This window comes from Bubalus bubalis, chromosome 7 (genome assembly GCF_019923935.1).
Source record: "Bubalus bubalis isolate 160015118507 breed Murrah chromosome 7, NDDB_SH_1, whole genome shotgun sequence".
Lineage (NCBI taxonomy): Eukaryota > Metazoa > Chordata > Mammalia > Artiodactyla > Bovidae > Bubalus > Bubalus bubalis.
The window spans coordinates 50650862-51065071 of record NC_059163.1 but is presented as its reverse complement, the minus strand read 5'-3'; the positions used below and the strand labels follow the sequence as shown (position 1 = coordinate 51065071).

The 414210-nt window shown below is 39.2% G+C and overlaps 3 protein-coding genes and 1 non-coding gene across 10 annotated transcripts; 1 reads left to right on the top strand and 3 right to left on the bottom strand.

Moving 5' to 3' along the window:
• Positions 1-479: 479 nt before the first annotated feature.
• Positions 480-283409, bottom strand: CORIN (corin, serine peptidase). 2 transcript variants are annotated; one of them, XM_044945906.2, is made up of 22 exons: positions 282541-283409; positions 231374-231518; positions 215920-216120; positions 179133-179340; positions 158488-158669; positions 106593-106706; positions 87514-87621; positions 86275-86385; positions 82037-82153; positions 78648-78755; positions 70573-70804; positions 67081-67226; positions 65835-65942; positions 56620-56733; positions 55463-55573; positions 54265-54391; positions 30112-30228; positions 27257-27306; positions 26927-27101; positions 13078-13349; positions 10913-11046; positions 480-987 (listed from the first exon to the last, which is right to left on the bottom strand). In XM_044945906.2, exons 1-22 carry the CDS (start codon positions 282610-282612, stop codon positions 805-807), a joined length of 3135 nt encoding a protein of 1044 aa, XP_044801841.2. In that variant the 5' UTR covers positions 282613-283409; the 3' UTR covers positions 480-804. The 2 variants fall into 2 exon arrangements, with proteins under 2 accessions (XP_044801841.2, XP_025145877.3); XM_025290092.3 differs by lacking the exon at positions 282541-283409 and adding an exon at positions 282109-282430.
• Positions 131984-132055, top strand: TRNAS-GGA. Its single transcript has one exon. It is a non-coding gene; the product is annotated as a tRNA-Ser (tRNA).
• A 7704-nt stretch (positions 283410-291113) lies between the features above and the next one.
• Positions 291114-350705, bottom strand: NFXL1 (nuclear transcription factor, X-box binding like 1). 6 transcript variants are annotated; one of them, XM_025290086.3, is made up of 23 exons: positions 350558-350705; positions 349905-350150; positions 346893-347069; positions 343142-343251; positions 341198-341328; positions 339770-339948; positions 339378-339539; positions 339175-339275; positions 338486-338600; positions 336786-336910; positions 336064-336186; positions 332987-333077; positions 328361-328481; positions 327968-328127; positions 326846-326937; positions 314954-314975; positions 314112-314252; positions 309745-309911; positions 306758-306827; positions 299687-299791; positions 295585-295671; positions 294722-294775; positions 291114-292686 (listed from the first exon to the last, which is right to left on the bottom strand). In XM_025290086.3, the coding sequence occupies exons 2-23, from the start codon at positions 350146-350148 to the stop codon at positions 292513-292515; spliced, it is 2751 nt and encodes a 916-aa protein (XP_025145871.2). In that variant the 5' UTR covers positions 350149-350150; positions 350558-350705; the 3' UTR covers positions 291114-292512. The 6 variants fall into 6 exon arrangements, with proteins under 6 accessions (XP_025145871.2, XP_006045935.3, XP_045022228.1 ...); XM_006045873.4 differs by having other exon boundaries at positions 350495-350612; XM_045166293.1 differs by having other exon boundaries at positions 346893-347066; positions 350495-350612.
• Positions 350706-367331: 16626 nt separating this feature from the next.
• On the bottom strand, positions 367332-405915 carry CNGA1 (cyclic nucleotide gated channel subunit alpha 1). The gene is made up of 9 exons (XM_006073739.4): positions 405804-405915; positions 383511-383631; positions 381912-382031; positions 380912-380974; positions 373034-373075; positions 372836-372946; positions 371525-371632; positions 370650-370756; positions 367332-369142 (listed from the first exon to the last, which is right to left on the bottom strand). The coding sequence occupies exons 2-9, from the start codon at positions 383615-383617 to the stop codon at positions 367728-367730; spliced, it is 2073 nt and encodes a 690-aa protein (XP_006073801.3). The 5' UTR covers positions 383618-383631; positions 405804-405915; the 3' UTR covers positions 367332-367727.
• Between the last annotated feature and the right edge of the window lie 8295 nt (positions 405916-414210).

Sequence of the window (414210 nt, the reverse complement as noted above, 5' to 3'; positions counted from 1 at the left end):
GACAGAAAGAAATTTTTCCCACAGATAGTTTCCCAGTTGTCAAAATCTCAGTTGGCTAACTGATACAGAATGAACAAACCCTAACTCTGGGAAGGGTCTATGGAGACTTTTCTATGCAATTACAGCCTGGATTTAAATTCCAAATGGGCAGTCTTTTCATATCAAGTGCTAATATTGATGTGAAAAGAACTTTGTGGTCAATGGGATTTGCTCTTTCAGCTACCTAAATGGATGCTCTGTCTTTCATAAGTTCTCAGAATTATGTAAACTTTAGAAGAATAATAATGAATAACTTAAGCATGTAAATTATCTTGGCTTTTCATAAATCAAAAGCAAGCCTCTGATGATGTTATTGAAATTTGCCACTATGCTGTTATGCTGGAGAAATTTTCATTTTGCTGGCAAAGATTCATTAGCCTGGATCTCAACGTCCTTTTGTGACTGGACAAGAGGGAACTTTCTCTAACCTGTTACCCTGGTGCCTACACTTTTCTCTTTCCCAAGTTGACCATTTCACTTTACAGTTGAGGTTAGGCCTGCCTGGCAGAAGAACAAACTCAGTTTTTCTTTGGTTTTTAAAAGATTTTCATTCAACTTGAAGTAAGAGAAAAACAGAACTGGAAAAAAAAAAAAAAAAAACTGCTTGAAATTCGACTGAGAGAAACATGAACATTTGCAGTGCGCTGTGGAGCATCCCTGTCTATGAAAAGTGCTCCTGTACAGCCCTCTACAGGATGTCCTCCACCGTCGGAAAGGCCATTTTCTTTGAATGTTGCTGGAAAAAGTCTCTGATCATCTTTGGAATTAGTTTAGGAGAAAGGTATGGATGTATATTTGTCTTTCAATCCATTTGACAAAGTATGTCACGTTGCTGTAAACTCCAGGCCCCAGGACTTTGGAAAAGCAGACGGAGCCCCATGAAGTTAAGCCAAATAATGTCCACTGTCCTCCCGGCTTCTCACAAACTAGAGGCCCACCACTGTCGCCCTGTAACGAAGAGCGGTGGATGTTAGTCACTGGTATTTCAGAGCCCTCATGTGTCCACGCTATCCTGAGGGTAAAACAAAGCCCATCCCAGCTTAACCAATGTCCTGAAAAATTTCAACAAAGGTCTCATTGTTAATGTGTGAAGGGAACATGCTGTCCCCTACATAAATTGATATGCATCAATTGAACCAAATGAACATTTTAAATCTTGATCTTTTAAAGAATAGAGGTGGCTTGGGAAAGGGCTATATTCTTTTTTTTCTGTGAAATTGGAGGACATTTTGTCATTTCTCACACTTAATCAAATATATCAAACTTTTTTTTTAATTTAAGTATATCAGGACTGAGTCCCTAACTGATCTAATTCTTTTAATTTTGATCCAGTTTATAAATGTAGAACATGTTCAAGGATAAAGTTTTCTTGCAAAAAATAGTGCTAGAAAAATCTAAAAATAAGTCACTTCCAGGATTCTTGCTGTGTGAATGAATGTATTAAGTAAAACACACTCAGAGTAAGAAAAACTTAATACTTACTGTATTTAATAGAAAAGAATTAGCATGCTTAAATAGAAAATACCACATAAGAATTACAGTAAAACGTACTATAATGCATACATAGAGATTTCATTTGCATAGAGACATTCATTCTTAATATTTAAGTCTAGGTATTATAGTTAAGTGAAAGTGAAATCGCTCAGTCGTGTCCAACTCTGCGACCCCATGGACTGTAGCCTACCAGGCTCCTCTGTCCGTGGGATTTTCCAGGCAATAGTCCTGGAGTGGATTGCCATTTCCTTCTCCAGGGGATCTTCCCAACCCAGGGATCAAACCCGGGTCTCCCACATTGTAGACAGACGCTTTACCATCTGAGCCACCAAGGAAGGCTAAATATTTCTTTGAGCCACTTTTTTTTTTGCGGGGGGGAGTCGGGGGCAGGTGGCAGCAAGAATACTGGAGTGGGTTGCCATTCCCTTCTCCAGGAGATCTCCCTGACCCAGGGATTGAACCCGGGTCTCCTGCATTGTAGGCTGACGCTTTACCATCTGAACCACCAGGGAAGTTATTACAGTTAAGTTTTATTCACTTTTCTTTGTCCGCATATAATTAAAACACTATGGCTTTAAAAATGCTAATATTTTCTACATCTGAAAAGATGAGACTATGAGAGATGTGTTCTGCATGGCCTCAAAAGATAAGGATAGATACTCTAGAAAATAAGTAAGTATGTGGACTCACGATAGATATTTACAAAATACTCCTTGCTTTGCAAGAATTTCAAACTTGGAAGTGTATCTATGGTCCTCCCACTTGGTAATGTTGAGAAATAGAAATCATGTTTATCGATGCTCTCCCAAACACCTTCCCTGTGTTAATTTATTTAATTCTCATGAAATAACTACAGGTTAATAATTATTATTTACATGTTACTACCTATATAAATATAAATATTTAAATATATAATAATAATTGTTATAATTTATCCCTCCCTGCTTTGGTATTTATAAGTTTGTTTTCTATGTCTGTAAATCTGTTTCTGTTGTATATATAGATTCATTATTTTTTCAGTTCAGTTGCCCAGTCATGTTCGACTCTTTGCAACCCCCATGGACTACAGCACGCCAGGCTTCCCTATCCATCACCAACTCCCAGAGCCTACTCAAACTCATGTCCCTAGAGTCAGTGATGCCATCCAACCACCTCATCCTCGGTTGTTTCCTTTTCCTCCTGCCTTCAATCTTTCCCAGCATCAGGGTCTTTTCCAATGAGTCAGTTCTTCTCATCTGGCCCACTAATTTGTTTTTGCTTCTATTTCTTTTACTTTGGGAGGCTGACCTAAAAAAGTATTGCTACAATTTATATCAAAGAATGTTTTGCCTATGTAATCTTCTAGGAGTTTTGTGGCATGTCTTATATTTAGGCCTTTAGACTTTTAATTTTTGTATAATTATAATAATCATGTATAATTTTTATTGTAATTTCATTGATTTACATGTAGCTGTCCAGCTTTCCCAACACCACTTATTGAAGAGATTGTCTTCTCTGCATTGTATTCTTGCCTCAGAGATTTACCATAAATGTGTGGGTTTATATTTGGCCTCTATCCTGTTCCACTGATCCATATGTCTGTTACCATGCTATTTTGGTTACTGTAGCTTTGTAGTATAATCTAGAATGAGTGTGTCTCCAAGTTTTGTTCTTTTTTTCTCAGAGTTGCTTTGTCAATTCTGGATCCTCTGTGAGTCCACATAAATTTTAGAATTTTTTTTTTTTTTTACAGAACTAGAACAAATAAAAGTCACAAGTATTTTGACAGTTCAGTCACTCAGTCATGTCTGACTCTGCAACCCCCATGGACTGTAGCACGCCAGGCCTCCCTGTCCATCACCAACTCCCGGAGTTTATTCAAACTAAGGTCCATTGAGTCGGTGATGCTATCCAGCCATCTCATCGTCTGTCGTCCCCTTCTCCTCCCACCTTCAATCTTTCCCAGCATCAGGGAAAGAGTCAGTTCTTCACTGATCAGGATTTTTTAACAGGGGTGGCATTAAATATGTAGATTACTTTGGGTAGTATGACCATTTTTACAATACTAATTCTTTCAATCCTAAAGCATTGGATATCTTTCCATTTCTTTGAATCATCTTCAGTGTTCTTTACAGTGTTTTAGTTTTCAGTACATAGGGGTTTTCACCTCCTTGGTTAAGTTTATTCTTAGGTATTTTTTAACATGATTTTTAAAATGATTTTTTTTTCCATTTTTTCTTTCTGATATTCCATTTAGTGTAAAGAAATGCAATAGCTTTCTGTATATGAATCTTGTATTCTGTCACCTGGCCAAATTCACTTATTAGTTCTAATAGTTTTTGTATGGAGACTTTAGGATTCTCTATATAGAGTATCATATCATCTGCAAATAATGACAGTTTTCTTCCCCTTAAAGGTTTTCAGTTTTTCACCATTGGGTATTATGCTAGCTGTAAGTTTGTCACAAATCGCTTTTATTATGTTGAGATATAGTCCCTCTATACCCACTTTGTGGTGTGAACGTTAGCAAATTGAACAATAAAAGCCATATTATCATCTCAATAAATGTAGAAAAAGCTTTGGGCAAAACTCCATACCCATTTTTTAAAAGTGGGCATAGAGGGAACATAACTCAGCATAATAAAGGCATATATGGGCTACCCTGGTTCAATTTCCTGGATCAGGAAGATCCCCCAGAGAGGGGATAGGCTACCCATTCCAGTATTCTTGGGCTTCCCTGGTGGCTCAGTCGGTAAAGAATCTACCTGCAATATGGGAGACCTGGATTCAATACCTGGGTTGGAAAGATTCCCCTGGAGGAGGACATGGCAACCCACTCCAGTATTCTTGCCTGGAGAATCCCCATGGACAGAGGAGGCTGGCAGGCTACAGTCTATGGGGTCACAAAGAATCAGACACAACTGAGCACAGCACAGCATGTGACAAACCCACAGCTAAACATCATACTCAATGGTGAAACGCTGAAAGCATTTCCTCTAAAATTAGGTATAAGACAAAGATGTCTTCTCTTGCCACTTCTACTCAACATAGTTTTGAGAGTCCCAGCAATAGCAATCAGAGAAGAAAAAGAATAGTAATCCAAATTATTATAATCCAAAAGTAAAATGGTCACTGTTTGCAGATGACATGATAACTACATGTAGAAAATCCTAAAGATGCTACAAGAAAACTATTAGAACTCATCAATGAATTTGGTACAGTTGCAGGATACAAAATTAATACATAGAAATACGTTGAATCTCTAGACACTAACAGTGTAAGGTCAGAAAGAGAAATTAAGGAAACAATCCTATTTACTGTTTCATCAAAAAAATAAAATACCTTGGAATAAACATACCTAAGGAGACAAAAGACCTCTACTCATAAAACTATAAGATACTGATGTAACAAATTGAAGAAAACACAAATAAATGGAAAGATATACCTACCATGTTCATGGATTAGAAGAATCAGTATTGTCCAAATGACTATATTACCCAAGGCAATTTACAGATTCAATGCAATCCCTATCAAATTACTAGGTCATTTTTTGCAGATCTAGAACAAAAAAATCTTATAACTTGTATGGAAACACAAAAGATCCCAAATAACCAAAGCAATCTTGAGAAAGAAAGAAAAGCTGAGAAATCAGGCTCTGTTACTTTAGAATATATTGTAAAGCTACAGTAATCAAAGCAGTATGGTACTGGCCCAAAGACAGTCTTATAGATCAATGCAACAGGATAGAAAGCCTAGAAATAAATCCAAATAACTATGGTCAATTAATATGACAAAGAAAGCAAGAATATACAATGGAGAAAAGATAGTCTCTTCTTCAGTAAGTGGTGCTAGGAAAATTGGAGAGCTACATATAAAAGAATGAAATTAAAATACTCCTTAACACTATGCACAAAAATAAACTCAAAGACCTAAATGTAAGACTGGATATTACAAAACTCTTATAGGAAAACATAGACAGAACACTGTTTGATATAAACCACAGCAAGATCGTTTTCAATCCACCTCCTATAGTAATGAAGATAAAAACAATAACCAAATGAGATTAATTAAATTTAAAAGCTTTTGCACAGCAAATGAAACCACCAAAACAAAAAGACCACTTACAAAAATGGGAGAAAATATTTGCAAAGGATGCAACTAATAAGGGATTAATCTCCAAAATATACAAACAGCTCATGAAGCTCAATATCAAAAAATCAAACAACCCAATCAAAAATGGGCAGGAGAGAAACATTTCTCTAAAGAAGTGTTACAAATGACCAAAAAGAACATGAAAAGATATTCAACGTTGCTAATTATTAGAGAAATGCAAATCAAAACTACACTGTAGTATCAACTCAGACTAGTCAGAAGAGCCATTATCAAAGTCTACAAACAATAGATGCTGAAGAGGGTGTGGAGAAAAGGTAACCCTTCCTATACTGTAGGTGGGAATGTAAATTGGTACAATCACTATGAAGAAGAGTACAGAAGTTCCTTAAAAAACTAAAAATAAAGTTACCATGTGATCCAGCAACTCCTGGACATATATCTGGGGAAAAAAACAATTCAAAAAGATACATGCACCCCAGTATTCACTGCAGCACTATTTACAATAGCCAAAACATGGAAGCAACCTAACTGCCAATAGAATGATAGGTAAAGAAAATATACTACATATATATGATGAATTATTATTCAGCCATGAAAAAGAATGAAATAAAGCCATTTGCACCATCATGGATGGACCTGGAGATTATCACACTAATTGAATTATGTCAGAGAAAGACAAATATCACATCACTTATATTTGGAATCTAAAGAGATGATATAAATGAACTTATTTCCAAAACAGAAATAGACCCACAGGCTTAGAAAACAAACATAGTTATCAAAGGGGAAAGGTGGGGAGGGGGACAAATTAGGAGTTTGGAATTAACATATACACACTACAATGTAGAAAACAGATCACTAACAATGACCTACTTTATAGAACAGGGAATTCTGCTTAATGTTCTATAAGAGCATACATGGGGAAAGAATCTGATAAAGAATGGATATAACTGAACCACTTTCCTGTACACCTGAAACTAACACAATACAGTAACTCACCTATACCCCAATATAAAATAAAAAATAATTATATATGTACATATTACCATTTTAAACCTTATTCCAGTTTTTCTTATAGTTCTTCTTTGAGTTCATTTCTTTTTGTTTTTCCTTTTGTGCTTTGATGATTTTCTTTTGAAGTATGCTTGAGTTCCTTTCTTTTTGGTTTTTGTGAAACTATTTTCTATGTGTTTAATTTGTGATTACTATGGAGTTCAAATATGTTGACCCATTACTATAGCTACTTGCTTTAAGTTTATTATAGTCACTTTTACAAAAATTCTGATTTCTTTTTAATCTCTGTACTTGCATATTTAAGTGATCTTCAGTCCTTTTCAGTTTCAACATCAGTCCTACCAATGAACGAACACCCAGAACTGACCTCCTTTAGGATGGACTGGTTGGATCTCCTTGCAGTCTGAGGGACTCTCAAGAGTCTTCTCCAGCACCACAGTTCAAAAGCATCAATTCTTTGGTGCTCAGCTTTCTTTATAGTCCAACTCTCACAGTCATATATGACCACTGGAAAAACCATAGCCTTGACTAGACGGACCTTTGTTGACAAAGTAATGTCTCTGCTTTTTAATATGCTGTCTGGATTGGTCATAACTTTCCTTCCAAGGAGTAAGCGTCTTTTAATTTCATGGCTGCAATCACCATCTACAGTGATTTTGGAGCCCCAAAAAATAAAGTCAGCCACTGTTTCCACTATTTCCCCATGAAGTGATGGGACCAGATGCCATGATCTTCGTTTTCTGAATGTTGAGCTTTAAGCCAACTTTTTCACTCTCCTCTTTCACTTTCATCAAGAGGCTCTTTAGTTCTTCACTTTCTGCCATAAGGGTGGTGTCATCTGCACATCTGAGGTTATTGATATTTCTCCTGGCACTCTTCATTCCAGCTTGTGCTTCCTCCAGCCAGCGTTTCTCTTGATGTACTCTGCATAGAAGTTAAATAAGCAGGGTGACAATATACAGCCTTGATGGACTCCTTTTCCTATTTGGAACCAGTCTGTTGTTCCATGTCCAGTTCTAACTGTTGCTTCCTGACCTGCATACAGGTTTCTCAAGAGGCAGGTCAGGTGTTCTGGTATTCCCATCTCTTTCAGAATTTTCCACAGTTTATTGTGATCCACACAGTCAAAGGCTTTGGCATAGTCAATAAAGCAGAAATAGATGTTTTTCTGGAATTCTCTTGCTTTTTTGATGATCCAGCAGATGTTGGCAATTTGATCTCTGGTTCCTCTGCCTTTTCTAAAACCAGCTTGAACATCTGGAAGTTCACGGTTCACATATTAGCGAAGCCTGGCTTGGAGAATTTTGAGCATTACTTTACTAGCGTGTGAGATGAGTACAATTGAGCCGTAGTTTGAGCATTCTTTGGCATTGCCTTTCTTTGGGATTGGAATGAAAACTGACCTTTTCCAGTCCTGTGGCCACTGCTGAGTTTTCCAAATTTGCTGGCATATTGAGTGTGGCACTTTCACAGCATCATCTTTTAGGATTTGAAATAGCTCAACTGGAATTCCATCACCTCCACTAGCTTTGTTCATAGTGATGCTTCCTAAGGCCCAGTTGACTTCACATTCCAGGATGTCTGGCTCTAGGTGAGCCAGATCACACCATCATGATTATATGGGTCATGAAGATCTTGTTTGTATAGTTCTTCTGTGTATTCTTGCCACCTCTTCTTAATAACTTCTGCTTCTGTTAGGTCCACACCATTTCTGTCCTTTATTGAGCCCATCTTTGCATGAAATGTTCCCTTGGTATCTCTCACTTTCTTGAAGAGATCTTTACTCTTTCCCATTCTATTGTTTTTCTCTATTTATTTGCAATGATCGCTGAGGAAGGCTTTCTTATCTCTCCTTGCTATTCTTTGGAACTCTGCATTCAAATGGGTATAGCTTTCCTTTTCGCTTCTCCTTTTCACAGCTATTTGTAAGGCCTCCTAAGGCAGCCATTTTGCTTTTTTGCATTTCATTTTCTTGGGGCTAAAACTCCAATACTTTGGCCACCTGATGCGAAGAGCTGACTCATTTGAAAAGACCCTGATGCTGGGAAAGATTGAAGGCAAGAGGAGAAGGGGACAACAGAGGATGAGATGGTTGGATGGCATCACCGACTCAATGGACATGGGTTTAGATGGACTCCAGGAGTTGGTGATGGACAGGGATGCCTGGTGTGCTGCGGTTCACGGGGTCACAAAGAGTCGGACACAGTTGAGCGACTGAACTGAACAATCCTTTTACATATTTGCTTCTCCTCTTGTGATTTTTTTTCCTTTCCAATAGATTGTTGCTTCTTTTCTACTTGGAGAAGACCCTTTAATATTTATTTTAAGGTTGGTTTACTATTGCTCAATTCTTTCAGTTTTTGCTTGTCTGAGAAATTCTTTATCTTTTTCTATTCTAAATGATAATCTTTCTGGGTAGAGTATCCCAGGTTGAACATTTTCTCTTTCAGGTTTGAATATATCATGCCATTTCCTAGCAGTAGTGATCATCATATTCATAACTTACCAATGCCATAAACCTAACTAATGAGAAGCCCTGGTGGCTCAGTGGTAAAGAGTCTGCCTGCCAAGGCAGGAGACATGGGTTCAAACCCTAGGTCAGGAAGAGCCCCTGGAGGAGGAAATGGCAGACCACTCCATATTCTTGCCAGGAAACATCCATGGACAGAGGAACCTGGTGGGCTACAGTCCATGCAGTCGCAAAGAGTCAGACACAGCTGAGCACACAAGCCCAGCCAATAAGCATAGGCCTTTCAAGGGGCTGACTAAATTGTTCTGTCTGAAAGCCTGATGGATTTTTAAGCAAAATTTACTGGAAACATTTTTATTAGACATATTCCAGTCTTTTCATCTCCTCTTATATAAAAGAATTAAGATCCTGATTTATGCTGTGCTACGCAACTTAGTGACTGAACCACCACTACCACCACTTATTTATGCTAGTTATTAAAATGGGATATATTTACAGCATGCCTACGTTTCCAGATCAGAAACTTAGCCACATAATTATTTAGACTCTATTTTTTGGAGGATTCTGTGCTAATGTCTAAACAAGTAAGGAGCTATTTTTACCATAAAAGGGCCAAAAGTCCACTTGGATAATGAGAAAAACTTTACATGAAAGCAAAATCTAAGGGCTATAAATAAAAGAGTCTTCAAAAGAATGAGTGAGTGCTTCCAGCTGGAGGGGAACATAGGATCCCCTTAAGAGTAGATTTTGAGCTAAGCTTAGTGAGATAAGTGGACATGTTAGCTGGAAACAAGTGAAGCAGCAGCAATTCAAATGAAAGAAGGATACAGATAAAGGCACAATTTGGTCCTCTTTTCCTCTTCATAATATTGGACTTCAGGCCAAAGTTTGTTTGGTTTCTTTATTGAGTCCCATGGTTTCTAGACCTTAACAGAGGACCATGGCCTGCGATGTGTCCTGTTGAGGCGTTAAGGAAGATAATGAGAGGTTCTGATGAATAGACTTGGTAAAAAAGTAGCCTTTTGTCGCTCTCCTTTTCTATCTGGGGTTTTGTTAGAGAGCATCTGGTATGTGTTTAAGATGCCCACATGTGGAACAGCCACCACTAAAGAAGTTGACAGGACCCAGTTCTTATTAGACATTATTATATGAGCATGACTACACCCATGTCTATGTTGGGCCTTAATTTCTCTTTCAAGAATCAGCCTTCCATCCCCTCCCTTTAGCAGTTACCATTTCATTATACAGTTGAGGTTAGGCCTGCCTGGCAAAATAACAAACTCTGTTTTGCTTTGGTTTTTAAAAGACTTTCATTCAACTTGAAGTAAGAGAAAAATAGAATTAAAAAAAAAAGCTGCGTAAAATTAGACTAAGACAAACTTGAACATTTGCAGTGCACTGTGGAGCATCCCTGTCTGAAAAGTGCTATAGAGAGCTGTCCTGAGGCACTAGTTTTTGGTGAACCTCCAGGTCATATTGGCAACACAGAGAAATGTGTTCACATTAATCCTTGCTTCTAGGATAGTCAGTGGCCAAGCACATTCATAACTTCATTCTACCACCTTAGTCCTGGGTGATATGGGGTAAATTACTTAACCTCTATGGTCCCTTGTTTTCCACAAGTGATGATTGTGAGAATTCAGTGAGTTATTAAAAAGTATTTAGAAGAGATGCTGGAAACATCTGATAAGTTATTTTCAAAAAAACTTTCCCAAAGAGCCACACATGAATAATAATGAGCTTATATGGACCCACTGAACCTATTGCAGAATTGAATCTCTTTGGTAAGCACAGGCAACTTACCATGCACGAGTCAACTGTGCCAGACTCATAGCCAGCACAGATCATCCGGTTGGTAATGGTCTTCATGTCAAAGTAGGACTGACACTGTTCCAGAGAAATAATACGTACTTCTCCCTCTTGGAGCTTAAAAGGCACTGGATTTTTTTTTTTTTTTTAAAGAGGAAGAAATAAAACACGAAGGTAAAATGACTCAAAAATTAGGCTAGTCATATAGGAAATCGTTACATTTTTATATCAAGAAAACCATATTCTTAGAATGTTATTTCAAAGACAAAACTCATTTTGAATCAAAATTTTCCAATTAGAAGTGCTGATAGTCATTCCATTAGTCAAACGCCTCCATTTTGTTAATGAGAAAATGGAGGCACAGACTGGTTAAGTAACTTGGCTCATGGTTTCCCTTTCATTTTTTACAAATGGGTTTTCTAATTTATTTTTTGTGTTTTGGTTGCACTACACAGCATGCAGGATGGATCCCCCACCAGATATGGAACCCAGGCCTCTGCAGTGTAAGCAATGAATCTTAACCACTAGCTGCACCAGGGAACTGCCTCCCTCTCTCATTACATGTGGCAACATAAACAATAGGTATTACAATTAAAATAAGCAAGCCAGAGCTCTGCCCCAGATGGGAGGCTGTCAGCTCTGTGACAGCTCAGCATGTGAGTCCATTCTGCTAAAGTTCAGTTCATCTGTTCAGAGTAACAGGGGAATGGTTGCCTCATCCTTGGTTTAAACAATGTTATCTTACCACGTGCAGAACCTTTAATCCTAGAAGATGTGTCAGAAAGGTGTCCAAAGGGAAAAGTGTCCCTTAGTGTCAGCAGAGAGAATGTGTGAATTCCAGCTTGCCTGAAAGTTCTTGCCTGGGAAATCCCATGGACGGGGGCCCCGGCAGGCTACAGTCTATAGAGTTACAAAGAGTCAAACACGACTTGGTGACTAAACAATAAAAGGTGGGTAACAGGACACCAACATGTATCATCATCCCTGAGAGCTACAGTACTACCCTGACATAGTTGGCATGGCCAGTGCTTACTATTAAAGAAAATATCAATTAAATTCTTATTCTAAACTTTTAACAGGTCAAGCAAAGTAAGAGTCCTTTACAGGCAGCTGAGAGACAGTAGTACAAAGTTCTAAATTTCTGTATGTTCTCAATGGTGAAAAACAGAGTATTTCCTCTAAGATCAGAAACAAGACAAAAATGTCTAATTTTGCCACTATTATTCACCATAGTTTTGAAAGTCCTAGCCACGGCTATCAGAGAAGGCAAAAGTAATCCACATTGGAAAAGAAGAAAAAACTCTCACTGTTTGCAAAGTCGCTCAGTCGTGTCCGACTCTTTGCAACCCCGTGGACTGTAACCTACCAGACTCTTCTGTCCATGGGATTTTCTAGGCAAGAGTACTGGAGTGGGTTGCCATTTCTTTCTCCAGGGGATCTTCCCAACCCAGGGATTGAACCCTGGTCTCCTGTATTGCAGGCAGACGCTTTAACCTCTGAGCTACCAGGGAAGCCCTGATATTATACATAGAAAATCCTAAAGATCCTACCAGAAAACTACTAGAGCTAATCAATGAATTTGGTAAAGGTGCAGGATACAAAATTAATACACAAAAATCTCTTGCCTTCCTATACACAATCAACAAAAGATCAGAAACAGAAATCAGGGAAACGATCACATTTACCATCTCATGAAAAAGAATAAAATACCTAGGAATAAACCTACCTAAGGAGACAAAAGACATGTACTCAGAAACTATAAGACACTAATGAATGAAATCAAAGATAACACAAACAGATGGATTGGAAGAATCAATATTGTCAAAATGACTATCCTACCTAAAGCAATCTAGATTCAATACAATCCCTATCAAGGCAGGGATGACTGATCTTGCATGTCAGCTCCAAGCATCTGTAGGGGCTCCCTGGAGAAATGAGGTATAGAGAGGGACTTCTGAGGTTTCCTTTGGGTTTGCAGGTTTAAGGGCATGACGAAGTATTGACTTCTACAATTTGCATGGAAGGGGGAGTGACACATATGCTATTTGTGACTCTCTGTTATAAGTGAAAATGGGAAATGATTACCAAAGGTTAGGAAGTACCCTAGTGTTTTCCAGTTAAAAGCTGAAAGGTGAATGCTCCCAAGAATCTTGACTTACTTTTGTTGCCCATATGTCCCCAGCCTGTGATATAGCAATAAGTATCAGGTTCTAAGGACTGATCCGGGCTGGGTAAGCAGACGGGTCGGACGTAGCTTGTTTCATTGATGTCTTGGCTTAGCTCCACTATGCTGATGTCATAGTCCACCACCGCTCGACTGTAGCGAGGATGCAGGATGATGGTTTTCACAAGGCGCATCTGCATGAATGTTGATGGGTGGTCTAGGTTATTGATGCCAAACACCACTTTCCAAACAGCAGCATTCTCTCTCCTAAAATAATGATTCAAGAGCTATTGGCATCTTAAACTCAGATTTATCTTTTTAAATTTATATATGATTTTTAAATATTTTTTGTAAATAATGGCTCTTTCCACTCCCATATCCCATGTATTCATATAAAAAGCATTTATATAACCCTTGAGCAATTGGTAAATATCGTATTGCTCTGGAAACCAAAACTTGGGCTTCCTAAATGGGGCTGCTCTGGAAAATAACACTTGTTCACTTTGAAAGGGAGACAGAGTAGTTACTTGCTTCATTGAGTGGGGAAAATGATGAAAAGTCGTGAAGAAGAGACAAGAGAAAAAAAATAAAAGAGAATGAAAATCAGAGGTTAAGTGATCCCTCCAAGGAGGCAGTGCTTCAGAGAAATGTCAAGTTTTCAAGAAAGGCTTCTGAAAATTTCAAGCTAGCAACTTAAAAGGTCACCCACAACTTATAATGGGTAGTCTCAGAAGTCACTGTTTTTGAACACTTGACAGCAATAGTCTAATGCCACTTTAAAACACTTTTCCACTTTAAAACACTTTCCCACTTGACTTCGAGGACTCCCCATGCTCCAGAATTTCCTCCTGTCTCTGGGACCTCTTCCTCTCTGCTGCATCCTCCTCCTCTGCTCTCAGTGTCTTCATTGAAGTGACCCAGAGCTCTGCCTTTAGTCTTATTCTTCACTCGCCCCTTTGAAGAGCTTATCTAGTCACATGGCTTTAAATGCCAGCCAAATGGCATTTGTAACTTTCAAATGTGTATCTCCAGCTCCATCCTCTCCTTTGAGCTATACAAGTCATTCTACAGTTATTTGCTGTTTACAGCTATCCATTATGCAATATTGGATCATCTCTCTTACACCCAACACTGAATGCATCAGCAAGTCCTCACTGCTCCACTTTCAAATATATCCTGAATCTTGTTTCCCCTTCTGCCACCACTACAATCCTAATCTAAGCTACTCACCTCTCCCAAATAGTGCCCTTCTTTTACTCTTAACCCCTATAACCCAGTCTCCTCACACAGAGTGACCTTTTAAAAAATAAAATTATATAAAATTTGTTTCCTGTTCATAATTCTTTTCAGATTCTTTTCCACTATAGGTCATTAAAAGATATTGAATATAGTTTCATGTGCTATACAGGAGGTCCTTGTATAGTCAGTACTTGAAAATAACTAAATAGAATATAGCCTTTAAAAATTATGAATTGCTATGTTGTACACCTGAAACTTATACTGTACATCAATTATACCTCAATAAAATTGATATTATTTGAATATATATAATACCCATATAGAGACAAATATAGCTCTATAGATATATAGATATTGTGCTGGGGATTTCAGTAACAAGCAAGAAAGACATGATCCCTGCCTATACAAACTTGAGGATTGAGTGAAGATAAACAGTAAAGGAAACAATTATAATAAAATGCAAAAAGTGCTATGGCATGAACATTACAGGATGATATTACAAAATTGTTTTTGATTAAATAAAACCATCTGTTGCATAACATGTCATTCTTTCTCCTTTTTCTTCCTTCCTTCCCTTACTCCATCTCCCTGTTCCATTTTTTAGTTTAGAGGAGTAAGCATATGACCATCTAAGAAATTCAACACTCACTCGAGATTCTATTGTTTAAGGCATCTGAAATAGAACAATTATTGATCTCAAATGTCTACCTGTTTGATAGCTCCTTACCTCAATTCAAAGCTATTAAATTTTTGTTACAAAAAATATTCATCTATCTGCTTAAATCACAGGTAGTATGACAAACAGTTGAACACTGCAAACTATTTGTAACAAAATGAAATTGAGTAAACTTGACAGACTTGATTGCTATATACGGGTTAATGTAATTCTAACCGTAAAACACCTGTCAATAAAACTGCTAAATGTTATTATATTCAGTAGCCTCTTGTGACACAAGCTCTTGTCATTATGGCCTTAATACCCACCAAAAGCAAAAAAACAAACAAACAAACAAACAAAACACACCAAACAGGAAATTCACATACTTCAATATTCAGTAAGGAAATTGTTCTATTTTCTTTTTTGTTATGAATATAAGGGGAAAAATAAAGTCTCTTTAAATGTTTTTTCCAAGTCTGGAAAAAACCAGGGGAAACAATAACCTGTTGTTCAAAAGGGGTACATGAAGTGAGGGAGATGTGTCTGATCAGATAAGTCACTCAGTCGTGTCCAACTCTTTGCAACCCCATGAATCGCAGCACGCCAGGCCTCCCTGTCCATCACCAACTCCCAGAGTTCACTGAGACTCACGTCCGTCGAGTCAGTGATGCCATCCAGCCATCTCATCCTCTGTCGTCCCCTTCTCCTCTTGCCCCCAATCCCTCCCAGCATCAGAGTCTTTTCCAATGATTCAACTCTTCGCATGAGGTGGCCAAATACTGGAGTTTCAGCTTTAGCATCATTCCTTCCGAAGAAATCCCAGGGCTGATCCCCTTTCAGAATGGACTGGTTGGATCTCCTTGCAGTCCAAGGGACTCTCAAGAGTCTTCTCCAACACCGCAGTTCAAAAGCATCAATTCTTCGGTGCTCAGCCTTCTTCACAGTCCAACTCTCATATCCATACATGACCACAGGAAAAACCATAGCCTTGACTAGATGAACCTTTGTTGGCAAAGTAATGTCTCTGCTTTTGAATATGCTGTCTCGGTTGGTCATAACTTTCCTTCCAAGGAGTAAGCGTCTTTTAATTTCATGGCTGCAGTCACCATCTGCAGTGATTTTGGAGCCCAGAAAAAAAAATTCCGATACTGTTTCCCCATCTATTTCCCATGAAGTGATGGGACCGGATGCCATGATCTTCGTTTTCTGAATGTTGAGCTTTAAGCCAACTTTTTCACTCTCCACTTTCACTTCCATCAAGAGGCTTTTTAGTTCCTCTTCACTTTCTGCCATAAGGGTGGTGTCATCTGCATATCTGAGGTTATTGATATTTCTCCCGGCAATCTTGATTCCAGCTTGTGTTTCTTCCAGTCCAGCGTTTCTCATGATGTACTCTGCATAGAAGTTAAATAAACAGGGGTGACAATATACAGCCTTGATGCACTCCTTTTCCTATTTGGAACCAGTCTGTTGTTCCATGTCCAGTTCTAACTGTTGCTTCCTGACCTGCATACAAATTTCTCAAGAGGCAGGTCAGGTGGTCTGGTATTCCCATCTCTTTCAGAATTTTCCACAGTTTATTGTGATCCACACAGTCAAAGGATTTGGCATAGTCAATAAACAGAAATAGATGTTTTCTGGAATTCTCTTGCTTTTTCCATGATCCACTCTATCTATCAGATCTAGACCCTTAAATCTATTTCTCACTGCCACTGTATAATCATAAGGGATTTGATTTAGCTCATACCTGAATGGTCTAGTGGTTTTCCCTACTTTCTTCAATTTAAGTCTGAATTGAGGGAGATGTGTAGAAATGTTATATTAGTACATTAAGTGTGTGCTAAAAGAATGAGTCGCTCCCATCTGGGTAGAAGCAAAAGAGGAAAGAGGACACAGGGCTACATGAAGGCCCCGCGAATCTAGTTTCAGTAAAAAGCACCCAGTGGAGAAACACAGGAACAAGCTATGTTCATGTGGTCCTTTTAGTAAGGAGTTAAATTGGGCTACAAAGATGAAAAACCAAGTCGAGCAGCTGAAAATCTTCAGCATCAGGGGGATTTTTTTCTCAGTGCTGTCAGACTTCAAAGCAACAGCAGGAAAAACTGGCCAATACTTAAAGAAGTTTGTACAAAGATCCTCATGCTCTGAGAGTGAGAAAGCAGGCAGACTGAAGCCAGGTGAAAAAAATTCACAATAACAATAAAAAAATAACTGAGGAAGGTGTTGAGACATTTTTCTTCTTTAATTCTCGCTCTAGATGCCATTTCATTACCAGAAATTCACATTTATTTTGCTTCATGTTTATACTCCTGTATTAATGATGAATACACATTATAGATAATGTTGAGATAATATGATTTCAACTCCTAATTCTTCAGTGATCACTCTAGAGAGAATACACAACTACTTGTATACTTCAGATACATTATGATGTCCAGGGGAATTTATACAGAATTGAAGGCATGAGGTCTCTGGACACAATAACCAATTTCAGTTTGCAATTTTCCACACTCAACTCTAGCTTAAACATAAACTCACCACATTTTCACTTAATTCAGCTGGCCAGGTTTAGAGATTTTCTTCTATCTTTGCCTCTTCTTAAAAAAAAAAAAAATAAATAAAATGTCATGCTATTTATTAAAAAAAAAAAAAAAAAAAGAGCACAGAATTTCCCCTTTTTTTAATCCTGAGTTTATTTGAATAACATACTATTTATCCTTTTTCAGAAAATAAAAATATATTTATAATTAATATTTGTGATAGAAATCACTCTGTTTTACAAGACTTACTCCACAAATAGCACAGTCAGATGGTGACTTGGAAGTATTAATAGTTTGAATAGCATCATTGCTGTTCTACAAATCTTAGGAGCCTCTTACTATTAATATTGCACCTGCCCTTGGTAATTTTTTTAAAGAATTCTCTGCAACACACACAGTGAATAGACTTTATAATAGAGTGACCACAAAGCAAATGCATAAAGGGCTGAGTATAAGTCAATAATAGCGAGTGTCAGACCACAAGACTTGCCATCTCCAGGGCCATCTGCCTCTCAGCTCCCACTCATGGCTGTTGCATTGGAATGTCCAGTGAGACCTGACCTTCAAATTGTTTCAGAGAAGCCAGAGTTCTGGATTTTATGTAAAGCATACATAGTTTGAAGTGCTGACTGAAAGTTTTTAAATGCATCCAACAAGCAAAAGAGATCGGATCTAGATTCTTCTTTAGTGTGAGATCTCTGTGGTTTCCAAGTATTTCTACATGTCAGTTAAATCATCTTCTCCCCAGTTATGAGGTGTAAATAGGAATGCTTATTCCATTCCAGAGTAGAGAAAGCAGTGACTCAGAGCAGATGAGTGACTCATCTAAAGTCACAGAGATACTAAGTGATGGTAACAGACCAGAAAGCCTTTAAACCTCTAACACAACCTTTATTCTAAGCTTCTCTGAAACAAAGAGGAGGGCTCACAGGCATCAGCACAGGAATCAGGTATCGGCCACAGAGGGGAAAGCATGCACGATGGGTGGAGGCTGGCTGATGAGTGATAGGATGGCAGACATCAGATACCTTCTCTTTCCTGAATGTGTCCCCCAGATATGATGGAGATCTAGCCTTCAATGATGAACTTAAAGAAGTGAACAATTCTATCATCCCAGGGGCCAAAAAAAGCAAGAGAAGGGGATAGGCAGATACACATCCTAGACCCTGAGAATCAGATTAAAGAATGTTTTGGATAAAAGGACAATGTGTCCAGAGATTCGTAACGCAAGTACAGCAAAACAGACGGGAGAATTTGAGTTCCAAATTCTGAATCAGCTAATAAAGTAAATGTGACAACATATGAATCTCAGAGCTTTGAAACTGGAAAGTTTATCACAGAACAGTGGCACAAAATTGTAGCAACTGTCAAAAAATCTTAGTCATAGGAACCCCCTTCCACCGTTGCTGGGAATTTAAATTGGTACAGCCACTAAGTATGGAGGTACCTTAAAAAATGAAAGCTAAAGCTACCGTATGATCCTGCAGTCCCACTCCTGGGAATATATCTGGAGAAAACCATAATTTGAAAAGATACATATACTGCAATGTTCATTGACACACTCTTTGTAATAGCCAATACACGGAAGCGACCTAAATGTCCACTGACAGATGAATGGATAAAGAAATATGAATAATACTCAGTCATAAAAAAGAATGAAATAAAATCATTTGCAGCAATATGGATGAACTGAGAGATTATCATACTAAATCAGACAGAAAGACAGATATCATATGATACTGCTTATATGTAGAATCTAAAAATAAAGTACACAAATGAATGTATAAACAAAACAGAAATAGACTCACAGACACAGAAAACAAACTTATGGTTACCAAAGCGGGGAATAAATTAGGAGTTTGGGATTAATATATACACACAACATATAGAATAGATAACCAACAAGGACGTACTATTTAAGAAGAGAACTATACTCAGTATTTTGTAGTAATCTCTAAGGGAAAAGAATATAAAGAATATGTATATGTATAACTGAATCACTTTGCTGTACATCTGAAACAAACAAAACATTGTAAATTAACTTATTTCAATAAATTTTGTTTTGGGCCATGCTGTGTGGCTTGTGGGATGTTAGTTCCCTGACCAGTGATTGAATCTGGGCCCCTGGCGGTGGAAGAATGGAGTCCTAACCACTGGACCACCAGGGAATTCCTTCAGTTCAGTTCTGTTCAGTCACTCAGTTGTGTCTGACTCCTTGGGACCCCATGGACTGCAGCACACCAGGCCTCCCTGTCCATCACCAACTCCCAGAGTTTACTCAAATTCATGTCCGTTGGGTCAGTGATGCCATCCAACCATCTCATCTTCTGTTGTCCCCTTCTCCTCCCGCCTTCAATCTTTCCCAGCATCAGGGTCCTTTCAAATGAGTCAGTTATTTGCAAAAGGTGGCCAAAGTATTGGAGTTTCAGCTTCAGCATCAGTCCTTCCAATGAATATTCAGGGCTGATTTCCTTTAGGATGGACTGGTTGGATCTCCTTGCAGTCCAAGGGACTCTCAAGAGTCTTTTCCAACACCACAGTTTAAAAGCATCAATTCTTCTGTGCTCAGCTTTCTTTATAGTCCAACTCTCACATCCATACATGACCACTGGAAAAACCATAGCCTTGACTAGATGGACCTTTGTTGTGAGGGGGGCTACCCCATGTCCAAGAGCAAAAGGAATTCCTTATACTTCAACAAATCAATCAATAGGGGGAAAAAAAAACAGGAAAAATTAAAATGGTTCTTAGCAAAATAATGTGTGGGAAGAACAAGAAAAGAGGATTTATATCTGGGTAAATATTTAATATTAGTACTAAACTATTTGAACTTTCCTTAAAGTTCAAAAAGATCATTAAAAAAATTAATATTAAAAGTAAACTATTTGAACTATTTGAACTTTCCTTAAAGTCCAAAAAGATCATTAAAAAAATTAATATTAAAAGTAAACTATTTGAACTATTTGAACTTTCCTTAAAGTCCAAAAAGCTAAACTATTTGAACTTTCCTTAACTTCTAATACCTTCATTCAAGGAGAATGATCTTCAGAAAACATCCCAGAAGATTCATCTTCCATGTGATAAAACTGTTAAGTGCTTAATACACTGAAGTGTGGAGTTGATGCCTGATCTAAGACTATGGGAGGAGTCAGTAGTAGATAAGGTAACATTTCCAGTTCCACCATAGACTGGATGGTTTAAACAACAAACAGTTACATCTCATAGTTGTTGAGGTTAGAAGACAAAGATTAGAACGCTAGCAGGGTCAAGTTCTGGTGAAGACTCTCTTCCTCGCTTATAGATGGTGATCTTGATGTATCTTTACACGGCACAGGGAGAGAGGGCCAACTTTCTTGCTCTTCTAAGGACACTTATGCCATTCATGGGGTTTTACCTTCATGACCTAATCACCTCTCAGGGGCCACAACTCCTAATACCACCCTCTTGGGGGTTGGATATTAAACATGGGGACACAAATGTGCTGTCCATAACACACCTGGAGAACTAAAACGTTCAGTATCCTAAAGAAGGAGAAGCTGCAAAAAAAAAAGAGAGAGAGAGGTGGGTGGCAGGATAGGTCAGTGACACAAGAATTTTCACTGTTGTTTTAGAAGAAAAGTGAATAAAGTATTTCAAAAAGGATGTAGTCCTCAAATACTGGGGAGGGTTCCAGTAAGTTGGCAACTGAAAATTCACCATTGGATTTGACAAGATGGAAGTCACTGAGGACTTTGGTAAGTGCCATTTCAAGTGACCTTGATGAGAGCGCAACCGCGGGGACCTGAGGTGAGTATAGGAAGCGTAGGAATGGAGACAGCTACTGCAGGAAACCCTGAGGAGTTTTACTGTGAATAATAGCTGAAATGTGGCAATAATTGAAGAGGGATGTGAAGTTAAGAGAAGGAGGTTTAAGTTGGAACACTGAGACATATTTGCTGAAGCGAATGATCCAGCAAAAGGAAAGAAACTGATGGAAAACAGCAGTGATAATTTGAAAAACTGTCTTTGGAAAGATAAATGGGAATGTGGTTATCTTTAAATAGGAGCAAGGACACATCCTCCACCATTACTCAAGAGAAAGGAGGGAACATGGCCACTGGCATAGACATCTTGTTGGGATTAGGGGTGCAGCAAGGCCAAAGATATAATGATGTCTGTTTTCTCATGAAGAATGAGATGAGACCAGTGGAGGGTGAAGGAAATTTGGAGAGAGAGGAGAAGATGTCAAATAATTGAGAATGGAAAAGTGGCTTTACTGTGAACATATACTGATGGGTACCACGTTGTTAGATGCACATTTGAGATTCATGATCATACATTTGACACGAGCTTAGGTAGCAGTCAGGTGTGTGATATTCTCCAGCCATGGCCAGCTGTTCGGCTACAGGTGCAGAGAATGTGAATAGGTGGCTGCAAGACTAGAAGAAACAATAACTGCAAAGGTTGGAAGTGGGAAAACTCTTTAATGAGTTTCTGCAAGCCCCAGAAACGATAGGGATTGGCCCAAAGTTTAGGCCACCTGCTTGCCTGGATCCTAGACCCAGACATTTGCCACTGGAGTGGGTAGAATGCAGAGAATGCCTCTTTAGGGACAGAGAAGTTGGGAGCATGGGGTCAGGTTGGGGTCACCACAGTTGCTCACTCTCTGATGATGCTGGAAAACCACCCGCAGGAGACGTATGGATCCCAAATGGAGAATTCCTGTTTTAGTGGACATCAGTACTTGATGGGAATGGGTCAAATCTCTCAAGGTGACAGAATGGAAAGAACAGACTGTAAATGACTAGCATAGTTTATAAGTACCTAGAAGATAAAGAAGTGACCATGAGGACACCATGTGGGCTCAGTAATAAAAAGTCACACCCAGCCACTCACTTCTTTTCCTGATTGTATTAAAACACTGTTAGATCAGTACAGGTGGGTGAGCACAAGGGTTTTGTTCTATGGGGAATGAGAAAGAGAGCTGTCCAGAAACAGGTGAAAACATTATTGAGTATTATTAAGAGTCCAGTGGGTGCTGAAAGTCAGACATGACACTAAACTGCATCATTGGGTAAATGTTCTCAGTTCTAAAGAGCATAGGATTGAAAATATGCTATTCACATTGACTCTTAGTTAGAGGTCCACCTGATGTGTATGGCAGAAAGATGTAGGGGTAAAGAAGCTGAAGGTCCTAGTGGGAGGACTGAATGATACCAGGGTACTAGGTTAGCTGGGGAAAGAAAGAAAAGAGATGAGGAAGAGGCAGATGGACTGAGATAATAGGAGACATACAAATAAGCAAATGCAAGTCTTGGAGTAAAGAACTGGTGTGGTAGAAATCAAGATTTGGGTTACCTGGCAGGGTTAAGGGATGTGATCATATAGTGAAAGGATAGTTTTTCATGCAGGTTTCCTGGAGAGGAATCAGACACTTCTGAAAATTATGAGTTGTGTGCCAGCCTAAGAAGTTCATCCTTTAGCCTTTTGGAGATGGAATAAGGGAGGAAAACTGCTTGTTAAATTACCCCTGAAACTCAATGTCTTTCTTCCTTAGAACTGTGGAAGTTAAATTGTTATTAGGGCATCTGGGACTTCATTTAATCAACTTAGTACCTCAAGTTTTTAATTTTCCTTTGGGATTTTTAAATACTTCTCCATGGAAGAGCAAGACAACCTTGCCTTTGTTCCCCCCATGAATATAATTAAAAGAGACAGGCTTGCAAAGACCTACTGATGGGTCACACTGGGCCCTGCCAAAGTATGGGATCAGGATATGAAGCAAATCCCATTAATTATAGCAATCAATGATTCCTCCAGAGAGTAAGGCTTACAATTAGAGGTTTTCAAAAACTTTCGAGGCCACTGGAGAGACTGTAAAATAGAATCAAAGAGATCAGCACCCATTCAAGCAAAGACTTGCTTGATATTAGGCAATTTCTAACTTTGTATGGATAGGCCAGGCCCCAATCGACAGTTCTGTGAAATTCAGTTCCATAAAATTTCATCAGGGCCTTTGATAGAATATCTATGTCCTTAATTATAAACACATATTTCTTCTCTACTGCAAGGTTCCTCCTTAACTTCACAGATCTGTCAGTGGATCTGACATAAAGAGGAAACTTGGATACCACATGTGGGGATACAAAAGTGGCACATGAGCTGAGTGAACTAGCATAGAAAGGGTGTTGTTCCTTTAAAGAGCTGTTGGATTTGTTTAGGTAATCACCTTTTGATGAATGCACTTCCTAGCACAATCTTCTGCTTATCAAGGAGTTATAAATCAGAACTGGAAAAGACATCTGGAAACATCTGGCCCCTTCCAAAGCAATAACATTCCAATGTATTTCCTGACATACTACGCAGACTCTTCCTATCATTTGGTGTCGCTCTTACACATTAAAAGTTCTCAAGAGGAGGTTCTGGTTTGACTTTTTACATTATATTTTCCCCAAAAGAGCAATAAAATAGCTAGACATACACGTTTCCCTTTTATACTCAATTCTCATGTTATATTCTAATTATTTGTTTAGATGTCTGTCTCCTCACTGGCTTAGAATTTCAAGAAATTAAAGATGTGTTCATTTCTTTAACCCCCACATGAAGATGAATATATGTTCTGGGACTCTATCCTGTAGAAACAAGGGTACTAATAGGTGAGTAGCTTTTGTATAAGAAGATGTATTAAGTGTTGTTAAAATGAGAGTAAACTGGAACTAACGTGAATGTCCATCAACTCAGGAATAATATTAATAGAAAAAGTTATTGTGAGTCTCTGTGATGGAGTGTCATTTAGCTTTGAAGAAGAATGAGCTTGCGCTGCATCCGTTGACTTGGAGGGGATGTCCATGATGTACTGCCACGTGAGAAAATCAACCGGCAAACAAAAGTACAGAGTGAGATTTCAAATTGTAAAAATAAATGACACCCTGTGAAAAACAGGTGTTTATATCTGTGGAGGAACAATCTCTAGGGGTTACCTTGAGGATGATGAGAAAGTATAAGAGAAAGAGTGTGGAAGGAGATAAAAAATAGTCTAGCAAAATGCAAAAATACGCCATAACGCTAAGGGAAAAGTCAGAATGCATGTTTATAGTAATAATATATTAAAAATAAATATTTACCTTTATTGATGTCTTCATTGGTATCTGGCATAATTCTTAAGGCATTACAGAGACTATTTCAGCTGATGCCCCCACCAACACTGTGAGGTCAGGATTGTTATTTTCCTCATTTCACAGATGAGGAAACTGTAGCCCAGAGTAGTTTATAAATTGACCCACGGTCACACAGTAAATAGCAAAGCTGAGGAAATCCCCAGTGGCTCAGTGGTAAATAATCTGCCTGCAATGCAGGAGACACAGGAGACAAGGGTTCAGTCCCTGGGTCAGGAAGATCCTCTGGAGAAGGATATGGCAACCCACTCCAGTATTCTTGCCAGGAAAATCCTATGGACAGAGCAGCCTAATGGACTACAGTCCAGCAATAGCGTCACAAAGAGTGGGGCACGACTGAGTGACTGAGCACAGCACTGAGCACAGAGGAAAAATAATAATAGACAAATAGGCAACAAAATGAAACTGCATTTTTTTTCCTACAAATTAGCCTGGTTAAATGACAATAACCCATTTAATGAAGTGATAGAATTGTGAGTTTTTGTTTTAAATATTTGTTATTATTTATTATTGCCGTGCTGTGCTTAGTCACTCAGTCATGTCCGACTCTTTGCAACCTCAGGGACTGCCAGGCTTCTCTGTCCATGGGGATTCTCCAGGCAAGAATACTTTTAAATCAAGTAAAATTATTAAAAATAAAGGGAAGAAATGGGAAGGATGGTGGTTTTTAAAACAAGTCCTCACATACTTTGCCATTCCTCTCTGAGAGAAGAGCTCCATGTCTGGGCCCTCTGAATGTGGTGGGGCTATGACAGGTCTCATCAACCCCATAGCAGAAGGGGGTTGTGTGTCTTTGGTGTCTGGATCAAACAAGGTGACACAGCTTCCTCCTGGCTTCCTGTTTTGGGACTCTTGCTCTGGGGAATGCCAGCCACCAAGCTGTGAGTCCTACTTGGAGAGAAACAAAGGCCCCTGCCAACAGGCACAATCTACTCCCGGGTTTCACATGGCTCCAGCCCCAGAACCTTAAAACCTTCCAGCAGAAGCCCCTGACATTGCCAAGCAAAGACAAACCACGAGCTAGTCCTGTCTGGATGTCTAACTTCCAGAATCCTCCATGGGCATAAAACATGGTTGGATTTCATTGTTGTTACTACTGTTGTTATTGCTTGGTTAGGGCTTTTTTTTTTTTTTGCTCAGAAATTATATAATAACAATCTAAACCAACAAGGACCTTCTTCAGGGATATTTGTCAATCTGGCATAGATTTCCCCTTGGTCTTATTTTTCTGCTCCCCTTAGGTATATTTTGATGATTAATTTTATGTGCCAACTGGCTGGACCATGGTGCCCCAACATTTGGCAGACCACACTCCATAATGTGGGTGGGCCTTACCAGATCAGTTGGAGACCTTCATAGAACAAAGACTGATTCCCTCCCAAAGCAAGACAGAGTTGCCAGCCAGCACACTGCCTTTGGACTTTTACTGCAGCTCTTACCCGAGCCTCCAGCATGTCTGCCATCCCTTCACACTTTACATTCACCAAACCTCCAGTAACATTTGCCGATTCCCTGAAAACTTTCTCTCACTGGTCTGTTTCTCTGGGCAACCCTGACTAATACACATATTTTTTCTTTTACTCTGCTTCCCAAACTCCTCACCAATTCCTCTAGCCTCCTAATGTCACTATGCTGCTGCTGCTGCTGCTGCTGAGTCGCTTCAGTCGTGTCCGACTCTGTGCGACCCCACGGACTGCAGCCCACCAGGCTTCTCCGTCCATGGGATTCACCAGGCAAGAACACTGGAGTGGGTTGCCATTTCCTTCTCCAATGCATGAAAGTGGAAAGTGAAAGTGAAGTCACTCAGTCGTGTCTGACTCTTAGCGACCCCATGGACTGCAGCCCACCAGGCTCCTCTGTCCATGGGATTTTCTGGGCAACAGTACTGGAGTGGGGTGCCATTGCCTTCTCCCAATGTCACTATAGTATCCAAGTAAATCCCCGCTGTTTAACTTCATATGCATTTGATGTCTTTAAGAGGGCTAGAAAAGAGACTAATGCTGGCTGAAGAGTCAGTCTTCTTTACTTCCTCCTGCCCCTCCCTCTTCAGGACATAAATCATGATTAATACACATCTATTGCCAATAAATGAGCATGATAACACCAAGGGCAGAAAAATCTAAACAGACAAAGGCCAGGGAAGGAGATCAACTGTGACTTCTGCATTGAATTACGAAATGACATATGCCATTAAGAATGCCCAAATGACAAAAGATCAGATCCAGGCAAAGCAAAAGAAAAGGTGCAGCTTACCCCTCGAAGCAGTGGGCGACTGTCAGAACCCATTTCTTGGCAATGAGGACACAACCGCAAATGTGCCCACTGGGTTCACTCTGCAGGGAACACTGCCAGGGCCACCTTCCTGGGCGACTCGTCCGACCCCCTAGAATCCTCTTGTTCATCCGGGCAGCAGGGCGGCGCCCACAGTCTACCAAGGAGCAGGACAGAGGACAGACAGATGTGACTCATCACTAAACCCAACTGGATGCCTGCATCTTGGCTGTCATGTACACGAGATCATTTTTCCCCCAGAGCCAATCCAGTTAGGTTCATATACCATTGTTATACCATGAATTCTCTCACCTTGTTTAGTACACAGAAGAGAAATCTTACTCCTGCTGTAACAGGACTGCCTAGATTTGGAAACAAAAAAATGGCATAATATTAAGTTACGTATTTATTGTTTACTTCAAACACTTTACCAGTGGAAAGGAAAACACAGGTTGTACTTAAGACAGGAACTCTCAAGGCAGGGCTGTGGTCAGCTATCACTTTGGGGTGGGGGTATAGGAAGGATGTACTTTTTTAGTGTGTTTAACATCATGATAATATAATTTCACATTTGTGGGAAGAGAAACTACAGTTAGCCAGGCTTCTCCTATCACCTTAGCTGTTTGCCCCACCCAGAATATAAACTCAATGATTTTCAAAGTAGGGAGAGGAAAAGGAAAGGAACTAGACTGCTTCTCAGAATGTGTGATGAGGAGGGAGCATGTCAGATTTTTATGCTTATGGAGAGGGCCTGTATGTCCAAAAGAAACTGAGAAATGGTTTGAGAGAAATAATGTATTACTTCAAAAAGGTAGAGAACAGACAAAGGAACTGAATATTTAGACTAGAAGAGAATCTTGTAGAGACTTTATTACCTTTTAAAAAACTGTAGCTGATTTACAATATTGTGTTAGTTTCAAGTATACAGCACTGTAATTCAGTTATTTTTTCTGATTATATTCCATTATAGCTTATGATAAGATGTTGAATATAATCCCTCATGCTATACAGTAGATCTTTGTTGCCTATCTGTTTTATGTACAGTAGTTTGGACCTATTAATCCCATATTCCTCCTTTGTCTCTCCCTGCTTCCCTTTCACCTTTAGTAACCATACATTTGTTTTCTATGTTGCTGAGAACTTTCAGTGTTAAACTACGCATCTATGATTAGCTGACAGGAAGAAGGGGATTAAATTCATGCCATGTTACTCTAGGTGGCAGGATCAGAATCAATAGGTGGAACTTATAGAAACAGTGCATTCAGGAAAGCAAAGCTTTTTAAAAATCAGAGTTAAGTTTTGAAGGAAAACACATGGCCATGTTTAAGCATCTATCAATGTGGCTGCACAAGAGAATTCAGTTCAGGGTGTGATAAGTTTATATCACAAGGTTCTCTGCTAAGCATTTATTCCACAATGCAAATTTAAAGGAAAAAAAACAACACTTTGAGGCTATCAAATATACTAGGATGTGCGTAAAATCCTTGATCTGTCAGGAAAAAAAAAAACCCTAAGTATTAATTTCCACATTCCTTTTCGAAGACCTGCTATATTTTTTTTTGTTGCTAAATTTGCATGTGGATCTGTGTATACGATAAATTATATAATACAGAAAAAGCACATACACGTTTTACCTTCCCATAACCTGAAGTCCTATCTCCTCCTCACTCTGGTCTCATTATCCTTAGTTTCTTTGTAGCACTTCCAAATATGTGAAATTCATTCTGTTTGTTATTGCTTATACTCTCTCTTTTCACCTCTAAAGTGTATGTTTCCTGAGACCAGGGTTCTTGTCCCCCTTATCACTTCTACATCCCCTCAGAGCTCAACAATAAACCTGGTATAGAAAAGATAGCAATGATTAGCTGTTATCTATTAGATCTTAAAATCATAGCTTTTAGGAATAGGGAAAGATCAAAGACTATCTATCTGTCTTAACTCTTATTTTAAAAGGAAATTGAGGTTGTGTGGGATCACACATCTAGGTAGTAAGGCAGGACTAGAATTAGATCCACTGACTCCTCATTTCAAGTGACCTTATCTATCTATCCATCTACCTATCTATCTATCTACTGACCTAGAAGGGCTTTCCTGGAAGTTCCAGTTTGGGAGAACAAACCACTCTGTTGGAAGATTCAGGTCATTGTTTTGGAGAAGGTGCTTCAGTTGACAGAAGCGGAAATTTTCAGAAATTTGGTCACAGTTTTGTCTATAGGGAAAATGTCAAGACATCTAAAGAAAAATGACCCACCTTTTAATTTTCTTCTTTGAAATTCTTAAGAGGTGGTTTCTCTAGTACTAATTAAAAGCTTTGGAGTCATAAAAACTTGGTTTGAGTTCAGAGAATAGCACTTACCATTTGTGGGCTGTGAATCTGAGCAAGTTTTATGTAAATATTCTATAGCTATGCCCCTATAATGTCATAATTACTAAATGTGTTGCAGGGGGAAAGACAGGCGGAGGGGCCCGGCGGACAGACCGAGAAGAGCGGACATGCTCACCGGGAACGCCCGTCCCTCCTCCTGCACGGCGTAGGCTCGGCCCGGGAGAGCATGACCACAACACATCGATCGGTTGCACTTTCATGCCCTATAATGTCATAATCACTAAATGTGTTAATTCCCTCCATGTATCTTTCTCCTGCACCCCTGCCCATAGATGAGGGAGGCAACGCTTTTTAACATTCCACGATTTTTTTTTAGGGCAAATTTTTCAGAAGTGAATTTTCGAGGTTACTTGATTACAATTTCTTTGTGTGTCTGTTTTTTTCTCAGACTCTCCGAGTTTTATCAGCTGTCATTACTTCAATTTCTTCTGTTAACTAGTTCCATGTAGCATCTGTAGGAAGTGTAGACATTAAGAACTTATTTCAAACAGGATGTGAAAAACACTCCAAGATTAGAACCCAAGTTCCTCATCCTACACTATGATAGTTTCTGTAATCGTAATTTAAAAACGCAATTGGCCAAAAGAAAAAGATGTAAGTCTACAAAGAAGGAAAAAAGCCAAATGATGTTGAAATACAAATGTCCTTAGGTAGTCTATGGAAGTTCCTCTTTGATGTGACACATTTAGAATACCTTAGATTTGAAACAGAAGCAGGGCCCTGATGATAGACCTTTGCTCCATAATCCACTCTACACAGCTCTAGTGATGGGTTGTCTTACCCTTTTACCAGTAGTTCGTGCAAAGTTGTTGCATTAAGGCTCTCCCAGTTGGAGCGTAATATAAGCCACTGTTTGTCTTGCTCCTGTTCCTCTATCAATTTGGTCACAGATGGTTCCCTAATAGAAAGACAAATACCAGATAAGTATTCTAGTGCAATGATCTTTGACCAAGCAATATCATTATTGAGCACTTACTTTCAGTGGTAAAGAATCTGCCTGCCAATGTAGAAGATGTGGGCTCGATCTCTGGGTCAGGAAGATCCCCTGTAGAAGGAAATGGCAACCCACTCCAGTATTCTTGCCTGGAGAATTCCAGGGACAGAGGAGCCTGGGGGGCTACGTCCATGAGGTCGTAAAGGAGTCAGATAAGACTTAGCAACTAAACAACAACAATAACAACTCTTACAAAAAAGAAGCATTAAATTAATAATCAATATTTCAAGAGGGGGATTAGTATTCAAAAAAGTTTGCTATGGAATGTGATCAACAAGAGAAGTTACTAAAAGTATCCTGAAGCAATAAAGATCCACAATGTTATAGATATTTTAGTCACTCTCTGCTGAAATATATTTGTACATCTGAGGTGTTGGAATTCTAACATATGCCATGTAAAAGCCAATACTTGAAAAACAAGAGCAAGTTTTGGAAGGAATCAAAAGTAAATAAAATTTAATTGCCTGGAGTATTTTTTCATCTTCTTTTCTTATCTAGTGTAATCTTACAATAAAGCAATATCTTACAATAAGTAATAAGTAGAGAAAATCAATGGCTATTTAGTGTCTGTTTAGACAGTATAAAATTGTAGGTGGAATTTTTTCAACACACTGCAAAATATTTATGCAGTAAAAATTAGGAAGGACTCTAGGAAGCAGAGATAGTGGTGAGCATCATTTTGCTGTTTACCTATATTCTCACTCAGCTTCCACCACTACTCTGCTTTGAATGCCTCATTCAGGTATCACATAAATACAATTGCCCTGTAGCCAAGCTTTACAATTTTAAGTTTCCAAACTGTCTGGGTTTTTACGTAAAATATCCTATACTTCAAGAAATAGTTGGTTCACTTAGGCAATCCATATTTGAAGAAAATCTTTTGGATCTTTTTCATCTGATGCTATCACGGGTCGATGAGGTGGTGGAATTCATTTTAGACAGGAGGAAGGAGGGTTCCTTCTGAATCTGGAAGAAAGTAGGAAAGAAGGAAATAGGTACTTGGATTTGCAGATGGGGAGAGAATTCAAGAGAGTTCATGAGAGAATGCAAATCAGATAATCAGATGAGTTCAGTTCAGTTCAGTCCCCCAGTTGTATCCAACTCTTGTGACCCCATGGACTGCAGCATGCCAGGCTTCTCTGTCCATCACCAACTCCAGGAGTTTATCCAAACTCATGTCCATTGAGTCAGTGATGCCACCCAACCATGCTTATCCCCTGTTGTCCCCTTCTCCTCCCACCTTCAATCTTTCCCAGCATCAAGGTCTTTTCAAATGAGTCAGTTTTTTGCATCAGTTGGGCAAAGTATTGGAGTTTCAGCTTCAGCATCAGTCCTTCCAATGAATATTCAGGACTGATTTCCTTTAGGATGGACTGGTTAGATCTCCTTGCAGTCCAAGGGACTGTCAAGAGTCTTCTCCAACAACACAGTTCAAAAGCATCAATACTTTGGTGCTCAGCTTTCTTTATAGTCCATCTCTCACATCCATACATGACTACTGGGAAAACCATAGCTTTGACTAGATAGATCTTTGTTGACAAAGTAGTGTCTCTGCTTTTTAATATGCTGTCTAGGTTGGTCATAACTTTTCTTTCAAGGAGTAAGCATCTTTTAATTTCTTGGCTGCAGTCACCGTCTGCAGTGCTTTTGGAGCCCAAGAAAATAAAGTCTGTCACTGTTTCCCCATCTATTTGCCATGAAGTGACGGGACCAGATGCCATGATCTTAGTTTTCTGAATGTTGAATTTTAAGCCAACTTTACACTCTCCTCTTTCACTTTCATCAAGAGGTTCTTTAGTTCTTCCTTACTTTCTGCAATAAGGATGTTGTCATCTGCATATCTGAGGTTACTGATATTCCTCCTGGTAATCTTGATTCCAGCTTCTGCTTCATCCAGTCCAGCATTTTGCATGATGTACTCTGCATATAAGTTAAATAAGAACGATGACAATATACATCCTTGATATACTCCTTTCCTGATTTGGAACGAGTCTGTTGTTTCATGTCCAGTTCTAACTGTTGCTTCTTGACCTACAAACAGATTACACATGAGGCAATTCAGGCGGTCTGGTATTCCCAACTCTTTAAGTATTTTCCACAGTGTATTGTGATCCACACAGTCTAATGCTTTGGCATAGTCAATAAAGCAGAAGTAGATGTTTTTCTGGAACTCTCTTGCTTTTTCAATGACCCAATGGACGTTGGCAATTTGATCTCTGGTTCCTCTGCCTTTTCTAAATCCAGCTTGAACATCTGGAAGTTCACAGTTAATGTACTGTTGAAGCCTGACTTGAAGAACTTTGAGCTTTCCTTTACTAATGTGTGAGATGAGTGCAATTGTGCAGTAGTTTGAGCATTCTTTGGCATTGCCTTTCTTTGGGATTGGAATGAAAATTGACCTTTTCCAGTCCTGTGGCCACTGCTGAGTTTTCCAAATTTGCTGACATATTGAGTGCAGCACTTTCACAGCATCATCTTTCAGGATTTGAAATAGCTCAACTGGAATTCCATCACCTCCACTAGCTTTGTTCGTAGTGATGCTTCCTAAGGCCCGCTTGACTTCACATTCCAGGATGGCTGGCTCTAGGTGAGTGATCGTACCATCATGGTTATCTGTATCATGATATTTTTTGCATAGTTCTTCTGTGTATTTTTGCCACCTCTTCTTAATATCTTCTGCTTCTGTTAGGTCCATACCATTTCTGTTCTTTATTGTGCCCATCTCTGCATGAAATATTCCCTTGGTATCTCTAATTTTCTTGAAAAGATCTCTAGTCTTTCCCATTCTATTGTTTTCCTCTATTTCTTTGCACTAATCACTGAGGAAGGCTTTCTTATTTCTCCTTGCTATTCTTTGGAACTCTGCATTCAAATGGATATAGATTTCCTTTTCTCCTTTGACTTTTGCTTGTCTTTCTTTTCATAGATATTTGTAAGGACTCCTCGGACAACCATTTTGCCTTTTTGCATTTCTTTTTCTTGGGGGTGGTCTTGATCACGGCTTCCTGTACAATGTCATGAACCTCCATCCATAGTTCTTCAGGCACTCTGTCTATCAGATCTAATCCCTTGAATCTATTTGTCACTTCTACTGTATAATCGTAAGGAAATTTATTTAGATCATACCTGAATGGTCTAGTGGTTTTCCCCACTTTCTTCAATTTAAGTCTGAATTTGGCAATAAGGAGTTCATGATCTGAGCCACAGTCAGCTCCCAGTCTTGTTTTTGCTGACTGTATAGAGCTTCTCCATCTTTGGCTGCAAAGAATATAATCAATCTGATTTCGCTGTTGGCCATCTGGTGATACCCATGTGTAGAATCCTCTCTTGTGTTGTTGGAAGAGGGTGTTTGCTATGACCAGTGCATTCTCTTGGCAAAACTCTATTAGCCTTTGCCCTGCTTCATTCTGTACTCCAAGACCAAATTTGCCTGTTACTCCAGGTATTTCTTGACTTCCTACTTTTGCATTCTGGTCCCCTATAATGAAAAGGACATCTTTTTGTGGGTTAATTCTAGAAGGTCTTGTAGGTCTTCATCAGCTCAGTTCAGTTCAGTTGCTCAGTCATGTCCGACTCTTTGCAACCCTATGAATCACAGCACCCCAGGCCTCCCTGTCCATCACCAACTCCCAGAGTTCACTCATACTCATGTCCATCGAGTCGGTGATGCAATCCAGCCATCTCATCCTCTGTCATCCCCTTCTCCTCCTGCCCCCAATCCCTCCCAGCATCAGGGTCTTTTCCAATGAGTCAACTCTTCACATGAGGTGGCCAAAGTACTGGAGTTTCAGCTTCAGCATCAGTCCTTCCAATCAACACCCAGGACTGGTCTCCTTTAGGATGGACTGGTTGGATCTCCTTGCAGTCCAAGGGACTCTCAAGAGTCTTCTTCAACACCACATTCAAAAACATCAATTCTTCGGTGCTCAGCTCTTTTCACAGTCCAACTCTCACATCCATACATGACCACAGGAAAAACCATAGCCTTGACTAGACAAACCTTTGTTGGCAAAGTAATGTCTCTGCTTTTTAATATGCTAAGTTGGTCATAACTGTCCTTCCAAGGAGTAAGCGTCTTTTAATTTCATGGCTGCAGTCACCGTCTGCAGTGCTTTTGGAGCCCAAAAAAATAAAGCCTGACACTGTTTTCACTGTTTCCCCATCTATATCCCATGAATTGATGGGACCAGATGCCATGATCTTAGTTTTCTGAATGTTGAGCTTTAAGCCAACTTTTTCACTCTCCTCTTTCACTTTCATCAAGAGGCTTTTTAGTTCCTCTTCACTTTCTGCCATTAGGGTGGTGTCATCTGATATCTGAGGTTATTGATATTTCTCCTGGCAATCTTGATCCCAACTTGTGCTTCTTCCAGCCCAGCGTTTCTCATGATGTACTCTGCATATAAGTTAAATAAGCAGGGTGACAATATACAGCCTTGACGTACTCCTTTTCCTATTTGGAACCAGTCTGTTGTTCCATGTTCTGTTCTAACTATTGCTTCCTGACCTGCATACAGGTTTCTCAAGAGGCAGGTCAGATGGTCTGGTATTCCCATCTCTTTCAGAATTTTCCACAGTTTAAGTTCAGCTGCTTCAGCATTACTTGTCAGGGCTTAGACTTGGATTACTGTGATATCAAATGGTTTGCCTTGGAATCAAACAGAGATCATTCTGTCATTTTTGAGATTGCATCCAAGTACTGCATTTTTGACTTTTCTGTTGACTATGATGGCTACTCCATTTCTTCTATGGGATTCTTGCCTACAGTAGTAGATATAATGAGTTAAATTCACCCATTCCAGTCCATTTTAGTTCGCTGATTCCTAAAATGTTGACATTCACTCTTGCCATCTCCTGTTTGACCACTTCCAATTTGCCTTGATTCATGGACCTAACATTCCTCGTTCCTATGCAATATTGCTCTTTATAGCATCAGAGAGGTTAAAGCATCTGCCACCAATGTGGGAGACCCCTGGGTTGGGAAGATCCCCTGGAGAAGGAAATGATAACCCACTCCAGTATTCTTGCCTGGAGAATCCCATGGACAGAGAAGCCTGGTAAGGCTACATTCCATGGGGTTGCAAAGAGTCGGACACGACTGAGTGACTTCACTTTACTTTACTTCCATCACCAGTCACATCCACAACTGGGTGTTGTTTTTGCTTTGGCTCCATCCCTTCATTCTTTCTGGAGTTATTTCTCCACTGATCTCCAGTAGCATACTGGGCACCTACCGACCTGGGGAATTCATCTTTCTGTGTCCTATCTTTTTGCCTTTCCATACTGTTCATGTTTGGGTGTCTCCTGAGGAGGTACAGGTCAGCAGTGGACTGCTGCAGGGGCAGGGGCTCTGGGTGCAGTAGACATGGGCATAGCATAAGACCTCTTGGAGGAGGTCTCCATTAACCCCACCAAAGAGCCGCCAGAACTTACGCAGGACTGGGGAAACAGACTCTTGGAGGGCACAAACAGAATCTTGTGTGTACCAGGACCCAGGAGAAAGAAGCAGTGACCCCACAAGAGACTGACCCAGAATTGCCCATGAGCGTCCAAGAGTCTCTCACAGAGGTGTGGGTAGGTGGTGGCCTGCTGCAGGGTTGAGGGCAATGAGTGTAGCAGTGCCTGCATGGGACATTTTGAAGGAGGTTGCCATTATCTTCATTACCTCTACCATAGTTTGGCCTCAGGTCAAATAACAGGGAGGGAACACAGCCCCACCCTTCAACAGAAAATTGGATTAAAGATTTACTGAGCCCATCAGAACAAGACCTGGTTTTCCCCCTGTCAGTCTCTCCCATCAGGAAGCTTCCATAAGCCTCCTATCCTTCTCCATCAGAGGGCAGACAGACTGAAAAAACCACAATCACAGAAAACTAACCAATCTGATCACATGGACCACAGTCTTGTCTAACTCAATGAAACTATGAGCCATGCCATGTAGGGCCACCCAAGTCAGACAGGTCATGTTGGAGAGTTCTGACAAAACGTGGTCCACTGGAAAACAGAATGTCAAACCACTTCAATATTCTTGCCTTGAGAACCCCATGAACAGTATGATAATCAGATAGTCTCTACTTTTCATTTCAAGAAGGAGGGGAGATCCTCAGATGAAAGGTGGGGAGGGACAGTGGCAGGGGTGTGCAATGGTGAGGAAAGTGACATGTATATGAAGTTGCTCCCTGGTGGAGGTATTTGGAAAAACATATCAAACATAAAAGTATGGTGAGCAGCAGTGAGGATTCAAATGAACCTGGAAGCCTTGAAGTGGTAGTAGCACTAAGTCTGTGAGCTTAGCGACTTGCTCTTTTGATAATGGAATGTCATTTTTTTTTTTTTTTTTTTTTTTGCAAAAATAGGGAGAGAGCACAGGAAGGGAAGGAAAGTTAGATTCAGTGGCATTGAAAGAAAAGTTACCATTTCACCTGGTTACCATTATTTAAAAGTGACTGTAATCACAAAATAGAAAAAAACCCCTCATCAAATGTAGTTATTTTTAATAAAACCCTCTAACGACTTGAGGATAGAATAAGAGCCAAAAAATTAAAAACAAAACAGAGTTCTTCATAACAGATGAACTCTAATCATTTGACTTTTTTTTAATGGCATAACCCCCTCCCATACTTTAAGAAGCATTGCACAAGCTTTAATTGATTTAGGATCTTGAATGAACTGTTATATAATCTAATATGCCACAAAACTGACTGGAAAATGGGAATTTTTTTCCTTCATCAAAATGAGGCTGTGGCTTTCCAGTAATCCCAGAAGTGCTGTTTTTTGAAGGCACAGTGGGATGGAAGTAGAGAAATCAGAAGTCATGCATACCACTCAAGGTTTCAAGGTTTCTCTTAATACCTGCATCCTGAGAATTTCTGTCTGCAATAGAACAATCTGTGGCCTCCTAAATCCATGCATTTTATTGGCAAAAAGCCAAAGGAAGATCGGCTTCAGATCTGTTATTTAATGAAAACAGTCCTTAGGCAGATATTCACAGGGCAACAGGGACTCACATGAGGACGGTTTGGCGTAAGCATAGGATTCGCACTGAGGCTGGTTGGGAAAGTCACTGCAAAGGAACCAAGGTCCCTTCAATCGCCTTGAGGGATGTTTTTATTCGATTAGCCTCCAAGAAAGGCAATTTAGCCTGAACCTCTCAGTTACGTCAAATGGAAAACCTAAGAAATTCATCAAGAAGGGAGTATCATTACGAAAATTAGTTTCCCATGAAACTCTTAAACACTAGCACGCTTCTCAGCACTAGAAATGTCATCTTATCACCCATTAAAAAAAAATCGGTGAATCCATATGGCTCAACTTCTGCCATCATACAGAATCTGAGCATCTGTGTGGTTTCAACATTATTTCTTTAAATAATTTAAAAAATCATAAAAGTAACACTTATACATGGAAAAAATCCAAACATCATACAATGAAAAAATATTCTTCCCATCCAAGATGTATAAAATCACCACTGTAAATAGCATTTGAGTATCCTTGCCAAGCACTGTCTATAACGCTTGTATCCCTCTGTTTTTAGTCTATATACATTTCTGGGAGATAGTGACAGACAGGGAAGCCTGGTGTGCTGCAGTTCATGGGGTCGCAAAGGGTCGGACATGACTTAGTGACTGAACAGTATTGTTTTGTATGGTGTTGACGCTTTCATTTAAGGATCTATCTTGGAAGTCTTTGCATAGTAATAGATAGATAATATTAATAATGATATTAATAACTATTACTTATTTTCTATAGGCAACACACTATAAGATTAACTTATTTTATATTATTTAATCCTCTCAACAACTTTGTGAATTATGTATGTACATGTGAAAGTCTCTCAGTAGTGTCTGACTCTTTGCAATCCCATGGACTATAGCCTGCCAGGCTCCTCTTTCCATGGGATTCTCCAGGCAAGAATTCCGGAGCGGGTTGCCATTTCCTCCTCCAGGGGATCTCCTGACCCAGGAATTGAACCCAGGTCTCCCACATTGCAAGTGGATTATTTACCGTCTGAGCCACCAGGGAAGTATACTTTATTGTTATTCACCATTTTGGAAATGAAAAAATTGAGGCAAAGAGAGAATACAAAATTTTCCACAGGTCACACAGATCTGATATTGCATCCCTTGGTCTGACATCAGAGTACCTCTTCTAACACTGTGAGCACCATGCAGCCCTCCTCTTGTTCAGAACACACGCCATGTTCTCTCCATAGCTGCATAGGGTTCCGTTACATGCACGTACATTTACTTCACCAATCCTCTATTGTGACCATTTCCAATTTGGAGTTATAATGAAAAAGCAGCAGTTAACACCTTAACCACTCACCTTTGCCCACATGCATAAATGTGACTTGAGAATAAATTCCTAGAAATAAAACTATTGAATCAAAATGTAAATTTTTGATGAATAGTATGAATTTCCCCTTCAGAGAGTAATGCCAGTTTACAAACTTATCAAGACAAGGTGTGCCTATACATCTTAATTTTTATAACTACACATATAATGTAAGCCATGCTATGAAAATACATCTGGAACTTAACTACTCAAATTTTGTTTATGCATTGGTAATTAGTTTGATGTATAATTTTCATTTTATATCAAGAGAAATAGAAATCCTCTTGAGTAGAGACCAAAAGAGCAAAACAATACATTTCAAGTGATGAAACATCAGAGTCACTATATCTTAAGGTGTCTATGCAGGGAATGAAGTCTCATGCTTCTAGAGCAACCATGAAATCATATGTAGAGATGAAAATTCAAACCAGAATCTATTCCAATGCCCTCTTGTGACTGTGTGAGAAAACTAAGACCCAGGTATAGACCTTTCCCAAACACTTGTGGGGCCCAGAGCAACAGTATAGATAGAGGCCAATATACTACATCATTCTCAAAAATTCTCCAAGCGAGGCTTCAACAGTGTGTGAACCGAGAAATTCCAGATGTTCAAGCTGGATTTAGAAAAGGCAGAGGAACCAGAGATCAAATTGTCAACATCCACTGGATCATAGAAAAAGCAAGACAGTTTCAGAAAAATATCTACTTCTGCTTTATTGACTATGCCAAAGCCTTTGACTGTGTGAATCACAATACACTGTACAAAATTCTTAAAGAGATGGGAATACCAGATCACCTTACCTGCCCCCTGAGAAATCTGTATGCAGGTCAAAAAGCAACAGTTAGAACCGGACATGGAACAATGGACTGGTTCCAAATTGGGAAAGGAGTATGTCAAGGCTGTATGTTGTCACCCTGTTTATTTAACTTATGTACAGAGTACATCATGAGAAATGCCGGGCTGGATGAATCATAAGCTGGAATCAAGATTGCTGGGAGAAATATCAGTAACCTCAGATATGCAGATGACACCATCCTTATGGCAGAAAGTGAAGAGGAGCTAAAAAGCCTCTTGATGAAAGTGAAAGAGGAGAGTGAAAACGTTGGTGTAAAACTCAACATTCAGAAAACTAAGATCATGGCATCTGGTCCCATCGCTTCATGGCAAATAGATGGGGAAACAATGGAAACCATGACAGACTTTTTTTTCTTGGGCTCCAAAAGCACTGCAGATGGTGACTGGCTCCATGAAATTAAAAGACACTTGCTCCTTGGAAGAAAAGCTATCACCAACCTAGACAGCATATTAAAAAGCAGAGACATTAGTTTGCCAACAAAGGTCCATCTAGTCAAAGCTATGGTTTTTCCAGTAGTCATGAATGGATGTGAGAGTTCAACCATAAAGAAAGCTGAGCACCATAGAATTGATGCTTTTGAACTGTGTTGTTGGAGAAGACTCTTGACATTCCCTTGGACTGCAAGGAAATCCAACCAGTCAATTCTAAAATAAATCAGACCTGAATATTCATTGGAAGGACTGAAGCTGAAGCTGAAGCTACAATACTTTGGCCATCTGATGCGAAGAACTGACTTATTTGAAAAGACCCTGATGCTGGGGAAGATTGAAGGTGGGAGGAGAAGGGAATGACAGAGGATAAGATGGTTAGATGGCATCACCGACCTGATGGACATGAATTTGAGCAAGCTCTGGGAGTTGGTGATGGACAGGGAAGCCTGGTGTGTTGTAGCCCATGGGGTTGTAAAGAGTCAGACATGACTGAGTGACTGAACTGAACTGATACTATATCATATTAGGTAATATATTAGATATTATAATTTTAGTTAACAAGCTGTTAAAGAAAATTATTCTATCTTTCCATTTTGATCAAGATAACTTTCAAGTCAAATATAGAAAGAAAGCTTGGACTCCTTAAGTCAGTGGTTTTCAAACCTTGGCATTCATTAGAATCACTAGAGGACCAGTGACAACAAAGGTTGTTGACCCCATACCTAGACTCCTAGGTTTGATAAGTCTGAGATGAGGCTCCTAAATTGCCCTATCTAAGATGACCCCAGGTGATACAGATGCTGTGGCCTGAGACCACACTTTGAATACAGTGCATCGGACTCCAGGTGGGCACACCTCTTGATGGACAGACTCTATGCCCCATGAGGTGAGGCATAGCTGAGGAGAAAGACCACAGTGGTCCCTCTAAATCAGGCTTTCTCACCCTTGGCACTACTGACATTTGATGCCAGATAATTATTTGCTATATGGGGCTGTCCTGAGCACTGTAGGGTGTTTAGCATCACCCCTGGTTTCTACCCACAAGATGCCAATATCTCCACGCCACTCCTGGACTGCCAAAAGGTCTACTGACAATTCCAAATGTCCCCTTGGGGCAAGGTCACCGCTGGGTGAGAAACACTGCTCCAAGTCCTGGGCTCCAGCACAAGGCCCCTCTGCTCTGGATCTAAAGGCAGCACTGCACACAAATGCAAGAGATTTTCACTCCAATTTGCTTCTTGAAATGTGTGGCCATAAGACACATATAAAAATTGTATAACATAAACCCACCCCACTTCTACTGAAATGAGAAGATACAACATACCTAGGATTCCAAATCATCCTGATATTCTGAAAGGAATTCTGTAAGGCTTAGGTGAATAATCAGATCTCTAGATAACATGGCCTATTTTTATCACATTCTCAGGTTACTTGGTATTTAGTAATAAGGCATATCTTCCTTGTGTTACAATTATGTTAGGACCAATTACCTAAAAAATGAAGCACAAACTCCTTAAAGTCGAGGGCTTCTTTACTTCTGACAGCAACACAGTAGCGCAGGACTTACCTAGACTTACCTTCCATTGCAGTGGAAGGAGGAGGACTGCTCTATAGTATCTGTTGCTTGGGGAAAGCATGAGTCTCCGACCTTGGGGACTGATGGTTAGTCTTGAAATACAAATGCCTTGTGTGGTGGATATATTATTTGCAATTCTAAATATCCTCTTCAGAACTTGGAAATTTTCTATTAACTATTTTATATCTGATTTCAAAAATCTTTTCTTATACCCTGTCATGTTATTATCTCTATTTGGTTCCTATAGATAACATGTTAGTAGTAAAAGATAGTAAAATTATTTTGCCAGGTAGAAGGATGGTTTAGAAATACTGATGGAAAGGCATCATGAGTTTCAAACACACTCCAGTGAACATGACGATAGAATCATTTTTCTGGTTAGATAGCTGAGCTTATGCTTTATTCAACAAAGACTGCCATCAACAGAAATGTTTCAAAGAAAACCATAAAGTCTGAATTATTTTCCCAGTAAATTAAGCAGTTAAAAATATTTTTATTGTATATAATCTTTACTGAAAATATATATTTTCATTCATTTGTCTACCTCAGAGGTAGAGTATAATAATTGTATTAGGCCATGATTTATAGGTAGAAGTGACAAAAACCATCTATAAACAAAAAGAAGAAGTAATAGATTATAAAATTAAATTATAACAGGTTCATATTTCATAAAATAAATCAATGGAACTAAATAATTCATTTCTAATATAAAGTTATAAAACTGTACCTATTAAATATGCATTATTATTTTTTTTTAATTTTATTTTATTTTTAAACTTTACATAATTGTATTAGTTTTGCCAAATATCAAAATGAATCCGCCACAGGTATACATGAATTTAAAAATAAAACTAACAAATAAAGCACTATTTAGAATAAACACCAGTAAAAGTATAAAAATAAACCAGTCATAAAATTTTAAAGTCATTTGATCATCTATAAGAATTCAAACTTATAAAACAAACTCAATAATTGGTGTCAGACTGTAAGTATATTTTTGAGCATAAGTACATACCTCTTTCAGAATCTATAGTAGACCAAGTATTTCCTTCTAGCTATTTTATCTCAAAAAAAAATCCCATTTCTTTTTTGATACGTTGGATGAAAACTTTGGGGACAGTTATATTTTTCTTTTTTAAGAGACAGAGACTCAGTATTTTCTTGACAGCAACTTATTTAGTTGTTTAGAAAGTGTTTCCTGTTTGTCTTTGCCTTCTTTCAGTTCATCAGTGTAGAGATTACCAGTTTTAAATGTAATATGCCATTTTTTATTCCACTGGTTCAGAAAGTCTGGGAGCCAAGGTAGAATTTATTTTTCTAATAGGATCCTTGCTATGTCAATTGCTCTTTTCTCTCTTATCTCGAGATCATAGGTATATAGAAAGTGTGTGCATGCTGTTCAGTTGCTGAGTTGTGTCTGACTCTTTTTCAACCCATGGACAGTAGCCCACCAGGCTCCTTTGTCCATGGGATCATCCCGGCAGGAATACTGGAGTGGGTTGCCATTTCCTCCTGCAGGGGATCTTCCCGATTCAGGGATCAAAACTGTGTCTCTTGCACTGGCAGGTGGATTCTTTACCACTGAGCCACCTGGGAAGCCCACAGAAAGCGTACCTTTATTCAATTCAAAATTTTAAGGCAGACTATGATACTGGGTATGCTACAATATGAAATAACTCAAATTTCAGGGCTTAAAAAAATTCACTTAACAGTATTACATCAACAAAAAAAATGAGCATTTTAGAACCCAAAATAGTGACAAAATAGCTCAATATAAAAATGTGGAAATGCAGTCAGCCACTAAAGGGATGGGGAGGACCTTTAGGATAGCTGGTGCCTGAGGACCAAGTACCTTCAGGACCCTCCATCTCTCATCTCCACTTCCATCAGTGAGAAGGAGGGAGAAGAGATGGGAGGGTGGTTTTAGTGACCTCCAAGTGACTTTTCCACAAGCCAGGGGACAGGCTGTCTGCAGCTCTAAACTCAAATCCATTCATCTTTGTGACCAAAGAGGAGTCTTTTTGCCAATGTCTACTTAAATCTTATTGAAGGACTTTATCACAAAACCAATCACTGTTGCCCAAGAGTGAGGTTCTTTGATTCGTCCAGCTTGAGTGAGGTATCACCTACCCTTCTACCAATCACTGAAGTAAAGATCATGTCTAAAGATGGCAGCTCCCTTTTGGATCCCAAGGATCAAATGGGAACTGAAGTAAGTCCCCAAAATGAAGGGATGCAGGTCCCCAAGGAAGGGAGGAATGCAGAGAAGCAGCACAATAAAAGTCTGCTACAAGTGACTTCACTTGAAATTTTTAGTTCAAAAGATTATTATGCCTCAGAGTCAAGATCTACATGTTAGTTTGTTAGCTTTTGGAAGACGTAGGAAGGGTACACAATTGGGTAGAAATTAGACTTGTGTTCATGAATGAAATAATGGGTTAATACTCAGTATTAAGTAAACTTGCTTTACTCAGTGCTGAAGGAATATCACCCTAACAGAATTTAAACAAATGACATAGTCAGGTGGACAAGGATTAAAACTGATAATTAATAAGGCTAATATGTTAGAATGGAAATGGAGGCAGCACATTGGTGTTATATCAGATACAGTGGCCCTCTAAAGGAGCTATTTTACATACTTTAATGAGAGGAACAAATTACAAATATGTGAAAAAAATAGTTTCTGATTCCAGTAGATGCTTTGAAGAAGACAGTGGAAGCAAATAGAAAGTACCTTGGTGACCATGAAAGCTGCTCCAATGAGGGTTGTCAAGACCTTTGTAAGCAGTTGATATTCAAGCTGAGACATGATTGATGAGATGGATGTGATCCTATTAAGGTCTAGAGACCAGCTTTCTGAACAAAGTAACAGTGAAGCCGAGGCATCTGGGATGGGAATAAGTTTATAGCACTGGAATATCAGTAATAAGGTCAATGCGTCTAAAGTTTAGCAGACAAATGCAAAGTGCTAGAAGATAGGTCAGAGAGGGAGGCAGCTTCCAGATTATGCCTTGAAAGCCAAAGTAAGACATTGGATTTTGATTCCAAACTGTACAAATTAAAGGAAAAGACCAGTGGGTTTGGCATTTAGATAATATCATTGCTATAAACTCTGTCTTGGGAGTAAAAAGCAAGCCAGATTGCAGTAGGTTTCAAAGACAACATGGAGAAGTCAAGTCATCACCGGGAGTCTCTGGTACAGTTCCAAAAGGCACAGGCTGCCATATAAGGACTTTTAACAGAGATAACACAGGTCTTTCTGGTCAATTTCTGATGGATTCTCAAGATGTAAATCATGTTCTTATCTACCTAGGACCCATTCATATTCATGCCCAACAGCAATATGTAATGATGACTAGAGAATCTGATGCCCCCAAAGACTTTAAAGAGATTGCTTATTCCCCATTCCAAGACCTTCTTGCTCACAAGTAGCCCTGTATTTTTGGTGGAAAGGTGTGTTTTGACAGTACTTAATTCTGGAGAACTCATGGAAACCATCTTTGATTTTACAAATCCTGATGTGAGCCCATTTTTAATGATGAACATTTTTTTACCACAAAATGGAAAGTAACAGAGTAAATAAAAATGTGATTAACCCAGGATCTTACATAGTTTATAGTTAATAATGGCAAATTTCCCTACACCATTGAGAGGTTTCTATTTCATTTCATAAATTATTCATTAGCCCAAATGAGACAGTTTGAGATTCAGTTTGCTAACCAATAATCTGAATTCTTGGCATAGCTTACTGATAGTGATCATGTGGACATGTTCTTAGGACAACTGGTAGGCTCACCTTGCTCTTGCTTATTAAAGCTTCATACCTAGTGGTCTCATTTGTTGTTGTTCAGTCACTCAGTTGTATCTGACTCTTTGCAACCCAATGGACTGCAGCATGCCAGCCTTCCCTATCCTTCACTATCTTTCAGAGTTTGCTCAGATGCATGTCCATTGAGTCGATGATGCCATCCAACCATCTCATCCTCTGTCACCCACTTCTCCTCCTCTCCTCAATCTTTCCCAGCATCAGGGTCTTTTTCAATGAGTCAGTTCTTTGAGTCAGGTGCCCAAAGTACTGGAGCTTCAACTTCAGCACCAGTCCTTCCAATGAATATTCAGGGTTGATTTCTTTTAGGATTGACTGGTTTGATCTCCTTGCTGTCCAAGGGATTCTCAAGAATTTCTCCAGTCTCAAAGTTTGAAAGCATCAATTCTTCAGCACCCAGTTTTCTCCATGGTCCATCTCTCACATCGTACATGATTAATGGAAAAACAATAACTTTTACTATATGGACCTTTGTTTGCAAAGTGATGTTTCTGCTTTTTAATAGGTTGTCTAGGTGGGTCATAGCTTTTCTTCCAAGGAACAAGTGTCTTTTAATTTCATGGCTGCAGTCACCATCTGCAGCAATTTTGGAGCCCAAGAAAATAAAGTCTGTCACTATTTCCATCGTTTGCCCATGTATTTGCCATGAAGTGATGGGACCAGATGCCATGATTTTCCTTTTTTAATGGTGAGTGTTAAGCCAGCTTTTTCACTTTCCTCTTTCACCTTCATCAAGAGGTTCTTTAGTTCCTCTTTGCTTTCTGCTGGAAGGGTGATGTCATCTGTATATTTGAGGTTACTGATTTTTCTCCTGGCAATCTTGACTCCAGCTTGTGCTTCAACCAGCCTGGCATTTCACAAGATGTATTCTGCATATTAAATATGCAGGATGACAACATACAGCCTTGATGTACTCCTTTCCTAATTTTGAACCAGTCCGTTGTTCCATGTCCAGTTCTAACTGTTGCTTCTTGACCAGAATACAGGTTTCTCAGGAGGCAAGTAAGGTGGTCTGGTATTCCCATCTCCTTAAGAATTTTCCACAGTTTGTTGTGATCCACACAAAGGCTTTAGCATAGTCAATGAACCAGAGGTAAATGTTTTTCTGGAATTCCTTTGCTTTTTCTATGGTCCAACAGATGTTGGCAATTTGATCTCTGGTTCCTCTGACTTTTATAAATCCAGCTTGTATCCCTGGAAGTTCTTGGTTCATACACTGCTGAAGCCTAGCTTGAAGGATTTTGAGCATTACCTTGCTAGCATGTGAAATCAGCACAATTGTGCAGCTGCTTGAACATTGCTTGGCATTGTCTTTCTTTGGTATTGGAATGAAAACTGACCTTTTCCATTCCTAAGGGCACTGCTGAGTTTTCCAAATTTGCTGGCAAATTGAGTGTAGCACTTTAACAGCATCATCTCATGGAAGATTCTTCTCATGGAAGAACTTAAAAAATATTTCCTCTTCCTTTAGGATGCAGCAACTTTTCTGGCAAATTTTTCTTCTTGCTCACCCCAGTACAGCATATTTCAGAGAATTTTACACTTATACACTGGACTTTATGATTTTATTCAGCCAGACAGTCATATAACCAGCAGCTTCTTGGGAATGCGTTAAGAATTTTTTCCCCACGCCCAAACCACATATCTGCCAGAGAAGTTAGGAAGCTACATGTAAAAGAAAACAGCGTTTTGTGGATTTGCTTCACCTGATTTCTACTTAGAATAAACCAAGCATGTACTTATTACTATGTGACTTTTCAAAATGTGAGAAACATTTGGATCATGGTCCTGCATGATGAATTTCCACCACCATTACCACCTCCTCACTGCTATTTACTTAAAAATCCTACAATGATAAGATCACTAGGTGACCTTTTTATTTTTTTTAAAAGCCAAATAAGTTTGGACTATTTTCCTCAACTGGTAGGGCTGCTATAAACTAGCTCATCTCTCTTTCCTGAAATTCATATCCTTATACATGCTCTTTCATGATAAGATCACTAGGTAATTAAGACTTGCCACATAACTCCCATACAAAGCAATACTAAATGAGGTTTATGTTTGAGAAGCTGGGTGACCATATCAATCATGGCATGTTTACTGAAGAACTGGGTGCCTCATCAGATCTACTCCTCATATCAAAGAGGTCTTTTGCCCTTAGTTGGACTTACATCCTAGCTCTGTATTTTTCTGTAACCTAGCAAGTTCCTTGACTTTTCTTATCATCAGTTTCTTCATTATGTAAAGTAGAAATAACAATACTACTTGTCTTATAATAATGTAGATAAATTGAGATAATACATATCAAGTACTCAGAACAGCCTGGCATATAAGTAAGGTTGGTCATTATTATTCTGTGTAACCTATTCTGGAAAATAAATGAAGAATCAAAAAATGTGAATGATATATATCATTGTAGAATTAAGAGAGCTATCATGTTGTATTGATTTTTTTTTGAAGTTATTTTTTACTTTTTTTTTAAATTTTATTTTATTTTTAAACTTTACAAACTTGTATTAGTTATGCCAAATATCATAATGAATCTGCCACAAGTATACATGTGTTCCCCATCCTGAACCCTCCTCCCTCCTCCCTCCCCATACCATCCCTCTGGGTTGTCCCAGTGCACTAGCCCCAAGCATCCAGTATCGTGCATCGAACCTGGACTGGCAACTCGTTTCATACATGATATTTTACATGTTTCAATGCCATTCTCCCAAATCTTCCCACCCTCTCCCTCTCCCACAGAGTCCATAAGACTGTTCTATTTTTAAGTAACCACAGGAAATTTAGGGACAAAAGAAGTCAAGGGGATGAGAAAGGCTTCATAAAAGTTATGACGCTTGAGCAAGGCCCTGAAGAATTTGAATAGGAAATGTAAAAACAATCATCTGTGGACCCAGAGGCAGCAGCAGGAAGGAATGTGCCTATAAAGCACAGATAAAAGACCAGTCTGGAAAGAGAAGAAGAATGTAAAAGGATATGAATTTGAAGAAAAAGAGATGATCTAGCTTATAGCAGGCCTACCAGATGAGGAAAACAATCTAAACTTATTTGGTTTAAAAAAAATGGAAAGAAAGAGGACTTTTGACAGAAAATAATTTATTTCTGTCTCTCAAGAGTCCCTTGGACTGCAGGATCAAGCCAGTCAATCCTAAAGGAAATCAGTCCTGAATATTCATTGGAAGGACTGATGCTGAAGCCGAAACTCTAATACTTTGGCCACCTGATGTGACGAACTGACTCATTTGAAAAGCCTCTGATGCTGGAAAAGATTGAAGGCAGGAGAAGGGAACAAAGGATGAGATGGTTGGATGGCATCACCAATGCGATGGACATAAGCTTGAGCAAATTCCGGAAGATAGTGAAGGACAGGGAAGCCTGGCAGGCTGTAGTCCATGGGGTTGCAAAGAGTCAGACATGACTGAGCAACTGAACTGAGCTGAAGGCCCATTTCCTCAATCTTAGATGGCCATCTTGTTGTGTCATCATATGATGGAAGGCTGGAGGGAACTCTCTGAGATCTCTTATATAAGGGCACTAATTCCATTCTTGAAGCCTCCACCCTCATGTACTAATCACCTCCCAAAGCCCCACCTTTTATCACTATCACATTGGGGTTAGGATTTCACTTATGAATTTAGAGTGGACATAAACATTCAGTCTATAGCAATTGGACATGATGTTTGTACTATAGCAGGTAGGTATTTAATAGAATTCAGTCATGGAATAGTGAGAGCTTTCAGGGAAACAGAGGCACCAAAGATTTCCTAATGCTATGTCCCTCACCACGCACTGCCCATTTTTCTTTGCTTCTCTTTTTGGCAAAATTGCTCAAAAAAGTTCTATACTTACTGTCTTTTGTTTCTCTTTTCTTATCATACTATCTCTCAGGCTTTTGCTCCCTTGCTCTATTGAAACTGCTCATGTCAATGACATGCATGTTGCTGACTAATAGTCATTTTCAGTCCTTATTTTACTTCTCAACAGCATTTGATAGAACTGACCATCACTTCTTCCTTTATAGACTTTCCTCACTCAGTTTTCAGGATACAACATACTCCCACCCCACTGGTAATTCTTTCTCATCTCCTTTAGCTTGCTACTTCTCTTCTCTGATCCTCTTAATGTGAGGGTTCAGCTCTTGGTCTTCTTATCTTCTCTCTATACATTCCCTCTCTTGGCCACCCAGATCAAAAAATGAACAATATCATTTTTAAATATACTGAATACTCACAATCAAAGATATGAAAAAGTGTTGGTAAGGAGATGGAGAAATTTGAACTCGTCTGCATTGTTGGTGGAGTACAAGATGGTGTGGCCCCTTTGGAAAACAGTTTTGTAGTTATTCAAAAGTTACACATAGTGTAACTTGACCCAATAATTCTAGTCTTAAGATATATACCCAAGGGAATTGAAAACATATGTTCACACAAAAACTTATACATAACTGTTCATGATAACATCATTCATAAGAGCCAAAAAGTTGAAACAACCAAAACGGCCATCAGTTGATGAATGGATAATCAAAAGGTGGTTCTGTCTACTCAATAGACTACTATTCAGCCATAAACAGGATTGACGAACTGATACTACATACAACATGGATGAATCTTAAGAGCATTATGCTATGCTGAAGAAGCTAGACAAAAAAAGCATATATTGCATGATTCTATATGTGAAATGTATACAATAGGCAAGTCCATAGATACAGGAAGTAAATCAGTATTTTTCAGGGGCTGAGGAGAAGAAATGGGGAATGACTGCTATTGAAAATGGGGCTTCTATTTTGATGAAAATACTCTGTAATTGGTGATGATGGTTACAATAACCTTGTGAAGATACTAAAAACAACTGAATTGTACACTTAAACTGTGAATTTTATGGTATCTAAATTATATCTTTATTTTTAAAAAACTACAAGGCTTTGAGCTTCCTTTTCATAGTTTACATGTACAGGACCAGCATTCTGTGCTAGATTTATTACTACAGATGACTGGATCTGTCTTTGAGGTTTATGGAAGTCAATCAATAAGGAAACCATCCTGGATTAAAGAGTTCATACATGACAAATGAATTCTGAAGTTAGAAACTTTGTCCTGAGAATACATGTAAGGAAAAATTAGGATGTAAATCTTATATCAGGGGCTATTAGGTAATGCAATAGATGCTGTCTTTGCAGTTTTGCCTAAGACACAGAAACATTCTTTGGAAGGATGTTTCTTCTACTGACCAACTCTAAAGGATTAGGGCATAAAATCAAATTGCAACTAACTCTATAAAGGAATTTTTGCCAAAATAGTATAGCCTATTTCCAGATGATCTAACTTTTATAAAGATAAGCTGATGAGGCCAAGAGACACAAAGAATCACATTTCTTTAGACCAACTTCCCCAAATACCAGATGTCTCAACTGAACATTTGGCAAGCATTAGGAGGCAGTCTAAATTCTGATTTGTATTGCTGATTAAATAAATGTCCATATGTTTTTGATACTGGATACGCAGGTAGCAAAGTCAATATACTGTCATGAGAATTTAGGGGCTTGATTTATACCCTTATCCAATCAAAGAGCCATCGTACTTCCAGCTGGGGTGAACTCCAGAGATACCTACAGATGGAGGTAAAATGTCTTTCAGCTTCAGAAGAGAACTCTGAGTCCTCTCATTTGGACAAGCACTTAGTTGAGAGTCTAGCATTTCTGCTGTTAGACATGGAAAGCATAATTTTGGTCTGAGAAAACTCTAGGTGCAGGTGTTTTTAATCAACTGCTTCTATCATGAAAGCATTTCAATAGAATCCCTGCAAAACATGTCACTTGGTATAGATCTGCATTTTTAACAAACTAGCTCCAAAATATACCCCCTCGAGATGAATGATCTATTTGGATTTAAGGTATGTTTGTTTTGGATACTATACTACAGTGCTTTTCTCTATAAATGTTTACTGAATGAGTGAATGATTTAATGAATCTATATTATATTATCAAGGTAATATTAGAGTTGAATATTTTTCTTATACAATTTTAATAGGAATGCCAAGCTATAAATAAAGCTTTTTCAGATGACAAAAAGATTTTCCTTTTAAAAACTGATTATTCACTGATATGTCTTCCCCATTATGGTATAAGCTCTTTGATGATGTTATTCACCTTTGCATCCTCCACACAATGCCTACTCCTGTGCAAGGTCCATAAGCAGATGCTCAGAAAACAATAGGAGAAAGATATGGAATAGAACTAGTTGGGATTATTTTTTACACTTCAAGATTTGGATGCACACTCTGTTCAGCAGTACCAAGGCAGGTCCACAGAGTGGCTACTCCACCCCAGAAGCTAAAGGAGGACAGCTCTTTCCTCTCTCCTCTCTCTGACAGCTGGAGTATAGGTCAGTGACTAGTCACGGCCAAAGACACCTTAGTAGTAGGGACTTTGGATCTGGAGGGAATGACTCAAAGATGCAGGATTACTTAAGTGTTAATTTGAAATACCAGTGGGAGAACTGTGAGTTTGCAGCACAGCAACTGGTCTCCAAGCATAGTGGTAACCACAGCTTCCTAAGTATCCTAGTCCCATTGTAAGAATTTGGCCTTGTCCTGCCAATGATCTTTATTCCTGCCCCAGCCTGACTTTCTAGATATCTGTCAATTCATGAGCCACCCATGTAAACTGAAGAGTAAATTCAAAGGCAATCCAAAAGTATATTAAAAAAGAAACCTAATATTAACTTTTGTACTCACGTCCTTGGAAGATGAATCACTTCTTATCCATTAACTCAGGCATATAACAATTATGGTTTTTCAACTATACTGCTCTCTCTCAAATTTTCCTAGCCCTTCTATGAAATACAGTTATCTTTTAAAAAATCCAAATGTCTATCTAGATTTTAAATATCCAAGATATTGTAAAAATTTTCCCACTATGTTAAAGAAATGAAACAATGGAGTAAAGAGATTTTTTAAACTCCTATATACACACAATAGCCAAAACCAGAAACCACTAAAATGAATCCTTCATCAATGGATCAATGGATTTAAAATAAGGGGCTTCAATGGTGGCTCAGTGGTCAAGAATCTGCCTGCCAATGCAAGAGACACTGCTTCTATCCCTGGTCCAGGATGATCCCACATGCTGTGGAGCAAATAAGCCCATGCATCACAACTACTGAGCCTGTGCTCTAGACCTTGGAGCTGCATACGCTGAGCCCACATGCTGCAACCACTGAAGTCCACGTGCCCTAGAGCCCATACTCTGCAACAAGAGAAACCACTGCAAGGAGAAGCCTGCACACAGCAACTAAAGAGTAGCCCCCACTTGCCACAGCTAGAGAAGGTCCATGCAGCAACAAAGACGCAGCACAACCAACAATAAAACTAGATAAAGCAATTTTTAAAATATGGTGTATCCATACAATGGAATATTATTCAGCCATAAACAGAAATAAAGCACTGATACATGGATGCATGAAAACATTATGCTTAGTGAAAGAAGTCAGATAATGATGATGTTTCCACAACATTATGAATACACTAAATGCCACTGAATTGTACACTTTAAAATGGTTAAAATGGTGAGTTTTATGACCTGTGTTTTTTCCACAATAGGAAATTTAAATTCAATATCCCCCAAATTAGGAGAAATATAAAGCAGAATATTTTAAAAATGATTCCTTCTGTTTACAACAGAACAGAGCGGCTTGTCAAGAGAATTTTCTGGTTTTAAAATCTTTGTAGTTCCAACTTTCCCTTCGAACTCTCAGTGGACTTGTGTCATTATGTAATCAGGTTTCCATATTAAGAAATTACCTTGTGTCTGGCGAGAGGAAAGTAAAGCTCTTCCAAAAGGCATTTAATTTATCTCTGATCACAATCACAAGTCCTTTCATTTAGACACAATGAGGAAGTTGTGAAAATGTACAGTTTAATGGATCTTGACAAATATAATTTTTCCACTCTGGCAAAGTTTAAAGCTCTCTTATTACAACAGTTACTCAATTTTCCAAAGATGTAGGACTTCACATGGGAAAAATAGGCTGAAGATGCTAGTATTTACATAATTCTTCAAACTGGGGTAACAAGAATGTGCTGCAGGTTGCTACCCCATAATTGGATGGCTCATTATTGTAAAATATTTCAAGTTTGCTCAGTGGAATACTGGGAAATGACATTAACTCAGTCTTTTACTCTAGAATTTTATAACTTTTTATTTCTATCATTTCTACATTTCCCCCAAACCTCACATTCATCATCAGTAAAAGAAAAAAATATGTGTGTTTATATGTTTAATTGTATAAACACACACACACTAACACATATATTCTAAGACCTTTCAATTATTGTTTTCCAATCCCAACAGAACTAGAAAAGAAAGCCTTACACACCAAGAATCCCACTTTCAAAGTATTGATTTCAGTGTGTGTGTATCAAAGCCAGAGTGACTGTTTTCATTCTAACAAGCAAAAATGGTGAACTCTTTCCTGATTTACATTTTCTACAATACATAGGGTAAACTGAAATACCAGCAACTTCATGTTCTATTTCTCAACTTATTGAAAAATGTGTGTTGCTTAAAAATGCATTTTCAATACTCTCTTGGGGGAAAATTGCAAGATTTCCCCATCAGATTCCTCAGAAGAAACCATCTTAATGCTTTTATAAATAACAAAAGAATTTCATTTCAGAAGTCCTTAAAATACAATCATTTCATTTACTTTTAGAGGCTTTATTAAAGTAGGTTTTCAACCCATACTCTTCAGAGCAGGTGCCTGTAATTAAAAACAGCCCTCTCACCTGATCCATTTCCTGTGCTTTTTGGGTGTGAGAGCACTAACTCACCCTGAATTCATAAGGAAGACATTATTGCCAAGTCCCATGAAGCCCTCTGAGAAATTCATCAGGGCTACAAACTACTGACCTTACCCTAAACCCATCTGCTTGCAGGCCAGCTGACTCAGGGTCTCCTGCCAGCCATCCGCACACACGTGGTGTTCCGTGGCAGATCTGTGAGCCATCAGGAACGAGGAGTTCACGTTTGCAGAGAGGGTCACTGAGTGGGGAAAAAAAGGAGGGGCACTCTAATTTAAAACATCTCTTCTCATGAAACCACATGATAACATGGCTTTATTTTACTGGCAGACATTTATTTTTATTTCTTTTAGCTAAAAACTATTTGGTGAATTCTTCCGCTCTGCAAACCATAGTGATCACCACGTGGCAGAGGACTAGAAAATGAGTTAGACGTGTTGTCTGCCCTCCAAGAACTAGAGACTCAGGGAAATAGACAGGCAATTCTCAACTTTTTATTATGAGTTAGAAGATGGCCAGAGGCAGTCCCATTCCCAGGAGTTCATCCAATGATTTGCATAAGAAGGAGCTAGTTGTAACGTCAGATTGTTTCCTTTCAAGAAGGTCTTTGAGAATGTAAATGTGTGAGTGACGTTAATTTGGGATTAATGTGGCATATGGGCTAATTCTTCTTTTATAAAAGAGAATCCTCTGTACTTCATACACCACAGATCATTTATGGAAACATTGCACAATTAATGACAATACATTTCATAATTATGATTTGGCCAGACGATGCCAAAATAAGGACCAAGGGAATGGAAAGACAGATAAGTGTAGGATGACAGAATGAACCAAACTCAAGATTATAAACTGCAACATTGGGACACCAGTGAGAGATGCCTTTAAGTCCTGTGCATGGAAGGTAGTAGATAGAAATCTCATCTGGATTTGGAGCAAGAATATAGGGCAGACAGAAAGGCCACGTTAGTATCTTATTCCAGGCAGTGTCAGTGATATAAGAATGACCAACTATTGATAAATGTTAAAGTTGGGGGATGATAGAGTTTAAAATTATATTCACATGGAAAGATATATGATCATAAAAGTTTGAACCCAAATATTTTCATATGTAAGACAGACAATAGAGAAGTAACCTGGGGGGACGTGTTCTGTGAGTTGGAAACAGCATTACAAATCACCGCTGACTGCTTTTACAGTAGTAAAGTAGAATAGATGAACTTGGTTAGTAAGATCCATAAAACCAGTTAGGATTCATTTAACTTAAATGGCTGCCAGGCGTCAGAGCAGATGGCAGAAACAAGCAGCTCACCACAGTCCCACTCGTCGGAACTGTCTACGCAGTCGGCTTCACCGTCACACCACCGGTCACGTGACACACACTCGTGGTTTGCACATTCTAGCTCATCAGCTTGGCAAAACGCTGGCAGGGGAACAAGAAGGGAGGAGACAAACATTTTAGGAATGGATGGGATTTTCACTAACAGGCACCCCATGGTTTGCCAACAGGTGCGTCAAAGGAGGAAAAGATGTGGGGGCCGAGGCCTTCCAGTAAGAGTCAATACAGAGGAGCAAAGCTGGTACGATCTCATTTCTGAGATGTCCACCCACACAAACAGCAAGCATTTAAACAGCTCTACTATCTGCAAGTGACTAAACTCTCTAGTTCTAACCACAGGATTGAAAAAGTGGCACCCAGAGCAGCAGAAATGCCAAAGATGACAGCACAGAACTAACAGAACTAAACTCTGAAGTGGCCTGAGCTGAGCACTGGGCATGAGCAGACTGGAGTCACTCTAGGATGAAACCCAGCTCTGTCCACATTTATGGTTAGTTTTATCTTTTTTAATCTCTAGTATTAAGTGACTCTCAGAGTCACACACTAATCTTCTCTTGGGTTTTTAAAAACTATAGCCAAACTCCTTAATTGCCTATCTAACATCTATTACTTTTCTTTCCCCTTTCTTAAGGGAATCCGATTTTTATTCAGGCCTCCACACCAGCCCCTGTCCAGGGAAAGAATCCTAAGTCGTTTAAATAAGACATGGCATTTTTCTCACTACAGTTGTATTTTCCTGAGTACAGTTATTAGCCCAGGAGCAAACCTGGCGTCTCAAATCAGCGTCTCGGCTTGTGGTTTTGTAGGCTGTACTTTACAAGGTGGTTCCTGACCAAACCCTGCCATCCAAGGCTTCGTGTCCTAGCCTGGAAGAGAAGTGGTCTGGAAGAGACACCATCTTTTCTTATTGGTTCTCCCTAAGGATGCTTCTAGACCAATATCATCATGCATATGTTTTACACATTTGATTGTATTTGGCATATATTTTTCCAAGTGAAGTTTTAGTCGAAAAGTCTGAAAATACAAAAAGCTTTTGGCATGTATTTCCAAATTTCTCACTTATCCAAAATGAGGGGTAATTAATGTTGAAAATAAAATGTCACATTGACAAATGCCCAGTAAGTACTTACAGCAGTTCTTTTCATCCATGTTATCCGGGCAGTCTGGAAACCCATCACAGATGACTGTGTGCTTCAAACACTGTTTACTGGATGGACATTCCCAAAGATCTCTCTCCTTACATCCTGGAGACAGAAGGAAAGGTTATTTGCAATAGATGTGAAGGTGAAATAACTATGGCTTTGCTCAAACAAAGTAAAAAAAGAATGACAATATAAAGGGAGGATTTCTTTCTCCTTAACAAGTTTTGTCTCCTGTATACCATGGAAAATGTAATTTTTAAAGTATAAATGCTTGGTAATCTCCATATTGCATTATAAATAGTACATCTCTTCCAGGAGAAGATCAAAAGTGACATATGGGAAACAGGAAAAAAATGAAAAAGCAACTGTACAGTAACGTTCATCTTTTGCTGTTCCTTTTGCTTTCTGAGCCAATTTGCCAACACATACGACTTATCTCTAAAACGATGAGCTACACTTTTAAGCAAATATGCCCAAACCTAGTGATCTAAATGTATATTATCTTAAAATGTAATTTCAATCAACAAATGGTAACGCCATCTGTGTGTTTAGCCAAAGAGGCAACTCCTATGCCAAATATCTACAAAACTAGTTTATGAGCCAGGTATGAAAGCCATTACCCTCAGTAATGTAGCCAGAAATCTAAGATTAGAAACTATCTATTGTATGAGAAATAAACACAAAGACTATAAGCTTGAATGGTAATCTGTCTATAAAATAACAAGCTCTTGCAATGAACTTAATAAATGTCATTTGATTCACAGACAGTGAATTTATATGTTCGCTAAAACATGCCAAATGTCTAATTGTTCTCGCCACTCAGGGTGGACCCATGAATGTCACCATGTTGTGAGGGTGTGGGGGAAGAGACCACATATATTCATGTTCGAGCACCTTGACTCCCCTGCCTAGAATGGCAGCTAGCCTTCAGTAGACTCTCAACACATATGAATTTTAAATGGAACTTTATTTCATGTAAGAAACAAAAAATCTCTTGTTCCTAGAAAAAGGTAGTTTAGTTTACAGTGAATGAAACACCAAGCAGTGATGAAATAAGGAGTGTCTTTAAAGACACTGTTTCTCATCAGCTGCTACTACTGCTGCTGCTGCTAAGTCACTTCAGTTGTGTCCGACTCTGTGCGACCCCATAGACAGCAACCCACCAGGCTGCCCTGTCCCTGGGATTCTCCAGGCAAGAACACTGGAGTGGGTTGCCATTTCCTTCTCCAATGCATGAAAGTGAAAAGTGAAAGTGAAGTCGCTCAGTTGCGTCCGACTCTTAGCAACCCATGGACTGCAGCCTACCAGGCTCCTCTGTCCATGGGATTTTCCAGGCAAGAGTACTGGAGTGGGGTGCCATTGTCTTCTCCGATTTCTCATCAGACCTGGTACACATCATTCAGAGAAATGGCATAGATGATTGACTCAAGTTTCTTGGAGTCCCTCATAGGAAAATAAGCTGCTTTAAAAAAGAATTTTCATTGAAAAATTATCAAAATAAATTCACAGAAGAGAGATTTTTACTATGGGAAAAGTTAGGTTTAAAGTGTTTCAGATGCTTAGCAGGTAAAGAATCCACCTGCAATGCAGGAGATGCGGGTTGATCCCTAGGTCACGAAGATCCTCTGGAGGAAGAAATGACAATCCACACTAGTATTCTTGCCTGGGCAATCCCATGGACAGAGGAGCCTGCCAGGACGCAGAGTCAGACACAGCTGAGCAACCAACCATGCATGGTCGCACCATTCAGGGCCTCCCTGGTGGTCCAGTGGTTAGGACTCTGCACTTACACTGCAGGGAGCACGGGTTTTATCCCTGCTCAGGGAACTAAGATCCCACATGCCACACGGTATGGCCGAAAAAAAAAAGGGGGGTTAATAAAAAATACAATAAAATATTTTTAAAATAAAGTGCTTCATCATTCAAACATATATGACAGTGGGAGAGTGTCTGACCACAGAATTCTTTAAGAAATAAATAGTGAGAATCCTTCACTAACTATCCGGAACTGTCTTAGGCCCAGGGACATCTATTCTAGGAACTCATGGGGATATTATTTGGAATTTTCAGCTAACCGAGAATACAGACGTCATCTGGAACGTTCTGACAATGAGACTCTCATCACAAACTACACCACTTGCTAGCAGATGATGAGAGAAAACAGCATGAGTCTTTCTGACTATTCACAAGAGTACAGAAAAGAACCTAAACACGTGGAATGAGCTGAGAAAAGACCACACAAGTCAATCCACTGGTCCAGAAGATCTGCATCCTCACAGAGGGTAGTAATAGGAAATAACACTTATTATCCACCCTAAATCCACATTCTAGATAATAGTTTTAGTTCTTAACACCACAATGTCAGAATTACAATCATCATTTCCTAAGTGAGGAAACTGAGAGTTGGAGAAAATAAATTGCTCCAAATGCAGCCTTATGGAGAAATCTCCAGTTGGGAAGAAGGTCCAAGTCCTTAGTTGTAGCCGTCTGTACGTTGAGAATACATAGCACATGCCAGGGGTAAGAGCAAGGGAAACAGAGCTTAGAGGCAGACACCTGGATTTAAACCCCAGCTTCAACCTCATTAGCTGTGTGACCTTGGATAAGTTTCTTAATGTCTCTGAACCTCTGTTTCCGTATCTCTAAAATAGGAATAATAACACCTGCGACAAAGGGTTGCTATAAGGGAGAAATGAGTACTCTCTGGTAAGTAATTTCCCTTCTGTATATTCTCTTTTCTAATAAAATTTGTGCGGCCTAATGCCCTCTTCTGTGGAGTTATGATGAGCATAAATGAATTAGGATGAAAAAAGGTCAGGACATGAGTCCCATGGAAGACAATACTGTGATTTTGTGAAGAAACCATTCTTTCTTTAAAGTGATATTTTTGGTGTAATTATGCTTTAAAAGGAAGAGGGTATGACTCCATTAAAAATGAAAAACAGATATGGATAAGATGGGATGTCTAATGCAGCTGTAGGTTATAAAATCAAATAATTGTTGATGTCAGGATAACAGCCACCCCTGCGCAGAGTCCATGGCCATGGCCACTCACAGTGCCCACTGTGTGTTGCTCAAGTGACAGTTCATCCCAGTTTTCCTGGGACTTTGCAGGTTTGAGCATCAATCTACCCCACTTCCAAGAAACCGCTCGCAGTACCAGACAAACCAGAATGGTTCATCACCTAAGTGTGCTAAGCATTCTGCTGGGTTCTTATTCACTCTCATTTTCACAAAAATTCTGTGAAGCTGGCTTCCCTGTCTTGGGCAGATCCCACTTGAACTGGGGAACCTTGTCTCTCCATCAAAAAAGTTGTCATTCACAGACATAGGGAACAGACGTATGGACACAGTAGGACAGGGTAAGGAAGGAGAGGGTGAGATGTATGGAGAGAGCAACATAGAAACATATATTACCATATGTAAAGTAGATAGCCCATGGGATCTACTTTATGACTCAGGGAACTCAAACAGGGGCTCTGTAACAACCTAGAGGGGTGGGATGGGGTAGGAGATATGTTCGAGAGGGAGGGGACATATGTATACCTATGGTCGATTCATGTTGATGGTTGGCAGAAACCAACACAATGCTGTAAAGCAATTATCCTTCAATTAAAAATAAATAAATTTTTTAAAAGTTGGCATTATAGGTGAAGAGAGCAAACCACCTTAAAACAGATGCTTCTTGTACTTTACGAAGCTCTCAGTTAGGCAAGTATAAGGTAATTAGGTCTGTTCATCAGGGCTGCTAACCTGATTAGTATATCAGATAAAAAGTATTGCCACAAAAAAAGAAAAAAAGTATTGCCATGGAGGAGCTGCTCATGAGAGCAAGGAAGAAAGGCCCTTCTGCATCCTGGCGCTGGTAGAGGCTGGACTGGGCTGGATCTAGCCATCTTCAGCCAGCAGCTGTCCCAGTGGCTATGGATGTGACCTCAGGGCAGAACACGGCAGCTGAACAGTGAGGTTCAGGCCTGGCAGGTATGACGGCCCCTCCAGAGCCTGGGACCCCTGACTATGGAGCCCAAATCTCAAAGGAAAGCCATAGTACCTGTGATAATGGCCGGGTCAAAAGGACCTGCCTCCCGCTCCTCCCCCAGACTCCAGGCCTAAGCGTCCGGGGCAACCAACACCAGCACAAGTCATAGAGCTCTCGTCTCTGACCAGAAAACCCCAGTGGACTTCCCAATTCCTGAGTCACCTCCCCCTTTTAGGGGTGGCATCTTCATGCCATCCTCTCCACATGAGCTGGCCCAGCACCCTGGGAAGAGGCAGCCTGAAGAAACAGACAGGGCTTTATATCGTAGCGTCGGGGCCATCCTCCGTGTGTCAACCTGGAGATGGAGACATTCACCATCCAAACAGGCACTTCCTCCAGGACAAGGTGCCACCCTGATGTCCATGTTCACTGTGTAAATCAGGGACTTCACCCAGCCTGCTCTCTTCTGCCATGTATAAGACCTGCTCTGTCAGAGACCAAGCTAGACGAGACTCCTTCCCTCAAGGGAGATCCCTGAGGTGACCTGGGGGTGGGGGGACATGCCTCCTGGATTTCCTAGCACTATGCCAGGTGGGCTCTTGGTTATTGCCTTCTGAGGACTGAATAAGGCTTTTTATAAGCATTCCAAGCTGTGAGGGATAAAGGAAGGTTTCTCTAACTGTTACAGGTGAGAAGGCTGAGGCCCAGAGAAGTTATGTGACTGGTCAAAAGTCACACAGCCTCCAAGTGCTAAATCAGGATTTAAATCCAAGTCTAGGTCTACATGAGCTTCTCAGATGTCACTAGTGGTAAAGAGCCTGCCTGCCAAAGCAGGAGACATAAGAGACATAGGTTCAATCCCTGGGTTGCGAAGATCCCCTAGAGAAGGAAATGGCAACCCATTCCAGTATTCTTGTCAGGAGAATCCCATGAACAGAGGAGCCTGGCGGCCACAGCGCATAGAGTCACAAAGAATTGGACACAACTGAAGGAACTTAGCACTCTAGGTCTACATGGGCTTCCCTAGTGGCTCAGCAATGAAGAATCCCCTGCAATGCAGGAGACCTGGGTTTGATCCCTGGGTCAGGTCAGGAAGATCCCGGGAGAAGGAAATGGCAACCCACTCCAGTATTCTTGCCTGAAAAATTCCATGGACAAAGGAGTCTAGTGGGCTACAGTCCATGACGTCATAAGAGTCAGGCATGACTGAGGGACTAAATATACACTAGGTGTACATAGAGCATGCCATGCCATTTCAGGCCGCCAGTCCCAGATCCAAAGGAGACAGCAAAGAGCTAACCAAGCAGAGAACTCCCTAAAGGGAAGGAGAATATCTATTCCTTAACATGAAATAATTAAGTTAATCAGAGATCAGGCCTAAGTCTCGTCCTGAACGTACATTTGCGGACACGCAACGTGAGATGAACACAATAACCCTCACGCTATATAGTCACAGAGCAGGAAGTTAGTCTCTTCTACCAGCAAAGGAACAAAGAGACACAGAGGCATGGAGACTGGCTCTCTGCAGTGTTAAAAAACGTAACAGTTAAGTCCTTCTTTGGACTCCTTAAAAGTATTTATGTATTTCTTACAACAGGAAAAAAAAAAAAGTCTTTTGGAAAACCTTTAAAGTCAAGCTGTAAACCCCACCAATATCAGAGCCAAAGGCTTTAAACACAGCTATGGGGGTGTTGGGGCTTCCCTCAGGCTCAGACGGTAAAGAATTAACCTGCAGTGGGGGAGACCCAGGTTTGATCCCTAGGTTGGGAAGATCCCCTGGAGAAGGGAATGGCAATCCACTCCAGTATTCTTGCCTAGAGAATTCCATGGACAGGGGAGCCTGGCGGGCTATGGTTCATGGGGTACAAAGAGATTAAATTCTATTTCTTTAAGGGGGTTTTGACTCCAAGAAGAAGTTCAGGTTAGAAGAAAATGTTTTATTACATTTTATCACCCAAGAGGAGATCAAAGATAGATAATGAAATGGTTTTGAATCATTTGAAGATAAACAGAAGGTCCCTCAAGACACTTGCATTTGTATTGCTGTCCATCTTTCTCTGGATGCTGAATGCCTTTTATGTAAAGTAGTGATCGATTAGTAATTGTGAAGCTGTATTCATGTAACGAAGGGTTTTATTTCTCCAGTAGATGCGGAAAAATTGTTCGAACTCTATTCTCATTTAACTGCCCCATTGAGAGGACCTGCTGCTCACATCACAGCCCAGGAACCACCTTACTCCTGCCTGCAGCTCACCTCCTTGTGGACACAGACCTAAAAAAGCTAACCTCAGTCTCACAAGCTCAAGCTCAAATCTATAATGTAAAGGCAAAGCTCAGAAGTATAATCTTGCTGTTACTTTCTTTAGCTTGCCATTCCTTTATGCCCCTCTTATTCATTTCTCCACCCAGATTAGATCTCCATAGCTTAGATATCAATGCTTAAGAAAGGTTAGAATGAAAATAAGGCTCTTTAATCCACTTGCTAGACATGCAGCCAACTTGATCTACATAGTAAAGGTTCAACTAATGACAAATTATTACTTTAAGACAAGAAACAGCACCGACTCTGCAAACCAATCCTACCCTTTAGGCTTCCCTCCCACGAAGCAATTCTGGAATGATGTGTTCATATTTACATAATGCTTCCAAACAAACTGCTGAAAACATTTCTAACAATGCCAGTATTTCCAATATAAATGTTGTTTACATTAACAATTACAGAAGCAGTGCAACTTCAACAACAAAAATTTACCACAAGAGCAGGAGCTACTTCAGAATTTAGCATTACCCATTGCTAAATGCTTAATGCGTATATTTGACAAGTATTTACGAACGGCGTGCTCTGACCACCATGTTTTCTGCTGCAAAAGTGTCAAAGAAACACAGCGTACATTTCCAACCCATCAATTCTTTTACAACTAAGTTAAAGAAGTATTGCTCTGAGGGGAAAACCCAATTATGTTGTTAGAAGTTCTGGAGGAGCTACAGATATGTGAAAGTGAATAGTTAATTGTCACATTATTCGGTAAAGCCCGAGCATTTAAGTGCCCTCCACACCACAATGGGCAGAGTAAATCAGAAAGACCTGAAGCGTGGTGTGAAATGCTGCTTTGCTGGAGCTGGCGTTTGTATTAGCCGACGGCACGCCTGCCCACGCCCATGGAAACAAAGGGACAAACGGAGCAAGGAGGCAAAATCGGGAGTGGATGGTTTCCCAGGAGTTCTCTCTGTGCTGGGCCTTCCTCTACGTCCTCATTTGATTTTAAGTGCTGTGTTCTCCCGAAGCATGGGGCATGCCCATTCAAACCCCTGCATATGTTCCGAAGGGGATTGTACATAAAATATTTATTATAAGTCATTTTGAAAAATATGATGAGAAATTAATTTCTCATGAACTAATACTGTTGGGGGCAATTAATACCCTCAATATATTAATTTATTACTGAATTTTAACTTTCCTCAACTAGAACTCTCAATAACATCATCAGTATTTTGAGTGTTTTATAGAGAATAGGTAATTTATTCGATAGTTCTGGTGAGCCTGTAATTGTGAGATTAGAGTATGCACAGAAACTTATAGCTTACCTAGAAATCTGACATTTTAGGATCATTTGTAATGAACAGAGCTTTAAATTTCTTCTTCACCAAATATACTCTAGACCTTAGACCATTTAATCTTCCGAAGTCTCTTTTTGAGACTAAGCATTTACATTTCTCAAATAATCAGTCCCCTTTTGCAAATTTCAATCTAGCCACCCAATGGAATATCATGTAACCTCTTTGAACAATCTAAGATAATTTAGTTTAAGCTGCACCTCAAAATACCATAGCCCATAGTTAGTGAAAAAAAAAATCCAATAGATTCTTAATGAGTTACTTATATAGGGGCTATTCAATGAGTATTGACTTATTTATTTATATAAAGACCACAAACAAAGCAAGCAACAGCAGCTTCACAAAAAACTGTATGTTCCTCCCTAACAAAATTACCCCTGGTCATTGGACCATCATTCTGACAGCTCTGATTTTCTAGAAAATGCACTTATCCATATTTATCATAGCTGATAGGATTTCAGTTGATTGCTTGTGACATTTTGTCTAGACCAGAAGGGCAATGTCTACTATGGAAAACTCATTTTGGGGAGCAAGGCAATATTTCATCCTTCAAAGGCCAAAAGAATAAAATGATTTCAAAAGATGCATTGCCTCATGTGTTTTCAATAGCAAAAAATGTCAGGTTTTTTAAAGCAGAACAACCTAAAGAGTCATAACCAAACTATTCTTTGGCTAGCCCTTCAATCATTTTGCTTTACTTCAGCATATTACTTAGTGAAGAGCATTGTCTGTTTTCAATTCCCTGATACATTTTGAGGTTCCAAGTACAAAGGTTTGCAGGGAAGTAAAATGGGAATTAGCTCCACTTAAATTGCCGTTGGCATTTCCTGCCTTTGCCATGGTGATTTTGGAACTCTAAGGCAGAAATGCCAGGAAGAGTTTTATCCTCTGTGGGCAGAGACAAAAATCATAGAGGGCATGAAATTTAATCCCAATTAAACTTAAACTTTGGAGCCTGCAGTCTGTCTTTGTGTATCTAGATGCCTGTTTAACAATATGGGAATTATAAGTAAGGACAGCATTATCCTGATCTTATAACAGATGACAACTGCTTTAGAATCTCTCAATAAAAATAATCTCTTACATTTGTGAAGAGCTTCTCATTTTACTGAGGGTTTGCAGTATGTCATCAAGGTTATAAACAGAAGTGTAATTTAGGGAAAATCAATGGAATTAACAGGAAAAACACTTATAACTCATGTCTTGCTGTTTGATAATTTAAGAAGAAAATGTCTTAACATTCAGTCCTGCTGCTGCTACTGCTAAGTCGCTTCAGTCGTGTCCGACTCTGTGTGACCCCATAGATGGCAGCCCACCAGGCTCCCCCGTCCCTGGGATTCTCCAGGCAAGAACACTGGAGTGGGTTGCCATTTCCTTCTCCAATGCATGAAAGTGAAAAGTGAAAGTGAAGTCACTCAGTCGTGTCCGACTCTTAGCGACCCCATGGACTGCAGCCTACCAGGCTCCTCCATCCATGGGATTTTCCAGGCACGAGTACTGGAGTGGGGTGCCATTGCCTACTTAAAACTGTCAGTAAACAACGGACATATTTTAACACAACCCCTTATCCTAGTGTATGTTTGAGAAAAGTGCCATCTCACATACATACCACAGTTTTCTTCATCACTATCATCATCACAGTCAGCCTGGCCATCACATCTTCTGGAAGCCAGAACACACCGTCCTGAGCTGCACTTGAAGTGACTAGGTGAACACTCTGTAAAAAGCAATGGGCCATATTACTGCCAACAAACAAAACCCAGACTCATCAGCTATGTTATTCATTTACATGTGGGATGATGTGGAGAAGATATCACTGAAGATAAGGATGGTCCTTCACCAAGCTGAAATCACCAGAGTTTACTTGTTCTCTTCTGTCTGCCCTCAGCATCTTTTTCCTTTATCCTTGGTATTATCTCTCCAGATTAGCTGTCTTTATGCTTTCCAACAATTACCTCTCTTTCTGAATGGACAATTTCAGGCTGGAGCCTGAAATATCCTAGGAAGCCAATGCTTCTAACTGCCCTCCTTTCATTTGTCAAATTGTTTCCCATTCTAATCTTTCCACCTGGTGAGCAGGCATTTCTCTATCTGATCATCTCACATGGCCAAGTTATGCTTTGCGCTTGAAGCTGAGCACCGAAGAATTAATGCTTTTGGACTGTGGTATTGGAGAACACTCTTGAGAGTCCCTTGGGCTGCAAGGAAATCAAATCAGTCAATCCTAAAGGAAGTCAGTCCTGAATATTCGTTGGAAGGACTGATGCTGAAGCTGAAATGCCAACACTTTGGCCACCTTATGTGAAGAACTGACTCATTGGGAAAGACCCTGATGCTTGGAAAGGCTGAAGGCAGGAGAAGGGGATGACAGACGATGAGATGGTTGGATGGCATCAGCGACTCGATGGACATGAGTTTGAGCAAGCTTCGGGAGTTGGTGATAGACAGAGAAGCCTGGTGTGCTGCAGTCCATGGGGTCACAAAGAGTCGGACACGACTGAGCAACTGAACTGAACTGAACTGAAGGAGCCATGGCTTTATCTTCACTGTTACCTTCAAGATCCTCTAGTATAAAAGCAGCTTCCACATATAATGGACTCTGTGTGTTGTGTTTACAATAAACAGGGAGATTATTATAAAGTCATCTCTGCAATTTATCTTTAAAATGAATACAGTGTCTAACAGATGAGTATTAAATTCTTCAATGTAATCAAGTTTATAGATTCACCACCTACATAGCCTTTCTATTGGCAATCAAATAAAAACAACAACAAAGAAACTTCTAAAGGTAGCTGATTTATTCATTCACGTTAGATACTGCAGTGTAATTGATTTAAAAATTAATAAAAATTAACCTTCGACTTCATCATCAGGCATTAGGCAGGTTTGATTGTCTGCATTTTCCTCTGGAAATTGATTGCAATCTGTGTCTTCTGGCCACTGTAGACCCACAATCCCAAGAACAGACTCACAGCGTTCTTTGGAATGCTCACAGAGAGCTCTAAAAGAGCAAAAAAGACAACATTACAGGCAGAAATAGCTACACCAAATGTTAGGCATCTACACAGGACTCTTAATTCTGTACAGCCGTGGGGCAGTGTATATATGTGGTGTGTGTATGCAGTGTGTGTGTGTATCAATGTATATATGGATGCACATACACATAATAGGTATTTGGGAAACCAAAATAAGGGATATCATGACACGGGAGCTAGATTCCTAAAACACAGTTTCACCGAAAAAAAACTCTACTGCAGGAATGGAAATAGCGTTGTTCCCAGAACATGGATTCCCTTCTCCAGTTTACCTTTCTTGCTTTCTCTTTTGTCTTTCAGTCAGACACATTCTCCAACATTTTTGTTTCAAGCAAGTCCCCAACATCACTTTGGGCACTCTCTCACCAAAGGGCACGGAATCTATACAACACCCTCAGCCCCTTCTGGTGCCCTGTGACTGGGCCATTTCAAGTTTTAACCTGGCTTCCCTAAAGGCAATACTTCAGCTTACACTAATATGGTTGAAAAACTTGGTGCTTCTCCCAAACCCATCTATGTTGAGCTCAAGCTGGTAAAAAATTAAATGTGTTGGCTTTTGTTAAAGAAAAGATATACTAAGCATTGCTCTGGGTGTTTCAACGTGTGTTACTTCATTTGTACCCAGAATATTTTAAATCGAGGCATCAGCATGTCTCAAAGAAGATGTTTTTTACTTCAGATGGGAAAAAAAAATGTAGTTTTGCCTCAATATATAACCAATAAATTAGTTTTTTAAAATGTTAAGTAGACATAACCAAAGTAAGTTCCTAGGCAAATTTCTCATTTCCTTTTAAAAACATTCTCATTTCTCAAAAGTTTCCAACTTTAAACTAAGTTAATATCAACAAGATAAGGAATGGCTAGCAATTGAACAGAGAAGTTTCTGAAAAGTCTCCATCTTGATTTAACTCTGCCTAGATTTAAGACAAAGCATAACTTAATGCTGGTTTAGCCTAGGAATCTGGGGCAAAGACAAAGCCATGGCATTCCCATATGAGGCAAAAATGAGAAGCTCAACAGTGTTTAACAACTATCTGTTGGATTGAATAGTTTTGTTGCAGATTAATAAAAGGTGTATATAACTCAACTGCTGCTATTTTAAATTAACCAAAAGATACCTATTTCAGACAGAAGTCAGGTACTGCCTGACTCTACTACTTTTTCTTCCCTATAAACTAGAATAAAATAAACGGCACTACAACTCCATGGCACACTTGTTCATATCATAATCTGTGTGGTGTTCAACCACAGAGACAAAGTAACCCAAAAGGTTACTTTGAGGATGACAACTAAAGTATTTAGCACATTATAAGGGCTCAATATGGAGAAGGCAATGGCACCCCACTCCAGTACTCTTGCCTGGAAAATCCCATGGACGGAGGAGCCTAGTAGGCTGCAGTCCACAGGGTCACTATGAGTCGGACATGACTGAGCAACTTCCCTTTCACTTTTCACTTTCATGCACTGGAGAAGGAAATGGCAACCCACTCCAGTGTTCTTGCCTGGAGAGTCCCAGGGACGGGGGAGCTTGGTGGGCTGCTGTCTATGGGGTCGCACAGAGTCGGACACGACTGAAGCGACTTAGCAGCAGCAGCAGCAAGGGCTCAATAACATTAGATTTTTTCCAATTCACAACTTAAAAACTGAATTTTAAGATCAATAAACAAACCTGGCAAAAGTAACTATGTGCAACCCCATGAGCATATCAGTATATTACTCTCTTTATACAAAAAATATTTTCTTACAAATATCATAATGTAAAATTCTCTTTGATAGCTACTAAAAATGAAAGATGTATATGTGCTAAGAAACAAAACTAAAATACCTAGAATCAGTTCACCAAATTGTTCACTGTATAGTATTTCAGGATCCACCTCATCTTAGGCATTTAAATATGAAAGCTAAATCTTAAAATGATCAGTTATATGTGGATATAAATTTGTTACAGAGAACACTATGTTAGGGAAATGTTTATACACATATGAAAAGAAAATCAAATACAACAATTTGTTAAGTACTATTAAAAGTAAGTATTCACTATCATCAACCTTGCTCAGCAAAAATGGAATAAGATTTACAAATAACTTGTTAACATAAAACTGGTAGATGTTTTATTAGTAATATTTTAAAAGGCATTTAACAGAGATTTTCAGAAGTATATTTACACAAGCCTACATTGTCTTACTCTATTTGTACTTTTTGTTCAGTTTCCCAAGTCATTTTGAAATTTTATTGTTTCCTGTCCTGACTCTATAGATGACCCTTCCTTGTCATCCATTTGATATTCAGTATTTAATTTGTTTTCTCATCTGTTCACTGTTTTGATATTACTGCTTTTTCTTTAAGTTCTGAATGACTTCTAATCCAAACATATGGTTTTCACAGTTACCACTCACATTTAGGCAGGCACATCTGTGTATTCACTCCGTGATGGAAAGCAGCCTGAGAGCAGCCCCACCTCTGTGACAGCCACTTTGCATGCACATATTCTCTGACTATAACCCAGGACACACGGCAGAGAAGAAGGCCAAACCGCCACAAAGCAGTGAGCTGTGCTCCTGTCCTAACATCAGAGCAGTGTTTAGTCTGGGCTCACAGTCGACTGGCAAAGCTTCACCTTTTTGTACATTCGTCTAATCTTAATCTCACAATAACTCAACCCAACCACCATCACAATCCTGATCTTACAAGTAAAGGAACTGGCATTGGAAGAGCTCAAAGAAATGGTCTCAGGCTACAAGTAGCTAGAGAAAGAGCCAGGACTTGAATCAGAAGATGGACTCCAGTGTCCTAGTCTTAACCACAGGACATCACTCGTATCCTAAGTCCAAGCCATCCTCTTGAAATGCTGTCCTGAATTTCACCCGAACAGGTAGAAAAACTCTATGTTCATCCCCTGTCTATCCTGAGAGGTTGGTGTGATGTCTCCTAACTTTTGACACAGTTAGAAAGCAGCATTTTAAATACATCAACACTGCTAGATCAAGAGGCAGACAGATCCCTCCTTCTGCTGTCTCACATTTAAAAAACCAGTTCTTGATCCACTAAAATGAAACATGTGATTTTATTTGGTTAAAGTCCATGAACTATTATTAAAGGCAGTTCATACCCCTCGTTTGGTTCTTCAGTAATGACTTCTTACTCAGATACTCATTTTAGAATTCTACTTCTTTACCATTTTAATATGTCATTTGTTAAACACAGAGCTTCTTAGCAAAGTAGGTACTTTGTCTAAACTCAGACTAAGTCTTCATTCCCTTGGTTCTCCCTGAGGGACAATGAGGATGCCTGGGGGAGATGCCACTGTGTTACCTGCAAGGCGGGATACGCTGCTGCGTATCCTCATCACACTTTGGTACCAAGATGGTGCAAGCAAAGAACATGAGGTATTTGTAACAGTTGGTTTGAACAAGTGCAGGGAAAAGAGAAGACTCCCAGCTGATGGATGCTTCCTTTTGAGTCCTGTGGCCAAGGTAATTCGGAAAATTTGTATGGTTGTAGGGCAAATTCAAGCAGAGTTCCAACGTAATTGGTTCACACTGACCTAACAATAACAACAACAAAAAGCCACACATACAGATACATATTATATATTTTTATTTATAAAATTTCATTTTTATATTTATAATATAAATATAAATAATGTAAAATATATAATATATATTATATTAAAATAATATAAATATAAATAATGTAAAAACAACTTACTTCCACTTGTAAAACAACTTACAAAATTAAAGTCTATTTTAGAATCTTTCTTAAAAGTATTTAAGACCAGAATGCAAGCAGTACATGAGGTTGCCATCAAAAGATAAATAGTGTGGTTCATGAGGTGTCTTGACAAGCCAAGATTCATTTCTGTATATGCATCTGCCAGCACACTGCCCTGAATGAATGTTTCAGAAAGTCTTCCTCATTTTCCTCTTGGTTTCACTTATCTGAAAGTGACTCCTTTTCCTGCTTCCTTTTATTTTAATTTGTCATCTTCTGATTTATCCATTACTTCTAAACTAATGCATTCCCCATCACCCTGCGAGCCACTTTTAAAAATTAATGAATTTAGCTGAGGAGGCAAGTAGATGACTTTTTTCTATGTGTTTTGTAGTTAATAAACATATGAAAGTGAAAAGTGAAAGTCACTCATTCATGTCCGACTCTTTGCAACCCAATGGACTGTAACATGCCAGGCTCTTCTGTCCATGGAGTTCTCCAGGCAAGAATACTGGATGGAGTGAGTAGCCATTTAGCCATTCCATTCTCTAAGGACTCTTCCCAATCCAGGGATTAAACCCAGGTTTCCTGCATTGCAGGCAGATTCTTTACTGTCTGAGCCACCAGAGATTCACTGATCAACGTGTAAAGCTACACAATTCCAGGGCAAGAGGAGGCTGAGGTCCATTAGATAGCCATTGCCAGAGAGATCGTCCCTAACCCTTAGCTTGGCATCCAAGGCTATTTCACACTCCAAACCACAGCCTAACTTTCTAGCCTCATCACCCATCCTATCTCATCAGCAATATTTGCTTGATGACACCAGACATTTTAAGAATTGCATGACTTCGTGATTCCTGTTAGTTTTTATCTCTTTCTTTCCTTCACACACTTGTAATCACCCCTCAAATGCAATCATGTTTCTACCTGTCAGCACTTGCTTCCTGGAATAATCCTTTCCCATCCTCCTCACCAAGCTAATTTCTCCTTGGTCTGCAGCACGCAGCACAAACATCTCTACCAGGAAGCCTTCCTGGCCAACCACTCTCCCTCTTCCACTCCCAGAAGGAGCACCAGAGTATCTCCAGGACATACCTGCCATGCCCACATGGCCCTCTGCTCTATTCTTCACTTATTTACTTGTCTTCCCCACACAATTCTGAGACTTTTGTGAAATGAGACTTTCTTTTTTTAAAAATCGAAGTATAGCTCATTTACAATGTTGTGTTAGCTTCACCAGAAGTGTATAGCAAAGCGATTCAGTTTTACATATGTAATTAAAATGAATTCTTTTTCAGATTCTTCTCCTTTATAGTTTATTATAAGATATTAAATATAGTTCCCTGGAGATCTTATTTCTTGATCTCATAGTCTGCACCAAGCATAGTGTGAGAATTAAGGGAGGAAAGGAGGAAGAAAGTGTCAGAAACCATCCTAGGCACTTTAAAATGTAAAAATAATTCAAAATATAGTCCAAGCCATTGAAGCAGTCTAAGTCTCCAGGGATATAACGTGAACAGGTTAGGCCAGCAGGACTGGACAAAATGCTTGAACCCAGAGGGACAAAGTGGACAGAAGCAGCTTGGGAAGACTTCCCAGGACAAAAGGAGTTTGGACAGATTTGGGGGAAAGCAGCAGCAAGGCTTTCTGTCCCTTGTCTGCTGTAGACGTGCCTCATTCCCAGAGGAAAGAGGTGATCAACAGAGTGTCTTTGTAGAATCAGGCCAGGTCCACCAAAGACTTCATGCCTTAAGGGTAATTATTCAAGTTAAATTTAATTATTTAACTAAGAAGTGGTAAGCAGGCAAACAGATTAGCAATTAGGACTACAGTGAAATAGTAAAACAGCTCTGGGATGATTTCTCGATTTAAAGAATCTGAGGACTTTTCAGAGACTATGCTATAGGAAGCTTGACACTGATCAGATTAAAAAGCTCATGACCACATATATAAGACTCAGTTTACTGGGAAAGAAGTAACTCTCTAAAGCTGGTGTAATCCTGAGGATGCCTACAGTGTAGAGAGAAGAAGGAGATGGAAGAGGGATGGGGTTTGTTCAACTTCTTGCTTCTCTGATTTGTGAAAGAGGAGTAACATGAAATGTTTGATTTCAGATTACACACAAAAAATTCATGTTCGTTATAAAGACAATAAAAAGATGCATATAGGAAAAGTACTCCATTCCCCACCTCCCTTTCTCTTAACTTTCCTCAAAACTAAAGACAGTTTTAATCCTTTCAGGCCTTTCACTTGCTCATGTTTATACGCATAAGAATTTACGGCATAGGCAGAGATATGTCTATGCTTTCGCCAAACGATAACTGTACTATCACTATTACTTTTCAACTTGTTTTTGTTGCTTGATAACCTATCATGACCAAGCAGCAGAAACAGCTCAACCTCTATGTTTTTCCTAATTTCTTCAATATGCTTAAAATTTTACCCCCCCAAAATAGGATCATTTACACATATTTTGATGCAGTCCTTTTTCCCCTGTAGACACCTTTTTTTTCTCTTTTCCTCAACCACCCTATCAAGTTTTGACTTTTTTATCAGTTCATTTCATTGAGATTAACTAATAAACATATCGCGTGGACAACTTTTCTCTCTTTTGATATGTAGGGGCTGTATCACTTTTGATTTGGGATAAGATACGGGCTTTAAATATTTCAGTGTCAAGGGAAATGGAAGGATTAAGTTATGATCATATACTATTCCGAGATCTTTATTGAATGCGTTGAGGTTGATTGAATCCTGTGTTTTGTTCCTTCATAATGGCATTCTTCACGGAGTGCTAAGCAAGATAAACTCTCAAGATATCTGGCAACCTCCAATTCTGGGATTTACGGTATCAAACTTTTTTTTAATCTTAAGCATTAGACTCACATATGAGCCTGATTCACAACAGCCACTAGAGGGCGATCATGTCGCAAACATGTAAGGACGTTTAGCACCCACGGGCTGTTTCCAATGTTTTCAGTGCTCAGCAGGGCATCCTGAACATAGAGGAGGTTTAAAAAGATATCTGTTGAAAGAAAGGTCGTGATGGAGTCTCAACGATAGCCCACCTTTCAAACTGAAACAAGATTTGTTAAATTCAACCCACAGACAGGATTGTTAACTAAACAATGCTACATCTTGGTGGCAATAGTGGTAAAGAACCTGCCTGCCAATGCAGGAGACATAAGAGACGTGGGGTCCACCCCTGGGTCAGGAAGATCCCCGAAGGGGGAAATGGCTACCGACTCCAGTATTCTTGCCTAGAGAATCCCACGGAGAGAGGAATCTGGCGGGCTACAATCCATAGGGTCACAAGGAGTCGGACACAACTGAAGCGACTTAGCACGCACATAATACCTTAAGTCATTGGGAATCACGTATTAGGTTATGGTCATTTACATGAGAAAATGTCACTTCCAACATCCATTGGCATATATACGATTCTCAGATTCACCTTTGCATGAAACTGTGGCTCAGACAGTAAAGTATTCATCTACGATGCAGGAGACCCAGGTTCGATCCCTGGGCTGAGAAGATCCCCTGGAGAAGGAACTGACTACCCACTCCAGTATTCTTGCCTGGAGAATCCCATGGACAGAGAAACCCGGTTGGCTGCAGTCCATGGACTCCCAAAGAGTTGGACATGACTGAGCGACTAACACTTTCACTTTTCATTTTAAATTTCTATCTTTATTATTTTCAATAATTTGAAGAGCTATTATAAGGTGAACACCCTTGTAACCACCACTCAGGTCAAGAAATTGAACTTTACCAGACCATCACAGGTGCCCTTCCATATACCCTGTCATATGTCAACCTTCTCCTTCTCCCACAAAGTAACTACTGAGTTTCAGAGTCATTACTTCCTTGTTCTTCTTTATAGCTTTATTACCTAAGTGTGTACCACAACCTACATACTACAGTTTGACTACCCATTTTTGAAAACCTATTTAAGTCTCTTATAATAGCTATGTTCCCCCTCTATTTCTTTATTTTCCTTAATATTTAAGCATTGAAAAATCTGGAGACTTGACCTTGGAGTGCGCCAGTCTGGATTTTGCTAATGGAACACTCTAGGCAGGTAAACATGTACCCCTGTACTCCTTGTTACCTGAACACTGGCACCTGAAGCCAGGAGGCTGGTTAGGTTTCACCAGGACTTGGATAAGGTTCTGGGTGCTGTGATGTTCTTTCATCAGACGACACATCCACTGACTTCTCTTTGTGATCTCTACAGCTGCCTGTCCATGCTCAATGTCTTGTCCTATTAATTCTCCTGGTTACCAAACGGTAATATTCTAATTCAATCAATTACTTTTTATTTACTCCTTGAAAATGCTTTTAGAAAGAGATCATTCTTCTCAATTGACTCTCTGATCACACTTCTATACTCTCTGTTCCTCCAACTAGAGACTGCAAAGAGAGGCCAGAAAATTGACATGCCCCTGAGAAATTATTCGAATAACAAAGCTGTTACTTCTTCCTGGATTTAACTTTTCAGTAGGAGGATCATACTGCCATCCTCCCACTCATATATACGATTTTGGTTTTCTTTTTATGTTCTTCAAACACACTCAGCCCAGTTTCCCTAGCATCTCATAGTCTCATCAGTTTCCTCTTTCATCACAGATGTTCTTGCCAGGTCCTTTCCATATATATTCAGCAAACGTTTGAACATCCCCTCTGCTGAGTGTCCAGCACTGGACTAGTCACTTGTCCCCATTCCTTCTGTGTTATTAAAAATGAGTGTTGGAGGCTAAAGTACATGGGCAAACATGTAGAACCAAAGACTGCTGGAACACTATGGGAAACTCAGGAGAGGCCCTGAGGCATGACTGTCATTTCTGGCTTCGCATGCCCACAGCGGTCATGGGTGCAGGGAGGCAGAGAGAGACACATGCCCAGGAGCTGCTCCCTCCACCAGGCTTCCCAGCTGTCCGGATCGCACGCTGCAAGGTGCAAGTGATGGGTTAGTCCCTACCCCCCAGACTGAGGGGACATTACATCCCTGTTCCTACTCCCTAAGGCAAGGAGCTATCTGCTTTTGCCTCCCAGCAGAGTGCAGACGTATTACAGATTCTGGGCCTGAGTGGATAAGGTGACACTGGCCTATCACTGAACATTATTATCTGAAATATATTGCTTAGGCTTTTATTTTTTAAATTGTAGCCACTTCTGGGAATCTGAGATAAACCATGAAACTTATCCATTGAAAAATACAAAAACCATGAAGACATTTTTCACACCCTCTTTCAAGATGTCACTAATTTATGCAGCTTCATCAGGCCACAAAGCAATCATTCTCAACTTACACTGCACACTGGGGTCACCTGGGAGATTTTAAAAATACTGATGCCTGGGCCCCACCCAATCTATCCTCAGGGACAATCAGGAAGTTACATAATTTTTTATGGGACAACAAGAACCACTGCCTTTAAGAACTAGCCTCCCAGCAACTCCAGTGAGAGAGGCTGACTCCACCAGACAAAACATCCACATTTTCCAAACCCATATTCTCCACTGGCAGGAAGCCAGGGAATGACAGTGTTGCTCACTTGTGCCCCAGAATCTAAATAACAACAGTGTCTTCTTGGTAGCAACAAAGATTTTTAAGTGATTAATCACATTTTCAAGTGATGAAGAGTTTTCTGAAGGGAGATGTTGCTTGTCCATGTTTTTATAGAGAACCAAGTAGACACACACCATTCTGAAGCTCTTTGAAAAATAAGGAGTAGCATCTTTACTCTCAACTGGAGGTTAGGCTTATACACTGTTTTTAATCACACACAAGGAATGGGGATGAGTGACTAGCCCAGTGCCTGATACTCAGAAGAGGAGGTGTTCAAGTGTCTGCTGAATATACATGGAGAGAGCCTGGCAAAAACATTTGAGATGAAAGAGGAAGCTGCTGAGACAGTGAGATGCTAGGGAAATTGTGAGCATATTTGAAGAACATAAAAAGGAAACCAAAATCATATATATGACTGGGAAGGTGGTAAATGATCCCCCTACTGAAAAGTAATCTCCAGGAAGGCTGAAATCATGTCTCCTTTCTTTTCCATCAAAGTGCACAGTCCCTGGAACATCACAGGCTAAGTACTGGTAGAATATATATATGAGCCAAGTTATCTAGTGCTCTTCCTACAAATTCTTTTGACAGATGAAAAGATATTAAAATTTTTAATCTTAAAATATTTCAAGTATAGAGAAAACAGGAAAACATACAGCTAGTGAGTCCCCACCTAAACATGATATGGGCTAACATTGCTCTCTCAAGCTTTTTAATCTAACAGTGCCATGCTATGTCAGATAACCCTCAAAACTTTAGTAAAATACACATGTCTGAGACAACACTGTCACTGTCCAAAATTCTGCAACCCAAGTTCAAAGTGAAGTAAAAAAAAAAAAAGATTCTGAAAGAGTTCCAAGGAAGAGTCCGAGATAAGCAAACTCTAACCATATACACACATACACATATATTTAATGGAGTTTAGAGTGAATAAGATGGTAATATGTCTTAGTAGTCAGACTGGTAACTATCTGCACTGCTCTCTGCCTACGGGAAGTGGAGGACTGGGAATTGTGCTTTCAGCCAAACAGTTCTTAAGTGCTCATGAAAATAAAAAATCTTGTCAGATGGGTTATTAAGTGGCTGTCTCCCTCACTCTCCTATCCAGCCCATTGTTTTCACCCCTAAAGGTCCTCTAAGGGGTATGGGCTTTCCCCACCCATAAGCTCTATGCTGACCCAGAAAAGTCACGAGTAGAATTAGGATCCGAAAACTTGAACAAATCCAGGGACCTGAACCCTTCAGCTTTTCAACCTCCCAGCCTCCAGGACCTTCACTGCCAGGATCAGTGCTAAGAGGCCACACCTTCTTGTCAACTGAAAGCTTGACAGACCTCTTCTGAATCTTAAGCCCTAGCTGACAAGGAGGCAAAAATTAGGACTAAAGAGTGTAAGAAGGGAGTAGACTATGAAGGCAGAGTCCAGAAGTAAGATACCGTTGCTAGAAATCAGGGTCTTTGGGGACTTTCTGATTCATTTTAAATTCCTTGGGAGAGTCTTTCTGCTCACCCTGCCCATTCCATCTTCCCCTAATTATCCCTCCTTATAAGCCAGTTTGGAGAAAGCCACCTGTCTACACCGTTTTGAGCCTTTCCCTTGTTACCAACACAAATGAACACAAGAGCCACAAGATTGTTCTAGGTCAGCAAAGTTCCTGGAAGGGTGAGAATACATTTTATTATAAGAACAGACTGCCAAAGTTTCATGTGGTTGTTTAGATGAATTTTATATCTGCTTCTCAGATAAAGTTTCTACTTTTGAAGCTGGGCTTTAAAAAGGAAGAACGATAGCATCTGCCTGCAGATGGAGCCAGGAAAATAATATATAGGAGCTGATGCTGAGTGGAAAGTCATGCCAATGATATTAAACAACATGGATTTATAGCCCATTCACAGTGACACATTTGTTTATGATTTCAGTTAATTAAGACCACTTTGCTTCTTTTCTGCTACCACATGTAACCTTTTTAAAAAAAAAAAAAGAAAAAATATATGCATATACATATTTTGGAGGGATTCCAGACTTCAGCATTTTAACATCAATGAGAGAGGAAAATGCTGAATGCATATCCTGACAGAGTGATTGCATTTGTCAGATGCTGTACTTACTACAATTATTCACACTGTTGCTGGGGTCACAAAGAGAGTTACCACTACATGAATCAAGGCAGGAACTGTAGAGGCATCTTTGGTCTCCTTCTTGACATAGAGTCTGACCTACAGAAGACAGAAAGGCACATTCACTTTCATCAGCATCAGTAAGTAAATTCCAAGCACTAGTTTCTGAAGGATCCAGAGCCGAGGAAGGACACAACTCTGATTTCCTTCCAGCGTCTCCAAAAATATTGAACACAAGCTGAGTAGGTACTTTCTGGATTAATTTTCCTGCAGCTAAATACAACACTGTTATTCCAAAAGGACTCTTCAGGAATGAAGAAACTAAGGGGCAACCCAGCCTTTAAAAATAGGTTGTTATAGTTTTTCATGAAAAAGATAGCATCTTGTATTTACACGGGTGCATATAGCTGATGACAAAAGAAAACTCAAGTAATTTGAGGGAAGCGCCAATATTTTAAAGTCTCATTTGATCCCAGCTCTAGTTTTCCCTCTAAGGAAAATGCTCTCCTTAATAATAAATAGGGCATCAACATCAATATAATAAGGGTACTTTATCATGGCAGGATTGTAAGCAGCTGTTATCCATATTTTTGGTGTGTCTCTGGCAAGTAGCACTGCCCAGCTGCAATGACCTGAGAATTAGGTTTCTTGTTTCCAAATGAATGACAACAGTAATGTCAGCCTAATGGCTTTTCCTTAAGGTATGTGGAGAGAAAACTGCTTTTCTCATTGATTTCCTGGTCATTTGTAGATAAATGGAAAAGGTAATAAATTACTGCCCATTCTCTTTCTATCTTGCCCCCATTATAGTCAATTATTTTTAAACACATCATCTGGACTCTACAATATCTTGCAAGGCATTTTAAAATATAAATAACAGTATAGGTATACATATAATCATTCTTACCTATAATTATGACAATATTTATTATACTGGACTTTCTTATCTAGAATTCTAAGTTATATCTACAATCTTACCTATAATTCTAAATATAATATTTAGTATACTGGACTTTCTCTCCCTTCTAGTACCATTAATGAACAACACTATATATCATAGCCTTGCAAAAAAGAGATATTGCTCCCTTTTTTTCAATATTTAGCAGATAAAAGGGGTTTTTTTGCAAGGTAAGTCAGGCTAAGTCCCATGAATATTAGTCTCTTAAAAAATTTTTATTCAGACAGCATGCATTCATTATTTGAGCCAATATTAAGTGCTTGCTATGTGACAACTTAGTTTGCCAGCAAGGCATTGAGCATTAAAAGATAAAAAAAGTCTGATAGTTTCAACTCTAATTAGGGATATTCTTCATGAGCAAAATCTTATAATGCCATGTGATCATTGCTCCCTGAAGGTACATGTAAAAAGCAGTAAAAGCAAATTAGGGCAGTAAGAAGAAAGCTTCTCATAGGAGTTTTTAGGCAGATGGGATAAGCTGCGGTAAGAGGGAAGGATGGGTTTTCCAAGCCAATAGCAGGATGTACAAAGGGCTGGAGTCACTCCCTTTAGTTAAGGGAGACTAAGCAGGAAGGCTGAGAGTGAGGCTGAGGATTGTAAAGGCCTCTATCTGAATAGGGCTCCAAGCCCTGGGAGAAGCGATCCCAGCCCTCCTCCCAGCCTAGTCGAGCATAAACAGTCAGTGATTACTCCTGGCAGTGGCTCTGTGGTGTTGTAACTCGCTGCCCTTCACTCTCAGCTCTCTAAAGGCAATGGCGTTCTCCCACTCCTCTGTGCTACCTTGCTCTTTCCACCTTGGGGCCTTTGGACAAGCGGTTCCCTGTGTCTGGAAGGCTTTCTCCATTCCCACTCTCCTTTGCTAATTCCATTCATTCTTCAGAGAGTAGCTCCAATACCTCCTCTTCAGGGCAGCTTCCCAGAAGCCCTTTACCAGGACATGCATCCATAACGACAAATCCTAGTACCTTGAATGTCCCTCCTGGCCCGCATCCCTCCCTGGTTACCAGACCTACTGTTGCATGCCTATCTCCCCCAGAAGCCTGCCAGCCCCATGAGCTGTTCTGCTTGCCACTGAATTCCCAGCACCACAATATACTTTTAGTATGTTGAATTTAGAAGAGTGAATAATCTAAATTCACTACAATTTTATTTTCCTTTTTTCTATATTTCCATTTTATCATGTGACTTTTCTTAAATCTCACAGATACAAAGAAATACTGGCAAATCCTGCCACTGCATAGTAAAGAATACAAAATTATTTCAAACAGCATTGAATTATGTAGAGAGAAAGAACTATTTGATCAAAAGGGAGCTTCTTGGCTGATATGGAATAACTCAAGGCCAGAAAAGGATTTCCTTCTGAATTTTCAAAACTGGTAAAACAAAGCTATCCTTATCTAGTTTTTTATGGAATAAATCTGTGATTAAAAGGCTCTCTCTTTTGGTCTACAATGCATCCTCATTAAAATTTTCTAATATCAATATACATTATGGCAAATCTAATTTAGCTACAGGTGACCAATCTCATTAGCTGATGTGGGATACACGCAGCCTACAACAGGCTTTCAGGTACCAGCCACAGAAAATAGCTTACATTTACATTTATGGAGTACTCAACAAATGTCATCTCTATGAAGTAGTTATCATTATTCTGAGATTACAGACACAGAAACTGAGAAGTAACAGGGTTAAATCACTGGCCCAAAGTCAACCAGGGAGTAAGTGGGAGCTGGGGTCTGAACCCAGGCCGCTGAGCGGCAACCTCCACATTCCTAACAACAAGGCTATGTACTAAGACGCAAGTAAGATTTATAGACAAACGTAGTGGTTTTTAAGTCCAAAGATATTACTAGCCCTGTACCGAGAGATACTTCTACACAAACTGAGGCTTAAGACAATCAAGGTAGAGCTTTCTTTTCCAACAGAAAACCAATTTATTTGGCTTACTTTTTCTTTGGGGGCTTCACAGATAATAACAGACTGCTTTTAAAGTGTGTTCAAGCATATTGTTTGGCAATGGGAGGCATTAAATGGCTTCTCTGCACATGGTTATTTTTGGAAGCCATTGCACTCAATTTCAGAAGCCATTTCCTTCTAACTGGAATCTAATTGAATTGAATAGTATGTGCTACACTTTTCTCTTTATTGTAGTGTTTCCCCATAAAACAGCTAACTGAATCTACCTGTGCTGTTTAAGTGTTTAACCACTATTTTTCACCCTTAGGAATGAGTTTTCAGTGTAAGTTGCATGAGACTTGTATTTACCACAAAAAAAGCTTTCTGGCTGACCGGAACTGTGGGGACCAGTGCATTAGGCAATCTGAAATTATTCGTGTGGGAATCCTTTAAGCACTAGGTAACTTCCAACGTTTTGTTTTGCTCCCAAGGAAAGACTATTTCTGTGGTTGGAGCTCACACTTACCATCACTGCAACCCTCCTCATCACTTCCATCCTTACAGTCCTCGTCTCCATCACACTGGAAAGTGCTGGGGATGCACTGTCCATTTCTGCATTCCACCAGACCCTGGCTGTGACACGCTAGGGAACACCAAAACAATGCATTTTAATTATCTGTATTTCTTTCAGTGTGCGGATCATATCAATGATTCCTGTTTATCTGGCATCACCAAGAAATGAAGTGTTTCAATAATCTGAACGTTCTGCCCAAATGAATGAATGTGTCATTAAGTTTTTTCATCCCAAGTGTTCTTGGAATGCAAGGTTGTCTATCTGGAATTTCTCTTACCCTATTAAGTAGCACTTACTTAAAACTAACCTTTTCTAGATCACTGCATAAGTGAAACTAGTATTAACGATGATAGTAGTTATACTGGGCTTCCCAGGCGGCTCAGTGGTAAAGAATCTGCCTGCAATGCAGGAGACGCGGGTTCAATCCCTGGGTCAGGAAGATCCCCTGGAGAAGGAAATGACAATCCACTCCAGTATTCTTGCCTGGGAAATCCCATGGACAGAGGAACCTGGCAGGCTACAGTGCATGGGGTCACAAAAGAATCGGATGTTACTTAGCGACCAAACAACAAGCAGTTTAACTAATGATATAAAAACTACAATTTATTAAAGGTTTACTTCATGGCAATAGCTGTGCTAGGAGTATTACATATCTAATCTCAAACCCTCGTAAGAAATTTGTAAAGTGCGTATTATCAACCTAGTTTAGAATAAAGAAACTGAAGCTTAGAGACTTTAGCGTGTGGCAACAGTTAGAATTGGACATGGAACAACAGACTGGTTCCAAATAGGACAAGGAGTTCGTCAAGGCTGTATATTGTCACCCTGTTTATTTAACATATATGCAGAGTACATCATGAGAAATGCTGGACTGGAAGAAACACAAGCTGGAATCAAGACTGCCGGGAGAAATATCAATAACCTCAGATATGCAGATGACACCACCCTTATGGCAGAAAGTGAAGAGGAACTAAAAAGCCTCTTGATGAAAGTGAAAGTGGAGAGTGAAAAAGTTGGCTTAAAGCTCAACATTCAGAAAACGAAGATCATGGCATCCGGTCCCATCACTTCATGGGAAATAGATGGGGAAACAGTGGAGACAGTGTCAGACTTTATTTTTCTGGGCTCCAAAATCACTGCAGATGATGACTGCAGCCATGAAATTAAAAGATGCTTACTCCTTGGAAGGAAAGTTATGTCCAATCTAGATAGCATATTCAAAAGCAGAGACATTACTTTGTCAACAAAGGTTTGTCTAGTCAAGGCTATGGTTTTTCCTGTGGTCATGTATGGATGTAAGAGTTGGACTGTGAAGAAGGCTGAGCGCCGAAGAATTGATGCTTTTGAACTGTGGTGTTGGAGAAGACTCTTGAGAGTGCCTTGGACTGCAGGGAGATCCAACCAGTCCATTCTGAAGGAGATCAGCCCTGGGATTTCTTTGGAAGGAATGGTGCTAAAGCTGAAACTCCAGTACTTTGGCCACCTCATGCGAAGAGTTGACTGATTGGAAAAGACTCTGATGCTGGGAGGGATTGGGGGCAAGAGGAGAAGGGGATGACAGAGGATGAGACGGCTGGATGGCATCACTGACTCGATGGACGTGAGTCTGAGTGAACTCTGGGAGTTGGTGATGGACAGGGAGGCCTGGAGTGCTGTGATTCATGGGGTCGCAAAGAGTTGGACACGACTGAGCGACTGATCTGATCTGATCTGATCATACTCTCAAGGCTGTTGACAAGTAGGACCAGAATATGGAAGGAAGATTTTCTAACCCTAAGCCCCAGCATTTCACTCTGCACCAACCTGACCTAATGCACCAATGAAATGCATAATACCTACCCCACAATAAACACTTTATTTCAAAACTTGCTTATGACATCTGATATTTAAAAGGAAGATCTAGTTGCCATTAACCTTCCAGGAACCGGTTGTCTTAATTCATCCCTGTTGTCTTTTAAAGCATCAGAAACCCCTGTATCATGTGACCTCAGCCTTCACAGAGTTGCTGTCTACATACACGTGAGCACCATGTTCTTGCTTTTCCAAGATCCATCAAAATATAGTCCACTCTGTTCCACAATGTCCACTCAGCTAGGACTCAGATGATATTCCAGTTCAAATATAATTCAGGAAAGAGGAAAGCCAGGCATAGTGTTTGCTAATTAATTTAAATGAGTTTTCTTGTCAACAAAAAACCCATGCAACCTACATTTCTACTTTTGCCTTAAATTACAAGCAAATTAAACAGCTAATCTCATATGTAGCCACTGTTTGTACTTTTATTAGACAGTAAAAATGGAATAACAAGTTTAATTAACTCAAATATGCATAAAATGCACCATATTAACTCTTTCAGGTCAATATTACTCTTCTTTAGTTCAGTTCAGTTGCTCAGTCATGTCCGACTCTTTGTGACCCCATGAATCGCAGCACTCCAGGCCTCCCTGTCCATCACCAACTCCCAGAGTTCAACCAGACTCACGTCCATTGAGTCAATGATGCCATCCAGCCGTCTCATCCTCTGTCATCCCCTTCTCCTCCTGCCCCCAATCCCTCCCAGCATCAGAGTCTTTTCCAATCAGTCAACTCTTCGCATGAGGTGGCCAAAGTACTGGAGTTTCAGCTTTAGCATCATTCCTTCCAAAGAAATCCCAGGGCTGATCTCCTTCAGAATGGACTGGTTGGATCTCCCTGCAGTCCAAGGCACTCTCAAGAGTCTTCTCCAACACCACAGTTCAAAAGCATCAATTCTTCGGCGCTCAGCCTTCTTCACAGTCCAACTCTCACATCCATACATGACCACAGGAAAAACCATAACCTTGACTAGACGGACCTTTGTTGACAAAGTAATGTCTCTGCTTTTGAATATGCTATCTAGATTGGACATAACTTTCCTTCCAAGGAGTAAGCGTCTTTTAATTTCATGGCTGCAGTCACCATCTGCAGTGATTTTGGAGCCCCCAAAAATAAAGTCTGACACTGTTTCCACTGTTTCCCCATCTATTCATTTTATTATTCCCTATCGAGTATAATATACTTTCTAGGAAAAAAATGTGGCAAGCCATACTCTATTTTACTAGGTAGTGTAACAGCTACCTGAAGACTCTTTAAAAAAAAAAAAATTGAAGTATAGTTGATTTATAATATCTTGTTAGTTTCAGGTATATAGCACATTGATTCAATTATACATATATACTTCCATGTATATGTACCTATTCCTATTGGTTACTACAAAATATTAAGTATAGTTCACTGTGCTATACAGTAGACCTTGTTGGTTATCTATTTTATATACAGCAGTGTGTCTATGTTAATCCCAAAGTCCTAATTTATTTTTCCTTTTCTTTCCGCTCTGGTAACATAACTTTGTTTCCTGTGTCTGTGAGTCTGCTTCTGTTTGGCAAAGAAGTTCATTTGTATAATTTTTTTAGATTCCACATATAAGTGTTGTCATATGCTACTTGTCTACCTCTGTCTAGCTTACTTCACTTAGTACGATAATCTATAGGTCCATCCATGTTGCTGCAAATGGCATTATTTCATCATTTTTTATGGCTGAGTGATATTCTACAGTATACACAGACCACATCTTCTTTATCCATTCATCTGTCAAGGAACATTTAGGTTGCTTCCATGTCTTGGTTACTGTAAATAGTGCTGCTACGAATATATGGGTGCATGTACCCTTTTGAATTTTGGGTTTCTCCAGATATACTCACCAGAAATAAGACAGGCTCTGAAGTAATACCATCACACACTCTGTGTAACTCCATCAGCCCTGAAGGCTCTCTTCTCTCTGTCAGTTCTCCCTATGCTCTCTCACAAATGGTGCCTGTGGGCACATGTGGAGGCTCTTGCTTAACTGCTAATATATTGTTTGCAGACAGGAAGTTCCCAGTCTCTGGGAGGAATATCTGCTTTGACAAAGTCACAAAAGAAGATTTGTGGGTAATGCGAGAGAAAACAGCCACCTGCTTGGCCAAAGTGGCCAAGTCAGACTTTGAGTTTTGGAGAAAGAAATTCAGACATCAGTTATACAACACTATTATTGTCATCATACCATTCAATTATCATCTGTATAGGCCAGGACTGAAGTGTAAGAATCTGTTTAGATAGTGAACCTTGAGTGTATTTGACTAAACAGACAGAAGTGGGAAAATGAGCAAGATGAAAACCTTCAGGGCACTCACAGCAATTGACTTCATCGGATTTATCCACGCAGTCGTGGTCCCCATCACACACCCATGCAATGGCAATGCAGCGCCCGTCTCCACAGCGATGTTCCTCTACGGGGTTGCAATCTGGAGGAAGCAAGCACTCAGGAGGGTGGAGAGAACCAACATGACAAACACTTGGAATGTATGGCCCGTAGTGCCAGTACAAGTTAGAAAGTTCTTCGGTCACTAAATAATACACTACCAAAAATTTGAGAGCTAATCACAAAGTCAAAATGGTAAACAAAGAAGAAGAATTCAGCTTGTTTTATTAAAAATTCAGGAGAGGACATTCAGAATTAAACACAGTTCTTTAAAATGTGGTGGCTCAGTGGTAAATCCATCTGCTAATGCAGGAGACATGGGTTCGATCCTTGGGTTGGGAAGATCCCCTGGAGAAGGAAACTGCAACCCACTCCAGTATTCTTGTCTGGGAAATCCCATAGACAGAGGAGCCTGGTGGGCTACAGTTCACAGGGTCACAAAAGAATCGAACATGACTTGGCAACTAAACAACAACAACTTTAAAAGGTTCACTCCTCTTTTTAACTGAGATATAATTGACATAAAATGTTGTGTAAATGTATGCTAAATGAGATAAGTTAGAGAAAAATACTGTATATCACATGTGGAAAAAAGCTGAATTTGTACAACATATAGACAAGTGGCTAGCAGGGGCTGGTGTGGGCTGTATTGGAAAGATGTTGTTTACAGGTACAAACATGCAACTAGTATGTGGATTCCTTCTTTAAAAGATAAGATGAGTTTTGAACGTAAAACAAACCCTTGATGTCTCCACTGCAGAAGTCGCCCTGTAGTGCATGGCAATCAAATACAGGAGAGGTCTTTGGTTATATATAACAAGAGGATCAAGAACTGCAAACAGAGTTTTGCTTAAGAGCTCAAACTCTAACCATGAGCCACTGACTCCAACCAGAGAAGAAACAAACACTTTCAAAGAGACAAAAACATATTAACTCCCATTTCCGTTCCACTTCTTTAACGTTTCTTTAGTATGACTTTACCCAAGAAATTTTACATTTACATATAAGACATGACAGACTAGTAATTGAAAAAGCCTCTTCTTCCTGAAAATTAAGAAACCATTTTGTAATTTAACTCACTAACCACACTAACAAACAATGAACTACAAGATTTTGATTATAAGTTCCTATAATTTTAAATGAAAACCTTTAGGGAAATAATGTTACTTACCACAGTTTTGTTCATCACTCAGATCTCCACAGTCATCATAGCCATCACACACCAGGCTATAATTAAGGCACTTGCCTGTGTGACAGTGAAACAGATTCTCACTGCAATCTGAAAAAAAAAAAAGAAAAAAACAGAAGCCACTGATGGGTCATCAGAGCAGAATAGGATGTTACAGTAGTAGCTGGTATAACAGAATCATATCATGGGGGGGGTGGGGGGATCATAATGGTGACCTGGTCCCATCTGCTGTTTCCCAGGGGAGGAGACTGTGGTGCAGAGGGAGCCACTAACGTGCTCAGGGTCATATAACAAGTTACTGTAGAACCATGACGAGGACCCACTGGCTCCCAGGCCAATGCTCTTATCACTTCCTGAAAATGCCCACATTCCATGCTATGTCACTTGAAAGCTTCCTCATAGCCAAATATGAGAAAAGACATTCTCAACCCACCATAGTTTCTAGTGAAGTTCAGTTTCATACAGAATGAATACTTCATAGACAGTGAGTAGTTATTTCTTTAAAAAGTTTACTTTAAAATGAAAGCCTAGTTTTGTCAATGGTAAACATAGACATAACAAAGAAAAAAACTCATTTACATTACAGAGTCGTTACTCACATTACTCACACAACTTTACCACTTAAGTCAACTGAATGTTTCATAGCATGACCCTCAGATAAGCAGTACTGTCCTAGATTATGATGCCAAAATAAGAAAAAGTGATGTAATCCTTGAAGAAAGTAGGTAAAAACACTAGACCATTCAGGTATGACCTAAATCAAATTCCTTATGACTATACAGTAGAAGTGAAAAATAGATTTAAGGAACTAGATCTCATAGACAGAGTGCCTGATGAACTATGGACGGAGGTTCGTGACATTCTACAGGAGACAGGGAGCCAGACCATCCCCAAGAAAATGAAATGCAAAAAAAGCAAAATGGCTGTCTGAGGAAGCCTTACAAATAGCTGTGAAAAGAAGAGAAGCAAAAGCAAAGAGGAAAAGGAAAGATACACCCATTTCAATGCAGAGTTCCAAACAATAGCAAGGAGAGATAAGAAAGCCTTCCTCAGTGATCAGTGCAAAGAAATAAAGGAAAACAATAGAATGGAAAAGACTAGAGGTCTCTTTAAGAAAGCAAAGATGGGCTCAATAAAGGACTAGAATGGTATGGACCTAATGGAAGCAGAAGATATTAAGAAGAGGTGGCAAGAATACACAGAAAAACTGTATAAAAAAGATCATCATGACTCAGATATCGTGATGCTGTGATCACTCACCTACAGCCAGACATCCTGGAATGTGAAGTCAAGTGGGCCTTAGGAAGAAGCATCACTACAACAAAGCTAATGGAGGTGATGGAATTCCAGTTGAGCTATTTCAAATCCTGAAAGATGATGCTGTGAAAGTGCCACACTCAATATGCCAGCAAATTTGGAAAACTCAGCAGTGGCCACAGGACTGGAAAAGGTCACTTTCCACTCCAATCCCAAAGACAGGCAGTGCCAAAGAACGCTCAAACTACTGCACAATGGCACTCATCTCACACGCTAGTAAAGTAATGCTCAAAATTCTCCAAGCCAGGCTTCAGTAATATGTGAATCGTGAACTTCCAGATGTTCAAGCTGGTTTTAGAAAAGACAGAGGAACCAAAGATCAAATTGCCAACATCCACTGGATCATTAAAGGGGCAAGACAGTTCCAGAAAAACATCTTATTTCTGCTTTATTGACTATGCCAAAGCCTTTTTGTGGATCACAATCAACTGTGGAAAATTCTGAAAGACATGGCAATACCAGACCACCTGATCTGCCTCTTGAGAAATCTGTATGCAGGTCAGGAAGCAACAGTTAGAACTGAACATGGAACAACAGACTGGTTCCAAATAGAAAAAGAGTACATCAAGGCTGTGTATTGTCACCCTGCTTATTTAACTTATATGCAGAGTACATCATGAGAAACACTGGGCTGGAGGAAGCACAAGCTGGAGTCAAGATTGCCGGGAGGAATATCAATAACCTCAGATATGCAAATGACACCACCCTTATGGCAGAAAGTGAAGAGGAACTAAAGAGCCTCTTGATGAAAGTGAGAGGAGAGTGAAAATGTTGGCTTAAAACTCAACATTCAGAAAACTAAGATCATGGCATCCAGTCCCATCACTTCATGGCAAATAGATGAGGAAACAGTGGCTGACTTTATTTTTTGGGGCTTCAAAATCACTGCAGACAGTGACTGCAGCCATGAAATTAAAAGACACTTACTCCTTGGAAGGAAAGATATGACCAACCTACACAGCATATTAAAAAGCAGAGACATTATTTTGTCAAGAAAGGTCTATCTAGTCAAGGCTATGGTTTTCCAGTGGTCATGTGTGGATGTTGAACTGTAAAGAAAGCTTAACATGGAAGAATTGATGCTTCTGAACCGTGGTATTGGAGAAGACTCTTGAGAGTCCCTTGGACTGCAAGGAGATCCAACCAGTCCATCCTAAAGGAGATCAGTCCTGGGTGTTCATTGGAGGGACTGATGTTGAAGCTGAAACTCTAATACTTTGGCCACTGATGCGAAGAGCTGACTCATTTGAAAACACCCTGATGCTGGGAAAGATTGAGTGAAGGAGGAGAAGGGAACGATAGAGGATAAGATGGATGTATGGCATCACCGACTCAACGGACATGAGTTAGGGTAAACTCCAGGAGTTGTTGAAGGACAGGGAGGCCTGGAATGCTGTGGTCCATGGGGTTGCAAAGAGTCGTACATGACTGAGTGACTGAACTGCACTGAACTGAACCTCAAGAAGCTTACAATTTGATGTTGGAATAAACATCATGGAAGAAAGTTTTAATAAGAAGATAGATCTTGTTCTTGAGTAAACCAGAACTCCTATCCTAGTTCTTCCATCTATTGGCTATGACGGAGTGTATTAGTTAAAATTTGCGTCTGCAAACTTAATTATGAACTTATGATAAGAACAACTACTTAATACAGTTCAGTTCAGTTCAGTCGCTCAGTCGTGTTCAACTCTTTGCGACCCCAGGAATCGCAGCACGCCAGGCCTCCCTGTCCATCACCAACTCCCAGAGTTCAACCAGACTCATGTCTATCGAGTCAGTGATGCCAACCAGCCATCTCATCCTCTGTCATCCCCTTCTCCTGCCCCCAATCCCTCCCAGCATCAGAGTTTTTTCCAATGACTCAACTCTTCGCATGAGTAAAAAGTACTGGAGTTTCAGCTTTAGCATCAGTCCTTCGAATGAACACCCAGGACTGCTCTCCTTTAGAGCAGACTGGTTGGATCTCCTTGCAGTCCAAGGGACTCTCAAGAGTCTTCTCCAACACCACAGTTCAAAAGCATCAATTCTTTGGTGCTCAGCCTTCTTCACAGTCCAACTTTCACATCCATACATGACTACTGGAAAAACTATAGCCTTGACTAGACGGACCTTTGTTGGCAAAGTAATGTCTCTGCTTTTAAATATGCTATCTAGGTTGGGCATAACTTTCCTTCCAAGAAGTAAGCGTCTTTTAATTTCATGGCTGCAGTCACCATCTGCAGTGATTTTCGAGCCCAGAAAAATAAAGTCTGACACTATTTCCACTGTTTCCCCATTTATTTCCCATGAAGTGATGGGACCGGATGCCATGATCTTCGTTTTCTGAATGTTGAGCTTTAAGCCAACTTTTTCACTCTCCTCTTTCACTTTCATCAAGAGGCTTTTTAGTTCCTCTTCACTTTCTGCCATAAGGGTGGTGTCATCTGCATATCTGAGGTTATTGATATTTCTCTCAGCAATCTTGATTCCAGCTTGTGCTTCTTCCAGTCCAGCATTTCTCATGATGTACTCTGCATAGAAGTTAAATAAACAGGGTGACAATATACAACCTTGACGAACTCCTTTTCCTATTTGGAACCATTCTGTTGTTCCATGTCCAGTTCGAACTGTTGCTTCCTGACCTGCATACAGATTTCTCAAGAGGCAGGTCAGGTGGTCTGGTATTCCCATCTCTTTCAGAATTTCCCACAGTTTATTGTGATCCACACAGTCAAAGGCTTTGGCATAGTCAATAAAGAAATAGATGCTTTTCTGGAACTCCTTTGCTTTTTCCATGATCCAGCGGATGTTGGCAATTTGATCTCTGGTTCCTCTGCCTTTCCTAAAACCAGCTTGCACATCAGGAAGTTCACGGTTCACATATTGCTGAAGCCTGGCTTGGAGAATTTTGAGCATTACTTTACTAGTGTGTGAGATGAGTGCCACTGTGTGGTAGTTTCAGCATTCTTTGGCATTGCCTGTCTTTGGGATTGGAATGAAAACTGACCTTTTCCAGTCCTGTGGCCACTGCTGAGTTTTCCAAATTTGCTGGCATATTGAGTGCAGCACTTTCACAGCATCAGCTTTCAGGATTTGGAATAGCTCAACTGGAATTCCACCACCTCCACTAGCTTTGTTCGTAGTGATGCTAAGGCCCACTTGACTTCACATTCCAGGATGTCTGGCTCTAAGTCAGTGATCACACCATCGTGATTATCTGGGTCATGAAGATCTTTTTTGTACAGTTCTTCTGTGTATTCTTGCCATCTCTTCTTAACATCTTCTGCTTCTGTTAGGTCCATACCATTTCTGTCCTTTATCGAGCCCATCTTTGCATGAAATGTTCCCTTGGTATCTCTAATTTTCTTGAAGAGATCTCTAGTCTTTCCCATTCTGTTGTTTTCCTCTATTTCTTTGCATTGATCACTGAGGAAGGCTTCCTTATCTCTTCTTGCTATTCTTTGGAACTCTGCATTCAGATGCTTATATCTTTCCTTTTCTCCTTTGCTTTTCTCTTCTCTTCTTTTCACAGCTATTTGTAAGGCCTCCCCAGACAGTCATTTTGCTTTTTTGCATTTCTTTTCCATGGGGATGGACTTGATCCCTGTCTCCTGTAGAATGTTACGAACCTCATTCCATAGTTCATCATGCACTCTATCAGATCTAGGCCAAGAGAAGACTCTATACATGGACATCACCAGATGGTCAACACCGAAATCAGATTGATTATATTCTCTGCAGCCAAAGATGGATAAGCTCTATACAGTCAGCAAAAACAAGACCAGGAGCTGACTGTGGCTCAGATCATGAACTCCTTATTGCCAAATTCAGACTTAAATTGAAGAAAGTAGGGAAAACCACGAGACCATTCAGATATGACCTAATAGAGTTAGGGGAAGACATAAATAATAATGTATGTAAGATGCCAAGGCAACTCAATGGGAAAAGAATACTCTTCAACAAATGATGTGAGGACAACTGGATTGCAAGTATGCAAAGTTAAACTCTGATGTTTATCTTAAACCATATAAAAAAATCTCAAAATGGATTATAGATTTCAATGTAAGAGCTAAAATTATGAAGCTTCTAGAAAAAAAAATAAGAAAAAAGTCTTTCTGATGGGGGGTGGCAAAGAATTCTTGGATATGATAATAAAAGCACATACCTAAAAAATAATAAATGATATTCATTAAAATTAAAAAGATCTTCCCAGTTACTAAAGAATATGTCTACAATGCAGGAAACCTGAGTTTGATTTCTGGGTTGGGAAGATCCCCTGGAGAAGGGAATGGCTACCCACTCCAGTATTCTTGCCTGGAGAATCCCATGAACAGATTCTTGTGGGTTGTTACAGTCCATGGGGTTGCAGAGTCAGAAATGACTGAGTGACTAAACACTTCCACTTTTAAAATTAAAAACATTCGTGCTTCCAAAGATGCTATTTTAAAGATGAGAAGACAAGTCACATGCTGAAAAAAAATATTTTCAAAGCATGTATCTGATAAAGGACTTATATCCAGAATATACATAGATGTCTTATACTCAATAAGACAAACCACTCAATTACAAAGAAACAAAAGAACTTGAATAGAAAGTCTTCATGAAGGATATACAAATGGCTGATAAGCACATGAAAAGGTGCTCAGTGTAATTAATTATTAAGGAAATGCAAATAAAACCACAATAAGATACCATTAAATATCCCCTAAAATAGCTGTAATAGATAAGACAGACAATATCAAGTATTAACAAGGATTCTGAGAAATCGAAACCCTCATATATAGTTGGTGGGGGTGTAAAATAATAATGCTACATTGGACAGCAGTTTGACAGCTTCTTATAAGCTTAACTATGACTTCATGAGATTCATGAATTCCACTCTTAGAAAAATCTACCCAAGAGAAGTGAAACATATACTCACACAATGACTGGCATGTGAATGTTTATCACAGTATTATTCATAATAGCCAAAGCCTAGAAATAATCCAAATGCTCAACAACTGGTAAATGCACAAGCAAAATGTAGTGTATCCATACAATGGGATACTGGTCAGCAATTAAAAATATCAAACTACTGATGCATGTGACAGCATTGATGAAGCTCAGACACATTTTGTTAAGTGAAAGAAACCAAATACAAAAACTGCATATTGTGTGACCCATTTATAAAGATTCTGGAAAAGGCAAACCTACAGACACAGATGTGGCTGTGGCTGGAGATGTGGGATTGAGGACTGAACGCAGATAAACAGGAGGGAAATGTGGGGAAAGATGGGAAAGGTCTAGAAGTGGATCGTGGTGAGGGTTTCACAATCCTATACATTTACTAAATAACTTTACAGTATATGTTATACATCAATAAGGTAAAAATGTTTACATGTAAAGGCTGTAGTTAGTAGCAACTAGATTTCTTAAATGTATTGGGTTGGTCAAAAAGTTCATTCAGGTTTCTTTGTAAGATGTCATGGGAAAATCCAAATGAACTTTTGGCCAACCCAATATTATCTTTTCCCTTGGAGTGAATTAAGTTCAAAAACAGATTCTTAAGGCTGGAGAGGGATCATGGAAGATGTGCAGAATTTTAGTAGAGTGGATGGAATGAAAATTTCAGCATGTTTCAAGTAGAAGGAAAGAACAAAGCAAGAACAAGCAACAAGAACAAAGCAAGAAATGCAAGAAGCAAGAACAAAGGAAAGAAGTGAGAAAAAAAGCCACATTTGAGGATTAGTCTGCTTGACTGATAACGATCAAGAATCTAATGGTAAACATCCCTGCCTCCTGAATTCCGGCTAATTGTTTCTCCTGAAGCAAAAGTCTGCTTCTGATACAATCGGTGATGGGTACTTCTTTACCATGGGGCTTCCCAGGTGGCATTAGTGGTAAAGAACCCACCTGCCAATGCAGGAGATGTAAGAGATGTGGGTTCAATCCCTGGGTCAGGAAGATACCCCGGAGGAGGGCAGGGCAACCCACTCCAGCATTCTTGACTGGAAAGAGGAGAGTGGTGGGCTACAGTCCTTAGGGTTGCAAACAGTCAGACATGACTGAAGCGACTTTGCACACATGCACCTCTTTAAACATCCCAAATTCTATAACAATTCATTATAAAAATCTTGGGCACTGACTAGTGAAACAGTGAGTCACATCAAAATATTATACTTGTTATTTACATGAATCATCAACTTCTATTTCAAAGAGCACTCTTCTAAGAAGTCACTTAAATACTTTCAGAATCACACCATTTTAGGAATGGAATGTGCCTTAGAGATCATCTGTTCAGCACCATCATTAAGAGGGTGTACACACAAAAACATACAGAACCTTTTAAGTCCTTTTTTTTTTTTCATTTCCCCTGGGCCAAATAATTTTCAAATGAGGACAATTATCATAAGGGAAAACATAAGGACTAAAAAGAGGCGCCAGTCTTCACCTTGACCATACTATTTCCCCCCATTCAGCCTAGGGTGCTAACTCCCCATCCTGCACCCTATTGCCAGCTGAGCTGACCACACACATACCGACTGAGTCAAGAAAGGTTGACTGAGGTTCTCCTGCCCACTGAGCTAAGTTGGGGAACTTGTGCATCAAGATATATACATTTCCTCGGAAAATGTTAAAGATCTTTTTGATTTTTGTTTTATTTTCATCTCTTATGAGAAGTTTTGAATCAGGATGCTAGAATCAGCATTACGGGGGGATCTTCACCTTGACCATCAGTGCAGAAGTACTTACATCACCAGAGGGAGGAGGCAGTGTGAAGGGGTGATAGATTTTAAACATATGAATTAATATTTTGTAAGCAGTACACTTCACTTTTTTGGATGGTAGGACTAGAGAATCAAATACTTCTTTCAGAATCTGATTAACCTGAGAACACTTAAAATATTCCCAAGGTCCATTCTGGGATCCCTGGTAATTCACACAAAAAAAACCTTGTTGGATATATTTTGTAAATTAATGCTGTCATTGATTAACTTATTTCATAAATGGAGATGATTCAAACATTTTTTATAATTCCTCATTATTCATACAGGTACAGGCTCAACTTTCCACTGCTATGACTTTCTTGGTTAGAAGCCATTCTCTGACGTTAGATACAAAATTAGCTGCATTTGGAAAACAACTTCTTACCTCCCTAAGGTCTGTGTGATTAGTAAACACAGAAAACCTTAACCAGAGGCAGTGCACACCCAGAAATACATAGCAAATAGCAAAGATCACAGTGCTTCCTTTTACTGGAATAAATGTTTGTTTCACCTGAAAAGAGATGCTATAAGAGCAATCTGGGGCCAACGATCAAAACTCACAGAAGCTGCTTGCTGTGCTTTTCTTGCTCAATACAAGCATAATTTTGCATAACCTAAGGTGGGTATTTTTCTAGATACAGATCTTTTTTTTTTCTGAATGAGAGTTTTGATACAAAATGCTGCTTCTAAAGTTCTTGCATGGTAATATTTGTTTCAGTCTGGCATCTTACACTATTAACTTTCATCCCTCAAAAATGTCATTAAATGAAAAGAGACAGCTAAGGAACAGAAAATCTTTTTTCAAGAGCTTCATTCAATTTGCTCAGTCTCTTGAGTCTATAAACATAATCATGTTGCCTCAACTCAGGATTCAAGCAGGGATGCTCAATTTCCACCCAGAAACAGCCTTGTTTTGAGATGACCAAGAGGTTAACCAGTTTGCCTACAGTTTTCCAGCTTGTTACAGTGACCTGGGCTTCTTGATGTCCTGAGGGTTTTCAGCTATTGACTTCTAGGTCCAAAATGGGATTTCTCAACTGTAGTACTGTGGACACGTGGGGCTGGGTGACTCTGTTGTGGGGCGCTATCCTGTGCGCTGCATGTTTAGCAACAATCCCAGCCACTGCCCACTAAATGCCAGTAGCATCCCCTTAAACGTCCCCGGTGGTTACAATCAAATAGGTCTCCATATACTACAAAACATCTAGAAGGGAATATTGCCTCTGACAGACAGCCACTGTTCTGGAATATCCAAGCATCACCTTATTCCAAGGCCAGTTTTAATCCTGTCTTTCCCATTGGCTCTCTCCTGCCGATCTGGCAACCAGTGATCTGCGCTCTTCTCTCTCACAAGATCTTTCTGTTTACACCATCTTTTGCTTTGCCATACCTATTATATTGGGCTTTCCAGGCAGCACTAGTGGTAAAGAACTGGCCTACCAATGCAGGAGACATAAGAGACATGGGTTCAATCCCACGATTGGGAAGATCCCCTAGAGAAGGGCAGGGCAACCCATGCCAGTATTCTTGCCTAGAGAATCCCATGGACAGAGGAGCCCGGCGGGCTACAGTCCATAGAGTCACAAAGAGTCGGACACAACTGAAGTGACTTAGCGTGCTCATCTATTATATTGTTCTAAAATATGATATTTAATTATCTCTGTGTTTATGTTATGATCTCTATGCCATTTCCGTGATTAGACTAAAAGGCTCATGCAGCAAAAAAATCATGTCTTAACAGTCTTTATATTTACTAGATATCTAGAACATGCTTCACACATAGCAAGAATTCAAGACTATTCAATAATTTTATTAATTCCATATCATCAGATGGCCTCAAAACAGGAGTGAATTTTCCAGACATCTGAAACTTCTTCCATTAGGGTAGAATGAAGTATTTTTATTTTTATTAATTTGGTAGAAATCTTCCTAGTATTTATTTGCTCCCCTGTCTTAATAAATATAGTAGCTACAGTCATTTTTGATGATTCAGAAACATTATTTGGAATATCAGTTTTTATTCTGTGCTACTTGGAAAGCTACATGAAAGCTTTCCAAGATAGCTTCATGTGGTGCTGTTTTTAAAACCATTGTGCATATTGTAGTATCTCTGTCTCCTCCACAATGTCTCACCTGACCTCTGGTGGGGCAGGAGTGGGAGGGATGTTGGAAGGACAGCGTGGAGGATAAGATAACAACCACAGTTACAACCATAAATCCTAGTGCCTTTTGAGAATTACTGCATGCCAGGCACTGGTCTCTGTACCTGACATCTAGTGATTCGTTATTTTGCTCAACAATTCTAGAGATAGTTAGTATAATAATATTATTTATTGTCTCCACTTTACTGATGAGGACACTGAGACCCCAGAGAGATTGAGTACCTTGCCATATTTACAGAGGCAGGAAATGATAAAGAAGAAATAGGAGGGGCTTCCCTGGTGGCTCAGTGGTAAAGAATTTGCCTGCCAATGCAGGAGACACGGGATCAATCCCTAGTCCTCAAAGATTCCACATGCCTCAGAGCAACCATGTGTCACAACAATTGAGCCTGTGCTCTGGAGCCTGGGAATTGCAACTGCTGAGCCCACATGCCACAGCTACTGAAACTTGCATGCCCTAGAACCCATGCTCCACAATAAGAGAAGCCACTGCAGTGAGAAGCCTGAAGCTAGACAGCAGTCCCCGCTTGCCACAGTTAGAGAAAAGCCCACACAGCAAGGAAGACCCAGCACAGCCAAAAAGAAAGAAAGCAGGAAAGAAAGAAATAGGAACCCAGGCAGTCTGACTCAAGACCTCGTATTATTAATCTGTGTATAACTAATTATGCTAACTAGTATATTTAGTTAATTCAGTATAATTAGTTTACCACAGTACACAAAAATAAATGGGGTAACAACCAATGTTATCCCAAATTCAGAGTGAATGACTCCTGAAATTATTTGACATTGGTTTACACGGCATAAAGTATGAGGACTTTGTGGCTGTTCTTTTCCCTGTGACAACCCACTTTCTGAGGCTTTTTCATTTGCTAAGCACCTGCTACATATCAGATGCTGTCCTAGAGCTGGTTACAGAATCATAAGATGATAGAATATTAGCAACAAAAGAGACACCAGACACCCTCTAGTGCAGTGGTTTCAAACCTGACTGTGCCCTAGAATCACTGGCAGAGTTTCACAAAGGGACTGCTGCCTGGGCGCCCCCTCCAGACTGGCAGAGCTAGAATTTCTGCAAGTGGGGCTTCCTGGAGATGCTACTGTGCTCCTAGTCTTGAAGACAAGGAAAACCAGGGGGTGAGATGTAGCCTATTTCAAGCCACAGAACTAAAAATTTTAAAATCACGTCCTAATTTTCAAAAATTTTTTCCCTATATGACTAAAATCCTTCTCAGCAGTTGGATACCTGTCCGTTTTACCAATACTTAAGGAAGAGACAGGGCTTCCCTGGTGTCTCAGACAATAAAGAGTCCACCTGCAATGCAGGAGACCTGAGTTTGATCCCTGGGTCAGGAATATCCCCTGGAGAAGGGAATGGCAACCCACTCCAGTGTTCTTGCCTGAAGAATTCCACGGACAGAGGAGCCTGGTGGGCTACAGTCCACAGGGTCGCAAAGGGTTGGACATGACTGAGCAACTAACACACACAAGGAAGAGATCAACAAACACAACAAAATGAGTTGGGAGGATGTCAGTTAGCAGTCCCAGATACCTGGTGAGCCACTGTAATAGACAATTATCTCCCTCAACGTAACAGAGCACCCAAACTAAACATTTTCCTGTCATATGAATGATCTGAGAACAATCATTCACCAAATTTGCACTTTCTGGACATTGGCAAGTCAAAAGCAGCACAATTAAGAGAAAATAAATTAATTTGCACCCATTCAGGAGTGGGTTCAAATCTGGCACTTTGAACCACTGGCAAATTATTTCATTGCCATGAGCTTCACCTCTGTGCCTTAACAAAAAGGAGTAATACTTCCTTTGCTGAAAATTAAATCACATCATGCAGGTAAATGCTTCCAGCACAGTTGATTTGTGAACTCACTCAAACAGCAAACCCCTTCCCTTCCTTCCTAGGAAGGCAGTCCTCCTCCTGTACCTGTCAGAACCCTCAGAACATGGTAAATCCTTGAGCTCCAACTGGGAATGTCCAGCAAAAACCTCCTTCTCCCCTTGGGAGTATCTGTGGGCTGCATTCCAGCTCTGATCCATGCCCTAGGTCAGACGTGACAGCATTCCTTCACTTCAGCACGGTGACAACAGGAGGATGGCCCCTTCCATAAACACACACGCTGCAATACCACAGGCCCTGGCATGCTAAGTTGCAGAGGCAGATGTCCTCATAAAGTCAGCAAAAATTGCATGCAAAGTTTTCAATGTCTAACTAAGTATTTTCATGAACAAGTATTCTGAAGGGATGTATTTCCTCAATGAACCAAGCCAATGGTTTTTGAAGTATGTTCATGAGGAAGGAAAGCCTGTATCTTCCTTAATAAACTCTTTGACTCCTGGGACATTGCTGACTACCTTACAGAATAATAATAATACCTTCTTAGTTCAGTGACTGACTGGAAAAATTTACTCTTTCATTTCAACAAATGCAGCAGAGAGCTCCTCTTACTGTTTGGAGTGTAATGTTCCATGCAACGGGAGATGAAGCCAGTGTTGGCTCAGAGGTAGAGGCACCTGTAGAGTTTGAATATGACACAACATGGGCCATAATTAGGGGATAAACAAGAGATTCCACTGTAACTCCCATTACTGTATATAATTCTATTGAACCACTTAAAATCACTACTGTAGGTGCTTTGTATAATATTTGCTCCAAAATCCATAGCAATATTCAGTTCAGTTCAGTTGCTCAGTTGTGTCCAACTCTTTGTGACCCCATGAATTGCAGCACGCCAGGCGTCCCTGTCCATCACCAACTCCCGGAGTTCACTCAGACTTAGGTCCATCCAGTTAGTGATGCCATCCAGCCATCTCATCCTGTTATCCCCTTCTCCTCCTGCCCCCAATCCATCCCAGCATCAGAGTCTTTTCCAATGAGTCAACTCTTTGCATGAGGTGGCCAAACTACTGGAGTTTCAGCTTTAGCATCATTTCTTCCAAAGAAATCCCAGGCTGATCTCCTTCAGAATGGACTGGTTGGATCTCCTCGCAGTCCAAGGCACTCTCAAGAGTCTTCTCCAACACCACAGTTCAAAAGCATCAATTCTTCGGCGCTCAGCCTTCTTCACAGTCCAACTCTCACATCCGTACATGACAACAGGATAAACCATAGCCTTGACTAGATGGACCTTTGTTGGCAAAGTAATGTCTCTGCTTTTGAATATGCTATCTAGGTTGGACATAACTTTCCTTCCAAGGAGAAAGTGTCTTTTGATTTCATGGCTGCAATCACCATTTGCAGTGATTTTGGAGCCCCCAAAAATAAAGTCTGACACTGTTTTCACTGTTTCCCCATCTATTTCCCATGAAGTGATGGGACTGGATGCCATGATCTTCGTTTTCTGAATGTTGAGCTTTAAGCCAACTTTTTCACTGTCCACTTTCACTTTCATCAAAAGGCTTTGTAGTTCCTCTTCACTTTCTGCCATAAGGGTGGTGTCATCTGCATATCTGAGCTTATTGATATTTCTCCCGGCAATCTTGATTCCAGCTTGTGTTTCTTCCAGTCCAGCGTTTCTCATGATGTACTCTGCATATAAGTTAAATAAGTAGGGTGACAATATACAGCCTAGACGTACTCCTTTTCCTATTTGGAACCAGTCTGTTGTTCCAGTCTGTTGTTCTAACTGTTGCTTCCTGACCTGCATACAAATTTCTCAAGAGGCAGGTCAGGTGGTCTGGTATACCCATCTCTTTCAGAATTTCCCACAGTTTATTGTGATCCACACAGTCAAAGGCTTTGGCATAGTCAATAAAGCAGAAATAGATGTTTTTCTGGAACTCTATTGCTTTTTCCATGATCCAGCAGATGTTGGCAATTTGATCTCTGGTTCCTCTGCCTTTTCTAAAACCAGCTTGCACATCAGGAAGTTCACAGTTCACATATTGCTGAAGCCTGGCTTGGAGAATTTTGAGCATTAGTTTACTAGCATGTGAGATGAGTGCAATTGTGTGGTAGTTTGAGCATTCTTTGGCATTGCCTTTCTTTGGGACTGGAATGAAAACTGACCTTTTCCAGTCCTGTGGCCACTGCTGAGTCTTCCAAATTGGCTGGCATATTGAGTGCAGTGCTTTCACAGCATCATCTTTCAGGATTTGAAAGAGCTCAACTGGAATTCCATCACCTCCACTAGCTTTGTTCATAGTGATGCTTTCTAAGGCCCACTTGACTTCACATTCCAGGATGTCTGGCTCTAGGTCAGTGATCACACCATCGTGATTATCTGGGTCGTGAAGGTCTTTTTTGTACAGTTCTTCTGTGTATTCTTGCCATCTCTTCTTGATATCTTCTGCTTCTGTTAGGTCCATACCATTTCTGTCCTTTATTGAGCCCATCTTTGCATGAAATGTTCCCTTGGTATCTCTAATTTTCTTGAAGAGATCTCTAGTCTTTCCCATTCTGTTGTTTTCCTCTATTTCTTTGCATTGATCGCTGAGGAAGGCTTTCTTATCTCTTCTTGCTATTCTTTGGAACTCTGCTTTCAGATGCTTATATCTTTCCTTTTCTCCTTTGCTTTTCACTTCTCTTCTTTTCACAGCTATTTGTAAGGCCTCTCCAGACAGCCATTTTGCTTTTTTGCATTTCTTTTCCATGGGGATGGTCTTGATCCCTGTCTCCTGTACAATGTCACAAACCTCAGTCCATAGTTCATCAGGCACTCTATCTATCAGATCTAGGCCCTTAAATCTATTTCTCACTTCCACTGTATAATCATAAGGGATTTGATTTAGGTCATACCTGAATGGTCTCGTGGTTTTCCCTACTTTCTTCAATTTAAGTCTGAATTTGGTAATAAGGAGTTCATGATCTGAACCTCAGTCAGCTCCTGGTCTTGTTTTTGTTGACTGTATAGAGCTTCTCCATCTTTGGCTGCAAAGAATATAATCAGTCTGATTTCGGTGTTGACCATCTGGTGATGTCTATGTGTAGAGTCTTCTCTTGTGTTGTTGGAAGAGGGTGTTTGCTATGACCAGTGCATTTTCTTGGCAAAACTCTATTAGTCTTTGCCCTGCTTCATTCCATATTCCAAGGCCAAATTTGCCTGTTACTCCAGGTGTTTCTTGACTTCCTACTTTTGCATTCCAGTCCCCTATAATGAAAAGGACATCTTTTTTGGATGTTAGTTCTAAAAGGTCTTGTAGGTCTTCATAGAACTGTTCGACTTCAGCTTCTTCAGCATTACTGGTTGGGGCATAGACTTGGATTACTGTGATATTGAATGGTTTGCCTTGGAAACGAACAGAGATCATTCTGTCATTTTTGAGATTGCATCCAAGTACTGCATTTCGGACTCTTTTGTTGACCATGATGACTACTCCATTTCTTATGAAGGATTCCTGCCTGCAGTAGTAGATATAATGGTCATCTCAGTTAAATTCACCCATTCCAGTCCATTTGAGTTCGCTGATTCCTAGAATGTCGACATTCACTCTTGCCATCTCTTGTTTGACCACTTCCAATTTGCCTTGATTCATGGACCTGACATTCCAGGTTCCTATGCAATATTGCTCTTTACATCATCGGACCTTGCTTCTATCACCAGTCATATCCACAACTGGGTATTGTTTTTGCTTTGGCTCCATCCCTTCATTCTTTCTGGAGTTATTTCTCCACTGATCTCCAGTAGAATATTGGGCACCTACTGACCTGGGGAGTTCCTCTTTCAGTATCCTATCATTTTGCCTTTTCATACTGTTCATGGGCTTCTCAAGACAAGAATACTGAAGTGGTTTGCCATTCCCTTCTCCAGTGGACCACATTCTGTCAGATCTCTCCACCATGACCCGCCCGTCTTGGGCATCTAGCAATATTACTTAATGTAAATATGTGCTCAGACACTCAGTGGTGTCGAACTCTTTGCAACCCTGTGGACTGTAGCCTGCCAGGCTCCTCTCTCCATGGGATTCTCCCAGCAAGAATACTTGAGTGGGTGGCCATGCCCTCCTCCAGGGGACCATCCCAACCCAGGGATTGAATCCACCTCTCTTAAGTCTCCTGTACAGGCAGGTGGGTTCTTTACCACTAGTGTTACCTAGGAAACCCAATGTAAATATAATACGTCCCATAAAAAATATTTTTTATGTACAATCATGTACCATAGGTTTTTCTGAAGAGAGAATTCCAAATTATAAAAACAAATATCTTAGTGAAAACATTTCTAACAAAATATGAGCAACATAACTGAAATTCTATAGGATGCTAGATATTATATAAAATAAATTAATGCATGAATAAATGTGAGGTCATTATGTAAACAAATAATTTTGAGGAAATACCAAGTTAAGATAAAGTTAATGTTTAAAAAAAAAACAAACTGGGATTTATCAGAAACTTTAGTGAGCAAATATGTACTCTAACTCTCTGGGATGTAGATCAGGGCTTCCCAGGTGGCTCAGTGGTAAAAGAATCCCCCTGCCAGTGTAGGCATTGCAGGAGACATGGGTTCAATCCCTGGGTCAGGAAGATCCCCTGAAGGGGGAAACGGCAACCCACTCTTGCCTGGAAAATCCCATGGACAGAGGAACCTAGTGGGTTACAGTCCATGGGGTCACAAAGAGTTGGACATGACTGAAGCAACAGGGATCTGACAGACATCATTTCTCATGCTTTTTCCCAGGCATTTTTCAAGACTCAGGTACAATAAAATACCAGTTTGGGAAATACTGACCCTAACTAAATATTACCACAACATACTGCCTTTCAAAAGTTATGGCAAATAAATGTCCTAGAAGCCTTCATATGGAAGAAGAGTTGGCCTGCCTGGTAAACACACCAGAGGAATCTTTCAGTTGAGGTGAGCAATTGAGAGGAGCTCTTATAAAGCTTTGGCAATTCCTACAGGAAGGAAAACACAGCTTTTCCTATAGTAACAATTGCTGGTCATATAACCATTAAAAAGCAATTCAAACACCATTGTATATGGGCTTGTTTTGGAGGCAGATCCTGCAATGTATTCTTGAGGCTAATTTTTCCAATTTATCTGTTGCATAATTGCAAACCAATTTGAGATCTGAATACATATTTGATGGGGACTGAAAGACTGTGTCCTCCCAAAATTTATAGATTTGAAACTGTGTACAAGCCCTGTGCCCTTGTCTTTGTCTGACTCAAGAGTTAATGACTGGGAAATGTGAAGATGTAGAAACAAAGAAGGCAATGGCACCCCACTCCAGTACTCTTGCCTGGAAAATCCCATGGATGGAGGAGCCTAGTAGGCTGCAGTCCATGGGGTCGCTAAGAGTCGGACATGACTGAGCGACTTCACTTTCACTTTTCACTTTCATGCATTGGAGAAGGAAATGACAACCTACTCCAGTGTTCTTGCCTGGAGAATCCCAGGGACGGTGGAGCCTGGTGGGCTGCCGTCTATGGGGTCGCACAGAGTTGGACACGACTGAAGTGACTTAGCAGCAGCAGCAGAAACAAAGAACAGCTGTTGGGCTGGGGAACTGGTAACAATTTAGAGTACAATTCTGTCACATGACAGAATTACCAAACTCCCAGTTCCCTGGAAGGTACAGATAAATGCCTGACACACACTCATAAGTTGCTTTTACAGGAAGCAGACCGCCTCCAGATGAAAACTGCTGACCACAAGAACACAGACCTTAGACTGGTTGAAACCAGAAGGTTGATAAGGCTTGAAACTTACCTGATACCAACCAATCCAAGACCTATGCATAAGCTGATCATGTCCTAAACACTATAAAAGTCCTCACTACCCCCTCCAGGGTGGGTCACACAGTTCAGGGCATTAGTGCACTGAGGCCCCCTTTGCCTGGCAAAGCAATTAAAGCTACTCTTTTCTATTTCAGCCAAAAGTCTGTCTCTGTGTTTCTATTCTGTTTCAGCAACATGTTGAAGCTTTAATCCCCAACATGATGGATAGGGCCTGTGAAGTAATGATAAAGATCAGAAGGGTGGGACCCTAATTCAACTGAGCTGATACCCTTATAAGAAGGGGAAGAGACACACGAGAGCTCTCTCCTCCCTTCCTCCTCCCTCCTCTCCCCTTCTCTTCCTCTCTTGCTTTCCCCCCAAAGAGGTTATTTGAGTACACAGGCATATGGCAGTTACCTGCAAGCCAGGAACAGAACTCTCATCAGAAACTGAACCCTGTTGGACCTTGATCTTGGTCTTTTCAGCCTCCAGAACTGTGAGAAAATACATTTCTGTTGTTTAAGTCTCAGCTTGTGGTATTTTGTAAGGCAGCTCAAGCAAACACATACAATATTGGACAAACCACCATTTTTGGTCAAAACGACTAACTAAATCAATGATAAGAAAGTGGAGGATGTTTAAAGGCTGAATCTACCGATCCATAGATGCAGAACAGTTGGTTCGTGCCTTAATTCTCTCCAGGCTGAGAGGAAGCATAAACAAACAAGACATTTTGAGTCTTCTGTGTCACGAATGTTAAAAATCATGAGGGTAAAAAATGTTCCTATTAAAAATATCCTTCTTTTTTTTTAAAAAGTTGACCTTTATACTCTTAGAACTTTAAAAACAAAAACAAAAATCCTCACCCAAAGAAAATAAATGAAAAGCCTTTTTCCAATTTTAAGATACTTGAAGGAAAAACACTTTGAGCCCGATCTGTTCCAAAGCACATCTAGCTGTCAAGTTCCTAATGGAATCAGGCTTTTGAAGGTGTGCAAACATGCAGCTGTCATGTGGGGCGGGGGAAAATAAACACTTTGCTCACCAAAGAAAGGCAAACTAACAGCAGTCCACCCAAGCACCGGGTGGTTGTCAGGACTAGACAATGGAATGCTCTGGTTTCCAGGCCCCTGAATAGAAGCCATGTCCCTGCAGACAACCCCCACACCGCCTGCCACATACTGCAATGAGCCTCGTCACTCCAGTCATCGCAGTCGTTGTAGCCGTTACACTGCAGTTTCCTGGGGACGCAGATGCCACTGGTGCACAGAAAGCTCTCGCCCCCTCTGCAGAGCGCTAAAAAAAAGGAGAGAGGCAGAAAAGCAATGTCAAAATAAATAAGAGGGTTTTTTTTTTTTTTAATTAGGAGAAATAAAGAACAGAAAGAAAACCTTCTCTTGATGTTCAACAGATGTGTTTCCCAACTCCCTCAGTTTCATTGTCACCAATTCCTCTCTGGCTTTCCAGAACATTAATTGTAAAATTACCTGAGAAGAATACAAAGTGTTTGCCTGAGAAAAGTGAAAGGAAATTCGCCAGTCGGCTTTCACAGCACAAGCGAGCAGCCTCGTCTATTGCACAACTTATGTGCGGAAACATACCGAATGGCAGTATTTTTTTTAATAACCGAAAATTATTTCGAAGTGAAATTTATTGAACAAACATTTAAAATCCTTCTACAACAATGTCATGCAAAGAAATTTAGTTACAAATAGTTGATATGTGCTTGAACACAGGCATAGAGACCCTATGCCTTGTACTGAAATGTATTTATTAACTTGGCTTAATAAAAATGCCAGTTAAAAATGTCAGAGCCTATTCTGGCATAAGGAATGTGAAACAACATTAGCTAATAATATTTTCTTTCTTTTCTTTTCCTTAACATGGTTGCACTTTGGTATTCTTTGCTTTAAATATTATGTTCTTTTTCTTCTCAAAATTCAACAAATATTCAATTATTTCAAAATTACATTCGACACAAAATGTGGGAGAAGAAGCTAGAAAGATTTTTCTAAGGGAGACCATTACTTAAAGGACAAATTAATTCAACAAAATGGGTGTTAAAATACACTTCAATATTTAGCAATTTGCATCAAATGCCTTTTATATGTGTATAACCTTTGGCCCAGCAATCTTATTTCTTGGCCTTCATACAAAGTAAGTCATCATGAATAAGTCCAAGTTTTTATATTTAAGGGTATTAATACCATCTTGGTTTATAAGACGAAAACTGAAATAACAGCTATGCAATAATAGAAGATTGGTTACATAAATCTTAGTACTACATATAAGGGATACCATTATAGCCACTGAAAATTATATTGCAAAAAATAAAGTCCTGGGCCAAAGTTCAGGATAATTTAATTGTAAAAACACCATCTAGTTCTAAAAAAGCATAGTACAATTTGGCCTAGAAAGAAGTATTAACATATCTAAGGTTACTCTGATTATCTCTGGTATTAAAATTGAAAGTAATTTTTATTTTCTTCATTGTATTTTATTCTGTATTTTACAAATGTTCTTATAATGATCATGTCTTATGTTTATAATCAGAGAAAAACTCAACTTATTTTCAAGAGATCCGAATTCAGAGTAATGGTAAAATAAATATAAGCCTCCAAAATATTTCTCTCTCCCTTCCACAAAAGTTAGCAGGATCAGCCTATGGTCACCTGCCTGGCCACTGTCACCATTCCCTGAACTGTGTATTCCTTGATGAGATGAATCTTGTTGTCTAACTAAAGGGAAATAGGAAACAGGGAACATTTAACTCACAAACTGAAATACAGAAAACTTCAGACAGAACATTCCAGGCAGTAAGGTCCATGACGCTTACATGTTCCACATTGCCCAGCAGAGTGGTTGGCACTCAGGAGGTTCTTAATTAAAGGGAAAAAGTCATTTCCATCTCAGTGGAGCACAATATATTGCCACAAGGCAAAGGAAAAATGCAATTAATGGATTATCTTGCAATGCTATCAAGGAATCAGAGTTTCAATTTGTTGAACATTAAGTGAAAGTGCAAATGTGTTAGTCGCTCAGTTATACACGACACTTTGCAGCCCCATGGGTATAGCCTGCCAGGCTCCTCCACCCTTGGAATTCTCTAAGCAAGAATGCTGGAGTGGGTTGCCATTCCCTTCTCAGAGAATCTTCCTGACCCAAGGATCAAATCTGGGTCTCCTCCATTGCAGGCAGGTTCTTTACTATCAGAGTCACCAGGGAAGCCCTGTTGAACATTAAGTACCAGTCAATTTGGTATGTTTCTTATGATGGTAATTCATGTGTAACCTTCACAATATCAACAATGAAAATCTGGATTTCCATTATATCCCATGATTTCTGAATCAGTACAAATGGCATCTATGGATTTCAATTGCCGAGACATGCAACAAGCTTAAGCTTTATAGAGTCTTAGAGGAGGAGAAGGGGATGACAGAGGATGAGATGGTTGGATGGCATCACTGACTCAATGGACATGAGTTTGGGTGGACTCCGGGAGTTGGTGATGGACAAGAAGGCCTGGCATGCTGTGGTTCATGGGGTCACAAAGAATCAGACATGACTGAGCAACTGAACTGAACTGAACTGAGAGGACTCAGCCCAGAATTGCACTCCTCTAGCTACAGACAGAAACTCCTCAAGACTATACAGGAAACCAGATATAAAATGAAAAACCAAAACAGTAAAGATATTACTGGCCAGTCTATACAATAGCCTCTCTTTAGGGTTAAGAGAAAGTTTTCAAGAAGTGTGCATCCTATTGTGAGATTGTTTCTGAACTACACTAGAAAGTGCAGAAATTCCATCTGTCTGCATTTAAGCAGCTGCAACCCCTCAGAAGAATGACTGCATTCCCTACATTGTGGTTTGATGATTCCTTGGGAAATGTGGCTCAAAGTTCAACATTAAATAGCTCCTAACATCTAGGCTTCATCTCTAAGACCCCCATATATTTTACTCCAATAAAGCCATATTTGTGTAAGGATCTATAAAATCTGGATCAAATTTAAAACATGGCATTGCTGACATGTTTTGATTACTGATATCCCGTGTCTTTGCTGATTCAGCAGAAACTGACTTCTTTTGTGTGGTTTCTCAGTTGGAGAAGTGGCTGTCCGTGATTTTAAGACACTGAAAATCGTTTCTTTATTCTTATTCTCCCTTTGCAAGTCCTTTGGATGTTCATTCACAGCTTCATTAATCAATATTCTTTGTACAGTTAGGATAGCTTTGTACATTCTCCTTCTGTTTGATGTCTTCTTAACCTGTATTCAGAATCTTCACTTTTGTGTAAAACTGTTTGTATTTGTGTAAAACAGTTCAACTAGCAAAACATTTCAGACATATCTCATTTAGAAGTTCTAAAGAGCTCAATAACTACACAGGTAAGAATTCTATCACAACTTCCTCAGGGTAAGTGGTAGTTTACAAACAGAGAAACTAGAGCATTGTGTGCTTAAGACTGCAATTGCCCAAAGCCATGGAGCTAAGAATACATGAAAACACCCCAGAGTCGTGAGGTCCGGGCTCTAGACCCAATCCTTCCCACCATAGCCACTCTCTGCACAGTTGATAGGCATTCAGTTCAAGGATACCAGGTTCAGGTAAAAACACAAACTTGCCTTTTCATTTCTAAACAAAAGATAAATAATCTGTCCTTCAGGTAAACTAGACCAGATGAGATGACATTCTTTGTGAGCTCTCAATTTTTTAGAAAACACCCTGGGAGAGCTCTTAACATGTTTTTGGAGAGATTTTCAACCATAAATGTCACTGTCTCGTAACATTCATCTTCCAATAGCCTTTAGACTGAGTTTTTAAGATGACAAAGGGATATTCCCAGAGGTGAAGTCATGCTATCCAATCTTGACATCATTTTCATTAACATCATCTATAATTCTGTGTATAAATTGGACTTTAGATCAATGGCAGTTTCATTCATTGATTGAGAAAATATTAACTAGCTCCTATATGCTAAGCATTACTCTAGCAGTAATGCCAGATACAGCAGTAAAGAAAACAAAACGACTTCACCTTCATGTAGCATATATTCTACTGACCATCACCTAATAAAGAAATTTTACTAACTAAAGATGCTTCATCACCAAAATTACTTCCATTTACACATATGACAATTAATATTAATACACTAATAGCAGTAATCAAAGATATATTGCTTAAGATACTAGTTTACATATCTTAATGAAGAGGACAATTATGAATCACTTGGACTTCAGAATCTCATGGATTCTGAAGAGTATATACCCCTGAGGATGATCCGCTCTTTTCAGTCTTTTTGCTTCTGATAACAAACTGCTGAAATAACACCTATAGCCTGAAACAAACTTCAGATTTTCTGCAATTGTTTCCAGGCCTCTCAGGTCTCTCTGTCTGTAATACAGCATGTATATCAGCAAATCCTCTCATTACTTTGCTTGTTAACTTTTAGAGTCTTTTCTCAGAAAGTACTCACTGGTGTCTGCCTGCAAAGTATCCTCATTCACCATGCCTTTGAGTCCTTGCTTAAAGCCTAAAGCTCAAATTCAACTCTACCTCTGAAGAGTAAAGCAACCTGGCACACAACAGCATCATCGCCTGAGCCTCTACTGACCGAGAGTTTGTCAGCCCTTCATTCCACATGCTGCTCAAAATCAAGTTACTATAAACCACCATTGCTCTTACGTTTTACAAAGCTATTCGACCATATGAAAAAGAATGAGGTGAGACAAGAATACTTCTTGGAAAGAGAATTGTATTTCCCTACAATAGGTTGATAAAAGGAGTGCAGTGAAAGGTAAGAGGTGAACGTTGTAGTTGTTTAGTCGCCAAGTTGCATCCCACTCTTTGTGACCCCATGGAGTGTAGCCCACCAGGTTCCTCTGTCCATAGGATTTCCCAGCCAAGAATACTGGGGTGGGTTGCCATTTCCTTCTCCAGGGCATCTTTCCAACCAAGGGACAGAAGCCCAAGAGGTGAGAAAGGAGAGAGGAAATCCAAGTGGGTGCTCAATAATTAACTTTGTCTTTACTCTGCCCTCTAAGTCATGTGAACTGGAAGGCCCTTCCTTTTGTTGGAAGCCACAGTCCACTGGGTGTCAAAGAGTCGGACATGACTGAGAGATTCACACTTCCACTTTCAAGAAATCTAGAGTAGGTATGGATGGATTACAGAAAGCTCTGTATGAAAAGAATGAAATCTGCATAGAGAGAGAGGAGCCAGTGAAGTCGGGCAATGTCTTGGGGAGAGAAAGAGAGATTAAAAACTTGGTTGAATCTCCCTGAGGCACAATGTAGAGAAGACCTTTTGGAAAACAGAAATATCTAAAGGGACATTTCAAGTTGTCAGTGGGAGGCATAATCACTTCCCCTATCTGCCATATGGAATTGACAAGGATTATGTTGCTTTCTAAGTTTTTTCCACTCATTTATTTAACCAATTTGTCATTCTTCTAGGAGCATGAATACAGAAAGATCCCTTGCTTTGTAAAGACTATATTCTATGGAGAATATAATATCAATGAACATAATAAATAAGAAAATTATTATATATTAGGTTAGAATATGATAAGGGCCATAAAGCAAAAGAGTACAACAGAGAGATAGCAGATGTGGGTGTGGGGTAGGACAGGCCTCCAAGTTAATTAGGGTGCCAGGGCAGGCCTCATTGAAAGTTGACATCTGAACAGCACCTTCAAAGATGGAGGGAGTTAATGAAATCTCAGGGGAAGATTTCAGGGCAGAAGCAAAGACCATCAGGCCAGAACACAGCTGGCAGGTATGGGGAACACCAAGGAGACCAAGTGGCTAAGGCAGAGACAGTAAAGGGGTGAAGAAGCAAGGGATGAGGCAGAGAAGACGGGAAGGCCCAAACACGAGGCTTTGCAAAGATTTTGTAGTTAGACAATAAGAGTCATTACACTTATGACTGATGAGTGAAGAGTGGCATGATCTGACTTGTTTTCAAGGATCTCTGCTTGTTGTGCTGAAAATATTCCAGAGAAGCCACAGAAGCAGCAGGGATAATAGGTAGGAGCCTACTGGATTTAATCCAAAAAGAGATGATGGGGGCTCAGAGGGGATAACAGTGGAGAGGCCGAGACATCATTAGATGCTGGACATACTTTGAAAGTAGAGCCAGCAGGGTTTTCTGGGCCATCAGATGAGAGTTGTGAGGGAAAGACAAGAGCCAATGGTGTTTAAGTTTCCACCCAGCCAAACAACAGGAGCTGGCATCTGCTGAGATGGGGGAGACAACTGAAGCAGCAAGACTACAGGGGAAAAAGATCAGAAGTTACAATTTGGACATGTTGAGTCTGACATGTCAAGTAGACACCCAAGCGGAAATGCTGAGGAGAAAACTGGATACATAAGTTCAAAGTCCTGGAAAGAGGACAGGACTACAACTATAAAAGTATGAGTCATCAGCAAATCAATTTAAAGCCAGTAATGCCTGGGTGAGATGGTTCGTGAGGGGAATGGTTGGTGAAGAGAGAGAAAAGTGAGACTCAGTGAGATGGAGCAGAGAAGATGAATGAGGGCTGAACTACTCCATGAGTAACGGCTACAGGGAAGAGGAGAAGCCAGAGAAGAGGCTGAGAAGGCGGTAGGAGGAAACCCAACACGTGATGTGTTATCCTGGAAGTCAAGTGAAGGAGAAGATATCAAAGAGGAGGAAGTGATCTGCTGCGCCAGAAGGGACCTGCTGATGGGTCAGGTAAGACGAAACTGAGAAATGGGGACACGGGTAAGAGCAGCTTCAATGGAGCAGTGAGAACAAAAGTCTGATGGCATATGTTCAAGAGAGAATGAGAGGAGAGGAAGTAACTCAGAATGAAAGGACAACATGTTTGCTCAAGAAGAGAATAATCCAGTGGGGCAGTAAACTACAAGGGAAGTGGGGCAAAAAAGAAATGTGCTTTTTAAAATGGGAGTATTATTGCTTTACAGTGTTGTTTTGGTTTCTGCTGTATAACAACGTGAAACAACCAAAGTATACATACATCCTTTCCCTATTGAGCCTCCCTCCCACCCCACCCTCATCCCTCCAGGTCATCACAGAGCACTGAGCTGAGCTCCCATTCTATACAGCAGTTCCCACTAGATAGCTATTTCACACATGCTAGTGTATATATGTCAACGCTACTGTCTCAGTTCTTCCCACCCTCTCCTTCCTCTGATATGTCCACAGTCCATTCTCTATGTCTGCATCTCCATTCCTGCCCTGAAAATAGGTTCATCAATATCATTAGAAATGTGGTTTTTAATGCTTTTGTGTGAGTACATTCTCTGCAGGGAGCATGGAGTGGTATTAAGCTCTGCTTCCAGGTTGCCACAGGTCAAATAAACTATGACCGCTCTTGAAGATACAGGAGCTCAGGGATGGAGGATCATCAACATCAGGAATATATTTACAATATAAATTGAAGCCTGTATTATAGCTGCCTGTCCCTTTAACCCCATCACTGCAATGTGACTTCCTCAGAAGTATCTATCTTCCAAGGTTAGTAATCCTTCTCATTCTCTCCTTCCTCTTCTTCATCTATTAGACACCTGTTAAATGTGGGGTACATGTGCTAGTCACTTCTAATAGCCCCATCAGGACTCAAATGAATTCCTATTATTTCATGACTCATATAATTGATATTAGCAGAAGATATGTATTTGTTTGCTTATACTCTCTCCTTTCTAGAATGTAAGCTCCTTGAGAGAAGGAGCTTCATCAGTTTTTCTCACCGTTGTGTACTGAGTCTAGAGTGGAATTAAATATTTGTTAAATGAATAAATGAAGACTTAGAATTTAAGGTGCCCAGCAGGACTACATGATTGCTCCTATTTATTGGTTCTACCTGGATAAGCAATAGGTATCCTACAATTTTGTCCTTTTAACTGCCAGAGGAATAAACTGCTGGTGAAATAGGAGAGTTGCACTGTGTACTAGCAGGACACTCACTCAAACCCACGGACAAGTCTGGCTTCTGAGCAGCATCTGTTCCTATGTTAGAACAATGAATATCAAAGGCCCTTCTACCTAAAATAATCTTCCCCACTGACCTGTGGTACTGTGTCTAACATTCTCCCAACACCTCCACCCACAGTACCCATTCCTTGGGCTAACATGGTGGCTTTTAGATGAACACCAGGGTACCAAGGAAAGGGAATTTGGGGCCACACCATGGGTGAAGGGGGTGTCTGAGTCACCCTCCTCCACTTCAACCACAGAGTTCTACCAGAGAGTTCAACTCTCTGGTTGAAGTGGAGGAGGTTTGTGTATTTGAGTCTATGTATAATTTCCTTTGAAATGGGTGTCTGCTGCCAAAAACAAATTTGAAAACCCCTTCACCCTTAAGATTTTAAGTGTTCAGTTCATGTCTAAGAGAGCTTACATTTTACTTCATTTTCTTGGCAATGAATACTTAGCCCTGAATTTAATTATAGACTGGTTTTTCATTTTACTTAAACTTGAAAGAAGGGGATACAAGATAAGTAACCTTCGGAGTGGGGCGGGTGTGGGAGGTGGGGAGTTCAGGAAAGGTCTAAAACAGGAGAAATACATGTGAGAGTTGAGACCTAGGGCCACAGTGAGCTCAGACCAGCCCTTCCTGAAGGAGCAGTGGGTGCGGGTCTAACTCCCTCACACTACGAGGCAAGAAATGCCACATCACTATTTTTCTAAGTCAAATTAGTACATACTCTCCCACTCAAAAAAGTGCAAAGAAATAGTACTCAGGCATGCTTCAGGGGGCCTCTCCCACCTTAGGTGGTACAAGGATTAAGAATAGAGGAAGGGACTTAGCTTTAATTCCTTAGAGAATAGCTGAGGGGTTCATGATGCTAAGCCCTCATGGTAGACAGGATGCTCTGCCATGTCACTGCCTCGCCACAGTCATGCCAGGGCCCTGGTCCCTGATGTCAGCTTTCCTGGCTGCCCCACAGAGCTGTTCCTCTCTGAGCCCTGTCCTTCCCCCCAGCAAGTGCTCACCAGTCCCTGCTACATAGGGGACAGGCCAAAGCCCAGGCCCCTTCCAAACCTTGGGAGATGTCTCTACCCCTTCACACACTTCCACCATGCTGCCTTGCCCTGGGTGATCACACAGTCTCTGCTCAATCGTTCTCTCCTCAAGGCTGCTCTCCCTTTTCTGAGAATGCACAGATGATAACACAGCATCTATTACACAGATTTTTTCTTTCATTGCAGAGGAAGCAAATGTTTCCATTAGTACCTTTCAACATCTTTGTTCCAAGGTAGTATATCTTAGGTGGTCAGTAATGCCTGTTGTATAAATGCATTGAGAGAGTTCTTCACTTAGAAACTCTAAAAATAGAAGTGCCACGTGGTTTCCTCCTTTAGGATCTGCAAACACCTTGCTGCAAAGACAAGGTAAAACCAATCCCCTCACTACAGTCCAACTCAGTGCCTATTATATAACTTGTTTTTATTAGTGAGAAATCATCTCTGCCAAACCAATGTTCAAAGCAAGTTCAAAACAACTCCCCCAATTAAATGTCCTTAAGACTGAGTTACTCCTTGACTCATTTTTTTCCCCCTCTGAAATAAAGCTATGCTTTGACTGAGTGGAAACTTTGCCAGCTGGCCTTCACCTTAAATTTCTGAAAATAGAGTTAAGGATACTTATTGCCTGTCCAACAGCATGAAAGATCTATCATTTTGGAAAAAAAAATAACAGTCATTGTAAAATTATCTAAAAATCATTAGCAGGAAACAAGAATAGATTTGTAACTGGAAGCACTCTGATAGCAGAAGGGATGGAAATAGAGTTTAGAAAGTAGCTCATGTCATCACCCAACACCTCAAGTAAAATCACAGTATAAAATAAAGTTAGACAAAACCGTGGCCAGTGGATTTTAAATCTAATTAGACAGGGGAGAAAGTAAAGAAAGAGCAGAGTAAAAAGCAGGAAGTCAAGCTTTATGGTCAGAGACTGGCAGAAATAGACTGCCAAGCAGAAGTCTGAAGAAACTCTTTGAAAAGGAATCTCTATTCATTCAACAGTTGAGAAAGAGAAGAGAAAGGAAATTTTCTGAAATGAGAGAAACAACTTTCAAACAGGTATTGTCTAATTAAGGGAATATACAAGTTTACTACCTCAAGTTTTAGGGTCTAAAAGTCTTAAATAGGGCTCTAAGAGCCAATTTGGTAAAAAAAAAAAAAAAAACCCACTGGAAACTAAGATATATGACAGAAATCTGCTATTTATTATTTCATGCAAATAAATGCAGAAACATAGCTTCTAAAGAACATAAAAAATTTGGACCCTCCTGTCAGGAATTATTATCAGGCAGGCAGAGATTTCTAAATTCAGAGATAATTACTCCAACATTTAGGGGAGTTATACTTTATAAACTTGCTTTGGGAAATAAAACCTACATCTTATACTCAAGTAATTCTCAGTGGCACTTCAAAGTATTTTTGAGGTTTTTCTCCAAACATATGGCTGTCTCAAATCACATTTTGCCATTATTCATTATGACTCATAAAACTGAAAATGACGGTACACTATACACACTACCTTTGACAAATTTCAAACAAAGGTAGGATGTCTTCTATAAAAGAGTTAATGCGTGCATATAAACCTAAGAGAAATAAAGGAGATTATATATCATTTGGAAAGAAAATAACAGTCTTGTGTATGCACATGGTAGTATCTAAAATGTTATACATATTAACATTTTTCAGATCTTTATTAAATGTGTAAAACTCAGTCACAACATCTATGGAAAGACGTAGAAGAAAGACAAACATAGAAAAATAATCAGATTGAAGAGCCATCGCAGGGTATTTTTCTTAATTGTTGGGCTATACAAACTGAACTGATATCATTTTATAAGTTCACAGGTGCAAATGCCATTTTCAACTCAAACCAAATTTCTTTTTAATCCCAGTTTCTTTTACCTTTGTCCATTTTATGTACTAACAATGTAAAAGTTTGAATAAATTATCTATGACTTTGCAGTACTGTGGGACTTGAGACCCAGAAATAGAATAAACATATACATGTTTAGAAATTCCCGAGGAACAAACCTTGAAAAAATATCTTTCAAGAACACATTACAGGAATAAATTAGGAGATTGCTATTAATATATGCATACTACTATAAATAAAACTGATAATCAACAAGGACCTACAGCACAGCACAGGAACTATATTCAAAATTTTGTAATAAACTATAAAGGGAAAGAACCTGAAAAACTATATATATATATATATAGAGAGAGAGAGAGAGCGCGCGCGAGCAAGAGCTTCCTTGTAGCTCAAATGGTAAAGAATCTGCCCGTGATCCAGGGGACCTAGGTTTGATCCCTGGGTCAGGAATATCCTCTGGAGAAGGGAATGGCAACCCACTCCAGTATTCTTGCCTAGAGAATCCCATGGACAGAGAAGCCTGGCAGGCTACAGTCTGTGGGGTTGCAAAGAGTCACACATAACTAAGCAATTTACACTACTATAAAATATATATATATATATATATATATATATATATATATATGAGAATCACTTTGTTGTACACCTGAAACTAATACAACATTGTAATTCAACTATGCTATGCTATGCTATGCTAAGTCACTTCAGTCGTGTCCGACTCTGTGCGACCCCATAGACGGCAGCCCACCAGGCTCCCCCGTCCCTGGGATTCTCCAGGCAAGAGTACTGGAGTCGGGTGCCATTGCCTTCTCCAATGAGTGAAAGTGAAAAGTGAAAGTGAAGTCGCTCAGTCGTGTCGTGTCCGACTCTTAGTGACCCCATGGACTGCAGCCTACCAGGCTCCTCTGTCCATGGGATTTTCCAGGCAAGAGTACTGGAGTCGGGTGCCATTGCCTTCTCCAATTCAACTATACTTCTATTTAAAAAGATTACAGTTCTACCTTAGAGCCTAAAAATTCACTTCCAATCCCATGAAGACTGTACCATACCACTTTCCCACCTATTCTCCATTACTGTTGCTGCTGCTGCTGCTAAGTCGCTTCAGTCGTGTCCGACTCTGTGCAACCCCATAGAGCCCACCAGGCTCCCCCGTCCCTGGGATTCTCCAGGCAAGAACACTGGAGTGGGTTGCCATTTCCTTCTCCAATGCATGAAAGTGAAAAGTTAAAGGGAAGTCGCTCAGTCGTGTCCTACTCTTAGTGACCCCATGGCCTACAGCCTACCAGGCTCCTCCATCCATGGGATTTTCCAGGTAAGAGTACTGGAGTGGGGTGCCATTGCCTTCTCTGCCATTACTGTTAATTATTGTTAATTACTGTAACAGAGTATTCCAAACATTATCATTATCTTCAAGATACTGTAGGATCTATCAATTTGGCAGATCAGATCGCTAGTAGCTGGATGTAAGATTCTGAACCCCTGGGTTGAAGCTCTGCCTAAAACCCTCTCTACTCTCCATCCTCATAACTGATGATAGCAAACTATTCACTTGCCCCCACACAGGAGACCATGGGAACAGCACATATTCCATCGTTTGGGTCAAAGCAGAGTTGGTAAAACCTAGATCCTTCTAGCTACCCGACCCTTTAAGTTTAAACCACCCCTGATAATCAGGTCACTTCATTTCTAAATGCTATTATGATTAAAAGAAAATTGTGAGAAAATTAATTCATAAATACTCATCCTAATATCCTGACATAGATTGGGTCTACAGACAAGAAATACAATTACTCGTAACAGTGACCCTACAGTGCCAAAATAAAAGTCATTTTGTAGAAAAGGTACAAACTTGAATTTAAATTAGGCTACCTGTGCTGCTTTGACCAAGTTATTTAAGTTTCGGGGGCTTCGGTTTCCTTATCTGAATTCTACCTATTTTGGAACTGTCTTTGAGTATACACTAATAAGTAACAGGCGTAAAATGCCAAGCACCAAATCATGTAAAGTCCACTGTGTTCTGTTTACTAAGGCTGGGAAGTGTGTAATTCGCTTCCCAAAGACAGCCATCACAAAGTGTTGAAAAATGCCTTGTGCTTAAAGAGTTAACCTGCAAATAACTAGAGCATGTTATTCACCAAACTTGCAGATTTAATACTGCCCACTTAGACCTGGAAGTGAAGGCAATGTCATTCATTGCAACAACCAAGATAACTGAGAAAGAGCATTGTCTGAAGAGATCGACACCCATAGGAACCAATATAACAACATTACTAACTTTTCTTTGGCTCATAGACCAAAAAAAGGAAGTCAATTGCTCCAGGAAAGTTGACTTTCACTGTTAAATCGTTAATGTCTTCTTAAAAGGTTTACATGCTGGTGGAACACAGAGGTCCCTGAACTCTCTCTCCCTTGCTTCCTCCACTTTCTTCTCTGCATGCCCTTCACAGCACAGCTTCGTAAAATCTCTCCTAGTATCCCTGGTTACCAGTATTATATATAACAAAGCCACACAGACTAAACCTGACATGGAAAAATCAACCTTGCCTAAAACTAAATATAAGTACAATTTAATTAACTTGCATTCCACAGTCATAGCTGCCAACTTACTGAGACTAGAAGACTTGGGTACACAGTACCCAAGAGCTCAGAGGGAGGGGGAAAACATGAAAGTTTTCTCCAAAATCTTCAGATGTTCCTTTGTAAACAGTAAACAGGAATAATGTCTCCTTTACACAAGATACAGTGATCCAGTCAATGGTGGAGAGTGGGGAGTAGTGGAATGAGCCAAGGCAGAAGAGAAGAGAGTTTGAGAGAGGCTGGAATTTCAGGAGAGACAAACAGAACTAGAAATGAATGCCAATCTGACACCAAGGTCAGACCTAAGTCAAGTAAAGAAAGGTCCACTTTACCCCTAAAAGGAGGAAAGACGTTGCTGCAGATAATGGAAAGTCAAAAACTACGTGCCTGTCACTATAAACTCTCAATACTGCAAACCGAGTAGTGATGTAGTCTCCTCTAAAAATACTCCACTGATCAACCTCCTGTGCTTAGGTTAATACTGGGGAATGTTGTAACACAAGTATCACCCAGTGGTGCAGGGTTAGGGGGGTACTGAGCTCACCTGGGGGTGCCGTCCCTGGGGAAATGTCCGTTTTCTCCCACCTGTCAAAAGGATACGGAGCGTGCAGTTGCCAAGCAGAAACACAAGATGGCAGCCGTACTCAGTATACAGACGCTGTTGGCGCCAGAGGGGAGAACTCAGCCTGGGACCTTCTCCACCTGGCAGGCTGTGGGAATTCATAGGGAATTCCAGATGGGAGGCTCCTCTTTTCTAAAAGGCATCCTTTGCTCGTGTCTATAACTGGGTAAATTTGAAATCATGGTATCGCACTTCTGCCAATTCTTACTACAGAGGAATAAAAAGTTCTTCCTAATTGTATCTTTGGCACATTTTTCTATTTGTTTTCTTCCTTACTGATTTATTGAGACTCCATCTGCTTCAATTATTTTCCCCTAGACCGTCACTTACTGGTCTTTTAAATTCACAGTCTTTTCAGCTCTAGAAACGTTTTACATGTATGTGAAGTCAACTATATCAGCCTTTATGGCTTATGTCTTCATAAACTGGGTCATAGGACAGAAACTGTAGGAGGGCAGAGATTCAGTCTGTTTAATTTCCTGCGATAGCCATAGGCCCTAAAGAGCAATGGACACAGAGTGTGGCTAAATAAACTTTGCACTCAGCCCAGAACCTATCTAGAGTAGAAGGAAAATACCATGGCCAAAATTAAGACTGGTCAAGGCATGCCAAAAATAGGCCACAGAGATACGGAAATCAAGTCAGGCTTCCTAATACTCAAAACTGATTTTGCCATGGCCTATATGGCCATAGGTGAAAGGCTACAGATTGACTAATTTTTGCTAGGTTATCATTCCTGATTATCATTTCATATGATACTTCTCATATTGCTGAAATGGTCAAATATTATACACACAACCTGATCTGTATTTAGTGAAGCAGAATAAAAGAACTCTCGAGATGCTTTCCAAATTTAAGCTTCAGTAAAACAGCAAAGGGAAGAAGTTGGATAGTTACTTTCAGCCAGTCACTTTCTTAACACTGACCACCAGAGGGAGACCACATCCTGAAGCAAAGTAAAGCACAGAGCCCACGCTACAACTATGACAAGTGTCTGGATATGTGACAGTGATGGGAAACAATTGTATTTTGCGCATCTGTACTAATTATGTTCAATAAGATAATGGGACTTCCCTAGCAGGCCAGCGGTTAAGACTCCGCACTTCCAATGTAGGGGGAATGGGTTCTGTCCCTGGTTGGGGAAATAAGATCCCACATGCCATGCAGCCAAAAAAAAAAAGTTAAAATTAAAAATAAAATCACATTAAAAATCATTTTTACTTCAAATACAGACACAAAAATAAGAATTCTCACAGACCAATGCATTATATGGAACAAAGTGCTTGGTGCAATTATGTCAGAATTGACTTCTTCCATTCTCATAGCAACCAATAATTTCAGAAATCCAGTTATTAGCTTTATTTCAAATGGCTTTATGTACATTTTTAGAATTGTCACTTGTACTTAATGTGATTTTTGTGGAATGGAAATGATTTTTCAGCAGGTGATCTCATTACCAGATAATCTCATTTACAAATGCCTTTAGAAGGTCTCACCATGGCACCCACATTGAAATAAAAGGCTTCCCCATTGCAGAAAAGTTCTGCTGACATGTCAGTCATAAGCTACAAACTTTTCTGCTCTAAGAACTGTGAAGAAAACTGCCAACTTTTCTCTGCAACTATCCCCCTTAGAAAATGGCCATTCCAGGGCCGTTTACAAGTAGACAGAAAAGGAGGCCAGATACTCTGTAAAATTTGGCTTGATTCAAAGGGCCCTTGGGAGATCTCACTGCCTAAAATATTTCCCAGCTGAATTTTATTCATTTAACTTATGCCAAAACTCGACCATTAAAAGGCAGTTCCCGGGGACTCCTCGTTTACTCAACCAACTTAGAATCCTGGGGTCTGTCAGCAAAAGGCACATTGAGGGGCATGACAGAAAGCATAAGGCCTTATAGACACTACAAGAGACAGGTCATTATCAATGATCAATATCTCCAGAGAGAGCACTTTGTAAATACTTATATATATATATATATATATATTTTTAAGATATTTAAACATTACTATAAAAAATTAGGAAAAATTAGTATAAAAATTAGGAAAAATCTAAACTGGGCCCCAGCAAGGACATACCTGGGTACAAAGGCCCCAGAGGAGTGAGGGTCAACACGGGAGCAGTAGGGACCACAGAGGCTGGGGCAGTGAACTCCACGGGAATCAGAGAGGTGAGAGATCCTCTCTTGCTAAAAATCCCACCCAGGATTAGATACCCACGACTATAAGCTAATACTGATCAAACACATTCTCTTTATCAGGCAATGTCTGAAAAGCTTTGCCTTAATTTATACCTAAGAACTTCATGGCAAATACATGGGAAAGCAATGGAAACAGTGAAAGACTTTATTTTCTTGGGCTCCAAAATCTCTGTGAATGGTGACTGCAGCCATGAAATTAAAAGACACTTGCTCCTTGAAAGAGAAGCTATGAGAAACAAAAAAGCAGAGACACTTCTTTGCCAACAAAGGTCCGTCTAGTCAAGGCTATGGTTTTTCCAGTAGTCATGTATGGATGTGAGAGTTGGACCATAAAGAAGGCTGAGTGCCAAAGAATTGATGCTTTTGAACTGTGGTGTTGGAGAAGACTTGAGAGTCCCTTGGACTGCAAGATCAAACCAGTCAATCCTAAAGGAAATCAATCCTGAATATTCATTGGAAGGACTGATGCTGAAGCTGAAGCTCCAATCCTTTGGCCACCTGATGCGAAAAGCCGACTCACTAGAAAAGACCCTGATGCTGGGAAAGATTGAAGGCAGGAGGAGAAGGGGAAAACAGAGGATGAGATGGTTGGATGGCAACACCGACTCAATGCACATGAGTTTGAGCAAGCTCCGGCACATGGTGAAGGCCAGACAGGGAAGCCTGGCATGCTGCAGTCCATGGGCTCACAAAGAGTTGGACATGACTGAGGGACTGAACAACAACATACCTAAGAACACAGCCATGAGTTGATAATCTCATCAGAGGATGAGACCAAGACTTGGAAAAGTCTATCACTTTTTCCCATTACATATCTAATAAGTAGCAGAAGTGAAGTGAAGTGAGGTCGCTCAGTCGCTACTTACTAAAACCCAAGTAATTTAATTCCAAAGCCCATGCATTTAATATAAACACTCAAGGGCTCTGGATTAGTTTTCAATTCTGTTGTAAAGAATTATCCCAAACTGGGTGGCTTAAAACAGAAGTTTATTGTCTCACAGGTTTTGCAGGTCAGAAGTCTGACACGGTTCTTGCTGGGCTAAAATCAAGATGCTGGCAAGTGTGTCTTCCCTTCTGGAGGCTCTGGGGGAGAATCTGTTTCCTTGCCTTTTCCAGTTTCTAGTGGCTGGGCCCCCCTTCCCTGGCTTTTGGTCTCCTTCCTTCACTTTGAAAGCCAGCAACAGAGCATCTCTCTAATCTTGCATGGATGTTCACATCTTTCTCTGACCCTCCTCTTCTGCTTCCCTCATTCACTGTTAAGGACCCTTGTGATTACACTGGGCCACTCAGATAGTCCAGGAGAATCTCCCTGTTTTAAGGTCAGATGAGAAGCACCCCTATTTCCATCTTCAACTGTGATTCCTCACTGCCATGCAAATTCATGTATTCACAGGTTCCAGGGCCCAGAAGAGGGATATCTTTGGCCAGGGGAGCATTATTCTGCCTACCACAGATGCTGTGATATTTTACTAATTTTTTTCTCTGCCTCTTACATATAAAGATCCACCTGCAGATGACTGGCTCAGGGAGGTGTGCCTTCTCTCCCACCTACTGATTGACTTCCTCTTCCCATTCCCTGTGTCAGAGATGCCATGACTTGGCATCTGTCTCTAGTCACTAGTCTTGGTTCCAGGATAATTCAGTCAATTCTACTGCAGGAGGAGACCATGGTGACAGGCATCTTGGGCCATGCAAGTTCACTAGGGGAAAATTGCTGTTCAATTCAACTCCTATAATAAGAGTGTTCAAGAGACTCAGGAATGATACTCTAAAGGTAAATGAATCTGATATCAGGCTTCGGTGCAACCAAGAACCATCTGGGCTTTGGGAGCTATCAGCCACATGTGCTTCTGACTCTCCCAGGAGGCAAGAGAGCCGAGCAAACAACCAGAAGAGGACAGAGTCCTGACCAGAAGCTTGGCCTTGTCCTCCCTCTCTTTCTTATTCATCATCAGTAACCAAAGTCCCTTTTAAAAACTCAAAAGAGGTACACGTGTGAGGGCAGAGATGCTACGGGACTTCACACTCTTCTGTAGCAGGCATAGAAAAGGCAGCCAAGAGGTAGCTGCAGAAAGCTGAGCAGACAGACTAGTTCCCCTGCTGGGATCAGCTACACACACGAAAGTGAAGACGTGGGGTGGGAGGGTGGGGGAAGGACAAACATAAGCATATTTTCCATTATTTTATCAGTTAAAATAATAAGAGCAGCATACTACTCAAAGCAATCTACAGATTCAATGCAAAGTTAAAACTGCTCAGTCGTATCTGACTCTTTGTGACCCCATGGACTGTAGCCTGCCAGGACCCTCTGTCCGTGGAATTCTCCAAGCAGTTCTACTGGAGTGGATAGCCATTCCCTTCTCCAGGGGATCTTCCCAACCCAGGGATCAAACCCAGGTCTCCCGAATTGCAGGTGAATTTTTTACCATCTGAACCACCAGGGAAGCCCAAGAATACTGGAGTTGGTAGCCTATCCCTTCTCCAGGGGATTTTTCCAATCCAGGTAATTTGACAGGGTTTGCATTGAATCTGTCCAAGCTGATCACGTTGGGGTCATGTCAGGGTCAGCTTGGACAGACTCAATGCAAACCGTATCAAATTACAATGGCTTTTTTTTTCACAGAATAAGAACAAAAAAATTTTACAATTTGTATCAAAATACAAAAGACCCTGAACAGCCAAAGCAATCTCAAGAAATAAAAATGAAGCTGGAGGAATCAGGCTCCCGGACTTCAGACTATACAGTCATCAAGACACTATGGTCCTGGTACAAAATAGATATATAGGTCAATGGAATAGGACAGAAAGCCCAGAGATAAACCCATGCACCTTTGGTCATTTAATCTATGACAAAGGAGGCAAGAATATACAATGGAGAAAAGACAGTCTTGTTACAGTGGCGCTGGGAAAACTGGACAGCTATATGGACAGGGAGGCCTGGCGTGCTGGGATTCATGGGGTCGCAAAGAGTCGGACACGACTGAGCAACTGATCTGATCTGATATGTAAAAGAATGACATTAGAACACTCCCTAACATCATACACAAAAATAAACTCAAAATGGATTAAAGACATAAATGTAAGGACAGACACCATAAAACACTTAGAGGAAAACATCGGCAGAACACTCCTTGACATAAATTTCAGCAAGATCTTTTCTGACCCACCTCCTAGAGAAATGAAAATAAAAACAAAAATAAACAAATGGGACCTAATTAAACTCAAAACATTTGCAGAGCAAAGGATAGCATAAAGAAAACAAAGAGACAACCCTCAGAATGGGAGAAAATATTTGCAAACGAAGCAACTGACAAGGGATTAATCTCCAAAATATACAAACAGCTCAAGCAGTTCAACATCAAAACAAACAACTCAATGGAAAAAAGGGCAGAAGACCCAAATAAACAGTTTTCCAAAAAAGACATACAGACAGCCAATAAACACATGAAAAGATGGTCAACATCACTAACTATTAGAGAAGTGGCAATCAAAACTATAATGAGGTATCACCTCACACCAGTCAGAATGGCCATCATCAGAAAGTCTACAAACAATAAATGCTGGAGTGGGTGTGGAGAAAAGGGAACCTCCTACACTGTTGGTGGGAATATAAATTGGTATAGCCACTCAGAGAAGGCAATGGCACCCCACTCCAGTACTCTTGCCTGGAAAATCCCATGGATGGAGGAGCCGGGAAGGCTGGAGTCCATGGGGTCGCTGAGGGTCGGACACGACTGACTGACTTCACTTTGACTTTTCACTTTCATGCATTGGAGAAGGAAATGGCAACCCACTCCAGTGTTCTTGCCTGGAGAATCCCAGGGACGGGGGAGCCTGGTGGGCTGCTGTCTATGGGGTCACACAGAGTCGGACATGACTGAAGTGACTTAGCAGCAGTAGCAGCAGCAGCAGCCACTATGGAGGTTCCTTAAAAAATGAAAAATAGAACTACCGTGTGACCCAGCAACACATTCCTGGGCATATACCCAGAGAAAACCATAATTCAAAAAGATACATGTACCCCAGTGCCCCAGTGTTTACTGCAGCACTATTTACAATAGACAAGACATGGAGGCAACCTAAATATCCATCAACAGAAGAATGGATAAAGAAGATGTGGTACATGTACACAATGCACTACTACTCAGCCATAGAAAGGAACAAAATAGTGCCATTTGCATAGATATGGATGGATCTAGAGACTGTTATGCAGAATGAAGTAAGTCAGAAAGAAAAAACAAATTTTGTATAATATCGCTTATATATGGAATCTAAAAAAATGGTACAGATGAACTTACTAGCAAAGCAGAAATAGAGACACAGACATAGAGAATAAACTTCTGGATACCAAGGGGGGAAGAGAGGATGGTGGGATGAATTAGGAGATTGGGATTGACATACATGTGTGTGTGTGTGTGTGTGTGTGTGTGTTACTCACTCAGTCATGTTCGACTCTCTGCGACCCCATGGACTGTAACCTGCCAGGTTCCTCTGTTCGTGGAATTCTCCAGGCAAGGATACTAAAGTGGGTGACATATATACACTATGTATAAAATAGATAACGAATGAGAACCTACTGTATAGCACAGGGAACCCTACTCAGTGCTTTGTGGTGACCTAAATGGGAAGGAAATCTAAAAAAGAAGGGATATATATACATATATAGCTGATTCACTTTGCTGAATAGCAGAAACTAACAATACTATGAAGCAATTGTTCTCCAATTAAAAATTAATTAAAAAAATACTAGCAGTCATTGTGGTATGTGGTAAACAATAACTTATAAGTTAAACAAAAAATATTTTGTATCATAATTTAAGAAATAACAATACACAATTAATGGATTTTTCTGACTCATTATTCTGCAAACTCATGAACTCATCAAAATGTATATTTTTAGCAACATTATTTTCAATCTATACAATGGAAGCTGGTATAAATAGCTTGACAGAAAGGCAAGATTGCAAACAATGTTTGTTAATATTTAATTTTGACAAGGATCTTTTTTCTGATGCAACTTTTCTTGTTCCTTTATGGCTATTTTATACCCTGTGACAACACTGGGGTATATTTCTGATTAGTTATTTTAAAATACAAATTTTAGCACATCTAGAGCTGATGATTCTCATGGAGCAATTAATGAAAAGGTTTAATTCTTTATATGAATTAGTTCCATGTAAATCTGAATTTAATTTTAAATGTAAATTTATACAATGGTATTTTAATGTTTATTCTGTTATTTCCTATAAATTGTGGCGATCATAAAAGAAATAAAAAGTGACTTCAAAATCTGCATACAATTCAAAATATCTGTTTATACATTCTATAGCTATATCATCAATTTTAAGGAAACTTTCATTTTGTATCTTCCTCATTAACAAGTGGTGCACACAAAAATAGTGCACCTCATTAATAAGGGATGTACATAAAGTAGTGTTCTATTTCCACGGACAATGGTTAACTGTAATTTCTATTTCCAAGGCCGTGGATGTTTGTTTTTGCAATGTTTCAACTTTGAAAACCAAGGATTTTTAAATCTTTGAAGAATTCTAATAATTCCTTGATAAACACTTTATTGTAATGCTCATGTGTGTGCTTTTATTGTGAATAATTTACTAATAAAGTCTGCTGTTCGAGCACTAGTAGCTTCTGTCTCGAAATTCGGGTAGAGAGTTAATATCTGTGCAGATGCCATTGAGACAGGCTCCAGGGACCATCCACCAAGCTGGTCTCCCAGAGGATCCCATGGGGAGGCCCTCTTCTTTCCCAGGGCCACGCCCACCACTGCCACCCTCAGAACCCACTTTTGTTGTTGCTTCTGTGTTGTGACACCATCATGGCCACCAATCTGGGCCAAGGTCCCAACCCAGTCACTTTGGGGCCCTATGGGTTCCCAGACAGTCCTCAAGCACATGCTTTGAGCCAACAGGCCAATTGTTCAGCACCCACACCTCCCAACCATCATGCATTTGAATGTGCACACACTACCACCTAGCATATCCCTGCCATACACACTCCATGCATGCTCATTGTCCCATCAAATCTCACAAACACAGTATAAAGATAAAGCTGTTAATTTCAAGACAGTGGCAGCAGAGCATTAAACCAAGCATGGAAGTCTTCTAAGCACAGGGCCCTGCACCACTGCATGGGTCACCAGCCCATCAAGCCAGTCCTGCCCCAGCCTTTCAAAGCAAAGAGAAAGGCAAGAAGGGTGAGATGGGGTGAAAACCAGTGACAAGTTCTTTCAAGATGTTACAACAGCAGGGGTTCCAGCATCCCAGGAAGTCACCATATACATCCTCCACCCACATCTCTTCTACCACACCCACCAAAGTCCATCCTGTAGGAGTCACTGTCTAGACATGGGAACCACAGCGAAACATGGCAGGGACTGCTGGCTGTCCATCCTCCTGTGCTCTCCATGTCTTCCGTAACAATGGAGTTTAAGGTGAACCCAAGATTGCCGAACTGAGGACTACATTTTCCAGCCCCATATTACTAAGTGGTCCACAATAGAAAATAAGCAGATTCTTCTACTTTGCCTGCTTTAAAAGGGACTTCCTGCCATTTATTTCCTCTCTTTGCTCTCCTACAAGCTGAAGCACAGATACAGGGTTCAACCAGCTTCTATCATTTAGACAAGGACTGTGGTCTAAGGACTGGTGAAATAAATATATAAAATAGATAACCAACAAGGACCCACTATATAGCACAAGGAACTATACTCAATATTTTGTAATAACCTATAAGGGAAAAGAATCTGAAGAAGAATATATATATATATATATATATATATCTGAATCACTTTGCTGTAGACCTGATTCAAAACACAACATTTGAAATCAACTATACTTCAATAAAAAATAAAATTTAATTTAAATTAAAATTTAAAAAGACAAAAGCAAGAAGTGAGTATAAGAGAGACACAAAAAAGCTACCAAATTCACTCCTCTCAACCCCACAAGAGCCTGGCAGTAGAAATAAGTTCACCTTCTCACAAGATTAACTTTACAAGCAACAATACACAATGAATCAGTGCAAGACGGTTTTTTAAAACTCAAGAAGAAAATAGGCTTCTACTTTGAAAAAAAATTAAAAAGCAAAAGGAAAACAATAAACCTTCTTGAAAGCTATTGGGAATAAAAAGATAATGGAAAACCTTGAGACTTAATTAGGTGTGGAGAAAATCTGGTAATAGATGAAACTGCAAAGGCAGACTTTTAATTAATTACTTATCTCTAGAGTCCTGTTTTCAGAGATTGAACAATGAATAAGACAATAAAAAAGACCAGGAAAAGGAGGCAAAATAGTGAATATCTGCAGAAAGATTTCTTAAGTCTGGACAGGGTAATATTTCATTTGTTCAGCATTTTTAAGGAAGAAAATATTTCACATAGAGAAAAATTCAAATAGCTAAAGTGTTTCTCTTCAAGATTCCTAACATCTTTCATAATTTTATTAAAGCTCAGTAAAATAGAACAATTGTTCTCCACCTTATTAAATGGAGAATGCTAAGTTATAACATTTCTTTGCTGCCCCAGGGTCTTTACAATGAGCATCATTTCTCAGTGCCAGGCGGAGAGTTACTGGGGGGAAATCAGGCCCTATGCTAAGCTGCCTAAAACTACTGCCTGCTTTAGGCTCTTGCCATAGTTGCGTCCGACTCTTTGCAACCCCATGGACTATAGCCTACCAGGCTCCTCTGTCCATGGGATTTTCCAGGCAGTAGTCCTGGAGTGAATTGCCATTTCCTTCTCCAGGGGGTCTTCCCAATCCAGGGATCGAACTCGGGTCTCCCGCATTGTAGACAAACGCTTTACCATCTGAACCACCAGGGAACTGTATATCAGTTCAGGGGTCAGCATCTCTACTGATGTAGAGATACCTGCACCAGTAGTTCTATCCACCTTCATTTACAATTTTTCGCCATTAATTACAGATTTGGGAAACCAAAAAAAAAAAAAGAAAGAAAAAAGCCAGTTTTTAGATTTGTTTCCAAAGTAAAAGTGAACATGCTATGAAAGACCTTGGGAAATATTTTTAATGGTAGAGTGGACATCTGTTTGGTTGTTCATCTTTTATGCATTTTTATATTTTAATTATTGATTGTGTTCTGAATAATTTGGGCGGTAACCTCTGGATAAGTGAGCAGCTGATTTATATAGAAATTACTGAACTAAAATAGAAATAGCACAGGAAAAGAGATCATTTTGCTACAGTGGAAAGAGCATGGAGCTTTACCAAAAGTGGGTTCAAGTCCCAGCTCTGCCTCTGATAAGCAGTGTGAACATTCATACCCACTATAGACAGGTATTCTGAAGACTAAAACAAAATAAGGCAAAGTGCCTACCCCTATACTTGGCACATGTAGAGCTCATACAGGTGAGCTACATTATTTTAAAATCATGAAACACGTATGGAAATTTTTATGTACATCTAACATGCTCAAGAGGGATTATGAAAAACCCAAAATTCAATCCATAAGAAAAAAAATCAATTTTAACTTATTTTAGGTAAAATAGAGCTAATTAGGTTTTTGGAATTTTAAAACTGGAAGAGACTGGCATCCTACAGTCCTGCCTCTCCCTCTCCATCCTAAAGATGAGGAAGTTTGACTTGGCCAAAGTCACAGAGCTAATTAGAAAGAAGAGGCAGAATTGGAGCCCAGATTTTCTAGTGTCTAATCCAAGGCTCTCAAGCAAATACATATTAATCTAGAACAGAAGTTGGCAAATTTTTTCTCTAAAGGGCCACAGAGTAAATTTTTTAGGCTTTGCAATGAATACAATCTCTATTTCAATTGTTTATGCCATCGTGGAGCAAAAGTAGTCATAGATAATATGTAAATGAAAGGGCGTGGATGTGTTTCAATAAAACTTTATTTACAAAACAGGCTGCAGATTGTATCTAGTTCAGGGGTTGTAATTTGCTGTTCCTAATCTAGAACAAACTGACAGACTCTTTAGATAAAGGAAAATGATGGGTGTGATTTCAAATCAACAAATCTATTCATACAGTAAAAAACTGGATGACAATAAGAGAACTCAGAAAGTTGATTTTAAGAGGAACTAAAAAGCCTCTTGATGAAAGTGAAAGAGGAGAGTGAAAAAGTTGGCTTAAAGCTCAACATTCAGAAAATGAAGATCATGGCATCTGGTCCCAACACTTCATGGGAAATAGATGGGGAAACAGTGGAAACAGTGTCAGACTTTATTTTTGGGGGCTCCAAAATCACTGCAGATGGTGATTGCAGCCATGAAATTAAAAGACACTTACTCCTTGGGGCTTCCCTGGTGGCTCAGAGGTTAAAGCGTCTGCCTGGAATGCAGGAGACCCAGGTTCAATCCCTGGGTCGGGAAGATCCCCTGGAGAAGGAAATGGCAACTCACTCCAGTACTCTGGCCTGGAGAATCCCATGGAAGGAGGAGCCTGGTAGGCTACAGTCTATGGGGTCACAAAGAGTCGGACATGACTGAGCGACTTTACTTTCACTTTACTCTTTGGAAGGAAAGTTATGACCAACCTAGACAGCATATTCAAAAGCAGAGACATTACTTTGCCAACAGAGGTCCGTCTAGGCAAGGCTATGGTTTTTCCAGTGGTCATGTATGGATGTGAGAGTTGGACTGTGAAGAAAGCTGAGTGCTGAAGAATTGATGCTTTTGAACTGTGGTATTGGAGAAGACTCTTGAGAGTCCCTTGGACTGCAAGGAGATCCAACAAGTCCATTCTAGAGGAGATCAATCCTGGGTGTTCTTTGGAAGGAATAATGCTAAAACTGAAACTCCAATACTTTGGCCACCTCATGCGAAGAGTTGACTCATTGGAAAAGACTCTGATGCTGGGAGGGATTGGGGGCAGGAGGAGAAGGGGACGACAGAGAATGAGATGGCTGGATGGCATCACTGACTTGATGGACATGAGTTTGAGTGAACTCCAGGAGTTGGTGATGGACAGGGAGGCCTGGCGTGCTGTGATTCATGGGGTCACAAAGAGTCGGACATGACTGAGAGACTGAACTGAACTGATATATATATATATGCATATATATGTTGCTATTGTGACTAATATTTTAAATGATGTTTGATAAGAATCAGTCCTGGCCTTAAGACCATTATAATTCTTGAGTAATTATTGGGATAATGCAAGAAAGAAACTAATAAAATAGGAGGCCTTTCAAAGAGTGGGGATTTTAAATGATCTTGTCTAAATAAGATCCATGAAGACAGCAAAATAGTAAATGTTAAATGATATAATTTATTTCAGTTAGAATATCTAAAACATAAAACACTAGGGAAAAAAACCAAAGTTCTCTAACCTGCAGAAATTAATACTGAAAACATATCACTATCTCACCAAGGGAACATCTTTAATATCAGAATCAAGATTATGATCATGGAAATAGGAATCATTTACCAGAAACAAGAATCAAAGAGTACGATCATGGACATAGGAATAATCTACTAGAAACAAGAACACACCTAAAGTATATCTGGCCTTGTGTCAGGACCGCCTGGTGATACTGGTTTGATAACATAATCTTCTTAATATTCTTTAGACACATAAAGGGAGATCTCATGGAAGAAGGTGCCCAAATGCCTTTTCTGCTCCATTAAGAGCTAGTGCAAAAAAAAAAAAAAAAAAGCTGCAATAAAAGGCAGGGGCCAATTTCCTATTGCTAAAAAGTATGACAGATTGGAATAGGTTTGCCAAGGAATATTGTTCAAACTTCCTCAAGGGAGCCTTTGAGAGTAGTTTAAACTCTGCATCTGTTTGGCATAACGTATCCTCCCTGAAGTGAAAGGAAAGAAGTAGAAGACTTTTTTTCAACATCTGAATTTTAAGGAAGCTATTCAAATTGTCATTTGACATACTCAATTGAACTAAATGTAGTACTCTGTTTTCCCTACTGTTTATGTTGCTGCCTAGTAGTAAATTGGTTGTATAGAAAGCACATCTACCCTTGGAGGCGCCAAAGAATAACCCAATGATATACGATGAAAATGAGGTTCATTACAGCGTGCCAACTTGCTCCCAACATCTGTTCAGTTTATACAATGACTCATTTGGAGTATTCAGTGCTTAGTGCAAACAACTGTGATTTTCCAATATTTGATTTGTCCTTGGGCTTTCCACACACCTAGACTTTGGTTTCACTGCATGATTTTGGAAGAAGAAAGGCATATGAAGTTGCATCAATAAACAAGAGAACTGACTTGCAAATATGAAAGTTTTTTCTTTTATCCAATGTGTTTTAATTATTTGCCTTTGTAAAATCAACTCTTTAAACAATGACACATAGAGTTGTATAAGCGACTCTATAAAATAACAAACATGATTGTATATGTACACAACTTCTGCAACTCAACAGTTCTGAGTCAATAGGGTTATATTAGTCAAAAAGCATTTAAACACCTTTGTTTTCTATCAGAAACACAATTAGAGTCATTGCCTGGGTATTTTAGTCCAGTGTCATTTCCTTTTTGATCCAACTCTATGTTAAATCACAGAGAACAGTATTTTTCACATATATATGTGTATATATATGAATGTATATATAGTTCTTTTACTATTTATAATTATTATTAATTACATAAATGATAATTAATGATTTATAAATTGCAATCAGTTATAACTTATAGCTAAATACAGCTATGAGAAAAGTTTCAGTTTTCCAACCTAGATAATAGGCATTTATTTCTGTGCATCAGCTTAAAAAAAGATGGCTTCAATTATCACACAAGAATGCTAATGCTTTACAAATATTACTAAAAAGTAAATGAAAATAAGGCCACTTTTAAATGTTAACTGAAAGGATAATGTGTTGGAAAAAATAGAGAATATATTCTCTACAATACAAAGTAGAGAAATCCCTATTAGCTCTGATGTTATAAACAAAATTTCTATAGAAATAATATTACAAACATCACAACTAAAGCAAATTAAAAAAAAAAAATTAAATTGGCCAAGTCCAAAAAGATGCTTGCCTTTGAAGAAGACGACAAGTTGCAATTAGTTTCCTGAAGGGAAAAGTAATGTTTTTGTGTTGAAACTCAGAAATCTCAGAACCATAGATTTTTCTCATTTATTTTCTATTGTAATGTCCTTCAGGGTTTTTCACAGCAACAACAATGGCCCTAATAGACAACTCAAGCATGCAAAACCGGTACATATTCAATTTTACCGGTTGGTGAAAAATGTTTTTTCTCACCCACAGCTTTGACCAGGTCACCCCACCCCGCCAATGGCCTCACCATTGTTCTCCTTATCAAGTGCAGACTCCCAATTCTCCACTTCAAAGGCCCCCTCCAGTTTTCCCAGCTTTCATTTCCTCTCTCACCAGTTTGTATTCTTCCAGCAGAGAAATCCTTCATTCAGCCCTTCCTTTCACTGGCCCCCATCCTTCATCCATACTATCTCTCACGCCTCCAAGCAGGCTCAGATCACTTTCCACAACCTACTTCTTTCCTTCAAATGAAATCTAAGTTAAACGTGTGAGGTAAAATGGCCAACTGCTTTTATTTCCTTGGTTTTATTTTGTAATCTAATGGTATTTGCCCTGTACAAAAAATATTGGGATCAGGAGCCCAGTGACAAATTTCTCCAGTATTTTAGTCATTCAGGTTCAATCTATGAGACCTATATGAGGCATGACACAGAATAAAAGATAAAGCATTGGCATGACATTTAAATATAGGGGTAAAGAGACACTCTATTACATTTTGTGACTGCTGATTATAGGAGTTACAGTTGATATTGTTTAGGGAATCATGCCAGGACTGGAAGAAACTGAGAAGGCTAAGTACCAGATATGAGAGGAACAAAAATACAGACAGCCCTGTACACAACATAAGAGTGATAAACTGGCAATGAACTTTGGAGGGGGAACAGAGACAGCACAGGGGAGGGAGAACAAGGCTGCAAATGAGCATAATATCCCAAGTAGGAATAAGGGTAGACTAGAGTTCAGCCAGCCAGGCAGAATGGCCTTTGGGCATCTGCTGCTGCTGCTGCTAAGTCACTTCAGTCGTGTCTGACTCTGTGCGACCCCATAGACGGCAGCCCACCAGGTTTCCCCGTCCCTGGGATTCTCCAGGCAAGAACACTGGAGTGGGTTGCCATTTCCTTCTCCAATGCATGAAAGTGAAAATGTGAAAGTGAAGTCGCTCAGTCGTGTCTGACTCTCAGCGACCCCATGGACTGCAGCTCCTCCATCCATGGGATTTTCCAGGCAAGAGTACTGGAGTGGGTCGCCATTGCCTTCTCCGTTGGGCATCTGACTCAGGCATCTGACTTGGCACCAAATGCTAAGATGGACACACAACATTAGTGACACAAATCACTATCTCACTAGACTTAGCTTCTCAAAGTCCATTCCCCCTTTCTGTAATATACATTGCTATCAGTTTGTTTATTTTGTTGCTCATAATACTAATCTTAATGAGACTCCTAGCTGCAATGTAAAAGCCTGGAATAATTCCATGCCCTTAAGTTACTTTCTTCATTGCTAAAAGCACCTTCATTCATTCTTTCATTCAAAAACATACTCAGTGTCATGGTTGTTTTGTCAAGAAATATCCTGAAATGATGAGCCTCAGTGTCCTTATCTTACAGATAAGGATAACAGTATACATCCACTATATTACGTAGAAAATTAAGTGGAAAAAAAAAAAAAAGTAACTTAAATGAGACTTAGTAACTGGCACCCAGCATGCATGCATTAAGTTAGTTATTATTATTTTCGGTGGTGCTATTGTTATTACTATATCTATTGTTTTTAACAGATGACAATTGTCACTGTAACCTAACTTGAGCTGTAAACCAATAAAATCTAATTTTTAAACCAAACATGTTTATTTACACACATTTTCTATTTTCCTATAGAATATAATGCACCATGCTTTTTATACAAACAATTTCCCAGAGTCCCAGTGTGACTTCATTCCAATTTTCCTGAGGCTAGTAGGGCACCAACCTGTTTCATAATCAACTGGGGAAAAAATAAGAGCAAGGAAAGAAAACAACTAAAGCAGAAGATTTAACATTCCTTAGCCTGTGTTATAGTTAAAAGATGAGTCAGGTCATTTCTCACAACTCATTTGAATCTCAGAGGAAGACAGATGACATCACAACTGTTTTTGCAATTTGCCCTTTAAATGTCCTGAAGTCTGTCCCCTTTCTGCGTCCTTCCTCTGTGCTTCACATTCACCCTCCATAAGCTCATACACCTTCTTTGATTTCGGCCCAACACATGCATCCAAGCTCTTGTTCCCCCACCTCAAACCTCTCTCCTGGTACCCTCCACGCAACGACCTAACCAGGAAATTCACAAGTCCAGATGGTTCTTTCTCCTGAACTATTCTGTTCCCTGTAGCCTCTACTTGGACAAATGGTACAACCACTGAGGCAGGAGACAGATGGGCCCCAGGCTGAGCAGCTGGAGTTTGTGCCTGTGGACAAATAATCCAGGATGAAGAGAAGGAGGCGCTGAGCCCTGCCCAGATAAAAGACAAAGACCACATATTTCTCATTATCAAGGTCAAGAAGACCTTCCCAACTATACATGCACAAAAAGGCTCCTTGGAGAGCAAAAGAGAAGTGATGTCAACCTACCCATAAGCCTCTTCACTAGACTCCATCTTGGCTAAGCGATGTGTGCAGACAAATGGGAGGACCTTGAGATACACCAAATATGAACTCAGAACCGGGTAAAGCAAGATGACTGATCGAAGAAAACTCAAAAGAAATAGTGATTCAAACTACCACAAGAGTGGAACTTTCTCTCCGAACCAGCCTGTGTGTGCCTATTCATATGTACCCTTTTTCCTCCTACTAAACACTTTACTTGTTTCGTTACTTTCCATTTCTTTGTGGAAAATCATTTTCTGCAAAGCAGTATGGGACAGGGCCTTGTCACTAGCCACTGGTCTAGCGGTTAGGATTCAGCACTCTCATCGCTGCAGCCTGAATTCAATCTCTGGCTGGGAACTAAGACCACCACCACCTTCTACCTGTTCCCAACCAAACATTTACTTATCATTCCTTCTGCCTTTTCCGCTCCCCAGTGGGTCACAAATCTCCAGTGTATGAGTCCTTCAGCACAAGGACTTGCCGTGTTTACTCCTGAATCCCCAGTGCCAGAAACAATCCCAACACACGGTAGGCATGCCAAGCCCCTTTGCTGCACACATGAATGGCACATAGGTGATGCTCCATAACTGCTGAAAGAAGGCGTGAGTGCATTTCTTTTAAGCCGAGTTCCGAGAAGACAGAAGGAACATAAAAATAATTCCCCTTTACCTAAATTTTTCTAGTAATCTGCTCTTCTAAACGGGCTATTGCATCATATGAAACAGTTGGTTTTCTATCAGAACAACAAGATAAATATGTATTGTTACAACATTCAAATGTTAATCCCCTGGCTGTTGAGTTTTGCAATTAAGCAAGAAACTTTCCAGTCTTTAGATTGTATCCACAAAAATCTGTAAAAATCCTCTATTCAAAAGTTACTCTTAGCAGAGGGTCTTCTGAAATCCAAATTGAGAAAATTGGAAACCGCTTAGCCACTCCAAAGAATAGTATTTCATAAAATCCTATAGTGTAAAAAGCCAGGTCCTGTGGGGCCACTGGCTGGGTACATGAAGCAATTTCAGAAAACATTAACTCTTTCAGACCTTCCATATGCTACTGAGTGGACAGAGTAACTGCCAAAGACTCTCAAGATTTTTGAGTGATGAACTTTACACCTCATCGAGAACATTGTTTTTCACATTTGAGTTGATTTTAGTGGACCAGGGTCCGAGATACAGCTGTTGCTTTCTTGCTAGAAAGTACGTTGTCTTGCATCTTACTTCATATTGCTCCAGTCAAATCAACTTGTAAGGCTTTGCTTCATAAAAATAGCAAAAATGTGCTACAGATAACAGAAATAAATAAAAGGTCAGTGCATTCATATCTGCCTCTGTATTTGACTGGCAGAATAAAAGATTTCATGAAACAAAAATATTTTGAAGCTCTTTTATTTTTATCACTCCTATTCTATACCGAGCAGATCTGAGCATTGTATGTTTTCTTCAATTAGAAGACTACCAGCAGGCACTTATTTTCAGTGCAGAGTCTTAGCCTGAATTAAGCCACACATTTCTGACATCTTGTTGAAGGAGCCTGAGAGCAAAACTCTAAACTCCTCTTTAGAGTTCAGGAGAACTGCTATTAGGTCAATAGCAGCAGTTATAAACTGAACAGCCACTTTTTGTCCTGTGTTCAGATTTATTCAAAAGGCCAACCATGAGAAATAAAAAGAAAAGTAGAGACATTCCCATAAAGAATACAAGAGAGAGAAGCTGATGGGGTATGTACAGGTAACCATTGCATATCTAATCACAAATTATTCAGTTCAGTTCAGTTCAGTCACTCAGTCGTGTCTGACTCTTTGTGACCCCATGAATCGCAGCACGCCAGGCCTCCCTGTCCATCACCAACTCCCAGAGTTCACTCAGACTCACGTCCATCAAGTCGGTGATGCCGTCCAGCCATCTCATCCTCTGTCGTCCCCTTATCCTCCTGCCCCCAATCCCTCCCAACATCAGAGTCTTTTCCAATGAGTCAACTCTTCGCATGAGGTGGCCAAAGTACTGGAGTTTCAGCTTCAGCATCAGTCCTTCCAATGAACACCCAGAACTGATCTCCTTTAGGATGGACTGGTTGGATCTCCTTGCAGTCCAAGGGACTCTCAAGAGTCTTCTCCAACACCACAGTTCAAAAGCATCAATTCTTCGGTGCTCAGCTTTCTTCACAGTCCAACTCTCACATCCATACACAACCACAGGAAAAACCATAGCCTTGACTAGACGAACCTTTGTTGGCAAAGTAATGTCTCTGCTTTTGAATATGCTATCTAGGTTGGTCATAACTTTCCTTCCAAGGAGGAAGCGTCTTTTAATTTCATGGCTGCAGTCACTATCTGCAGTGATTTTGGAGCACCCCAAAATAAAGTCTGACACTGTTTCCACTGTTTCCCCATCTATTTCCCATGAAGTGATGGGATCGGATGCCATGATCTTCGTTTTCTGAATGTTGAGCTTTAAGCCAACTTTTTCACTCTCCTCTTTCACTTTCATCAAGAGGCTCTTTAGTTCCTCTTCACTTTCTGCCATAAGGGTGGTGTCATCTACATATCTGAGGTTACTGATATTAAGTTAAGGTATTTGCTTAATATATGCAATTGTGTGTTTTATATAGACACATGTACATATACACAGAAATGTCCCTATACAACATATACTTTCTGCATAAAATAAACCCTTTCCTTGTTTTGTGGGCCTAATGTGATAGGTCTAATCTTTATTCTAAGTACCTGCAAGGAGTGATTTTTAAATAAGTAGTCTTCACACACAGCACTTTGTGCTCATTCTGAATGCTATTAAGTTAGATGCATGTAGAAATCCTCTTTTCTTCTCTTAAAATGAGTGCACTATGTTTTATAACAGGGTCATTCTAGGTCTTTGAACTCTTAACAGGCCCAGATCAAAACAGGTTCAAATATCAGCTCTGTCAAGTCCTGCCTCTATAATTTTGAGCAAGTTATTTAACCTCTCTAAGCATCAGCTCTCTCACCTACAAAATGAGCAGTGTCTCAGCCAGTTCATGTGGCCATAACAATCTGCAAACTGGGTTGCTTAAACAAAAAATATTTATTTTTCGTGATTCGGGAAGCTTAAGATTAGGGTGCCAGCAGGGTTAGATTCCTGGTGGGGGCCCACCTGATTTATGTTCTCACATGGCCTTCCTTGGTGTGTGCTCAGGGACAGAGCAAGTTCTGGGCTCTTTTCTTAAAAAGGACACTTTGGCTTCTCTTCAGGGTTTGCCACATTTCTCTAAGCACTAATAAATATTGGTCTTTTTCTTTTAAAAAAAAAAAAGGTTACATCCCATCATGGGATCCACCCTGACAATCTCATCTAAACCCAATTACTTCCCCAAAGTCTCCACCTCCTAGTACCACTCCACAGGGAATTAGTTTCAACATTTGAATTTGAGAAGGGGGACACAAACATTCAGGCTGTAACAGGAAGGATAACCATAACCCTCACAGTGCTGCTGTGAGAAAATGTCTCTAAAACACTTAGCACAGCACTTCATATATAATAAATACTCAGCAAGTGTTATATATCATTATTGTTACAGCTATTCCCATTAAATGTTATTATTAAGACTCTCTTATTTAGATTGGAAAGTCTGACCACTATATCTTTGGGGATTTTTTTTTTTCTTGTTTAATTTCATAACTGCCTTTAACCATATTCAGTCAAGAGAAGCTTAACTTAAAAGTAATTGATCATCCCTTCTACAAATCTCTATCAAAATGCCATTTCTATAGATTAGCCCCACCAGCCTCTAACTATTCCACCTTCACAATTACTCAGCACTTTTCTGTGCTTGATACGTGCATGTGTGCTAACTTACTCCAGTTGTGTCTGACTTTTTGCGACCCTATGGACCATAGCCCACCAGGCTCCTCTGTCCATGGGATTCTCCAGGCAAGAATACTGGAGTGGGTTGCATGCCCTCCTTCAGGGGACCTTCCCGACCCCAGGAATGGAACCCCGTGTCTCTTACATCTCTGCGTTGACAGCTGGGTTCTTTACCACTAGTGCCACCTGGGAAGCCCTCCGTGCTTGATACTTATCACATATCACTAATGTTATCACTTCCACATATACTAATATCGTCACTTGTACATGCACATCCTTTTCTGTCACTTGTGACTCATATGTACACTAAATGTGTCTGTTTCCAACTTCAGATTATCACTGAAGAAGTAGAACCAGGAGAGTAGCCAGGCCTTTATCATTCTACAACAGCCATCTTCTAAGTGCAGCAGGTCCTTCCCTAGGGGTAAGCAAAGACTTTCCATGGGCACATACAGGCAGATTTTTAGGGAATCAATTTCCATGTCCTTAATTTCCCTCTCTACTACAGTTGCCTTTACTTGAGGCCACATGCAAGAATGAAATCATCAGTTTTTCTTTTCTCACCTCCCCTTTTGGAATGTCCGGTGAATGACTTGAAACAAATAAAAACACATCTCTTATCCATTCCAAGCCTGAGGTGGTATATAATCCTAAAGTGTAAAACCTCTGGAGTTCCAAACAGTAGACAATACAAACTACCTTCCCTTTAGCTGTCTTGCATCCTCACCTCTCAAATGTCAGAGAATACATTGTCCTAAGGAAAACCTCTTGATGGGCAAAGCTAAAAGAGCACAGAGAAGAAGCACTGAAGGCAACAGTCCTTATTTCCTTCAGACAGCAAATGTGTGTCAAAGCCTTGAGTTTTGTCTGTCTGTCTACCTAAATACATATCCTAAAATTAGAGATAGAAAGTGAGAGTCTAAGCTTCTAGCTCTAGTTAAGATGGAACAAGAATATTCCACCTCATTACCCCTCTGATTATAACTGAACATTGTCAACAAAACACGTAAAGCAAGTTATCTTTGGTATCTGAAAAGGAAGGAATAACAGGCAGATTGAAAAGGGAACTTAACTTAAAATAGACTAATACAAATATCAAGTCATTACATTGTACACTTGAAACTAATATAATGCTATATGTCAAATATACTTCAATTAAAAAAAAAGACTAATAACGAAGTGTGTTTTCTAGTGTTTTTCTTTTTCCACCCATATTTTGCAACACAGAATCAGGGTAGTAAAATTATGGAACTATGTAGCAGGCATGGTCAAGAGAAACTCTCTCCCTGGTCAGAGAAATGGGAGGGAGCGTCCCTGCCAAACAGATGGGGAAATCCCTGAGGTGTCTTTTCTCTTGACCCTCCTTTGGAGGGAGGTCCCAGTAATAAAGCAGCATGTCTACAACAGGGGAGGCAGCGACAGCCTAGGCTGTGTATTTGCCCCAGAGGTGGACATGACACTGAATGGATGATGAAACTACAGCTTTTTAAACAAAAAAAACAGGAGGAAGGGTCCCTGGGAGTTAGGGAGTTTCCAGGAGGCCACCGAGGAGGAAGCTGTGTATGAAGTCCTAAGCATATTCCCCAGAATGAATCCATAAACATGGTTTGAACTATAATACCAAAAGCTTTGAGAAGTAAACTGCAATGTCAGCATGGCCCAGCTACCAGACTGGTCCACAGGAGGCATACATGCGGGAAGGATCCAAGAGGCACAGCCAAGTCTTTGAAAACTAAACTGACATTGGAACCAAAGCCCACAGAAAGTATAATGGAACTTATGACTGAACCCCAGTGGGTCAGGTGACTATGAAACAACAAAACACAAATGGAAACTAACATCCTCCAGAGAATTTTAACAGGGCCTATAATCTCTAATGTACTCAAAATGCCGACTTGTTACTCCAAAATCGGTTGACAAACTAAAAAGCAGAACATTCTCAGTAACCCCAGTGAAAACATACACACCAACTCATTTCACATGCTAGTAAAGTAATGCTCAAAATTCTCCAAGCCAGGCTTCAGCAATATGTGAACCGTGAACTTCCAGATATTCAAGCTGGTTTTAGAAAAGGCAGAGGAACCAGAGATCAAATTGCCAACATCCGCTGGATCATGGAGAAAGCAAGAGAGTTCCAGAAAAACATCTATTTCTGCTTTATTGACTATGCCAAAGCCCTTGACTGTGTGGATCACAATAAACTGTGGGAAATTCTGAAAGAGATGGGAATACCAGACCACCTGACCTGCCTCTTGAGAAATATGTATGCAGGTCAGGAAGCAACAGTTAGAACTGGACATGGAACAACAGACTGGTTCCAAATAGGAAAGGGAGTACATCAAGGCTGTATATTGTCACCCTGCTTATTTAACTTCTATGCAGAGTACATCATGAGAAACGCTGGACTGGAAGAAACACAAGCTGGAATCAAGACTGCCGGGAGAAATAACAATAACCTCAGATATGCAGATGACACCACCCTTATGGCAGAAAGTGAAGAGGAACTAAAAAGCCTCTTGATGAAAGTGAAAGTGGAGAGTGAACAAGTTGGCTTAAAGCTCAACATTCAGAAAACGAAGATCATGGCATCTGGTCCCATCACTTCATGGGAAATAGATGGGGAACCAGTGGAGACAGTGGCAGACTTGATTTTTCTGGGCTCCAAAATCACTGCAGATGGTGACTGCAGCCATGAAATTAAAAGATGCTTACTCCTTGGAAGGAAAGTTATGTCCAACCTAGATAGCATATTGAAAAGCAGAGACATTACTTTGCCAACAAAGGTCCATCTAGTCAAGGCTATGGTTTTTCCAGTGGTCATGTATGGATGTGAGAGTTGGACTGTGAAGGAGACTGAGCGCTGAAGAATCGATGCTTTTGAAGTGTGATGTTGGAGAAGACTCTTGAGAGTCCCTTGGACTGCAAGGAGATCCAACCAGTCCATTCTGAAGGAGATCAGCCCTGGGATTTCTTTGGAAGGAATGATGCTAAAGCTGAAACTCCAGTACTTTGGCCACCTCATGCGAAGAGTTGACTCATTGGAAAAGACTCTGATGCTGGCAGGGACTGGGGGCAGGAGGAGAAGGGGACGACAGAGGATGAGATGGCTGGATGGCATCACTGACTCGATGGACGTGAGTCTGATTGAACTCTGGGAGTTGGTGATGGACAGGGAGGCCTGGCGTGCTGCGATTCATGGGGTCACAAACAGTCGGACACGACTGAGTGACTGAACTGAACTGAACTAAACCCTCAGATAACGTAGATGTTGGAATTATTTGACGAAGCCTTTAAAGCAGCTATTATACACGTGCTCCATGAAGTAATGGTCAACAGGTTTGAAATGAGTGGAAGGACAGAAGTTCTCAGTAGAGAAATAACAACTTCAAGAAAGAATCAAGTAGAAATTTTCGAACTAAAAAATACAATAACTAAGTTCCTTTCTTTTTAAAAGCCACAGAATGGCAGAACAGAGATGACAATGGAAAGAGCCAATGAACTTGAACATAGATTAACAGATTATCCAACCTGCATGAGAGAGAAGAAAGACTGGAAAAAAAAAAAAATGAACATAAGTTTAGCGACCAGTTGGGTACTATAAAAAGATCTAACATTGATGTCATTAAAATCCAAGAAGGAAATGAGAAACATTTGTTCAGAAAATTGAAAAATAAATGACTATAACTTCCTAAATTTAGTGAAAGATATAAATTTAGACTTTAGAATCACAGCCGCTGCTGCTGCTGCTGCTAAGTTGCTTCAGTCGTGTCCGAAGCCCCCTAATATTGGGTTGGCCAAAAAGTTTGTTTGGAATGAATGAGTTTTTCTGTCAACCTGATAGAATAAATTCAAGGAAAATCATCTTTAGGCACAAAATAATCAACCAAGTGGGGTTTATCCTCAGAAGCAATGCTATTCAACATCCAAAAAATTTTAAAAATGTAATCATCTGATTACCAAACTAAGAAAAACCAAATGATCAAAATAACAGACTCAGAAAAGAGCATTTGATAAAATTCAGTATCTTTCATAATAAAAACGATCAGGGACCAAGAATAGAGTTTAAGGGTTAAATGATTATGTCAGCCCTTCCATTCATACTCTACCTTTCTCAAAGTTGGCTGGGACATATAACAGAAGTGACTATCATATCATATACACAATTCATGTCCACATTCAAAAGTAGGGAAATTATACAGGTACAGTGAGTATACTCCAGGGGAATGGAGAGTATCTTATAATTCTGTTTACCATAACAAACAATGAAAAATAGACCAATATCATAAAAACAATACCTTTTACAACAGCTCTAAAAGAATCCAATGAAATATGTGCAAAATCTATATAATGAAAATGTTGATATCAGAGTCAAGGAAGACCTAATAAATGGTAAGATAAACCAAGCTTATGGTTTAAAAGATTCAATATGATTAAGATATCAAATTGACATCTTCCTAAACTGATCAGTAGCTTTAACACAATTCCAATCAAATCACTGCAGGATTTTTTGACAAGCTGATTCTAAAATTTATACAGAAAGGCAAGACACTAGAACTTAAAAATAAATTTTGAATAAGAACAAAGTTGAAAAATTCACACCACCAAGATATTAACACTTATGATAAAGCTATAATAATTAAGATAGCATGGTTTGGGATAGATACAGAATGGAACAGAGTAGAATCAAGAAACAGACCCACATGAATATGGTAAATTAACATAACAAAGGTACAAAAGCACTTTAATGAGGAAAGGATAGTCTTTTCAACAAGTGATCCTAGAAAAATTGGATATCAATTTGCAAAAAGAAAATACCACTTGACCTGTACTTCACACTTTATGCAAAATTTAACTCACCATATTTCAAAATAAAATGAAAAGTATAAAAGTCTCAGGAGAAATTATAAGAGAAAATCTTCATGCACATATGTAAGGCAAATAGTTCTTTGATACAAAAGCATGTAACATACAAAAAAAGATTGATAAATTAGACTTCATTGAAATAAAAATGTCTGCTCAGTGAAAGACAATGTGAAGAGAATGAAAAGACAGGTGTAGGCTGGGAGAAAATATTTCCAAATCACATAATCAATAAAAGATTTGCCACCAAGAATATACAAAGAACTCTCAAAACTCAACAATAAGAAATACAACCCAAGGGGGAAAAAAATGAGCAAAGGAAATGAATGGGCACTTCACCAAAGAAGATGTACCAATGGGAAATCAGCATGTTAAAGATGCTCATTCACTAGTCATCAAATAAATGCAAATTAAAACCACAATGAGATACCTCTCCATACCTGTTAAAACAGCTAACACAAAAGCAATACAAATCAACCGGACAATACCAAGCACCGGTGAGATTATGGAACAACTGGAATTCACATACATTATTGGCGAGAAAGCAAAACAAAACAGCCAGTCTAGAAAATAGTTTGGCAATTCCTATATAATAAAACACTTACCAATCTAGGTGTTTATCCTGGAGGAATTTGCTTAAAAAAATTTAAGTAAATGGCTGGCAATAATACTCATAATCACTAAAAGTTGGAAATAAAAAATGTCCTTTAGGCTGTAGCTGGGAATCTTGCAGAGGAGGCAGCTAAGAGGACATGCCAACTCAGGGGCGCTGAGTCCCAGGGCCACGCAGGATGAGGTTTGGGAAAACTTGCTTGAGCTTGGGGTACAGGTATGCATTAAAAATAAATGTCCTACAGCAAGTAAGTCATCATACATAGAAATCAAATACTAATAGTAAAAATAATAGTGGATACAAGTAACAACATGAATTAATCTTAAAGGTATCACTGTAAATGAAAGAAGTTTAGTCTCAAAAGATACTGTAATTCTATTTACATGATATCCTGGAAAGGTATGACTGAAAGTCTGAAGAGCAGATCAGTGGGGATGGAATGTGGGTTTGATCACAAAGGATAACATTAGTACACATTTTGGGTAATAGAACTATTGTGCATCCTGATGTGTTAATGGTTATATGAATCTATGCATGTGTTAAAATTCACAGAATTGTACACAAGAAAAAACTGAATTTTATTGTGTAAATTAAGAAGTTAAGTAAGATACTTTACACAGGGACATATACTAACACACTAATATAAACTAAAAATCAGCTTATTTCTGTCAGAAAGTCATTCTAATTTGGCCAATTAGTTTGACAATGAAGTTTGGCTTTACCAATTAGGTAAACTCTATGTCAATTGAATGAACCAAATAAACAGCTTCAAAGTTTTGATGTATATATTTAATGCATATGATAGCATATAAAGCTTTTCATCAAAATTATTGTATTATCAAAGATAAATTGAAATTAACAATATTTCAGTTTCCCAATTCTTTCTCAGTATATGGATTTAAACAAAGTGATCTAACTGAAAGATGTTAGATAAATAAAATAAATAGATGTTTGATAAATCCTGGTAAAATTATCAGAAATTGAGACCATGAAGACTCTAATGACAGGATAATAAATTCATGGGCAAGTAAGGTGCTTTCCAATTTTTACTTTCAAAAACAGGAGAAGAATCAAACCAAGACTCTAATAATTTTAATGGTAGATTATTACTATGTGACTTTTGATATTAACCTGGAAAGTTGCTCAAATAATTGAAGACCATTATTATGGTAAACTCCTTTTATCTCCATGTACTTAATTATATGAATCAGAGAAGGTGATGGCACCCCACTCCAGTACTCTTGCCTGGAAAATCCCATGGACACAGGAGCCTGTTAGGTTGCAGTCCATGGGGTCGCTAAGAGTCAGACATGACTGAGCGACTTCACTTTCACTTTTCACTTTCATGCATTGGAGAAGGAAATGGTAACCCACTCCAATGTTCTTGCCTGGAGAATCCCAAGGATGGGGGAGCCTGGTGGGCTGCCATCTATGGGGTCGCACAGAGTCGGACACGACTGAAGCAACTTAGCAGCAGCAGGAACGATTATATGGATAAGTCTTTAAGTCATTACAATCCAGAAGACAAAAAAAGTACAAATGGAATTGATGCCAAACCCTGTTCCACTCTACACAAACCAGTTTTAAAAAGAAATCATCCCATCTAACACAATGAGAGATGAATTTCCAACAAATGTCACATTTAAGCTTAGTAATTATTTATACATAATAGACTTAAGTCACAATTACTACAGAAAGTTAATCAAAATGCTAACACTCAGTCTCATAAATGAGAGAAGTTTTTTGTAAGTAATAATTTCCACTCTCATATATGGCTTTTTTCTAGGGTGATAAAAATAATTATAAGCATTAAAAAGAATACACCAGAATGAAATTCTGTGAGCAAAGGGAAATAGAAGTGTGAAAAGAGAAGCTATGTAATATCTGTCCAATATTAAAAGAAGAGCTTGCAAATTTTGAATGGCTATGAGTGCCAAGTCACTATGGTATTTAAATTCCACTGAACACATTTAAAAGAGTAATATAACAGTTTCATTTTTAAAATGTCGATTATTATAATATCCTTTAGATTGTACTCTGTTAACTGCTTACATTCATGATTTAAAGTTTTAAAATATTAACTTAAAATTGTGAAAGGGGTATATAATTTTTCAAAACCCTATTAGAGTCCCACAAGCAAAAATATTTGGAAGACCAAACCTCTGAATACTATGTCACATACACAGCCTCCTCAATATGGATTTAGCTCATTTTGTTTAAATGTGCACAGAGGTTTAGACACCAAATAAACATATGGATTGAGCAGATGAAATGGAGATGGCAATTACTTCCCAACTGCTGAGCTCAATGGAATTGAAGTTATGAAGATCGTGATGCTATTTGGCATAATGAAGTCGCAATTTCAGAAGAGATTCAGACTTTGATGAGATGATTCTGAATCACGCATTAATTTCAGTGGGTGGCCCAGAGTGTAGAGTTCAAACTCTAGCATGTCTGAATTATCAGGAAATTGCCACATTCCTGGAGCTCAATTTCAAGGAGAACTGACTGAGTGTAAGGAGTTATGTCCATCAAAAGGACTGAGGTAGTATCCAGTCTTAGGAATTTTTAGAGAGAAATATGAAACAGAACTAAGCTAATATTTTTATTGTGTGGAAAAAAAAAACCAACCAGCAATTTTATTCAGCTACCTGGTTCTATAAAGATGTATCTGCTGTGATTCAATTGATCAACATAGAGATATAAAGCTGGAGATAGAATTAAAATAGATCAGGCTTTGAATTGTTCACATGTGAATTACCAGCATTCTGGTTAGAGTGGTCAGACTGCTTATTGGCCAAAATAAAATAGGCTTAGCACTATGAATTTATAATTACATATATCAAAAAAAATCAAACTTTTGCTTTGTTGGTAAACATTTCTGCATTTTATTATCATCTGTAAGACCACAGATGTGGATTTCTGATAGCAAGAGGCAATACTGAACAAAAAGTGGATGCCCTTGGTCTCCAGCCACTGAACAAAATAATATTCTGTAAGATGCACAGGGATCAACCCATGATATTGGGTTTCTGAGTTACCAACTCCCAAGCCATGCTATTAACTCGAAAATAGAGGAAGAATGAATGAAAGCAGGTGAGGAAAGGACATCTCTCTATTTATGTTTTAGGAACCACTGTGCCATCTCAAGCAAAGCAATATCTGGCAGAGAATAGACACCTAATCTCAAATGATCTATAAACAAGAATTACTGAACCCGAAGAGAAGAGCTAGTACTTAGGCTCAACAAGAAATCTGTTTTATTTGGCACTGCTTCTTTAGCTGGCATGGGAAGGAGGGAAGTCAAAACAAGACTGGCTCTCACAGAAAACAGAGGAAATCCACAAGCTGAGCATTCCTCATGGTTCATAGATGGAAAGAGATTGTTAGGGACTTTAAATGATTTTTAAAACCTTCAAGTTTCAATTCACAGCCAAATGAAATTCAAGTACTGGACAAGTTGATTGTGTAGTTTATTAAGGGTTCTTCCAAGTCTTTATCACTGCCCAAATAAACACAACAGTAACCATAGCTGTTATTCCTATGGCTTCTCTTCCTTCCCTTATCTGTGATCACTCTCCCTAACATGTTCTATGTTACAGCCCTACAGACAGGTGCTTTAAAGAACTGAGAAGATATCTCTAGGAGAAGAGCATTGCAGGCAGAGGAGTTGGAGCCTTAAGAGCAAAAAGGCAAGTATTCAGAGAAAAATCAGAGAGATGATAGGGGCCAGATAATGAAGGGCAGGATGACTGTGTTGTACAACTCTAGCAGGCACTATTTATCTTGAATTCTGTGTGACTGGTGCCCCCCTGGAGTCATGCGAGGCAATGATACTGATGGAGTGCCCTGAAGGTTATAGGGATAGTGGCTTTTATATTGAGGGAGATGGGAAAACTTGGAGAGGAGAGATATAAATGTTTAAATGATCCCTTTTGCTTCTGTATGGAGAACAACCTGCTGCGGCAAGCAAGGATGCTAATAAGGAGGTGGAAGGATAATCCAAGCAGGAACTGAAATGACCAGAGCCAGGGGTTGTCATGAAGATAGTGAACACTGGTTGGATTATGTGTACATTCTGAGAGTAGAGACAGTAAGATTTCTGAAAGATCAGATATGGTATGGAAGAGAAAGAGAAAAGTCAAGGATGATACAAGGCTTTTGGCTGAAACAACTAGAAGAATGAAGTTGTTACTTACTAACATGAGGAGGGTTTGAAGGAGAGCAGGGGTCGGGGCAATACTAGATCAGGGTAGTATGTAGGACCTACTATGCTTAACACATTTTGCAGACACTCAAGTAGAAATAACTAGAAAGCTGAAAGCAGTATGTGTGTGTGTGTGGTGTGAGTATATAGCACAAGCATACATATACATGCAAGCCCAGAGTTTAGAGGATGTGCGGGTTTGAGATCCATGCTGGTAGATGTCAGTGTCTGGTGGTATTTTAAGCCATGAGCCTGAATTAGATCATCAAAAAGAGGAGTGATCCAAGAAATGAGCCCTGGGGCACTCTAGTGTTTAGAGGTGAGAGAAATGAGGAGAAAATATCAAAGGAGGCTGAAAATAGGTGGCCAGAGTAGAAAGAAATTCTGTTGGTGGCTCAGACGTAAAGAATCTGCCTACAGTGTAGGAGACTTGCAGGAAACACGAGTTCGAATTCTGGGTCTGGAAGATCCCTGGCAGGAGGAAATGGCAATCTACTCCAATATTCTTGCCTGGAAAATCCTATGGACAGAGGATCCTGGTGGCCTACAGTCCATGAGGGTCACAAGGAGTCAGATGCAACTGAATACGCACACAGACCAAAAGTAGAAAGAAAACCTCCCAGGAAGCCTAGAGGGTTTATCTTGGATGAAGAGAGTGATTAAAGGTGGCAAAAGTTGCAGGAGGTCAAGTCAGGGGAAGACTGAGAACTTCCCATAGAATTCAGAAACATGGATGACAATTCCTGGAGATCTAGGGGAAAGTAGCTTGAGAGGTTGGAGCAAGGACTTCGGAATACAGGTTGGAGGCCTGAGGGAGTGGAATAAAATTAGGGATGAAGTACAGATTTAAGAGTCATTAGTACTTATGTGGCTATGAGGAACTATGAGGTTTCCTAGACAAAATGAACAGACTATTGAGAAAATAGGGTTGAGACCAGAGTTCTGTGGAATATCAATATTTCAGGAGCCAGGAGAGGAGGAGAGAGACTGATGTGTGGCCAGAGTATGGGAAGCAGACCAAAACAGAGCAGTGTTCTAGAAACAAAGGCAAAGAGAGTGCCACAGATGAAGGAGAAATAACCAGAGACAAAGGCCTTCCTCTGTGAGGTGCAGCCAGGTTTCGGACTTCCTCCTCCACAATCCCATGTCTCTGCTCTTACAGGACATAGTACTTATAGGCTGTAGTAGATCCTTATCAGCTTCAAAGGCTAAAGGAAGGAAGGGTATCCCTCAGTTCCTCATCCCTCTAGTGGGGTAATTTGGAGCCATATTGTACAAATCATACACTATTTCCCAGATTTTACCATGGCATTAAGCCCCAGTTGACCACAATGGTAGCTGGATTCATAATTCACCTTTACTGGCCACCTTCCATCCCTTGAACCACCTTCCCACTCCTCCACTGGTCCACACCTCTCCCAAACATATGATTTGTGCTCAAATCCTTATCATAGGCTCTGCCTTTGTACTCATCTGTCTAGCTCTCCATGGGCTTATGGGCACTTTAAAAAGTCTGCATGCCAGCATTTCCCTGGTCCAGTGGCTAAGATTACATGCTCCCAGTGCACGGGGCCTAGGTGGGATCTCTGGAAAGGAACTAGATCTCACATGCTGCAACTAAAGAGATCCCATGAGGGGCAACTAAGACCTGATACAGCCAAATAAATAAGCTTTTTTAAAAATTCTGCATTCCATCTTTCCTTCCGTTCCTAACTGACTACATGGTCCATAGAACATGTTTTTAAATGTCTGTTATACTGAAGTGTTTACATTTTCATAGTGCATTATGGATTCCCAAAATGTTTTCAAATACATTATTTTATTTAGTCCATAAAACCATTCTACCACCCAGGTATTATTCCTACTGTAAAATAAAATGGAGGAAAGAGAAATAAAAAGGGTTTATGAAACTTGCTTCAAGACTACACAGTTATTAAATAAAACAACTAGGGCTTGAAACAAAGTCTTCAGATTTAGGTTTGGGGCCCTTAAAAGAAGCAACTATATATCAAAGAAAGAAAATGCTTTTATAATTTAAGCTGTCAATAATTTAAAATTATAAATGTTACAAAATTTGAGGTTCTAGGAAAATCTCATTATATTTGACTATTCATTGTAATGAAAAGTGTGTGGCTAATTTTGGTAACTCTATCATCTGCCTCTGGCAAAATATTGACACTATCTCAAAGAAAGAGTAATTTTCCCAAGTGAATTCACAACACAAAATGAGAAAGGGGGTATTATGTTTTACTAAGATCTTGAGACAACAATGTATTGGGGCTAACATACTGAAGTGGTTTATCTCAACAACCAAAGCTAAGAAAGCAAATAAGATATTCAGAAAAGGAAGAGGAAAATGAAAGAATAAATAGCTGAAGTTCTTTCATGGCACCAGAGATCTATTTCTAAACTACTTTCCATACACAATTTCAGACAAGGTAGAGTAAAGGACTAGTCAGAAAGCTCAGAATGATTGATGGACCTTGACCTTTAGCCCTCTGAGTTCTCACAAGTCAACTATGGAAACACACACTAATGTTTATTTTAAAAACCTCTGAGAATAGTTTCCACAGCATTATCACGTTAGCACATTATTTACTTTACGGGACCAGGCATTGATATAAGATAGAAAGGGTAAGACAACTGAGTATCCTTCCATATGAGAACAAAATATCTTCAGAGCTATGACTGATTTAAAAGATGCTATGACAAGATGAATTAAATTTACAGAGCTGTGCATTGGGAAAAGCAGCTGTTACAGGTTGTGAGTTCTGGCTCAACTCAGTCTAAAAAGGCATTTGAAAGCTCTTGTGAGAAGGAGGCTGTAACACAGGGGAGCATTCAAAGATTAATAATCAAATCCCAGGACGGTCCCGGGATGAAAACAGAACTGGGGGGCTGATTTAAAATAATCTTGGGATAATCTTTCTGAACCTCAATTTCCTAATTTATAAAATGAAGATGATAATACCTCAGAGATTTACTCTGGAAGCAAAGTGAGCTAACAGCTGTGAAAGCACTTTGGAAAGGAAAACGGGGTTCACAAGGTAAAAGCGAGGCTGCTGTTTTCTTGGGCAAACGACTTGACGAGTTGGAAGGAGAAAACTAAGATGGGAGTCAACTTTTAATCATCATTTGTTTCACGGGCTAAATAGACACCTGACACCCAACACAGGTCCACAGTGCTGAATGCCTACCCAGGACACCCCCTTGCTTCCTCTGTGTCAAGTGAGACCCTTCATTTTTCAAACATTCAGAACTCCTTTATATCGTTGACTCCACTTCTTTTCCATTGACATTTAACTTGTGTTCTTCTATAGTTTCTGTCTGTCAGCATGTTATATGGAGTTACTAATGTTTTTACATTGTTTCTCACATTCTCATATATAGATCTACCAAATTAGGCTTAACACTCCTTAAAGTATTAAATATTACTCCTTAAAGGTCAGGAGTATGAGAAGTATTATTATTATTACTAGAAAGTGAGTGAAATCACTCAGTCGTGTCTGACTCTTTGCGACCCCATGGACTGGAGCCAGCAGGCTCCTCCATCCATGGGATTTTCCAGGCAAGAGTGCTGGAGTGGATTGCCATTTCCTTCTCCAGGGCATCTTCCTGACCCAGGAATCGAACCCGGGTCTCCTGCATTGCAGGTAGCCGCTTTACCGGTCTGAGCCACCAGGGAAGCCAAGTACCTTGCAAAACATCACGCCCAACCTAGAGTCTCTCAAAAGGAGCACTACTGGCATTTGGGACCAAACAGTTTGAGTGGGTAGCTGCCCTACGCCCTGCAGGATGTTTTACAGTATAGTGGGTCTCTACCAGTAGCAACTCTTTCTGTCCCCAGAGTTGTGACAACCAAATTATCTCTAGACATTGCCAAATGTTCCCAGGTGGAGGGGTCGCAAAATTATCTCTGGTTGAGAACCATCACTTTAGGTGGATATAAACCAATATTATGGTTACTGTAATTCCTTTTATTTTTTCATATTACCTGCAATAATGCTCAGAACTGAATACGCAATGAATATTTACTAAATAAGTGAAAAAATGAGAAAAGGACTTCATGAGTTATATTCATAACTGGTCTTATAGCACAAACCCTTATACGATTAAGGCAATATTATATAATTCATACTTTTCTACCTGGCATACAATATTCTTAGTATATGAACATTTTTAAGTAACTATGTGTGTGTGCGCTAGAAATTATATTCTCATGCATACATAAACATCACAGCTAACAGTGCTTCTTTCCTAGCACATGCCCTATGAGTATATCTGTGGCGGCTAGCATACCGCTTATCTATCAAGCACGAGATGGAAAAATTATTTTAAATTCCTGGGAAATACTGCATCAAACACCGATTATCAGACTCATTTTCAGAGAATTAACTCTACATGGAAAAAAAGAGTATAAAGAATTCTAAAAAGGTTGACAAAGAGAGGGTCTCAGATGAGTGTACTTAGGACATTTCTATTCTCTTAAAATGTAAGTTTTTTTAATATATCTTCCCAGATCTTTTCCAAAACCATCAATCTTTTCCGAGATGGAAAGATTTGTACTATCTTCTGATATTTGAGGAACATATGTGAAGTGGCATTTCACCTAGAGCTATTAAAGAATATTGGTATTCCTTTGATTTTAAAAACTGACACTTTAGGACCATCATGTTATGGAACACTGATGATTTTTTATTTTCACCTCAGTGGATTCTTAAATCCTATATCAACAGGCTACTTTTTCCAAATGATGAGTAATAAAGTGTTCTTATTAAAATGGGAGAAATGTAGCTGAAAAAGAATTAAAAGGGCTTCTTTTTCATGTACACTCACTCGTCATTCTGGTAGTTTATTGCTATATACAACCTTTTGGAGGGAATCCTAATTTAGCAGTAGACCTCTACTGTACATTGTGTTAAAAAGAAATAAACAAACCCTTACTTTTGGCTTGGATGAGTAACTTGTGACAGGTTAATGTCCCTCCCATCAAGTAAAACTGGAAAAGCCAGATGAAACACAAGAAACATTCATTTAAAGGCCTCTGATAGCTGGTGAGACTATTAAGAGGTGAGTGGCTAAGATCCAGAGAGAAGACAACTGCAGAACAAACAGCCTACATTCTATGTATGGATGCTTTTACCCCTTGGAACGTGCCAATTCTTGGCACAGTACTAGAAACTGAGAATCTGGACAGAGGGCCACTGCAAAGAGGCAGAGAAGCCAGTAGAACTTTTTGGTAATCCCACAGAGGTAGACAGACAAAAATTTGAGTTTTGGTGCTACCAGAGGAGTGGGAAATTAAGGCTCCAAGGATGTAGCGGGAAAGGAGACACAGAAGGGCAGGCCTATCATGTGGAAGGATTTCCCCTCAAGGCTTCTGCTGTAAAGAACAAGCCAAAGAGTTAGGTAGAAAACCTCTGCAAAGCCAAGGGGAAATCTAACAATCTTGCTGCTCTACCAAAAAAAAAAAAAATTACAACTTGGGACTGCCAAGGAGGAGCAGAATGCAATAAACACCTTGGTTTCTCAGCAAGGCTCACCAGAGAAACGCACTCTCAGAATGGAAACAAACGGGAGGGAGGTGGAGTCTTACCGACACTGTCTTATAAACAGAGAGCAAAATCACTGCAGTTCTTACTGGATCAATGTGGTCTGTTCCCACTCTACACTCCTGCCCTTCAGGAGAGCATCTGCTTCCCCCACTGTCAGCCAACAGGCTTCAGATACTTCAGGTTTGGCCTCAGCTGCAGAGAATGGCCCTAAACAAGGGCACATCCTTCCCAAGAAGGATCACATCCAGTGGTGGCTTCAGGTGGGGGTATAAAGACCTGGCTGACTTGTCCCAACATGGAACAAGTCCCTGAGACCATATGAGCCCCAGAACTCCCCGAGGATTTAGCTAAAGCTTCAGTGGGCCTGGATCACATTTCAGCTTCTGCCTCCACCTAATCCTGCCTTCTCTCTCCTCCTTTACACAAGTGCTGATACCTAATAAACACCCTGTACAACAAATTCTATCTCAGTGACTGCTTCTGAAAGACCCAGCTTGTGACAGTTGCAGGAGTGGTCCCAGAAAGCAGGCAGTCTGATGGGGTTATTGATCTGGATCACTCACTGCTGGCATAAGTGTGAAGTTGCCATTACTGATGGTAGGTGGAGACAGACATTCCCTGGCATCAGGGGGTGCTCCAATTGCTAAAATCGTTATCAGAAGTGAACTGGAATACTCTACCTAAAGAAAGTGCACTCAATGGGGTGACACACCAAGTATTTGGTAAGTAACTATAAGGACAATGGATTGGATGGCTTACTGCTAAGCACCAATATTCTAGAAAAAAAACTCAAAACTGCAGGCAACTGTAACTCATGTTGTGGAAGCCAAAGGGCCCTCCTAGTAATTTAGAAAGAGGCTTTCACAGCCTCTGAGAATCTGGAAAACTGAGGATTGGAAAAGATTAATAATACTGACCCATTAAAATTAAGACTTTCTATTCCATAATAGACACCAACAGAAGAAAGGAAAGGTAAGCCAGCCAGTGGGAGATCTTCACAATGCATATATCCAACAGATAACTTCTATACAGAATGCATGCAGAGCTACAAATCAGGAACAGACAGACAGACTACCCAATCAAAAAATGGGCAAAATACTTGGACAGACACTTCACAAAAAAGGATATTTAAATAACCAAAAACAGCTTGAAAATTCAGCCCCAATCATTAGGAAAATGTAACTTAAAACCACAAAGAAATACCACAACATTACTATCAGAATTGCTCAAATGAAAAGGACTGGCAATACCAAGCGTTGGGGAGAATTTGGAGCAAGTGCAACTTTCATAGCTAGGAGGAATATAATGTCCATAACCACTTAAAAAAATTGTTTTGCTGAACAAATACATAGCCATGTTCCATCAAAGACATGTACAAGAATAGTCATAGCATCACCATTCACAGTAGCTGGAAACACCTCACATGTCTGTCAACAGCAGAGTAGAAAAATATATTGTGGTATAAAACATATTATCATTTAGTCACTGTCATGTCTGACTGTTTGCAACCCCATGGACTAGCCCACCAGGCTCCTGTGTCCATGAAATTTCCTAGGCAAGCATACAGTAGTGGTTTGCCATTTCCTTCTCTCAGGGATCTTCCCAACTCAGGGATGAACTTGCATCTCCTGCACTGGCAGGCATGGGCAGGTGAATTTTTTACCACTGAGCCACCAGGGAAGCCCATAAAATATATTAGAATACCATAAAAAATGAGAATGAATGAACTACAAGAAGATGAAAATACAGTGAATCTCTAAAACATAATGTTGAGCAAATGGAGTTAGACAAAAAAAGGCATGCATACTGTACGATTGATACCACTGATATCAAGTTCAGAAGTTGGCAAAATTACCTGAGGTGATGGAAGTCCATATAGAGATCTCTTTGAGGAGGGTCAGATCACTGGTAGGAAGGTTGGGTTTCTGGGTTGCTGTTACTATTCTATTTCTTGATCTGGGTGCTGGTTACACGAGTCTGGTCACTTTGTTAAAATTTATTGTACTATATGTGTTATTTGTGTATTTCCTAGCATGAATTTCAATAAAAACTTTAAAAAATGCAACAAAATGCAGACACCTACATTGCTTTTCGTTTTCCTGCTGTGGTGAGAAGCAAATCCTGCTGACATTGCTGTTTTCACTTTGGTTTCTAAACTGTGAACATTTGAGGAAATCGGGCCAGGAGGCATTCACCATTCCCAGGACTGACTCACAGCCCTCTTTTGCAGACTCACAGAAGGATCTACAAGGCAGGAGTCCATGACTAGAAGAAAAGAGAAAGGTGGAAATTAATGTTTTTACAGACTGTTTCTCAAAATAATAATTAAACTAAAGAAAAGTTGGCCACCCATGCTACAATAATACCTTAATTTATATTTACTATAATCAACAACTTGAATTGTCAACAACAACCTTCAACCCTGTAACAAGCATTTTAGCCACCTCACTGTCATGATTCTAGAGGGAATAAGCTAGTTCCACAACAGATCATCTAACTCTCTCTTGTAGAATGATTTGTCCAAAATGATTTTTTTTTTGAGATTTCTTGTGTTAAGTAAACCCATCAACCAAAAAAAAAAAAACTCTACTTAACTGCCATAAGGAATAAATTCACATGAAAATGAATGTCCCCAAAATGAAAAGGCAGAGTAGATCACAAAATAGGTTAATCTCATTTCTTTATCAAACCTCTGAGAAATTCAAATTATCTCTGAGAGGCAGACAGAGAGAAAGCTGTTCCTTAACCTACACTGCCTCCCTAGAAAAGAAAATATTACACAAACAAATGGCAACTCTGAAACCTTGTACAGTAATTTATCTTTTCATTTCTATGCTATCTTCTGCAAAATAGCAAAACACAAACAATTGTCCACTAGCAGTAAGGTAATGATGCTTTGGAGTTTGTCTTTATTCATCTGACATGCAATCAAACACTGCTGGATCCGAGTCCCTGTGTCTGGGGATGGGGACGCTACAATGTCAAGGTCATAGACTTGTTCTCCTGCAGATCCAGGCAGCTTTTTCTACTTTGCAGCTATGGGCTGCACCTCTCACCCTAGCTGGTCATCTGGCAAAGGCATCTCAAATGATTTTTATGAAAACAAGGAAAGAAAATATACATGTCAGTCAAAGCAAAGCACACACTTCAAAAATGCAGGGTCAATAAGAAATTTCAGAATCATACAGTATCAGATCTGTAAGAAATCTTAATCAACACCTCATTCAAATCCTTCATTTGAGGGAAGTCTAGGGAGATTCTAAGACATACAGCTTTGTAACAGATGAAGTGGGAAGAGAATCCAGATTTTTAACATTCAACCCATGCCCTATCTACCATCCCATATCATTTATTCTCACATAAGGACCTAATAATTTGGCTTTAAGAACTCCTTGACCCAACAAATACACTTATAATTCCCCACTCATTCATCTATAGATCACTGGAACATAAAGGGATGTGCCAGCCACTGAGTTAAAACAGAAAGGATCAAGTCTATGAAAGGATCTTGAGAGTGAGACCTTGTTATATATAAAAATGTGGGAAAAGAGTACTCAACAATTACATTTAGATACAAACACTTTTGTCCTTCTTCTCAGAAACTTATCTTAAAATTAAGTAAATTTTAGAATCCTAATACTCATGTAACTATATTAACATGTATCCAAATTTGTTAGTGAAGATGTGAGAAGAAGTTTTGCATTTGAAAGAATTAGCTTTAGACATAAAATATGAATTAGTCCAAGCAAGTATCTCAGTGGAAAGGAGACACCTGATTGCCATTCAGGAAATAAATTAGATATTCATAGAAATGAAAATTCTGCTTAAATAACATTTTTGAGAAGATTTTCTTTCCTAGATCTTATTCCAGAGACCTTACATATTTTCTCAAATAAAACCGAGAAACGTGGTTGAGGAATGTGGGGAACACAGAATTCCCATGCAATTGCTTCTACTTTGGTAGGCTCTAAGTGCTACATATACATTAACTCATTTCTCACTATAGTACTACACCAGCGATACCATTACTGTCATCTCTACTCTACAAATAAAGAAACTGAAGTGCAGAAAATATATGAGATTCTTCCAAGATCACTGAGTTAGTGAGTGTCCCAGCCAGCATTCAAACCCAAGCCAACTGATTCAAGGACTATTAACTACTCTATTACACATGAGTCCTTACTTTAGGAATGTATGTCCCAAAAGCATAACTCAAGGTTAATTCAAAACCTGGTATGCACTTTCCCAGTGAACCAACCATATACACAGTGGTTGGGTTCTCCCATCACTCTACAAACTTCTACTTAATCTCCAATCAATCAGTATTTGCCAAAGGGGCTAAGAAACACTAGGAAAGGGTGAAGGCTTTTCTCTTTCTTTCCCAGGTGTAAGAGCCCACAATAAAGCTACACAGCAAGCTTGGTTTGGTTTCAGCATTCTTCCTTTGCTTCCTAGTCCCTGACCTGTGTTCCAATGTCCTGACACCATCCTGCCCACCCCACTCCAGCACCCCACCTGGAAAGCCCCCTCCACCAGATCATCATTGTTTTAGTCACTTGGTTGTGTCCAACTCTTTGTGACCCCAAGGACTGTAGCCCACCAGGCTTCTCTGTCCATGGGATTCTACAGGCAAGAAAACTGGAGTGGGTTGCCATTTTCTCCTCCAGGGGATCTTCCCAACTCAGGAATCAAAGTCATGTCTTCTGCTTGGCAGGCGGATTCTTCACCACTAACACCACCTGGGAAGCCATACTTGCTGCTAAACATTTTTCCCCTTCCTACCATCAAAGCTACACTCCCCAAGTGAGCTGACTGAAATGAGACTTTCAAAGAAGAGATGAAAATAACACAGAGTAGTACATAATAATAGATGGACACTTCACCCTCCAGAGGTTTTTGGCATCATTAGAAGATTGCTTGCTGGACCAAAGGAATCTCTGATGGAATTCCAGGTGCCACTTACAGAGGGAAAAGTCATCCCACGTTGTCGGGGGGGAAGATCACTACGAGGCTGAGTAGCCCTTGGGGCCCAACTCTCCCGGGTGTTTCTTGGACCTTTCCTCACTTCTGAGCCCACATATTCTTAGATCACTCCACATCTTCATTCAGAACCTTCTATGGTAAAGGCGATGAAGGTTCACACAGGGGTCCAGCAGACCATTTTCACTCTAAAGCTGAGTCTATAACTCAGAAGCTCACTTCTTGTCATTGACCTTCACCTGAGTTATTTTCTGCAGGAAATCATAAGCTACCCCTCTGAACTTTTCATGTTGGCCACTCCTCAGTGTCTGATCTTTGGCCAACAGTTCATTCATACAAGACTCCGTTTCATCATTTGAAAAGTAAAGGATTTGGAAGAGCTGATTTTTCATAGTCCTTTTACCACTGACATTCTGTGAATCAAAATTCACTCTTTATAACACAATACTTCTCAGAGGAGTGGTGATAATCCCACCAGCTTTGCTAAATTTCAAAAGGTAACAGATATTTTTTTTTCCTCGAGACTTGATCTGGGAATATATAGAGACATTAAAATACCATTAGGCCTTCCATTCTAAAAATAGGGCCTAAGAAAAATGTCTAGAGTGTTTCCAAATAGCTCTCTTAAGAGGTGTAACCAACCGAGACCCATAGGCTTTAAATTGCCAGATGAGGACATGTGAAATAGTGATGGGGTATTAATAACTAGCAGCCCTTTCAAACACTGAGCAAAATGAGGAGCCATTTGTTCTTGCTTTGCATGAAATTCAAGTGCCTACAAGGGGTTGAAGCATTTTGCTTTTCATCATGTGGAACAGTGTGTTGAGACAGACCACACTATTTTGGAATATAAGTGCTGATATCAAAGCAACAAGCAGACTGACATCTGAAAACAGTGCTCAGAACAGGGAAGGAGTCAGATTTGGCTATCAGGACACTATTTTTGAAAAGGTGATTATTTTAAACAGACATTTGAAGGGTATTTCGTGTTGTGCAAAATCCCCTTAAAACATTTCAACTAAGGCTTAAGCAGAAAATTCTTACCTCTGTAATTTTGTTGAAACATATACATACAAATATAAATACTTCTACTATATACTAATAATGAGGTTTTTAGGGGATTTTCATTAGGAATGCTACTCAAATTATCTCTCTGTTAATACAAAAAATTATAGATTTTACCTATACAATTTTAAGCAAATTTATCTACTAAATTTCCTGTATTTACATATATTTTTTTTATTGTACCCTTTGACCAACATCTCCCCATTTCCCCACCCACAAATTTACAGATTTTTACCTGCAAAAATAGCTCTGATAAAGACATAAAGTTAAAATTATTGAATAAGCTATAGCCACATTACAGGCTTATATAATAGCTAAAGGATTTTTAGGTTTTATAAATCACTTTTTTCTAACTTTTTAGGTTTTTTTTGAAATATGGCTCATGTACAATATTATATAGGTTACAGGTGTATAATACAGAGATTCAAAACTTTTAAGGTTATATTTGATTTATGGGCTTCCCTGGTGACTCAGATGGTAAAGAATCTGCCTGCAATGTGGGAGACTGGGGTCCAGTCCCTGGGTTGGGAAGACCCCCTGGAGGAGGGCGCTCCAGTATTCTTCGCTGGAGAATCCCCATGGATAGAGGAGCCTGGCGGGCTACAGTCCATGGGGTCCCAAAGAGTCGGACATGACTGAGTAACTAAGCACATGGTGCTTGATTTACAGCTATAAAATATTTGCTATATTCCCCATGTTGTACAATATATTCCTGTAGCTAATTTTATCTAATATTTAACTTTTTACTTTAAACTACTTTTAGAGACTTACAGAACAGTTTTAAAAATAACACAGAAAGTTTCCATATGGCCTTTATCCAGGCTCCCCCAAAGCAAACACCTTACACAACTACAGTACTATTATCCGAACCAAGAAATTAACACCATACAATATCTTTACCTCAAGTAAAGACCCAATTCAAACATCACCAAGATCTTCATTTAGGATCCCACACTGCATTTCATTGTCACTTTTTATTTCTGACAAATAAACTAACTTTTGAGTGTATCAGAAAAGCTCAGGATTTAAAACTCTTCCCATGGGAGAGGAGCAGTTCTTGTGAAAGGCTGACTTTACGATGGCCCCCAATGACCCCTACCTCATACTGTTTATGCTCTGTATAATCCCTCCCCTTGAATGTGAGCTGGCTAGTGACCTACTTACAATCAGTAGGAGGTAATGGGATGTCATTTGCATCATTAGGGTACATGGGACTGTGACTTCTATCTTGCTAGTAGACTCTCTTCCTCACTGGTTCTGTTGAAGCAAGTTGCCATATCAGGTGGGCTTACTGGCAAGGACTTGAGGTTGTCCTCTGGCCAACCAGGGACTGAGACCCTCCACCCTTAAGGAATTGAAATTCTTCCAACAATCACATGAGCCTGGAAGTGGATCCTTTCCTAGGCAAGCCATCAGACAAGACCCCAGCCCTGGCCAATACCATGACTGTACCCATATGACACATCCTGAGACAAAGGACCTAAGGTACTCTTAGGTTCCAAATCACAGAATCTGTTAGATAATAGATGTGTGCTGTTTTAAGCTGCCAAGTCTATGGTAATCTCCTATGTAGCAATAAGTAACTAAAATATTTCTCTTTGATATATCACTTGGTAAGAGGCATGCTATTAAGTTAGATGTATTATTCACTGATGAGATTTATACAATCTTTTTTTTTAATTCCTAAATTTGTCTCTGGTAATGACCAACCTAGATAGCATATTAAAAAGCAGAGACATTACTTTGCCAACAAAGGTCCATCTAGTCAAGGCTATGGTTTTTCCACTGGTCATGTATAGATATGAGAGTTGGACTATAAAGAAGCTGAGCGCTGAAGAGTTGATGCTTTTGAACTGTGGTGTTGGAGAAGACTCTTGAGAGTCCCTTGGACTGCAAGGAGATCCAACCAGTCCATCCTAAAGGAGATCAGTCCTGGGTGTTCCTTGGAAGGACTGATGTTGAAGCTGAAACCAATAATTTGGCCACCTGATGCAGAGCTGACTCATTTGAAAAGACCCTGATGCTGCGAAAGATTGAAGGCAGGAGGAGAAGGGGATGACAGAGGATGAGATGGTTGGATGGCATCACTGACTCGATGGACATGGGTTTGGGTGGACTCTGGGAGTTGATGATGGACAGGGAGGCCTGGCACACTGCGGTTCACAGGGTCACAAAGAGTTGGACACGACTGAGCAACTGAACTGAAGCCAAAACAAGTTGTTCAGTGCATAGCACTCACAAGGTCATAGTCATAGGGAGCTCCCAGAGCTGCAGACCTTAGTTATGAAGAGAATGTTAATGACTGATGATCTTGCAAGAAAAGCTACTCCTATTTCCTCCTTTTAATTATGAGAAAATTGAAACCTAAAAAGATCTCATAGCCTGTGCTATGACGCCAGCCCAGTGCTCCAGAATCTCACCCAGTTGACCTCATCTCATAAACATGAGTCCACAGATAACATAGAGGTATAAACTCACAAATCACACAGGAGCATGAATTCATCAGCACTGCCAGAAAACACGAATAACAACAGATGGCTCTTTCTCTCTCTGATGGACCAATGGTACCAGCTTCCTCCGTCCAGATCTCTGGTGGCCTCAAGCGACCTCATAAGATGTATGGCTTAGGTGGGGCATAATGGGAGCAGAAAAGAGGTTCCCTTGCTTCCCAGCTTCACTAGGCATGGGCATGGAAAACCATGCTGGTGGATGTTTATGGGTATCACTATCTCACACCAGAAGAGAGATCATGGGAGAAGTCAAGGTATTTTTTGGCTGCATTAGTCTGAAATTCTTAAAAATCCAGGAATGTGTCTTATTTTTCATTTGCAATAATCATAGTTCCAGCATGAAAGAAACAGCTTGCTCAGGTAGGGTCACTGCAGAGCATTTAACGAAAGGCCCATTTACAAAGATGCTGGAAAGGTTTCAAAAAACCAACTAGGGGTAGTGCAGCCTGTGGGGACAGGTTGCTGCTGGCATCCCAGATTCAAGGGAAAAGGTGAAGCAGCAGTTACTGGAACTCGGAGAGAGCTGTGTGCAGAAGGCCGCCTAATAGGAGCCACAGCCCTTCACAGTGAGGCAGGCAATTCCAAACTGTGTAACCAGGTAAAGAAGAAACGAGGGGATCAGGACTGCCTCTCTGAGCCACCAGAAGCTAGAAAGCAGACCTACTGTTAAAACTAACCTGTGGGGAAGAGTGGGCTGGAGGAGGGTGGGAAGTTAGTAAAGAGAAATACAGGAGAAAGAGCCAGCACGCGGCTGCATGCCTCACACCAAGCGGGAGCTCAACAAATACCTCTCAGGGGACAAAATTAGTGCTGTGCGAGGAGACTGTTCAACTATTATTAGCTTGAAATCTAGTAGGAATCTGTACACCACAGAAATCAGCAAATGCTACAGATAATAGTTTTGTTTTTCAGGGAGCCAATTTACCAGCATAGCACTGGATGATAGTATAAATCACATCAGAAAGCTGCTTTTATCTCCACTGAAAGGAAAATTATGGTCATGCACTTGTTGAACCAGATGAAGACATTATGTCAACAACACCCTGCTATCTCCCACCACTACCATAGCCACGAGTCTTCCTTTGAGATAAACGACTTTCTTGGTGGTAATACTGTCTACCCAAGTCCCCAAGCCTACAAACCTTTGCTTCACCCTCACCATTCATATGCAATTGATTACTAAGTATCACTAATTTTACTTCCCCGACCTCCCTCACATCCATTTATTCTCTTATTTTTTGTTCTTAAAAAATTAAGCTAGTTGTAGTTCCCCTAATACAAAATAGATTTAGGCTTCTCTTTTTCCACCTTGTCCACATGGCAAACTTCTGTTTATCCTCCAAAATATAATTCAGCTATTACTTCCTCCCTTGGAGCAGCCTTCCCTAATACTGCCTAATGGAAAGAGACCCTCTGTGTTGTCCCCATAACACACACCTTTTTAAACTGATTGCATTGGACATTAATGTAATTGTTTTCATGTCTGGTCCCTTATTAGGCTGAGTCCCTTGAAGGCAAAACTGTGTTTTATTCATCAAAGTATCCTCAGCATCAAACAATGCACCTAGCACATTGTAGGTGCCAATAAATGCTTGCTAAAGGAATATATTAATAACTTTCCTAACATCCTTGTTGAAAAAACTGTCAGAAGCTGAAAGGGAGCTCCCAAGCTCTACACGTGCCTGGCAAGACCCTCCAGCTCTCCCTTATATCTACACCCCAACACTTGCATCCTTGCCAACAGTATCTGCTTGCAGGATTGTTTCCATCATGCCCTCTTTCTCATTTGGGGCAGATATCACAGGACTCAGGATATCTGGCTCTCCTCACTTCCTGGATTCCCATATCTTCATGGATCCTGGGTTTCCACATCTTTTTCTCAGTGAGATTTTCCTGAATGACACTTTACTTAAAATCTAACCCCTTGCCATCATACCCACACTCTCCAAAGCTCTCCACTTCTTTCTTTATTTTTTCCATTGCATTTGTCAATAGTATATCTGTACCTGACATAGTATTATTAAAAAAAATTTTTTTAATCTATTTATTTGCTCATTGCTGATCTTCCTCCAATATAACATGTGGCTCATGAAGTCAAGGATCTTGTCTATTTTGTTTGCTGCCAAATACACTATACAGCAAGCACTCCAAAAATATTTGTTTGTGAAGTAAAAGAATCACATGCAGAGAATAATTTGGTGGCCTCTTGGAACAAAGCTGTCAGTAGCAAAGTTGGGAGCAGAATCACCACTACCTAACTCCCAACTTAATGGTTTGTACAAAAGCTCGCTCTCTCCTTGCTCGCATGTTTCCTCCTCCTCCGCTGCCCCCAAATTCTATGTGGTTGGATCCTGAAATAATTCCCATATAAGGGCAAATGGCAGTAAAACTGCTATGGATAAAAAGAAAGTGAAGTCACTCAGCTGTGTCCAACACTTTGCGACCCCATGGACTGTAGCCCATGTAGCTCCTCCGTCCATGGTATTATCCAGGCAAGATTACTGGAGTGGGTTGCCATTTCCTTCTCCAGGGGATAAGTGTCTTGCTTATATATCAATAGTAAAATGTCACCCTTAAAATAGAGAACCTGAGGACATGCCCACAGATAAACACAGCTCGAATTAAGACAAGTGTGAATAATGTAAAACCACACAAACACCCCTAAAAGAGAATATAAAATTCCATAACCTTCTACACAACACGATCCTGATTCTCATTAATACTTAACATGCTTACCAGGGCCCATGGGATAGAGAATTAACAAGTCACAAAAGAAATTTGCTATCATTCAATTATTTTTTGAAGCTGTTTTGATTTTTTTGCACCTTATGAGGTAATGCCTGATATAGGGATTTTTGAATGCAGTGAATCACTAGCACTAAATCTAAATTCTAGTCACATCCATATAATTCCCATGAGTTATTGAGGACAAAAGTAAACAAACTACTCCACTGAGTCTGATGAAATATGTGTGCTTGAGACTTTGTCAGTAATTTGACAAGGCATTTTCCGGGAGATTTGAGCTCCTGTGTCCTGATTCAACAGCGTTGTGTCTTTGTAAAATAAAAATAATATGAGTTATCTGACTATTATCCATACTTTGAGCCATTCTGGCACATAAATGGAAACTTACTTATCATTCGATATTTTATGTGTAATGGCATTAAGCAAACTCAATCACCCGTGTTGCCTGAGGTTGAGAAGTGACCTGTGATACAATTGACCACCTAAACAGCCAGGTAGACAGCACAGCCGCAGCTGAAAAGACTGCTGTTTCCTAGTTAGCAGATAAAATCAGGGAATTAAGTGGCAGATGACTTTCTGAATTTTTACTTGGTATTAGCAACAAAGTCTCTTTTTTCTTTGACTACTGACCCATAAAAATTCTTTAAAAATATAATCATGAAAATATTTTATTTCTGTCACGTTTCCATTTATTCTCAAATGTGACACAATTAGAATTCTTGGGACGTAGACAAAAATCTCTAATAAATTAGCAGTAAAAACAAGTAATTAAGTTTATGTGGACTACCTAATTTATGAATTCTTCAAAAATGGTTTTAACCATATTTTTCGATTGGCTTTTAAGATTATTTCAGGGTTGCATTTACATAGGCAAGTGGCACATGCTTTCTTACAAAATCATGTCTTTAAGACTACAGTAAGCCTTTTAAAATTACATTATAAACAAACAAATCTGTTGCTTTTTTACTTAAAGGTTAGCAGTAGAAATCAAACTCAACAATGCTGGAGTAATTTAATGTCATGCAGTAGTAGCAATTTTGAATATAAATTGGATGGTGGAGAAGAGGTTTTATAATTCCAGTATAGCAAATATTTTTGAAAACTCATTCCTATATCAACTTTGGTGCCTATCTTGACTATTCACCTAGAGGCCATCTTGGGGATTTGGCTGTCTTTAGTAAATGGATAGAGTTAAAACAGGAAAACTTATCTGTGTATTTGAAATGACAGGAAACTTTTACTGTAACTTTAAATAATGGGCTAGAGTATGGACTCATTATTCTAGGGAACTCTGCTACTTCTAAAAAGGAAGCCTAGGGCATTAATAAAAAGTGAGTCAATTGTGTGTTCCAAAAACAGAAATTTTAAATACCTCTTGTTTCTGTCAACACTTTTTTTTCTCCTCTAGAGTGGCTGAAACAAAATATGCCTACAACTTTTATTAAGCTACCAGGATTTTAGCAAAACCAAAAGCTTAAAAGATAAACACAAGGTGAGTAGAAGATAGCAACACAGAATTCCAATCGTGATTTTAGAAGCAAAACACAGAATTCAGGGTGAAAAGCAGGCAGATCATAACACAACATTGACTGGGAGCTTTTTGCAGAAACTAATTTCTATGCCCGGTGACTTGTTATATAAGTGAATATTGAAACATCTCTGGTGATCACATTCAGGTAACAAAAGATATATTAATTTATCTCCTGTCAATAAGTTAAATACGTAGAGTCAGAAGTTCTACTTTCTACCATAAACCTTTCAACTCTGAGCAAGAGCCAAGCCAATCAAGACACAGAGGTGTTTCCAGCAGATAATTTAACATTTCCCCAAAGTGATACCCTGTAAGTATTTCTTTGACATTTATTTAGGGGAGAACCTGACAGTTACAATAGAGAGAAAGAGGGCTTTGGCTAGCAGGGTTCCAACGTACAAGCCCCACTGGGCAAAAGAGAAGTCCTGCAGGTAACTCAGCTCATCCTTTCTAAAGACAGTTAGGTGACTCTTCGCAGCTACTGGATCCATTGGATGTCAACACAACCCCCACAGCCCCCCCCCCCCCCACCCCGCAACTGAATTGTCTATTATTCCCAAAGCAAATATAAAAGTGTCCCTGAAAAAAGTCATGGTAAATTTAATTTTTTCATCTTTTTTCATAGGTTTTTAGAGTTCCTTGAATTACAACCATGAGCCACTGTTGAACCTGCCCCTTCATCCACAAGAAACTAATTGACCATAAGATGCTAGAGTCCTTGTCACAGTGACTCCACTAAGTCCTCACCAGTTGGTTGAAATACCTCTAGTAATAACAACTCACCATTTCTTGAGACAACACACTAAGTCCTCACCAGTTGGTTGAAATACCTCTAGTAATAACAACTCACCATTTCTTGAGACAACATTTCCATATATATACAACTTTAGTAGGGCTTCCCTGCTGGCTCAGATGGTAAAGAATCTGCCTGCAATGTGGGAGACCTGGGTTCAGTCTCTGAGTTGGGAAGATCCCCTGGAGAAGGGAATGGCTACACACTCTGGTATTCTTACCTGGAGAATTCCATGGACAGAGGGGACTGGCGGGCTACAGTCCATAAGGTCGCAAAGAGCTGGACATGACTGAGCAACTAACACAATGACAGGACACCTTTAGTATTCATGAAGTTCTTAGCCAAGTTAGACTTTACTTCTTTATGACTTTCAGTTACTGGTCTTCTCTTTGCCCTGTGGAAGTCTAGAGGAAAAACTGCTCTTCTGGTCGTGGCCCAGGAGCATTTGAGGGTGCCTGTGGTGCACTCAGGGCCCTCACACCACCAGGTGCCCCAACTATTCTTCACATGAACAGATTCTGAATCACTATTCTGGTCATTTTTCTCTAGACATACTTTTTATTGTTTTCTTTCGGCTCCATAAATGAACCTTAAGTCTAAGATTTTCAACTAGAGTTGACCTAAAGTCTTTTTTAACTGATGCATATGAGTCAATATTAAAAGGAAAGCACTGAACCACCAAGCCAACCCTCAGGTATAATCTAATGTTTCCTGATCTATTCCATCCAGGATTCTGAGAGCAATGAAGAACAGCAAGTTAATGTATTTTAGCTAATTGTTCTGCCAACTGAAGCTCACTCAGAAGGAAACTAAATCATCTTTGGGAATACCATACAACTCAATTTAAAACTGTAATTATTTAACATATATAGAATGATTTAGGATTGAATTTTCAGGAACATATCAATTCTAAAAAGCAATCCCCAACTAGTGTCAAAGTACTTTGAACTCCCATTGACCTAGACATTTAGGAGAGCTCGCTAATGGAAGAGTTTATTTATTGATACATTCATTCCAGCAAATATTTATTGAGTGCCAACTATAAACTAGGCACTGCTCTGGACATTGGCTATATAACAATGCAAAAAGTCATAAGTTCTCTGCCAGTGTGGAGCTTATAAAGTTAGACAGAGGACATACAGACAAGCAAAAAGGGACACAGCCAGGCTGCAGTGAAAGACAATAGAACCACCAAGGGTGACTAGAGAAGATTTCTCTGTGGAGATGTCTTTTGAGCAGAGGACATAGTTCAAGGAGATAGATCCAACCTGATGAAGGGAGAAGTACGTGCAAAGGAAGTTGGGAAAAGGTTGTCATTTTTAAGAAAGGTCACTGTAGCCGTGGTAGGGTTGATGACACCAGAGAAGCAACAAAGTCTTCAAAAGCCACGGCAGGAAGTTGAGCTTGTAATCTAAGTCTAAGGGAAAACTTTTGAAAGGGTAGAGGCAGGGGAATGGCATCATCCAATTTGTGTTTTTATTTTTTCCCCTTTCAGTCTTATTTAGACACAACTGACATACAGCACTGTATAAGTTTAGGATATACAGCTAATGATTACCACAATAGACTTAGCAAACACCCATCATCTCATACAGATACAAAATTAAATAAATAGAAAAAAATTCCTTGTGATGAGAACGCTTAGGATTTACTCTCTTAACAACTTTCATATAACATACAATAGTGCTAATTGTGTTTTTAAATCGTCACTTTGGCAGCTAAGAGGAAAATGAATTAGAAGACGAAAAGAATGAGAAAAATATGCAAATTTTGTATCTCTGAAGGAGGTGAAGAAGTTTATACCCTCCCAGAAACTCACATACATCTTTGACTACCACATCAATAATAACATTATTTATAGTTAAAAATAATAATTTACTTATTATTTAATAATACTATTATTTATGGAGAACTTACTGTGTGCTAGAGTATACAGAGTATGTATGAGCACTGTGTATAAATCATTCTTTTTGATACACACAAACAAACCCTTGTTGTTCAGTCACCCAGTCGTGTCCAACTCCTTGTGACCCCATGGACTGCAGCACCCCAGGCCTCTCTGTCCCTCACCATCTCCCAAAGTTTGCCCAAGTTCATGTCCATTGCATCAGTGATGCCATACAGTCACCTCATCCTCTGATGCTCTCGTCTCCTTCTGCCATCAACCTTTCCCAGCATCAGGGACATTTCCAATGAGTCGTCCATCCACATCAGATGACCAAAATATTGAAGCTTCAGCATCAGTCCTTCCAATGAGTATTCAGGGTTGATTTACCTTAAGATTGACTGGTTTGATCTCCTTGCTGTCCAAGGGACTCTCAGGAGTCTTGTCCAGCACCACTGTTCAAAGGTACCAATTCTCCAGCTCTCTGCCTTCTTTACAGTCCAGCTCTCACAACCACACATGACCACTGGGAAGACCATTGCTTTGACTATATGGACCTTTGTTGGGAGAGTAACATCTCTGCTTTTTAACACACTGACTATGTTTGTCATAGCTTTCCTGTCAAGAAGCAAATGTCTTCTGATTTCATAGCTGCAGTCACCATCTGCAGTGATTTTAGAGCCTAGGAAGAAGAAATATGTCACTACTTCCGCCTTTTCCCCCTCTATTTGCCATTAAGTAATGGGGCCAGATGCCATGATCTTAGTTTATTTTAATATTTATTTTTAAATTGACTCTTTCACTCTCCTCCTTCACCCTCATCAAGAGGCTCTTTAGTTCCTCTTCACTTTCTGCCATTAGGGTGGTATCATCCACATATCTGAGGTTGTTGATGTTTTTGCCGTCAGTCTTGATTCCAGCTTGTAACTCATCCAGCCCAGCACTTCTCATGATGTGCTCAGTGTATAGATTAAACAAACAGGGTGAGAGCAGACAGCCCTGCAGTATTCCTTTCTCAATCTTGAACCAATCAGTTGTTCCATACAGTGTTCTGACTATCTCTTCTTGACCCACATACAAGTTTCTCAGGAGACAGGTAAGATGATCTGGTATTCCCAGCTCCTTAAGAGCTTTCCACAGTTTATTATGATCCACACAAAGACTTTGGCATAGTGGATGAAACAGAGGTAGATATGTCTCTGGAATTCCCTAGCTTTCTCTGTGATCCAGCAAATGTTCACAATTTGATTTCTGGTTCCTCTTCCTTTTCTAAACCCAGCTTGGACATCTGGAAGTTCTTGGTTCACATAATGCTGAAGCCTTGCATGCAAGATTTTAAGGATGACCTTACTAACAAGGGAGATAGGTGAAATTGTCCGACAGGTAGCACATTCTTTAGTGCTACCCTTCTTGGGAATTGGGATGAGGATTGATCTTTTCAAGTCCTGTGGCCATTGATAAGTCTTCCAGATTTGCTGACGTGACGAATGCAATGCAACTAAGAAGAGGGAATTATCACTTTCACTAAACAGAAGAGGACACTGAAGGTCAGAAAGGTCAACTGAAGTGCCAAAACCTTATAATTGAAAATTGGCAGAGCTGTGGTTTAAATCAGGTTTCATCTGTCCCCAAACTTTCAAGTGCATTCTCTGCATTTGCCAGATTAAATTTTCTAATGTTTAGTGAACATATTTATTTGGGGGAAAGCATAGTGCTTTTAAAGAAGTTCATTTGAGAAACCTCCCTCAACCCCTTCCACAAAGCTATGAAAAGTGAGTACATGGCAGAAAACCACCCTATAGATCCCAGGTTTGAGATATAAGCTTTCTTTAGTCCCTAGTTATTTGGCTAGATAAATAATTTTTTCAGATGATTTATCTATTTTCATGACTAAAATATGTATAACAGAAACTGACATATCTCATACTTTTTTTGGACAAATTTAATTAGGTCTGGCATGAGAAACATTGACTCCAAAATTGACGTATTAGCTACACTTTGATTGGGACATGATGACTCAGGTATTGTGCTAAATACTTTATAAAGTGACGTCACTCAGTCGTGTCCGACTCTTCGCGACCCCATGTACTGTAGCCTACCAGGCTCCTCCATCCATGGGGTTTTCCAGGCAAGAGTACTGGAGTGGGTTGCCATTTCCTTCTCCAGGAGATCTTCCCAACCCAGGGATCGAACCTGGGTCTCCCGCATTGCAGGCAGATGCTTTACCGTCTGAGTCACCAGGGAAGCCCAAATACTTTATATGAGTTGTCTTAATCAAAAATCAAAACACATGGAACACTTCACAAATTTGCAAGTCATCCTTGTGTAGGCTCAAGTGGTAAAGAATCTGCCTGTAAAGCAGGAGACTCAGGATTGATCCCTGGGGTCAGGGACGATTTCCTGGAGGAGGAAATGGCAACCCACTCCAGTATTCTTGCCTGAAGAATCCCATGGACAGAGGAGTTTGGAGTGCTATACAGTCCGTGGGGTTGCAAAGAGTCAGACACAACTAAAGCGACTTAGCCCCTTGGGTAGGAACCATGTTCATCCTCACCATATCATTTGAATATGGTATACGAGCTGCCAAAATAAACAGTAAATAAGAATTATTTCCTTTCTACAGATGTTAAAAAGATCTGCTAAGAACCGAGAGGCAAATCAACACTCCAGAGGAAAAAATCAATAGCAAACATCCCATTTTTTAATGTTAATAATTTATTTCATGAGTAATGTCATTCTGCAAAGTACTAGAAGGTGTAAGTGGGGTAATGAAGATTAGCAGGATCTCCTGGGTGTCTTCTAAAAACAAAGCCAAGGCTGCACCTTTCAGGCCATTAACCCTGCTTCAGCTTTGTAAAGTCATAGGCCTATTATTTCAACCCTGTAGGAAAGGGTGATGGTTATATATCAAAAGCATGTGGCTGCAATGGCTGCTTCCTCTTCCAAACACAGAGACTTAAAGTGTGTCAAAAGTCATCCAGAAACAGCTGTCATTCTCCTGGCCTAGGAACTGCTCATTTCTCTCTACCAACTTTCTGATATTTTTAAGCTATTCCTTCTAAGCCACATAATATTAGGGCTACCTAAATCATTTATCAGCCAAATCTCTATACTTTGAGATATATTTTATTGAATCAATATAACTATGGATTATCCTGTGTTATAAGATATCCTTTAATTATCCTGTATTATAGTCCCTGATACACACATTTATTCTTTAGTAAATGAAACTGTTCAATTAAACTGTTAAGTTTAATTGTTATATAGTAAGTTCATTGCTATATAATATAGTTGAGTATAGTTGAGATCTTAAAGGGACAGGTTAAAAAATGTACTACTTACATATCACAGTAGATCTTTTTAAACTTAATTCTAAATATTATTAAGTATTTCTTTTCTCTAGGATAGAATAAAAGCAATTTTCTATTCTTTGAATCCCTGGAGAAGGGAATGGCTACCCACTCTGGTATTCTTGCCTGGAGAATCCCATGGACAGAGAAGCCTCACAGAGTCCATGGGGCTGCAAAAAGTCAGACATGACTGAGTGACTGAGCACACGTTATTTGAATAGTAGACAAAATCAGTAAAATACATGATTCAAAATAGTAAAATATAAGAAAAATATTTGATATATAATAGTATAAGAATTATTTTGTATGTTTTACCTTTCTGAACTGATTTTGCTTATTACATTTAGCTTGCAGATCTCATGCACACTGGTCTGAAAGTACAATTAGAAAAGTAAATATAATACAATAATAAGTGTTATAAAAAGTAGGATAAGTCCCCAAAAGATACCTGAAAATTGACTATAAATTATTATCCATTATAACAGAGAAAATAGAAAACTCTCATATGAGAGTATTTCTCAGGATGAACTAGGTCAGGAGAAAAACAAATTTTACCTAAAAGTGCCCTGCAGACTCTGAGCTGCTTAACTAGAATATTACAACTGACTTAGATGAGAGTAGAGATTGAATTATCATAAAAAGATGATCAAAATGAGCTTAAGAGTCTCCTGGAGGCTGAATGTACTCTTTCTTTATTTACATACTCATGAGTCCATAGAGAAATTAAAGCAAAGAGATATAAGTGAAATTGTTGAAATTATGGAGAAACAGAATCCAACTCCAGCAGCCTTGAGTATTCTGCCTAATTTTCTTTCCATTCATATGATATCTTACATTTTTTCTGCAATCCTTCAATAGCAAGCATATAGTAGAAATACTCTGTGCTCTCAGTGTCATCATACTGCCTCTTCTTTTTGATCCACTGAGAGCTATTGCTGACTTCTACCGAGCTCTTCATAAAAGCCTCACACTGTCATTTAATCCTCACATGAACTTTGTAAAGCACGATGATTATCTACAGTTTACAGACGAGTAGGCTCAGACACACGACTTATAGCCTGTGTGTCGAATAAGTTCAGTTCAGTTCAGTTCAGTCATGCACTCGTGTCCGACTCTTTGGGACCCCATGAATCACAGCATGCCAGGCCTCCCTGTCCATCATCAACTCCCGGAGTTCACCCAAACTCATGTCCATCAGGTCAGTGATGCCATCCAGCCATCTCATCCTCTGTCGTCCCCTTCTCCTCCTGCCCCCAATCCCTCCCAGCATCAGAGTCTTTTCCAGTGAGTCAACTCTTCACATGAGGTGGCCAAAGTATTGGAGTTTCAGTTTTAGCATCAGTCCTTCCAAAGAACACCCAGGACTGATCTCCTTTAGAATGGACTGGTTGGATCTCCTTGCAGTCCAAGGGACTCTCATGAGTCTTCTCCAACACCACAGTTCAAAAGCATCAATTCTTTGGCACTTGGCTTTCTTCACAGTCCAACTTTCACATCCATACATGACCACTGGAAAAAGCATAGCCTCCAAAAGACATGGCCAGGTCTTAACCTTGGGAATCTATGAATATGGCCTTATTTGGGAAAAAAGGGCCTTTGTGGATGTAAAAACCTGGCGATGATGAGATCATCTTGGCTTATCTGCATGCGTAAGCCCTAAGTCCAGTGACAAGTGTCTTCAAAAGGCAAACACAGATACACAGAGAAGGCGGCAATGCGAAGATGGAGGCAGAGACTGGAGTGACATGGCCACAAGTCAAAAATGCTTGAAACCACTGGAAACCAGCAAAGAAAGGAAATGCATTCTCTGCCTGGAACCCCCAGAGGGAGCACAGCCCAAACAGATTTTGGAGTTCTAGCTTCTAGAACTGTGAGAGAATAAATTTCTGTTTAAGCCACCCAGCCTGTAGTAATTTGTTACAGTCACCCTAGGAAATTAAAGTAACCACCACCACGTCATAATTCCACTGTTCTAGGAACATAACTTTCATGCATTGGAGAAGGAAATGGCAACCCACTCCAGTGTTCTTGCCTGGAGAATCTCAGGGACGGGGGAGGCTGGTGGGCTGCCGTCTCTGGGGTCGCACAGAGTCGGACACGACTGAAGCGACTTAGCAGCAGCAGGAACATAACAGATAGTTCTCTGCCACTATTCCAAAGTTTGACTCATAAGAAAGACCTAACAGAGTTTCTCTATTATGCAAGCATTCTCTGCAAATGAGTCTGTCAAGGAAACATTTTTCCGAAAGCTGTGTCTGTTAACAGTGCTTGCATACTTACTTCTACAATTTAGAATCTATTGTTTCTTCTCTACTTGGTTTTTATTTTATGGTAACGTAGGCTTTTTCCAGTTAAAATAATAAATACCTTTGTTATACTCAAAACATTCTTTATACATTAAATTGGTACAAATAACATAAAATCTATTTGAATTTAAAAATACAATTCATTCTCTCATTACTACCCTGACAAGTTACTAACATTTTAATTCAGAAAATAATTGATGTTATATAAGATTATGTACTTAACAATGCTTTGAAATTTAAAAAGCTGTATACTATTTCAAATATTCCATAACATATTGATTTACTTTTATAGAAAATTATTTCATATAATTGGAGAAGGCAATGGCACCCTACTCCAGTACTCTTGCCTGGAAAATCCCATGGACGGAGGAGCCTGGTAGGCTGCAGTCCATTGAAATTACACTATTTCAATATAATACTGAAATTACATTATTTCAAAAATGGGGGAACATAGTCAAAGGTATAAACTTCTAGTTATAAAATAAATAAGTCATGGGGATGTAATGTAAGCAAGGAGACTATGGTTAATAATACCACATTGCATGTCTGAAAGTTGTTAAGAGAGAAGATCTTAAAAGTTCTCATCAGAAAAAAAAAGCTATTAACTATGTGTAGTGGTGGATGTTAACTAGACTTACTGTTGTGATCACTTTAGAACATACACATATATTGCTTCTGGTGGTACACCCAGAACTAATGTTACATGTCCATGTATTTCCATTAAAAAAAAAATGAGCTTAAAAAACATCTAACTCACATGTTCTCCTGCAGGGCCCTCAAAAGAAAATTATTTCTAATCCTACTTGATATCATGCTGGACAGCCTCTGTCCCTCTGCTCCTATCCTTTGTCCTCCTCCTCAAACTGCTGTGGGTTCAAGTGTTGACCATAAGAATCACCAGTGTCTTACCCAGACCTGATTTAAATGAGATTTGGAACTTCTGAGCTGATGATATTGGGATGAGATTTTGGATCTCATCTATTTTGCTCACATCAATTACTTGCCCTTGCCCAATGGTTGTGGGCAAGTTCAATTGGTGTGAGGCCCCGGAAGACAAGAAGGCAGGAGGAAAGTGAGGTCAGGGCATTTATGCTCTCTTCTGTCTCCCTGCAGGACCAACTGGCTGGCAGTGTCCGTGCTCCTTGGCCTTAAGTGACAGCACTTGACTTGCTGGGAGACCCCTTGACCACAGCCCTCTCCAGGTCTGTCTGCTCTTTGACCCTCCCTTGTTCTCTTAACCTTGCCCACACCTCCATAAATCCTCTCTTTGCCATCACGCTTTGAGTGTGCTGTCTTCTGCTGGAAGACCAAAACACTTACTGACTATTACGACTGATGGACTCCATCCACCAGCCTGAATAATTTCTTGCCATAAATAAAATTATCCCAGATTTTCCAAAAATGTCTACTTCAAAAGAATTACCACTGGCTATGACTGGTGTGGGATTTTTTTTTTTTCCTCCTTTAACAACAATCAAAACAAAAGGCAGTAGCTTGAGATGACTCTCAGACACTCCTGCTGCCACTGACTCTTATCACTGAATGCTTTTGGTTCCAAAATACCTGTCAGCACCATCCCTGATGCACTTGGGAAAGGCCAGGCTGCAGCCAAAAAGCATGATATGTTGATAGCAACCGAGGCGATGGAGGTACGTGAAGAATTTGAGGAACTTCTCCATTTCCATGCTTTTGACAATGGAGAGGGGAGATGTCAGCGTGGTGTAGTAGGGCAATATCTGACACTGGCTGTGGGTGATGTTCATGCAGGCACCTGGGAAGGTGAGAAAATTACATTTAGGAGAAGACACATAAGAATTATATATTTATAAACTCATTTGATATGATAGACTAATGTGTTCATACCATAAAATAAATCTGCAAGTCAGAATAATTATGGATGTACAATAATACACAAACATACATAGCAGCACTATTTATAATTGTCAAGATATGAAAGCAGCCTAAGTGTCCATCAATATGAATGGATAAAGATGTAATGTGTGTGTGTATATATGTATATATGTGTGTGTGTGTATATATATATATATATATATATATATAAAATTGAAATCTACTAAATCATCAAAAAGAAAAATTTGAAATTTTGCCATTTGTAACAACATGGATGGATTTGGAGGGTACTGTGCAACCTAGGTAGCATATTCAAAAGCAGGGACATTACTTTGCCAACAAAGGTCCATCTAGTCAAGGCTATGGTTCTTCCTGTGGTCATGTATGGATGTGAGAGTTGGACTGTGAAGAAGGCTGAGCGCCGAAGAATTGATGCCTTTGAACTGTGGTGTTGGAGTAGACTCTTTAGAGTTCCCTGGACTGCAAGGAGATCCAACCAGTCCATTCTGAAGGAGATCAGCCCTGGGATTTCTTTGGAAGGAATGATGCTAAAGCTGAAACTCCAATACTTTGGCCACCTCATGCGAAGAGCTGACTCATTGGAAAAGACTCTGATGCTGAGAGGGATTGGGGGCAGGAGGAGAAGGGGACGACAGAGGATGAGATGGCTGGATGTCATTACTGACTCTATGGACGTGAGTCTGACTGAACTCCGGGAGTTGGTGATGGACAGGGAGGCCTGGCGAGCTGTGATTCATGGGGTCGCAGAGTCGGACACGACTGAGCGACTGAACTGAACTGTGCTAAGTGAAATAAGTCAGAGAAAAACAAATGCTGTATGATATTATGACATATGGAATCTAAAAAATACAACAAACCAGTGAATATAACCAAAAAGAAGCAGACTTACAGACACAGAGAACAAACTAGTGGTTACCAGTAGGAATGGAGTGGAATACAGGGGTAAGGGAGTGGAAGGTACAACCTACTAGGTGTAAGATAGGCTACAGGATATACTGTATACACAGGGAATATAGCCAATATTTTGTAATAACTACAAATGGAGTGTACTCTTTAAATACTGTGTAACAAATTTTTCAGAAAAGAAAGTGAAAAGAAGTATGTTTGTGATCACAAAATCAAGCTGCTAATAGTCACAGAGAAATAACATCTGTGTACTGGGAAAATGTGTGGAGAAAACACTCTCACCTAGCCAGAAGGCAATCACTATTCTAGATCACAGCTGGGCTGGGCAATATGTATCAAAAAAATGTGTATTTAAAAAATGCATATCCTTTGACACTGTAGTATTTCTAAAAATTTATCATAAAAAAAATCACAGTTGTGCACATGGATTTATCTACAGGGATCTTCATCTCTATACAGTTTATACTTTTTAAAAGATAGCAATAACCTAAACATTCAACAAAGGAAACTGGTTTAAAATATTATGGAACAAACAACAGAATACTCAGTTACATGAAAGATGCTTTAGAAGACTATTAATCACATAGAATGATGTCTATAATAAATAAAAGTTACTAATCACAAACTAATTGTTATACCATGATCCTGTTTCTTAAAATAGATGATTATCAAGAGTTTCCAGTCCTGCCCATGTCAACAGTTCAGGGTCAGCTCAGAGACTCTGACCTTATTTTCCTCCAAATTGGCACTCCTGAGAAGGATCACTTCCATGGCTGTTTCTTCTCCTTCATGCTATAAATTTGCACGATTGGCCAAAAAATGGAGGCACATTTTTTTGGACTTCATCAAACTCATAATGCAAAATGGGAAATAAATGAATCAGAAAGGAAGAAAAACCCAAACTAAAATATGTAGAAGGAACACAAATAGGCATAAACATGCTTTCAGCTTCACATGAGTGCCGAGGTGGGAGTTCTGGACAAGTTTCACTAATATGACACTGAAGTCTTTCAGGAGGGAAGTTAAAACGCATTGGTGTGGGAGAGCATTACAAGCCAAAAGGAGGTACAGACAGTGGACTTCAAAATGACACAATTCTATGTATTGTGCTACAAGCAGAAAAGCTTGCTTGCAAGAGGTAAGAGTAAATTTATGCCCATCCAAAATATGAAACAATTCATGAAAAATTCAGTATCAAGAAAACCGATTACAAATAAAGTTTGTGCCAGGCACCAAAACAAGTGCTCAGATCTCCTCGTTCAGAATGATCTCATTTCTACAACCCAGGAAAGTGATATCATTTCTGTATTACACACAAAGCCAATTTTGGAAAAGCTAAGATATCTGTCGAGGAGTGCACAGCTATTATGTGGAAATTCTAGATCTTCAAATTTATGTTTTATGAGTAACTTCCATTTGGAGCTACCTTAAGCTAACACAAAGAGGGTTATAATGTTAAAAACAGTTTTTAAAGAAGATGATTCCTAATGGCCTCTGAAAGAAAGAGACCAAAAAGCATATATTGATATACCACAAGATCTATATTTATATTCATAGATAATATCACATATTATCCTTCATTTTATATTACATTATTTTCTTTAGGAGTCATCAGCTTTATACATTTGGGTTTATACACTTGATGATAAACCATATTGGATGAGATCATCAAAAGACTCATTTATCCCACCAAGGCAAAGAAAACACAGAATACTGAGTGATCATTTAAAAAATACAAGATAATGAGGAAAATCATACTTTGGTTGGCTCTATTATGTTCATGACAGTGTGAGCTGTACAAAAGAAAAAAAAAAGATTTTCTAATAGCAGATTCCTTTGGGAAAAGAGAAAAATGATAAATAATAGTCTGAAACCTTAACATATGTCTCAAAATAATTGGTATGGGCAAAAATAATAATGTTTTATACTTATATAATGGTTTTATAAAGTTTTCCAAAGCAATCCTATTAGGATTATAATCTCTCATTATAAATGAAGGAACTAAGGCCCTCATAGAAATGTGATAGATGGATGGACAGGATGGATAGACAAATAGGTAGCTAGGGAGATAGACAGAAAGTGATTTGCAGGACTCTCAGTCAGTAACTAAAGAGTCTCTTGAGGGTAAAAGAGGAGAGTGAAAAAGCTGGCTTAAAACTCAACATTCAAAAAATGAATATCATGGCATTCAGTCCCATCACTTCATGGCAAATAGAAGGGGAAAAAGTGGAAGCAGTGACAGATTTTCTTTTCTTGGGCTCCAAAATCACTGTGGCTGGTGACTGCAGCCATGAAATTAAAAGGTGCTTGCTTCTTGGAAAGAAAACTATGACAAACCTATGACAAAAAGCAAAAAGCAAAGATAGCACTTTGTCAACAAATGTCTGTCTAGTCAAAGCTATGGTTTTTCCAGTAGTCATGTATGGATGTGAGAGTTGGATCATAAAGAAAGCTGAGTGCCAAAGAATTGATACTTTTGAACTGTGGTGTTGGATAAGACTCCAGAGAGTCCCTTGGACTGCAAGGAAATCAAACCAGTTAATCCTAAAGGAAATTAATCCTGAATACTCATTGGAAGAACTGATCCCAAAGCTGAAGCTCCAGTGCTTTGGCCACCTGATACACAGTCAACTCATTGGGAAAGACTCTGATGCTGGGAAAGATTGAGGACAGGAGGAGAAGTGGGTAACAGAGGATGAGATGGTTGGGTGGCATCACTGACTCAATGGATATGAATTTGAGCAAACGCCGGGAGATAGTGGAGGACAGGGAAGCCTGGCATGCTGTAGGTCCACGGGGTCACTACGAGTCAGACACACCTTAGTAACTGAACGACAACAGTCAGTAACAGAGGTGGGACTGATAGACAGGCCCTCCATCTCTCAGGCCGGCAGCCATCCCTCGATACCACAGCGGTCAGCAACACAGCAAATGCCAAAGGAATTCAAAAGAGCAAGAACTCCGTGTAGTGTGAAGGACTAGGGAAGACTTTACGAAGAACAACTTGATGTGCTGATCAAAAGATACCTGACAAACGATAAAAACGGGGTGCTTACTAACGGTAGGGAAAAAATGACTACAAAGACAGAATCATAATTGCACATGACACAATGACTAAAAACTTGAATCTGGGCAGAAAAGCACTCAACTGAGAATTTGCTAATAGCCAAAAAATATAAAAGGGAATTGCTTTTTAAGGCTCTTGATTTCAAGCCTTTTATATTCAAGAAATTGTATAAATTTCCTATCACCCCTTCTGCCTCGGTGTGCATGTCAAATATTCTTTTTTCCCCAGAATGTTCTTGCCATTGAAACATGTAATTCTAGTCTTGAATTTGTGCACATTCTCATGAGGGGCAAATGATTTTGCATAAGCCAGCTACATAATAGGCACCATGCAGAGCCATTTCTCTGAGGGAAAAGGAAGGGCACTTTTGGAAATGGATTCATTTATTGTTGCTGCTCTTCTAACTTGATTTTCATAAGGAAGAGAAAAGAGGGGAATGTTTGTTTTTCTTCCCTGGGCATTTACTACTGACTCCAATAGAAATTAGAAGGCAAGGTTGTTGCTGTGTAAGAATAGATAAAATGATACAATAGATATAATTAACCATAGTGTACCTATACACATTATTATTCAATTAAATGTGTCTTTTAAATCATAGTTACTTTAAGTTGGGGAACTTGAGGAGGAAAACTTAAGAAACAGATTTTAAGAGCAAAATTACTTCTTGATGCAATGTATTTCTGGTCAACCAGAAATATTTATTGTAATTAGTTCCTAAATTCTAAAATAGCATTGCCAATAAGGCATGATTTAATAACAAATTATCAAAGTATCTGCTGATTAAAACACAGGTCCCAATTTCAGGGAAAAATTAAATATGAAAAATAAAATGCTGCTTGTATTGAAGAAGATACTGATTTTTTTTGTTTTCTTAATCTGACTCAATAGTTTCTAGATAAAACTGGGGCTTTCTCAACTCATATCACATTGCTAAAACTTCTAGATACTGGAATGAGGGAAGAAAGATGGGTCTGTTTTAAGAGTTTTCCTTATGCTCATTTGGGAATTAGGATAAATTCTGTGTTGTCTACTTTTGGGATTAGGTAATGTGGAGCTAGAAATTCTTACTTATACAATTATTTTTAATGCAAAATTAACTTCAGAAAATTCTTGCACAGAATTTATTTTAACAATGGGTTCCTTTTAAAAATCCCTTAAGACCAAATAAAGATCATTTTTAAATAAAAGCAAAATAGTATCTAAACCATAATGATTATCACATAATAGTGCTATTTGACAGGAAAAATCTTCTTAAATTAAAAATAATAAAATGTCAACTTTCTAAAGTACTTTGCTATCTTTTCTGGACAAAAGATAACCTTTTGTAGACATAAGCTAACAAGAAACTGCAGTAACCTTTCTGACTTCCTATGTATGAGTTCACATTTAATTGAAGGGCTACTTATAAGGATTCCATTGTATCAGAAGGGAATATTTTATCAGAGTTTGGGTTGGTTTGCCCTAACTTACTGACTTATTTTAACTCATGAATTTTCTTCACAAGACTTCCTTGTGGATGCGTCAACATTTGTTTGTCTGACTTCCAGATCTTGAGAATTTGACAAAACTGTAAAGGCAAGTTCTCTATACACAGCCCGCTATAGTGATTTCGGAAGAAAGTCATGGCATTTCCTTTATCATTCTTTTCATGCAGTCTGTCATTAATTTTGTTGCTGTTTTCCCAGACAATAACTCTTATTCCTGCCTCTGTAGTTTAAATTCTAGCTTTCTATGGTTGCATATGCCACTTTTATCTGCATATTTTTTTCTCCACTATTTACTGAAAAACTGTAGCATTGGTCTCTGCCCTTTCACCTACTTTGCCCTCCTTGCAAGTAACTCTGTTTCACAGCTGAGGAAACAAGGTTTGAGTAATTTCCCCATAAGATTCACATCACTAAACCTAAACATCCATCAACAGAAGAATGGATAAAGATGTAGCAATGTATACAGTGGAATATTACTCAGCCATAAAAAGAATAGAGCTTCCCTGGTGGCTCAGATGGTAAAGAATCTGCCTGTAGTGCAGGAGACCCAGGTTTGATCCCTGGGTCAAGAAGATCCCCTGGAGAAGGGTATGGCTACCCACTCCTGTATTCTTGCCTGGAGAATCTGATGGACAGAGGAACCTGGCGGGATACAGTCCATGGAGTTGCAAAGAGTCTGACATGAATGAGCAACTAATTAAATAAAAAAGAATAATGCCATCTGCAGCAACATGGATGGACCTAGAGATTATCATACTAAGTGAAGTATATCAGACAGAGAAAGATAAATATTATATGATATCACTTATATGTGGGATCTAAAGAAATGATAAAATATTTACAAAACAGAAATAGACTCACATAGAAAAAACTTACAGTCACCAAAGGGGAAAGCAGGGGGAGGAACAAATTAGGATTTGGAGATTAACATATACACACTACTATATATAAAATAAATAAATAAGAAGGACCACCTATATGGCACAGGGAACTACATTCAATATCTTATAATAACCTATAATGGAAGAGAATCTGAAAAAATATATATATATACATACACACATATAACTGAATCACTTGCTATATATCTGAACCTAATACAACACTGTAAATAAACTATTCTTCAATAAACAAGTTTAAGTTTAAAAAAATTAAAGATTCACACAGCTAATAAATGACAAAGCTAAAATTCAACTCAAATCATCCTAACCAAGTCCAAGTCTCTTTCCATCAACAGCTGTGCCCATAATCCAAACATTAAAATTGAAGATATTTCCTCCCCGGAATTTCTACCACATTGGTTGGGGCCCCATGAGTTCCATGGAGGCTGGTGGGCTCTTTTTCACTACCCATTCAACAAATATTTATTGACTCCTTATCTGTGTCAGGAGAAGGCAATGGCACCCCACTCTAGTATTCTTGCCTGGAAAATCCCATGGACGGAGGAGCCTGGTGTGCTGCAGTCCATGGGGTCGCTAAGAGTTGGACACGACTGAGCGACCTCACTTTCACTTTTCACTTCCATGCATTGGAGAAGGAAATGGCAACCCACTCCAGTGTTCTTGCCTGGAGAATCCCAGGGACGGAGGAGCCTGGTGGGCTGCCATCTATGGGGTCGCACAGAGTCAGACACGACTGAAGCGACTTAGTAGTAGCAGTAGTATCTGCGTCAGGCACTGCTTGAGGAGCACAGCAAATGTGCATGTGTGTGTGCTTAGTCACTCAGTCGTGTCTGACTCGAACACCGTGGGCTGTAGCCTGCCAAGCCCTTCTGTCTATGGGACTCTCCAGGCAAAAATACTGCAGTGGGTAGCCATTCCCTTCTCCAGGGGATCTTCCCAACCCAGGGATTGGACCCAAGTCTCCTTCACTGCAGGCAGATTCTTTATCATCTGAACCACTAGGGTAGCTCACAGAGCAAATGACATGATGCAAAACAAAATCCCTGCCCTTATGGAGCTTTTAGTCTAGTCAGGGGAGACAGACAACAGGATACTTTACTGTCTGGCATTGATACACACAGTCATAGTACTAATACTCAGCAAGAACCAAAGCAGTAGATCTGCCTTAATGGAGAGACTAATACTACAATAAATCCTTACTTATTAGGATGGGACAAATGAAAGTTAGTTTTGAAAGTGAACTCCTTTCTTAAGAAATATACCAGAATCAAATATTCAGGCAGCACAAATATGTTTTCTCAAATTCAGATGTCAGTCTTTTGATTTTCAATAATTTATATTCAGGCTCACTGAATACAAGCTTGCCTGTCTTCATTGTTCTTATTATAATATTTAAGTTATCATCATTTCATATTTATAAGAGATTTGTAGCCATCAGATAAAAGTATCAAAGGAAAGCAGCTCCCTTCTCTCCAATAGATTAATCATAGCAGCTCAGTTTTTCTGTGGGGGTAAGAAGCCACAGAAAAGGCTTGCTTCAGAGAACCAGCCTTCTGGGGGGTTCCAGAAGGGGGTTTCAGCAAAGTTCCCATAAGCACACCATTCAAAGTACTCCTGGGCCTCTCTATAACATTATCTTAATTTGTTATCCTTGCAACAATTGGACTAACTGATAAGATATTGTTTGTGTTTGTTCTCAGCATCCTTCCACATCTATGGAGAGACTTCGTCTTGTGACTAGAAAGCACTGGATACCAAACAGTATACACCCAGTTCAGTTCAGTCGCTCAGTCGTGTCTGACTCTTTAAGACCACATGAACTGCAGCACGCCAGGCCTTCCTATCCATCACCAACCTCCAGATTCCACCCAAACCCATGTCCATTGTGTCGGTGATGCCATCCATCCATCTCATCCTCTGTTGTCCCCTTCTCCTCCTGCCCTCAATCTTTCCCAGCATCAGGGTCTTTTCAAATGAGTCAGCACTTTGCATGAGGTGGCCAAAGTATTGGAGTTTCAGCTTCAGCATCAGTCCTTCCAATGAACACCCAGGACTGGCCTCCTTTAGGATAGACTGGTTGGATCTCCTTGCAGTCCAAGGGACTCTGAAGAATCTTCTCCAACACCACAGTTCAAAAGCATCAATTTTTCGGCGCTCAGCTTTCTTTATAGTCCAACTCTCACATCCATCCATGACTACTGGAAAAACCATAGCCTTGACTAGATGGACCTTTGTTGACAAAGTAATGTCTCTGCTTTTTAATACACTGTCTAGGTTGGTCATAACTTTCCTTCCAAGAAGTAAGCATCTTTTAATTTCATGGCTGCAATCACCATCTACAGTGATTTTGGAGCACCCCAAAATGAAGTCAGCCACTGTTTCCACTGTTTCTCCATCTATTTGCCATAAAGTGATGGGACCGGATGCCATGATCTTAGTTTTCTGAATGTTGAGCTTTAAGCCAACTTTTTCACTCTCCTCTTTCACTTTCATCAAGACGTTCTTTAGTTCTTCTTCACTTTCTGCCATAAGGGTGGTGTCATCTGCATACACCCAGTGGTTATTCACTAACTGAATGAGACCAAATGGAACAATGTCTTCACTACAAGGTTTCTTACTGAACAAGATGGAAACAGACATGAGAAAGCAAATTTATATGAGACTCTAGGGCACTACTGATGATGGCTAATCTTTCTACAGATGTTTTTAACAATCTGTTCCCTAGATTTATCCCGGCACAGGGAGCCATCCCATCCAGTCCCCTCCACCAGGTTGATTCCTACCTTGGGCTCCACTAGTGCAGCAGTTAAAAGTACAAGAGTAAGAATTACCCTTCTATCCTGTAAAAGGCAATGTCCCATTATCCTTAAGCATACTGAATTGTATTAAGAGCACAGATCTGACCATAGTAGAGAGAAAAAAAATGAAGGTGTGCTTCTCACAAGCAGAAAAGGCTGGAGAAAGATCAATAGATGAGCAGCTATACACCAGAGCTACAAACAGCTCTGAGAAAAGGGAGGGTAAAAATGATGACTGTAGCTGACAAGACTAGGTGCACACTCGGTAAGCTCTCAGAGTTAAGTGAAAGTCAGCTACTCCAAGACTGAGAAGCAGAAGCCAGAATCTACCTTGAGCCTCAGTCCCACCCACAAGGCCAGGGGTGGGGTGACCTTGGGGAAACTACCTAACATCTTTAAAACCTCAGTCCCACCCACAAGGCTGGGGGTGCTGGTAACCTTGGGGAAATTACTTAACATCTTTAAAATCTCCTAATCTTTAAAGCAGAAATAATAATGTGAATCAGAGGGTTGTGAGGATCAAATCTGTCAACAGAGATAAAGAGCTTAAGACAGAGCCTTCATATTGCTGATGTTAAACTGATGTTTCAACCGCATTGGTACCTTTAGCAAGAAGAAATATAACCACTCAAACAGAGGCTAGGATGAGGTAACTTCACTCTGCAGTAAAAGCCTATGTAAACTATAAGTAAGTATTCAAGTTCTCCTTTAACAAAAAATATATATATTAGTGTACATGTCAATCCCAACCTCCTTAACTATCTCTTCCCCCTATTCTACCCCCCCACCCCCCGGCAACCATAAGTTCATTCTCTAAGTCTGTGAGTCTATTTCTGTTGTGTAAATACATTCATTTGTTTATCATTTCTTTTTAGATTCCGCATATAAGGGATGTCATATTTCTCCTTTTCTGTCTGGCTTACTTCACTCAGCATGACAATCTCTAGGTCCATCCATGTTGCTGCAAATGGCATTATTTCATTCTTTTTAATGACATGTTCCCTGGTATGTCAGATGGTAAATAATCTGCCTGCAATGCAAAAGACCCAGGTTTGATCCCTGGGTCAGGAAGATACCCTGAGGAAGGGAATGGCAACCCACTCCAGTATTCTTGCCTGGAGAATTCCATGGAGAGAGGAGCCTGGCAGGCTACAATCCAAGGGGTCACAAAGAGTTGGAATGATTGAGTAACACTTCACTTTCACACTCTGCTATATTTAAAATGGATAAAACCAACAAGTTCCTAAGGTATAGAACAGGCAACTGCTTAATGTTATGTGGCAGCCTGGATGGGAGCTTAAGGAGGAGTTTGGGGGAGAATGGATACATGTATCTATAAGGCTGAGAAATCTGTATGCAGACCAAGAAGCAACAGTTAGAACTGGACATGGAACAACAGACTGGTTCCAAATCGGGAAAGGAGTACGTCAATGCTGTATATTGGCACCCTGCTTATTTAACTTATATGCAGAGTACATCATGCAAAATGCTGGGCTGGATGAAGCACAAGCTGGAATCAAGATTGCCAGGAGAAATATCAATAACCTCAGATACGTAGATGACATCACCCTTATGGCAGAAAGTGAAGGGGAGCTAAAGAGCCTCTTGATGAAAGTCAAAGAGGAGAATGAAAAAGTTGGCTTAAAACTCAACATTCAAAAAACTAAGATCGTGGAATCTGGTCCCACCACTTCATGGCAAATAGATAGGGAAACAATGGAAACAGTGACAGACTTTATGTTTTGGGGCTCCAAGATCACTGCAGATGGTGACTGAAGCCATGAAATTAAGACACTTGCTCTTTTGAAGAAAAGCTATGACCAACCTAGACAGCATATTAAAAAGCAGTGACATTACTTGGCTTATAAATGTCCATCTAGTCAAAGCTATGGTTTTTCCAGTAGTCATGTATGGATGTGAGAGTTGGACTATAAAGAAAGCTGAGTGCCGAGGAATTGATGCTTTTGAACTGTGGTGTTGGAGAAGACTCTTGAGAGTCCCTTGGACTGCAAGGAGATCCAACCAGTCAATCCTAAAGGAAATCAGTCCTAAATATTCATTGGAAGGACTGATGCTAAAGCTGAAACTCCAATACTCACCTGATGTGAAGAACTGACTCATTTGAAAAGACCCTGATGCTGGGAAAGATTGAAGACAGGAGGAAAAGGGGACAACAGAGGACAAGATAGTTGGATGGCATCACCGAATCTATGGACATGAGTTTGAGCGAGCTCCAGGAGTTGGTGATGGACAAGGAAGCCTGGAGTGCTACAGTCCAAGAGGTCGCAAAGAGTTGGACACAACTAAGCGACTGAACTGACTGACCCAATCTCACCAAGGGACGAATTGGATTGGGAATGCCTAGTGTTTATTCCTGGCTGCACCATGAAGTCAGCCCAGGTCAGGACTACATCAGCAGAGTGGAATAATGAAGGACATTCTCTAGTCTAAATAGCTCACATGAAAAGTAACATTTTGTCTGAATAATTTCTGGGACAAACCTATTTGTGAGGATATAATGTACTTTGGAAGATCTGCAAGAGGGTTATGGTAGGATAAGAAGGAACAGAAAGTTACTGACAGGGCCTCTCTTTGAAGATCCCAGCTTCTTAACTAACTCGAAACATCTGTGAATCTGAACATATTACATATTTTGTTTCTCATAAGAGAAAATCTAGAAGACAAAAGTAAGGCACATTTTCTTAATGACGCATTTGTGACATTTGTAAAAAGTCTTTATAGACATAGTCAAGGCAGAGAGAAGCCAATACCGTGCTAATTTACACACACAGAGAAAAAGTGAGTACCTAGGGCTTCAGTCCAGTTTAGTCACTCAGTCGTGTCTGACTCTTTGCGACCCCATGAATTGCAGCACGCCAGGCCTCCCTGTCCATCACCAACTCCCGGAGTTCACTCAAACTCATGTGCATCGAGTCGATGATGCCATCCAGCCATCTCATCCTCTGTCGTCCCCTTCTCCTCCTGCCCCTAATCCCTCTCAGCATCAGAGTCTTTTCCAATGAGTCAACTCTTCACATGAGGTGGCCCAAGTACTGGAGTTTCAGCTTTAGCATCATTCCTTCCAAAGAAATCCCAGGGCTGATCTCCTTCAGAATGGACTGGTTGGATCTCCTTGCAGTTCAAGGGACTCTCAAGAGCCTTCTCCAACACCACAGTTCAAAAGCATCCATTCTTTGGCGCTCAGCTTTCTTCACAGTCCAACTCTCACATCCATACATAACCACAGGAAAAACCATAGTCTTGACTAGACAGACCTTTGTTGGCAAAGTAATGTCTCTGCTTTTGAATATGCTGTCTAGGTTTGTCATAACTTTCCTTCCAAGGAGTAAGCATCTTTTAATTTCATGGCTGCAATCACCATTTGCAGTGGTTTTGGAGCCCAAAAAGATAAAGTCTGACACTGTTTCCACTGTTTCCCCATCTATTTCCCATGAAGTGGTGGGACCGGATACCATGATCTCCGTTTTCTGAATGTTGAGCTTTAAGCCAACTTTTTCACTCTCCTCTTTCACTTTCAAGAGGCTTTTTAGTTCCTCTTCACTTTCTGCCATAAGGGTGGTGTTATCTGCATACCTGAGGTTATTGATATTTCTCCCAGCAATCTTGATTCCAGCTTGTGTTTCTTCCAGTCCAGCGTTTCTCATGATGTACTCTGCATATAGGTTAAATAAGCAGGGTGACAATATACAGCCTTGACGTACTCCTTTTCCTATTTGGAAACAGTATGTTGTTTCATGTCCAGTTCTAACTGTTGCTTCCTGACCTGCATACAGATTTCTTAAGAGGCAGGTCAGGTGGTCTGGTATTCCCATCTCCTGAAGAATTTTCCACAGTTTATTGTGATTCACACAGTCAAAGGCTTTGGCATAGTCAATAAAGCAGAAATAGATGTTTTTCTGGAACTCTCTTGCTTTTTCCTTGATCCAGCAGATGTTGAGTCCATAGGAAGTACAAATAGGAATCGAGACCCCCACAAAAAGCAAGAACTCCCAGGTAGTGCTAGTGGTAAAGAACCCACCTGCCAATGCAGGAGATGTGGTAATGTAATGTAAGAGACGCGGGTTCAATCCTTTGGTTGGGCAGATCCCCTGGAGAAGGGCAGGGCAACCCATTGCAATAATTCTGCCTGGAGAATCCCATGGACAGCGGAGCCTGGTAGGCTACAGTTCATGGGGTTGCAAAGAGTCAGACATGGCTTAAGTGACTTAGCACACATGCATAACAGATCACACTAACCACAAAATCTAGGGCTTCCCTGGTAGCTCAGCTGGTAAAGAATCTGACTGCAAAGCTGGAGACCCCAGTTTGATTCCTGAGTAGTGAAGATTCACTGGAGAAGGGATAGGCTACCCACTCCAGTATTCTTGGGCTTCCCTGGTGGTTCAGCTAGTAGAGGATCCACCTCCAATGTAGGAGACCTGGGTTCCATCCCTGGGTTTGGAAGATCTCCTGGAGAAGGGAAAGGCTACCCACTCCAGTAATCTGGCCTGGAGAATTCCATGGTCTAGTCCAAGGGGTTACAAATAGTCGGACATAACTGAGCAACTTTCACTTTCAACTAGCTCAGCTATATGATCAGGGAGAATCTCTGACTGCCTAGAATCTGGTTTGAAACAAAAACCTTTCTTTGGGCTCTTCTTAATACAACTCTGGAGCTCCCATGGATTTGAATTTACCACTACATGTGTGATTCAAGAATCCCCCAAGCCAAAAATTAGCATAAAAATTGGCCCTGGGACAGTGACATCTTGGGATGACTAGCCAAACCAAACACAAAATTGTCCTAAGTGACATGCCCTGAATCCAAAAAGTTTATAATCCAAAGTCATAAAATAAACAGAAAACAATTCACTTGAGGAAAGAATAAGAAGTCATTAGTGACAATCAGCAACAATAACTAAAGTGGAGAACTTCAGACAATTGAACAATCTGACAGAGGCTATTAAGCAAGAATAAATAAAACAACTAAAGACAAAAATGTAGTAATTGAAACCATTTGAAAAGAATGACACACTATAAATAAAGATCTGGAAGACTGAAAAATAAACCAAGTAGAATCTCTAGAAATAAAAAGTATGTATGAATATTATAACTGAATTAGCAATAATCACATCTCAGATAAATGTCCCTGGCTATGAAACTGTCACTGTGCAAAGGTGGATATTATGATCTAAAACTCAGTGAACTCAATTCATATGGAAACACAAATGACCCCAAATAGCCAAAGCAGTCTTGAGAAAGAAAAATGGAGCTGGAGGAATCAATCTTCCTGACTTCGGATCATACTACAAAGCTATAGTCATCAAGACAGTATAGAACTGGCACAAAAACAGAACTATAGACCAATGGAAAAAAGATAGAAAGCCCAGAAATAAACCGATGAACCTATGGGTACCTTATTTTTGACAAAGGAGGCAAGAATACACAATGGGGAAAAGACAGCCTCTTCAATAAGTGGTGCTAGGAAAACTGGACAGCTACATGTAAAAGAATGAAATTAGAACACTTCCTAACACCATACAGAAAGATAAACTCAAAATGCATTAAAGACCTAAATGTAAGACCAGAAACTATAAAACTCTTACAGGAAAACACAGGCAGAACACTCAATGACATAAATCAAGGCAATCCTTTATGACCCACTTCCAAGAGTAATGGAAATAAAAATAAACGTAAACAAGTGGGACCTGAGTAAACTTAAAAGCTTTTGCACAGCAAAGGAAACTATAAACAAGGTAAAAAGACAACCCTCAGAATGGGAGAAAATAATAGCAAATGAAACAACTGACAAAGGATTAATTTCCAAAATATGCCTCTTGAGAAACCTGTATGCAGGTCAGTAAGCAACAGTTAGAACTGGACATGGAACAACAGACTGGTTCCAAATAGGAAAAGGAGTACGTCAAGGCTGTATATTGTCACCCTGCTTATTTAACTTCTATGCAGAGTACGTCATGAGAAACGCTGGGTTGGAGGAAGCACAAGCTGGAATCAAGATTGCTGGGAGAAATATCAATAACCTCAGATATGCAGATGATACCACCCTTATGGCAGAAAGTGAAGAACTAAAGAGCCTCTTGATGAACCTGAGAGAGTTAAAAAGTTGGCTTAAAGCTCAACATTCAGAAAACGGAGATCATGGCATCCGGTCCCATCACTTCATGGCAAATAGATGGGGAAACAGTGGAAACAGTGTCAGACTTTATTTTTCTGGGCTCCAGAATCACTGCAGATGGTGATTGCAGCCATGAAATTAAAAGATTCTTACTCCTTGGAAGGAAAGTTATGACCAACCTAGATAGCATATTCAAAAGCAGAGACATTACTTTGCCAACAAAGCTTCGTCTAGTCAAGGCTATGGTTTTTCCAGTAGTCACGTATGCATGTGAGAGTTGGACTGTGAAGAAAGCTGAGTGCGGAAGAATGGATGCTTTTGAACTGTGGTGTTGGAGAAGACTCTTGAGAGTCCCCTGGACTGAAAGGAGATCCAACCAGTCCATCCTAAACGAGATCAGTCCTGGGTATATATTGGAAGGACTGATGCTAAAGCTGAAATTCCAATACTTTGGCCACCTGATGTGAAGAGCTGACTCATTTGAAAAGACCCTGATGCTGGGAAAGATTGAGGGCAGGAGGAGAAGGGGAATACAGAAAATGAGATGGTTGGATGGCATCACTGATTCAATGGACGTGAGTTTGGGTAAACTCTGGGAGTTGGTGATGGACAGGGAGGCCTGGCATGCTGCAGTTCCTGGGGTTGCAAAGAGTAGGACATGACTGAGTGACTGGACTGAACTGACAAGCAGCACATACAACTCAATACCAGAAAAACAAATAACCCAATCAAAAAGTGGGGGAAAGACCTCAAAAGACATTTCTCCAAAGAAGACACACAGATGGCTAACACACACATGAAAAGATGCTCAATATTGATCATTATTAAAGAAATGCAAATCAAAACTACAATGAGACATCACCTCACACTGGTGAGAATGGCCATTATCCAAAAGTCTGCAAACAATAAATGCTGGAGAGGGTGTGGAGAAAAAGGAATGCTCTTGCAATGTTGGTGGGAATGTAAATTGATATAGCCACAATGGAAGATGGTATGGAGATTCCTTTAAAAACTAGGAATAAAACCACCATATGACCCAGCAATCCCACTCCTAGGCATATACCCTGAGGAAACCAAAATTGAAAAAGACACATGTACCCCAGTGTTCATTGCAGAATTCTTTACAATAGCCAGAACATGGAAGCAACCTAGATGTCCATTGAAAGAAGTTGTGGAACATATACACAATGGAATATTACTCAGCCATAAAAAGAAATGCATTTGAGTCAATTCTAATGAGGTGGATGAAACTGCTGCTGCTGCTGCTAAGTCGCTTCAGTCGTGTCCGACTCTATGTGACCCCATAGACGGCAGCCCACCAAGCTTCCCCGTCCCGAGTGAAGTAATTCAGAAAAAGAAAGATAAATATCATATATTAATGCATATATATGGAATCTAGAAGGATGGTACCAAAGAATTTATTTGCAAGGTAGCAATGGAGAAACAGACATAGAGACCAGACTTACAGACATGGGGAGAGGGTGGGGAGGGTGAGATGTATGGAGATAGTAACATGGAAACTTACATTACCATATGTAAAATAGATAGCCAACGGGAATTTGCTGTATGTCTCAGGAAACTTAGACAGGGATTCTGTATCACCCTAGAGGGGTGGGATGGAGAGTTATATGGAAGGGATATTCAAGAGGGAGGGGACATATGTATACCTATGGCTGATTCATGTTGAGAATGAATTTCATTCTCTCATTCATTCATGTTGAGAATGAATGAATTCAACAATTCATTTCACAATGAAATTCTGTAAAGCAATTATCCTTCAATTAAAAAAAACTTTTTTAACTCAGTTAACAGATTAAAACAGAATACCGCTGAATTAGATACCGCTGAAGAAAGAACTTGAGAATTGAAAATAAATCTGAGAAAATACAAAAGAATTCAGCACAAAGATTTATAGAGGATGAATGAGAATGTCCTACATAAGAATAATTAGAGTTCCAGAAAGAGAGAAAAGAAAAGTCAGGAGTGAGGATACAGTCACAGAATTAATAGCTGAGAATGCTCGCAAACTGAAGACCTGAATCCTCAGATTCAAGAAGCATACCTTGTAAACAAGACAAACAAAAAGAAATATACAATAATAAACCCTGGAGAGAGCATGAAGAAAAGGGAACCCCTGTGTACTGTTGGTGGGAATGTAAATTGGTGAAGTCATATATAGAACAGCATGGAGGTTCCTTAAAAAAGTATTGATAAAGATGAGTTGCCATATGTTTCAGCAAACCCACTTCTGGGCATATACCCAGAGAAAACTCTAATTCAAAAAGATAAATGCACCCCAGTGCTCATAGTACAGCTATTTACAAAAACCAAGATATGGAAACAACCTAAGTGTCCATCGACAGTTGAACAATAAAAGAAGATGTGGTATATATACAATGGAATATTATGCAGCCATTAAAAGAATGAAATAATGCCATTTGCAGCAATATGGATAGACCTAGAGCTTATCATATTAAGTGAAGTAAGTCAGACAAAGAAATCCAAATTTTAATAATATATGACATCACTTACATGTGGGATCTTAAAAAATGATATAAATGAACTTATTTATAAGAATAGAAAGAGACTTACAGACACAAAAAAATAAATGTACGATTACCAAAAGGGATAGTTGGGATAGAGGAAAGAGAGATAAATTAGGAGTTTGGGATTAACGTATACACACTGCTATCTATAAAACAGATAAACAACAAGGATTTACTGCAGAGCACAGGGAACTATTTAATATCTAATAGGTTATTAGATAACCTATAAGCAGAAGCTCCTGTATTTTGGTCATCTGATACCAGCAGATGACTAATTTCAAAAGTCCCTGATGCTGGGAAAGATTGAGAGCAGAAGGAGAAGAGGGCGTCAGGATGAGACAGCTGGACAGCATCACTGATGCAATGAAAGTGAACTTGGGCAAACTCCAGGAGATGGTGAGAGACAGAGAGGCCTGGCCTGCTGCAGTCCATAGTGTCACAAGCAGTCAAACATGACTGTGTGACTGAACAACAACAACAATAACTTACAATGGAAAAGAATATATATATTTATTATAGAGAGAAGGGAAGCAGACAGAGAGACAGAACTGAATCACTTTGCTGTACACCTGAAACTAACACAACATTATAAATTAACTATACTTCAATTTAAAAAAGAAATCTACAATATATTCACTTCAGTGAAACCAGAAAATGCAAAAAAAAAATTTTTTTTAAGATTCCAAAGACAAAAGGCAAGTTGCCTACAAAGAGATAAAAATTAAATTTGCATTAAAGCTTCTGATGGCATCACAAGAGTACAGATGTAAAATAAATTGTTTTAAGTTGATGGGTGAAAAAAAAAAACATTGATCTAGAATTCTGTAATTAAACCATAATATTGAGGGTTAAATAAGGTAATTTTAGACAAAAACTAGAAAAATTCCACTGAAAGAACTTCCAAGAAGTATATTTAATTAAGGACAGATCCAGAAAGAAGTAGCAGAAAGAAAAGTACCCAGAAAGAAGTTATTACTAGCAGGATGTAAGAAGTTATGTTGATTATTATAGTATGTATATTTGAAATCTCTTATAATATTGAAAAAAAGTATAAGAGCCTTCTTTGTTAAAGATTTCTTTAAATTGTCTCAAAATTTTGGAAGTTGTGCACCATTGGCTACAGTATTTGTTCCGATAGAAACCAGAAACCTAGGGCTTACTGCCTTATTTGCTCAACAATAGAGAAAAATAAAAGTATCCTCCAAATTTTGAAATTTGAAAAAAAAAAACAAAAAGAAAGAAACCCTATACTTTGGATGCACAAAGGAACTAAGAGAGAAAATGATATAACTTAAATCATATTATTGAATTATCTGACTTCAGAATTGTAAACTATATTTGTTTCTTATATTTCCATATCCTATGTAAATCAATTAAGATTTTATATTAAATAACATATGCAAAACTATCTATGTAATTTAGCCACGAAATGAGGTAAGCAGAAGTGGAAATTTATTTTAAAAGACTTATGGTGATATCACTATTTAGTCAGTACATACTATTGTTTAGAGTCTTTAGTAGATATTTATTTTATTATAAGGCCATAAGTGCTTGCGAAAGGTGAAAGATATGGGAAATACAGAGCAGTGCAAAGAAGAATATAAAAAGTTAACAATAGGGACTCCCTGGTGGTCCAGTGGCTAAGACTCCGTGCTCCCAATGCAGCAGGCCTAGCCTTGATCCCTGGTCAGAGAACTGGATCCCACATGCCGCAACCAGGACCCTGCATACGGCAACTAGGACCTTGTGTGGCCAAATTTAAAAAGTTGTTTTCTTAAAAAGAAGTTACCTATAGTACTACGGCTCAGAAATAACCACAGCAAAAATTTAGATATAGATAATTACTGAAGTCAAATAACCTAATTACATCTGCCAGCTTCCTTACTATCTTTACAGATGATATTTAAACTCTCTCAACATTCATTTCTTTACTGTAACATGGGGGTATTAATAGTATCTACTTAAGGGTTTTCATATAGGGTATATACTGCAATACTTATTAAAATTTGACTTATTTTACTAGTCTTTTTCTTTCAAACTATATATCATATATATTTAACATGAATATATTTAACATTACAATTCATTGTACATATTCAATGTGCATACTATTCAACAGCCTGCTTATTTACTAATAGGTCTTGACATTTCTACATATCAGTATGTATACTTCCACAACATTATTTTTAATGATTGCACATTTATCCAACATAGGATGGATTAAGAGGAAGAGGGGGAAGAAGAACAAAAGACTGATTAAAAATCCAAAGGAAAGAAAACATAATACAAAAACAAAAAACACAGACCTTTAAAAACTGCTATGTGTTATAAGAAAGCAATAAGAAAATGAGTTTATCAAAACAGGAACATAAAGACACAAGAAAAAAAGGCTGGAATAAAAGAAAATGAGACTGTAATACTAAAAAAATTAATTTAATATTAAGAATATTTAGAAATAGTATGTAAAAATTAAAGAAACTAATGATAATCGTTATGAGCATAATTAAGAAGATAAACATAAGGAAGACAACAATGCAACAAAAAAAATGTTCTGAATTCAAGAACCCAAAAGTGGAAGAGAAAAGACTTGAAAGATGTTATATTTTTTTTCCTGAAATGAAGGAGTAAGTTAGTTTGCATATGAAAAGGGAAACCATATCTCATTATGACATCAGAATCATGAATATCAAAATATATATAAACTAAGCCAGTTTAATAGTTAAAAAATGTCAAAATGACTTTTCATTTTAAGACTGAATGTTGAACATAAAATGTAAAAATTAAAAAAAAAACGTAACATTTGGTTAATAAATATTAATTTTTGGAAAAAAATACAATTCTTCAATAACTAGCCATCAGATGTGTTCATTGTTCATGGGCTGCCACTTCTTAAAGACTTTTTGTGGTAAACTGAGATAAACTAGTATATATTTTTAAAAGAGAAAAAAAAATACTGAATTTATACTGACATTACTGACTCAAAATTAAGGTTCAGATCAGATCAGATCAGTCACTCAGTCGCGTCCAACTCTTTGCAACCCCATGAATTGCAGCACACCAGGCCTCCCTGTCCATCACCAACTCCCGGAGTTCACTGAGACTCACGTCCATCGAGTCAGTGATGCCATCCAGCCATCTCATCCTCTGCCGTCCCCTTCTCCTCTTGCCCCCAATCCCTCCCAGCATCAGAGTCTTTTCCAATGAGTCAACTCTTTGCATGAGGTGGCCAAAGTATTGGAGTTTCAGCTTTAGCATCTTTCCTTCCAAAGAAATCCCAGGGCTGATCTCCTTCAGAATGGACTGGTTGGATCTCCTTGCAGTCCAAGGCACTCTCAAGAGTCTTCTCCAACACCACAATTCAAAAGCATCAATTCTTCGGCGCTCACCCTTCTTCACAGTCCAACTCTCACATCCATACATGACCACAGGAAAAACCATAGCCTTGACTAGACGGACCTTTGTTGGCAAAGTAATGTCTCTGCTTTTGAATATGCTATCTAGGTTGGTCATAACTTTCCTTCCAAGGAGTAAGCGTCTTCTAATTTCATGGCTGCAGTCACCATCTGTAGTGATTTTGGAGCCCAGAAAAATAAAGTCTGACACTGTTTCCACTGTTTCCCCATCTATTTCCCATGAAGTGATGGGACCTGATGCCATGATCTTCGTTTTCTGAATGTTGAGCTTTAAGCCAATTTTTTCACTCTCCACTTTCACTTTCATCAAGAGGCTTTTTAGTTCCTCTTCACTTTCTGCCATAAGGGTGGTGTCATCTGCATTAAGGTTACAGGCTTTTAATTTGTTTTTATATTTATACCTCTTTTATGTTGAAAATGCTGGTTCCTAAAATCATGAATATAAATACTTATTTGTTTTCTCCTAAAATCTGCAAACAGTTCCAAAATAACAACCCCAATATAATAATAAGACTACCTAATGGAATCTTGAAATGGATTAAAGATGTAAATGTAAGACCTGAAACCATGAAACATCTCAGAAAAAAACATGAAAAAAGCCCCTTGACATTGGTCTTGGCAATGATTTTTTTGATAAGATGCCAAAATACAGGCAACAACAGCTAAAAAAACAAATGGAACTACGTCAAACTAAAAAGTTTGAAAAGATAATGGATGGAATAGGAGAACATATTTGCAAATCATATATCTGGCAAAAGGATTAATAATTAAAATACATAAAGAGCTCATCCAACTCAGCCCCCAAAAATCTTTAATAATCCAATTTCAAAATAGGCAGAGGACCTGAATAAACATTTTTCCAGGGAAGACATATAAATGATCACAAGTATATCAGGGGCCAGGGCCTCAATATATGAAATATTGGAAGAATGTTGTTGTTCAGTCACTAAGTCATGTCCAACTCTTTGAGACTCCATGAACTGCAGCACACTAGGCTTCTCTGTCCTTCACTATCTCCTGGAGTTTGCCCAAATTCATGCCCATTGAGTCGGTGATACCATTCAACCATCTCATCCTCTGTCACCCTCTTCTACTGCCCTCAATCTTTCCAAGCATCAGGATCTTTTCCAATAAGTTGGCTCTTTGCATTAGCTGGCCAAAGTATTAGAGCTTCAGCATCAGTCCTTCCAATGAATATTCAGGATTGATTTCCTTTAGGATTGACTGGTTTGATCTCCTTGCAGTCCAAGGGACTCTCAAGAGTCTTCTCCAGCACAACTCAAAAGCATTAATTCTTCAGTGGTCAGCCTTCTTTATGGTCCAACTCTCACATCTGTACATGACTACTAGAAAAGCCATAGCTTTGACTATACAGACCTTTGTCATCAAAGTGATGTCTCTGCTTTTTTAATACACTGTTTAGGTTTGTCGTACACTCAATTGATAATATTCTAACCCTGGCTCCCCAAAACTCATTGTCCTTCCCACAAGTAAATGTATTCACTTCATCCCAACAGTTCAAAAGTCTTAAGTCATTTCAGCATCAAAATCTAAAGTCTTACTCAGACAGAGACTTATGACTTACTCAGACATGAAGACTTAACTCAGACTATTGACACAGCAGGGGCAGAACAGGATGGGATGAATTGATAGAGTAGCATTGAAATATATACATTACCATCTGTAAAATAATGACTAATGGGAAGTTGCTGTATAACACATGAAACTCAACCTGGTGCTCTGTGATAACCTAGAGGGGTGGGTTGGGGTGGGAGGTGACAGGGAGATTCAAGACGGAGGGAACATATATACCTATGGCAGATTCATGTTGATGTATGGTAGAAACCAAGACAACATCGTAAAGCAATTATCCTCCAATTAAAAAAAAATTTTATAAAAAGAAAATCATAAGGAAGAGAAAACACATACACACAGAAATCTAAAGTCTCATCTAAATCATCTAAATATGGGTGAGACTCAAGATATAATTGATCCTCAGGCAAAATTCCTCTTCAGCTATCAATGTGTGAAACTAGACAAATTATGTGATTCTAAAACAAAATTGGGTGAGAGGCATAGGGGGGACAGGCATGGGGGGGAGCCTTCCCATTCCAAAAAGGAGGAATAATAGATAAGGAAGGGGTGACAGGTCCCTACTGAATAATGATGGTGTCCCCATGTCTCACTACCTCACCTGTCTCACTGCCTCTTATGGTCAGCCACAATATGACCACTTGGCAAGCCCCCAAACTCTAGAACAAGTAAAGACTTCTGATTTAAGGTCTTCTTTTCCCTCCCATAACCAACCCTCCCCTATTAAAATTTTCCATTTTTGTTGACTTTCAAGGACACATAATATGGTAACATGGTCTGTGGCTTAATAACCATAAGACTGATCATCATCAGTCTTCTGAAACGTATATCCTAGAGGCCTTTGTCTAGTGCGTATCTATGAACATATAACCACAGAAGAAACTAACCCTCTGCCCTTAATAAACAATGGAAAAATTGGAAAGCAATTTCAAGGAGAGAATTATAGAATTCCAGATCTCCCATTTTCTGAGATGATGAAATTCTCATTTTGGAGAAGGAAATGGCAACCCACTCCAGTATTCTTGCCTGGAGAATCCTGTGGACAGGGGAGCCTGGTGAGCTTCCATCCATGGGGTCGCACAGAGTCAGACACGACTGAAGCGACTTAGCATGCAAAATTCTCATTAGTACCTGTAAAAGCATAGTGGGCCATCCATAAAACTGAAAACAAAAGACTCTATTCAAAGTATCTAAAAATTATATTATGTTTTTGAATCTAAGAATGAAACAGTATAACCTGATTAAAAATGGAAAATCCATGACAGACCTTCAAAATAAAACTTTTATAACTGTAAGTAAAACTTGATGATGTTTTGAAGAAAGATTTATTGTAGAAAAAAGTGGTATGAATTAGCAATCTTGTCTTTTAAAGAATTAACAGTTGAAATGAATTATGTCTTCTTTATTCTCTTAACCTCCCTTATGAATTTCTCAGGTTATAAATAAAATGTTCATGTCTCAAGGCAGTTACTAGACAATTGGCTACTTGAGGACAGGATTTCTTTCTTTTATTTTTTTATGTTTTTTTTTTTTTAGAAGGGAATGGCAACCCACTCCAGTATTCTTGCCTGGGGAATCCCAGGGACAGAGGAGCCTGGTGGGCTGCCGTCCATAGGGTCGCACAGAGTCAGACACAACTGAAGCGACTTAGCAGCAGCAGCAGTAATCTCTTTCATGTATTTCTGATTTTCAGATAATTTTAAAGGCATTAGAATCAATTTTTTTAAAAGGTGAGGACAGGATTTCTATCTGATCCACCATTATACTCTACAGAACCAAACCTCAGAGCTTGGCACCCAAAAATAGCTGTTTAAGAGCCAATGGTGATTCCTAGTATTAACATAGCCTCTCAGAAATTGAGATGTCTCACAAAGCTTGTAAGATACTGGTGTCTTACAAGACTTGGTACGCTGGTGTCAGAATGAGATTACACCAATTAAAATAATCACAAACAAGTACTGTAAGTTTTATCAGTTAAACACCTCCTGCAAGTATTAATGATGCACAGCAGCAAAAAATAAAATATGTTAACACTGAGAGACAAGGAATGGTTTGCATCACATGTAAATTGATGCAAAGCTTTTGGCTTGGAAAAGTCATTACCATATTCATTTCAACTATAAGTAAGTGAAAAGGCATAGTCTCCAAAGGCACAAGTAACAGCAAACAGATTCCTGCTGATGGGTTTCTTGCTCTCAACACACAGCTGTACAAAGACTAGAAACCTGAGATAGCAAATTGAGCGATTCAGGCAAAAGAATACATACAGTGCCAATTTGCTTTCAGAATCATGGAGTAAATTAAATTACACACTTTGAAATAAAACTTGTACATGCGAATTTGGCTTTTAAAAGATCATTTTTGTCCTTGGATTTGATCAGGACTGTTTTTGTAATGTTGTTATCAGTATGCTACTTTTTTTTTTTCTCTGCATGGATCAAATGTATGGGGCTGTTGTTCCTGAAGAGGAACCAAAAGCCTTTTTGAAGTGGCAATTTAACTCTAACTCTTGTTTGCTGTAATAGTGTATTATAGGCACATTACCTTTGCGGGCAGATGTCACTGTGGAGGACTGCAGGATTCATTTTGGAGAAGGGGTCTGGAAGTCTTGCCCAGAAATCTTTGCAATGGGAGGAATGGGATTGTAGCCAAAGGAGAGTGAACCAAGGACTGGAGCCGAAGGAGAATGAACCAGGCACTGTTCCATCATCCCTTTCAAAACCCTAGTTCTGCAAAGACTGAGTTTGCTCTCTCTGGGAGGAACCCAATACATCCCAGGGACAGAGTCCTCTACAGATTGAATGAGGAAGAAGGAAAGGAGAGTGGGGAGGGAAAAAAAAGGAGTCCATCCCTATATTCAAATTTCCTTTCTCCCTCTCCTAAAAATTAAGGAGGTCTTTATTAGAACACTACCACGCCAACCAGATAAGCAGGCAAAAATTATTTAAATGCTTCAGTTGTTCTTGCTTGGATGTTGATAGTAGCCAGAACCCATGTCTGAATCTCATAACTGTCCTTTAAGCCTAAAGAACATAATTTAGTATATGGAGAGAGCAACCAACTATACTTGAAGCTTGGAGTCTAACATTGGTGGCCAGCAGAGAACATAAGGGATGGGGTCCAGGGTCATGACTACAGTAAATTTTGAAAGTAGCAAATTCCTAATGAAGTAGCTTAGGCAGATCTCAGACTCTCTCAAGTACTAAAAAAACAAAACAAAACAAAAAAATCCACTTATTTCCTCTAAAGCATATGTTCTTAATTATAATCCAAAGACCTCAATGGTTTCATGCATAAAATTTTTGCTGTCAATCCCCCTCCCAGGCATATATCTGGAAAAAAATGAAAGCTCTAATACAAAAATATATGTGCACCCAATGTTTAAAGCAGCATTATTTACAACAGCCAAGACATGGAAGCAATCTAAGTGTACATCAACAGATGAATGGCTAAAGAAGATGTGATATATATATACATACATACATACACACACATATACTTACAGTGGAATATTATTCAGACATAAAAAAGAATGGAGTAATGTTATTTGAAGCAACATGAATGGACCTAGAGATTATCATACTAAGTAAAGTAAGTCAGACAAAGATAATATTATATATCACTTATATGTAGAATCTAATAATATTACAAATGAACTTATTTACAAAATAGAAACAGATCCACAGACATAGAAAAGAAGCATATGGTTACCAAAGGGGTAGGGGGATAAACTGGGAGTATAGGATTAACAGGTGCACACTCCCATATATAAAATAAAGAAGGATTTACTGTATAACCCAGGCAACTATATTCTATAATATAATGAATTATAATAGAAAAGGATCAAAAAGAATATATACATATTTACATACATATATATATATACAACCGAATCACTTCTCTGTACACCTTAAACAATATTTAAAAACAACTATATTTCAGTTAGAAGAAAATTGCTGTCTATGAAGAAATTGGACAGGGGAAAAATATTAGCTCTATTTCCAATAAGCTTCAAATGAAATTTAGCTTACTTAAATTATCAATGTAGACAACAATCAGAAAAACAAATTAGACATCAAAACTGTTTTCATATCAACATAGACTTATTACAGACATTTCAAAGTATTATGTATGCTTGTCCATGTTATAAAATTACAGTTATTGACCTAGGCTAGATATCATTATTTAATGTGTTAAAAAATAAACATATATTACTATATCATGAATTTATATTTATATTTTGATAACTAGATTTTCATAAAATTGCTTTTCTTTATGATTCTGTGTGGTATGCTTTAAGCATCAAAGAATTATCTGAGAAAGCAACTATAAGCTTGACCAGATTGTCAAAGGAGTCCCTGGCACAAAAATGTTAAGAAGCTCTGCTGTAGAGTATCACTGCTTTTCCAGAGAATATGTCACAAACAGCAAGAATTCAGGTACCCTAGAGCAGTATCTGACAAGTTGAAGAATTGTACAGGCTTTTTCACAGAGAGAAAGTTATGCAGGTATACATAAAAATTAAATATAAACCCCTTTATACCTATAGATCTAACATGCAATAAAGTCAATATATATAAACTAAATAGAAATGAAACTACAAAACTAGTAAGATTTAAGTTAATTACATTAATGAATTAATGTTAACAGTGCTCTGCTAAAGGAGAAGGCAATGGCACCCCACTCCAGTACTCTTGCCTGGAAAATCCCATGGACGGAGGAGCCTGGTGGGCTGCAGTCCATGGGGTCGCTAAGAGTCGGACACGACTGAGCGACTTCACTTTCACTTTTCACTTTCATGCATTGGAGAAGGAAATGGCAACCCACTCCAGTGTTCTTGCCTGGAGAATCCCAGGGACGGGGGAGCCTGGTGGGCTACGGTCTATGCGGTCGCACAGAGTCGGACACGACTGAAGCGACTTAGCAGCAGCAGCAGCAGCAGCTCTGTTAAAACATTATGAATATGGTGCTAACTCCTAAAGCACAAATTCTCCTGTATTTAGGAAGCTTATGCTACCATGTATCCCCACTGAGTAAGTCAGTTTTCCTCTATTTTAACTGCCACAAAGGCATCCTTTCTACAACATGCCAGTATATACTTTAGTTCCACAATTGAGAAGACTCTCAAACCTGCTTCTGTTCCTTTCTTAAAGGCTGGACAAATGTCTAAGAAATAAAGCTTAGCAGCAACTTTATCATAAATAGAAGCTCAAATACAGGCACCAAAATTTCATATCAGTACTTGTTATAAGACAGTTATCCAGGTTATCAAGAATAGGTGTACAATAACTACTTTTTATCATTGAAATAGAAGCCTACATTTAAGAAATTCTTATAGAGAATTCTTTGATCCCCCAGAAAACATGTGAGGTTCCTCAGGCCCCAGATAGAGAAATACTGTCCAAGAAACAACAGAAGAACGATAAGCCATTGACCCATCCACATTTACATATAAGCACAAATTCTCCCTCCAAACTGCACAATAACCTACAGTCAGTAATCTACAGAGGTGGGTATGTGACTCTGCTGCTGCTGCTGCTGCTGCTAAGTCACTTCAGTCATGTCTGACTCTGTGCGACCCCATAGACGGCAGCCCACCAGGCTCCCCCGTCCCTGGGATTCTCCAGGCAAGAACGCTGGAGTGGGTTGCCATTTCCTTCTCCAATGCATGAAAGTGAAAAGTGAAAGTGAAGTCTCTCTGTCGTGTCCGACTCTTAGCAACCTACCAGGCTCCTCCGTCCATGGGATTTTCCAGGCAAGAGTACTGGAGTGGGTTGCCATTGCCTTCTCCGACGTGACTCTAAGGACAGCAAAAATGACCTCCAAAGAATATAAAGAAGACATCCAGGATTCCACTCTGGCAGGATTAGAAAATGTCAGGGGAAAAGGAGAAGGGACTTTATGTGATTTTGGATGTCTAATTAGACCCCCTCTCCCCATATTACCCTTTTGGATAGCTTCCTGATGCAGAGTCATCCAAGTATAATTTCAGATCTTGCTCTGATTCTCTTAGCTTCATATTCTTGCAGAACTCACTTTCAAGCTAATACTGTGTTAGAAAACTAGGAAGAAAAATAAGCTTAAGGTTTTTGATTGGTGTATAAACTTTCTACACTCAGCAAATTCAGAGTGCGTGTTTAGGGCATTTTGGTACAGAGTTATCAGTGTTAATAAATCACTGTTGCTTCACTGTCATGATCCAAGTCATTTTGTCTTCAGAAGAGAGGCTATATAGTTCATTGAGGAGAAACATATGTATATAAGGTGAATGTCATTGTTAGGAGAATGGTTGAAATAAATTATGGTGTAATGCCAGTACAGAATGTTATTCATTGTCATAATGAATTAGAGCTAAATCACTGTCTTGGAGATACTTACATCAAGTATTCTTTTTTGAAAATTCATTTTATTTGGCTGTGCTGGGTCTTTGTTGCTGCACTGGGGCTACCCCTAGATGTGGTGCACAGGCTTCTCACTGTGGCAGCTTCTCTTATTGTGAAGAATGGGCTCTAGAGCATGGGCTCAGCAGTTGCGGTGCATAGGCGTGGCGCCACTGTGGCATGTGGAATCTTTCCAGACCAGGGATCAAACCTGTGTCCCCTGCACTGGCAGAGAGATTCTTAACCCTTGGACCACTAGGGAAGTCCTACATGAAGTATCCTTGAGTGAGAAAAACATTATATATAAAATTGTATGTAATAAATGTGATCTCATTTTTTTGAAAAACAAAAATGAGTTAGACTTAAAAAATATTCACAACCTAAAAGTTGAAAGTTATGTTTTACTTGGCAGGAATTTTTAGGACTTCAAGCCCAGGAGGTAGCATCTCAAGTAACTCTAATAGAACTGCTCTGATGAGGTGTGGAGGTGAAGAAGCATGAAAGTGTTAGCTGCTCAGTCCCATGTCTGACTCAGCATTATATAGGAGTTTTCCAACAAAGAGCAGGTAGTCTGAATGTCAAAAGATTATTGTTAATTAAAGAAAACCAGATGTCTAGTTAAGGAATTTAGTGCTTTTCTATATATGAGAAAATGCAAGAGTCTGGGCTCACTGAAATCATTCCTTTCACATGCACCTCACCTATATGGGGCCGGTGTCCTGTGTTTTCACATCCTGTGTTTCCTCAGGGCTCACTGTACGGAGTGGCTACAGTCTCATAGTTGCTAGGCGGCAGGTATTCGTTCCTTCCTGAGTTCCTTCAGGGTTTACTAACTCACCATGGGTGGTGGCTGCAATCACTCATGACAGTGACATCCTTTGTTTACTGATATGGCACGAAATATTCCATTTCTCAAGACAGAAACACTCCAGGGTATATGTTATTCTGTATACACATTTGAGTATATATGTTTATATGACTGTATGAGCATAGAGAAAATCACAAAATCATATACACTAGGGTAACATGGGTTAACTGTGGGCAGAAATAGGGTAATATGATGCAAAAGGAAGAAGAAATGAAGTGATTTATTCAAAAAAGGGGGAGAAGAAAATCTTCCATTTTAAAATAATATATAATGTGATCATACTTATTTATCATAAAAAGAAGAAAAATCAACTGTCAATGTTGGAGGACATGCAAAAGAGGCAATAGAGTAGTTAAGGAAGATAAAAGCAGGGTTAGGAAACAGTTCCAGAACGGCACAGTAAGATCCTCCAAAAATCTGTTTCTCCATAAAAGCAATAAAAACACTGGGGGGAAATGTCAAAAATCATATTTTTCAGAACTTTGGAATTTAACTAAAGGTCTGCATTAATTAGAGGAACATTTGTTTCCAGAAAAATGGTGGAATCACAGTGAGAACTAAGAACTTCGTAGCATGTCAACTTGCCCTATTCACATCACCCTCTCCTCAGGTCCACAGAAGCCTTGAAAACCAATGGCTTCACAACCCTGGTAACTGTGAAAACCAGCAAACTAGAAGGAAATGGAGGGGGAAGAATGAGTTGGAAGCTCCCCAAAAAGCTGTCTCCAGAGAACTGTCACCATTCAACTTGTCTAGAAGCTCCCTGAAAAGGATTCATGCTCAGCACTTGTCTTCACTTGATTTAACTCAGAGCTTTCTCTTCACAAACATTTCTATCCTCAGGGTACTAGTTGAAAACAATCTATGGTAATTGTTTAACATAATAGTTACCTTCAGCAAGGATACAGATTGACCAAAACACTTCAAAGGACAAACTAGGGAATGAGATGCTTGAAGGGGCCTTTGAAAAGCTCCAACATATTCCCTGGGAAACTAGAAGGCCAGCACTGTACCCAAATTCAGGAAAAATACGAGAAACCAGTCACAAAAGCCACATATTTATTTCATGATGCCCTTTATATGAAATATTCAGAACAGGCATATCTATAGAGACAGAAAGTAGATTAATTTTGGATACAGGCTGAAGGAGAAGAGAAATGGGCAATAATGGATACAGCATCTCTTTTTGCAGTGATGAAAATATTCTAAAATTAGGTGGTGGTGATAGTTGCACAATTCTGTGAATACATTTTTAAAATATGCAATTATTAGGAATTCCCTGGCAGTCTAGTGATTAGGACTCAGTACTTTCACTGCCATGGCCCAGATTCAATACCTCATTGGAAAACCAAGATCTCACAAGCCAATTGACACGGAAAAAAAAAAAAACCAAACCTGATTTATATATATTAGAGGTCAAATTTTATGGTATGTGGATTCTATCTCAAAAAAGATTTTTTCTAAGTGAATGAGAAGTATGATGATTTTTCACCTGATGTAGAAGATTTAGGAGCAGGTAAGAGTGGGCTTCCCTGGTGGTACTAGTGGAAAAGAACCTGCCTGCCAATGCGGGAGACATAAGAGATACAGGTTTGATCTCTGGGTTGGGAAGATCCCCTGGAGGAGGAAATGGCAACCCACTCCAGTATCTTTGCTTGGAGAATCCCATGGACAGAGGAACCTAGCAGGGCTACAGTCCATGGGATTGCAAAGAGTCAGACATAACTGAAGTGACTTAGTGCACACACAACAAAAAGTACACTAAGAGAACAAAATACGTTTTTAGCACATTAGCCCACTCTTGTCACTAATTCCTAATTAGAGCTTATAGGTTATTATATTTTGTGCCGTATTACTTTTAACCCAAATGCTCTTGGTTGGTAAAAGAGTTTTCCCTTTCCTTTAAACTCAATATATCCTTGCTTAAATATTTATAATATATATAAGAAGAAAAGTTGAAAATAAAAATCCACATATAGAACACAATCTAGAAAATCCCTTGCTGAAATATAGCATGAAAGATAACTGTGGGCCTTTTAGCTTTCTATATTACAACTGATTTTCAAAATGCAACTGATGAAACTCCAAATGTAACAGATGTCACACAAAGCCTATTTCACATTTACAAAGCCCAACTCTGCCGCATAGTATAACATAGGAGGTATTCTGGTTAAATTTTACAAACTGCAGTATTCTATGCTTTGGTATAATACTAAGGACCCCCAAAAGAAAATGTCTTTAGGAAAGGCTATTTCCTGGTACTTTTTCAGGAGTTCTCCCCTTGTTTTTCTACCCAGGATATTGGATAGGACAGAATGTCTAGCCACTGTATTTTTGGACTGAAGTAGACTCAAATAGCTTTTACATATGCCAGAAATTTTAAAGGACTTTTAATTAGAGAATAATTTTTTAAAGGAATAAAAGGAAATTCTCTGCTATGTGTTAATAGAGATGCTGCTGCTGCTGCTACTAAGTCGCTTCAGTCGTGTCCGACTCTGTGCGACCCCAGAGACGGCAGCCCACCAGGCTCCCCCATCCCTGGGATTCTCCAGGCAAGAACACTGGAGTGGGTTGCCATTTCCTTCTCTAATGCATGAAAGTGAAAAGTTAAAGGGAAGTCGCTCAGTCGTGTCCAACTCTGTGCGACCCCATGGACTGCAGCCCACCAAGCTCCTTCATCCATGGGATTTTCCAGGCAAGAGTGCTGGAGTGGGGTGCCATTGCCTTCTCCGGTTAATAGAGATACACAGCATTAAATGTTACTTTAAGTAAAATTGACTAAACAGATACCAAATACAGAAGTGTGATTAGGCATTACCAATAAAAGTAATCAGGTATTAAATTTTTGAAGTGACTGTAGTTTATCTATTTATTCATTCCAAAAATATTTTATTGAGCACAGGCAATAAAGCAGTAAACATAGCAGATTACTTTCTCTACTCTCCTAGACCTTAAAATTTGCTCAGAAATGCTCCTGCTATTGCAAAGAAAGCAGTGAAATTAAATAAGGAAGCATGATATTCCTGAAAGAACACGGGTCCAGGAGCCCCAAGATCTGAATCCCAATTCCATGGTTACTGACTTGTAAACAAGTGACGCTGGATACATCAACTTGATTTCCCTAAGCCTCAATTTTATACCTTGAAAAATGGTGTATATATCTGTCCTGTATACCTTATTAATTATAAGGGCCACAGAGAGATAAACAAGGTCCTATTGTATAGCACAGGGAACTATGTTCAATGCCCTTATGGTAAACCATAATAGAAAAGAATATGGAAAAGTATGTGTATATATGTATAACTGAATTACTTTGCTGTACAGCAGAAATTAACACATTGTAAATCAATTATACTTCAATAAAATTTTTTAAAAAAAGAACCACAGAGAAAATATTCAAACATGTCCCCAAAACTGTCCAAAGCTTGATACTCACAGGCTAGTGATATTATTGAAATGCATGATAAACTATCAAATCCCTTACAGTAAATAATTTTAGTTAATATAGACAGTCTATTGAGAGTCTTTATGATCAGACAGTACAGCTCAAGGCTAACAGTCAAATACATTAAGAACACAGAATGACACATATTCAAAGGTTTTGACCTTTCTCCAATTAAGCATTTTAATCTCACCTGGATTTCCTTTACATGTCAAATTATGTTCATATTCTCAAGCAATGTTCCAGCCATAGGAAGAGAAAATGAGTCAAACAGACTCCCATCAAACTTCCAAACTGAGCGACAAGGATAAGACCATATATTTCTTTACTCTTCAGGATATGTGTTTGTCATCTCTATTTGAATCTCAACAATGATGGAACTTTCAAAATACCAACTACTATAATTGCAACCACATTAACTGGACTGAATTTTTGCTTAAATTACTTCTGTCCTTCTGTTGAAAAACACAGTACTAAGAATAATGAGGTGTGTAAGACATGACCAAAATATTAAAAATTTCAAAATTAAACTCATAAGAAAAATACAATTTACCTGGCATAATTTGGGTTTGCAGTATTACTGTCAGGTAATGAATATGAATCTGTAGGAATCACTGGTGAACACAAAGCATAGGAAACAGTTAACATCTATTGGTGCCCCGTAGAATCCAAACATTCTGACTCTTTGGGGTTAGAGAAACAGAATAATCCTGCTTTTCTTCAGATGCTGGCAAACTTATACTGTGATAGCTTAACAGTCAGCTTAATCCTTCCCTTCCTGGCTCAGAATGAAAATAAATACTCTTTCCTAGACCCAAGATGTGATTCTCCCCTGGAGGTTTTGATGAAAGAGGTAGCAACAAACAGGAATGTGATCAGGGATGAACGGGTTTTGTCAATCACACAACACTGTTTTAGGAGGCAGAAAGTAAAAATCAAGACCATTGCAGAGAAACCTTTTACCAGTGACTGAGCTCTGATTATGATGTATGAGTACTGACTGGGTCATTTCCATACTAATCCACTCCCACTAGCATTCTAGAAGGTTAGGAACTTTCCTGAAAGAACTAGAGAGGGACAGAGTTACATTCCAGAGCATATCACCTGCCACCATCTCAGACCCAACTCCACACTTTCTGTCTTCCCTCTCTCCCTCCCAGCTCTTTTTCTGGAATAACTGACAAATACCTCCATCTGTCCTCAAATAGAAGTTTTGCACATGCCATTTTCCTCAAGGTATGATTATTCGTCAGTCAATAAGTAAAATAAATCTCACAGCTGAGAAAACAGGGAAACAAGAAAGAACATATAGACACCTGGAAAACAAATGAGGGGATAAGCCTCAAATTCCTCGGCATTCAATTACAGAACCGTGTGCCTGGTATTCTCACTATAAGCATCTCTGTCGCAGACATTTTCACATGTAACTGACTGACTGTATGCCAGTTTTGCAATGAAAGATAAACGAATGGTTGACAATTTGGGGCCTGACAATATGCTTTCAACGAAGTGAAATGTGTTAGCATTTCTTTCAGCTAGAGATGATATTGATAGCTTTATTGAGCTGAGAGACGACAATGATTTGCTTCAAGATGGTTTCTTATTTTGAAACACACTACACTGGAGGAGAGGAAGCTGAGGACCTCAGTGGCGCAGAGTTGAACCCACATTTTCCATAGAACTTCAGAAAGTCTATCAACAAACACGTGACACTATGCCAAGAACACACAACACTGTAGAAGACTTTCACAATACAATACAGAACTCAGTTACAAATATACATCCTAGGTTTTGGAGACTGATGCCTCTCTTAACGAAGGGACAAATTTTAGCAAAAAAGGAAAAGCCCAATGCCAAGTGAAGAGAAATGATCATGCCAAAAAAAAAATAAGTATATAAAAATACTATAAACAGAAGACTTTGAAGACCAGGTACAACTCACAAAATCAGTTATTTGTGCTGTGTCACCATGAATCTACACATATTTCAAACGTATTCAAAATTTTTTTATTTAGCCATGAAACTTTTAAAATTTTGTTAATTTGTTTTATTAAATCTTTTTAAATGTCCTTTATTTTTCATTGTTTTATCTTTTATGACAAAGTTAACTTACAACCAATTTTTTAAATTTTATTTTATTTTTAAACTTTACAAAATTATATTAGTTTTGCCAAATATTGAAATGAATCCGCCACAGGTATACATGTGTTCCCCATCCTAAACCCTCCTCCCTCCTCCCTCCCCCTACCATCCCTCTGGGTCGTCCCAGTGCACCAGCCCCAAGCTTCCAGTATCGTGCATCGAACCTGGACTGGCAACTCGTTTCATACATGATATTATACATGTTTCAATGCCATTCTCCCTAATCTTCCCACCCTCTCCCTCTCCAACAGAGTCCATAAGACTGTTCTATACATCCGTGTCTCTTTTGCTGTCCAATTAATTAGGAGGCAGAAATGTTTGTAGCAAAGACGTCTAAGGCAAAGATGCTGACAGTGAAAATACCTAGAACCATAGAATTGGGCTACCTGCTACAAGGTACCAATAACAAAGTAAGTAACTTAATTTACTTATTAACTTAACCATCTCAAAAAAAGTAACCTAAAACTTTAAAGCAGAGGCACAAGCATTCAGAGGTGAGAAAATCAACACCATTATACTAATGCAAGCAGCATAGATTTTTACGCTTCAAAAGCATTGAATGGCACTGGTACATTTTTATTTCTTACTTCTGTCCCCTTATCTGAATGGCTGAACTGATGGTATTTCATGTTTAGAAAGAGGACACTCAGCTATGCTTGCCAGATAAGGGAACAGAGCTTTTGCTGTGTGACCAGTAAGGGATTGTGAATTAAGAGCATCAGTCGCCATGCTTCAGAAATCTACCTGTGGATTCCACAGACGTTAAAGGGCCCAGGCATTCAACATCTTCAGACTTACTTGTGTTCCTGTGATTTTGGTCTGCTGAGAGAGAAGCATCCATAGTCCAGGCTGGAATGTGTTGGGTGGGATGGGCAGCAGATGTCACAGTGCTCTCGTCGTTATAAATTGTATTAAGAATAACATCAGACACATGGACTTTACTATCAGTGACCAAAGGTTCACTCCCATTTGATTTAAAATAGGCCTTTTTTAATGTTCCTGAAAGATCAAAAAAAGATATTTTAAGACATTATTAGAGGTATTTATTAAAAAAAATATATATTAGGAAAACTCTAGAGCTGCCCTCTTGGGCAAGCAAAGAGAAAGATGATGGCCAGCAAATCCACCCACATCATTGGGACAAGCATAATCTCTTCTACCATAAATCACATAACCCTGTGAGGAGACTATCGCTTCTCAAGAGCTAAAGGTTTAGAAACTACAGTCTCCACCCAGGTTTCCTAGTGCCCACCTCACCTGAGACTTGCCACAAATAAAACATGGGGAATCTTAGTGTTTCCTTCCTGCTATCATGGTGTTTAAATTTCACACATCATTTTATGCTACTCTGTACCCAGGACACAGCTCTCCATCTCTACCTGCCACAGAGGACAAGAGCGCCAGCATACCTCCAGCCTTCTATTTCTCCACATTTGACACTAGCTTTCCGTGAACTACACTCAGTAGACAGTAAAAATAAGAGGGCTCACCATTTACCAAGACTTACTGAAATCCAAAAAATAACTGCAATTCCAACAAAACCAAAAGAAACTAACTCATCTTTGTCTTTGACCAGAAACTACAAAACATGATGATAAGAAACAGGCATTAAAATAAGATTATCAACTGGTCACTTTCTCAAGGTATTTACTCATGAACAAAACAAAGAGCCCAACCTAAGATTGTTGGGAATCCTTTAGCATTGGCTTTAGGCAGAGAATCTGAAAACTTTGAAAGAGATCATGTATTTTTAACGTAGTCAAAATAGACAACAGAGTGTTTCCAGAATACAGCTCTCTGATTGAGTATACCACTAAAATAAATGAATATGATATTGATCCATTATACAAATACCCAAGGGAGTTTTTTTTTTCCCTAAAAGCATTTACAGTGAATGCTCTAACTGGCTTTCACTTTTCTAAACAGCTCATGGACCATTAAAAATAAAAGAAATATAAATAAAATGTTTAATATCAGTCTATGGAAAAAATTTCTCTACATGTGCTTGACACTTGGAAAACATTAACTACAAATCAAAATAGAAAAGCAGCTGTTTTCTGGCTAACGAAGGTCAACAGTTTCATCTGCCAAAGGACTCTAAATAAAACAGTGGAGTATAAAAGCTAAATCATGACCATGTGGTACAGGTAACACACTCCCCAAACCGTCTGTGATTACGAGTACATATTAAATGCAGTAGGTGAAAGAAAAGACTTCATTTAATTGATTCTGATTTTCAAAGTGATTTAGAATTTATCATAAATAAAAATGTATACAATAGACTTGATCACTATAAAATACGTATTACATTCATGCAAAAAATTACTAATTAATTAGATACAATTTTATTTTTAATTTACTAATTTGCTCTGTTCTTTGCTAAGTTTGGCATAAAGAGATGTTCTTGCACATGACATGTCATTTCCACTAATGTGGCTGTGATGAATATATAAGGTCTGTAAAGTCAATTTACTTATCGCACTAACCCTATGATCAGTATCCATCTTAGTTAACATACTTTGAACACATGCCAGTTCCTCAGTCATATCCTTGTGTGATGCACTTAAATCGGGTTCCTTATCATGCAAAATACTTCAACAGTTGTTCTTACCATTTTGTTTGTAATGACTGGCCTTATTAATCATCTTTAAGTTTTTCACCTAGCCACAGTATTTAAAGTGTTAATAACATGTTTACTCTAAAATATTCTGTAAACACTGACTTGGAGAAGACAATGGCACCCCACTCCAGTACTCTTGCCTGGAAAATCCTATGGACGGAGGAGCTTAGTAGGCTGCAGGCCATGGGGTCACGAAGAGTCAGACACGACTGAGCGACTTCACTTTCACTTTTCACTTTCATGCACTGGAGAAGGAAATGGCAACCCACTCCAGTGTTCTTGCCTGGAGAATCCCAGGGATGGGGGAGCCTGGTGGGCTGCCGTCTATGGGGTCGCACAGAGTCGGACACGACTGAAGTGATTTAGCAGCAGCAGCAAACACTGACTTTCAGGAAACATGACTTGAATAACAACTTTCTAAAGAAAAAAAAAGGCAGATTCCTGGCTCTTAAACTCTCCACATCAAAGCAAATTGACAGAAAAAAAAGATAACACATGACATATGATAGCTGCTGCAGCTAATGTCCTTAAACTATATTTTTTGAGAGAAAGACAACAGACAGAGACAACAAACTTAAAGGACCTGTCTTTAAAAGCCTGAACTCACTAGACAATATTTTCAAGCATCTCTTGAAATTGACTAACTCTCAACTCACAGTTGGCCCTCTATTATGCATTTTTTTTCAAAGCACAAAAAATAGAATTCAATAAGACTAAACACTCTCAAGCTACACCATGATGAGCTATAAAAATGCTATGAGTTATTAGCCCAGAGTAGAGTGTTCATTCTTCGAGTGTTGCCACATCCTTCTCCACATTCCTATTTTTATAGTGCTGTGGTTAAAAGTATGGGTTCTAAAGCTGGACCACCTGAGTTTAAATCCCATCGCTAGTACTCACCAGCCCTGAAACTCTGGGCAAAGTCTCAACTGATGCAAAATAAGGAAAGTAAAAGCATCTCCCCTCAGTGGGCTGTATTCGTCAATACACACATAAACACTTGGAACAGTTCCTGGCACACAGTAAGTTCTCAGTAACTGTTAGTCATTACTGCACAGTAATAGTAATAAAAGTAAAATAGTCTTTTTTAGGGCTTTAAGTGAAAGTTGCTCAGTCGAGTCCAGCTCTTTGCGACCCCATGGACTATACAGTCCATGCAGTTCTCTAGGCCAGGATACTGGAGTGGGTAAGCCTTCCCTTTATGGGATCTTCCCAACCTAGGGATCAAACCCAGGTCTCCTACATTGCAGGCAGATTCTTTACCAACTGAGCCACAAGGGAAGCCCAAGCATACTGGAGTGGCTAGCCTATCCCTTCTGCAGCAGATCTTCCCAACCCAGGAATCGAATCAGAGACTCCTGCATTACAGGCGGATTCCTTACCAACTGACAAATTAGGGAAGCCCCCTTAGGGCTATAAGGTACTTATAAATAAATGCCAATTTCCTTTTACTCTAAATGTATCCCAGCATAATAAAATGACTAAGGAAATTTTCAAAAGTGAATCACTTAACCCTATTTTAGAATAAAATAACTGTGGCCCTTTAATGCTAAGTTATTAATAGAAGGCCACACTGTATCAGGGTTGTATGTTCCAAAAGTGTTTCAGCTATAACACAGTTCTATTTAACAATGTTTAGGAGCATTCAGATGCTCAGTCATGTCCGAATCTTTGCAACCCCCATGGACTATAGCCTGCCATACTCCTCTGTCCATGGGATTCTCCAGGCAAGAATAGGGGAGTGGATTGCCATTTCCTCCTCCAGGAGATCTTTAGGACTCAGGGATTAAACCTGCATTTCCTGCACGGACAGTGGATTCTTTACCACTAAGCCACCTGCGAAGCACAATGTTTAAGAAATGGTCTGCAATTCCAATAATAAAAACCAAGCGTTACTGATCACTTATCAATACATCTAGCAGACTGAGCACTGGCAGCCAAAATGATGCTCCCCCCAGAGATGTCCACATCCCAAGTCTCAGAAACTGGGCATAGGTTACTTCACACTCCTTACATGGCAAAAGGGATTGCAAATGTAAGTTATGGAGTCTGAGATGGAGAAATCATCCTAGACTATCTAGGTGAACCCAAGGTACTCACTGGGTCCTTTTAAACAGAAGAAGGTAAGAAAGTGCATGTCAGAGCTATAACAGTGTGATCAAGACTCAATGAGCCATTGCTCATTTTGAAGATGGCAAGGGGGCCACAAACCAAGGAATGTAGGAAGACGCTAGAAGCTGGAAAAGGCAGAAAACAGACTGGTCCCCAGAGTCACCTACCAACACCTTAATTTTAACCCCATGAGGCCTATTTTATACTTCTGACCTCTATAACTCTAAGTTACTACATTTGTGTTATTTTAAGCTTCATTACAACATTAATTTTACAGCAGCAATACAAAACTAATACAGGCACTAGACTAAGTATCTTTACTAGTTAGACTTCCAACAATCCTATGATACAGATGCTATAATTAACCCTTCTTGATGAAGTTTCAGAGAGAAGAAAACTGAAGCTTACATTAACTTAGCCCAAGAATTGAATTGGGATAAGATATGTACCCATACTCAGACAGTCACACATGCTTTTCACTTTGGACAAGGTATACAAGTTAAAAAACTCAACCATCATAAGCATGTAAGAAATTTATCTTCCTATGAGTTTGAAATAAACTCCTTATCTTTATATCTCTTATTGTTCAGTCGCCCAGTCATGTCCAATTCTTTGTGACCCCATGGACTGCAGCATGCCAGGCTTCCCTGTCTATCATCTCCCCGAGTTTTCTCAAACTCATCTCCATTGTGTTGGTGATGCCATCCAACCGTCTCATCCTCTGTTGTCCCTTTCTCCTCCTGCCTTCAATCTTTCCCAGCATCGGGGTCTTTTCCAAAGAGTCAGCTCTTCATATCAAGTGGCCAAAGTATTAGAGCTTCAGCTTTAACATTTCTAGTCATTTGGTAATACCTTTATGGCTCAGCAGTAAAGAATCTGCCTGCCAATGCAGGAGATGCAGGCTTGATCCCTGGATTGGGAAGACCCCCTGGAGGAGGAGACAACCCACTCCAGTATTCTTGCCTGGGAAATCCTATAGACAGAGGAGCCTGGTGGGCTACAGTCCACGGGGTCTCTAGGAGTCAGACAGGACTTAAGGACTGAGTACAAGCATGCATTTTCTATGTTCTAGGAGCTACGTATTTACTCTCTGCTGAGAGCAAATTACAAAATTGAGTTAGAGGTTTTCATCAAGATGTTTACAGATTAGCTGAGACATGTATGTATGTAAAAATACAGACCATGAAACAAATGCTTTGAGAATGATATGCATATGACAATCTGTTGACAAAAATTAGAGAAGAAGCTGAGATTCCATTAGAGAAAATTAGGAAAGATTTCTTAGGGGATAATGATCCTCCATGTGAATCTTAAAAGATAATTAGGGATTTTCTAGGTTTGAGCCAAGCATTTATGGGGAAACAATTTCCTGCAGTAAGGAATGGAGAACTTTGTAGATAGAGCAAGGGGATATGCAAAAGCTGAGCAGCAAGTAACTAAACATGGCTAGCACACAGGGAGCTGACAAGAGCAAAGGAAGTGGAGCCAGACTGTGAAGGGTATTCCTGTTAAAGCTTTGGAGTTGATCTTGTCATTACAGAGAACTTCTGAAGGGTCTTAAATGGGGTAGAATGTTAAAATGACCACTCAGACAACAGTGATGCTTGAAAGGGTCTAAGTTTAGCAGACAGTTAGAAGGCTACTGCAATAATCCAGGGGAAAAAAGATGGATCGAGCCAAGGCAAAAGCAGTGAGAGCAAGGGGAACATTTGAGAGAGAACTTTCAGAGGCAAAATTATAAGAACTTAACAAAAAGTGTCAGAGGTCCCTTAAATGTTTCCAGTTTGAGTTATGGGTAAATAAAGATATTTACCGAGGTGGAATGATTGTCGTTTGAGTTATTCATCAAATATTTCCAACTCTCTCCCATTCTACTAGGACACATGCTGGGTTACATTCTCTGCCCTCATTCTATGTCAATCTTTGATGCTGATCAAAGTGTACAGACTTCCAGTTATAAGATGAGTATATTCTGGGGGTTTAATGTACTTCATTGTGATTTAATTAATGATGCCACATTACATACTTTTAAAAAAAGAACCTCTAGGGCTTTTTTTCTTTCTCTCTGACACAATAACCACAAGGCTCAAGATGATGGCTAGTCCATCAATTTAGTCCCTGAGTGACCTGAATGAGCACAGCCCCCCTGCCATCTTGTAAAGCATGTGCTGCAAATGAGAAACTTACTTTCAGTGTTGTTAAACCACTAATATATTAGGATTATTTTTGTTACACAGCATAGTATAGCCTGCCCTGACTGATACAATAGATAATAGAGAATGAAAAATAGACATTGTAGACGTTTCCTTTTGTTATTGTAATTATTATGAATACATTGAGTGTAAAATGCGATGAAACACACAAGGGGAAAGAAATTTAAATCCAAAGCAATCTAAACATTTCCTCCAGAAGGTCTTACCAGACTTCCCCACAAGTGTGCATCTTCTTTGTGTTCCCTGATCACACTCTGCCTATATCACTAACACACTCAAGTGAAATTGGCTGTTTCTTGTCTGCCTCTTGGAAGTTAAGAAGGTATAGTATTCATGACTGCATTTCAAGCACACAGTAGAATCCTTGGCACCAGTGTAGGCCTCAATAAACACTTGTCGAATGCATGAATGATGAAAGAAGTCATGGGAGAGCACGATACTGTCTAGAGAAGTATGGGTGCAAAGTGAGAAGAGAGCTAAGATGGACACTCCCACATTTACTGGCTGGGTACAGAAAGGTGGTGCTAGTGGTAAAGAACCCTTCTGCCAATGCAGGAGACATAAGAGATGAGGGTTCGATCCCTAGGTTGGGAATAACCCAGTATTCTTGCCTGGAGCATCCTACTGACAGAGGAGCCTGGTCGGCTATAGGTCACAAGATTTGGACATGACTGAAGCGACTTAGCACATAGAGAAAGATGAGCTTAAGGACACAGAGAAAGAACAGACAGGAATAGAACAAAAATTAGAAATGATAATATCGAGGCAAAGCAGAAGAGCATTTCAAGAAGAAAGGAGTAGCTGAGCGTGCTCATTGTGACCAAATGTAAACAAACACAGAGGGAAAGCACAGGCTCTCCAAAATCTTGTTCAAACACACACAGGTTCCAAATGCTGCTCTTCAATGAAAGGACATTGGGGCCCTGGAGCAGAACAGATATAGTAGAATGAAAAGAAGAGAAAGAAGATAAGATCAGATTACAGTGGATTAAGGACTGGATGAAGCACAAAAATGACCTGGGGAGCTTGTTTGAAAGTAAATTTGGCAGGTCTGGAGAGGGGCCCAGGATTCCAGATTTTGCATTTCACACAAACTCCCAAGTGATGCTGATGCTGCCGGTCCACTGCCTACACTTTGAATATCAATATAGTGAAAATGAGTATACTACCCAAAGCAATTTATAGATTCAATGCAATCCCTATCAAGCTACCAACAGTATTCTTCACAGAGCTAGAACAAATAATTTCACAATTTGTATGGAAATACAAAAAACCTCGAATAGCCAAAGCGATCTTGAGAAAGAAGAATGGAACTGGAGGAATCAACCTACCTGACTTCAGGCTCTACTACAAAGCCACAGTTATCAAGACAGTATGGTACTGGCACAAAGACAGAAATATAGATCAATGGAACAAAATAGAAAGCCCAGAGATAAATCCACGCACATATGGACACCTTATCTTTGACAAAGGAGGCAAGAATATACAGTGGAGAAAAGACAATCTCTTTAACAAGTGGTGCTGGGAAATCTGGTCAACCACTTGTAAAAGAATGAAACTAGAACACTTTCTAACACCATACACAAAAATAAACTCAAAATGGATTAAAGATCTCAACGTAAGACCAGAAACTATAAAACTCCTAGAGGAGAACATAGGCAAAACACTCTCTGACATACATCACAGCAGGATCCTCTATGACCCACCTCCCAGAATATTGGAAATAAAAACAAAAATAAACAAATGGGACCTAATTAACCTTAAAAGCTTCTGCACATCAAAGGAAACTATTAGCAAGGTGAAAAGACAGCCTTCAGAATGGGAGAAGATAATAGCAAATGAAGCAACTGACAAACAACTAATCTTGAGAATACACAAGCAACTCCTACAGCTCAACTCCAGAAAAATAAATGACCCAATCAAAAAATGGGCCAAAGAACTAAATAGACATTTCTCCAAAGAAGACATACAGATGGCTAACAAACACATGAAAAGATGCTCAACATCACTCATTATCAGAGAAATGCAAATCAAAACCACTATGAGGTACCATTTCACACCAGTCAGAATGGCTGCGATCCAAAAGTCTACAAGTAATAAATGCTGGAGAGGGTGTGGAGAAAAGGGAACCTTCTTACACTGTTGGTGGGAATGCAAACTAGTACAGCCACTATGGAGAACAGTGTGGAGATTCCTTAAAAAACTGGAAATAGAACTGCCTTATGATCTAGCAATCCCACTGCTGGGCATACACACTGAGGAAACCAGAAGGGAAAGAGACACGTGTACCCCAATGTTGATCGCAGCACTGTTCATAATAGCCAGGACATGGAAGCAACCTAGATGTCCATCAGCAGATGAATGGATAAGAAAGCTGTGGTACATATACACAATGGAGTATTACTCAGCCATTAAAAAGAATACATTTGAATCAGTTCTAATGAGGTGGATGAAACTGGAGCCTATTATACAGAGTGAAGTAAGCCAGAAAGAAAAACACCAATACAGTATACTAACGCATATATATGGAATTTAGAAAGATGGTAACAATAACCCTGTGTACGAGACAGCAAAAGAGACACTGATGTATAGAACAGTCTTATGGACTCTGTGGGAGAGGGAGAGGGTGGGAAGATTTGGGAGAATGGCATTGAAACATGTAAAATATCATGTATGAAACGAGTTGCCAGTCCGGGTTCGATGCACGATGCTGGATGCTTGGGTCTGGTGCACTAGGACGACCCAGGGGGATGGTGTAGGGAGGGAGGAGGGAGGAGGGTTCAGGGTGGGGAACACATGTATACCTGTGGCGGATTCGTTTTGATATTTGGCAAAACTAATACAATTATGTAAAATTTAAAAATAAAATTAAATTTTAAAAAAAAAAGGGGGGAATAAATAAATAAATTAAATGTCAAAAAAAAAAAAAAGACTTTAGACTGCCTTTTCCAAAACATCACACATTATGCATAACCTCAGACCTAAGGAATTAAAGAAAAAATATTCTCAAGTTTGAGAACTGCATAGAAAAATCTTAAGGTTCTGGTGGAAAAAAAACTAAGGATCTGAGAGGTTTGCCCTTTTAAAATGATATTCAAAACCCAACATTGTACGTTACGAAGTTCAGATTCTCATCATTCCAAATTCTTATAAAAGCCACAGCTGCTAAGAAATTTGGTAAGAGAAAAACTATATTTAAATTCAATGATCTCTAGCTCATCTAGAAGTTTTGAAGAGGAAAGTCACTTGAATTCAAGAAAAACAGACTACTTATATTTCCTATACTTCCATGATAATTTCTTTCTTCTTCACTGAGTGACAAAAATTAAAAAATTAATAGGCCCCACATCGGTTTTTTGCAGTTTTGAGAAAACTAGGATGGTAACCTTAGGCTATTCTTCATAAGCGTAAGGCTGGAACAGTTTGTTTTAGATGTGGATGAATGGATAAAACTTTGAAACCAAGTCTTCAGCTGTTAGCAAGAAAAAGTTAAGAGCATTTTAAAGAGATTTTTTTAGGACTTTCATTTTAGTGAAATAAATTGAGATGAATAAATTTTGCAAAAATCAGTGTAGATCATATTCTAAAGCACCACATTTGCAGGACTCTTGCAATAACTGTATTTCTTCCCCCTATCACATACTCTACCCACTTCAACCCTTTCTCCAGACAAGTGTCAAAGGGACTTTTTAACAGCCCCAACCAGATCAATTACTGCACTCCCCTACTCCAATATCCCCATGGTTGAGGTCATGGGTAAAGCGCTCCCCCATCAACGAAGGCTTCTCAGGCTGGGTTCACACCCTGTCTCAAAGAAACTGTCTCTTCCCACATAGGAGCTACCTCTGTGATAATTAATCAATTATATGATCATTTTCTATGTGCCCCTCCCTCACTGAACTGGGAGCCCCATGGAGAAAGCTTAATTTAGGGCTGTGCCCAAGACCCATAGGTTATCGCTTTGCACTTAGCAAAAGTGAACGTTGCTCAGTCGTGTCCGACTCTTTGCAACCCCATGGACTATACAGTCCATGGCATTCTCCAGGCCAGGATATTGGAGTGGGCACCCTTCTCCAGAGGATCTCCCCAAACCAGGGATCGAACCCAGGTCACCCACATAGCAGGAGGATTTTTTACTGGCTGAGTCACCAGGGAAGCCTGCTTTGCACTTAATAGTCACTCAATAAATGCCTGTTCAAGGAATGAATGGTATCAGATTATACCTACAATTTTATGCTTGTTCAATGTTGCTCAACATGTCAATATAATTTTACTTAAAGTGTTGCATATGTAATATGTTTCTATATGATTTATAAATAATTTGTTAGGCACTGGTTCAAGCTCTGATAAAGCATCTCATGGCACAGGCTGACTCCTGCAGTCATGTGATGGCACCACAGCCCACTGCCAGTTCAAGCCCTAATAAGAAGAATGAAAGTAGCTCTCAGGCATAAGCAGAGGAGTCAAGTGAAACTTGGCATCATGTCACAAATCCAACAGTCTACCAACTTTATTTCTTCCTAGCTACTTTATTGGCAATTAAACTATACTATGGCAATGGCTTGCTTATAGGGTTATGGGGTTATGGAATATGAGATTACTAAAATGATGGCCATAATACACAGACTTCAGTTCTTATAGAGTTAAAATGAGATAAGAACAATTTTGGCCAATTTTTGAGTGTTGTTCAGTCACACAGTCATGTCTGACTCTTTGCCACCCCATGGACTGCAGCACACCAGGCTTCCCTGTCCATCACCATCTCCCAGAGCTTGCTCAAACTCATGTCCATTGAGTCAGTGATGCCATCCAACTATCTCATCCTCTGTCGTCCCCTTCTCCTCCTGCTGTCAATTTTTCCCAGCATCAGGGTCTTTCCTAATCCATTGACTCTTTGCATCAGGTGACCAAAGTATTGGAGTTTCAGCTTCAGCATCAGTCCTTCCAATAAATATTCAGGATAGATTTCCTTTAGGATGGACTGGTTGGATCTCCTTGCAGTCCAAGGGACTCTCAAGAGTCTTCTCCAACACCACAGCTCAAAAGCATCATTCTTTGGCACTCATCCTTCTTTATGGTCCAACTCTCACATCTATACATGACTACTGGAAAAACCATAGCTTTGATTAAACAGAACTTTGTTGGCAAAGTAATGTCTCAGCTTTTTAATACACTGTCTAGGTTTGTTAATAGCTTTTCTTCCAAGGAGCAAGCATCTTTTAATTTCATGGCTGTAGTTACCATCTGCAGTGATTTTGGAGCCCAAGAAAATAAACTCAGCCACTGTTTCCATTGTTTACCTATCTACTGGCCATGAAATGATGGGACCGGACGCCATGATCTTAGTTGTCTGAATGTTGAGCTTTAAGCCAACTTTTTCACTCTCCTCTTTTACTTTCATCAAGAGGCTCTTTAGTTCTTCACTTTCTGTCATAAGGGTGGTGTCGTTTGCATATTTGAGGTTATTGATATTTCTCCCAGCAATCTTGATTCCAGTTTGTGCTTCATCCAGTCCAGCGTTTCTCATGATGTACTCTGCATATAAGTTAAATAAGCAGGGTGACAATATACAGCCTTGACGTACTCCTTTTCCTATTTGGAACCAGTCTGTTGTTCCATGTCCAGTTCTAACTGTTGCATCCTGACCTGCATACAGGTTTCTCAAGAGGCAGGTCAGGTGGTCTGGTATTCCCATCTCTTTCAGAATTTTCCACAGTGTATTGTGATCCACACAGTCAAAGGCTTTGGCATAGTCAATAAAGCAGAAATAGATGTATTTTGGAACTCTCTTTCTTTTTCGATGATCCAGAGGATGTTGGCAATTTGATCTCTGGTTCCTCTGCCTTTTCTAAAACCAGCTTGAACATCTGGAAGTTCACAGTTTACGTACTGTTGAAGCCTGGCTTGGAGAATTTTGAGCATTAGTTTACTAGTGTGTGAGATGAGTGCAATTGTGTGGTAGTTTGAGCATTCTTTGGCATTGCCTTTCTTTGGGATTGGAATGAAAACTGACCTTTTCCAGTCCAAACTAGAATAAATTAAACTGAACAAAACCTTTGTAGCTCCAACTTCAGTTTAAGGGTTGAGGAGAGAAACAATTTGCTGTTGCTCTTTTCCATAGCCTGCTGCAGAAATAATTATTCACAAAGTCTAACTCTCTTATCTTCAGAAATCTCTTTGCCATCTTGACTTTATGCATGCCAGAAGCCCAAACAGACAAAATTAGAGAGGCACAATGCATCTGTGTTTGTTAGCATAAGGCTTTTACTATCTTTTCCTAGTCAATAATCCTCTCACTATCATCTCTTCACCTTTTGAAGCCAAAGCTCCTGCTATTTGTACACGGCATTCCAGCATCTCTTAGAGACGCAGAAATAACTGCAAAACTTTGAAAGAGCACAAATTATAAACTCAAATCAAACAGAACATTCTTAAAAGCAAGCAGAATCTAGTGAGGTTTTTTTAAACAGAGATATAAGATGATTTTATTGCTCACTACAACAGTAAATATCTCAGTTATAAAACAGGGAATGTTTATCTGGGCAGAGATTACTTAATGTATCTACATGAAATCATCTGGTTCAGAACATATGAAAAGAATGCTTTTGAAGAGAGTGCCAGAAAACACCCACTTTCTAAAAGTTACCTACATAACAGCCAAAATAGTACTAAGAAATGGTTTCAAATTGGTCAGTTTCCTAATTTCATACTGCTACTGCTGCTGCTTCTACTGCTGCTAAGTCGCTTCAGTCGTGTCCAACTCTGTGCGACCCCACAGACGCCAGCCCACCAGGCTCCTCCATCCCTGGGATTCTCCAGGCGAGAACACTGGAGTGCGTTGCCATTTCCTTCTCCAATGCATGGAAGTGAAAAGTGAAAGTGAAGTCGCTCAGTCGTGCCCAACTCTTAGCGACCCCATGGACTGGAGCCTACCAGGCTCCTCCGTCCATGGGATTTTCCAGGCAAGAGTACTGGAGTGGGGTGCCATTGCCTTCTCAATTTCATACAGGTGATTTTTTTTAAATTGTACCCCTAGGTATAAGCCCAAGAGAAATGAAAACATGTACACATAAAAACTTGTTTTATGTACATGAGGGTTCAGAGCAACATTATTCATAATAGTCAAAAGGTGAAAACAACTAATATGTCCATCAATTGATAGATTTTTTAAATGTGGTAAATCCATACAACAGAGTATTATTTGGCCATAAGGAATGAAATACTGATACATACAATAACATGGATGAACCCTGAAGATATTATGTGGGGTGAAATAAGCCAGTCACAAAAACCACACATGGTCATATGAAATGTCCAGAAAGGGGGGAACATATGGTAGATTAGTGGCTGTTTAGAGCTGGGGCAGAGGGGACACAGAAAGATGGAAGGGTGACAGATAGCTAAGAGAGAAGAAAGTTTCTTCTTGAGGCAATGAAAATGTTTAAAAATTGACTATGATGATGACTGAACTTACCTGTAAATATATTAAAAATTACTGAATTACACACTTTTTAATGGGTGAATTGTATGATATGTTATATTTCAATAAAGTTATAAAAATGTTTAAATGTAATAAATCAATAAATCCAAGCAAAGCACTGTTTTAATAGCACCCTGCCTCTGCTCAGAGGCCTCTAAGCATTGAAGCACTTAAAAACAGGTTTTAAACTTATATTAGCACTCCACCCTGAGAATGAAAGGAAGTATTCTTCGCAGTGTGTGAGCCGTTCCACACAGTGTTATGACAATGCTGCTGCTGCTAAGTCTCCTCAGTCGTGTCCAACTCTGTGCAACCCCATAGACGGAGCCCACCAGGCTCCCCCGTCCCTGGGATTCTCCAGGCAAGAACACTGGAGTGGGTTGCCATTTCCTTCTCCAATGCATGAAAGTGAAAAGTGAAAGGGAAGTCGCTCAGTCGTGTCTGACTCCTCGCCACCCCATGGACTACAGCCCACCAGGCTCCTCCACCCATGGGATTTTTTTTCCAGGCAAGAATACTGGAGTGGGGTGCCATTGCCTTCTCCAGTTATGATAATGAGAGCATTCCAAATGACAGATGTATGACCAAGGGAGCATCTATCAGACAGATTCTCCCAGATGTAACAGCTACAGACTCTGGACAAAATATAAAAAAGCAACTACTGGAAGGCACAGGAAAGAAAACAAAAGCAGGCCAAGGCTGGAGGGGAGGGAGTCCTGGCAGAAGAGAAGGGCAGAGGTCAGTTTCAGGGTTTGTCCTGCCTCTAGCCCAGAGCAGACCACAGCAGGCACAATGTGTGGCAGGGCGACTGAAACTCCAACAGAAAACCTGTGGTTTTCCTGCAGGTTTCCTCTTCTTACTTGTCACCCTGTGACCTCTGACCATCTCTGCCCTAGGCTTCTATGAAACCCAGCATCTCTGGGATCCTTTCCTTCTTGTCCAACAACTCGGGTATCTCTTGATCCTTTGTCTTTTCTCATCTCCCCTGAACATCAGCATCCTCCAAGGCTTTGTCCTCAGCTTTGAGTCAGTGCACTTTCTCCTCAGTTCACCTACCCCTGCTACTTCCGCTGAGACTCCCACCTTCACAGATACAGGCAGGCTAGGCTCCCTTCTCAGCTTCCCTTCTTGATGGTTCCAGCTTCCAACCAGTAACAGCAGGATGAGAGTTAAATTCTAAAGTGTACAGAAGCCAAAAAATCACACAGACTCACAATTTTCCTTGAAATTTTCTTAGGAAGGAAGAAATTCTTACAGTCCTCCATTTCTTGGCCCAGCCTGCACTGTTGAATTTGTTCATGATAAACACATTTAAACTATGGTTCTACTGTATTTAGTTGTCCCATAAAAATCTCCAACTTAACATGTCCTAACTGAACCTCCAGCCTGACCTCCATCTACCTGCATCTCACTCCTCTGCTTTTTCTTGCCATGTTAACAGATGGCACCAAAGCCAACCTGGTTGCCCAAGCTAGAAATCCGAGAGTCAACCTTGACTCCTCTTTCTCCTTCATGTCAAAATCCTAAGCAGTTTGATTTCCATTGATTTTCGTGCACCAAATGCTTTAATTCAAGCTCTTGCTATCTTTTACTCAGATGATAGCCAGTCACCAAATTGATCTCCCTGCCTTCCTTTCTTTCTACCGTCAATTCCCTATAATGTATCCAGGTCTTTTGTCTTTTACAAATGCAAAAGCAATCAGATTTCTCCTTGCCCAGAAAGATCCTCCAGTAGTAAACCACCATCCAGAGCAGCAGAAACCCCTCTTACAAATCATACTAATGTTAATTTTAACTTCATTTTTCTTTAATAATGGCATCACTCACCAACAAAGGAGAGCAGGATCACCAGCAAGACAATGAGAGCACAGATACATGGAATCAGGACCAGCAAGAGGAAACGAAGAATATTCACAGTCGTCAGCTTCCGAGAGCAGCCATCACCCATGTTATCATCATCAGCTCCCAAGACCTAAAGTAGAAGATGAAAATCAAACATGGTTTTAATATTGCAAAGCAATTCAATACACCCCATGACATTTTAGAGGACAGCTGTCTATTTAGAGCAGTAGCATGCCTAAATTTTCCTCCGTGTACTACATAGCATGAAATGAGTTTAGTCACCAAATCCCACTAATAAATAAACAAATAACTGTACAAACCATATTCAGGACAGAGCAAACCATCTATTTCTGAAATGTTTTTCAGGAGTATATGGACTTATAACCATATTCCATCTTAAATTTGTTTAAACTTATCTGCTAATTTGGTATTATTCCACAGAAGAACTCACCTTGACCTAGAGCTCTAAGCAAACTGCCTAATGCAGTGATTAAATACTGGTGAGTAGTGTGGACAGGGCATCATCCAGATTTCATTCTTGTTTGTCTCCTTAGTCTTAGGAAATTCATGTATGTTACATCCACTGTTCCCACAGCCAAAGCTGTTTTCAAGGATGCAGCCTTGAGCGAGCAATGTGCTGCTGAGACCATCCAGGTGGTACACATGACTGAATCCCATTATATGATTCTGGCAGGTGTGGAGGTCTAATGACCTTGTAGTCACCCAAGACAAACCTTGCAATTAAGTTACCTTGGTTATTAAAACTGCCACCTAGCAATCTGGAATGATCTACCTCTTTCTTCAATCTCTCATCCTCCATATATGGGGGCCAATTTCAGATTTCACTCAACGTGAATTAACAGAATGACACAATATAATATCTTTATAACACACTGATTATAACAGTGATGGGTGGTATCCTTTGAGGCTTGGACATAACATTTATCTGTAAAAAAAAAAAAAAAAAAAAAAACCAGTGTGGAACTACAGCTCAGAGACCATAGTAGAACTGACTTTTTTGCTTCATTTACTCAAGAAGTGGTTACTGATACATCTACTAATTATAATAAGCACAGTGATGAATTTAACAATAATCTAAGACCAACTGTTCCTCCAAAGTTCACAGTCTTGTAGAAGAAGTAAGATATGGACATAAATAACTACATTTGAGATAGCAAATGATCAGCACTGTGAGGCTTACAGGAATTGAAAAGACAGGAAAACAATTTCTTGCTAGAAGATCACTTAAGACAGTGTAGAGAACTAGCACTTGAACTAGCCATGATTCTCAGAAAAGTATCACTGAAAAGTCCTGTTGTAATTTAAAAGAGTGATAAAATACACCCAGAGAGGTAAGGAGTTATGAATTTTCTTTGGCTTCCACAACAATGGAAAAGATTTCTTTGTTAAGGAGGTCACAAGAGCAGTGTAGGAGTGATCTTCTTGGGTGGCAAATGTACAGTGGCCTCAGTGCTATCTGAAATCCTATGGCCAAATACATCCCATTTAGTATTCATAAGTGAAGAATCAGTAGGGAAAGTGCCAGTGGCTCATTTTATTATCTTATATAAGTATATCAACAAGTGCTTGATCTCCAGAAACCATATTCATGATTAGTGCAAATGCTTTTTCCAGTGACTAGGAAATGGATTCCTTTTATGGAGGGGAGAAGAGGAAGAAATACTTAGAAGAAATTTAGAACTAAGAAATACTTAGAGGAAACCTCAGCCCTTTCCTCAGGTGTTTAACTTTTCTCTAGCATTCATAGCCACTTAAGACTATTACTGTAAATGCTGCCTTAGTCAGAGGCCCTTTGAAAAGTGAAAGTGTTAGTCACTCAGTCTTGTCTGACTCTTTGTGATCTCTTGGACTGTAGCTCACCAGGCTCCTCTGTCCATGGGATTTTCCAGGCAAGAATACTGGAGTGGGTTGCCATTTCCTTCTCTAGGGCATCTTCCCAGCCCAAGGATCAAGCCCAGATCTCCTGCACTGCAGGCAGATTCTTTACCATCTGAGCCACTGGGGAAGCCCTTGAGGTTCCTCTGAATATAATGCAACTTTCAGACTTTACTGTTGGGAGAATGAGGCCAGATGAGCTAAACCACTAAGACAATTCCTAAGTTTTAATTATGTGGACTCAACAACCCTCTCTGCAGAAGGTACCCTCTTCGAGAATCTACCCTCCACATACTTGAAACTGCAAGCCAAGCATTCCAACACTGCAAGCATGGAACAGTGCAACTGGTTGACCTGCACATATTTCAAATATGTAGTTCTTATGTTTTACTAATCTTGTTGGTAAAGATTCATTTCTTTTGTCTTAAAGACTACATTTATTTTAAAAGGTATCATGCTGGTTTACATATGCTGAATATAATCTACCTAACTAGAATATCTCGTCTGGTTCCATTGGGATATCTTCTCATCCATCTCTTTTACATTTTTAATTCTATTACGCTTGCCTCCTGGCATACTGATTAAACTATTTTCACAACAGCCATTCTGTCTCTTTTTTAAAGCATATAGTTTGCTTCTAATGTGTAAGTTTCATGTGTATAGCACAGTGACTCAGTTAATTGTGTGTGTATATACACACATACATATTCTTTTTCAGATTCTTTTCCCTTATCATTATTACTAAATATTGAATATAGATCCCTGTATTATCTATAAAATAGATAACCAACAAGGACCTAGCTGTCGGTTATCTATTTCATATAAAGTAGTTTGGCTATGTTAATCCCAAACTCCTAATTTATCCCTACCCACCCCCTTCCCTTTTGGTAACCATAAGCTTGTTTTCTATGTCTGTGAGTTTATTTCTGTTTTGTAAATAAGTTCATTTGTATTTTTTTAGCTTGCACTTAGGAGCAATATCATATGATATTTGTCTTTGGCTTACTTATCATACTTGATATGATAATTTCTAGGTCCATATGTTTGCTGCATGTGGCATTATTTCATTCTTTATGTCTGAGTAATATTCCATTGTGTGTGCATGTTGAGAAATAGATATCACATCTTTATCCATTCATCACAATAGCCATTCTCTGACACTTGCAGGACTTTGTCCATTGAATCGCTCTTCTGCCACTCTATCAACTCTCTCCTTTCTTCATTTCCCTACATACCTTCTTTAAAATCTTTGATCGTTATTTCAATGATACTCTTGCTAATGCCCTGAACCACTTTGCCCCCACTGGATTTTCTTCTCCCTCATCTTATAAAGGTCAACATGAGATGAATTCAACAATCTTCTCTACATATCTACACCTGGACAACTGAATGTGTGGCTATAAAAAGTTACTCAACAGGACTGATTGCTAGTTTAAAGTCTTCTCTATTCTCCTCAAACTATCTTTCCCTACTCTTCTGCCTTCTGCCCTCACTTTCAGAAAAGGATCCATCCCAATTCCCACCGAATGGAGAAAATAAAAACCATCAAATGGGAATTGCCTCAACACTGCCTGTTTTTACCATAAAGTTTTATTAGCAGACAGCCCTGTTCGTGCATGTGTACTCTGTTACAGCTGCTTTCCTGCAACAGCACTGAGTGGTTGCAACAGACCCATGTGGCCCACAAGGCCAAAAATATTTACTATCAGGCCCTTTACAGGCAAAGTTTGCCAACTCCTGATACAGAGTATCACTGTATCCCTGCATCTATGGCTATTTTAATTATTATAAATCTTAATATGTTAGCCAAATCAAAGTATAAATTCTTTTAAGAAAATCACATTATCTCTTACTAGGGCCCTTAGTAAAACCCGATATAATTGTACTGGTGGCAAACTGGCAATAAAAAAAGAAACTGCATAATTATTGCTGTAATACATGGTTATTTCATAAAAACGTTCAAAGATAATCTTCAAAAAAAATTATCCAGACTTTTAATGCTTTACACTTGAAGAAGAAAGAAAGCACTAAGTTTCAGGGATGTTCAAACTTAAATAGGACTGCAACATGCATTATAAACTCTAAGGACCAACAGATACTCTGAAGATTATAAAGGAGAAAGTACAAATTTATTCCTGCTTCCGCAAAAACAGACAAAAATAATAGCATACAATGTACTTAATGTGCTTAGTCACTCAGTCATGTCCGACTCTTTGCTACCCTTTGGACTGTAGCCCACCAGGCTCCTTGTCCCTGGGATTTTTCAGGCAAGAATACTGGAGTGGTTTACCATTTCCTTCTCCAGGGGATCTTCCTGACCCAGAATCGAACCCACATATCCTGTGTCTCCTGCATTGCAGGCAGATTCTTTTCCCATCTAGCCACTGGAGAAGCCTCAAATAATAGCATAAATAATACTAACTCAGCTGTATCTCTCTATATGTAAGCAAATATTGCCCTTTCTCATTAGTGTATGACCAGCATCCAGAACACAGTCAGGAATAGATTAATACCTGTTGAATAAATAACTGAACTCAACCACCTAAACAAAAACTCTCTGTACATAACTATGTAAAGAATCCTTTTTTTAAAAAATGATATATGCCTCATAAGGTCTATTCTTAAATCATCCAAAAACACTTTAGGGGAGAGAATATATTTGATAAAATAATAAAAAATATTTCCTTTCAGGGAAAATATACTAAAATTTATAACATCAGTTTTTACTAGGACTATTTATTAGTACTACTCCATACTCAAATTCCCTATCATGAACTTTGAAGTCAGTTAGAAAATGTTGTTTTAAAAAGTAAATTGTCATGGATTTTATTATAGAAAAATATTTTTCAACACCACCTATATTAAGAACATAAAAAGAAGTAGCCTTGTAACTCTGTCAACCCCACACATCAGTGATCCCCAGACATTCTAGGTTCATGGTAGCATCAGTGTCTAGGTACTATTTTCAGTGGACCTAGGCCAAAAGAAGTGCATAATGGTTCCATTTATTAAGTAGCTTCATCCAACAATTTTGTAAGTACTTATATCCTAAAAATTTGGTAAACTTTTGAAAAACTACTACACATAAGTTAAAATTTTTAAATATTTTCATGCCATTCTTAACCACAATTACTTACCATTATGGAATGTACACATCTGTTGAGCACTGCTCAACACCTTAACCTCAGAATCAGATTGAAAACCACTTCCAAACATTGCCTGTTCCAAGTAGATTCTTGCCTGGTATAACTGTCTACACAGCAACCACCAATAACCCAGATTTATGAAGATAAAATGACCTCAAAAGGAATAGAGCACAATCCCACATTGAAAGTGTGAACTATGTCAAGCTAGTATTTCATTTGGTAACCAACAAATGTCAAGTATCACCACATTTCCCTCAAAAATTGAAAATTACCAGCAGCCTCTGTGAATCACTGCAGTGTCATGGGGTACTCCAGCACACAGTTTCAAAATCATGGTTCAAGACCATTTCTCCACATCAATCTACATAAATCCCAATCCTTAAAGAAGTAACTCAAACTCCATCTCATTCAGGAAGCCCTCCTTGACTACCCAGACAGAAGCAATCTCTCTCTGCCTCATCTGAGTTTCTGGTAGAGAAAGAGACTAATTGACTCCCAGCATCTATTCTTTCCTTTGATCTTAGAAGCAGAACCCTGCATTTAGAATAAAGACACCATTTCCCAGTCTCTTCTAGAGTTGTGTGAGGCCATGTGGTCAAGCTCTGGACCATGGGATGAATTTCAAAATGGTCAATGTGACTTCCAGGAAGTATTTTCCAAGACAGGGCTATCGCCTTTCCTCTTTCCTGTTGGCTGGAATAAGACGAGCTACCCACTCCAGTATTCTTGGGCTTCCCTGGTGGCTCAGATGGTAAAGAATCCACAAGCAATGTGGGAGACCTGGGTTTGATCCCTGGGTTGGGAAGATCCCCTGGAGGAGGGCATGGCAACCCACTCCAGTATTCTTGCCTGGAGAATCCCCATGAACAGAGGAGTCTGGCGGGCTACAGTCCATGGGGTCACAAAGAGTAGGACATGACTGAGCAACTAAGCACAGCACTTATGTCATCAATCAGGATAAGTTCAGAAGAAAAATTTACAACTTAGTGATTTGTAAATGAAAATTGCTAATCTGTAATTTACTAAGTAAAGTGTGACAGCCAAAATGTTTTCAAATAGGGATTAGTAGACAGCAAACCATACAAAATAAGGTTGGTCCTACCTTCTTTCCCCACATCCTCACCTTTCCCCTTCAAAATGCCATACTGACCCAAGTGATCTTTTCAAAACGCTCATGTGGATGTGTCACCTGCCTACATAAAACCCTCCAGAGACCTGAGAGACAAAAACCAGTTTTCCTAACATGTTCTGGAAGACAGTGCTTCTCAGCCTTCAGTGTGCACATGAATCACATGCAGAGAGTCTGATCCAGTAGCTTTGGGGGTGCTGGGGTGGGGCTTGAGGTTCTGCATTTCTTACCAGCTCCCAGATGATGCTGATGAGGGTGGTGTGAGGACCACACTTTGAGTATCAGGATATGGAGACTCTCTAGGTGTGCCCCGCCTACATCAGGTTAATTACAGCAGTTCATTACTTTACACCACTCAAGCCCATCCCTTTCTCTCCACACCAGCCACCTGGGTCCTCTCAGTTCCCCATTATCAGTCTTTGCCTGGACTGGCCTCCCTCCATCCCCAACCTTTGGTAGTCACACAGCAGTCACCCTTACACATCAACTCATGACCCACGCTGGTTCTGGTCTTTCTGTCCTATATTCCAGTTATCATTTACATATATTTGTTTGAATATTAGATTATGTTGATTATTCCTGGTAGACTGTAGACTCTATGAGGTCAGGGATCAAGTTGGGTTTTGCTTCTTATTGTAGCCCCAGTATTTTTAAAGGGCCTGGCTTATAGCACACACTTCATAAAAATATCAAAAATAATGGATAAACTCTTCTACTACACCCTCCCATTGTCAGAAGAGTCTTAAAAATACAAGGAATTGAATGCTGCTGCTCCATGTGTGAATAACTATTACAGTCATTATAATAGTAATAGTATAGCCAGAAACCCATTGACCTTTTCCTGTGAGCCAGACATTCCTCTAAATGTGTCAGATCAGAAATACTCAGGACAGTTCTACTGAGTGGGTGCTATCACCATACCCATTTACAGAAGAGGAATGTGAGGGTCTTTGTGAGTAATTAAAATAATTCATGCTAATCAACAAAAAAGGCAGAATCTAAATGGATTCCCTTTTCTGAAATTCTGAAGGTGACTAGAGATCCATGGTTTTTAATTTGGCTTGAATTCTAGATCACAGCTTTCGGAGCTTCCTGGAACACATCGTCTACTCTCCAAATCTGTCTACAAAGACAGACTGAGGTTTCCCCCACTGAGCCACGCAGAGCTGACCTCAGGTGACCCCAAACCTACGCAGGACCAGATCTCATAATGTAGCCATGGCAGGGTAAGCAACAGACTTCTTCCTGAGTCTCCATGCTTCTGCCCCTCCTTGCAAGTCAGACACAGCCTAACAGAGGATGACCACTCACGGCAGTTGGACAATGAGAGCTACATCTTAGAAACGGCCTCTCTATGGTATTTCTAGAGCTCACATTTCAAAATTATTTTTAAAACTAACCTAATTATCTAATAAAGTCTTAATTATGTGGAATCTTTACAGAAGTTTACTATTCTCCACCTTTTGTAGACATGGAAAATAAGAAAATATGCAAATTATAAAGAATTTATAAAATACTGCCAGAGAATGAAATGGAATTCCAGAAAATGTGAAATCTTCTACAACTTCCACAACTTCAAATGTTTTGCCCTGAGAATGACATGTAAGTATTGGCCTTGATCATCAGTTCCCAAAGATGTTGGATGCTTTAAGACAGTGCAAGAAAAATCATTTTCAATAGCAAAGATTGAAACAGAAAAGAGGTTCAAGTTTATACTTAATAACATCAACAACAATTAACAACAACAACAAAAATTCCAAACTTTTGCTAAACATATGCCATTTTGGCCTACAAGAGCTCTAGAATTTATAATATTCACCAAATGATACCATCCACAAAGAGATTAACATCAGCTTACTACTTTTAAGGTACAGCATCAAATATAAGAGATATGCTAATATTTTTATTTCAAATAGGACATGTTTAAATTACAAAGATCAGACAAACTTGAAGTTGTATATAAACTGTTTCTCATCAACAGAATATTTAAAAATGTGAAGGGTAATTCTAACGTCATGCTATATTATGGATTTTATGAAATAAATGATTATATTCTTAAATCCAATTGTGAAATTATGTATACTTGGTTAATACAGGATGATTAAGTAACACAGTGTGAACTTCAGGTGCACAAATATTACTACACAAAGTTTATCCTAATCCATACATCAATCTGGATTTAGTAAAATTCTATTCATAGCTCTCAACTTTATGATATGGTCAAGTCAAAATAAGAAAATATTCTTAAAGCAAAATGAATGTGCACATTTTAATGGATGGGGTTGTATGTAAAATCATGGTAGAATTCTGTGACCATCTGTCCTACACAAAAAATTTGCTTACAATGTTAAAAACAATTAAGAACGATACATCCAAAGGCCATACCATGTACTTGGTTTGAGGCTCACTGAGCACCCTGATTCTTTAGACAGGAAGGCGGTGAACTGCACAGGCCTTCATACTTGCTGTTACCAGAGAACAGCCTGCCATGAGCACAAGGTCACTCCAGCTGGTGTAGCCTGCACCAGGCAGGGAGCTCCCTCTAAACTCTGTGGAGATGTTACACTGTCACATCTTGGTCCTCATGGTCATGGTCCTGAGAAAAGGCAGACGCTAAGACTCCACCAGCTGACGTCAGCCTGGAACAGCACACAACCATCAGTCCAAAATGCGATGTGAATTGTTGTTTCAGTGTTAGAGATGGAGTTTCTCCAAACTACCTCCACTCTCTGTACACTGAGTAAAAATGAGCCAATGTTATCCACTTATTTTAGAAAGGAAAATCTGCCCCTGCTAGATGCTTTCCTCTGTCCTAAATAAACTGAAACCCCTCCTTACATGAATCAAGAGTAGATTTACTGAATATAAGATCAATCATCTAGCTATTTCTCAAACCAGGCATCTCTCAATCCTCACTCATACCTCGCTCATACTAGCTTCCACCGTCAAGAAGCAAAAGGTCTCCCAAATCATCCATCAGTGAAGCACACCAAACCCAAATGTCTTTTGTTGTGATGTTTGTTTTTAATGCCCCCAAGAGGCCTGAAGAACAAGCATCTGGTTTCTGGTTTTTAGTAAGTCTTTTCATCCCATTTTCTGGCATTTAATTGAAGCATATAAAGTTCAAATAACTCATGCACTCTTTCAAAATGAAATTACTCAATTCACACCAGAACACATGGTTCTGCAAGCCAATCCTGCCCACATTTTCTCCTTTGAAAATTAACAGCATCAACTGGTCCTCCCTCAAGTTTCCTAGTCACACATCCCAGAATAGTTGTTCAATATGGAGACTAAATATCAACACGATATTTTTCCTGTCAAGAAGACCTGGTAATAATAATCCAATATCCAGACAGCATATCAGTTCAGTGTTTGTTTGGAGGGTAGTGCTATTTAGCTGAAGTCTGAAACATGGGAGAAAAGACTGGAATGCTTCAGAAGCAATTTCTATGATACTGTCTCCACCACTGAAAATCTAGGTGAGCTTATAAAGTCATCGCCCTGTCCCAACCATATATTCATATCTGTAGATAAAGGATAAAAAATAAATGCCTTGCTCCAACCACAAATATTCCAACAATAAAATGAAATTGACAAAGCAAAAGAAAAGTAAGGAAATAGTGATAATAACAACATTTCTTTCAACTTTAGAAAGCTGTAGGAGTCTTGATCTTTCTTGAACACACAGCATGAAATTTGTTCAAATCAGTCTCCCTGGAGGAAAGTTATAACCTTTGTTAAAGTGAGGCGATGTCTTCAAAGGCAACATGAGAACTTTGAAGGTAAACCCCATTTTCTTTAGAGCCCGGTGGGAGGGTCACATGCCTGTGATAGTTTCTGAAGATGATCTTGGAAAGAAACAGCAGGCAACCCCCCACCGAGATGAGGCAGATAAATGAGACCCCATGTCCTCTTTTGAGATGGCTTTGCCCCCAATCTCAAATATGTCAATGATATCATTTTATAGCAGATACAAATCTTGAAGTAATAAAAGGCTCCTTTTAAGACAGATACAATATCAGAACTCTTTCTGCATATATTTCAGAGTCTTAAAGGTCCCTCCTTTTTTTCAGTATGTATTTTTTGAAACAATGAAGACTACAGAGTGGGGGGAAAAAGGAGAGTTGTGCTGTCCATCCTTCAGGAAATTAAATATTTGACATTTACTAATTAAAATATTCTGAATTTCACATCCTGATTACAAGTTATTTCATTTCTAAGGAAGCTGTGGCATAATTCAGAGGAACTTCAGATTTCCAAATGAAGCCAAACCTATCTTTTGTGTAGCATGAAGGAAGCTATTGAATTTGTGCCCATTGTAGACACCGAATTGACTTGCTGATCTAATAATGATGGAAATCTTGTGACTTTCAAAAACTGAAACTGATTGGCAGAGTGGAGAACTACAAACATAACTTTCTACAGCTGAAAACAATCAGGGAATGCATACAAGACAAAACAGATTTTATACTCTACAACAATTCATTTCAGCCATTTCAATGCAAAGTAAAACATAAACAGATGTTGAAGACAACCTACTGAACCTACCTGCTGAATCTTGTAGTAAAGAAAAAAAAAAGTACAAGTAAGGTTTTTATGCATTAGATGGAGCAGCAATTTCTTTCTGAATACCTGGAGCAAAAGAGTAGATTTCAAACTCAACATTCATCACACATGTTGCTGTATTTCATGAAGATCTAGTTGGACAATATAGAGATGGTATGCACGGAGGTTTCCATTACCAAAAAAAAAGCCTGTTTCATGTTAGAAATCTCATGAATTTGGTTTAGTCCATTCACGCTTATTGAGCACCTATTTTGTGCACAGCCAAGCTGTAAGTATAGGAAGACAGGAAAGACGGTCCTCACCCTCTGGGAGCTGACAGCCTACTTCCACCATATACAGCATCATGGGTAACTTCAAGACGGTATGACAGGACAGTCACCTGGTTTGCAGAAAGGACTACGAGTTAATCATGGGGCAGAGGGAACCAGGACACGCTTAGTCCACGTTGTTATAAGCTGCATTCAGGTCCATGAAAAGAAATCAACAAGAGGTGGAACCAATTCCTCAGATACACAGAGCTTGTTAACAAGTGTTGCAGTCCTCCATTAGTTCAGTTCAGTCGCCCAGTCCTGTCCGACTTTGAGACCCCATGAATTGCAGCATGCCAGGTTTCCCTGTCCATCACCAACTCCTGGAGTTTACTCAAATTCATGTCCATTGAGTCTGTGATGCCATCCAACCATCTCATCCTCTATCAGACCCTTCTCCTCCCACATTCCATCTTTCCCAGCATCAGGGTCTTTTCAAATGAGTCAGTTCTTCGCATCAGGTGGCCAAAGTATTGGAGTTTCAGCTTCAACATCAGTCCTTCCAATGAATATTCAGGACTGATTTCCTTTAGAATGGACTGGTTGGATCTCCTTGCAGTCCAAGGGACTCTCAAAGTCTTCTCCAACACTACAGTTCAAAAGCATCAATTCTTTAGCGCTCAGCTTTCTTTATAGTAGAACTCTCACATTCATATATGACTACTGGAAAAACTATAACTTTGACTAGACAGACCTTTGTGGCAAAGTAATGTCTCTGCTTTTGAATATGTTGTCTAGGTTGGTCATAACTTTTCTTCCAAGGAGCAAGCATCTTTTAATTTCATAGCTGCAGTCACCATCTGCAGTGATTTTGGAGCCCAGAAAAATAAAGTCTCTCACTGTTCCCATTGTTTCCCCATCTATTTGCCATGAAGTGATGGGACCAGATGCCATGATCTTAGGTTTCTGAATGTTGAACGTTAAACCAACTTTTTCACTCTCCTCTTTCAATTTCATTAAGAGGGTCTTTAATTCTTTGCTTTCTGCCATAAGGGTGGTGTCATCTGCATATCTGAGGTTATTGTTATTTCTCCCGGCAATTTTGATTCCAGCTTTTACTTCATCCAGTCCAGTGTTTCTCACGATGTACTCTGTATACAAGTTAAATAAACATATTGACAATATACAGCCTTGATGTACTCCTTTCCTGATCTGGAACCAGTCTGTTGTTCCATATCCAGTTCTAACTGTTGCTTCTTGACCTGCATACTCATTTCTCAGGAGGCAGGTCAGGTGGTCTGGTATTCCCGTCTCTTTAAGAATTTTCCACAGTTTGTTGTGATCCACACATTCAAAGGCTTTGGCAGAGTCAATAAAGCAGAAATAGATGTTTTTCTGGAACTCTCTTGCCTTTTCCATGATCCTAACAGATGTTGGCAATTTGATCTCTGTTTCCTCTGCCTTTTCCAAATCCAGCTTGAACATCTGGAAGTTCACGGTTCACGTACTGTTGAAGCCTGGCTTGGAGAATTTTGAGTGTTACTTTGCTAGCGTGTGAGATGAGTGCAATTGTGCAGTACTTTGAGCATTCTTTGGCATTGCCTTTCTTTGGAATTGGAATGAAAACTGATCTTTTCCAGTCCTGTGGCCACTGCTGTGTTTTCCAAATTTGCTGGCATATTGAGTGCAGCACTTTCACAGCATCATCTTTTAGGATCTAAAATAGGTTAACTGGAATTCCATCAACCTCCACTAGCTTTGTTTGTAGTGATGCTTCCTAATGCCCACTTACTTCACATTCCAGGATGTCTGGCTCTAGGTGAGTGATCACACTGTTGTGATTATCTGGGTCATGAATATCTTTTTTGTATAGTTCTTCTGTGTATTCTTGACACCTCTTCTAAATATCTTCTGCTTCTGTTAGGTCCATACCATTTCTGTCCTTTATCGAGCCCATCTTTGCATGAAATGTTCCCTTGGTATCTCTAATTTTCTTGAAGAGATCTCTAGTCTTTCCCATTCTATTGTCCTCCATCTCATGGTTCTAATTCACTCTAAATGTGTTAATTAACCTCTGACACTGGTTCTAGATTTTAGAGATCTAATTCATCGATTTCATCAGAGAATGGTAGTTGGTTTTGCTACAAAACAAACAAAAGAGAATGCAAGCCTTTATATTCATGTATTCCATCTTCTTGAGGTGAAGTAAGAACACAATTCAACAAAACTTTTGCAAATACAAAGCTAAAAGAGCAATTCAAAAGGCCTGTGCAATTGAATGTCCTGACTCTACAGAAGCAGTTTAACTCAGGAAGTCAATGTGGAATGGTTTGAAAAACACACTTCAGTCTTATCTTCAGACCAACGAATGGATGAAGCGAAGGAAGAGATTTCCTTAAGAGAAAGACTGAGGTTTGAGCAGATAGGCCGAGCAGATAGGAAGGAGAAAATGTGACTCTAAAGATCTAAACATATCAATATAGAAAGACAAAGAGTTATAACCAGTCTAATACCCTTAGACTGTTAGAAAGAGGAGATGTTCTTAGCAGTTACTAGATGATAATATATGGCTGGAACCTGAAGAAATCAAACAGAGGAGGAAGGGCAGACTCTTAAAGAATAAATGAATTGACTGCCCCCAAGGAGGCAAGGACCTGAGAAATTACTGAAAGCCTCTAAAAGCTTCCCTCTTAGCTCAGATAATAAAGGATCTGCCTGCAATGCAGGAGACCTGGGTTTGATCCCTGGGTTGGGAAGACCCCGTGGAGAAGGGAATGGCAACTCACCCCAGTATTCTTGCCTGGAGAATTCCATAGACAGAGGAGCTTGGTGGGCAATAGTCCATGGAATTGGAAAGAGTTGGACACGACTGAGTGACTAACACTTTCACACTTTCTTAAAGCTGCAGATAGTTCATTACAAGAATAATTAGGGGGCTTTTGCAGTGGCTCAATGGTAAAGAATCTGCCTGCCAATGTAGGAGATTTGATCCTTAATCAGCGAAGATCCTACATGTTCCAGAGTAACTAAGCCCATACACCACAACTATTGAGCCGTTGCTCTAGAGCTCAGGAGCCACAACTCCTGAGCCCACGTGCCACAACTACTGAAGTCCACATGCCCTAGAGCCCATGCTCCACAACAAGAGAAAACACTGCAATGAGAAGCCTGCATGCTGCAACTAGAGAGCAGCCCCTCACCCCTACCCTGCTCTTTGCATCTAGAGAAAAGCCCGTGCACCAGTCACGACCTAGCACAGCCAAAACTAAAATTATTTTTTAATAAAGAATAATTAGGGAACCAAGCCTTCAAGACTGGACAGCTAAGTCAAGCAGCTATTGAAAATCTAGATATACTGGATGGGGTAAGATTTAGAAAATCCAGATAACATATATCCTTCTAGAAGTCTTTAGCATCAAGTTTCAGTCTGACAGAATTATTATAGGTGAGTACATAAGTATTGTGTATATACTTACTGAATGTTATAGAAAATTGATAGAAATAAGAGAAAACACAGCGAAGATGAAACACTTTAAAAGGGAGCTGGGCAGTCCATAACAGACCGAGTCCAAGCCTAGGTTAGAGGAGGACCATCGAAGAACACCTCTTGGATAGAAATTAACGGACTGGGGAGGTTTATTTGAAATGGAAGGTTTTGGCAGACCCTGAATTCACTGAGCATATTTCTGGCCATGGGAGTCCTTGTAGGGGAAAGTTTAGAAGAGTAAGAAAGGGAGAAAGTGTTGGCCAGAAAGCAAAAAGAAACTAAAAGCAAGCCCAGCAAGGAGTACAGACCCACATGAAATACAAATGGAGAATGACCAAACTCAAACAGGTTGAAGGCTTTCAAACTTAGTGAGGTCTCCCTAGAAGAGGAGGGAACAAACAGAGACAAAAACAGTCTAGGAAAGAAAATATCTTTCTAATTAGTAACATAGACTCTAATATGAGGAAATGACCATTCCCAGCAAGCAATACCAGAGAAGGCAATGGCACCCCACTCCAGGACTCTTGCCTGGAAAATCCCACGGATGGAGGAGCCTGGTGGGCTGCAATCCATGGGGTCGCTAAGAGTCAGACACAACTGAGCAACTTTACTTTCGCTTTTCACTTTCACGCATTGGAGAAGGAAATGGCAACCCACTCCAGTGTTCTTGCCTGGAGAATCCCAGGGACAGGGGAACCTGGTGGGCTGCCATCTATGGGGTCACATAGAGTCAGACATGACTGAAGCGACTTAGCAGCAGCAGCAAGCAATACGATGATAAGGGAGGGATAAGGAGGGAATCAGAGTCCTTAAAAAATGTGAAAGATGATGGGAAAGGAGAAATGATCCCATCAACCTTACCCCGATGAAGGGTTTCACATGGTCCTGATACAGAAGCAAAGACCAGAGGCACAACACATGTTATCTGTGGACACTGAATACCCGCAACTGAGTGTGTTCTTTTTTGTAAGATCCCACCAGCCTCTAGTTCATCATTCTGGCTGGCTTTCCTGCCCTTAGCATCTGTGAAACACCAAGGAAACCCAACACAGTCATGTCCTCTTTGGTTTAGCCAGTTCTAGGTTTTCCACTTTGGAGAAAGAAATGGCAACCCACTCCAGTGTTCTTGCCTGGAGAGTCCCAGGGACCGGGGAGCCTGGTGGGCTGCAGTCTATGGGGTTGCACGGAGTCAGACATGACTGAAGCAACTTAGTAGCAGCAGCAGAGAAGGCAATGGCACCTCACTCCAGTACTCTTGCCTGGAAAATCCCATGGACGGAGGAGCCTGGTAGGCTGCAGTCCATGGGGTCGCTAGGAGTCAGACACGACTGAGCGACTTCACTTTCACTTTTCACTTTCATGCATTGGAGAAGGAAATGGCAACCCACTCCAAGGTTCTTGCCTGGAGAATCCCAGGGACGGGAGAGCCTGGTGGGCTGTCATCTATGGGGTCACACAGAGTCAGACAGGACTGAAGAGACTTAGCAGCTTAGCAGCAAGTTTTCCACAACTTATAAGCAAGAGAGTCCTATCAAATATAGAATACCTCCCAAAAATTTTAGACACAGTCCAGGAGATTCCAACTGCCATGACCACCCCAAGGCTAGAAAAGTAGTCTCTCTCAGGATGTTTTCTGAGTCTACAAAGTACAAAAGTGGAACCAAGAGTGTGGACTCCCAGAAGTGTAACTTCCCTCCCAAATCTAACCACCAATGGTTTCTTCAACTATTGTTTAGGCCAAAATTCGGCCAATTTAAATATATAGCTGCATTCACAAGAAAGAGTGAAATCCTTTAGGGCAAGAAAAGACAAGGAAACTGAAATCTAGGGCATGAAGTGTGAAAATTGAGGCTGAGAGTTCTGGCAATTAGGAGTGCAGGGAGAAATGGGTTCTGGACCTCAAAATAGGCCCAGTTCACTTGGGTCTTGGGTTTGGATGCTAAGGAAGGAACCTGAGAAAAGGTCTAGGCTGAGAGTTGGAGCTGAGAGCCTTGACTCAAGCCAGGATGCTCAGAGGAAATGTTTCTAGAACACATTCTAGAAAAGTTTCCTCTTGGTTAGCCCAAGAAAAGGACCAAAAGAAATATACCTGTAAAAGGGAAACAAGTTAAAAGCTCTTATGAAAATATAAAAAAATTCCTAGCCTGTCTCATGAGCAGGGCTTGGCATCAAATTTATATGATAGTCAAGGTGTACAATTCTGAAGCTATGAAACTAATATAAAAATATATTAGTTAGACTGGAGATTCTACTAGGTGCCTGTCATAAGAAAACTAAAACCACTCTGATATCCATGTAACCCTTCCCCATCCTGAAAAATTAGCTCATAAAAAAAAAAAATGACTAGCCCATGAGAAAGTGATCTGCCAAATTGTGTTAAGATGTGAAGGTAGAGAAATGGGCAAGCAAATAGCTCCTGTCCTCATGGAACACACACTCAACCAGAGAAGAAACAGTAAATAGCTATACAAATAGTCACCTAATTCCAATTGTGATAAGTGCTATATAGACAAAACACTAGGTACAGAATTTGTGGTAATACAAAAACAAAAAAAAAAAATCCCCAAACTTGCCTTTTTTGTTAAAATGTAATATGTTCTTTGTAAATGACATGACTGATAAGGGAGTCAATATTTAAAATATATAAACAGCTCAACATCAAAATAACAAGCAACCCGATTTAAAAATGGGCAGAAAGACCTGAATAGACATTTTTTCCAAAGAGGACATGCCGATGGCCAACAGGTACATGAAATGATGCACCACATTGTTAATCGTCAGGGAACTGCAAATCAAAACCTCAATGAAAAGGGAAAAAACCCACAATGCAATATCACCTCACTCCTGTCAGAATGGTTATCATCAAAAATAACAAATGTTGGCAAGGATGAGGAGAAAAAGAGACCCTCGTACACTGTTGGTAGAAATATAAATTGTTGCAGCCACTGTGGAGAATAGCATGAAAGTTTCTCAAAAAACTAAAAATAGAACTACCATGCTGCTGCTGCTAAGTCACTTCAGTCGTGTCCGACTCTGTGTGACCCCAGAGATGGCCATCAGTTCAGTTCAGTCACTCAGTTGTGTCCAACTCTTTGAGACCCCATGAATCGCAGCACCCCAGGCCTCCCTGTCCATCACCAACTCCCGGAGTTCACTCAAACTCACGTCCATCGAGTCGGTGATGCCATCCAGCCATCTCATCCTCTGTCATCCCCTTCTCCTCCTGCCCCTAATCCCTCCCAGCATCAGAGTCTTTTCCAGTGAGTCAACTCTTCGCATGAGGTGGCCAAAGTACTGGAGTTTCAGCTTTAGCATCATTCCTTCCAAAGAACACCCAGGACTGATCTCCTTTAGAATGGACTGGTTGGATCTCCTTGCAGTCCATGGGACTCTCGAGAGTCTTCTCCAACACCACAGTTCAAAAGCATCAATTCTTTAGCACTCAGCTTTCTTCACAGTCCAACTCTCACATCCATACAAGACTACTGGAAAAACCATAGCCTTGACTAGATGGACCTTTGTTGGCAAAGTAATGTCTCTGCTTTTCAATATGCTATCTAGGAGACGGCCATATGACTCAGCAATTTCACTTCTGGGTATATATCTGACAGAAACAAAAACACTAATACTAAAAGATACAAGCATCCCAATGTTCATAGCAGCAGTGTTTATAAATGCCAAGATACAGAAGTAACCTAAGCATCCAGCAACAGATGAATGGATAAAGTGGTATATGTATATGGGAATATTACTCACCCATAAAAAAGAATGAAATAATGTCATTTGCAGCAAGATGGATGGACTTGGAGGGTATAATGCTAAGTGAAATAAGTCAGAGAGAAAAACAAATACTGTATGTATTCGCTTATATGTAGAATCTAAAAAATACAACAAACTAGTGAATATTAACACTAATGAAGCCGACTTACAGATACGGCAAACAAACTAGTGGTTATCATGGGGACAGGGAAGGGAGGAGGGGAAGTGCAGGGGTGGGGAATTAAGAGGTACAAACTATTATGTATAACACAAGCTACAAGGATATTTAAAAGTGGAGTATAACCTTTAAAATTGTGAATCTATATACTGTATAGATTCTATATACAGGTGTACTATATAATATTGTACATCAATTATACCTCCGAAAAAACAAGACCGAAAAACATGTTCAACTACAAGAGGGAGCAGTCTAATAATGAAAATATTTCAACGACAAGGAATATTAATGAATGCTTACATATAGACATTCAAAACTGAATTACTAGAATTATGATTTCATTTATAGTAATTTACCTTCTCAGATTCTTTCCACATGTTTCCCAATGTGTTTTTTTAATAAATTTACTTATTTTTAATTAAACGACAATTGCTTCACAATATTGTGCTGGACTCTTCTATGCATCAACAGGACTCAGTCACTCAGGACATAGGTTTACATATGTCCCCACCCTCTTGAAACTCCATCTCATCTCCCATCTCTTCCCTCATCTCTTGGTTGTTACCGAGCCCTGGTTTGGGGTCCTGGAGTCATACAGCAAATTCCCATTGGTTATCTATTTCTTATATGGTAGTGTATATGCTTCCATGTTACTCTCCATTCGTCCCATTCACTTCTCCCTCCCCTCCAATGCTTTTAATATGTTAATACATACATTATAAACTGTGCTAAATGTTTAATTTTGATCATGAGAGTCCTAAGAAAAGGGAACCCTCTTACACCATTGGTGGGAATGTAAACTAGTACAGCCACTATGAAGAACAGTGTGGAGATTCCTTAAAAAACTGGAAATAGAACTGCCATACGACCCACCAATCCCACTGCTGGGCATACACACTGAGGAAACCAGAAGGGAAAGAGACACATGTACCCCAATGTTCATCACAGTACTGTTTATAATAGCCAGGACATGGAAGCAACCTAGATGTCCATCAGCAGATGAATGGATAAGAAAGCTGTGGTACATATACACAATGGAGTATTACTCAGCCATTAAAAAGAATACATTTGAATCAGTTCTAATGAGGTGGATGAAACTGGAGCTGATTATACAGAGTGAAGTAAGCCAGAAAGAAAAACACCAATACAGTATACTAAAGCATATATATGGAATTTAGAAAGATGGTAATGACAATCCTGTATGCAAGACAGCAAAAGAGACACAGATGTATAGAACAGTCTTTTGGACTCTGTGGGAGAGGGAAGGGAGGAATGATTTGGGAGAATGGCATTGAAACATATATCATATCATACAAGAAAAGAATCACCAGTCCAGGTTCAATGCAGGATACAGGAAGCTTGGGGCTGGTGCACTGGGATGACCCAGAGGGATGGTACGGGGAGGGAGGTGGGAGGGGGGTTCAGGACGGGGAACACATGTACACCCGTGGTGGATTCATGTTGATGTATGGCAAAACCAATACAATATTGTAAAGTAATTAGCCTCTAATTAAAATAAATAAATTTAATTAAAAAAAAGAATTACTTAACATTTCCTAAAATTATAAGTTGTTATTTTAAAAAGGCTTTTGAGAGTACAGGTTTCATTGGTATATGCATACTTTTAACTTTTGTTTTGATATCTTTCCACAGTTAGTATTCCCAAGTAAAAAAGCATTTTAAAAATCAAAATGCAGTATTTCACAAAGAATAACACCTTTCAAGTCTCTGGACTTTCTTTTCAATGCTAAAATCATCTGTACTTTGAAACAAAAGAAAACATATAATTGACAAATTTTTTTTAATGTACAATATTGTGGATATGGGCTTCTCAGGTGTCATAGTGGTAAAGAACCTGCCTGCCAATGCAAGAGACATAAGAGATATGCGTTCAATCCCTGGATCAGGAATATCCCCTGGAGGAGGTCATGGCACCCCACTCCAGTATTCTTGCTGGGAGAATCCCATGGTAAGAGGAGCCTGGTGGGCTACAGTCCATGTGGTCATAAAGAGTTGGACACAACTGATTGTGACTTAGCACACACTGTGGATATATCTAATTTGCCCATGAAGAAGCAAACCTCTGGATCCCAGTTAAGGCAGTCTAATCTAATGAAGCTGCTGCTAAGTCACTTCAGTCGTGTCCAACTCTGTGCGACCCCATACACGGCAGCCCACCAGGTTCCCCCGTCCCTGGGATTCTCCAGGCAAGAACACTGGAGTGGGTTGCCATTTTCTTCTCCAATGCATGAAAGTGAAAAGTGAAAGTTAAGTCGCTCAGTTGTGTCCGACTCCTAGCGACCCCATAGACTGCAGCCTACCAGGCTCCTCCGTCCATGGGATTTTCCAGGCAAGACTACTGGAGTGGGGTGCCATTGCCTTCTCCAATCTAATGAAGAGATGTCTTTAAATGTTTGTGTATGCTCAGTCACCTCAGACTCTTTTTGGCCCATGGACTGTAGCCTACCAGGCTCCTTTGTCCATGGAATTTTCCAGGCAAGAATACTGGAGCAGGTTGCCATTTCCTATTTCAGGGGATCCTCCTGACCCAGGGATCGAACCAGGGTCACCTGCATTGCAAGCAGATTATTTACCTTTAAATGTTTAATAATCACCTAATCTTGATACATTTATTTTTTTAATGGAAAGGATAAAAAACAATATATTATCAAGATTAGATGATTATTAAACATTTAAATAATATATCAAGATTGATTATACATATTAAACAATATATCAAGATTGCCAGGAGAAATAACAATAATCTCAGATACACAGGTAACACCACCCTCATGGCAGAAAGCAAAGAATTAAAGAGCCTCTTAATGAGAGGGAAAAAAGCGCCATGTCCTGACTGCCATTGGCCACATACGGTGGGGTGTTGCTCCAGAATATTGCTTCAGAAAAAGATCAAGCTCTGAGCCTTTGGAGTGGGAGCAATGACTCCAAGACCCTAGACTAACCCTAGGGAATATCAAATAGTGAGAACTCACAGAAAGGAACCACTTGAATACAAGACCCAGTATCACCCAACCACCAGTAGCACCCTGTGCAGGATGCCTCATCTAAATAACAAACAAAACAAAAATACGAACCCAATCATCAGCAGACAGGATTACCACCTCACTCAGCCTTGCCCATCAGAGGTAAAACAAACAAACAAAAACTCAGCACATATCTCACCCTATAGGAAGCTCACACAAACCACTGGACCAACTTTAGGAGGGCAGATACCAAAAGGAAGAAAGAATTCAACCTTCTTCAAGGAAAGAATTCAACTTTCCTTGAAGCCTGGGAAAAGGAGATCTCAAACACAATAAGTTAAAAAAAATAATGAAAAGGCACAGAAATACTGCACAAATGAAGGAACAAACTAGAAACACAGAAGTCCAAATAAATGAAGAGGAAATAGGCAAACTACCTTAAAAAGAATTCAGAATAATGATAGTAAAGATGATCAAAAACCTTGAAAACAAAATGGAGAAAATGCAAGAATCAATTAACAAAGACCTAGAAGAATTATAGAATAAATATACAGAGACAAACAACATAATTACTGAAATTAAAAATAGAAGGTATCAATAGCAGAATATCTGAAGCAGGAGAACGAATCAGTGAGCTGGATGATAAAATGGTGGAAATAACTTCTGAAGAGCAGAATAAAGTAAAAAGAATGAAAAGAATTGAGGACAGTCTCAGAGATGTCCAGGACCATATTAAATGCACCAACATTCAAATTATAGGGGTCCCAGAAGAATAAGTCAAAAAGAAAGGGTATGAGAAAATTTTTGAAGAGATTATAGTTGAAAACTTCCCCAACATGGAAAAGAAAATAGTCAATCAAGTCCAAGAGGCACAGAGAGTCCCACACAGGACAAACTCAAGGAGAAACATGCCAAGACACATACTAATCAAACTAACAAAGACTAAACACAAAGAAAGAATATTAAAAGCAGCAAGGGAGAAGCAACAAGTAACATACAAGGGAAAATCCCATACACTTAACAGCTGATCTTTCAGCAGAAACTGTGCAGGCCAGAAGGGAATGGCAGGATATATTTAAAGTACTGAGAAGGAAAAATCTACACCAAGATTACTATACCCAGCAAGAATCTCATTCAGAATTGATGGAGAAATAAAGCTTTTCAGACAAGCAAAAGTTAAGAGAATTCAGTACCACCAAACCAGCTTCACAACAAATGTTAAATGGACTTGTATAGTCAAGAAATACAAGAGAAGAAAAAAGATCTACAAAATTAACCCTAAACAATTAATAAAATGGCAACAGGAACATATATATCAATAATTACTTTAAATGTAAATGGATTAAATGCTCCAACCAAAAAATACAGACTTGCTGAATGGATACAAAAATAAGACACATATATATGCTGTCTATAAGAAATCCACTTTAAACCTAAAGACACATACAGACTGAAAGTGAGAGGATGGAAAAATTTATTCCATGCAAATGGGAAGCAAAAGAAAGCTGGAGTAGCAATCCTCATATCAGACAAAATAGACCTTAAAGATAATTACAAGAGATAAGGAAGGACACTACATAATGATCAAGGGATCAATCCAAGAGGAAGACATAACAATTGTAAATATCTATGCACCTAACATAGGAGCAGCTCAGTACATAAGAAAACACTAACAGACATAAAAGGAGAAATTGACAGTAACACAGTAATAGTAGGAGACTTTAACACTCCACCCACACCAATGGACAGATCATCAAAACAGAAAATTAATAAGGAAACACAAGTCCTAAATACATTAGATGAGATGGATCTCATTGATATCTTCAGGACATTCCATCCAAATGCAGAAGAATCCACCTTCTTTTCAAGTGCACATGGAACATTCTCCAGGATAGACCACATCTTGGGTCACAAATCAAACCTCAGTAAATTTAAGAAAACTGAAATTGTATCAAGCATCTTCTCTGACCACAATGCTATGAGACTAGATATCAATTACAGGAAAAAAGTGTAGGAAACACAAACACATGGAGATTAAATAGCACGTTTCTAAATAACCAATGGGTTACTGAAGAAATCAAAAGGGATATGAAAAAATTTCTAGAAACAAATGACAATGGAAACATGACAACTTAAAACCTATGGGATGCAGCAAAAGCAGTTCTAAGAAGGAAGTTTATAGCAATACAATCCTACCTCAAGAAGCAAGAAAAAGATCAAATAGACAACCTAATTTTATACCTAAAATAACTGGAAAAAGGAGGAAAAAAAAAAAAACCCAAAATTAGTAGAAGGAAAGAAATCATAAAGGTCCAAGCAGAAATAAATGAAAAAGAAATGAAATAAACAATAGCAAAGATTAATAAAACTAAAAGCTGATTCTTTGAGAAGATAAAGAAAATTGACAAACCTTTAGCCAGACTCATCAAGGGAAAGAGAGAAGAATCAAATCAACAAAATTAGAAATGAAAAAGGAGAGGTTACAACAGACAATTCAGAAATACAAAGGATTATAAGAGACTATTATGAACAACTATATGGCAATAAAATAGATAATCTGGAAGAAATGGACAGATTCTCAGAAAAGTTCAATCTTCCAAGACTAAACCAGGAAGAAATAGAAATTATGAACAACCAAACTACAAGAACTGAAATTGAAGCTGGGATCAAAAATCTCTCAAAAAACAAAAGCCTAGGACTAGATGGCTTCACAGGAGGATTCTATCAAACACTTAGAGAAGAGCTAATGCTTATCCTTCTAAAACTCTTTGCAAAAACTGCAGAGGAAGGACTCGATGACATAAATCAAAGCAAGATCCTCTATGACCCACCTTCTAGAGTAACAGAAATAAAAACAAAAGTAAACAAGTGGAACCTGATTAAACTTAAAAGCTTTTGCACAGCAAAGGAAACTATAAGCAAGGTGAAAAGACAACCCTCAGAATGGGAGAAAATAATAGCAAATGAAACAACTGACAAAGGATTAATTTCCAAAATATACAAACAGCTCATACAACTCAAGAAAAACAAACAACCCAATCAAAAAGTGGCGGAAAGACCTCAGCAGGCATTTCTCCAAAGAAGACAGATGGCTAACAAACACCTGAAAAGATGCTCAACATCACTCATTATTAGAGAAATGCAAATCAAAACTACAATGAGATATCACCTCACACTGGTCAGAATGGCCATTATCAAAAAGTCTACAAACAATAAATGCTGGAGAGGGTGTGCAGAAAAGGGAATGCTCTTGCACTGTTGGTGAGAATGTAAATTGATACAGCCACTATGGAAGACGGTATGGAGACTCCTTAGAACACTAGGAATAAGACAACCATATGACCCAGCAATCCCACTCCTAGGCATATACCCCGAGGAAACCAAAATTGAAAGAGACACATGTATCCCATTGTTCATTGTAGCACTATTTACAATAGCTAAATGTCCATCAACAGATGAATGGATAAAGAAGTTGTGGTACATATACACAATGGACTATTACTCAGCCATAAAAAGGAATGCATTTGAGTCAGTTCTAATGAGGTGGATGAACCTAGAACCTATAATACAGAGTGAAGTGAGTCAGAAAGAGAAAGAGAAATACTGTATTCTAATGCATATATATGGAATCTAGAAAAATGGTACTGAAGAATTTATTTACAGGGCAACAGTACAGAAACAGACATAGAGAATAGACTTATGGACCAACCTAGACAGCATATTAAATAGCAGAGACATTACTTTGCTAACAAAGGTCCATATAGTCAAAACTATGGTTTTTCTTGTAGTCATGTATGGATGTGAAGTGCAAGTCGCTCAGTCATGTCTGACTCTTTGCAATCCCATGGACTATTCAGTCCATGGAATTCTCCAGGATACTTTGGGATACTGGAGTGGGTAGCCTTTCCCTTCTCCAGGGGATCTTCCCAACCCAGGGATCAAATCCAGGTCTCCCACATTGCGAGCAGATTCTTTACCAGCTGAGCCACAAGGGAAGCCCTTGTGTCTCTTTCAATTTTGGTTGCCTCAGGGTATATGCCTAGGAGCTAGGAGTGGGATTGCTGGTTCATATGGTGGTTTTATTCCTGATTTTTAAAAGAATCTCCATATCGTCTTCCATGATGGTTGTATCAATTTACATTCCCACCAACAGGGCAATGGATGTGAGAGCTGAACTATAAAGAAGGCTGAGATGGTTGAGTTCAGTTATTTATGCAACAGGTATTAATCCATTCCATTCCTGACTGCATAATAGATGCTGGGCATACACTACTGAGAAAGGGCAATATTTGCTTACATATAGAGAGATACAACTGAGTTAGTATTATTTATGCTATTATTTGAGGCTTCTCCAATGGCTCAGTGAGAAAAGAATCCACCTGCAATGCAGGAGACACAGGAGATGCGGGTTCAATCCTGGGTCAGGAAGATGCCCTGGTGAAGGCTGAAAGCCGAAGAATTGATGCTTTTGAACTGTGGTGTTGGAGAACTCTTGAGAGTCCCTTGGACTGCAAGGAGATCAAACAGTCAATCCTAAAGGAAATCAGTCCTGAATATCCATTGGAAGGACTGATGCTGAAACTGAAGCTCCAATACTTTGACCACCTGATGCGAAGAACTGACTCATTGGAAAAGACCCTGATGCTGGGAAAGATTGAAGGCAGGTGGAGAAGGGGACGACAGAGGATGAGATGGTTGAATGGTATCACTGACTTGATGGACATGAATTTGAGCAAGCTCTGGGAGTTGGTGATGGACAGGAAAGCCTGGCATACTGCAGTCCATTGGACACGACTGAGTGAACTGATCCAAAAAACTGCAGTGAAGGATGATAATTGTGAGTAAAATGATTATAAAATAATCCTGTTTCAATTGTAAAAGATAAAAAATATTCTACTTTTGGAAATATAAGAGCAAACTGTATATTAAACATATACTAATTGTTTACAGATTTCAAAAACAAAGAAAGGTTGCCAAAAGGTTAGTGATTACAAATAAACTTTGTTAGTGTAGATACAAACATAAAATTCTTGAAATCATCAAAATTTCTTTCCCTTTTATAAAAATTTGAAACAACTACATATTTATAGAAAAATTGGAAATATGATAAATACAAAGAGTTTGTTTTTTGAACCATTTGACACTAAGTTGCTAACTGGATGCCCCAACTCTCTAGGATCAGTTTCTCCTATGAACAAGGACATCTCCTACATAACCAGAGGAAATTCCATGGACACATCGTGCTGTGCTTCGTCGCTCAGTCCTGTCCGATTGTTTGTAACCGTTTGTGATCCTGTGGAATGTAGCCCTCCAGGCTTCTTTGTCCATGTGGATTCTCTGGGCAAGAATACCAGAGTGGGTTGCCATGCCCTCCTCCAGGGGATTTTCCCAATCCATAGATCGAACCCAGGTCTCCTGCATTGTGGGCGGACTCCTTACTGTCTGAACCACCAGGGAACCCCAAGAATACTGGTGTGGTAGCCTATACCGTCTCCAGGGGATCTTTCCAACCCAGGAATTGAACCAGGGTCTCCTGCATTGCAGATGGATTCTTTACCAGCTGAGCTACCAGGGAAGCCCATGGACACATTGCCACCATCTAATTCTCAGAACCCTTTCCAATCTTGCCAATGCCCAACACTACCCCTTAAACCAAAATGATCTAACTTAGAATCAGGTATTGCATCTAATTCTCATGGTTCTTTGGTTTCCTTCTGTCTTCCTTCCATTTCCTTGACTTTGACACTTTGAAAATTACAGATCAGTATTTTATTTACAGATACAGTTACAGTTACAGATACAGATATACAGATACAGATACAGATACAGTTATTTTATAGAATATTCCTTAGTTGTGGTTTAAGGCTAAATTATGATACCTTTAGCAGAAATATCACAAAAGTAATAGTACATTCTTCTCATTGCCTCCTATTGATTTGTCCCTTTGCTGATGATAATTCCATTAATCACATGATAAAGATGATGAATGCCATGTCCCCCTGTAATATTATTCTCCTCTACTATCCATGTAATCAGTAAGGATTTTGCAGGGAGATTCTGATTATGTAAATATCCCAGCTTACTCTTTTGTGGACATATGCATGGGCCATGTCTTCATTTATGGACAAATGAAGACATATATATCTTCATTTTCCATTTTATTTAACACTTTGTCACCTCTACTATCATTATTTACTCTGATGCTCAAATCTCACTCTGTTTAGCCAGTGGGAGCCAATTCAAGCTAGCTTCTGTGTTTTGAACATGCCTACATCGTTCTTTGAGCACGTTCTTGCTTTCTGGAACAAGATGTTTTGGACTCATCTTGTACTTTCCTTGTCTCACCCTTGGAATTAGTCATCTCTCTGAGGAGCCTGGTTTCTTTTGGTAGAAAATGTTACTTGAAACCAAGATCTGGGGGCCCCGTGTTTCTCACAGGGCATGCGCAATGCTCTTCGCCTGTGGCTATTCCCAGTCTCTTCTCAGCTGACAGAGTTGAAGGGGAAAATGTATTTATACTGTGTGTACCCTCATGTGTGCATGTGTGCACACACATATAGACATTGACATCTACACTTATTTCTATATCTCTACCTTTGTATGTTGAAACATATACGTTTACATCCATATTTCCAATTCCAATCCCATCAGGGTTATAAGTCTAGCTTTCTGCCTTTCCCTATTTTTAACCTTTTTTTCCCCAACAACAAGAAACCTGGCTTGTTCTGAGCTTATTCTATCAGTCACCCAGACTGTAAAGAATCCCCCAACTTCATCACCTGCGGGGGTGCCATGCTCACCCTGCCGGGAACGCTGACATTCCTCCCTGGCTACTCGGTGTCTACGCCTTCCTCATCCTGCTCAACCCTGACCGCTCCCCACCCCAGGCCCCCCTCCCTCACACCCTCTTCACCTTACCTGGACTCAAACATCCCACTGGCCACCCCTCCACGGTGATGCTGTCCTCAACCCACGGGTTCTAAGCCACTGTGCTGCCCCTCAGGGCACCTTGCTCCACCCACCGACCAGATTCCAGACTCAGCTACTCAGCACAGAGCCTTACAGAATGGTCTGAGGCCTACAGAAAGCAACCCATGTTATTTTTTCACTCTTTTCTCACTTATAACACCCAGAGAAGAGGACTAAAATGACAGATCTGGCTCTTGCAGACTTCTCAGCTACTTTTCAGCCAGTCTTTATGAGGATGTGTGTTGTGTGTGTGTGTGTGTGTGTGTGTGTGTGTGTGTAATGTTTTCTGCTACAGCAGCCAGACCATGACAAAAGCTCTGCGCTCATTACTTCCCATCAGAGTTGACCTATTTCCCCGCCTCACAGGGAGCATCTAGAAAAGGCCAATTTGGATAATTTGTTGTATTTCTTTTTGTCTTGGGGAAACAAGGCCTATTAAGGAGTAAAAGGCCAAGGAGGATAATTTGTTATATTTTCCCTTCGCCTTGGAGAAATGTAAGTGGAGAAGCAAACATTTAAAAAGAAAAGCCAGCTTTTGCAAATTAGAAGTTTCTAAAAATGTAATTAAAAAATTAAAATAGTTATTGTTAATTTCTGATAAAAAGTGATGAAAGTGAATCGCTGTCATGTCAGACTCTTAGGGATCCCATGGACTGTAGCCCTCCAGGCTCCTCTGTCCATGGAATTCTGTAGGCAAGAATACTGGAGTGGGTTGCCATTTCCTCTCCTTCTTCTTACTTCTCATAGGGAAAGTAATTTTTTCTGGAAAGAAGATATTTCTCATCTGTTAAGAAAACTTTAAGGAAGGAAGGAGGGGAGAGGTGCCAGTTTTTTGGAGTTTCTGACCCAAAATGATTAAAAAATATTGTTGCTGCTGCTACTGCTGCTAAGTCGCTTCAGTCGTGTCCAACTCTGTGCGACCCCATAGACAGCAGCCCATGAGGCTCCCCCGTCCCTGGGATTCTCCAGGCAAGAACACTGGAGTGGGCTGCCATTTCCTTCTCCAATGCATGAAAGTGAAAAGTGAAAGGGAAGTCACTGAGTCTTGTCTGACTCTTAGCGACCCCATGGACTGCAGCCCACCAGGCTCCTCCATCCATGGGATTTTCCAGGCAAGAGTGCTGGAGTGGGGTGCCATTGCCTTCTCAGAAAGAATATTGTTAGGAGTATCTATTTCTTATCCAGAGAGCATTTTTGTTCCTGTTACTGACATTCAGCTAACAGAGGTAAAGTTAAAACAATACAAATAAAACGGTGCGCAATGTTCATTGCAGCACTATTCATCTGCAACTGCCAAGACACAGAAGCAACCTAAATGCCCATTAAAAGATGAATGGATACATCTTTGTGAAAGAAGAAACAAAAACTCCTAAAATAAGAAAAAACAGATTTGGAAACCTCAGGTGAATCTATCAAAGACAGGAATATGCAACTGGGTTCCCAGTGCAAACATTTACTGATTGCAACTTTGATTCAATTACTGTAATTTATCTTTCCAATACTAAGTCCTCCTCTTTAAATATCAGCACATTAGAATTGAAAGTTCACTGAGTTTTGGCCAAAATTTTGTTAATCAACTTTGTATCATAGCCATTGTTGGAAGGTTCCTGTCCAAATCAGCTTTTATTAGGGTGCTTTCTGGTGCAGTGAGTTGGCCTTAAATAAGGCCACATCAGAAAAAAAAAAAGAATGGATAAATATGTGAGATATATATATATATATAACAATGGAATATTACTCAGCCATAAAAAGGAATGAAATAAAGACATTTGCAGCAACATTGATAGACCTAGAGACTATCATACTAACTGAAACAGTAAGTCAGAAAGCTATCATAGGCTATCACTCCTATATGAAGTCTAAAATATGATACAAATAAACTTATTTATGAAACAGAAATAGATCCACATAGAAAACAAAATTATTGCCAAAGGAGAAAACGGAAGGATAAACGAGGAGTTTGGGAGTAACATATACAAACTACTATACATAAAGCAGATAACCAACAAGGACCCACCATAACGACACAAGGAACTATACTCAATACTTTGTAATAACCTATAAGTGAAAATAATCTGAAAAAAAAATAGATATACACGTATGTATAGGTAAATCACTTTGCTGTATACCTGGAACTAATACAACATACTAAATGAACCATATTTTAATTAAAAAAAAAACCCATGACTCAGACGGTAAAGAATCTGCCTGCAATTCAGAAGACCTGGGTTTGATCCCCAGGTTGGGAAGATCTCCTGGAGGAGGGCATGGCAACCCACTCCAATGTTCCTGCCTGGAGAATCCCCAGAGATATAGGAGACTGGCAGGCTACAGTCCATAGGGTCAAAAAGAGTCAGACACGACTGAGCAACTAAGCACACACAAAAAACAAAACAAATTAAACAAAACGAGCAAAAATGTTGGTTCCATGGGGAAAGAGTCAATAGGCAAGCTGGGGTTGTCCCCAGGGACCCAGACCTCAGACCTGGGCACATACTAATCTGCTCCTTCCAAGGGACCACTCCATTTTTAACCAAGGACACCTTCAGAAATGTTCATCTCCATTTTAATTTCAGGAAGGTCAGGGAGCTCAATTGTTATTCAGAAAAAGGCAGAATAAAAATCAGGATAGGCCAGGTTTAGAATGATAGTTACCAAGCCTAGAATTTACATTTTAAAAAAACCAAAAACACAAAGACCAGAGGAGAAAGGGAGCTGGTCTCTCAAGTTTGGCAGAACTTTCTACAGAATGAAACTGAACAAACACAACCGCTCATGGCTTAATCCTCCCATGTCCACCCTCGGGGCCTGGAATTGGCCACCCCAAGTAGGCAGCTGGGGTGAGAGCTTTCAGGGGCCTCCCCAGAGCTTTTTTTAACCTGGCATTTTCTGCTTATGGACTTTCCACTAGGGCAACCCTAGGTCTGGGGATTCACTTCGGCTGGGAAATCTGAGACGTCAGCTGGTTTGTGGCAAAGGAGGTATTTTTAGCTGAGACTTGGGGATTTCAGGATTGATACCTACTTTAGACCTCAGGGTGGGTGGCAGAAGACAGAGCCAAGCAAGAGCAGTGGGTGACTCTGCAGTTTCGTGGCCACAACTGCAGAGCTTACCTTGGAAGAGGAAGTTGTGTGCGTCCTGGTCAGGGAGGGCAGGCCGGCCTGGGAGGTCTCAGCAATGATGCTGCACCTTCCCAAGGAGGTGAGGCCTAGAAGTCTTACCTTCATGCTAGTATTCAGAGAGACTCTCCCAATATCTACCTGCCCACCCATCTTCCTCCCTGCCGGCTGCATTGGCATCACATGAAACCTACTAGAAGTGCACATGTGGGGCCCCATCAACTCAGTTAGAAATTCTGGCAGCAGGATCCAGCAGTGTTGCAACCAGCCCTGCAGGTGATTCTCATGCACACTAAACCTTACTGATCTAATCACACCCTCACAAACATTCCTGGATAAAGGTACAAGAGCAAATTTTGACCCCTATCAAACCTACACAACAGTACATCTTTTTTAATTGACATTATTTTTAGCATATTTTTAGATTTACAGCATTGAAGAGATCAGTAAAGACAGCCAGTAATTCTTTCTAAACCATTTTTTTTTCCTCCAGCATGTGCTGTGCTAAGTTACTTCAGTTGTGTCTGACTCTTTGTGAACCTATGGGCCATAACCTACCAGGCTCTACTGTCCGTGGGATTCTCCAGGCAAGCATACTGGAGTGGGTAGCCATGGCCTCCTCCAGGGGATCTTCCCAACCCAGGGATCAAACCCACGTCTCTTAAGTTTCCTGCATTGCCAGTTGGGTTCTTTACCACTAGCGCCACCCCTTACCCTAATGTGAAAAGGCTTTTTCCCTTGTGCATCTTCCAGGGCAGTGACGAGACACCAGGTGAGTTTTGTTATCAAAGGTTGCAAATTGAGTCAGAGTAAGACATAGCCCCCAGTGCTTGGGGAGGAGAGCAGTCCCATGCAGCAGCCCTAGAAATGGGTAGAGGAAGCTGGGGGAAGCCAACTGAAATTATCTAAGATGCTGTAGCCAGAGGAACACCCCCTCAAAAGAGCCTGGGAAATAATGTTTGAGCATTCCTAGTGAAGTAGCTTCCTATGGCTGCTGTAACAAATTACCACCATAATTACAACAACACAAATTTACTTCCCTCACATTTATGAAGCTCAGAAGTCTGAAATTGGTTCCACGGGCTAAGTCAAGGTGTCAAGGTATCATCAGAGTCGCTTCCTTCTGAACGCTTTGAGGAGAGGATCTATTTCCTTGCCTTTTCCAGCTGTTAGTGGCCAGCCGCCTGTATTCCTTGGCTGGTAGCCCTTCCTGCATCTTCAGAGCACGTCTCTCCAGGCTGTACATCCATTGCCTTCTCCTCTGACTGACCCTCTTGCCTCCCTCCTATAAAGGCACCATGGTCTCATCAGTTCCTTCCAGATATCCAGGACAATCTCCCCATCTTGAAATCTTAGCTAGTCACAGCTGCAAAACCCCTTTGGCCTTAAAAATGGTATTCACAGGTCCTGGGGATCAGGTCGTGGCTATATTTGGGGGTCCATTATGCAACTGGAGAAGGCAATGGCAACCCCCTCCAGTACTCTTGCCTGGAAAATCCCATGGACAGAGGGGCCTGGTGGGCTGCAGTCCATGGGGTCGCTGGGAGTCAGACACAACTGAGCGACTTCACTTTTACTTTTCACTTTCATGCATTGGAGAAGGAAATGGCAACCCACTCCAGTGTTCTTGTCTGGAGAATCCCAGGGATGGGGGAGCCTGGTGGGCTGCCGTCTATGGGGTCGCACAGAGTCGGACACGGCTGAAGCAACTTAGCAGCAGCAGCAGCAGCATTATGCAACTTAATACACTCCACATGGCCCTGTACTGTCTAATAAGGTAGAGACATTGGCCACATGTGGGTATTGAGCACTGGAAAATGCAACTCACCTGGATTGCTGTGCACTGTAAGAGTATTGAAATTTGAAGACAGTCTGAAAATAATAAGGTAATATATTTCATTCATAACTTTTATATCGAATTCCATGTTAGAATTGGGCTTCCCATGTGGCTCAGTGGTAAAGAATCCGCCCACCAACACAGAAAACACAAGAGATGCGGGTTCAGTCTCTGGGTTGGGAAGATCCCCTGGAGGAGGAAATGGCAACCCACTCCAGTATTGTTGCCTGGAGAATCCCATGGACAGAGGAGCCTGGCGGACTGTAGTCCATGGGGCCATAAAGAGTCAGCCACAACTGAGCACACAGGCACTGTACACATGTTTGAATTACAAAATCTTGGACCGAGTAAGTTAAATAAGACATATTATTAAAATTAATCTGGACCAGCCCATCCCCTGCCAGAGGCAAGGAGGCAGGCAGGTGACAGCCAGAGCTGGAAGGCGAGGGGCAAACTACGCCCCAGAGGGGCAAACTCAGCCCCAGAGACGGCATCCTCTACCAAACTGCGAGCAGGCTCCCAGTTGCTAACCAAGTCTTCCTGGGATCCTGGATGGTTGACACCTGCCAGAAGGGTCGCAGCCAGAGATCAGCTCCCCAGAGGAGACACACGGCACACCTGAGAAGGCACTCCCACTGCGGCACCCAGCTGCGGCACCCACTGCAGCTGGGATGGGGGAGGTGATAAGATGCAAACCCCTACCCAGGGAGAGTGCTTTTGCCAAGCACCTGGTCGCCTGAGCTGCTCAGACCTGGGAGGGGCACAAAGTACAGGCCCAACCGAGTCTGTGCCTTTGTGGAGTACCCAAGAACCTGAACCTGAGTGGCTTAGACCTGGGAAGTGCACGCAACCCAGAGCCCGCTTTAGACAGTTCCCCTGTAGAGCAACCTGGAGCCTGAGCAGTGTAGAACGGGAAAGCCCAGGCGCCGTGAGTGGGGGCAAACCCAGTGTGGTCCATACACTGCGAGCACTCCCCACACACGCCAGTGATATTTGTTTGCAGTGTTCCTCTCTCCCCGCAGCACAGTTGAACAAGTGAGCCTAAATAAATGACCATCTTTGCACCCTTGTGTCAGAGTGGAAATTAGACACTGAAGAGACTTGCAAACAGAGGAAGCCAAAATAAACAAAGAGGGAACTGCTTTGGAAATGACAGGTGCAACAGATTAAAACCCTGTAGTTAGCATTGACCACATTGGAAGGGGCCTATAGACCTTGAGAAGAAGTATAAGCTGGAACAAGGAACCATCTGAAACTGAAATGATCACACACTGCCCTCAACAGCTCCAGAGAAATTCCTGCTAAGTCACTTCAGTCATGTCCGACTCTGTGCTACCCCATAGACGGCAGCCCATCAGGCTCCACAGTCCCTGGGATTCTCCAGGAAAGAACACTGGAGCAGGTTGCCATTTCCTTCTCCAATTCATGAAAGTAAAAAGTGAAAATGAAGTTGCTCAGTCGTGTCTGACTCTTAGCGACCCCGTGGACTGCAGCCTACCAGGCTCCTCTGTCCATGGGATTTTCCAGGCAAGAGTACTGGAGTGGGGTGCCATTGCCTTCTCTGAGAGAAATTCCTAGATATATTTTAATACTATCATTTTTTAATGAAAAAAAAATTTGATTCTTAAGTTCTTTATTACTCCTTTCATTTTCACTTTAAAACCTACTATTACCTTGCAAAAAAAGACCCTATTTTTAAAGCAAATTTCATATATTTTTTTTTTAATTTTTGCAATTTTCTCTGTTTTTTTTTAATATTGTATTTTTGAGAGTCTAACCTCTACTCTTGATTTTTAATGTTTGCTTTTTGGTATTTGTTATCAATTTTGTACCTTTAAGAATGCAATGGGAGAAGGCAATGGTACCCTACTCCAGTACTCTTGCCTGGAAAATCCCACGGACGGAGGAGCCTGGTAGGCTGCAGTCCATGGGGTCGCTAAGAGTCGGACACGACTGAGCGACTTCACTTTCACTTTTCACTTTCATGCATTGGAGAAGGAAATGGCAACCCACTCCAGTGTTCTTGCTTGGAGAATCCCAGAGATGGGGGAGCCTGGTGGGCTGCCGCCTATGGGGTCGCACAGAGTCGGACACAACTGAAGCAACTTAGCAGCAGCAAGAATGCAATCTTCAGTACCCATTTTTACTTAGAAGTGTGATTACTGGCTTGAGTGCACTTCATTGCACTCCAGAGAGAAGAGATCCAGCTCCACCCACCAGAACACTGATGCAAGCTTCCCTAATCAGGAAACCTTGACAAGCCACTTGCCAAACCCATCCACAGGGAGGAACCTCCACAATAAAGACTTTTTCTCTCCCAGGTGACCTCTATCTCCTCCCTCCCCCTTCTCTTCTCTACTTAACCCTGTGAATCTCTTTGGGTGTTCCAGGCTGTGGAGAACACTTAGAGAACTGATTACTGGCTAGATTGGTCTCTCTCCTTTTGACTCCCCCTTCTCTCCTCCTGGTCACCTCTATCTCCTTCCTCCCTCTTCTCTTCTCTATATAACTCAGTGAACCTCTCTGAGTGTACCAGACTATGGAGAGAAAATAGGGAATTGATTACTAGCTGGATTGTTCTTTTCCCTTTTGATCCCCCCCTTCTCCTCCTGGTCACCTCTATCTCCCTCCTCCCTCTTCTCTTCTCCATGTAACTCTGTGAACCTCTCTGGGTGTCCCTCACTGTGGAGAACCTTTTCACCATTAATCTGGATGTTTTATCATCAGTGATGTATGGATGGAGAAGTCTTGAGGCTACTGTAAGAATAAGACTGAAAGCCAGAGGCAGGAGGCTTAAATCCAAAACTTGAGAACACCAGAAAACTCATGACTCCAGGGAACATTAATTGACAAGAGTTCATCCAAAAGCCTCCATACCTACACCGAAACCAAGCTCTACCCAAGAGCCAACATGTTTCAAAGCAAGACATACCAAGCTACTTCTCCAACAATGCAGGAACATAACCCTGAGCTTTTAAAATATAGGTGGCCGAAAGTCACACCAAATCCATAGACACCTCAAAACTCACTACTGGACACTTCATTGCACTCCAGACAGAAGAGATCCAGCTCCACCGACCAGAACACTGATGCAAGCTTCCCTAATCAGGAAACCTTGACAAGCCACTTGTCCAACCCCACCCACAGGGAAGAACCTCTCCAATAAAGAGGAACCACAAACTTCCAGCATACAGAAAGGCCACCCCAAACACAGTGATCTAAACAAAATGAAAAGGCAGAGAAATATTCAGCAGGTAAAGGAACATGAGAAATGCCCACCAAACCAAACAAAAGAGGAGGAGATAGGGAGTCTACCTGAAAAAGAATTCAGATTAATGATAGTAAAAAAGATCCAAATTCTTGAAAACAAAATAGAGCTACAGATAAATAGTCTGGAGACAAGGTTTGAGAAGATGGAAGAAATGTTTAACAAGGACCTAGAAGAAATAAAAAAGAGTCAATCAATAATGAATAATGCAATAACTGAGATCAAAAACACTCTGGAGGGAACTAACAGTAGAATAACAGGGGCAGAAGATAGGATAAGTGAGATGGAAGATAGAATGGTGGAAATAAATGAAGCAGAGAGGGAAAAAGAAAAAAGAATTAAAAGAAATGAGGACAACCTCAGAGACCTCTGGGATAATGTCAAACGCCTCAACATTTGAAACATAGAAGTCCCAGAAAAAGAAGAAAAAAAGAAAGGCCATGAGAAAGTACTTGAGGAGATAATAGTTGGAAACTTCCCTAAAATGGGGAAGGAAATAGCCACCCAAGTCCAAGAAACCCAGAGAGTCCCAAACAGGATTAACCCAAGGTGAAACACCCCAAGACACATATTAATCAAATTAATGAAGATCCAACACAAAGAACAAATATTAAAAGCAGCAAGGGAAAAACAGTAACACACAAGGGGATTCCCCTAAGGATAACAGCTGAACTTTCAATAGAAACTCTTCAGGCCAGAAGGGAATGTCAGGACATATTTAAAGGGATGAAAGAGAAAAACCTACAACCCAGATTACTGTACCCAGAAAGGATCTCATTCAAATACAAAGGAGAAATCAAAAGCTTTACAGACCAGCAAAATCTGAGAGAATTCAGCACCACCAAACCAGCTCTTCAACAAATGCTAAAGGATCTTCTCTAGGCGGGAAACACAGAAAAGGTTTATAAACTTGAACCCAAAACAACAAAGTAAATGGCAACAGGATCATACTTATCGATAATTACCTTAAATGTAAATGGGTTGAATGCCCCAACCAAAGATGAAGACTGGCTTAATGGATACAAAAACAAGACCCTTATATATGCTGTCTACAAGAGACCCACCTCAAAACAATGGACACAAAAAGACTTGAAAGTGAAGGTCTGGAAAAAGATATTTCATGCAAATGGAGACCAAAAGAAAGCAGTAGCAATACTCACATCAGATAAAATACACTTTGAAATAAAGGCCGTGAAAAGAGACAAAGAAGGACACTACATAATGATCAAAGGATCAATCCAAGAAGAAGATACAACAATTATCAATATATATGCACCCAAAATAGGAGCACTGCAATATGTAAGGCAAATGCTAACAAGTATGAAAGGGGAAATTAACAGTAACATGATAATAGTGGGAGACTTTAATACCCCACTCACACCTATGGATAGATCAACTAAACAGAAAATTAACAAGGAAACACAAACTTTAAATGATACAATGGACCAGTTAGACCTAATTGATATCTATAGGACATTTCACCCCAAAACAATCAATTTCACCTTTTCCTCAAGTGCACAGAGAAACTTCTCCAGGATAGATCACATCCTGGACCATAAATCTAGCCTTGGTAAATTCAAAAAAATTGAAATCATTCCAAGCATCTTTTCTGATCACAATGCAGTAACATTAGATGTCAACTACAGGAAAAAAACTATTAAAAATACAAACATATGGAGGCTAAACAACACATTTCTGAATAACCAACAAATCATAGAAGAAATCAAAAAAGAAATCTAAATATGCATAGAAATGAATGAAAATGAAAACACAACAACCCAAAACCTATGGGATTCAGTAAAAGCAGTGCTAAGGGGAAGGTTCATAGCAATACAAGCTAACCTCAAGAAACAGGAGAAAAATCAAATAAATAACCTAACTCTACACCTAAAGCAACTAGGAAAAGAAGAAATTAAGAACTCCAGGGTTAGTAGAAGGAAAGAAATCATAAAAATTAGGGCAGAAATAAATGAAAAAGAAACAGAGGAGACCATAGCAAAAATCAACAAAGCTAAAAGTTGGTTCTTTGAGAAGATAAATAAAATGGACAAACCATTAGCCAGACTCATCAAGAAAAAAAGGGAGAAGAATCAAATCAACAAAATTAGAAATGAAAATGGAGAAATCACAACAGACAGAAATACAAAGGATCATAAGAGAGTACTATCATCAACTATATGCCAATAAAATGGACAACTTGGAAGAAATGGACAAATTCTTAAAAAAGTACAGCTTTCCAAAACTGAACCAGGAAGAAATAGAAAATCTTAACAGACCCATCACAAGCACAGAAATCGAAACTGTAATCAGAAATCTTCCAACAAACAAAAGCCCACAACCAGATGGCTTCACAGCTGAATTCTACCAAAAATTTAGAGAAGAGCTAACACCTACACTACTCAAACTCTTCCAGAAAATTGCAGAGGAAGGTAAACTTCCAAACTCATTCTATGAGGCCACGATCACCCTAATACCAAAACCAGACAAAGATGCCACAAAAAAAGAAAGCTACAGGCCAATATCACGGATGAACACAGATGCAAAAATTCTTAACAAAATTCTAGCAAACAGAATCCAATAACATTAAAAAGATCATACATCATGACCAAGTGAGCTTTATCCCAGGGATGCAAGGATTCTTCAATATTTGCAAATCAGCAATGTGATACACCACATTAACAAATTGAAAGATAAAAACCATATGATTATCTCAATAGATGCAGAGAAAGCCTTTGACAAAATTCAACATCCATTTATGATAAAAAACCCTCCAGAAAGCAGGCATAGAAGAAACATACCTCAACATAATAAAAACCATATATGATAAACCCACAGCAAACATTATCCTCAATGGTGGAAAATTGAAAGCATTTCCTCTAAAGTCAGGAACAAGACAAGGACGCCCACTGTCACCACTACTATTCAACATAGTTTTGGAAGTTTTAGCCACAGCAATCAGAGCAGAAAAAGAAAAGGAATCCAGATCAGAAAAGAAGACGTAAAACTCTCACTGTTTGCAGATGACATGATCCTCTACACAGAAAGCCCTAAAGACTCCACCAGAAAATTACTGGAGCTAATCAATGAATAGTAAAGTTGCAGGATATAAAATTAACACACAGAAATCCCTTGTTTTCCTATACACTGACAATGAGAAAACAGAAAGAGAAACTAAGGAAACAATTCCATTCACCATTGCAATGAAAAGAATAAAATACTTAGGAATAAATCTACCTAAAGAAACAAAAGACCTATATATAGAAAACTATAGAACACCAATGAAAGAAATCAAAGATGACACAAATATATGGAGAAATATACCATGTTCATGGATCAGAAGAATCAATATAGTGAAAATGAGTATACTACCCAAAGCAATCTATAGATCCAATGCAATCCCTATCAAGCTACCAATGGTATTTTTCAGAGAAGTAGAACAAATAATTTCACAATTTGTATGGAAATACAAAAAACCTCGAATAGCCAAAGCAATCTTGAGAAAGAAGAATGGAACTGGAGGAATCAACCTGCCTGCCTGGCTATACTACAAAGCTACAGTCATCAAGACAGTATGGTACTGGCACAAAGACAGAAATATAGATCAATGGAACAAAATAGTCCAGAGATAAATCTACGCACCTATGGGCACCTTACGGAGAAGGCAATGGCACCCCACTCCAGTACTCTTGCCTGGAAAATCCCATGGGCGGAGGAGCCTGGTAGGCTGTAGTCCATGGGGTCACTAAAAGTCAGATATGACTGAGCAACTTCACTTTCACTTTTTACTTTCCTGCCTTGGAGAAGGAAATGGCAACCCACTCCAGTGTTCTTGCCTGGGGAATCCCAGGGACAGGGGAGCCTGGTGGGCTGCCGTCTATGGGGTCGCACAGAATCGGACATGACTGCAGCGACTTAGCAGCAGCAGCAGCAGCAGCAGCATGGACACCTTATCTTTGATAAAGGAGGCAAGAATATACAATGGAGAAAAGACAATCTCTTTAACAAGTGGTGCTGGGAAAACTGGTCAACCACTTGTAAAAGAATGAAACTAGAACACTTTCTAACACCATACACAAAATAAACTCAAAATGGATTAAAGATCTAAATGTAAGAGCAGAAACTATAAAACTCCTAGAGGAAAACATAGGCAAAACACTCTCTGATGTAAATCATAGCAGGATCCTCCATGACCCACCTCTCAGAGCAATGGAAATAAAAGCAAAAATAACAAATGAAACCTAATTAAACTTAAAAGCTTTTGCACAATGAAGGAAACTATAAGCAAGGTGAAAAGACAGCCTCAGAATGGGAGAAAATAATAGCAAATGAAGCAACTGACAAAGAATTAATCTAAAAGTATACAAGCAGCTCATGCAGCTCAATTCCAGAAAAATAAGCGACCCATTCAAAAGATGGGCCAAAGAACTAAACAGACATTTCTCCAAAGAAGACATGCAGATGGCTATCAAACACATGAAAAGATGCTCAACATCACTCATTATCAAAGAAATGCAAATTAAAACCACAATCAGGAACCATCTTACACCAGTCAGAATAGCTGCTATCAAAAAGTCTACAAGCAATAAATGCTGGAGAGGGTGTGGAGAAAAGGGAACGCTCTTACACTGTTGGTGGGAATGCAAACTAGTACAGCCACTATGGAGAACAGTGTGGAGATTCCTTAACAAACTGGAAATAGAACTGCCTTATGATCCAGCAATCCCACTGCTGGGCATACACACTGAGGAAACCAGAAGGGAAAGAGACATGTGTACCCCAACGTTCATCGCAGCACTGTTTATAATAGCCGGGACATGGAAGCAACCTAGATGTCCATCAGCAGATGAATGGATAAGAAAGCTATGGTACAAATACACAATGGAGTATTACTCAGCCATTAAAAATAATACATTTGAATCAGTTCTAATGAGGTGGATGAAACTGGAGCCTATTATACAGAGTGAAGTAAGCCAGAAAGAAAAACACCAATACAGTATACTAACGCATATATATGGAATTTAGAAAGATGGTAACAATAACCCTGTGTACGAGACAGCAAAAGAGACACTGATGTATAGAACAGTCTTATGGACTCTGTGGGAGAGGGAGAGGGTGGGAAGATTTGGGAGAATGGCATTGAAACATGTAAAATATCATGTATGAAACGAGTTGCCAGTCCGGGTTCGATGCACGATACTGGATGCTTGGGGCTGGTGCACTGGGACGACCCAGAGGGATGGTATGGGGAGGGAGGAGGGAGGAGGGTTCAGGATGGGGAACACATGTATACCTGTGGCGGATTCATTTTGATATTTGGCAAAACTAATACAATTATGTAAAGTTTAAAAATAAAATAAAATTTAAAAAAATAAATAAAACAGGCTATCTACTCAAAAAAAAAAAAAAAAAAGAACTGCCATACGACCCAGAAATCCCACTGCTGGGCATACACACTGAGGAAACCAGAATTGAAAGAGACATGTGTACCCCAATGTTCATCGTAGCACGGTTTATAATAGCCAGGACATGGAAGCAACCTAGATGTCCATCAGCAGATGAATGGATAAGAAAGCTGTGGTACATATACACAATGGAATATTACTCAACTATTAAAAAGAATGCATTTGAATCAGTTTTAATGAGGTGGATGAAACTGGAGCCTATTATACAGAGCGAAGTAAGTCAGAAAGAAAAACACCAATATGGTATATTAACGCATATTTAGAATTTAGAAAGATGGTAACGATGACCTTATATGCAAGACAGCAAAAGAGACACAAATGTAAAGAACAGATTTTTGGACTCTGTGGGAGAAGGCGAGGGTGGGATAAGTTGAGAAAATAGCATTGAATCATATATATTAACATATGTGAAATAGATCACCAGTCCAGGTTCAATGCATGAGACAGGATGCTCAGGGCTGGTACACTGGGATGACCCTGAGGGATGGGATGGGGAGGGAGGTGGGAAGGGGGGTTCAGGATGGGGAACACATGTACACCCATGGCTGATTCATGTGAATGTATGGTAAAAACCACCACAATATTGTAAAGTGATTAGCCTCCAATTAAAGTAAATAAATTAAACAAAAATAAAATCAATCTGTTTCTTTTCACTTTTTCAAATGTAGCTACTAGACAATTTTAAATTACACATGTGGCCAACATTATATTACTGTTGGCCGATGCTGCTATAGACCACAAAGGAAGCAAGGTAATGTTAAATTTCAATTGTTTTATTTTTGTCTTACAGTTAGAACCTAAACATTGAAAGCAACATGTCTTCTTTCAACCTTCTCTAGGGAAAGCAACTGACGACACAAAATTGAGATTTCAAATCAAGAGGTTGTTACTTAGGGACGTGCACAACTAAATTCTCCACTGGAAAACAGGAACATATATACGTATATACATATATATATATGTAGCAACTTGTGTTCTTACAAAGCACTTTCATAAAGCATTATTTCACTGAGCCATCAATCAGAATCCTGAGAGAGGAATATTGTTCCCATTCTTCCAAGAAAGAAATCGAGCCTAATGGGAATTTACCTGTTACAGTGGCCTCCAGCTAATAAGTGATGGGAAAGTACCTGAGCCAGGTCTGTGTGCCGCAGCGTCCAGGGCTGCCCTGAGCCCATCTTGGCTCAGGTTTAATGATTTAATCAAGCTGACTCTACTTCCTGAGTTCTTTTATATCTAATTCTTTCCAAATTTCAGAGATCTCAGAATTCTCTTCACCTGGAAATTTTGTTCCCTTGCCACTCTGAACCTATTTTTATTATTTTTTATTTTTTTTAACTGTGAACACAGAGGAGTGTGTATCCTACCTACCCAGGTGAGACAGGACTTTATCCTGTGTTAAACTCCTGCTCAGCTAGAGGCATACCTGGAACCAGACAAAGACACTACCAAAAGTCAAACTACAGACCAATATCTTTGATGTTATAGATGCAAAAACTCTCAACAAAACGTTAACAAACTGAATCCAGCAACACATTAAAAAAAAAAATCTTACATCACAATCAAGTTAGATTCATCCCAGGGTCAAAAAGATAGTTCAACATACACAAATCAATATGATACAGCACATCAACAAATGAAAAGACAAAAACCACATGATCAACTCAACATGCAGAAAAAGCATTTGATAAAATTCAACATCCATTCATGATGCCACTCTTGCCAAAGTGGGTGTAGAGAGAACATACCTCAACATAACAAAAGCTGTTTCTGACAAACCCGCAGCCAACAATAGAGGCATGCCTGGCTCCCAGCTTGATGTGGACCACCTGTTGCGAGGCCCTCAACACCAATGACTGTCTCTCTACACCTTTTCTACCATGCACAAGCTGCATGCCTGGGTGAAACGCTCAGATCTGACTTAGAACCAAAGAAGATATCCCCAGACAAACCTGGCTTCTGGTGAGCAAATTTCCTTTGCTCAGTCTTCCTTGGAGTTGAACAGGCCATTCTGCACTTTGGCAGAGGTCACTGTGAAAAGAAATGGCAAAGACCCACAAAGAGGGAAGCAGATACCAGCATCGGTTCAGATGCCCTTCACCCAGCAGCACTTCTCAATTGAAAAGGAGGAGAGAAAGAACAAGAATAAGGGTACAATGAGCTCCTCGTTTTTTCTGCAACATGAAAATCTAGTTTTTAGATCTATAAAGGCCCTTGGAGAGTGTCTAGTCCTCATTTTACACATGAGGAAACCAGGATCAAAAAGTTAATTGACTTCTGTAAAGTCTCACAGCAACTCAGTATCAGATAAAAACTAGAGCTCCCATTTCTGATTGTGTCAAATTAAACAAAATTGCTTTAAAGGATCCACAGAGAAACATTAAGTGCAATCATACAGTTTTGATTTCCAAACTGCCCTACAGAGGAGTGGCACCTTCCTTGCAGGATGAGACTCTGAAATAGGTACTACTGCTGCTAAGCTGCTTCAGTCGTGTCCGACTCTGTGCGACCCCATAGATGGCAGCCCACTACGCTCCTCTGTCCCTGGGATTCTCCAGGCAAGAATACTGGAGTGGGTTGCCATTTCCTTCTCCAGAAATAGGTACACAACCCTGAAAATCATGTAGTATCAAAATAATCCTTGAAAATCCTTAAGAAAGTGCAACATTGGAGACCAATATAACTTCTGTCAATCAATCCCACATGGTTAGTTTTTCCAGAGATGGATCAAGCTCAACAGTTGAGTACCAGATTAATTAAATGGCCTGAGGTTAGAAGAAAAAAAAAAGGCATTGATCTTTAAACACAGGATCACATGTAGGCCTTCAAGCTGGATACATATAAAAGGCACTGGAGTTCTGAAATTAATAGCAGATTCCCTTCTCTTCATTTGTGCTCTCACTCCAGGGCACTGAGCAGAACAACAGGCAAAGTGACTCATACAACGTCAACAGTTCTCTCTTCCCTGCACTCCCAATAATAGTGTTTACCACGTAATTAGAAACGAATTTTCTTCACACACACATGAATCTCTGTTTTGTTCATTGGTGCATCCCAAGTGCCGAGTACTGTGCCTGGCACATAAATGTTTGTTGAATAGATGGATGAATTTACTCCTCTTTCTGTCCAGGTGATGCAACTGAATTCTTACAAGGTTATCTTGTTCTAGCATGTGGCTCTTAAGTTCTCAGAGACTTATATTGCCCTGGCCAGAAAAATTCACATTGAACTGTTCATAGAGATTGTTCAGTACTCATGGGCTTCATGGACACACGATTAAAATTTTCTGGTGCTATCAACCTTTAAGATGCAGCTGTGACATTTTAGCAGAATGACCTTCATGGTTCTGGAGAGTCTAGCATCGTTTACTTTCATAGCTGCATAAGAACTTTTCTTTAAAGCTCTCTCAAGCGCTAGAAACAAAAGGTACTCTCTAAATGCTGTCAGCCCAAAAGTTCAAAGGAGAGCCAAACTAAGCTCAAACTAGTGGCACCAAAACAACCTTTACAACCCATAGTGATATTTTCTGCCCTACTCTTAAGCCAGCCTGTTGGTTGACTGGCCCTTTTTCACAGACGTCCTCTTGAGCTGCTTGTAAGTTTCAGTACTGATACTGAATGGCCAGATGGATGATGTACAGGAGCACCCTGGATCCCCAGCTAGCCCCAACCAGCTCTGATACTGCACCTGTCACCACCAGCTCTGATGGTTTGAACATGGAGAAATGTACAGCAGGAGAATATTCAAACAGCTGCTGAAAGGTGAGCTAAGGGAGGTCACTGCCAGCAGACTCAGAGGAAAACATAATTTATAGGCATCCTTGAGCAGAGCTCAGAGCTGAGCAAACATGGCTACAGAGCCCCCAGCAATGCAGCCACCAGATATACCAGTGCTCCAGGACAACAGGAGCTCTTTTTGAGCAAAGAGAAGGAAGTAGAGACAGGAGGCTGGGCTGGGGACAGTGACAGGCTTAGGAAAGGGCAGCTGACTCAGCGAGCCAGCCCATGTACTCTACACCCATGTGGAAAGCACACATACTCTCCCAACCTGCATGGTGGTTGCCTATAAGAATAATAAATATTATGGACTATGCACTAAAGCAGATTTAGCAAAGTCCTAGGAACAGAATAAACTTAAGGCAGGGAAAGGATTACCTGTCTGCACATCTGTACTCGCTTGAATAATGTCCCTCAAAAATTCATGTCTACCAGAACTGATGCTTCTGAACTGTGGTGCTAGAGAAGACTCTTGGGAGTCCCTTGGACAGCAAGGAGATCAAACTAGTCAGTCCTAAAGGAAATCAACCCTGAATACTCATTGGAAGGACTGATGCTGAAGCTGAAGCTCCAATACTCTGGCCACCTGATGTGATGAGCCGACTCACTGAAAAAGACCCCGATGCTGGGAAAGATTGAGGGCAGGAGGAGAAGGGGGCCACAGAGGATGAGATGGTTGGATGGCATCAACAACTCAATGGATATGAGTTTGGGCAAACTCTAGGAGATGGTGAAGGACAGGAAAGGCTGGCGTGCTGCAGTCCATGGGGTTTCAAAGAGTCAGACATGACTAAGTGACTAAAAAACAACAAAATGAAGGGTTATTGGGACAAAACCCCACTGCAAGTGAAAATAAATCAATATTGTCATTCTTATGGAAAATCATACAACACATAAGGGTACATATGGGTACATATGGAGAGGGAAATGGCAACCCACTCTAGTGTTCTTGCTTGGAGAACCTTATGGACGGAGGAGCCTGGAGTGCCTCAGTCTATGGGGTTGCAAAGAGTCAGACATGACTTAGCAACTGAACAATGGGTACTTACGAGTGAGAAGCTGCTGCTGCTGCTGCTAATTCGCTTCAGTCATGTCCGACTCTGTGCAACCCCATAGATGGCAGCCCACCAGGCTCCTCTGTCCCTGGGATTCTCCAGGCAAGAATACTGGAGTGGGCTGCCATTTCCTTCTCCAATGCATGAAAGTGAAAAGTGAAAGTGAAGTCGCTCAGTCGAGCCCGACTCTTAGCGAGCCCATGGACTGGAGCCTACCAGGCTCCTCCGTCCATGGGATTTTCCAGGCAAGAGTACTGGAGTGGGGTGCCATTGGCTTCTCCAGAGTGAGAAAAGCCTCCCTCTATTATATCAGAATTTCTGCTCTAAAACCAGGAAAACCATCAGCCATAAATCTCACTGTGAAAGGAAAAGGATGCTACATTAGCAAAAATCATCAGCAATGGGAGACTTTCTAAGGATTTTGTAACTAATACACACACTTGACTGATTTATAATAAATACTATGTATCATTTATTCTATAATTATATAAATTATGCCAATTATAAACAGTCATCTACCGTTCAACAAATGCTCTGGCTGTGACACAACTGAAGGGATTCAGCTATACAAAACAAGAGGAAAAGCAAAGGGACGTGCTGGACAGAAAACCTTTATCATCTAAGAGTCTCATTAAATTATCACTCAAGCAAAGAGCTCTAGAACTAAGAGAATACTCCTCAGTGAATGAGATGTTCTGTCTACAGTGTCTAATACAGTAACCACTGGTCACATATAATTACTGAGCACTTGAAATGTGGCCAGTGAGACTGAAAAACTAAATTTTTTATTTAATTTTGATTCATTTAAATGACCATAATAATTAAATAATCACACGTGGCCAGCAGCTGCTCTATTGGAGGGCACTGCTCTAGAATCACAGAAGGCTGGCTGTGGAGACAAACCTGAGAGCCTCAGAAATCTGAGATGTGACCAGCCGCACAAGTAAAAACAGGGGAGGAAGACTTCACAGAAGGTACAGCTGTATGTAGAGTATTATTTCTAGGACATATTTGGGCTTCCCTGGTGGCTCAGATGGTAGAGTCTGCCTGCAATGCAGGAGACCCAGGTTTGATCCCTGGGTCGGGAAGATCACCTGAAGGAGGAAACAGTAGCCTACTCCAGTGTTCTTACTTGGGAAATCCCATGGACAAAGAAGCCTGGTGGGTTGGCTACAGGACATATTTATTTCCTTAATCTTCATATGCTCTTATAGTCAGTGATCATCCCCATCGGTTGGATGAGGAAATCAGGGTTCAGCAAGATTCTCTGACTTGCCCAGGGCCTTACAGCTTTTACAGGCTAGGGCCAGAGATCTGAATATGGCTTTGACACCAAAATCCATACTCTAGTCATCAAGGCACTCCATTTACAGCACCTTTCACTCGTGATGTCTTCCATTTCCACCCTCTCTGAAGGGTCTGAAACACAAAAGTGGGTATGCATGGATGAGTGCATATATGTGTGTCTGAGTAGATTTTGCAGAATAGGTACAGGTCTGAGAATTACTTTAGTGTTTAGTGTGGATCTAGTATTCCATACAAATCAGTATCCTCTAAGCAACCAGCCCCATTTTCCACTTAATCAGGAAGAACAGGAGGCAAGAATGAGTACCTGCTGACTAACTTATTAAGGCCAAAATGGCAGATTAAATAAACCTTCTTCCTGGGACACATTTAGCACTATTACTATCATCCAGCTTTCCTGGTCCTCAGGGAACCCCCATTTCCCTGGCCATAGTGACACTTAGAAACCCCGAGACTACAGGTCTTCACAGCAGGGGAGGCTGGAGGTAACGGAATGAGGAAAACGGAGAGACAGGATACCTAAGAAACAGTATGTAGGTTTAAAAATAACTCGTTTCAAATCAAGAGTGACAATGTTAAATATGGGCTGCTCAGCTTCTCCCCCAATCTCCTATTTGTCTCCAGCAGTGGAAAAGGGCAAGTGCGGGTCATTAGATACCGCAAGTGTGGAAATCAGGTGAAGCCATGGTGGGAAAGATGGCCCTCCCAAGACAAAACCACAGGTGGATGTGGATGGCTGCTATGCTAATAAGATTTCTGCAGTATTATGAAGAAGATTTCTAATGGAACCAATTGTGCATCCCTTTAAAAAGTTTCATTATGCCTAGAAATAATACTTGATGAGATTAATAAAACAATTCTTATTTGTCTAAACTCCTGGAAGTTTAACTGAGCCTTTCATCCCTGTCCTGTGCTCCGATCCTGCAAGGAACCCTCTGAGAAGAGCCCCTTCCCCCTAAATAAAGCTTTACAGCATTTTGAGGTTGTGAGACTTATGTGATTCCACACCCAAATAACTCTGAAAATAGTTCATCCCATGCAACCCTCGGTGTGTCCTGGGAAGAATTCTATGGAAAACCAGCTTAGCCCAGTAATCACATTTGTCTACCCAGACAGCTAGTCTAACCTCTCAAGCTCCAGGAACATGGCTGTGGGGAATGATTTCTAGCCTAAGTTTACACAACAAAACTATTAACACCAAATAATACAACCTAGCAGGTGATTGTTGTGTTGTGACCAAAACTGATTTTATAGCTTTTTTTAAAGCCATTGTTTCCTCTCATTTTCTCTGGGCTATTCCCAAAAGTGGGGCTTCCCTCATAGCTCAGTCGGTAAATCATCTGACTGCAATGCAGGAGACCTGAGTTTGATTCCTGGGTAGGGAAGATCCCCTTCAGAAGGAAATGGCAACCTACTCTAGTATTCTTGCCTGGAGAATTCCATGGACAGTGAAGCCTGGCGGGCTACAGTCCATGCGGTTACATGGGGTTGCAAGAGTCAGACACGACTTAGTGACTAAACCACCACCATTCCCAAAAGTAATGTGTTGTGACATCTTTAATTTCTAACGCCTTCAGCTAAAATATATGTGTCTTTGGGAAATGACCACCACTAAGTTCTGACTTCACTCCCTTTCCGGTGGCAGTCGGCATTCCTTTGCAGAGTTTTGCTTCCAAGGGTAAATTACTTTACCAAGGAGGGGTCAGGGGAGACTACAAACTACAAATGCACACAGAGAAGTCGTCTGGTCTTATTCAAGAGTGAGTTTGTCTTTGTAGTACATTGTTCTCAGAAGTTTCCCGCGGGAGGAAAGCTCCACTTTGAATTGACAGGACAGCTTCCCTGGGAATGTCCCGCCCGGCGGCTTCCCTTATGAGCTCCTATCTCTGAGCGCGCAGAACTGTCCCGGGAATACCGAGTAGTGCAAAAAAGCGCCTACATCGCCATCCATCGGCCGGGAGAGGGTGGCATCCGGAGTGCAGAGCTCGCCGCAAGAGCTGGGGACGAGTCCTGGCAGGATCCGACCCAATAACACCTAACCAGCGCAGCCCTCCCTCCCCGCCCAGAGAACAGTCTCTGGTACCCGGCTCTGCGCTGCCGGGACCCCGCAGCAGCAAATGGACTCCGGGACCCTCCTGACATCGAACAAGAACAGCGCTAGAGACCCAGTTCCTGGGGGATCAGGCCAGTAAGGACCTTCCGTGTTCCTCTTCCCTACCTTTCTTCTCCCAAATCAGGGGCAACGCTGTCCCTTCCCAGGACAGGATCAGAGCCCGCCGAACCCAAAGTAGCTGGAACCTGCGTCCCCCGGCGGCCCCGCGCTCCTTGCGCCCAGGGCCGGTACACACCGCCAAGTTTGCGCACAGGGGATGCAGGAGTTGCCAGCACCCTGCAAGTCAGACCAGTCCTAGGATGCCCACGCTCAGATGGTCCAGTGATCACCGGCACCACTGGTGGCAGGGGAACTGAGGGTGAATCCGGGAGCTCAGAGGGACGGAGACTCAGGCGCGCGCAGTTGAGAGAGGAGGCTTACGTCTGGGACATGCGATTCTGCGCGCTTCTTCCAGATGCGCAGAAAAGAAGCCTTGGACCCCCAAGGGGCTGTTTCCAACGGCTCCTTCAGCAGCCTCCTCAGGAGCCCGAACGCCGCCGAGTCCACTTGATGCGTGGAGGAATCCGTGTTGAAGAGGGGCAGTTGGGGGTGGGAGGTGTGTACCTGGGACATGACGACGGCCCTGGCAAGGAGAGCGTGGTCTCTGGACCGACCTGGCTCGCGGGCTAAAGGAAACCCTATCCATGACCCTGCGCCCAAAGACTGGTTATAGCGTGGGGCTGGGACAGCCGAAGCTCACCGACGGTGGGGGAAGGTGGCACCCAAGGGGAAGAGGGGGCGGGACAGGAAGGATAGACCCTGAATCCATCCGGACTGAGAGGGCATCCGACCTATCTGGCGGCAGGATCTTACCCGCTCCGGGGCCAGGGCTGGGCGGTAGCGCTCTTCCGGAGCCAGGGCAGGGGACTGTTTCGTGGAGAGCATGTCTCGCTTTTTCCTCCGTCCACTCTTGGTCTCTTTTCTCTCCTCTGCGTGCCCCTGGGAGAGGCACTACGGATTCCTTTCTCCTCGCTCAGGAAGAGACAAGTTGCCCTTCAAGGGACAGGGGCCCCACATTTTGTCTGCTCGTCAGATCCTACCCGCGGACCACTCCCTCCCTTCCCTCGTGTCCCTAGGCCCCACCCATAAAAACCCTTGATGACAGATCCTCCGCAACCCCACCTCTTCTAGGCTGTTATTCAAATAAGTTATTCTTCAGGGGCTGGTGGGGGGGAAGCCAAGTGGACTGCTGGTCCCCTACCCAAACCCTCCCCCACACTTACGACCCGCGACGGCAGCATGGAGAGGGCGAGACCTTAGTGTTTGGGCTAGGGGAGACAGAGTAACTGAGAGTAAAGGAATTGCTTCTCATCTCTCCCAGATCTCATCACATCTAGACCAGTCTCTTGGCCCCAGCGTAGCCAAGTAAAAATCAAAATAACTGCAGCCACTGGCAATTAAGGGCCAAGTTTGTTATCTCAACAAAAACGTTTATGTTTTCTAGGGTAAGCATTGTTTGCTTTAGGCAAATAGAATCGAGATTCTATGTTTAGGGAAGAAACTGCTTTTGCAAGACTGCCTGAGACTTTGCTAAGGCTGCAGGGACCCAGGAGTAAAGCAGAGTCAGCTTCCAAACGCCTGGTGGCAATTTCATGCCCAGGGCTTCCACAAGCTGAACCCTAGAGGCCAACAACTCTGTGCCTTTCGGACACTCGCCAGCACCCGCTTCTCCTCAGGCAGCTTCCAGGAGAGCACCGCAGGTATTTACAATGATAAACACTATCACCTGAAGCCCAAGAGAGTTGTTATAGGCTTGGCAGAAAAGCACTACATTGAGTTTTGCTGAGAAATATTTTTTTTTTATCCAACCTCGGTCAAGATCTAATGAAAATTTCACAAATCACTCACGAGGTTATTGAATAAATTCATTTCTGGTATTCTGGAGGCAGCTATGAATAGTCAATAAAAATAAGTACCAGGCACCTGTTTCCCCAATATTACAACTGGAGAGGAGGATAACTTGTAAAACTGGGGGTGGGAGAATCAGTATTTTGCTTCTGAAGTGAAATGAGAAATGTAATAAGTGCATCATACAATAGTTGAAATCGGGAGAGAATCAAAGTAACCAGCCTAATTTTAAGTTTACACAGTTTTAAGTTTAGCAAGTACGGAGCTGGAATTCTGCAGAGGCAGGGTAAATTCAGGACTAGGTTCTAAAATATTGTCTCATCACACATCATCATTACCACAGGAACACCAGCCTGAAATCAAGAGCCTGAACAATTTGTCCATGAGCAACCCCCTCGTCTTTCATTGAAGTCAACTCCATCGATAAAATGAGGGTTGGATTCAATCCTCAATGTTTCTACAGGCATTCTGAAGCCAAGGATGGATTGTTTATTCATCGTTCATTCCTCTTTTCGCTTCCACTTTCTGCCCTCTGGTGGAGGTGCTACAGAAACTGTGCCATTCAAGTAGCTATATTAGGGAATCTGAACCAGCCACTACTATACAGGACCATCCTTCAGAGACTAAAGCTGACTGCACTGATAGTGTAAAACAGCATTTTCTAAGCTTCCTTTTAGCAAGAAAACCCAACAAATTCTAGGTACCAGTGGCAACAGAGTAAATATCTGAGATAGTCTGCATGAAGGTAAACAGCTATTTTTATATGCTTTGTAACAAAACTTCGATGTAAGGAATCATAGCAAATGTTAGAAACCTCTTAACACAGGTTATGTTATGAACCAACTTGAATTTGCAGCAAGCTCACAATAATATTCAATGACCTATGAATTATTCCTTTTTAAAAAATTTGCCACATTTGCTTTTCAACTTAGAGTGAAAACCATCACCTAGTTTCTTATAATACTTTTCATTTTACATAAAGAAATATTTACAGCCTTTTGAAATTTTTATTGTCTAATATTTCAAACATATATCTATTTGGATGGCTTAAAAGAAAAATCTTAATGGGATTTGTGGGCAAATTAACTTAAAGGTAGTGAGTATACCTCTGGAAAGGGTGACTTTACAGATCAAATGTAGGTCACATTGCATATTACAGACTAATTTCAGTGCTTAGTACTACAAATGAAGGGAGTTTAAGCTGAGATCTAAAGATACAAAGCCTTTAAAATAAAAAATATATGAAGAACACAGCAAGAAATAGGCAAACCGGACATTTACCTACTGCAGGGAGAGTTTACTTAAGAGGCAAAAACAACATACCCGTGTCTGGAGTAATATATTCCAGCATTCTGAAATGAATGTTCTGTATATGATAAAAATAGCCCATGTAGATACTGTTTGCTGTATATACTATTTCTGGGGCATTAATCCCTTATTCTATAGAGTAGTCCCTGGGAAGAAGGTAGTAAGAACTGGCCCATAAAAAGTTTCAAGAGACTTTTATTTCTAACACCCTCACATATCTAGTGTTAGTCTTCCCCACCTCTAGGGCTGCCATTTGACTGCCCACATCCTGTCTAGTTTTCCTAAGAATGCGCGTTTATTCTCACTCAGTTGTGTCTCTGCAACCCAATGGACTGTCGTCTTCCAGGCTCCTCTGCCATGGCATTTTCCAGGCAAGAATACTGGAGTTGACATTTCCTTCTCCAGGGGATCTTCCTGACCCAGGGATCGAACCTGAATTCCTGCACTGCAGGTGGATTCTTTACTGCTGAGCCCCTGGGGAAACCCCTTCCTGAGGATACCTCCTCAATGATAATGACCACATGAGCAAAAACTGAGATGTCCCAGTTTACAATTCATTTTTCTGATTTGTGAATCAATCTGTAAGAGAACTCACGACATTAAGTCACATTTATCTATCATCATAGTTAAGAATTTCTAAGCACTGTATGCCAGACACTTCACAAAGTGACGTGTATTTTTTCAGTTTTGAATTCTTGCAGCAAACCTATTTCCTCTGTTGTAAAATGAGAACAGCCCCACTGCATAAGTTGTCATGGGGGTTAAACAAACATAAGAAGTGCTTTCAAACAGTTGTAGACATAGCTAATGGGAACCTGCTGTATAGCACAGGGAATTCAGCTTGGTGCTCTGTGATGACCTAGATAGGTAGGATGGAGCGGGACGGGGAGAGAGGTCTAAGAGGATATATGTATACATATAGCTGATTCATTTCACTGTACAGCAGAAACTAATGCAACATTGTAAAGCAATGATACTCCAATTTAAAAAAAAACAGTTAAAATAGTTGTAGACACATAATAATCTACTATTTCTCCTTGTTTCTGTTTTACAGATGAGGAGTAAATGAAGTCTAAGAGAAGTTAAGTAATTGCCCAAGACCTCACAACTAGAAAAGGATAGAACCAGAACTGGAGTCCAAGCAATCTGGAACTAGACTGACCTCTTAACCCCTACCTCCTGCAGTACATTAAGACAGTAATGAAAAATGCCCCAAAAGTTTACAGCCCAGAATTACACTGTGAATCCACTCATTCATCCATCAAATGTTTACTGAGCACTGCAGTGAGTTAAATAGTGTCCCCCCCCTCCCCCCCACAAAATTAATGTCCACCTGGAACTAAATATATAACTTTCCTTATTTGGAAATAGGGTCTTTGCGGGTGTAATTGGGTAAAATGAGATTATACTGGAGTAGCGTGGGCCCTAACTACAGAGTGTTCTAAAGAGTCAGAAGAGGACACACATAGACAAGAAGGCCATGTGGAAATGGGGGTGACACACTGATGCATCTACCAACCAAGAAACGCCAAGGACTGTTGCCCCAAACTGGAAGCTGAGAGAGAGGTGTGCAAGGCTTTCTTTCTCCGAGTCTCCAGAAGGAGCCAACCCTGCTGTCATTTTTATTTTGGACATCTGACCTCCTAAACTGTGAGAGAATAAATTTCTGTTGCTTCAAGCCACTCTATTTGTGATAATTTGTCATGGCAGCCCTAGAGAACTAAAACCAGCATCTGCTATGTGGCTAGGCACAGTTTCCCACTCTAGAGTTACAGCAGTAAGCAAAACTGCACCCCCAGCCTTGTGGAGCTTTCCTGCTAGTGAAGGAGACAGATAATAAACAAATAGAGAATTCAAAGATAGGTACTGTGCAGCGTTACAAGGAAAAACCATTGTGTGAAGATACACAACAGCCAGATGAAGTTAGTTAGGGATGTCTAGAAAATTTCTCCCTAGAAATGTTTTAATTCAGATGAATCTAGACTGTGGAATTTCAGGCTATATTGGATAATTCCTCATAGTACCACTGAAATACATGTCTTTGCATTAATTGGAAAGAAAACTTAGCAAGAACAGCAGCTTGGCAAGCAACAGACCTAAACTTGCTCAACAGACCAAGATTCTGAAACACAAGAAAAGGATGGACACGCTTAAGAGAAAGCAGAGGGGTTTCTGGCTTCTCTCAACCCTCCCAAATTCACATCTCTTCTCAGAGGTAGTAGCCAGTATTCTGCCCTTTCCTCCTCCTACCTCACAGGGAGACGCTAAGGTCCAAGGCTTCGGGAGGTCTACATCACTGCCACTCAAAAAAGAGGCACCTTCCACAGACCAAAGAGACACAGTGACTTTTACATCAACTCTAGCTCCAGAGCTCAGACTTCTGTTTCACTTCCTAGCACGCAGGTATGGGCAAATCTAACAGCTGGAGTCGTCCTTGGGTCACCAGAAATAACGTGAAGAGTCAAAAATTCCTATAGGATATCTTTAAACACTAACACAGATACTTACCTCTGTTTAGAAAGTTTAACATTCATAGCCATGAAGTTCAAGCATCAGACTTCTTGGCAAAAAGCAAATATTTTCAATGTTTTGCTTCAGTCAAGTTCATTTGGCAATTTAGCAAAGATTTTACCCACTTATTTGTGATTGAAAGTGAAAGTGAAGTTGCTCAGTCATATCCGACTCTTTGTGACCTCATTGACTGTAGCATGCCAGGCTCCTTCCTCTGTACATGGGATTCTCCAGGCAAGAGTACAGGAGTGTGATGCCATTTCCTTCTCCAGGGGATCTTCCCCACCCAGGGATCGAACCTGGGTCTCCCACATTGCAGGCAGACTTTACAGTCTGAGCCACCAGGGGAGCCCTTATTTGAGATTTTCTGAATTTAATTTAGATTTGAGGAGTGAAATTAACTGAAATACAAACATTAGGTGTTGCTCAATCCCTAAAACTGTTTAAACTGAAAAACTAAAAGATTTCAACATAAATATGCCTCAAATTTCAAAAAGTAAACTAATAAATTTTTATAATGACACAAGTAAATAGGAAAATAAGACCATCACATTCACATTTTTATCTGTGTCATTCTGAGTGGCTATTTGGTAACTTTTCCATTCCTTCTCTAATTGGCTCAGATTGAAGCAAAAAGGTCAACATGTATCACTTTAATAACTTCAAAACAAATTAGCATTAAGCATTTGGACAAAATTTATTTTTGACCTTAAAGAATTTATTTCCTCCCCTTTGACTCACTGCACAGCAGTTTCTGCAGTGTCCTCAGGTCACTCCTCCAGGGCAACAGGGAACCATGGGAACTGCAGGCCTGCATCACTGAATCCCAGCATAGCAGCCCCTCCAGCCTTGGCTGCCTCCCACCTACCTTGCTCCCTGCTTTCACCCTCATCTGCATAGTCTTTTCTCCATACAGAAGACAGTTATCTTAAAAGAACAGTATTCAGTTCAGTCCAGTCACTCAGTCACGTCTGAATCTTTGCAACCCCATGGACTGCAGCACGCCAGGCCTCCCTATTACCAACTCCCTGAGTTTACTCAAACTAATGTTTGAGTCGGTGATGCCATCCAACCATCTCATCCTCTATCGGCCCCTTCTCCTCACGCCTTCAATCTGTCCCAGCATCAGGGTCTTTTCAAATGAGTCAGCTCTTCGCATCAGGTGGCCAAAGTACTGGAATTTCGGCTTCAGCATCAGTCTTTTCAATGAACACTCAAGACTCATCTCCTTTAGGATGGACTAGTTGGATCTCTCTGCAATCCAAGGGACTCGCAAGAGTCTTCTCCAGCACCACAGTTCAAAAGCATCAATTCCTTGGTGCTCAGCTTTCTTTAAATTCCAACTCTCACATCCATACATGACTACTGGAAAAACCATAGCTTTGACTAGATGGACCTTTGTCGGCAAAGTAATGTCTCTGCTCTTTAATATGCTGTCTAGGTTGGTCATAACTTTCCTTCCAAGGAGTAAGCATCTTTTAATTTCATGGCTGCAATCACCATCTGCAGTGATTTTGGAGCCCAGAAAAATAAAGTCAGCCACTGTTTCCCCATCTATTTGCCATGAAGTGATGGGACCAGATGCCATCTTCATTTTCTGAATGTTGAGCTTTAAGCCAACTTTTTCACTCTCCACTTTCACTTTTTTCAAGAGACCCTTTAGTTCTTCTTCACTTTCTGCCATAAGGGTGGTGTCATCTGCATATCTGAGGTTATTGCTATTTCTCCCAGTAATCTTGATTCCAGCTTGTGCTTCATTCAGCCCAGTGTTTCTCATGATGTACTCTGCACAGCCTTGACATACTCCTTTTCCTATTTGGAACCAATCTGTTGTTCCATGTCCAGTTCTAACTTTTGCTTCCTGACCTGCATACAGATTTCTCAAAAGACAGGTCAGGTGCTCTGGTATTCCCATCTCTTTCAGAATTTTCCACAGTTTATTGTGATCCACACAGTCAAAGGCTTTGGCATAGTCAATAAAGCTGAAATAGATGTTTTTCTGGAACTCTTTTGCTTTTTCCACAATCCAGCGGATGTTGGCAATTTGATCTCTGGTTCCTCTGCCTTTTCTAAAACCAGCTTGAATATCTGGAAGTTCACAGTTCACATATTATTGAAGCCTCACTTGGAGAATTTTGAGCATTACTTTATTAGTGTGTGAGATGAGTGCAACTGTGCGGTAGTTTTAGCATTCTTTGGCACTGATTTTCTTTGGGATTGGAATGAAAACTGACCTTTTTCCAGTGCTGTGGCCACTGCTGAGTTTTCCAAATTTGCTGGCATATTGAGTGCAGCACTTTCACAGCATTATCTTTTAGGATTTGAAATCACTCAAATTCCATCACCTCCACTAGCTTTGTTCGTAGTGATGCTTCCTAAGGCCCACTGGACTTCGCATTCCAGGATGTCTGGCTCTAGGGGAGTGATCACACCATCATGATTATCTGAGTCGTGAAGATCTTTTTTGTACAGTTCTGGGTATTCTTGCCACCTCTTCTTAATATCTTCTGCTTCTGTTAGGTCCATACCATTTCTGTCCTTTATCAAGCCCATCTTTGCATGAAATGTTCCCTTGGTATCTCTAATTTTCTCGACGAGATCTCTAGTCTTTCCCATTCTATTGTTTTCCTCTATTTCTTTGCATTGATCACTGAGGAAGGCTTTCTTATCTCTCCTTGCTATTCTTTGGAACTCTGCATTCAGATGCTTATAGCCTTCCTTTTCTCCTTTGCTTTTCGCTTCCCTTCTTTCCACAGCTATTTGTAAGGCCTCCCCAGACAGCCATTTTGCTTTTTTGCATTTCTTTTCCATGGGGATGGTCTTGATCCCTGCCTCCTGTACAATGTCACGAACCTCTGTCCATAGTTCATCAGGCACTCTGTCTATCAGATCTAGACCCTTAAATCTATTCCTCACTTCTACTGTATAATCATAAGGGATTTGATTTAGGTTATACCTGAATGGTCTAGTGGTTTTCCCTACTTTCTTCAATTTAAGTCTGAATTAACAAATAATTATTCCCCACTTAAAACCTTCAATGGCTGCCCACTGCAACTAGAAATAAACTCCAATTCCATACCACGGTCTATCAACCCTGCTAGGAACTGGCCCTGGATCCTCTTTCCCTGTCACTCACTAAGCTCCAGACACACTGGCTCTTCCACCTATTCCTCAGCCAGGCCAAGCATCTCCCAACTTAAAGACTTGCTTCTTGCTGCTTTCTCTCACTCACAGACTTTTCCCTCAGAACATCAACTGAAGGTCATTCAGGTCACAACTCAAATGTCCCCACCTCAGAGGGGCTTTTTCAATTTAAGTAGTTAGTGCCTTTCCACGCTCCCCACGCTCCCCCAACCCCATCACTTTCTGTAACATTTCTCTCATTTTTTAACACCACTTACCGTACATGAAATCACGTTCATTTTATTGTGTATCTATTTCCTGCCTGCTTTCTTCTACTCTTTAGCAGGTCCCTGAAAGGACCACCATTATTTCCAGTACCTAAAGAGTACCCATCACACAGTAAAAGCATCTGTTGATTGAATAAATGAATGCACAGTTGTGTGACTCTGGGCTAATTAAGCTCTGAGCTACTAGCCAGTCAAATAAAAAACAGCAAACTGGGTTATTCACTCAGTCTTCTTCTGCTCACTAAATTCTTCTGCAAAACTTGGAAAGAAAACTTAGCAAGAACAGAAACCCAACAAACAGACGTAAACTAATCTTCAGGTCTGTTTATTAGGCCAAGATCTTGAAATACATGAAAAGAGCTTCCAATGTGGACACCTAATCATTTAATTAATATTCATTTTAGATTACAGTAAGGTAATGACTTGAGTGTAAGAGCTCTGATTTAGAGCTTCTAAGACACCAACCCAGTAACATTGGGAAAGATAAAAAAGAAATCTAAAATTAAAAGAAAAATACAATAAAGAAAGGAATGACTGCCTTCCCACTTTAGACACCAGCCAATACTTGACTCAGGAACGTAACATTAAACAAACTGAGTTAAAGGAAGCAAAATTTTAAAATCCTTCTTAGTACTTCTACCACTTTTTAGTACCTGTCGATTACTATGTTTTGTAACAAGCATTAGAGTTTTATATATTGATAAAATTATAGGCTCCTGAATGTTTTAAATAGTAAATATTCTACATTAAAAATTTGGTATGAAAAATTTTAATGAAAACATTAATCGTACAAAAATTAAATATCAAAACCATTTAAAATGACTTATAATTCAAAGAGATTCAGCTTATTGATACTTCTGTATTAGCTTGTTTTCATAAGAATTGATTATTTCCAGCTGAAAAAAAAAATCTACCAATAGGACTGTGGTAAGAAGAAATGAGAATAACATACATAAAGCTTATAAGCCTGTGCTCAGCATATTTTGCTCATAAATATTAGTTTTTCTTTTATTATTACTTTGAAAAAACACATAAGTTTTACAGAACATGCCAACTTCAGATAGAAGCTTCTTACATGAGAAATAACCACATGTAAGGAATCTAGCCTAGCATTTTTTTAAAACAATTACATTTTCCTCTGAGGAATATACTACATAAAATTGTAATAACTGATAAAAATTCCTCACTAATAAACCAACTTCTAGAGTCTAATTATATAGCTTCTTGTTATAATTTAAGAGGTCCTTTAGAGAATATATATTTTTAAAAAGTACAAAGTTACATGATCAGGAAAAGTACCTTTTAATAAGTAACCACAACATTGTGAAATATTCCTCTAATTACATATATGGCTCAGTTTCATCTTAATTTTGCCAAAAAAAAAGATGGCTTGAAATAGTAAATGAAATAGGTATGTTAATACAAGGAAGCACAACAAACAACTGACATGTTACCTTGCCACTATCTACATCTTATGAAATATTTTACAATTTCAGTCATGCTTTTACTATTAAATACTGTTATAGTGCCACTTTTAGGATGTTACTTAAGATAAAGCTTAACATTCTATCCTTCTAACAAGAGTTCAAAGAGAATACAGAGATGAATGTGAATATATATTGTGTTCTACAGCATCTGCTTTCTAATATTCCAAATTTAACAACTTATCTAAATCTAATCTGAGGTATATTAACAAGTCAAACATTTTTTAATCCACAGCATGGGCTATGTACCATGCAAACACTACTACCACAATTGCACACAGTGGAAAGAGGTAATATTTATATTTCTGCCATAGGGTTAGCTCAACTGCCACTTCATCTCTCTTCCTGTTCTTCTTCCGACGACCCTTCAGTCTGTTTTCAAAAGCTTCCAGTTCAGCCTAAATCAAAACAGTATCATTTTTATTAAATTCAATACACACACTGACTTGAATTTTTCCACTCAGACAAAAATAAATTGGGGAAATGTTTTAATAGTAATGGTATATAATTAATATACAGATTTGATTTTTTTAAAATACTATATTTCCACTACTGACCTTATTCAACAAATTCAGAGTTGAGGTAAGAAGAATTGGAACTTGAGAGTGGTGAAAGAGACTATTTCAGACTGATGGCCTGCTTTTGATACTAAATATAGAAACATCTCATTTAAAATACAGACATTAGTTTTATATAGCACCATTAATCTGTAGTTAATGGGACTCTATAATACAGAGCTTCCAGCTAGTGCAAACAGACAACCCATTAGGATAAAGATACCTATAATTCCAGTTTTACACAATGCTGGTAACAAATATTAACGACTTGTATGGAAGACATTCAAGTGAGTGAATAGAAAAAGCTGCTAGAAATTGATTCCTCTCAATCAAATACATTTAAAAACAGAGTAAAAATTCTTCAGGGGAAAAATGCTTCATACTTTAAACCAAAATGACTCCTTTAGAAAGTAGAATTACATAAAAACTCATTCTAAAAAATAACTTTAAAAAAGGATACCTAGATGACACTCATTATAAAATGCAGATTTTTAGTCTATTATAAAGAACTTACTTATTAAGCTTTAATGCATGACAATATAATATTATACACTGCATTGTTATTAACTAAAGCCTGGTACTTATTAACATATATGTAATATTCATGCAAAAATCTATAAATGTTCATTTAAAAGAAGGAAATAGAAACTTCAGTTAACATATCCATAACTTTTCTCATAAACCACATCTGAAGACCTAACATATATTCAATACTTAATTTAACACAAAGTGACATTCTTCAATGAACCAAAATATCAAAATATTCTCAAGTGGTTGTGATATACAGCAAAAGGTCAAAATATATTAAAAGCCGTCAAACTTGAGAACCACTGACACAGTAAAATAACTGATGCATAAATGATGACTCACAGTTGTCAAAAGTGGTTTAAATTATCTTCTATACACTGTTTAAAAGGCAGTAAATAGAGACTATATTTAAGATTTCTCTCCATAATGGCTTATAAAAAGGAGAAGAAGGGACACCCCAGACTATTAATAATAATCTCCAGGATTCCAGTCAACCCATGTTTTATTGCATTAGCTCTGATAATTTATTTTTTGATATTAGGCAAATCAACTTTACAGAACATAAAACATGAGAGGTTATTTTATCCCACCTTGCTACATGAATTATTCTTAATACCCTCTCTCAAGACATGGAAATTTCAGTTTCTTCATTCATAATGGTGGTAGTTTACATACAATGTACTCTACTTGCTAAGCACTGAAGTATCTCAAAATGCAAACTGACAAAAAATTATATGTCACTATTAGAAAGTTAAGCCACTCTGGAATATATGATCAATAAATACAGTATTTGAGCAAACAGGAGGTATAAGAATGTACTTGTTTTCTAGGTAACACATTTTATCTTGAATGCAGATAAAAATTTAAGAATTCTTGAAGGCATTCAAGAGTCTAATGGGGAAATAAGAAGGTGTATTATTAAAACAAATGTATTGGTTAGTAAACAGCACTTATCTGTCACAGACAATCTACAACTCAGTAAGACGAGTGAAGACATGCACTCCAGGGGATGCCTTAAAACAGATGCTGCCATGTCCTGACCCCCCGTCACTCAAACCAAAAGAGGCATTATCTCTGGAGAATGGATGAAATCAACAAGGAAGCAATTGGGAATACACAAAATACACAGAATATTTGGGCACATACAAGGTCCCATGCTTCCTTCAGAGGTTCAGGATACCTGGACTGAAACAAACGGATAATTTTTGTTTTACAAGGAACTAGAGTTTCGGTCCAGAATTGAGCTGACCTAGTTTATATGTTATGTTTATATGTTTCCACGTATCTTGTATTTGCATAAAAACTAACAATTATGCAAAAAGACCTAAGTTTGGGTGTTTTCTGTTACCTGTTGTCTTCGTTTTTCCTCTTCAAGGGCAGCTTTGGCTTCTGCTTCTTTTAACTGTTTATAGACATTTAAAACTAAATTAACATTGCAATCACCAAATTTTATACAGAATTTTAACATCTTTCATTCCAGGCTCCACTAACCTATAACAACTTCTGAGAGCTTCATACTGAAAATTATTTAAAGAACCATAAATGTTATACACTGAGAAGTGTTACTAGGGTACTATCTAACAGGGTGTGAGCGGAAGTCGAGTGTTTTATCTTATTCAGCTGAACAACTATAAGATACTAGATCATAATACACAGAGTTACAACACTGTAAACTGAAATACTTTTAAAACTGGACTTTTACTCTTAAGTTACCATATTAAGATTATAATCAATTATTAAATATTACTGTTTGCCTAGGGATGAAATTGACCATTTTCCTAAAACGCCCTCTCTGGAAGGGAATCCTTAGTTTCAAACAAAACCAAAAGTTTATTCACTGATTGGGTTAATGGAGGGAAATAGTGACACAAAGTAACCCAAACAGCAAAGAATCCTAAAATTTTATTTTTGTATTATTTTAACATAATTTTCAGGAAGCTTTAACATTAAGATGAGCAACTATGTTCCAGAGTACATCCACTAACTGGTAGAGTATGGGAAAATCTAGTACACCCCAGACAATAAAGATTATATCTAGCACACACCAGCACATCTGAGAGTTTTAAAATAGGCCTACATACTAGGCTTTTATCACAAAAACAAAAAAGGATGAGATTTCAAGTTCTTCATAATAAGCATCTGAATTTAATGTACAAAATAAATAAGGAAAGGCCACTAACACATTAAAAATGACATTTAACGTGACATTACCTCAGATGCTTTCTGCTTCATTTCTTTGCATGTTGTGTCACATTCTATGGAAATCTGATTTTCACGTACTTTGTTGCACTGCACTTCCTACAAATAAAATTTTTAAAATTTTTACTTCAAAAGATGTCCCTCAAAGTTGTAGTAACTGCAGGCCATAAAAAAGCAAAATTTATCTAGCAGCTTAATATTATGCCTATTATTTCATTTTTATTCTTCATTTCTCTTTATCGCTTCCTATTACTCTTCTGAAGCCTCCAGGGAGGTGCTAGAGTAGTGCCATCCAACACAGCTAGCCGAGGCAATGGAAATGTTCTATACTCACAGGGGTAGCAATTCCCACAGATGGTGCCTGAGTACTCAAAGTGTACTGAAATCAAGGAACTGAATGTCATGTCACATATTAATGTTGATTCATTAAAATTCTAATTTAAATAGCCATAAGTGGCTAGTGGCTATCACCACAGTGTGGCTCTAGAGAGTCTTTTTTGGAGAGCTACAAGTTTTTCTCTCAACCATTTATCTTTTTAAAAAAAAGCTGAGGTGAAAATCATTCTAAACTGTCTGTATCTCACTGACTCCGTAATGAAATAATAAAAAATACAGTTTTATTGATGAGGTGACATCAAGACTATAATCAATTTGTGCACTAGTAAAGTAATGGTTAAAATTCTCCAAGCCAGGCTTCAGCAATATGTGAACCGTGAACTTCCAGATATTCAGGCTGGTTTTAGAAAAGGCAGAGGAACCAGAGATCAAATTGCCAACATCCACTGGATCATGGAAAAAGCAAGAGAGTTCCAGAAAAACATCTATTTCTGCTTTATTGACTATGCCAAAGCCTTTGACTGTGTGAATCACAGTAAACTGGAAAATTCTGAAAGAGATGTGAATACCAGACCACCTGACCTGCCTCTTAAGAACCTGTATGCAGGTCAAGAAGCAACAGTTAGAACTGGACATGGAACAACAGGCTGGTTCCAAATAGGAAAAGGAGTACGTCAAGGCTGTATATTGTCACCCTGCTTATTTAACTTATATGCAGAGTACATCATGAGAAACACTGAGCTGGAGGAAGCACAAGCTGGATTCAACATTGCCGGGAGAAATATCAATAACCTCAGATATGCAGATGACACCACCCTTATGGCAGAAAAGTGAAGAAGAACTAAAGAACCTCTTGATGAAAGTGAAAAAGGAGAGTGAAAAAGTTGGCTTAAAGCTCAACATTCAGAAAACGAAGATCCTGGCATCTGGGCCCATCACTTCATGGCAAATAGATGGGGAAACAGTGGCTGACTTCATTTTTCTGGGCTCCAAAATCACTGCAGATGGTGACTGCAGCCATGAAATTAAAAGATGCTTACTCCTTGGAAGGAAAGTTATGACCAACCTAGACAGCGTATTCAAAAGCAGAGACGTTACTTTGTCAACAAAGGTCCATCTAGTCAAGGCTATGGTTTTTCCAGTGGTCATGTATGGATGTGAGAGTTGGACTATAAAGAAAGCTGAGCGCCAAAGAATTGATGCTTTTGAACTGTGGGTTGGAGAAGACTCTTGAGAGTCCCTTGGACTGCAAGGAGATCCAACCAGTCCATCATAAAGGAGGGCAGTCCTGGGTGTCTATTGGAAGAACTGATGTTGAAGCTGAAACTCCAATATTTTGGCCATCTGATGTGAAGAGCTGACTCATTGTGATGTGAAGACCCTGATGTTGTGAAAGATTGAGGACAGGAGGAGAAGGGGACGATAGAGGTTTAGATGGATGGATGGCATCACTGACTCAATGGCCACTAGTTTGGGTAAACTCCGGGAGTCGGTGATGGACTGGGAGGCCTGGCATGCTGTGGTTTATGGGGTCGCAAAGAGTCAGACATGACTGAGAGACTGAACTGAACTGTAATAAAATAAGTGGTCTTTATTTTAAATAGTCTAAACTCTGCTTCTGTAGATCTTTTGTCTGCCTTTTATTCATTCCACATTTCTTGCTGCCAGATGTCCTTTTTGCTGTAAGGGTATCTATTGGTACCAAGTTGCTCCTTTCTCACCACACCCTCACCACACTAGTTTTTTAGTTCAAATCTACCAGAGTAAGGAAATGAGATCATCAAATCCTGAGCAAAGGACATACACTTCAATGAAAGGACTTTATAGCCGAGAATTCTGGCTGAGGTTGGTGATAAACAGAGTCTTGTCGTCCAACAATAGTCCAAAGAAAAAACAACATGGACAGACATTAGAGACAAAAATAAATACTGCATGTTAGTGGCTATTAAGTCTATCAGTCTGGAAGAAAGATCACCATATCTTTTCTCATTCAAAAGGTACTTATAGAGTACCTATTACATGCCAAGCACTGCATTAGGAACAGGGGATACAATAAGGAAAAAATTAATATAGTAAATGCTAAACTAATAATAATAATCATAGCAGCTATTTATTAAACATAGAGTAGTCATGGTGCTAAATGCTATATAACATTATCTCTTTTATTCCTTTCAATAAGTCTATGTAAACAAGGTTACACACATCCCTATAATCACAAAGCTCTTAGTCATGAACCTAGTACAAAGTATAAAGGAAGTCAAAGGGAAGGAGCACCTAAGTCCTTTCAGAAGGAGGCAGAAGGAAAGAAAACCTTCCCAAACCAAGAAACGCTTGCATTTATGCTAGTAAGCATAAACAGGATTCTACAAATGGGACAGTAAAGGGAAAAATATATATATTCTATACAGAAGGAACATAAATAGTACAACATATTCAAGCGGAATATAGCTAATGTGTCAGTGCACTTAAGAAACAAATCACAGAAAGGACTAACAGGGGATATGACTAAACAAGCAGGCAAAGATAGAGTCCCCTCCTATGTCATAATTCTGTATTTGTATACCTTATAAAATGCTTATTTTTAAGAAACAGTGAAGAACTTGGATTGGAAATATTATGATTAGAGGCATGGAAATCTGTTATGAAGCTGTTTTCAAAGTCTAAGAATAAACCGTTGCCAGTTCTAAGGGGTGGCAAATTGTACTTGGATAGTAAGATGAGGTTTGAGGGAAAACCTGAGAAACATTTCAGATTAAAAGTGATTTGACTGAGTATTGATTTTCATATAGAGGTGATCCATTTAAAAACCTAAAACTTAGGGATCCAACTCCAGAAAAACTTAGGCCTATAAATTTAAATTCAGAAATTAACCATCCCAGGAAATGATAGTTGGAGCTGTAAAAGCAGAAGAAATGCAAAGGTCCTCAATAAAAGCAAAAGATTTTCAATAAATATTTGCTGAATAGATGAGTAAATGAGTAAACTGAAAGAGTAGCTTTAGCGAACAACCATAATAATGTGAAGAAAACAAGGAGTTACAACTGTAACTGAGAAAGGGAAAATCAGAAGTAAAGAAATCTTCGTAAGAGTCCAGAGTGTAAACAGGGAAGTCAAGGAAAAGGACAACTGACCTGAGTCCTTTCTAAGTTTTGTCAAACGGTATGTAGTTTGCTACCACTGAGCTTTCCAACCATTAGCTTTTGCCCTTTCACTCCTCCATTACCAATAACTTTATCTTTTTTTTTTTTTCATTTCAACCATAACTTTATCTTAAAATTAACTCTCTCCAAGTTTGAATGTTATTTTATAATTTTATAAGGCTGAGTATGTGAGGTCTTTTTAAGGTAACATTTTCACAACAGAATACTGATTATAAAAATCTTTCGTAAGTAAGAGCAACAAAGGTTCATTCCAGATCATTTCTTAAATCATGAAACTCACTTCATTACTCACACTGTCACTTATGTGGAGACCTCAAATCCAGAACACAGATTCTGTCCAAAAAACAGCACTGAACTCAGTTCCAATATAAAATAATCCTCTTTAACTATTAAATTGCCGAAAACTAAGCTGCCAAACAATGCTGATTTTTAAATTAAGCATTTACAGAAACAGATAGGCCAATAATGAAAAAACTCTAAGAAATAAGAGCTTAAAATTAAAAGGCAAAAAATTAAAGTCAAAGAACTACCAAAACACACTCTCCCCACCAAAAAAAAAAAAGAAAACCAACAAAAATGTACATAGAAAAGAATTTTTAATAACTTAAAATATTTACCTTTTTTATTCTTTTACAAGGACATCTAAGTTTCACCTTTTGGTTGCAATTAAAGGGACATTCACCAGGATGACACATTTCTTTGCATCTATGACCACAAGGAAGCTAAAATAAAACCAAAATAAAACAATTACATATTTATAGTCATACTCTACTTCCCCTTTCCCCCAACAACTATTTTAAGAAAAAGTCCATTACAATAGGGTCAATAAATCTTGGACAACTGGCTAAGTTTTTCATTTTTTTCTTTTAGATATAAATAATCTTAATTCCCAGAAATGTTCAATGTTCTCCCTGGTTCCACTCCAAGAGTACACCTTACATCACTCCTGAGGCTAGGTAGGGCCCTGTGACTAAGCTCTGGCCAATGGAATGTAATCAAGTGCACCTTCATGCCTTAAAGCTTTTAAGGGCACAGGTCCATGCTCTTCCCTTCCCAGTATGCTGGAAATGAGGATATCTAGAGCAACGATATTTTCATGCAAAGATGGGCTCGATAAAGGACAGAAATGGTATGGACCTAACAAACAGAAGCAGAAGATATTAAGAAGAGGTGGCAAGAATACACAGAACTGTACAAAAAAGATCTTCAAGACCAAGATAATCAAGATGGTGTGATCACTCACCTAGAGCCAGACATCCTGGAATGTGAAGTGAAGTGGGCCTTAGAAAGCATCACTACGAACAAAGCTAGTGGAGGTGATGGAATTCCAGTTGAGCTATTTCAAATCCTGGAAGATGATGCTGTGAAAGTGCTGCACTCAATATGTCAGCAAATTTGGAAAACTCAGCAGTGGCCACAGCACTGGAAAAGGTCAGTTTTCATTCCAATCCCAAAGAAAGGCAATGCCAAAGAATGCTCAAACTACCACACAATTGCACTCATCTCACATGCTAGTAAAGTAATGCTCAAAATTCTCCAAGCCAGGCTTCAGCAATACGTGAACTGTGAACTTCCAGATGTTCAAGCTGGTTTTAGAAAAGGCAGAGGAACCAGAGATCAAATTGCCAACATCCACTGGATCAGGGAAAAAGCAAGAGAGTTCCAGAAAAACATCTATTTCTGCTTTATTGACTATGCCAAAGCCTTTGACTGTGTGGATCACAATAAACTGTGGAAAATTCTTCAAGAAATGGGAATACCAGACCACCTGACCTGCCTCTTAAGAACCTGTATGCAGGTCAGGAAGCAACAGTTGGAACTGGACCTTCAACAACAGACTGGTTCCAAATAGGAAAAGGAGTATGTCAAGGCTGTATATTGTCACCCTGCTTACTTAACTTATATGCAGAGTACATCATGAGAAACGCTGGGCCGGAAGAAGCACAAGCTGGAATCAAGATTGCCGGGAGAAATATCAATAACCTCAGATATGCAGATGACACCACCCTTATGGCTGAAAGTGAAGAGGAACTAAAAAGCCTCTTGATGAAAGTGAAGGAGGAGAGTGAAAAAGTTGGCTTAAAGCTCAATATTCAGAAAACAAGGATCGTGGCATCTGGTCCCATCCCTTCACGGGAAATAGATGGGGAAACACTGGAAACAGTGTCAGACTTTATTTATCTGGGCTCCAAAATCACTGCAGATGGTTATTGCAGCCATGAAATTCAAAGACGCTTACTCCTTGGAAGGAAAGTTATGACCAACCTAGATAGCATATTCAAAAGCAGAGACATTACTTTGCCAACAAAGGTCTGTCTAGTCAAGGCTATAGTTTTTCCAGTAGTCATGTATGGATGTGAAAGTTGGACTGTGAAGAAGGCTGAGCACCAAAGGATTGATGCTTTTGAACTGTGGTGTTGGAGAAGACTCTTGAGAGTCCCTTGGACTGCAAGATCCAACCAGTCTGCTCTAAAGGAGAGCAGTCCTGGGTGTTCATTCGAAGGACTGATGCTAAAGCTGAAACTCCAATACTTCGGCCACCTCATGCAAAGAGTTGACTCATTGGAAAAGACTCTGATGCTGAGAGGGATTGGGGGCAGGAGGAGAAGGGGACAATGGAGGATGAGATGGCTGGATGGCATCACCGACTCGATGGACATGAGTTTGGGTGAACTCCGGGAGTTGGTGATGGACAGGAAGGCCTGGCATGCTGCAATTCATGGGGTTGCAAAGAGTCAGACATGACTGAGCGACTGAACTGAACTGAGAGCAACGAGGATCCCATGAGTCAAAGAGAACAGAGCTGCCCTGCTAAACTTGGGTCCCGCGGAGCACAGTGACACATCTATCTTCCCTTTCATTGTTATGTGAGAAAGAAAATTTCCTTGTCCTTAAGCCACTGTATTGTAATACAACTGCTTAGCCTTTTACTCTAAAAGGCTTGCCACTCTGAATTCAAACATACAAAATAGGTAGCCAAACCAATTCAGTAATTGCTGTGATGTCTATGTGCTCCTTGACTTTATATACTATTTTCTTATCTCAATCAAGCTTTCAAATGAAAGGGTTCTCTTCTTTTTTCTATTCAAATCTTATACAAACTTGAAAATACAGCTTAAATCATCATTAAAACATGGCATGAGTTTGCTTACATTTGAAAAAAAATAATAATCTATTTCTAAACTGTTGTGACAATGCCTGTATTATTTTCAACTTAAAAAACATTTTTAAAACCACTTCATATATTTCTGTCTCTCCAACCAGAATATAAAAGACACCCACTGGCTAGGGGTTAAATTTCAAAATCATACTGCCTACAACTGAATCCCAGATGCCCTGTTGACTAACTATGGGACCTTGGGTAAGTCACCTGACTTTTCTGTGCTTCACATCTAAAAATGGGAAGAGTAATAAAACTTTATAAAGCTGTTGTGAGGATTAAATGGGCTTAATATATTTAGCTATCATAATAAAGGTTATTATTACAAATTAGTTAAGAGCAGTGGTTTTATATTTCTTTTTGTCTCTCATATTCATTAACAAAGATATTTACAAATAGTGGACACCTCAATAAATATCTAAATTCTCCGAATTCTAGTCTTTATGATTCACCAGACTGATCTTTCAAATTCCTGACTCTACCACCCATTTTAAGAAATTCAGAATCCTTTTCCATTGTCTTTAGTTCTCTCTAGAGTATGCAACCAGCTTTCAAATTTTTAAATTTTTAGCTGAGACATTCATACCGTCAGGCGAGTGTATGCTCCTCGGTTCTGTCTCGTCACAACAAAGATTTGGAGTGACGGACATTAAAGCCCTCGGTGAGTCACAGCTCCCAGGTCTTGGGCAGATCGTGTTATAGCTCTCAGGTCTTGAACAGACCGTGTTATAGCTCTTAGACAAATCAGTGTTACAGCTCTATTTTACTTAGAAAATAGCAGGAAAATCCATTCTCGAGGCTTGAGGACATGTCAACCCACAGATGCGAAGAGAAGAGTGCCCCAGAGCGCAGGGGAGAGAGAGAGAGAGAGACCCCTTTCCCTTTGGCTCCTCTTTTTAAATATCTTTTCTTCCCCCCTGGGCCTGCCCTATGTAAACTGGGCTAGCCAGGAGTGCTGTTTGTTCTACCTGAGGTCCTCACTCCAGTCCTCGGACCTTCCATTGTTCTATTTTCATGGGCTTTTCCCTTCCTTGTCTTTTAGCCACCGCCATTCTGGACTCCTGTTTCCTATTCTAACTACCTAACAATACCAAAACTAAATTTGGATCATTCACACTGCTTTTTCACTAATCCTAGCAGAGTGCAATGCTACCTACTAGAATGAGTTCCATCCACACTAGGCATTCCTGGGCCACTTCAGTCTTGTTTTTCTCTACACCTAATACCAGGCCCTCAACACAACTTAACAAGCGCAATATTTATTCACTATCAAACACCTGTCTCAGAGTATTTATTTCAGGGACTCCCTCACTTCTCTCTCACCTCATTCCTGCCAGTGCCTCTAGCCTGTCTTCATAAACAAGACAAACACTTGGCATTAGCTCACCACCTATCCTTTTTTCCCTTCAAAAGATGTCTTTACAGCATCTTGTTCTTTCCTTAATCTTGGATGTAATTACATCAGTCATCTTCTCTGAAAGTAATTAAACACTCTACTTTAAATCAATGATTCTGAAGTGGAAAGTGAATAGGGAAACATAACAGAATCAGTAAGGGAAGATGTTTTTGAAATTATATAGACTCATGGCTACAGTGTGGTCTCTTACTGATCATTATTCTGTCTCTTCAGTGTGCTGGAGAGAAAGGGAACTTTGGTAGACTTCTAAGATGCTATATTTTTTGACCTAGGTAGAGTTATATGATGTTCAGTTTTTAACCATTTTTTATACTGTACATGTATGTTCTATGCACTGTTGAGTGTGTAATCATTTCATTATTTAAAAAATCAAATCACGTAACCATTTCCCTGTTAGATGTGCAGGCATGTATTATCTCAAAAGCCAGATTATATTCTCAAAGGGCAAAAAAGTAGTCCCAAAGAAAATTACTTAGAATGTAAAATATATACAATGACTGTATCTTCATTACAGATTTCACAGCAAAAAAAGAGACATTTTTAAAAAACATCCAACCCTGGTATTCATTTAAAGATGAGATATCCTACCCTTCCCATTTAAAGTGAGATGGTTTTCCTCTACTCTACTCAGCCCTTAATATCATTTGCTAGCACTTTGGTAAGTCAAAATAAATGGCTTACCAACAAGCAATATTGTCTAGTTCAAAATGTCTCATTTTAATCCCAATAATTTTAAAAGCTCCTTAAAAATAATTAAAGAAACTTTGCATATCAATATCATTTGTGGATAAATACCCATATCATCATCACCACAGCTGGAACATCCATAGCATTTACCATATATTAAGATCTTTACCTGTTACTGATTCATTTAATATTCAGCACTCTGAAATGAGTATTGCTACTGCCTCCATTTTACACATGCACAATCTGATATACAGAGACATTAAATAATGTGTCTAAGTAAAAATTAGAAAAGCTTGCATGGGAATGATAAAACCAAATTCAGAAATGATTTTTAAAAGTAGAATTGTATATGTGAGGCACAGTTTAAATAAAGGTTCAGTTCTTCATGCTATCTTTATATATTTCCTTTAAGTTTAATTCAAACTTAATTGAACAATCCAATAGACACATGGAGTGTATATCAGAGAAGCAACGTAACTAGAACACATTTATGCCATCCCCACAGTTCACTCTTACACTCACACTCATTAGACATTTACCAGCTACCTAGTAAGTACAACCAGGGACTGGATACAAAGACAAATATGACATAGTCGCTGCCCATAGGAAATCTATAGTATAGTAAGGGGAAGAGAAAACAAACAGAAATTTATCAATGCATCGGAATTTGTCATAATCCTGTATCTTCAGTCTGAGTCTTAAGATTTCTGTCTTTCTTTAAGATTTCAGAAAGACAGTTCTTGGTTGATACCATCATAGTCTACTGGTTCTCAAACTGTACCAGATCAATATTATCAGCCTTATGTAAGAGCTTATTAGAAATGCAAATTCCTGAACCTCCACTCCAGGCCCACAAAATCAGGAACTCTGGCGTGGGGCCCATTAACCTGTTTTAACAAGCGCTTATAATGATTCTGATGCACATCAGAGTTTGAAAACCACTGCTGTAGCCTTATCAGAACATAAACTAGATTGAATTCTATTAGACATAATGTTCACCTGTCTACTCCAAGACTGTTCTAAACCTTAATAACCATATGGACTGTTCCCAACCTAAGGATATATTTTTCAAGAAAGTCCAAGGAGATACTAGCAATACCATGGTCTCCAGAATGTCCTAGAATTAAAAAATGATGAGCATGGGGAAAAAATTTCTAAATAAATAGTGCATATTCAGCTTGAGTCCCACCCAAATGTCATAACAGGATCACAAACAAATCATAACCAAGGCAATGCTAAATTGCAAATTAGTGATCCCTGAATTAAATGTTTATTTCTGACAGGAATCTCATCCCAAATTACTGTTGTCAGATTAAAAATAAAACATTCTCAACTACTTATTACCTGAAACTTGAATCTAAACAGAAGAAAATTTATTTTAACATGGGGAAACTTAGAATTTGAAGAATTCAGAAAATTAAATTTGAAATATCCCATGCCTCATGTTTCACTTATATAACAAAGACAGGATTATTAAAATAAGCATGTATTGCTTGAAATTTCTCCCTTTTATAATCTCACGTGACTTTTAAAATTCCCAAGTCCAATTTCCAATAGTTCTTAAACAAAAACCCACAAATGTGTCCAAAGTTTTAGTTAAAAGGAAATGCTGTTAATAAAAAGGCATATCATGCATTGATTTGCTTTTTCTTTAATCAAAGAGACAGACTAACTATAGTTAAGACTTTGCTGTCATCTCTTCCTGATTCTAAATAGGATAAGAAACACTTAGGTAAGTATATAAAGACAAAGAATTAAAGAAAAAAGGTGCTACTAGTACAGTTATAAGTAAAAAGAATTCCTTTATAAATCAAATAACTGTCACTTCCCTACTCCAATGATCAAAAAAGGACTGTCTTAACTTTTAAGTTGGTCAGAGATAGACTGCTTTGGTTTCTCAAAATTACTGCCAGTGATACTCAAAATTATTCCCAGTGAGTTTTTATCTTTTCACTCTGAACAATTTTTCTGAACTACTTTTGATACTTTTAGCTTGAAAACAATGCATGTACCAGCATCATAATCTCTAAAAGCAAAACTTCATACAGGAATGCTTTATACTAATTCACATAATGAGCTTTAAGGTTTATACACACATACATGTGATCTGTTTTTTCTACTATAGATTTACTGTCCAACTGCCCATGAGCCACAGAGTTCCTAATCTACTTATATTTCAAGATGGGAAAACATTAGGTCATAAAAAAAATCTTCAAAGGGTCATTCCTTCTCCTACTATCCCAAAATTTTACAAAGAGATGTGCACCTACCCTAACTACAAGTTTCTACACGTATCAATCACATTTTGCTTTCTGGGCCCACATATCTAGTGGGTCCAGAAAAGACCTAAAATAGGATGAACAAACAACAAAAGAGAAACAATGCCCAAGAAATACAATGTAAAAAAGTTGTATTAAATCTTACCTCTTTAGGACACTGATTTTTGCAACAACTCAAGAGATTCTTTTCATTTACATCAGCTGTGGTTATTTTTCTAAAAAGATGACAGGAAGTTTTAATGACAGTCAAAGCAAAGTCCATTTTATAGTATGGTTTTTCTAAAAACAGCTCACAATTTCAAACAGCAATGCAATAAGCTTATCAGAAAAACTTTTTTCAGTTGATTCTGGATTAAGCTATTTATTAATGTTAGAAAATGATTTAAAATCATTCATTTAATTCACTTAAAATCAGTTAGTTCACTTAAAATCAGTCTGTGCTTTTATATCTGATGCAGGAAGTAACTCTGAAGTCATAAACACCAATGAATAAAACTACTTTCTAACAAAGAGCTGAACAGTAGATACATAAGTCAGTAACCAATGACAATCTAAAAATCCCCATAATACATATCCCACTTTTCTCTTCCCTATTACCTTTCTTCTCTTTTCCTTTATTCTTTCTTTTCCAATTCCTTTCACTAGACATAGTTGCTAAAATACACTGTAAGTTTAGCCTCACTAATATTAAAACTATTATCTTAAGTATATATACCAAATTAGCTAAAACCTGTACCCTAGATAACACAGGCAATTTTCTTGACAAAGTTTCATGTAACAATAACATAGTTTTTATACTGGCTCTACAACTAAAGTTTTCATACTGGCTCTATATTTTCATTCTTACAGGTAAAGTGCTCTCCTCTGAACTTAAAGAGGTAATATTATTTTGTTCCTGTTTCTCTATAATTAGAAACAAGTTTTTCAAGGCCTGTATCTTTTATAACTAATTTCTACAGAAGAAACTGCATGAAGCAGAAAATGACTAAAAGGAAAAGATGACTTATGAAATGGAAAGTAAATGAAATTATCAGAAAAAATACTGAGACTGAAGAACTCTGTATAAAAACATGGATTCAAGAAAAGGAAAAAAGAACTCGATAGCTGTGGTAATGGAAACCACTTCCAATCCATCTACCTCCAAACATTTCTACCCAAAATCATTCAGCTCATTAATAACAAACAGAATCACTGAAATTCCATGATGTCAGCAAAACTAGAAGACAGAAATTTCTACAAATTGCAAATGAACTGTAAGCAGACAAATAAACACCAACTCCTAGCAAAGCTATTTCTCAAGCTCCCATAGCAAATCTTTACAGACAGCTTGGTAGAGTTCTGGAAAAAATGAGAGGTATGAGAAGACAGGGACTGAGCTAACATTGTACCAAGAAGAAAAAGTCCACCACAAATGTAAAAATACTGAAAAAGTCTTGGTAAATCAAAGCAAGAGAAGACACTTTTAAAAAGTAGGCAAAAATCAAGGAGCCAGTGTTAGAAAGGCAATGCTTTGTGGAAGAAGGTAAAAGGAGAAGGTGTCCTTTGGAGACCATATGACAAAGGAAAAAGAAGCAAGAGGGGTAAATTTAGGACACTGCAAGACCAAAGAAAACAAACTCTTGGGACATTCCTGGCAGTCCAATGATTAAGATTCCATGCTTCCACTACAAGGGGCATGGGTTTGATCCCTGGCTGAGGAACTAAGATTCACAGAGGGCACAGTCCCCAAAAAGGAAAAAAGAAAACAGCCTCTTTTCATTCAGTAACACTCATTAATAAAGCAAAATTGTCCTCTTAACTCTTCTTACAAAATTTCTAAAACTAAAAATTGTAATTTTTTAATTTCAACAAAATAATTTTAGTATTTAAAAAGAATAAAATCTGACTTCCCAATTTAAACCATGAGTCTAAAGTATAAGTGGGAGAAGGAAATGGCAACCCACTCCGGTATTCCTGCCTGGACAATCCTGTGGACAGAGGAGCCTGGAGGGCTGCTGTCCATGGGGTCACACAGAGTCGGACACGACTGAAGCAATTTAGCATGCATGCATGCATTGGAGAAGGAAATGGCAACCCACTCCAGTATTCTTGCCTGGAGATTCCCAGGGACAAAGGAGCCTGGTGGGCTACCGTCTCTGGGGTCACACAGAGTTGGACACGACTAAAGAGACTTAGCAGCAGCAGGGTTTAAGTAACAAAAATATTTTTAAGAAACTATCAGCATTTACTTTGGCCACCTGATGTGAAGATGACTCACTGGAAAACACCTTGATGCTGGGAAAGATTGAAGGCAGGAGGAGAAGGGGAAGACAGAGGATGAGATGGCTGGATGGCATCACTGACTCGATGGACATGAGTTTGAGCAAGCTCCAGGAGTTGGTGATGGACAGGGAAGCCTGGCATGCTGCAGTCCATGGGGTCACAAAGAGTAGGAGACAACTGAGCAACTAAACTGATTATCATTTTTCTGTATGGTAATGTATGGTCCAAAAAGTCAGAAATAAACTCATATTCCCAAATTTAATCTGAGTAAAATATAAAAATCTCACTTTACAGACTTAAGTGAAATGGTTAATTATGTCAGAGCATGATTAAATAGAAAAAAAATGAAAAAAAAATTTTCCTCCACATAATCCACAAGCAAAAACTTGCATTTTTAAGTAAGGAAAATATAGAAGTCATATCCTAGTATGATAATTGCCATAACAGTAACATCTGGAATAAACAAAAGCCTATCTTTTAAATCTACGATTTAAAAATTGTGCGTAAGTAACTATACACAAGTCAACTTTGAACCAACAAAACCCTAGCTGACACTGGTATTTGAACAATCTGCTATAGGAGTGCTTCTGCTGTTTTTCTAAAAGCAAGTTTTTTCCTAACAAAATCTTACATGAAATATCCAAATGGAAAAAAGAGAATTTCCCTGATTAAGATCAAGGTAAAGTATCTGGAAGGTGAAACAGCCTACATTTCTTCCTTCCAGATCTCTACTGGAAAATCAAGGCCTCCAGCCTCTAAGGACCACACTGAAAAATATTTCTTAAAGTACTGTATTAAAGGTTCTAAATTATAAAAAAGATAACAGTTAAAATGGCTGGTAAAACAAGAGTATTTCTTCAGTCTACTTACCTACATTCCACATAAAGACTTGTGATCTTGCAGTGACATTTTATTCTAAGCATCTGAACACATGGAGGGCACTCTCCAGGGTGACATGGCAGGACACACGGATGAGGACAACCTGACGGCCGTGATTTAGAGCACCCTTCTTCACAGTGAAGGCATTCTGGGCCAGCCTGGTAAGTACCAAGGAAATAAATCATTGAAATACAGAAATCTAACATTTCTATACAGCTAAACCTATAAAATGTATATATCTACATCAGCAGCTCTCAGAAATTCAGTTAATAAAATGGTACTATGCTTTCACTCTTCTAAAAATATTCAAATGAATAACAGCAAGATTATCAATGGGACCATTACTCACAAAGATTTTTGTCTACCAACCTCTTTTGATCAAACTGCTTCACCTTTAAAATGGACTAGATTACACGAAGCTTTCCTACTAAAATGTAAATTACTTACTAGTCAGTGGTGGGGGGTGGGGGGGAAACAGTAAAAGCTTACCAATTTCCACTCAAGAAGTATGACCATCATCTAACTAAAGAAATCAACGCACTGTTAACACACAAATAAAAATTACCAAAGCATTCAATGTTCTAGGAATGTTAATTGCATCTGGCCAAGGAGAAACACATATAGAAGGGAGAGAAAATGACTAGCAGTCTAATTTATTTTTTAATGCACTTCAGTAAGACAAGATTAAATTACATTTACAAATAAATGGACCTTAATGTAGCTCAACAAAGTACCTCTTTTGTAATCATGGCTGAACTTGGAAATGATAATAAAAATGTTTAACCCTCATAACTTAGTATCCATGTCAGTTCAGTTCAGTTCAGTTCAGTAGCTCAGTCATGTCCGACTCTTTGCGACCCCATGAATTGCAGCACGCCAGGCCTCCCTGTCCATCACCATCTCCCAGAGTTCACTCAAACTCACATCCATCGAGAAGGTGATGCCACCCAGCCATCTCATCCTCTGTCGTCCCCTTCTCCTTCTGCCCCCAATCCCCCCCAGCATCAGAGTCTTTTCCAATGAGTCAACTCTTCGCATTGAGGTGGCCAAAGTACTGGAGTTTCAGCTTTAGCATCAGTACTACCAAAGAACACCAGGACTGATCTCCTCCAGAATGGACTGGTTGGATCTCCTTGCAGTCCAAGGGACTCTCAAGAGTCTTCTCCAACACCACAGTTCAAAAGCATCAATTCTTTGACGCTCAGCTTTCTTCACAGTCCAACTCTCGCATCCATACATGACCACTGGAAAAACCATAGCCTTGACTAGACGAACCTTTGTTGGCAAAGTAATGTCTCTGCTTTTGAATATGCTGTCTAGGTTGGTCAGAACTTTCCTTCCAAGGAGTAAGCGTCTTTTAATTTCATGGCTGCAATAACCATCTGCAGTGATTTTTGAGCCCAGAAAAATAAAGTCAGCCACTGTTTCCCCGTCTATTTGCCATGAAGTGATGGGACCAGATGCCATGATCTTCATTTTCTGAATGTTGAGCTTTAAGCCAACTTTTTCACTCTCCTCCTTCACTTTCATCAAGAGGCTTTTTAGTTCCTCTTCACTTTCTGCCATAAGGGTGGTGTCATCTGCATATCTGAGGTTATTGATATTTCTCCTGGCAATCTTGATTCCAGCTTGTGCTTCTTCCAGCCCAGCGTTTCTCATGATGTACTCTGCATATAAGTTAAATAAGCAGGGTGACAATATACAGCCTTGATGTACTCCTTTTCCTATTTGCACAGTATCCATGTCAATTGCTCTCCTTTATTCATGTGAAATGCCAGGCTGGATGAAGCATAAGCTGGATCAAGATTGCCAGGAGAAATATCAATAACCTCAGATATGCAGATGACACCACCCTTATGGCAGAAAGTGAAGAGGAACTAAAGAGCCTCTTAATGAAAGAGAATGAAAAAGTTGGCTTAAAACTCAACATTCAAAAAGCTAAGATGATGCCATCCAATCCCATCACTTCATGGCAAACAGATGGGGAAACAATGGAATCAGTGACAAACTATTTTCTTGGGCTCCAAAACCACCATAAATGGTGACTGCACCCATGATTTTAAAAGACGTTTGCTCCTTAGATGAAAAGCTATGATAAACCTAGACAGCATGTTAAAAAGCCAGAGACATTACTTTGCCAACAAAGGTCTATATAGTCAAAGCTATGGTTTTTCCAGTAGTCACGTATGGATGTAAGAGTTGGACTATAAAGAAGGCTGAGCGTAGAAGAATTGGTGTTTTTGAACTGTAGTGTTGGAGAAGACTCTTGAGAGTCCCTTGGACAACAAGGAGATCAAATCAGTCCATCCTAAAGGAAATCTATCCTGAATATTCATTGGAAGTACTGGTGCTGAAGCTGAAGCTCCAATACTTCGGCCACCTGACACAAAGAGCTGACTCATTGGAAAAGACCCTGAAGCTGGGGAAGATTGAAGGCAGGGGAAGAAAGGGACAGAGGACGAGATGGTTGGATGGCATCACTGACAACGGACGTGAGTTTGAGCAAGCTCCAGGAGTTGGTGATGGACTGGGAAGCCTGGCATGCTGCGGTCCATGGGGTCGCAAAGAGTCGGACACGACTGAGTAACAACCAACACAAATTCAGTTCTTTAGTAGATACATATTAGTTAAATTATTAAATTACTAGACCAGAAAGGTCTAATAATTTGTTGAGCATCTCTATGTCTTTTTTAATTGACATAAAATTCTAATCTATTTTTGACATGCAGGATTACAAAGAAAAAGTGTTTCAATTATCAAACATTCCTCTATAATTTCTTTTTAAAAAAATAAACAGTGGGAGTTCCTCTTTAAATAAACAGGCAAATATTTTCCTATTACAAAAAAAAAAAAAATACATATTAACTTATTCCATTAATACTTATTCAGCATTATGTGCCAGGTATTGTCCCATATACTGGGAATATGCAAGATTGGAGAGGGTTCCTGGCCCAAGGAATTTATATTTAAGTAGGGGACTATAAAGAACTTGTAACAGAATATCTTCATATATACTGAGAAAAGATAAAGCAGGACCTATAGGAGACTCAATTGAAATGTTACAGTAAAGAATTTTAAAAGTTCTGAATTATTTAATTTTCAATACATAAATTAGAATGATTACAAAGTTATCTTCCAAAATAATTTTCATTCACATACATTGCAGTAGCCTTCCCTGAATGTGAGACAGGGATGAACTTGTAGCTACATTGAGAAGAACTGCACATAACTTATAACTCATATTTTGCCAGAGCAATTCACTGCCTAAGAAGCCATGTCAAGTAATCCAAGGTAACTGTGATTCCCCACTTCCTTAAATGAATTTTTTCTGACTCAGTTGATATTCTGGCCATACATCATATATCAGCTATTCTCTCAAGAGATTCTGAATCATTATATTAGTTTGATTTTATAAGTCCAGGATCTTCCTCATTTTATCATGACAATATTTTTACTAAGGATCAAGGTATAGCTCAATGAAGAAATTATAAGCAATACAAGTTACATATATATTTACACACGAAAAAGAATATACTACGGACATTTATGTTGCCGTGTATTATAATTACCAAATCAAAGATCAAAACATCTAACAATGCAAGTGAAATTATCAATAACACAATTCATATAATAATTTAAACATCTGTTAATGTAACATTACTTAGTAACGAAGCTTAAAAATGTTTGACTTATTCCTTATTAAGCACACTGCTAAATTAGGATTCCCTACAAAATGGACACCTAAGAAAAAACACTATTTAAAAAAAATTTTTATATTATTTGAAATTTGATTAGCTACATTTGTTTTTCTATGTAAAATGGCAATTTTTAGACTTTTTTAGGTTGATATCACATATGCTTGTAAAATGCTAATTTTAGTAAACCTCACACAATTTACACATATCCCATATTTGTGATGTTATTTACTGCCAACAGAGAATTTATTAAAATCGTGAACATCGCCTACTACCAATTTTAGAGTTAAAAAACAGCTGAGAGCAAATGCTCCAGACAAAACTTTGAGATATAAATGGACAGCAGTAGAGGTGATACTGCCGCTATTGTCTAAAAAGGATGATTTCTGTACTTTTATCATAAAATCAAATCCTATGTATTAACACAGGTACAGCATGTAAAGGGTACCAAAGTAAAAGGCATATTATTATGAGCTAGCACAAAGATACAGAGAGATATACGCCAAGTGTTAAAGCTGGTTGTCTTAAGAAAAGCAAGGAAGGAGAAGGGATGAGGGCAAGAAAAGAGAGAGAAATTATAGCAAAATATTTATGGCATAATTATTAAAACAAAGTGTTTTAAGCATATCATAACCATGTATACATTCAATCCAAGGACATTACCTTTTTTTTGTCAGTGCAGGAATCTGTTTCAGTTACTTTGTGACACTCTTTCATACATGTATGATTCTGACAAGTTAAGGTTCGTCCGCAAGCTCTTTTACAAGAATAAGGTCCTACAGCATGACATGGTAGAGGGCTCACCTTAAAATTTAAGACAAAAAGGAAAATTAGCAACATACACCAGAGAAGGCAATGGCAACACACTCCAGTACTCTTGCCTGGAAAATCCCATGGAAGGAGGAGCCTGATAGGCTGCAGTCCATGGGGTCGCTAAGAGTAAGACATGACTGAACATTTTCACTTTCACTTTTCACTTTCATACACTGGAGAAGGAAATGGCAACCCACTCCAGTGTACTTGCCTGGAGAATCCCAGGGACGGGGGAGCCTGGTGGGCTGCTGTCTATGGGGCTGCACAGAGTCGGACACAACTGAAGCAACTTAGTAGCAGCAGCAACGTACACACATACACAGCCTACTGGAAGCATGTTTCCAAAATGATTGTTATTCATTTGAGAACAAGTTCTATCTAACACATTTCATTAATAATTACTATCGTAATCTACCCAAAAAAATCCAAAGAATGAATGCCAGAAAGCAAAATATCCTATTCCTAAAAGGGAAACTCAACAATATAATGCTTCTGTAGTGAATGCATATTCATAGGCTAATTCTCAAATAAAAGCACTGTATATTTTTGAATACTTAGTAGACAAACTCTTATACTCTTTAGACCACTAAAAAGACAATACATTGACTTTGTTATTTCTAATAGCCATCATATAGAAGAGGAATATATTAATAGATTGTAAGCTTTAGTTAAAGCTTGTGCCTGTAACTCACCTCGTGTTTTCCAAGACATTCCCTATAAGAAAAAAAATGAAAACATTATACATTCTTCAAAAAGAATATTTTTAAAGCAAAGATGCTAACTCTACTGGTTTTTAAATTAACAAAAAATAAACACATATGGAAATAATAAGTGATTACAGAAAGATTTCAGGATACAAAGTTAATACACAAAAGCCAACTGCTGAGCTGGAATTTGAAATTAAAAACACACCACCATTTATATGAGGGCTTCCCTGATAGCTCAGTTGGTCAAGAATCCACCTGCAATGCAGGAGACCCCAGTTCGATTCCTGGGTCAGGAAGATCCACTGGAGAAGGGATAGGCTACCCACTCCAGTATTCTTGGGCTTCCCTTATGGCTCAGCTGGTAAAGAATCCGCCTGCAACACGGGAGACCTAGGTTCAATCCCTGGATTGGGAAGATCCCCTGGAGCAGGGAAAGGGTACCCACTCCAGTATTCTGGCCTAGAGAATTCCATGGACTGTATAGTCCATGGGGTCACAAAGAGTAGGACACGACTGAGCAACTTTCACTTTCACCATTTATACTATCACACAGAAAAATGAAATACTTAAGATATAAATCTAACAAAATAAATAATAAGATCTATATGAAGAAAACTATAAAACACTGATGAAGGAAATAAAAATAGACCTAAATATATGAAGAGATATTTCATGTTCATCTTTAGAAAGGTGCAATGCTGTTAAATGTCACTTCTTCCCAACTTCATCTAGATTCAACACAAATACAATCAAAATCCCAGCAAGTTATTTTGTGGATATCAATAAACTGATTCTACGATCTTTATGGAAAAACAAAAAAACCCAGGATAGCCAACACAGTACTGAAGAACAGAGGCAAAGAACTGACACTACCCAACATCAAGCCTTATTATAAGGCTACAGTGATCAAGATAGTATGGTATTAGTGAAAGAACAGACAAACACATCAATGGAACAAACAGAGAGCCCAGAAACAGACTCACACAAAGACAGTCGACTGATCTTTGACAAAGGAGAAAGGCAATCAAACGATGAAAGGACAGACTTTTCAGCACATGGCTGGTGCTGGAACAAAGGAACATCTACATGGAAAAAAATACAGACTTTACAACTTTCTGAAGTTACGTCAAAATGGATCAAAGACCTAAATGTGAAACGCAAAACTATAAAACACAGAAGATCTAGGTGACCTTGGGTTTGGTGATGACTTTTTAAATACAACACCAAAAGCACAATCCAGAAAAGAAAAATGGCTAAGTTGGACTTCATTAAACCCAAAACATCTGCTCTGCCATAAGCGCTTAAATAAGAACACTTAAATGAAAATATAAGCCACAGACTGGGAGAAAATATTTGGAAAAACACAGCTGGTAAAGGACTTGTATGCAGAATATAAAAGAACTCTTAAAATTCAATAATAATAAATCAAACAACTCAATTAAATCAATGGGCAAGATCTGAACAAAGGACACTTTATATATATACAAATGGCAACTGAGCATATGAAAAGATGTTCAACATCATTTACCATTAAAGAACTGCCAATTAAAACAGCAATAAGATGTTGCTGTTACTACACACCCGTTAGGACAGCTAAAATCCAAAACACTGACAATAATATTTGCTGGTAAGGATGCAGGGCAAAGGGAACTCTCACTCACTGCTGGAGAGAATGCAAAATGGCACTGTCTCATATAGGTAAACATAGGTCTACCATATGATCCAGAATCAGCACTCCTAAACATTTACCCAAATGAGTCGAAAACATATGACCACAAAAAACTTGCACATGAACGTTTACAGCAGCTTTCTTCATAACTGCTAAAACTTCGACAACCAAAATGTCCTTCAATAGGTGAATGAATAAACAAACTGTGGTACAATGGAATATTGCTTAGCAATAAAAAGAAATGAGCCATCAAACCATAAATAGACATACAGGAAATTAAATGTAAATTATGAAGTGCAACATGCTAAAAAGGCTATATACTGTAGGATTCCAACTACAGGACAATTTGAAAAAGGAAGAATTCCAGAGACAGTAAAAGAAAGAAAAAGATGAACAGTTTCCAGGGGCTTGAGGGACAGGCAGGTGAGGGATGAACAAGTGTAGCACAGGATGTTTTTAGGGCAGTGAAACTATTCTGATGCAGGCAGGAGATTATGCACATACAACTGAAAAAGTATATCCTAATGTAAACTATAAACTTTAGTTAATAACAATGTATCAGTATCAGTTCCTCAGGTGTAAAAAATTCTGCTCTAAGAAAGAAATTATATTACCTGGATAGTTCATGTGACAAACAATAAATTTCAGCATATACTTAATAATAATTATGTTACACATGCCACTGAAAAAGCATTATGTCAGAGTTAGGAAGTCCTTTATATATATGTTTTTGGTTTTTAAACTGAGATAAAATTCACATGCCATAAAGTTTATACTTTTAAAGAATATAATTCCACACTAATGTAATGTATTAATAACAGGGGAAACTGTGTGTGAATGGCAGGGAAAACAAGACCTCTTTGCACTTTCTGTGAAATTCTCCTATAAACCTAAAAAGTCATCTTTAAAAAAAAGTCTACTTAAAAAAACAAAACAAATATTTTATATCCCTTTCGAGAGACTAGTTTAGAAATTGTCATGTGATCCAACTCTGGCCAATGAAAAGTGAAAAGAATTTTATTATGGGAAAAATTTCCTCAGTCTTTAAAAGAAAAGGATGGCTGAAGGCACAAATATCTTCCATTTCTCCCTTTGGAAACTTCACTAACTGGATGGGAAGTTTATCAGAAAGGCAAATAGCCAGAGAGCAAAGACTATACAAAGGATACAAAGTAAGGACAAAATTTGGGCCCTCAATGAGGTATCTGAATTAATCAGATTAACCAACTAGGAAGCAGTTCTAACACCAGTCTAACTGTGCAAGAAATAAATGTTACCATGTTGCTTTTAAGTTAGAGTTTCTGTTACTTGAAGCTAAAGGCACCCTAAATGATATAGCACATATTATATATGTTATACATACATGTTCAGAATTCTTATACCACACGGCCAAATTATTATCAAATGTAATGTTATTTTTAAAACAAGAGGACAAGAAAACAAAAACACTGTACAATAGTAAGAAATTATATTGCCTTGATAATTCATGTGACAAGTAATATTTTTAATATATACTTTACAATAATTTTGTTATGCATGTTACTAAAAAATCATATCAGTGTTAGAAGGATCTTTATACATGTTCTTCTCCTTTTTAAAACTGAGATAAAATTCACATACGTAATATTTTTAATATATACTTTACAATAATTTTGTTATGCATGTTACTAAAAAAATCATATCAGTGTTAGAAGGATCTTTATACATGTTCTTCTCCTTTTTAAAACTGAGATAAAATTCACATACCATAAAATGTATACTTTTAAAGAGTACAATTCAGAGGTGTTTAGTGTACTCACATGGTTGTGTAACTAAAATCACCATGATTTAATCCTAGAATATTTTTATGACCCAAAGAGAAGCCCTGAAACAATCAGAATCATTCTCATTGGTCTCCTATCCCCAGACTCGGCAACCACTAACCTACTTTCTGTCTCTATGGATTTGCCTACTATGGACATTTCATATAAATGTATTATGTGGCCTTCGGTGTCTGGCTTCTTTCATTTATTTTTTTATTTTTTTTTTTAATTTTATTTTATTCTTAAACTTTACAATATTGTATTGGTTTTTGAAGAATCCTTACATCCCTGGGATAAAGCCCACTTGGTCATGGTGTATGATCTTTTTAATGTGTTGTTGGATTCTGATTGCTAGAATTTTGTTAAGGATTTTTGCATCTATGTTCATCAGTGATATTGGCCTGTAGTTTTCTTTTTTTGTGGCATCTTTGTCTGGTTTTGGTATTAGGGTGATGGTGGCCTCATAGAATGAGTTTGGAAGTTTACCTTCCTCTGCAATTTTCTGGAAGAGTTTGAGTAGGATAGGTGTTAGCTCTTCTCTAAATTTTTGGTAGAATTCAGCTGTGAAGCCGTCTGGACCTGGGCTTTTGTTTGCTGGAAGATTTTTTATTACAGTTTCAATTTCCATGCTTGTGATGGGTCTGTTAAGAGTTTCTATTTCTTCCTGGTCCAGTTTTGGAAAGTTGTACTTTTCTAAGAATTTGTCCATTTCTTCCACGTTGTCCATTTTATTGGCATATAATTGTTGATAGTAGTCTCTTATGATCCTTTGTATTTCTGTGTTGTCTGTTGTGATCTCTCCATTTTCATTTCTAATTTTATTGATTTGATTTTTCTCCCTTTGTTTCTTGATGAGTCTGGCTAATGGTTTGTCAATTTTATTTATCCTTTCAAAGAACCAGCTTTTGGCTTTGTTGATTTTTGCTATGGTCTCTTTAGTTTCTTTTGCATTTATTTCTGCCCTAATTTTTAAGATTTCTTTCCTTCTACTAACCCTGGGATTCTTCATTTCTTCCTTTTCTAGTTGCTTTAGGTGTAGCGTTAGGTTATTTATTTGACTTTTTTCTTGTTTCTTGAGGTATGCCTGTATTGCTATGAACTTTCCCCTTAGGACTGTTTTTACAGTGTCCCACAGGTTTTGGGTTGTTGTGTTTTCATTTTCATTCGTTTCTATGCAAATTTTGATTTCTTTTTTGATTTCTTCTATGATTGGTTGGTTATTCAGCAGCGTGTTGTTCAGCCTCCATATGTTGGAATTTTTAATAGTTTTTCTCCTGTAATTGAGATCTAATCTTATTGCATTGTGGTCAGAAAAGATGTTTGGAATGATTTCTATTTTTTTGAATTTACCAAGGCTAGATTTATGGCCCAGGATGTGATCTATCCTGGAGAAGGTTCCGTGTGCGCTTGAGAAAAAGGTGAAATTCATTGTTTTGGGATGAAATGTCCTATAGATATCAATTAGGTCTAAATGGTCTGTTGTATCGTTTAAAGTTTGTGTTTCCTTGTGAATTTTCTGTTTAGTTATCTATCCATAGGTGTGAATGGGGTATTAAAGTCTCCCACTATTATTGTGTTATTATTAATTTCTCCTTTCATACTTGTTAGCATTTGTCTTACATATTGCGGTGCTCCCGTGTTGGGTGCATACATAATTGTTATATCTTCTTCTTGGATTGATCTTTTGATCATTATGTAGTGACCATCTTTGTCTCTTTACACAGCCTTTGTTTTAAAGTCTATTTTATCTGATATGAGTATTGCTACTCCTGCTTTCTTTTGGTCCCTATTTGCATGGAAAACCTTTTTCCAGCCCTTCACTTTCAGTCTGTATGTGTCCCCTGTTTTGAGGTGGGTCTCTTGTAGACAGCATATGTAGGGGTCTTGTTTTTGTATCCATTCAGCCAGTCTTTGTCTTTTGGTTGGGGCATTCAACCCATTTACGTTTAAGGTAATTATTGATAAATATGATCCCGTTGCCATTTACTTTATTGTTTTGGGTTCGAATTTATACATCCTTTTTGTGTTTCCTGTCTAGAGAATATCCTTTAGTATTTGTTGGAGAGCTGGTTTGATGGTGCTGAATTCTCTCAGCTTTTGCTTGTCTGTAAAGCTTTTGATTTCTCCTTCATATTTGAATGAGATCCTTGCTGGGTACAATAATCTGGGCTGTAGTTTATTTTCTTTCATCACTTTAAGTATGTCTTGCCATTCCCTCCTGGCTTGAAGAGTTTCTATTGAAAGATCAGCTGTTATCCTTATGGGAATTCCTTTGTGGCTTCTTTCATTTAGAATGAAATGTTTTCAAGGTTCAACCATGTAACATGGAAATATATCAAAAAATCATGCATTTTTATGGCTGAATCATATTCCATTGTTTGTTGTGGTCCACACAGTCAAAGGCTTTGGCATAGTCAATAAAGTAGATAATTTTCCGACACTCTCTTGCTTTTTGGATGATCCAATGCATGTTGGCAATTTGATCTCTGGTTCCTTTGCCTTTTCTAATACCAACTTAAACATCTGAAAGTTCATGGTTCACGTACTGTTGAAGCCTGGCTTGGAGAATTTTGAGCATTACTTTACTAGCGTGTGAGATGAGTGCAATTGTGCAGTAGTTTGAGCATTCTTTGGAACTGGAATGAAAACTGACCTTTTCCAGTCCTGTGGCCACTGCTGAGTTTTCCAAATTTGCTGGTATTTTGAGTCCAGCACTTTCACAGCATCACCTTTTAGGATTTGAAATGGATCAACTGGAATTTCATCACCTCCACTAGCTTTGTTCATAGTGATGCTTCCTCAGGCCCACTGGACTTTGCATTCCAGGATGTCTGGCTCTAGGTGAGTGATCACAACATCATGATTATCTGGGTCATGAAGATCTTTTTTGTGCAGTTCTGTGTATTCTTGCCACCTCTTCTTAATATCTTCTGCTTCTGTTAGGTCCATATCATTTCTGTCCTTTATTGACCCCATCTTTGCATGAAATGTTCCCTTGGTATCTCCAATTTTCTTGAAGAGATCTCTAGTCTTTCCCATTCTATTGTTTTCCTCTATTTCTTTGCACTGATCACTGAGGAAAGCTTTCTTATCTCTCCTTGCTATTCTTTGGAACTATGCATTCAAATGGGTATATCTTTCCTTTTCTCCTATGCTTTTCGCTTCTCTTCTATTCACAGCTATCTGTAAGGCCTCCTCAGACAACCATTTTGCCTTTTTGCATTTCTTTTTCTTGGGGATGGTCTTGATCACAGCCTCCTGTACAATGTCACAAACCTCCGTCCATAGTTCATCAGGCACTCTATCAGATCTAATCCCTTGAATCTATTTGTCACTTCCACTGTATAACAGTAAGGGATTTGATTTAGGTCAAACCTGAAAGTAGGTTTTCCCCCTACTTTCTTCAATTTAAGTCTGAATTTGGCAATAAGGAGTTCATGGTCTGTGCCACAGTCAGCTCCCGGTCTTGCTTTTGCTGACTGTATAGAACTTCTCCATCTTTGGCTGCAAAAAATATAATCAATCTGATTTTGGTATTGACCATCTAGTGATGTCCATATGTAGAGTCTTCTCTTGTGTTGTTGGAAGAGGATGTTTGCTATGACCAGTGCATTCTCTTGGCAAAACTGTTAGCCTTTCACCTGTTTCATTCTGCACTCCAAAGGCCAAATTTGCCTGTTACTCCAGGTATTTCTTCACTCCCTACTTTTGCATTCCAATCCCCTATAATGAAAAGGACATCTGTTTTGGCTGTTAAGTTCTAGAAGGTCTTATAGGTCTTCATAGAACTGTTCAACTTCAGCTTCTTCAGCATTACTGGTCAGGGCATAGATTTGGATTACTGTGATACTGAATTGTTTGCCTTGGAAACGAACAGAAATCATTCTGTCATTTTTGAGATTGCATTCAAGTACTGCGTTTCAGACTCTTGTTGACTATGATGGCTACTCCATTTCTTCTAAGGGATTCTTGTCCACAGTAGTAGATATAATGGTCATCTGAGTTAAATCGACCCATTCCAGTCCATTTTAGTTTGCTGATTCCTAGAATGTCAACGTTCACTCTTGCCATCTCCTGTTTGAACACTTCCAATGTGCCTTGATTCATGGACCTAACATTCCAGGTTCCTATGCAATATTGCTCTTTACAGCATCAGACTTTACTTCCATGACCAGTTACATCCACAACTGGGTATTGTTTTTGCTTTGTCTCTGTCTCTTCATTCTTTCTGGAGTTATTTCTCCACTGATCTCCAGTAGCATACTGGGCACCTACCAACCTGGGGAGTTCATCTTTCAGTGTCCTATCTTTTTGCCTTTTCATACTGTTCATGGGGTTCTCAAGGCAAGAATACTGAAGTGGTTTGCCATTCCCTTTTCCAGTGGACCACGTTTTGTCAGAACTCTTCACCAAGACCCATCCATCTTGGGTGGCCTTACATGGCATGGCTTAAAAGCTTCATTGAGTTAGACAAGGCTATGGTCCATGTGATCAGATTGGTTAGTTTTCTGTGATTGTGGTTTTCAGTCTGTCTGCCCTCTGATGGAGAAGGGTAAGAGGCTTATGGAAGCTTCTTGATGGGGGAGACTGACTGAGGGGGAAATTGGGTCTAGTTCTGATGGGCAGGGCCCTATTCAGTAAATCTTTAATCCAATTTTCTGTTGATGGGTGGGGCTGTGTTCCCTCCCTGTTATTTACCTGGGGCCAGCCTATGGTGGAGGTAATGAAGATAATGGCGACCTCCTTCAAAAGGTCCCATGCATATACTGCTACACTGAGTGCCCCTAGCCCTGCAGCAGGCCACTGCTGACCCACACCTCTGCCAGAGACTCCTAGACATTCACGAGCAAGTCTACTTCTGCTTCACTGACTATGTCAAAGCCTTTGACTGTGTGGATCAAAACAACTGCGGAACATTCTTAAAGAGATGGGAATACCAGATGACCTGACCTACCTCTTGAGAAATCTGTATGCAGGTCAGGAAGCAACAGTTAGAACTGGACATGGAACAACAGAGTGGTTCCAAATAGGAAAAGGAGTACGTCAAGGCTCTACATTGGTACCCTGCTTATTTAACTTATATGCAGAGTACATCATGAGAAATGCTGGGCCGGAAGAAGCACAAGCTGGAATCAAGATTGCCGGGAGAAATATCAATAAAAGCAGATATGCAAATGACACCACTCTTATGGCAGAAAGTGAAAAAGACCTAAAGAGCCTCTTGATGAAAGTGAAAGAGGAGAGTGAAAAAGTTGGCCTAAAACTCAACATTCAGAAAACAAAGATCATGGCATCTGGTCCCATCACTTCATGGGAAATCGATGGGGAAACAATGGATACAGTAAGAGGCTTTATTTTGGGGGGCTCCAAAATCATTGCAGATGGTGATTGCAGCCATGAAATTAAAAGACGCTTGCTCCTTGAAAGAAAAGTTATGACCAACCTAGATAGCATATTCAAAAGCAGAGACATTACTTTGCCAACAAAGGTCTGTCTAGTCAAAGCTATGGTTTTTCCAGTAGTCATGTATGGATGTGAGAGTTGGACTATAAAGAAAGCTGAGCACCAAAGAATTGATGCTTTTGAACTGTGGTATTGGAGAAGACTCTTGAGAGTGCCTTGGACTGCAAGATCCAACCAGTCCATCCTAAAGGAAATCAGTCCTGAATATTCAATGGAAGAACTGATGCTGAAGCTGAAACTCCAATACTTTGTCCACCTGAGGCGAAGAACTGACTCATTTGAAAACAGCCTGATGCTGGGAAAGACTGAAGGCAGGAGAAGGGCATGACAGAGGATGAGATGGTTGGAAGGCATCACCGACTCAATGGACACGAGTTTGAGTAAATTCCAGGAGTTGACAATGGACAGGGAGGCCTGGCATGCTGCAGTCCATGTGGTCACAAAGATTCGGACACATCTGAGCAACTGAACTGACCTGATATTCCATTGTATGGCTGAACCACATTTTGCTTATCCATTCATCAGTTGACAGACAACTGAGTTGTCTTCACTTTTTGGGCTATTAGTATAATGCTGCTATGGACATTCATGTTCAAGTTTTTGTGAACATATATTTTCAATTTTCCTGGGTATAAAGCAAAATTGCTGGGTCATATGGTAACTTTCTGAGAAACTACCAAAATGTTTCCAAAATAGCTACACCATTTTACAATCCCAATAGCAATGTATAATGGCTCCAATTTCTCCACATCTTCACCAACACATCATATGTCTGTTTTATTTTAGCCTTCCTAGTGGGTATAAAATGCTATCTCTTGGTGGTTTTGATGTATATTTTCCTAACTGGTGACATGGAGCATCTTTTCACATGTGTTTATTATCTATTTGTAGATCTTCTTTGAAGAAAGACCTGTTCTAAGTCTTTGACCATTTTGAAATTGGATTATTAGTCTTTTTGTCTCTCAGTCTAAGAATTCTTTACATACTCTGGATAATATACTCTTATAAGATATATATTTACATTTTCTCCCATTCTGTGAGCTATCTTTTAAATTTTTTCATAGTGTCCTTAATGTGCACTTTCTTGATAATGTCCTCTGACTTACTTTTTATGAACTCCAATTTATTTTTTTCTCTTGTTGTTTATGTTTTAGGTGTCATATCTAATAAAACAATCCCTAACCCAAGGACACAAAGATTTTATTCTATGTTTTCTTCTCAGAGTTTAGTAGTTTTAGTCCTTAATTGTAGGCCCCTGATCCATTTTGAGTTACTATTTACATATGCTGTGACGTAAGAATCTGAGCTAATTTTCCATGTGAATGTTCAGTTGTCCCCAAACCACTTGTTACAAAAAGCATTCTTTCCCCTATTTAATTATTCTGATGCCCTTGCCAAAAATCAACTGACCATAAATGCATGCACTTACTTCTGGGCTGTCAGCTCTATGCACTTGACCTTTATGTATATCTGGATGTCAGTACTGCAGTTTTTGGTCCTCTTTAAATTCTAACAATGTTTTATAGTTCTCAGTGTGGAAATCTTGGATTTCTTCTATCCAAATTTATTTAACAATTTGTTAAATAAACAAAATGTTTATTCTTCTTAATGTTATTGGAAATGGAACTATTTCCTTAGTTCAATTTTCAGATTGTTCATTGTTAGTGTATAGAAATAAAACTGACTTTTGTATATTCATGTTTCTTATAACCTCATTAAAATCATTTAATATCTCTAATAACTTGTGGAAAGATTCCTTAGGATCATCCATACACATGATCATGTTATCTGAAAATCCAGTTTTACTTCTTCATTTTCTAGTCTAATTGCTCTAGCTAGTATGTTTAGTATAGTATTGAACAGAAGTAGCAGAACAAACATCCTAGTCTTGTTCCTGATATTCAGGGTGAAACCTTTAAATCTTTTACCATTAAGTGTGATGTTAACTATGGGTTTTTCATAGACATCCTTCATTAGGTTGAGGAAGCTCCCTCTTACTCTACGACTGTTGAGTGTTTTTATCAAGAAAATGTGTCAGATTTTGTCAAATGTTTTTCTGCATCTATCAACTGCCTTTTACTCTACTGATGAAGTACTAACTTGATTGATTTTAATCAATCATTGATGAATGAATGACGGAGGTTGATTCAAATTCATATTTCTGGAATATACACACTTGGCCATGGTATGTAATTCTTTTTGCACATCGCTGGATTTAGTTTGCTAATATCTAGCTAAGAATTTTTGTATCTATATTAAAAAGGGGATATTGGTCTGTATTTTTCCTGTATTTTTCTAATTTATTAACAGGGAAATTCTAGCCTCACTGAATGCATCAGGAAGTGCCCCTCCTTAGTAAAACACTGGTGTTAACTCTTTAAAAACCAGTTATATTCAGATCTCCTACTTCTTTTTGGGTCAGTTGCAGTACAGTTATGTGTTTCTAAGAATCTGTCCATTTTCCACACAAACAGTAACCAAAAGAAGAGTAAGAGTGGCTATACTGACCCATTAAAACTCTAGTTGGGGAAAATGACTCAAAAAAGTTATCTAGAGGAAGATTTTAAGCAGTATGCAAAATATATTTGGAAAAGAATGAAACAGAAAGACAGACTACTTTACAGGCTACCAGGGAAGAGATACCAGGTTACCAGAGCCACCAGGGAAGCCCACTTTACAGGCTAGGCCTGAAATAATGATGAACTACAAAAAGAAAAAGGGGAGAAGTTTCTTAAGATATGCTTTGGACTATGTCAAAAGGTCTTAAAGACTCTGTTCCCAATGCAGAGAGCCCAAGTTTCCAAGTCAGGGAACTAGATCCCACATACCCCAACTAAGAGTTCACATGCTGCAACTAAAGATCTCACATGCTGCAACTAAAGATCTCACATGCCACAACGAAAATAAATTAAAAAAAAAAAAAGCTAAAATTCTAATACTTACATAGGAATAGGAACTTGACATGGAGGACAAGGCAATGCAGTCTGAATAAATGCTGGTTCAGAAGGCTGTTCCCAAGGGCCTGTAGGCTGGTGCTACAAGTAAAATACACATCAATTTTAAGTCAGAGGAGTTAAACTGTATGGCCAGTTTAAGTATCTAAGAAAACAGTTCCAAAAATCCTCTGCTCAAGCAGGTTGAAATTTTTTCAAGTAATCAACAAATTGTGCTTATTGAAATATTTTACTACATCCTTAAATTCCATTACATTGTTTCCTTCTAACACATTTATATTAAAAATTGAGGCAGATTGCAGTTTTTAAATAACAGAACAAAGGCAGCATAGCATCCTCCACTTCTTATAAGCCCAAACAAAACAAAACAGAATCACAAAATCTAAATTCCACCAATAGAATTTAACCTCCATTGTTTGGTTCACTGCTATCTCCCCAGCACCTAGAAAAATGCTTAACACATAGTAAGAATTCAGTAAATATTTGCTGAATGTGTGAAGGAATCTTTGAAGAAATTAGGAGATATTTATAACCCTACACCACAATATATGGAGGACTCACAAACTCATCTGCAAGATTATAAAATGATTATCATGCTGTTCTTACAAACATTTGTTTATTGGTTTCTTTTCTTTTCTATACTGTAAGCTTCTAAAGACAGAAGGTCAAGTCTTAAACCTTATGTGAAAGTCACTCAGTCGTGTCCGACTCTTTGCGACCCCATGGACTCAGGCCAGAATACTGGAGAGGGTAGCCTTTCCCTTTGCCAGGGGATTTTCCCAACCCAGGGTTCAAACCCAGGTCTCCTGCATTGCAGGCAGATTCTTTATCACCTGAGCCACCAAGGAAGCCCAAGAATACTGGAATGGGTAGCCTATCTCTTCTCCAGCAGATCTTCATGACCTAGGACTCGAACCAGGGTCTCCTGCATTGCAGGTAGATTCTTTACCAGCTGAGCTACCAGAGAAGCCCTATACCTTATGACCCAGCTCCTATCACAGTGTTTAATACCCAGTAAGTAATTAATCATCATTTGTTGTATGACTAAGTAAAATTAAGAAAACCTAACCCAGAGAAATGCATTATCTCTTAGTAACATTTGTTCTCTTACCCTGCCAGTTTGCTTTATTAATGCTTGATCATGACACGGAGCAGGACATAAGTGACCACATTTCTCCAAAACCTTTTGGCAAGGTTGATGACATGGAGGACAAGAGCCAAAGTGACAGCGATGTTTTTCTTGACTTGTATGATGGCAAGTTGGTGGCCGACTAAATTATAAAATACAATTTTTTTAATTACTTTGATCACTGAACAATTATATCTAAAGTACAATTATTTATTTATATATATATATTCTGATTCCACACAGGATGATCATACTGTGAATATTAATATTTTAGAACATTAAAGCAAAACTGAAAATATTAACAAAATTAAAAATCAATATGAATTTAAATCTCTAAGATATCAGATGTAAGTCTGTGCAGAGCTTTGTACTAACCTGCACTGCTCTTTGCACTTGGGGGGTCTTGTGGTACGTTCTCGGCCACAGGGTACTGTCACCTTTGTATTACCACAATTGCACTTCACATCTACGGTTTCTGGGCAAGGGTAACAACTACCTAGAAAAAAAATGTCTGAAACTTAAAGAGAAAGTTCCTTAACTATCCAAATTCCCATCAACAGCAGAATCAGTAAGTTTAGTATATTCACACAATGGGATTCTACCAGTATGAACGAACCTCACACGTAACACTGAGCAAAAGAAATTGAACACCAAGAGTATGATTCCATTTACATAAAATGAACAGGAAAAACTATATCTACTCTGTTTAAAATCAGGATGATGATTACAAAGGACACAAAAATAGTTTTGGAAATGCTGGTAATGTTCTGTTTAGTAATGTGAGTTCTGGTTATATGGGTAGGTTCCATTTATAAAAAGTCATCAAACTGTACACTTGCTATCTGTATACTTTTCTGTATCTACACTGGTACTTCAACAAAAAGTTTTAGAATTTCACTTAAATTTTGCTAAAAGTTCTAAGTAACAAACAACACATTATTAAAATTATATAAGCAAAATGGAGCTAAGTCTGTGGAAAATCTGTTAGCAATAATCTTTTTGGCTTAATTTCATACATACATTTATTCAAGTACATTATTTTAAGATAAATTCCCCAATATGAGTGACTTCTTTCATCAGATTATTAACAAGTACAGTCAATTTTCCATTAGTCATGCTCTGAGAAAAGACTAAATTGTAAAATCTCATTTTAGGCTATAATTCCAAATAATTCTCTTCTAAACATTTCAAAAGGAAACATCTTTAGAGTTTTAGTTTTTCACCTTCTTTTGTTATGGGTTGGTAGAAACATACAAAACCAACTGAAAAGAAATCTTTTAAAATGGGCTAAAAAGTTCTCCCCAAGGCTTTAACATTCTCTTAAGGGCTTTATTTCTACTCTGTTTTCCCAGTAGGGCACCCCATTAAAAATGAAATAATAAAAAAGGAATAAAGAGTCAACTAGGAAGTATCTCAAGACATTGCTGCCTAGGTGTCAGGACCAAGCAAAATACTGAATAGCAGTTAACCTAATAAAAAAACAGATTAACGATGACAAACAGTCTGGTTAAAGAGTCTACAAGTTCAAAACAAACAAAAGTTTAAAATATTTAATAAGTTAAATAATGACCACAGAAAAAGAAAACAAAAATCATCATAGGGAAAAAACACACATGTATCATACAAATTACCAAACTTAGACTTCAGAGTTTTGGTAAGTATAATCCAATGAAGTATTATCCTGATGGTAATGCAAACCAAGTCATCCTGACTCACCTGAACAAACTTTATTTTGTTCCTTCCAAAAGAATGACTAGATGTCACATTTTTTAAAAGTTAATAGCAATCTTTATGTCTGTTCTTACTCAGCACATTGTATCAATTTCCACACTTAACAATGATCATTTTCATTCATCTTCAGCAATTCAGAGAGAAACTTATCAAACAACATCTTTTCACCATCCTAAACTACAGTATTAGTTTTCTTTTTTTTAAATTAAATCTTGAGAATAAAGGATAATTTCCCTGAAGAGTCTTCCTAATGAACCCATTACAGACACTTGTACAACATGACAGATAAACTAAAATAACTTCAGTTACAGTATTTTTTAAATGAAAAAGGAGCATAGAGTTACAGTGACCAGTGGGTCAAAAGCCCAATAATTCTGGAACCATAACCATGGATGGTCTTAAACTTAAAAGAACTATAAATTGAACTTTCATATATTCACAATGCAAACATGCAGACAGCACACTCTTCCTATGAGTTACCGTATAACTTAAGATTATGAAGGTGTCTAGAATAATGGAAAATGACATAAAATAATGATTTTACCTATCTTATGCAATTGTGGTAAGAGCTGGACAATGGTATTTTCATACACTTTCCATTAAGATAAATTTTGTTAGGGGCTAATAAACTTTTTTAAAAATAAACATTCTGCCAAACAATAATAATAATAATAATTGAACCCAGATCTGATCAAACCACTAGTCCCACTAACAGTTTATAGGAAATACAGAGGAAAATGCCAAAAATTCAATAATACCACAGAGATGCATTCTGAAAAATCCAGACTCTATAAAACTGTATAAAGCAATCTAGTTTCTTAAGTGACAAAAGAAAAAGATGGAAAATCATAGAAAAAGAGGGAAATTACAGATTAACAGACTTCAGAGACATCAACCAACTACAATGTCAATCTTAGGAAGATTTCTAAGTCATACAAACTGAAGTAAAAAAATAAAGGTATTTATGAAACAACAAGATATGTGAACACCACATATTTGCTGATATTCAGAAACAGATTAACTATTTTCAGGTTAAGAATCCATCTTTTAGAGATGCACATTGAAGTATTTATGGGATCTGCTTCAAAGGAGTACAAGATGGGGATATGCTTTCAACACTTCTCCACTAAGTATGATGCTTGCTTTATGCTTTTTGCAGATACTGTATAAATCAGGTTAAGGATGCTCTCCTCTATTCCTGGTTAAGTTTTCATCATATACAGATTTTGAATTTTATTAATGGTTTCTCAGACATTTACTAAAATGATCTCATTTCTCCTATAGTCTGTTAATGTGGTAGAAACATATTATATTTACTAATCTTAAACCAACCATATATTATTGCATGGATATTTTAATACCATCTAGCTGGATTTGAGGGGTTAAAACTAATTTCACAAACATGTTCATGAGTTAGATTGACCTGTAATTTTCTCTTACTTTCTCTGTAAGATAAATAACAAGCTGGGGCACAATCCTTTTTTACATATACTATCAAATAATTTACAAAGAGATTAAACTTATATATACCTTAAATGTTTATTTGTTAAAAATCAAGTGTAAATATCAATGAGACCTTTTTTTTTCTTGGTGAGAAAATTCTCAACTACTGATCTAATTTCTTTGATGGTCATACAACCAGTTAAGTTTTCAACTTAAAGTGAAGGCCACGTTTTAACAGTGGCTTCTGAGACCCTAGACATAGTCTCCTTTCCTCAGCAGTCCTTTATCCCACCATCTCTCTGACCTCATCTCCTTGGACAATCACTTCAGTCCTCTCAAACGTTTCTGTCTGAAGGCATCTGCAATCCCACCGCCCCATTCCCATTTCCACAGTGTCTGATCCCTACTTCTCTCAGGGTCCCCCTCACACATCATCCTACTTGACCACACTATGTAAAGCAGTATATATCATCTCCACTAACATGATTTTAATTTCACTCTAATTCTCTTATTATACTTGTCACTATCTGATATTCTGTACTAACTTATTTATTTTTATTCCAATTAAGGGAGAATTACAAAATAAGTTCCATAAAAGCAGGTACTTTGTCAAATCATTCACTCATGTAATCCCAGTGCCTGGTACTTAGAAGACACTCAAAAATACTTATTGAAGTTTTGGGTTCACATCCTGACTCTGTAACTAGTTCTATAACCTTGAGCCAATAGTCTTTGCCTTCTTCCTCCTTACACAGAACACTAATGTCATTCACCTTCCAAGATTCCTGAAAGGACGAAGACATTAAGAGAGATATCTAGCATCCACCTAATCCCAAAGGAAAACAACAAAAAACAGTACAGTAGTTTGTCCAAGGTCATATAGCTACTAAGTCCAGACTTGATTCAGACCTCTTAATTTAAGTCCATGCTCTTCCCACTACCATATACTATCTTTCAGGAGATTTCACTTCATACTAACATACTCCAAATGAGTAAAGTTAACTCAGTCTTCAACGTCTAATAACTGAGGGACTCCTGAGACCCTTTCAGGTGATGTGCAAGATCTCATATACATAGATTAGAATTTTCCAGAAGCTATATGACAAGGGATATCACAATAGATTGAATGCAGAAGCAGATACATGAATCCAGTTATCTTCTACTAAGCTGGACATTAAAGAAATCTGCAAAAATACAAAATACCATTCTTCACACTAATTTTTTTTTCCAGAAAATATTTATTTTTCACACAAAAAAAGTTACTGTATTAAGATGTAATGGATTAATTACTATGTTTAAATAAAATAATAAATGTTATTATATTTTAATTTTAAATAGAATAAATATCAATAGATAAAACCCATATTAACAAAAGGTCTTTGGGTCCAAAAAGAGTTTAAAGGGGCCTTGAGATAAAAAATTTTGAGACCCACTGGAAAGAATATATCCATTCATTTACTAAACTTAATTTCATATAAATGTCTAAAATTCACAATAGTACTGAAAAACCTATTAGCTTAAAAACTATATGGGGAAGGTGGGGTAGAAGAAAGGAAACAATATGGTATTACAGAAAGAACTAAAGTTTATATTCAGAAGGCCTGGGTTCAAATCTTGGTTATGGTGCTTTGCTAGAAAATTCCCTAAGGAAATCACTGAATGAATCCTCTTCAGCTTAAATGTCCTCGACCATAAAATAAGGATACTAGCGACTACTCTAACGTGTCAAGATTGTTAAGAGTAAGATAATAAATGTGAAAGCTCTCTATCAACTATAAAGCACTATGTAAATATAAACATAAAATTACAGCTGTTATTAAATTTTACCTCTATGGCAGACAGATGGACACTTATGGTTTCTACATCCTAAAGTCCGTCCACAGTTTTGATCACAAGGTGGACAGTTTCCAGGGCAACACTGAAGGGAAAGCAATATATAAAGAACAGATAATTTGAAAATCATACATAATATGAATGTCATTACTAGTTAGTCACAGAACTTAGGGAAATCAAAAGATTGTTCTTTTCACTATAAGAATAAGAATATTCAAGAGTATTAACATTCTTGTGTAGAATACATTATACTAAGAACTTGTAAGTTTAAATAGACAATGACCTAATTTAGTGAAATCAAGCTAAATTTACGTGCCCTTTAGTTAACTATTCTATAATTTAAAATAGTTTCATAAGAGATTCTCTTCTACTTATATATGCAGAGACTGACAACATTAACGATAGGAATGCATGTGGTCAAACTCTATAATCAATTTAGACAAACAATCTGCCTATTTTTAAGATTTAATTATAATAAAGTCAGTGCATTATATAAATTAGGCGGGCAACTATTTTCAAACCAAAGAATCGGAGTCTAACTAAAGGAAAGAAGCAGAGACAGGCTAATTGATTTCAGCACTCTCTAGTTTGTTACTTCTTAATTTTCAATCTGTGAGAAATATAGCTGTCTAAGACTTGTCCCAATTTTCATTCATGAACATAAAGCAACTACTTAAAAGTTCCATCTGCCATTCTAACTCCTTGACTTCTCATATATCCAAACCTTGGAAACGAAATACAGACTACAATTGTCTTAAAGAAACATGGGTTTGTAACCTACTTAAGAAAAAGTTTCAGGATAAAAAAATAGCTCAAAACAAAATATACATTATTGAAAAGCAATTAAAAGTTAAAATAGTTCACTCAATTCAATAAGTATTTACCAAAAAATACTATGTGCCTATCACTTTCCCAGTGCCAATGGGGGAAAAGAAGATTATTGCGATAAGCCTTTTAGGTGTTTGTTTCTCACCACTATGACCAATAATGACCAGATTTACTCTCCTGCTTTAAACAACTAGAAAATCAGACAAAATATATCCAACAACAGTTTTCAGATTTTGGACAATTAGGCAACACTGGACAGAAACCCTATGAAAAGATAAACAAAAAAGGTGAGTCCTATGATAGCACAAGCTTAGACCTGGAAGTTTCCACACTGCAGCACAAGGAGAAAAATCACAAGCAAAGTCCAGTGGTCTCACCAAGTTTAGGAGACAAAATTCAAGGTTCAGAGGCCAGTATGGTTAGAATTTGTGGAGAAATGGTAGCACAAAATATAAAGTTCATAGTATCTGGAAACCAATCAAAAGTCACCCAGGAGGAAAGAATAACCCAAAAGGAAAGCAAAATTCCATCAATAAAAATAGACCCAAGAATGACAGATGACAGAATTAGTAGATAAGTACATAAAATAAGCATGTGAAGTACAGCCCATCCACCTATACTGATGACAACAGAAGAAAGCATGAGCATGAAAAGGACAGATATGGAAGTGATGAAAAAGACACAACTCCAAGACTCAGATGAAAAAATACTGTCTGAGATGAGAAAATACATGATGGGATTAAAAATGGGATTATACAATGCAAAAGAAAACTTGTTGAACGTGAAGATAAAGCAATATAAGCTAACATAAAATATGAACATTAAAAAGACTAAATAGTAAATGGAGCATCAGTGAAGCATTAGAACTATAGGCCCTCAAGTAGTTTGACATATACATCACTAGAGTGTCATAAAGCAAAGAGTAGGAGAAATATTTGAAGAAATAAGGATCGAAAATGTCATAAGTATGATGAAAACTATAAAGAAATACAAGAAGCTCAACAAAAGCTGAGCAAAAGAAACATGAAGAAGGCAATACAAAGGAAATCACTAATAAATTCCTGAAGACTAATGATAAAGAGAAAAATCTTTTTAACAAAGAAAAAAGATACATACAGAAGAACAAAGATAACAAAAATAGTTTAAAGTATGGGGGGAAAACTGTCAAATAAAAATCATACAGTAAAAATATTTTTCACAAACAAAAGCTAAAGAGAGTTTACAACAACTGAAAGACTCCATGACCAGCACTCAAGAGGTGTTAAAGGAAGTTCTTCAGATAAAAGAAAATGAAACCAGATAGAAACCTGAATCTTTATAAAAGGATGAAAAATGGCAAAAGTCATGAGTTTGATGATAAATATAAAAGATTACCTATTTTTTTCAAATTCTTTGAAAGATACCTATTTAAAGCAAAACAACATATTTAAGATTATTTTAAAAAATAGTATAAAATGTGTGAGAATCAAATAAAGGAGGTAAAGTAGAATCATTGAAAAGCAACACTCAATCAAATAGAAGACACAAAAGAAGGAGAAGCAACAAAGAACAGATGGGCAAACAGAAAATAAATAGCAAATGATAGATTTAAATTCAACCATTTTATTAAAGATCATAAGAAATGTAAATGATCTACACTCAAATTAAAACTAAAGATTGAATAAAATAAAAAAAATCTAAGTGCTCTGCGTAGATGTTCACTTTAAAAATAAAGATATGAATAAGTTAAAAGGATGGAAAAGATATACTGTATTAACACTATGAAAAACAAAGTTGAAATCACTATATTTAATAAATTTAAGAACAAGGTATCTTACCGGAGATAGAGGGATAATTTATAATAATAAAAGAGGTTTGAAAAAACTGCAAATCTACAAACTCAAAAAAATACTCCTTATACTGAACCAAGTTTCTACAGATAAGATCTGAACAGCGGAAGTTAAGTCTCTACAAAACCAAATGACATTGCTAACACTGCTATGACGTTTTAGTCAGGGAACAGAAACAGCCAGAGAACCAAGACAAAAGAATTATGCACAGGACAAAAGGACACCACTGTTATTTAAAAACATTGGTAGAATTTCCACTAATACAAACAATAATGTAGAATATTTATTAATATTTCATATAGGAAGCAAAGAATATGTCTAAATATCTGAGGAACAAGTCAAGATGGCACTTATCATGGGCCCCAAAAGGAAAAACTCAAAAGAATTTTAAAATCAGTTTTCCAAGCTTATTACCTTTCTCCTACACTGATGCTTCTGACAGTCCCGCATCTTAACACACTTAGTTTCACAAAGATAAGGTTTATGGCACGGCATTCGTTTTGTATGCTTCCCACAGCGACAATGCTTTTCCACTTCCTGGAAGAATCAAATGCTATTGACTTTTGTTGATATGATTTTTTTCACATTGCTATCTCTATAACTACTAAAAAATGAAAGAGAAAAGTTTTAAGAGCCTTTTGTATTAAAGACTTAAAAAAAAGGCTGAATTTTCTAAGACACTTGTTTCAAAAAGACTTCACAGAATTTCTATTATTAAATTTAGTCAAAACTTGATATTAAATAGTAAAACAATTAAAATCTCTTATATCTAATTATACCATAACATCTATACATCTAGTTTCAATAAAACAAGAAAACTGGATTATGTGGTAGCATGTCAAAACCAAAATGACATCTAGGCATTTTTTTCCATCATCACTAAGCCTAATTCATTGTTGCTTGGAATGTCTACTGAGAACAAGTCCACACTAGTCTAAAAATGACAACATTCAAACTTTTACCAAGGAATACAAAATAAATGGTAACTTCAGACTTAACTGCTGGCATACTCTCCTGTTTCATCATAATAAATGTTAGATCATGACAACAGATGTTTAAGAGAACAATATAAAACAACCCCATTTGACATAATATGACAGCTGTTAAAAAAGTAATCATTACAGGAGACGACTAACTTGTCTACATGTTTCACAAGGGCCTCGGTGACAACGCTGTGAACATCTATGGATTCCACATTCAAGTACTTTGTCACAACTGTCTCCACAAGTTGGTACATCTTCTGTACAAGGCAAGGAAAATTCTAGAAGCGGGTAAAAAAAAAAATCAGTATTAATAACAACATATATTATTATAAAACACTAATAATGTGCCATGTACTTCTGGTTACCTAAATGACAGGCCTTTCTGACATGAGTTTTTGCATCTACATAATTAATGGAAAAAGTTCACTTTAATGAAAATAACCCCTAATATTTGTAAAGTTTATGCTTTAAAAAACAAAATTATTTGGCTGCATCAGATCTTAAGCTGCGGCACGTGGGATCTTCGTTGTGGCGCACAGGCTCTTTAGTTGTGGCACTCAGGCTTAGCCGCTCTGTGGCATATGGGATCCTAGTTCCCAAACAGGGATCCAACCCAGGTCCCCTGCATTGCAAGGAGGATTCTTAACTACTAGACTGCCAGAGAAGTCCCAAAGTTTATGCGTTTTAAAAAGAATTCGACACATGACACGTTACCATACTCAAGAAGCACATTTTTATGAGCTAACTACTTCAGAAATACTTTTATAAAGAAATAAGTAAGTCCCTGGAAACTACTAGGAAGAATTCTACAATATACAGAATAAAAAAAAAAAAGAAAATTGCTCTAAACAAGCTCATAGGATGAAAAAAAAAGATCTAGATTTTCAAACTATGAAATTGGCCTTTAACATAAATATTTTATAACTAATGCTGGCAATAATCTCACAAATACGTGTGCTGGTATTGGTGCTTAATCAAGAAAGTGAACGTCAACTGAAACTCTTCTATGCCTTTATCTCAAAGCAGTCAAAACTAAATTCACCTCTAATCTAATACAGAATAATGGCAAGAGTTTATAACTATTAGGTTTCCTTCATGTGCTGGCCACTACACTAAGTAATTTATGTGCATTTTATCACTTAATTCTCACAATTATCTTATGAAGAAGGTACTACTATTGTCCCCATTTAACTTGAGAAAAGTATAGTTCAAGAAAGTGGGATTTCAACCCAGATACGCTTAGTCTTTTTTTTTTTTTAATTTTAGCAGAGATTTATTCAAGCAAGGAAAGAAAGAAATGGGATCAGAGGAAGGAGCTAAATCAGGAATACATCTTGCAATACTTATATTCATCACAGTCTTAACTCACCCAGATTTATATATGTTGGCACGCTCTTCAGAATGGTGACCCTTATATAATCAAAGATCATATTATTATCACTCTACTTCAGTTTTTTGTTTGTTTTATCAGCATGCAGCACAGGATATTGACATTTACTTCCCTGAATCACTTCTCTTCACTGGTCAGGGGTTGAAAGAACAGGGGAGTTGGAAGAGCATTCAGATGGAAGCCGAAGATACACTTTGAATGTGCTTTGATGGGTTGAAAAGAGGTTGGTCTGAGATTGACAAGACACCCATTTCAGAGTCTTAGGAAGTTTGGGGCCAAAATCTGAGTTCTTAATCCACCAGGCTACATTGTCCTGTTACCCAGGTGTGTAGAAATCTAATATTGAATTTATACTATTATAAAAATGACATTGTACGTTTCCAGAGAAAGCTAATTGCGAAAATATAATAATTAGCATAACAAGTAATCATAATCTGATTAAAGATTTTTTAGAAAGCCTTACTTGACTTCTGACATGGACAGAACCTTTTCCCAGATCGAGGACAATCTCCACAAGCACCTACATGGCAAACTTGCTCACACGTATGATTACCACATGGTAGTGTTTTCCCACATACCTAGAACAACATGCAATAAATGCTAAAGACTTCAAAGTTAACAAGACTTCGTATACGACATAATTTCTCAATCACAAATAAGCAACTTCTTATGCTTTCTCTCTTACATAGGTATCATGAATGTGCATAAACAAACACACATACACGTTTCTTATGTGCCAGAGTATATTTTTAAAATATAATAAATGCAAAAAGAACATACAGTTTCATGTGGTCATCCACCAAAGATTTCCAATGGTACTAAAGCCATGCCAATTCTAAGACAAGCTACAAAATCAACCCTACTTCCTCAAGTGGATTAACTCAAGAAGAGGGAAAAGAGGAGAAAAAGCTAGCAAGGAAGAGTACATATGTACTAAATCTGAAATTCAACAAGTCACTATTAATTTGAAAAATAAATTTCTCCTAGTAATTAAAATGATACTAAGTTGAAAAGTTTCCTAAAACATGAATAAAATTCATCTGAGTTGCTGTTCTTCCTCTCTTTTTATCCAACTAAACCTAACTAGCATTTCTAATTGTATATGCTTTGGTAGACATTAATACCCACTCCTCAAAATACATATACACTTACTTGATCACAGTGCCACAGTGGACTTGCACAGCTTCTTTCAGCTACTCGTTTGCCACAGACACACTTTTGTCTACTAACTCTTGGACAAGGTGGGCAACTTCCTAAAATCAAAATGATAAATAACCATGGAACATCATAAAAGCAATGGCGGCTGCTTTGACTTCTGCTTAAGGCTGGAACATCTAACACTTATGACCTTTTACCTGCATGACAAGGATTTTCACATTTATGTTGTCCACAAAGCAATTTCCGTCCACATGGCAGCTGACAGGACCATTCCTTAGCACTGCACCGGCGAGGGACAGGTTTTGCTTTCTTACAATAACAAGTAGTTGTGACCATCTTGGGACAAGGGGGGCAAGGACCTAGAAGCCAATGAAAGGAAAAAAAAAATCAGAAGTCAAAAATTAAAAATTTCAGTTCCTACACCTATCAGTAATTCCTAACACTTTCCTGATACTTTAAAAGGCAATCCCTTCAAATATTTTCTTATGTATACTTAAGTTCTGGATTCAACTTTCACAATGATTTTTTTGCTTCAATGTAAGAAGAAATAACTACCCACAAACAACAAGAAATATAATATATAACTCACCCGGATGGCAGAGGAGTAAACACTTATGGCCACAAGAAGGTTTAAAATCTCTCTCACATACTTGGCCACATGAATGAGGCACAAGCCACGGATCTAAAGGTGGATCTTCCACTTTTCCACAATAGCAATAGTACCTGCTTGGTGTGTCAGATCGTTTGTATTCAAACCTACATTTGGGACTACAAAGAATGAAATTCCTGAAGTTAATTTCATTTATAAAAGTGACATGAGATGGGATATAAATATACTTAACAATGGAGTATATACAATCAGTTAATGTAACCTCTGCTCCATCTCTATATTAGTAAGAAACATGATTTTACTAAAATCAACTTCAACCATCTAGAACAGCTCTGTCCAATAATTTCCTGAGATGATGGAAGTGTTCTATACCTGTCATGTCCAACACAATAGCCATTAGCCACATATGGCTAGTGAGCACTTGAAATGTGGCTAGTACAAACAACTGAGGAAGAAACAATTTTTTATTTCATAATTTTAAGAGTATAAACAACTGCATGTGGCTACTTGCTACTGTATTAAACAACACATATCTAAAATACTGCTATACAAGAAAGCAACATTAGCTTTCTACTAACCACCTGAACTTTATTCTTGACTTATTCATTCCAATTTTATAAGGCTCACTATTTTAAAAGTTTGGTTGGGTGGTCTACAAATAAGCAAACTATATTAGCAATAGCAAGCAGAAGAGAGAAATCAGGTTACAGGTAGGTAATATAGCAGCAAGAAACACGGCAAAATCTAGAAGGGGAAAAATATTTGAAAATAAAAAATATTCATATTTAACATCTAATACAAAAATATATATATTTCAAATATGCCTAAGTCAAAGAAAAGTTCAAATACTGCTTCACATTCTCTGCTAAGACAAATTTTTACCCAGCAAGACTAAAATAAAGCAGTTTTGGTCCTAGAAGCCAAACTAAAATAATAAATGTAGAAAATTTAATGAGACTGGATAACCTGAAGCTTTGATAGATTTCGAGGCTAAAACTAGGAAGCCAATGATCAAAATGTTAGATGTCAGTCTTGTACAATGTGACACTAAAATATACAAACAGGAGCTCCTGAGAGAAGCTGCAGAATTTCAATGGATTCTAGTTGGAAAGAAATTAAAAGTTCTTTAAAAAGATAACTAAGGCGTTGCTTTGTGCTGTGCGTTGGGGGGGGGGGGGGGGGGGGTGCGGTGGAGAATCTAAATGATTTAGTAGTTACCAAAAGGAACTAGTACTTAATACAAGTTGGGGCAATGGAGGGAGCCATTAGTAGGTTTCATCTCTTTACAAACCAAATGACTACTTGAAGGCCAAGCATGGACAATGAAATTGCCAATAAAGCAACTTAGAAGCTACAATTTTCATTTATTTTACTACTAAACACTCCAACTAAATTAGAGAACGTTACCAAGGCCAGGGATAATCTCTCTTTCCAAAATCATCATCCGTCAGAGAAGATACCAGAAACTGGCTGTCTTTAGCCCACTTCTGGATACAGGGCATGTGAAATATACAGAAACATCCTGAACAACTCCAAACCTAAGACAAAGGTATCAGAGATTAACAAACACAAAAGGATTTTTCTTCGATAATTCCACAATACTTTAAAATAAGTACCATTTTAAAGAGCTAATTACAGAAAAAAACGCTCCTCTAGCATAATAGAAGAAATGTTCTTTTAAAAAATTAATTTACATGTAGAACACTTCAAAGAAAAATAATATTAACCATCCAGATTCATTAAGCTAGAAACTACTGCTAACATTCTGAAAAAATCTCTAATATTTTTGTATATATTTCATACTTTTTAAAAAATGAGGTCATACTGCACTTACTGATAAGTAACTATAGGCTTTTTTTTAACATAGTATAAGCATTTACCCTTATCAAATATGTTCATACAACATGATATTTATAGCTGTATAGCAGGTATCACATTGATTTATATACCATAATTTAACAAATTTTGGGTTGTTGTACATTTAGGTTTTTCTAATTGTAAATAACACCACAAAAGGAATCCTTAAACACAAGTATGTACTTACAATCTCTGTTGCCCCATTGTTATAAAAAATCTATTAGTCTCGCAATTAATGCTAAATTCTAAAACTTGGGTGAACAAAGAAACCTGAAAATATATATATAAATATAAGCCAGCAGAAGCACTGAAAAAAAGCCAACTTCTTCCCCAAAAAGAGCAGTGCCTAAAAAAAGAACTGGGATATAGAAGTAAAAGGTCAAGAGAGGGAAAAGGAAATGCGAATAAACTGCATATTACTCAGCTGATTACCACTAAGGGCCAAAGTTCAGTCCTGTTAGGAATGTTCTGAAGAACCACATAAAACATGCCTAGGACAACTCCAGCCCCAACCACTAGCAAAGAGGAAGCTAGGGCACTCATCCCCTAACTCCTTATGGTGGAATGTTGCCCCAGCGGGCATTAACTCTGCCTTACTTCGGTACTATACCCACTTCCTGCTGAGTTAGTTCCCAAAGAGAAAGCAGTGAGGTTGGGGAAAAAACCCACAGACAGCAAGTGTTTAATGCAGAGACTATTCCTCCGCTGCAGCTGAATTCAGAGTAAGCCAACCAGAAGCACCAAAGGCACCTGCAGCTGCTATGCTATCCTATCTGATATAGCTTAAATTTCTGGTTCATTCTGCATGACCCTTCCATTTCACATCTGACCTGACTGCCCTTCTCTAGGCAATGGTGCTACAACAGCAGAGGATTAACTTGAGGTCTAAATGGTGAGTCTATCACATTCAGTCATCACGTCTCCTTAATTGCTTTATTAATGCTCTTTAAATTTACATATATATTAACTTCACCATTAGGCCATAAAATCTCTAAGTACCTAAGTTATCTCTGAATCGATCTCTCCCCATTAACCTAGCCACTTTCCAGAAGTACCTTCAACACAAGAGAAGCTCACTAATAAACCATAAATGTCACTGCTAGGTTTTACTTCCTTGAAGGCAGGGAACATAACGATATTTTTTAAAACCTGGTGAAAGTAATGAAATATAAGTTATTTAACATTTCAGTACTTGTGAGTCTCTATAAAGTACTGATCCTAAAAATGCTTTATCAACATGACATATGCATTGAAACTGAAAATATTTGCTTCAGTTTTATTAATAGTGCTGAAAATATTCATTGCTCATTTAGAGGTATTTTTCTTTTAATCACAGATTCCCCAAAACTGAATATCAATTTATAAATAGAATTCTCAAATGAAACATTTTTGAACAAAAATAAGCAAAAACAGTAATAAATGATTGCAAAGTATACATGCAAAATAAGATATTTGAGGGAGATAACATTATTTTAGATAAGGACAAAAACTTACTGCTTGGTTTCTCTTCACTGAAGCAATACAAATTAAGCATGTCATAGCCCCGGCTTGAAAAGCTTCATTTACGTACTGTTTCGTTCGCTCTAATTCTCGTACATCTCCATCTTGAAATTTAAAAATTGAAAACTTAAGGTTAAGCAACATCTGAAAATAACACAAAGTCACCAACAGCATCACATTACGTGAGAACTGTCTAGTATTATCAATTGTTCAAACTACAGCTAAAAAAAGGAGAAGCTAAAGAAAAAAAGCAATCAGTGAACTGCAAAGAGGTCACAAAGTCCATGCATTCTATTTTGACCTTCTCTCAGAGTTCACCTGCTGTTACAGTTCTTAACAAATCCGGTGGGGGCAGAGCCTCAGGCAAAGGCAGCCAGATGCCAAGTAATAAGAGAAAGCATACCTAAAGTGAGGTGAAAGGAACTGAAAAGCAAAAGCTCTGCAGAGCCACTGAGCCTAAATATAAGCATATGTCCACCAATGTGTAAGCGCGTAAGAGTCTGTGTGTATGAGTCTGTCTGTCTGACAAAGCATGTTCTTAGCAAAAATCTGTCGAATGAAAAGATCAATACAGTACAATAACCTTGTTTCATTAAATTATGCTATTTCTGCTTAAAAAGGGAGCATGACTTAGAAAAAAATACTACACCGTATTTTCTTTAAGCAATCATTAAGCATTTACTTGGTAGACACTGCACTATTTGTATTTCAGTAAGATTAAATAAGATGTTTTTAATTTCATTTTACAGATGAGAAAACTGAAGCACATAACATTTAAGTAACTTCGGTATGGCTCCAAAGTGAGCCCTCTTGACCACTAGGCTATGCTGCAGCAAGGGTTTAATACAGGAAGGTCCAAGAAATAACAGCACAATGAAAGGCAGAAAAACCACCCCGAAGCTCACATGACACCAAAAGGACAATAATCTGAGTCACTTTAGTGTAAGAAAAATAAACCTACAGGCCTTTAGTATAATAAAGATTATTCAATAGAGGTTAACCAAGTCTCCAAGAAAAGTACACTACTGGCATAACTATCATAAGTACAGAACATGGCAATAAAATTGTACAAGCCAAAATTTATGTCATCAAAAAGAAAAATAAAAAGGACACTTGGATAATTCTTTACTTTCTAAGACCATCCAAGTAAACACAAAAGTCACACAATCTTGTTCTACCATACTATAAACACAAGTATAATTTAGGTTATTCAACAAAATATATATAAAATCACTCCCAAAACTATAAAATACTATAAACTTACTAAGACAATTGTTTTGAACAAACATCAAAGTTTGACAAGAATCCTTAAAGACAGACTTAATAACCATATTCTATGTATTTATTTTGCTCTTTGACATGGCTGGCTCTAACAAATGTAGAGCATTTTAAAATTTCATCTAATTTAACAGCTACCATGGAACACAGAAGATAAAAACAAGATGAATAGACTTTAATAAAGTCTAATCTTATATTTATAAAATTTATGTAAGACTTCTTTGAAAATTGTGTTAAAACTTGGCTGCAGCAATAAAGTATACTGCCCAAGATGTCATGGTGGACAGGATGGCATTTGAAGTCATGCATTTTAACAAGATCACTCTGGCAACTGAAGAAAAATGACTGTGAGGAGGCCAAGACTGGAAACATGAAGTACCAGAGAGGAGGTAGTTATAGCAGATGAAGCAAAAAAGACCTTTAGTAAGTCAATGTGTCCATCTCAGCTTTCTCATCTTTAAAATAGTAGTAATAATAATATCTACCCCACAGAGCTATTATGTGGATTTAAATAACTATTATTTAATAGCTATTAAACCTATTAAACAGATGTAGGGGCCTGAATTAAGGTGATGACAGTATGGGGAAAGGTGGGGTGAATTTAAGAAATTTAGGAAGTAAAACTCAGCAGGACTTGGTGACAATGAGATTGTGTTGCTTTGAAAAGTCAACGTTCAGGCCAAGATTCAGAAGGAAAGACTGCTGTGCCTGAAGAGCTGTCTGACATGGGCTGAGGGGAGGAGTGGGAGCAAATAAAATATACTCATGTCATGTATATGCCAACCCTGCTCCCAGATTTCTGCCTTAGGTGGGTGACTAGGAAAACTGTGGCACTACTAATATAAAGAAAATAAGACAATAAATAAGTTATCTTTCAACATATGTTTATGTTTCCATAGGCCAGTAAGACAGCAATACCCAACAGGAAGCTACCATTAAAGCCTGAAACTTGACATAAAAGTACAAAGGCTGTGAGTTCTGGTGTTCAATTCACTAACGTGAGATGGGAACCATCTCATAACTCTGGCATTTACTGTACTAGTCATTTCCTGACTTTGGTAGAGGCAAAGTACAGAACACAATGGAATGGATATAAAAATACTTATGGATTTGACACAATACAGAGTAAGAAAATTGCCTTAACACTTTGAGATGAAAGCCGGGTTAAAATTAACAAAACTCATAAATGATAAAAGTTTTCTAAACACTAGACAGAAATACTTGGTTATATCACTGGATTTCCTATTTAAAAATAACACCTGTACCTAGAATGGTTTAAGTGAGCTCTTCTTGTAGGAAACTTGAAGTTACTTTCTATGAAGTCCTTTAAAAGCAAGAAACCTCAAGGTTCCTCTTTACCAACTTTTACCTGGCTGAGCCAGACTTCTTAGTCAAGCTTCCTAATCTTAATTCCTTGCCAGATAGGGTAAATTCCTTAGAACCATTTTGATGATATGTACCCAGGCTCATGATGCTATCAATATACTCAGCAACTACTGTGGATAATACATACAAGAATGCTTCCAGCAATGACTGTAAGCATAAAATGTGGAACATGTAACAGCACTTCACTGAAAATAATCTATTTCTACACTTAGAACAAATCTTCACAGCAACTTCACTTTGCCCCCTTGCTCTCTTCAACAAATGTGGCTAAGTAACCCAGATATATACAACATACAATGTGACTGTACACACTGAACCTGAGGAGACTAAGATTTTTTTTAAAGCATAAACATCAGAAGTTGTAAGATATAAAATAAAGGAATAAAGTTAAGAAATGAAACTGACTCCAAGATACATTTAACATAATGAAAAAGAGAAAAATGAAGAATCAATTTAAAGGAGTATTCAAAGTCTTCAAGTGCAATCAAACCATCATCAGGAACAACTGCACCCAACTCATCTCTCAGGGAAGATCCCCCATCCCCACCACCCAGGCATACTAATGAGATGCCAATGAAACAGCAAAGAGAATTTCTAAGGCTATAAAAGACATTGCCATCCTATTACTGTGATAAAACATATAACTCAAATAGTAAACGGAGAAGGCAATGGCACCCCACTCCAGTACTCTTGCCTGGAAAATCCCATGGACAGAGGAGCCTGGAAGGCTGTAGTCCATGGGGTCGCTGAGGGTCGGACACGACTGAGTGACTTCACTTGCACTTTTACGTATTGGAGAAGGAAATGGCAACCCACTCCAGTGTTCTTGCCTGGAGAATCCCAGGGATGGGGGGGCCTGGTGGGCTGCCGTCTATGGGATTGCACAGTCGGACACGACTGAAGCGACTTAGCAGTGGTGGCAGCAAATAATAAAAGGTGTAAAAATTCAACTCCATAGCATAAGAATGTTCATTCTTAAGATACAAAAAGTATCCCACACAGAGTAAAGGTGTTAGAAAAAGTAAGGAATATATTTTTCATTTGATGTAGAAATATCAAAATTTAAAAGCTCATACAGTACCTGTCTGAGTAGTGTAAGTTATAAATGTATTAGCAACTATTTTTCCTCTTTTTCCTTCAAAATCTTCATCCCCTTCTTCTTCAGATGAAGAGCTAAAGTGTTCTTCAACAATTTTTTTGGCTGCGGCCTGATTAGCCTTCTTGATTTCCTCAAATTTCTTTTGAGACATTAGCTCTGCTTAATAGAAAAAAAAAAATGGTTTTCATTTCTGCAAAACAATCTCGCAAAAAGAAAGACATGATATACCAATACATTATTAAAATACAGATTTAAAAGTCACCTTTGGTGCATTCTATTTTACTGTCATCTATGAAAAAAAGTATTTTCAAATTTCTTATCATATAGGTAAAGAGAATACCACAATATAAACTTTCACTTTTGTTAAATATTCTGCTAAATGCAACAAACGGTTCTAGAGTGACTAACAAATCAATTTTTTAAATTATAAAGGCATGTTAAAGTATCAAAAAACTGGTGATCAACCTCAAGACAAGGACATTAACAAAATTAAAGTGAGATGTTTAAAAATAAATGGTAGGAAGGTCCAAGAGGGAAGGGATACACATAGCCGATTCACTTTGTTGTACAGCAAAAACTAACACAACAATGCAAAGAAATTATACTCCAATAATAAAAAAAAGTTTTAAATGAATGAATGGTACACAGTTATTCTTAAGAGGTGGGAAACATACCCACTGGGAGCACATCAGAATCAGCAAAGCCAGGTGCTTTTTCAAATCATCTTCTTTCATACTACAAACCCAACATGGCCTGGCCCACCAAAGACTTAGCACAAGCAATATTCACTGTATACCCACTATGTTTACAATCTGCTGCTTAGAAAGCCCAAGAACTTTTTTGTCTTTATTAGCATGTGGTCACAAAACACATTTACTGAACATTAATCCCACACAAGAAGTGACTGACTGTGGCTCAGACAGTAAAGAATCTGCCTGCAATGCGGGAGACCTGGGTTCTATCCCTGGGCCACATGAAGATCCCCTGAAAGAGGGCATGGTAACTCATTCCAGTATTCTTGTCTGGAGACTCCCCGTGGCCAGAGGAGCCTATCGAGCTACAGTCCATGGGGTTGCAAAGAGTGAGACACGACTGAGTGACTAAGCACAGGAATTCCAAAACACAAAATACTGCTAACATGGAAAATGTGCTTCTCACAACTTCATTCCAAAATGAAATGTTAAATAAGTTTTGAATTAGTTCCGTTATTCTGTTTAGCACTGTCTGTACTTCTGACTTTGTTACTTGCTTAAATAATGCAAAAAAGAATTAGACTACTTCATAGCACATTCCCAATGAGACTTCAAAGTCCTCAAGAGCAGGACTATCAGAATTCTCTACAAGCATTATTAATAAACTCTTCTGGACAGCAACCACAGTTCAAGAAAGGAGCCACAAACAGACTGAATTGATCTTAATTCATGAGTGCCTTAATTCATCAGCGCACTAAGAAATGCACTTTATGCTTGAAACTGATGAGTCACTACTCATAAAAACTTCCCATTTGAGGTGGTGTATTTGTATTTAATGATGTTTTATCTTTATTTTCCTCATGAAATCCTTTCCTTTTCTTACTGCAGCTGGCTTGGCTGGGACTCCTGGGTATTTCAAGTAAAACTGGAGGAAAATGTACAGAGCTTACATAGGAATCTTTGAGTGCTAGTAGAAAACTAATTGATATAAGATATATGACTCAAAATTTTTTTAAAGGTTGAAGCAGATATAATAAAAACATTCATAACCTGATCAATAGACCCAGATCAGATTATCTCAAAGACAGCTGACAAAGCAACCTTCCCATATATTATTTTTTACAGTCAAATCTCAATTATCCAGTTGAAGGATGCTTGCTTTTCTCTATCCACAAAATCCATGGAAGTTCACCAAAACTGTTCACAAGTCTCCCTCTTGCATACCTCACTACCACCAATATCATACTCAGTAACTCACCACTATCATAAACTCAGAATATCACCTAACTTTAAAATTAGCTGAGGAGGTAAAACATTCAGAAGCTCAATTTGCTCCTCCACCCAAAAAAATATATTTTGAAAAATTCAACAATAAAATTATTTCCGGGATTATTCCCTGACCTCCCTGCACTCTTTCACTGCTGTGGACAACCGAAAGCTGCATGTGTGCACTCCACCAAAACACTGCTTGGTTGTTCAGTCACTAAGCTCTTTGCAACCCCATGAACTGCAGCAAGCCCGGCTTCCCTGTCCTTCACTATGTCTGAGAGTTAGCTCCAACTCCTGTCCGTTGCCTTGGGTGAAGGATACTGACAAGCTGAGAGGCCACACCAGATATATCCAGGAAAGGACATGAAATTTGTGACTAGGAATTTGTGACCCCAGTACAAAACAGTACCACAAACTCAAGTGCATATAGGGCACAGATAATTAAGGTCACTAAACTAAGCAATCAAACAAAGATGGAAAATGACAACCAGCCCCAGAAGTAGGAGACACAATGCCAAGGGGAAAGCCTAAATTCAATCTAAAAGGGGAAAGCCTAAATCCAATCTAAAAGGGACTTCTGTAACTCGGCCCAGCGACTGTTGCCACGCATAAAAGTACCAAAGCCACAGTGTTTGAGAAGAAAAGTTGTCAACCGGGTTTTTATGAAATTTTAAAAAGAAAAACCAAAAAACTGCCGGCAATCAATTCAGATTTAACGCATTGTGTTAACCAAACTATACGCTAAATCAGACCGCTGGGCTACGATTTGCAACCTTGGGAATTCAATACACAAGAGTGAAGGGAAGACTACGGGACGGAGAAATAACAAAGATTAATATCAATTAAACTGATGATGAATAAGGTGTGATGGGAAGTGGCCTAGAATGAGCAGCTGCCTGAAAGCTTTGAGAAGTGAGGCCAATTATAAACTCCTGAAAGAGAAGGAAAGTAGTGAATGCGGAGGCAGCTCAGACTAGGCAGTGCCTTAGGAGGTGGGCATGCAGGTGAGCCCGAGAACAGGAGCCATTCTTACCACCGGCCACGGAAGTTTGCGGCGCTTCAGACCCCGCGGGGCTGCGCCGCGCTGAGCTACCTGGAGTTGCAGGGGTGGCCGCTCCTCCGGGGCTGAGGCCAGGACCAGCAGCGCCCACCGACCCCTTCTCTCGCCCTCCTCCGGCGCCGCGGAGATGGACTCCATTTCCTGAGGAGGGGGCCGCAGCGCCTCGTCCTCGGGCTCGGCCTCGACCACCGGCTACCTGGCGCCAGGAAGCTTCCATCCCTGCAGAGGAAAGGAAAAAAAAAAAAAAAGAGTGGAAGGAGCGTGAGGGCTGTGGTGCCGAGGAGTCTGGAGAAAAGGACAGTGAGGGAAACCGAGATGAGGGTGGAATGAGGAGGGTCTCCGCCAGACGGGGGCCGGATTTGAAAAGGTCGCGGCCCTGTCTCTCCCAGAGGGCGAGCCCCCGCTATGCCCAGGCTTTGGAGATGGCTAGGAGAGGGAGAGAGCTAGGCAGAGAAATGGACTGCAGAGCAAGCCGCATACAGCCACGGAGAAAGAGTCGAGAGAGAAGGAAAGAGCCTCCTGGGCCTCGGAGTAGCGCGGTGATGGGAGAACAACCAACTGACCCGGCGTATCCCGCCGGGAAGCAACTGCAGTAGCAAACCCCAAGGAAAGCTACGTCTCCTTACCGACGGCGCCCGCCTCAAGCGACTACAATTCCCAGAAGTCCAGGCTCACAAATCGCAGAACGCGTGGCATCACCGGCCGTTTCCTCATCCGGGACCTTTTCTGTGTGTCGGCAAGACCTCGGAACGCATGCGCCAACTGAACCGCGCCTTCGGAAACTACAGTTCCCGAAATGCTCTGGGGTTCGGGCTTCCCTTCTGGCTCAGCTGGTAAAGAATCCGCCCGCAATGCGGGAGACCTGGGTCCGATCCCTGGGTTGGGAAGATCCCCTGGAGAAGGGAAAGGCTACCCACTCCAGTATTGTGACCTGGAGAATTCCATGGATTGTATAGTCCATGGAGTCGCAAAGAGTCGGACACAACTGAGAGACTTGCACTTTCACTTCGGGCGGGCAGGGCGCAGAGAGAGCGAACTAGATGGGGAAGTGGGCGGGCCCTGAGGTGTTCAGGACACCGAAGGTTGCTGTTTTTTTCTCGCAACTTCCCTGAACCTAGCTGGAGTCTGTACCAGTGGTCGTAATTGACTGCCCACTGTCTTTGGTGCCAGGGAACTTTTCTCGCAGATGGGAAAAAGCATTTACGAGAAAAATACTTTGAGGTCGGGGAAGAGGGAGGGAAAGCCGAGGGAGTGTTGCGGTTAAGTGGCTGGAGTGGAGAAAACGCTCTTCTGAATTACTAAAGGGATGTAGAAGATAAATCTAACGGCATTAGTATCAAAGTCCTTTATAGTTTATAATGTACTGTTTCTGAAGCAGGCCGATTTTTACTTTCACAACAAAAGGAAAAGTAGTTAAGAGCCAGGTCTGGTCCTGATTCTTCTGGCTTTGCTGTTTTCAATAATAGATAAAGAGAAGAGTGGGAGAAATTTTAAAAATTCAGGAGTCTGTCTGGGATTGAGAAATACATTAATTGCTGTTTGGGACTACACGGCCCTTTACAACTCTTCAGCTTAATTAATGAATACCTAATATTAATATAGCATTTATTAAGTTCCAGGCACTATGCAAAGTGTTTTACATATATATGTATTTTAACAATGTGATACTCAATAATGCTATTTTTATCCCCATTTTACACTGAGGGATAGAGAGGTTAAGTTCCTTGCCCCTGACATAGCTTTGTGTTGTTTTCTACTCCATTTTGTAAATTAGAAAATAAAGACACAGAAAACTTTCTTATTAAATATCCTAGCAGAGCCAGGACTGCAGCTGAGCTGTGTGACTCCTGTACTATATCTTAAAAACACCCTACTACTTAATTACTGTGAAAAAGTAATGTTTACATAGAAAGTCCACTTAGGTTTAGAGGCCCTAATCAGGCAAAAGGCTCAACTGTTCAGAGTTTTTCCCTTGCCATTTTTCCCTTGCCATTTTTCCCTTGCCATTTTACAATGATAATTGATAATCATAATAACTACTGTGGAGTCAAAAAGAATGTTATACACTATGTGAATGAGCAAGCAAGCATTATAGTATTCTCGAAAGCTTAGTGGAGAGCTGATGGATATTATAATGTGGAAGTATAGGTAAACTTAGAGCACATTTCAAAATACCATTTTCTGCTATTTTCACTTTGAAATTTCAGATAACATTTGAAGGAAACAAGTTCTGTTTATCAAAGGGGAACATGAGAAATACATGAAGATGATAAATATTATGTAGTTAAGATTATAAAAGTGATAAATATAATTGTATAGTTCTAATTAATCTTAATTATTAAAAATACTACCCTCAAGAAAAGCTAAAAACAAAAGATGCACCAAGTACTGGCAACAATATGGAGCAATTGGAACTCTCATGCATTTTGGTAGGAGTGGAAATTGGTTCAAACCTTTTAGAAAAATGTTTGGCATGTTCCAAGGCCCAAGTAATTCCACTTCCAAATATATACCTGAAAGACCTGAGTGCGCAGCTTCACAAAAACTCATTTTATAGCAGCTTTACTCATAATAGTCAAAAACTAGGAACAACCCACATGTCTATCAACAGGATAGAAAAATTGTGGTATATTCATATAATAGAATGCTATGCCAAAAGAAACACTGATATGTGAAGCAAGATGAGTGAATCTCAAAGATATCATGTTGAACAAAAGAGGCCAGACACAACAGATGACTTACTTGTGAATCCAGTTTCATTAAGTTCCTGAACAAGTAACAGAGGCCAGATTAGTGCATACTCCTGGTAGGGGTGGGAGAATTTTAACTGGGAGGAGGAATAAGGTATCCTCCTGAGTGGTGGCAAAATTCTATCTTAATCTGGGTAGTAGTTTTACTTGTGTGTACATGTGTTAAAACTCAAAATATTATACATTTATGATTTGTGCAATTTACTATATGTATGACACACCTCAATTTTTTAAAGAATCCTAAAATAAAATATAGAAAAATTTGGATATCTGAATACCCCTATTGTCCAGTCATTTTAAAAATTATTTGTCCATTACTGACATGTCTTCCTGATACGGATTCGTTTTGCCAGTGTTTCAATATAGATCCGTAAATACATTTATCTTTGACAAATACATCTAGACTCAGGTAAACACTTTGCCTGTTATCAATACATTGCCCCTCAGCTCCTATTCACCCTTCAGTATATGCTCTGTGACAGGACACAACTTGAAGCATCTCACCAGAGATGTTAAGTTTTCTCGGCAGAGGGCACTGGAGAAGCATTGGAGGAAGCAACACGCTCTCCTGTTATTTCCTGCTGCTGTATATTAGGTCAACCGCCTTGCAGCATTTGTCTGGCCTGGAGATAAACTTCCAAAGCAGCCCTCTCAACATGGAAACCTACCTTAAGGTCTTCTGCTCACCACTGATCCCCCTGAGTCACCACTCCCTTTGCAGCTGACACCTTCCTCATACCTGCCACAGCACCCCCGAGCCTTGGCTCCCATCCCCTCTGCAAACTCACCCCTCTGGTTTCTGATCACTGCACTCCGCAGGAGACTGCAGAACAGCTGTGGCCTGAACAAACCAGCAAGCTTCTCTGCTATCTAGTGGACTGAACTACACCTTCACCAGTAAGACAGAATCAACCTTGGGGAGGGAAACTCTTCCAAGTTTGTCCTTCCTTGGGTATTCTCCCTCAGTCCTAGAATACCATACATAGTTTCCTTCTAGTCCTTCTTTTATAAGAGCTTAATAATTCTTTATATTAAACAACCCACAAAGGTCCATCTAGTCAAGGCTATGGTTTTTCAAGTGGTCATGTATGGATGTGCGAGCTGGACTGTGAAAAAAGCTGAGTGCTGAAGAATTGATGCTTTTGAACTGTGGTGTTGGAGAAGACTCTTGAGAGTCCCTTGGACTGCAAGGAGATCCAACCAGTCCATTCTAAAGGAGATCAGTCCTGGGTATTCCTGGGAAGGAATGATGCTAAAGCTGAAACTCCAGTACTTTGGCCACCTCATGCGAAGAGTTGACTCACTGGAAAAGACTCTGATGCTGGGAGGGATTGGGGGCAGGAGGAGAAGGGGACGACAGAGGATGAGATGGCTGGATGGCATCACTGACTCAATGGAGGTGAGTCTGAGTGAACTCCAGGAGTTGGTGATGGACAAGGAGGCCTGGTGTGCTGCAATTCATGGGGTCGCAAAGAGTCACACACGACTGAGCGACTGAACTGAACTGAACTGAGTGGTTTCTATTGTTGATTGGACCAAGACCAATACAAGCACTGAATACATTTTACTTGACATACTGGATATCATCCAATCACACTGACAGCAAAAATAAATATAGTTAACGAGGAAATAAAGAGGGAAAGTGTTAAGAAGAAAATAAAGGGTACAACATAAAGTGCAAAATACACCAATTGAAATAAGTGGGACAGAAGTGCTATCCGTGGGATAAAACAAAATTAGAAAATTGAATAATCAGGCTGATTTCTCTAGCCAGGTTAAACACAAATAACTTTCAAGGATAGATTCTTATTTTGCTTTAATTATTAATACTGAGAGAAGTGAGTGATAAAAATAGTATTGTATAATGTTAATTTCATTAAAATAACATAGGGTCATCAGTTTCTTTTTCTAATAAAACCTTCAAAAACAAAAGTTAACCAAACATTTATTCATATTTCATGTAAACTATTTCTAATATTCAGCTAAATAACCCACCCATCAATCAATAATTGAGCTTGGGGCTTCCCTGGTGGCTCAGTGGTAAAGAATCTGTCAGTCAACACAGAAGACACAGGTTCGATCCCTGGTACAGGAAGATGCCAAGTGCTCCAAAGCAACTCAGCCCAGGTGCCACAACTATTGTGTCTGTGCACTAGAGCCCAGGGAACCAAAACTACTGAGCCCACATGCCACAATCACTGAAGCTTACGTGTCCTAGAGCCTGTACTCCACAGCAAGACAATCTACGGCAATGAGTAGCCCATGCACAGCAACTAGAGTAGCCCCTGCTCAGCACAACTAGAGAAAAGCCCACACAGTAACCAAGAACCAGCAGAGCCAAAAATAAATAAAATAATTTTTTTTAAAAACTGACTCTGGCAGTTATCCAATATTGCCAGGCATTACATATTTGTACTCAGAGATGGGAAGGGTTCAGTGTAAATAAAGAACCAGAATAGGAATGAGAAGTTTCACTGAGATGCTGAGAACTGAGAAAACTATTAAAGGCAGACTAAGATGTGGATGTAAGTGGTCAGTCAGTTCATTCGCTGAGTTGTGTCCGACACTTTGCAACCCCATGGACTGCAGCACACTAGGCTTGCTGTCCATCACCAACTCCCGGAGCTCACTCAAACTCATGTTCATCAAGTCAGTGATGCCATCCAACCATCTCATCCTCTGTCGTCCCCTTCTCCTCCTGCCTTCAATCTTTCCCAGCATCAGGGTCTTTTCCAAGGAGTTAGTTCTTCACATCAGGTGGCCAAAGTATTGGAATTTCAGCTTCAGCATCAATACTTCCAATGAATATTCAGGACTCATTTCCTTTAGGATGGACTGCTTTGGTATCTTCCTGCAGTCCAAGGGACTCTCAAGAGTCTTCTCCAACACCACAGTTCAAAAGCATCAATTCTTCGGCGCTCAGCTTTCTTCACAGTCCAACTCTCACATCCATACATGGTTAGTGGAAGAACCATATCTTTGACTAGACAGACCTTTGTCAACAAAGTAATGTCTCTGCTTTTTAATATGCTGTCTAGGTTTGGCATAGCTTTTCTTCCAAGGAGCAAGGGTCTTTTAATTTCATGGCTGCAATCACCATCTGCAGTGATTTTGGAGCCCCCAAAAATAAAGTCAGCCACTGTTTCCACTGTTTCCCCATTTATTTGCCATGAAGTGATGGGACTGGATGCCATGATCTTAGTTTTCTGAATGTTGAGCTTTAAGCTAACTTTTTCACTCTCCTGTTTCACTTTCATCAAGAGGCTCTTTAGTTCTCCTTCACTTTCTGCCATAAGGGTGGAGTCATCTGCATATCTGAGGTTATTGATATTTCTCCTGATAATCTTGATTCCAGCTTGTGCTTCATCCAGTCTGGCATTTGGCATAATGTACCCTTCATATAAGTTAAATAAGCAGGGTGACAATATACAGCCTTGACGTACTCCTTTCCCAATTTGGAACCAGTCTGTTTTTCCATGTCCGGTTCTAACTGTTGCTCCTTGACCTGCATACAGATTTCTTAGGAGGCAGGTAAGGTGATCTGGTATTCCCATCTCTTTCAGAATTTTCCACAGTTTGTTGTGATCTACACAGTCAAGGGCTTTGGCATAGTCAATAAAGCAGAAGTAGATATTTTTCTGGAATTCTCTTGCTTTTTGATGATCCAACAGATGTTGGCGATTTCATCTCTAGTTCCTCTGCCTTTTCTAAATCCAGTTTGAACCCCTGGAAGTTCGTGGTTCACATACTGTTGAAGCCTGGCTTCGAGAATTTTTGAGCTTTACTTTACTAGTGTGTGAGATGAGTAAAATTGTGTGGTAGTTTGAGCATTCTTTAGCATTGCCCTTCTTTGGAATTGGAATGAAAACTGACCTTTTCCAGTCCTGTGGCCATTGCTGAGTTTTCCAACTTTGCTGGAATATTGGCTGCTGCACTTTCACAGCATCATCTTTTAGGATTTGAAATAGATCAACTGGAATTCCATCACCTCCACTAGCTTTGTTCATTGTGATGCTTCCAAAGGCCTACTTGACTTCACATTCCAGGATGTCTGGCTCTAGGTGAGTGATCATAGCATCGTAGTTATCTAGGTCATGAAGATCTTTTTCTATAGTTCTTCTGTGTATTCTTGCCACCTCTTCTTAATATCTTCTGCTTCTGTTAGGTCCATATCATTTCTGCCCATCTTTGCGTGAAATACTCCCTTAGTATCTCTAATTTTCTTGAAGAGATCTCTAGTCTTTCCCATTCTATTGTTTTCCTTTATTTCTTTGCACTGATCACTGAGGAAGGCTTTCTTATCTCTCCTTGCTACTCTTTGGAACTCTACATTCAGATGGGTATATCTTTCCTTTGCCTTTAGCTTCTTTTCTTTTCTCAGCTATTTGTAAGGTCTCCTCAGACAACCATTTTTCCTTTTTTGCATTTCTTTTTCTTGGGGATGGTCTTGATCCGTCTCCTGTACAATGTCACGAACCTCCATCCATAGTTCTTCAGGCACTCTGTCTATCAGATCTAATCCCTTGAATCTCTTGGTCACTTCCACTGTATAATTGCAAGGAATTTGACTTAGGTCATACCTGAATAGTCTAGTGGTTTTCCCTAGTTTCTTCAAATTAAGAATTTTGCAATAAGGCATTCATGATTTGAGCCACAGTCAGCTCCTGGTCTTGTTTTAGTTGACTGTATCGAGCTTCTCCATCTTTGGCTGCAAAGAATATAATCAATCTGATTTTGGTATTGACCATCTGGTGATGTCCATGTGTAGAGTCTTCTCTCGTGTTGTAAGTAAGAGGCACTGTATTTGGTAGGGATGGAATAAGCCAAGGTTTAGAAGTGAAAAAAAAAAAAAAAAGCACATGTTTGAACCAGACAGAAGAAAATTCTACTGAATCCCCAGGCAAAAGTGATTAATGGGGTTGAACACTGTGAAACAGAAGTAGAAAATTTTGGTTTCAATGTTGACACTAAGTAGCCACTGTGAGGTTCAAGAGAAGGGAGATGACATTATAAAAGGGAGATTTTTCAGGAAAATGAATGTAGAAATAATAGGAAAATTTGAGCTAGGAAGAGCCTTGTAAAAGAATTGCTGCTGCTGCTGCTGCTAAGTTGCTTCAATCATGTCTGACTCTGTGCGACCCCATAGACGGCAGCCCACGAGGTTCCCCCGTCCCTGGGATTCTCCAGGCAAGAACACTGGAGTGGGTTGCCATTTCCTTCTCCAATGCATGAAAGTGAAAAGTGAAAGTGAAGTCACTCAGTCGTGTCCGACTCTTAGCGACCCCATGGACTACAGCCCACCAGGCTCCTCCATCCATGGGATTCTCCAGGCAAGTGTACTGGAGTGGGGTGCCATTGCCTTCTCCATAGAATTAAATTGTACTTGTAGGATTCAGTTTACAAATTCAGATGTGCAAATAATCACACTACAGTAATCATAATCTTTCAGTTACCTTAATTTGAACTCTTGAGTTATATTTCCCAGGATTGGTTGGAAAAATGCATTTATTAATTCACTCAACAGACCCCTATTATGCCTAGACATTTTCTATATACTGGAAATAGAGCAGCACATGAAATAAAGTACCTGTCCTCGTGGAACTTACATTTGAATGGGGAAAGCAGATAGCAAACAAGTAAAATATAAATTAAGATATAATATGAAGCAGTGATCTGTGTGGGAGAGGCGGTGAAGAGGTTTTCAATTTAGATGGAGCAAAAAAGGTACTCTACCATGGTGACATTTGAGCAGAGATCTGAACGAAGGTGCAACACCCACTGGATACCGGGGAAAGAATTTTCCAGGGATCGAAAAAGAAAACAAGGACCCAGAAAAGGGGGCATACTTGGTATGTTTAAGGACCAACAAGGAGGCCAATATAACTAAAAGAGTTTGAGCAGACAGAGGAGCAGTAGGACACCAAATCAGAGAGATGATCAGGGCCATTTCACGTAGGGCTATGGTGAGGATTTTGGATTTAACTGTAAGCAAGCTGAGGCAAGGAAGCAACATGATCTGATTTTGTTTTTGTAAGAATACAATGGCAGCTCTACCTCGAAGTGGGCTATTGGGGAAAGGGGAGCAAGAGTTGCAATAGACACCTTTAACATGCTGTGTGAAGATGGTGGCTTGGATAGGAGGACTTATAGTGAGATGCAGGATATGTTTTGAAGGTTGAGCTGACAAAGTTCAATGACAAATTATGATAGTGGGTGTAAAATTAAGAGGAACTGAGCCAATGGAATGCCCTCTTATGAGAGACAGAATATTAGGAAAGGAATATATTTGGGGGGAAAAATCATGAGTTCTGCTTAAAACACACCAAGTCTCCACTAAAAGCTGGCTCTCCCATTTCTCTTTACGTACAGCAACACTTTTGATACCAGATGTGTGGATTTTTCCACACAAAATAATTATTCAATTCTCAGTGGGTACCAACTGGATGTCCTACATTTAATTCAGCTCTGACACTAATTGCCTGGAGAGTTCAGATCTCACTGGTTAAGGGCTCAATCCCACAAGACTGGCCCCCTCACTTCAGATGCCAGTCACTAGTCTTATGGCTGTCACTTATACTCCTGATCACCAGCTGGAGACCCACCCTCCCCCTACCTCTGGACCATTTATTCACATGTGGCAACTCTATCACCCTTTTAGTCAATCTCTAGACCCCATCCACATCTAATAAAATACATTCTGTTCACTAAACAGAAATGCATACAGTATTCTAAGTTCAGATGCCCCATGATTTTCTACAAAGGCAAGAGCATGTTTCTTCTGAAAACTTCCTAATTAAATCCAGTCTTTTTTGATGTTTTTGTAATCTCCACTGAGAACATTACTAGCTGCAAAGTCCTTATATAAGCCTTCACTGCCTTTGATTACTTAGAGCCAATTATTTTAAAATTATAATGTTCATTATCTTATCCCAAATGTACTCACTCCAGTAGAACTTACCCCTACTGAAGCCCATCTACTGGTTTTAAGATGATGTTTAATTAAACATCTTAAATGGCTCAGATGGTAAAGCGTCTCTCTGCAGTGCAGGAGACCTGGGTTCGATCTCTGGGTTGGGAAGATCCTCTGGAGAAGGAAATGGCAACCCACTCTAGTACTCTTCCCTGGAGAATCCCATGGACAGAGGAGCCTAGTAGACTACAGTCCATGGGGTCGTGAAGAGTCAGACAGGACTGAGTGATACACTTTCACTTTCAAATGTGACCAGTCCCATCAGAGTCAATACCTAGGGAATCTATTTATCCTCACCATTTATTGTATGATATCTGTTCTAAGTCTACTATAAAATTCAAAAAATAATTATGGTAATCATTGTTACAATAACTTTTAAAAAGTTTAAATAAGTGATATCTACTGATTTCCTTTTGTTCACAAATTTATTCACAGCTCAAATAGATTATTCAGTTATGGCTTCCAGTTTGAGAGGCTCAAATAATTTGAAGAAAGTGATTATAACTGGGCTCAGGAAGCAAAGGCTCAATCTACATTGCCTGTATCACAGTATACTACATTTGATGACAAATAGGTATTTGAAATATGGTTAATCTATATTATGTATTTGTATTTGTGTGTGTGTGTGATTTATTTTTGGTTACTCTCTCTGAGCTTCAAAAAAGCTTTCTGGTTTGGCAAGTGGGCCAGCGGAGCAGGGAAGCCTGGTGTGCTGCAGTCCATGGGGTTGCAAAGAGTTAGACATGACTTAGTGACTGAACAACAACAACCAGTGGAGAAGGCCACCTCTCAAGGTAAAAGAAATAAGACTAGGTCAGTAGCATTAAATCAAGAGATCTATATTAAAGAGTTTAGCACTAAAATTTATTTTAAAAAGACCTATCCATTATTTCAGTTCATTAATAAAACAACTCTCATTTTTCTACCACTGAGGAGTCTTGTCTCTCTTTAATCAATGAATTTCAAATGCCCAATTCTTTTAGACAGAAAAATAAAAGGAATACAATCAAGGTAAATTTCATGTTACTTTACTGTAGTATGCTTCTTTGGTAATTTTATAGATTTTATGCTTTTTTAGGCACTTTAAAATTATATCAGAAATGGAGCAATGGAAAAAGCCATAAATGTAGATCTATTAATTATCCTTATTTTTAGCAAACTAAGGAACTAGGGAGAGAGGTCTATTACACTAAAATCTGAGTGGAAACAAATTACATTCCTATCCTGGAGTCCCCCTGGTAATGGTAGACAGATGGTCATCCTTCAACACTCTTTCTGCCACAATGAGGCCATTGGAGGATATCAGGGAGCACCATGGACTTGGGTGCCACCAGGATACCTGTGCTCCTCAGCATCATGAATCTTTGTGACAAACCCAGGAAACAGGCTCCCTGCTCTCTGAAGACCTAACTCAAGTAGCTTTTTGGACCAAGTCCAACTGGCCGAAGCTCAGCCTAGATGAAACAAAAAGGAACCTAACTGAAAAGAGGAGAACTGGCAATTTGACAAGAAATCAAATATCAACTCTTTTTAAGGGCCAACATTGTCAGGCTGGTGAGTAATTTTGTGGTAAATTGCTATTTTCAGAATCCCAAAGGAATACATGGGTGAAAAATGCATTCTTTCACCTTGAACTCATCAGGAAACCAAGAGCCAGACGTGGAATGTAATTCTAGAAGGTATTGTCTCCAAGTGATTTAATATGCACTCTGACTAACTTCAAGTGGAAACACAGGTAATTGGCATGTAACCACTAAGTAGAGCCTCATAAAGCACTCAAGTTCATCTGTGTAGAAAGCAGTCAAGTACAATCTCATAGTGAAGTAAACACTGAGCCAAGGGTTAAAAGTCCAGGCTTTGCCACTAAACTAGCTGTGTGAATTTATACTTAACTCATCTTTTTTTCTTCTTGTGAAATAATTCAAATGTACCAAAAATTATAGAGAGAATATATGTCCGTATTTGTATGTAGGTTTGTCAAATCTTAATATTTGGACTTATTTCCTTCATATTGTTTTAAAATATATAAAACATATAAATGAAGTCCTCTGAATTTTCCAGTTTCTCTTCCATCCCATCCTCTCCATTCAACACAGAAGTAACCACTCTCCTGATTTCTGCTCATTCCCCTGCCTGTTATTAAACTGTTTATCATAGGTACACATCGCAAGTGCTACCTAGTACTTTGCTGTATGTTTGTAAGTTTTGTATAGATAACAATTATATGTACATACAAGAGTCTGCACAAATGAAAGTGTTAAGAACAAACACAATGGAGCCTCAGGGCTTGGATTCAAATAGTGGCTGTGTAACTTTCTTCTTGTGGGCGTCAGGCAAAATAAGCAAACTCTCTGTGGCTCCATTTCCTCGTCTGTTCAACAGGAGACATAAGAGAACCTAACTTTTAGGTTGTCCTGAAAATTAAATGAATTGACATCTGGAAAATACTTGGGACAGAGCCTGGCACAAACTCAGCACTACATAAATGTTCAGTTCAGTTCAGTCGCTCAGTCATGTCCAACTCTTTGCAACCCCATGGACTGAAGCACACCAGGCCTCCCTGTCCATCACCAACTCCCGGAGCCTACCCAAACTCATGTTCATTGAGTCGGTGATGCCATATAACCATCTCATCCTCTGTCGTCCCCTTCTCTGACTGCCCTCAATCTTTCCCAGCATCAGGGTCTTTTCAAATGAGTCAGTTCTTCACATCAGGTGGCCAAAGTACTGGAATTTCAGCTTTAACATCAGTCCTTCCAATGAACACCCAGGACTGATCTCCTTTAGGATGGACTGGTTGGATCTCCTTGCAGTCCAAGAGACTCTCAAGAGTCTTCTTCAACACCACAGTTCAAAAGCATCAATTCTTCGGCACTCAGCTTTCTTTAGAATCCAACTCTCACATCCATACATGACTATTGGAAAAACCATAGCCTTGACGAGATGGACCTTTGTTGGCAAAGTAATGTCTCTGCTTTTTAATATGCTGTCTGGCCTGGTCATAACTTTCCTTCCAAGGAGTAAGCGTCTTTTAATTTCATGGCTGCAGTCATCATCTGCAGTGATTTTGGAGCCCAGAAAAATAAAGTCTGACACTGTTTCCACTGTTTCCCCATCTATTTCCCATGAAGTGATGGGACCAGATGCCACGATCTTCGTTTTCTGAATGTTGAGTTTTAAGCCAACTTTTTCACTCTCCTCTTTCACTTTCATCAAGAGGCTCTTTAGTTCCTCTTCACTTTCTGCCATAAGAGTGGTGTCATCTGCATGTCTGAGGTTACTGCTGTTTCTCCCAGCAATGTTGATTCCAACTTGTGTTTCATCCAGCCCAGCGTTTCTCATGATGTACTCTGCATATAAGTTAAATAAACAGGGTGACAATATGCAGCCTTGACGTACTCCTTTTCCTATTTGGAACCAGTCTGTTGTTCCATGTCCAGTTCTAACTGTTGCTTCCTCACCTGCATACAGGTTTCTCATTTTCATGAGAAGAGGCAGGTCAGGCGGTCTGGTATTCCCATCTCTTTCAGAATTTTCCACAGTTTATTGTGATCCACACAGTCAAAGGCTTTGGCATAGTCAATAAAGCAGAAATAGATGTTGTTCTGGAACTCTCTTGCTTTTTCCATGATCCAGCGGATGTTGGCAATTTGATCTCTGGTTCTTCTGCCTTTTCTAAAACCAGCTTGAACATCTGGAAGTTCACAGTTCATGTATTGCTGAAGCCTGGCTTGGCGAATTTTGAGCATTACTTTAGTAGCATGTGAGATGAGTGCAGTTGTTGGTATTCAAACATTTTATAGAATCCATTATATGAATATATTCCAATTTATATTTTATCTCCTTTCCATGATCATTTAAGTTGCTTACATTTTTTTACTATTACACCCTTCAACATGTCTCACTGTTGAAGAATGTGGCCAATATTTGTAGTGACTATAAACACCTAAGAATGAACTTTCTGGGTTTTAGGTTAACCCAACTTGCGGCTCTAGCAGATATCAGCATATTGCTTTCCAACATACGGCAAAAATTTCCAGTCTCATTCAAAGTTCCCATTACTACATACTCATCAGTTTTACTGTCGTCTGATCATCATTTCTGTATTTTCAAAATGAGGAGGGATAAATAAGATGATCCTTAGAGTGTGCATTTTCTATGTTCTCTGATTCCCTTTTCTTGAATTTCCCACTTTCTCCCTTCACCTTGAGATAAACTAGTCCAGCAAATAGCAAACTGTTTCTTCTGAGTCTATAAGCCTATTTTTTTGTATTTTATATTCTGAATAGTCTACAAACTAAGACATCCAATAATACAATTTCAATAGTCATAAGGAAGAATATAACTTAAACTGACAATGTCCAAGCCAGGCATACATACATCCAACACTATTAAAACATATCTGTGGTTTTCAAACATTTTAAAGCAGTGGACTTTTTAAAAAATAGAAGTATAAAATGAAGCTCAATATAAATGCTGCTTGCTCCTTTTCTCCCCTTTTTGCTTACCTTTAAAATGCATCTTACACATTGGTAAAAGCTTCTTGCAATGAAATTATATTAGTGCCTAGATGAACTTCCTGAAAATAAAAAATATTAAAATGCTTCCATTCATGTTGTTATTTTACCCATTACATTTGTATTTTATACTTTATTTGATCATGCTTTCATTTTAGACTAACATATAGTCTATACTAAAATCTTCTGGAAATATTCATGTCAGAGAAAGACTGCCTATTGTTACCAAAGAGCTCTGATTTTACTACCTACAATTTCTATGAGAAAAAAACAGCTTCAGGCTCTGAAGTTTATAATTATAGGCCGATATTGCCTCCTAATGGTAAGAAGCTTAATCACATCATATTTCAAGTTAGAAAAGTTGATTTTTAAAAATTCTGCAAAACCTTGAAGTACTCTCTTCCTATATCATTTTATAATAGATTTGGGAGGAAGGCAGAGTACTTATCAGACACATTGGCAAGCCTGGGTCATATTCTCTCTGATCTGCCATCTACAAGTCCCAGAATTCTCCCTCTCATTTCCTCTCAGATGCCATTACTAAAGATCTTCCAACTTCAGCCAGGCTTCACTTGTCCTTACATCAAGCCTGTTGTAGTCTTAACATGTTAAGATCCTAGTCCCAGACAGCCACTGGAGTGCGGGATCAGGCTGGAATGTGGATGGTCTCCGGATTGATAAAAGAGAGCTCCTGCTTTGACATTCACATGTACCCAAGTCAGCACACTTACCATCAGTCTCACCAAAGCCACGTTTCCTGTCTTTTTTTTTTTTTTTTTTTTTAAATTTTCTCATGAAGCCAGCAGAGAAGGCAATGGCAACCCACTCCAGTACTCTTGCCTGGAAAATCCCATGAAAGGAGGAGCCTGGTAGGCTGCAGTCCATGGGGTCGCTAACGACTGAGCATCTTCACTTTCACTTTTCACTTTCATACATTGGAGAAGGAAATGGCAACCTACTCTGGTGTTCTTGCCTGGAGAATACCAGGGACGGGGGAGCCTCAGGGGCTGCAGTCTATGGGGTTGCACAGAGTCGGACACGACTGAAGCAACTTAGCAGCAGCAGAAGCATGAAGCCAGAGCTCAGTTGTGAAGTTCTGCTTCACACTCCAGGTGTCTAAAACTGGAGTCTTCACCACCTGGAAGAGTCATGAAAAAGGATTTAGCTAAACCCTCCTTAGCCCAAGGCTTTGCACCAAGAACCTGCTACCTAATCGATGTAAGCTCAGAGTTTGGGGTCAGAGGTCATCAAATCAGAACCCTTGGATATGTCTTTAGCCCAGATCAGATTCAATGTGCCCCCCACTGGATGCTGTGGTTGGGGCTGCTTCTCCTTTGCGAGAAAGCCCTGAGCCAGGTGTGTAACCCTCACTTATTCCCGGCAAATCTGCCTGCTATGAGGAGCCTTCAAGCCTGTTTACAGTGTTTTAGAGGTTTTTATAACAGACAAGAAGGAACATAAAGAAAAGAATAAAACACAGATGAAGGAAAAGGAATAATAAGAAAGAAAAGAGAGGAAAAGGAGCACTTGTCTCAAGAAGAAGCCGTATTTTTTTATTACTTATGATTCACCCACTCCAGGACTAACCACTTCCTCTGCAGTGAAGTATTTGCCTGTTGATATTAAAGATATAGGTAGGATGTTGAAGGGAAGGCTTCAAAGGCTTCAAGGCAAAAACAACATTTAGTTCAACAAATATCCTATTGGTAGAGTAGGATAACTTCTACCATGAGCATACACTGATTGAGGTCCATAGAGATATCTGAAATGTCAAATTAACAAGTTGTATTATTGTCATATTAAGTCATGTTAAGTCATATTATTATAGGCATGGATAGAAATCTGAAGTCAATCCAAGTGATCTGTGGTAAGAATTTATTGAGCCACATCTGAGTTTAGCAGTAGAGTTGTATAACTGATTGTCAGTGTCTTCTGTGAGCACACACTTGTCATATAATTCCTGTTTCTTTTCTAGACCCATCCTCCTATTAACTCCTTCCTGGCTCTCTTCTCACGCTTTAATGTATGAATTACCTAGGGGTTTGCTAAAATTTGGATTCTGATACAGCAGGTCTGGGGTAGGGCCTGAGATTCTGAATTGCTAAGAAGCTCCCATGATGCCCATGCTGGACTATAGTACTTCCAGGTCTCGTTTTCTAGCAATTTCCTTTGTTCATCACCCAACAAAATATTAGCTTTATTTCTTTTTCTTATTGCTGGTCAGTCAGAGAAAGGAGATAGTAGCCAACTTCTATCAAGCTTTAATAATCATAAATTTTAAAATTTATATAATTAAAGATTCTTATAATATTTTATGATTTTCAATTTCATGATTTTCAACTTCCCAGGTGGTTCAGTGGTAAAGATCCTGCTTGCAATGCAGGAGACATGGGTTTGAGCCCTAGGTCGGGAAGATCCCCTGGAGAAGGAAATGGCAACCCATTCCAGTATTCTTACCTGGGAAATCCCATGGACACAGGGCCTAGTGGGCTATAGCCCATGGGGTTGCAAAAGAGTCAGACAAGACTGAGCATCAAAAACAACAACAACAAGGCTTACTCGATGGCTCAAGTAGTAAAGCATCCATTTGCAATGCAGGAGATTCAGGTTCAATCCCTGGATCCGGAAGTTTCCCTGGAGGAGGAAATGGCAACCTATTCCAGTATTCTTGCCTGCAAAATTCCATGGACAGAGGATCCTGGTGGGCTATAGTACACGGGGTCACAAAGAGCCAGACACAACTAAGCACGGCATAGTCATATATGTGTGTGTGTGTGTGTGTACAGAAAAGGAAATGGCAACACACTCCAGTATTCTTGCCTAGAGAATCCCACAGATACAGGAGTCTGGCAAACTTCAGCCCATGCAGCTGCAAAGAGTCAGACATGAGTGAGCATGCACACACCATGTGTGTATGTATGTGTATGTGCATATGTACATATATATACACACATGCACATATATACATACACACGTATATAAATATGATTTGTCATGCTTATATCAGTAAGAAGTTTCTTTCAACCATTCTTCCCAAGCTCTAGCATAAATGATTAAGGTCTTTAAAATGACCTGGAAGCTCTAAAATGTCCTAAACTCTTGACCAAATTATCAAATAAATAATATTCTCTATAGCTTTAGGATTTGTCTCACTTTATTGCATTCTAATTCTTTTTAAATAGTATCCTGAACATGAGGTACATGATAATTTTCAGTTGCCCCTGAGCAATATAAATTGTCTGAAAGTGAGAGATGCTTGTTCACTTTTATAAAGAGTGTTACATAAAAGGACCATATGTGAAAAAATTAGAAGATAAGAGATGCTGACAAGTTAATTGGTTCCTATCTTTGCAGGTTATCCATTGTGAAAAATTCTAAGTGTGATGATTCTTTAGCTACAGTACCTCACAAGCAAATGTATGGCTTTGTGCCCTGTACCAAAGCACATTTTCCCTATGGAAAAATTCCCAGCTGAGTCATCCTTGTCTTCCAGCTTACAGGTACCTTCATCACATCACCAAAAGGATCCTGAGGAATGTCCTTATGAAAAACCAGCTTTTCAGTCCTGTGTAGAGTCTTTGGGCCCACTTTCAGTTCCAGATCCTTCGATAGCTGAAAATTCTGTGTCAATAAGTGGTTTCAGAAATTTCTCAACCTTGGTTAGCCTCTGCTTCAGTTTCTGCTGCATTGACTCATACTCAGCCAGGATCCGAGCAAACCTTGTTTGCAGGAGGTCTACTGAGCTCTCCATTCGGGTGACCTTCTCTTCAAGATCTTTAGGATCACTTCCAGCATTTGCAATGTTTATGTCCAGTAGACCATCTTTCATCAAGATTTGCTTCCCTTTCTCTTCTAGCATACCTTTGGCATCTGGGTACTCAGTTAGAGCTTCCATGAGGTCATCTTTTGAGAGACAGAATAGATCTGAGTAGCCAATGCTTTTAATATTGGCTGTTCTTCGATTGCCAGCTTTGCTACCTTTAATATTAAGGATACTGATTTCACCAAAGTAGCTGCCATCACTCAATACTACAAACTGAGTGATCCCGTCATCAGCCACCACGGCGAGTTTGCCTTCCTTGATGATGTACATCTCTCGGCCAATATCCCCTTTCTTGCAAATGTAATCTCCAGGACTGTAGACTTGGGGTTGTAATTTCAAGACCAACTCCACCAACAGACCAGCTTCACAGTCTGCAAAAATGCGCACCTTTTTTAATGTGTCTAAGTGAACATTGATGGCGATCTCTGCTCTTAGTTTATCAGGTAGATATTTCAAGACTTCTCTCTCATCCACTGTTTTTTTGTTGGTCCACAGATAGTCAAACCATTTAATAACTCGCTTTTCCATATCTTTGCTTACATTTCGAAAATGCATGTATTGCTTGATCGCATCAATTCTTGCTTGAAATTCTGCCCTGGCCGCATTCATGTTGGAAATCATAGAACCTATGTTACCGACAATGGTGGCAAAAATTAACACTCCAATGAGGAAATCAGCCACCACAAAGAAATACTCAGAATCCCTCACAGGAGGTGGTGTTTCACCAATAGTGGTCAAAGTCAGCGTAGACCAGTAAAGACTGTACACATATTTTCTAGCCAAACGGCCAAAATCAGGATCATTAACATCAGGATAGACCCATGTGTCATTTCCAAACCCAATAGCTTTGGAAATAGAGAAGTACACACACGCATTCCAGTGGATGATGATGATGATGTACATGACAAGGTTAGAGATCCTGAAGATGTTTGGGTAGTTTGTCCGTGTTTCTGTTCTCTGGAAGAACTCAAACATTCGAGAGATCCTTAACAATCTGTTTAATCTAATTTCTGGATAATTCCAGCCAAACTTAATATACAGCAGATCAGTTGGGATCACTGATAGAACATCAAGTTTAAATTGAAAGGTTGATTTATACTTCTCTATGAGTTTACGCTCTTCCTTCACCAGTAGTCCTTGTTCTAGGTAACCTAAAATAGAAAAAAAAAAAAAAAGTTTTTCCTTTTTATGCCATTGTGAATTTTTCTAAAGTAACTTTCAACCAACTTTTTTGAGTTCAAAACAAGAGCTCATTTCAATAAATACACTTTCAGCAATGTAATGAGATCAACATATGGCTGTGGAAAATGTTCTTTGGCAGAAATAAAAAATCTAGCTTTATAAGTATAAAAGTGAGAGATTATATGCAATGTATATATATGAGGTATATATGCAAATTTCTCTAGGCTCAGCGTATTGTCCAGGTTAAGCTATTCTTTTTATAAACAGTGTTCATACAAAGTTTTCTGCATGCTCCAGCACTGTGTTTAATTCCTCATGCCACTCTTTTGTCAGAATCCCAGCCTCACCCTTGAAGCTTGGGTACCTCCTTGCTGTTTGACTGTCCTACATAGTCTTGCCTTACCCTTTCAATGTGAAGCCTATCTCCTTAGAGGCTTCATTTTCATATCTCTTTCTTGACCTTCCTCAGGCTAAATTAGACATCTGGGCTCTCCCTTTCACTTAAGCTGCTACCATGGGCCCTGTGTATTAAACCCAGAATTTCAAAGCTCTGATATATTTCACTAGGGAAAATTTTATTTCTCTTCCTATTTTGGTTACCAGAGCTGTGCATAGAACAGAACTGAAATATTGTTTCAATGCACTGATACTAGAGAATGTCGCTATTTTACATAATGATTCTTAAAAGCCATTCTCTGCATATATAGGTTACCTTTGCATGTAGAGAGTAGTATATAAACAATAAGCTTATACCTATTTAACAAGAATACTTAAGTAAGAAGCTATCAGATCCTGCCCAGATTATTGGCCAATAATGCCTCCCTATGAACCATAAAGTTTAATTAAGGATGTATGTCCTGTTTCTTATAATATTTCTAGGACAGCTCTGCTAAGTACAATGACCTTTTCCCCCGTGTCTCTTCAAGGTACCTCTGTTAAGTAGCAATTACCCTTTCCTCACAGAGCTGCAGAATATTTCTGTTCTCTCTGTTCCTCTTGCCTGGTATAAACCCAGTGAACAGGCTAATGGAGGAAAGCCATCAATCTATATCCAGAAGGTTGCTAGTTATGTCCTTCTGAATCAGTTGGAGTGGCCTAAGCCTGTGGGTTGGGCTTCCCTGGTGGCTCAAATGGTTAAGAACCTTCTGCAATGTGGAAGACTCAGGTTCAATCCTTGAGTCAAAAAGATCCCCTGGAGAAGGCAATGAGAACCCATTCCAATATTCTTGCCTGGAGGAGTCCATGGACAGAGGAACTCGGCAGGCTACAGTCCATGGGGTCGCAAAGAGTCAGACACAACTGAGCGACTAACACAGACCAGCCTGTGGTTGAGTATATGGTACTCTTGCTTTCAGTGGTGACTTTTCTTCTCAAAAACCTCTTTGTTTTCTTTAAGAATACTTGAATTAATAAATTTAAAATTAAACAGAGACAAAAGCACAAAATTGCAAAATATTGAAAACTAAACATATTTACCTGTCCTTGTTCGTACAAACATATCAAGAAGATAGACTACATCTGATAAGTAATCAAAAGCAAGCCAGTATTCTAGATAATCAGACTGAAGTTCATCAAAACATGCTCTGTAAAAGAAAAACTTGTATAAATAAAATGAAAGGGGACCAATTTAAATAAATTTAAATAAAAGTCCTCTTTGTATAATTTTTATCATGATGAGAAATATAATACACTAAGGTGAGGAGGGGTCCTTAGAATCCATTTACTCAACCGTGGTTTTCCCAAATCTGAGGGTTAGATTTAGTTTTTTCACATTTCTGAATTTCAACATTCTTTCCATTATACCAGTCAGCTTTGTGAAAATATCAAATGAAAATAAATGGCTCAAGCTAATGTCAAAATACTGATAATTTTTGGTGATACACATTGATAACCAGGTTCATACTGACTGTTTATACCTAAAGTGCCTCAGGAAATCACACTTGGCCCTAGGTGACTGAGATGTTCACTGTCTAAAAGACAAGGAACCATAGATACTACTTGGGAAACCCATCTTGCTCTATAAAACCTAGATCTTTGATCTTTTTCCAGTCTTGGCAATTTTCTTTTTCTTGCAGGCCAAAGAAAATAAAAAGTTTCTCCCCAAACTCTAATTAAATGATTGAGCAATTAAAAAGTTTAAAAGTATGCCCATATCCCCCATCCCAGTTCTGGATTTCCAGGGATATTGGAAACCAAAGAACTCTTGATCTTAGGAAAACACAGAGAATGATGTAACATCTAGAAAACTGGTGGTGGAGAAAGGTGTGTCCTAAAGAGTTCTAAGCCAAACTGTTAAGTCAGTGAAATTGGAAACTAAAAGTGGGTTGAGATTCATAAAAATATATAGACACCTTGCAATAATCATGGTCCAGTTATACATAACAGGTAAGGTGATGCAGAACAGCCAGTTGTAATATGTATTTCCTGAGGGATCAATAACCACGACTTCCTTCTTCTCTCTACCAGCAATTAGAAATAAAGGGAAGGTTACCAAGAAACAAGATTTTTATTTCACATATCAAATATGGTTACACCCATCACCCACAATTAATGATATAAAAACAAGCTGGAGAAGCTCACTCCACAGTGGGAAGACTAGTTTGACATAGTGCATTAATCATAAGAAACTGGTTAGTGAGGGGTGGATAGTTAAATTATTAGTCTCACATTAAACCATACTTTAGACTTTATCCAAGCCCTTATTTAACTGTGATGCTGCAGACACTTCTATCACTCCAGCTACTGAGAAAGAACAACGGCATAGATCATGCCAGACTGGATATTCCACAGATCCCTTTGGAGGGTTATGGGTGGTGGGAGAATGATGGTTTTGCCACTCCCCTTACCAGGTAATATAACAATCAGGGACCACATTGTGAGGGGGAACTCATGGCTTCTTTCTCATCTGTATGGAGAGAAGAATATAACACAATCTAATAAAAAGTACTCATCCGTAAGTGTGAATGAAGAATTGAGAAGAAGTAGAGGACAAGAGAAAGAAGAAAGGAAGAAACTATACCATCAAATGACATTTTTAAAACTTTCTGGTATCAAGCCTATTATTTTTAAGGATTTTCCCCTATATACAACATCAACAAAGTGCTAACAGGCACAAATAATTAAACCATTGTCCGATAAGGAGCTTTCTTTGAGTAAGTTAAACGAACAAGTTTTTCTTTAATTATAAAGTAAAAAGATAGCTCAGAAAACATCACTTAGTCTTATTCTTATGAAATTTTAACTCTTAAGCATGGCTTTTGTAATGAGACTACTTTACTTTAGATTATTTGCCATATAGTATAGATGACTCAAAAACATTAATGAAATTATTAAATTTTTACTTCAAATAAAAAAATGATGGTAAGAGCCTAGAAATGCAATTTTATTTGGATCCTAAATATGTCCCAATAATAAGTTTATCTTCACCAGTGCTTGAGGAAGGAAATTAACTATGACACTGAAAGTTCTTGATGAGAAAATTAAGATTAAGACTACCATTGCTAATTTTAAGGAAATTGGGAAAAAAAATTAATTCGCATTTGACAACAATTTATTTAGCCTTTACACAGGGCCTCTTTCCTGTGAATTTCTGGGAAATTATCTCTGCATCCAAAACCTATCACAAATTTACTTCTAATCTCAATGCCATTAAAAATACTTACTCCTCTTTCTTATCTTTGCCTTTCTCCTCTTTCTTTTTCTTGTCTTTGTCCTTTTCTTTCTTCTTTTTCTTTTCTGAGTCCTTTTTATTTTCATTTTTATCATCTGGTTTGCTGAAAAAGTGAGCAATATAGTTGGTAAAATACAAAAATATTATGGGCAGAAAAATTTGGGGTCATTCAAGGCAAAGTCTCACTTACCTCTTCTTTTCTTTTTTCTTTTTCTTCTTTTCCTTTGGTTCTCTATAGGAAAAAACAGTATCTGCGTCACATAAACAAATCACGTTCCGACTTCCATTCTTATTCACTTTTCTCTTCATTGGGCAAGAATTCTGAGCTTTGTGTTCAAGAACACACCCCCATGTTCAGAGACCAGAAATCTGATCTCTTAATGGAGTGTTCAACCAAAAGTAGACACATACCCAGATAAGAAGCAAATAAAAATTCCCAGGAATTAGTGCATGTAGAAATTTGGAGAATATGGAGGTGGATAAAGGCATAAACCCAGGGAGGGAAATTTACAAAATAACAGATGTAAGAGTGCACTTTCGAAGTCTCAATACATATCCAAAAAATGGTTACTTAAACTTTCAGCTTCTTGATGTCACTTAGATTTATACTTGAATAAGAACTTTGAGAATTTCCAGAAAATGTCATGATATTTCTCTGGAGGGGTAATCCTGGCTGAAGCAATGTTTTATGAGCAGTCAAAAAGTTCTGTGGTAACAGAATTAGAATTCCAGTTCTTAGAATCATTCACTGGATTTGAGATCATCTTCTATGTACAGTTTCTTCTTGAGTGGAGAGTATGTGATTAGAGGCCTCTTTCTGCAGTTGGCTTTCTCTGTCAGCAGAAGAATGGATTCTGGAGTCAGACAGAGCAAAAGTAATAGTAGGCTGTCACTGTTGGCTCAGATGTCTTGGGAAAATATATTATTCAGAGTTGAATGAACAAGCATCTCATTACTACTGGGATAGTCAGAGAATGCTGTTAAAGAGAAATAGGAATAAACTAGGCATCCAGGTATGGGTAAGAGTTGTAGAGGCTGAGAAGAAGAGGAAGAATGCTAAAGGGAGGGAAACTTTCAGGTGCAAATACACAAATGAACTTCATCTGGGTAGGAATGGCCCAGCGAAAGTAGAAAACTGCTACCAAGGAGAAATAGGAGATAAAACTGACAAGGAGCCGGGGCTTGGCACCTAACAGGAACAGAATATAAAGTCAGATAAGATGAAATTTACAGCTATAGGAGTACATTCCTATGATACAGGATTTCACATCCTCACACAGACCCTGGGAGATGGTGCTGGCACCTTCTTGGATGGCATTTAAAAGTTTAGAAAAGGTCAAAAATATACAAGCAACTCCTACAGCTCAATTCCAGAAAAATAAATGACCCAATCAAAAAATGGGCCAAAGAACTAAATAGACATTTCTCCAAAGAAGACATACAGATGGCTAACAAACACATGAAAAGATGCTCAACATCACTCATTATCAGAGAAATGCAAATCAAAACCACTATGAGGTACCATTTCATGCCAGTCAGAATGCCTGCGATCCAAAAGTCTACAAGCAATAAATGCTGGAGAGGGTGTGGAGAAAAGGGAACCCTCTTACACTGTTGGTGGGAATGCAAACTAGTCCAGCCACTATGGAGAACAGTGTGGAGATTCCTTAAAAACTGGAACTAGAACTGCCTTATGATCCAGCAATCCCACTGCTGGGCATACACACTGAGGAAAGCAGAATTGAAAGAGACACGTGTTCCCCAATATTCATCACAGCACTGTTTATAATAGCCAGGACATGGAAGCAACCTAGACGTCCATCAGCAGATGAATGGATAAGAAAGCTGTGGTACATATACACAATGGAGTATTACTCAGCCATTAAAAATAATACATTTGAATCAGTTCTAATGAGGTGGATGAAACTGGAGCCTATTATACAGAGTGAAGTAAGCCAGAAAGAAAAACACCAATACAGTATACTAACGCATATATATGGAATTTAGAAAGATGGCAACAATAACCCTGTGTACGAGACAGCAAAAGAGACACTGATGTATAGAACAGTCTTTTGGACTCTGTGGGAGAGGGAGAGGGTGGGATGATTTGGGAGAATGGCATTGAAATATGTATAATATCATATAAGGAACGAGTCGCCAGTCCAGGTTCAATGCACGATACTGGATGCTTGGGGCTGGTGCACTGGGACGACCCAGAGAGATGGTATGGGGAGGGAGGGGGGAGGAGGGTTCAGGATGGGGAACACATGTATACCTGTGGTGGATTCATTTCGATATTTGGCAAAACCAATACAATATTGTAAAATTTAAAAATAAAATAAAATTTAAAAAAAAGTTTAAAAAGGTGATGACTCACACTAAGTGACATAAAAATTACAAAATGTCATGGCAGATGGTGGAAGAAGGTATCAGAAAGATTCAGAGAAGCAGCATGCTAAAATGAATATACTAAGTAAGCAAACTAGCCCACCAACTGATTGTGTTCCCTAACAGGGCTGAGAGGATACAAAAATGATAGGGACTGTGCTGGTGAGAGGGGCACCAGCATCACTGAGCAGCTCAGTGGTGTTGTCCTCTGTTTACTTCAGCGAGCAGTGAGAGACACTGACCTGGGTATAGAACCAGATTCCCTGAGAGCAATAGGGATGGCAGGATCTAGAATCATGGAGATCAGCGGCAGTGCTTACCCATCAGAAAAGAAGTGGGCCTGATTGTTGTAATTAGCAGTTAAGTGCACATAGTAGCCGGAGAAGGCAATGGCACCCCACTCCAGTACTCTTGCCTGGAAAATCCCATGGACGGAGGACCCTGGTGGGCTGCAGTCTATGGGGTCGCAAAGAGTCGGACACGACTGAGCGACTTCACTTTCACTTTCCACTTTCATGCATTGGAGAAGGAAATGGCAACCCACTCCAGTGTTCTTGCCTGGAGAATCCCAGGGACGGGGGAGCCTGGTGGGCTGCCGTCTATGGGGTCGCACAGAGTTGGACACGACTGAAGCGACTTAGCAGCAGCAGCAGCAGCACACAGTAGCCAGGGCCTTAACCCACAGAAAGCTATAGAAGGGGTTAATAGTCTACTGTGTTCCTAGATAGGTGGGCATCCCATTGACTTGTTAGGGTACTGTCTAACATTTACAATAAAAAAAAAAAAAAAAACAGGAATGGATGATCAGCAGGTTGAGGGCAAGTTACACCAATAAAAAGTCACAACCCCTTGAACAGTTTCTAAACCTGAATAAGCTTTCAAAATGAAACCCCCGACTGGAGGAAAAGCCAAGCTCCCATGAAGAAGGACTACAACAGCAATGACAAGTATATTCAGTAATGATTTCCCCAGTCTTCCGCTTAAAGACAATCAATGGTCATTTACTTAGGTAACTGTACCCTAGTGGGGCTTCCCGATGGCTCAGCAGTCAAGAATCCACCTGCAGTGCAGGAGTCATAGGAGACACAGGTTGGATCCCTGGGTCAGGAAGATCCCCTGGTGGAAAGCATGGTAACCCACTCCAGTATTCTTGCCTGGAGAATCATCGTAGACAGAGGAGCCTGGTGGGCTACAGTGTTGCAGAGTCAGACACGACTGAAGTGACTTAGCATGCAGACACGCACCCTGGGGGATAAAAAGAATGCCTAGATACATTAAAGACCACTTGGCAGAGGACCCAAGTTTTGTTATTGAGACCCAGGAACTAAAGCATTATCATGCCCCCCTTCCATTAAAATGGGGGACATATGGTGGTTTGGTAGTAATTTGTGGGGCCTCCATTGGGTCTGAAGATGCCCCCTTGTGGTCATTTCTCCAGTTCAGTTCAGTTCAGTCGCTCAGTCAAGTCCAGCTCTTTGCAATCCCATGGACTGCAGCATGCCAGGCTTCCCTGTCCATCACCAACTCCCAGAGCTTGCTCAAACTCATGTCCATCAAGTCAGTGATGCCATCCAACCATTTTATCCTCTGTTGTCCCCTTCTCCTCCTTTGAAATCCATTGATTCTCTTTACGGGGAAGACTGGGGAAATCATTATTGAATATACTTGTCATAGTAGGTGTCATGTGTTTATACTTTCTCCTGTAGAGGATGAGATGGTTGGATGGCATCACTGACTCAATGGACATGAGTTTGGGCAAACTCTGGGAGATGGTGAATGGCAGGAAAGCCTGGCGTGCTGCAGTCTATGGGGTCACAAAGAGTCAGACATGACTGAGCAACTGAACAACAACAACAACGTCTCCACAAGTTTCTTGGCTTGTGGAAGATGAACTAACATAGTGAGGAGGATCAAGTGGAAGCCATAAAGCTGTTTCCTACCTTCCGGCAAAAAACAAACAAACACACAATATTGCATCCTGGACAGGAAAGGAAATCAGTCCTTAAAGACCTAGTGCATGCAGGGGTGGTGTTTCCCCATCACATCCTCATTTAATTCAATGTCTGACCCCTACTACAACCAAATGGATCCTGCTGGACAGCAGCAGACTACTGCAAAATCAACCAAATAGTAGCTTCCATTACAGCCACTCTAGTGAATGTGAAAAACAATGCACTCACCCAATCTATACCAGATTCCTAAGATTCTGGGTCAGTGTTATATTCGGGGAGAATGCGTTATATTTAATCACTATCAGGGAAAGGTCATAAACAGTCCATATCCACAAGGGATGGACAATAGTATGTCATCTACAGTATTTTCCAGGGCTATGTTAACTCTCCCACCTACTATCATGACATAATCTCTAGGGACCTAGGCCATCTGGACATTCCTCAGATTACCACATTGGTCCACGATATCTGTATCAATGACATCAAGTTAACTGGGACCTTAAGGAGGATTATCTAACCATAGGATAGACAATGACCGCTGACCACGAGCTGGATCTTGTCAGAACTAATAAGTCCTAAAGTTGTATTGCAGTCTATCATATGATAAAGTGGTATATTTGGGATTGAGCAGGTGGCTCAGCACCTTCTCCCCATATCATCTACCACTGCTGTCTCAAAGCTACTCCTTCTGCCCTATCATGGCCATATATTGGCTTTGTATGAGCAGCTGATAGAGCATGATCTATGATGAGTCAGTTTGACACTTTGGATTAAGCCAAAATGAGCTGTTGTCTACAGAAAAGCACTACGGAGAGGTGGCCTTAAAAGACAGTGAGGTTAATCTTACCAATGGGACAGTGTCAAACACTGCATAGTCATCCACTTTGTGGGAAAAAAGAAATGGCTCAAATTAAGAATGTACAAGGATTCATGGACAGTCACAATGCATTGGCTGGTTGGTCAGGGACCTCATGAAAAGATACTGAAAGATCAGCAAAAATAATTCTGGAGAACAGGCAGACTAAATGGACTTCAGGAGCATGGGCACAAAGTTTTAAAATCTCTGTATCCCATGTTAATGCCCATCAAATATCAGTTGCCATGGAAAAGGAAAATAAAAACAAGCAAGTAGAAAAAAACCTGCCTGCTGATAAAGCTACCCTCTGTCACTGGCATCTTCAATGATGCTGACACACAGGGACATGAATGGAGCAACCATGGTGATAGAGATGGAGATGATGTATGGGCCCAGCACAGAGGTCCCATTCACCCAGGTGATTGAACTGCTGCTAATACTGTCTAACCTTCCAGTTACAAAGACTAATGCTATGACTCTAAAACAGCACCATTACTTGAAGAAAGTGGTCACTTGGTGGCAAGTTAATTACACCATGGAAAGGGTATCAGATAATTCTGACTTGAATCAATATATATTATGGATGCTGTGCTCAGTCACTAAGTCATGTCTAACTCTTTTGCAACTCCATGGACTGTAGCCTGCTAGGCTCTTCTGTCTACAGAATTTTCCAGGCAAGAATACTGGAGTGGATTACTATTTCCTTCTCCAAGGGATCTTCCCAACCCAGGGATCAAACGCGCATCTCTTGCTTTTCCTGTATTGCAGGCAGATTCTTTACTGCTGAGACACCAGGAAAGCCCTATAATATGGATACTAATTTGCTTTTTCGCTTCAGGGCTTTGACCAGTGCCAGTGTCCAGTTTTGGTTACTGCCAGCTTATTTTCCCTCTCCCTTGGGTAGCCTTCGTTGAAGGAAGCCACCATGCTCAAAATTATGCCACCCTTCCTGAGGCAGCCCTCATCCAATGACTGTGCATGCATACAAAGCCCAGTCCTATCACCTAACTATATGGAACAATTCTGAAGGGCCATCACGGCATCACATGGCACATCAACTCTATTTACGAAGCCCAGCTTCTCTCTCTACCCAGTCCTATTTCCTTAACTCCCTTCTAGGTGTCATTTCTGAAAGCACTCCCAATAAACCTCCACATACAAGCCTCCATCCCAGAGACTGTGTCCTGGGAAACTTGACCTAAGACATATTGACTCAGAATGAGAACGATTAATAACGTTTCATTTATTTGGTCAGCCACCCTAACCCTAACCACATGGAGGTGCAATTGCACATATGCTCTAGACAAGGGTTTCCTACATGTATTCAAATAAACACATACTACTTTTAACATGGCTAGGTCCATTTTTCAGAAGGAAATAACCAAATGACAAAACAAAAGAATATCTTTGCAATTGCATTAGATCAGATCAGATCAGTCGCTCAGTCGTGTCCGACTCTTTGCGACCCCATGAATCGCAGCACACCAGGCCTCCCTGTCCATCACCAACTCCCGGAGTTCACTCAGACTCATGTCCATCGAGTCAGTGATGCCATCCAGCCATCTCATCCTCTGTTGTCCCCTTCTCCTCCTGCCCCCAATCCCTCCCAGCATCAGAGTCTTTTCCAATGAGTCAACTCTTCGCATGAGTGGCCAAAGTACTGGAGTTTCATCTTTAGTAGCATTCCTTCCAAAGAAATCCCAGGGCTGATCTCCTTCAGAATGGACTGGTTGGATCTCCTTGCAGTCCAAGGGACTCTCAAGAGTCTTCTCCAACACCACAGTTCAAAAGCATCAACTCTTCAGCACTCAGCCTTCTTCACAGTCCAACTCTCACATCCATACATGACCACAGGAAAAGCCAGAGCCTTGACTAGACGAACCTTTGTTGGCAAAGTAATGTCTCTGCTTTTGAATATGCTATCTAGGCTGGTCATAACTTTCCTTCCAAGGAGTAAGCGTCTTTTAATTTCATGGCTGCAGTCACCATCTGTAGTGATTTTGGAGCCCAGAAAAATAAAGTCTTACACTGTTTCCACTGTTTCCCCATCTATTTCCCATGAAGTGATGGGACCAGATGCCACGATCTTCGTTTTCTGAATGTTGAGCTTTAAGCCAACTTTTTCACGCTCCACTTTCACTTTCATCAAGAGGCTTTTGAGTTCCTCTTCACTTTCTGCCATAAGGGTGGTGTCATCTGCATATCTGAGGTTATTGAGATTTCTCCCCGCAATCTTGATTCCAGCTTGTGTTTCTTCCAGTCCAGCATTTCTCATGATGTACTCTGCATATAAGTTAAATAAACAGGGTGACAATATACAACCTTGACGAACTCCTTTTCCTATTTGGAACCAGTCTGTTGTTCCATGTCCAGTTCTAACTGTTGCTTCCTGACCTACATACAGATTTCTCAAGAGGCAGATCAGGTGGTCTGGTATTCCCATCTCTTTCAGAATTTCCCACAGTTTATTGTGATCCACACAGTCAAAGGCTTTGGCATAGTCAATAAAGCAGAAATAGATGTTGTTCTGGAACTCTCTTGCTTTTTCCATGATCCAGCAGATGTTGGCAATTTGATCTCTGGTTCCTCTGCCTTTTCTAAAACCAGCTTGAACATCAGGAAGTTCACGGTTCACATATTGCTGAAGCCTGGCTTGGAGAATTTTGAGCATTACTTTACTAGCATGTGAGATGAGTGCAATTGTGCGGTAGTTTGAGCATTCTTTGGCATTGCCTTTCTTTGGGATTGGAATTGCATTAGATAGAGTTTGCCAAATAAGTATTTGGAGTCTAACACATTCAGGCGTATTTATGCCTTTTTACTGGTTTTCTTTAAAAACAAAGGTTTGGCTTTCTATTGTCGATATACTTACTGCTCCTTATTGCTGCTGTTGTTAACATTAAAAAGTGCAATGGCTCCAGGCAGGTATTGCTCCCTGGGAAATGAAAAAGTACAGTGAAGTCTTAGTAGTTACCATATATACAATGTCCATGGCAAGCAAACAGTCTTAAAGAACAACTGCTTTCCAGTTTCTACCCATTACTAACCAGTGCCTAGGCAATTTTTGAAAATAGAGAGCTTCCATGAAGTGTGAGTTGCTGAATGTTAGTGCCATGAATCAAAGCGATCGGTAAATGTCTATTCATCAGTGCTTACAATGGATCACATTAGCATTCTTACAACCTGAGTAAGCCAAGTTGGATGCTACTAACTCTCAGCAAGAAATCTAAGTCTTAGACTGTCATGGAAGACAAGAGAAATGAAAACAATAGGAAAGCTGAAGGTGGTCAGTGGAGAAAGAAAGAGGAGAGGGGGAAAAAAGAGGGATAAAGCCAAAGAAAACATGAATAATCGTGATAGAATGGGAACCCCTCATCCACACCAATACTACACTTCTTTTACACTCTCAGAGTCAACAGTTTGAGGTGGATTTATTAGCTTTTCTCTTCTCGATACTCACCCTAGTGCTTGACTTCCCTGAAAGTAGGGTTGAAGGGGAGAGAGCATTTTAGAGAATGACAGCTAATCCCTCTCACATACAATTGCTTGGAAGAAGCATCAGAGAAGAGGAGGAAATCAGAGAGGACTCAGGCATGAGATTTCCTAAGGGATAGACACAGGTTTCAGGGAAACTGATTGGAAAGTGTATTTACGACTTGGAGCCCCATGAACATGAATTATCATCAGGCAGTGGCAGTTTCCCAAGAGAAGAGAAAAGTAAGGAACAGAATGTACTTCAGAGTAGCTGGGCAGCAGGAAGGTTTGCCAAGCTTATCAAGGTTGCCAAGCCCACCAAGTGGAAGAATGGTGCCTTTCTTTCATCTAAATAATAGTCTAAAAACAAGTGTGGAGGGACCGATCACATTGCTCACCTCTGTGATGGTTGTCCGCTTCCGTGGGTATTACTTCTAAAGGAATCCCTTGCGTGGGGGTTCTCACTCTCTGATTCTTCAAACATAGAGGCACTGTCGTCATCATCATCAGAAAAGGAGCTACGGTCCAAAAGGTGGCAAAGATGAATTAGATCAACGTTTTGAACCATTATAGGGGAACAACATTTCTCACTGGGGGGATCTCTTCTTCTCTCTCAAACAAACACAGACAACAATGTGTAATAAGACTGAAATGCGAACTGTGCAGAAGTAGCAATTTACTCTCAAGGAGAATAGAATTAAGAGTATATGCACAATCCAGCACAATACGTGTAATTAAGAAATTACTCTCTAGGACTCTCATATTTGTATTGTTTGATGAATTGATGATGATAATGTTAGTATTTGTCAGATAGAAAGTATGATATCTACGTGTGCATGTGTGCTCAGTTGCTCAGTTGTGTCTGACTCTTTGCTATGCCATGGACTGTAGCCCACCAGGCTCCTCTGTCCATGGGGATTTTCCAGGCAAGATACTGGAGTGGGCAGCCTATCCCTTCTCCAGGGGATCTTCCCGACCCAGGAACCTACCAGGGTCTCCTGAATTGCAGGCGGATTCTTTACCAGCTAAGCTACTAGGGAAGCCCCCTTTATATCTATGTGTTTAGTCGCTCAGTCATGTCCAAATCTTTGGGACCCCATGGACTGTAGTGTGCCAGGCTCCTCTGTCCATGAGGATTCTCCAGGCAAGAACACTGGAACAGATTGCCATGCCCTCCTCCAGGGGATCTTCCCAACCCAGGATCGAACCCAGTTCTCCCAGATTGCAGGTGGATTCTTTACACTCTGAGCCACTAGGGTAGCCCTTGATACCTATACTTCAGGTCAAATAATACAGGTTTTTTAATTAACTTGTAGTAACATTTCATTTCACCAAAAATAAATTCAACTTATTTATACATGTTTGCTTCATTTATAGGGTGACCACTTTAAATCATACTCTTAAAACACATTAGCATTTCACACTATTCTTTTTCCCCACATTTCTCCATGGCACTGTTGTCCCTTTAGATGTGAAATGTTTCATGAGGAAAGGTCCTGCCAGTGACAAAGGAAATATTTGGCAAAGGTGCTTCTAAAGAATGCCCACAATAATATCTATGTTCATTTGTTAGACAAGTGATGCTAAAGCTGAAACTCCAATACTTTGGCCACCTCATGCAAAGAGTTGACTCACTGGAAAAAACTCTGATGCTGGGAGGGATTGGGGGCAGGAGGAGAAGGGGACGACAGAGGATGAGATGGCTGGATGGCATCACTGACTCGATGGATGTGAGTCTGAGTGAACTCCGGGAGTTGGTGATGGACAGGGAGGACTGGCGTGCTGCAATTCATGGGGTCGCAAAGAGTCGGACACGACTGAGAGACTGAACTGAACTGAACTGAACTGAGGCTGTCACAAAGTAGAAGCAAATTCACTAAATTAAATAAATTATGAAGTTCAAGGTTTGAAATTAAAACTTAAACTGCAGTTAAGCCCGTTCAAACTTAAGAATGGTGGTTGGTATTAAAAATACATAGAAGAAAGTGTGCATTTACCTGCATGCTCCATTTTCCATCCTTGTTATTTCCTTTTCAACATCTGGTCCAACCACATTGGGAATATTTACAAAAGAGCGCCATGTATTGATAATCACTTTCTTCATGGTTAGTTTAATATCTGGGAGGAAAAAGTCTTGTTAGCAGGAAGACTTTTTATATACTTAAAGATATAATCCGAAGTTTCACTCTATCATTCTTCCAAGGCTGTATTAACAATCTTATTTCTAGTTATAGGTAGAAATTATTTTTAATAGAATATAGTAATGGTCTAATACTTAAATTACCACTAGATAGGTTTTTGTGTATTTTTTTAAAATTCAAGAATGTACCAGAAGTGTAGAACTTTTTAAAATTTGGATTTATCCTAACTTTGAAATATTTAGACAATGTAAGTGTAGAACAAAACTATAGGGACTTCACATACACATCCAATAATGAAGTATGAATAAAAACTGTAAAATAAAATACCAAAATGGATGTAATCAGATATGAATTTCTACAGGCATTCAGAAAAAAAAAGTGGGATTCAAACTTTGGAGTGAATAAAGATGAAACTGATCCACATTTTAGCAGGTTTACTGTGTTATTCTGGTATACATACCACTCAGCTTCCAAACAACCAGTTAAGGCATCAGGAAAACACCAAGAACAAAGCAACCCAACCTTGTGGTGGCTGGAGCCCAGCTTTATACAAAGTGAATGGCCAGCAGGCAAATCAGCTTTTGCCTTCTTTCCTGATGTTCTGCCAGCGCCCAGAGGTGCATGCATGCTCAGCTGCTTCAGTCATGACTGACTCTTTTTGACCTTATGGACTGTAGCCTGCCAGGCTCTTCTGTCCATGGGATTCTCTAGGCAAAAATACTGGAGTGGATTGCCATGCCCTCCTCCAGGGAATCTTTCCAACTCAAGGATCAAACCGGCTCCTTTTTTGTCTCCTACATTGGTAGGTGGGTTCTTTAACCACTAGCTCCATGATGACACCCCTGCAATCATGACTAACTCCAAGTTCCTTACTGGGTCTCCAGGGTGCTGCAGTGACATGGCTGGAAACAAGTTCCTGCAGGGCCCGGACAGTGTGCCTGTGTGCCCATGGACATGAAGTCCCATGTTGAAGCTCTGCTGTCCCAAGGGCCCAGCTGTGTCCAGGATCCTCCCCTTACCCTTGTTTCTTGGTATTCACAGAGCTACCCTGTCAGGATTTCATCCCTAAGGATGTTTCCTTTAAAGTTGCATAGAGTCAACATCTGATACCCAGAAAAATGAGCCTAGATGGGCAGTAGGTATCCATACCAGCTCCTCCCCGAGACCAAGACTCCCCACTAATAAAGTTCTGCTGCTGCTGCTGCTAAGTTGCTTTAGTTGTGTCCGACTCTATGCGACCCCATAGATGGCGGCCCACCAGGCTCCCCCGTCCCTGGGATTCTCCAGGCAAGAACACTGGAGTGGGTTGCCATTTCCTTCTCCAATGCATGAAAGTGAAAGTGAAGTCGCTCAGTCGTGTCTGACCCTCAGCAACCCCATGGACTTCAGCCTTCCAGGCTCCTCCATCCATGGGATTTTCCAGGCAAGAGGACTGGAGTGGAGCAAAACAGGCCACTGGCCTCAGGTAATTAAGATGCATAGCAAAGGAGTAATTTCAGTGAGCCCAGACTCTTGACACTTCCCATACATAGAAAAGCACTAAAATCACTAACTTAGGAAGTCTGATTTTTGTGATTCAGTTCAGTTCAGTCACTCAGTCGTGTCCGACTCTTTGCAACCCCATGAATCGCAGCACGCCAGGCCTCCCTGTCCATCACCAACTCCCGGAGTTCACCAAGACTCACGTCCATCGAGTCAGTGATGCCATCCAGCCATCTCATCCTCTGTCGTCCCCTTCTCCTCCTGCCCCCAATCCCTCCCAGCATCAGAGTCTTTTCCAATGAGTCAACTCTTCGCATAAGGTGGCCAAAGTACTGGAGTTTCAGCTTTAGCATCATTCCTTCCAAATTTTTGTGATTAGCAGTAATCTTTTGATGGTCGACAACAAGATTTTCTTTTCTTTTCTTTTCTTTTTCAGCAAAAACTCGTATATATATCCTCGTTCCCTCCCTACCTCTTTGGATCCGTCCCTCATAGCCATCTGCAAGGTTGCCTCTCAAACTATAGCTCTCGGTAATGTCCCCAAATAAAATACAATTCTCAGCTTTTAAGCTCTATGTTTCTTCCAGTGAACAAAATAAAAACACAGTATCTGTTCGTGGGCTCTAAGAACATCAGTTCTTGTACTGAATACTACTTGCTGTGGTCCTGCTGATGAAGACCCAAAGAAGGCCAACGTGAGAGGATGACTGGGATACGAGACAACTTCAACAGATCCCAAACCTCCATCTATGCTCCATGGCTGGTCATCCTGCCATTCCTCTCCTCCCACACCACCACCCCCCACTTCCCTGCACTCCCAGGTTTTTATTATATAGACTGGGAATTTTTCCTTTGTTATTTTTCTACCACTGATCTCTGGGTTTTATTTGGAAACTTGCCTTTGTTATGAATAAAATAGAAAAGCAAAAATTAAAAAAAAGACACCATTTCATGTGAGAAACTGTATAAAATACCCTTCATTCTTTAAAATGTTACATCTTCAAGTGAGGATGGCAATAAATAATGTTCTTTATTTCACTCTACTATTCATACAACTAATGAAAATAACTAGTGATCATTAGTCAAAAAATAGTAAACAGGATTTTTGTGATGCTTGTTAATAAAAGTGTGCATATTTATTTAAATATGAAGCAATTTTTAAAAAAACAGCCACTGAGAACTATCTCATTGACTCCTTTTCAGTATTAACATGGATATTCTGGTTATATTTATAGCATGCTGGCTTCCTATTGTCATCAATTTCCACTCTTTCTGAGAGATCCTGTACCTTAGGATTAACAAAAGGAGAATATATGATTATTTCATCCATCTCAACATAGGAAAAACTATGTGTGAGTAAAAAAGATTAAATAAGGACAAATAATATTATCCAATATGTCAGAATGAACCAAACCAGGACTTTGCTTGCACCTGCAGAACAAAGAATCACTTCCCTTCTCCCATAATTTCTTATTGGCCTAAGTGTTATAATAGGAAAAAACCTTTTTTATATCACACAATCACTTTTTAATACATCTTCACTCTAGGAAAAAATAAAAATATATAAACAGAAAAATAAAATACACAAAATTCCACTCTAGACCTTATAATTATTTATCAACACATTTTCTCCACTGTTTCTATGGTTTCCTTTTTCACATTTAAATTTTAATCTATCAAATTTATTTTGGTGTAAGGTGTGAGGTAGGGATTTAACTTTACATTTTCTAAATGGCTAGTCAATAGTCTAGCACTAAATCAATAATCAATAGTCCATCTTTTCCCTACTAGCTTGAAATGTCATTGTTCAAAATTTGTTTTGTCAACCATAAAGATTTTGGTGGAGTTTGCATTAAAATTATAGAAAAATTTATAAAATTATTTTTCTTTATGTTTTTGAAAAAGTTTCTAAGTACAGGTTCTATATTTTTATTAATTTCTAGATATTTTGCATTTTTGTCTCTATCAAGATAGTCAAGACATTTTCCCCTTGCTTTTCCCTTTTTTCCATTGCTTTTGCTGTATCATTAAAAATATTTATTTACTTATTTATTTTAAACCAGCCAACCTAACTGACCTTTACAGTTAAAGTTGAATAATTGAAAATATTTCTAATAGTTTTTATGCTAAACAATTTCTGCTTTCAGTAATGAAATAATAGAACTTACACAAATTATTCTTTGTCTTTTTCATGAGGTATTTAGCTTTTTTATGTCTAGTTACCTTGACTAAAAATTCCAGAACATACAAGTAACAGTCTTGATATTCTGATATTAAAACTATTTTAAGAGACACCTAGTATGGTTTTTGGCTTTATGAGAATGTTTTATAGGTTCACTCTTAAGCATATTACTGACTGTTAGCTTAAGAGAAATGTTTGATACACGATAGCAAAATCTCCATTTATTCATATTTTATTAATTTTTAATAATTAGAAATTGGAATGAATGTTGATTTTTATTAAGGCTCCCTTGCTTTTATAGAAAAAATCATATTTTTCCTTTCAATTTTCCCTATTAATATACTGAACTATATTAATAAATTCTTTTAATAGTTATGGAATAAAATCTCCTTGACTATGGTAAGTTATTCTTTTCATATGTATTGAATTTTAGCTGCTAATATTTAATTTTGAAATTTTACATTAAAGATTTTTACATATTAAAGGCAAAATTTGTAGTTTGAGAAAGGGTTTTTAATGTTAGCAACAGTTGATTTTTTTCATATGCTTTTCAACTTTTTTGGTATCATAGGATAATTAGTAAGACATCTGAACAAAAAACAAAAAATTCTTTTAGAGAATTCATTCCTTTGTTGGCTTTCAAACATGAATCTTTGCATCTAAATGAAACAACTGTTTTTACAAAGTTTCCACTTTAATTTTTAAATGAATAACAAAATTTTCTCACTTAAGCAAGGCAATAAAAAAACTTCATGAAGAAACCAACACAACATTGTAGAACAATTATCCTTCAATTAAAATAAAAAACTAAAACTAAAACTTCACTTAGATAAAGCAAAGTAAATGATTGAGAAACCTGATGAACAATTCAGGCAAAATTAACTTGGAATATAAATTGTGAATGCCCAGGAAGCAGTCTGACTTGGGTTCAAAATCTACCTCTACCATTTATTAGTTGAATGAACTCAAGTGAGATTTTTAACCTTATTCAGCCTTGGTTTTTACATCTGCAAAATCAGAATAGTATCTTTTTTATATCAAATATCAGAAAGATATGCTGTGTACTCACACACATGAACATAATTAACTATGAAGCAGTGGTTCTCTAAATTTAGGATGAATGATACCTGTAAATTTTGTGTAAAATACAGATTCCCCGGTCCTGCTCTCAGAGTATGAATGTCATGGGGCACAGGAATCTACAATTCTATCAAGCACCTTAAGTAATTCTATTTCAAGCCATTCCTAAATTACATTTAAAGAAACATTACTCTATGCTATGTACCCTACACTAACCCAATAATATTTGTATTTCTGAATACAGCGGTGGGAGAGAGAAAATAATGGTCAAGAAAGACTTTAAGGCTGATGTTATTACCTCCCTGACAGTTCAGATCTGCAAATCTGAAACATTTAGGATCAATTCTCAAAGACAAAACTCACAAACAACTAATATAAGAAAAAGTCAACTTCATAACTTAAATGAAAAATATAAATTTAAATTTGAAAAACAATGAAACTCTCTATATTAACAGAAAAAAGTGAGAAAACAATCTGATCATTTCAACAGATACAGAAAAATCATTTAACAAAATTTAATAACTATTCACAATAAAAACTTTTAGCAAACCAGGAATAAAAGGAAATTTCTTCAACCTGATTTTTAAAAAAGTACAAAAAACCCTATAACTGGCATCATACCTAATGATGAAAACACTGAAGATATTCCCCCTAAAGCCAAGAACAAAGCAAAGATATTCTAGTGGTATCCAAATTGTACTGGAGGTCCTAGCTCTTGCAGTAAGACAGAAAAAGAGAATAAGAAGGAGAAGAAAGGGGGAAAAAAAGCAAGGTTCTATATTGGAAAGGTTTTATATTAGATAAAAATGAAACTATATTTTCAGAAATGATAGATGATAGATATCCTTATTTTCAGACATGAAATTGTAGTATCTGTAAACAACACTAAAGAATCTATAGAAAAATATTAAAACAAATAAGTGAACTTAGCGAGGTCACAGGATAAAAAGTCAATGTAAAAAAATTAATTTTATTTCTGTATATTAGCAATGAATAACAGGAAAATGAAACATACATTCCAGGAAATGAATGTAAATGTTCAATTCAAAACATAAATACTATGTACAAACTTCTCTGTCAGCTGCTTTGAGAAAGAAGCCCAGATATGACTACAACCCTGAAGAGCTCACAACTAATAATGATAAAAAAGATAAGAGCACCACACTGAACAAAATGTTTCAGACCCATAAAATAAACTGCTGCTGCTGCTAAGTCGATTAAGTCGTGTCCGACTCTGTGCGACCCCATAGATGGCAGCCCACCAGGCTCCGCTGTCCCTGGGATTCTCCAGGCAAGACTCTTTCAATGTCTAAGGTTATTTTCTCTTTGTTTCAAAGTTAGTGGCCATTTTAATAGTGTTATACCATGAGAAAAAAACTGATAGCTGGAAATGGGGAAATTTGAGCACAGAGACACTGACAGAAGGAAGACTGTGGAGATACACACAAAAAAATACCATGGGAAGATATATACACATGTTTGGATGGCATTACTGATTCAATGGACCTGAGTTTGAGCAAACTCCAGGAGATGGTGAAGGACAGGGGCATGCTGATGAACATGATTTAAAAAAAAAATACAAAAACCCTATTACTGACATCATACCTAATGATAAAAACACTGAAGATATTCCTCCTAAAGCCAAGAACAAGGCAAAGATATTCTAGCGGTATCCAAATTGTACTGGAGGTCCTAGCTCTTACAGTAAGACAGAAAACGAGAAGAAGGAGAAGAAAGGGACCTTCTTTGGGTCCCATGGGGTCACAAAGAGTCAGACACCACTGAGCGACTGAATAACAGCAATCCACGAGCCAAGGAATAGCTGCAGTAACAGAAGCTAGAAGAGAGGTATGGAACAGACTCTTCCCTTGTGCCTTCAGAGGGAGCATGGCCCAACTAATACCTTGATGTGGTACTTCTGGCTTCTAGAACTGAGACAATAGATCTCTGTATTTTTAAGCCACTATGTTTAGGTAAGTTGATTATAGCAGTCCTAGGAAACTAATACATGGTGAAAGGGGATTCGGGGAGTCAAACGGTTGCTATCCAGCACACAGAGGTAGGTCAGGCCAGGGGTGCAGTGGGAGCCAAGAGAGGATGTACTAAATCCTCTGCAGGGAGCCTGAGATAAAACTTCCTAAAAAGACAAAGCTAAAGAGACCTTGTACAAAGAGCAGGCACCCACCAAGCCTATTACAACATGGAACAAGATTGTAGGTAGGAGCAGCAAGTACAGAAAAGCAAGCATGTGAGACAGCAGAATGCCTTCAGGGAGGCACAGCAGATCAAATCATGCAGAATACAGTTGTGTGAGTAAATGACAAGAAAAAAAGGGAAGAGGGAGGCAGGGGTTAATTCATTACCTGCACTGAATGCTGTGTTAACAAAGATGAGGAGTCACTGGAGGATGCTAATGGGGCCATGGTCAGCTTTCCAACTGGGTGAGGCGACAGGAAGAAACTGGGGTAGAAATCTATGGAAGGATTACAGTTATCACTGGGTCCCAGCAACAGTGCGCAGGGCTCTATGATGTCTCACCACACCTAGTCGTTCAGGAAGGAAAGAGCCCAAAAGGTATCTGGAATGATCTGAGACTGGTGTCAGCAACTAAGGAGACTGTGAGAGATAAAACATCACAGAGCTTCAGCTGAAGGAGGGAGGGGGATGATAGGAATGGAGGATTTGTTAGGAAATTAAAGGTTAAAGGGACAAATGTCTCAATAAGGCTGAACAACAGGTTTAGAGAGTAAGAGCAGGAAGCAGAGGGGGCTGTGGTCAGGAAATAAGAAGCTGCACTGAAATTTACAACTGTGGAAGTGAAGCAGCTATGAATTAAGGTTTCAGGTGACCACAGTGGAAAGGTGGAAGAAAAGGGAAGGAAAGACCTTGTGAAGCTAGGAACTCAGATGTCTAGAATGCATATTTCATAGGTGTGGAAGTTGCCTGGAATGACAGGGAGACACAACAGGAAAGGGACATCTGAACAGTAAGTGCCAAATTATTTGATGAAACTGGAGTAGCAACAGGGGGTCAGAAGATGCTCAAGATATGTTCCAGTGGGAAAGGAGTGGAAAAAGAAAAGGGTGTCGTGAAGGATTTAGAAGAGACAGTTGAAAGGTAAGAAAATGTCACCCTCTTTCTAAGAGGATCAGGTGCATCTAGCCTATGCATCATCAGAATCTGCCCAAATTCTAATTATTTTTTTAGACATGAAATGAAGCATTTCTGACTGCATTGGGGAGAACATCTCTGTGAAATACTCATGACTCCTTGCCATCGGGTGTGACAAAGGTAGGCAGGACGAGAACAGGCAAGTGAGAAAGAACTATATGTTGTCCATTCTCTGCATCAGTCTACCTCTCCCAGCCTCTGTGTGTACTTGGGGACCACAGAGACAAAGAGACAAAGGTGAGAAGGATTTATTAAACACCTGCTACAGGTCAGGCGTTATACCAGTTTAGCTTATTTAATCCACGTAAGAATCTGAGGCACAGCCTTATCGTCTCCATTTCACAGGGGAGGATATGAAGCTCAGAGAGGTTAAAGTTTTGTTCACGTGACTTTTATTACAGTGCTGGTATGCACACACAAGCTGTAAAGCTCAAGCTCTTTCTGGCACAGCTCAGGAAAGGCATGATATGGGAACTTAGTGACCAATGGCCCCAAGTGACACCTGTCTGTCCCTGCTTTATGCCTATCAGTGTTGTCTTCTCCAGGGAAGTGTACCTTTTGGATTCAGTCAGTTATTTACAAGGCAGTGAGACAGACTCAAAACACATGTCTTAAAACACTGACTTCAGCAAAATGGCAGCCGTGGGGATTCTAACTTCCAAAGATGTCCTTTAGGAGCCAAGCTACCACAAAAAAATATACTTAAAAAAAAAAAAAAAACAGTTGATTTGGTAAATAAATATAGCTTTAAACTAAGTTCCTAGCTGTCACCTCTTATCAGATAGCATCAACCCCATAGACAGCAGCCCACCAGGCTCCGCCATCCCTGGGATTCTCCAGGCAAGAACAATGGAGTGGGTTGCCATTTCTTTCAACAATGCAGGAAAGTGAAAAGTGAAAGTGAAGTCGCTCAGTCGTGTCCGACTCTTAGTGACCCCATGGACTACAGCCTACCAGGTTCCTCCGTCCATGGGATTTTCCAGGCAAGAGTACTGGAGTGGGTTGCCATTGCCTTCTCCACCCTAAACCCTTACTGTGTAGAAATTCTAAATCCACTTAGGGAAAATACCAGACAGGATTTTCTATAATTTCACTAGACTGAACTCTTTAAGAGAAGGGCTTGTTTTTGTTTTGTGTTTCATTCATATATATCCTTAGCATTAAGACTAGCACTTCAAACTCTGCAAGTACCCAATGATGTTTGTGGAAAGAATGAATGAGCAAAGAATGAATGAGCAGGTCAGAGGAAGCAGGGGTGAAAGCGATGAAGAAATAAATCCAAATCTCCTTGTTTGCTCCTGATCCAACCTCTTTACTAAAGTCTCATTCCCCACCTCCTCTGTTTATCACTTTCTCCCAACTCTGGTGTAGCGTATCAGGACTGTAAGGACAACTGAATCTGAAGATCCTGTAGCTACTAGCAACGTGGCATGTATGTGGATCTCCTTTTTTCATCAATCAGTAATAGGCTTCCCAGGTGCCAGTGGTAGTAAAGAACTCACCTGCCAATATAGGAGACATAAGAGACTCGGCTTCCATCCCTGGGTCTGAAAGATCCCCTGGAGGAGGGCATGGCAACCCACTCCAGTATTCTTCCCTGGAGAATCCCATGGACAGAGGAGCCTGGGCTACAGTCACGGAGCCTGGGCTATAGGGTCACGAAGAGTCAGACATGACTGAAGTGACTTAGCATGCACACGAGAAACTCTAGACCTCCAAAACACCAGTGCTCTGTCTGCTCCAGTAATTTTTTCCACTGTGTCTTTCCATTTATACTAGTAATATCACATATTACGTAGAAATCTGTAGCATGCACAGTCCTGCATTCAACATCCTGTACTGTTGAGAAACAAAGGGACTCATACTTTCACCCATTTTCTTGCATAAAATTCTACCTTCACTTCTATGCAGATATCTCCAAATTTCACATAAATAGCCCTGACCATCTTTCTTGGCTTCAAACTGCATTTCATTCGTTAATTCATTTCAAATATTTTGAATACCTCCTATTAGCCAATCTCTTCTCATTTGTTTTCTGCAGCAGCCACTTCAGAGCCCTGCGTCCAATGTGTTCAAAAGTGGACTTTCACTTCTTTCCCTGTCAAACCAGCTTTTCTTCCTGACTTGCCTATTTCTGGTCATAGAATCACTGTTCTTTCATGCACTTAATTCTCTGAGAACTTGGAGTTCATTGTCTTTGACTCTTTCCTTCCCCACCAAGTCACTCTATCAAGTCTTATATATCCTATTTTACAACTCCCACTTTTTCATTCTAATTATCAATAGGGGTTTGTCAGGTGCTTGTTGCCACTTATCTTTGACTAAGTCTTTTAGCTGATTTATTTATCCCCAGCCTCACCCTCCCCCCAGTTCATTGTTCAAAGTACTCCCAAATTAATCTTCTTAAGGAGCATATACATAGCATATTCTTGTTCTAGAATCTTCAAGACTTCACCATTGTCTACTGAATTATTACCCTTTCTTCTGCAACAAAGTCCCAATTTCCCTCCCTCCCTCTCAATTTCTTTCTCCCTTTTTATTACTTCAAAAAAGACAGGATGAAATACTATATAGTTATTAAAAAGAACAAAATACTTCTAGATGAACAGGTATTGTAAGTTCTTAAAGATATAGTATATTATCATATGTCAGAAAAGAGATATATATACACATACATATATATATATATATATATATTCATGTGTGTATATGCATGTGTATGGAGAAAGAGAAAAGAAGATGCAACAAGAAAGTGGTAACAGTTATTACCTGCCTCTGAAAAAAGAAAACCATGGATGAGAATGAGCAATAAGCATAGAAAGGGGACTATTGCATTTTCTGAATATTGTACAATATACATTAATAAATTTGAGGATATGCATAGTGACCCTCATTTCAAAATGCAAAACAATGTAAAATTATGTTACCCATAGTTCCACCACCAGGAATTAACAAAGTTAACTTTTGTCTTTTGTCAAACTTGCCTCCCACATTTGATGGCATTTGAAAATAAAACTTTATATCTGGGTGGGAAGGAGTTTCAAGAGGGAGTCACATATACTTATGCTTATATGTTATATACTCATAACTTATATGTTATACATATAACAACGCTTCACATTGTTGTACAGCAGAAACAAACACAACATTGTAAAACAATTATCTTCCAATTAAAAATAAAATTAAACTTTATATCCAAACTTTAGGTCCTTTAACCAAGCTGCCACCACCAAGTTCCAACCTTGTCTTCCCTCTACCCTCTACCCAGAAGCAACCACCATGGTAAGTTTGGTGTGTATCTTTCCAGCTCATTCCATTGTTTTCAGTTCAGTTCAGTCACTCAGTCGTGTCCGACTCTTTGCGACCCCATGAATCACAGCACACCAGGCCTCCCTGTCCATCACCAACTCCTGGAGTTCACTCAAACTCATGTCCATCGAGTCAGTGATGCCATCCAGCCATCTCATCCTCTGTCGTCCCCTTCTCCTCTTGCCCCCAATCCCTCCCAGCATCAGAGTCTTTTCCAATGAGTCAACTCTTCTCATGAGGTGGCCAAAGTACCGGAGTTTCAGCTTTGGCATCAGTCCTTCCAATGAACACCCAGGACTGATCTCCTTCAGAATGGACTAGTTGGATCTCCTTGCAGTCCAAGGGACTCTCAAGAGTCTTCTCCAACACCACAGTTCAAAAGCATCAGTTCTTCATTTTACATAGATATATAAGCATCCATAACCAAAGCATAGTTTTAGACACGTTAAGTGTATAATTCTGACTTCCTATTTCATTTTATAATATTGCTTGCTTATACTGTAACCTGTATAGATTATATTTTGTTCCTTTTTTTCTGTGTGTACCTCTTCTTTCTATTAATGAAAAATTGGTTCTTTCCAGTTTTTTGCTATTATGAACAATGCTACTATAAAAATCCTTTGCATGTTTCCTTAGACGCCTGTGCAAGAGTAGTCCTTACGTCTATGTCCAGAAGTGGAATAGCTGGTTCTACTTTCAGCTTATGAGATCAGCCAAATTGTTGCTCAAGGTTGTGTATCATTTTACATTCTGTGAATCCTATACAGGTATATCATTTCCTCCACACCAGACCAACCTTCATATTGTCAGATTTTAGGGTGTTTTTTCTGAATTTGATGAGACAAATTTGTTTGCACTATGGTTTTTGATTTGCCTTTACTGAAGAAGTTGGACAAACTCTCATGAGTCTATTAACCATTTGGATTTATTAGAAGTTTATATTCTTAGTAACATTTTTTCAGTTGGGTTCTGTCATTCATTCAAAACATATTTAATGCCTGCTAGGTGTTGGGCATTATTATTACCCTCCAAGTGAATATGTACCCCTGGTCCTCTGTTAACTTCACTTTAATTTTACCTTTCTGAACTAAGCATAATATTATAAAGCATAAAATTCCAAAATTAGTGCCCTACTAATGACATTCATTAAAAAGTAGAGACATTACTTTGCCAACAAAGCTCTGTCTAGTCAAAGCTATGGTTTTTCCAGTAGTCATGTATGGATGCAAGAGTTGGACTGTGAAGAAAGATGAGTGCTGAAGAATTGATGCTTTTGAACTGTGGTGTTGGAGAAGACTCTTGAGAGTCCCTTGGACTATAAGGAGATCCAACCAGTCCATCCTAAAGGAAATCAGTCCTGAATATTCATTGGAAGGACTGATGCTGAAGCTGAAACTCCAATACTTTGGCCGCCTGATGCAAAGAGCTGACTCCTTGGAAAAGACCCTGATGCTGGGAAAGATTGAAGACAGGAAGAGAAGGGGACGACAGAGGATGAGATGGATGGCATCATAGGCTCGATGGACATGAGTCTGAGCAAGGTCCAGGAGTTGGTGATGGACAAGGAAGACTGGCATGCTGCATTCTGTGGGGTCACAAAGAGTTGGACATAACTGAGTGACTGAAATGAACTGAAGTGAATGCCATTCATGAGGCTTCCCTGGTAGCTCAGCTGTAAAGAATTCACCTGCAATGCAGGAGATCCTGATTTGATTCCTAGACCGGGAAGACCCCCTAGAGAAGGGATAGGCTACCCACTCCAGTATTCACGGGCTTCCCTGGTGGCTCAGATGGTAAAGAATCCACCTGCAATGTGAGAGACCTGGGTTTGATCCCCAGTTTGGGAAGATCCCCTAGAGGAGGGCATGGCAACCCACCCAGTATTCTTGCCTGGAGAATCCCCACGGACAGGCCTGGTGGGCTACAGTCCAGGGGATCTCAAAGAGTCAGACACAACTGAGCAACTAAGCACAGCACAGCACAGAAATGCTATTCATGTACTTTACTAACATGTAAATCCCTTAAATTATTTACCAAGAAATATTTGTTTATCAGTGTTTGGCTTACTAAGCAATCTAACTCCTTTAATCTCATTTAATTATCATCACAACTATGTTTTGACCATATTATGCCACCAAAGCAGTGAACTACTTCTGGATAAAATTGAAAACTGAACTGAGTAATCCAGTTTCTAAGTCTGGCAGAGCATGCAGACTTTAAAGCATCATCTTTAAACAAAGACAGTTGCATATTATGCAGCTCAGAGCACCCACACTGTAATTATTTGTTGTTCATTCGCTCAGTCATGTCTGACTCTTTGAGATTTCATGAATTGCAGCATGTCAGACTTCCCTGTCCTTCACCATCTCCTGGAGTTTGCTCAAACTCATGTCCATTGAGTGGGTAATGCTATCCAACCATATCATTTTTTGTCACCTCCCTCTCCTTCTGCCTTCAATCTTTCCCAGCATCAGGGTCTTTTCCAATGAGTAAGCTCCTCGCATCAGGTAAACAAAGTAGGTTACCTTTCAGTTCAGTTCAGTCGCTCAGTCATGTCTGACTCTGCGACCCCATGGACACCAGGCACACCAGGCCTCCCTGTCCATCACCAACTCCCGCTTTAGCATTAGCCAAAGACCATTCAACTTGTATGAGGATTCCTATATGTTGGTGCTTTCTGGAGTAGAATTCTTTGTGAATGTCCCAAAAAAACTGAGAAAAATGATGTATTTGGTATTCATCTATTATGTGTACGTATGAAGACAAAGAAGGCAGAGCACAGAGGAACTAATACCTTCAAACTGCGGCGCTGGACAAGCCTCCTGAGAGTCCCTTGGACAGCAAGGAGCTCAAACCCATCAATCTTAAGAGAAATCAACCGTGAATATTTGTTTGAAGAGCTGATGCTGAAGCTCCAATATTTTGGTCATCTGATGCAAACAGCCGACTCACTGGAAAAGTCCCTGATGCTGGGAAAGATTGAGGGCAAAAGGAGAAGAGGGCATCAGGGTGAGATGGCTGGATGGCATTTCTGATGCAATGGACATGAACCTGGGCAAACTTTGGGAGATGGTGAGGGACAGGGAGGCCTGGCACGCTGCAGTCCATGAGGTCATAAAGAGTTGGACATGACTGGGAGACTGAACAACAACAACAACATTATTTGTTATATTGACACTAAGTAAATAGGTACCTTTTTAAAGAGAAATGCTTTCTTCTCCATTAGTGCAAAGATATTCTAAAGAATGTACTCTATTCTGCCAATGCAACCAGTAAAACTCAAGCCTCAAAAAAAAGTGCAGAACAACATGCAGTAAACTATAAACAATAGTTACCTCTGGAGACTAGATCTTTGCATTATTTGAACTTTATACAATATGCACGTATTAACTTTATAATAAAAGGATAAATTTCAGTATCTTTTCTCAAAAGAATATTACTAAACAACTTGTAGAAATGTTCATGATATAGTGTTAAACAGAAAAAGCAGATAGTTAAACACTATTTATGTTACACTATTTATGTTATCATCCTGTCTTATTAGAAATGTTGCATATGTGCATGGAAAGGATAAATACTTCAATATTAAACATTTTAAGTTTTTAGTGGTAGGATCATCAGTATATGGCTTTTTCTTTGTATTCTGTAATTTTGCCTAATTTATTTTCTTAATGAGAAAAAAAAGGCAGTATTTATAAATGAGATTTTGTTTAGTAGCAAAAATAATTTATGTCAGCAGTTTTGCTTTAAAATAATGTTTTCCAGTCCCTGCCCAATCTCAGTATCCTACTGCAGAGCCTAGGTTCTTTCTTAATATTTAACAATGCTCCCAGAGTTGTGTAACCATCCAGAACAGGCTTTGCCAGCTCCGCAATAGGGAAGCAGCCAGTGCTTGAAAACAACCATCTACTGCTTGGCAAAGCTTAGATTCTAGCCCCAGCTCTACACCAAATTGCCAGTGAGAACTTGGCAGAGATCTTTCTGAGTTTCGTTTCCCCTTCCATAGAGTGTAGATGCTAAAACCTGTCCTGACTTCTATAGTGATTCTCTATGGGGAGTTAATGAAAAATACACACAAAGTAATATTGAAGGCTGTGAAGATTTACACAAATTCAAGTTGATGATCAGAGAAGGCAATGGCAACCCACTCCAGTACTCTTGCCTGGAGAATCCCATGGACGGAGGGGCCTGGTGGGCTGCAGTTCATGGGGTCACAAAGAGTCAGACACAACTGAGAGACTTCACTTTCACTTTTCACTTTCACGCATTGGAAAAGGAAATGGCAACCCACACCAGTGTTCTTGCCTGGAGAATCCCAGGGACGGAGGAGCCTGGTGGGCTGCCGTCTATGGTGTCGCACAGAATCGGACACGACTGAAGTGACTTAGTAGCAGCAAGTTGATGATATAATTATATAACTACCAAGCTCAGAAAGAGACAACCATCAACTTTCTAAGGGAGACAAAGAGAGCTAACATGCTTAAAGTAATTTTTCTTTAAGCCTTCCCTCCTTGAACTATCACTTTGAGAACTCAATTTTGTCAGAGCAACTATTTAATAATTATCTTTAGAGGGTCATAAAGTGAAAGTGAAAGTGAAGTCTCTCAGTCGTGTCCGACTCCTTGCAATCCCACGGACTATAGCCTACTAGGCTCCTCTGTCCGTGGGATTTTTCAGGCAATAGTACTGGAGTGGATTGCCATTTCCTTTTCCAGGGGATCTTCCCGGCCCAGGAATCAAACCCAGGTCTCCCGCATTGTAGACAGATGCTTTACTGTCTGAGCCACCAGAGAAGCCTCCCATGAAGACTAAAACAGAACTGAACAAAACTGTTGCTATGCGTGCCCGTAGCAAACAAACACAAGGAACGATTGTTAAAACGACTGTTATCAACTTACAGAGAAAATACAACACTTTCTCAGGAAGCAACAATTTCACTAAGGAGGTCATTATTATCCTAGTCATTATCATCACCTTTATAATTCACAGAAAATTCGCAAAGGGGCCATCATAAAGTAAAATCTCAATTAATCAAAAGGCAGTTAATAAACCATTGAATAACCAAATATATTCTCCAGACTCATTTTTTTAGCCAAACATTTTACAAGAAAACAGTGATATAAATGCCAGAAAAGTAAAGGTCCTAAGAGCAAAATTGCTACTCCATTCCCAATGAGCAGAACTAGGAATATTTTTTAAATAAACTTAAAGTATGGATTATAACAATAAAGTCATATATATTAAAACCCTGGAGCACCACAAGCCCCTACATCATCAAAGAAAATTTTCTCTAGAATCAATGTGCTATACTGATCAAGGGTAAGAATGAAGACTTTCTGCAGTGGTTGGAAGCCTTAATGCGTTATCCTCCCCCTTTTCCCCACTCAATCATAAAGTATTCTGAATTCTAAAAATTGACCATAAAAATTAATAAATTATGATTACCTGCAGGTTTCCTTGACCTTTATGTTAGGGTACCTCACTCAAATATTTGTTTCTCAGGAAATGCAATCTGCATTTCTCAGGAAATGCAATGGATGCTGATGAGAAGCTTTTGGGGAAAGTCTGAATTAGAGTTTCATCTTCCATAAACTCTGTTGTGATTTCACCATCTATTACATGTATTGACTATATTTTAAACCATTATGTTAGCCATAAGCATTTATTTCCTTGTACATACATCTATGTTTGCATATGACTATTCCACTTTACCAATTCTTCTCTAAACTTCTTAAAAGCAGAGAACTTTCTCTGCTCTTTACATCTTGGGACAAAGCAAATACAAATTTTGATGGAAACAATAGTGAGTAAACATACAAAGAGGCATATAAGTATTTCTAACCCAGCACTTGAGGTCCCCTGTATTCTAATTACATAGGAATTTTGTCAGTCACAATGTCTATTTGAAATTTAGGATAATTTTTTCCCTGCTTTTCTTATAAATCTATGTCTTATACCCAAAAGAACACATTAAAACTACTGATATGGTATGGGGAGGGAGGAGGGAGGAGGGTTCAGGATGGGGAACACATGTATATATGTGGCGGATCAGGATGGGGAACACATGTACATCTGTGGCAAAAACCATACAATATGGTAAAGTTAAAAAATAAAATAAAAAAATATATATATAAAGCTACTGATATTTTTACTTTAAACAATTTGAAGATAACATAATATAATCTTTACTTAATATTTTTGTTTCTCAACCCTTGTTGAGCATGTGCTATGTGCCATATGGCTTGCTGCAGTGTGAAGGCAAGGAAGAAAAGAGGAAGGATGGAATGTTAAGACAGGCTTCCAGCCCTAAAGAAGTTAATAAGAGAGCTCTGTAAGAAACAAAAATCCAACATGACAATTTTGTGTGTATAAAGGCCAACTCTGTGGAGTCAGGAGATTCATGAAAGCTCTCCAAAGCAGGGAATATGTGACTGGGTTTTGAAGGATGATTAGGAGTTTACTAAGGTAGTAGTGGAAATGAGCACTCCTGGCAGAAGAAACACCATCTGAAGAAGGTAAGGAATAAAGAAAAGAGCAAATATTTCTAATGACTAGGATTAGGATGCCTGGGTGCTTGTGGCTTCCCCTCAGCACTCATGTAATGTGGAACACTTTTTGTGAGTGCCCTGACCCATTATTGTATTATGATCCAGTTATCAGTGTCTGTCCCACCAGACTTGAGATCAGGTACCAGTGAGCTCTGATTTTTATGTTTCCAGCAACTTACATAATGCCTGGCTCATAAAACCTTCCAAAAAAGCTTTGCTTTACTTTTGATATTTAGTTTATTGCACAAACACTACTCTCAAAACTTAAACATCTACACTCTATCATCATTTTAATGATCACATTTAAATACTATTTCTATAACAGCACAATGTGTACATTTCTTAATCCCAATTGCCTTTAGAACAATTCTATCAATTCCCAAGAAAACAATGTGCTTTGAAAAGAGATTTCAATAGATTTATGGATTAATTTTGAGAGAATCAACACACCTAATATATTACAATTTTTAATTACCTGACAAGGGACATCTCTTCATTTACTGATAGCTTTTAAAGTCTACTATATATGTTTTAAGTCTTTATAATTTTCATTAAACAAGCTATGCATATTTCTAGTTAAATATATTCTATGTATTTAAATTTGTATTTGTAAATAAGATTTTTTTAACATATTGTCTTACCAGTTACTACTGATTTATAGAAGAGCTGTCAATTTATATACTTATTTTGTAGCCTATCATCTTATTGAACTTTAGCTTTAATAGTTTTAAATTGATCCATTTACATTTTCTAGGTAGACGATACCCACAAGTAATGATAATTTTATCTCTTCAAAATGTATGCTGCTGCTGCTAAGTCGCTTCAGTCGTGTCCGACTCTGTGCGACCCCATAGATGGCAGCCCACTAGGCTCCTCTGTCCCTGGGATTCTCCAGGCAAGAATACTGGAGTGGGTTGCCATTTCCTTCTCCAATGCATGAAAGTGAAAGTGAAAGTGAAGTCGCTCAGTCGTGCCTGACTCTGTGCGACCCCATGGACTGCAGCCCACCAGGCTCCTCCATCCATGGGATTTTCCAGGCAAGAGTACTGGAGTGGGGTGCCATTGCCTTCTTGTTTATTTTTCTCATTTCATTATGTTGAGTAGAAGTTATAGAACACTGCTAAATAATAGATACTATATCCTGCTTTTGTTTCAGTCCCTAGAATTTCTCCTATTTTTCTCACTGGTTCCAGATAAATTTTCTTTATTGTGTTAAGGAAGTTTTCTTATATAAGTAATTTCCTCTTTTTTCAAGAATATTCATTAAACTTCACCAGTTACCTTTCATCAGCTAAAGCTAAGTTGATTTGTAACTGGGAACATTTGTAACATTTGAGAACTATTACGTGTAATTATAAGCACTTGCTTCACACTCTAGAGTATCTATATTACCATAATTCAAAATCTTGGCATAATGGTTGTCTGCTGATGGGAAGGTACATGCTATTTTTCCTTTGAGGGAATGTAGGAAAGTGCCAGCTGTTTGATTACTGCCATAGCCAAAATTTAAAATATGATAGTCTAAATTCCCATGCACTCTTATGTCAGGTGACAGGCTCTGGCACTATGGATTTATCCCGCTGAACTACTGATGGGGACACAGTAGGAAACAAAGCAAAGTTTCTATCTAAGATAATCACTGGCACATAATAGGTACCAAGTAAGTCTTTATTGAATAATAAATAAATATATCTAGGGTACAGTAGCTTTTTTGGAGGTAGTTTTGGACCCCTTTTTAAAATCACGTCCATAAGTTTTAGTCAATTTAAGTTTTACTTTTCAATTTAAATTTAGGCATTTGTTTATGTAGAAAATAATCTATTTTATCCAGACTTTTAAGTTTTTAGCACTATTAATTTCATAGCTTAAAAAATTACCTCCATGAAAAAGAGAAAGATCTACAATAGTGTCTTGCTATTATCTTCAAAGAGTTATTTGATATTTCTCCCCCTTCCCACCCCCCTTTTTTTTTTTCATTTCTAAGGGGTAGGGTCCTTAATTTAAACTTATTAATTTTTAACTTTATTTGACTGTGACCAGATAATGTATACTTTTTTGCCTAATTGAGATTATTGTTGTGATCAATATGTACCAATATTCTAGGAGTAGAGGAAAGAGGGTGTATTCTCTATGCAGCGGTCCCCAGCCTTTTTGGCACCAGGGACCAATTTCGTGGAAAACAATTTTCCCAAGGACCAGGGTCGAGGGGGATGGTTTGGTAATGATTCAAGGGCATTACATTTACTGTACACTTTATTTCTATTGTTATTACATCTGCTTCACCCCAGGTCATCAAGCATTAGATCCTAGAGGCTGGGGACCCTGCACTATGGGATATAAAGTATAATCAATAATTATTAGGTCTTTTATTTGCAGTTAACACCATGATGCTTAACCACCACCATTCTCTTTTATCCACCTGCTTCATATAACAAAACTGTAAGTAACATTTATAGAAAGAACAGTAAGTGAAAGAATGAATATAGTGGAACAAATTGACTGAGGGATATATAAACAGAAAAGGTCAAGGAGTGAAAAGCTAGTTATAAGATATGTCTTTAACAGTAGGAACATTTTAAAAGCTCAGTTTAATAAAGTCTAACTTTCTGATACAGAATGAAAGCACAAATATTTAAAATCCTGTAATCTTGGCATTATGTATGTATGTATGTATGTATACATTATGTATGTGTATATATATATATACATAATATATATATTATGTATGTATGGATGGATGGATGGATATGAGAGTTGGACTGTGAAGAAAGCTGAGCGCCAAAGAATTGATGCTTTTGAACTGTGGTGTTGGAGAAGACTCTTGAGAGTCCCTTGGACAGCAAGGAGATCCAACCAGTCCATTCTGAAGGAGATCAGCCCTGGGATTTCTTTGGAAGGAATGATGCTAAAGCGGAAACTCCAGTACTTTGGCCACCTCATTCGAAGAGTTGACTCATTGGAAAAGACTCTGATACTGGGAGGGATTGGGGGCAGGAGGAGAAGGGGACGACAGAGGATGGAATGGCTGGATGGCATCACTGACTCGATGGACGTGAGTCTGAGCAAATCTGGGAGTTGGTGATAGACAGGGAGGCCTGGCGTGCTGCGATTCATGGGGTCGCAAAGAGTCAGACATGACTGAGTGACTGAACTGAACTGAATCTTGGCACAATAAACATGATAAAGAGTAGTTTTAAGTTTATAAAAATAAAGTGAAAAAAGTGAAAGTGTCAGTCACTCAATGGTTCCTGACTCTTGGTGACCCTGTGGACTGTACCCCTCCAGGCTTCTCTGTCCATGGAATTCTCCAGGCAAGAATACTAGAGTGGGTAGCCATTCCCTTCTACAGGGCATCTTCCTGACTCAGGGATCAAACCCAAGTCTCCTGCCTTGCAGGCAGATTCGTTAGATTCTTTACTTTCTGAGCCACCAGGGAGGCCAGGAAAATAAAACTATCAAATAACTGATAAGTTTTTTAAAGTCTAATTAAATTATACATGCCTATCATAGAGAAATAAAAGAAAGCAAGATAATTTAAACTCTGGCTCCATCACATAATAGTAATATGTTACATTGAGAGAGTCATTAAACTTCTTTAGACCACTTACCTCTAAAAGGAGGTGTACAGGTTTCTATAATAATGTTTATAAAGTAACTAACATTTTAAAAGTTCTTAAATGTCTCCAATGAGTGGGAGCTCATATTTTCAGGGAGTTTTATTAAGATTTATATGAATTTGACAGTGTTCCATCTTCAAATATCTTAAAAAGAAATAAAACCTAGTATATGATACTTCCTTTGAGGAAAGACACATCTGAACAAAGGTATTGTTTTGACTTCTAAAAATGAACTTGAAGGTAAACAACAAGGACCTACTGTATAGCACAGGGGACTCTACTCAATATCTTTTAATAACCCAAACAGAACAGAATCTGAAAAAGAATATATATATATGTAACATATGTATACACATACATTCATATGTTTTATATATATATATATAACTGAATCATTTTGTTGGACACTAGAAACTAAGACAACATTGTAAATCAACTATACCTACATTTGTAAAAAATGAACTTGAAACTTGCAAAAAGGCAGTATTTACTATGCTATGATATTCAGATTAGCAGGACCATATTGCCAGACTTTATTTAGTGTTATTTTTAACTAAAATTGTATCTTTAACTAAATTGTGTTTAGTAGAATATTCATTTATCTGTCAAAAATACAGAGAAATCAATAAAAATAAAACCATAAGTTGTAGCTAGAAAGCATATACCATGGAAAACAAAGCAAATGCTGATGCATTAATAAATTGAAACAGAAGTATAAACATATGTGAAAATATAATTTTAATTACCACTGAGTTCTTACCTTTGGTTGCTTAAGCACTATATCTGTGTCTTCCAGAAACAGAAGTCAGTGGTGTATCCAAAGCAAACAGGGATATAATGTAAATCTGGACATTGTCAAAATCCAGGTCCTAATTTTTAAAAGAAATAAATACACTGATCTTTTTCCTTTCTTTAAACATGCACAAACAGCTAGTTTTCTTAATCATTCCCAAGGAAAGAAACAGTTCTGTGGCATTGACAAAGGAGGATTTTCATGAGCCACTATTGGATTTGCGGATTTATATACAGATGAAAATAACAGCAAAGCACCATTATCCTTTGCTAGAGCCCAAGCTTATTAATATGTGACAGATTTAGGAACAAAAGGGGTTTTCTCATACTATACCTCTTAACAAATTTGCAATCAAGCTTAACCAAAGGTAATATTGGCTAATGAATTTTATTAAAGTTCTATTTTCAATTTATTCAGCATTACAATCTGGATAGAATTATAGGCTTTTACAAATTATGACTAAAATTTTAAATACAGTGCCATCATAATAAAACTATTAAAATATAAATAAGGTGTACTTATTTATTCCTTGACCCATTTAATGTGTGTTTTGTGGAAGAGCTGCATGTCTCATATCTAGTCAGAAATAAAATTGGATGAGTCTGAGCGTCCCTGAATAAGGCATACTTTAAGTGTGGCAATAAGATATGCCAGTTAGTGTCCAAATATTATTCTAATGACCAAACAGTAAATTTTCCTCAGAGTTTTTAATGCAATATTTGATAGTTTACATACTCACTAAGGGCTTCCATGGTGGCTCACCTAGTAAAGAATCTGTCTGCAATGCAGGAGACCGTGGTTCAATTCCTGGGTTAGGAAGATCTCCTGGAGAAGGGAATGGCTCTCCACTCCAGTATTCTGGCCTGGAGAATTCCACTCTAGAGTCCATGGGATCACAAAGAGTTGGACATGACTGAGCAACTTTCACTTCACTTCACATACTCACAAAACTTTTTTTCTGATTTATTATTGTAGACTTCCTTAATATGCTTAGAGATCTCTTCTTGGAAGTAAGATTTTTCAGAAAATTATACTTGTCTAATAATAAAGAACCTTTTGTTCTTAAATTCAATGTTCACTTTACTTCTGTCTCTCTTACAGGAACTACAGCTACCTTTAGGTTGGGGTGGTGTCTGTGATGCCATGCTAAGTTTACACGCAGAGGTTTTGGAGTCACAGGCCTGGTTTGAACCTCAGCTCCAAGTTCATCAGCTCTGAGACTAGAGCATGGTAGTGAACCCTCTGGGCCTCAGTTTCAGTTTCCATGGAATGGACATGATAATACCTTGCAGATCTGAGGATTAAAATGAGATATAGTAATATGAAGAGTTTATTACACTTCCTAAAGCATGGTAAACACTTGATAAGTGACTATTAAACATTTTTAAAGATAAACAAAAGAGTTAAACTTTATTTTACAATAATTGGTCTACTATCAGAAATGTGTATGCTTTCTTTTAAAAGTTGAAAATATATTTTCTTGAAAATTCCCTGACTGTCCAGTGGTTAGGACTCCACACTTCCAGTGCCAGGAGCCCAGATTCTATCCCTGGTCAGGGCACTAAGATCCTACAAGTCACATGGCATGGCCAAAAAGAAGTAAAAAAAAAAAAAAAAATACATTTGCTGCTCAGGAAATATCTTATTTAGAGCAATCTTTTTCTAATCTTACTTCATACACCAAGTGAAAGTAACGCCCAGTGCTTTGTGACTGACCCCATGGACTCTACAGTTCATGTAATTCTCCATGCTAGAATACTGGAGTGGATAGTCTTTCCCTTCTCCAGAGGATCTTCCCAACCCAGGGATTGAACCCAGGTCTTCCACACTGCAGGCAGATTCTTTACCAGCTGAGCCACAAGAGAAGCCCAAAAATACTGGAATGGGTAGCCTATCCCTTCTCCAGTGGATCTTCCCGACCCAAGAATCAAACCGGGGTCTCCTGCATTGCAGGCAGATTCTTTACCAGTGAGCTATGAGGGAAGCCCAAAGATGTAACTAAAACAAATATACCTAAAAATAAAACAAGATGACAAGATTAGGAACTCCTTCCCTCATAGTGCCATTCATTTTCCCCTGGATTGCTTGTTAATTGAAATACTCTTAGAATGATTCAATGAATTAAATAAGAAAGTTGAAGCAATAATTCTGATACCTTTCTTCCTCCTGCCAACTCAACCCCTGGTTGACATAAAACTTCACAGAACTTGCCATTATAAAATAGCTATTCCCCAATGAATCACACACACACACCCCCCCCATAAGAAGCTCTCGTTTATCTTCCCTTACTAGCTTACACTGCCTTTGTGCACCTTTCCTATTCCAAAACTGTAATTAAAGATGAAGTGAATGTTTTTGATTCTTGGGATGACACTTACTAGTTGTGCAGTCTTGAGAAAATGACTTAATCTTTCTGAGCCTCAATTTCCTTATCTGTAAAATGGAAATATAATACCTCCCTCAGTACATTTTTGTGAGAAAAATGGAGCAAGATTACAGCATATGATACACTCATGGTGTATATAAAAGGACACTTAATAATGTGCTCTCTCTCCTTTCGCTTTCCTCTAAACTGGAGCTTTGCAGCACATTGCTTAGGCCTTACCTGTATTCAACATGTTGCAGTTGGACTTTTGATAGACAGGTACATGTGGCTATTAAATAACTAATAGGTAAAGATACAGAGCTATTTTTTATATCTTGTTTCTAAACAATTTATTACATAATTCTAGCAGAGTGTGACCAAATAAAATAATTCTCTTTAGTTTTTTAAAATGAAAATCGGTGTTTTCTGTGTGTACAGTACTTAACAATGTGAAATAATAGTCCTTCACAAAGGCATAGAATTCATTCAACATGTAATTCCCGAACACCACACTATGCTGGGTGCTATTCTAAGGTCTGGGAGCACACCCACAAGCCGTTTCCTTAGAGATTATCCACAAGAAGGAAACAGGCAAAGCAAGAGGTACTTGCCAAAGAGTGTGATAGAGGGCTAAGGAAGCACACAAAAGAAGCCCTAAGATTTGGAGAGGAAAAGAGTTGGTCAAGAAAACTTCTGGGGGAAAATTATCTCTGCTGAAATTGAAGGTAAGTAGGAATGTTGTTTTTGTATATACAACACACATACCAGGATACTTTTCTGATTTACCCAAATTTAAAAGGGTAAAAGTATGTTTCATCTTGATTCATTTTGTTTTCCCCTCCAAAGTACAATTAACTTGACCCAGTCTACCAATGGATTTCTTTTCCTGGGACCTGCAGTAACCTTGACTGATGGAAAGAACATAGCCAGACTGGATTATCTGTTTAGTAGGCTACTTTTAGTCTGGTTCCCAGCCTTGCTTTGTCAGCTCCCTCTAAATCTTTATAATCCTATTTAAACTGCCTCTAACTGTAGATGCTCACTTGTGTGACATTGATTCTTTTGCATTTTCATTTCAAAAAATGGTGTGATGTAAAGGATTCTGGCGCTTGGCCCTAAATTATTAAATATTTGATAGTATGTCTTCCAACACACCAAGACCTGCAGTCAGAATGGTCAATGATGTCTTCTCAGCATTTATAACAATAATAATTAAATCTGGTGTAAAGTAAAAGTCTGACACTGCTTCCACTGTTTCCCCATATATTTCCCATGAAGTGATGGGACCGGATGCCATGATCCCGGATGCCATGATCTTTGTTTTCAAAATGTTGAGCTTTAAGCCAACTTTTTCACTCTCCTCTTTCACTTTCATCAAGAGGCTTTTTAGTTCCTCTTCGCTTTCTGCCATAAGGGTGGTGTCATCTGCATATCTGAGGTTATTGAGATTTCTCCCAGAAATCTTGATTCCAGTTTGTGTTTCTTCCAGTCCAGCATTTCTCATGATGTACTCTGTATATAAGTTAAATGAGTAGGGTGACAATATACAGCCTTGACGAACTCCTTTTCCTATTTGGAACCAGTCTGTTGTTCCATGTCCAGTTCTAACTGTTGCTTCCTGACCTGCATACAGATTTCTCAAGAGGCAGGTCAGGTGGTCTGGTATTCCCATCTCTTGAAGAATTCTCCACAGTTTATTGTGATCCACACAGTCAAAGGCTTTGGCATAGTCAAGAAAGCAGAAATAGATGTTTTTCTGGAACTCTCTTGCTTTTTCCATGATCCAGCAGATGTTGGCAATTTGATCTCTGGTTCCTCTGCCTTTTCTAAAACCATCCTGAACATCAGGAAGTTCACGGTTCACATATTGCTGAAGCCTGGCTTGGAGAATTTTGAGCATTACTTTACTAACATGTGAGATGAGTGCAATTGTGCGGTAGTTTGAGCATTCTTTGGCATTGCCTTTCTTTGGGACTGGAATGAAAACTGACCTTTTCCAGTCCTGTGGCCACTGCTGAGTTTTCCAAATTGGCTGGCATATTGAGTACAGCACTTTCACAGCATCATCTTTCAGGGTTTGAAATAGCTCAACTGGAATTCCATCACCTCCACTAGCTTTGTTCGTAGTGATGCTTTCTAAGGCCCACTTGACTTCACATTCCAGGATGTCTGGCTCTAGATGAGTGATTACACCATCGTGATTATCTGGGCTATGAAGATCTTTTTTGTACAGTTCTTCTGTGTATTCCTGCCACCTCTTCTTAATATCTTCTGCTTCTGTTAGGTCCATACCATTTCTGTCCTTTTTCGAGCCCATCTTTGCATGAAATGTTCCCTTGGTATCTCTAATTTTCTTGAAGAGATCTCTAGTCTTTCCCATTCTGTTGTTTTCCTCTATTTCTTTGCATTGATTGCTGAGGAAGGCTTTCTTATCTCTTCTTGATATTCTTTGGAACTCTGCATTCAGATGTTTATATCTTTCCTTTTCTCCTTTGCTTTTCGCTTCTCTTCTTTTCACAGCTATTTGTAAGGCCTCCCCAGACAGCCATTTTGCTTTTTTGCATTTCTTTTCCATGCGGATGGTCCTGATCCCTGTCTCCTGTACAATGTCACGAACCTCCATCCATAGTTCATCAGGCACTCTATCTATCAGATCTAGGCCCTAAATCTACTTCTCACTTCCACTGTATAATCATAAGGGATTTGAGTTAGGTCATACCTGAATGGTCTAGTGGTTTTCCCTACTTTCTTCAATTTAAGTCTGAATTTGGTAATAAGGAATTCATGATCTGAGCCACAGTCAGCTCCTGGTCTTGTTTTTGTTGACTGTATAGAGCTTCTCCATCTTTGGCTGCAAAGAATATAATCAATCTGATTTTGGTGTTGACCATCTGGTGATGTCCATGTGTAGAGTCTTCTCTTGTGTTGTTGGAAGAGGGTGTTTGCTATGACCAGTGCATTTTCTTGGCAAAACTCTATTAGTCTTTGCCCTGCTTCATTCCGTATTCCAAGGCCAAATTTGCCTGTTACTCCAGGTGTTTCTTGACTTCCTACTTTTGCATTCCAGTCCCCTATAATGAAAAGGACATCTTTTTTGGATGTTAGTTCTAAAAGGTCTTGTAGGTCTTCATAGAACCGTTCAACTGCAGCTTCTTCAGTGTTACTGGTTGGGGCATAGACTTGGATTACCCTGATATTGAATGGTTTGCCTTGGAAACGAACAGAGATCATTCTGTTGTTTTTGTTGGATGTGAGTCTGAGTGAATTCTGGGAGCTGGTGATGGACAGGGAGGCCTGGCATGCTGCCATTCATGGGGTCATGCCATTCATGGGGTCGCAAGGAGTCAGACACGACTGAGCGACTGAACTGAACTGAACTGAAGGTAAAAGTCACTCAGTAGTGTCTGACTCTTTGCGACCCCATGGACTATACACTCCATGGAATTCTCCTGGCCAGAATACAGGAGTGGGTAGCCTTTCCCTTCTCTAGGGGATCTTCCCAACCCAGGAATCAAACCGAGGTTTCCTGCATTGCAGGCAGATTCTTCACCAGCTGAGCTACATTGTTTAATGTCTGTCTCCCCTATAAAAACTGTAAACTCCACAAGGGACTGCGTCTGTGTTATTCACGACTGTATCTTTAGTGTTTAGCTCAATACCATGCATAATCATTCATTTAACAGATATTCAGTGCCAGGCTCCCTTCTAAGCACTAAAAAGTTTAATAGTAAGCAAAACTAAGTTCCCGCCCTCATAGAGGGTACATTCTAATGGGATAGGATGGCACAAGACAATAAACTAAGCAGTAAACACAGAAGTCAGACAGTGATTAATAATATGATAAAATAAGGCAGGGGGGAGAAAATGATTTGGGGATAAGGCAGGACAGTTTCAGATGGGGTATTCAGGGAAGACCTCACCTAGCTGAGACCTCAATATAGGCACAGAGCTAGTCATGCCTAGTTCCAGGGAGGGGCAGATCCTGCCTGGCAAGAAAACATGTGCAAAGCTCAAAAACAGGACTGCCTTAGAGTATTTAAAGAACATCAAAGAGGTCAGGTGGCTAAATTAGAGGAAGCAAAGACAGGAGAGAAAGGAGTTAAGGTCTTAGAGGACAGATCATGTGAAGAACAGTTAGGAGACTATGACAGCAATTCAGTGAGAGATGACGGTGGTTCAGACCAGGATGGCAGATGTGGAGATGATGAGAAGGGGCTGTATTTTTAAGACAGAGACAATAAGATTTGCTGACTGACTACATGGAGGCAGGGGTGGGGGGCGGTGTGAGTGAAAGAATGAAGTCAAGGTGACTTTCGATTTTTTGATTTATGAAACCAAATAATAGGTTGTAATTTAATGAGATAGGAAGGCATCATGAAGAACACGATGGGGATAGAGGGAGATTGGGGGTTCTGTTTGGAAAATAAGGAGTTAGTGCATATCAGTGCCTCAGTAATATTCATTGAAATAGATGAATGAAAAACTTACATATTTTCCTGTACCTATATTTACTTTATTATTCAGGATTCCAGAAAGAGAAAGTAGAGGCTGTACAGTTTTGAGAGTAGCAATACTGATAAACAGTAGAACCGCCTTCCACTGCCCTTTGAACCCAAAAGTTCTTAAATCCCATTAGCATAATTTGGGGGTCCAGGACCCCATGATACTATAATAACATGATGTGCTATATACATGAAAATATGTTCTTTTCTGAAATGATCCATGATTTTCATCAATTTACCACTCCCAAATAGCTAGTATGTATCCACATTAATATAACATACATTTATTAAATATCTTTTCACTCTTCTTCATTCAGTAAACTCAGAGTTCAAAATACATAAAATGTGCAAGATTGACAAAATGCTAGTGTCCTTATTCAGTGAAGAAAAAAATGGGGAGTGTTACATGCCAGGCACTGGGATAGGGAGTGTGCATATCACTCCCTATGAGAAGCAATCTGCCTTAATAGTCAGGAATATCAGCTTTGGATGTCAGATACACTTTGGTTCAAAATCCTGTTCTTCTACTTGCTAACTGTGTTACCGAGGGCAAGTTATAAAACTTCTCTATTTCATATTATATAATAGAGGAATCTGAAAAAGTGACACAAATGAATTTATATTCATACTACTATATATATAATAGCTAAGCAGTCAAGACCTACTGTATAGCAGGAGAACTACAATACAATAACCTATAATGGAAAAGAATCTGAAAAAGAATATATGTATAACTGAATCATTCTGCTGTACACTTCAGTCAGTTCAGTTCAGTCACTCAGTCATGTCCGACTCTGCAACCCCATTTAATGTAGCACGCCAGGCTTCCCTGTCCATCACCAACTCTTGGAGCCTACTCAAACTCATGTCCATTGAGTCCATGATGCCATTCAACCATCTCATCCTCTGTCGTCCCCTTCTCCTCCTGCCATCAATCTTTCCCAGAATAAGGGTCTTTTCAAATGAATCAATTCTTTGCATCAGGTGGCAAAAATATTGGAATTTCAGCTTCAGCATCAGTCCTTCCAATGAATATTCAAGACTGATTTCCTTTAGGATGGACTGGTTGGATCTCCTTGCAGTCCAAGGCACTCTCAAGAGTCTTCTCCAACACCACAGTTCAAAAGTGTCAATTCTTCAGTGCTCAGCTTTCTTCACAGTCCAACTCTCACATCCATACATGACTACTGGAAAAACCATAGCTTTGACGAGATGGACCTTTGTTGGCAAAGTAATGTCTCTGCTTTTGAATATGCTATCTAGGTTGGTCATAACTTTCCTTCCAAGGAGCAAGCGTCTTTTAATTTCATGGCTGCAGTCACCATCTGCAGTGATTTTGGAGCCCCCAAAAATAAAGTCTGACACTGTTTCCACTGTTTCCCCATCAATTTACCATGAAGTGATGGGACCAGATGCCATGATCTTAGTTTTTTGAATGTTGAGTTTTAAGCCAGCTTTTTCACTCTCCTCTTTCATCAAGAGGCTCTAGTTCTTCTTCACTTTCTGC

Bases quoted from the DNA above. Each gene is read 5' to 3' on its own strand.
- CORIN (XM_025290092.3), bottom strand. From the start codon at position 282,300: ATGTCCCAGGTACACACCTCCCACCCCCAACTGCCCCTCTTCAACACG. The intron at 70,805-78,647 runs GTAAGTACAGCA...TGTTATTGTTAG, and splicing joins CAACAGTGTGAATAATTGTA to GTCAGTGTGAACCAATTACG. The intron at 11,047-13,077 runs GTAAGTCAAGAT...AAAAAAATCCAG, and splicing joins GGGACATATGGGCAACAAAA to TGCCTTTTAAGCTCCAAGAG.
- NFXL1 (XM_025290086.3), bottom strand. From the start codon at position 350,148: ATGGAAGCTTCCTGGCGCCAGGTAGCCGGTGGTCGAGGCCGAGCCCGA. The intron at 347,070-349,904 runs GTAAGAATGGCT...TTTTCTATTAAG, and splicing joins GCAAACTTCCGTGGCCGGTG to CAGAGCTAATGTCTCAAAAG. The intron at 343,252-346,892 runs GTACTGTATGAG...TTAAATTTCAAG, and splicing joins AACTTACACTACTCAGACAG to ATGGAGATGTACGAGAATTA.
- CNGA1 (XM_006073739.4), bottom strand. From the start codon at position 383,617: ATGAAGAAAGTGATTATCAATACATGGCGCTCTTTTGTAAATATTCCC. The intron at 380,975-381,911 runs GTGAGCAATGTG...TTCATTTCCCAG, and splicing joins AGCGGACAACCATCACAGAG to GGAGCAATACCTGCCTGGAG. The intron at 372,947-373,033 runs GTAAGTGAGACT...TCACTTTTTCAG, and splicing joins AAGAAAAAAGAAAAGAAGAG to CAAACCAGATGATAAAAATG.